The 572,153-nt window shown below is 45.3% G+C and overlaps 13 protein-coding genes, 2 long non-coding RNA genes and 2 other non-coding genes across 44 annotated transcripts; 8 read left to right on the forward strand and 9 right to left on the reverse strand.

Annotated features, from left to right (window-relative positions):
* Positions 1 to 1,682: 1,682 nt before the first annotated feature.
* CZH18orf32 (chromosome Z C18orf32 homolog) lies at positions 1,683 to 6,582 on the reverse strand. 3 transcript variants are annotated; one of them, XM_030003823.2, is made up of 4 exons: positions 6,479 to 6,582; positions 5,642 to 5,744; positions 4,062 to 4,314; positions 1,683 to 3,425 (listed from the first exon to the last, which is right to left on the reverse strand). In XM_030003823.2, exons 3-4 carry the CDS (start codon positions 4,287 to 4,289, stop codon positions 3,351 to 3,353), a joined length of 303 nt encoding a protein of 100 aa, XP_029859683.1. In that variant the 5' UTR covers positions 4,290 to 4,314; positions 5,642 to 5,744; positions 6,479 to 6,582; the 3' UTR covers positions 1,683 to 3,350. The 3 variants fall into 3 exon arrangements, with proteins under 3 accessions (XP_029859683.1, XP_040976704.1, XP_029859684.1); XM_041120770.1 differs by lacking the exon at positions 6,479 to 6,582 and adding an exon at positions 6,165 to 6,177; XM_030003824.2 differs by lacking the exon at positions 5,642 to 5,744 and having other exon boundaries at positions 6,479 to 6,569.
* Positions 6,583 to 6,819: 237 nt separating this feature from the next.
* Positions 6,820 to 10,248, reverse strand: RPL17 (ribosomal protein L17). 2 transcript variants are annotated; one of them, XM_030003821.1, is made up of 7 exons: positions 10,145 to 10,248; positions 9,711 to 9,763; positions 9,582 to 9,622; positions 8,320 to 8,454; positions 7,921 to 8,019; positions 7,379 to 7,570; positions 6,820 to 6,909 (listed from the first exon to the last, which is right to left on the reverse strand). In XM_030003821.1, exons 2-7 carry the CDS (start codon positions 9,748 to 9,750, stop codon positions 6,862 to 6,864), a joined length of 555 nt encoding a protein of 184 aa, XP_029859681.1. In that variant the 5' UTR covers positions 9,751 to 9,763; positions 10,145 to 10,248; the 3' UTR covers positions 6,820 to 6,861. The 2 variants fall into 2 exon arrangements, with proteins under 2 accessions (XP_029859681.1, XP_029859682.1); XM_030003822.2 differs by having other exon boundaries at positions 10,031 to 10,153.
* LOC115337532 lies at positions 7,214 to 7,290 on the reverse strand. Its single transcript, XR_003922184.1, has one exon. It is a non-coding gene; the product is annotated as a small nucleolar RNA SNORD58 (small nucleolar RNA).
* On the reverse strand, positions 9,859 to 9,927 carry LOC115337531. The gene has a single exon (XR_003922183.1). It is a non-coding gene; the product is annotated as a small nucleolar RNA SNORD58 (small nucleolar RNA).
* A 568-nt stretch (positions 10,249 to 10,816) lies between the features above and the next one.
* On the reverse strand, positions 10,817 to 23,710 carry LOC115336577. Its single transcript, XR_003921831.2, has 3 exons — positions 21,509 to 23,710; positions 18,737 to 18,826; positions 10,817 to 11,682 (listed from the first exon to the last, which is right to left on the reverse strand). It is a non-coding gene; the product is annotated as an uncharacterized LOC115336577 (long non-coding RNA).
* Positions 23,711 to 24,582: 872 nt separating this feature from the next.
* LIPG (lipase G, endothelial type) lies at positions 24,583 to 34,625 on the forward strand. Of its 2 annotated transcripts, XM_030003819.2 has the most exons (10): positions 24,589 to 24,773; positions 24,929 to 25,125; positions 25,944 to 26,123; positions 26,799 to 26,910; positions 28,110 to 28,334; positions 28,785 to 29,027; positions 29,537 to 29,657; positions 30,231 to 30,449; positions 31,342 to 31,434; positions 33,051 to 34,625. In XM_030003819.2, the coding sequence occupies exons 1-10, from the start codon at positions 24,677 to 24,679 to the stop codon at positions 33,070 to 33,072; spliced, it is 1,509 nt and encodes a 502-aa protein (XP_029859679.1). In that variant the 5' UTR covers positions 24,589 to 24,676; the 3' UTR covers positions 33,073 to 34,625. The 2 variants fall into 2 exon arrangements, with proteins under 2 accessions (XP_029859680.1, XP_029859679.1); XM_030003820.2 differs by lacking the exon at positions 28,110 to 28,334 and having other exon boundaries at positions 24,583 to 24,773.
* A 78,365-nt stretch (positions 34,626 to 112,990) lies between these two features.
* On the reverse strand, positions 112,991 to 131,143 carry ACAA2 (acetyl-CoA acyltransferase 2). Its single transcript, XM_030005727.2, has 10 exons — positions 131,061 to 131,143; positions 126,980 to 127,146; positions 124,414 to 124,542; positions 122,549 to 122,665; positions 120,972 to 121,119; positions 118,800 to 118,975; positions 117,702 to 117,831; positions 115,364 to 115,434; positions 114,561 to 114,715; positions 112,991 to 113,652 (listed from the first exon to the last, which is right to left on the reverse strand). Exons 1-10 carry the CDS (start codon positions 131,074 to 131,076, stop codon positions 113,568 to 113,570), a joined length of 1,194 nt encoding a protein of 397 aa, XP_029861587.1. The 5' UTR covers positions 131,077 to 131,143; the 3' UTR covers positions 112,991 to 113,567.
* An 84-nt stretch (positions 131,144 to 131,227) lies between these two features.
* On the forward strand, positions 131,228 to 138,138 carry LOC115337443. Its single transcript, XR_003922149.1, has 2 exons — positions 131,228 to 131,491; positions 137,854 to 138,138. It is a non-coding gene; the product is annotated as an uncharacterized LOC115337443 (long non-coding RNA).
* On the reverse strand, positions 133,057 to 305,005 carry MYO5B (myosin VB). 5 transcript variants are annotated; one of them, XM_030005719.2, is made up of 41 exons: positions 304,995 to 305,005; positions 288,131 to 288,236; positions 256,776 to 256,886; positions 253,008 to 253,179; positions 250,618 to 250,762; positions 234,505 to 234,661; positions 231,398 to 231,541; positions 230,572 to 230,653; positions 225,767 to 225,874; positions 223,458 to 223,567; positions 221,607 to 221,872; positions 217,101 to 217,182; positions 215,390 to 215,530; positions 207,744 to 207,866; positions 206,358 to 206,441; positions 200,957 to 201,106; positions 200,185 to 200,282; positions 195,482 to 195,568; positions 186,514 to 186,625; positions 185,123 to 185,334; positions 182,358 to 182,514; positions 179,828 to 180,067; positions 174,819 to 175,058; positions 169,569 to 169,653; positions 167,961 to 168,109; positions 167,015 to 167,134; positions 165,997 to 166,134; positions 164,244 to 164,306; positions 157,765 to 158,016; positions 156,856 to 156,953; positions 151,917 to 151,994; positions 148,608 to 148,806; positions 147,681 to 147,774; positions 146,331 to 146,474; positions 145,057 to 145,208; positions 144,625 to 144,714; positions 142,264 to 142,414; positions 140,815 to 141,100; positions 139,493 to 139,667; positions 138,469 to 138,549; positions 133,057 to 137,704 (listed from the first exon to the last, which is right to left on the reverse strand). In XM_030005719.2, the coding sequence occupies exons 2-41, from the start codon at positions 288,155 to 288,157 to the stop codon at positions 137,552 to 137,554; spliced, it is 5,556 nt and encodes a 1,851-aa protein (XP_029861579.1). In that variant the 5' UTR covers positions 288,158 to 288,236; positions 304,995 to 305,005; the 3' UTR covers positions 133,057 to 137,551. The 5 variants fall into 5 exon arrangements, with proteins under 5 accessions (XP_029861579.1, XP_029861580.1, XP_029861578.1 ...); XM_030005720.2 differs by lacking the exon at positions 304,995 to 305,005 and having other exon boundaries at positions 157,777 to 158,016; positions 288,131 to 288,333; XM_030005718.2 differs by lacking the exon at positions 304,995 to 305,005 and having other exon boundaries at positions 288,131 to 288,333.
* CFAP53 (cilia and flagella associated protein 53) lies at positions 294,464 to 329,957 on the reverse strand. Of its 3 annotated transcripts, XM_030005725.1 has the most exons (10): positions 329,947 to 329,957; positions 321,495 to 321,500; positions 312,378 to 312,450; positions 311,909 to 312,138; positions 309,707 to 309,880; positions 302,710 to 303,013; positions 299,041 to 299,259; positions 297,743 to 297,959; positions 296,552 to 296,654; positions 294,464 to 295,045 (listed from the first exon to the last, which is right to left on the reverse strand). In XM_030005725.1, the coding sequence occupies exons 4-10, from the start codon at positions 311,947 to 311,949 to the stop codon at positions 294,805 to 294,807; spliced, it is 1,299 nt and encodes a 432-aa protein (XP_029861585.1). In that variant the 5' UTR covers positions 311,950 to 312,138; positions 312,378 to 312,450; positions 321,495 to 321,500; positions 329,947 to 329,957; the 3' UTR covers positions 294,464 to 294,804. The 3 variants fall into 3 exon arrangements, with proteins under 3 accessions (XP_029861585.1, XP_029861583.1, XP_029861584.1); XM_030005723.1 differs by lacking the exons at positions 312,378 to 312,450; positions 321,495 to 321,500; positions 329,947 to 329,957 and adding an exon at positions 312,749 to 312,854; XM_030005724.2 differs by lacking the exons at positions 321,495 to 321,500; positions 329,947 to 329,957 and having other exon boundaries at positions 312,378 to 312,604.
* LOC115337442 (tetraspanin-36-like) lies at positions 312,952 to 342,332 on the forward strand. 2 transcript variants are annotated; one of them, XM_030005729.1, is made up of 7 exons: positions 312,952 to 313,745; positions 337,150 to 337,341; positions 338,202 to 338,276; positions 338,661 to 338,756; positions 339,338 to 339,490; positions 340,237 to 340,320; positions 340,669 to 342,332. In XM_030005729.1, exons 1-7 carry the CDS (start codon positions 313,689 to 313,691, stop codon positions 340,753 to 340,755), a joined length of 744 nt encoding a protein of 247 aa, XP_029861589.1. In that variant the 5' UTR covers positions 312,952 to 313,688; the 3' UTR covers positions 340,756 to 342,332. The 2 variants fall into 2 exon arrangements, with proteins under 2 accessions (XP_029861589.1, XP_029861588.1); XM_030005728.1 differs by lacking the exon at positions 312,952 to 313,745 and adding an exon at positions 320,569 to 320,701.
* Positions 342,333 to 342,415: 83 nt separating this feature from the next.
* SKA1 (spindle and kinetochore associated complex subunit 1) lies at positions 342,416 to 360,196 on the forward strand. Of its 2 annotated transcripts, none has more exons than XM_030005699.2 (7): positions 342,416 to 342,698; positions 343,576 to 343,679; positions 344,627 to 344,751; positions 345,472 to 345,563; positions 349,170 to 349,307; positions 354,145 to 354,314; positions 359,067 to 360,196. In XM_030005699.2, the coding sequence occupies exons 2-7, from the start codon at positions 343,592 to 343,594 to the stop codon at positions 359,213 to 359,215; spliced, it is 762 nt and encodes a 253-aa protein (XP_029861559.1). In that variant the 5' UTR covers positions 342,416 to 342,698; positions 343,576 to 343,591; the 3' UTR covers positions 359,216 to 360,196. The 2 variants fall into 2 exon arrangements, with proteins under 2 accessions (XP_029861559.1, XP_029861560.1); XM_030005700.2 differs by having other exon boundaries at positions 342,416 to 342,674.
* A 20,619-nt stretch (positions 360,197 to 380,815) lies between these two features.
* Positions 380,816 to 427,173, forward strand: MAPK4 (mitogen-activated protein kinase 4). Of its 5 annotated transcripts, none has more exons than XM_030005055.1 (7): positions 380,816 to 380,932; positions 401,752 to 403,178; positions 413,184 to 413,328; positions 419,328 to 419,489; positions 421,627 to 421,828; positions 423,698 to 424,381; positions 424,742 to 427,173. In XM_030005055.1, exons 2-7 carry the CDS (start codon positions 402,633 to 402,635, stop codon positions 424,752 to 424,754), a joined length of 1,752 nt encoding a protein of 583 aa, XP_029860915.1. In that variant the 5' UTR covers positions 380,816 to 380,932; positions 401,752 to 402,632; the 3' UTR covers positions 424,755 to 427,173. The 5 variants fall into 5 exon arrangements, with proteins under 5 accessions (XP_029860915.1, XP_029860920.1, XP_029860919.1 ...); XM_030005059.1 differs by lacking the exon at positions 380,816 to 380,932 and adding an exon at positions 386,359 to 386,380; XM_030005056.1 differs by lacking the exon at positions 380,816 to 380,932 and adding an exon at positions 394,539 to 394,594.
* A 13,148-nt stretch (positions 427,174 to 440,321) lies between these two features.
* ME2 (malic enzyme 2) lies at positions 440,322 to 474,272 on the forward strand. Of its 6 annotated transcripts, none has more exons than XM_030004317.2 (17): positions 440,381 to 440,522; positions 444,681 to 444,794; positions 447,997 to 448,124; positions 457,804 to 457,937; positions 459,334 to 459,483; positions 461,424 to 461,499; positions 462,268 to 462,429; positions 462,960 to 463,063; positions 463,408 to 463,517; positions 463,627 to 463,724; positions 464,777 to 464,890; positions 464,983 to 465,097; positions 466,257 to 466,399; positions 469,763 to 469,865; positions 470,494 to 470,564; positions 471,286 to 471,384; positions 471,764 to 474,272. In XM_030004317.2, exons 3-17 carry the CDS (start codon positions 448,017 to 448,019, stop codon positions 471,911 to 471,913), a joined length of 1,737 nt encoding a protein of 578 aa, XP_029860177.1. In that variant the 5' UTR covers positions 440,381 to 440,522; positions 444,681 to 444,794; positions 447,997 to 448,016; the 3' UTR covers positions 471,914 to 474,272. The 6 variants fall into 6 exon arrangements, 5 of the variants coding, with proteins under 5 accessions (XP_029860178.1, XP_029860174.1, XP_029860177.1 ...); XM_041120861.1 differs by lacking the exon at positions 440,381 to 440,522 and adding an exon at positions 443,832 to 444,045; XM_030004314.2 differs by lacking the exon at positions 444,681 to 444,794 and having other exon boundaries at positions 440,334 to 440,522.
* Positions 474,273 to 477,656: 3,384 nt separating this feature from the next.
* Positions 477,657 to 482,935, forward strand: ELAC1 (elaC ribonuclease Z 1). Of its 5 annotated transcripts, none has more exons than XM_030004320.2 (5): positions 477,657 to 477,787; positions 478,371 to 478,611; positions 479,297 to 479,475; positions 480,880 to 481,347; positions 481,968 to 482,935. In XM_030004320.2, the coding sequence occupies exons 3-5, from the start codon at positions 479,319 to 479,321 to the stop codon at positions 482,429 to 482,431; spliced, it is 1,089 nt and encodes a 362-aa protein (XP_029860180.1). In that variant the 5' UTR covers positions 477,657 to 477,787; positions 478,371 to 478,611; positions 479,297 to 479,318; the 3' UTR covers positions 482,432 to 482,935. The 5 variants fall into 5 exon arrangements, with proteins under 5 accessions (XP_029860180.1, XP_029860182.1, XP_029860179.1 ...); XM_030004322.2 differs by lacking the exon at positions 477,657 to 477,787 and adding an exon at positions 477,803 to 477,959; XM_030004319.2 differs by lacking the exon at positions 477,657 to 477,787 and adding an exon at positions 478,008 to 478,254.
* Positions 482,936 to 489,896: 6,961 nt separating this feature from the next.
* On the forward strand, positions 489,897 to 517,252 carry SMAD4 (SMAD family member 4). Of its 3 annotated transcripts, XM_030004027.2 has the most exons (13): positions 489,897 to 490,354; positions 499,921 to 500,286; positions 501,220 to 501,394; positions 501,818 to 501,847; positions 503,466 to 503,681; positions 505,480 to 505,599; positions 505,731 to 505,841; positions 507,671 to 507,721; positions 509,825 to 510,008; positions 510,983 to 511,151; positions 512,410 to 512,548; positions 514,042 to 514,288; positions 516,177 to 517,252. In XM_030004027.2, exons 2-12 carry the CDS (start codon positions 500,038 to 500,040, stop codon positions 514,251 to 514,253), a joined length of 1,656 nt encoding a protein of 551 aa, XP_029859887.1. In that variant the 5' UTR covers positions 489,897 to 490,354; positions 499,921 to 500,037; the 3' UTR covers positions 514,254 to 514,288; positions 516,177 to 517,252. The 3 variants fall into 3 exon arrangements, with proteins under 3 accessions (XP_029859887.1, XP_029859886.1, XP_029859888.1); XM_030004026.2 differs by having other exon boundaries at positions 514,042 to 517,252; XM_030004028.2 differs by lacking the exon at positions 505,480 to 505,599 and having other exon boundaries at positions 489,898 to 490,354; positions 514,042 to 517,252.
* A 7,385-nt stretch (positions 517,253 to 524,637) lies between these two features.
* Positions 524,638 to 542,838, reverse strand: MEX3C (mex-3 RNA binding family member C). The gene is given in 3 exon segments (XM_030005042.2): positions 524,638 to 527,749; positions 542,079 to 542,742; positions 542,744 to 542,838. Coding segments are annotated over 3 exon segments (1,923 nt in total). The 5' UTR covers positions 542,777 to 542,838; the 3' UTR covers positions 524,638 to 526,523.
* Positions 542,839 to 572,153: the final 29,315 nt, after the last annotated feature.

Here is a 572,153-nt window from a genome sequence, read left to right on the forward strand (position 1 = left end):
AACTTTTTGCACACACTTGCAGTATTTTAAAGGTGTATTTCAATGAAGTTTATTTTAAGTCCTTGGCACCCAGCTACCTGTGCAAACCAACACATGGAAGGTACCATGCCACGTTCAGACCTTCCCATAAAGAAAAAAATACTTTAAATTAGTTGATTTGAATATTTTTTCAAATATTTTCAAATACTGTTTGATTTCTTGATTCTTCCTCAGTGGTATTTAAATAAATGCAGACAGCTTTAATGCTGAAGATGTAAGATTTGCAGAAGTACTTTGGTCCCTAAAGATACCTACTCTGCAATTTTCTAAGTCTTCAGTGTAAACGAAGCTGCTACTTGGTCTAGTAAATTCTGATAGATGTCCACCTGCCATCATTAGGTGCCTAAGCCCTTTTGTAAATCTTGCTTTCAGTGAGTAACAAACAAACATACGGAAATCTTCTCAGTTAAATTAAATTTACTTGATATATACTGTTCTCTCATGTGAGGATTTCCTTAATTTCTGTCTACTTACTTTTCTTAAACAAGGCTTTGTGCGCTTGTTTGCATCCCAGCAGATCTCCTGCACCCCTGCCCAGGCTCAGGCAGTTCCTTTGCTTTCACCTGTTTTTCTGACTTACTTTTTGCTTAACTATTCACTACACAATAGGATTACTGACCTATTCTTGAAAAATTTCACAAGACAAATCTGCTGGGACTTCAAGCAAAGTGCCTCATTCAGGAAAGCTTTGTGATGAAGCTTACTCATGTTAGTGTTTAACTGCAGCTAATAAAAGTACTGAAACACCATTCCAGAAAGCACAAGTGGTGTAATTTTACTTGCATTGTCTGCCTATTTTGGTTTTCTGCGGTCTTTTCAGTAGGCCTGGTGTTTCAATATGGTGTTGGCACACAGCTAGAAGCCCAGTTCAGCCTGCAGTCTGATGTACTATAGTTTATTTTCCATGTTACTCTCCGATGCTCTTCCTTGTATAATAATATCCCAAGTAACTCAAAATAGTTAATTATGTACACTTTATAAATTGTCTGCATTCATTTACATTTATGAATTAAAGGAGTCCAAGTACAGCTCTTGCTCTACTTTTTGTTGTGTTCACAGCTGTTAGAGGTGAACGTATTGCTCCAAAACTTTGGCCTGCTGATCAGGATTTTAAAATGGCAGCAAGGTTACCTGCTCTGGGACAGGAAGCACGGCAGAAGGGACAATCTTTTCAGCAATTCTTACAGTGTAAGAACACATACTCATGTTCAGCTGCACACCTGCAACAAATCTTCACTTCTATAGCCATTTGAAAGACACTGTGCATGACCTCAGTTCTGGAGTGACTTTCTCGGGCAGTTTACTCCTCTCTCATTGCAAGGTGATTTCAGACCCTTAGAAGTTCCCGGCTTTCAGATTTAGAGCATGAACTTAGACAGTAGTGGTAGCAGAGGTGGCGGTCGATTGGTTTAGAAAACCCAACCCACCACAGCCAAGATTACATCCACCTTTTACCAGCTGAAGTTCTGATGGATAGGCTACGATCTGTTGCAACATTATGGGTGAAATATCCAAAGATACGGAGGACAAAAATGATCAGAAACGAGTGTGGCCTCTTTCCCTTGCTTCCGTTATCCAATCCCAGTCTTTTCTACTACATGATCCACACAACAATATCTGTGAGAAGTTACAGGAGTGCACAGTTAGTATTGTTATCTTTTATTGTATCAAGGATATCACGTGCGCATGCTCAGAATAATAAAATCAGGTTTTAGTATCACAAAGGGTAGGTACTTCACCGGTCTAGGAGAAAGCTGTATCTGCGATACACTGATCAGGTGGGGGATTATCTTCCAAGGATGATGCGAAAGCTGATTAAACAGCAATACTAAATTCACTTCCCAATAGACTAGCTCATTAAGGGAGAGCCAACAGTATAAGGCAATGTCTTACAAGGAGTTTTCTGTGATTCAACTCATTACAGAAGTAACAGTTGTAGCAACAAGGGCCCAATATCCAGCTGTGAACGTTGCAGATCAATTCACACATGACCTGACAAAACCGGGTAGTGGTAGGAAACCATACGCCTCACCAGAGGCATTTGGCAGGCATCAAGCAAGTCTTCAGAATAATTAATTACCTGTTAGGAGAAAACACAGTCACAAGAACAAGGCTGGACATCAGTGATGGTTCAAGGACTGCATATATAAAAAGGTACGCCTTTTTAGGCATACTTTAGGTAGGACTTTGGGGAAAATGACAAATCCTAAATAGCAATCCAAAGTGGCTGAAATGGTTTTGGTTTGAATCTTTTAAAGAGCGCTCTGGTTTGGCAGAGAGGACAAAGCAGGAGTTCCCGCTTCCATTCCTTAGTAAGCTCAGGGACATCTACAACGCTTCACAGTTGCACTACAATGGTGGGATGGAAGTCAGTACCAAGAATGCATCTTCCCAGGAGGAGGCAAAGCCGGACTTGTCGAGTTCACTTTCTTTATGGTGAAGTCAGTAGTTTTACGACCTCCTTCTGCCTGGGGCGTGTCTACAGGTTTGCGAAGATTTTGTTACCACTTTGGATATTTACAGCTCAGAAGCCTAAGAACAACTGTACGAAGCAACTGATTTTTAAATAAAATCCTGGTTTATTATAACTGAAATTCCTAACCAGCATGTTAAAGAGATTTTAGTTGGATTTTTTTTTTTTTTTTTTTAAAGACAGAACGGCACCATTTTAAACCACTGCAACCGAATATAAAGCAACAATTCTCTTGCATCATGCCCCTGCTGCTCCTCTTCAGGAAAGAAAGGCACAATGTTTCAAGGTAAATAATTAATGGAAGTACCAAATCAAGACTTTCTGCTTTTAGTAAGCTAAGTAAATTTTGCATATAGCATAACTCCTTTAGCTTATCCACAGATTTGACATGAAAAACCTAAACTCTTCATAATTTAACCATGACGCTTATGTTGCCACAATGCAATTCATAGTTCTTTAGCAAGGTCAAGAACAGCTATAGTTTTTAAGGTGAAAGCCTGAAGTATTGCACTAGCAGTTAGTGAAACTAAGATGCTAAGATACAGTTACCTTCCAAAGCTAGATTTATTCATAAGTTATTTAACCTAAACGCTAATCACACCAAACAGATTATAGATGAAAAGTAGCTCCAGTGAGGAAAATAAAGAACTTCAGTTTTCAAACATCTTAAATTAAGAAATGTGCTAGCTGCCATGTTAGTGGCAAAGAGACCCTCTCCTCTAAGTGGTAAGGGGTTTTATTCAGCTAAAATGTGCAAAGAAAAAAAGTCTCAAAATGAGAGAAATATCACCAGTTCATATTGGACACAAGGGAATAAAATCCTTATGAATGAATTCCTTTAATCCGTTTTCTTGTCAGAAACTTCTGTGGATCTCTTTGCGGCAATTCCATTTGCAATGCCATTGCTTTCAAACTGCAAATAAAAGACAGCATCGTTAATGGGATGTCAAAAAAGGACTTCACACCCAGAACAGTAACAGCTGGTGATGAAAGTGGCTTTTAGAAGCAAGGTCAGTGAAGATCTACAAAGAAATATGCAGCGACAACCAAAGCAGTGGTGTCTCTTCAGATTTACACGTAATTATTGCTTGGGCGGGGAGGGGGGAATGAGGGCAGGCACAACATATGCAAATCTTTGCATTTTGTTAGAGATAAATAATAAATGCACAATTTCCACACACTAAGCATTTTCCCCCATTGAGTGGCAGAGCTGGCTGAAGAGTGGTTTTTTTTTTAATTCTGCTTCATGTTTCTGGTGTGATGTACCATTATTTGACTTCTTCCTTCTCTGAAAGGATAGCCAGTCGTTAAAAAAAAAAAAATTAACTAAGCTGTTTCAGAAAACAGGTGCAACTCCTATCCTTCCAAGACCTACCAGAAGCCACTATTTCTAGCTGGCTCGGTACCAGTAACATCCTTTCATAAGAAAATAGCCACAAAAACGTCTGTAAAAATGCCCAGCTATTTACTCATTTGTGATGCCCACCCTGGACTCTCGCTGGGTGCTTTACCTGGAGTTTCCCTGCTTAGCTAAATGCATTAATCTTACTTTATAAATTCCAGATTCATCCTCCTGATCTCTTTTTGTGGCTGAAGGTGCCCGTGGATTTCCCACGCCGCCTCCTTGACCTCGTTTTGTGGCTGTTGTTTCTTGCACAGCTTTCTTGGGCCATACACGCTTAATGAAAGGTGCGATAACAGGATAAATATACGGTTCAAGGAATTTCTTGTAGACCCAGAGGAGAACCGGAATGACAATACAAGGAATGCACACCATGGCTTCCTCTTGTTGTGTCACAAAGCTGGTAAGGGAAAAAAAAAAAAAAAAAACCAAAACCCAAACAACTTAGGATGACAGTGTTTGTACACCATGAGCTAAGAGAACAGTCTTAAATAATGAATAAAGATTGTAGTTGATATTCAAACATAAAAGATTCTTTAATTATAGATTAACTGTTAAAGATTCAAAAATGCTGTGTGTTCCAACGTTATAAAGTCCGCAACAAGGGAAATATTCTTGACATTTTAACAAAAAAGGAGTAGAGTTTGCTATTAATTCATCAGTCCTACAGCTGGAACTTAGAAAAACAAATTCAGAAAATAAAAGTTTTTGCTTAAACCACACGAAAACAGCTTAAGCAGTGAGCTGCAGATATTAGCCCAGTTCCTACTGTATTACAACAGAGGGTCCAAAAGGTTTGGTTTTCTCATTCCCTTTCTATTCAAGGTGAAATTAAGTGGCAGGACTCCAGTCCATCTAATGATGCCTTGCTACCACTGAAGGGCAGGTCGGCAAGGTGGGAAGAGAATCCCAGTCAGGATTTGAGAAGAGGAGAATATGGGTTGCTTCCTTCCTCCTGCGCAGGAGGAATCACTTGATCCCACACCGATCCCGTACAATTGGCCAAACTATTAGAAAATTAATCCTTCCCTCTCTCTCAAAACCAGGAAGAAGTCTTCAAAAACAGCAGCTTGAAGTCTGCGATGAAAGCCGCAGAAAGACAAAGCGCAGGGGCAGAAAGGTACAACTGGGAGAGGAAGCAGTTAAGTAGGATTAGAGCTGTCCCTTTCAGTGCTGATAAGCAATATCATTAGATATGCTCTGCTGCACAGCCCAGCTTCGCCCTTCACATTCCTCCTTTCTAGGCTGCTGACATCTGAATTCTTACATTAAGAAGGAAAACAAAAGCTTCCCAGGATGGAGAATGAAGAGGCAGATGTGCACACTTCATCTGGGATCAGAGTTTCACTTCTTTTTTTTAAGCTACTCTAAGGATTTTTAGCCCCAGGCTCTGTGGAACAACAGAATATCAATTCCCAGTTGACTACTTCCAACTGTATTTTGGCTACTTCAAATCGAGCTTTACAGGATCTGAAGTCAGAGAAGAATCTTAAATGGAAACAACACAAATGAGATGACCCATTAAAGCTGTTCTGTTCAAAAAGACAATTCGGGTACTCTCTCCGCCAGAACTTCCTAGATACTAAATTTCCAGCCAGATGATGTGGCTTTATCCGTTAGCTAAAGAACCTGGCTGGAGGCAACATCCCATGCTGCCTTCCTGAGGCAACAGCAAGCGTCTCTGCAGCCACTTCACGTCAAGATTCCAGATGAAAAATAAGTCATACCTCTGCCAGATGCAAAAGCAAGCCACGGGAAATACGACACTGGCCCTGACGTATGGAAATACCGTTCACGAGCTTCTTCTGTGCTTTGGTGATGCTCTGTTGGCTGGTTAGCAGGCAATTAATTTTTAGGAAAAAAAAAAAAAAAAAAGAGAAAAGGGCAAATGGTCAAATTTTAATAGCAAGCTTATTTCTTTGTGATGCAAGCTTTTGTTTCTCTCTGTAAGCCACCATACATTAGAGTCAGCAGAGAGAACATGCATGACATTGCAAGTTTAAGTACGTTTGGTCTTTGTTTCCCGTGTTCGTTAGTCAACTATTATGGAAACAGAAAAAAGAAAAAAAAAGGCTACACGGACAAAAGGGCTTAATTTTTTTTTTTCCCCCTCATAAAGGATGACCTAGTCTAGAAGGGCTAATTTATCTGCCACGTCCCAGTTCTGCTTCTCCGTAGGACGACGTTCAGGCTCGAATATTCCCCGGCAGCCGGGCCAAGCTTCCCGGTTCACGGGGCAGGACGAGCTACCGCAGCCGGCGGCATTTCCCCCTCCCGTCCGTACTCGGGTAACGTCGGGAGCCCGAACATCCCTCCCTCCCCATCGGTAAAGCTTCGCTCAAACGCGCGTCGAAACCAAAAAAGCTCCGCGCCTCGCCACGGATTTCGGGATTCGCCCCCTCCGCTCCCGCTTAACGGAGCCGCTCCGGCCGCAGAGGAGGCCGGCACCGGCGGACGCCTCCGCCCGGGATGGAGGACGAAGAGCCCCTCGTGGGAGCAGCCCCGGGGTCCCGCCGGAGGGGACGGAGCCCGCCCGCCCGTCCGTCCGTCCGCCCCGCACTCACCTCAATCGGCGGCGACCCAGCGCCCTCACCGGCCGCCGCACCGGAAACGGCACCCGCGCTTCCGGCTGACGCGCACGCCGCCCTCGCCGCCAATAGGAGAAGGCGCTGCGCGCCTCACGTGACCCACGCTCCTCCCACCCCCGCCGCCTTATGGCCGCTGCAGGGGCCGGGGGCGGACGGTTTCTGGCCCGGCGGGATAGGGAAAGGTAAACACCCCCGCTCGGGTCAAATTATTTTCTTTTACGTATGAATAACACCCGTAAGTCACCCACCACCCCCCCGCCGTGGTGTCCCCAGGCAGCGCCCCACCGGGTCAGCAAAGCAAAGACACACAAAAAGTCTTAATTTTTAAATTTTATTTATGTACATGCGTTGCGTCGGCTTTACTCCCGAGCCATCAGCTTCTGCTTCTTCAGCTTCTTTTGGGATACCTGAAAAACAGAAGCGAGAGAAGAGCGGTAGTCCGCACCTTCCCGACACGTCTCACAACTCGCTTTAGAGTCACCCTCCCCAAGGAGAGATTTCCTCACCGCCTTCCAAAACCATCCACTCATCGTACTTCCACGGATCCAAGCATCCGTACAAGCACTACATCGCTCAAATGTGACCGTAGCTCCACCGCACCTTTGCGGGCACGGACGGAGAACACCGTGATCGCTCCGGGGGCGGGAAGAACAAACCACCGAGAAGCGCTTTCCCCAAGCTCTCAAGGTTGTGTTCACAATAACTATTGAGGTTGCTCAGAAATAACTTCCTTTTTTTTTTTTTTCATGGGTATTCCAAAGGTGTCCTAAGATAAGTCATCACAGCAACCCCTCCCTCTGTCTGAAAACCGCAGAGCATCAACGCTCCGATCTCTCGACCGACATCGAAGAGGACCCAGGACACGACGCTCGGTACCTTTTTCTTTTGAGCGACTTCTTCCTCTGGCTTGGGAACAATCTGCTCCTTCTCGGTGAGGATCATCTCGATGTGGCAGGGGGAGCTCATGTAGGGGTTGATCCTACCGTGCGCTCTGTAGGTGCGCCTCCGCATTTTGGGAGCCTTGTTGACCTGGATGTGCTCGATGACCAGAGAATCCACATCGAGACCCTGGAAGGTAAAGACTTGTGACTTGTTTTTCTCTTCAAATCCATAATCTCCGCAGCAAAAACGTCAATAACCAACCCCCACACATCACTGCTATTTTCCTCTGGTTTGTAGATTTTAAGAGACCTAAGCAGTCGATAACCACACAAGAACTAGCCATCTGTGAAAAACTATTACTCGCTTTTTAACTTGGAAAACGCAGGTAGCCTAATTCAGACAAGCAGTACACCAAAAGCCTCTATACAATTCAGTTTCATCTAAAGGAGCAGCCCTCATCCAGCCACCGAGCTCCGGAGCGCTGACGCGCAGCCCGACACCAACACTTTGCATTTCGTGACATCTACGCAGCCCACCTTGAGCTCGGCGTTGCTCTCCGCGTTTTTGAGCATGTGCAGCAAGAACTCGGCGCTTTTCTTGGGCCAGCGTCCCTGCGTCCAGCCCCACTGCTTGGCCTGGAAGAAGAAGAGAGTTCCCTTTTTGTCCTGGTGCAACACAACTTGCCCTTTACGCGCCACTAACTTGCCATTACAGCCCCTTTTCTTAAGGCTGCATACCAAAATAATTAAATTTGATCCATGACTTGACACTGCAAGTAGATGCAACCCTCGCTGTACTGGAATTAAGAGCAACTCTTGCATTTCAACACATTATTATCATCAGCAACGACAGATCATTCTCCACGCCATCTCAACGTCACCTTTTCTGTCGTCTTTACCTAAGCGTCCTTCCCACCCTTCCACCTGGGACCTCACCTGGGCACATCTACCGACTCCCCCGTTGTAGCGACGGAAGGGAACGCATTGCTTCTTCAGGGTGACGTCCTTCAGGTACTTGGTGGCCTTGCGGATGTGCATGCCCTTGATGGCCTGCGCAGTCTCTCGAGTGTTCTAGCAACACAGAGTACAGCAAAGTTCCTCTTAATACATCTTTCCAAGGTACAACATGAGCAAAAGCACTCCTCTGCCTTTCCCGGATCCTATCCTTTTTGCTACAAACTCAGTCTAAAAGAAGCCCTCACACAAAAAAATAAAACTAAAGAATGAAGGATAATTAGCAACACTTTTTGGGGTTTTTTTTTTTGCTACCTACTTTTCTAACCCTTGGTATGACTTCCATTGCTGAATTTGCAGCTCTGACACGTCTTTATTGTTTTTCACCTAATGGCTAGGTCTTCCCAACCAGCAAAATTAAAATGTGAGTATTTATACTTTTCACAGCTCCTCTTTGGCCAGTAATCCAAAAAAGCAGGAGCCTAAAGGGTAAGGTCCTCCTAAAATGTCAAATACGGCACTTCAGAGGAAGTGATGAGAAAACAAGCTACACACAACGCAATTATCTCTGTAAGGGAATTATGAAAGGGAGAGAAAAAAAAGGCTCAGAAAGAAAAATCAAGGATAAAGTACCAGTGCTTAAGAGAGCATACTAAATGCAGAGGTCAGTGAGTAACTATAATCCTCCCTCATCACGATAAAAGAGCAAACCAAAATAAGTAAAATCTCTTTTCACCCATGCTCTGTAACACCAAGCAGAAAAGCAGCTGCTCAGCTTTGGTTTTGCTGTTAACTCGAACGGGTCCTGAACTCACTGCTGCACCTAAACCCTTCCCAGAGGAACCCACGTCCTCATGTCAAACACCGCAAGCCTCCCTGCCATACTTCCTTGATCAGGAGCATGGGCAGATGAACACGATATTCTTTCCAAACAATCAAAAAGGCAGAGTAAGATGAATAAAACAAATCTCTCATCTAACACTACCCCAATTCCTCCTCCTAAATTCACTGCAACTGTTTTCCTATTATGTTTTATTATCTACGTTAGACAGCCAGCTCTTTAGCGCACACCGTCTTGGTTTTGTTCCTGTGGATAAAAACCATTACAAGCAGCTAAAACAAGCACAGGCCATAAACCTACGCTACCACCCTTAAGTAACAATCATACAAGCGAGCAAAGGACACTTCCTTCAAAATAATAACCCCAATGAATTTGCGTTTCCTATTATGCACACGCTGCATACCTTGAAATGCACTCGCAGGTTGGACCCCCGTGACTTGCATGCTGCGGAGAAAAAAGACGGAACTCATGAAATGAAAACCTCAATGGCTTCAGCGAAGTGCTATGTGAACGCTCACAAAAAACAACTCACATTTCGTGGGGTTCTCCGGATCCAGAGAGTAGCGCACCATTTTGGGAGCTCAACTGCAAAAGAAGCAATAAAAAAAAAAACCAAAACGCATGAAGCTTCCAACAGAGACATGCAGGACCTGGCTTGCTCACCTCCGCTAACCGAAGGAGCTGCTCAGAAAGTACGCTTTCTTTTCACAGTTAAATCCAAAGGTGTCCTAAGATTGTCATCACCGCAGCCACGGCCTCTCCCTAGGGCCTGCTTCCACCTCACACCCCCCCCGCCCCCGCCGCGCTCCGCCATCCCCTGCCCGTCCTCCCCCGCGCCAGCCCCGCAAATACCGAGGGCGTCCGGCGAGGCGGACCGAGCCCTCGCCCCCTCATCGCCTCCCCGAGGCGCCCCGGGCAGGATGGGACCGGATTGGGACGGCTCCCTGACCGCCATGGCTCCCTCACCTCAGGGCGGCGGCGGGGGAAGAGGAAGAGCAAAGCATGCCGGGAGCCGGGAAGGGCCGCCGGCTTCTCGCGAGAGGTCGGGCGGGATTTCGGCCAGGGAGCGTCGCGCAGGTGCCGCGCCGGCCGCGGGGCGAAGGGCGGCCGGAGGGAGCGTCGATAAATGCGCGGCGGCTGGTGGAGGGCGAGGGGGGGCCGGTCGGCCCGGCACGGCACGGCCCGGCCCGGCCCCGCGTGTGAGCCTGGGACGTGAAAATAAAACGTGCGTGTGTGCACCACGCACGCGTCCTCGTGTCTGCGTGCGGGAGCAGGCGCGCACCCGTGCGGGGCCGCCCGCAGACCCAGGCCTGAGGCCGCAAAATGGCGGCGGGCCGCGCCGCCCTGAGGGACCAGCCGCTGGCCGTAGAGGGAAGAGACCCGTTTTAGTCAGGATAAGGCTGACGTGGGAGCCAAGGCGCAGTTTTATTAGCCCCCGGCTGAGGGCCGGTGTTGTTCACAGGCCAGAAATGGGTTTAGACCGAGGCGCAGGCCCAAGGGCTGCAGCTAGGTGGCAGTTCAGGCTGAGAATAGAGAGGAGAGTGCGGCCTAGCAGGTACCCAGGAGACGGGACCGAAGAGATTCTTGTTTATAAATTGCAACTGGTATTTACTGCACCATTATTAAAAAAAAAAAAAAAAAAAGGCTTACTTGTTAAAATAAAAGATTTTTTTTTTTCCGTTTTTGGCTGCGTTTGCAGCTAGAACTGCTTGGGAAATTTGAGAAAGCAGGGGTTCAATAAAAACCAACACATTTCCTGAAAGCGGTACCCAGCTCCAGCAAAAGGCTCATCCAGAACAGTTTGACAGAGTGGGGAAAAAAAAAAAAATACATCTTCCCGAGCGGCCAGTAGTCCGGTGTCCCGGCAGCTCCGCGGCACCAGAGAGTCTGGGTTCAGCTCTGCATTTAGAAATAGGCAGAGTGGAGCAAGAGCTTACTGTCCGTGTAAATGCTCTGACCAGGAGGCTATTTTGGGATCTCTTGTTTAGAGCTAAAAAACCCCAAAGCTTTGAAGCTAGGATTTCACCCAGATGGGAAGAGGAAAATATTTTAACTATCACAAATAGTTACATGGCTGGAAACTGTAGAGCGCTAATTGTGACTGCAGCTCTCCATTCAGCTGCCTTAAAAATGTGCCTTTTACTTCGCTGTCAAGGGGAAGCTTTCTGCAGAGTCTCCAGGTAACTTCTGCGAACCAAGCTCAAAGCGAGGAAGCCTGCTGGGATGTGGGCAAATATTATTTCTTCTTTTTATATATGAAGTTCCCATGAAAAAAAAGAATTAGGAGCCCAGACTCACAAGAATACACACTAGCTTTCAGTCGTGGGTGCTTACTTTGAGATACTCAAGATGCGTTTTCACCAATTAGCACTTCCATCATCATCCATGGGATTAGAAGCCACTCAGTGCCTCAGTACACACAACCATCTCAGAACAGTGGTAACGTGAAGAAGGATCAGCACTGCCAAAATACACGCACAACAGCCTTTCTAAGTCAAGCGTTACTAGAGAAAAATAAACAGACAAGAAAAAGTGTCCCCTCTGGGGTCTCATGACTTTGAGGAAACAGTAAATACATAAAACCAGATCTCAGCGATGACTTCCAACACTTTCTTAGCGTTTCCGGTTCTCCTTCCTATGGAACAGAACCGGTAATACTTCCAGATGCAATAAATTAAATTAATTTAATAAATTAAAACTAGCAAAAGCTGAGGTCCTCAAACACTTCCATGGCCTTCCCCACCCTACTATGGGAATCTTCTCTTGCAGCCCACCTGAATGCAGCTTTACTCCTTCATCGTTTCTGCCCACCCCTCTCTCTGCACATGCCTCCATGCAGGAAACCAGTGCTGGTGGAGGAAACCAGCCTTTCCCTGGGAAGCACCTTTACAAAGCTTCTTAACAGCAGAGCACAGACGCAGCAAGACACTCAGAGAAAGCTGGAAGAGAGGCGTGAAACATAAGTGGTTGATACATGGTGGGAATTATCATCACATGGTCATTGTGTTCATCAATCAAATCCAAAACAAACAGGGCACGTTTTCTGTTACTTATGTTTTCTGTTTCCCCAACACGTGGAACTGTTTATGATCAGCTGCTGAGGGCTTGCGGTGGTGGAAGTGTAGAGGTAGGAGCTCCTGCGGATCGTGTCAGGAAACGAGATGCATGTTTTCATCTTTGTTGGGAGGTTAACAACTGCGCTCAGAGGCAGCCTAGCACATATCTAGTGCTGAGATCAGGGCTGAGGCAGCTGAGCATGTGCCCTTGTTGAGATTTACCCAGATTATTCCCCCAGTGCACCAGCTGCCTTGGATGTTCAGCTTGCATGAGCTGACTTGAAAAGAGTTTTTGGATCCTAAGCAGAAATTTGAGGCACCTAAGTCCAAAATCATGATCCTGAAAACTCCTGCGTAGGAGGCAGCTGCCTTCCAATCCTACTGGAATCTCAACACCATAGATCTTTACCTTAAACTCCCCTGGTACCATCCCTTTTAGCTCCCCTGTCCGTGCCACCCAGCCCTGGTGGGTGAGAGACCTCACTCTCTCAGCAGGCATTGAAAGCAAAGATCCAACTGTGTTCAGACCCAAACCGTTCCTCTACTTTGTGCTCTGGAAGCTCCTGCTGGTAGCATCCTCCTGCGAAGGGCACATCACCAGGGCAGCAAGAGAAAGCGACAGAGCCCATCTTAACCCAGCGGCATGGTGGCCACAGCATACTCCCAGGATGTGGGAGACCTACTTTCAATTTTCTTCCCTTGAGAGGTTTCAAAGCCGCATCCTAACCGCGAGGCCAGAGGCTATTCTGTGGCAAAGGTGTTCCCACCCTTCCTGCTGCAGGTTTTCTGCCAAGCAGCCTGTAATGTGTTGGCTTCACACCTCTCCTCTGGATGTTCTCCTGGGGCTGGAAGGGGGCTGCACCCGTTAGCTTGTCCTGGAAGAGCCCAGCCAGCAGCAGGGAGCGTTCGGGTGCAGGAATGTTGTACCACATAAGTCCTTTTGTGGCTTTAGCTGTGAATAAACAAGCGGCCTTATCAGTGCTACTGGAATTGCCAAGCCAAATGTCATCCTATGTGACAATCAGTCAATGCCCTTGATAGCCACACTCCCTCCTGGCCAGAGGGAGAGGTGAGCTCCAGGACTGGCCGGGGCTATGGTTTCACAGCAGATCTGGAACCAAAAAGAGAGCTCGCTTCCAGCAGCTCTGGAGTTCAGCCACTGCCACAGCAGATGTGACAGAAGCAAACCTGCGCTTGTCCTCAGACCAGCCGGTTCAGAGGCCGAGGCATTACTTTTAGCCCCTGCTCCGTTGCAGCTCGAGTGCCTGACCGTCGTCGCAGGCACGCATCTGCCACTGCTGCCTTGCTTGGGGGCAGTAATTTCTAACAGAGGGGCAGATGGAGCAGCAGGAGGGTCCGTGCTAAAATCCCCGTGACAGATAGATCCATTGGGGCTGATTGGCTAAGCTTAACTCTGCCTTGCTAAAACACACCGTGTATCCACTGTGCTATAGGAGGGAGTTTTCACCTCTTCTTTACACAGGAATGGAAGCCAATTCCTCAAACTTTTTTGTAGATTTCTTGGCATTTATCTTACAGACCCAGTTTTTGGAGTCCAAGGGTTATGTGGGGATATTAACTGTCATTCACAAAATCACATACAAATGGGTTGCTTGTCCTAATGATTAAGCAGAAAATCTTGAAGACAAAGACATTTTAAATTGAAACCAGCTTGAATGCTGGAAATGCTGAAGCTTTCCAGCCTTCAGACAGCTGCCTGCCCCTTCTTTCCCTGAACTCCTCTCTCCTGACCAGCTTATGGACTCCCGCACTCCTCCTCCCAGATGCGTGGCTCCTCCAGAGGCACAGCTCGCTCCCATTGTTCTCCTTTTCCTCCCACGGTCAGCAAGACAGTGACATTTGGACACATGGTAGGTGAGTTCTCCAGCTAAGCCACTCTCCACACCATGTCCTAAAATCTACTGATCCAGGCAGTGAGACCCAGGAGCAAGATCTGTGGGCTTGGAAAAGGAGATGCATCTCCAGAAGATGGACTGACCATCATCAGCAGGACAAGACACTACAGGAGTTTTGCTCTGCGTCAATAATTCTGTCTTGGTCACTTGAAGAGCTCGGTTATGTTATATATTCCTCCCTGTGATTTTTAAGGAGAGATACTTCCATAAGGGGCGAAAAGGTCCTTACTTAAGCAGATATATAATAAAGTTATTTTTATATGTATATTTAGGTGTATATTTCTGTATATATGTGTATATATATAAATCATCGTAAGTGTATCATCTGAAACATGTGAACAACTGGAATGCTTTTGATTCCCTGTGAGTCCTCCTAAAACACAGATGATTCTTTACAAGAGGTTAGCTACAGAGTCTATTTATTTCTGTCGTGTATATGCTGTACCCAGTCCAGGGGTGAGGAAACAGCCAAGGGAGCTTGGCGTCATGACAGCTGAGTATCTGTCCTTACCGTCACCACTGCTGAAGCATGACGCAGCAGGCACAGCACCTTCCCCACGCTGCCGGTGACCAGCCAGCCAGGAGTGTGGTCAAAACAAAAAACCACAGCAATCGGTGATATTGTCTTAATACTCAACATTTCTGGCATATTGTCCTAGAGCTACGGGTTCATCCACCCCCTGCACACCCAGCTAGGAGGGAATCACTGGTAAAATAAACCTCATATGTGATTAAATAACCTCATAGCTGAAGTTTGTGTTTATTCAGTGTATTTCTTGCCAGCAAACCATTTACGCAGGTTGTGCGGGTCTACAACTGCTCGTTCATGGCTTTAATTGCCAGCAATGGACCAGCCAATTGCCTTGACGAGTAAGGCAGTAAATAAAGACATCATGTAAGTGCCTGATCATAAACACTGTTTGGGATAAATTAGATCTGAGGCTTATGTTTGCTCTAACCTGTCTAGCTCATAACCGAGAAGAACTGCTTTAAATGTGCTTTTGGTTAATGAAACCAAAACTATCCCTGGAATCAGGGATATTGCCCACAATTTGCATCCACAATTTAGGCACAAATTAAAATATGGGAAATTGTGTTTAAACAGAAAACTTTTTTTTTTTTTTCTTACTGTGAGGATGGTTGAACCCTGGAACAGGCTGTCCAGAGAGGTTGTGGAGTCTCTATCCTTGGAAGCATTAAAAAAACCCCACTGGACAATAACCTGGGCAACCAGCTCTAGCTGACCCTGCTTTGGGTTGCTCTAGATGATCTCCACTGGCCCTTCCAACCTCAACTCTTCTTGATCTGTGAATCCTGTCAACATTTCTAAAGCTGAGTGCGCCCCGTACTATGAAACACAGCCTCAAACTCCATCTGTTTGTTGCATTGCATCTCCCAACCAAAATGGATCAAAGCAGCCTCTTCCTCTCCTCTCTTATTATCTGCTTTATCTTTCTGTGGCTGCCCTGGTCAAGAGCCACTCTGGATCAGCCACAAAAAACCACAATCAAACCTGTTCTTCTCTTTCAGGGGCTTCTGCACCTCCACATCGCTGCTAACAGACACCGCACGGAGGGACCCGGGGCAGGAACGGTCCTCGCAGGCAGGACCCATCTTTGTCACCCCTGCAGCCCTCTCTCCTGAACCAAGGCGGAGATCTTGCTGAGAGCCTGGGAAACGAGGTTGTATGATGCCTGTTAACACAACCTGTGCAAAAGTTGGAGCCAGCAGACAGGGTTCTGTTTGTGGCATGTCAAGAAGCTACAGCCCTGAACATCTACTGTTTTCCAAACTTAATGTCCGTAGCAACTCTTCCGGCACCTTCATTTATCATCCCAGCACGTGGTTGGTGTTCATTCCTTCCTATTCTCGTCAGAGATTTTCCCCGAGTTTCTGCTCGTTCCTGCTCTGACGACTGCAGCACCTTCCTCTCCGCAAGATGCAGACTTCCCCACTTCAATCCCAAATGTCACCTCTGAGGTCATCCCTCCCTCCTGGCTCGCTCCTTCCCTCCCTCTTCCAATCATCCAGCTACCTCCCTCTTTGCTATATTGCAACACCTCTGACACAAGCCCCCTCTTTCAAAGCCTTCCCTATCTGTCCACGCTTACTAATCCTCTCTAGCTGAGCCGCCCTCCCCCTCTCCAACCTCTCCTCCCTGCTCTGCGTGGTCTTTTCCAGCACGGCCCAGTCACATGCCGGTGCTCGGGAAGGTCATATGATGGGTCGGGACCACCGGGCAAGGCTGTGGCAGGCATCTGCTGAACGCGGGGCCCCGCTAGATAGACACATCTCCGGCTCCCACCCCATCCCACGGCCATCGGCCACCCCGTGACTCAGTCAGGCGCTGGACCTGCACCGTGTGGGGATGGGATGCCGACGGCACGGGCACGGGACGGGAGGCAGAGGCCGTGGATTGCAAGGAAAGAGCGTTACGTGCGGGGAGGTGGTTAGCGGGACGAGTCCTGCACCCATATCCCAGACTGGGCAGGTCTGCTGCCACTGGTCCTCTGTCCTGCCTGCTCAGCAGGTCTCTGCTCACACCTCCTCCGTGGTGCTCTGCTTAGAAAATATCACCCTTGATCTGCAAAGCATATCGTAGAATCATAGAATAGAATCACAGAATGGTTTGGGTTGGAAGGGACCTTTGAAGGTCATCTTGTCCAGCCCCCCTGCCATGAGCTGGGACATCTTCAATGAGATTCATCTTCAACCTTGAATGTTCCCAGGGATGGGGCATCCACCACCTCTCTGGGCAACCTCTCCCAGTGCCTCACCACCCTCATCGTAAAACATTTCCTCCCGAAATCTAATGTGAATCTCCTCTCTTTTAGTTTAAAACCATTTCCCCTTGTCCTATCACTACAGGCCCTACCAAAACTCTGTCCCCATCTTTCTGCTAAGCCCCCTTTAGGTACTGGAAGGCCACAATAAGGTCTCCCTGGAGCCTTCTCTTCTCCAGGCTGAACAACCCCAACTCTCTCAGCCTGTCCTCATAGGAGAGGTGCTCCAGCCCTCCGATCACCTTTGTGGCTGTCCTCCAGACCCATTCCAACAGGTCCACGTCCTTCTTGTGCTGAGGACCCCAGAGCTGGACGCAGTACTGCAGGTGGGGTCTCACCAGAGCGGAGCAGAGGGGCAGAATCCAGATCCTCCCTCAACCTGCTGGTCACGCTTCTTCTGATGCAGCCTGGGATATAACTTACCCACACAGAAAAGCCCTCTTGTTCTTCCTGTGCCCTGACCTTAGTCTGTCTGCCTGTCTGTCCTTGGACTGGGAGTTCCTGGGATGAATATTGGCAATGTCTGTACATCACAGGCAGGAACACGAGTACAAAGTACTAAGAAATGCCCCAGGCTTTTATTAATTAATTACAGAGCCACTGACCCTTCCTAATAAGATCCACACACTCAACAAATGCAACAAATGGGAGAAGTTAGGCAATTAGGAATAAATGGCCAGGGGGTGAAGCAGAGCCCAGTGGGGGACCAGCATCCTCAGGGACGACTTACTCTTTCCCATCTTCATATTGCACGCACTGCAAACGGGATGTGATAGATGTCCTTTTCATTGAGACACCGAGGAATGAGACTGGATTCAGGGATGAGATAACTGATGGGTTCTCAAAGTAAAAAAGCTGGTGAAAAATTAAATTAATAATATTGTCGATATAAGTAAAGCCAAGATATGAGGAAAGCAGGAGACTCCACGTATCTCCAGGGATGGCTCGAGGCTTTCCCCTGTCTCAGGCAGATCCCAGCGCTACGCCCTGCTCAGATTTGAGAAGGCAAAAGGTGCAAAGGAGACAGACAGTAAATGAAAAATAGGATGCTGGAGAACAAATGATACCGACCTTGATGACACACAGCACCATCTTGTACTCCTTATTTCTGTGCCCCAAACTGTTTGTCACACTTTTTCTGGAAAACAGAAGCTAGTGCGCAAACTCTGTTTGTGGTTTAAAATACCATTCCCCTTTAAGGTGAATTACAGTAAAATACTGTCAAAGGATCTCCTAAACACCAGCCAAATAAGCAGTCAGGACCACAAGGAGAGGAAGAACGTGCATGAGCTGCTTGACCCAACAGCAGCCCAGGAAGAAAGAATTATCTGAGATTTGCAACCGTAAAGCTTGGGTGCAAATTAGCAGTACTGGAGAGAACAAACATTATATGTTTTTACAGGGCTTTGCTAAAGTAAGTAACAAATTAAGTGGTTTTAATAAATAACTCCCTTTCTTTCCTGTGGGCACTGGGAAGTTGAGTGGCGTGCTCAGTTTCCTTGTTTTGGTGTCCATCCAGATTTACGGGATCAGTTTTGAAAGCCTGAGTAGCACTGAGATAAATTTAAAGCGGATTTAGGAGCGCTGAAAATGAAGCTCTAGATAGCTGGTTTAGGGTTTAGTCTGGGAAGTTTTTGGAGAAGGAGGAGCTATCAGCTTTCTAATTATCCTGCCAAAATGCTAACTTGCAAGATCTTTTAGCTGCTAATTACCAGAAATGAGCCCAAAGACAGGGCTGTGCCCTGGTCCGACAGACTCATCTAAGCAGGCAGGAGAGCTGCCCCCTGCTCTGCCAGTTCTTACCCTCTCCTCTCGAGCTACAGTCCAGCTGAGCATTGAGTAGATCTCACTGATGGTGCTACCACATCCACTCCAGACTTGGGCCAAATATTCCTGCAGATTTGAAGAAAAAGTAGATGGATAAGGATACACGCTCTAAAGCAATCCCTAAACCAAACAACAGCCCCCCGCAAACTCCTCTCTGGACTTTTCTAGCAGCTCCAGGCTCCGCTTACAAAAAAGGCAGGGGAACAGTGTTAGTAATTTATTATTTTCTTAATCTTTTCCCTTCGCTGGATGCAGGAGAGTTAAAGCAGAAGCACCGCTGGGGGCTCACCGTCCGCCACCTGAAGGGTCAAGTGATCACAAACTTCTGAGACGTTTCTCCCCCACCAAAAGCGGACCTCAGAAAGGAGCAGAAGCAAACATCCCCCTGGCCACCCACGACACCTCTGCACTGCCAGTGGGCTTGGCTCCAAGTCCATGTTCAAGCCCAAACATGCTCAGCATTCATACAGCTTGGATGGAAAAGCGTGGGCTTTGGGTAAAGGCATAAGAAGAGAAAGAAAAAACGTATGTCATTCCTCGGCACAGACCTAAAGACATCCTTGTCTGCAGAGTGGACGGAGCGGGCCCACCACCCACCACTGGGTCTTCTGTCCGACACAAAGCAGCCAAGCGGTCTGGATCCACCTCACGTACCACGGGACGTGCTGGGAATGACAAGCCGCGGAATTACACTTGTCCGCTGGGACACAGGGAGTAGGCGTCAGGACGCACTGAGCTCTCGACGGCTTTCAGCCTGTGCTCCTGCACAGCTCTACTGTGGCTGGAGATGGCGTACGACCACCTGAGGGTCTCTGCAGGAACAACACGCTCAATCAGAGCGACCTGGGGGACTAACGCAAGGCATGGGCAGGGGCGAAAAAGAGATTAAAAAAACCCATCACAGAAATCACTTCGTGTTGCTCAGGCACGTCTGGGAAAACGGCACAACAAAGAGTGGCCGAGAAGAAGTTTGTTCTTGGTGAAGGGTGGTCCAGCAGCAGGACTGGGGACCTGCCATGGGGAGGGGGCGGCCGGTGGGGATCAAAGCCTTCTGGAAACCTCCCTTGTGGATGGCGATGCCTGGAGGCAGGTACAAACTGTAACGTTCCTCCCTGTGTGACAACGTTCACAAGAATTAGCGTTTCACAGGAATGCAGGGATTTATTCTTCAAGGCCCACCGTATCCGCGAGCGCTACGGCCCAAACGCTGCACCAACAGAGCATGTGCTTGATAAGAACCCAGGAACAGATGCCAGCGGATTTAATGTGGGATAGGAGGCCCATTGCAGGTTTGCAGACTGCTGGCAGGGTCAGCTGTAAATATTCCCTCACAATCAAAGGCATTCATCTAAGGATTACATGCTGGGGGCTTTGTGGTAAAGTAAATTTGCAACTAACAGGACCATTAATAGTCAGACAGTTTAGTTGGCTCGCCGGCTGCCATTTATTTTCCCTCCAGTCATTTTTACTACATCTAAATACCATGGGGATGTGGGACTTGAATGATGTGGCCTAAGAAATCAGCTTAGAAGAAGTAGGAGAAGGGGTTACCTCCAACAAAGAGAGCTCAACGGGGATCGAAGGGGGATATCAATAGTGAGTAGTGCCACTGAAGCATGTGAGCTGATTTCATAACCTGATGGAGATTAGTCACTTCTGTGAGCAAAGGAATATGAAGTATTGGTCCTATAAAGCACGTTCAGAGAGGGGCTGTATTTGAAAGGCTGAGGAGGGGAGGAGAGACTTTGCGGGATAAGGAACGGCTGTGAAACAAAGACAGCGTGGCCTGTTTTCGCCCCAGTTTGATGCTTACAGAACAAAAATATCCAGAGCAGAAACTGTGCCACGTAAGTAATATCTCCCCCCTCTGCAGTAAGCGCTAAGTAGAAAATAATCGGTGGCGTGATGCGATGATTGCAAACCAAGAGGTCCTGGGCTGAGCAGGCGCAAGGTGACGCAGAGATTAACCCGGGATGTTATTTCACCGGAGAGCTGCCTCTCCAGGACCGCAGACCCTCTGGGGTACAGTCAGCTCTGCAGGCCCATCCAGCGCGGGGGTCCTCCCACGGTCTTCGCCCCGGCTCGGTGCACCCTGAGGTTGCCGCCGTCCGAGCAGCCCTTCCCTCTTCTCGGTTTGTTCTCCAGCCCCGTCTCTACCCCTCCTCCCCCATCATCTCAGAGACAAATTAGGCAGAAGGAGCCAAGAGGGAAACTAACACCAATCCCATTAAATTCTACTGCCTAGGCTGTGTTTTATAATTGAAAAGAAAAACTGTTTTATAACTAAAAAAAAAAAAAAAAAAAAGAACAATCCCTTTCTCTCCCCTCCTCCTTCTATCCTGTAAATCCTACTCCCTGTTTCATTGGAGAAAAGGAATGAAAATAGAAAAAAAACAGGCAGGAAGAATGGAGGGTGTGTAAAACACTCTCAAGTTTCTATATGTGGAATTACAAATTTGCAGAAGGGCCATAATCACTCCCTGACACTGAATAGCCGACCTAAAGCAATGAAATCAATCTTTGGCTTGCGCAAATGAGCAATCCTTAAGCGAAGCATTTTTGACTCTTGTTGCTGTGATATTGCTTTCAGTAACAAGCACCCCACGAACCCAATAGCCACAATTTTTCCCTATCAGGAGGGCTCACTCGGGCCGAGCGCTCCACTTACGCCTTCCTAGCGATGTGAATGCGACGGGGTGCAATCTTAGCCGCGGGAATACTGTGCAAATCCCTCCTGCAGCCACTCACCGAGGTGGTGGTACCCTGTCCTGGGCAGCAAAACCCTCTCTCTGCTGCTCTTTCCACGGCAGGTCACCCCGGGAGAATGTGGGATGCAACGTCGGCAGCGCCGTTCATGCAAAAGGCTGCTGTTTATTTTCCCTCTGATCTCCAGAGTCGCTCACACCAGAATTACTCTGCCTCTGCAGGTCTTTAAAGAGGTCGCGCGATGCTGAAGGATTTTCCTTTTTCCCTTAATGCTCAGCTCTTTGATGGTGCGGTTCGTTCATACTTCTCGCTGTGATTTCTGCAAGGAAAGGAGATGTCAGCGTGCTAATTTTAAAGATGGGGCAATAGAAGCATTAAAGACAATCATTTTGCAAAAGGCTCCTGACTTCAGTCTCCTTGAGCAGGACGGTGACAGCCTGTTTCTATCAGAGATGCCGAGCCCCTGCAGAAGACGCTGACCGTAACCCAGGTCTGAGATGTTCTGCTCATATGGAAATGGCATTGAAAGTGTCAAGCATTGCCGGATGCGTGGACACGGAAACCTCTCAAATTAAATGCTGCTGATGAAAAACCTGTCTAATCCTTCCCCGAGATCACCAGCAGACTCCAGACCCTTGAATATTTTGGCATATTAATTTACATACCATACTGATTTTAGCTTTTTGCTACTAAGAAAGAAGCTTAACGCCTCTCACGTCCTTTCTGCCTCCACATCTCCTGGCTCTGCTCTGACTCACCACATTTGATGCTGAAGAAGAAACCGGTCTTGGCCTCAGCCACCCAGCACCCACCTGCAAAGAGCTTGTGACTACAGCTGAGTGGGACATTTTTCTATTTCCTGTAAAAATACTCATGATTTCAAAAACATTCCTGTTCTACTTTTGGACAGAACTGAGATTTTTAGGAAATCACAGCAGGGATGGAGAGAATAAGGGCGCCAGAAAGACGCGGCCGAGAACAGCCACTATCTCCCCGGGCATTGCCCTGCTCAGACCAGCTGCTGGGATAAAGCCTCCAGCATCCCTACAAGTGCTGTAAATATTGAGCTGCCAGCTCTTTTAAGGTAGATTATTCACCCCGGTTTATTATTTATTACTTATTACAATATCCAGGAATTCCATCTGGGAGCCATGAAATCTTTCCCAGTGAAAAACTAATCAAAACTAGGAATTTCTCCTTAAAATTATTGGGCTTAACGAACTGTTATTTTCCAAGCAGCTCTGGGTGGGAGCCTTCTTCCCCCCAGGCCGTTAGGGTTACAGAGAGGTCAGCGCAGAGCCGCACTCTTTGCACTGATACGATGCCTATCACAACAGTTCCCGAGCATCTCCCCGGACTATCATCACCTTTTGGCCAAAGCAGCCAAGAATTATTTTGAAGCACTTCTTCCTTGCTGTTGCTAAGCTATTCTCACCGCTACCGTCATTCTTGGAAGGCGGAGGCGAAGAGCAGGACCCCTCTCCCGGAGCCTGGCGTTGCACAGACAAAAGGAGGACACGTCCCCACTCGCCACGGCTCTACAATGGCAAGAGGCAACAGCTGAATGCAAAGGCACGGGAGGAAGAATGAGAAGGCATCGCAGTGACCGACGGTCTGGCAGGGTTTTGTTGGCACCGGGGATTTTTTAAAACAATGAAGCGTTTGGTGATGAGGCTTAGCTGATTCATTTCCTGCAGGAGTAAGTCCGGTCGTGGGCCAGGAGCTGAGAAACCTCTGTCCTTTCTTTTTTAGGCCACTGCTGTCAGGATGCTGCTCCTCGAGAGGGACCACACAGCTGTGGGAGAGGCTGCGTCCCCAGGACACTCCGCTCAAACCCACGCTCCCTGGGGAGAAGCAGTTAGCATCATCTCCAGCCTCCTAAAACAGGAGGTGCTCAAATAGCTGCCAGAACATGTATTCAGTCTGCAGAGTCTGAAATGAAGAGGTTCTGGGAACGATCCCCAAGAGAAGAGCAGCAGTCCCCAGCCACAACCTGCTGCGTGTACGAGAGCTACGAGAAAACAGAATAGAACAGAACAGAACAGAATAGAATAGAATAATTTCAGTTGGAAGGGACCTACAACAATCATCTAGTCCAACTGCAAACCCATGTGGAGGCAGGAGGTGGCTGGGTTGAGCAAGGCTCACAGGAGCATGGGGTACAAACTCAGCACTCCGGGAAAGCACCGCTGGAAAAACAGATTAACTCTCTCCATCGATATCTACCTGCAGGGGCTAAAGCAATTCTCGTACCTGATTTCCCGTTATTTCCCTTGCTGTAGACTGGTTTTAGGCCTCCAACTTTCCCTCCTCATCTATGCCCATCATTTACCCACACCTTTTATCTGCCTTCTCCCCTGCCATTTTTATACACCACAGACCCCGGTGCCTCCTCCTCGCTTTCGGAGGAAAAGGGAAGGAGCCACGGGGCTGAGAAAGGGGAAGAAAAAGAGACCAGGAAAGCCACACATCCCGGAGCATCACCTCTTCTCCTTATGCCATGTATGGCGAGACAGCAGCAGAATAAAACAGAATACCGTCTTATGGGTTGGTAACTGGTAAAAATCAATAGCTGGTAAAAATACAGGCAATAAAAAAGTAGGAATAAACAGTTTTTCACAACGGAGGGTTCAAAACTCTTTACGGTATCACAAACGCCACGGCAGAAGCCGACGGGCTGCGATGCCCTTCGGGAATTCTCTTGTGCCCACTGGGTCGGGAGCATCCCCGGTGGCAAAGAGCCGGGGGGGGGGCGGTTCCCAGGGGTGGAGCTGAAAACCCCGCAGACCCACGCTGGCCCCCGAGTGGGTGGCTGCAGCGGGGGAGGACCGCGGGCCCACCCAGCCCTTTACCCACCCGTGACCACCCCGGGGGGGGGGTGTTCCCCCCCCAAACCCCCCCCCCCCCCCGCAGGGTTCCCCCCGCGGAGCGCCCCCCCCCCCCCCCCCCCCCTCCCGCCAGCTCCCGCCCTCCACGCGTGAGCGCTCCGCCCCGCCCCCGCCGGCGCGTGGCCTTTCCATTCAAGCTGCGGGCGACGTCAGCGAGGGCGTGACCAATAGGAAGGGCGCTCCGGGCCGGCGCCGCCAAGGCCGGCCCCATCGGGCCACGAGCACCGCCCCGCGCGGCCCCTTAAAGGGCCCCGCCGCCCGCCGGGCCCCGCCGCCGTCCGTCCGTCCGTCCGTCCGTCCGTCCGTCCGTCCCTCCCCAGCCATGAGGAGCCTCGTCCTCCTGCTCTGCACCGGCCTGACCTGTTGCACGGCGGCGGGGAGCTCTCCGCCGGCGGCGGAGGCTGCGCTGCTGAGAGAAGGTGGGTGAGCGGGCTCCCACGCGGGACGGGAGCGACCCTCCCCTCCGCCGTGGGGTGCACGAAGCGGGTTTCCCCCCCCCCACACACACACACCCCTTCTCCCAGGTGGGTTCAGAGGGAGTTTTGCTGACCCTTGCTCCTCCACTGGTGTACAGATGCCACCCTCGCCCAGCTGCTGGAGGCCGGGCGGGAGCATGTGCCGGCAGCGAAGGCGCAGGTGAAGTTCAACCTCCGCTCCTCGCCGGACGCCGAAGAGGACGGTTGCCCGCTCGCCGTCGGCCACCGCGAGCGGTTGGAGGATTGCAAGTTCAACGCGACGGCTAAAACCTTCTTCATCATTCACGGCTGGACGGTAAGCACGGAGGGTGCCGGCGCGCTTCTGGGCGACGCTCGGTGCTCGAGCCGCCCGCTCGGAGGGAGCGAGCTGCCCGGTAAAGGGTCTGCGGCTCTAGAATGCGAGGGATTTGGGACAGCTTTTCGTGTTTTGAGCGCTGCGGTCCCTTGGTGGATGCACCTGGGGGTTGCTGGAGCAAAGTGGTGTGGGTCAGACTCTGTGAAATCGCCCAGCTCATTCACAACCGCCCAAGATCCCTTCACATCTGTATAATGTGAATGTGGTAAAGGGAGCTTGAGGTTTTCCCCTAAAATCCAACTAACTGACCGCTACGAAGGTGGCACTCGGCTTGACACGCATACAGACTTTCTGTAAGTTTAGCTGCATGTCCACAGTCCTCACCTCTGCTACGTGGTCTCCTCGATAAAGAAACAGAGGGCAGACAGACTTTATCAAGCTTTCTTCTTCTGCATTTGATGTGGGCACTAGGGGACTTATCAATTCTACCAGGGCTTATGCAAACAGCGGTGCCAGGACCGGCAAATAATTTCACAATCTATCAGAATGTCTGAAACTCTCGAGAAAAAGAGCAATAAGGTGGCATGTAATGAATGCCTCTCCTTCCTGCCCTAAAAGGCAAGGTGGCTAATTACATCCAGAGTCTCTCAAAACCTGTTTTTCTTAGACCATTAGTGCAGCGCTGAGAAGTAGTGGGGTTTGCAGAGGAGCAGCATACAGCTGGCGCAGAGTATGTAAATGATATACTAATAACTTAACTGTGAATGTGTAATCTTGGTCTTGTGAGCTGGAAACTAACACCTGGAATCTCTTTCTAGATGAGTGGCATGTTCGAAACCTGGCTGGGCAGCTTGGTCTCCGCTCTTCAGAAGAGGGAGAAGGATGCCAACGTGGTCGTGGTGGATTGGCTTTCGCTTGCCCACCAGCTCTATACTGACGCTGTGAACAACACACAGATTGTTGGAAAAAGCATAGCGAGGCTGCTCGACTGGTTACAGGTAACGCAAGTTAAGAACGGGCTCTGTTGTAACGCTCCGTGAAAGACTTGCACAAGGGAACGGAGCATTCCCCAGCTCCGGTGCTCACCAGTGGGGAAGGCTCTGGTGTAATCCCAACCCCGAGGCTCGGCGAGGTGATGGCTCATAGCGAAGGTGCTGTGCTCAGCCCTTGCACCAGCAAGTGCTACCCTGCTTTCCTGGAAGACGCTGCTTTGCAGCGTGCTCGGATCAGCGATAGTGGAGCGGACTTCAAATTTGGAGTCCTGTCTGAGCACTGTGAACTCAGGAGTTGGGCAGAGTCAGCCTCGGCTCGGCAGGAGGGTGGAAAAGGAGAAGGAGAAGGCGCACGGTGCTACACTTGGCACTTGTGTCCACGGCCAGTACTGAGGGCTGCTGGCAGCTCCCTGGGAGAAGGCTGCTCCAGATGCTGCTTAAACAAAGAATATCGTAATTGGGGGTGGAAGCTGGGTACTGTGGTTGGGGGCAAGCCACAAGTGCCATCCAAACCATTAAACTTGTAGTTGTCTTGATGAAATAAATAACGAAGCGTGCTTGTCTGCCCCCTCCCTCCAATCTCTTCTTAGAATCAGACTTGAGAGACCTGCAGATAGGAGCAGCGCCAGATGCTCCGAAAGACAGAGAGGGGCAGATGATCATATCTTTCTTTCCTTGCAGGAGAACCCACTCTTCCAGCTCGAGAATGTCCACCTGATCGGGTACAGCCTGGGCGCCCACGTTGCCGGCTTTGCTGGTAACCACGTCCATGGGACAATAGGCAGAATTACAGGCAAGTAGCTTTTTAAGGAGTCTCTTACCTTTCCTTAGCGGCAGTGAGTTTCCCCGAAGAGGCTTGTTTCCTGTGTTGCTGCGATGTTTTGGGCTTGCTTGTTCAGAAATTACAAGTTTCCTACCTGTGGCAGCAGTGGGGAGCACGGGTCTCTTCCTATGAGAGAGTATGTTAATTTTGAACCCCAAATGTAGGTGGGGGTCAACAAAAAAAAACACCTCAGAGGACAACCTGATCTTGAGTATATTTGAAGTTAAATGTGCGTTCAAAACAAGTCCAGCTCAAGCTCTTACTGTCCAAATCCTAAGCCTGAGTGATACTGTTACTGCAGTTATAGCTCATAAATGAATAGAAGTGAGAGCTATTGGATGCTGTTTGTCCCATAGCATGTTTGGTCAAAAAAAAAAAAAAAAAAAAAAAAACCCAAAACAACCAACCCCCCCAAAAAACCCCAACCTCTCATTCTGAAAATATCTTGAAGAGAGTGCTTCTGACTCCAGAGGAAATCTGATTTCAACATGTGAGAACTTAGGGCACGGTACAGGGGTTGTATTAAGCGTATAAATGTGACACTGGCAGTGAGAATTGCTCAGAGCCTAGCGTTAAATATCTATATTTAGTTAAGCAGGAAAATCACCAAGCAGTCAACTTGGGGAATGGCTCAGGAGCACAGCTTCAGGTTGGGGGTGAGGCCCAGGGGTTAAGAGAACATCCCAAACCCATCAAGGGATTTCAGATGCAGGGATTACCTGGCTGCTGCTTAAACTTGTATTAGTCCCTCCATATGTCCAGTCTGAAAATCGACTAAACGTCACCAAGGCAGCTTTGGCTACCAGCGGTCTCTGTGGGGTGCTAGACCTCTTCTGGTGTTCGGTCCTCTGCTGCTACCTCTTGAAGTATCTCTTCACTGTGACCTAGCAAAGACTTATTGCTTCCAACAGGCAATCTGAAGCCATCGCTGCAGAGCGGACTGGTGCTGTACTGGGTCTTATTGAACCAAAAATAGTACAGGACATTTTCATTTGTTCCCTCAGTGAGCCCATGGTGAAGAGATCTTGGGGGACAGTATCAGCAGTGAGGCAGGGACTGTCTGTGTAGCACCTGGTTAGGAGGGCTGCTAGCAGCAGGCTTCTGGCTATATTCTGTATGAAATAACCCAATTTCTTACCTGGCATCTTGCGTACTGTCTCTAACACCAGGCTTGGATCCAGCTGGCCCTATGTTTGAAGGAGTGGACCCTAGCAAGCGCCTCTCCCCCGATGATGCTAACTTTGTGGATGTCCTTCACACCTACACAAGGGAAACTCTAGGTGTTAGCATTGGGATCCAGATGCCTGTAGGCCATGTTGACATCTACCCCAATGGGGGAGACTTCCAGCCTGGCTGTGGTTTAGGTGATGTCTTGGGAGCAATTGCCTATGGGAGTAAGTTCTCATTATTTATTTTGCCTCTGGTCAGTGTAGACTCCTCGCAAATAGACTTGGGTTGATGCTGGGGGATGATCTGATTTACCAGAGCAAACTATTTTTTCGTTCTAAACTGCCTGTTCTACTGGAGATACTTGCTAGAAACTAGACCTGCTTTTAATTCTGAAGTAGCATGTTCTCATTCTAACACCTGATCACAAACTGTGGTCATCTTATGCTGGGTCTAGAATCCTCTTGAAAGCTCTCTTCATGGTAGAGACTAAGTGAACGGTCCTCTTCAAGTGTCTTCCACTAACCTCTTGAATTGCTACTGTTTGAAAAATGTTCAACTTTGGCCACGGTCAACTCATGTTGGGCTACAAAAAGGCATAGCTCACTGTATCTTACCAGCTGCTGGGGTGACAAATGCTTAAACAAAACGTATCCCTTGCAACTCTGCTTCTCTAGCAATTGGTGAAGTTGTTAAATGTGAACACGAGCGGTCTGTGCACCTCTTCGTGGACTCCCTCGTGAACCAAGATAAACAAAGCTTCGCATTTCAATGTACCGATTCCAGTCGCTTCAAGAAGGGCATCTGCCTGAGCTGCCGGAAGAACCGCTGCAGCGGCATTGGCTACAATGCCAGGAAGACACGGAACAAAAGAAACAGCAAGATGTACTTAAAAACAAGAGCTGACATGCCGTTTAAAGGTACGCTTTCCCTCTTAGAAAGAGCATAGTCTCATCTCTAAGAGGAGACTCCCAAAGTCGATGTTGGGAAGGATGTAGAGGTGGAAGAGCAGCATCACCTCAAAGCAGCGCAGCACCAGGCGTTAGTCTTTCGCTGTTACCTGGCTGCCTTGCTGTCCTGTGGCATTACTGTGCTCCTTCCTCCATGTAAAATAATCAACAGGACTCTGGCCGTAAGGACGCTCTGCTTTTTGAGCAGGGCTACGGTCCACACGTGTCGTACTTGCAAGACCACCCCAACCTTAGAGCAGTGTAAGGTTTGGGGAGCCCTCCCCAGAGCGGACCTGCTGTTGTTGTTATGTAAATGTCAACTCTGTAATCAGTAAGGGCAGGAAAAAGTGATCAATGATGTCTCAATAAAGAAAGTCTTGGCTGGCAAAGGCCAGACCCTATTTCACAAAGAGCCATGCTGAGCAGCGTTGTGTCTCAACAAACTTGGTTCCATGTATGCTCTCCTTGTCTCTCTCCAGTCTACCATTTTCAGATGAAAATGCATGTCTTCAGCTACAAGAGCTTGGGAGAGGCTGATCCCACTTTCTCTGTCACCCTTCATGGCACCAATGGAGACTCTGAACCTCTCTCTTTAGAAATGTAAGTAAGCTGGTTTGTCGTGTTTACTTAAGTAAGAAGGCCACTGGGACTAGACAAGGTGGCATCATTCTTTTTCCTCTGGTAACACTAGCATTGCACCTGAGCCTAGCAGCCTCACTCCATCACCATTCAAAAAGCTTTTCATCCAGTAACTTAATTATAGTTTATTGCTGAGAAAGCAATTTGATGTGCCCAGTCCTCTGCATACTAGCCTTCACGGCTCGTTGTTGAAGTACTTTGTTTTGCTTTTTCCCTCTCCCATTTGGGTATAGTCTGAAAGCAGCCATATCTCTGGAGGCATTGTTGACCTCCTTTAGCCTCTCCCAGAAGAAACACAAGGCATGAAATTCACCTTTAAGCTATGGAAGGATGGCTGAGCCAAATACACAATGCATTGTACTGAAGCGGCTATCTAAGCTCACTTTTAGTGTAATCAGTAATTATCTGGTGACAGTTGAACGTGGAGCACTTGATAAGCTGCAAAGGGCTCTCTTTTAACTTCTTGCATGGAATGAATGAGCATCTGGCATGTTTCCATAAGGAAGCAATATTGAGTGTCTGCTTGTCTTTCAGGCTTGACCAAATAGGCCTAAATGCTACTAACACCTTCCTGGTCTATACTGAAAAGGACATGGGTGAACTTCTAAAAATAAAGCTCACCTGGGAAGGAACATCTCAGTCATGGTACGATCTATGGAAAGAGCTGAAGAGCTACTGGTATCGGCCTGTGAAATCTTCCCAGGAACTGCATATCAGACGCATACGTGTGAAATCTGGGGAAACGCAACAGAGGTAATAATTGCGTTAGGCTGCATGTGAGAGATTAGGATCTAGCACAAAAAGTTGGGGTTTTGAACTTAGTCGGTACCCTGAACTGTCTTTCATTTTTAGTGTTACCAGCTAACGCTGCCTCATGGTGTAGGGTAGGGGGTTACTTGCCAGCCTGAGGTTGCAAACTAGGCTTTAAGCAAAACTAGTCACTGCAGATCAGATCTGGGATGTTCTTTTGCTTTATTTAGATACTGTGACACTATCTTGCCTGCCCTTGGGGACTAAATTAGCCTACTTCACGATGGTTTAGATCCTACCTGAAGGGTTACAGTACAGACAGCGCCAAATACACTGAAAGGTAGATGGGGCACGGCTATTATTTACAGGCATAACGTGCTGATCTGACACAAGCAGCTAGACCTAAAACTGCAACCGGTAACACGGTGACACCAACTCCTTAAGCACTATATTGCTCCTACCGAGATCTCTGTAATTGGAAAGCTACCTGAGCAACCAACGAGAAGTAAAGCTGCCAAGCATGTAGCACTGCGCTCCCAAATCTCGCGTTAACATTGTTCTGAAGGTAACACGGATCCGTCAAAGACGGATTGACAATTTCCCACGTTTCTCAGAGCTTTGAGTAAGCATTGCCTATCATCTGTAAGGTATTCTGCATCCTAGTTTCTACAAGCTATGAAACATCGGGGTAGTAGAAGCAGAGATCCCCAGATAAAATATTAAAGTGGGAAATAAAACAGCCATTCAACAGGCTAATGGTGTGTCAAGATGCTCCACAGGAAGGATGTCAAATCAAACAACTTGTCCTGGAATTAGCTACATTCCATATTATATGCTAGTTGTTAATCATGGAGACAACAGGTACCTTCTCTTGACTTCTGATTCTTCCTCCTAGGTTTGCTTTTTGTGTGGAGGATTCCCAGCTAACCAATATATCTCCTGGTAAAGAGCTCTGGTTTGTGAAGTGCACAGGGGAATGGCAAAAAAGGTAGGGAAAAATCAGCTAAGAGAAATCCTGTCTGATGCATGTGGCTGTGCTGGGATGAGTGGAACCTCTTTCTTTTTTTTTTTTTTTTTTTGTTCAGACTCCTGGAACCTCATTTTCTTTCAAAAAAGTTAATAAATTCTAGCCCAAGATTCCCAGCTATTAGACTTAAATTTCATGTATGCCTCAACTATCGCTAGCTGGGTGATATTATCCTCACTTCTGATCTTGGTTTATCTTGTACCTTTACATACTTACTATCCAATTGGTATAACACAATCCTTGGGCCTAAAGAACCTCTCTGCTTGCTATCACAGTATAGGTGCTACCAATACCCAATGGGCAATGGTGGAGAGCTAATGAGAGCTATCTATAAACTGCCCTGTAAAACAGAGGAAAGCTGGGAGCGCAGGGGATTGCCTCAAAGATCATTTCAGCCTGGTAGAAAATCTTGAGCTGCCAAGAAATCTCTTGATTAAAGTTTGAGCTCAACTGCATGAGCAAGACCCAGCCGAGGACTTGCCATGTTGTTACAGTAGTGACTCCTACCACTTCACCTCTGGCCGTGCTAGTCTCTTCTGGCTCAGGAGAGCACAAACTCAGGTGTTGCCGGAGCACCTCAGCCCTGCTTAACCTCCGAGGGACTTTCCAGACACCTAGGATCAGTCCTCAGAGCACGACTGCCAGTAAGTCTGCTCCCAGCAGTGACGGCTTGATTGCTTCAGGCTGCCTCTAGTCATGTTTTGAACGAATCCCTCTTCATTTGACTGCATGACAGTCTCCTTCAGATGAAGCCCAGCCTTTTGGCCTCTCTTAAATTTCAATTTGTAAACTTAGAGCTTTGTCGCTTCTAATCCAGAGACAAAGTGCTTGTTAGGGCTAGGCAAAGCCCCGTGGAAGTCGGGCTTTGCACAACCCTCTTGGGCAGCAGAGTTCAGCTCAGAAACGCGAGCTGGTACTGTTCCAAGTTTGGCAGAAACCAGCAAGCTGTGCTGCATACGGTAGCAAACAATTCTGTGAATGAAACCCCTGTGCAAAAACTTGTTGCTCTGCCACAAGTCTTGAAAGATCAAGTAAATATTCCTGCAGGTACAATAAAAGGCTGTTTTGATACGCTAGTCGGTAACCCCCATAAAACAGAATTGCTGGCAGATGTGCCCTTCCTGCTTACTCATGGAGTACAGCTTTTACACGAGGCAGAGGAGCAGATCTGAGCTCTAACACGCTATGGTTTCTAGGAAATGATCCTTCCTCCCAGAGATCACGAGCCATTACTTGCTGTTCAGCTCTCCGCTCCTGCCAAGTCACTGAAAGATTATAGTTCCCTACTTGGAGATTTGAGTCTGCAAACATCTGTCCACCCTGAATGGATCTGAACAGGCAGAGTCTAGCGTCAAGACCTGTAATTTCTGTTTGCAGCCTACCTGCGTGCATAATGTCTGCTTCGGGCTCTCATTGAGTAGCTACTGGGCAAAGTGCTGCTTTGACAGAATAAAATACCAACCTGTACTGTCTAAACCTGTTCTTAGAATCCCAGAGTTTCTTAGGAATTCTTTATTACTCCTCTTAACTTCTGCATTTAACTAGATGATTTTTTTTTTCCTCTCTGCTTTTCCCAGATCTGTCTCAAATTCACTCTGAAGACTTCTCTAAAGACTCACAACTGAGCAACCTAGATGCACAAAGACCACACAGGCGGCAAGATGCTCTGGCAAAAATCCGGCTTGGTAGCACTTAAAGCAAGCAGCTCTTCAGGACAAAACATCTTGGATCAGATGCAAGAAACTGAGGAGGAATTGATGGACTGCGGTCCTAGACCTAGAGTTACTAAAACTACATTCTCCCTTCCCCAAGGAGCCTGGTTTGTGCATTTAACCTTACCTTGACCCGTTACACGCTGAATTTCCTGCCCTGCTCCCGTTTACCAGGACTACGGATGAGATCTTCACAGATCTAGACCTCAGCAATGATCTTCTGGTCTGCCTGCCGGGGGAGTTGAGAAGATAACCACGCTAACTGCCCATCAGACTGTTGGTGACGGAGCTGCCAAGAATAAATTAGCATCTAGCGTAGGAGTTACCCTGGCTCCAGTAGCACTATGGGCTGTGGGAAGATGAGACCAGCACAGGTCAAGCGCGGGGGGGTCGTTCAGGGGAGGGGTGGGAATAAGCACAATGCCACTTAACTTCAACTTGTCCTTTGCTTGCCTTAAAAAAAATAATCTGTTCTGTGTCTGGCCGATACCGAAATCTCTCTGTATGACCTTATAAGAAGGTAGTACTCCGTCCTCGCTGTACCTAGGGCAGAACACGGTGCAGATGGTGTTGGCAGCCGCTCCTTGCTCCCCGGTCAATGTCTGCAGCGTGACCGCCTGCTCCCACGTGTTGATCTCTCTACAGAAGGCAATCGGCAGCTGCCCTTCCACTGACTGTAGGGGAGGAGGAAGGTGAGGAACCGCACTGCTTCAGGAGAGCCTTGCACCAGTCCTTTTAACTACTGAGAAAGCGTTCGCCTCTGTTCAGATGCTGTTGTAGTACCAGCGCGTAATTAAGACCTTATTTTTTGTGCAAAGGATTTAACCGAGCCAAACAGATGACATCCTACCCTCGTTGCCACAACATCCCGGTTGGATTCCCTGGTGCCAGGTGAACTTGGCTTTGCTCTGAGTTTGACGGACTCTACAACCGTCCCGTTTACTACAGCAGAGTGGACCTTGTCAGAGGTGAACTGTTGTTTTGGCTTTCCCCCCCCCCCCCCCTTTTTTCTTTTTGGAAGGAGACTTGGTATAACAACCCTCAAACTTCTGGCATGCAGAAAAGCAATCTCAAAAAATGGTGTTGCCAGATGGTGCACTGAGTTCTGAAGACTTAGCAAGTCCTTCTGAGGCCTGCAATTCTCTGAATTTTGTAGAGCTTCAATCCAACCAAAGCAAGCACATTTGGAGATATTTTTTTTCCCCATGGTTTTATGCAAAGGCTTCAATAACTGAAGCCTTTAGTAAGTATCTGTGACTTGTCACCGTGCCATACTTAGAATGGTTTCAAAGCCCTATTTGTATATTGTGGTTTTTCTATGACTTAAAACATAATTTATTTCTCATATTGTACATATGTAAAGTTTTAAGCATTTTGGTTTTGAGTAACAGTTTTTATAAGCCTTAAGAAAAAAAAAAATAAAGGGCTTTGTAAAAATCAGTGAAGTCTTGTTATTGATCTACCAGAAGCTTCGATGTGCCTTGCAAGAACAAGAGCATATGGCCATCTTGTCCCTCGATACCTACTCCTGTGTTGTAGCTCCCGAGGTGCCCATCATACAACATTACAAGTTTACTTCTAGCTTTAGCCTAGCAGGGAGAATGTGATTTCAGCAGCGCCCAGGGGATCATCTTTTTTTTGGCAGAGTGGATATTACAAAATAAAAATCCCTGTCTGGGTAGCAGTAGAGGGGTTTTCTGTCTGCCCCTTCCCCACAGTGTCTAAGACTTGTTCAGCAGGGGAGACTACCAAAAACATTCACTTTTCCTTCCCACCCTGTTTTCTTTCAGCCATAGCAATACCACTACTGCTTTTGGCTGGGGGAAAGCCAGATTTTGTGTTACTTGCTCTCTATGGCTATTGCAGTGAACACAGTGGGCTCTGGGAAGACCATTCCTGCTCTGCCAGGTCAGCCAGCACAAGTTAGGACAAACTCCCTCTTCTCTGTTGATTTCCTGCATTAATGCTTTTTTCCTCCATTGAAAGTCTTTTTTTTTTTTTCCTGAAATGCTTCACCATTGCCTGACTTCAATGGCTAGCCCATTGATGAATACTTTTGAGAAAAACATACCCAAATCTGATCACTAACTGAGTTTTCCCAGCTTTTTCCGGCAGCTACACCATCAGGTTCAAGGAAACCTCTCAATTGTGCTCTGCCTACACCTGACAAATCCAGCAGCAACAGAAGGACTTTGCAAACAGAGTAAATACCTCCAAGCTGTGCAAGATTTGTATGAAATTACTTAGTTAACCTTTTCCTATGAAAAGCCCAGCAATGGCTGGACTACAAGGAAAACTACCTTTGTAGGTTTGGCAGAGCGATGGGGATGCTTGTAGGGCCCCTAATTATTCTGCACCCCAGAGCTGGAGGGTGGTTTTTTTTTTTCCTAACATGTTCCTGTGGGGCTACCTTCCACCCTGTGCAAAGTGGGGGGGACACTAATACCAGAAACCATTCCAGACATCTGGGACTCTTATTTTTTTGCATGCTACCCCTTGGATACAGCTGCAGTGCAAGGACAAGCAGGTGCTGGCCCCTTTCGCATCCAGCTGCTCTCTATGAGTTAAAGGGTAAAGAATATAAGCCCACAAGAGAGGAGGAACAGGCTGCAGCTCTTTCGCACCCATGGGCATCCCCTCCAGGCGTCTGGCCCTTCACACAGCAAACGTGGGCTCCCAAATTCATCGCTCCTGCTGCTCCACGTATTGAGGCTAACATCACGCCTCCCGGCACGTCAGCACGCATCCCTGCGCGGTTGTGGGTTAGACAAGTGAAAAAACAAAGAGAAGGGGGCGGGTTTTTTTTTTTTAATTTTTTTTTTGGAAATATCTAATGAATTTAGGGTCAGCGCAACAGGCACATCCCAAACCTGTGCCAGGCAGGGCCGAGGCTGGACCGGCCGTGGTGCTGAGGGCTGACCACCGTGCTCTCAGCCGCCCAGCAGCCCTCCCCCTCCCCCAGGTTTATTCGGGATCGCTTTTTCACAGCCACTCCATTCAGCCCCACGAGTCGGGTCCCACCAAAGGTCAGGCTGTGCCTCTGGAGAAACAATACGCCCCGCACGGGGAATGCTTTACAACCCTCCTCACCCCCCACCACCCGGGGCTGCCCCGGCTCCGGCATCCGAGTGCCGGCACCAGCTCCCGCGAGCAGCAGCAAATCGGGCGCCGTTTCGCCAGGTACCCCCCAGCATCTTTGCTTTTGAAGGCAAGTTGAACGCAAAGGCTGTTTGGAGTTTGCTTCTCCCCGGTTTCCCAGCGTGGCATCACCCCTTCGGCCGGTGCCATCAGATGGGTCAGCAGAAGTCCCCGACACGGGAGGTACCAGCTGTCTCACATAGACAGTTTCCAAGCTACAAAAACCTCGGCAGAATAAATTCAATATAACAGCCGTGTTCGGGAAGAGAGAGAGACCGGTCAGTCCTTTCGGGAACAAGGACAGCACATTCTTCGCCGGCTTCCCGTGCTGAAATAACGAGGCAGCCCCACTCCACCAGGTAAAAGCTTTTCAGCCATCCCCAAAAGCAGCCTCACCAAAAGATGACCGCAACTGTCCAAGAAACCGAAGATCCTGCTCCTCGGACCGTGATAACGAGTTGTAATTTTACGCCTGTTCAGATGCTGACATTCCAACATAAATTATACAGCTCATTGCCTTCTTAGCAATCCCATCCAGCCCAGCAGCAAACACAAAGAATCTGGCAACTTTTACAAATCCGTGCAAAAGTATCAGGAGACCTCATGCTGTCCAGAGGGATGGGTAAAGCAGCTTGACCCAGAGCTGACCCAAGTTTAAAATAAAAAAATCAAATCACTTTTTATTGCTTGGTTATTGGTTTTTTCCTATCTCTGTCCTTTCTGTTCTCAGTTGTTTTGCAGCTGTTTCACAAAGCTTTAGGAAGCTTATGGCAAACCATATAAAGAAGAATCAAAGTGCAAACGTTCAGAATCCTTTTCTTCTGACCTGACTTGTAATAAGATTGAAAAATGAGGAAAAGGGACCAATAAAAGTAAGGCTTTCCAGGCCATCCTGTTCCACCTCTCCTAGCCAGCTGTCCTAATTACTGCAAACAGGCAAACCAGCTCAGACAAAGAAAGGAATGACACAAGACTTGGACCAAACCTTAAGGTAAATCTGGTTGATTTTTTTTTTCCTCCTTTCCATATGGCTTTCCATATCCTGTTTTTGGCTGAAAACCGATATATCCTACCAAATTATGAAGAGAAAGGCCACATTCAGCTTAGCTGGAGCTAAGGAAGTATAACTGAAACAATCTTACTCCCATGCCATAAAATCTGCAGATGTTAATGAGAAGATGATCCTTGCTCTGCAGATCTCTGTGAAACAGCCAAATCTGTCTGTTCTTTGAATAACCCATTAAAGAAACACCCATGGAAAAGCTGGATTATATATTATTCATACATTGCAATGGAGGGAACTTCCAATGACGGATCTCAAAATATCAGTTGGCTAATAAAGCTTGAAATTTCTCTCTAAGTTTCAGAATGGTGGATCTGGCTGGTTTACAGATGACTAAGGTTATTCAGAAAGCTTGCTGCTCTCTACACAAAGAGTTTATTAGCATTGACTTTATTGATGAGGAACACAAATCCATGTGATAGTCATCGCTAACCTGCACCTCTGGGAATAACATGGGAGTGCAAACCAGGGAAGCCTGGGAGCCAGAGCAGCACAACTCTCCTTTCCGTGATCGGGCAAGGCTGCCACCCTCAACGCGTTAACATGCAAATAACTAAATTCCAACACAACAAAATCAACCGATAGCGCAACAAGATTAATAGCTTTGCATTAAGAGCATTCCACAAGTCAGTGACAGAGACAAAGCCCAGATGCCTTGACCTTGAGTAACTGCTCGGCACACACACCAGAAGGGTGCAGGGTCTTCTCTGCCGAGCAGAAGAATAGTCAAAGAGTTTCTTTCACTTACTGAAGCCTTCTTCTTCTTGTTCAGCCTGGTCTAATATGGCCTACACCCCCATCCCCTTATAATATGCCAGAAGGTGAAGGAAACTGAAAATTAAAAGGGAGAGGAGGACACTCCTAATGGCTGTTATGGTAGAAGATCTATTCTCAGGAGAGAAGCAGCACGTTTACACACTGTAGGTATTTGCCTCAGCGATTTCCGTAAGCAAAGCCAAAGCTGCAAAAGCAGGAACACGTTAACGTCCCTGCAAGTTGTGTCTGCAAAGCTTCCTCCTGGCAGAGAAGGCGGTCGGGCTCCAGAGTCCTCGTCTCAAGAGCTCTGACCAGCCGCCTTCGCGCAAGTTCAGGTTCACCCGCCGGGGCACTGCTCGGTAGGACGCGCACACCGAACGCAGCTAAGCACGTGCACGAGTCTTCCAGCTGGGTTCCTTTTGAAATCTGCAGGAGTTTCTCCTCGGACTGCAGCAGAAGGTTGGTGGGTTTTAACCCACGGAGAGATGCTGCTCCAGGAAGGTGACAGAAGCTGACCTGTTGCCGAAATGCCTAGGCATGGAGTGTGCTCTGCACTTTGCAAGAGTGGTTGCAAAAAGCATAAATTCAGAAAAATTAAACTTCATACATTTTTTCCTGTTTCTTCTTCCCATCATCCTCAGTTAAATTCCTGTCTGAAGTCCAAGCCACACGCTGCCTCCAAGCCAGCTCCAGTAACAACATCAAAGCCCTGACCTAGACCGATTCTGCGTTCTGGCCAACAGCTACTTAACAGGACACGATGAACTTTATATCTAGTGCATCTTTACAAAGCTGAGCCAAAAGAAGCTCTGTTTTTTCAGTTTGATCCAAAGATCCTCAATTAACTTTTGCTGCTCTGTAATACGATTTTAGCGTTCTTTAAAGTTGTTTCCCCTTCCCAACTGGAAGACCATGAGAAATAAGTGGAGAAAATCTGCCAAATACATGGGAGAAGCAATGAACCTGATTGTATAAATGAGATGCTGTCAAATGATTAAGGAAAAAAATGGGGAAAAAAAAGCAAGAGAAAAAACCATCAGTGTTTCCTTTTCTTCTAGTCCTATTACAAGTTATTAAGGAGTGGGGGGAGGCGAGGACAAAATCAAATAGACTTATTGTATTTAAATAAATACTATCTCCTTAAGATAATAATCATTAATACTGGAAATAACTGGGACAGGAGAAAGTAACCAGAAAAAAGTTTCCACTCTTCTATTTGTATCAAAATTGTGTGTTAAAAACAACCATTTCGATGAAGACGACCATGTTAATTCAAATCACATCACGTACAGGCCGCTGGAGCCAAAGCCAAGCTCTGCTGTTCATCATTACTTTCCAGAAACCATACAGAAGACAACTTTTTTAGTTAATTCTGCATAATCACAAGTCCTCTCACCTTGCAGCTTGTGAAAGTCAACCTGCACCCATGTTTCTGCAGCTGCATCCTGGGGTTGGCTCCCACCCACAAGCCACTGCCTCTCCCCAGTAGATCCATATCTATGTTCCTCATTACTTCTTCTGCCAAGCTTTAGAAGAATCGGCCCCGTCCACCCCTGCCTACATTTGGAGAAACAGTGAGGCCATGCTTGTCCTCCAAAGGCTCAATACCTGCGCTCAAATATTAGCTGGAGAATTAAAAACCCCGAGGGCTGCTGGAGCAATCCCACCAGCAGTGCTGTGGCCGGGGACAGGTCCCCCTCCGACCCTCAGGTCCAAGCCCAAGCCCACCTCTTTCTCAGTCTTTTCCTTCCACCTTCTCTCTTTCCCATCACTCACCCACTAGTAACTCCTCTCCACCATGAAGTTACGCTCCATCCCTCCAGCTCAACCTCACCACTCTCAACCCATCCACCGACTTGTCATTCCCCAGGAGGTTCTTCCCACCACCATTGCCGAGAAACAACCTCACAGCACAGAGCTCAGCCAAGGACAACCTACATTTTGACCCTCTCCAAAGCTCAGACAACATCCTGAGCTCCTCCTCATCTTCCCACGTGCTAAGCTCCCCCAGATGTAACTCCTGGAATACTTTGAGCACTCTCCCCGTCCTTAGCTGAGGAATGGCCAGGTATAGAAGAGCATCCAGGGCAAACTTTGAAGAACCCGAGGATGACTTGCTCCCACCCTGGAGCAGAACCCCCGCTCATGGCCCCAGTAACAGCCAGGGTAAGAAGAGGAACGACACTGCCCTAGCAAGTGGACAGCACGTACGTGGGTTCCCACGTCCCTGCACCTCCAGAGCCACGCAGCAAAGCGGCTGAGATCAGGCAAGTGATTTTATAAGGTCTGTCCATAAACAGTGATGGAGGACATGCTGACCACGTCAGCCCCCTCATAAAGCCAACGCAATAAACTCCTTCCAGGCAGCGTGGAAGTACCCACCAGGAGCTGGGATAACAGCAGCAGGCACGGCGCGCCCAGCCACGGTGGAGGCCACCGAAGGTCAAGCCCGTTTGCCAAATATCAGCCCCTCGCCTCACTGAAAGATGCTACAGGAGCCAAACAGCACATCCCAAACGTCAAAGGCATTTACAGGGCTCCCTCCTCAATATCTTTATGGATCCTGGCTTGAGCATCTGGAAGATGCTAGTATGCACAGCAAGAGCAACCTTTCCTGGGAAGTGCCAGAGATAAGTTGGGGTTGCAGTGCTGGTTCCTGTGCTCTGCTCTCCTATCAGCCCCTTGGGAAGGCTATATGGGATGAGAGCTCTCCTCCCGTGTGCCTCCAAGCTCTCATCAGCTGGTGATCATATGATCCCATCCAGCCCTTTCCCAAATTTGCAGCCAGTTGAAGGACTGTGTCCTCCCCCAGCCACGCTCCTTGCCATGCTCAGGAGGGCTCTGTGGCGGTTGTACAACAGCAGAGCTTTGCTCCCTGCTCACTCAATTTGGGTTTTTTCGTTTGTTTGTTTGTTTTTAAACCAGGATAAAGCCACCTGCAGCACCTTCTTTACACCAGCTCCAGACCTGGCCCTGAGAATTGAAACAGCTACTCACCATCAGGGGCTAGCTGGGGCTGATTTACACCTTGGGAGATGAGCACACTAGCAAGCATGTTTGTAAACCAAGGATGATTTATTCCTCTTATTAATTCAGCATCCTTCAGAAGGCACACTATGTCAGCTCCATTCAGCAGCCCTTTTATTTATTATTTTATTCCTGCATAATCTGTGCTTTGAACAAAGACACACATTGTTCTACCCTGTGGCAGACAAACAGAAACTGATTTTTAAATTCCTGCTGTGTTGTTTTCTCCCAGTTTTGCTGAATCAGTTTTTAACTTCCATTAAAAAAAAAGCTTTTTTATTTAAGAAGCAAGCAAAATCTGGTTTTCTTATCCCACCGAGTTACCTCCTTACGCAGCTTTGACAGCATTTTGTTGCTCCAACAAGCCAGGAGGCTGCTGGTGCCAGCTTACCCAGACTGCTCTGCCTAGAACATCCCATCCCGTAGCTTTAATGGGACTGAGCTCAAGAAACAAAGGCAAAGGACTGAGTCCAGGCTTGGGCTCATACTGATGTAGCTTTTTCAACCTGCTTGGGGCGGGGGGGGGGGCAGAAAGTATATATATATGTGTATATATATACACACACACACATACATATATATATATAAAATTGTTATCATGGAGCAGTTGGGGCCCAGCAGGTTACAGATATTAGGAGCTATTAATTTGAATTTTTCTGTGAACAGATCCACCGTCCCATGGCAGAAAGGTCCAGGGAAGGTCACAGGAGCCAACAACAACAACAAAATCTCACAGTGCCTGTTAGGCTGCAGATGTTCTCTGTACCCATTGCAATTACAGCTGACCTATTGCAAAATACACACCAAGCATCTCCCTCCTGGCTACTAGACTCCTGTTGACTATCTGGAGTCTCTGGAGATGATGCTGAAGCAATCACAGATATAATATTTTGACTGGCTGACTGACCACAAAAAGGGTCTCTCGTTATAGCACAGAACAGCAAAGTAGATCCAAGGTTGGTCGTCAACACTGATACTTAAGGACAACCTTAAGGTCACAGACTAGCCCAGACATACCAAATAGGCTATAAACCCTTCGGCAAACTGCCAAAACCAGACTGTGAGGTTACTGGTCTCTGTTCCTGCAGGATGCTTAAAGCCTACCCAGGTATTCGGGTCTTAAGCCCAGAAATCTCTCAACAGCATGGCTGTAACTCGCTGTTCTCGCTGCACCTACTGTCTGCGATTACAGGGGAAACTGCTTCAGGGCTGGACATGAGCTGCCTGTTGAAGCCTGAGAGCTGGGAAAGGATGTCACCAGCAACCCAGCCTGGTTGAAGGTGATTTTCAAGGGTGAAATCTATTTAAAGACAAACATTTATCCTGGCACCATCCTGAGCTTGTGGTTTCTTTCTTTGAGCTGATGGCTTAAGACTATTATATTGCAGATCCACAGCAAACACAGGATGATGTTGCGGAGCGTATGAAGGCTACCAAGGGACATCTTACAACATGCCAAGTATGACCCCAGCTATCCATGTGGCAATCCTGTACACAGCTGTGTCTAAGCACAGGTTAGAATAAGCAGAAAGACACAGTCCCTCTCAACCCCATGCATGACGTCAACGACCAGCGTTGACCAAGGGTGAAAAAAGGACATGCTTATTTTGGCAGCTACAGCCTTTTTCAACAGTAGGAGAATGTTATCAGAGCTCCTACCTCATTGAAGTCTGCTGAAGAAATAGTCCCCGATGATGGGTCACCAAGCAGTAGCTTTGAATTCCCAGCTTCTGGGTACAATCTGGTCCCCAACATGTTACTCACGCCCTCAAGGGAGCACACCAGAAAGACAACATTGCTGCTTAGGTCCCTTATTAATCCTGTAAAGCTGCAGGACAACCTCCCACCAATTACTGGGGTAAAACCAACTTACTCCACTCATCCATGACCAGACCTTTTGGGTAACAGCCAAGGGACGTGTTCCCTAAGCACCGCCAGTCTGGGGGTATAGAATCAGAGGAGCCATCTGCTGTCACATTGCAAGCCAAAGCGGTGGCAGACTGTGACTAGGAATGGAGTAGCTTCCTACAGACCGTTGGCATTCCTGGACCACCCTCTGAGCATAGCTGGCATCGCAAAATAAGCGAGGAAGAGTTAGGAAAATGGATTTCATTCTTCTTTCCTGCTCAACCACTTTCTCATCACACAGAAAGTCCAGAGACACAAAGAAGTCTGAAAAAAGAATTCGTGCAGTAAGGCCACAGATAAAGTACTTTTTTCTGCCCATGACAACACATCTGGTCTTATCCATCTTGGCCTGTATGGTCCAGCTCAGGGGCCTAAAATAACCCAGCTGAGTACTTCAGAGGTGTCCAGGTGCCAGAGGAGGCAGGTGGGAGCAGAGCGGGCTCTCGTCTTCAAAGGATGCACCCAGCCATGCAGAGGATCTGCCCCCCTGCCTGTCCCTTGGTGACCTCCCCTTTGTATTCATCATCTGCTGTTATCGTGTCCCTTATTCTTCAAAACACCCAGAAACCAAGCCTAAGATGGTAATACTCCCTGCAAAAAAGCACTTTCCTACAGCAGAGGAGACCGTGCCATACCTAAACCCAAGGCCCCAGACCCATTCTCCAACCTGTTTGCAAGCGCTCCTGCCAGAGCCTGGTGTTTTATGGACTTTGCGGTTGATGCTTTCACTTGTCAAGAGACAAGAAACACAGGTTTTGCACAGGAGTTTCAACATCTGCAGGAATTTCAGTCTTGGAGAACCCCAGATTTTTAGATCTGGAGATAAATCCTCCTCTCCAGTCTGTGCTCACCTGCTGCACAGAGCCTGGACTGTATGTCAACCCTTCCTTGACCTCCTTCTTGTACCTTCTGGAAAAGCTGCCCAAGCAAAGCGAGAGGACACTAGAGCAGATCTCAAACTGCTGCAAGCCCTGCCTTTGGTGTGAAAATCAGCGGGTTCAGATTATTAAACAGGTGCTTCGAGCTCCAAGAGCCTCATGAGGTGGGGAGTGCCTCCTACCACGTGCTTGTCATCGTCCCACCACGGAGGATTCCTGCTCTTGGCCAGGGCTCTCTGTATGTGGGACAGAGCATCAAAACCTGCGGGAGCTCCTCAAACAACCACCGACTACCACAAGCAGCACATATGCTCACTTTTTTGCCCTTCGACTTCACTGACAGACATGGAAACCAGGCTGGAGGAGCAAAAAAGAAACAGGAGCACACTTTGGGATGAGTTTTGGAGCATGTGGCTGCATGGGCCATGTGCGCTCAGCACGGTGGAAGGGAGAAGGTGCATGCATGCACCTTGTCTAAATTATCAACACCCTGTGGAGTATGGTCTGTGGAGCCAAAATATCCATCTAGCTATCAATATACATAGCGATAAAAAAAAGCAACCCCCCCAAAACCCCCCAAAAAACAGGTATGCCTGATAACTCCTCTGCAGTTTCTATATTGAGGTCTTTATCCCTTTTTCCTAAAAAAGGAAAAACAAAACCAAAGAGTTGACTGAGTTTTTCAGCTCTTAGACAGCAAAATTTTAGATCCAACTTAAATGTCTAAGGTGAAATTTCAGATCCAACTCAAACACCTAAGATAAGGATGTAATAGCTGACTTTCTGGAATTTAATCAAGGCTCCTCTGTCTCACCCAAATTACAGCCCACTTAAAACCTTCCTTATGGGTGCTAGGAACAGCACTGAAAGTTTTATCAATTTCCACATAGTACGAAGAGACCTTTCCAAAGTCAGTGTCTTACATCGTTATATTGCCTTTATCTACCAAAGCCATAATCTCCCCAAGGAACGAATAGGGTTGTTTTGACAAAAATCTGCCCTACAGCAGCAGGGAGCCCAGCATTTAATAGCACCAAATCCTCGCTCTGCCTTTTAACACAAGAAACTTTCCCAACAACTCGGTCACAATCAAGCCTGCTTTAGTGTCACAAGAAAACAACACTTTCTCTTTACTTAGCCAGTTTACTCACTACTGTTTGCTGGTTATTTGTCACCTGCAGGTATGATCAGCTCTTGAAGTCAGTGAACTGGTCCGCACTGGCAGAAAACCGGGAGTGGAAGGAAAACTACTGGTTTTCCATATTTAAAACAGGGGAAGAGCAAACAAGGAATTAGCTAGTAAAATCATCGCTGCTACGCCGTAAAAAGAGAAGAAATCATGTCAGACGCTGTAGCATCTGAACCCTATTTGCTACCAAGGAGAACAAGATAACACATATTTTTCTTTGTCTCTCAAACCAGTTTGGTTTTGTTTCAAACCAGGTTTACAGAGTCTGGCTCTGCACTATAATATTTTTCTTGACCAAGTTGAAGGATAATCCATTTTTCTCTCATCTGGAAACACCTTACAACAACATACTCTGCATTTATGGAGTACCTTTAATCTTTGCTGAAGTGTTTATGGACCATGGGCCTCATTCCACTTTCAGCTGCATCTGTGCAAGCCTGTGCTGGTTGGGAGAGAGGTGAATTAAAGGAAGGCAAAAATCACTGCAGTGTGTGCAACAGCAAAACAAGAATTAACTCCATATGAAGCCCATTTGGCTCTGGCAGGGCTTATTTGTTTTCTCTCTGTTTTTTTTTTTTATTCCTGCTGCTCAGCATAAAGAGAAGATAAAGAGAAGGCTGTAGATCACCTTGCATAATAGAGCAGAATTTCTTCCTGGGGATTTAATTGCTATGGGAAAGATAGATCTTGGAGGTTTCAAAATAGATTGAAATCCTGTTTTTCCAGGTGCTTTACAGGTACCCAGTAAATAAAGAGTAACTTCTCCAGGGCTTACATTGCATAAAGCAGCAACATGAAGTGTGTGAAGGGAAATTAAGGTATAGAAAAAGCAAGGTGAATCAGCCGGGTCACAAAACCCATCGATAGCTCCCAGTCCCCTGTGGTAACTACTAAATACCTGTGCACACAAGAACAGCCTCCCTTGCGCGCCCTCCAAGTCTTTTGGAAATTATTAGGAAAACCTCCTTCCAGTTTGAAGCACCAGGGCAGCCGAAGGCTCAGCGCCCTGATGGCACGCAGCGCTCGCTGCCTTTGCTGCGGAGCTGGAGCAGTAACGCTGTGCGTTAAGCACGTGCTGCTTCGCACCGCTCTGTCGACAGCCAGCTTGGTTTGGTGGGTCTGCAGAGGTCGAACATCTGCTAAGGCTTTCGCCTGGATGGGCAGAGATAGCGCCGTTTCTCTTTCAGACATCTCCCCAGCGCGTTCAATGACTGATACCGGGAAGAAGTCCTTTTCCAGGAGTTTCCCCCAGATCTCCATGGGTTTTAGAGGAAATACAGAAGTTGGGCACACTCAGCGATTCTTACCTTAAAAAAAGAAAAACAACACACGACCCAACGCTGGCACTTTCTCTACCCCAACTTCTTTCTCCGCCTAGATGAATCAACGAATTTCATCTCCAAAACATCCACTGTTGGATTCACTAGAGCTTCGAACGCCTTTTTTTTTTTGCATGACAAGGACTGCTTTGGGGGCAGAGAACGGGAATGAGATAGAACCGTGCTCGAGACACAGGGTGGGCGATGGCACAAACCTCTCGCTGCCGCCATAGCACTGTGGTCCTGGGGTCCTCTCCGGCTGCTCCCAGCCCCCGGGGAAAGTAAGAAAGACCCTACAGAGGAATTATTTTGTTCGAAGGGCTTAGCCGAAAGGCTGCCAGGTGGAACCCAGCCAAGAGGCAGCAGACTGTGACGGACAGACCCACACCATTTAGACAGCAGCAGCTACCCCGGGGGAAGAATTCGGCCAAGGAGGGCAAAACACACGCACGCACACACGTACACATCCACGCTCACGCGCGGGCCCGTTGCAGCCAGAGGTCAAAGTCCAATTAGGTGCTTTATTACGCGTTTTAATTCTTGCCTGGCTTTCATGGCTGGAAGAATGGCGGTGTGTGCACGTGAATCCGCGCCTCCAGCGGGGATGAACGCTGATTTGCATTTGAAGCGAGCCACTGATCCCATTCCCAGGAGGTTTACTTGATGCATGGCTTAGCAGAGGGGCAGTTCAGTTTTATTTACCGCCGGACTTGGCACACACGGGCAGCTCCGTATTCAGCAGCGGCTCTCAGGACATCAGCCCCGCGAGCTGCCTCTCGTTTTCGGAGACCACATAGAAAGACGGTGGCTGCCGGTTTGCACGGGAGCGTCAGCTCCTTAGCGCTTCCCACCTCCTGAGCCTGGTCCTCTCCTCTATAACTGATACTCTGCAGAGCTGAAGACTTTCCTGAGGAGTTTTGGCACTCTGGGTAGAAGTGATGCTGGGGTCCTCCTTAATCATTTTTTTTAAGATACCAGTCTGCCAAAAGTAAATATACTATTTATATAGGAACTTGCCCATCTTTAAGTATGGGCAGCTGAGTGTGAACCCATCTGGCTTTTGTGCTCCTGGAAGAAGGTTGTGCTACATGTCACTGGAGGACCAGTTGCTTCTCAGTCAGATCTAAGTTCTCAGGTCTGACCTTGATCTTTTAGCATTAGCTAAAGCCATGGTGTCCAAAAGACAGAGTCCCCGTTTCTCAACTTCTGTGTGGCTGTCCCAAGCACAATTAACACAAAAAGCGCGTGACATGCTTGCAAAAGCAAAGAATTTCTTATACTTATTGGACAAAAAGGTCACATTGAACCAACAACCACCTAGGTGGGACTCGTACTCACTTACTCTTCACCTATTAGGAAGTAAGTACTTTCACAAAGTCAAAAGAGTCAAGTGCCTGCACCACAGAGCTCCTGCTCCAGGAACAACTGTGAAATCCTTTTTGCGTTAGCCAGCTTTGACAGCTGGAACAGATATTGGGAACATCACTGTCCTTAGGCTTGCAATCGTAGATGCAATCTATGCAATAGGTGGCCACCACGGTATTCTTGTTCTGCTAGTACAGCACACATGCAGTATAAGATGTCCTCTCTAAAGATATTTTAACTATACTCAATGCTGCATATATTTTTGTGGGCAGAAGAGTATCAACTTCAGTATCCAAGCAACATGCATGCCCAAATTCCTAGTCACCGTATTTGTCCACACAAGGCACCAAAAGCACGTGAAAATATGACAAAAAGTTTACCAAGAATTTGTGTGCGTGAGGGGTTGTCACCAAACCAGTTTCAGACCTACAGGGTATTGCCCAGGTCACTGGTGTATCTTCCTGAAAGATTTTACAAAATCCCCCATCTTAAAAAGCCAACAAAACAACCACCAGCAGTAGTAGAGGAACCAGGCACTAATGATTCAGTTTCAGAGATCTGTGAAAGAAATCATCAGGGTTCAGTGGAAAAAGTGAGGACAGCAACTGAAAAGCAGCTGAGAATGGGAGATTACTCTAACCTTGTATTTTTAGGCTTGCAATTTCTGTGTTTACAAACTGCAGGCTTCCTACTGAAAAGAAACATTTTGTACTTGGAGAAGATGGTGGTTAAACATCTTCCCCTCCCAGGGATGTGGCAATTCAGTTTTTCAACAACACCTCCCACCAGTGCATGACTACTTAGCTGGCATCACCCAGGTGAGGACAGAGATTTTTGTTCCCCATCCAGCAGGCACCTACAGTAATGGTCCAAGGTCCTTCAATCATAGACTCATTTAGGTTGGAAAAGACCCTTAAGATCATCAAGTCCAAGCATTAACCCAACATTGCCAAGTCCACCACTAAACCATGTCCCTAAGTGCTACATCTACACGTTTTCTAAATACCTCCTGGGATGTTTAGTTGATTTTCGAAGGTCGAACTCTTTGTGGCAAAACCCACAACACTAAAGCATGCTAGGCATCAGCCGAAAAGGAGAAAAAAAACCAGCTTAATTTGCACCTGAGCAGCTTGTTGAGCTGGGACTGGACGACTCCATTTTGTGAAGATAAGAAAGAACAAAGCTTGGAGAAGCAGAGGTGGAGCAGAAGAGGCAAAGTAACAGACTAAATAAAGAGGGTTAACCCCCCTGCCAAAAACATAACCAAGAAAGGCTAGGAAAGACATAAATGTCTAAAAACTAAATGCAGTAGGATGCAAGTACGTTGTAGGAATCGGGCTGTTTTGAGTCTTGGTTCAGAAATATCACCAGCCTCAGCCGGTGGGAGCCAAGCAGAGAGAAAGTGATGAAATTAGGCAATCAACAGTCCCAAGGAGACACAGCCCAGAGGTTACCAGAAACGGGAGGTTGATTGAGGACAAGGACAGAAGCCGGATGCGGTCGACACGCATGAAAAACCTCAACAATAACAGGGAATGTAATAAGGGAGTGAGTGAGGGGGTTTCACAATAAAATTTTATCAGCTCCCTAAATATATTTTTGCTGACTCAGATCTGTCCCTCACACCAGTTTCCCGCATGATGGAAACAAGTCAAGCGCAGTCAAGCAGCTGAGGGTCAGTTCAACAGGGCAAACGCTCAATACATGGAAATATAAAGCAGTTGTTTCAGATGACAAATGACTGAAAGAAGAGATAGATACCAGGGAAGAAGAGACATTGATGCATCAGATGCCCAGGCACATGGAAAAGTGACCACTGACATAAAATTCAGCTGCAAAGAATGTTATTTAGACACCGAAGTAAGGCCTTCGATCCTGAAGGGAACACAAAAATACAAAGGGGTGCATAAAAACTGGCTGTAAGGATCAAAACTGAAGTTGCCTTTCCTTAGCAGTCTCAACAGGACCTACACTTTCCAAAATCCATTCCAACTTGCAGTAACTCGGGCAGCTGAAATACCAGCACAGGCTGGGGCTGCATCACAGGAGGAAGGGCTTTTCCTCCCAAATCTAAACCCATGTGCAAATAAATACACAGGCAGAAACCTGATACACATCCAGTCCTGGAGCCTGGCCAGCAGCACACTGATGCACAGAGACCACTCTCCTGAGCTTAACAAAAAAAAAAAAAAAAGTAAAATACTCTGTTTGCTTGTGGACTTTCTACCCAGAACATTCATTTGGAATATTATCAGTTGCTCGTGTTTGGGGGAGTCTGGTTGTTTAATATCCATCTGTTCCTTCTGGCATAGAGACACAGGTTTCCCGTGTCTAGCTGCTTCTTTCAGTCCAGCCCTGCACTGGTTGGGATAATGTATCAGGAGCCATAGCCCTGCAGTAGCTCAAACCCTGGCGAAACCAATACCCCTTCTCATATGGTGGAGCACCCAATTCTGCAACTGGTACGCCCTAAAGGGAGCTGCTTAGATTGATCCGGTTGCCTAAATGCAATGTGAGCTTTTTCTAAGTCTGGCCCTCATTGTACATCCTCAGCATCTGAAAAACGTTGCCTGAACGCACCCCAGAGTGACCGCGTCGTGAGGGTTGGATCGGCATCCGAGAGCCTGAAAGCTCCAAATGTCATGAACCTGCAAAACTGGGCAAGAGAACAGCCTCGCTCCTTGTGTCACTGGTGTTCTCCAGTTTTGCTTGGAATGGGCCCATACTGCAAAATAGAGTCTTTGTACAGTTTCAGGCGTTTAGTAAACACTAACCACGCTATTCACATCTCCATCTATTAATGTAATTATCCTGTGTGTGTGCTGCCATTACTTATAGGTCAGCTAAAGGGCTCGCTATCCCGACCCAGGCTCTGCACAAGTCCGACAGCATCACCCCAAAGAGCTTGTTATCCAGAATCTGCACTGGGGACTTGGGTTAGACCAGACTCTGCGGAATGAGTGGTGGGAGCTGGCCTTTTCAGCTGGCCACCTCTGTAGCTTAAGGAGCTGGAAGCTGGGTCCTCAGAAAGTCTTGGGGAGAAAAAGTAATACTATGGGGGGGGGGAGATAAGGGGGAAACAATCAAAATCGTAAACATCAAAACAACAGGAGACAAAACTCAGCAAAACTGAGGGGCAAAAAAAGATAAAATCATAATGATTGCATGAGAGGAAAGGGGAAGAATAATTTGGATTAATAAAAGCGTTTCAGATACAGCTGCTAAGCAGAAACCTTTGCTAAAGGGAATTTAACAGTTGGCAGGTGTGGATTGCTTGCTATTGCTGTGCCTAGAGGTGTATCTTCACTTTTTTGGCACTCCCAGTCTGTCTTTTTTTCTTGTATTCAGACTGCAAGTCATTTGGGACAGACCCTCTTTTTGGTGTATGGGGGACTTGGCCCAGCGGGACTGAGCATCGGGTCTTCTACAGGCAATAACAACAACAACAACAGCTCAACCCTGAGGAACTGAGTTTTGCAAGTCTAGAAACAGTCAAGACACTCGTTCTTTCCTGCCAAAAGTTTAACTTGTGATGAGTTATGAATTTAAAGCATGTACATGAAGTACATACATAAGCAGGAACACTAACTCCCATTTCTGGGAAACCTACAGAAACTCATTGCATCAGAACAACAGCAACAGATCTTTCTCCATCGAGCCTCCCGAAAGCCTCTTTCCAACGGCCACTCACTAACTTCTCCTTGGCTTTCTGGGACTGCTGCAGGTAATTTTGAGCCAGGTTAACCAAGCATCTCTGCTTTACTCTGCTTCACTGCCTTTGCTTTTTCAGAGTGTTTTAGGGATTGCATAAATGATCAGATAGACATAAACAGCCCCAGTGAATATCTAATTGTTAAGGAGCATATGTGTTTATGTCACGATGGGCCTTCCCTGCTAGGATCCTATTTATCCAGCCATGGAGCTCATGTATATTCCATCCCTCGACTTCAATCCCCAACTGAGAATCTCCATCAAATCCTCTGAACGCTCCTGGAAAGTTTAAAATTAGATCAGATCTCCGTGGGTGGCTCTTACTTCTGCAGTGGATGACATCCAAACACGAGGCTGAACTGGACACAGTTTGGAGGCTGCTCTGGAAGGCTCCATCCACCAAGTCACCTCTGTACTGGGGCCAAAACCTTACATTTACCCAAAGCATAACCCTCAGAAATGCATTAAGGCGGGGATCAAAGGACAGAAGAACCGGAGAAACACTGCTGGACTGCTAATCCTCCTCATTCCCAACACAGTACCAGTTTCACGCCAAGAGACACATAGCGATTATTTGTTGTTTTTAATCACTTCAAGGTCTAAAACTTTTTCTTAAAAATGCTCCTTCAAGCTTCAGCCTCTAAATCAGCCAGAATGGGTATATGTGCATTTGGCAGGTGGCCTGCAGGAGGACACGATGGCCCACGTGAAGCCGGAGGGTCACATTTCCATTGCAGCAGATGGATCGTTTGACCAAGCGGAGCACCAAGTCAAAAGGTGTCTGATGGCTGTGTCTGTCCATTCACTGTACATAGGCATTTCCTTAAGTATAATCAGGCCATTTTAGTCACCTCTGGGATGCTATTTGTGCCAAATCTGGATCTCTAATCAGTTCTTCAAAGAGAAAGACAGACTACACTTCCCCGTGTGTTTGCACAGCATTGACTGCAATAAAATTTCCAATTCTGAAAGGGCCTCCAAACAAACAATACCAAAAATAAGCATTCATAATGTTAAAGTACAGTAGGGTTTTTGTTCAATACAGGACACAAACTAATCAAAAAGTCCAGAAATACTTTAGAGCAGAAGTGCCAAGGTAGTCAGACAAGAAACAAGTCAGTACTTTTCTTGTTTCAATTTCAAAATTCAGACATAATATGGAGATTCACTTCCCATTTATCCAGGATAAAAGGCTCATACTGTAGGGGGTGAGTTCAGCTGAAGAAGGAATTTGGTGAAATACTTCTCCGGGTCTGTGAGGCTGGAATGACTCACTCGGAGCAGATGTTACAGGACCTCAGGTGTCTGCAGCCTCAGTCAAACCTCCTGCCTGACCACTCCCCAACGCTCCCCGGAAAATCTTGCACATTCCTTCTTGCACCACAGAGATGCGTTGCCAACCTGCACACACCTACGTTTGGGAGGACTCCGCGATCCATCATGCTGTAGCTATGAGTAACACCACATTTCCCAGGTATTTTGTGAATGAATGATACCGATACTTGCAGGTAAAAGGATTGGGTAAGGGATAGCTCCGAGCCCCTCTCAATTCCTAAGGAATTACCAGTCTTCACATGAAATGAGTTTTCTCTAAAGCACGGCTGCTGCGATGACACGACGCACGAGTCTTGATCTCTTGCTTCGGCAAGGGCACGTGGATCCTACGAGGACCGGGGAGGTTAGGAGACTGGCAAGATATTTGCCCTTCCTACATCTCCATTACATCTTTGCAGCTACCAGTGGAGGTAAAGTTTTGGCTCTAAGGCGTCAATGTTTCAATGCATTGAATATCTCCTGCTTATCAGCTGCCAGACAGACACTAAAAAGGACATTACGAAGCCAGTAGCTTTCCCTGCCATGGGCTATGGGTACATTCTGCACATTACCCTGGCTGACAGCTGAGCCATACGTCCCTCAATCCCTATGGATAGCTTTGCCAGGGACGCTAGAGAAGAGCCCTCTTTGGAGGAGACCCGAGGAGCCATCTCTCCTCTGGGAGCTGTTGCGCCTCAAGGCGATCCAGAAAACCCAATTCGTTATTTGCAGAGAGCAATCCCCAACTTCTGAACAATGGGTCCAGCTCCCCCTTCCAGTAACGCACAACATCTCTGCAAACCTGGGGATGCCGTTTCCTTCCCGGGGCGGAGGATCCACCCACACTGTCGGGTTATACTCCGGTCATGTTTTTCAAGATTTTTTTTTTTTCTCCTTACAGTCAAGATGGCCAGGAGCGTTGTTTATTTATTTAACGAAAGCTGAGTTTCTCACAAACACAAGAAATCGGGCTTTAGAAAAGCACCACAGCAAATTGCAAGAGTTATGAAAGAAACCCATGACCTGGCAACGCTACAATTATATACAGGAATTTTTGGATTTAAGAAATCAGGGCTTCAGAAAACACATGTACTAAGAAATACTGTGCTGGAGAACTTCAAATCCAACACAAAGCCAACCAGTCGTGCAGCAAAACTCCTAAATACCATCATTTTTGGTTTTCACCCTCACCCCATAAAAATGCAGAGGAATTAAATGCAGTAGCTTAGCACTGAATTAGCAACTGGGTTCTTCATGGCCCAGCAATTACCAAAGTTAGGTGTTTTCCCTGCATTTAACTAGTATACAGGCTTACTTCAACTGAAATCATAAATGGGTGGCTTGAAAATGTAAATGGGTTCAGATTTACTGAACCATGCCCCTTGCAATAGTATTAGTTGTCTTCTAGAAACATCACTTTACCTTCTGCAAAGCCAAGGGATCTGAGGCACATTCAAGGCCTTGAAAAGCTTCAGCGTGTGACAGTCAAGAAGTTCTGGGAGACTGCAACTCCAGATTATTCAGGTTAGCTAAAGTAAAATTCAGGCTAGCCCAAACTTTTTTTTTTTTTTTTTTTTTTTTTGAGTTAAAAGACAAAAAGTCTCCATATCCGGTTGGTATTATAATGGTTTAATTTTTAAAAAAACCTGTTCATAGAAAACTTTGGGATTCTTGACCACTTTTTGTTGTGGTGTGGAACATTACAGAAAAAATAGAGGCATTTCTTTCTTTCTTTCTATGTTTTTAAGAAACCAAGTATCTTTCTATTTTTAGTTGTCTTTGGTATGAACATCTGCAGAACAAAAGGCCTATGGAAAATACAGATTTTTAAAAAAAGTATTTTGGGAAAAAAACCCCACCAAATAACAAAAGAAAAACCACCCAAAAAGCCACTGCAATTTGCATTTCCCACTGGTTTGGCTACTACTGTGAGCTCAGACCTCTCCAAGAACAGGAATAAACTCGGAAACCTGTCCAACTTCTCACCACTCCTCCTGATGAGCATTAGCATGGAGGGACCTTCTGCCCCCTCATCCTTCACGTGTTCCCCTTCCTCCATTTCTATACTTGATGAGAAAGTCTTTAATAGCCTTTATTTTGGCATATAAAGGGAGCAGTAAGATGTACTCTGAGGAGTGCTGCAAAGTAACGTGTGGTGCTTTTAGTCCACGTTCGCCACACAACTATTTAGTATCCATCTTGGCCACTTTCCTCTACAAAATTAATTTTTCATATCAGGTATTTCTCTCCCAAGAAAGAAATTACAAAATGCATGAACAGAGTAACCCCAAATCCTGACCGTGCCTTGCTTATCCCAAGCAGCATGAGTCAACAAGCAGCAAATACACCTTTGAGAAGGTTCTTGTTGGTACTTGCGACTCCAAATCCCATTAAATTTCATGCGTATCAGCTAAACTGAACCCATTCTGCCTCTTAACAGGTCACGACTTCTGCCAAACATCACCACTGGTATAAACAGCTACAGATCTTCTGAAGTTGGCTACGTAGCGCCTGCTCATGCTGGGTTTGAGTTTTCCCCACCGTGATCCCTATGGTCCTACCTCAAAGCTGCAGTCTTAACTTTCCATGGCTGCTGTGCGTCTCGGGACGTAAGAAAGCTTTGTGCCTGCTTGAGACTCTTAACTCTATTCGGACACTCAAAATGAAGACGGCAAAGCTTGGCATGGAAAGACGCGTCTCCAACGTGGACGCCAGCTTTGGAGGAACATTGCAGATGTCTGGCTGCATGCTGGGTTTTGTAGCTGATGGCAGCTTAAGGGAAACAAGGAAACTGCCTTAAGAGAAAGGTGCTATAACTATGCCCAGGAGTAGAAGTTTATAGGTAGTGCCTACATGTAGTTAGAAGGTGCATCTGCAAGAACTCAGATGCAACTGCATGGCTTTGTACAGTATTAAAAAGATTATTGCAGATCCCATTTTGATGCCCAAGCTGCCCATTTTGCATCCACGCTCTTGCAAGCCAAGCACAGGAGGGCAAGAAATTAAATTACCAGGTAAAAGCTTAAAAAAAAAGACATCACGAAGGTCCTCGTTCATCCAGTGCCTCATGAAACTGGGAAAAACCACAGACAAAATGACATCGGTCTCAGTGGCAACAGGTTGGAAGCAAGATTAGACACTTCCAAGGCAGTAAAATCTATCCAAGCTGCAGGTATCACCTCTGGCTCAAGGAGTCCCAATGATGCAGCCTGCAGGAAGGCATAGCTGCAGAAATACTGCTATGGCCTTGTCCTTTTTTATACTTTCCTAGAGCATCTGCTGCGTCTGAGCACATCCATTTGCACTGATAACACAACCACTCCGCTTATTAAATGCGGCAGTTGCAAACTGGAGGGAGACAACATAAATACCAGCTGTTTGCTGCACGCCCTGCCTTTCCAGCTGCCTTCCCTGCTGTTAACAGCTGCTGCCTTGCTGTTTATACGGGTGGAAAGCCTACGTAAAAGTGCCAAAGTGGAGACTTAAAAAGGCCTTTTCAGCAGGAACACGTCTCCTTCCTAACACACTCTCCCTGATGTAGGCTGGGAAGACCAATGCAAAGCAGGGAAATAGAAACAATAAAATATGGTAATCGCTCTTTTGCCTACCGGAGAGCAGAGCTGGGCCCCAAGGGGCAAACAACATTTTGGTGAGTTTTATCTCAGCGGCTCTGAAAAAAATCAGTAGTAGCAACCACTTTTTCATTACAACTATCTGAACATTCAATGTGTAATTTAAACTGACCTTGGATCTGTTCCCATAGCCGCCATCCTTGCAAGAAGCCCCGTGAGTCTAAACTGCCACGCTGATATCTCCCATCAGGTTGTTTTGTCTAAGTCCAAACTCTCTTTGTTTTGGGAAATGAAAACAACCCTGCCTGCTTCAAGTGACTTTCACCGAGATTTCATGCACAAGGACAATTCTGCAGCCCTCCTGCTGTACACAATGACCGAGACAGCAATTATCTTAATCGCGAGAAAAACCTTCCTTCCTGAAGAATTTGGGAGGACTGACTTTTCATTCTGTTTTGATGCTGAGTGCAGCATCACAAGTGGAGAAATATTGGTATTTGTAGCCTGGAAGGGATTTTAACAGAAATAAATACTCATTTTAAAGAGAAAGAATAGAGCCTGTGTAGGAAAATAAACTTGCTGGTCTTAAAGAACTCAAGGAAGGACAAAGAAAGGGCCTTTGAGATGGGCAGGGTACCCACGTCCCCCTCCGTACCCCCAGAGGGGACACTCTGCCTGCCTGTACCTACTAGGGAGGTGATGGAGGGCATGTGGGCTCTGCATTCAGGACCCCCAGCTCCACAGTCTCCTGTATCCTTGTAAATAGATGGTGCCCTCTTACCTGGGCACTGCAAAACAAAAGCCACAAAAGCTACGTCTACGTGCTCTTAAATACAACAGCCAGGGAGTAAGTTCAAGTACCGAAACAACTCCACTACTGAATTGTCTGCATATTTACTAGAACTTTTTTCCCCTCCCAAGCTAAGATGACCCCAAAAACGATTCAGGCATCGTAAGGAGGAGAGTTCACACCGTGTTCCCAAGGGCAGTGGGAACAGGACCGACCCCAGCCGGGCTCCCACCACCCAAGACTGGGCTCAGCAAGGTTTGCCCCCACCAGCACACGTACCCCCTCAGGACACTATCAGGGAAACTCCCAAAGCCCCAGCCAAGCTGCTGGTGCAGAACATGCCTCCAAGCTCCCAAAGCACATCCCAACCCAGTCAAGGAAGGGATATGCCTTTTGACTTGGACACCAGAACATTTTAAGTGGGGCGAGGGAGCACCAGGTTCAAGTCCTCCTTGCCTAGGTTTGAGCTTGGGTCCTCAGCCAGTATCTCCTGTTGAAGCAGCTCTCATTTACATAAATAATTGTGTATAGCTTGAAGAACAGATCGCAGCTCAATGCTCTTCAATATCTCAGGCGTGTGGTCTCTCCATTGGACTACTAAACCTGAGATAGGCCCTGCTTTGCTCTGTTTTCATAGGAAAAAAAAAAAAAATCCCCTTTACCACCCTACCTTAGTTTTGCCTCCCAAACTGAAAAGAAACACTTATTTATCTCAGAAGGGCCAAGCTCCAGCCACACTCAGGAGGATGCTCTAGTAGCTCCAGCACTTGCTCAACCTCCTGAGCTCTCTCCTGGAGTTCCAACCCTCCCCACGTGAGGAGCAGAGGGGAGGTGGTGCCCTGGTCCTCCTTTCCCCAAGTCCCTCGGTGCATTTAGCCCCTTATTTCTAGTGGATCACCCCAGCAAGCCTCCGTGCACGGATGCCTCCGTTATGCAGTGAGCTACCCATTTGCATACTCATTTCATCACTACAGATATTGTAGCAACAGCATCTCTTACAGCATAAACTAATTTGCTCTGAAGATACTTTAAGTCTGTTGCTTGAGTCACAAAAATATAGAGTGGTCAAAATAATAGAAAGCATGGGGGGTATGTAGAGGTTTACTTATAAAAATCTTTGCTCTTGTTTGGTTAATTGCATTCAACATATCAGCCTTTGGGCAACCAAGTTACTTGCATTTGAAATGTACTAGTGCACCCACACGATATCAGCAGCCTTTTATAGTCATTTTTGGATTGTTGCACAAAATACAGTACAACTGACATCAGCTTCAAGAAGCATTTTCATTTTCTTGAAGGTAACACAGCTGGGAGAAAGGAAAATCTCAGCAGCTGGAAGAGGAAGAGAGAATTCCCTGCTTCCATTTGTTTTGTGCATGTGCCCAGTTTCTGTAGTCTCTGGGGATCTTTCAAAGACCACGATTACAAAATGTGGGAAGGTGTGTTTGGGAAACTGCAGCACCAGAAGTATCTCAAAATGTCTTCAAATGGATTTCTGTAAAAATTTACTACCTTCGTAGTTAATTAAATCCTTTGAACATGCTGGTGTGATACATAGGAGATGAAAGATTTGTTGCTGTTGTTGCATGATGTCAAGAGAGACGTGCCATGAGCCCACGTAACTCTGGGAGCGACGCGCTCCCCTCATTGTGCATTCACCCAACGTGCTTCTCGAGGCTTCGAGGGATGGCGCAGTGACCGAGTCGATGCAAAGGAAAGAAAATAAGGGCTAAATGAAGGAATTAAGTGTCTTGTCATTTAAAATCCTTTTTCCTGGCACCACAGAGAATACTCATGCTATAAGAAACTATCCTTAATAGGCTTTTACTTTTCCCCCTCTTTTCCACCAAAAAAAAAAAAAAAAAAAAAAAAAAAAAAGGGAGAGAGAGAAAAAGAGAGGGTGAGCATACCACACCTCCTGCTTTTTTGGGAATCATGATCCTATTTCAAAGTATCAGGATGACGCTGGGAAAAAAAAAATAGATGTCAGTTTGGGAATATTTTGCAGGTGGAGTCATAAATCAACTAAAAAATGAAATAAAATCTCTTGGCATCCCATTTTCACACACGCAGCCAAGATTCCTGCTTTGACTTGATCTGGAGCAAGGGAGGGAACGCAGCCTGTTCCTCCAACGTGCTGAGATGCAAAGGGTGTTTGTTCCCTGTTATCAGCAAAGAGCGGTTTTGAGCTTACTGGCCTGGCCTGCCCCATCCATGAGATAATCTACTTTTATTACTGTGGGTTAGGCCAAATGCAGCATAGTTTGGAACATCAACAAAAGACTTAAAAATCCCCCCAAAACTGGAAAAAAAACCCCCACCTTTCTCTTTTGCATTTGTGATATAGTGGTATTTTTCTGTCAGAGTGCCCACCCTGAAATGTGCTTTAATAATATTAGTGCTTATTACACGTAGAGCCAGCTTTTCACATCGCACAAGCCAAGCTTGAAAGCAATTCTCAGCCACTCCGTGAAATCCACTTGATCCCCGTGCTGAAACGCAGCTATTTCCAGATGACACAAAGCACCTGTTTAACGGGGAGCTGGGGCAGGAAAATCCCATATTCCAGGCAAAACAGCAGAAGGAACTTCTGGACTATTTAACTGAATTACTCAGTTGGCCACGTAAGCTAGATTATGGGTTACTGTCATGCTTTGTCAAAACTTGTTCCACCATGAAAGTGTCCCGGCGACTTCGTGACCAGGGCTGAGTCAGAAAGAAGTGTCCTCTGCTCCCACTTCAAGCACACAACCAGTGCAACCATCTTTTGCCATGGCTACAGGCTGACCAGTTAACTTAATTATGGTGTTTGGAAGAGAAAAAGATGATACAAAGATAAGCCACGTGACTAAGCAAGTCAAGGTTCCTGCTTGCAGAGGAGACCTTTGAGCACATCTCGGCGTGAAGCAGGAGACGCTGCTCAGATTCTCCTGTAAAGCACCACAGAAGCATCTTCAGAGATAAAAGGAGCTGGACACTACTCGGGGTAAATGGAATTATTTGCTCAGGATAAAAGGCTGGAAGGCATTCAGGGACCTGTTCTTCCAATGCTTGCAAAATCTGAATTAATAGGCTTTATCCAGATCCCGTTCCTAGTTGTGGCAGGAAGATTACAAAATAACTCATTTTTGCAGAGTAAAATTAAACTGACCTCTCTCCTTCCTGTCTTCCCAACCCGACACAGTAATTCATGGACTCCGATTACTCTTAACCTATAGGTCTGAGACCATACATCACTCGCGGCATCATCCATAAAGCATGTGGAGCCCAGCCCACCCCAATCCAACCGGCCAAACGCTTCCAGCCTCTGTACCGCAGGAGTTAAACCAACACAGAAAACATCAAGCAAGTCATAGCGCCCACAAGATGCGCTGCCAAAAACCTGACGAGGATGCCTCTTACGAGCAAGAGTGTGTGAATAAAAGAACAATATGATTCGGAGCAGACAAAAGGCTTGAAATCTGAGCCACCAACATACCCGGGCAGCAACTGCAGCAAACACTCCCCGAGCAGAGCCTGTTAAAGGAGAAGGATCTGCATTCACCCAGCTTTTTCAGCTGCAGTCAAAGCAAGAAGAATGAAGATCCCTCCATAGACCTAGAGGAGCACAGAGAGAGAAGGGACAGCTGGAGCATCCAGCCCGGGCACACAAGGTTCCTGCCAAGGACAGAATTTAAGCAGCAGCTCTGGATGTCCTTGACTGTCTGGATGTTGTTTCTGTACCGTTGCATATGCAGCATCAACATTCAAAGATGGATAAACGAAGGGAAAAAACCACCCCTAACTGAACAGAAGGGACTTGCTAATCCCAGGCATTCAAAAAGGATGAGTCACAGGCCCTCTAAAACATCACAAAATTAGAAAACAGAAATACTTCCGCTGCGATGTTTAAATGCCCAGGGCACAGTTGCTTCATGCAGAATTCCCCTGCCACAACAAGGAGCAGACATCATTTTAAACTAAAACTAGGAATCTCAACACCCTTCCCGAAATCCAGCACGTGGGAAAGAAACTCCTGGAATGTCACCAAAACCATCACGCCACCAGGCTGGGTGACGCTGCTGTGACAGGGGTCCGAGCCTCCCCAAGAGGACAAGGGCTGACACACCAGGATGGAGACACTGCCATGGTCCACCACAAAAGAGACAAAATAAATTTTTCACAGGTCACCGAGTCGGAGTCACCTCACTTCATCTTAGACTGCTGAAAGTTTGACATTCAAGCCTCACCAAGAGGTTTCTTACAGTCAGTGGAGATAATGGGCACTTTAGAAGATGATTTAGCTCATGTTTATCCTTTCTCTTAGGGAGGGATGGACACTCCTGAAGAGCCCCTCTGGCTCCGCTGCCTCCAGAGAGGTTCTCCATGACCACGTGAGGTCAGTCCACCGTGAAGCTCCTCTATTTCCAGATGCGTCTTCTCCAAGGAATCACTTTTATCCACATTAATGTTTGCATTTTTCATAGCCTCCTTTGTTTCCCCACTCGATGTCAGCAATGTGGGAAGAAAGCAGTCTTTTCAGAGCATTTCATTTTCAGGATGTTCCTAAAACAATTTTTCAGTGCAGTTCTTGTACTGGTCACATCACTAGTACGTCTTTGAGGAAGGGTTTTGTTGTTTGGTTTTTGCTGTTATTGGTTTTGGGGTTATTTTGTTTTTTAAGTAGAGGTGGCCATGAACTTGGAGTTCTCACTGTGTTTTCCAGCACGGCATATCTGCAGTACTACACCTCTGAAGCTGCAGACTAGGCACAATTCCAGTTTTTACCAGCTTTAGTCCCAGTATCAACTGTTTGCAGGCAGTTGTCCTTGTAATCTGCATGCTGCAGCTCGTACCCAAGAGAAGCCAAAATAATGCACATTACAGGAATGCTGGTGGGCAGAGCTGGCCAGGAATATTCTCCCTGCCACTGGTGGAGATATGTAGGGGGGGGGGGTTGTTTAAAACCACATTTTGGATGGAGAGGGAGAATCTTAAAAGAAGCCTCCAGAAGTTCCAGAGAGTTACGTGGAGTTTTTAATTTGCAGTCAAATTTTTGTTGTTGTTCTTCCATTTCCCCGAATTTGTCTTTCTGTGAAAGAAAAACCGCATTTTTCTTTCTGCTTCCTACCTCTCAGGTGTTCCTGTTATTTCCTGACAGTGACAAAGAGCTTTTTACTTTCAGTTCCTCACAAAAGCTGAAAATACCTATAGAGCTTCTGCTTAAAGATGTGCAGCCACATGCGGTGGCCTGTGCACAGCCAGAAAGTGCCACCAACTCATTATTAAGCATCTCAGCCAGGTGGACATTTAAATCCAGCTAATCCATCTGATGATGTACATACAAACAGGGGAAGCAGGAGCTGAGAAAGAAACCTCAGAACACTAGCACTGAAAAGCTCTGTTCAGTGATCTCCTACAGGAAAACATGAGTTGTTTCTATTAGGGTTTTTTCCTAATTTTTTTTTTTTTCCCCCCAGTGTGGCATCAAAACTTGGAGGTCACTTGCAAAACGACAAGGGCAACCCCAACAAATAGGGCACCTGCAGCTCCACAGGCACCCCTCAGTGCTTCCCCCGGGGAGGTTTGATGTTTTGAAGGAAGGACAGCTCAACCTTCAGATGTATCCCCAAATCCTTTTCATCCTCTTGTAGCACTTCAAGCAGATGAAAATCCCGAGAAACATTTGTGCCAGAAATGGATGTGTTGTCATGGATATAAACATGAATGAGCCATTTTTAGGGAAGAAGAGACAGTATTTACTGTTGCTGAGCAGTAGAATAGATACCTAACTATTCTCAAGTGCATTCAGCTGCATATTGATACAGGGAACTGCACTGGTCATTCGTAAAACCTTTACAGACCAAATATCAGTGGCTTTTCTCTTCCAGTGCTGCTTGCACACCTCTACTTCCACAGGAGCAGGTTTTTGTTAGGAGCAAAATAATTGTTTAAGGCCCTTAATTATTAAAGTCCTTTTTTTGGTGATTTTTTTTCTGTGATACTGGTCCTTTGCTCAGCAGGAACTGTAGCCACCCTGCCTCCCCAGCACCTTCATCTCATCCACAGCCTGGGGAGAGCTTCTGCTCACTGCAAACATGACTTGGTACCGATTGCATACAGGTAGGGTGTTCAATTCTCTCGTTTTGGAGAGATCTTTAAACAAAATTATTTCTTGCAGGATACACGTGACAGATACTCAACCTCAGGCTTGCTCAGGAAATTACCTTGCATCTAGAAGGGAAAACAACTTGCCACCACCATAAATCAGCCATCTGCAGAATGTAAACTGATGTAACACAGCTCTATCGGCACTTAGAGCAATGAGTGCTTCTCAGAGGTTTATACAACATGAACATTTTTGTCTTTCCTAAAAAAACTCTTGGGCTATAAATTAAGAAACTTTCCAGGAAACATGACAAAAACCCACTCATCGGTACTGACCTCCAGGGTTCAGTCACAGAGCTCGTAAAAAGGAGAAGTCTTCCTTGTTACTGAAAGGAACTAAAAAGCTAAGTTTATCTCTAAATGTTTAGGGAAGAAGGTCACTTACAGCACATCATGATGTCATTGCAATGCGAGAAGGTGTTTCGGAAAGAGTTTGGCAGATGATGGGGGGAAGCGAGCAGGAGACCAGCACACTCCTGTCCTTTCTGGCCTTCGCAGGCTCTAAGGACATAACCCAGCATCAGCCTGAAACAATGGTGAAACTCCTACTGAACCCAACAGGGCAGGGACAGATATTACTCCATTTGTAATATGAGTTCATTAACGACCCATATTTTCAGCTCCGCAGCACTGGCTGCAGCAGCAGAGGCTCTTCTCCAAGTGCAGCAACACTTTTTGCCTATGTTTTCCCATGATCACATTTCTCTTAAATCCTGAACGCAGAAAACACTGCCACTAAACCAACCCTGGAGCCAAGACTGCACCACAACATCGTGCTTCTCCTCTTGGCTCCTTTAAAGTTTGTACAGATGGTCTGCTAAGAGCAACACCTTCTCCATCGTGCGCTCAGACTGGCAGAGAACCGCTAATTCTAAGAAATTTCAGCCGTCTGAAACACAAGCGAGAGGAGGTGCAAATATCCATCATATTTTGCACTGTTGTATCAATACCAGGTATAAACTGGGATTGGGGGGGGGAAAAACGGGATTGATTTCTCCCTGCAGAGTCATCTTTGGGAAAAGCAGCCAAAGAGGTGGCCCAGTGCACACTCCTTGTGTTATTTCCCCCCCACACACACACACTCTCATGGGGAAAGCACTATCATTCTGCAAGACTCACCAGCACTTAGCAATTTCTTAATACTTGCTGTATTTGTAAAGCTCTTTTGCTTCCTGTTTTGTCTACTCCAGCTCTCAGGGCTTTGTGCAGCATTATAAATCAGCAACAGCCTCCAGCCAGGGAGCTTTGGGTATCAACAGCAAAAGTAGACGTGCAGACAGATATTTATTGACTTTGCGACAAGACAAGCCTTACACCCGCTTTCTTTGCCTCCCCTTTGCCATACAGAGCTTTTTAATGAGGTGCAAACCCCTTCGACAGAGCCCCTGGGTGCCCATGCTACCTGCACGGTAGTGCCAAACCTGCTAAGGTGGGCCCAGAGACTCGACTCTGCTTCTAAAACCCATCCTTGCCAAACAATAAAAAAAGCCAAGTAATGAAAACAGGAAGCCACATGTGGTTTCACCCACAGCAAGTTAAGCTGTTAAAAAAGAAAAAAAAAAACAAAAAACAACAAAACAAACACAAAACAAAACAAAACCCCCAAACATACTGAGCTGCATTTGCTGAGACAGGCTGTCCCAAGACCCTCTCATTCCTGGCTGTTTTCTGTTTCCCACCATGCCCCAAGATATCACGCTGCTTTTTGGGGCATCACCCTATCAGTACCCAGTTAGCAATTCTGCTCACAGCAAAGAATTCTTCTTGTCTTACTGTTGTTGGCAACCCTGCCCTGCAGCCAAATGTCCCTCCAAGCAGCCTTGCTAATAGATAGGAGAGGAAGAACTTCTCGGGGACCTTCGTCCCAAGGGATTTTGGATAAATCACCCCAGGAGGAGGCCTGGGAGCTCTGAAGCCTCCCTGGTGCTGCTAAGAAGTCAATGCCTATCCACCAGTGAAGGGATGGCACTGCTCCCAAACCACCCCTGGTACTCCATGTCCATCTGTCCTTCCTCCCCTTGACCTACCAGCCACATGCCCATGAAGGAAGATGCTAAGGGAAAACATTCTTTCGTAAGAAAGTTTGATTTCACATTGGGGATTTAAAACCAATAAACAAGCTAGCCTCCCCTCCCCAGCCCATAAAGTCCCTAAAGGGAGACCTTACAAATGCCAAAAGAAGCCAGAAGTTGCAAATTCCTGCTTCTGTCCAAAAAACAGAGGCAGGGGCTGAGGCATAACACACCTCTTCATATATAACCCAAGAGAGAAAAATTATGAGGTTTTGGGTCCATCCTCTTTCCTTTCTCCCATCTCACTCCAATCACAGGCTGCACAACCTTCTCCCTCCCCGTGGAAGTCCTCTCGTGATCAGGCAAACGTGCTGGAGGGCACCCGACCCACGTCCAGCTCCCCGGCCAGCAGCTGTTTCCCCAAACAACGCTGCCCAGCCTCAACTCAGGTTTGTGCCCAAAAGGCACAATTCGGGTAAAACGGAATTACAAGAAAGAACCAGTCCAAGTGCTGAGAAGGTGGGATGAAGAGATCATCCCTTGAGAGCCCCTCCTGGCGCTCTGCTTGGTTTCACGACACGCTGCCCTCTCCCTCATCCCCACCTCCTCTCGCCCTGCCTTCCCCTGGGAAAACACAGGGCAGGGACAGCCGGTCAAAAAAACCCACGTCAGCTCCACGCGCGGAGCTTCTGGTGTCGACACTGCGGTCTGGAGAGGACACTGGTGGGAAGTCGTTTCATCTCGCTCCAACCATCGCCATAGGAAGCGTCTCATCTACAACCCGTAGGAGAGAAGCATTTCCAGAAGAGGGATGATCTCAACATAAAAAGCAACACGTAAGAAGATACACAAGCAAATGACTTTGAGAAGTCTTGTCCCGGCATAAAAAACCCTAAAGAAACAACAAAAAACCCAGCACAGTTGGGCTGATTGCTTCCTGAAGTTATCTGTCTCTCCAACAACTGTGGAGAGAGGTGGGATGACTAACTTTCCTCCTCCAGCAGCCAAGCGAGATGGGGAGACACAGCTCACCTTCACAACAGCTAATAGATCAAAGATTATTTTATTGTAAATAGAATTTGTATCTAATAACACAACACTGCAGAATGGGAAAAACACGCAAAAGGATTTCATGCAAGGGTGGACCTTAGCCCCCCAGATACCCGGGGATGGATTATTTGTAGGCAGAGTGCTGCATGTCAAAAGATTCAGTAATGTGCAGTGCTTCTTGGACCTTGAATGAGGAAACGATCTCATCTTTTTATCATCAAAAATCCCAGCCCTTCAGTTCCGTGGAACTTCTGGAATTTGTCATCTTCATTCCCTATCCCAGTGAGAAAGGAATTCTGCTTTTGTAAATATATAATTTTCCCCATCTAAATACTTCTATTAAAACTGAGCTTCAAATGGATGTTAATTTTAATGGTACATACACGTAATCTCAAGAACTGATTGCAAAATTGAAGATGTATATTCATTATATATTCTGAATATATTTAAACTGACAACAAGTATGATTTTAAATGGATTAAAGGAAACTTTGACAAATGAACCATATGCTTGACGATTAGAAGTGTTCATGCTATATTAATGAAAGTTTTTTTCCCCAAAAATTTATTTAAAATTAAGAACTGTCCCTTATTTTTCCAAGTAGTTCTTCCATACAAGATACACACTTATACTGTATTCTCTAAGAATAACAACATGTAGATATATAAAATAAAAAAAGCTATTATAATACAATAGGTAAACAACAACCAAAAAAAGCCAGGATATGAATAATTCATGATAACTTGTTTTTCAAACATACTTTCCAACTTCATTACCATTCCAACAGTTACACTGGACTTTCAGCCAGAAAACATTTCTCAAATAAGTCTAATAACCGAGTAGAATAATGTCTCCAAGAAGAAAAATCCCCTAGTTCATTTCTCAATGTAAAACACTCCCAAATTCCTAAAACTAGAAAAATCCAGCAATATCTCTATTGTCTAGCTTGCAGTCACAGTCTGTCAGAAACAGATGAAATGCAAAAGACCCTAATTACTAGAGATACTGGATCCTAAGCTACAAAAAGCTAATATCCAACAGCATGCTCGTAGAAAAGAAAAGAGAACACTCCACCGCAGCTAAACGAACAGACATCCACATGGCCGCTTGGATCCCCGTCCACACCAGCACATCCTCCTCCCTGCCCCTTCAAAATAACGACCCCCACCAGCCACAGCAAGCGCTCGTGAAGAAAACCAGTAAAAATAAAACACTTAACATTTTTTGAAGCAAATGCCTTGGCTGGAAATAAAGCCAACGGACCACCCTCTAAGCCATCGCATGGTTTAGAAGCCTCTACTGCTCCACCAGCCATCCTCCTCCCATCCCAGTGCTACTCCAGCATCACTACCCAGCTCCTTGCAAAGTTAGCAGAGGGCAGCCAACCTAACTTATTAACCCTCCCAGCTGATGGGGTAATTAGCAGCAGGGGTGATTGCACCCTCTGCCAGCAGCAAGAGCACGTGTCCTTATGGCCAAGGCCTCCTGAGAAACCACCTGTGCAGAAACCAATGCCAAGTTGTTGAATCTGGGCAGTGGTTTTACTCCAGGGTTATCTTCACCTCCCATTTTCCACCCGTGTACCCGAACTCGGGACGAACGCGTCGCTCTGAGCCTGGTGAGCTCAGTGCCGTTCCTGTGTGCAGGGGTGGACTTGCCACATCTTCAGCAAGGGGTTTTTTTTCTGAGCTTTTTGATTGCATTTGGATTTCTGAAACAAAGCTACACGTCCCCTGCTGACAGAAAGAGAGAGAGACACTCCTCACTTGGCAGACTTTTGGTAATTAATTACAGATGTGCTCAGAAACCACCCACCAGTACTTCTCCTTACAGGTGAGTTGCATCTTCTGAAGATGTTTTTTGTGACAAAAGACACCTGCAGACAGACTGTACTGAAGGGAGAGGGGACCTAGTTTATACCAAGCCAAGACTGACTTTCATGGCTGCGTAGCTCTGGATGTGGGAACCAGCAGTGATTTACGGGCTGCTGAGACTGTCCAGATTTGTGTTAGTTAAGAGAGTTCCAGCAATTGGTGTTCCTCCTGCCACACGAAATAATACACAGGTAATTAATTGCTCCAAGTTCTTGCAGGCACCCTCAGCAGCTTCGTCATTGCATAAATTGGTTGATGAGGAGATTTAGCTTCTGGGTGAAAGCAAAAATTCTAACTCCTCCAAGTTAATTGATAACTGAAGTAATCTGCCTGGAACTAACAGTTAGCTGGCTTCCTGTGATTATTAGGTGGTTTGCTTAAAAAAAAATAAAGAATCTCCATAAAAAATTGAAAATAGGGTAGGATGGATTTTTGAGTCCATCCCCCTGGCCAAAAACAGAACAGATAGTACATAAAGCCATTTTTCAGCTCTGCCCCGGATAAAGTCTCACAATGACTGAAATGAATAAGAAGGTTACCTTGTGGTGTCTTGCATATTTAACTTTTTCCCTTATGCAACATGGTATGATGTTCATTGCTTTTGCAACAGAAAATCTAAGAGGTATTTGATCTCCAATGCATCTTTGAAGAGCACTTGGAGGTTCAGAATATTTCCTAATATCAAAGTATGCTCTTCCTCCCACCTGATTTTTAAAAACAAATCAGACCACACTTACTGTGTAAGTGTGGATACACACTGACCTCACTTTAAATTAATTCAAGTATGAATGATTTCTGTTCTGGAGAAGCACAAAGGTTTGATCTCTTTGCTTGCGTAAAGTGACCGAGAAGAAGGTGAAACAGGATAACACTCATTTTAGAAGTATGTTGCTTTTTTGCAAAATCAGAGCATCATTCACATTTGACAGTAATGCACTAAAACCGTCTTTGTTTCAGACTTTAAAAAAGCTAGAACAAATCGAGTCGGTGGTAATCCCATGGGAAGAAAATGCAACTCTGTTTTCAAATTCTTTAGGTTTAAAGCTATAAATCATTCATCCAGCACAGGCTGCAAGGGGTGAGCTAACACGCAGCTCTGAATCTGACAACATATGTCCCCTGTCCTTATTAATTAGCATCAGATGAATATGTCAGTATAAGCACATGTTCTCCAAAGTCTCCAATATACCTTTATTTTGAAAAATAGCATCCTTTGACCTACCAAAACCACATCCCTCCCTGGTAGGAAAACTCATCAGGACAGCCACTATATTAACATCGTGCGGCTTTGGTGAGTGCTCCCCATAACTATTCCTGGGATGAGCAGATCAAGCATCCTGTATATTTTTGGTGAATAATGGTCAGCAGAACAAAAGGTGTCAGTGAAAGCAGCAACAAGATTCAGCCCAAGATGAGAAACACCTGAACTGAGGTGTCTGTATGTGTGCTAAACATCTGAGCTCCCACCAGAGTCACCTGAGACCTGATGGATGCAGGTGATGAAGGCTGGAGAGCACTTTGCTCAACCTAAAGCAGCCACGGGTCATCCTCCGGCCGCTTGACCACACAGATTAGATCTCTGCCAGCTGATGGGAACTCAGACACCGACCACACATGGAGACACCAGTGCATACCTACATTTGGACACTGACAATCCGGACCTGAATCCCACCCGTGGTGTCCTTCTTAGTAACTTCCCAGGTTGGAACTCCTCACCACGATGCTGGATCAGGCCCACTGGAGGAAATCCTGCCTTCTCAACCTCCCCCAAACTTCTCTCATCTTATCCTCAGCTATTTTCTGCTTTCCACTGGTACCCTCTCCTCTTACAGTTTGGCACACTTGAAGGCAAAGAGCAGATTTCAAGTAGGACCCTGTGAAAGTCCTATTATTTTTTTCCCCTACAAACCAACAGGGAACACGTGTTGTCTATCGGTCTCAACGCCGACACCCTGGGAGGTCTGGACCAAAAGACATCCTTTGCAAGAAGACCTTGAGATGGCAGAAAGGTGACTTTCTCCAAGGTACCATTCATGCTTTCCCTTTGCTGGAAGGAGCCCAGGAACACATAATGCCTATCAGCACTCTTGCCCATTCCTAGGATATTTCTCAGTGCTATAGGAAAACATACTCAGGCATCGCCCTCCACTTCGAGCACATGCACTATCCTTCTCCAAAACGTGTGTTGAAGTCCTTGGCAAGCCTGTGCTCCCCAAAAGGACAGCTCAGATTGATCTGCTCTTTCTCCCAGCGCCAAGAATGGAGGTGAGAGGTAGTAGATATATCATCACACCCATTTGGGGCATACTAGCTAGGGTCACCCACGATGCACGTTGCAATTTGAGGTCATTTTTCCTCTCTCTTGTCTGTGCACAAATCTGGGTTAATCTTCACATGGATTATGGCCTGTAACTGTGATGACCAAATTTCAGACAAGAGGTGTGTCCACGCTGCGCACTTTTCCTCTCTGAGGCTGGAAGTTTGCAATTAAATAAGGAAATAAACCAACACGGTCAACGTTTTGAAGCTCCGAAGTCTGCTCTGTGGCTCTTATTTCTACAGTATTTGCCTTCAGCAGTGAGGAATGAGAGACCACAAGGCAGAGATGGGTCACCGTGTACTGCCTGTGACACCGAGCCCTGCCTGCCTTCCACCTCGGGAAGATTTATGAGTTCCTCCTTCATCTCATAATCCTTCATTTTTGCCACATAACCTCCCGTGAACCTGCTGTGAGTCAGCAGGACTTGTCTGTTAAGGCAAGATTGATGCATGGCTTTGGAGCAAATAAAGCACGTTCCCGGGTCAGCCAGAAGGCATTTTGGCAACATTAACCATCTCTTCTCTCATCCCCATGCCCCAGAAGAGGGATGGAGTGAGTCAGGACCTGCACGAAGATGCTCCAGATGCCATTGCCTCGCTGACCCTTCCCCAGACAGGCTGAGGTTGCGGAGCGACTGTGCTGCACAAAACCAAGGGCATCTTCCAGCCCCTTTGCACAAATCCTGTGTCCCACAACCGTGTTTTCGGCTGCTGGAGAAGTTTTCTTCCAAATGGGAGAAAAACGTGAACATTGTCTGTTGGTGCATATTAAGGATCGCATGGCTGGCAAAAATATTTACCCTGGGCTCCTGGCCAAACCCTTTCCACATGGTCAAATCCTGCCTCCCAAAGCTCTCCCAGAAAAAAACATACCTAAAGTCGGTGCTGTAGTTTGCTTTAGAGGTGGGTACGTGTCAGGAATGAGAGACGGCTGAGAGCAAGCACTCCCATTTGCTGAAAAAAAGCCCCAGAACTTGATATGGGAAGTCAAATCTGCCAGCTTAAATGGCTTTATTTCTTAAAAGTTGCCATTCTTGGCAAATATATCATGGCTTCCATCTAAAAGCAATGTCGCCTGCAAATGCCGTTGCATTGGATGTGGACGGCGGCTTCTTTCATCCCCGGCAGAGGAGGGCTGTGGGCTGCAGGCTAAGGTTTGAAAAGATACTTTTCTTTGGAGATGCCAACAGTTTCCTCAGCAGATTTCTCCCCCTCACCCCCTCCCACCCCAACCTACTTTCACAAAAGGAAAAAAAAAAAACAAAACAAAACATAAATGGATCCTGTAGTGTCTGCAATGTAAAGAATTAGCTGAATGGGAAGAAATGAACCATGGTCTTTATGTCCTAGTTACAGTCAGTGCAAACATTGCTGCTAATCCCTGTTGTTGGAGGGGACTGGGGAAGAGACACGGATAGATCCCACTGGGAACATTTTGTCTCTCTCAATCTACACTTGAGATCACATTTTTTTTGTGTAATAAGATTGAGTTGTATTAAGAGGCCTACGGATAACTTAAAGCTGGGGGGGGATATTGTTTGCCGTCTCTTCCACCGAGTGTAGCACCTACAATCTTCATATGCAGGGAGGTCTTAGCAACCCATTCATTTCAGGGAAGAAAAAGAAAGCTATTCATTCCCAGCAAATCCCATTTTGCCATGGCAACCCCCCCTTCCCGCCCCTCGCGCACAACAGTTGTTCACAGGGGCTGTTTAAAACAAGACAACAAAACCAAACCATCGCCCGTCCAGCCCTGGCATTTTCTGCTTTGAATTTTCTGGCGGTGCCAGGGCAGGGACAACCCCGTGGTGGGGAAGGGATGGGGTAAACACGCTGCGCTGTCCCCTCGCCTCGTCCCCTGCCATCTCTGGTGGCATCACACCTCGTGTCCCCAAATGGGACCCATCTCAGAGATGGGGTGTTCTGCACCCCTGGAGCTCCCCGGTGGGACGGCGAGGGTGGCTGTGCAGCGGAAGCAGGGGACAAACGTGGGGCACTCCTTTTCTACGCTGTTGCGCCAAGGAGAGGTTTTTGGCTTGCCAAGCCCCTTGCAGGGGCTGGGGATGGGAAAACCATGCCCCCTCCCAGCTCTGCTCCAACCTGGCAGACCCATCCCTGTTTTCTGCTCTCCCTTCCATAAGGAGCACGTCCATGGTCTCATCACAACAGCTGATGGCGACCAGCCCAGCTCCCACCAGTTTGGGGGCCTCCAGCTGTACTGGCCTCCTCCAGCAATCCTTGGAGATGGCTGCAGCTCGCAGCCCATCAGACACAAACAGAAAACTCCAGTTTGTGCTGCTCATGGAGCCTTTGGGGGTTACTGAGGTTGTGTTCAAGCTGCTGGGCAAGCCAGAGAAGATGGAGGGCTTCCCCCGGCATAACATATTCAGCTCAAGGTCTCCCCTCTGCCTCTCCATCTCTCTCCCTCCCTGATGTCCCATCCCTGTGGAGCCACTAGACCCGCAGGGAGGTTTGGGGTACAGGAACGGCACCCTGCATGGCCGAGGTTTTTTGGGACGCCAAGACCCAAGCCATTTCGATTTTGCACTCAAACCGCATCTCAAGTTACAATTTCAACCAGAGCAACCAAGAGAGAAATTACCTGTCCCCTGTCTCGTTGTAGGAGACCCTCTTCCGTCAAGACGTGATTCCTTGATGTAGGTATTATCTGAAGAGAGACTGATGTTACGTTACAGGAGACTCATCGGGCAAGCAACGAAGCAGGGAAATACCAGCCAAAATACAGCCAAGCAGTGGTGGGAAGACACGACGTGTGCTACGCGGGCTTTAACTTTGCAGCATCACCTCTGCCAGCGGCAGTACTTCCCACAGCTAAAAATCACGTCACTTTTTGGTTAACCTGAATTCACATTTAAGAGCAAATAAGGGGTTCCTGGCATAAATACAATTTCTGTAAAAAAATAGAATTAAGAACTGGTTTTGATTAAGAATTGATAGGTCATTTTATTTTTATAAACGCAGAGAGAGTGCAAAATGTTGGGAAATAAAACCAAGTGTTTATACCAGGTGTTTTGAGAATAAATCCCAGCAATACCACAGATTTTATCCTGCACTTTATTGTTGGCTAAGGTGAACGAAGCCCTTCTTGTGACCCAGACTTTTCCCTGCTATGGCCTGGGCATAAAACCCTCCCTCTCCACAGGCAAACAAAGTTAGTCAGTTGGTCACACCACAGCCTATTAATATGTAGATATTTTAAACACCCTCCAGATCCTCTGGCAAATTGTTCTGCGAGGTTTTTGCAAAGTACACAACTAATTTCCTGATTTTTAGTGGCACTTCTCCTTCCAAAGTTTCTTGTCTCTCCAGAACACCTTCCCCTTCCCAGAAGATCCAGCACATACCGGGATCTACCCCCAGCACTGCAGTCAAAAAAAAGTAGCTTTAGAGCCAGAGAAGACTCCTATCTTCAGAAAGCAAACTGTCTTTCTCTAAAACCAACAGCTAATTCAGCTGAACTGACCTGGATTGCTACTCCTCTCCATTCACAAGAATGAGCATTTGACTTGCTCAGACATTCAAAGTAAGTTGCAATGACCCACCAAAAAGTCTCCCTACAAATAAATCCCTTAATGACAGAGTTTGGCTCGCACTAGACTCCCTGCAATCGTGGGGTAGGGGGTGAGAAAAGGGAGGAAAATAAATCCAAAGGCTTCTCCATTCTCAAATTTTCACTCAAAAGGCTCTGACATGAGCAAAAGCAGATTAAAACTAAGCGGCTGGAGAAATTACTGCTCCCAGCTGTCTGTCCTGCCTCTTTCCCCTCCAGTGTCCCCGTATACGTGACACAGACAGCCTGGCTCAGGCAACAGCTGTTAAACCACTGGAAATTTCACACAGATTTGGGGTTTCTTTCATATGTGAAGTGTAACCTGCAGCTGTCGAGCAGCTGCTCCGTGGGAGCTTAACCACCCCTGCAGCAGAGATGGGGATCCCAGCCGAGGGGGAGGACGAGTACCTGGGGGCAGTGACAGCCAGAGCACCCAATTTTTAATCTGCCGGCGTCCAAAAGCTTGCCCTCGGTCCACCTCAGAGCTCTGGTTTGGCTCTGGAGCATGCTTTCGGGGGTAATTCTCTGAAAGGTCCCCGTCGCCTCGGTTTGGCTACCAGAAGGGACCTGGCTCCGGGTGCGCAAACCAGCTCAAACCCAACTGGAAGACGCATTGAAGAAGTGCTCTGACCTTGCAAACATGGACACAGCCCCTGCGTCCTGGGAGCCCTCGAAGTATTCAACCATGCCGTAATTGGACTGAAAGACCTGCCCGTGAAATAACAGGACGTATTTGGGAGAAGTTAAGAGCTGGCCTCTCTGTTAGTTGACTTTTTTTCTTGGCGAGGACCAGCGTATTTCTCACCCCTTGGCTACGCCAAAGCCTTAAACGCTGATGGCCGCTTGGCGTTTGCTGGACTCCTCGGGACTGAAATGAAGCCCTGGGCTCAGCACAGGGCGTTCAGGAACGACGTGGGAGCTGCAAGGACCCCGTTTGCTCCTTTAAGCCTCATTAAAAGCAAACATAGCTTTAGCATCCGGGGAAAACCGCCTTTAGACTTCAAAAGCCAGGCTGAAACAAAAGGTCGCATCGTTAACCCAAAGGGCCACAGCCACACCGGGAATGCAAGGATTCAGGTGCCCCTCGACCGAACCAGAATTTGCAGCACTGTTGCAGGGTTTGTTGGGATTTGTAGCTCCCGAACCCCCCGAGCTGCCAGCAAAGCCCAGGAGCTACCCCGGGGGCTGCTCTTTCCACAAGCTGGGCCACACTTGTGTCTCAGAGCTGCCCTTTTCCTACCGTCCTCTCTATACCTTCCTCTAAGGCACTGGGAAGATGCTCAGGTGAGATCGTCCTAGCACCCTGTGATAACTTTAACAGATTAAGTATAACCATTGATTTATAGTACCGGGCTCTTGATCGAGAACTGTCAATTTGCCACCATGCCCAGAAAAATATCTTAATTTTACCATCGTTCCTTCACCCGCTCTAGACGAGCAAAGAAAACCAAGCAGAACATCAGCAAAATCTCTCCTTAGAAAAAGCGATCAAATAATTTCTGTATCCTGCCCTTCATATAAAGAGAGTCCCGGTTCATCCCATCCCATCCACTATGTTTCCCATAGGAATGATCTTGTCCTCTCACCGGTCTCAAAAAGGGACTGCATAAAAGCTTAAGACAAAATCAGATGGCTTGTTGCTTCCGCTGTGTAAGTTGTTTTATTGATAACTACAAGTGAATTTATTTAACCAGTTGGTACCCATTTAAGAAACACTTCAGAGAAATGCTCCAGATCAGTTCTAGTGGTGTTTCATCAGTGGTTCCTGATGAGACAGACAAAACTATGTACTGTCTACTGTCTAAAGCGAAGGGAAAAAAAAAAAAAATAGCATTGCAGAATACTACTCTACATCCACTCTGCCGTGTTTTTGCCACACACATTGTATTGCAAAAGCTTTCCTAATTTCTTTGCATGAAATTAATTCTGAGTGAAATTCAGGCTGTACTTTTTAAGCACACACCCCACAACTGTTTCACTGAGGGTGTATATTAAATACAAATAAAATATTTGCTCTGGTTTGTTACTTTATATCAGCCTCGGCCAAAAGATATCCCACTGTCAACACTGGACTCCTGGGGTGGAAAATATTACTACTAACAGCACAGCCCCGGCGAGAGGACCCCCTTCTGCAGAGCAGATTTTCCAAAGAGAAGCAGTGGCAGTGCCGTTGGACGGACTGTTTCAATGTAGGAAAGGACCTGGGGCAGAACCTCAGATCTATCTGCCCTTGAATTTCCCAGAGTTTTTGTATTTGTGTTACGGCATGAGTTTGTCTGTTCTTGCCCTTTGACACGCTCTCAAAACCAACAAGGCTGTTGAACTCCCACTGAGGAGCACTTACAGAGGCTGGCACGTTTTTCCCAGAAAAAAAAAAAAATTCCTACACAAAATTCCTACACCGCAACCGAAACATCCTCATCCCCAGCTATGTCTCCCCCACAGGTACTGTGATGGGAGAGAATATGCCTGTGGATATCCGGGTGGGCAGAAATTATAAAAATTTCCAACTCAAGAGGCAATTTCCTTCATGCAGCATCATCTCCCTGCTCCTTTTAAAGAAACTCACAGCTTTGGAATCTCAAGAATTTGGAAGCAACTCTGATTTTTATATTTTTTTTGGTGGGAAATATTGCGATGCTAATTGACCTTTTTAATCAATGAGCCTGAAATACGCCTACACAACACTGCTGATAAAATCTGCAGGTAATATTAGTATTGGCAGGATGGCAGCTATCATTGAGGGCAGGGCAGTTGCACAGGATGATGGGGATCCTTCAGCCAGCCAAACATATTCAGACAAATCCCGTTTTCACTGAGCTGTACAGAAAGTTGCAGCTGTAGTTATTATCTACATGGTGGGAAAATGTGTCTTGGAAGGTTTCAGCTGGAAAAGACGCAGATGCAATGATACTGCGTTGACGATGCATTGCAGCTGCAATGATATTGAAAAAGCTGGTAGTGATGGAAAAAAAAAAAAAAAGATTAGACAAATTATTTGAAGGTAGTACAAATATTTTCAGGTCTCTGCACCAAAAGGAAGGACAAAAAGCAAATGTAGGTGCACATTCATCCACTTTGGGGTCCCTACAGCGGTCGCCCCAGACTTGCAACCTGGGGAGAGCGGGATGAAGGTCTTTCCCGAAAAGCCTGCAGTCAGGACCGCTCAGGGTTGAAGCGGGCTGGCTGTGCGTGCCCTCTAAACTAACAAGTTTGCTCGAGGCTAACCAGCTAGCTAAGGAAAGGGGTTATTAAATCGACACCTGAGCCGGTAAGATTTTTAGATATTGCACTAAGCTACGGGCATTTGCGGGCTGAGATCCTTGGCGGCTGGAAGGTCTCACAGCAGACTCCATCCACCTCGGGGTCCGAGGGCACCCTCCTCTCTGATTTAGCAAGAGGAGGGTTGAATGGTGTTTTGATCACTGCGTGTGAGAGCCTGGGTTGGGAAAAAAAGTAAATGGGTACTAATGGGCCCCTGGCAGCTGAAGCTGGACAACTGCAAATGAAGAATAAAATGCCTTTTTGCAGAGGGTTTGATTAACCGTGTGGGACAACCATCATGGGAGACGATAGATCTGCATTTTTTTATATATTCAGCTCCAGACAGTGCCTTTCTCAATAGCATGCTTTAGCCAAATCCAAGTTATTGTGAATAATGGGGGGAAAACAAGAGGGAACTGGATAATTTTCCTTTGCTGAAGAAGCCCTCGGCACCATGAATCGGCCATTCAGTGGGAAGCACCACTTAGTAAGCAATACAAGAAGGATTCTCTGAAGCATGGTCTCTCCTTTTCAGAGAGAAAAAAACCTCCAAAATCACATCTTGTTCTTCCTGCTGTGCTAGCCAACCCTGATCTTACTTGGGGGACGGCTTTGTCTTTCTCCAGTTGCGTCAGGATATTTGTCGTCACTGCACAGGAGTTTTCAGTAATTGCCTGATGTTTTAATGCTTCCCCTGCAGAAGTCGGTGTTCTTCCAAGTTGATTTTTCCTCCTCTTGCTAAGGGCTGAGCAAGCGTGAGAACAGCCTTAGGGGGAGCAGGAAAGCCACCAAATAACACGTTTAGCCCTCCATATCGGTAGAAATGCACTTGTAACTGGAATAATCTGCCAGGGGTGCTGGGCAGGGCTCAGGTTGGTCAGCGGGGAGTCTCTGTGCCAAGGACAACCCATGGCGTTTCGAAAAAAAGTGGCCTCCAGCCACTCCTCGGAACAAGGGGTGCAGCCCATGGAGATGAGGGCTCTCAGCCTACAACCCTCCCTCTGTCAAGACTCCAGGTGCTGCAAAGGAAAAAAAAAAAGAGAAGGACCCATTTGAGAAATTCAATCCATTTGGGTAGGGGGCTCAAATTAGAGTCGCATCTCTCAGGTTTTAGAAAAAAACGTGTGTCCATGTCCTTACAGCGTCACCGCCGTGGCCAGCTGCTAACAGCCACCGCGCTGGAGAGGGATGCTCCGTACTGGAAGGTGTTTGCTTGTTAGTAAATCCTTGGAGAAATTCAGGACAATCTATTTGCTACATCTATGTACAATATGATGTTTTCTGTCCGGCTCCTGGTAACAATAAACTGAGCAAAGTGTAGGTAAGTGCCAACTTCAGGGGGTTTTTTATTTTATTTTTTCTGTTCTTAGAGTTGTACAGTGTAAAGCTCATTTGCTTAACAGCCTGCATCACAGGGTTTCCCTTCTGTCTGAAGGCTCCTCATAGACACCTTGCAATAATTTTATGCTTATGAAATTGTTCCAACCTCTGCAGCTCGGCTCTCCTTCGAACAATGCATTCTCTGTGAGCCCCTGAATAGAAAACATCAGCCCATAGTGATAGAGCTCCAGTTAGTGCCCAGCCCTAGCCATGGGATAAAAGTGCTTTTCAATGTGTACTTGAGAAAAAAAATGTCTTTTAATGCTCACACAGTACTCCTTTTAAAATGCTAACGCCACTTACAGCTATTGATAGGAAGGAGTTGGACTAATCTTAGCAAGAGGTTCCCATGACCTTTTAGTATCTGCAATACTGCTACTTTTCTTAAAATTATCTTTGCAGGGAAAACAATGTAAAATATACCAAAGGATTTATAGCAGACAAACGACTACTTGTTAAGAAGCCAAAATATTATAAGAAGAGATTTTTGGTGGTACTGAGGCGAGCAAAATTCACAGTGATCAAGTGGGAATATCGAAGAGCAAAATAAAAGTGAGTCAAAGGGTTCAGCAGTGATTTCATACAACGTGAAGCATACCTGGGGAACTCCTTGCCCTGTGATATCGGCTCAAATTAGCCGTTAAAAATGAAGCAACAGGGATGAAAGATTGTGACCCCCTTCGCTTTCTTAGCAACAATAAAAAAACCTCCAAAAAAAAGTTTCAAAACCTCTTTTGTTAGGAAGCAAGCCCGTGAAAGGTTGGAAGAATCAGCGGATTAGAGATGGTAAAATGAATCTTCAAGCAAATTCACATCAAGCAGCAGCACTGGGGTATCAGATCTAAAGGAAGAAGAGACTGAATTAGAAAAAAGAGACAGATGGAAGGAAATTTCTCCTCCCTGATGTCTTTGTGTACAGTAAACTGGGCTCGTCGAGAAGCTATTCAACACCTCTGCCAAACAAAGCTTTTATTCTGGCCTCTACATGTTGTAGCCGGCCAGGCTGACCGAAATCCCGATGAAATACGACAGCTGGAATAAAATAGAAATCTTGGCAGAGCAAATATATCAAAATGATACAAAACGGTAACAAAAAACTTTGAGGGAACAGGAAATGATCAGAGGCCAGAATAAAAAAAAAATGAAATGCAAATAGGTCTTGTGGTGCAGGAAGAAAAATCACGCTCTTGAAACGTATCATCTCATGACACGTTTTGGGGGAGTAATACTGAAAACCAGCGAGCTGTAAAACAGTCATCTGCTTCCAAGTGGGAAGTGCACAATTTCAGAACCAGACCTTTTCCATACATAAATGATGGGAGAAGCACTTCATTCTTTTTATGGCATGGAACAAAAAAAACCCCAAACCCCAAAAAAACCCAAACAAAACCAAACCACAAAAAAATGAGACTATCTTTGGCTGCAATTAAAATCTGATGGTCAGATGCAGGCTTTTATCAGTCTGGCTCTGCTGGGACCCCTGACAATGATTCTGTATGGGCCAGCGTGCGTGTCCTGATGTGATCTCTGGGTTTTGCATTTCAAAAGTGAACCTCCAGCGCTTAACTCAAAACCTAAAAAACCAGATTAGCTCCATCACTTGGGGGTTTTCAGCATGGAATTTTGCCATGGCGCAGGTATGGTTACTCCTGGGGGGATTGTGGTGGTACCCTTTGGAAAACTGCCCATAAGCCTAATGTTTTTTACATGTATTTTAATATTTTTAAACAAAAGCAAGCTGCTTTTTATGCAAGTAAGTGTGCAAATATATGCAAAAATTGAAATAGCTTCCTTTATTTTCATCAGGCCTTGGAGACAACAGAACTAGCTCTTTACAAGCTGTCCTTTTAAGATTTTTTTTTAATACATGGCTATGAGGAGACAGGCCCTGCAGACTCTACTCAAGTAAAACTCTTTTTCTGCTGTCAGTGAGTAGTTTTTTCCTAGTAAAAACAATCATTATTTTTACTAGCAACAGCTGTTGTCCTGGACTCAGCTTAGCAGCACCCGTTCTCCTCATTAGATGTGGCTGGTAAGCCCTTCAACCTGGAAAACACCAACCCAAACTCTGATCTTTTTTTTCTTTTCGATCAGGTGCAGCTTTGCCTGCCCAGCCCTCGACCAGGGATGAGCGGGACCCGAGTCCGGCGCCCGGCTCTCGGAAAAAGCTCGGCGGTGTTCGGCACCGCGGCGTCGCGTCGGCAGCAGAATAACCCGAGGGGACGCAGGCGGGTAGCGGTGCTCGTGGCTGGGCGCTGTACGTGGCCAACCTACGGAGAAAAGGTCGACAAAGCTGAGCCAGACCGAAGACCACAGCTCGGGCACCTCGAATATTTGCAGGCCGAGCATCCCCTCGTGCCCGCACCAGCGTCAATGGGATTTGGGTTCCTAAACCCCTTGGCGTTTCTGGGAACCTCCAAAAGAGAGAAAAAGGATCCTTTCCCTGCTGTTCGGTGCGTTGACGGTTTGCGATGCCAGACATTTCAGCTCCCTACATTCAGCCTAAAGGCCTCTTTGTCTAATGTGACTTATTCGTAATTACTCAAGCTGCTAATTTTACTCTTATGTAAATGACGTTGGGAGGCAAAGCATGAAGGCAGCTAGGCACGTACGGGATAATGGATGGCAGGAGGAAATAATGAAGCTAGCACGACATGAGAACAGCTCTGGGTGCCGAGAAGATTCCGGCAAACCGAAATGCTTTCGGGAATTCCCTAGAAATTCAGGTGGTACAAAAAAGTTCCTCTTCAGATTAAGGACCAAAAAGTCGGAAGTGTGAAATGCTCCCTCCCATCTGGGAAAAAAATCAGTTCTGGTGCCACGGTCCTCCCCAAATCAGCCGCATCACTGCCTCTTTTAGCGCTGGGGTCTTTGGTTCAGCCATCCCAAAGGCACAGCTCTTGGACATGGCTGGGTCAAGACTTCTGAGGACATCCTGTCTTTATTTACTCTGCTGGCAAAACTTCAAATGAGGCCTTATAAACAAGCTCATATTTTTTCACAGCATCTCCACCTGACAGCTGAGCGGCCATCTCCTGGGAACACGCAGCGTTTAGCACGCAGCCACCAAATGCTTGCTTGCTTTTGGATGCAAAGCAAACACAAGCAGATGCACACAGTAATTATCAGGAGGCTCTCCTAGGCACTTCTATTTCGGTGCTGGTATCTACCCACATAACCAGCACTTGTTTTCCATCTTAAACCTCATTACTCTTTAATAAAAGGAGTTTACACTCACAGTGCATGCCTTAGCTATCTGGCTGGCTGCACTGTATATTTTGCAAGCCATGAAGATGTCAAGAGAGGACAAGACTGGATTTCCACAGAACGCTGATGTTGTTACTTGTCTCACATAATGTGGAGAAGTGCTGAAAAGCAAAACGCAGCCTTTAAAAGACCCACCAGAAGTCCAGCGAATTCAACGAGTCAATAGACTTCAGCAGTAATTTGTTCAACTGTAAACCTTCACTTATGAGCCACAGATGTGGGTTGAGGTTTTCACATGTCTCTGTTAATTTTTAACGTAATGGGTCTGAACCCTACAGCCAGCATTTTCAATTCTTATTATTTCCTGGGCCTCTGACTTTTTCCCATGGAAGGGAACACCTATTGCCAGCACATTTCCTTGCCTTGGCTACCTTGCAGAGACCCCCCCAACAAAGTACCCATGGACTTCATCATATAGTGCTTATAGTCGAAAAAAGTTATAAACTCAGCTAGAGAAGTCAGGATATTCTCAAGATATAAAGAGTTCTACTGATGCATCTTTAGACAGCTGAATAGGGAGAAAGCAGCCAGAGGCCAGCGAAGAGCTAGCCAAGATGCAAATGTTCACAGAAGGCTTCGGGAGGACAGGACTTCACCTCTCCCAAGTCCCTGCACTGTCCCACCGCCCAGCCGCAGAGAACAAGGTGTGGAGCTTTCTTGAACAGACACACACAACTAGGGGTACTCGAGCTTGGGCTTGTTAACTGGAAGGGTCACAGATTTTCCTCTGGACCTTTGCCTCTTCCAGAGGAGAGGAAACAAAGATGTGGGATCTGTCTTAGTTACTGGAGGAAAAAGAGGGTGATTCCAGCTTCTTTCCAGGAGGAAGAGCAACCTGTGCCAGTCAAAGTGCCAAGCCAGCTAAGCACCATCTCTGTAATTAAGCATAACTGTAAGAAGGTATTTTCTTGTTTTATCTTATCTTTGTTCCTTTGCTCCAAATCTATGTTTGTAGCCTCATGTACTCTTTCATCTGTCTGTCTTGTCTAGTGGTACAGCTGGGTGAGCGTGAGCTGACACACGACAAGGTATTCTCCTCCCTGGGCTTGGCGACCCTTCAAACTGGGATAGAGGGACGTGATCACCCAGCGCTACGTCCCCAAAGCATCCTGCTCTGATGGGCACTGAGGTTTGCTGCAGGTCAGCCACTACTTGGGTCACGAGCTGCTGATGGTCAGGTGTGGGAGGGGAAAAGGTGCCTCCCACGACCAAAAAGCTCAAGAAAGGTCTCCGACCTGTAGCAAGACAGTTGAATGTGTGCATGAACTCACAGTCCCTAAGAAAACTGGAGTGCTTTCCACCTAATATCTGCATATTACTCAGCAGGAACATCGTCATCGCTCTCCTATGCCTCGACATGCTCCTTGGCCCAAGTACCTCACTGAAATGGTTGTGTCCAAGTCAAACAGCAGCCTATGTTGTGTGGCACCAGCTGATGCTGTTCAGAAGCGTTCTTCAGCTTTTAAATGCTATTTTTGTTTTAGCTCCCCCACTGCCATCTGTCTCGACGCGAGCCATCTACCACAAAAAAGGCCTTTCAGCTCCACGAAGCCACAATGGACAACTTTGCGCGTAAACCCCTAATTTATCAGACAAGCAAAACCCACTGCATTTTCAAATGCAACTTTATGAAGCAGCATGCTCTTTAGGAAGTCACCTGATGGGTCTATTCCTTATTTCCTCCCCAGAGACACCCCGTAGTCTTCAACGACTACAGCTCAGGGCAGCAACCTACCTCTCATCATTTCTCTTTACCGACTGGGCTCAAGAGCACAAAATGGGGCTGAGCATACTGAGATGTCAATAGTCCTTTTCCAAACTGCTCCATATTCAGCAGAGCTTCATAAGCAATAAGCTACCTCCTGTCTTCATCCCTTGCTATCTCCTTTTTCAACAGTTGGGTTGAGGCTGTATGAATCAGTGAGTTGTAAGAGAATAAAGTTATTCCTTGAGTCTTGACTGGGTAAAAAAGTGATTTTACATGTTAACCTTTTCAAAAGTCTCTGGAAGTCAAATTATAGAGAAATAATAGTCTGGGGCGCTTCAGAAATGAATTAAATGTACTAAAAACCAAACCGCTTCCATATCTGTTCAACAAAGGTTGTACAAGACTACTGAATAGCCGCTCTACATGGGGCTGAAGTTTTCCCCTCCTGGGCAGGATGTTAGGACGAGCTTTCGGTTCCACATGGAAACCACACGTTATCGCCTCACGTACTAAAAATCATCAGCACCATCGTATCCCTTCACAGAGTTGGAAACATGCCCAAAGAACCTTCACAATCATTTAGCAGCCATCAAACAGCAGAAAAGACATCTCTGTTTCCATCGTACACCTTTCTTTATAAACGAAAACCACAGCCGAGTGGTGGAATTACACACAAGCTGAGCCTTACAGGTCCAAAGCAAACTGGTACCCTTCATGATGGGATAATAAATTAAATCAGAGCTGCCTCACTCTTCTTCACTCTTACCAACCCCTGATTTAGTCGTTTCTTTAAAATCTTAGCTCCCAGGCTTCTGTGCTTACAGGAAAAATTTAGCTGTCGCCACCATAAAACCAAAACCTGTTTCTTGTGGATGCTGGAAAAACAACGATCAAAAAGCTCAAAAACGAAAAGGTAAACAAACCTCACTGAATACATGATTTCAAACAAGCCACTGTGATTTCAAGCAATTTTCTGTGTTGGGGAGATAGGGAAGTGATTAACTTTTAATTAATATAAGTGAGAGAGCTAGGGCTAAAGCTGACACTGAAGTCAAATGCCTCTATAAGACAGAGGTGAGGAGGGACTCTTTCAGGAGACATCTTCATTTCTAGAAATGGGCTCCTGGTCAAGTTCACAATCTCTAAGCACTACTTCTACTATATTTTCCCATAGCATCACCATATAAAACCAGAAGGAACTATTGGGAAGGAAAATTTTCAGTTTCTCTTTTGAACTGTACCATGCAACAGTTACTTCCCCAGGAAATAACTGGCCAACAAATTGGGGTCAACAGAACTTTTTCTCAGGGATTTTTAATTTTTTTTTTTTTTTTTTTTTTTTTTAAGTCTAAATTCTGATAACTACAAAAATGAGAAACTAATAGCGCCAGTACCCAGGAATGGTTCTGACTCTATAAAGTATTAAAAGAAATCCATTTTCCAAATCCTTTTGGGGAAAAAAAAAAAAAGTTGCAAAGTATTTATTTCAGCAAAAAAATCTTAGCTCCCTGTACTGTGTTATTTGAGGATTGGGCTACAGAGATGCTAAATAGACAATGGAATAATTTCAAGGTAGATTGTTAGAAAGAACTGTGTTGTTGTTGTCAGATTATAGCATTTACCTCAAGAGCATTCAGCTACAGGTGAAAAACAAAAAGCATCTACCCAGGAATGCGGGCCAACTTTAGAGATTGGTTTGAGGGTAAAAAAAAAAAAAAAAAGGAAAAAATCATGACTGAGGATGTGGATTTGTTCAGACCAGCAAAACTAAAGCCGGGTATTAATAAGCTTCAATCAGCAAAATTAACTGACATTAATAGATTTTTTAAAAATGTGCTTTCTGAACACACAATGCAAGATTGATATAACTAATTCTCCCCAAAGTCATACCTCCCAGGCTTGCAGCAAGTGATCCAGGCATGGGACTAGGGCTCAGCACAGGGTTTTTTTATGTTTTACTGATATGAGATTGCACTGGGGGTTTTCTTTGAAGAGCAGCAGCTGATGGCAGTAAACCAAATTCCCCAGCTAACATTTCAAGGAAATGAGAAGCGTCCCAGCCCGTGTTGAAAGCCTCTTCTGTCACTGCGTAGCATGAGCATATCCGCTGAATTAATTCTGCAGAAAACCCCCTCTCGAGTCAGTGCTCTGGAACTTTCTCAGAAGATGAAACCCCACAAATTTCTCTGTAGCGAGAAATTTCTCTCTGTCAGAAATGTAAATTTGCCGGGGGAAAAAAAAAAAAAAAAAAAAACCAAAACCAGAAAAGAGAGAACTTTGCAGAATTTGCTTTGGGAAAGCTTTCGTAGTTGGGTTTTCTTTTAAATACTGCTGTGATGATAGGCTTTCCCTTCTCCAGTCAAAGATCTGGAGAGGGAACAGGGACTCCACCAACCCTCCCCAGCTTGCAGGACGGGATGCTTTAACGGCACCTGGTGCTTTTACAGCCTGGTGTGTGCCCCTGACACCCATCTTATGCGAACAGCAACAACCCGATGCGTAAAACGTGGCTCAGCCCGGCTCAGGGACGGGCAGTTCCTGGCCTTCGAGTGGCAAGTTGGGTTCATGGTCTCACCGGGACCCTTCCCAGCCCACGGGGCATGGTGGGGTCCCTCAAGAGCCACCCTTGTTTATAGAATCATAGAATGAATCACAGAATGGTTTGGGTGGGAAGGGACCTTTAGAGGTCATCTCGTCCAACCCCCCTGCCATGAGCAGGGACACCTTCCACTAGATCAGGTTGCTCAGAGCCCCGTCCAACCTGACCTGGAACGTTCCCAGGGATGGGGCATCCACCACCTCTCTGGGCAACCTGTTTCTTCCCTTGAAGATACCACCACCACACATACATGGTGATTTTTGGCCACGGGGAGTTCTTGTCCGTGGACCATAGGATGTGGCTTTTATCAGAGAGGTCCTGACGGTAACGTGTCTGGTTGTCATTTCCAACCGAGGCTCCTGCCCGCTAACCCTGCAAGTAAAAGCCGGGTACTTGGAGTCCCTGCCCCAAGCCTTTACCAGCTAATGCGAAACAGACGCAATGGCTAGAGTGATAAACAATGGAAAGAGGTAACAACAGGGAGATTAGCTAATCTGCTGGCTGAACCATGTCCAGATAAGTGCTCCCAGTTCCCCCAGCCCTCCAGAGAAGCTGTCAGGAGTTGAGCCCCATGTCAGCATTCCTCAGCAGCACACGAGCCAAAGTTGCCCCAGCCGCAGCGATACCTCTGGAGCAGAACACGCTCGGCCCAAACCTTGCTCTTATTATTCACAAACTAATTAGAGAGGGCTTTCTCCACCCGTGCGGTACGCAGCAGACCTGGCTGCATCATTTGCTTTGATGCTGAGCTATGTCAACCAATTTGGCCCTATCCAAGGAGCTACTCATCCAGGAGACCCCCAACCCGGGGAGGAGATCATGTACCTTGAAGGGTGCCAGCTCAGAGCTGCCCTTGGACATGGGACGAGCAGGATTGTATCGTTCTTTGGAGCAGAGCCATGAGCAATCATTGCTACCAGCTCTCCCTTTAAGGCAGATCCGAGAAAATTATTTTCTAGCTCCTTTCCATATGAAAATCCCTAAAAATGTGAATGAACCAGTCGGTATGGCTGAGACCAGCTGCACTCTGTTTCTTCAGCAGCAAGCCAAAGGGATGAGAACAGCCCTCCCAACACGTATATTTGATGGGAAGTGACTTAGTTCAGTGTTCATAAAGCTCAGGATAACATCCAGCCTGACACACCAGCAGAAGAGAGGTGGACGGGGTCCTGAGGAACAGCAAATGTGGGGTTTTTTTAAATTTTTTTTTTTTTTTAAGTCTCATTTCAAAAATACCAGAACAGTATTTCCTTCTAGAAATATTTAGTTCAGTCTGGGACTGCCCTTCCTGAAGCTGGTGTGGGATTATTTACCTAGGTAGAAAATCGCAGGGCGTAATCAGGTGGGAATAGAATGACCTCAGCCGGGATCTCGTCTGGTCACTGGTCAAACAACGGGCCTGGCAGAACAGCCCGTGGGGCCAAGTGATAAAAAAGTCCTTTTCCCTGTTGCCCTGGAGGAGGATGCAACGTGAAAGCTATTGCATCTCCTTGCAGAGCCCCCGAGCAGGGTGAGGAGACGAAATGAAGGTAGTTTTGCTCACACTTTCCCCACGCACGTGGGAGCCCGGTGTCCTGTGACACCCCCCTGTGCTACTCAGCCTGCGCTGGGATGGGTGGTAGAGCCATGGGGGATTAGGGGAAAACCACCTATTTCAGGCAAAGGCAAGAGCTGTTAGAAGGTCAAAGGCTATGGAAGAGAAAAACCACTGTCCTACTCACAGCTCTCTAACAGGAGTGTATCAGGACCAAAGACATCTCCTGCATTAGGTGGAGAAGAGTCCATCCGAAGAAGCAGCCCCCTAAACACACAGAGGGACCAGGGATGAGCCGTGCTCGATGCTTTCACTCCCTGACAAAGTTTTGATCAAATTCTGTTGGGGAAATTGCCTCAAGCTGTTTTCCCAAGACAAGGGAGAGAGCTTCCACCCCCGGCAGTCACCTGCTTCAGCCAAACACCGTACGGGTCCCTCTCTCCTTTTCCTTCCCACTAAGCCACTTCTGACCCGACGTCAGGAGGCTGCTGCTCCGTAATTTGCCCCTCTTCCCATCCTCCCCATCGTTACTCTTGCACTTTCCCCTGGCAGCTGCCGCTGCGGTAGCAAAGGTGTGTCGGAATTGCACCCATTTCTCCCCTGCGATGAGGTACGTGGGTCGGGAGGGCGGCAGAGCATCGGCTGCAGGGACGGGCGTCCTCAGGCATCCCCACGCTTGCTGTCCAAGGGGGGGTGAAGGTCTGATGGCAGAGTCAGGACTATGGCATTTTGGTGGGGGTACCACGGACGGGGCTGCAACCCCCCCCGTACCCTCTGACTTCTATTTCTTACGGATAAAACAGGGATCTCGTCATCTTTGGTTCTGGGATGCCTCACGCACACCAGGAGGAGCGTGGGGAGTAATATAAAACAGAAGTATTTCCCAGACCTGGCAACCTCGTAGCCGATAATGAGAAACATTTTCTCTAACAGAAGACTTCTAGGGATAGAAACATTAAGAAATCATCTTAATGTTAAAAATCAAGACAAATTATTCCAACCCGAGGCAGGGATTATATAAATCTGTGAATTGGTCCCGGCGGTGGAAAGGGAGAGACGAGCATCTTGTCGGGAGGCCAGGCAGAGGTGGGTACCGCTCCAGGAAAACCCTGGCCAAGCCGCTGGGGGCTGACGTGCCCCTCCATTTTACCCCAGTACCGAACAGTGATGGGGTCCCGGGGTCACCGTCCCGGCCAGGCAGCACTGCTGGGGGCAGCGGGCAGGACACCAGGGAGCAGCCCGGAGCAGGAGGTGGAAACCTGCTTCAAAGCAACCTCGGATAAACACCACAGCTAAAAAAATCCTCTGGGTCGACTGCTCTGCAACTGCCAAAGCTTCTGTCTTTGTCCCAGATAGGAATTTCCTGATAAGAATGCCAGCAGGTATGCGGTGCCCACAGAGCATTTACAGGATTGTATTTCACCCAGAGGAGCAGTGACTCACGCTTGGTTAAGTAATTTTTTTCCCCCCCTCTGTACTTCTTCCCCTGCCCCAACTGCATGAACTAACGCGGGTGCAGAACTATAGAAACTGTATTAATAATGGTCTTTTATGTGGGTTTAATCATCTCTCAGGATCTGCCAGACCACAAACTTGAAACTCTTTATGAATGTGACTCACTCCCAGAGCAAACATTCATTGGTCGACAAACTCTCCTGATTTCGCCCCGTAAAAGTCCTTTTCCTATTGGAAGAGAGGGCCTGAGGTGTTACCTATGCTGCAACTGAAGTTCACTGACTTGAAGTAACCCCAGATACTGGTATCACACGATTTTATACTCGTTCATTCATCCTTGAGCAGCCTGACAATAAATACTGACCTCTTCAGCAAAAACCCTCGCAGAAGTTCCCCTTCGTACAGACACACTTCCTACTTTTGCAGCCAACATGTTTTACAGAGTAAGACTATCTGCAAGGCTTAAAAAAAAAAAGAGTTATTTTTCTCCTCAAATGTATTAAACATCCAGATTTGCCACGGTGCACTTCAAGAAAAAGTTTTTGATGAAAAGCCTCAATCTGTTTTGAATCAATATCAGATCCTACTTAGGAGCTTGGTGTCTGACCTGGAGATAAATGCAGTACAGCTAGAGATGAATGAATTTAAAAAACATTTCAAGAGTCAAATAGGGGCTTTGCAAGTGATTCATAAAGAAGAAAGCTGATACATATGGATGCTGTATGGTTCAGCACTGGCAATTTAAGGTGGGCCGGGGTTCCTGCAATATTAAAACTTATTGAATTGCTGCATTGTACAAAGATCTCTCAAGTTCCTGCTCTGCTGCCTCTCCCAGAGCTGCAGATGGACGGAGGATCCCAGATCGGGCTCACGGGCAGTGTTTTGCACACATGAGCCACGGAGTGGATTAGCGGCTCGTGAATATCATCACGTATCTCTCCTAGCCCAGAAAAACAGAAAGGAGAAATTTCCTGGTTAAAAAGAGCCAGGAAATGTCAAACTTGGCAGAGGTGTCAAATTCAAACCCTGAACACAGATGATGGGCTCAGCTGCTAAAGAGGAAACTGTTAATGGGGGGAGCATATAGAGACGTATAGATTTGACCTCTGTAACAAGCATATGTTTTTCAAGTTCACCACGTACATGAGCCTAGAGGGGCATCTCCTTTGTACGTGTTTGTTTATACATCTGCATTCGTAGCACTATATGGAGTATCTCCCACCCAGGACCAGGGCCGCTCTCCAGGTAACCTCCCAAGTTACCATTCCCGTGGAACAGAAATTAGCCCCAAAATCTGGACCAGCTCATTCCAGCAACACATTTACACCAGTTAAAAGTGCCTTATTAGAAAATTCAGAGCAAAGCAGACATGCGAGAAGCAAACGCATTCATAAATTGCTTCTCCAAGGCACGGTGCTTCTCTGCGGCACGGGACACAATAAAACCCTAACATCACCACAGCTTGTCCTCCCCAAACTGAGCATTGGCTCGAACATTAAAGAAAACATCTTGGATGTCTGCATGGAACATAGCCACTTGCTGACAGCCTATCATAACATTATATACATGGTTATTTTACCTTCCAATTACACATCCCCAAGGTGTTCCCTAAATAAGACTATGTTAGATTATATTTGGTAACCCTCCTTTTTTTGATAGGCACTTATTTCCTCCCCAGCATCCCCCAATTTATTCCAGGCATACTAGAAGACCGAATAAAAAGCACTGTTGAACTCTGAAGCACACTAAAAATCTTCCTTTAAAAACATAACTTCTGTTTTACATGCTTCTCAAAATCCTTCAGTATCCTGGTATATCACGCTGATTGCTCAAGTTACCAATACATTTTTCCCCAGAGTAGATGTCTTTACTGAGTATTTTTCCTCCCTTCTCTGCAAGGAAGCAGGTACTAGGGATCAAAGAGGAGTGGAAAGTCCCAAGGATGGATGGATGGAGAATGAAAGGATGTCTCTTCTCTAGCTATCTGCTTTGGACACAAGAGCCCACTTGCAATACTAAAGACTTCCTACCACATAGGAAAGGTCTCTCCCATCACCATTTTTTCCATCCTGTATTTGCAACTGTGCTTCCCAGTGAGCTGTGACCACGTCAATGTTGGCGAACTCCAGTCCAATGTTGACATCTCTTGCAAACACCCGCTTCATTCAACAAACAGCATTAAAAAACACATTAAATTATTTGAGATGTCACCGGAGCTAAATAACACGCACATGGATATTTTTCCAACGTACTCATGAACTGGAGAAAATCCTTAATTACCACAGATTAGCAGACCTCATCTGTTAAAAGACTGAAAAAAACTCAGCCTTAAATAGAAACAAACATACTTGTTTGGTTATCGTGACACTAAGGTCAGCCCTGTCCTCCTGCCGAGCTCTTTGTCATCCAACCTTACAGAAGTCAAATATGCCTACAAATTGTTGTGATTGCAGTCATCTGTGTGTGGTTAGCAGTTGGGCAAAGCTGGGAGACTCACTGTGCCACATCCATCACATGTTTCAGAGCCTTGAACCCCAGCCAACATCCCCCAATTGCCGTCATCCCCTGCTCAGCGGGGGACGCAGTGGGGCAGCTTCTGAAACGCACTTTCTTAGAAACTGATACACGAGGAAAAGAGGTGCAAAGCCAACCTAGCAATAAAACTAGTGCCCAGCCTCCAGCTGCCGTACGAGCCTCAAAAAAAACCCCAAACCTAATCGGTGACTGCCAGCTCTAACATCTGAATTCAATGAATCCATGTCCTGGCTTTGATTTGCTGTAATTCACCTGTGAGATAAATCGTTCAACGAGCTGCATCAGCTATAACATAGAAAAAAAAATGTATCATATATGCTTTTTAGAAAACCTGAAGCATATAGACATCTTGGTTGAGGTCAGGTTTTCCAGCACTCGAGGACGCCTGCCCCATAAGCCTACGGGGCTCCCCGAGGCAGTGTGCACAGCAGACTTTCCTAGAAGCCTGCTCCAGTAATTTTGTTGTCAGATCATCTCTATTTAAGGGTGTTCATAGAAGACAGAGAGGGATAATCATCGCTGAGCAGGAAAGCGCAGGCTGGACAAAATCCAGAGCGAGTGTGCTGCATTACCATAAGGTACAGCTGTTTGCCTGCTCCGGCCCCCCACTCCAGTTAACTGCTGGGAGACGGTTATGGAATGCTGTGCTGCAATAGAGGCATTAGGGTTTGGGGGGGTTGGTTGGTTTGTTTTTTGTTGTGTTTTTTTTTTTTTTCATAAAGAACAAATATCTTGGGAAATCTTCCAAGGCGGCTAGAAACAGAGATGGACATGCCAAAACATGATGCAGGCTGGACACCGCTCTCCACTGCAGCCTGCCAACTAGCTTCTCCAGCCAGCTGCTTTATTAGATGACAAGTTTTTCCATGCACCAGGATCAAATTTAGAAGCAGCGATCAAGCTAGCAGCGATCAAGCTAGCAGCGAGACGTACAGATGGTTTCTTTGTCAGGACAGCAGCAGGTATAGATCTTCCAACTCGGAGGCTTAGGACCCACGCTGTCTGGCCTCGGGTCTCCCTGTTGATTCAGACCGGTCATTCGTTTTCCTAGGAAAAACCTTAGCAAATTTTGATGGTATTCAGGCTGTAAGAGCTAAACCCACTCCACGTAGGAGATGCCAGATGGGCCCTTTTATCTCCCCCATCACCTGCACCCTTGTTAAGTGACCCATATGCTTATTTGCTCTGCAGGTGTGGCCAACTCCTGGCCTCTTTGGAGAGCCACCACCTGCTCCAAGACACCTTGGTGACTGCCATTTTTCCAGTCATTACGTTCGCAATAAAATTCCAGCAAGCCCATAAAAACCAAGGGAAAAATCCAGCTCGAGCGCAAGTTCAGCCCAGGAAGAAGCAAGAGTTACAGGGGGTTTAGCTCGGAGGTGCTCAGATCTCAGCCTGGGCTTGCTGCCAGGCACAAAAAGCTTTCTGCAAACCTGGTCTGGAGACGGAGCTTTGTCATGGCCTGGATTTGGAATGACTCTGAAGGGGCTCCAGGAATCCCCATGCACTTGAGCGGGGAGCCTGCCTGGAGCGAGGTGGGATGGACGGCAAGGACCCAGAAGACAGCGGTAGGCAGCAGGTTGGGGGAAGGTTTAAAATTTTAAAGTTCAGGTCTGAATTCCACCTAAATCTCATCTTCGGCACCTGAGCTTTGTGGTGGGTCACACTCCAGAGTGGGACAACTGCTTTGGGTCTCTCAGTGCCTGGGCTGCTTTCTAGGGCCAACCAGCACAAAAGCAGCAAAATCTGTCTCCATCTCTAGCACCGAGCCATCTCCTCACCTTGAGTGAGGACCAAAGCTGCGTGCCTCAGTTTCCCCACCTGCTACAGGAGCCCAGCAGCACTTACCTAGCAGTACTTTGAAGTCTCTTCATGAAACTAATACCACATCCCAGACCCAGGTATCACTGCAATGTAATCATAACAATTTCCCTTATTAAATGTGGCTTTTTCTTCTCGTCCGAGAGCCTTCTCTGCTGGTTTGCAAGAGGTGGAGCACAACTGCAGGAGTCCTGCTCACACCACGGCTGTTTCAGGCCATGTCGTTCGACTCACGCCACCCTCCTGCACCATATTTCTTTCGGGAATGCAACACAGAGAGCGTGGGAAGCACGGAGGGACCAACCCATTGATCTACAGCACTCAGAAAAATCCCGTCGTGCTCGCTCCTTCTCCCTTGCCTCTGCTTCTTTGTAGTCGTGACCTCTCCCTGGCGAGGCCAATCTTCTCCTTGATGGCATTTCAGAGCTGACCAGGGCACTGAATGGAGAATTAGCCAGAACACAGCGTTCTTTGTTAAAATAATTATTTTAATATATGTAAATGGGGCAGGTTACTGTTCAAACTCAGACCCATCAGCAGGTATGGACCTTCCTTGAGTGGCAGAAGCCAGAGCGTAACCAAGCCCACGTTTCTGTGTGAAACACAAGCTGCATTCCTCCTTCCCAGCAGAAAAACATGACTGCCTAAAATAAAACAATCAAACATGTGATATTTTACAGGGCAAGAATGCCCTTTATCCTCTCTAGGAGGTACAGGGTTTTCATGGCATCCCTTCTCGCTGCCAGATTACTGTCACTCAGCTGGGCTTAAGGATCTTGAACACGGCACAACACCCCACAGTGCAAGCTGGCAGTACCTCCAGACCCTAACAAATCTTCTTGCTCCTTGCCCTTGTTTTCTTGATATTCTTTTGTCCTTTACCTTTAGTGTGGTGCCACTCATTGTCCTGGATGACAATGGACTGGAAACCTTCACAAGAAGGCGGCGGCGACTTGCAGATCATAGCACTACTCACGGGACTTCATTATCTCATCATGCTTTGGGGCACTAAGCTGATGTTTAGATACCTCCCGGTGTCTGAGATGGGAGAAAAGGGTCGGAGCACCTCACTCACCGTATCTTTCCTGTCAATGGTAAAATACTCTTTTTCAGACACTGACTGCTACTATCAGGTTCATGCTGGGGGCTTCATGGACCCAGGACCAGGGAATTTGGACCCCCATTCACAGAACTGTGCCTTGAAGCCCAGGGCTTGTCCCATGTTTTGGTCAACCTACTCAATAAACAAAAACCAAGGTTTGACCGAGGGACACAGAAATCTTTCATACATGCACGAAGGGAGCTCCAAGAGAGACCACAGGCTTTTTGGTGTTTTAGCGACCAAGAGTCTACTGCAACACTATCCCATGGCAGAAAGCAGTTGAGCAGAACCACCAAAAGGAAAAGCAAGGTGGGATTTTGTTACATGCAGCCCCTGTTGTACTGCACAACGCTATTTTTTTTGCCTTTAGTAGCAAATACTAGGGCTAAAAGGCAACAAAGAAAGCAAAGGAAAGAAAAAAGGGAGAGGAGGAGACAGGGGGAGGAGGATCAGAGGCTAAAGGGCACCCAGAACCTCGTACAAAGCACTCTGCTTTCTTTTTGATCTTGTCCTTGATCAAGAAGGTCCATCCCACTTTTGTACAGTCACAGGCCACATTCTGACTTGTTTTCTTGACCGAAAGAAATACGACACCAGATATTTGCAGATATCAGCTCTCACATACAAACCTGAATAAGGGTCACATTTTCAAAGAGGTCGGTGTCTGTTATATCCTAAACAGAGGACAGAAGAGGGCCCGAAAGATCTGGGGTTTGTCTGCAGCTCTGCTTGCCGTCTGAATGTAGACGAGCAGTTTAGGATCCCTCTCCCTCCACCATGCCTCATGCTGGCAAGTTTAAGCAAATTGGACAAAGAAGGAGTGACCTCTAAGAATTAGTTTTTCTCAAAGGTTTCTGAAAGTTTGTGTTGGCCAGAACAGAGAGAAAGACAGACCCTGTAAGTGTATCCACTCAGAGTAAGAATCAATCTAAGGGTCCATATCCATCCTACTAAATATTGGCGAAACACACACACCAGAGACTCCTTAAAACTCCCTGACCGTCAGAAAACTTTCAATGAGAGTTTGTACTTTCTTAAACACCAAAGTCAATCAACCTCAAGACACAAGACGGCAGAAAATCAGGCTTCCTAGTTGCAATGCTCACAGGAACGTGGGTTTTTCCTCTCTTTTGGACAACACACAAGAAATAGAAAGCTAGTTTCCAAGCCACACAAATTCGAAATGAGCAGCTGTTCAGCAGGGAAAGACCCAGAGCTAATTATCCAGCTCGTCTAGCAACCTCAACATTAGGCTCATAGGATGATTCAGGTTGGAATGGGCCTCAGGAGGTCTCCAGCCCAAAACCCTGCTCCAAGGAAGGTCAGCTATGAAGTCACACCAGGTTGCTCGGGGCTTTATCCACCTGAGTCACAGAAGTCTCCAAGCATGGAGGCTGTACAACCTCTCCAGGGAGAGCTTCTCCCTCGGATCCGTAAGTTCCAATGCTCATGAACAGGAAGGTATCAATTGAGGGCAAGTGAATCACAGAAATCTCACAGTCAGAGAACTTTCTCTTGGGGGTTCTCATCAACACTTATTAACACCAGAAGGACTAATAGTTTTGGTGGAGTCCAGAATAAAACCCACATTATTTAAAAACATCTCAGCAAAGTGAAGTTCTCTAGGGAAAGTGCAGAGCACAGCCTTTTTTTCCCCTGCAGCTGCATTAAAAAAAAAAATCCACCCATTGCCCACAGTGATCTCAGTCCCTAAATTTAAACTAGGAAATCGGCTGTTATCGAGAAAGTAACCTCAGTATTTTCAGCCACCGAAGAGGAGGATTCCTGACATAGCCTGGAGCTCCTCCATCGCAATAACAACGCTCCAGCATGCCATGTTGCCTTATGTGGGAATATGCCTCCGCCGGTCCCCAGCTGGCCCCGGGGAGAAGGGGTGCACAAGCAGGTTCAACTGGTGTAAGGTATGATGGGTGCAAGTCGTAGCCCATGCCGAGGCTTACTTCACATACCCTGCCGTCCCGCGATACGATCAAGCCCTAAAAAGACTTTGGCAAGACCAAGCGTATCTTAAGAGTGGTTAGTAGATCCAAAAAGAGTTAGCCCCTAACTACAGCTAGGAAAAACAGCTGGCTAGGTCTGTAAATGCAGGTATAGGAGATTACAGCCCAACACAGATGGGGCTTGGTCTCAGCCACGACGTTCTCCCAGTTCAGGTATTTTTACATAGTATTTCCTGCATTATATACATATATACATACTTATTCCCTACTTTCCTGCATGAATAGAGCCCGTTTCCAAGAACCTGATGCACACTTTGTGTGGTGCATTAGAGACAGCAGGAATTACACAGTTTAGATCCTGATCCAAAACAAAAAAGCTGTAATCATGCTGTTATCGCAGCCCTGGTTTTGGCTGTCTCAATGCACTTTCTGAAATTAATGATGAAGTTTAACTCTGCCCCAATGTTGGAGCAAGTCCATGTGCTAAAACTTGGATAGGATTAGAAAAAGGTGTCTCAGTACAAGCAGCAACTTCTTACTTCAAAGATTCAACTGCAATGCATAACTGTACCAGCGGGGAGGAATCAGTGCTAATTTTCATTCCTGTATTATTCACGAGCTCCTCTCCCTCTGCGGTTCATACCTCGCCAGAGGCAGCGATGGAGACCCATCTGTGGGATTATTCTTGTTAATGAGCAAACGGGAAAGAGCCCAGAATGACTCTCGGTTTCCAGACCGAGTTTCAGGGATTGGCACTCAAAATAACTACCTATTTATCTGCAATTTGAATTTGGTTTAGTTGGGAAATCTTGTTTAGGCTCAGCTTTTACCTCAGTTCCTTAGTCATCACTGTTAGAGCACACGCACGTCCCAGTGAGACCAGAGTAGGGTAACAAGCACAACGCTGCTACGGGTCTTTATATCATTTCCCTCTGGCTGTAACTCTCTAATCCTTTCCTTCACACGGAGGTATGTCTCTGGTGACACAAGCAACCTGGGCCCAGCTCAGCATTCTTGTACTTACTCTAGACTCTACTGCAAGACTCTTCTTCATACCAGTGTTAGGAAAGTATCTGTGAAAGTTGCTGACTCAAGCTTTTTTCTCATGTACCGCACCTCTGTAACACATAAATGAAAGCTTACCCACCCCATTTTTGCATGCGGCATCTCCCAGCTCCTCTCCCCCTCACTCACTGGGCTGCTGGAGATTTTTCTTTTGCAGACTAACAGTTGTGATGCTCCTAGCAAGGGGACTCAATACTGAAACACAGACACCGCTTCTCCACTTTGCTTCTAATTCTTTTGAGACATTTTTCCTTCCCTCCTCTTTATTCATCACTGCTCCTTTCACCTCCAAGAGCTCATACTCGAGAATGCCACAAGCCCAGTTACTTGGCTTCTTGCTCTCAGGTGCGACTCAACTGTCCTTGGGCGTCGGTAACCAGAGCTCAATTTTCCTCTATCCTCCCTCCTGGTTTAAAATCTAATTTTTTAAGTACTATCTCGGACTTTATCACTCTTACCCCGCTAGCACCATTCAAAGGCACACAAGTTTCTCCCTTTCCCATCAGCACTGCACTCCACACCTCCTGGTAGTGGAGACATCAGAGAAAGCCAAATCACAGAGACAAGCCCTGGATGGCAGCGATGCCAAGAAACTTGCAGATTTCCTGTTGGAGCACCTGTGGAAAAGGAATGACTTATTTTTCCTTCGCCTGTTCCCATTTATTCACACTGAACACTCCCCGGTGTTTCCTGTCTCGGGAGAAGCTACATTTGCTGTATGCAAAACCCTCATGCAAAAGACACAAGACATTCATATGCCATCAGGGTAGTTGCCCCTGGATGTTTTCTGGGATCACAGCATCAAATAGGTTGTATTTGTATTATTTTAATAAAAAAATAATTCTCCCCATCCTCCAAGAAGCAAGTTCAAGAACAATATTTTTTAAAAAAATTTTAAAAATTCTTTAAATCATTTCAGAATTTCTTGAAGACCACTTATTTTACTATCAACAGAAATAAACAGATTTCAGAAACTCTTTGAAACACCTTGCCTTAAGTAAATGAATCCCAGTACACTCAAGAAGTCACATCTACCAGTTATCAGAGGCCACGCACCTTTGCAAGTACTTGTATATATATTATTTCAAAAAACACCTCGCAGTATTAAATGTAGTATTTATCAGAGCTACTAAGTGCTTTAAAAAAAATATCTTCTTACTTATTTAAGAACTTAAAAGCTTTTTGGGGAAAGGTGTAAGCCATTTTGGAAAGCTTGGTCCACATTTCTGAACCTGCTGATAATGTCACTGTGTTTGTCCCAGCAGAGCCATCATTTCCATCAAGAGATGCAGAAGGTGTTTCTGTACTAAAAAAGCTGTGAACGCAACGTCGTGTATATACTTAACACATATAAAATGCCTCATTTTTAAAGATGATAGAGCTGGATTGGTTTTTTTTTGCAACCTCTTTCTATCACATCTTAATTATTTTTGCTTCCAATAAACCAGAAGTATTTTTTCCTCTTCATTTCTTGAAACAAGGAGACTTCATGCATCATTTGGCAGCTCTGTGCAAGCAGTTTGTACTTGAATTTCCAGAAACACAGCGTGTTATTTACATTGCAAGTTGCAACACTTTTTTCTGTGCAAAAGCTCCCTTAGATTTCACCAATCGTTGCCTTTTTTTTTTTTTTTTTTTGGAATAAACAGTCGCTGAAGGCAAGAACACTGCAGGGCAGGAAAAATATGCCAGCTACTCTTAGAGCTGGAGGCTAAATACAGATACCACGCTCACTGCTGACTTAAGCTGATAAACTTGTTGGGATTTTGTGATGCAGTCCCAAAATTTCAGCTTCCCAGTGACAAGGTTGATGCACAAAATATCCGTGTCTTTTAATATGATATTTTCCAGGGGAATGCGTTGATTAGCCCTCAATTTGTAAAAGAATGCATTGCTCACTGCTGTTCTTCTGCCCTGTGGAAGTCTGAGGATTCTCCAAGGAGATGGCTGGGTAGGAGAGCTGGCCAAACGTTAAGTAATAGTAGGGAAAGTGAGTTGTAATAATCGAATGATGCCGATTTTTAAATACCAAAATACACAGATCACATATTGCCATCTGCTCCTACTCAAGCGCACCACCTTCGGTGTCTGTCGCTGCTCTCATTAGAGCAGGTATCAGCTCTGCTCAAACCTCTACCCCTTCCCAATTACTTTCTAATGGGAGGCCAGAGTTGCACAGAGATGTTATCCCTGGAAACACATACTGGAGTCTGCAAACATCCATGGTTGTTCTTCTTTAAACAAGCCAGACATTATTAAATGAGAGATGCCAGCGACTGCTGAATTCAGAGTTGATATTTCACATTTACAAGGTTTTAGAAACAAAACAAGCTCACATTAATCTAACCCCATTGGAATAATATGTAGAAAAAGAAAAAAAAAGTAATCCTGGAACGTACAATTCTGCAGAAGACATGATACCAGAAAAACGTCCAGAAAGCTCACTTTTCACTCTAGAATTTCAGATTTCTAAAACACATGGCTTGCCCTGCATTCCCACCCCTGCAAAGGAGAAAGAAGGACCTGAAGGTATTTAGCAACATTAGCATCTATTCTGCAAGTGGCAGATGCAAAGGAAGGGATTAATTTCGCCTAACATAAGCTGTCTAAAAATTAAATGGCTGATAGTCATCTTGGCTTCTTTTTTAACACCGATTAAGATAGCTGCTATGTGCAGGTCTCCCTTTCTCTCTCCCCAGAGGTTGCAGAAAGCACTCAAATGCCAAACTTAAATAGGGGGCTGAAATGAAATCAGAGGTGTTCCACCCTCAGCAGAACTCCTGAATGCACGGCCCGAATCCAAAGCACACTGGAGTCCCTGGAAAAATCATGGCTGTCCTTCTGGAAGGGTGTTTTAGTCCGCTGCTGCTGCCCAGAGGTTTGGGGAGGTCAGGATGATTCGGAGGTGCTGCGGCAGCCGACCGGAGCGACCTGCCGTGCTGGCTGGCAGCACCCCCAGCATCCAGCATCCTCCAGGAGAGCACGCCGGCGTCCATTTGCTTTGGTTCAAAAGGAAAGGTAAACATGGAAGCAAGCAAGGTGCTTGCACTCTCAACCTCTCTGCTGAGATTAATTGCTTGGGATATTTTTACTGTTAGATACTGCTGACGCCTACCAGAGCGGCATCGCTCTGCAAAGGCACACTCTGAAAGCATTCGAACAAGCATCTCTGAAGTTCATATGCAGGAGCTGCAGTCAAATACAGAAGAAGGTCCAATAGAGAGGAAAAAAAAAAAAAAGAAGAAAAAAAAAAGTTTAAATTTGTCTGTGACCTCCAACCTGAGAGCATTTTCCATTGCCCTGTAACAACCATGCACGCAAGCAAGCAAATGTGTGCGCACATGCGCAGATCCAGAAGGGAACAGAACCCAATCAAACCAGCTTCTCCTCCTGACAGCAGCACCCTGCGCGACCCCCACGCTTTTAGTTGGGTGCCTGAGGCAAAGGGTGTCCCACCAGCATCACCCCAAAGGTACGGTGCGAGCCCCCAGCTGCCAGAAAACCTTCCTGGATGAGCGAGCACGTCCAGGAGACATTTAGAGATCTATGGAGGGCTGCAGGGTTAACACCCGGGAAGGAGAAGTCCTGGAAAGGAGCCCCCGTTTTTATTGCTGGAGCCTTGCACTGCAAAACCCAACATAAGGCTTGCAAGCGACGGCTTTGCCCTTTATTGGTCTCATATTTAGCATCCAGCTGTCAGGGGAAGGTGTGCGGGGAGCAGAGCAGGAGCAGGGAGGGGAAGAAGCTTATCCGCTTTTTTTTTTTTTTTTTTTTTACATGGCAGATGCTGGTTTTCCACGCACGCCGCCAGCTCCACACAAGCTTTTTTTTCCGCGTTACACTGGAGAAACAAAGCTTAGATGCAAAACGCTGCCCCTGATGAAATGTGGAAAGAGCCCAGGCTGGCTGCTTGTGACTGCTGCTATTCATCAGACTAAGCAGCATTTGACATTTGGGCTTGGCGGGTCTCAAGTTTCCCTCTAGTAAGATATGGGCTGACTCTGCCGCAGCCAATCTCGGTCGGAGGCTGGAGATGGTGCTGGAGGGAGGCGAGGTACGCACACATCCCAAATGACAGAGCACGCTGCTGGACTGCGTAAGCGTAGCTCCAACGAGCCTGACCTCAGTTGCACCAGATGCGTGGCATCACTGCCCGGTCCTCCTGCACCTTCTGGGGATGCTGTTCAGCTGCAAATTCCTCCCTTTTTTTACATTTCTTGGTGGCTTGGTCTTGCTTTTCTTCACCCAGTTACCAGAGTTTTGTGTTTCCTGTTGCTGCGTGGTTTATCTTCTGTTATAATCAGAGGCAAGTGGAAGCTGTTTTACAAGACCAGCATTAAGTTTCCCAACCCAAATTGAGCTTGGTGCAATATAACCAGCAGCATAAAGGGAAATCCTTTCTGTAAGCCAGTGTTTCAGAAGAAACCCGGTTAAATTGAAATCATACCAAAAGTGACAGGCTTGCTGAGAGCTGGCTGCGTGTTGCAAGGAGCCTGAGTTGAGTCCATGACTCAGACGTGTCTTCCCTGGACGGAGAAAATCCGAGCCAGACACCAATACCACAGTCGAGTCTTCTGAGAGGTGTAACCCACAAAAAGTCCCACTCTGGGTGGATGTGTCACTGCTCAGGCACAGCGAGCCAGCTGGAAAGAGCTGGCTGTAGCATGTTTTCCTTTGATGCCTAAAGCATTAAATACAATTTGGTAGAGAAACCCTGTGGTACTGGGAAGATCTGCAAAATCCTTTAAGCTTTAGATTTCTCTGTCTTTGCTGCATCCACGTTTCCTCCTCCTCCCCACCCTGAAATTGTGCATTAACTACAAGCAAGGACTAACATGAATACTGAAATAAATGCCATCATAACTGACATTTGCTAGAAGTACTACCTGTTCCTGATTTCAGTATTAAAATCCTCCTCGACAAAATTTGATACAGATTTGTACAATAGCTTTTCAATGAGTAAAAATCCTTTAACACCTTATTTTGCACCAGACCCCTCAATGACTGTTGCTTGCAACATTGCCATGCAGTCTCTCAGCTCCTAACAGCACTGTTCTTCTTGTCACCCTCACTTCCACTTCTTGAGACCCCGATGAGTGGAAACGAAATTTGCAGAATTGGTTGTTGCATAACTCGTGCAAAAGAAACTGAGCACGAACGTAAACACATCCCTTGGATGACAATTAGCCTCTATGAACCCTGAAGTCCCAACAGGCATCCACTCATCCAAAAATATGTATAAGGACCCTGAGTCCAGTCCCATTGAAATGAGTGGGGGGAAAAAAACCCAAAACATTAACTGCAGACCAGAAGCGCTGTTGAACGCTGCGAAGCCACGGTTCATAAACTGTATTTGCCAGCTATGCCCATCCCTTGCTTTCAGGTGGTGGATGGCCTCATGCAAGGCTGGTTTTCTGCATGGTACCCAGCTGTCCCAAAGCAGAGCCCCGCTGCTCTCTGCCAGCCCCGTGGCAGGCATCAGCAAGACCTCGGGCAAAGCTCAGCCCGACACCGAGCCATCTCTTTGTAGGAGGAGATGCTGGAGCCCTCCTAAGCGGGGTCCCAGGCCACCGTGTCTGCCTGCGGTCAGCCACGTGATGTGACTGCAGGGACACACAGGTTTCATGGGTGCTGCACACTGTCACAGTCCAGTCATGCGAGATATGGCACATTCCTGAGCCCAAAGTACACCTGAGATACTCATCTCCTCTGCAAATACCAGCTGGGCCTTTTCAGAGGCAGATTTGAGGGCGCTAATGTGGACAAACGATGGCTATGAACAGTCTAGCATCAGTGGCCTGCACAAACAGCCCTGTAAGAGCAGCTACAGAGGCAATGCAGGGCTAAAACTGAGGTCTCATCTCTTCTAGATCACCCTAAAGAACCTCTGCCGACCGTGAAAACACTACAGCACATCCTGACCTCCCCCCGATGCTCTGCTTGGCTGAAGGCAACAGCCCCAGAGCATTCAGTCCGCGATGAAGACCCCCAGCCATCCAGCCTGCAGAAGACCTCACGCCAGCCGACAAGTAAAGGAGCCATAGGTGGTGACGGAGCAGGTATAACCAGCGTGCACCACCTGCCAGAGAGCTTGCCGCTAAGGGCAAAGACCAAGCCCAAATACGGCCTAAAATAAACAGGAAAATCCACTTCTCTGAGGAACAGTTTGTCCAGGTCATGCTGTTGAAACCTCAAGTGCGTTACAGCAGAGTAACACCATCTTCTTGACAGGCACCTCTGCCATTTTGATAGGTGCATACTCACGGGTTTTAAGCACACCTACAAAATAGAATAAAGAGGTCAAACCCAGGAGAATGGGCATGCCTTATGCCACAGACTGATCTCGAGTTCTGCATATTTGCTCTGATTGCCTTTAGTATTCATACTCAGGTGAGAGGGGACTACCACAAATCCAGCTCCAAGTACTGACAGTGGTCTACTTCTGTGTCTCACAAGACAGACAGAAGTAAGCCTTTCTTTCCCCATTCCTCAGGAAGGGTACAAGCTTTAGTACTCGTGGGTTTTTGGTTGTCCCACAGGAAGATGAGCAGGTTTAATCCTAGCCCATAAGGAGACAGTGGGCTAGAAGGGCTTGCATCCTAAGGCACACTGCAAGCAGTTACAAGCACCACCTCTGACATCTCCCTGGAGAGAAAGGAAGACGACAGGTTGCTCAGTTGTTTAAACCGTCCTTTAAAATCATACCTAGTTTTCCTTATTCTAGCACTAAACTGCACTCCCACCATGTAACCTTAGGGTTGAGACCGGATGAGTCCCACCACGTTTAGCAACTACATTCATCTATGTGCATAACTCTGCTTCTATCATCCAGGCGTCGAGACCCGAAACGGGAGGAGAGGAATCTCCTTTACTCCTCCTCAGCACACGGAGAGCTCAGAGAACACTACCAAGAAGCCTGCAAAAGCCAGTGATGCCTCAGCTCACATGCTGCATGGCCATCAAACCATCAGCACTGAATACACACATGCATCAAGTAGCCCCATAAATCACATAAAACATTTTTAGGAATATATTCGCCATCACTAGAATGTTGTTTTCCCTGGGAAGAGTCCTCCCTTTGTTTTTCAGTCACAAACTTTCATGGTTAGAAAGGGGCAGGGGGAGCTCCAGTTGCAAGTTTTCTAGCAGTTTAACGAGTACCATGATAAACTTCAGCATATTTATGGGGGTTGTTGGCCTAAAGGATTTTATTTATATCAAATACATGCTTTAAACAGCTGATAGTCACTTCAAAACATGCCAAACCCACCCCTGTTCTGGCCTCAACCGGGCTCACAAATCATAAATTTACGTAAGAACTAAAACTTCTCCTAGGACAAACAACAGGCTGCACAAATGCATTTGTTCAGCAACTGCTGAGAACACTCATTTCTTAATCAGACTTTGTGAACGTGGCACACACCAACATAACCCAATCTTACCTCATCTGGGATTCAGACTACGTGCTCGCACAGTGGCTGGGCTATGCAAAGAAGCACAGTAGGGCTCAAGTGCCAGGTCAGGCTGAATCAAGTAGTTGCACAAAACAGTAAGGACCTGCATGCACTCTTAAATCTGCATTACACAGCCACATCCCCATTTTTGGGAGCTGAGGATCCCGGGCATTAAATACCTCCTTTGGTGGCCTGGAACCTTTTATCACAAGCAGATCAGGAGCTGCTTCAGCTGGTGATGCTGAATGTGACTGATTTGAATGTCAGGTGTTAAGTCACACCACCGAGCTCCCCACCTGCAACCGGTTACTGGCCAATGTCAACAGCAGGTCTCAATTGCTCAGGTCCACGTTGGGAAAGAGCCATCCAGCAAACCTGGTGCCAGGATAAGCTTAAGGGTTGGAATGGAAAACGGGAGCGGGTCCATGAATTTGAAAGTCAGGTTTTGACTAATTATTTAAAATATGCTGGATTCTGACATCCATTTTATGCAGTGTGCTAGAGGATTGTACCAGGCACCTATCCTAGCACTATCAGTGGTATATACCAGTTTAAGGAGCTATCTCGCACAGGGAGTCATTTCAGAATTTTAATGTACTTTATTTCACAGAAAAATAATTTTCTACTGGTCCACTTTTAGCCAAGAGTTGACCTCATAGATCTGCTCCTGAATTCCATCCAGGGCTTGACCCAAAGGCTGCAACCTACTGACTTGAGCTCAAGCTTTGCACAAGGGAGTATGTTGAGGAAAGCGGTAGGAAGGAGAGGGTGCGAGGAGGGTGGGAGCTTGGGAATCCAGCCTTTGGGTGCCTGTGCTGTGCTCTGCAGTTTTGCATCTTGCTTCCAAATGTCCCCTGTACTTATGCAGTATGTTCTTCAGATCCATGGGATCATGGATCCATCATGGATGGGAGACAGGAAAGACTGATAGGGGACCACCTGCAATGTCAAACCGAATCAGAGAATCTCCTGACACGCAAAAATCTTGCTTCTGCTGGCAGTCCTTGAGAAGCAGGCTGAGGTGTGAGAGTAAGTTCACCACACCTACAGCAATCTCATGGAGAGGCCCGTTCCAGCAGTGGCACATCTAGCTCTCGCTCTAGCTACCTAGCTATCTCCAAAAGTTGTACCACCTAACTGCACAAATGTCTAAGCAACAGGTACCGTGAATAAGGGGAGAACAGGGAAGTGACGGAGGAAAGGAAGGAAAAAGATAACATCCCTATATGGTAGGAGCCCCAAGCTACTTCTCCTCCATCACACATGCACTGATGGGAGTCACTGACACTCCCCTTCCTTCCCAGGAGAGTCACAGTGAAATCCTTCCCACCTCAGAAGCCAGTGATTTAGACTGGAATTACACAGGTGGTAGCGACATACCGCAAATTCTTTGGGTTTGATTATCTCTAAAATGATTCTCAGGGAATCTATTTTTAGGCCTGCAATTGCATTTTTCCGTGGCACTCAATCACCCTGCCTCCCACCCCAGTACTGGGCAGAGCAAGAAAAGGCAGCCACTGTTGGCTAAAAACAGAAACCAACCCTCCAGCACAGGAAACAAACAGACTTGAGCAAGGAGCAGACCTGCTTTGAAGTACAAGAGTCATAGGTCCACCACTGAGATATCTGGAAGCCATTTTAAGAGAGCATCAGCATTGAGCAATACGAAGTTCTTGAGAACGTGACTCCTGATAGCTTTAGTGCATGGTCACCATGTTACTGCAACCGTAGGAAGAAGTTCCTAGAGGAACGCACGCTCTGCGTGGTGGTAAGGGAGAAGGCACCCGGGGGAGGCTGAAAGACATACTGCAGTGAAGGACAAGGGCCACCGTTCATTCTGCAGTCACATCAACCTGCATCCACTGATCTTCTGAAGTCATGCCTAACTATTAAAGTGGGCAAGCAATCGCACTAGATTCAATGGGACTAATCGCACACTGAAACTCAGCTTTCGCTCGGGTACATAGCTGATGGCAGCTTTCCCCTGAAACAGAGCCCAACGCACGCAGTTCTGCACAGAGCACCAGCACTCGGGGTTCCCGATCTCCAGGATGTAATCCTATAGGTACAGATGCCAGAGACAGGACATCCCCGGTCCTTGTGTATAGCACCTGCATCTCACCTTTTTTTTTAGAAATAGCAGTAATGAATAAATACTGGTGTTTGTATAGGATAGTTTTGTTCTGCGTTCAACACCTGCCACAGTGAGTTCTTGATTCATATCTATACTTGCCCTTTCCCTCAACCTCAACCTACTCTATGCTCAACCTACTCCACACTCAACTTCATACGCAGTCTACTCCATACTCCACTTCCTTATTACCTTCCCCTGAATCGTAAGTACTTGAAGCCTGACACTTGCCGCTGTTGGAGTAGTAGTCATAAACGCTAAGTTCTGCTTTTTTTTCACCACAACCTTACATGCTTTTCTCCAAATTAGTCAAATTTTTACCATTTTACCAACTGCAGATTTGCTGAATCTCACAGTTTTATTATTACTCTTAAAATACGATGTAGAAGTTTCTGGAGTCTGGCGAGTATACTTTTTCTTAAAAAGAGCATAACTTCAGTTTTGTGTAGGTGAGAAACTTTAGCCTCATGAGCCTGAGAAAAAACTCTGGAAAACTGAGTTGTTTAATGGTCAATTCAATGGTTAGAGGTCCAGTAAATACAACTTCTCAATGCTCTGCCATCTCTTAAGTTCTCCCTTCTGTGTTTAAATTACGTTGTCTTCTGCTTCACACACTACATTTTGCAAATCCCTTTTTGAGACCTGAAAATTCTCTATTTATAAATAACCACAGCAGAGGGAGAAAAACATTGTAGTGTAAAGTATTCTTACAAACAAAACAAGAAGCCCAATGATTTTATCATGTGTATCTTATACTAGAGCTAAATGTTTATAAAGAGGGATTAAGATTTTTTTTTTCTCCCTGGCAACAGCTATAATAAATACACTGCTAGAGAAAATATGTGAAATAGAAGACACTCACTCAACACTGAAGAAAAATGTTTGGATAGAGTACTGCGAGGAACTTGCAGAAGAATCTAACAGCATAAAAATTCTGAGCTCCAGCTTGCTGCCAATGTTAAGTTCTCTCAAAGCAAAACTCGGGTGAGTTTTCCTTTGAGATGTAGTCAGATGGCGTTTCCAAGCTTCATTAACTGATTAGGTAGTAAGAGGAAGGATGAACATTTCACATAGGTTATCATGCGGCAACACAGAAATAAAAGCACAAAACCTTTCCCCTCTTCCTGCTTCTTCCACCCCCATAGTTCATAGTTTTTGGCTCACAGAAGCAGCTAAGCGGCCTGGGACTAATGCAGAGAACCTGCTCCAACACCTGTGTTTGGGACAGCAATGAACCATCCAGCCTGACGGCAGCCCGGCACGGCCAGGCTCTGCCGGGCAGAATTCGGTCTGCCTGCTGTTGGTGTCTAGGTCAGGTACCACAGTCGCTCCCACGGACCGGCACGGTAAGTGTCCTGAGTTTGCTACCTCAAGTTGCTGTGCAACACATCACTGTCTTGCTTATTTTCAAAAAGATTAAAGCTGTGGTTTCACAATCATTAATGCCACATTTGGGCAATTCCTGATCTCTCAGAAAACAGATTCAGCCCAGGTAGGGTGTGAACATACGGCCCTGCTTCTGCTGAATCACAGCAAGAGCATGACCACGGGAAGAAAAACAATAGCTGCTCTGGCTTAATACCTGCCAGGATGAATTTATCATGCCCACAATTTCAAACAGCTGTGGATTAGCAGCCTGAGTTTACACCTGATCTGCCCTGCAATTCCTGTGGCTACAGCATTTTGACCTGGCATTACTAGCTCTAGAGCTGGATTTGTTATCAAACAGCAGCCTTAAATAAGTTCAAAAACGTTACCTTTTTATCTTAACTCACCTTCCATGAGAAATACTTATCCATTAGAAAACTAAAACCAACAATCACATGTGTAATTCAGATTTAACTCATGCTCCAATCGACCTGTTCATTTAAATTTAATTTTTCATGTAAATGAAAGTACCTCACCCAGCAAAGACATCGCTAGCCCTAGTTCCTTGTAGGTGTTTTCAGAAGAGGAAAACTGCACCCCCGTTACTAAACTCTTAGCCTGTGAACTCTCAGAAGGATTAACTTCCCCTCTGATCAATCCCCCTCAGCATCCCTGTGCAGCATCCAGCTGACCCAGGCGGACAACACAGACTCTGCTAGGTGGAGAGGCGAGACAGAGCCCTGCCCAGCTTAACAGCATCACACCAGATGGAAAATGTCTGGATTTACAGATTGAGGAAGAGTTTATTAGAAATACTCTCACAATGAGGTGAGACTTGCCTGAAATTGTGCACTTTAGGAGCTTCAAGATGTAATTTTTTTTATAGATTGCTACACAACATCCCATCTTAATTATTGGAGCTCCACTAGCAACATAATGGAACTGCTTATACATAATCCAGAAATGAGTGCAAGAGTAAGTCTATCTCCATCGGGTGTCTGTACCTTCTCCTTCTCTCACATACAGTTGCTTAGGATTAAGGTTCAATAGCTTTTTTCTGGACAAAGGGATCATATAATCTATTCTTTTCTTCATCTCCTGCCAGATATCAGTCCTCTTGCTGAACAAGTCCTCTCAAATTGCAGTTGGAACCCACTCTGTAAAACATCAGGTGGTTTCTAATTCACTTGTAACCAAGCAGCACCAAAGACTCTGGGTGTACAGTAGCAAAGATGTGTTAGTATCATGGCACCTGCCTGTTTAAAACCCACAAAAGGAGAAATGGGACTTGAAATTTTGGGTGATTCAGTTTCAAGGTTAACCTAGCCTGCACATAGGAGAAAAGCTGCGCTACTGTAAGGACAAATGCCTTTGTAACACAGCGAGATCTGCAGGGTGTTTAAAACGCACCACCCAGTGGTAGAAAGCTACATCTACATTTAGGAGTCAATACCGCACAGCTTTACGTGGGCAATGAATACTTTCCACAAATGCTTTCTTTTCTCACTCAAGAAAGACAAAATCAACATTTTCATTATATTGTATAATAGAGACTACTCACACAAAAATATAGAATACACCTGAGCCTAAAAAGAAAAAAAAAGTATGCACTTGGTACAATCAATGTATGTAATTACCCCTCTAAAATCTAACACATTTCTTCTGTATCTTCTACTCCTCCCAGGACACTATTCAATTGCCCTAATCCCAATTGCTCTCAGCGGAGATGCCTTCATTTCCCAAAGGTAGAAACACGGTTCTACCATTGTTGTATCTGGGAAACTAGAAAACATACTCTGGAATGATGTACAAGGATCAGATATTACTGCTGTTATTCTGTAATAAATGATCGGACTTGCTAGTAAAGACAGGCTCAGACCAAATCCTCAAGGCTAGGCACCCCTATATATTGTGGAAGATTGGCTCAGGAATCAAATGTCAATGCTCGTGCTCATCTTTAGTAATAGCTCGGTAAGAAAAAGCCAATATTCTGAAGCACAGCAAACCGCGTTTGTGCAAAACCTAGCAGAGGACCTGGTTTTGCATTTCTGCGAATACCATGCTCTAGGCTTAAAAGTGAAATCAGGAACTGCCGAAGAGGAATGCAGTATATTCCCCCCAAACCCAGAGCATCCATGCACCTTTCAGAAGAAGAAATTCCCCCTGAATACAAAGTCACTGACAACTCACTTGATGACTGGTAGTCTACACAGAGCGATTGCCAATGGTCTCAACCGTTCAACGGTTTCATTGATGCAAAGTACCCCTTTCAGCAGCAGCCTAACAAAGCAGCCACATTTCAAATGGGCAACAGAGAGCAGAAGCACATTTGGACAATCCACGCATAACTCACCCTATATAGAACACCTAGGTTGGTTTTAAACCTAAAGAAGGGATTACATTCTCCCTAACCAAATAAACTTGGCATCCTTTAGAGGGAGTGTTCACACCACCAGGCTCCGCAACCCGAGACCACAGCCAGGCAAAAAGACAGACATTAAACTTACTCCCAAAACAAGAGCATTTTCCCTTACTGCCCCTGAAAAAGCAGACACTGAACTTTAAAACCGGGAATTGTGGAAGCAGTTGCATGTATTAGAAGTGCAATACATTAAGTCCCAGTAACTTCATAGGAAAGGATTTCATAGTCTCACTTTAGTGCGACAAAGCCCCTCATCAGAGGCTCTTACAGGAAATGAACAGGATAAAAATGGAATGATATGGAAATAAGCAGTTGGCTCACACAGCAAAGAAAGGTTGCTAGCAGGATGTGCAATCATCTGTGCTGGTAATATGTTCATAAGATATCTGGAAAACGAGGTGGACATCATGATGCATTCTGCAGAAAATACACAATTATTCAGAATGACCAAATGCAACTCTCACAGCTAGAATTACACATGGATCTCAAAAAACTGATAAAAGGGGGAAATGAAACATGTGCAAAATAAAGTGCATGAAGGGGATTATTCTTTACTGTACCTACACAGTGATGAGCCCTGAAAGAACTGTTACTACACAGGGACAAGATCTTGGAAAAACTGCAGCCAATTCTCTGAAAAGAAGATGATTATCCACAGTCAAGAAGGAAGAAGAAATTAGTTTTCAGTTATTATGGAAGGAACTAAGAATAGAAAACATCCTGCTTTATAAAATCCGTGTGCCAACTGTGTCTTGAACAGTGAAACCCCAGTAACCCTAACTTACTAAGATACAGTAGAAAGAGGAAAACAGATACTGTATTAGATGAACATCTGGTTTGCTGGCTTATGGCAGCTGGGTTTTTTTAGCCCATATAAACAGCACTAAATATTTCTACAGTCATTAAAGACACTGCATCCATAAAAACCCCAGGAAGAGCGATCAGCATACTTCAACTGTTATCCACCAGTTGTAGTAATACTTGCCTTGACCTGAATTTCTTGCTAGGCTAGGCAGTCAGGTTTTGAATGGCCTCCCATCTTTCACAATCATCACAGCTCATGCCAGTGGAGGGGCAAGATGAAGTTGCAGATAAACAATATTTTGACAGTGGACAGAGGATGAGAAAGAGTAAAGGCTGAAGTCTTTGCTACTATTTCAGCCTATGTAGCACTGTACAGGCTATGGAGAAGTGTGTGCTGTCACTGACATGGGATCTGTCCAACTAACTGTGGGTATCTAACGTAGACATCTACATCAGAGCAAGCCGCAAGTTGCTCTTGACGGTACAGCGAGCCTAGAGGACTGCCGTGAGTACAGTCAGTGGAGATCTCATTTCATCCAAATGTCATGTACATTATGTCAAATGATTCATAACTTGAACTCCGCTGCCTGTGAGAGGCAAGACAACTTGCTCAGATGTGTACTTCTCAAATTAGCTAAGAACAGTCACACATTAAGTGACCCAAGAGATACGGATGATACTACCAGAGGAAGTTAAGAAATGAGTTGCTCTATGTACGCAGTTACCATGCAGCAACACAGTTAGATGCAACTACCCTCCTTCTTGGAATGCTGGCAGATTTGCTAGAGTTCTCTAGAAACTACCTAGTAAACACCAGTTACCCCTCAGCCAGGAAAAACAGTCTCTCCAAAAACAAACACTGACTTACGTAAAGTAACAATTCTCACAGTGATTTACTTTTAAAATAAACAAACAAACAAACGAACACCAAGTCCTTTTTTCTGTTATATTTATTGTTCTTTTGGGAGGCACAATGGAAATTTCAGTTTTCGCTCATTTTCTTTTCCCTTGCAAAACAGCAGGGTACAGGTTATAGCCATCAATCTACAATCAGTACATACTTCAGACGGTCTCCAATTAAATTTTCACATTTCCTGATGACAAAAGGCACATGTGCCAGACAGCAGCAGTAGCTGAAGTAAGAATAGTTTAAGCAACACTTGCTTAAAAAGCTGCACTGACTGCTATTTTAAGGCAGGTTTGGTGAAAGTTTGACAGGCAATTTCCTTAGGAAATGAAAAGAATTTTGCCTACAGAAATTCATTAACTTTGATCAAAAAGAAGCCTTTAGAAAATCTTCATCAGTGTGGAATTATATTAACGTTACACTTCCTTTAATTAGAAAGACATTAACGAATCTTTCTGTTCATAATTCAGACTTCTCAGCTATTCATTTACCTTGCAGGAATGGCACAAAACAAAGACAGGTAGTGATGCTGTATTGTCACAAAAGGCAGAAGTTTCTCAGGGAATTAGTAATTTGGGCAACGCTGCAGTCTCCAGAATCTCTCAGGCTGTGTTCTCAATGATAACAGCAATACCTTGTCCACCGCCAATGCAAGCTGACCCAACTGCATATTTCCCGCCACGACGCCTGTACAGAAAAATCACAGTGAAAATTATTTACATTTATGAAACCATAGTAGCTGTTGTCCTGATTTTATAAAAGGAAACTAGCTATCAACTAGATACTAGTGAAGATAACATTTTGGAATGTGTATGTTCTTCTTTTCAACTGATGTTGAAATATTTCTGTAGAAAAACAAGGAGTTGCAGGTCTGAGTCTTTCGCGATCTAAAAGATGGTACGTTATATTGCTCTTAAGAATACAAAATGGCAAGGAATGACATTACAGGATACTTGTGGTTTCAATGCATAACAAAAATGGCATAAATAAAATATAATTTTATTGCCAAGGTAGTTTTCAAAAGCTAAGTTTTCCACAGCCACACTCCAAGAAACAGTTTTCTGCAAGGTGCAAATCAACTGAGGCTTTATGGTTGAACGCTAATATAATGTTGCAAGTACAAGCAAAAAGATACAGCAATCTCTGCCCTGAGGGGGAAAAAAAAAAAGGAAAATTCAGATTAAAATGGCGCTAAGCATATCAAGCAAGCCAAAAGAGTCAAAATTTCTGAAAATGGACTAAAGAAGGAAGACAGTGATGACAAAGCCTTTTAAATGCCCCCTGTTAAGAAAAGAACAGACTTTCCTCAAAGGCCATTTCAATAAAGGAAACCATCCCACTGACTACTGTGGGCTTGGATCAGATCTAGAGGAAGCAAAAAACCCTGTAATGACAACAGAATGGAATATGAGGCAAGCTGCAGGACCTGGACTACAGCACAAAGGTAACAAATTTGTACAGAAAGTGGTACACTTTAGCAAGGAGCCAGTTGACTGGAAGATTTTAGTCACACAGCATCCATGCTAAAAATCTTTTGCAGGCGTAAATACATCAGCACTGCATTCACTACCAGCAGCTATCAGCTATGTACGTACCTTAATTCATGAACCAGATGAGCTGTGATCCGTGATCCTGAAGCACCCAAAGGATGCCCTATAGCGATGGCACCTCCGTTGACATTGGTTCTTTCAGGGTCAAGGCCCAAAACTTTTTCGACAGCTAGATATTGAGGTGCAAAGGCCTCATTCACCTAAAACACCAGAGAAACAATACAACTGTTCATGTCTGACTTTCCACGCAAGCTTTCAGCAGCATGTGTGCACACAAGATTAAATGAGGTGTGCTTCTTCTCCAGGTCATTTTGATTGAGAAAAGTATTAAACATTGTGTTTAGAAAAACGCATTCAGATAATGTACAAATTGTCAGGCCAACCTGATGTAAATTTCAATCCTTCTGGCACATGTGATACAAAGCAAGTATGTAGTACATTTTATAAAAAAAAAAAAAAGGTGTGGTATATTCTGATGTAGTGTTTTCATGAAGAGCCTATTGCTCTGACAAAAAATGGCCTTGCTCATAAATGGGGAAGTGTGACTGACTTAAAACATTAACAGTCCAGTCAACAGAGTAAAACTTCATGTCACACGAGGATATTTTTTTTTTTTTTCCCATGGAATGCTATCACACCATTTTCAGTTTCCACAAGCCTGAGATTTTTGTAATGACTGTGCAACTGTGTGGAAGATACTAGATGGATAGAGGTCATGCAGGCGAGCTAAGACAGGTGGGCTCCAGACATGCAGAAACTCCTACCTTGTGATGACAGGCTACACATATGAGTGGAATGTTTCTGCTAAAATGATCAGAAACCTCACTGTTCACGTTAAAACTCCTTACCTCTACTAAATCCATGTCCTTCAGGGTCAATCCTGCTTTCTTCAGAACCTCAGTAATTGCAGGTACAGGGCCTATTCAGAAATTGTGTGCACAGTTAGTTAAATAATAAATAAATAAATAAAGGCTTATAAACACGTTATACATAGGATAGCTTCATAAAGCCTCCTCAGATCCCCTCCTGTGAGCCTCTGTGCAGCCAGTGAATTCTGGATATGCCACTCACCTGCTTCATTAGGTGGTAAGAGAACTGCTAAATCTCAAAACTATTTGGCAGTCTTCTCAGCACACTGCCAGGGAAAGTTAGGAGTGTCATTACTGCTGCACAGCTATGTTGGTAAACAAACGCATAGCTTTCAAGTCAAGAGAACTGACAGTCCCCAGCCAAATAAAACAACTTCACGACAGTTTCGAGGCATTCTCCTTCCCCATACTCTTGGTTCAGCTTATTCTTTCCTCATAACTTGCAGCCTCCAGGTATACAAAAAGAAAAAGGCAGGCTGTTCTGGAGTTTGCTGGTCATGTGTTTATTTAAGGGTATTGTTGTTTTGGTGTTCTTAATATAATTTACCTGAAAATCTTCTAGTCAAAAAAACCTAACAATAAAATGTTCCCTTGGACCCAGGTCCCAGCCAGCTGAAGCTATTAAGTTGGTTTTGGGGTTTTTTTTTTTGAGACTATTACAGAGTTTGGCAATAAAACTGTTCTCTGGAAGAAAGCTGACATCTACGACCTAGTATAATCCACTAGGGGAGACTAATCTCAAAGCACAGCTACCTAAGGAAAGAGACACTCAAAGAGAATTTGAAAGGGTTGATTAGATACGAGCTTGTAGGACAAAGATACTGAGGTTTTAGTTGGTAGCTGATCATTAGACAAAAAACCCCCAATCCTAAAACGTTAACAATCCTAAATGCTACCTCACTGCCAAAAAATGGTATTGACAACTCATAGCTCAAAGAATAAAAACCATAAAAATATGCAAATGACCAAAGAGACAGAAAAATTAAAAGAAGAAAGGGCCCAGTTCAAAGCTCAGTGGATTATTAGAAAGCCTCAGGCGGCTCAATACTAGACTCTAAACGCATCTCATTACAGACGGATTTTAGTATGCCTGTTACGCATGACAGTAATGGGAGGGTCTCGTGTGGACAATACAAAGATCATTAATGACAGCCAAGTAGACTTCCCCCCCCCTCCTTTTTTAAAAAAATAATGAATTCTCTCACTAGACATTGTGAGGCAGGACTCCGTATCACTATCAGTATGTGAAAGGGCAGTTGCTCAGTCTGAGCTCCTGTTCTCAGATCTGTTGCTGTCATGTCAATGAATCTCATCTGGTCTTTTTGAGTTGCTGGGGACAAGCTGTGGTGTTAAGGAGTTAGGATACTAACTGTTTCTCCATATGATTTATGAAGTTTTTAAACAAGCTAAAAGAGTTGCCTGACCTAGAAAGAATGGGCTAGTTTAGAAAGCACAATGACAGCATGAAGTCTAGCGAAAGAAACCCTCCCTCTACATTTGCTTTGAAGGTTGTGTCAGTCAGATAGTCTGATCAAGAAAACAAATCTGACAATGCTTCATTTGCATTTCTACTCACACATGGAACCAGTCAACAATAACTTCTCTGAACAGAATGGCAGAAAGGAAAAGCAAGGCTGGGATACAATGCTGTCTACAAACTAAACAGAAGGGAAGAATCCTGGGGTGTCTGGACTGGCTTTGAGGGTTTGTTTGCATTAACAGCTACTTGATTAGGAAGCATAAAATATGGGACTAACAAAAAAAGAATAGTTGGTTTGCCAAAATAATACCTGAACAGATGTGTATCCTGGAATCCAATCCTAGCTTGAGCAACTGAGTAACTGCTGAAAGGTGTACACATAGCCAATACTCGTTCAGCAAGAGGTGAGGAAAACAACTCATAGTTACACATTTAATAATGGGATTTAAAGCTTACAGGAAACTAAAGTGAATTTCAGGAGAAAACTGGTTTTAACAACCATTGAAGGAGCGCCTATTTTCTTGACTTACTGACAGAGACAGTAAATAAGGGGAAAAAAAAGGTGCCTGGGGGACTACAGTTCAGTGCTAATGCTATAGGTTAGGCACTGCACATACCCTTTCAGCCAAACTGAGGAGTAAGTCAGCCCCTCTACATAAAAGGGCTGGACAGATGCAGTGAAATGGACAGTCTCTCTGTAGTAAGCCACACAAACATCTTCAGCGCTACCAGACTTCAGCACACTGCTGCCTCCCCTTCTTTCCTTTAGAATGCCCAACACAAGGATATTTTAATGCTGCTTGATGCTATAATATAATGTGCTTTATTGCAACTTACCAATGCCCATTATGGAAGGGTCACAGCCAGCTGAGTGATATGCTACTACTCTTGCCAGAGGAGTAAGACTGTGCTTTTTAAGTGCTGATTCACTGGCAATGATGACTGCACCAGCTCCATCACACACCCCCTTGCAATAAGAGAGACAAGCAATCTTAGTGAAGAACATACAAACAAAAAACCCCCCACACTTTGAACTAAATATGTCCCTCAAAAAAAGCTTGAGTCCAAGACCCTATTATTAACATTTAACAGACAACTGTATTAGTGTTTATTCAAAACAACAAACCACAACCTTTCAGTGTTCTGTGGACTGTGAAAGAAAGTTAAATACAGATGTTTAATTTATTTCAACGTTTTAGAAAAGTAAAATACATTTTTGCCACTTAAAGTCTCCTTTACAGTGGAAACATTGTTCTTGCAAGAACACTATTAATATCAGATAATGTATGTACTATTAATTATAAAAGATAGTTTACAGACACCCACACTTACTGTGGCTATGATCTATTTTAGGCAGGAATTCAGATCATACGATCACAGTGGTCCTTCTGGCCCAAAGAACATTAATCAATCGATTGAGATAATGACTGTAAAAGGAACAGTCCGTAATGACATGCTGCTAAGCACCCCGTCTACTCTGGGTAAGAGCAAAATGTGGTTTGGACTACAGAGGATAATAATTGTGGTACAAAGATGAGCAGCAGCAGCATGCCCACTAATATAATGCATGATTTGTAAAGCAAATATTCAGTAATCATTGCCCCCAAAAGAAAGTAGAATGGCTAATTCTACACAGCCACTGCAGGTATCAACTGCATAATTCAAGGCTGATAAGGAAGTGTCAATGCCTCACTAAAAGATCAGTGACAATCCACAGAACCAAATTTTAGGACATAGGAGCAGACTGAAGGATCCCCTGCCATCTTGGGCCTACAACAGTCAACCAGGGGCATTCAACTGCAGAATTAGAAATCATTTTCGTCAGGAGACACCACTGACAGCCAAAGGTGGCTCAGTGAGACATAAATGCAGTGACAACAAATTTGGAGAACCTTAGAGGTGACACTTCACAACCCAAAGCTTTGACGTACTCACTGAAGCATTCCCAGCAGTGACCGTTCCATCTTTTTTAAAGATGGATGGAAGTTTTGCCAGTTGTTCCAGAGTGGTCTGGGGTTTTGGGTGCTCATCCTTTTGCATGCTTTCCTTCCCTTTTTTCGTTTTCACTTCAATTGGTGCCATCTCAGCATTAAAGTAACCAGCATCATGAGCTGCAACCACAAAAAGGAAAATAAACGGACTCTGATAAAAAAATCAAGATGATTGCACAGCGTGACCAGTAATCCTATTTTCATGTGCACACAACTTTTGCTCTATTTTAACCAAGAGTCCAGGGACAGTACTGTTTATGCCTTATTTTGTTTAAGTAGGTTGGTTGGTGTTTTATTGTTTGTTTTTTTTCAGAAACTGGACAAAAACTCTACAAATACATTCTCAAACTTCTCCAGAGAAAGTCTCAAAGTGTTATTTCAGCTGTAAATAACTGAACTCTCCTTTTTTTTCTTTTTAAACCACTAGATTTATTTTTGATACACATTCCCCTGTACTGTTGCTTTATTCTACAGCTCTGTCACTTATCAGAGGGCCAAGAAGCTGTAAATCTCACTCAGAGACTAACAGAGAAAAAAAATCCTGAGCCACATTTTCTCTGTTGATAACCAGCATAAGCTATTGTATATCAATTAAAATCCTGTCCAAGGTGCTCCTCCACAGGATCTCACAGTCAAGTCACAATCTTAGAATGGGATTCAGCTGCCTAAACAACCTGAGACAATTCAAGACATTGTAGGTATCCAAGATGCCCATAAGAACATCTGGGCACATCACCTAAGATGACATTAGACACCAATATTCAGGCAACTAAACGCTACCTTTTGTGTCCACAATGTTGATGTGAAGGCACAGATTTAAAACCAAAACAACTCCTATCTCCCAAAACTGAACTAAGACTCCCAGCCACTTCAAATCATTCCACAAATGCAACTCTAAGGGATTTAAAACTAAGACACTGAAATTGCCACATCTGATGTTGTTTAGCTACCTCTGAACTTTCTCAATAAATTCTACAAAATCTTTTTCTTTCTTGATTAGCCACAGGACTTTCTTTAGTGTGGAATAAGATGAACTTGTCATAACAAGCAGAAACATAAACAGCAAGGCAAAATCCTAGAAAACAAGAAAGAAGCAAAAGCCTCTATAGGGGCACAGTTTCTAGCAAAGGCTCCAGGAATGGCAGGAGTTAGCTAACAAGATCAGCAGGGAAGGTAACGCACGACTGAGAAAAGTTACAGAAAGCACTGCTACGCCCATTGAAAAAAATACAAAATCTTCCTTCAAGAGTAGCAGCTGTTAGAAAGCACCATCATTAGAATCTAAAAGTATGCTTAGATCTTTGCTTCTTGTGCTAACCTTTGGGTTGCAATGTATGTTGAAGTTCCAGGACGACCACTATTCTACTGGCTTTTGGCCTACCATCCTGTTTACACTATCAATCAATTTCACAGTAACCCCAATGCCTCTGAATTATGGCTTTGGCCATGTAAACCACACAGAGCACAGTTTAAACGCAGGTCCTGAACAAATATTCCCTCCTCAGACTCTATCTGCTCTAACTGCTCAAGGGTTATAGAATAGCATATGATTTGCAAAAGAAAGAAAAAGGATTTTCATCAATTATAGCACATGCTGGCATGCAAGAAGGACGTGGGTCGCTGTGGGAGAGGAGGGCTCTGTAGTGGAGAGGAAAGAAAGGAGGGGAGTCAAGCATGCCTGGGACAATGCTGCTCTGCCGCAGGGAAAACAAGGGCAAGGCATCCCACCAAAGGGGCACCAACAAGCTCCATTCACGAACGTGAATCCTGTTCAGGCAGGAGGTGACACATGACAGGCCAGTGGCATTCCCTGCCTGAACGGCTATTGAATGTCCACTAGGAAGACGCAGCAAGCCAGCGGAAAGGGGCTCGTTACTTAACCTGCTGACAGGCACAACACCTGACTCAGTATATTCAAAGTCAATCCCCCTATGAGCAGGCTACTTGTATCACAGGGCAAACAAAAGCATGAATTACAGTATCTGCAAATCAAAAGACAAATTACAGCAAGATGCAGGGGCTGCACAAAATTTAAAAATACCTTGAATCGATGCTAAAAACTGAGTAGATTTGAAAGTAGTATCATATAAACACTTCCATTCCAAAATTTACTAACCAGCTTTGCATCTCTGTTGCGTTTTGAATGCGTAACGGTCACAGTCCTCTCGCGTGATGTTGTATTTTACAGCCAGATTTTCAGCAGTAACTGCCATCGGTATTTTAACATGTGTATCTGTTAGACCTTCCCACAATGTGTCTTCCAACTGCATGGAACATTATGAAAAAAAAATTATAAAAGCACAGCAATATTAACATTTATTATTGACATTTCTAATTATTCAGCAGCCTCTTGGAAACTGATGTCTCTTTGTAAAATTAACTCAGGTTACCTACAGATACTTTATTCAAATCAGAACAAACACACTGCAAAACAGTATGGCAAGTTCTTGTGTGTTATTTTAGTTAATCTACACTGTGGTCTAGTGTGGTTCTTTCCACTCACATGTGGCCCTGAGAGGTTTGGGAAAAGCCTATGATTCTTAGCATTTCCATGTATTTCACTGCTGCAGGAATTATTTATTAGGGACCTATGAGAAAACACACCTGTCTTTCTAGTTACCAAGAAGGAAAGGTGAGGAACTGTGAAAAGGCACAGCACCCTACTGATTCTTTGGCTCGCTCTACTGTCAGGTAAAATCACCTTACCTGGGGCAAAGGTTTCTGTGGATAAAACATCTCAGGTGAGAAAATAGCCAAGTCTAACTTCACTGATAAAGGCAAGCCCAATCAGTCCAGATGGGTTTTGTCATCTCTGTCACCAGTAAAGTTCTGCAATATCAATCACTCATTCACCTGGAACTGTATAATTCAGTTATCTTCAAGATAAGAACCCAGTGGCACCTATGGAGACTCAGTGTATCAGCAACCTTGTGAATGTGTCCTCTGTAGGAACTGAGGCTCAGTCACAGTGCCGCACAAGATTTACAGAACAGAGTCAAGCATACTTCATATTCACCACCTTCATAATGGAAAACCAGCGTAAAAAAACAAAGGGCTGAAACACTGAAATACCCTAACTTAGCATTTTGATGTTGGTTATGACCCACTGAGTAAACGGTAATTATCAGAGCAGAACTGGATCCTGCTCCAAATTTCCCACAGTATTCACTAAGGATTATCTTCAGAAGAAAATGTAAAAATAACTTATCTGTCAATGTCTTTAACTTCAAGTTTTCACTTTTAAAATTGAGAGATGCTTACAACTTGAAGGTATGCATGTTCTTTACTAGTCTATCTACTCATTGCTAGCCTTACTAGCTTCACCTAAGCTGTGTATGCCTCTATTTTACTGCCTCTGACAAGTTTTTATATTATATACAGTACTTTGATGGGATGTACCAAGTGAGCTAAGTTTTGTCTCTAAGATTTTATTAATATGTTTAACATGGAACAGGAATTCAAATAAGGTTTTGGAAAAGCTAGAAAACTGGCATGCTTAACAAAATTGCCTGAACCTACTGTTCTGATAATGTCTGAATACTGGATAGATGCTTTGAACAACTAAATCTGGATCTAATCTCCAATAATTTCATTTGCAAGGATATAGTGCCTACAGGCCTGACACTTTACGTTGCTCCGTAAACATGACTTTATTCAGAGAAAAAAAAAAAAAGGTAAAAAAAAGTACTAGACCTTGAGTTCTGCTCCTAATCTGGTTCCAAATCGAATGTTTCGAACTGCATAAGGAGCCTGGCTCATATTTTCAGCTCCACCACACAGAACAACTTCTGAGTCATTAAGGCAAATTTCCTGTTAACAGAAAAACAAAACAGATCTAGGATTTAGTTTGCTGGTTTTGTAAAACAGTAACAACTGTTTTAGAAAAAGACCTCATCACCTACAAAGCCACACACAGAAAATGCATTCAAGCTTAGCCATGTGTATATTTATAAAGGGTTTACCCTTCTATTAAGATTGGGGTCTGTCTCCTTCATTATGTGTTCCTTCTTCCTCCTTTCAGCAAGGAAATGATTATATCAATGAGGGAGGAAGAGAATATGGGTGCACACATATGACAGGAAGGAGACATAAAGCCATTAAGCATCTGCATGCTTGTGTGGTTAGGCTGACAGATGGTTGAGCTTTTTTTTTTTTTGAGCTCCCAATCTTCTCAAAAGGAACACGAATTAAACCTCAAAGCCTGAAACTCGGTAGACCTTATGATTCTAAAAAAATGGGACATCATTTTAGAAAACATTAGCCAGGTAAGCTGCCAAAAGAACCCCCCAAAATGCACTAATTCATTGTGGCAAACCGCACAGAACCTAAAAGTCCTAACTCCTAAACACGCCATCAGACCACTCAAAAATTCTGCTTCCTTAAAATGAGTCACTCAGTTGGACACTTAAGGTTATTTGTGTACTGGAATGGAAGCAGATGAAATTATCTTGATATGCATTTGAGATGACTAGTTAATAATGAGTATGACTGATTTGCAGTAGTATGTGCTGAGACGCTTCCTATAGTTACCAAAATTTTGTGCACATTTAAGCAGCTCAGAACAGAAACTGCAACTTTGTTGTGTGCAAGAGAAATACAGAAACATAAGCTGCATTGATGAAATGCCATCTTTGGAAAAGACCTCACAACCATACTTTCGATATAAGTGGTCAAATTCTCCAACAGATTTTTTCAGCATAGACCGACGTGTGTATAGCCTTTGCAGAAAGCACTAGAAAGAACAGTCAGATGGATATTACCGTAAACATGTAACCTTAATTCTATGTTGTCTTCCACATTTTTTCCTCTAGAGGATCAGACCTAAAATAATTCTCTAGCCAATGGGAACTTTAAAAAAAAAAACAAAAAAACACAAACAACAAAAAACAACTATGTGGTTGCTCAAATATTCATAAAATACCCTTTAATTCTGTAAAGTCTAGACCACTGCTAGTCATAGACCACTGGTCTGTATGAACAAATGAAATAAAAATCACTGTACCACTGTACCATCTTACTCAGTGGTTTTGGCCAATCACTCAAAGAGAAGTTGGTTTTCTTCTATTTTAAAAGAAGTGACGCTATAAATTACCTAACCCACCAGAGGGTTTGGATCTTTGAACAAAAATACACTTAAAAAGCACAGGTTGCTGCTTACATAGCTAGCTAGAGAATATAAGCAATGATCAAAAGATGAAAGCCTCCTGTTGTGGTTCTGAAGCCCAGTAATTCCAATTCACACAAACAGGATCACAGAATGCAACTATTGCACAGCTGAGCTCTATTTCACTGGCTAACACTTGTTGCATTCCTTATATTAACCTCAAAATAGCTACAGTCATGAGTTTTAAAACCAACCACAAAAAAAATGGCACTGTGAAGGCTGAACTCCTGCACAAAACCATGCAGGACAATAGGAAGTCTCTACCAGTGGTAGCTCAAAATGCATGTTAAGAGTCATCCCAAACACAAAGTACACGTTTCTACACCCGTCTCTTCTCTCATGTTAACAGTCTGATAAAGGTTACAACTAACACAAGAAAAAAAGAGCTTTGTACCTGACATCCACTGACAATGGATTGGAAACCAGAGCCACAAAGTCTGTTGACAGTGAGGGCTGGAACTGGGACAGGAACTCCCACACGTAAACCAACGTGTCTCGCAATATAAATCGCATCTGCGGAGCTCTGCAGACAGAACAAATAGGAGGTTTTGTTACACTCTCACTTCTTTGGAAAGTAAAAGTCTTGATGAAAAGTCAGAATGGTGTAATTGCATCAGTGACAGAAGATAGTGTATGTTCAACAGAAATCCTACTAGTTGCAAGAAGCACTTTGATTCACTTCAAAAAAACACCATCCTATATGATCAAAAAGGGCCAATGTCTTAATATGCATTTTAATGAAACTATGTCATAAAAGCTAGACGTCAGGCCAAAAATGGTACTACAGATGTTAAGACTGAAGTCAGCAACTTAACACTCTTATGTTTTCCCTTATCCTTTATTTTCAAAACAGCATACACACAACAGACTGAGATAAGACCAGATCCTGACTGGCAAACAGCAATTATTTCAAGGTGAAATAAAATTGCTCAGAGTGGCAGGGAAAGGCCCCCTCAAAAACAGTGTGGAAAATGCAGAGATGCCATTGATGCTTCACATCCACTTTGTGAAATTTCCTAAGTGTTGTGTTCTAATTGGACACTGGCCTTTTCTAACAATGAAATCTCGTTCCTCCAAAACTTTGCAGAGATGGTTCTACCACACTTCTATTTGAAAAGCAAAGTACTGCACACAGAGCGGTTTGCTTCAAGTTCTGTGCAAAATACTATTTGCCAATGCAAGTTCAGAAAAAAAAAATTAATTATAGAATCATTTAGGTTGGACAAGACCTTTAAGATCATCAAGTCCAACTGTAAACACAACAGTGCCAAGTCCACCACTAAACCATCTCCCTAAGCACCACGTCTACACGTCTTTTAAATACCTCCGGGGACGGGGACTCCACCACTTCCCTGGGCAGCCTGGTCCAATGCTTGGCAACCCTTTCAGTGAAGAAATTTTTCCTAATATCCAATGTAAACCTCCCCTGGTGCAACTTGAGGCCATTTCCTCTCATCCTATCACTTGTTACCTGGGAGAAGAGACCAGCACCCACCTCGCTACAACCTCCCTTCAGGTAGTTGCAGAGAGCGATCAGGTCTCCCCTCAGCCTCCTTTTCTCCAGGCTGAACAACCCCAGTTCCCTCAGCCGCTCCTCATAGGACTTGTGCTCCAGACCCTTCACCAGCTTCGTTGCCCTTCTCTGGACACGCTCCAGCACCTCAAGGTCTGTCTTGTAGTGAGGGACCCAAAACTGAACACATTATTGGAGGTGCAGCCTCACCAGCACCGAGTACAGGGGGACGATCACGGCCCTGCTCCTGCTGGCCACACCATTTCTGACACCAGCCAGGATGCTGTTGGCCGCCTTGGCCACCATGAAGCCACTTCTGCTGAAGAAGGGGAGTTTAAAATGGTCATACGTTCACAGTTGTTTAAACTTAATCAAATAATACCTAAAAGGAATCCAGGACTAAAAAAAGAAAATCTACTGGGATGGGAAAGTATGATGCAAAGGAAAAGAAATATAATTTCAACAAGAAAAGGCTTTTTTTTATCAGGAGAATGCTGCTATTTATGTGAAAGCATTACAAGAGATTTGGATGCAGCAATTTTTCTTTTTTTTTTTCCTAGGCCACAAACAGTTCTTATAAAACCTAAAAAGTGGCATAAAAGAAGCTGAGATGGTAGCTGTAGGAGATGCATTACTCAAAAGCTACTCCTTTGGCTGAAAATCCTTAAGGAGGAATACTGCACGTTTGTTCACTTATCACGAAAGTTCTCAGTTATTTGTTTCTTCTGCAGCCTTGAAACACTCAGTGCAAAATAAGACTGCCCACGCTTAATGGTGAAGTCAGAATACAGAACAAAACAAACCCAGAAATGTTCTTTGCTGTCTTGTCTAAAACAAAGACCCTCATCTAGGTATGTGGATAACTGCAGTTTTGCAATGCTGGTGCCCTGCATACAATAGCATCTACATCACAAGCTCTTTGGAAAAAGACACAATCGTTCAAACGTCTCTGCCAAACGATGCATCCTTCCAGCTCAAAGTAAACTCATAGCCACTCAAAAAAATTCTATAGAAAACTCAAGGGAAATGGACTCAGATCAGTTACAGTCTCCAGAAAGACAGGGTTTTATACAATCCAGTGAAAACCCACTGATCATCGAGTTACACAGCTCAAGTCATTGAAATAGGAAAAATGTACCAGGGATTAGCAACTAACCATTTAATGAATCCACAGGTTTTTAGAAGATCAGCTTGTCCTAGGTTAAACTACCTTCGGTACCACAAAAAGAAAGCGAAGCCTTGCTCCCAATAATATCACAAATCATGCAGGGTATGTCCCTTAAACATGAACAGGAAACACTACACTGTAAACACTATTCGCCCATTTAATTTCCACCCCTTTGGTTTATTCTTGGCTGCAAAACAGAAGTAACTAACTATCTGTAGGACAACACTGAAGGAGATGACTGAAATCATCAGTGACCAGCAAATTTTCCGTGCTACCAACCTGCATGACGCTGCCGACAATGACGCTGTCAATGATCTCAGGAGAGATCTTGCCAGCAGCCAACGCAGCTCGAGCAGCATGTTCTGTCAGATCGGTGGCTGTGAAGTCCTTCAGCAAACCTCCATAGGTCCCGAAAGGAGTTCGCTTTGCTGCAACAATGAATACACCTGCAAGAGAAGCAAGAATTATCCAGATGTGCACAGTCTAACACACAGAAAATCACCGAGTCAGCCTCAACTGGATAACATCCTAAATTCACAAGAAGCTTTGTAAATATAGGCAATGTGAACCCACGCGGTTCAAGATAAGTAAGATACACCAATACTTAAGACAGGGAAGGCATGCAGAATTAATGGTCAGAAAGAAAGGCTGGGAAGATTCCCAAGATCCTAAACCTTTCCACAAAGAGGTTTGAAAAAAACAGATAGTTTGGATAGCAGGCAGACAAAGGAGGCTGCCACACCACGTCAGACGTCAGTGCTAGTGTACTAAAAGCATGAAAGTAACATACATGAAATCCCATAGTGAACACCTGTGAAATAATCAGATGAGGAACAGTTCTTTTAAAAACCACAAAGAGGCCATTCCCACATCCTAGAAAAATCAGCAGATTTTTGGCTTATACACTGAAAGAGTTCTCAGAAAGAAAAAAAAAAAAAAACCAAAACAATAAAGGAAAACAAAAAAACTTTTTATACGCATTTTAACTTTGATTCCTTTAACTTAAGAGGAAAAACATTCCTTAATCAAAAATTTCATGCTATTTCCAGAATTATATAGGTCATCTAAAATGCATTAGCATCAGTCTTCCAGTTTCTGAGAAGAAAATCCAGTTTTCAATAGACAGGAGAGCGTGTGCAAGCGCATGTGTACAAATGCCTTGGCCAGAAGCGGTCTATATGAATTTCAGCTTGGGAGAAGCTGTGTCTGAACCAAACCGAACATCTGCTGACTGCTTGTCACGGCGGCTCTCTGCTTCTGCGTGCAGAAACAAGTGGGAGGCAGCCTGTGAACTTTGCCCCAGTTGAACAACAGAGCTGACATACCCCTCTTCTACAGCTGCCATGAAACATCCACTGTTATTTTAAGTAACACTGGAAGGATATATACAGATAGAAGAATGAAGGCAAATTAAAATGCCTCTTCATTAAGCCGCTCCTGAACACTGTTCTCAGGCCTTCTGTTAGAGGCCATGTGATCCATCTTCTTTGGCTGGTTTGTCAGAGAGAGGGTCCTCCTCTGTCTCTCATGTATTTGGATCCCAGGCTGCATGATTTATAGGAAAGGACTTTGCAAAATGGGGAAGGTCAAGCTTGCTCCACTGACAAGGACTTGTACACAATGTTGGGATCTGAAACAGGCAATGAATATGTTCAGAAGATCATCTGGGAAATACCCTGGAGCAGACTAAGCACGAATTGCAGCTTCAAGGAGAGGGATGAATGCGAAAAACAAGGTGGCTTTCTACTCCATGAAGACAGCAAAAGAGAGTGTCACCCTCACACCCTCATGCTGCCTATGGGCTTCTTTCCAGGGTACCTGGAAGACCGTAAAAAGAAGTCTTTGCAATGCTCGGAACTGACCCCTTTTATACACACAGTGTATGCTATATCCATCATCATTTTTCATTTTTCATTTAATCATCATTCAACTGATACCAACAAGTAATTCAATTTAATCCAAAACAATTCTTAATCTATTGACTGAAGTTTTTTTACTTTGTTTGCACATATTCTTTTTAAAAAAGCTGAAAACTACTAACAGACACAACATGTGAACCCCTGCAGGATTTTTTTAACAAAGGTGAGGATGCTTTAACTGATTTATGTTTATGGAAAACAGGTGTGTTCCATACAGTCACTGCAGAATTAGTCCCTGGACTCTCTAAGTATTCAGGTGACAGATTTAAATTTAGACCAGTAGTTTTCATTAAACTACCCAAAATGGATTGTATTAACAATAATTTATGGAACGTTAAGTTTGAGTCTTCATTAAATGTTAACAAAGCTTGTGAAAAAAAGACCATTAGCTCTTTTAAGAATGATCTCATGTTCCTAAGCTTATCTCCCCTGCAGCAAAGCAGGCCTTGACACTCACCTTGACATCACACCTCCTGCCCACTGATTCCTGTCCCTCTGCCTCCTCCAAAATTGTGCCAACAATAGCTGATTACGAGGTTTTGCTGCAGACCAGCTCAGGGACCTGATCAACCTAAAAGAACTTGTTCTCCTCCCTTTTGGCCAGGTTGTTGGTTATCCACGTTATTTGCTGAATCACATACACTGTGTTGCCTCGCAAACAAACAGTCCAGGGGCAAGGATGGAACTTTGCCCTTAAACCTTCCTTTCACAATAGCAACATCTCTCTCGCGCTTTCTTTCACCGTGGCTGCTCACTGCTGCCCGCTTCTTCACAGCAGCACCGCGGGGCCAAAGCGTAAACCAGAGCAGATCACGTTAACTGCAGTAGCTGAAGGCTAACCCAGAGTCGGTGGAAAACGAGGGGCTAATTTTCATTTGGATCAGTTCTGCACCCAAGTTCACCTTCTGGCTGCTCAATAAAACAGTAATCTGAGACTAAGAGAGAAGGCTGGACTGAACCAGTAAGGGAAGAAGCAGCAGCACAATCTGTGTTGAGTTATGCTGAATTAAACTGACCACAGAGCCATTGCCCTAAGGGTCTGTTACTCCAGAGCCTGCCTAGTTTTGCTCAATTGGTCTACAAATGCTACTCCCTCCACAGAATTTCAGGAGGGGCAACAAGGGGTGGCTGAAGTCCTGAGTGAGAAAGGACTCTATGGCCTTTGACAGCTCTTCCTAAGTCTCTGTTAATTAGTACTGTCCTACATTACCATGGCAAGACTTCCAGAATGTCTGCAGTTTTCCAAGGTGATAAACACTGGATGAGAGCAGGATACAACCAAATGCACAGGGATCTAGAAATTTTGGGGGCTAGAAAGCAAAGGTCACTCTGAATCCTTATCAGCCACTCTATTCAAGACATATTTTAATCTGGTTTTGTTAACGACTTGCTGCCAAATGGGGATCTGCTATTATAGGTCTGAAACATTCTCTAACCCTCCAACATTTCTCAAATGCGCATGGTATGAAAATATTTCTTCATCAGATCCTATTTTGAAGGCCTAAAGAACAGTCATTACCCTCAAAAAAATTAAGGAGCAAGAACAGCGTATGAAAAATATTGTGGCAAGAAATGAGAGAAGACCCTGAAACAGGCATAGAAAACTAACATCAAACAAGTACGGGCAAAGCTGGTCTCTGTGTTATCCAGCTCAGCAGAGCAATACAGAATTACTGCAACACTGACTAGACAGGCTTTTGGCACTGAAACCTCAAACCGCGACTTACACGTATGTTATTATTCAGGTACAGCCTGTCAAGCAGCGAAGCACTGTCAAATAGATAAAAAGCCCTACTTCAGTAAATTTATTGTTTAAAAACAAGATCGGGCATTAGAAGGCGTATTTGTCTCACTTCTAAGAGACACAAAATTTAAACCGCGCCGAGCATAAAGTACCTCTTTACACAAAACGCTCTGAGGAAGCGTTGGCACTTACGAACAGAGTTTATCCTGCACCGTTAGTGCCAACGCAGGCAGGGGCTGGACGTGACAGAAGAAACTTCCAGTCACGGACACTTCCAGCGTCGCCTCCAGTGACTTCCAGTCACCGCACCTCAACACGGCCAGTTCCTGGGACCTATACACGCACCCTTTGCTATAGGTCTGTTGGTACCACAACTGCTGACGAGACAGCGCGGAGGAAAATTCCGTCCCCCGCCCCCCAAGGTACAGGGACGGCTTCAGAGGCTCCATTTTGGCTTTGGACAACGGGAGCTGCCGCCGGGTGACGGGCCCCTACAACCGGATCGCCCCTCCGGCCGGGGCAAGGCCTGCCCCGGCGACACCCACCCCGGGCGGGACAACCGCCGTACCGACCGTCACCATTCCCTCAGAGCCGGCCCGCCAGCCCGGGCCCCGCTCCTTCTCCCTCAGGGACCGGCAGAGCCACGCCGAAAAGCCAGGGACCCCCCTCCCTCCCCGCCGCCTGACAGGGACCTCACCCCGCAGCAACGCCATGGCCGCTCCGCGCCGCGCCGCCTGCGCCTCACCCGCCGCACATTCGCCACGCCGGGGGCGGAGGCGGCACTTCTTCGTTTGTTTTAAATCTTATTATTGTTATTATTAATAATTATTATTATTATTATTTCACTTTAACCTGGGTTTGATTTCTTCGTCTTCCTCCGCCGCGCCTGAAAAGGGCGGCGCGGACTTTGGCGAATCGGCGGCGGAGGAAACGCAGAGCGGGTGGCGCCGACCTCCGCGGCGTTACCCCGGTAACAATGGCGGCGGCGGGCGGACCGGGCCCGCTCCGCTCCCCTCCGCTCCTCCTCGCCCTGCCCGGCCCGGGGTCGCCCCGCCGCGGTCCGTGATGAGTAGCCACTGCGCAAGCCGAGTTCCGCGGGGACCGGTGAGGAAGCTTGTGCTGGGGAAGGTACCTGAGACCCGCGGGCGGCAGCCAGGGGAGGCCCTGAGGGCGGCTCGCCCCTCGCCTCAAACGCCTCCTCAGGGGTTTTAATGGCGGTTCGCAGCCCCGAGCTGCCCCTCCTTCCAAGATTTAGCCTTTCTCCTCGGGTGGAGAAGAGGAGGACTGGGCTGCTGGCCCCCCTCCGTTGCAACCCCCCGGGTGGGGGTAGGAGATCCAAAAAAAAAAAAAAACAAACCCACCCCACCTTTCGGAGTTCTGGTGGTTGAAAAATGCACGTTGAGGTGTGATTTAAGCGCATAAAAACTGTAGCGGGAGCATTCAGACCGTCAGGATCAGTCAGAATGCTTCGTGTACAAATAAAAATTGCGGTGTGGCTCCCCACTGACGCAATGTAAGTCTTATAAATTTTCGAGGAAAAAAAAAAAAAAGTTCTCCTGTGAAGACTCCCGGTTTTTTTACTTTAATATTATCTTTCAGCTGCTTTCCCTACATAATTCGATAGCATGTTTCCATACATTCTGTATGGTATGTCTAAATATTTTGATGGTTTTAATATTTTGTACCAGCCGTGGAAACTGGTTTGCTGCTAGGTGACTGTAGAAGTGAGATTTGGTAAATAATTATTAGAAATCTTACACTAACACTACGATTGAAACAATAGACAAAAGTATAGCCAAGCAATTAACTAGTAGAGGTAGTTACTCCTAAGTTTCGCAGTTCTCTGCTCTTATGACTAGATGTTCCTGTACGCTAGATGAGAACAATATTGAAACTGACCACATGTGATTGAAACTGCATTAAGCTTCAAGATCAAAGAACAAGGACAAGAATAAAGACTTCAAGGACAGCCAACAAAAACTTCAAATGGGTTGGTGGTCGCAAAAGCAGCCCTTTGACTCAAATAGATCCTTCACTGCACATAATCGGATGTAGGAAGTACTATGATAATCAGTTACAATCATTTTTATGTATATGTATACTAATCTGATTAATATGCAATTAGTTATTCTATATAACCTGTTTGTGCTAAAGCTGTGGTATGCACGCTAGGTGGAACTATCCCCCGTGCATCCAGCGCTGCAATAAAGAATGCCTGCTTTCTAAAACTCCGAAACCGAGTCTTAGAGAGTTTCCTGACCGGCTTTTCAGTATCATTTCCAATGGTTTCACGAGTCTAGAGATCAATGAACATCCAGCAATATGCAACTTTGTCTTTAAGAAAAAAGCAGAGGGTTTTACTATGTTTCCTCTCTCTGCCATCAAATTATCTTATTTAAACACACGCACAGGGGCTGGCACTGCATCCCCTCTTCTCCATTCATTTACAAGTGCCTTCAAGGCCATGATGCCACGCTCAATTGGTTTCTAATTACCTCACAGTATTTCAGCACCTCCAAAATTACATTTTATCTTCTAAACTTTTCAACTTCTTAAGTGAAAGCTTCAAGACTGTTCATTTGTGTTTGTGAAGTACTTAGTAATTTTAAAATAGAAATGTTTTCAATATATAGAAGTAAATATTGAAAGGTGTAATTTTTACATTCCCATTTTTGACCAAAAGTCCCAGTTTCTTCAAAAGTGTTTATTTCACAAATTTTTTTTATCCACAGCTGAATATTACAGTGACTATTACAAGCATTTTCCTATAAACAAAGGTGTAGTTTACAGATTTGTTCAAAATGGAAAAATATTTTATAAGCAGTAGTATTTCATCTACAGTATTCACTCCTGTATATCATTCAACTCCTTTGAGAGCAGCTATACCTTCTGCCCGTTAAGGTAATGAGACTTCACAACCCCCCCAAACAAACAAACAGAATAGACATTGCACTGTAGTAGCACATTTTTTGATAATTTGTTTTCTTCTAATTTCAACTTAATTCGAAAGTCTTTGTCCACTGGCATTTACATTTTGAAATAATTTGTATACTCATTGGGGAATATGTCCTCTGGATTGTTTTACTTAACATCTACGTTACTAGAACTTCTTTCAAGAAAAAAAAAAATCAATTTATGACTGTAATATATATGTGAATCAATAAAGTTGGAGGAAAAAGGCTCATGGCAGTTCATGCAATTCGTTTTAATTAGATTATATTTATATGCAATGGCAAAATGCTACTTTTTCAGTTAAATATGGTCTGAAAGAATAAGTTTGCACAGTTTTGCTCATTTACTATTGAAAATGAGGAAAACGACCTGTTGTTTCAAGTGCATCTTTTTCACTTGTATCTTTTGCAAATCACACAAATGGAGGGTCGTATCTTGCAAAGACTTTAGGTGGTGGTGTGATTTCAGTGTTTAAGTTGCAGTATCAGGAAAGGTAGCCTCTAGGCTTAAACTCTGAAACATGCCCACATTTTGCTACTGTTTCACTCATACAAAGAAGTGCTTTTAGATACAGGGAAATAAATTGCATGAGCAAAAAATGTTTATGATGTAGGACTGCATAAATTCAGTTTGAGGTCTAATGTTCTTTCAACAACTACAACAGCTTTACCAGCCAAAAGATAAGCAACCTTAGCTACAAAATGCCAATAAAAGAAAAAAAGAAGGAAAAAAAAAAATCAAAGCAAGTTCTTGATGAAAATGAAGTGTGTACATTGTTCTGGATGCTTTTCATAGGTCAGACAGCACGTGCCTGAACTTCAGTTTGAAGTGTTCATTTCATAGCGGTGGTGGTTTGTGTGATATGGTTTTTTGGGGGTTTCATTTTTTGGTGGGGTTTCTTTTTTTTTTGATTCCCAATAGTGCTTTTCTGAGATCCATTATACATGCAAAAATCAGCATGGGTCAGGTGTTTGGTTTTTTTTCCCCTAGGAACTTCAAAGTGTTTTTGCAGACCTCCTCAGAGTGAAATTTTATAAGCACTTATACATCCACGGACAGCTTTTTATGACAGAACAATAACAGTATTCCCACATTTTAATGCTTGTTTCAGAGAAACAGCGGTTGAGAAGTCAGTTACCTTAGTAACAGCTAAAGGCACACAGTGGGAAAATGCTCAACTTAATAATCAATATTTAAAAATAAAGACAGAACTGGGAAACAGCCAGCTTTCTCAAAGCCATGCTTTGTGTTAAATTAAATAAAGAAGTGCCAATCTGAGGAAAGGCGGGCATGCTTGAGCATAGTAATTTAACAAAATCAAAATTTAAAAACAAATTCAAAAAAACTGCTAACAGAAAAGATAAGATATATTAAAGATATTTCATACAGAGTCTTCTTCCAGATGGATTTTAATGGATAAACTACATTGTCACAGATCAAGACATTAAATCCCAGTTCCCATCTATACATACCAAGAGTTTTTAAGAAAGTCTCTTTGTTGTACATATAAATCATGATCCTGAAAATGCCAGCGAAAGACCATTATCCCCTAAAAGGCCATTAACCACATTTTGTAATTGCGATCAGCAACAAAATCGTTGCAGAAGAGGATTCTGCAGCAACCTGTCATTTAGTCTGAATGACAACCATTGGTTTAATCAATCTGTTGGGAATCATACTCTGAATAATTTACATCAGAGAGAGGTAGAGACCTGAAGAGCCTGAGAGGAAACTGCTGGCCTAAGATGAATTCTGAGAAATAGCACTATGTTAAAACCACCTTACACAAAGACTGAATTCTGCTTTGAATTATTTTTATTTTTAAACAGTGATGACTACTATAGTGTGGAAAAAAGGGATAAGCTACCATTAAAAAAATTAAATACAGAGCCTTGCGAAAACATTCATTTGCAAACGTGAAAAGAGGTAGGTACGATAAATAAAAATATCATAGCTGAGCAAGTGGCAGAAGAGCATGGGCTTGCTGGGCACAGACAGCAAAATGGTGGCATTATCCTTAGTGTATGTGAAGGGGAGATGAAGGCACTACTGAATATACGTAGTAGATGCAAGTGCTCAAGGACTGTCGTTTGGAGGTAGTGCTGGTACTATACAAGCAATACATTTTCTTCTATCGTTAGTTGGGTGACGGTTAGGGGAAAAGATAACTTCTCCCTAGGAAATGGCCTTAAGTCTGTCCTTCACTGGTAACAGCTGTACTAAACCATAGTCCATTTGAAATAATTCTTCACAGCACTCAACTTTTTCTTTAAAAATGTGCTTTCTGGATAGTAATATACATATATAGTACATACAGGACTATTACAGTTTGTATATACATAGATTATATACATGATGTTTAAATCAAAACACACTCCTTACCTAAAAAGGTGACTGCAGCATGGTGGGATGTAGTCTATCTCTAAGAGTCTTCACATTCTATTTTAATCCTCTGAGCAGACAGGGTACCTGGCCATAAATGTGCTGTTTGGATATGATTTACACCAACTAAAAGTAGTCAGATGCAGAGAGGTTTTTCTGAAAGCTCTTAATCATCGCGGAGTTGCCGAGACTTCAGGAACGGCAACCACAAAAGCAGGTAAGTTAAGATCTCCTTAGGCGAGACCACTATGGAAGTGGAAAGGGCGGAATGCTCCCAGCGCTAAGATGAGCGGGGCTTTCGCTGCTGCCAGACATCTTCGTTGCATTTTGGCACGCTGAGCTACGGCAGAAGCATCACCATCAGGGTCTTTGTACAACACCACTCAGGCTCGGGAACCCACCCTTCCCCCTTCTCAGCAAGGAGGGTGCCTCTCTGCAGTAACCGAGAAGTCAACGTGTCATGATAAGTACCGAGAAAAATCAATGGCTGCTTTTGTGAGTGGCTGGCCCCTTTCAACGTCTACCTGGTGAGGTCAGAGGATTGGTTTGTTTTAATTTATAAGTTAGCTTAAAAAAAATCCTAACAGAATTTGAATTGATTGCAATTATTCCTTTAAGCTTGTTGTAGACAAAGAGTTCGTGTTCACTCTTAAAGAAATGGCTTACATTACTAACACACTATCTTAAAATTTTTTGTGTTAAAACATTTCATTGCTTATCCATTCCCTTTTGTTTTAAAACTCTTTTTTTTCTTTAAGTATTCTTCATTTATCTAAACACTGCATTTGCATGACTGGTAAAATTTCGGATGGCTATTGAACTGAATAGAGTTCTTCCGTGGACTGCTATGGCTAAGACTAACCCACCAAACCTAAGTAGGACTGCAGACCCAAATATTAAACTGGGTTGCATTAGCATGTCTTACCTATGCATGAGATTCTGATACAGGTCATGTAAGAGGTCTAAGAACCTCAGTAGCCACCAGATGAAAGTTTTTGGCTTTTAAAAGCACAGGGAGAGCCAACACTATGGATCAGGATGATGCTTGTCTATACTAGAAGCAGGAGGCCTAAGGCAGTTCCTTGTCTCGAGATTATTTCACTAGGACAAAAGCTTTGCAAGTCACTAATGTAAACTTGGTAATGGAAGAAAGTCCAAACCGCCAATTTATTTGAATTCCCATGAAGCAGATGCACTGGATGTAGTTAGGAGGAGCAACAGCATGTCTCAAACATAGAATTTGTGACAAATTCCACGTCAGTGGAAACAAGCAGCATCCAAGCCCGTTACCTTAACCGGCGTGATAAATAGGTACTTGCACCTTCTGCAATTTACTTTCTGAACTCACTATCGCAATACAGTTACTAGCAAGAACAGGGGGCAGAATTGCATGTCCCGTTATTAACACATACAAAACCACCTAGCTATTAGACAAATGACATGTCCTTCACGGCAGCATAAGTGTCTCAGATTTTGTTTTTGATTTAACTATCATTTCTTCATAGACACCTATGAAGATCCGAGTAAGTTGCCTCCCACTCACCATTCTTTTTTGTTAGTGGCTTTTGGAGATGATTATGGGCTTTGAACTATGTCAACATAAAATCAAACAGTAAAAAATAAATCTACATTTCAAGTATCCTTATTCTGAGCTGCAAATTACCAAAAAAAAAAAATCACATACAGATCAGTCTCTTTTTTACTGTACAGTTTAGCATCCATTTATTACTGTGTATTGGTTCTTCCATAAACCTGTTTGGTCCATATTTAAAGAGCTTCTTAAATTCCTTTTGTGATTTTTCTTTCTTTGCTGGAGGTCTCTGGGTAGGAGAGGTGGGCTTATTTGTACTTTCTTCAGACTTTATGGAGAAATTCCAAGTTGAGAGAAGCAGGGAGATGAATAGAGTCCATGGTTATGGAGGATGGGTTGAAGGGGAACAAAACTGGGAACATGTGCTTGAAGTCTAACAGCAGCTGCGGAGGGTCATTTCGTTCTTGCAAGTGCATCTATGAGGCGTGGGAGAAGAAAAAAAATTTAGTATCAGTTGTTGCCTTTTCTTTGCATTTGTCACGTTTAACATGAAAAATTTGAGAATGTACACAATTTTAGCAATATTGCAAAAAAACAGTGAGAACTATTTTGTTCCCTATTGCAGCAGCCATCCTCTGAGCAAATATTTACAGCAACTTCCACATAGACTGTAGGAAACACTGCTTCAGAAGAACCTGGCTATGTTTTCTACATGACCACAAAGCAAGACACGGGACTTGGAAACAACATGACCCCCTCACACAGCAAAAGCAGCGCTCCATGATACCAGCAGACCACTTTTGATTCAACCGCTCAGCGATGGAGACATATTCTAAGAGCAGTTGAATGCATTTGTTTCCTTTTCCTCCCTCCTCCTTGCGAGCATTAAAAGATCTTTGGTTTTCTTTTATTTATTTTTCCTTTAGTTGCCAGTCTCTGCTTCGTATCTCAGAAACAACTCCATGTCACCGATGCTTCGCTGACTCCTGCAACCTTACTTCGGCGTTGCGTTGCTGCTAAAGAGCATTGGATTAGCTGAGCTGGGAACTTAGGTGCTCTTTGTGATTAACAGCCTGGTTATCCCTTCAGCCGTATGTTGCAAGTAAGCATGTGCACACGCAGAGCACTAAATCCAGGACAACATGCAGCAGCATGCCTACTACAAAATGCTGGAGTTAGTAATGATTTAATATAGATGTCATTAGTACTAACTCCTCCACTTCACAGCCCTTTAATTTACCTGTATGTCTCGTATGAAAGCTACTGTCACACGTTCTTCAAACTCATTCACAGGAGTGTAGAGATTAAGTATCTTTACAATCTGTTGAAAACAAAAATAGGATTACAGGCAGTTAAAAGAAGCTAAACTTTTCCAGAATACAAAGCACCACTAACAGTTTGTCTTGATAGGGCTGTAATAAGTCTTCCATGACACTACTGAGAAGCAGAAGTAGCACAAGTATCATCCTGGTGTTCCTTTGCCTGCTTTAAGGTATGGTAAGCCTCTATGGACCTCTCAAAGTCACTTCCTATGGCAGCATTTGTAAATTGGGAATAGACTTGAACAACAGATTTATACAGGGACTCCACTCGGTTGGCACGCGGTGACACGGGTGACCGCTTCCCAGTACTTCTGATGTCACCTCTACAACAGCTCTCCCGATGCTCCCTCTCTCCTGCTCCTTCCCTACCATCTCCCTTGGCTTCTCTCAGGAACACACATTCAAGACAGGGAGATGGAGACAGAGGAGAAAGGATCTCCAAGAACCGCTGGAGATCAGCTCACACCTCTCACTTCTCCCTTCCTACGGCATTATCAAATGAAGGCCAGGCAATCCAGCAGCAAAAAAAGTGAGTTTATATCCTCCTTGAATGGAGTCTCAAAGTTTAAGGTCAGATGCAGCCAGCCTAGGTGGGCAATTCTCAACCTCCCACTCCAAATCTTGGGTGGGCACCCTGCACACCTAACCAGGTTAGACCCTGGCAAAAGACAACAGGTAGGTTTAAAATCCCAAGCGTCTGACTTATACCATGAACTCCTCAGGGCTGGGTTTCATCTTTGTGGATTTCTGGAGCTCCAGCACCATCAGTGGCACTGTAAGAGAGGAGCCACCGTGGCGACTGCCTCTGACAGGGGTCACGTACCTAACATCAGTCTTGAAAAGGACAAGTTGTCCCCATGGTGGGAATGGCACGCTGACCATCCTTTCCCACTCCTTTAATTATCAGTAGCCTCTGGTGTAAGTCTCTGCCCTGCTCTCTACCTGCTGGGTCGTGAGCGATGTGCACAAGGAGCAGATGGCCTCAGCATCTTCCGAGGTTTTCTTTTTCAGCTGCAGAAGCTGTGCTGCCTGAATCAAGGGCTCCAAAGTTTGTGCTGCTCCACTCTGCTGCAGATTCTTCCCACGCAGCCATTCCTCCAGCTGGCTTATGTTAAACCTGGGTAAGCAACCAAGATAAGACGTGAGCTGAGCGCCAAGAGATAAGATGTAGCATCTCAAAAATCCTCTGCAAGACTCAAGGTGTGTTGCAGTACTGGTATGCGTGGCTTTTTGTGATGCATATTTGTGATACACATGGCAAGAGACAACCAGACCAAAGCTTAATACACAACAACTCAAAGCAAAACTTATACTCTATGTACCTCAGAAACAGATGAGCCATGTAGCAGCTGAACAGCACAAGGGATGTGCTTTTCTACACCATGCAGATTTGTTCAAGTTTCAAAAGTCAATTAAAATTAAGCTTTTAACAAGCTTTTAAACGCTAACAAAATCCTGCAAGGTACCCAAGTACCTCTGAAAATTATCTACACAAAAAATGCCTTTGCCTGTGCCCACTCCCAGGCTCAAGGGGAGCATGCAAAGGATCCACTGTGGGAAGGGGAGAGGGTAGCAAAAGCAAGGTTTAAATCATTTACACCGAGAAGTAAGTTGATAGATTTATGCCAGGGCTGATAAATATTCATGAGCCCTTTCTGGCAGGTTTGCACTAGCTGTCATTCCAAATTTCACTCCTTATTACAACACCACGCTAAGACGGCGATGGGGCGCGCGGGCCCCTGATCCCAGCCCAGCAGATATCCGTGCTGCCACTTGCCTGCAGCTCACGAGAGGCCAGAGGCACTGCACACAGCAACAGGGGTTTGGCTTTAAGATCCACCTGCAGAACCGGAGCCTTTGACACTACAACACTTGCTACATTAAAACCAGCAGACACGGCAGCGGGAGAGAACCACGGAGACTTCTCCATCCCAGTGTTCAATCCACCCTACATCACCTGGTGTAGTCTTTGGGCTGTGCAACCTTCCCACTCAGGCTGGGTGAGGAAAAGCTGGGGAAAGCCCACCCCAGAGATAATTACTGTACCATACATTTAATTCACAAGCCGCGCAGCAAACTGCGCTGCACAGGCATTACTCACTAGGGGTTAGCTTTAACTGCCACTGCATCAGCCTCCTGCTGAATCCAAACAGTTTCTCCCCTTACTTACCCCGTTGCATTTTATTTTCCTATTTTCTACCACCTTATGAAGTTAACAAAACTTCCTTAAACAGGTTCGTCTCTGCCCCAAGCCCCTGTCCCACCTTAGCTGCATGCCCGTGCTCCACGAGCAGACATCCTTCCTCAGCAGGAGGTTGTTCAGGGCAACCGCGTTGATCATGTAGAAGAGCTGCTTGAAGACCTGCTGCACGATCTCTGGGTCCAGACCCTGGTCACACATGATGCTGTGGAATGTGTTCAGCTGGCGAATGATTGCATCCAGGCTGTAGGAGCTGTCACCATCTGCCATGCTGGAGGAGCGATTCCTGTAGCCCATCGGTTTGACACCAGAAAGCCCCTGGATACTCTCATTTTCCAACACTGCAGACACTGAAAAAGGGGGGAAAAATGAGCTAAAAAAGTCTGCATCCACCTACTAGTCACTAGAGGTAAGAACCCCTCCGTGAACAGTCATAAACACGCAGCAGTCTCAGTTATGCAACACGATGGATGCTGAGAGCTCTGAAAGCAAGACAGGTCCATGAATTGCTAGTTTACTGTGATAATACGAAATTGTTGAAGCACACAAAATATCTGTAGGATCACACTTCTTTTTCCTTGGTGTTACTACACAGAAATCACTTACCACGTTGCAGAAACAGGGAACAGCTCTCCTTTGACCTGTAATCAATTCTCCCTCTATACCCACCACAGAGCCTTAAATTCTGCAGTTAAAGTGATTAATTGGCTCAAAGGATTGAGAGAAATGAAGATAGATTAAAAGTAATAAAATTCTTACAGCCTAACTGATAGAGGAACGGACAACTTTCTGCAAAGAGCAGGAGGAACATGCAGCGATGGTAGGCAGTGATGCCGTCAGATACAGCCAGGATTTGTGCAATGACATTTGGAGGGCAAAGGGAAAGAGTCCCAGATACAGAGGAGTCCAGGCTGGGAGCCAAAGGAAAACACCAGCAGCTAGAAAAATATAAAGCACTGAGAACAGCCCCTCAATTAGCTTAGCAAGGAGGAGGACAGCTTTAGCTGAGGAGGCAACTCTTCTCATACTGACTCACCCTTGCAAAACAAGGTCTTCATTAGTTTCTTTTTCCTCTTCCCAGTTCTCCTCCTCCCTCATAACGCACATTTCCACCCGTAAAAAGCTTAACCATGAACCTCGTCTGGAGGGGAATGCTGTTGCTACGGACCCACCAGCACCACTTCACCTCTGTCACTACCTCCCCAACAGAAAGGAAGGAGATATCTTCTATCATGGGGAAAAAAAAAACACCTCATCCCTATTAGTTTCTATCAGGGGGGAAAATAAACAAACTCATCCAGGTCTGTCTCCCTAGCTCCAGGTCACTGCTAACAAGAGGACCTGCTCCAAACCAAGACTCTTTTTGTAACATACGCCTCTTCGCCAACTACAGGTTTTTCATTTGGGGAGAAGTCATGCTAGCACCACAAAAAGGTCTGAAAAAACACTCAGAGTAGGTAATTACAGAAAAAAAAAAAATACCCTCCTAAAAGCTAATGTGCTGTGAACTTACCGATCATGGGTTGGAGTATGCCCTCTGCTATCTTAATGAGCTGCTGGTAAATCTGGATGGAGAGGTGGCTCAGCACCTGGCGGTATTCGGTCAGGTCAAAGTTCTTCAGACAGTGCTCGTTCTGCTTAGGTGTATTTTGTGTCATGAAACCCTGAATAGAAGGAGATTAAGACACCTGGTTTCATTATTCCACCTATTTATAGTCCAGTAAAATCACTGCATTAAAAAAAACACCTTAGAGTACAAGATATCCAGATATGTTACCAAAGTACATTCTTAGTCTATTATAGAAAAGATCAAGACTCATATATCACCTTTGATTTACTTAGCCATTTGTTCATAAATTATTACTAGAGGGCTGCTTTTTGAAGAAAAGCATCATTAAGCGATAAGTTTTTCATTTTAACTTTAGCAAGGAGCAATATCTGTATTAACTGCAATATATATGAACTAGAAAAAGACATTTCAGTCCCTGAGAAACTTTTTTTAGCTGTTTGTTTATCCCTCTGAGTCCCAATTATTTATGGGAAACCACATATTTTGAGATTAATATTTTAGGGGAAAAAAAATAACCACATGCTATATGCTTTGACAACATTTTAAGCTGATGTGAAGTTCAGAAATCTCTCCAAGTAACTGAATTTATTCCCTGCCTTTTGATGGAGAAGCAGCTGATCTCAGATCCTGCAAATAGATGCTGTAGCCCTGAGTTCTGGGCTCAGACATTAATGCCAGTTTTGCTGGCAGAAGCAAATATGATCTAACTTAATTTTGTAATTAACACATTAATTAATTTAATTGCCTGTTCACATGGTCTTATCAATTTGGTGTCAAAATGAGAACTAAGCAACAACTTCTTTTGTTGTTTGCTGACTAGCAAAGGGTAAAAATACAACATGTACAATTTGAGTTGACTTCAGAATTTCTCCATTTTCCTGACCAGTGAAAAACTGTTGTGCTCCTTGCACTGCAAAATTGCATTTAGTTTAGGATTTTCTTTTAAACCCATTTTCTTAAAAATAGCTTGGATTTCAAACTAAAGGTAACAGTATTTTGGAAACTCCTCAGAACAATTTTTCCCCTCTGTTTTTTGCACCAAATTATCAACTGAATTTGCAAATACCTGGTTCATTTAACACAGTAAATCAAAGCAAAGGATGTGAAATTTAAGTTTGGGTTTGTTGGGGTTTTTTTTACCCTGCTCGTTTTCTGGGGAGGATTTTCTTTAAATGTAACATTGTTATCCAGGCAGAAGAGGACAAACAGGAGCATAACTATTAGTAAGTATGATCTAAACTATTTTTCTTTTCAATTTAAATCTTGAAAGTCCAGCACCAAGATTTTACACACCAGTCATTATCTTGTGAATGATCCAAATAGTTTATTTGATTCCGTGAAAATTTTTTTCTTTATTCTTAAAGCTTGACTGCTCAATATCTCTAACACAAATCAAGACTAAATGAGAAACAATATACTCTGGCTCTGTTGAAAATTTTAATACCCAGAACACATGGCTATAAGGATGGCAGCGTGTAATGTACTAAGAGGACTGTGATGATCTGACTTTGTCAGAAGAGATCAGCTATAATAAAACTTTTTTCAACTTATGAAACATTACTGAGGTGGCAAGAAATGAGAGGATTTCCTTCCCAAATCTTGCATTATAATTATGCATTTTTGTTGTCTCAAAGTGTGGTTATTTTGAACTAGTTGAACAGAACAGGAAAAAAAAATCAGTAGAAATGTGCAGAATAAAACTGCAAGATTTGGAACGGTTTTCCTCTGAAAATCTTGCTTAGTGAAAAATTGTGGAACCTACTAAAACCAGGGGAACAACCTTCCAGAAAGAAAGCCCCTGTTCAAACAAATCAAAGCGCATGGTTGGCTATAAAATTCAAAATATTCTGTTGTGTGTTGTGTCCTGGTTTCAGCTCTCAAATGTCTTGTCTCGCTGCAACGCCCCATGAACCTCTGGTCTAGTTCAGACGAGATAGAAGGAAGAAATGTTTTACGATGAGGGTGGTGAGGCACTGGGAGAGGTTGCCCAGAGAGGTGGTGGATGCCCCATCCCTGGGAACGTTCCAGGTCAGGCTGGACGGGGCTCTGAGCAACCTGATCTAGTGGTAAATGTCCCTGCTCATGGCAGGGGGGTTGGACGAGATGACCTTCAAAGATTCCTTCCAACCCAAACTATTCTATGACTCTAGGAGCTGCCTCATGTTATATCCAATTAACAAGGGAGGAAAGTCAGAGATGACCCCATGTCATAGCCAGAGGGAAGCCACTAGACCCAGGAGACCTGAAGACCAACCATTCCTGAAGGAATGCCAACACATTCGAGATCAGCGACGAGTTTCTTACCGCGTCTCCGCTGTACTGCTTTAAACAGTGCAGGAGGCGACACGTATTGGCCAGCCAAAACGACGTCATCTGAAAATCATCGTTGTGTTTCTGGAGGAGCAAAATTAAAACATGTGAGACCCCCCTCTTCAGTGGGGGATGCTGGCATAGCGAGACCGTGTGATTTTGAGTTTCCCCACCTAGATTCAGGAAGCTGTCTCTCTGCAGATGGGCAGTATTAGCCATTTGTTCCCTGCAAACATTTTTTTTTTGTAATCTGTAAATGCAAGCAATTTTATTGCTAAGATCATAATTCTTGTTCTTCTAAAAAGGTAAGCTAGGAGAATGAGTGGGTTTGAAAATCACTACGAGAGCTGAATATCACACACTTTGACATGGTTATTACCATCATACACCACCTGAACCCCAAGACAAGAGAAAACAGACACCTACCTTCAGCACCTTCTTAATCCCGTTGATGGTGGAGGTGAGCAAGGAGTGCACTTTCTGGTCATCGTTGATGTAATCCGCGTGTCTGATGCACATGTAGAGGATGTAAGCAGGAAGGCAGGGAACAGTAGCAGACACTGCCTGGGGCTTGAGATCTAGAAGGTTTGGGTTGGTTTTTTGGTTGGGTTTTTTTTTTTTTTTTTTTTTAATTAAAAAAATCCTCTTAAAATTCACCAACTGCCAGGTGAAGCTGGGAACACCAAAGCTGGAGATGTACCCAGGCAAAGCCCTCTCCCCGCAGCCTTGGGGAAGCTGAGATTTCAGCTTGGCAACTTGCATCCCTCCCTGCAGCACGGACACAGAACCAGAGGTCCAACTGCAGGACAGACAGACCTGCTGGAGCCGGCCAAAGCAGAAGAGCCACAGCACTAGGGCTCGGGAGGGTAGCACTGTCTGCGCTGAAGTTTGACACACTATCCCATTACACCATACGGATGCACAGGTAGCACTAGATCTTCTTTGCCAAGTAAAAGCCTACCCAAGCAGCACACAAATAACCTTAGAAAAGCTCCCTGAAGCTTTCAGGAATACCTCTCACAGGTTATAAACACCCCCCCCCCCCCCCCGCCAAATGCATGACATAATAAATCACTCTTGCCCTCAAGATACTGAGTCCTAATGGCAGTTGTGGGAATTTGCAGCCTCTAAGGAAGAGCCTGTCCCATTAGGAGAACTTCAAAGACCAGAGCAATGGGGTAGCACTGCTCTTTGAACACTTCTTAGATCCTCACTAGACTCTGCTGGGGTTAGAGAGTGATGGTAAATACTAAGCCAGAGAAGCGTGACTTCTTTAACAGCAGTGAATAAGGGGATGCTGCAACAATTTTGATCAGACCTTCCAGCGTAAAAGAGCTCACAAGTCTGTTATTATCTCATAAACCAAACTACCTTTGTTTCATTGCTGCGCAAAATCCTCATGATCTAGCCTTTGCTATCTCCTCCCCATCTACTACCACATCATATGAAGCCCAGCAAGTTACTGCCTGCTCTAAAAACTACAGCCTCCTTTTTGCATTTTCCATTTTTTGCTGTCCCTAAGGATTCCACTCATGCTGGTCTACCTGCTTAGTACTGCGCTGCTTTACCTACCAAAATTGCCGTCACCACAAACATGCAGCCCCAGAAGGGATTCATTTGAGAAGACCTATTTGCCTATCTTGAGATCTCCCAGGCAAGAGAAGAAGGAGCCAGGCGCAGGAGCAGAGCAAGTTCCTCACCTGTAATGAGGTTTCGGATGAGGAGTGGCTCATCTTCTTTATAATATTCCAGCATGCCCTGAAAATCTTTCTCCTTCCTCTGGACGGCAACTTGCATGTTACGCTCATGCTGCCTCCTCTCCGCCGGTACCGTGACTTGTGATGCTGTGAAGAGAAAAGAGTAGGAAAGGTGGTACCTGGTGATTGACAGCTATTCACGTCCTCCATTGGCCTTACAGCAGACACCAAGTCAAAGCATTATATATTAAATTTCCAATAAAGTCATCAGCTTCAACAGACTTAGAAAAACATAAAGAACCAGGTCTTGAATTACTAGTCAGCAGTAGTTCTGACTCTGAATAAAAGAAAGTGCAAAAGTTGGACCTAAAGAGGAAAAGATGAAGTAATTTTTCATTTTCCAAGGAGCCAGAAGCTAGAAGGCAGTAACCCTATGGGAAGCTTTTTAGTGTATCATTTTCACAGAAGGGAAAAAAAAATAGCCAGGCAATGAAAAAATACCTAAGCATCACATCTTCTGGCTGGCTGTAAAGCTGAAGAACCGCAGTGGCACACCATTGAGCATTGTGCTTCTATAAAAGTTTAATAAAACAGGAGAGACCAGTGTGCAAGTACTGCAGTAAACAGCAGACTGCTGCATGCAAATCACACTGACAGAGACCAGCCTTGCTAGCCGTGGAAACCCTCCAATTATTCAGCTTAATTTCACTTAATGCCTAGTTTTCAAAAATTAGCTCATGAGAACAAGGTTATGTGATTAATCACGGCACCTCCAGAGAATGGGAAGCTCCTTCCATACAACACAGATGTCATACTTGTGGTGTTTTCTCATCAAGTAGAATATACATATATATTTTAATCCTAAGTGGTCTTAATTCCGCCTCAAAATTGCCAGATCAGAGCAGCTGCCTGCTAGCCACTGGTCTCCTCTCTATATCTCTGCTTGAGTCACCGCATTGACAGCAATGAAAGCAAAAAGGGTTCTTTAAATACCCTCCAAACCCTGGTACACCAAGCGTCAGAGCAACACCTCTAGCAAGCACTTGCCCTCCATCACTTCGCGGACACTCTTCCAAATTTGCCACGTTCAACCACATTAACGAGCTAAAGCTACAGCAGCACAGCTGTACTTGCTCAAAGACAGCCTAAGCATGACCCAGGACCTTCATCTGGACTTTCGGTTCCCTGCTGTCATGCCAACGATGAGCTCACTGCTAGTTCAGTGCCCAGAATGAGCAAAATCTTACTTTAATAGAAAGAAAAAGAGAAAAACCTGCAGCTCTCCAAGGCTGGCCAAAGAAGGGAAACCAGAGTGCTGTTCCCCACCCCAAAGTCTACCAACAGCCAAGTCACCTTCAAAATCCTGGACCTTCTTCATGTAAATCTTCAGCTGCTTCTTCAGCTTCTTTTCATTCTTTTCTAACTTCTCTAGCAATTCTTTAAGATCCTGAAAAACAGAAGATGCATTGGGTTAAAAAAAAAAATTAAATGCAAGAACAACTCCTTTCAGGTGAGTCTGAGGCTGGAGTCACTCGGCAGCCTGGTCTATGCACCACTAATGCATGGTGTGAGCATCCCGGTAGAAGAAGAGCCATGTTATTTCTGGATTGCTCAGAGAGACCCTTACCTACACTGCAAAGACTGTGGATGTTGCGTGCCTGCTTTTTCTAGAAGTAGCCTACACAGCAGGCAATACTCACAACACACCCCCAAAAGCATTTTTACTCCTGGCTGTTAATCATATTTAAATGGTTCCAACACTATTTAGATACTAGAGTTGTTGAGAAAGGCAAGAAAGCCCTCACCTGAACTTAGGAGGGGCCAATATTCACTCCAGACTTTGCACATAGATAGAGGAGGTGAGAAAAGGAAAATTTATGATCAGTCAGGATAACTCTTCAGAGTGGCAACTGCCCCCCACATCCCAGATAAATGCAAATAAGAAGAAAGGATTGTGTTGTCTTTGTACATAATTAAAGAGGATGAGGTCCCCAGCGACTTCAGCAATCTCATTTGGTAGGCAGTGCCACAAAGTAAGCAGGCTTAAAAAAAAAAAAAAAAAAAAAAAAAAAAAAGACCTAGGGAGTCACAAGAGTCCTAGCCACTGAACAACAGCTCAAAGCCAAGTACCAACACTCCCAAATGCACCAGTAGAAGATGGTGAAGGATCCTACAGAGAGTTTAAGTGGAAGATACCCCTTCACATTTCCTATCTCTTTTCTCTCAACCCATTTCTTTTCCCCTCTTCCTTAGGCTGTGTTTTCAAGTACAGCTTCTTACCAGATTTTCATTGGTGAGACGTGTAATTTCTTGCTGAAGTCCAAACTCCACCTGGGCCTCCGGAGACAGCTGCAGGGTCTGCAGGAAAGCCTGCTGCTGTTTCTCCAGCTCTTCTTGCATTGCATCCACCTGGTTTTTCAGAGCTTCTACCTCCTCCTCATGCTCTCTCCTCTGATCCTGGAGCTGTGCTTCCAGCAACCTGAGAAAAGGACCACATTGTAACCACCATTTAAGTTTAGATCCTTCAAAGTCAGCCAGCCTGGGAGATGTTCCCAGTCAACCTCCCTACAAAACTGACACACGCAAAGGCCTGCTTATGGCTATTATTGCCATATTAGTCTGTCGTTTGCTATACTGCAGATTAAATACTTTTGAAATTAGAGACATGAGATCAAAAGCTTGGGTTTGTTTTTTTTTTAAATAAAAGGGAGAAAAAAAAAATCCAAGAGCTCCCTATTTTCTGTAACTGTATCACAAACTTTACTCTTCCCATTGGCAAAAAGCAAATGCATGGCATAAAAGCAGTGCAGATAAACACCTGCAGGTTTTTTTTCAAAAGCTCAGCTTGAAGGGCATTTGTTCTTGTGCTCACCCGCTTTCAAACATCAGTTCTTACTCTTGAAAACTGAACTGCGTTGCAAATGACTCTGTTTGGCTGGACTACCACAGCTTTGCTACTGCTGGGAATTTCAAGGCAGAAAGAAGCTGAAACCCTTCATTCCTTCTAGTTGTTTGTAGAGCTGCTATTTATCTTTGCTTAAGAAGAAGTATATTCACATATATCTCAATTTTAATTCATAAACTACCTGCAGAAAACTATGCACAAGGCAATTCTCTGTCACCGTGATCAGTTCCTGCTCTCAGCGTTCATCATCACTCCTGACTTCACCAGGACTCTTAAGCAGGGGCAAAAAGACTTGTTTCCTTGTACTCCACAACATACAAATACTAACACCATGATACACAGCTGACAGAAGTCACCAAAATCAGCCCTTCTCCCACTTTTAGGTGGGTACCCAACTTTTTTTCTCCGATGATTTGTCCCGCCACCCTCTCCTACCCTCCTTTCCCTACCGCACGTCTCCTTCCAGCCCTGCCCTGAGCCCTGTGCACAAGGACAACCCTGGGGTGGGGGGAAATGCTGAGCTAAAGGGCAAGACATTTATTTAGTCCATTAGCTAGCCATTTGCTAAAACCAGAATACCTTCATAAATCCAGTGGAAGAATGATTCATCACCAAGATGTTAACTGCCCTCCTGCACACACCCATGCTGATGAGGATGCTGACAAACCTGGCAAGTGACACAATAACTGATTTCTTTAAGGGTATCCCCTACCCTCTGCTAAATGGAAATCTCATTATCCCATCAGCTCTCTCCAGAAGCCTGAAATAAGTGACTCCAGAAGGGATGAGGACTCTGAGAAAAGGGTATCAAGCCACAAACTGCAAAGTATTAGTCCCAGACTACACAGGGCGATGGTGACAAGGAGGAGGAATGACCCAGAGGGATATCCAAGCCCACGTCCTGAGCTGTAACTCGTGGATGTGCTCTCCTGGGCAGAGCTACGGACAGCCACACACCGGGCTCAGGGGCTTCATCTCTTCTGGCATCGGATCCAAACAGCAATCCTCAAAGATGAGGAAGATTCTGGTGTCAATAGCTTAGCATTTACCCAGGACATGCACAGACACGGAGCTGTGCCAGTGGGGAAAAAAGCTACAACTCCGTTGGGTCCACTGGGAAATTCATGGACATTCACACCTGTGAACTGTTTCCCTGCAGGAACAGTTAAGCATGGGGTTTTTTTATTGTTTTGTGGGGGGGGTTTTTTGTTGTTTTTTTGTTTGTTTGGTTGGTTGGTTGGTTTTTTGTTTTTTTTTTTAAGGCTTGTATAAAAGAACACATGCTTTCTGTGGAAGATTTCTGGATGAAAAGCATTAGTCGTTTCCCAGTTTGGTTTTTTGTTGTTGTTTTTACAAGATCTAAACAACCCAATCTCTACTCCCATTTTCTAGCAAAAGTTAGAAGAGGATATTTTCCAACTACAGAAACGTGGCCAATAATGCACTTAGCCTCATAATCATGTTGTCAGGAGTTTTATTCTTAATAGGCTTGGAAAATACAGGCCCACCATGAAATAAGTATTAAGTACTTAATTTTAATTTTATTTCTTCACATGGGTTCAGATTAACCGTGAGCCACCCTCAGAAAAACACACTCCTTCTACAAACTTGGGTTCCTACGTTGCTTTGAAAAACAAATTAATCATCCATGGTATTTTTCCTGTTATTGTCTGGTTTTACTCTGATCCCTCTAGATGTGACTGCTTTAGACTACTTGATACAAAAGTTTATTTTAATTTTTCCTCTCTGTAGTGTCCTTAATCAGCTCATTTCATCTTTTTTTAAAAATCATATATATATATTGGAGCCTCATAACCACCCTGCAGGAGAGCACAGACTGATTAACATTTAATTATCAGCTCTTCCAAGCACCAGCTTGAACCACGAGAAGAATCCAGGAGTCCTTCTGCCTTGCTTTAATCTCCATTTGTGTTTCTAAACGTTCATCAGCTTGGAGATGAGAGATCATTACAGAATCACCAGCATCTCCAGGAGATACGGAGGTTGCAGGTACAGCCCTGGTGTGTCCCGCTGAGATATTTGCCGACCAGAGCAGGACATGGGGAGAGCTGTGGAAGGATAGCACTGTGTGTCCACAACGCACCTTCCTCCTTGTACCTACAGGCAACACGTGGATGGGAGCGCACAATCCCCAGGAGCATGCAAAGCAGACAGGGTTGCAATACAAGCACAGGGACTCCACTTCTGACATGTCAAGGATTGGGAGAAAACGCTACCTTAGTGCAATTAGGAAAAAAAAAAATATCTAACATGTTTTTGTTTGTTTGTTTTGGCTTCCTGGAGATTACAGCTTCCCAACACCTTTATCACACAATTTCCCGTTAATGTAACATAATTCTTACTGAATCACAGCTCAGGCATTAGTACAACAACCACCATCAGCAATGCCCAATTAGAATCGCAACGACTCCTCTGAAAATTAGAGGAGGCTCTCAATTCCTCCAGTTTGGATATCCTACCTCTGGTTGCTCCCAGAGAGGACAACGGGTCCTATAGAGGACAACGGGTCCTATAGAGGACAACGGGTCCTATAGAGGACAACGGGTCCTATAGAGGACAACGGGTCCTATAGAGGACAACAGCAGAGGAAGAGAAAGAAACAAAAGGGCAAGCAAAAGGGAGAGAGGGGAGAAGCAGCAGTGGGGAAAAGAAAAGTGTTTGACCTGGCAACTTGCTTTAAACCTTGATAAGCCAAGCCGAGCTCTCCATCTTCATTGAGATACCCCCAGTCCTCAGTCTTGCTAGAAATAAAGGACAGAAAAAGGAAACAAGAGGACAGAGAAAGACAAAAGGTCAATTGCAATAGAAGGGGGAAAGGTGCCGAACCCTCGTTAATTTAATTTTATTTTTTTAAAGCACACTTTCATTACATTGTATTTCCTTTTCCACCGTGCCTTGGTTGTGCCTCCTACGACACCCCGGGCTGCTAGTGGAGCTTCTCCTCCCTCCCCAGCCGTGAAACGCATCCTCGCGCAGCCCTTTCCTCCCCAACCCACGGCAGCCAACACAGGAACCCAAAATCATTCAGGTCGGAAGGGATCATCGCAGATCACCCAGTCCAACCTCCTAGCAGGTTATCATCGTTCCTGAGATGTTACTGTTTCTACCAAAAAGTCCAACTCCTGGAGATCAGAGCCTGAGTTTTCATTTCTGTAAGACTAAACTGTTTCCCATTTAATTGCAAGGAAAAGCTGGCAAGCCCACGCCACATCAGCTAGCTCAAATCCTCATTAAAACCTTATGCTTAAAAACCAGGGAGGAAAAACAAGGGCCACGAGAGATAAATGAGAGAGCAGAAGTCAGCACAAGGGGTAAGGAAGAGCTGTCCAAACACAGATGGGGTAAAATGAAAAGCAGAGTCATTCTTAGCAGCTCCCTACAGGCTTCCTTGCTTCCCACGCAAAAAAAAAAAAAAAAAAAAAATTTAACTATTTTTGAGCTGGAACAGCCCACATGCACTTCCAACCCGCAGTGCAAACATAACCTGACCCCACTGTTCATTGCATCCTGACAGCTTGAACAGCTCACGCCTCGTCCAGACCTTCTGTGCTCTGGCACATCTGACTAATAAGACATTTTTAAGACAAGTTTCTCCATTTCCTTCCTTCTGCAGCAGTTTCCACTGGTCTAAAATAAATTCTCTTCCTTCTACTTCAGTCGGGGGTCTCCTCAATCATCAAGTCAAACACATCAGCCCTTCCTTGGAGCAACCTTTGGTCCAAACACCCCTTGGATGTTTGTTTCCTCGCACCCATATGAGATCCAATCTTCTCCGTACCCATCCAGGCAGAAAAATACCCAGAAAAGTCTCATCTCACTTTAATACTAAAAGTTTCCTTTTAACAGGTGGTTTGGGTTTGGTTTTGGTTTTTTTTGGGGGGTGGGGGGTTTAAAGTTATAAAAGGCAGGAAACTAATTTATCTTCCTTAATGAGGTGTTGAACACATTACAAATGAGTGATGGGAGCTGGTCAACCTGACCAGGAACAATTGCTACAGCGAGATTTTACTTGGCTTTGACGTGAGTTAGGAAACAGTTTTTCTTTTTGGAAATAATAATAAAAACAACAACAACAAAGCCTGCTTAATATACTATTAATCTTTCAGAAAAAAGAAGAACCAAGCCAACATGCATCTCGTATTTTGAAAAGAGGTGCAGCAGATGCCATTCCCTGGCAAGGAAAGTGCTGCATATTTAAAGGAAAAAGTACAAGTTTTCTATAGCAAATTTTCACATGAGGAAAGCAGTGAGAACTGTGGCGGTGCAGCACTACCACAAAAGGACTCAAGAAGTGTCTCACCACTGCAGACAACTGATACATCCCTTCCATGCTGGTGTACGAGCATGGCATTTCTCAGACGTAGCAAAACAGTTCAGGCATTAACATTTGGAAAATTCATCTGTTAAAGCCATATGTATGAATTTAAATTAAAACCTTGTTTTTACCCCATACATGGCAGGTTTCCAGAAGGGCCTGTAGGCTGACAGATACAGGGAGATTTCTTTGTCTGATTTGGGTAAATTTCTTAGTAAGGTTGTTTTTTTTTGTTCAGATAATCTCAACAGAACATGTACTTAGGCACTGAAAACCAAGGAAAAAAAACCCCAAACCAGGAAGGATCCTCACTGTTTATTACATGTCAGTAACCTGGGAAATCTCACACGATCAGCAGCATTTTTAAGAGATGCATTTTCCTGGATAACTTCATTTAAAAAATAGCTTTCCTTCCTTTTTTCATCATATGCATTGTGGTAAATGAAGAAAGCAGCTCAAGAGGGTGCCATTATACTAAGATAAAACTACCCCGGGAAATAAGCATTCAGCCTGCGTCCATCAACACAGCACTGACTCAGAAATCATTGAGATCCCCTTCTCCCAGAAGTTCATATTGACCAAGACATTAAAAGTCAATAGGGGTCCTTTCAAGCTAATTAGATTAATTAGTATGTGCCAAAATAATTTCCTAAAATGCTGGGTAAATCTTTCTCTCAACTAAGGCTGAAACGAGTTGAAAGGGCATGACTCAGCCTCATTTCTCCTTTATCCTTATCTTGGAGGTACGGGTCTGGGGGAGCGGCTGGCAACCTGCAGTTGGCAAACTGCCTCCATGAAAGGGAGAGAAATTCCTGCCCAAATGCCTCCCTCCCTTCCTCCAAGTAGCTTAAGGGAGGTGCACACATACCAAACCCCAGAGATGTTAATTTTAGCATCTTCAGATAATTATCATCTCTTAATAAAGAAGAAGGGGCATTTCATTTTCAAACACAGATATGCTGCCTTTTTTTTTTTTTTTAATTAAATGGAAAACTAATGCACATCACAGATTAGATATACGACAGAGTGGGAAGCAGTGATAAGAAGAGACACATTGGAGAGTGGTAAGGAGAGATATGAACCTTTTCCTTGTGATGGCCTCTTCCAGCCGCAAAAGCATCCTCCACATGAAGCCAGCATCAGCCCTTCACTTAACACTTGCAACTGCAGGTGGGACTTACCCAGCAGAAAAAAAAGCCACATACTGTACAGAAATCACTTGGAAGTTAATCACAGAAGTTAATTTCAAAGACTAAGCCTGATGTGCTTTGAGCTGCCAGGTTATTATCTCTAACATCATCACCTGGTCTTTTGTTGGCTCTACATTTCCACCAAGATCAAACAGGCTTGAAAGAAAGATCCCAAGAACTGAAACAGGGAACAAAGAGCCTACCTAGCTTTACATTCAGTTATTGAAGCAGAAAATTAGCTGGAAACTAACTTGATGCTTTTCCCTTTAGCAGCTGAAAGTCAGCAAGGTGGGGGGGGGGGGGGGGGGAGGAAAAGAAAAAAAGCTGAGTTCACTGCATTTATAATTCAAATTTCCCCTTGACCTGGCATCAAAGGGCCTTCCCCCAAGAACGGTGTGGAGAAAGACAATCACTACGTGGGCAGGGTTAGCAGCACCTGGCAGTTTTTCCTGTTTTCCTCCTGCTGTATTTAAAAGTCCTGGATTATACAGACAGAGAGTGAGTAAAAAGGTCTATCTCCCACCAAAATAAAGCCATGCTCCGTCCCCAGCCTAAGCAGCTAAGACATGATGACTTCAAGCTAGGAGTGACCCATGGGCGGACCATGGCTTTAACACACCAGTCGGACTGGACTGGTGGAAGAGCATCCAACTCGGTTAGAAAATGCCCACAGAATGAGAGGTATCAGAGTAAAGAGAAATGGGAGTGCTTCTTGCAGCACAGGTGGGAGAAAAAGTGGCTCTTGCTTATTAATCCCACTTCAGAATTGCAATCCCACCAGAAAAGCTTTCCATTAAAGTACTTATTGATCAAGATTAGAAAGAGAAAGCAGTTTTATTTCTCATGTTGACACACTTAGGCACAGAGCTGCGTAAGTACGAATGCAAATTTATGCTGGGGGGAGGGAATGTTGATTTATATCCACAAATACAATAATCCAATGCTCCCCGAGTGTTTGTTTTCATCTGTTTTATTGCCATTGACTCCAGCCTACAGTTTATAAACCAACCCAATATACAAACAAATGCACAGGGAACCATATAACCGGGAAGCTGGTCGTGATTAACGAGCCATTGGATAAATCACTGCTGAAAATCAGGGTGATAGTTCATAGAGCTACTGCTATTGTAGTACAAGAGACAAGCTCCAGCCAAGCTTCATATGAAAGGTAGACGAGAGAGGTAATAGGAAACTGAGCCTGGAGACTGCAGATTTCCCCTCCCAAATCTCAAGAGGCCAAAAAACACCAAGGCCTGATCACATGAACTCCTTAAACTGCAGCTCACCTGTGCAATGGCAAGGAAAGAGATTTATACACTGTGGAAAACTAGCTCATTGCAGCATTTTTCATTATTTCTGTGTTTGATTCAATCCTCCCTGCAAAGTTGTTAAGTGTGGAAACCAGAAAGGCTGAAGAAGGACCGGAGTGTCCTGGCAGGCTGAGTGAAAGTGGACAACACGCACTCCAGAATGGCCAAATATCGATTACTACTGGGGACCAGTGATATGACCTGGTCAGACGCATGCCCTTGGAAAGCAGCAACTCATACTTTGACTCCCAACTCCTTCACCAACACCTGAACACAAACTAACCATCCCTACATGTGCAAGCTCGAAAATGCAGTTTAGGGAGTAAACCTGTGCCCGACAATGGGATTTTACATCCTATACCATTGCCCACACTCCAGGAGAAAGTTGAAAGGAAGTAAGAGAAAATCCACAGAATTCATTAAGTGACCAAAAAACACACCTTGCAGAAGGAAACACACTGAGCCCCATTGATTTACTGACAAAAAGGTGATGTTTAAATCAATCTTATCACCTCTACTGCAGGAAGGGCAGAAATTTCATCAGCAAGTTCACTTCAGGAAAGGAAATATTCAATGGCAACAAACTGAAAAAAGACAAACGCTAGTCCTGATGTTACAAGACATGCATCTTTGACCCCATCTTTATGGCCCATCCTTGACCCAAGGTCCAGAACACAACCCAGAAGTTGGTAACTCTCTGAACCATGTTGTTAATTTTGGTGTGGATCTCATTTCTCACACTTTGGTCAGCCCCTCCTGCTGCTGGAAAAATTTGGGCCACACTTACCGGTTCGTCTCGCACATCCCCTGGTAGGCTTCAATCGCGTCCTCCTGATCAATGTGCTTGTCACTGTTCGGCCAGCTGGCATTGGTAGTGATGCTTTCCTAAATACAACATGCAAAACACAGCAGCATGACATCCTGCACATCTCTTCCTGTCTTTCAAAGTTCCTGATACCGAACAACTCCCAACCATCCTTAAGAGAGCTTCCTCGGGGCATCCATCAGACTAGAGTGTTTCTACGAATTCATACGCATGCAAACAGACAGCAATGGACATTAGGAGATGGAAGGAGGATGCAGTGAGCCTGGGAGGGAGATAAGGGCCAGGGGGGCGGTCTGAAATACAAACCATACCAAAACCCCAAGGAATGATAAGGTAGTGAATTAAAAAGCCCAAATGAGAGTTTTCAGAAAATGTACTCTTCCATCAGCACAGGCTCTGAACAAAAACCCCTCAAACAACTGTGATGGGACAGGCTCTCTTCTTGCCTACACACCAGCAGAAACACGTTACAGCTGCACCAGCATCAAGTGAGCAGAACCTGGTCCAGAAGCTCTTTCTCCTCACCCCGTTTCCTTACAGAATAAGCCAGTTGTCACAAACCATCACCAGGAACATCTCAGACCACCACACCTTGGTGCAGGGCTGGAGAAGTTGTTCTTTGGTGTGAGCTGGCTAGACCTCATCGGGTATGAGGTCAAGCACCTTACAGCAGTACAGACCACCACGGGACGTACAGTCCTGGGCTGTCTCAAATGATGTAATGGACTATATCTTATCCATAGGCAGAACCTCCTATAACCTCCCCACACCGTCCTGCCACCCAGAGCCTACCAAAGCAGAAATGGCATCGCTCAGGCAGCCAGTGAATTTACAGCAACAGAACGGGAAAAGGAAAAGAAAATCCATTACCCTCTCAATTACCATGTTTTTCCCTGTCTCTTTTTGCTGGGCTGCCTTCATAATCTGTGTCCTCAGGATGAGCACCTCTTCCTTCCGCACTTCCAACTCCTCGTTGGCTGATTTCAGCTGATTCAGTAAGAGGTTATAACTGTCTTGAATATCGTTGGATGAGTTGTTCTGGGTTGCTCGGTCTGCGATAGCCTTCCTCAGCTCATTAAGTTCATTTTTCAGCTTCTTGTTCTCTGACTCCAGCTCTTGCCTCTGGAAAATACCAAGCCATTAACCAGTTTAGATAAGCTGTCTTGCAGTGCCTCATCCTTTTCTGAGATGCCTCTAAGGTAACTTGATTGCTGATGATCACAGCCAAACGATCAATTCACGCCAGAATCTGGATTTTGCTGCCAGTCCAGCCATGTGTTGTTCAGAAAAGATTTTTGCTGTAATCAGTAGCCTGTTGCTATTTAATAGCAACACTACGGGGTGACACAGGGGAGAGTTTTTATTTGTTGACACTATTTTTAAACACAAAAGTAAGCTGTTAGAGAAGCCAAACACTTTTGTTTCTTCTCCACCCCTTTTCCTTCTCAATCAAGAAATCACCACAAACCCCACAATGTTTAGCTCATCTTTCATATTCATTAGATAAGCTGGAAGATGTTGATTTACATGACCCTTCATCATGGCAGGCAGCCCATTAGGTGAGCTATGGCTTTCTGAGTTCCCACTACGGCTTGTTTTCTCATATGTTTTGTAATTACCCCACCCCGCTGCAACCTTTGCAGTCGGAGGATTTTCTCGCCCTGACATCTCATCAGCTGCTGGCATTTGAAGGCAGGGGCAATACTGTACAAGTTTGACATCACCTGCTTCTCCTGAATAACGATGCATGAGCACTGCCGTGCTCGCCAAGACAACCGAAGGGCTTGTTTGCTTTTGCATGACAGTAGAAGACAGAAGAATAAAACTCTGGCAGGTTAAGAAAGCCTTTGTTTCAGTATTTCACCATGAAGCAGCTTGTAACCCCGCATTTGGCAGCTCTCCGCCAGCACCCAAAACCCACCTGGAGCATCCCAGCTGGGTCAGGAGCTGCTTTGCTCCTGTGGATGGGGCAGTCCTTGCCACGGGTCACAGCTGGGCAGCAGAGCCAGACCCCCAGGGTCCTGCTCACGGCCCAAATCCCAACAGCCCACCTTCTCTTTGCACCAGATTCTCCATCACCAGCTGCTGCGTGGTGGCACCCGGGACTGCTCCCTCCTGTCCGTATGCGCCCAGACAACACCGAAACCCAACGGGAACATCATCCAGCCATCGCATGGCAAAACCAGAGATGCCTCCAAGCGAGCTGACAAAGTCTGGTGTCTGACTGATTTGGGGTCAGCTCTTTCCTAGGGACTAACCCCCATCCCTGTGGATTCTCTGGTGTCTACAATAGCACGAGCTCTTTCCCCCTCTGAGATCCAGGTGCTTCCTTCTCCCCGCTACCTTTTGACCCTTTCCACAGCTTTCTTTTACGATCCCTCTTATCTATGGGATATCTGCTTCATTATCAGCTTTGGCTGATGCAAACTAATGAATCTGAAAATGGCTAGGGGGGGATGGGGGCAATTTATACAATTTATACAGTGTGTAGCTAGCACAGCTGTGTAAACCTCGTTTCCATAGGAAACGGGTGTTGTAATTATAAATGCTTACAAATTATAAATAGCATGCCTTATCGCAGCCGAGGTGTGAACAGAATAGCTGATCTGGCATCTGGACAGCCAGCATACTCCTAGCTGAACAAACACCATCACTAATGGAGCATATTCAGGTACTTTATACCATCTCTCATTATTAAAAAAAAAAAAAAAAAGAATAAGAAATGCATTAGATCCAGCAATTCCTCCACATCCACGTTAACCACAGCTCAGCAGAGGGAGTGTATGAGACACTGGCTTTTCTGTATCTGTTTTGTACAACAGGAGTTTGAAAAGCATGCACGCAGTGGGGAATCAATACCAAACTGGGTTTAACTCTTCTTGCCACGTGGCTGAAGCATTGACTTGCTTTCCACTCTTTTCTGATCATGCTCAGAGACAGGTGAAGGGTAAGAAGAAAGCAATTAAGTGCTTTTCTGCAGAAGTGGCTCTTCCGTGATTTTTGTTATTTGCTGGATAAGACCCCTGCTTTTCTCCCCCCCCCCCCCTTTTTTTTTGTCTTTTTCTTTTATCCTTTTCTTTTTTTTTTTTTTTTTTTTTTTAAATGGGTCAGCCACACTGCTAACTCCAGGGACTGGTCGTACCAAGCTGTGCTCTGATTAGAAACGAAGCCAGGAAGATCAGGAAAGAAAGTTATAACCAACAACCCCACTCCAAGAGCTCAAGCCCTGAACTCCTTTCAGAGTTTACAATTAAATTAATTCCCTAATCCTTCTTGGTGGATTTTGGGCATGAAGCAATGTTAAAATATCTATAGACATGGGTGAGATGCCTATCGTCCCCTGCCCGTACACCCTTTTTGCACCAGCATCAGTGATGGCAGAGCAGAAGCTAAAATAAAAAGCTCTGAATGCGGAAAGGGAGATTTCTACTTGCCCTGTCACAAATGCTCTTTCTTCAGCATAGTCCAATAGCGCTGATTTATTTGACAAGTTATACCGCCAGAAGATCCTAAACTTGAACTTGCACTTGTCCCAACACATACAGAATTATGGAGGTGTGAAAGGAGTACCCAAGCACTAACGGTGATGGAAATAGCCTCACTCTTTAGGAAGGGGCTTATATAGCAGTGCTGGGTGAAGCATGAGCCTGTGTAAATCAGAGGTTAGCACTGCCATGCCAGGAATTTGCCCTCTTTTCTATTTCTGGTTCTCGATAGGAAAAGAAAATAAAATCCTCTAGAAGCTCATTTTATAATGAGCTGCCAAGGCTAAGGGATGAAACAAACATCCCAGCTATGCGAAGAGCAAGAAATCAAATCACGCATTGTGCTCCTGCTAGGAACACAAAGTCAGGGCAAGGACTCCTTGGTGCTTTCACTCCCACTCCCACTCGGCCAGCCTGAAAAAACAAGCTGGAAAAATACATTTTTCCCTGGGGAACTTTTTGTTGTGCAGGCATGGCTCAGGGACATGTCTCCCACCAGGGAGATGTTTCACATCCCTCCAGCCCTGCTTCATGGCTAAGCATACACCTGGCTGGGCATATTTTGGGACAGCATCGACTGAAAACTCTATTTATCCATTACAAAGGACGCATAATTTATGCCTGATGTAAATATATCAGTGTTAGCCCAAGTTTCTCACATTTCTTTGCAGCGTTACAAAAAGAAACAACCAACCCTTACCCAAATGAGCCTCTCCAAGGAAAGACTGTGCCTCACTCACTTCCCTCCATCAAAATTTGCACCAAGAACAGGCTCCCCACCAAAAGCTAATCCCAAAGGCAAATCCCTGCTGTCATGGGTGCCATGACAATACAGGACAATTAGACCTAGACACAAAGCTGGATGACAGCAGACACCTATGAAGTAGCAGACCACGTGCCGGTTGCAAAAACCAAGCCTGCACGGCCACCCACTAACACCCACACCTTGTATCGTCCTGCTCGAGGCGCTGTGCATGTCAAAAATATCTTGAACGGGACCCAAAAGCAAACAGAAGGCAGTGAAGACTCAGGTCACAAAGCACTGAACAAGACCCAGAAACATCCTTAACCCCCAACAAAACCTGCTCTTCAGCAATAACGATATTTATTACATTTACCCAAACGGGTATTTGTATGCATTATTTTAAAATAAATATATTTACATTTGTACTGCTTATTGTATTTATAGATTTATACTTAGATTTATCCAAACCATACCCCGAGTCATTCATGACCTTAACCAAGCATCTCTTCCCCTACCCAGTGCAACACTCCTACACCACAATGAACTGTTCAGCTGCACCAGTAACAGTTTTCACACCTCACCTGGGTCAAAATTCATATTCGTTTCAGGGAAATACACTTGTTTCTGAAGAGACACTGCAGCCACCTTTCTAAAACCTTCCAAAACCTTTCTAAACTGGCTAAGGAGTCTGAGTTTCCAGAAGATAGTGCATCAGTGGTGCATCAAAGCCAACATCCCTTCCTCCTCCGTAAGCTGGTATCTCACGGACCATTCAAGAGCATCCACAGGAAGAGTTTGCTGCGTGTAAGCTTTTAGACACCTCCGCCTAGTTCTTCAAGATAAAGACTTTTTAAGCTGGCAAAAAGGAAAAATAAATGTAGTAACACAAGACTCTTGAAGGAGCCAGAGACTGTATAAATATTTGAGATACAAATTCGCAGGAGAAATAGAGAGAAGAGGAACTTTGTTATAGTCACAGAAGCAGCTGTCATGGGGGAAGGAGGGAAAAGCAGCACTCAAAATCAGCAGTAAGTCACTCTTTCACTGCAGATGGAGACTTTAGGCAGTGTCCTATATTCAGAAGTGGGGAAAACACCAGTGTGCTGTATTTGTCTTTTTCAGTGGTTCCTCTCAGGCCAACCCACCTATAGGGAACACAAAATCCCTTCCTTTAGGACTAAGGGTTGCCTCTCACTATAGCATTTGAAGCATTTGCTCCTCGGTTTTCACAGGGACCTCAGCTCCTCCTGAGTGACATTCACCCAACATGCCAGTACCCAAAATATCATGTGCTACAGCTGGTCCGTGCAGGCCTGCACTGCGTTAAAGCAAGCTCTTAGACCTGGTTGTTCCTTGTTGCAGCCCTCAGCTCATTTTCCTGCAACTCCAGCAAGGACCTCGTGCTGGAGAATCCTTAAAGAGAAACTCTTGTTTTAGTGCAATGCCACTAAAAACTAACCCTGAGATGTGTTTCCTTGCAAGTTAGTTTTCCACCTATATTTTAGGCTAAAGGTTAAATAATCCTGCTTTTTTTTGTAACACGTGCTACCTATTCTTATGAAATTGTGTTAATAGAGAGTTATTAAAGTTTGTTAGATATGTAGGAACACGTACGTTAGGAATGCAGAAAGTAGGAAAATCCAAAATTAATATTTCCATCCTGAACTTCCTGGGTTCAAACTTGAAGAAAACACAATTTTTGAACCAACACAGAAGTCAGAACTGCAGCAGCCATTTAAGAAGGTGGCAGTTCTCATCTGCTGGGTTTTCCCCTTCCAAACTGCAACTTCACTTTGCTTTACAAGGTCAAGAAGCTTAAAACTTCCATAGCCATGTTTAACCAACTGGAAGATACTTGGGCAATGATCTTAAAGCTCCTGCCACGCTTCTACTCCAATGGGCTGTGCAGAGGTACTAATGAAACTCAGCAGGGTTTCCCTCAATCACAAAGAGCTTGTCTAGCAAGCGCAACAAAAATATCGTGCTTAGAGACTAAAAAACTAGCTGGATGAAGTGCCAGAAAAAGCTACTGCTAGAGGTGTGCTCTTATTGAGGGTTGAACATACACGCTTTCTGTCTCTAATTTCTGCTTTTTTGCATCCTTCTGAGGAGATGATGATTACCCTTATGGTTCCCTTCCAACTCAAGATATTCTATGATAGCAAAAAATAGGTATTACTACTGTCAGATGGTTTAGTATGATGTTATCCTGGCTAACATATATTCCTCTGGATTTCTCAGCTGTATTGTGATATTTGTTAAGGTGACAGGGAGAGAAGGAGCATCTGAAATGTAAGTCTGCACTACCAAAAACCAAAGCAAACAAACAAAAAAACCCCTCCTTACAAAGCCTATCCCAGAAATAGGTTTTCCAAGGATGAGCAGGACATAAGAATTGGCCCAACAGTCAAGACCAGAAGTATTTGGGTACAGTTAAAGCAGGAGGACACAATCCACACAAGCTGTGACAGGAGTCTAACAGGTTTCGGTCAATCTGTATATCATAGGGAGAAAGTGATGGGGGGAGAACTGTAAGGATTTAGAGCTTGGGGACAAGATGAATTGCAGGGTAGGGCAATAGCTGGGAAGACAGGGTGACTATGCTCAGCCAGCACTGCCGCTGAGAGGTGGAGGCTATTACTGCAATGCACGCAGCAGTTTTATTTGGTTTTGACCCAAGTGGCACCTTGGGAATGCAAAGAAAGCGGACAAGCAGAGTTGGAGCCTGAAACAAGAAATACATTGGGCTTCAGCCATGAGAATTCACACCTACTGCAGAGCAAACTGCTGAGACCTGCAGTGTCATGTCAAAGGAAACCCAAGAAAGTCCCAAAGGGAATACGTGCAGTAGAAAAAGCACCCTTCACCATAAGTGGGCTTGTTACTGCTATGGATGACTCAGAAACAGGTAGCCCAGCGCAGAACAGATGTTGCCCCAGAGAGAAACATCTGTGAGCCCACCCCAGGCACCGATGGGGAGCTACAGCTTTCCAACTGCCATCTCTAATCATCAGAGCCGATTACAGGAGGTTTTGGGTTATTAACACATTCAGACAATTTGTTTGGGCTGTTGGAGCCATGCAATAGATTACAGCACTAAGTCGGAGCTCCTCACTCACCTTCAGACTGTTGTATGCAAAATCTTCATGGTCCGAAGTCACTTCAGTCTTCATTTCAATTACCTGCATGGATTAAAGAGATAAGTTAATATTTAAAAGCAGCCAGAGGAACTGGCACATGGCACAGGATGGCTAGGCACACCTCCATCAACAGCCAACCCTGCCAGCCAACTCAACCATAATAATGTTATTAACTGGCATTAGACGGAGTCCCAGCAACACGTAGCAGGGCAGGGACTGCTTCAGAAGGAAATGGTTTCATCTCTTATTATCTTGACAACTGTGGCTCACTGCAGCTCTCAAACAATGACAGTCATTAAGGGAACAATCTTCAACATAGCGGTTGGGAAGCAGGTTTTTAATCTGCCTCTGTAGCAAGGATGAGAGGCTGGGGAAGTTTCCTATTCCATGTATTTCCTGCAAATTGCTAGAGGTGATCAGTAAGAATATCTGGTGAAGCAAATAATTACTGTGGATTATTTTGTCGAGTCTCTTATTGCATTTGTCAACAGACACTGATCTCACACTGGAGACAAACAAACAGAATAATTTCCAAACAAAGCAACAACAGCCCCAGAAATTTCACATATGAAACCAAGAGTGATGGCATTTGCTCAGCATTTTATCCAAGAGCATCTTTGCTGCTTCGCGACACCACGCACACAGCACTGGTGTTTCATGGCATGCATCGTCTCCCACGCTCTGGCCTCTGAACAAGCCACAAAGCCTCGAGTAAAACACATACAACAGATCTGCTATTAAAAGCCCCCTATGCCAAACATCAGCTCACTTGCAGCTAGACCGCGCTGTATTTTCAGATTCCAGTTGCAAGTCAGGACCAACTCCTTAAGTTACTACTGGTCTGTCAGTAATCTAGATTTATTTTTATTATTTTTTTTAATGACTTCCAAGCAAACCACCCAAACTGTAGGAAGATGTTTTCTCACAAGGAAGAAAGAATATATCAAAGGAATATCCTTGCCCTGCAGTACAGAGAAAAGGAAGAACCCTTTCTTCTAACAGCTATCTTGCTATTTCTGACTTACTATACCATTTTTTAGGCTACATTCTTACATGATCATTACTGGGGAAAAAAAACCCAAACCACACAGATTATAACAATATCAAACTGAGGACACAAGCGTGACTGACACGTCTGTGAAGTGCTTATCAGCTCACACCACACACTGCTGGATGGGAGGACACCAGGACTGCAAAGAAGCGCTTGAATAACCCAAATCAACCAAAAGACATGTGGAGATGTGGGGTACCAGGGCCTTTCTCTTCACAGTTCCCGAGCACTGACATGCCTCTAGGTTTGATCCAGCCGAAAGGTGCAGCGTAACATCCATCTGCAATCCTCCAAATACTCATGTACCCCTTCCTCGTTCTGACCTTCACTAACAAAACTCGGTCCACACTTCAGATTTCTCAAGAGAAGGAAACTGGATCAATGCAGGCAGAATAAAATGCTCCAAAATTGATTCTACATTTCATTGCCTTCAAGATACTTAAGATACTATCCTAAATCTGTTATAACCAATTAAAAAATATATATAAATAAATCAGTTCTCCTGTCCAATTGTCCTTAGCTGCCAAAAAAGTTTCTCTCCATTTCCCAGATGGATTTGCTGTCTCTTAACTTGAACTTGTCACTCTCAAACCTCAATTCCTACATCGCGCATCCTCAGGCAACCAAGGAAAGCCAGTTACCAACATGAAATATTAGTATCAATGAAAAGACATCTCTGACCTGGGATTTCTTGCTCTCTTGCTCCTTTTTCTCCAGCTGGGTTTGCAGCTTCTTCCTCTCCTGCTCAAGCTCCCTCACTCGCTTCTGTAGCTTTAGGAAGAGGGTCATATCCATGGCGGCTTTCTCCATCCCGACCTCCTGGAGAAGAACCGGGGAGTAGAAAAAAGAGAAGACCTCAGTTGGGTTTTATAACCACGCACAGTGCTGTGACAGTACATCAGCACCGACCCCAGCCACAGCCGGTAACAGGAGGATCCCAAGAAAGGCAAGTACCTTCAGAGACCAAACTCCCATTTTAAGCACCTATTTTTAATGTCAATAAGCAGTTGACTCATTTTAATAAATCACTGAATGCTTAACAGCCCAATAGGTAAGTGGGCTGATTAGGGCCACAGCTAAGAACATTAAAAAATGCCCTAATGAATCCCTTCCAGCCAAGTATTTATTAGTTGTTTTTTAATTGGCTTCACCTAGAATGTTTTATATTACAGCATTTCCCTTTTCCACGGGATTCTTGATAGCCAGGGAATAATTTATGCTGCTCTTTTCTGCATTAAGAGGCTGTTGATTACAGGGGCTGTGCCGGCCAGCAAAGCACCCGTGAAGATGCATTGGAATGAAAACGCTCAGGGCAGGGGGGTAATGAACTCATATCCTTGCAGAGAAGGATTGCTACACAGTCATTGCCATTGGTGCTAGGATTAACTACATGTAACAACGCTGACCACTTTGATGAATTTTCATCAGTCTTTAAGCTGGTATGGCCAAAAGACAACATTTAGTTATATTTAGAGCCCTATTTAAGTCTGACCCTACAAACGAGTAAGCATTTGCCACAGCACCGCAGCCCTGCAATCCCTCTCACGCAATTAACAAGGTATTTCGGTAGCACGAAATCAGTTTAATCCCTCACACTTTATAGTCCAACCTGCATTCCTTCTACGTGCTCCCAGACCCACATCAATCATCCCCGCGGAGCAGGGCTCTCCTCCCCTCGAGCCTGCCTGATTTACTGTACCTCCACTTGTTGTATTACATCCTCGGTGTCTCCTATCTCAGAGGTTGATATGGATGGATAATTGGAATCTGACTCCAAACTGCTCTGGTTGGATGGGTTTCTCCTGTGCCCCGGTGCTTGCTGCCAAGGAGCGATGCAGATATGTAATACATTCAGTGTTTAAGGAAGGATTCTTCATGAAGCATTGTTTCTTAGAGCAAATATATGTCTATATATTAAGGTTACCTTTACAAAAGGGCTGTCACCTTATAGCAGATTCCATTTTCTAGTTCTTATGCCCTACCATAACTTTCATATTAACACAGGGGAATAGTTTAAAATAAAATGTGAAGTGATACAGAAGCTCAGTTTAAAAATTCTGCATGAATTAAAGGCTTTTCATGACACCAGATGCCCGTGAAGTGCGAACATGCAAATCTGAGCTCAAAATTATGCTGTTCACAGCACCCTCCAGGGCTCCCTTTAAACGCTCAACCTTCCACCTAATCCAGCATCACTCTAATTATTACCTAATTTTCAACAGTTCTTCTAGCACTTTAGCAAAGCTGAAGCTAAAAACTTTGGCTTTTGAAATTCTGAAGTCATGTTGTTGGGCTTGGGGCGGGGGGGGTGGTGGTGGTTTTGGTTTTTTTTTGTTTTGTTTTTTGTTTTTTTTTCCCCCTATAACCTAACACCTACACATGAACACCACTGAAACAAAAAGCAAAACAACAAGCATGAACCAGCTTTTGCTGAGATTCACAGATGTCTCTATGCAGTTAACAGAGAAGCGTGAAAGATCAGGCTCTTTTTTCAAGGCACACATATGGTTCAGCTTCAGTGTAGTTCAATCTTAGAAACATAAAGCACAAACTGCACAATAATGTCAGTTCTATTAAGTGTTTTGGGGGTGAGTGAGCCACATTATCCAGCCACCACAGAATACGGATAATTTCAGTTTCGTTACCTTTATAATAGTCATTTCATCCCGCAAGTTGTCATATCTCTGCTCCAGCCTTGAATACTCTTTTACCAGGTTCTGATAACGAGACCTCTCTTCTTCCAGCTCTTTCTTCATCTGGATATTTTCCTCAACTGTGTTTCGTGCAAATTCATCTTTAAAATAAGAAAAAAAAAAAAAAAAAGAAAAAGAAAAGAAATTGTAATCTTCATCTCCAAAATGAACTTCTTGTAAATATGTGCAGTAACACTGAGTAATCAACAAAATGCTCCCTGCCAAGAACCTTTGAAATACGTATAAGCATTCTCTAATATTTAGAGACAATTATAATCTAGAGCTGTCTCCTTGCCATTTGGAATAGCTTGAGCTCTTCAGCTCAGAGAGCACAGTCCTCTGTCGTTTGAGTTAAAGAAAACTCTCAGCACCTACAAGCCATCAGATCTATTATGCTTAACTTAGCTGTGCCAGCTCCAGCTCCCACGAGCCAGCCATAAAACCACTTAAGAAAAGACCAACACAGTATGGAAATACATTCATGTTTAAGAAGTGCCTTTGGTACTCGTTGCATTTAAAGACTTCTCTGCCTGCTTCCCACCAACAGATTTGGCATAGGAGCAAATCAACAGCAGCATCTCTTTCTCTTGCCATCATCAACCATTTACCATGGTAAGATTGTGGGGGTTGAAAGTATTTTATATCCAAAGAAATTTTTTTTTTTTTTTTTTTTTTTTTTTTTTTTGTTAAGAACTGCCTTTTGGAAGCAAATTTGGTCCCTCCCCTTTTTGAGAAACCAGGCAAATATAGTCCCTGTGTCCTTTTAAATGGGTGAACACCAAACAAAACCCCTCCACTTGCTTTCCTCAAGCTTCGATGCTCCAAAAGCATCCCATAAGAGATAAAGAAATATTTGCAGCAAGTTTCTTTTTAACATGTTATTTCCATTCCTTCATTTTGCATTGGGCTGAGAGCAAGAGGTACTTCATGAGTACCACACAGCAGTGATAGATACATCCACAGAATGATGCATGATGGTCTTTGTAAATCCTGCAACAAAGTCAAAGCTGAAAAGTATGATAAAAAAATAAAAAAGCTCAAGACACACATGATAACTTCTTTGGTGGCTTGGGATTTTCCCAGATTGCTTTCCTCCTTTCGCCATCTAAGTCCCTGCTTTAAAAAACACTCACAGACTCCTGTCACATTAGAGAAATCCTTTGTCACAGCTCAGTATCATTAACTGGGCTCTTCCTTGGACCCTTTATTCATCAATCTTGGGGCGCTGTTATTTGCTACCCTCCACTCCTGGCAGCCTCGCTGCCTCCCACATCACCTGCAGTAAATGCTGCAACATAATTGAATTAAAAAGCCCTTTTAGGTACTTTATTCCATATTTCACCAACTAAACCAGCCTCTGTCTTGCCATCCACCAGCAGGACAGCATGAACAGAACTACCTGCACAACAAAATAATGAGAAAAGCCACCACAAAAGGGTTGCGGGAAGATTAGCACCTTTCAAGGTAGGAAAAGCACACAGGAAAAACAAGTTACAGGCGAAAACAGCTAAACTCCTCATTTAGAGGAGGCATTACGACGCTATAAGCATTTTTTCTTACCTTCAGATTGACACAGGATCCTGCTGTTAAGCTCCTCTTTTTCCTGCTTCAGGAGAGCATTTTCTTCTTCCAAGTCAGATATGCGCTATGAAACAAGGCAAAGAATTACTGCTTGCTGCAGGTCAGAGCCTCTGCAGAGGGATTACATTTCACCTGGCTGGAGACAGGGAGCTTTGTTCAGGCTTTCTTTGCTGTTTAAAAGATCTGTCCCCTTGTGCTTTGCCAGTTATCCTTTGTACATCAGGAGTTGAAGCGTAGGAGAACGGCACTGCAACAACAGATACTAACTTTTATTTTCCTGAGTGCATTTCTCCCTTAAATTAATGTTTTCAGCAGAATCTTACAAAATACTGAGCAGCTGGACCTGGTGACCATGATCTGCAGGAGTGAAACTCCTACAAGTGATCAGGTCATCAAATCAGAGGTTTATCTCCACATCTCGATGGGCTTCATCGCTGTCTTCAAGTCTTAGCACTGACTTCTGTTGGGGAAAAAAAAAATCTCCCTGATTGTTTCAAGCAATGTGGCACTTAAGTAAAGATGGACACAGTGAATGGGAGCAATAATACTAAATAGTTCAGGCTTTTTTAACTTCATGAGTCTTACTACATGTAGTAAGATTATAATCACTTTAATGCTTCACACTACTGCAGAACCTCTAGTACAGCGAGGCATGGCATGTACCAGGGCCTTTCGTAATACAACAGAAGGATATACAGCAATTAACACCAAGGATTGCCTAGCAAAAATTAATGAAAACAAACTAAATCCTGCAAAATAGTTTGCTTTGTGGTTTGGTTTTTTTTTTTTTTTTTTTTTTTTTTAACTACCCCTTTCTTAAAAATAAAGGGAAGCAAGGCCACTTGTCACAACAAGAAGGCTGGACTGACACTGGCAGCAACCTATCCTGTAATTTTGTTCGTCCTCAGGAATTTTGATGCATTCAAACAGAGTTATCTCAAAACACAAAAACATCACATTATCAAGTGAAATATGCTGCTACGGTTAAGCAGGATGATTCCGCTGCTGTCAGGTAGGAGAACAAACTGACACATCATCCCAGCGTAATGTCATTCCCTGTGCCTGCTTCATCGCATCCTCCAGCCATGGCTTCAAAGACAGCTACACACAGCAGAAGAATCTCAAGATGCCAAAGATAAACAACACTGTACACACCATAATAAAAGTTTTCAGTGCCCAAGAACAATACTTTTGCTGTCACCACTAGGTAAAATTTATAGGCAGCCCAGCTGGCACGCATTCCTAGCACAGACTTCAGTCTTCTACACAAGCTTGCTCAAATCAAGGTATTTTATCAAATACTGCATATGCCAGATACATACTAATGGTGAGGATAAAAGCACAACGAATATTTTACTGTAAGCCATGACTGAAGCAGTCATATCCCGCGCACAGAAACTACAAGACCCCACCACCCCTCACTCCCCAACCCATTCATTTGCTCCAGCTGTCTGCATGAGACTATAATCTCCTGCATCTCTATATATAGTAGGAAAGCTGGAGTCTGGAGATACAACTAGAAAGTGAAGAAAACACAATTTAAGTTATGCAGAGATACTGGTGTTCTAAATGCTCTGAACTAAGCCATGATTTTAATACTCTGTACCAAAACCAACTACATTCCTTCATTCATACATCACTTCAAATAAATACAGCAGACGCGCAGCCATTAGATCAGCACTAGTGTCTTTAAGTTAAGAAGAATGCTTAAAAAATTGGCAAAGAGCTACAAAAGCGATAAAAGGGAAGGAAAACCTGCGCTGCAATGGGAGAGCGAGGAACTCGACTGTTTATCCCCTCAGGGAAAAGATTAAAGGCAATGGGATTATTTTACTAGTGCTCTTTAATAGGTGCTGATAAAGAACTCTTCTGCCCAGAGGACAAAGTTATGACAGTTGGAAAGCAAAACTAGACAAAAATTTGGAGTACTTCCAACTGTGCTGGGGGGATATTTTAGAACTGAAACACTTGGTAGAATCCGCAACAATTATTGCCAGGTTTAAGAATTTCTAATCCAGATTGGGTATAGGTATCTTTAAGATGTGATCTTAAGCGACTGAACTTTTTTATCACATTCCTGTTTCCACATGAAACAGAAACAAGCTGTAATTCAAAATTTGGGTTTAACAGAGACCCAATGAGAATGAAAACAGTCCATTAAACACAGGTAGAGGCAAGTGGAGCAGGTTACACAAGAGCCAAGGAGCACAAAATCCATATCTGGTACCTTTTGTACCCCTTGCTCATCTTTCTATAGGAAACAGATCTTTGAAGGTGCTTCAAATGCAACGGCACCTGCCTGGAAGGATTTCTATGGAAGATGTTGAGCAGTGAGCACTCGTGATGGTTCAGCCCTTTTTTGAAGTGTTACACTGGAAGCACCTGTGCATAAGATCTGGCTCCAGTCCTCCCCTATCTTGTGAGGAAACCACAATGGCATTTAGGATTTTGTTAATAAAATTCCTGGCCAGGCTTTGAATCATCCTAGCTTACCAAGTGAGAAGATTAGGTGGATTAGGAAGAGCTCTCGGTACCCACCCAGATGTGATGTCTTAAACTTTATCACAAAATGGAATAAGAAGAGCTATTCTAAAATTAAGGAGTCAAAGAGAAAAGCTATACGGAAGAGATTAAAGGACTTTTTTTTCAGTAACAAAATCGTAACTAATATGGATTTGCAAAAGCTGCCGCCCCAGCTCAAGTCAATAAAATTAAGGCTGTCATCTCAGTGTCACTCAGAAATGTCTGATGACTTTGGGTATCATCTCCAGAGCAAATGCATCCCACCCACAACCATGGCCATGGTGTAATCTTGATATTGAAGGTGAAAAGCGTTTCTCAGCTGAATTCAGTTTCATGACACTCCCCACGCTTTTGGTAGTTATTAGAACTACTCAAAAATCTCTATCTGAATTTTTCTTGGAAAGCATTTTGGCTAAACAAACGTTTCCAGGGCGGAAACAGGTCTTCTCTGTCTTCCCACTGAGAAGGAACCAAAGGGTGCAATTGAAAGCCAATGTCAGAAATGGCAGCCTGCACTGCTCAGTAGAAATGCTATGTTTTATAATTAAATATTTATTGTCATGGTAAAGTACATAGTATTTGCTCTGCTGTAGGCACTTCTACAACAAGGGAAAGCTTTTGCTTTGTTTTCATGCTTTTTGAAAGCATTTCTTTGGTCATTAAATCAACCTTTCTTCTGAGTGCTTGAAGGGGATTTGCAATCAAGAACAAAAAGAAGCAGTTTTTCCCCAGCTGCATCACCTTCAAAATAAAGCATCCTTTCAGGCTCTAAAAGCCTGTGCTGCAGCCAACTAATGAACTGAGCCTTGTGCCAAAAAGGATCTTCATATCTGGTGCTGGAGAAAAGAAAATCACTGATTCCATACGTCCCTGTGTGGGTGCAATACATGTGCAAAGAGCTGAGTAACTGCTCTTCTGGCAGCTCTTGGTCCAGCCAAGAGACAACATGTGGACAGGCTGAATGCCCTTTTGAGAAGCCCACCCGAAAAGGCATTTCAGCTGGGCTAGTTGTTCAGATTAAGTTATCCTGACCACACAGTCCCCACAGCTTCTCACCCAAACCCACCATCTGAGGGCTTATCCAGAGGGGGAGGTTGGCCAGGGCAGGTGCTGCTGCGTGAAGCACCCCAGAAGAGCTCCACCTGGGCATTCTTCCACCATAATAAAAACACAGCTAATCCCAGACCTTTTGTTTTTTGGTTTTTTTAATCTCCAAAAGCAACTCGTCTTCAGGTCGTCACACAAAAAGCGCTATTCTAGAGTAACAGCTGCAAACCAGCTTTTTCTATGCACTGTATTGAGTAGAAAAGCCCTAAATTCTTTCCAATAGCAGGATCATGGGAACCACTACAACGGTCAGTGCAGAAGAAAGATCACAGATTTAACCTGAACAATCACAAGCATTTGCAGCAGGAAACTAAACCCATACCTTAGAGTGCCCTAGGTTATGAGAATGGGTGTGAAGGTTATTCAGAATGAACCTGACCAGCAAAGACGTTCAGGGTAAAAGGTCAATTTTTATTATTTGCAAAAAATCTCTATGCTCTGAAGTATCTTTCTCCCACTAGAACGCTTTCTTGTACAATGGTGGCAGTGTTGGACCACCTCCACCTCAAGGGATTCAGAAAGCATTGGAGTTTGCTTGAAGGAGGAGAAAAAAAAATTTTTTTAGTCTACTTCACAGTTCCAAACCCTATAAAGGCTTGTAACAACCAGCCTAGCTGGTGCTGGACAGTGTCTCTGCTTGCGAGGGACAAGGTGGTCCCCACGCAGGTTATACTCTGCATATACCTACAACACCAGCCTCAAGGACCAGCTGCAATGGCCACGGACTGCATGGCAGAAACCAAGCCCTCCTGTCCCATACCATGCTGGACTGAAGAAGGACATCTTCCTAATATTTACAGCATCTACAACAGCCTTCTCCAATATTTTGCACTACATGCCATGAGGAATCACAGAATGGTTCGGGTTGGAAGGCACCTTAAAGATCATCAAGTTCCAACCCACCTGCCATGGGCAGGGACACCTTCCACCAGACCAGGTTGCTCCAAGCCCCATCCAACCTGGCCTTGAACACTGCCAGGGATGGGGCAGCCACAACCTCTCTAGGAAACCTGTGCCAGTGCCTCACCACCCTCACAGCGAAGAATTTCTTCCTTACATCTAATCTAAATGTACCCTTTTTCAGTTTAAAGCCATTACCCCTTGTCCGATCACTACATGCCCTTGTAAAAAGTCCCTCTCCAACTTTCTTTAGGCCCCTTTAGGTACTGGAAGGCTGCTATAAGGTGTCCCCAGAGCCTTCTCTTCTCCAGGCTGAACAACCCCAACTCTCTCAGCCTGTCCTCATAGGAATCACTGTATATACACGAAGCCCTGGCATATCCACGGTTATTAAGCACACTTATTTCCAGACGAATCTGGGTTTGGAGAGTTTCTTCGTGGCTGGCAGTGCAAAAGGCATCAAGATGGGGCATCCTCCTGCCATGCGGCAGTCACTGCTCCTGCAGGGACGTTCACCTGCCCTTGCTGCCCCACAGCCTGGTTAAAAGGCAAATTCTAGGGGCATTGAGTGACAAAAAGAAAAAAATCTTAATTGAAGATAGAAATTCTCTCCCCTTCAGATTTATGAAGGGTGAGCTTTCACCAGTATGACCGTCTGCAGGAGACCTACACAACATGAGACGTGACAAACAGACGTACCTTTCTCAGTAGGTCTTTCTCCTTAACGTAGCTGTCTTCCACAACCTTCCTCTCACCATGAGCTTTTTCAAGCTCCAGCCGGAGGTGCTCCATCTCTTCTTGCAAGCTGACAAGCTGGTTGCCGTCACCCCGGTGGCTCTGCTGATATTGCACCAGTTCCTTCTTCAGCTTTTCCACTTCAGAGGAGTGGGCTGACGTGAGCATAGAGAGCTGCTCGTTCAGAAGTTTGTATTCCTTGTTCTGCAGCCAACATCCCAAAAAGAAGAAAATGAGACCACAAGCAAGATCAATGCATGCACTGATGCACTACAAAAGTAACCGTTAAAAATCCTTGAGCATGGTGGGTAACAAGCTTCTGATAACAAACATTTCCATGCATATGCTAATAAAGCTCACAAAACTAAAAACAATTTCAAAACTGTGACAAAAGCTCAATAAAATTTTGGTAACAGTTATACAAGCATTTGTTAAATTGATGTTACACTTGAAGCAAAGGCAAACAACGCTTGGTAGCACTAGCAACCAAAACAAGAAAAAACACATTTTTATTACAGCTTCCATACAATGTTGCTTAATGCAACGGGTTTGCAATTTTTTTTTTTGTCTGTAATATTGGGCTTGCAGTTTCTCCTTTTATTGCTGACTCCTATGCCTGCAGGAACACCTGGGGTGACAATGCACTGTAGCATAATTGCAGCCTCGAGCACAAAGAGCTCCCTAAACCCCAGCTTTAAGTCATGTGCCAGCTCAATCGTCTTTTTTTTTGCTCAGATCTTCTCTTTTACAGCACTTAGCAATGATTTGCTTCCAAGTTTTGAGACCTGAAAATTCAGCAGCCTCATTTCATTTTTGTTGCTCAAATCAAAGCCAATGGGAACTACATTGTGACTGATAAAACATCATCATTATTAGCCAGCCCCAGAAACGAGCTCGTGGCCTGTTGCAAAGAGCCTACCATGTAGCTTTGCTAACAATAGGTAGATAATCATGAGAGCAAAAGAACTGTTTTGAAATTTAAAACAGTCTGGTTTGGTTTTTAAAGTTTCCTTTCTGAGAGCTTTCAATACAGCTTTAATGATCTGGGCTCTTATCACTCACTGTACAACAGATCCAAAAGGCTTTCCTTTCTTAAATGGGACTTTGGTGGATATTTCATCCAGTTTTGGTCTTTCCTGGAAAGCATTTGGCAAGAGATCCTTGTCCAGACCAGACAAGTGTCCTGGTAATCTGCAACTTAGCCTTTTGCCGTTTCTCAGAGCTTTAGTCACCAGCAGTGCTACACCAGCTCAAGAGAAACTGCTCCTTCCACCCAGAATTGTTCAGTTCACGTGGAGGCTAAGAAAAGCTTGAGATGAAGAAGCCAGAAGACAAAAGTCTTAAAAGACACAAATGTATCATTTTAAAAAGTCAATGGACTCGGGAAGTCCTGATATACGATATTTGACTGGTCAGGATAAGCAGTAAAGGTGCAAAGTCACAGATCCTGAGATACAACTTCTTCCTCTAAGATGTTCACCAGAGTCAAGTAAGGAAGAAAAACATTTAAATGCAAAAAAGTATGATCTATCTCTGTAATAGGGTCACAGGCTTTCATTAGCTTCTGTACAACAGAGTTAGTTTTCAAAGAACTTTATAGCCTGGAAAAGAAAAAAAAAAATATCTTCTAGGTCTACACAGGTTCTTCCAGACCAGACAGGCCCCTGTACAAATGCATGGTGAGTTGGTGGATACCAAAATCTCCACCCTTACTTCAGATTAGTCTCTTTTAGATTCCCAGTATGGCTCATAGGATCATTTCTTCTACCATCGCTCTGATCATCCTTTTAGCCCCCCTCTTAGGTGACCTCCCAAAGCACCCCTCTCTCACTGCAGTCTCAGTGCTCCGAAGCAAGATTAAGACACATCTCAAATGGAAAAACGAGTAAACGAGGGACATTAACACCTTTTCATTTGCTCCCTTGTAATGGATTATTAGTGAACATAGAAATTCAGCATTCATGTGGTATTAAGGAATTAATATTTCTGCATGACCAAAGCCATTTCCAAAGAGATCTATTCAGAGAGAAAAGCTTTGCAGAGGATGGCAATAATCACTCTGGTTCACAAATCTCTGCTGCTTCCCCCAATTTCACGGCTTTGTGTCCCAAGGTTTATGTATATGATTTTACATACCAGCCAACTAAGGTTTCAATCCAGATACAAGATAAATGCACAGGAATGCTTTTTCTTGTTACTAGCTACTAGAGACATGACAGAGCAGCTGGATTGCTCAACAGACCCCATTAAACTTGAACTTCCTTTATTTTAAATCATTATCCAGCCCAGCAGAGCTGTGACAGTCCCGCTTTCAACCCAGGCTCTGTGAACCAGTCTAGAGTTTATTTTGCTATCAATGGCAGAGACGACAACTTCATCACTACTGTTACCCAAACTAGTTTTATTCACAATAAATGCTCACAGAGATACTGCTGCTTGCAGAGACAGCGTAGGGAGCTCACTGTGAGTCTAAATGTTGGCTGCATGAACACATAACACTAAATTAAGTAACAGCCTTAAAAGTGTCTCAGGCAGCTACAGTATACACATTTAAAAACAACTCACTTAACCGAAAAGAACAAAAAAGAGAAGAAAGTGGTCCAACGTGGATAGAAAAAAGTGGTCCAGTGCGGATATTTTGCAGCAAAAGAGATATAAACCTTTCTTGTGTATGCAAAAAATCCCTCACCTGATTTAGAAAGTGAATTAAATAGGCCCAGTTACGGCTGCTAGAGCGTGTGAGCTGAGGCTGACATACAATAATAGGTTTTAATGTTTTCAAAGAAAGATCTTCTCTTCCTCAGGGGCACACGGACTATTGCATCTCTCTATTCATGCATGAGCTAAAGTAGCAGAAATAGAAACATTTTCTTCCATGGCTAGTCAGAAAATGATACAACTGCAGCTCTCCAGGTTACCTGCAATTTTTATTTTTTTTCTTAAAAAGTTAATTGGCATTTTGAGAGGTTGTGTTTATAGACTAGCAAGGACTGAAATCAAGATGCTTCAGGGAAACTATGATGCAACAAACTCACTGCTGCCAGAAAAAAATCCAGTGCACTGAAAAGGAAGTCTACTGGAATGGTGCTCATTAGCACTTCCAAAGCATCCCAGGGAAACCTGTCAGTCCTGAAATGATGGTTAAAATTAGCTCACTGGACAGACTACCAGGAGTAATACAGAGCAGCAATTCTCTCCTGCAAAAGTTACACAGAAAGCATCAAAGTAACTCCTTCAAAATGGTCTGCGTAGAGATCGAGGAAGACCAAGATGAGCTCCAGCCCATTATTTCTGCCTACTTAAAAGCTCTCCCATGCCTCCTTCCCCAAAGCAGACCTTTCTGCTGCTTTCATAATCCAAGACAGGAAAGCCCACATTAACCAAAGATTGGGGTTTTTTTATTGTTCCACTCCACACCTTTCCTAGCAGTAAGTGACAAGGAATTGAAAAAAAAATTAAATTAAAAAAAAAAATTAATACTGCTGCTCCTCTGCCAAGTCCAGCAGCCCAGCAGACCCAACGCAGACATTCACACTCACTGCACGAGTCCAGCCCAAATACATGGACCTGAAATGACTTGTCCTAATTAATTCCACCAAATACCCTCCAGATAAAGAGTCATACCAAACAGGTTTCTGATATATAAATATAGAGGAAACTTTATCCCTAAGGTTTTCTGCTCCTAAACTACTTAGATTTTGCAGATAAACTATGCAAAGCAGGCATTTTAAAATCAAACACCACGTTTGAAAGTCAGACTCTACTGCGGTACACGCTTTGCAGCCAATTAATACAGCAATGAAAGCGGCCAGCAGTAATGCAAATCCCCAGCTGTCTTGACTCTGCAGTATCTGAGCCAACACAGTCATTTCTCATCATCTTCATCGCAGGACCTCTCGTGTCATACAGGGATGGAGAGATTTAAGGCAGCAAGGAAACCATGTGTGATGTATAAGAGACCCTGACAACATCCCAAACAGAACAATAAACTGCAATTACTAACAACTGGTACTACAACTAAGTAGGTATCCTGACTTACAGAGAATGTTTCTCCTGCCTGTAAAAAGGCTGTTTAAGGACATCGGTAGATATGAATTTCCTGTTGATGTTACTGGATACAACTGGGTCCTAACTGAGCACTTCTTATACTCATCCCTGAAGTCCTTGTACAGCACTGGGAAGCAACGTAGAGGGCATTCATCAGAGTAACTTGCACACAACTTAGTATGTGGGAAAACCCTCCTCCTAAGTGTTTAATCAAACTATTATTCTGCAGCTCATTAATGACAAGTAGCAATTGATGAAGACCACTCTGTGATCAAGGAGTCACAGTAAGACCATCAAGTCAATGCACACAGGCATCTATCACTTACATCACGCCATCTCACCCCTCATCACGGCTCTTACTTCTGAACAGTTGTTACGTCCAGCAACACAAACATGCTCAGGCTACTTTGCAAAGTGAGTATTTACCTGATTTACCGTTTACCTTCTAGGTAACGTGACTCATAAGACACACGGTTCAGTACAACAAACCGCGGCAGACACTCTGCATCCTCAGTGCTTGCAAAGCAGAAAGCATAATGGAACAATCCAGCCCAAAGCCTGTTTGACATGGGGATCTCACGTGGAGATGCCTTCGGTTTTCAAGCAACAGCTTTGAAAACTGCCATTTTATCTTCCTCCTCTAAGTCCTTCCGGGCAGTTCTCACAACAATTACAACGCCGCTTTTGCAGCTTACTGAGCAAGCTCTTCAGACAGCAAGGTGGAGACCCAAGATCCATGTGCAACCGCACTTCCATGGCGGCGTCCCAGCCTTTCAAGCGTCTGGCTGGCAGAAGCAGAAGGCTGCCACCACCACGACATCCTTCCCAGACAACACAGGCAGATAAAATCCTTCCTAGGAAGGACAACAGGAGAGAGGCAAAGCAGAAACAGGACCACACTTGTCCCGGCACAGCTCAGGACATACCTGCTCATCGATCTTCCTTTGAAGCTGGACCACCTTGTTCTCCATGCCAATGTTGAGCTTCTTCAGGTGCTGTGCCGAGCGGGCCTCGATCCTCAGCGCCTTCAGCTCCTGCCTGGCCTTCATGCGCCGGTAGTAGCACTGCAGGACGATGGTGGCACCCCTGACCCGGTGGAAGCGAGTGCGGGCCAGCCAGCCACGGACGTACTTCTGGAGGATGGTGGCTTTATGCTCCGCGAGGATCTACAAAACACGGGCAGAAACGGGACAATCAAGGGAGAAAAGTCAGCCCTAAAGGTAGCAGCAGCCCTGATTTGGCTGGAACACGGCACTCGACACTTCCCAATCTGCCTTCGAAAGGGCTTCTCCTTCAAGCAGGAGTGTCCTGGTAGGGCAAGGGTGATGGCTGGAGATAGAGACTGTTATTTTGCATCCTCTGTCATAGACGGGAAGGGGTACTTCAATCCCCTCTCCTGGGGGGTTTCTCCAGTCACTGCGCTCAACCGATGCAGGCAGGACACATCCAGTCCTCTCTTAGGAACCATGCTGCTCTCTAAAAAGAGTCAAGACCTGCTTGGCCAGTGAAACGAGGGGATATGATCCTGTCTGGTGCGTAGAGAACTCGATGGGGACAAGGGACATCTGGGCTCAAGAGAGACTTCATGGACCACCTCAGAATAGTACTCAGATCCACAAGTTCCACAGCTAGTGGAATAAATAGCCATTAACGGACACAGCAACACTCAGCAATAAACTTACTGTCCCCCCCTCAGCATCAGATATAACGCATCAGAACAGGTCTGTAGATTTTTTTTTTCTGTGTTCCACCCCTGCATTATGATAATTTATACTGCAGATAAATGCTGTCCTGGTGGGATTTCTTATCGCGTGGATAACCTTCAAATAAAACTCTGGAGTCCTTTCACTACAGTCTGCAGCCAGTTCTCTTGCATGATTCAATTTCTAGAAACTTATATCTGTTTTTGTGAAACTTCTGGCAGTTTTGGATTAATCTCTCCCCCAAAATTTACAGCAATCTTTTCAGTAGGTTGCAGTTGAATTCCCTCCTCTAAAACTGAAGGCTGACATATTAGAGGTACAACCAGCATGTTGTTAATAACTTTCTTCACGTTGATCTATGCTGCAGTATTATGAGGAAAGAAATACCAGGAGAATTTAAAGATTACAAGACACTTTGCTGTTATTAGTTTGGGATAAGTTGTATCAGAAAAGGTACCATATCAGCTTCTCTTACAAATCTTTTGTTTCACCCTAAGGCTTTCTCTGCACTTGCAAATTTTAATTTAGAATGAAGGGATTATGTGAACTTAGGATGCAGTACCAGTTACTCTGAAATGAGTTTTGTATGTCTCCAGCCTTGGCGCTCTTACAGATAAAGTTGGGGATGCCCAAAGAGCTAGAAGAAATCCTACTGCATTGCCTCAGGGACCTATTCCAGCCTTACAGCAAAGTCTTGGTGGGCACTGGGCATGCCCTCACCCCATGGAGCTTCACCTGCAGCCCTGCATCTGTTGCTGAGCGTGCTCCTGAACCGACACCTATATGCAACACCTATATCCAGGTGCTCCAGAGATTAAGGATGTTCAGATTTGAGAGGCCTGACCTTCAGCCAACTTCTACACCCTGTTAAGATTTTGGGTTGCCTTGAATCTCAGAGTTTAAATGCTGGACCAGCTGCCTCCCCTGCAGAGGCTTCCGCTTTAAAAAAATAGATGCTGAAAAAGCAGTGGCAGCACAAATTCCTGATCACCAGCATCCAGCTGCTCTGTTTCAGAGGACATCCCTGATCTCTCTAGTGCGTCACCAGGTGCCCAGGTAACCTCCATCATCTCCAGGAGCAGGCTCTCCTCTCCTGGCTCATCATGCCTCTGACTTCTTTGAGTATCCTGGTGACCACAATTAGGCATAAATTTAGGTGACTACCAAAGGAAGGCTGGATGCGAGGAGTGGACAGAAGATTCCCTAAAGCTGTTCTCAGTTTCCTGACAGACGATTTCTCACTGTATCACTTGCTGTAATCAAACCTTTGCTTCCTTGCTTTCAGCTCCTGGTTTAACAGAGAAAGCTAATGGAGAGAACTAATTAAAAAGGGATTTATATCAATAAATGACTTGATGTTTTCCATGACAGACCTTACTGTTCTTCCTACCATACTGGAAACAGCACTTGCAGCACAGCTCAGACACAAATTCGGTTTGCCAGGGAGGTTTTTGCAGAGTATGGGTTAGATCAAATGACATTTCCAGATTTCCACAGTGCCTTCCGGCATCTGAATGACTAACTTCATTTAGCTGCTCCACTGGGGTGCTGCTGCCAAAATCATTTTTGCTTGTACAGCTTTAAATGGCAATGCTCGCCATCAGCGTGTGCTCTCCAGAAACGCCAGTGGCTGTCGGCTTTGTAAAACATCAAAATGGCCACAATAAATACAGCACCATGCTATGCCAGCAGAGGTAAACATAAAGGCTCTTGCCATTCTTTTCTAATGCAAAGAGACTCCGTGGAGTCATACCTTGCGATAAATCCTCCTGACAAACATGCCCCGAGCAAAAGCCTGAATGGTGATGGTTGCGTTGCGGACCCTCTGGAAAGCTCGGAGAATCCGCAGCATTCGGTACTGCTTCTGGAAGATGATGGCAGCTCTCGTCCTCCTCAGGTGCTCAGCAAGTCTGCAAAGCACAGGAAAAAGGTTAGCAGTAAAACTAAACTTCCCTTCTTTCTGTCGTAATAAGTTTTAAACTGGACAAGAGAGAAAAATCTTTTGTCCAAAAGGAGCTTGATGGTATTCAAGAAAGACCATCCCAGCAGTAGGGCTAAGAAAAGAGCAGCTGATAGCATGCCTCCATTAGAATAATGGGAACACGTATGCAATCAGACAGCATCCACAGCACCTGAGAGCACTGGAACAAGAAATCAACACACCTCATTACTCCTAAACAGCACGAAAAAACAGTATTTTCCAGCTTTTCCTTTGGTTTGGACTCTCTGCCTTACGTACTTGAGCCAATCAACATCCAGGTTGGCTCCATCACTTCCCTAACTATAAAAAGCAAGTGTCACAGGGGGTATCTACCGACTCAGTGAAAATGGCAGCAAATTGATTTGACATTTAAACCAGTGTGCAGTGGTTTGGCAACATTCATGAGCAGAGCCCCAAGCAATTCAGAGAGTAAATTATGAGGGACATGGTCAACTCTGTGCCATGTTGCTCCCACTCTCCAGCTGAATTCATGTTCAATTTGCTGTTACACAGGTTAATAAATGCCCATAAAACCGCCATTTAATTTGATAATTAGCTTGTTTTGCTGAATTCATGATGCATTTATTGCTCTCAGCATGAAGCATTATACAGATATTTGATCCACTTCTTTATTTTGTAAAAAGCATATCAAAACTGTAAAAGCCATATCAGATTGGCTCATATATTCTCTTCATCAAGGATGATGGTTTCTCATTAGGACCCACTGAACCAGAGCTTATTAAAGAGGACAAGGGATGGTCTGTTTCCAAAAAGAGGAGCAAGCAGTTATTCAGATGACATCCATCCCTATGAAACCTGCATGAAGAGGTGAAAATCATGTTGAAGAAACAGTGCAGCAGGTAGTTTCTGCATATCTGCTTCCAGCCTCTCTTTTAGCTCACACCCCATCACTTCAACATCACCAGGGATTCCTCCTCCCCTCCTTAGAGGGATGGTTGGCTGATGCAAAGTGAAATATAGAGTCCAAGTCTGTAGGTGTGCATGGAGAGCCCATCAGAGAGGCTAAAGTTAATCACCGACTCTCCCTTTTTCTTAACCTTCCTCTTATTGCTCAGGTCTCATTTGCCTTGTCTTCAAGTGAGCTGCAAGACTGCCAAGAGGGACCTGCAGCCACGAGCCTAGAGAAATACATGGACTTCTGAGGACAAGAAAAATCTGTGCTCAGTTTTAATTAAAAGTCACCAAAATGCCCAGCTTTGCTTATTTGAGACCTTCTATGACGCCAATCCCTTTCACAAGCACAAGTAATACCACAAATGCAGTGAGCATCTCTGACGTTCTTCCAAAATACAGTATGATTTAGATGAAATCCTTGGAAGGAACATGGAAGTTCTTTGCCTTTAGTTGCTTCAATAATTGATAGAAGTCAACATTCATCCAGCAATCAGGATTGAAGAAGTGACTGTGCAGAAGCCTCGTACCATACAGGCGGCACCTCATGTTGCCCAAGTGCAAGCAGAGTTAATTGGGCTGCAGATTAGGTAGCAGCACTTCTGATGGGCAGATGCTAACTCAGAGCCAGGGAGAACGCTGCTGCTCAAAACCAAACAACGTAGCTAACACACTACAGCTTCTCTAAGCGGAAAACAAGAAGGGAAACAAAGCTGAAAGGACCCAAATCTACTCCTTGTTCCTATCTGCCAAGTGCCCGAAGCCACCTTGGCTAGATGCAGGAGAATGGCAGTGTTTGACCTGAATAAGAGGCACAAGATGCAAGGTGACCTGTGTGTTGGGATGCTGTTACGTTGCTTTACTGCTCCCTCACACCCACCTCACACCCGCTACCAGCAGCCTACTCTCCAGTGCAGCATATCTACAGAAATCCCAGCAAGCCACCGACATGAGGTAGCTTGAGGTTCCTGCACACAGAGAGTTAATTGAACTCTATTATTTAGTACTGTAAATAGCCCCATTGCCAGTGATTTGGAGTGATTTTTCTCATTACAAAAGGATACAGCAAATCAATTCTGAGAACTCCCCTCGGATACCAAGGAGGCACAAACCTGGTCCCTGCAGAAGAGGAGCGCATACCAACTAGCAAAGTGCTCACTGGCTGATCTAAATGCCCTTTGCCAGAGGTAGTCAGAGAAAAGTATTAGTTCTGTGAAACACTTCCACTTAAGTATCTCAGAGTACTTTAGTCAGCTGATTACAGCCTAGCTGCCTATGCTATAGCCCTGGCTCAGCACCTAGAAATTAAATCAATATAGATATGAAATCAAACTGAGAAAGAATTTTCATCTCTTGCCCCCAAATAAAGCTGGAGGGAGGGGCCAGGAATGAGTCCTTACTTCAGCACAGAAACTTTCACCATGGTACCTACGTCCACAATATGGGTCTTGTTTTCATGGGGCTGAAAGGCAACACCCCGTGCAGAGCATTTTCAATGTTTCTCATATGAAACCCCCAAGTTTAAGGCCTACAAGATGGAACTGACTCAGAATACAAGTGCCCAGAAGTGGTTTTCCACTTGACCTCCCAGCTAGCCCTTTCTCGGAGGGCTTCCTAGCACCCACCTCCGGGCCAGGTGCCCACGCGTGTAGCGCTGGATGACCATTGCAGCTTGTCTCAGCCTTTTGTACTTGACCCTCTGCAGCCAGCCCCGCACCGTCTTCTGAATCATGATTGTGGCAGCTCTGAACTTATCTGCTCGCAGTTTCTCCAGATATGCCACCTGGCCTGCACGGAAAAAGATCTTGGTACGTCCAAACTGGAACTTGTCTGGATCCTTTTCAAAAGCATAAAGGAAACTAAATTTAATTAAGGCAAACATATTTTTTTTTTCAGTCTATGTTGCTCAGTAGATATAGATTAAAAAACCCACTTCGAATCGAATTTATCAGCTTAGCTCGCATCTCTTCTTAATTGGGTGATGAAGATATTAGACTCCAAACTACTTGAGCTTCTATATACCCATTGAGAAATGCAGCACTCTGATTCAGTCTTAAGTTCCATATATTTACACAAATTTTGAGTGTTTTTTAGTTTGGGGGGGGGGGGGGGGAATTTTTTTTTTTTTTTTTTTTCCTTTAAAGTTAAATAGAGCAATGCAATGCCAGAAGACTTCAAGAAAAGATTTTTCTTGAAAAGATTAAGGCTTACATCTGCAAAGTCATACATGCACTGCAAATGGCTCTGCAGCCAAGGGAAACATTTGGTGCGTAAGGAGAACGGCTTTTGCAGAAAGGAACCCAACTGAGTAAGTTCCTCAAAATCCCATGAGGAAAACAGATCAAAAATTAAAAACTGGCTAAGGTGCTGTGCGCATTCTGGGCTGCTCAATAGCAAGAAACCTTTGCATGCACATTTTCAATTTAAAAATAATGCACATGAGTGAGTAGTAAGGTTTTGGTGAGGAGAAGTGGCAAAGACTTCTTGTTTGCTTACGGGGAAAAAAGTCCCAATCTACGGGATGTTTTTTCTACGTATTAGTTGCTATTAAAAGTCTCCCACACATCAAGATAGGGCATTTATTGCATTTTTCTCTACTCATTTGTGCAAAGAGACATTTAATGATTGACTAAAGTTCACGGTGTTGACAAAAGCTGGACCTCTAAAACGTGCTCCAGCTACAGCTAGCCTAAACCAGAAGGAGGGGTTGGAGGGATGAATTTTCTAAATGTGTCTGGTTGTTCATGTACAGCCAGTGATCGCAAACTCTGGACTTCACCAGCACTGAAATGGTACGTTCAGCTTGACTGCAATCATGAGATCCCACGTCACGCTTGCTCTCACTACCTTCTTGTGAGACTATCTCATTTTGGAAAAAGCCCCAGGGTGACTAGGCTGAAGAAGCACCTGCATGAGCAGCAGGTGAAGTAGGAGCAGGAAGAGCAATTCCAATCATATCAAAGCCACGAGCTTCTGTGCTGTAAAAATCATTGCCAAAGATTTGGTCCCAGCTCACCTTAATGAGGTCTTCCAACAGGGTCTGACAGATCTGCTTCTTGTCATTCTTGGAAAGGTCTCTCTTTTTCATAAGAACACGATACCTATTGAAAAAGTCATGGTAGGACCATCTGAAAGCAAAGTATACACAGGATTAGTCTGCATGCTAGGCATTATTTCCTTAACATAAAGCCTTTGGAGTCACAGACAAGTCAAAATATGAAACTCTGGTATACCAATCAAAGCCACCTGAAAGAAATTAGGACACACTAAACCTGACCCTCACTCTCAGCTCTCCCCTGCCACTGAACACCCTTATCAGTGCATTTCTAGCCTGTAACAAAGACCATGGATCACCTTGTTTTCACTTCTCCTGAAATGTTTCTCAAGCTACTGCATTTTACCAGTCAAATACAACAACACTGTTCCCTTCAGAAAGGATATGTTAATTTTGAAGGGATCGTGGATCTCGCGATTTGGCCAAAAATTTAAAAAGCAATCTTGATGACAGAAAATGAATCAAATAGAAATTTTTCCTTATTTTGCTTTTCCAAACTCTGTTGAATATTAATTTCAATCAATTAATTCACGAATCAGTCCACGTTGAGGTCCATGGCCAAGACCCTTAAAACAAACACAAATTCTTTGGACTCTGGAAAGACAAAGCAGCCACTTGGAAGGTGCCTCACTGTCACCAGCAGTGAAGTTCCCAAACATGGAACACTAACTGAAGGAATTAGAGCATTGTAGCTTACTGATAGGAAATATGATATCCTGCCACAGCTGTTAGATGTAGAGTCTGCAGACTGGATCCTGAAATTGGTACAGCATCTGCCAAGTTTCAGCCTTCTCCAAATTAACACAGTGAGTTATGGACCCCTCAAAACCTGAGTTTTTAATTAAAACACTAGGCATTTCCAGCAATGTCAAGTACAGCCATCGTTATTTCAAAAAAATATGCATAACAAATGTCAAAAGAAGATGGGAGAGAATTGTAGAGATTTTGATTTCTGCCCTCACTCAACAAAACCATCTGTGAGCCTGATCCTCACCCACATGGATGTTCTGGCAGCCAAGATGAGAACATGCTGTGTAAAGAGCAGCCACACAGAAACATCTCCTCCTCCACCCAGCAGCCCCGTGCATGCCTTTATTCTTGTGTTCTTACACCCAATTCTTCCTGTTTTTCCCCTTCCAGACATTAAGAGAGGGGGGAAGAACGGCAAAATAAATCACAAAGGGCCAGAGCGATGCTTGCGACGGGTCCTTACACTTGGCCAGTTTGCAGTGGTGGGGCTGGGTGAGACGTCATACCATGTGAGCACCTCCCATGTTCAAGACTGCAGTCTCTATAAAATACTACATCTCTCATGAAACTTCTTGAAGGCTGGAAGCTGGGATATTCGGTAAGATAAGCATACCAGAAATATAGTGCATATTTCAAAATACACGACCAATGGTTTCACATCAATCCAGAAAACGCAGCAGGGGAAGAAAGCCAGTTTGATTAAAAGCAATACTCTAATAAGAAGAGCACAGTAGAAGAAAATGTTTACAGTGAGAACGAAGGAAGAAAAAGAAAGAAAAAAAAGAAAAAGACAGATTGCTAAGGATTGGCAAGTACCACACAATTCCTGCATGGACACATTGCACCCAGAACACATTTTGCAAAGAATATGGGAATGGCAAAAACTAGTGAGAGTCCTTAGCATTGTTCCTGAAGCAAAAGGTACGAGTGAGAGCTCCTGAAGACAGCAGCAAGAAGGGAGTTGTGATGAGAGGGTTTCCCATGCTCATATTGCTCTGAGCAGCTCTGGAGCAGCCAGATTTAGCGAACATTTCATCCCTGCCTACATGGGCTAGCCCTGGGGCCAGACAGCCAAGGCTATCCACCCTCAAATAACCAAAAGTACTAGATTATCACTTAAAACAACAACAACAAAAAGACAAGATACCTGCTATGGGGAGCTCTCTCTGGGGTGAGGTAGAGCAAAACTGAACGCAAAGACTATGCAGGACTACAGGCTTGTGTCATGTAGGGCTTAAGTGTAAACTTGCTTTCTCTTTGCTTTCTAAATGCCTTCATTTTATAGTTACATTTCCCATTTTGTACCTGCACCTTAATCCTTTTGCTCTGTGCACATAAAACCCGTTTTCATTTTAAGCACGTCTGAGGCTTTACGCAGTTCCAAATCAAACCCGAGAGCAGAAGCAGAGCACACAGTGCCCGAGGCACGCAGCCAAGCGTGCGATGCTGGAGACCTCCTGGGAGAGAAAAAGAGGAGGGAGTATTCCCATTAACCTGCCAGAGTCAGTTTAGGGGCTGATGTTATTAACTGCTGCTATTCGGAGGAAGAAATCATCCTGCAGGTGCCACCCAGGCTCCTCTGGCAAAGAGCAGATGGTGAAGAGGCAACACGCCTAACTGAGGGCATGGGTCCAAGCTGGGCAGAAAGCAGCAAAATCCATCATCTTCCTGCACCAAGACAGAGATGGAGATGCCACAGCTGCTTTCAAACAAGTCAGATACCTGCAGAAAACCCTTAAAAATAGATCGTAAGTCACTACATAGAGGGTCTTTCTTCAGAGGCTGTCGTTCTCATTTCACAAGGTGGTAAAAACTGATATTCCACTTGTTTCCGTTCAAGTCCTTCTTTAATATAAATAATATAACTCACTTTTTAGGAGTACGTCTCACATGTGATAGTGGAAGTGGCAGGGAATACGCTCCCTGATTGCTGTCGGGGTGTTTTGCTGGGCTAGTGGCATCCGTAGGTGTCTATCCACATCTCCCAGAGGTTCACAGCCAAATGCTGCACCTTCACGGCACAGCACCACTTCACCCTTGCTGCAGCGAGGCCACCCTCACCATCCTCGCCGATTTAGCAGGAAACGACAGTCCTGAGATCACACTCCTTGTATTGTTGTCCGCAGAATATCAAGACAAAAGCTCTGCCACGCTGGGGCTCAGTTGCTCCATCGGGAGTTTCACCGGAATATTTGCAATCCCAGTTCACAAGCAAAAGCAGGCTGCGGGGTTTCATAGGTGTTGTTACAGGATCCCCCCCGCCCCGAAAAAGGAACAATTAAAGCACTCAGGTGTAATGTAACATGCCTGTTAAACCATTTCAGGTTCAAAGCAGTATAAAATTACCTTATAACTATGTGCTCCGAGAGAAACAAACATGATATCCCCCAACCCTACAGGGGAGATCTCTCCAGTGCAGAAATACTGAAGCTCAATGCTCTGTTGCACACACACTTTTTATTCTTCTGCACACATACTTTTTTTTTTTTTAGGTTCAACATCTGCATCTTCAACAGAGAAAAGGAAGAAAGAGGAAACTTATTTCCCTCCTGCTAGACGACAAAGCAATTCCCAGCATGAGACAAAAGATGTGCCATGTTACCCTACAGCTTAGAAGGTCAGGAGAGATTATGGAAAGGTTATACCTCAGTTCAACTTCTTGACAGGTATTAAATTAAAAGCAGATCTCAGGTTTTCAGGATGCTGCCAAACAACACACAGCCCATGCACACCTCATTGCTAGGAGCTGGAAACCACCGAGGGCTGCTAAATAAAGACAATTCCTTATAATTATCAAGTTATAAGATCCAGACAGGTGGTGTAGGCAAAGAGCTGTAACCAGGAGGATTTTTGTACCTGCACAACTGAGAAAGAGGTAGAAGGAGGCATGAAGGACTGGACAGATACTACTCAAACTTTCCCAGGGGAAAAAAAAAAAAAAAATCTCAGGGCTGAGATCAAGCACAAGCAGCCCCAAACATCGAAATTCTGCTTTGAAGTCAGCACAGGTCACTAGAAGGAAGAGGCAATAAAAGAAATGGAAGGACACAAGAAAATAACTTATGCCTGTGAAGAAAAACCTCCTTGGGCTAGAGCAGCAAGGAGGATGCTCAAGGGCTTGGCCAGGAGCAGGAGACTTGGTCAACCCAGCAATTTCTTTGTCACGTACAGGAATTAGAGGGAATAAGCCATAACACATGCTACAAATTAGGCCTTTTTATCTGCAGTTTAAAGAATAAGATTTGGATGCTTTACAGAAAACTACAAGCGGGTGCAAGCAAAGGGGCTGCTCCTGCCCAAAATTGCAGGGCTACGAACCCGAGAGCAGCCCTCGTGCTTCAGAACCAACTGGATTTATTACAACCTCGCAATTAAAGGGAGGGCTCGGGGAAGAAACTGGGGGTGAAGTTCTGACTCCTCAGAAAGCCTCTGAAAAGCATCTCTCCAAGCAGTCAGCAACTGCCCAAAATACCTCCAGCCTATTGTTTTAGGGCGATTACAGCGATGTTATTTCAGTGGCACTGAATGAAGAGCTGAAAGGAGTAGAATAAGAGCTTGAAGCTTTTATGACTTAACCATAATACAGTTTCTTTCAGTGGCCTAAAATAACTGAATGCAAAATCTTTCCATTAAGGGTAAATAAATTCATCACCCCCCATCACCCAAGACCATCCCAGTGACCATCTGCTCAGCAAACCCGGCTTCATATATGAAATCCTGCCAGCACCACGTGGTACCTTCCCCTGAAGGGATCGATATTTTAAGCAGTAAGGAGGTGGACTATATCGATCTTTCTATAGGAGCTGAAGCCTCTTTAGGGGCATGCAGGTTGAACATTTGAGTCAAGATTTGACATGAAATTATTTTAGAAACTGCGGTTCAGGGAAAAAATTTCTCTTGCCTTGTTTACTGCAGCAGAACAGATTTGCCTTTCAATTAGCTCTAAAACATGCAGGCTGGCGTGGCCTGAAATTATCTGGAATATATTCAAAGAGCAGAATGAGGGGAAAAAAAACCTCTATTTACATATTACACCTTTGTTGGGAGTAGGGGGAGTAGGCAAACAGAACTGCTGGCAGCCAAAGTCATTTATAGGTTTTGTTTCCCTGAAATGACTGCAAGACAGCTAAAGGCACATTACCAAAAAAAAAAAAAAAAAAAAAAAATTTATATCCAAGGATGCCCACGATACATTTCAATTATGAATGTTTAATGTTTATAGAGTTTAGCAGCTGTGATTTCATACTGAATTGATACAAAGATGCTGCATCTGACAGTCAGCTCCAGCAACCAGAGGAAGCAGCCAAATGCCAAGAATACTTAAACAATAAATTTCATATGTAACAACTACAATAAGAGTATTTTAGAGAAACTGCAATGACAATGTTATTCAGAGTGATGGCACAGTGGGAGACCACTGCCATTTTACCACTGACTGGAAACCACCAGAACCAGCAAGAAAAAAACCATAGTTTCAACAAAATGCAAGTTAAAAACTTGTTTTAAAGAGTATTTTGTTATTAATGGAGATCTGCACCAATTAATTCTTTACAGACTGATCTTTATGCAGCCAGTTTCTATAAAGAAGATGAATGGTTTTATAGTACAGAGCCTTCTTCCATGCTTTACCCATGGAAGTTGATGATAGATTTACTATCCACTCATCTAAGACAGTCCATTCATCACAGCCATTTATGTACATGTTAACAAATGCATTTCTTAACCGCTGCGTAACATTTCAAACCAAATGATATATTTTCAATTTACTTGAGATAGCTACAGAGTGCAGCCTACCATGGAAATGATAAAATAAAGCCAGGTGTACCCAAAGTGGGGAGCACGAGGCTTCATCTTTCAGTGGGAATATATCATGACTTACAAGGGTTGAAGAACACTGAAAATTATATTAAAACTGTTTTTTCCTTAAAGGAACCAGGTAAAAAAAAACCACCAAACTATCAAAGCCTCAAAACATTCAATTCTTCAACCCATAAAGCGATGGAAAAGCATGAAATAATGGCAGGAGGTGGCTTTATCCAGAGATCTCTAACCCAAAGCCACACCACTCTCAGAAGTTACTCTTTTGACAGTATGCTGGAAAATATTCACATGTAAATACTACAGGATGAAAATAAACATTTTCTCCTGTTTCTGTAATAAAACTTCTCTTGAGATAAAACATTTTGAAAATTCCCTGTTGCTCTAAAGCTAAATTGCATAGAGCCAAGTGAAGCAAAACTCACAAAGATCAAGTTTTCCATTATTATTTTAAGTGGTTTAAATGTATAGCCTTCACACAGGGTTTAAGTTTAAAGCAATGACCCTCCTTTTTGGTTTTATCCTTAATCAACCATTATAATCCAACTTGTCTCAAAATATAAGGAAATACAGAGGAATAATCAATGCTTGCCGTGATGAAAACCGAGACAGATCGTATGGATGTAAATATGCAGAAAGAACTGAAACATCTATTACATTTCCCACAAAATAAGATCCTGTGGAAGCAGCTTTTGCCAAGCTGGTTTATAAAGCCAATTCAAATATACAGATTATGAATAATCTTTCAGTGATGTTGCCCAACTCCTGGGTCTGGATTTTGAAGACTAGAATTTTATGACCAAGGAGGGCGAAGAACTACCAGAAGTCAAAGTGAGTATCTTATTTAGCACAGAGCTGTTCATGTATATAATTATCTTCCAGAAACATTAAAATAAACAAAAATCTGTCCTTGAAGCATCCCAAACTGGAGAAGGTCACCCTGAAAGGCTGAAGTAGCTATTTGCACCCTTTTTTTCCCCTGGAGGAAGAACAAAAGCTGACAAGTTGCAGTGATGGAAGAGTTCTGTATTCTTAGTATCCTGGGAAAAAAACAGGACGTCATAACCAAAAGCACGCAAGCAGAGCCAAAAGCATCCCTTTTGAGTTTTTCAGGATGGAGTGGTCTTTGCACCAGTCAATTATTTGCCATAAATAGATCTTGGCTCGTCTCCAGGTGCTGCAGCGGTTTCTCCCCTCCCCAGTTACTAATTATACATCTATTTTAGTGCTATAGGGTCTAAACTGCAGAGTTAAGTGAGCAGAGATGGGAAAATGCTACAGGTTGTTAGGAAAATTATGAATGGAGAGGAACAGGGTATCCCTGCAGCTATGCTAACACCAGTAGCAAAACCCATGGACAACCCTCAACTCAGAGCTCCCCAAACTTCCCCTGGGACCCACAACCGCAGAGGCCAGGAGCCCCCATTGCACTGGGGAGCATGACCACTTGCTTAAGGAGCATAAAACTGCCTTTCTGTGGCCTTTTCCAAATGAAACCACAGCTGTTTCACTGCTTTAGGGCTTTAGAGGACAGACAGATGGATTTGACCCTGTGGCTACTTTAACAAAGATAATAAAAGACCTGACCCGTGGGCTGGTTTTTCATTTCCCTCCACGCCTTAGAGATCATGTAATTTAGGAGCAACTTTTTATTAGTTACTTCCTTGAAGACTTCAGAGATGGGAGCCAAAGGTGGTGCTGTGTGGAGGACCTTGGCTGGACCGAGGGGCCTGGGGAGGATATTGACCTTGACAAGATTGCAGTGTTCCCGTGAGAGAACAAGAAAGGATGAGAAGAATGCCTGGGAAACTAAGTTTAAGGAATGTGTTGACCATTTGCAGTTGTGATAAGGAACCTGAAAAAGCCACCCAATGAGGGGTGAGAAAAACAACTTCTGACAACTTTCTGACCAATAAGGGACAGACATATGTACAAGGTAACAAGTATAATAGGTATAAATTTGCTGACTTGTAGTAATAAAAAAACCCCTCTTTGCTTGTACTATAAGAATGCGTACTTGTCGTTTGTCCGTCTCGACCATGACAGTGCTGGGTCTTCTAACAGGGCCAGACCCCCAACATGAGGACCCAAATCTCCATGCACCTCTACCACCCTCCCACGCTGGCAGAGGAGAGAGAGAAACTGGTTTCCATGAAACTTTTCTTCTTTTTCTTTTTTTCCTTCTGAAGTAGTTGAGCTCAGCTCAGCTGGCCAGGGAGATCCCATCACCAGTTTTTGCCTGTCCATGGAGGTCACTGGCCAAGAGAGGTTAAGTGGAGCAGAACCACCTCACATCATCACGCAGAAGCTGCCATCGTCAGAGGCTGTTTGCAGCTTTGCAGATGATGAGAGTAACTGGTAAGGCAGCACACTCCTCCCCAAAAACCGGGACAGGGAGTTTCTCATGGTGTTCAGCATCACGCTTAGCCGACTCTTTACTGCGTGTATTTATAACTCCTTTGTTCCATATAAAAAGGCTGATGGCTATGCTGACATTAACACAAAGCTGCTTGGCACTAGAACGCAATTGATGCATTTTTAGAATTATTTGCCCTTGCCATCTTCAGGGCTTATTTATAGTTTATGTTTTCTGATTTATTAGGCCCTAAAAACCTCTTTTGAATTTTGTATCACAATTAGCAAGAACCACACCACCCATAGCCTTTCCTTTTTAAGATGTAAGCGTTTGAAGCCTAGTATGCTTTGGATGTGCAGTGTGAAAGTCTGCAATAATATTTTACAACTCTTATTTTCTTTCTCTGCAAGTATAACCAAAAAATTTTTGGCCAAAATGACTATTGCAGCAGGTGTCTGAAGCCAGAAGAAAAAAAAAAGAAAAAAAGGAAGGCAAACTGTACAGTGCAAGGAGCTTTTGTATGGGGAGCTTCAGGGAAGAAGTCCTCTAGGGCAACGCTTGCTCCCAGGCAAGCTGGATGCAGAGGATATAGAGACATTATCTTGTTACTGGCTGTCCACCTTCGTGTGGGATCAAAGCTGGATTCCTTTCTCTGTCATGCACCAGCATGTTCAGAGATTTCATCACATCAAATTACTTCTCAGGACCAAACCGAAAGGACCAGCTGAAACATGACACAACACACCCTCTGGCAGCCTCACTTTGCACCTCATCACTTGATAACGAATCTCTTCAATTTGAGGAACCCAGGACCTAATGGGAGTTTTGCAAAATGAAAAAAATATAAAAAGGGGAAAATCTATCCTGGATGTAAACCAGCCTAAATAAACCCTGTTTGTCCTGAAAACACTAGTGTTTTCTTCTCCCTCCCTCGCCCCAGATGATGAACTTGCCGAATAAAGCACACCAGCAGCACAACACCACACCTAATTCCCAGCACGGTACCTGGACGGGAAGCCAGCTGCACTGATGCGGATGGTCTCCAGCACTCCACAAGCTCTCAGCTGCTGTACCGCTCTCTTCGGATCAAATCTGCAATTATATTTAAGATCGAGATTAACACAGTGAGGAGGAACCCACATCAATCTAAAGCATCCATGAGAACATTTATGTTGGCATCCTCTGCAGTATCTCTAATTTTGACCCTGCCGATACACACAGTGCATGTTAGGGAATTCAGTCCTTTATACCCACATCAGTACACTATGCTGCAAGAAAAACGTACTATTGCCTGAAACAACTTGATACTGACTCTTTTGGGGATAGGAATTAGCTTCTGATTTGTGGAAAAAAGCTCTGCTCGCATCATTAGTACAGGGGCTGAAGAAACCCTTACATCCATGGATAGCTTTTGTCCATACCCATTCCCTCACAAACTTCAGTATAACCACAAATCCCATGCCTTGCTTTGGGAACAGCTTGCACAAATGTCACACGTTTTCTCTCTGTGTCACAAGACGTTGTGCTTTTCAAGTGCAATGGACCTTGCTATTGCCCTACTATCAATGCCAAGTGGTACTCTTGGGACAAGATGACAATCTGCTGCAATTACTCTCCATAGCCATAATCTATCCAGCTACGTAAAGCAACACAATTACAATAAAGCAGGGAACAGGCTACCCCACCACAAGCTGCCTGATGAACCAGACAGTATTACTTTTGCAGCTATAAGGGCAACAACGAATTCGATTTCTTTCTGGAACTACAACAGCAAAATACATCTGATATATTCAATTCCATACCAAAACCGAGTAATTAACAGGTCCCACAGGTTTGCAGACTGTTAAGTTTACCAAGAACAGTGGTGCTCATGGTCCAGACTAAAGGCCTTTGGTAGGCATCATGTGGAAATTCAAGGTAGCTCTGCTCTCAGCTGTCTGCCCTCCTCTTCTTAGCTGGCATTACCCTTTACCATTGGCACCTCATTTCCATCAGCAATTTGTATCGAAAAACTTTATGCCCACTTCCAGCTGAATACTTGGGCCATGCTCTCTCTGGTTCCTGGCATGAACCCGCTTTCAGATCGGTCTATCTTTGCACAGAGTGCAGGTACCAGCGTCCCCCATCATTTTTCCCTCCCTCCTTCCACCTCGACATCAAACGCACAAAGAGGTCCCAGCTCTCCAGCTCAAGATGTTGGACCCTGGAAGAGGTCACTGGATCAAGCTTGGATTCATAAGATGTAGATGTCCATAGCTGTCTTAGGTTTCCAGAACAAGGGTGAGGAACTGAAGTTTCTCAGGTACCTGCTTGTCCCTTCCTGGAAGCCCAAAGTATTTATACCTGCAGGTCAAGATTGCATGACTAATTCTGCCCGGCCTCTGCTGTGCAAAAGCAGCGTAATAAATAGTCCCCTGCTACTTTGTGCATTTTTAAATTCCCTGGACCTGTCAAGTCCACAGCAAGTTATTCGCTACAACACCGCAAACGCGATGCAGGGTGGAAAAATCAGTCTTGGCTGTCACTCGCTTCAATGAAGAATCCACAAGGGTACAATTTCCATAACAATAAATAATAAACAGAACTGGTAGATGGACAGGGAAACCTTCAGTCCTGGAAGATCCCAGGGCAATCTACATCGTACACGAGGGGAACCTTCTGCAACACGGCCAAGCCCTGCTCAGTGGGGGTGAAAAGCAGTAACCAGAGCGGCTGCAGTCATTTATCAGCATGGAAAGCCAGCACCCTTTCTAGCAACAGCTCCAGCTACGGACTGAGGCTGAAATAAAGAGCTTAAAAGTGGGACAACACACATTATTATGAACTCCTTTTCCTTGCCATGGCAGGTAGAGGCGCCTCGCGGGTTGCTTTTGGCCTGGAAACCCAAGTAAGAGATCACAAACTCTGCCTGAAACAGAATTTGGAAGGAAAATTGTCAAAAGGTACAAGCTGAAATCAGGCATTGCCCTCACACCTCTCTCTTTGCGGTCTTCTCCACGAGGGTTCAACTTCAGACACAGCCTGCAGTCAGCTGCAGCAAGTATCACTGTGTGGTGCCAACGTTTCCTCCAGGCTGGAAGTCTGACACCCCTCACCTCGAAGATGTAAAGTCTCTAGTCCAATCTCCTATGTTCAAAAGCTGGGGCAGGTATGGGGGCAGACCCATAGCTCAGGGCTTTATCCAGTCAAGGGCTGAAAACATCCAAAGATGGAGGTTGCACAACCTCTCTGGGCAGCCTGATCCACTGACAGACTGTCCTCATGGAGGAAAAAAAAAAAAAAACCAAAAAACTAAAAACATGTTTCCTTATCTCCAGTCTGAATCTTTCACGTCAATTTGTGGCCATTGACTCCTGTCCTCCCACCACACACCGCTGTGAAGAGCATGGCTTTGTCCTCTTGGTAGCTCTTGTAAGTACAAGAAGACTGCTGTTAGGTCCCTTCTCCTCTCCAGGCTAAACATCTCATTTTAGCAAAAACGTAACGTTCTTGTGAGCTGAAAAATGTTGTGGTTTAGGAAGAGAAAAAGGTCTGTGTTTTTTCACTGAACAACGAACATAACACCAAGTGTTCTGCATGCTACAAGACACCACTTCAACTTTAAGTCAGAGCGCTGCCGCTGATGTTTCTTTTCACTAAAGCCTCCTGGCACTATGTGTTTTTCAGCACAAGTGCCTCTGAAATGCAGATTCCTTTACAGCCATCTCAGTATTCTCCAGACCCAAGTTTTGCATATAAGCAAATAGACTTTATTTGAGCCACACTAAGGATACAGATTCCTCAAGCTGGTGGCAGCTAGATCAACATTGACCAAGACTCGCAGATCACAATTTCAATTAAGCAATCCATGATGTGTGAGGAGGGAGATAATCTCTTGCAGAAGAACCCCCAGTACAAGACACCTGAACCAGTGGTTTCTGGCTGGTAGATGGGGATGCAACACCACCACCCCACTCCAAAGCACCCTCCTGTCATTTCCAGCCCATGGTGACTCCTGCAATGCTGCTGGCTGCAGACAGACACCTGCACACTGCTCCTCCAGAACCATTCTTGTGTCTATTTTGGTTTGCCCTTTGTTCCCAAAATCCTGAGCTTTGACAACTCTGACATTGGCCAGATGGGGAGCATCGCATCGGACCGAGTCACCAGTCAGACTGCGAGCAGACACAAGCAGAATTATCCTCCTGGTATTTGCTGCCCATAACATCTTAGAAGTACAATGGAGTTCATTTAGATAATTACTGCACCTTGACAGCCAGGAGCTTGCACATTTATAAAATGATTTTAACTGCATCCTGAGCATCACATGAAAAACTGAATTGTAAAGTTAAAGGTAAAGAAGTGAAGATGGATGGGCTGAAAGTAGAGCTGAGGAAGGCCACGGAGTCTTGGAAACACCTTTTGGAAAGGTGAAGCCGTTTCACCATGCAGAGCTTCTACCACACTTTCACTACAGAAAGCTAGAAAAATACTTCTGTGCTTTATCTAAAGAAAGCAATCAAACAAAAAGCATAATCCTGAATTTCATTTAAATGGACAACCTCCGCAATAGGCAACAAGAGATTGAGGCCCTAAGCATCTCCAGTACCTACAAAACAGCACATGAAATAGATACAACAGACCACGGAAACTGCCGTCCCAGCACAGACAGCCAACATAGATGATTAGTTAACAGCTCTGGAGAAGGCTAAGGAATCAGTTAAATATAAGCCAGTTCCTGAATATCTTTTAACCATTAATATCCTTCACTTTGCTGTTTGCAAGGGGAGAAGAGTCAAGCCAGGGAAGCTTCCTGGTGGATACACATCCACCAGCATACCATGACCAAGGATGAGCCTTTTTACAGATGCTTCATCCTCCTTTGCAGGATGCTGTTGGAGCCATCTCTGCACTCTGAGGTGGCACCAGGCTCACCTGGGAGCACTCAGGGTGCATTGCATCAGCTGGAGGGCAATGCCTCCCTGCTTATGGGTTACAGTTATAACCTGCTTTCTTAAATGTCACCACCTGCAGTTTATGCCAGCGCCTTTAGACAACATCACAACGAGATCTACGAGGGCCCTGCATACTAATGGCCAGGCTTTTTTGCAGTTACAGGGAACAAAATTGGGTACAAATACATTATCAAGAGGTTAAACAAGGCTAACAGCTATTTGCTCGCAATGTTCACAGCTTGAGATACATCTCTGAACTACAGAGGAAGATTAAGACTGGCTTTTTGCTTCAGCTGTTCACTCACCTGGAAACCTGCCTGATGTTGATACAAGTCACGCCTTTACTTTTTCCACAGTTATTTTGCAAGCACCAAGACATGTTTGTTCATTTTACAAGCCATTTTGCAAGCAAACTACTTATCTCCACTTTTCCACTTCTTTCTCTGCCACTTTTCACTGTTTAGTACTGTAACTATTTAAATCAAAGCGATTCCGAGACAAAATTGTACAAAGACCCTACTACTGCAAAGCAAGGATGCTCAGTATTAGCAGATTATATCTATGAATTACTAGGACCTGCATTAGTCTTCCCTTCAGGGGCATAAAAACCACATAATGAAACGCAAGAGAAGTGACTCCAGCAAACTACAGGGACCTTCCAGTTATGGGAACAACATTATAACAGGGGGCAATCTCTTTAGCAAGAAGTCAAGTCCAAAGCACACTCTGTTGCTGTAATGCTGAACCCACTTGCTCATCTGAAAGCCCACTTACTTAAAGGGGAGCTTCTCATCGTTCGGCTTGATGCAGCGCACGTAGTGCGGGGTGGTGGCGTTCAGAGTCTCCATGAGCAAATGCAGTGAGTTGCGGAACTGAAAGACAAAACCATTCATTTTGAGGAGGGATGAAGGTGCTGTAGGGTGCAACCCAAGTTGGCAGGCACTGCAAGCCACCTGCGGTGCCAGCCTCCAGATGTGACACAGTGTGAACCTCCCCATCAGCCCAGCACATGCAGGAGCAATTCAGAGAAGACACTGGTGGGTTGAGGGCTTCCAGTTCAATGATGTACAACAGCAACAAGTGTTTGCTCAGGGCTTTACCCAGCTGAGTCTTGAAAATCTCTAAGGGTGGAGACAGCACAACCTCTCTGGGCTCCTGTTGCACTGCTTGACTGTCGACACAGGGGAAAAAAAGGCTCTTTTTCTCAAGTTGTGTCAATTTTTGAGCACCATAGTACATTGGGACACAGCCCAGTGAATCCCAGAGTGGCCTCCACCCTCCTTAGACCATGTCTCAACTGCTTCCAGTCAAGACTACTCGAGCCTGCTCTTCCAGAGACATTGTTAGCAGGTGTCCAAAATGCAACCGCCAAACTGTTCCCATCCTCAAACCAGGTCACAGGAAGGTCTCCTCACTTATCCCCACAACAGCTTTTCACTTATCTCTGCTTCAAACTGAAGAAACAAAATCTGAACTATAAAAACGTGTCTGGATTCACTCGGCCCATTCCCCTGCCGTCGACTGACCCACTCAAATCATACGTTACCTGGTGCCCCACCGTTTTCTTGTGCTCCTTATTGGCAGCTTTGATCACTGGTCTGGCAGAACGGACACTGATTTTGGATGTTCCTTTTGCCATGGAAGTGGTGGGTGCAGCATCCTTCTCATCTTGGAATAAGTCTGCCACCATTTGATACTAAAATGAAAAACAACGCCTGAGCACCTCTGGCCCTGCTCTTTGCTGAATGAACCCACACAATTCACATTGCTCCGGTCATTTTTTACCCATCTGAAACCAGGAAGGGGAAAAAGGGCAATAAAGCAAAAGCAAGAAGTGTTGCCTACATAAACCACGTCAGCAGGACCATTGGCCATTCTGTTTTGTAGTTCATCAAACCTTGAAATGTGCACATTGAATCAAACAAGAAAAAAAAAAAAAAAAAAAAAAAAAAAGGATGGCTAGCTGAAAGGCTGCATCACTGAAGCGTTGTCCAAGACACAAAACCTCCTGAACATGAACTGACTCTTGCTTCCAGGCTTCATTTCAAGGTACTCATCCAGTCCTGACTGCAGCAAGGATGCTGCCTGCACAGCACATGCCCCAGGAACGGGGTCTCCCCCTGAGAACAGGCAGCAGCCCCAGAGATACCCTTGCTTTTCCAAACAATTAAGAGACACCAGCACTTCCTCACTAATTACCTGTATTTCAGCATGAACAAGCAAGGTGACAGCACGACTGCCATTCTGCAGCCCTGGAAGCACCACATTTAGCTCCTCGGATCCCTGAAGTCTGGGGTTTCTGGCAAGCCAGCAGCAACATTTCCGCTTCATAAACGGGAGAACAGGTGAGCTGGCAAATGCAGTTAATGCCTTTTTTTTTTTTTTTTTTTTTTTTTTTTTGAGGGGAAGGATCTTCAAATTTGCATTAGGCTAGGGAACTTGAATACTAAATCACAATAAATCTGGTCTGTTTAGCAGGGCTGTTAAATTTTCACATCTCGAATCTGGCTATGCACCCACACTGGCTCCCACTACAGCTGCACTTACATTCAAATAGTAAATTCTTAAATGTGAGAAAAAACAGTCACCAGGTGGGATTTCACTTATCACCAAGCTGAGCTGGGCTCCAGCCCGGTGACACTACCAAAGCACCCGTGACGCCGTCCCAGCAACGTGCAGCCCACCAGCAACGCCTGCTCCGGAGCATCCGTGGGAGAGGGCACCAGCATCACGCTTCCCTTCTCTGTGGCACGCTGTGCCTGACACATCCACACAAAAAACACCGACACGAGGCAGTAGTGTACTGCACAGCGCTCTTGCCTCCATCCCAGGCTTCTCCAAAAGCCAAACTTCACTGTATTTCCATTAAGATCCCAAGAAAAATGCAGGGATTTACTGCTTTATAGACAGTAACAGACAGTCCGGTGCCTTAAAGGGCTGCCTCTCTGCCATGTCCCTGGACTAAGACAGGAACATTTCCAGCCCTGGTCCCGCAGACTGTTCACACACCTTGCTAGCACGGCAGCCTAAATACCATTGTGGAAAGGAAACTGTTTACATTACATTAGCAAATTGCTTGCAGGCTCCAGGACAGCACCTGCTAAGGATCTGCTTCATATTCACAGCTTTTATTTTTATCTCTGCAGCTCACTCAACTCCTACCAGAATAAAGGTTCGCACCTTCTTTGCCTAACGCTCCATCTCAACAGAAGACATCCTGACAGCTGTTGTACTTTGATGACATGTCACTGTCTTGGGTGCTTCGACTCCTGCAAACACGGGATGTTTGGGTGGCATGTGCTTGATACTGGAAGATATCCAACACAGACTCCACTTTACTATCTTGTGCTTGACAATGTGGTAAAACTCCCAGCTGTAATTTCAGATTTCAAAATACCTTCTCAACGCATAGCTATGAACACTATCGACCCCTCTGTTCACTTGCTATTAATAACAGGAGCACTCGCTGCTGCACAAACTCTCGACAAGAATCTCAGAGGCGAGCTTTCAGCTTGCGTAATGCAAGACTGGTGTAACTGGAATCATCTTTAGCAGCCCAGACTCTATTCCACGGATGCTGGGGGATAAACGAGGACAGATCCCTCCTTCCCAACTGGTAGAGTCAAAACCACTAGTGCATAACTCATAATTAGAGAGAGCTGGAATATAATATCTTAACAGCATGCCCATAGGCTTTCAATCAGTATTCAAATCTGTTTCCTTAATTCAAAGAACATCAACTCTCAACCGTTTTAGCTGACCAGCACTAACAAAACTAATTAGCTGCTTTAAAAAGTCTCTTTCACCATCTCATTGACGGCATTAATGGCATTCTAATTAGCAGAATGCAATTTTGCCTTGGTGGGAGCGCTTCACTAGCAATGCACGTGCTGACAGAGAGGTGTTTAAGTCCTTGCCATGTTAAACTGAGTGTTCTCCCTTGCTGTGTGTAGCGCTTTAGTGGGAACATAAAGAAGAATGCAGTGAATACTGTATGCAGGCCTGATCCTGAGTACCGGATAAAGTCCTCAGAGCACAGCTTTTTGCAGCACAAATTTAAGTTTTAGTCAAATTAGCACATCTGAGCAGCAGACTCGGCACTGCCACTGCTCTTCTTTTTGGTTCAGAGAAACCAGGTTGCTTTGTACAACAAAAGGAAAAAATTCTTATTTGTTTATACCCCTGGAGGGCACATGGCAGGTGAGAGGCAAAAAAAAAAAAAAAATCAGGATAACTGAATCTGCTGGCCAACAGGTTTAGCAAAAGCAAGAACAGAAGATCAGGTCCTGGAGGCTTTGCAGGAAGAGGGTGGGGATGTTCCTACTGAGGGAAGCGCTGCTCTTCCTCCTGGGTCAGCACAGCGTCGGCACGGACTGACGACAGCCACCGCTCCCATGTCATTAAAGAAATGGCTCAAAGGCAGAAGTTCATCAAACTATCACCCAAAGATTCTCAGAGCCAAGTGCATTTGAGAATTTTAAGCTAGCTCACAAATGCAGATGCTGGTGTCATCTACAGAGCCACCACCATGAATTCACAAGGTCCTAACGCCTGATCCCAAGAAGCATTAGCTTAGTTTGCAGGCTAGGTAAACCCAAATCTTTGGTCCTGGGGCATACACATTAATGGCTTTTTAGGTCAAGCAAATCAGTTGCAAGGAGCAGGGCTTGGGGTTTTTTTTTTGCTATTAAACCGAAGCCCAGCCTGCTCTAATATTATATTATGGTCCCTATATATGGTCCCTATATATAAGAGAGAGAAGAGGAAGAGATACTGTTAATAAACCCATTTCAGCATTTTTTTTTTTATTTCTTTTTTTTAAGGAATGCGTTGCAGGTGGCACCGTCCCCACCACTCTACAACACCACTCCAATGAGTTACATCTCTCCTCTGCACCTATGGGGAGAAGTCAAGCAGAAATCCCTATCAGACACGACCAGTTCTGCAGCACTACCTACAACAGCAACTTCAGCACTGGCTAAATAATTCATCACACAGCATCAATTATTTCTGCAGGTTACCTGGCGTTTCTAATAAGCTCTAATCATGCCCAGTTTTTACCCTGGGAAAGCTGCGAGCTTCCCAAACACACAGAGCTCCTGATTTGGGAGTTATTAAAGCCCAGCTTCAGAGTTATTAGACTCAGAACTACCCCCATGGATGAGAAAATTGCTATCTTGCCATCTTCATAAGAATTCATTGCTGAGATGCAGGGCAAGCCACTGACAATGCTCAATTAATTTCCCATTCTCATCTCACTGAACTTTGCCAGGAACAAACTCCTGCTTAGAATGCTCCTAAAAATAATACTTCCTCTCTCTCCCTTATTTAGGGTGGCATTTGGAAGGTCACACCCAGACGTAAACCCAAGGGAGGGTAGCACAAAAAGGAGAAATCTGGATACGTGATGCATCTGCTTGCAACATGCAGGAGGGATTCAAAATTTGTAATGCAAAAAAAATATATGCAAGTTAACAAGCTGACCCATGCTGCGGGAAGCTTTAAAATGGTTTAGAGATAACCAGATATGTTCCTTCCCTACACCACACACAAGGTGTGGTGGAAACAACAGTGCCCCAGAGTCATGCAGTCTTGATTTTGGCTGCTGGGTCGTGTGATAGACTTTGCAGGGCTGGATTTTCATACTAACTTCTTAATAATAGAGCTGCCCCTGGCAGTTTTAAGGTAATTTAAAGTCTCAACTCATTAACTGACAATGAAAGACTCAAGGTTGCAGGGTGAATTTTTGGTCTGGTTTTAAACAAGGATTTGAAATTCCTTAGATGTCTGTGTTACTGACACTTCTAACCCAACCCACCCAAGTGCAGAGGGAACACCCAAGTGCTCATGGAGAAGACGACTGCAGTACTGGAAGTCAGTGTAAAATCTGCTCGGTTCATACATGCACCTGTAAAGTCTCCAACTTGAAGCCCACTTGTCAAGCGCTCGTTTACTGCAGGCACGACCTACCCTGAAGCCTGCAGAATCCCACAGCTACTGCTTTTCTGCTTCCAACACCCCACCGAGTTCAAAGCCCTCAGGACTAATGGAGACTTTAAACCCCAGGTGCCAAAAAGCTCTTTACCAGGAGAGTTGGCATTCGAGGTCAGTCAGTACGTCTCTGTTGGCACTTGATGCAGTGAGGTGTCGACAAGTTGTTTGTACAATACTTGGGAGAAGAAAGGTACGTTGCACAAAATCTTGTAATACAGGAGCGACAGCAAGTGTGATCATCAATATGTGTTAATTTGTTAATATTACATATTGGCAGCAGTGTGAAATAGCTCTACAGCAACTGGAATGTCTCAGAGTTCACATTAGATTTCCAGCATTGTATATTAACACTATTTTTTGCATACTAATTATTAAAGTAATTAAAAGCTGCAGGGCCAATTATGATGGACTACAGCTAAGGGGAACAGCCATTTTCATACAGAATGGTGGTAGGGTCAGCAATGCTACCCACAATATACAAACTATACTGCTGACCATGTCTTTTAATCCCAGGATCACCTGTGGCTCCACATGCTTTTGAGAATGCCTTCAGTGCCAGGTGATGGGTGGGGAGCTCCGAGAGTTAAGCAGGATTTACAGTGCCCTGTAACTGGCTGTTCCTGATTTTTGCTCTCGGTAACGAAAGAAGAGGATCAGCAGGTTGGGAAAGGATTTTTCTGATGCATCTCAATGGGACACTGACACGAGGGTGGAGGAGAGCAGAGGACCATGCACATCCACACCTGGGTGCAACTAGCAGCCTCATCCCTCCTCTCCCACCTTGTTCCCTCCTCCACATCCCATTTATTTGCCTTTTTTGCTGCTGCTCACGCAAGGTGCCTCCAACCACTTTTGCTTACGCGACGTGCTGTGGCACAGCATGGGAACGCAAGCATGAAGCTCACACTTTGGAAAGCAGCCGTGCTAATTACCTCCCGACTCATTGCTTTTACCTTGCTGGCTTTCAGGATGTTGATCTGTTCCTCATACACGGTGTCCCTGTTCTTCTCCAGAAATCCCTCGCTCTGGTATTCCACCTAACAAGAGACAAAGGAAGAAGCCCAGAGGGTAAAGTCCAACCACACAAGGACAAGGTGCTGTGTCCCACCGCTCCCCTACTGTCAGGAGCTCACCTGAAAAAACAGAGAGGGAGAAGGGGTGGAAACAACTGGAATTTAAAGGTCACTTATTATCAAAGAAAGTGAATCTGAATGAAAGCAAAACCCTCACTCCAAACATAGATTGTTTCTTAGTCATTAAACTGCTCTGTACAGGACCCAACTGCACTTCCATGGAAACCAGGGGTAAAAATGCAAAGATCATCAGTACCTCTACACACTCTTTTGTTCACTTCTGACCTCCTTGCAAGCTAATCAATAAACCTCAAAAGATGCCCTGGCTACATTTCTTGTAGGTGTTTTGGTTTTGAAATTGCAGAGGGTTGGGATGCAAAAGAAGAATTTAGAGAGGACAGAAGAAAATGTTATATTATTTTTTACATTTGAAGTTGGCTGAAATAACTGACCACAAAAAAAAAAGGGGGGGGGGGGGGGTAAAACTTGCAAAACTTGCAAAGACTTATCATTTGTGAAGGGTACATGTGCAAGATCACATGCCTAAAGTGATATGCCAAAGGCAAGTATCAGCCTTTGCCACGAGAAGTGCTGCTCGCATCCAGGGCAAACCTGGTTAGGAGAAGCACCTATACGGGATCACAGCACTTGCACGTCATCTGGCTCCCTGGACGTTGGTCTTACATTTTCCTTTCCAACAAACATGTGTTTTGGATAACTGCAAGTTTTGAAGATTCTTATTTGCTGTGAGTGACATCTATCACATCAAGGTTTCAGTGAAGCTGGAGCCCATGGACAAGACCCTACAGGACCAGACACTGGGATTTAGAGTCCCACAGTTGGCATCTTCTCCGTCATAAGGGTGGGATCAGCCCAGGGTCACCTCTCACACGCTCCTCCCCACCGTGCCTTGCTGATGCTCGCAGCTCTGCTTTTCAAAAATAATTCCCTTTTCCAATACATTTTCAGTCAAGCTGCCCTTACAGAAATTCATTTTGCCGCAGCTTTAAGAAAGAGGATTTTTCTCTCCTCTAGAAAGCACAACTATTTAAAGCTTAGCGCAATAGTTCGGAGGCTGAAGTCCTTTAAGCTGATCTAGATTTGAGCACCGAACCAAGATTACTGCCAACCAGGCATGCCTATCACCAAAAAGCAGCTCAACGGCGCTATAAACTAATTTTCCTTCATGAGGCTCTTTTTTTCCCCCTCCATGCATTTCCCATTTCTGCGTTCAAGTCCCAGCACACGCAACACACACCCAGTTACCTTATCGGCAAAGTGCAGGACGATGAAGGAGGTGTTGGACATGCGGGGCTTCTGGAAGTGCTGGCTGCTGGCGTGCCGGTCGTACAGCTTCTGCGCCCAGTTCTGGTCAGTGCCTTTGGGAACCTGGACGGGGAGAAAATGGACCAAAATGTTGCGGTCAGGCATGCAAAGAAGGTGCAGGGAGGTTTTGGAGGAACCCTCCTTGTGGGCTTCCTATAGTCTGCATGGGCTGCAGGAATATTTGAGAAAAAGTCCACCTCCCAGTTCTAGGAACATATGCTATTTTATTTTCATGTATATCTTGACAAACACACTAAAATTTTGTTTCTGGTGAAAAATACCCAAATGCTGGTTCTGCTCCAACAGCCACAACAGCTCTAGCAGGTGAAAAAAAAAAAAAAAAAATTAAAGAAGTATTTTTGCACTTAAGTTACATTAATTGCTCAGGCACCAACATTACTTTTTTAATGCAATTTTTGGTGACCAAATAGTTTCACAAACTGCCACCTGAGACAACATGCAAGAGGTTCTGTTTTATTTTGTTTAAAATAATGATAATAAAATGATAATTTTAAAGTATTAAAATTAAAATAATAATAAAATGATAATTCTTAAGAAACCTCTGCCTCTCAGCAGGTTTGGGGTGGGGTCACTTGGATCCCAAACACAGGATGCATTAACCCCAGTTGCACACAGGGTTGGGACTTTAGACCCACAGACCCATCCTACTGCAGCCAAATGATTCCCATGTCCTGATGCCACACATCCAACCCCCTGTGCCAGGAATCTTCTGGATGCCAAACCCTCCTTCTACATCCTATTTACCCTGAAATCGGGGTGCAAGTCCTACGTGGACCTGCCCTTGAAAGGATTTGGCCATGGTACACCAAGATATCAGGTGTTGCCCAAGACATGTAGGTAGGATCCTTTGGTAGGATGAGGCAGAGAACGGAGAAAACCTAAACAACTATGATGACCAAAAAAAAACCTCACAGCACTATCTGTGCAGCAAGAAAATGGGCTACTTTTCACAAAACAGCAGTTACAAGGAGGGTTTGAGCTTACCTTCCTACCCAGCACCTGCAGTTTTTACCAATATATTGCCAAGATCAGGAAAAAAAAATATTTGGTTTTGGTTTACTGTTTTGTAAGCACATATAGCTGTATAGCAGAATATAACAATATATTGTAACTTCTTATACTCTCATGATTACACTTCCCATAAAGACTTTTTTTAGGGTATGTTCAAGCCCCTCTGCTAACCGGCCAAACCCCCAAAGCTTTCCAAAAAAACCTAAGGGCATTTCAGAAAAGCACCATGGCTGTAAATATCTGTTCTTTTGTACTTTTCCAGCGCAACAAGTTTGCCAGAAAGCCAAATTCTTGAAAACCAAAGGAAACAAGGAGGGAAGTTGTGACACTTGAGGGCTGAGGACCACAGCTGATGGGGTTTATACCCATCCCTCCTGCCTGGCCAGCAGGGATGGGAAAGGCACGGGCTGGTGGACCCTCCATCACTGCTTCCCATGACAGGACAGCAATGGTGACACACACATGTGATTTTTAACCAAAAAATGGCTGACTGGATTATTTAGGTTAGGAAAAGAGAAGAGTCAGAAGAAAAGTGTTAGGCAATATTTAAAATTAGATGGGACAAAGCCCAGAAACCACAGAACAATTGTGCAGCGTCAGGGAAAGCTCTGGATCATCCATCAGGTCTCTACATAGACTGAAACATTTATATGAAAACTGACAGAGGAAATAGGGGCGGCAAACAGTAAAAAGGAAAACCTGAGACAGATGAGGAATATTTCTTTATGCTGCTCTGAAACAGCCTTTGATTTCATGACAGCAAGCCAAAACACACCAGAAGGTTTCTGGACACAGGGACAAGTATCTCCTGCCCACCGCCGTTACCTGGAAGAAGTGGCTGAATTAAATGCAGCAGCCACTCACGCAAGCCGTGCTATCCCAGACGTATTTATGTTTTACAGTTGTAAGTGTAGCCAATTATGGATACACATAGAAATAACATGGACTATATATAAATATTAAAAGGCATTTATTTATGGAATTATAAACATATTTTATTTACACAAGATAGACATGCCTGTTTAAACTATAGAGTTACATAAATGCACATGAGTTTCTTTTCATCAGTTATATTTCATATTTATATGTAAAAAACCCCATCCTTTCTGGAGCTATCATTAGGTCTCTCCTGTTCAGGACCGAGCCACGAGTGCAGAGCAGGAACACTGCGGCCACCTGAGCCACCAAATGCAGCAGAGAGCAGATTTATCCTGCACCAGCTCTCTTTTAGGCCATCCACTTGGCTGAAAACTCCTGCTTATCTCAGAGTTGAACTTCAAAGGCATCACTCCTGCATCCCAGAAAGAGGGTTTCGCTATACCCGCACCGCTCCCTGCTCACCGTTGTGCAGCCTGGGTATTTTTAGCTGCCTGAGAAGCACCTGATAGGGACCAAGTCCCAGAGATAAAAACTAACAGGGCCATTATCTATGCTATTATAACAGCCTTTGGTATTGGCTTGGCAGTTTAAGGCCTTTAGAGCCACTGAGAAAGTTATTTAGAGACTATCTCATCAGTGCAAGACATTATTAGGGGATGGGAAAGAGGAGAACCAACTGCCTTGTAAGTATTGTATGGAAATCTCTAAACAGGAAAAACCTTACATCAGTGATTCCACAAGGTCGCTGCTTCTGTTTCTCTGTCCTCACCGTCCCTCTGCCCATCATTGCATAAAATCGGTCGGGCAGCATAATCCCAGCCAGCATCACCTCCCGTCTCCATAGACTGTTCTCCAAGCTGCCAGGAGCTACTGAAACCAAAATCAAACCTACCCAGCGCAGCCAGGGTCAGCCCCTAGGCTTGGGTCCAGAGCTTTTGCATCAGAAGGGTCCCAGGGTCAAGAACCCACCATGACCACCAGACAGCCAAAGAGATGTTTGGAGCTGCTTGGACAAAAGGGTGAGATTCCCTCCACCATCACTTCCAAAAGAAGGACAATTAACTGGATAAAAGCAACAAAGGTCCTTTCATACCTAATGATCTACAAGTCAACCCACTGAAAACACAGTAGGAGCTATTTACATTTTATTTCTTTTCTCCTTATCACTCCAATAGATATTAAAGCCTGAAAAGAGGCTGGGCTTCCTCCACACTCCATAGACACGCTCCACTGCAAGTGATGCGCCTGACTTTAAAGTCATAAAAGCTGACAGCGTGACGTAGGCGAGGTTATTCTGCCATTATTCAGATTAGGCAGTCCACTCGAAAGGAAAGCCCAGAGGTCCAACCTCCATGTATCTGCCCGTGGAGCAGAAATCCCCCTGGACAGGACCGGGCAGCACAGGAAGGCGATGTGCCGATTTCTGATGTTCAAAAAACTAACAGGTCCAGACAAGGAAAACGCATTTGCTCGGATACTTAAGTTCACAGCGATGCACAGAGACAAGCAGGATTGAAAACCAGTCTGGTAGAAGCAGACTTCAGTGTTTCTGGCACTTGACAGAAGGACACAGGAAAGGTTAAAGAGCATCTTTTGAACAGCGTTAGAAAACGCATTTGGCACATTAACAGCGTAACACGATGGCAACGTGCCATAAAACACAAAATGGATCCACAAGAGAGTTTGAGAACATGAGGGAGTTTTGGGGTTTGGTTAGACACATCCCCCTTTGGCAGCCTCAGGGTCATGTTGCTCCTCAGCAGAAAGAATTTCACTAAGATCCATAACAGCACTTGGACAATGATGCCATGACTGACACATCGACCCATCCAACCAGCCCATCCTTGATCAAACCCTTTTAGATGCACTTCATGCCAATAGAAATGCTTTTTCATTAGTTCCTCCATTCCCACTCCCATCCCAACAGCACAGGCAAAAGCAAGAGAGCAGAAAGACAGCAGGACACCTTATGGAGAAACCTGGACATCCACAGCAACTTCTGACTGTACTCCTGAATGACACTTGGGAAGTGTATGGAAGACACGCAGCAATCCCACGGAGCAAGCAGTTTCAGCCAGAAAAGCAGGACACCTTATCCAGCTTTGATACAGAGACCTGACTGCATTTCTTAGAGAATTTTCAATTTCCTCTGAGAACAATTTAAGTCCCTTGAAAAATCAACCCCAACTGGCTTCTCTTCTCCAGAGCACTGAAGTTGCTCTTCATGTGTTCCCTCCAACCACAAAGCCTTCAAAGCCTTCCTAGGAAGTCTGCTGTCCCCTCTACCGAAGCCATTCCCTCTACAATAAGGCCAACCATACCCTAAAGCCATCCCAGACATCCAAGCAAGTCTTCCACACGCCCTCCCAACTTCCCACGACTGGATTTTCATAAGACACAGCCTTCCTCCTTAATGCCTGTCTCTTCTGATAGGCTCTACACTGGTCTCCTTACTCTCCTCTCCTCTTATCCCAGGTTATTTCCCACCATCGCCATTGGCCCTATGGTGAGTCCCTCCACATTTCACAGCTCACCCGCAGGGAGGTTCTCCTGGATGCCCTTCTCCTCTTTCCCTCCTCTTCAGGCTCATTCATCAGTTTGTGTTAAAGCATTTCAACGTTGTGCCTGTCATGGTGGCCTTGGTTTCTGGCCAGTGACATTTCTGTACATGGGACATGAACTCTTGCTGTTCCTCCAGCATCTTTTTATGCCAAAGTGAAACCAAGAAGTCCTAAAAGCTTCAGATCTAAGCAGGTGATCCTCCAGTGCAGGAAACAGGGAAGAAGCTCTTTGAGGACTTCAAGGTCACTTAGCAGAAGACATAAGGTCACAGTCTCATGGAGATTATAAGGCTTCCTGGGCAGACCAAGGACATAACTGAAGGTCAGACCAAACGACCTCCAGAAGCCCCCTCCAACCTTAGGAAGTTGTTGTACAATAGCTTCCCACTCCTAAGACCTCAAAGCTGTTTAAAAAAATCCAAACCCAAACATATCCTAAAGCCCTCTTTTTTCAGAGCTAGGGGTTTTATCGTTTGCTTTCATGAGACAGGTTTAGTCTTTACAACTCCAGTTGCAATTCGAGAGCCCTCTCTTTCATTGCCAATTCCCATTTCAACCCTGTCTGGTCCCCTTCTTCTCTAAACAGTGACAAGACTCTCATATGACCTTCATTAGCTGAACTGCTTCAGCACGTACCCAACCACTCCCTCCCCAACCTCACATTAAAGATTAAAAAAAAAAATCCATACTGTGAAGCAAGAACATTAGCGACAAACCCTTCGCATTTGCGCTAATGTTTCATTATGTTGCCAGGACCCCCTCGATGCCATTTCAAGTTCCAGAGTATATTTATCCAACGTTGTACGTGCTAACGAGATGACTTGCAATTACCCTATTGTGGTCCTGCGCCCGCCAGCTCTCCCCGAGAGGCAAAACGCTGCTGTGGGGGTGAAGGTTTTCATCCATAAACTGGTGCTTTCAGTTGACAGGCTTTGCTGAAATTTTCATAAAGCTGGAGAACACTTGCAGGTTATTATAAAAGAGCTGATTACAGAGCCCATAATAAGGGCTTGTGACTAATGACAGCATTCCCCACTGACAGATAAATACCCAGATAACTGGCATTTGATAGGGGGGGGGGGGGGCAGGGAACAGATCTTGAGTTTCAGTTTTTTGGTCAAAAAAAGTACATATAGAAAAAGTAGTACCAAGCAGATCTACAGCAAAGTTGTCCACACTACTGCTGTTGCACAGGAGTTACTCCATCTAATCCAATATCACCAGCAGCAACCAGTGCCAGGTGCTTCAGAGAGGAGCAAAGGGCGGCATCAGCCAATATGGCACAAGGGAAAGTTCCCTTAAACACCCAGGAATCAGCTAGAGCTTGAAGAGTTTAACAGGCTTAATAGCGCAGAGACCAAAAGAAATGGTGCTGAATATCAAGCAAATAACCTGACCTCCTTCTGAGCCAGCACTGGCTAAGATGCTATTTTTGAGGGCATCAAATTAAGTCTAATTTGTTCTCATTTTCAAGGAGTCTTCCTGAGACTGGATTTGAAAAGGGCAAAGCCACAACTCTGGCTCATCACAAAGAGACAGCTGGCATGTCTGTACCCCAGATGAGGACGGAGCTCATGGGATGAGCAGGTTGGGACAGCCCCGTCATGCCTGGGAAGGCAGCCCTGTCGCATGGAGGAGAGCAGCCACTTGACAGGTCACCTCGCTTCCAGACAAGTCATACATCTCCTTAAATCCCAACAGGGACACTAGTCTGAATAATGGATCCAAAACCTTTCCCTCTGATGCAGCATGACACTCCTGCCCTCGGGCCACTGGATCTGTCCCATACCAATGGATCTCACAGAGCCAACAAGAATTCGTTGTGTCCTTCCCATCACCTTGGCTATCCTGGTGAGGGGCCCATTCCCTGCTTCAGCTCTCCCACCACCCTTTGCCTCACCCTCCTTCAAAAACCCTCAAAGCCCTTCTACAGTCAGTAAGACACTTCCTGGCACCGAGTATATGCAAGTCTCGATAGAAACTCTTCCCAAAGACAACTTGTTGATCACACCACAGCAAAACCAGTCTGAGGCTCCACAAGGCAGCCACATCCATCAGCAAGGCAGTCACCATCCCCTTCCACTAGGCTGTTCTCAGCATTAAAAAGGCTTATTTCATGGTTGAATCTGTCTAACTTCAACTTCTAGCTATTGCACGCTAGGGTGGGTTTTTTTGTGTGTCAAAGGGTCTGAAAACCCTCCCACTGACTATCACTTAAAACCACTCATGTGCAGCGCTCAAGTTTCTTTATCCTCAGTATCACAATGTTTTATAGCCCTGATCTGCTAACACTCTCTCCAGTATTTCCTCACCATCATTGCTGTGCAGACACCAGAACTGAAGAGATACAAGCTGCTCTGCCCAATGTAGGAGCCCTTTTCATCACGGCATCACACTGAGCTCTCCTGTTGAGACGACCATACCTAAAGACTCTGGACATTCCACCTACTCTTCACACCAAAGACCTTCAAAACAGGTGTCCCAACCTCCCAAGAAAATCTTCCATCTTGCATTTCTTGTTTATAGATATATTTGGTAATTCACGACTGAACAAGGAGTGCATCCTTTCTTATGGATTCTCATGAAGGTTTGTGGTTCTGGCCTTTCTTCTCAACTTTTAAGCAAGATTTAATTTAGGCTGGTATCAGAGAGAGAGTAAAAGATAGCAAACTACTCTCCCAACATTGTAAGCATCTGAAGTCTGTACACTAAATGCAATCGACTTTACCCCAAATAGCTATCACAAGACAACCCAGGTTTCCCTTGGCACAAAGTAAGGCTTGAGACAGGGAGGAACTCCAGCTCTTGGGTAACACTGAAGAAAAAGTCGCAAGCAAAGGCTACTCCTAAGTGCAGTGAGGCCAGAAACATGAGCTCTGGCAACACGTGGTGAGATCAGGTACCCAGGCTGGTAGCAAACCTCTGCCAAGGAAGCTCTAGATAGTCCTAAAGCAAAGCAAAGCAAATGCCAACAGCCTACCCTAGCCATGAGCACCTGGCAATGCATGTGAAAGGAGATGTTTACCCTCTTGCAAGCTACCACAGGTTAAAGCCCATTCTTTAACCTTTTATAAAAATAAAAATGCCAGCAAAAAGGTGGATGATCCTCTTTACCTTGCATTCTTCATCCAGTAAGTCCAAGATACCAAGTTTTGCCTCTATAAGGTCTATGCAGGGCTGGTTATCGTAGAAGTCTATGAGAGTCCAAGGGATTCCCTCCTTCATGTACTCTTCTTGTTCCAGCTTAAACACGTGCTGAGAGTGGAAAAACAACAGAGTTACTGACCACGATCCCAGCCACCACAGCACCAGCCCCTTCCCCGTTCACCCACTTGTCCCCACTGGAATAAAATATTCCATCAGTACATCCAGAAGCCATAGAAACTTTAGGTGCCCTCACGTACAGCTTTGTACAGCCTCTGCCATTTACACAATCTAGCTTCTGGCAAGGAAAATAAAAGCTTTACACTAGGAAACCATGGGGTAGGAAAAAGAAAAAAGGCTTTAAATGACTTTCACTAGAAAATGACTGAAGCTGTCACTACATCTAGGTGGAAGCCATATATTGAAATGACAATGACATATATATCTCTTGGGCTAAGAAAAATCCCTCTCTCCTTTAGTGCTCTGCTGATTAAACTAGTGAGCTGCAGCAGGTTCACAAGCTGGGAGCCCAGCCAGGGCTGAGCGCATGTGACCCCATCTGTGAGCAGAGCTTCACAGAGAGCACCCAACGTCCTAGAAAGGATATCAGCAGCAGTATCTAACTGACTCAGGAACACTTCTATTGCAGATTCTTATTTAAAAAAAAAAAAAAAAAAAAAAAAAAAGTCTTTGCATGGCTTATATATCTCAGACCTCTGCTCTAGCAGATAAATTGTCTCTGGCTATTTCTGAGATACTCTAAGCATATTAAAAAATGATTTTTCAAACGCACTTTTTTCTTCAAAGATAGCTTTTTAAAATCTCTTCAAACATGTCATCTCAGAGTTTGAATTTATAAGCTTCAGAAGTGATAGTTGTACGTACCAAGTAAGATATGAATAGTGCAAATACAATCCATAATTTACTTTTCATTTTTAGCAGTGGTGATCTGATGCATGAGATATACTGCAAGTGTTCACATCCATGCATATGATACAGTTTCAAAGTGCCAAACTACTCCACAATAATTAGCTGCTTAAATTTAACAAGTTTTCCCTTGTATCCTGAAACTAATAGTGATTTTTTCCCTGCTTACAACAAAAGCAGAAAACAATCCCTTACTGGTTTCATTTCCAGTGCAGGTAAGCGCTTGTATTTAATAAAATAGAAGAATCTCAGGTTTTTTGTGAGGCATGTCCAAGTGAAAAATGGGAAGTGCATCCAATCCTGCTATTTAGTACAGAGTTTTCATTGCAGAGGTTTAAGCCACATAATGGGCAGGTTTCCACCCATGCTTTATCTCACACTGGAAATCAGGACTCAGCACGAGACTATCCAGGTTTCGGTTTAGGATTGAAACTATAAAAAAAAAAAATTGGCAAACTATCTACTTATCCAAAACCATCAATGAAATTTTGCATAAGCCATTTGCAAACCTGTTTCCAGTACCAAGCTTATAAATCAATCAAGCAGTATTTTAAACTTGATATGAATATTTAGTGCAATTGCAATGCACAATCATTGCCCAGGAGAGATGGTATCCCAAGGACTACATTCATGCTGGCCATGCGATCTGGCCAGGCTGCAGGTAAGTGCAATTAAGCAGAAACCAGACACACAATAATCCGGCCTTGATATGTTTTCTGTTAAGTTTTATGGAACGCTTCCAAGCTGACCTTACCGAGTTGAACTGCTGCTGGAGCTTTTCGTTGGCATAGTTGATACAGAACTGTTCAAAGCTATTCACTTCAAAAGTTTCAAACCTGCAAAGCAATGAATAAATCAGTATTAAGCATTGCTTTGTCTCAAAATCAACTTTTCTCTGCAATAGTGTCATCTGCGTGACAGGGAACACCAGTTATTCAACCATCTCTTCGTGTTCCTCCTATCCCAGATCTACACTTTATTCCTCATTCCCCGAAACGTCTATCTTTCCTTGCCACAACCCAAGGGATTCAAGAGGTCTCTTCTGCTATGCACGAATGAGATATTCGGGACGACTGTAGCTTCCTGCCCATCAGGCAGTAGTGCTGTCTGAGATGAGAAATGTAACAGCCTCTCTCAGGGAAAAATATTATGAAATATTAAGTCCAAATATATTCACTACAAAGGTGATGGAGAAACAGTAGCTGCTGTCTTAAAAGACCCAACATGGTGATTTTAATGCAATTCAATAGAGCAGAAAAAGAAGGTATTAAATTCATAATTATAGCCTCTGTATTGCATCCCTGATAGCACAAAAATTAGATACATGTGAGCAAGCGACTTCTGGAAGGCAGAGGGAGAAATGGTGCTTTCAGCTCCAATTCTAACACATTTCTTAGAGGGAGTTTGGTGTTGGTCTTGGTGATCCCCCTCTTCACCAGGGCTTCCAAAGCTCCCCTCACAGAAACATCATCCCACCCCTCCACAGTCCATCAGCCAACTCCAAACCAAGCTCAAAACTGTCTTCCTAGTCACAATTAGAAAAGAAAAAATATGCAGTTTTAATAACACAAACTACAGGCAAGCAGGCAGCAGAAAGTCAGCAGAGCCGCTGGGGCGGTCAGGGCTGAAGCACGTGATGCCCAGGGACAGGCACAGGGAGCTGGGTTTGCTCTTAAAAAAAAAAGACATTTTTCAGCTACCACAGGGAATTATGTTATTTATATTTCTATTTTTAAGGCACAGTTGGAAGGGGGAGGAAAAAAGTCTTTGACACATGACTGTAAGGATTAAACTAAGGGGAGAAGTGGCAAGGCTCCCTGTGCTTAACGAATAAGCTGCTGTAATGATAAATGCACGGTGAAATAATTGCTCCGGTAATAGGTGCTGTAGCAGCTGGCAGAACAGTCTTAAAGCACTGAACAAATGAAGTCCCTTTTTTTTTTTTTTTTTTCCCACCGCCCCCCAAAAAAATAAAAATCAGTATTTCTGGTACTTTCTGAGGACTACCTGGCTGTCATCTATGTGATGCAGTTATTCCCCAGGTATTGCCAGGTGGTAATGCCCTCACCATACAAAACACCCGAGTCCTTGAGGAAAGGCAATGCAAAAATGCAAAAGGAGAAGGGGGAATGGGAGAAAGGAGCCACTTTTGTGCTTTTATCAGCCCCACAGCACCTGAGGAAACCCAGGACCACTTCCCCTCTGTCTGTCCAGGGGCTGGCATTGCCCCTGGCGTCAGTGCAGCCTGTGCCAAGCAGAGGATGTTCAACGCATCCCCATCCCAGGAACAGAGCTTTACAATCTTTACTGCAACTAAATCTGGTGTCTGGGACCAATGAATGTTTATATTAAACACGTGGCCAGAGCCTCAGTGGTGAACGTGTCCTTGAAGAGCTCCCACTGTGCTTGATCTTGGTTGCACGGCCATCGCACCGAGCAGATCGGTGCCTTCAGCTCTTGCAACTAAAGGGATGCGACTTCCCCAGGACTGCTTGAAAAATACCAACTCCTGCAGGTTCATGATCAGAGCAACAGGGCAAGAAAAGATTTAATTAAAACAGAGATGGAGAGGCACGTTGAGCTAGGTGGAAAAACACAAGAGCGAGGGTACAAGGGGAAAAGATATCGGAGTGGAAACTCTTTTTCCACTTCAGAGACACCAGATGTGATTTATGAACCCTCTCAGTGAGTGCCAGCCGGGGGCAGAGCAGCTGTAGAACACCAGCTCCAAGGGAGATTTCATGAAGTCGCTAATTAAGGGGACCCTGCCAGCGCAATTTGCTAATTGACAGAGCAGTTTGGTCGCCAGCTCCACGTATGCCCTCGCCAGGAGGTCCTACCCGCACAAAGTGCCTGCACTAAGATGACATCCTAGTGCAAAAAGCAAACCAACGGCCACTCGTTTTCTATTCATTTTAGTGCACTATATCTTGGTGCAAAAAATAAGCATAGTCACCACTCCAACCTATCACTGTGGCTCTCGGAAAGGCACATCCCAGCTTGGGGACAGCTCTCATGAGCAGATGTTGGGGGCTAAATTCTGCATTTTGGCTTTTCTCCTGTTCCCTATTCTGCTGTGCGACTGATATCTCCTAAATCCACTGCAGCACCAGGGTTTATACTGAAATATTTAAAGTTCATAAATAAGTCCAGCATACAGCTGGCCGCCTGGGTGTTCACACTTCCCTTCACATGGCAAACAGAGGAAAAACAAGCCAACCCCACCAAGTCCAGGAATGCCACATGAATCCACTCTTCAGAAGGATTGCAGTATTGCTACTATAGCAAATGACGCACTTGCAATAAATACATAAAGGCTTTTAATGCTGCATCCTTTCACCTCAGTGTTAGCAGAGAATTAAGGGAGTCAAGCATTAGAGAATTAGGACACAAACCCCACAGCCTCTGCACCCTTGGTTTGGACCCTGTCCCTAGAAATCCCACCCATGGGGACAGTCCTCCCCCAGGAGCACCAGGACAGAGATGCTCTCAGGATGTCAGGGACATGTGATGAAGGCTGCTTGCAGGCTCCCTGCCTTTCTAGCTTAATTCCTCTCCTAGAGGAAAAGGAAAAACAACAGACATTTGGGGAAAACAAATTTCCAATATTTGGCAGAATGCACTAAAACTCCCAAATAACCTGAGTTTGGGGAACCAAACCACTTTCAAGGACTGCAGAGAGTTACGTTGTCAGCACCCCAAGTCCCTGCATTGTTAATTACTCAGCATTTAGACAGCAACACCCACTTCTGAAAGGGATTTATGGTCTCTTTAGGAGACTGGACTCACACACAAGCATTATGGCCTGGAGCATGGACATCCTTCACCTGCAAACTCACCTCTTTCGACAGGACCTGCAGGTCCCCATAGAAAAAAAATCCTTCTGTACCCAGCGGTGACACCAGTGCTGTAAAAGCATCTGCTGGCCCACGTGCTGGACATGATGCACAGGAGACCTGCAGCTAAGGGACGTATTTCTTCCACACTAACAGGTTTTCAAGCCCAACTTAACCTTCCACAAGCGTTATCCTCAAGACTCCTTTTTTTCAGATTTCTGAAAGACCGTGTCTGATTTTCTAATTCAGACATCCAATTTTCTGCATTGACCCACTATCATGCATGCGGCTCCATCTCAAAGCTTTATTTATCATATCCCAGCCCGCAGAAATCTCTATTTTTAGGGACAATGAGGGGAAACAACTGATGTTTTAAGATCCTCTGCGTCCTGTGCTATCTACCTAAGACAGACACTTGCAAACCTCTGACAGCACCCTCACCACCTCAGGTCATCCCACTGAAATCCCAAACCAGAGAGGACTGTATTCTTATCATACTTGATACAAGTGTTCCTGCAAACCTTGCCGTATGCCAGCAGTTGCTGATGGAGATGAGCAGGCAGTGGGCTACACCGATGCTCCAGCACTTTCTGGCACACTTTCTGCTGCCGTGGCTGTCCAACAGATGTTAAAATCAATATCCCAAACACCAGCAGCTGTAGAAACCCCATGGGAGGTTTTATACACAAGATCCAGTTCCAGTAACCGTGTAGGTATTATAGCCATAAAAGCTTTCTGCAGCTGACCCAGAACTGCTTCAGCAGGATTTCATTCTGAACTTCAGGTTTACGTAGATCTGACAGACCTTACAAGGAGTCTGCCATTACATGAGATTTTGGGATTGAGCAAGCACAGCGACTGCACTGGGTCAGGGACCAGCTCCTGGAGCGGCTACAACTCTTAGCCTTAAGTTGCAGGCTGCAAGCCTTGCCCTCGGTTATAGCAGAGCTTTTTGCACCTTACCCCACCGCTGCAGCTTCCCAAAGTCCTCCGAAAGTTCTCGCTGCACAAGGGCCCTGCAGCAGCAGTTTCACAGCTGAAGAACCAAAGTAGTTTCTTTAAACCCCACAGCAACACCAGGCAGAGCCAAATGCAGTCTTTAGCCTCCACATTGGCACCTTTACCCCAGCTCATCTTTAAACTTGATGCTTTAAACAGCACAGGGGACAGAAATCCCAAACAGGAAGAGCATGGGAGGTAAATCCCCAAAACCAGCACTCAAACAGATCTGCATGCACCATTTCGGGGTTGCATAATTTAAAGGCGAATCAAAACTGCAAACCACACATGACTGCGGTTTCATGGATCCCCTACTATTATTGCCATCACCTGCCACAAGTCAAGGTCAAGCATGCATTATCAGAAGGGCAAGACAAATCATACAGGACTAATTAAACAGCCTTAAAAGCAGAAAGCGTGCCTACCCATAGATATCGAGCACGCCGATGAAGGAGTGCTGCTTGACGGTGGTGTGCAGGGCCTTGTTGATGTGCTGCACGATCCAGTTGAAGAGCCGGGCATAGATGTGCTTGGCCAGGGCGTTCCTGGCGTTCACCACTTGCTGCACAGACATGCTCTTCACGTAGGTCTCGGACGTGGTGACGAGCTTGCGATGGCAAAGCCAGTGCTGCATCTGGCTGTACTCCACTCCCAGCAAGCCGCAGAAGTTGTTCAAGTGCTCGTCCTCGCTCTGGGGGTAACGAGAAGCAAAGTTATCAGGTTGGTGACACTCCAAAATGGGAGTTTTAACATCAAGTTCCCAGATCAGTGCAAGAAATTAACAGCATTTCATACCTATCTAGGGAAATACTGTGTTTCTCTGTGGTTGATAGGAAACAGAAAAGCAATGAGCACTCATCCAGTTGCACTAGTCTTCACGGACACGGATGAAACTGCTCACATGGAGCTCTGAACGGTGGCACACCCTATGGCTTTGCTCTGCTCTGGCTAGCCTTAAGGTCTCGATGTTCATAAACAGCGCATTTCCACAGTGACTGCTAATGGGAAAGAGCACTCTCCACTTTACTCCTCCTTGAGCTGCAACTACACACTCCTTCAGAGCAACCTTGCTTAAGCCTTAAGTTAAAGCTTAGGGCATGCCATTACACCATGCCTTTTACAAACTAACCCCATTTTGAATAACAAACTTGCAAAATGTGCATTACCAGAAGGGCTTGTGTTTTGCATAATCAATAAAATGAAATGTGAACTTCATTTTCTCTAGTGCATTGTATTTTTACCCCCTCAAACTAAGACAAGGCAGTTCTGAGTCTCTATTATGCTAAGATAGCGGGCACTGCCTTTTGGACAATGAGAAATCAATTTCCCTTTCCTCAGTGTAATAATACACATCTAAAGGAAGTAAATTGTTTCCAGTTATATACATGCACGTACAGAAGCTGGACGGGTTTGGGGACGGAAAGAAAAATGCATTTTAAAGGACATCTAGGATGCTTTATTGCTATGATACCTTTTTGACCATGGTTTCAAAGTCATAACAGAATTGATGTAATACCATGCAATTACATCTGAAGGTAATTAAACAAATGAACTCCATTACAAAACTCAACACTGTCGGAGCAGACCACTTTCACGTATTCATGTTGCCAAATATCAAGCAAATTACCCCCAGCACCTAACTAATTGCACACCACATTATCTCAAAGGTACCATTAAAAGTGTGTGCAGAACCCATTTTAACACTTTGATTAGGAACAAACAACCCAGTCTGGGATACAATGATAATTGACAGGACAGTATTTTGCATAAAATCCCTTTTTTTCCTCCCTAAACAAACACAGAAAGACAACCACTAAGGCATCTTTAGTCTTACTTATTCTTGCTAATTAACTGTGCAGTGCTCCTTTGGATACTGGATGGCCACATTACAAGCAGCAGCCTCATGGCTTTGCCTGTAGCAAAGCAGTTGTTGAGCATCACACCTTCTGCTGGTGGGAGTCACCGTTCCCCCAATATTCTGTGCACCAAGTTTTTTAAGAAAGCAGGAAGAGTTAAAGATGGGTCGGGACTTAAGGTGGTAAGAGACCTTTGAATCACCTAGCTTACAGGCTGGCTAAAGAGGAGAAATAATACAGTCTTCCACGAAAAACAAAGCAACCAGAAAATCATGATGTGTTTTTGAAAAAAGCAAAGAAAACCAGGAGGAAAAGGGCTTTCTACCAAAGAATACTGCTGCGAAGCTCAACACATCCAACGCGGCCCAATTTATGAGCATACAAAGCTCTCCATGTGCCCCACTCTTGCTAGTGACTTACCGATACGCTACAGGCATCACCGTCTCTTTCCGCTTGGATTTCCAAGTTCCCTAGGTGCAGAATGGCAGCAATTATCCTAAAAATGGTTGTCTGATGAGACTCCTTCACTCCTATGGGAACAATTGATATCTGATTGTCTCAACAGAAAACAAACTGCAATTTTCATTTTATTTGAAAAAGTTTGTGGTGCTTGATTTCCTTCCCGGGCTGTTGGTTTTCAGAGTTATCACACCTCTCACAATAAACTCATCATAAACTCTCAGTAAAGTCATCACTCAAAAGTGACAGTGGATACTGCGAGAGGAGCTCCTTATGTTATTTCTTGACCCCTAACGGTTTCATCAAAGCAATTTTATCACAGATGGGTTTAATACTATTGTGCACGTAACCAAGGATGCTACTCCATAACGATCAAACGGGATCAAAGCTATAAGGGCTCTGAGGCTTTTATAGAACAAGGAGTTGCTTCTCTGAGATAGTAGTCAAACAGTGAGACCCTGCTGACAACTGAAGCACAGAAATTACAACTTATTGCCGGTATCCCACAAACAGAAGAGAAAATTAAAGGTGTGCACATGATGCACAACGCCTCCAGACTGGTACTACAGCTGGATACAGCAAGTCACCAGGGAGGTGATGTGGAGCTCTGTCTTACAGTCCTCAGTGTCTCAACAGGAGCTACGCATTGTGGGTCTTCACTGGGGGTGTAAGATGTTATTGCTTTATATATTTTTCTGGCAGGCTTTTGCAGGCATTCCCAGCAGGAGCTTTGCTCAGCAGCAGCTTGCACACAGCTTTCTTGCCGTATCTTGCATTTTCACGTCCCAACTGGGCTTCTGTGTCCCTTTTGTGTTCAGTGCTGGTGTCCTAATTATCCACCCAAGGTCTGAGCCATCACCTGCTGGTTTTTGAATTATCAAGAGCTTCCCTTTCTCCCTCTCGGGACTTTTCTGTTATCAGCACAGTGAGAAATGTTTCAAGGTTACTAAAAGGAGCAATGCTCTGCTGTTACTTGGCACTCTTAATTGGAGTTAAGCCTGGCTAGCGTGGGGATTTGCAGATAAATCTGACTTCTCCTTGTTACACATAAAAAGGCAAGACTAGAAACTGTAGCAGCAATTTCACCAGGCCCTAAACAGAAGCAGACAGAGCTGGGAAACGCTGAAGGAAAATGAGGAAAGGCAGGGCCAGAGGAACCATGTGAAGAGCAGGAAAACATCATCAAATTGGCAGCAGAGGAAGATGCTTGCACAGTGCTCCACAGGGACCAGCAAGGAGACAGGGGGTCTGCTTGGGGAGGCAGAGAAGGGGACAAAAGAGAGACTACATGTTACAAGGGGATGGGGAGAGAGTTCCCTGGGGATTACAGACCTGTGGGCAAGTTTGGAGCAACCACTGGAATAATTTTTTGTTTGTTTTTTAAGTAGTTAACAGTTAGAAGTCACAGCAGCCAGACAAGAGGAGGGTAAAGAAAGACCCCGCTGTCACCCCGAAGAAAAAGAGATTGAGCCCATCTAAAACACAAGAGGACAAATTTGGGGGAAACACTTGCAGTCATAACACTTGAAATAAATCCCCACGCTCACTGCCGGCACAGCGCAGTGGCTGCGATACAGCTGCTGGGGGGGATTTCACAGCTGGCTGTGAACATCATGAGCTCCTCTCCCAACAAATGAAATGCACTGGAGAGACACCAACACTTAACAGAATTTTAAAACTTGGTTTCAGATAAATATTAATAAACTGGGAAAGTTTTCACCTGCAAAAATTGTTTTTCCTTGCAAACAGTCACTGCTGCAGGCACACTACAGCACTGCTCCACTGCAGCATGAACGGGTGGTTATTGCAGTGGTAGATTTTGCAGCTGGCCATGCAAACGTGGACTCTGCACAGCAGGGATGTACTAAGCTCATTATTCCCAGGAATCAGCTACTTGGTACAATACTGTGATGGTCATGAAGTGACATCACCCTCAACGTAAATACAGATTGAACTGCAGAGTAATAGACGTTTTCCTGCTTGTAAATAGGGTAAAAAATAGCAAGTCAAAGCTGCAGCACACCTTTGACTCCAGAATGGTTTATTTAGGTTTCACTTAAATTCAGTGTCCTCCTCTATTTCACTGCTACTTTGCAGATAGCTGTGAGAGACACTACTGCAGCTCATACTAAAGAACAAGGTAAAGCCAACTAGGTCAATAGGAACATGGATTTATACCTCTTAGTGTTACAGGAGGGTCATATAATTCAGGCTGAAAATGTTTGCAAGAGACTTCTGCTGGGAAGGCTCCAAGCAGAGCAAGCCCTTACCAAGCAGGGTGAAGGCATGCCTGGTTTTCTCAAAGTCATCAGCATCGTCCACGCCATCGATAGACGTGTCACCTCCCTGAGAAGTGTAGAAAAAGTCTTCGGCACATGCTAGAAGAAAATAAACAGAAGAAATGCATCAGCAAGCAGTAGCTTTCCAGAGCATGCACTAGGATGGTCCCTGTCCCCCATCCTGCCCATCCCCAAAAAGCACCCATCTCCTTTCAACCTCAGTTTTACTTAGAAATGGATGAAGTATAACCCCGATAACTATGACTGTAACTATTTCTTGCAGGGCTTAAACCCCTTCCCCATGCAAAGCAAGTTCAACCAGGGGAGAGCTGTGTTATATTTGGGATTCAAATTCTGTTGCACAGGTGCGTATTACTTCAAGTACTGAAGTTTTATATACCTGTGACCAATTCAGACATTTTAACACCTTTCCCACATAACGCCTTAAATCCACGGAGCAAAGGGAATGGAGAAATGCTCACGGTGCCAGCATTACACCATTTAAGCATCTGTGCTTTAGCAAAGTTATTTCAGGGCGACGCAAAGCTAAATCCTATGGAGACCAAGAGGCATTTCAAATGCAGACACAACAAGAGATCGCAGGATTTATATCCACTTTAAAAAGCTTCACATGCAATCGCCCCTCCTTAAAACAATGGGTTATTTAAGGTCAAAACCATTAAGGTATGTGCCCAAGGCTGCCAGGCTGAGTCCTGGCAGAGCTGGAGCAGGCTTGGCCCCAGGGTGTGCTGGGGGAGCCCAGGAGGTGGACAGCCTCTCCATCCCACCCAGAATCAGTTCTCAGCACCGGCTTCAGCTCGTTTCAAACCAGGTAGGAGTGAGTGACTTGCCAAGAAAAGCTCAGAAAGATCATTAACACTCACAAACATATTACCCAAGTATCATGAAAATAATGAGAAATACAGCCTACTGTGCGTTCCACATCAGCCTGCTGGTAACCTTTAAAATCACTGCAATCTGTACTTTCTTTGACTCACATTGCCACCAGAAGGTCCTCATCCCTTCCCAGCCCTCCCACAGGCTTGTGCATTAGCTGTACTTTCAGGACAACTTTCTTACAGGAAAAACATTTAATTCTTTTTGGCGTACAAAGCCCTGGGACCTAGAGGTTTCAGTAACCCTGCTCGTTGCTGGAGCATCGGCAACAAGGGGCACAAAATGCTGATTGGGGTCAGAGAGCCAGCGTCCATCCTGGTCGCCCCAGCACGACAGGAGTTCATCCAGCTCATGATGGAGCACATCACATTAACAACTTGATGTTGCTGCATGTCACCCTGCAAGATGCATCCAGGGCTGGCAGTAGTTGATGCGACCAGGACATCAGCCTCCAATTTTAACCATCCACGCTGGGATCTGTTTCTGCCTCAAGTCATCTCTGGTATAACTGACTCCAATATTTACGTTTCAGTATGTGTGCAATGATTTTAATAACCACAGAAACCCTTTGATTCACTGCAAACAAATAAAACATATTCCTGCTTTGCACCATTGCCCAGGCATCATTAAGTTAAGACACCACACTTCGAAAGGCACTGCATTGCACACAGATTCCTGCGTTTTAAGTCAAATATTTACTTTCTAGTTTAAAATCAAGCCTTCAGGATCGCTCCGACTGAAGAGCCAACACTTACTGGTTTGCCCTGCTGGGCTCACCTAAGTTTAGAGACTCTTTGTTTTCCAGCATTTTGCAATATAAAAGAGAGTAACAACAATTCTTTGCATGTGCAAGACCCAAAGGAGAAACAACAGCTCCTACTTTTGATATGGAAAAATATATGTTCTACTCTGTCTAATAAAAGGTGGATTTTCACATCAAGATACTCCCTGTTTTGTATAAGCCTTGGGAAGATAAGGTTGTCAGGTAGGTAAGGTACAGCTCATGTGAGTAAATAAGTTTGGGGTTTGACTAGTCATCTTGAAATACAGGCTAGTAAATCTGATGCAAAGTTGGTAGTGAAAAAGAACCTTCAAAAGAAAGAAAAATAAGTGAATGGCACACATCTGCACTCAGAGAAAACTGCCCAGCACTAGTAATTTAACAGGTCAGGGCAGAGCCTGGTTCACCCCAACAAAAGCAGCTCACGGCACCCACGTCCCCGTCCCCAGAAGCCATCCCATCCCCGCCGAGCACATGAGCAGCGCCGCATCTGCCAGCTACAAAAACATTTCAGGGAGGCATTTTTAAGCTGTTGCAAGGTGACAGTGCAGGAAACACCAAAGACACACACCTTTAACTTTAGAAAGAATCATTTCTTTTTCTGTTGTTGCATTTTACCCAAACGCACAAGCAGCAGGCTGTATGGATACCTGTGCAGGCTGTGATACAGCAAATGCACAAACACCATGGAAGAGCGCAGCTGGAGACTGACACACACTGACAACATCAAATTTTGATTAGAAATGACCCAAGAAAGCTTCCTTGTGGGCTAACGGCCCTGGCACCCACCACCTCCTACGCCGCCAGCTGTTGCCATTACGCAGTCTCCCTTGAGACACCGAAGTCGAGAGCCACAGTGACAACAGAATAAAGATGTCCTGGGTGATGCACCAGGAGAGCCCGGAGCGCTCAGCCTTCACTATTACCAGACACCACAAATACAGACGATGCTTTTAGAGAGCCGTGTTGAACAAGACCGATAACTTCCTCTGATCCACATGTTCCCAAGAAGGGAAAGGTGGTTTCACAGCTGCAGCTCTGCAATATCAACTTGTCTCCCAGACTGGCTTGAAATAATTTATTTCTGAATGTTAGGATGCCAGTGGACAACAGCATTACTCAGGGTATCTTTGCAAAAATGAAGCACATAACCCCACTGCAGAAACTCTTGTAAGTGCTCAGAGATGTGCTCTGAGGTCACGTGAACATGCAACGGGACAAAACACAGGCTCTTTGGCAGTAGCTGGGAAGTCACTTTCAGAGGAACATCATTTTGGGACCCTTAGAGACCAAAAGGAGTCCCAGGTCCATCACAAGCCTTGACCTACGGAACCAGGTTTCTCACTATGGCTGGTGCACAGTGAATCATGCAAAGCCTTCACCTCCCACCAAGGTGTACTGGGACCAACATTATGGTTACACCTAGACGGTCTCAGAAGTTATCTTACACCTTAGCAAACTCGCAGATGGGGTTGTGTGGTTTGGTGTCACTGGGCAGAGTATGGACTACAGTTGGGTAATGCACCAAGGCTTACTGGTGACAACAGGACAAGAACAGCAGCGCTTCCATTTCAGCACCAGCACTCCGTAAAAGTGCGACCAACATGCTTACAGTGATGTAAAAAGTCATTAAAACAAGTCCAGAATTACCCAGAAACCGAAAGCCTCTCTCTCCATCTACCACTTCTCTGTAGCCACGATGGAAATCTCTGTGCAACTCTGCAGCAGCAAAATGTTCTGCGTTGGGATCACAACCTGCCTTGCTCCCCATTTTAAATACTTAAAAGCATGTTTTAAGCCTCACTTCTCTTTCTAAGCAACACCAAATATTCAAGATCAAAAATTAATTACACCACATCTCTGCATCCCTGCTGCAAGTGAAAAGTGTCTTACTCAGGTACCTTACAAAGGTTTTGCTGCAAATCCTGGGAAAAAAAACAACTTGGGATATATCCCAGGAGTTAACCATTGAAAAAATATAATGGATTCAAAGGAAACAACTGCTCCTGCCAAGACCTTGGCCAGATCAACCCATACTCACACTTCACTTAAAAAGACAGATCTTTATGCAAGTTCCGTACAATATTAACACATGATCTCCCTGCATCCGCTGGCATCTACCACAGCACGTGGTTCACTCTGGTTCTGCAGGGAATTTCTACAACATACACAGGCTTCCACCACGGCTAACCTCTAGCAACAGCTCCTACCCACCAGCAGCACTTGCAGGAGCCTAACAGCACCGACCAGCGCATCACAAACTTCATGCCCTTCATTCAGCAAGCTGCTGCCCAGCAGAGGCGACAAGGGCTGGTGTCTCATTGTCCTAGTTTCAGCTGGGATAGAGTTAACTGTCTTCCTAGTAGCTGGTACGGTGCTATGTTTTGAGTTCAGTATGAGAAGAATGTTGATAACACTGATGTTTTCAGTTGCTGCTAGTAGTGTTTAGACTAATGTCAAGGATTTTTCAGCTTCTCATGCCCAGCCAGCGAGAAAGCTGGAGGGGCACAACAAGTTGGCACAGGACACAGCCAGGGCACCTGACCCAAACTGGCCAACAGGGTATTCCATACCATATGACGTCCCATCTAGTATAGGAACTGGGAAGTGGGGGCGGGGAATCGCCGCTCGGGGGACTAGCTGGGTGCCGGTCGGCGGGTGGTGAGCGATTGCACTGCGCATCATTTGTACATCCCAATCCTTTCATTATTGCTGTTGTCATTTTATTAGTGTTATCATTATCATTATCCGTTTCTTCTTTTCTGTTCTATTAAACTGTTCTTATGTCAACCCGTGGGTTTTGCTTCTTTTTTCCCGATTTTCTCCCCCATCCCACTGGGTGGGGGGGGAGTGAGTGAGCGGCTGCGTGGTGCTTAGTTGCTGGCTGGGGTTAAACCACGACACTCATCCAAGGTGCCACATCCCTGGAGATGGCATGAGCAAGCCTGTGCACCGCTGGGGAGAAGCGGCCCTTCAAGCTCATCTCCCTTTACCTCCTCCCACTGAGCAGGCACATACGACCTCACCGATCACCTGCATTTCTAACCCCACCATGTTTTCCTGTTGCCATCACACCTAGGCAGCAGTTGCCAGTGCACAGGGAGGTAGAAGTACTTACTTAGTCCAAGGTCTTTGAATTCTGGAAGACTCGCTGAGGCACAAAGCTGATAGAAGATGTGGTAGTTGCGCTCGTCCTCTGCCTACGGGGAGAACACCGAGTTACCGGAGGCACGAAGAGGTTACAGGAGTGCTCCCACCCTCAGCCCAGTGCTTGCTGAGCCCAGGGCCATCCTGACCCCATCCCCTGCTTCCCACCACCAAGACTTTCTTAGTGTCACCAAGAAGACAGGGACCTTTTGCCACCTGGGAGAAAGGAGGTGTCAAGCCTTGTCCTGACCAATATACATTGCCCATCCTGCAAAAGAAATAGCACAAACCAAGAAAGCTTGTCCTGAGTCCTGCACAAGAAACCCACAGGATGTGCTGTGGCAGAGACATCAGCCTCCTCAGCCCTTCTTCTGCCTCTCCTCCATCTTCAACACTGAAGACTGTTGCCTGCAATTTATTCTTCCTGGCTTTTGATGAGGTTCAGTAAAAATCTCAGCAGTTGCCCAGAGAAAGGCTTTCCATCCCTGCCTAGCAGCCAGGCCAGAAGCAGTAGTCCCTCCTCAGGGCTCCAGCCTCCGATGAATGGAGGGAACAACCAGAGGCCAACTAACAAGCCTCCCAGGTACATATTCCTCCAGAATGAGTTTCATTAGGTTGGTATCATCAAGAACAACTGCAAAAGACTAAGCCTGAAGGACATGTCTGGATGCCGTGTCCTCCAGAAAAGCTACTTTTAAAGCTGTTTTTTTAATCCATAGAAAAGACCCAGACTGTTAAGTTCCCAGAGTACAGCATCCAAAGAAAAAAAAAAGAAGGAAAAAAGCACAACTCCTCACCTGGAATACAACTCGTGATTTTTCCAACAGGTATGTCCTCATGTTGGCACCAATGATGTGGTATCTTTTATCAAAGCCGATCTGAATATATTTCCCAAAGCGACTGCTGTTGTCATTCCTTGTTGTTTTAGCATTTCCAATTGCCTGCATAAAACAAAATTAAACACTAATTTTTCATTTATTTTTTTAAAATTTTTAAACATTTAAATTTGTAATCAGTGTTATATAAACAGTCATGGGAGGATTTGAGGGAAACCCCTTCCCAGATGCAGAAGGCAGAGCAATGATGTGACTTTGGGAAGGACTCTTCACCGAAAACGTGGTGTCTCAAGAATTTTTATGGAAGAAAAATACACATGAACAGCAATGAGTATTTGTACAGCGATTAGATCACCTACATCCCAACAGCCACAGCACTCCTGTTTTGTCTTACAGGATGCCCCCACCTTTTTTCGCAAGTTAACACTGGCAAGCTTTCCTGGAGGAGACATGAGCAATGAAGCCCTGTGAGAGGGAGGGAACCAGCTGCAATGTGTCTCCAGATGTTTGGGCTTTGGTCCATAGTTTTGGTGACATGGCCAGAGCCCCTCCGTGCCTCTCCAGCACCCACTTGTCACCTCCCGGGCAGGTAATGCTGCCACACACAGCGGCAGAAGGGAGAGGAGGGAATCCAGCCCATGTGCAACAATCAGGGGTGCAGCACTGAAAAGATGAGAATCCATCGAGCAGCCAAAGGAGCAACTCATGGTGATGCAAGAGGGCCAGAAAAAGACAATATTCCACTTCACGGCTACACCAGCTTTATTTTCTACCACCATTCCCCGGTCCTGAGATCACGAGCCTGAAGCAAGCACAGGAGAAGTGATGGAAGGGAATGGACATGTGCAGGAAAGAGCCCTCGGGCACCTCTCAAAGGCTGGCTGCCTTTCCCAGGCTCTCCTTGCAGACCGCCTCTACCTACGGTGCAGCTCTTGGGGAACATGCCAAGCATGCACACTTAGCAAGAATCACAGTATTACCTGTAGCATCACATTGACGTCATCCAAAACTTTTAATCATGGGCCTGATGCCTCCAGTTGCATGTAGTGGACTCCCCAGGGAATTACTCTGTGCAGTACGGTGCTGCCTACACCAAAGAGGCTGTTGCACATGCAAAGCTGCTACTTGCTGCCTGCCCCCTCGGCTGCTCCACCTCTCTGTCAAGGGTTGAGGGGTCCCAGGCACGATGGCCTCAGCATCACACCCAGAGCAAGCCCTGCCTGCTCCCTGCCCTATCCATCCACCACCAACCCAAATCCTCTGCTAGCTAATGCACCTCCTTCCCCCAAAGCCCATTTATTTATCCCTTTATCACAGCTCCCCCTTCCCCATCGCTTATGGTGCTCTCAGAACCTCCACAGCCCCCACTTCCCACCTCCGACCTTCCAGCACACATCCCAGACCATACGTAAAAGCAGCAGGGCAGAGCGCACACACTTCATTCTGCCCAGAGCCCAATGCCCATTTCCCAGGGAAATAATGAGTTCACAAACTGCTACAACAAACACTACTACTAGATATTTTGCATGCCGAATTGAACATCCAGAATACCACCATCATCTTATCTCATGTGCTTCGATTCCTTGTCTATAAAGCAGATACCTGCCCCATCTCTCAGCAGGGACATACATACATCTCATGCATCGAACACAGCGCACCTCAGCGCTAAGGACTATTTCACAACACACACATCCCTCTACTCCATCTTCACAGTTTAACTTTGGGTTTTTTGCAAACCAGGCAATTCTCTTTTATGGTTTTTTGCATGGGCAACGTTCTCATCAATTTCCAGTAAAGACAGACAGGTTCCCCAGCCCCAGCACTTAGAAATTACATCCAGAACTGAACACAGGCAAGAAAATTAGAGCAATAAAATTATGGGGTCATATAGGAGAACAGTGTGCACTATGAATTTTTCCTTGGATGCTTTTAAGTGTTCCCAGGTATTGCAGCTACATTTCACAGAGGCACAGGAGATGGGTAAGGAAAGGAGTAAAACAGCATGAAGCCCACACTGCGGCAGATCATTGAGTGTCCTCTGCCAGCCATACACCTGCGTGTTTTTTCTTACTGCTCGTCTGCACCATCACTTGTTTTACCACTCCAGCTTGCACTCCACATCAGGCAGCATGATGCTAGACCACGCGTGCTGCCTCTCGGGCTGGGGTGCGCTTGGTTTTCACCCTGGATCAGCCACTACCTCCATGTCTATTAGACAATTTAGCCACGATGCGCTGCAGTAGGAAGCCTCCCTGCAGGTTAAGCCAAGCCTAAGGATAAGCGCAGGACAACGCTGGGCTCAACTATAGCTGCCCTGCTAGCTCCCGCCTTTAAGAGAAAGTCACACACGTCCAAAGTGCTTAACTGACTTTGGAAAAGCCCAAATCTTGTCTTCATGCTGACTTGGATATTTTACAAATTAAGACATCCTGACTCCAAAATATGTTTGGAAAATGGGATTTAGGCACAGAGACATTTATTTTCACCATCTGGCCACACTGCACCAAAACTAAGCTGCTTTTTCCCTTTCTTTTATATTTATAAAAGAAAATTTTTTCCTTCAGAACAGGGATTTCCCTATGATGGGACTTGTTATTCCCCTATATGATTGATAGCAACAGAAAACTAACAAAAATAAAACTGCATTGAAATACCTCAAATAGATTAAGTAATCCCTTTCTCTTCTATTTCATGCCTATACAATTAAAGAAGATTAGGAAGTACCGTGCAGTGGCAAAAGGAGGAGGAAGATGAAGATGATAAAACACTAATGGTGCCAGCAGCACCGCTCGGGCTCTCTGCTCGAGAGCCCTGGTCAAAGCCCAGCTCCTGGAGCTGTGTTGGGGATGCACAGGCTCAGCTTCAAGACCATTAAATACAGGAGCAATTGGGGTGGGCTAAATGGAGGCTGTCAGTGTATTTCTGCATTTTCAGTCCAGCTCACTGCTGACGTGAGGCTGCAAATCAGGTCTGGCTCACAAGCCCCTATGGCTCTCACTGTTTTCATGACTTCTGGAGAGACACAGTGATCACTGCAAGCAGGACAAAGGAAATTATGCAGCTTTTACCTCCATAATTGGGCTCGATGCAAGGACTTTGGCTTCGATGTTGGTGTCGCTGGCAGAACCACCGACGGTTGCAAAGAAGCGCATGGCATATTTGGCAGAAACAGTCTTTCCAGCACCTGACTCACCACTCACGATGATGGACTGGTTCTTCTCATCCCTGTTGCAGCAGAGAATAAAACCTTTTGTAAGATAATCCATTTTCTTGTTAATAGTTCGTTCACATCACGCAACAATCTTCCATCTTCACATGCCTCTGTCTCCCTCGCCTTGTTACCACCTACATTATGGATGCTGGACTTATTCTGGACTCTACCAAATAATACACAATTGTGATACATCTCAGCTAAAACATAAAGGACACTCTGAACATCTCCAGAACATCTCTAAGGGCTTGCAGAGACAGCGGGAGATGAACGCCTGCATGAAGCACTGCTGCTTTCTTTACCCCTGGAACACGTAGCCCAGCATTGGGAAGCCCATTCCTTACACACCGCAATAACAAACCTCTGCCGTTTGACATTTGTCTGGAGAACTATTAGCAGGCATTGGCTAAATATCAGCTTCTAATACTATATATTTAACGTTTCCCTCCAATGCCTTCACTCGAGCATTTGAGATTTTGCTCCACAAAACATGGGCAATTCATTGTGAAACTTGCTTGAGTAGCCCATTGCTGAGCTATTAAAACATAGATACCCACCCAGAAAGGTTCCTCTACACTCAAAATATGTTAAAAATAATGAAGTGTGAAATCAAGCACCCTAAAATTAGGAAACAGCAGAAGTAATTTGGTTCCCTATGCAATTATATGAATATCACTATTTTCACACATATCCCAACATCTGGTTAAATCTTTGACAACAATAATACAAGGCACATCTCTGACATCAGACTCACACCATCTATTCATCCCCAAATCCTGCCAAATTGTAATCACTGCTACAAAGTGCAGAGGTACTTCTGGGACCAAGAGGTAAGAAAAAAAAGGATAAAGAGTTTAAAAGCAATTCCTGGTAGACATCACTAAGCAAAGTTTGTTCAGCTCCTGAAAATTTGCAAACCAAAATAGTTTTTAAGAAGGACTTGCTCATTAATAGATGCATCAGGCAGCCTTACCCTCTCCAAGCACACACCAGATTTGCTTACAAAAGGATACAGGTGTACCAGCACCAGGATAACAGAATTCAAGCAAATACACACCGGACCTTTTTATCTGCACGTACGAAAATGCTTTGCAGGAGTGGGAAGCATCATCCTGGCACCGAGGGGCCGAGGCAAACCCTTCTCCAGCCATGACGGGAGCAGCCACTGATGCCCCGTGTCCAAGCTGGTGCTGGGTCGCAGGAGTAGCTCTGATGCCATCAGAACTAGCACAGACCACCAGATACCTACAGAGCACAGGACTTAGCATGGGGAAGTTGAGGGTGCATCAACTTATGTAGCTTTTGAGTCTTGCATGGAGCACAGGAGTCATCCAAATACCGCCTTCTACTTGCAAAATTAATCATTCACATAAAAAAACTTGCACAAGTCATCACAGCTATATTAAAATACCCAGTCCTTCCCACCACAGGTGCACAACATGGTACCCACTAGATATGTCCCAATAATTAATCAGTTTAATGTGCTTGAGCTGCAAGGCAGAGAAAGGGCCAAGGCAGTAAAAGGAGCTCATTTTCGGGAGAACTACATCCCTCCAGGCAAAGATCTGCCGGCACCGGGAGCAAGTGCCTCTGCTGCAGTGGGATCTGCTCCCCAGGGCATCACTGGCACGTGGCAAACCGAGCAACTCTGCAATTTGGCCACGGACTTTGGGAAGGAGTGAGTTTTCACTGCAGGATTTAATATAAGCTCCCAAAATATCAGAGCTATTGGGGTAAGCTGTAAGTATGTAATTGAGTGTGTTTTTAAATAAGATCAAATTAAACCTCCCGGACTCTGCCCAGCTTTCATGAATCACAGCTGAGTGCAGGCACACAAAATCCTATATATGAGTGCAACAATAAATTTACACCTTGCAGTTCTCTTGACATCAGGAAACACCGTAAAAATGCATTTCAATTTAAGATACTCAGTTCAAGTTTATACCAGCGAGAGATGAGAACAGAAGCTAAATGATTGCCATATACCAGTCTTAGACTTCCAACAAAAATACATACATGCTGCATACACCACACCATTACTTTCCTCCACTGTCAGGCATATACATCTTAATTCCTTCTAGGCTCAAGATAATTGGTTTGGAAAAAAACCTCAGTCAAGTCAAACATACTATTTTGGTGCAAACCACAACTTTCGGATACTTCCAGCAGGAGAGGACTGCTGAGCTAATTTCCAGCCGGGTTGATATTTTTCAGGGATCGATTCATGAAGCACTTCTTAATCCATCCCTGGCTAGCTCTACGGCTCTCCTGGGCATCCACCAACAGGAAGGCAAGAGGAACCTCCAACCGCTCCAGCTATCAGGTAGTTAATGCAGAAATACCGGCCGTGAGCAAAGCACAACCTCACCCAGGCAGCCAACAACCCTGAGCCGGTGTTCCCAGTGACTCATCCCAGGTGGGGACAGCCTGCACATCTCACTTGCTAAGTCACGGCTGCGTGCCCTCCGCACATGTTGGCAAAGCTATCCTCGACTCTCCCACAGGCAGCCAGCTGGCAGGATCCGGGCACCAGGCTGCCAACACGCCGGTCTCACACCTTTAGACTTCCACGGATGTGTGATGAAGCTCTTTTTGTAGCACGAGCCATCAGACACGTGAACCCAACGGAGAAAAAACAGTACCAGCTCCAAAGTGAGGAATGAAGACTAAGCACCAAAACCAGAGTATGCTGGATAAATCCACAGCAGCAGTTCCCAGGAACTGGGAACTTCCAGGCAACGGTGGTAATTTATCATGCTTTATCTCTGGTGATAGTAGATAAGAAGTTTCACATCTGCTTTGATCATCTTCATGGACAGCCACTTGCTGAGCTCCAACAGTGAACTTCCCACGATGGCCATCAGTAGGACGCAACACATAAAACTCCTGTCGGCTACAAGGGAAGGAGCAGACAGAGAGGCTTTGGCATGGCCTGCAAGCACGGATGAACGGACTATCCTTCATCGGAGGTGAGGGAAAAGCAGAAGAAAGAGGTGACAACCGAGATCTCTGCCAGCAAGTACTGGCCCTGCAAAAGGAACTCTGCAAATGCAAAGGTGGCTCGGCCTAGAGCTACACTTGCCTAAAAGTTACTTGAGAATTATTGCTTCTTACCCTTCTCAGCATGACAGGTACTGCCCAAGCGGCAAGTTTCAGGAAACATTTCCCCCCACTTTTTTCTTTAAGCCAGAAGATGAAAGCTACACCAGCCTGGGAGAGACTCTTCAGTTGAATGAAGCCAATAAAGTTTAAAAAAGACAAAGCATGCATTACTTGGCATCCAGTCAGCACTGCTACATGGTAATATTTTGTAACCTGTTTTTTTTTTTTTTTTTCCTACCTAAGATTCATAATTAAGACCTCTCGTTACCAATTTTGACCTTTTTCCTAACTTCTCCGTATCAGCTATTGGGTTGTGCCTGGCTGGAGGAGGCAGAGACCAACCCACCAGGGAGCCCATCCAAGGAGCTCTCTAGACCCACAGTCTCTGCAGGCTTCAGGTCCCATCACAAACTGCCTTTTATGTGGCATCCTGAGTGGTTTATTCCTCCCTCTGGCTTGTCTCTTTTCAAAAGTACCATCATTCTCCAAAAGACACTAAACCTAGTGATAAAAACCATAGCCAACAGCATTTACTGATATTGCAGCCGCTCTGCCAGGTCACATTTTTCCGGAGTTTCTCAAGAATTTGTCCTAATGGCTGATGTGCTGCGACACGAAATGGGCCAAGTGGGTTCTCCACGGCAGAAGAAAACTTCTGGAGTTGTATTATATTAATAACATAAAAAGAAAGCTGCTGGCTTCCAAGCAAGACAGCAAGGCCACTCAAGCTCCTGTGTCTACAATAATGTGTCTCTTCTGTTGTTTTTTTGGTGGAATATGCATGTTCAAACATTTCTTTTCCAACTTCAGCAATAAAGACTACAGAGACTTTCCCTTCTTCAATATACAAGTTTACCAGCTGCTGGTGCCAGCAGGGAAAGATAGATGAATGCCACGGAGCAGCTGGTAGCAAAGAGGCTGCTCACTGAGCAGAAATGGTTAAAACCAGGCAGGACTCGTTTGTATTCAGCGTAGAATAAAAAATACTGAAATGTTTGGCCATTGTGCAGGCGTGGTATGCAACATGGCTGCTTGAAATACAGTCAGTTTTGGCAGCATCAGCACAGAGGAAAATTACTATGGAAATAAAGCCTGGATAAAATGAAATGTTATGGGTGAATACCAGCTCTGATGCAGCATGGCAATGCTGTCACATCTCCTCTTGGGGCTTATGTGGCTCCTGTGCACCTCGCGGCTGTCACCACGGCTTGTTATGCTGCTACAACGTACGTCAGTGCTCTTCTCTCCGTGGCAAACAGCTCATGTGATGCACACATGCCAGCGCACAACATGTTCACGCTCGTCCAGCAATGCAGGGCATGCAATGGGGATTAGGCTTCAACGATGGCTGAAGATGCTGTTCCTACCACATGCCACTGCTACAGCTCAAACCTAGGTATGAGGCACTCAAAGAGGCAACTCCCCAACCTTCACCCCCATGGGTTTGCAGGACATTTGTTTCTTCACTTAGAGCAGCTTTCCAAGATGACCCACAGCCTGGAAAACTAACACCGTCATCTCAGCTACAGCCTCCATCCATCAGGGACGCTTACAAAACCATCAAGGCACAGAAGTCCAACCAGAACAAAGTCCGGGATTATTTCTTCAATGCGAGAGGCAAGAGCATCTCCAAAGTTAAGGGCTGCAAGTGTTGGTGGTGGCATCTGATAAAGCCTATGGACTGCCGTCTGTCTGTGCAATCTGAACGTTTTACTTCGCTATTTCAGCGGGCCCTCTTCAAGCAGTAATACCTGTTTGTAATCTGCTATGCAGGTGAGTAACACCTCTCTTTTTTTGCAGACATTTGTTACGTTATGAGCAATACCCATCAAGACTCTCACCCTTGGCCACACACACAGCAAGAAATGGGTGAGGCGCCCAGCCCAGCAAAACAAATAAGGCAGTCACTGGAGTTTTCACAATATGTGAAAAATATCACAGAATCATAGAATAGTTTGGGTGGGAAGGGACCTCTAAAGGTCATCTAGTCCAGGCCCCTGCCATGAGCAGGGACATCTTCCACTAGATCAGGTTGCTCAGAGCCCCGTCCAACCTGACCTGGAACGTTCCCAGGGATGGGGCATCTACCACCTCTCTGGGCAACCTCTTCCAGTGGCTCACCACCCTCATCGTAAAACATTTCTTTATATCTAGTCTGAAAGTCTAGTAGGTATCAGTTGGGGTTTTTTTGGTTTGGTTTTGTTTTTTTTTTTGTTGTTGTTTTTTTTGTTTTGTTTTTTGTTGTTGTTGTTTTTTGTTGTTTTTTTTAATAAAGGCAACATCTAAAGGTGCTGCCCAAAGCAAAAAAAAAAAAAAAAAAAAAAAGTCAGTTGTCTACAGAGAGAAAGGGCACTTCAAACAGATAGCTGCACTGATTAGGACTAGCTGCTAATCACCAGCCTTTGCATTGAGGAAACAGATTTCCCTGCTTGTTTAAGCAGTCAGTCCTTCACCTACAGCAATGCAGAGAATACCACTACCCTCAGAGGTGCATCCAAACAGCCTGGGAAAGGTATGTAGAAATGTCCAAACTTCAAGCCTGCCCAGCTGGACACAGATCTCCAACTGTACTAAAAGTTGCACCTATTTTAGTTGCATCAGAACAATCAGAGGTGAGACACTGCTCAGTGTTTCCATATGCAGTTCTCAGCCTGGGAATATCATTAGTCATTGTAATATATGATTTCCTACCAATTTATCTGGTTAAATCAGGGATGACCATCCCCGGAAACTCCTCACTGCAGGAAAGGGGATAGTCAAGCCATAGCAATAATGAAGGGGTTGATCCCAAGGACACTGATGGTTCCCACCACCCCTCTGTCTGTCAAGAAGAGACAGGGGACATCTCAGTGCACATGTATATATCCAAGATCCTTAGCCTTCACCAACACTGCTTGAAAGCAGGGGTATTTGAAAACAAATATACCCCAAATGTTCTTCAGACCTAAAGCACAGTCAGAATTTTTCCAAAGTCAGCTTTCTTTAAAAGCAGTAATCTAAAGCCACAAGAAGGGACCTAGAACTTAGAAGACTTGTTTTCATAGTCATCTCTTCAGAAAACCATCACTGGCACCAGCAGTTTAAGCAAACTACTGCACAACTTCATCCTGATCTCCGCAGTGAGAGCAAAACCAGTCGCACTAAAACCACAGCTCCTCTGAGAGAGGAAAATATCTGAAGCAAACGAAGGCAGAGCCAGACCCTGTGAATAATTATCAGGGGTCACGCCAGCTCTAATCCTAGATCCGACACTAATTCTCAGCGTCGTGGAACAAGTCAATGAGTCTCTCCACCGTGGAAATCATATTTAACCTACTTCTTTCAGGATGCTTGGAGGATTAGTGTTCATAAAGCAATCTGAAGATTAAAAATGCTTTAAGTACTGTAGTTTGAATTTAGCCTGACCACAACGAGAACACCCATAAAGCCCTGATGCACAACAGCCTCTAATATGCTTCTGTACTGACAGTGCTGTGCAGGCTAAAAATGAGCATAGCTATTGCACTGTGTTGTTAGCAATATATGAAAATGCAATAATTTGATTACCACTGGATTGCATCCCCTCAAGTACTACTGACAGCAATGAAAAACTGAGACTTGTCTAATTCTGCCTTCAAATGAATAAACAGAAGTTGCACACTGTGAAGATAAAAATCAGAGCGTTGCAGCGTTGTAACGTGGAGAAGAGCTGCCTCTGAAATGGCCTCCGAAGCCAGGAATTGTTCCCATTTCAGTGGGATAACTGGAATTTGGAGCAGCATCACTGCTGAGAGCAGCAGTAGCTTGTTTTACTCATTGGCTTTAATTTGGGTTTTTAGAATACCACGCCTGGTGTCGCCAGTCAACACCAATACGAAAACACAACTTTGGGGTAGTTGGACTTTTCCCTCAGAGAAACCCAAGGAGATATTATTTAGTGTCCAGTCAAACAACAGTGTTTAAAGGCATGCTTTCTGTTTGAATTATCAAATGTCTGCTGCAAATGCATGTTTTATGCTGCAGCTGTTGAAGCCAGCAGCAACATAAGGATGGCTTTTCAAGTGTTACATATTCATCTGGGTCCTTTTTTACACTGTATCTTTCATAAATAGCATAGATTACCCTATACAACCTTTTTTTTTTTTTTTCTCCCAGGTAGATAATTCTTTTTATAGGGTGGCTTATACTGATGGCAGAGAAGAATGAATTTTTTCACCAACAACCTACACCCACATGGGCCACACCACAGCTCCAAAATACATTTTGGCCAGAACCACCCCAGAGTTGCCATAGCCCTTCCCCATCCTGGTACCATCGCAACTGTAAAGATAACGTTGCACCTTAATGCAACAAACTAGAGAAAGAAAACAGCAATATCGCACTTCAGCAAGCCCAAATCCTGGTGCAACATCACTCAGCTGTTGCAGGTGTCTCTGGGGGATGTTAGATCATGCACAGCCCATCCAGGGTCTTACTCAAGAAGATGCATCAAGGATGAGGTACCCACCAGGTCCATCCTGTGCAGCTTCGGAGCTGATTTGCTCACACACACCTGGGTTTTAGCAAGAAGCCAGAGAAAAAAATACAGGCTTGAATCTCTCAGTTGCTGGAAAAAAGCCTAAAAGTACCAGTTTGGCCCTGAATGGAAGAGGATGAGCATGCAGCACGATGCTCAAAGAACAGGTAACGTGCAAATTAACCTTATCTTCTGCGGCGGTCACCAGCAGCACAAAGCATTACCTTCCCTCTGTACAACACTATTTAACACGCATATCAATCTGACATTTCTAACGCTGAGATCAAATACCACTGTGCAAATTAAGATGTCTTTGCAGAGGTCAGAGCGCTTTTATGCGGTGCTGAGTTGAGTTACTCCTCCTGCAAGAGCAGTGGGAGTCCCACTGGTCCCAGCTCATTAAGGTACTTTCTCCCCGGACTGCTTTGTGCAGCCGGCTGGAAATGCCCCTTCAATAGCAAAGAAAATTCTGCATACTCAAAGTTTCTGCAAAATGCTGAGCTGTCTCCAGTCTTTCCACCAATTCCTGAGGGCAGGCAGGAAGGACGACCTTCTCCCAGGATTTATGCTTTGCATACCCCGCTGGGGAAGAACACAGCTCTTCAGCCACACTAAAACGAGGTCAGCAATTCTTTTGTATGCCGTTTCTAACGAGAGCGAAACACGCACCCGGCCAATTTTATCAGCTCTCTGGCACCCTGATGCTCTTTTCTGCGCTGGGATCGCACCACAGAGCATCCCTGGCTCCGACCCAAGCCACCCACAAGGAGCTGGCCCCTGTGGAGCACTGCAGCCCTGCAGACGGAGCAGGCTTTGTACTGTGTCCTCCCAAAAAGCATCACATAAGGGCAAGAATCATGCCAGTTTTCTTCTCCCCAAGCTTGTGAAATGCTACCCCCAGCAGTTCAGCTCTGCAGGCACGAGGAGGACAAGTCAGTTGTTCTTCCACCCCATGGCAGTCCCAGAAATAAGGTCCTTCCTACAGACTTCATCACCTCAACCACCATCAGCCACTGATGGTGGTAAAACTCCTACACTACTATCTAATTAATTACAGTTGATATACATTAGGAAAACCCCAGAAAGAGATTTTCAGAAATCAATGGGACCATTGACTTTTGGGCACACACTGCAAGTTTTCCATCCTCAGGTCTCCAGAACTTCACTGATGATGTGGGATGGCAAGCAGTGGCTGGGAGATGGGCAAGGGCAATCGCAAGTCTTTGTGATCTGATGTAATTATGATGCTCGTAAACACCATTTTCAATGTTTAATGATATTTGGTGTTACAGCTTTCACACCTCAGAGCTCGAACAGTTCTCCTGCATCGCAGCAGTAATAACTTGTCTGAAGTAGACTATTATGACTCCTTCCAAGTCAGTGATATTTCACATGCTCAATCATTACTCTTAGTCAGGCACTGATCTTTCTGTACCTTAAGCTCTCCCATGCCAGTGCTGTCCCATTATGAGTATTTATGATTTTTCTATAAGGGCTGTCTCATTTATGATTAAAGCTGTGAGCAAATAGCATCATTCTCATCCCAAATTGCCAAAAAGAAACAAAAACCGAAACTTTTTAAAAAAAAAAAAAAAAAAAAAAGGATCATTTAGTTGACCACTTATCCTCAGAGCATCTCTGTCCTCTGCCAGAGCAGGGCAAGTAAGACTGGAGGGCCTCTCCTCCAGTCCTTGGGAAACATTACCTGGACTCTCTCCCCTTTTGTTTTTTTTTCTTTATATCACCTCTGGAAAAGTTACATCTAGCTGCTTTTGCAAACCCTGAGGTCTAGCACCACCATCGGCATGTTTATTGGATAGCTCTTCCAAAACCTTCTCCCCTCCTCCCTATCCCACTTTTACCTCTAAACAGAAGAGATCCCCTTCAGTTTCTCCCCTTCCCAAATTCAAGGATATTGAGTGTTTTTTTTCTTCTGACCCTTTTTTCAGACCAGAGCTTTAGTTTTTGAGATGGTACCTGCTGCAAAAGCCCTGCTGAGCTGCAGGACAGATCAGCCCCACAGCTCGCTGCAAACCCCTGACCCAGCCTCGTTCACCAGGAGACCTAAACCCTTCCCTGCCTTTAATATAACACAGCGTTCAGCCTTATTTATTGTGCCGGTCTAATTCCTCTCGCATCTCTGTCAGGGGTTAATCTCTCTTTTAACTCCTACCTGCTCTCTCATTGTATGGTTTTAAATCCTCTTGTAAAGCTTGAAATTTGAAGTGCTATCAAAGGACGTCCCCCACTGTGCCCATACCCCTCCCTGCTTCTATTAGACTATGGGTAGGGTCAATGCTGCAATTTCTGCTCTTTTCCAGCCCCAGCATCACACCCCACAGCAAAAGAGAGAGCAGTCATGGCCACGTACAGCCCCACCGGCACCTGTATCCCTCCAAGACACAGATCATTTGTGTTGCCTATTAGTGTAGGCAAGCAGTGATTTTTACACTTGGACATATGCTTTTGAGAGTGCAATGCAAGACTTGGGTGCATTAGCTTCCAACAAAAATGGAAAGCCACTACTAAACAGAGTTACCCGTCTGCAGTCCAGGTGTTCGAGCATTTAGTGCCAGAAACAGCATGCCGGCAGTAGGGCTGAAAAGGAAAGACATGCTATTTCCATATAACTTATAAATTCAGAATCACACAGTAGATGCTGACCCTGGTTTGAATTGCAGACACCAGGGGTTATCTGGTACCCACCGAGCTGCAGGTGAGACTGGTGGCCCAGATACACAGAAGCTGAACTCATCCACCAAATCACTCTTGCATTTCTTATTTTATTTCTTCTGCAAGAACTATCGACAACACTGCAAGGAGATCCTCACACCGGGAAGGAGGAAATGCCAGTCTAATCAACAGGTTACCAGAACACTTGCCTTCCCATCGACATTGCAAGGGTCAGTTAAGGTTTGCAGAGCCCCTTCATGCTCCTGGCAGAACGTTAAAATGTTCTCCATTTCCAATTTAGCAGTTATACATGGATCAGATCAAGATATTTTTGTCTGGCCACATGGAACAGCTTAGCAGACACCACGCATCTGTGAAAGCATCAGCCTGATGGATGCACAAGTGAATAAAGAACATGGCACTTCACCCAGTCCATGCACTTCTTAGGAGACTTCTGCAAGTCCTTTATTACCTGCGATCTTTTTCACTATACAGTTTGAACATTGCACTTATTTTGTGTTTATTAGCTGACATGGACTGCTGCTATGCCATGCTAATTAAAAGGCCCACATACTTGATATAATGTTGCTATTGCGGCAAGATCCAGATGTGCTAACTGGAAAGCACACAGAATATACAGCAAGGAGTTTACGATGCTTTTGCCATTTGATTTACAATTTGAGCAAAGACCACCCACTCCCTGCTCCCCATTTGTGAAAGATGTTTGACAACCTTTGGAGGGCCTATTCTCCTGCCCCACTGCCCATAGCAATGCTATTCATACCACATACCTCTATCACCTAGGGCTGTTCAATATTCCATTTTATTAAGTATGATGCATAATTCTTTTTTTTTTTAAAAAAAAAGGCATTAAGAAACCTTACTTGGACTAGCAAGTCCTGGCCTGTGCCCAGAGTGAACCCAACTGGTACAAAAGGAAGAAGAGACGGGGCCAAAGACAGAAAAACCACACAAATACATTCGCTACTGTAGCACACTGCAGTGATTTTCCTAATAGACTCAACTCAGCATTTGGAGACCACAGGGTGACTGCACCGTTGAGCCGAGCTGGTCGAGGATAGCTGGGGAGAAGAAAAATGGGGCTGCAGACACGAAGGGGAATACCTAACTAAGTATCTAACTAAAGCTCCCAAAGGCTGGGAACGGGAAGCTGATGTTGCACTGTCACTATGCAAAATTCGGCCACCTCCACAGAGCTGGAAACAACTGATGGGGCATATTCATCAAGAGGAACATGGGTTAGGGCGAGAAGTGAGAAACAATCCCTGCTCCTGTGTGGAAAGCTGCTGGTTGGGCTGACTTCAGCAGATATAAAGTTTCAAGGGGAATTTTCACTAGACTCCAGAGCAATGACACACAAGGAAATTAGAGCCACCGCTGGGATTTGGGCACACAAGGGATCTTTTGTTCCTCTATAAGAAAAGCAAGAAGCAATCAGCCAGGGCACCAGCGGCTGTGCTGGCTCTCCAGGCGATCCTGGATGTTCCCCCAAAGCTTTCAGTCTGCTTTCAGGAGCGCAAATGCCTTCTGCAACACCCAAAAGTGTAAAAGGCACCAACACCCAACGCACCTCGCCAGGTACTATCAGGAGGACAGACACCAAGACCAGAGGAGGACATGGTTGCATTGCCCTGCAGATAATATGTGTCCCAAAACACAAATTGCTTCGAACCCCACAGCCTCAGCCATCACTAAACGATCCATCCTTCCACCAACCCCAACACTTGACTCCACCGCCGCCAGTAGCGGCACTTGGAGCAAATTAACTCCATGCTGTGTGTTTTGCCTAAAACAATATTGTTTCAATGAACTGAGTGTGCTTAGTCTCACACTGGGTATGCAGGGAGTTTCTAAAGAGCTGGTCACTGTAAAAATTAGAGGCTGTCACATACGAATTTTAATCACTTGCCTTTTTTTAAGCTGTTTTACATGCAAGTGCTGCAAAGAACTGTCTGCAAAGCAACCTCTTTGGGAAAAACTTTCATTTAAAGGGGAGTTTTAATGCACGCCCAAATCATAGTAGGTATTCAAATGCTTTGCGAACTGTTTTGTCCCCAAAAAAAGGCATCGGATATTGTTATTCACCTTCTGCAGCCCCTTGTCCAGCCCACCCACAACTTTTTTTCCTTTTAAATTGGCATTTCCTCATGACAGGACAACACCAGACACAGGATCCAGCAGAGCTTTACAGCCACCTGTGAAGATGCCTCCAGTCCCATCTCATGGACACTATTGGCTTGAGGCAAGCGAGAAAGCACAGGACAACATCACTAACACTTGTACATCAGCAAATGTCTTAAGTTCTGCCCTGGCACCCTCTCTCTACATGGCAATGGTATACTAGAAGCCCAGAGAATTAAAAATCTAATTGCCTCCAACTATTCTCATTTAACAGAGAATCTTACATTTTGTGCCCTTTTTCCTTGCCATCTACTCAATCCCATTCAGTCACCTCCACTTCCAGTCTTCCCAGTGTGCTCTGGGCCACTAATAAAGTTAAAATATACATATACATATTTATTACATACATATATTATGCATTTTATATTATATATAAAAATATACTGTATATGTGTGTAAATTTTTTATATTTTTTATATTTTTTAAATATCTATATATGACCTTGCCTTCTGTACTGGAGAAGAGCTATTCAAGGCAACTCCATGTTTCCTGATTATGTCCTTACTCTGTTTGTCCTATAAAAACATGACACACCTTGCAGCCTTCCTCATCCAGGTCTTCATGAAAAGGATGAAAAGTTTGCCCTCAAAGGACCACTGCAACTTGAAACCCCGCAGCAAGGGAAAAGCTGGCACCATCAGCTCGCTCACGCTCTTGCTCAAAGTTTGCGCTATTTGCCTGTGGCCCCAAAGAAGTCTCAAGCCCCATTTCAGCAATGCTTTTTTTTGAAGGGTTTATTACCCCAGTGCAGTGTCCGATCTCAAGGAAGCAGTTTACTGAGAGTCAGCTAGTGAAGTTCTGCTCTGCCACACAAATGGCACGAATATTATCCCGTCGACACATATAAAAGCATGAAGATGAAACCACTCATCGCGAAACTTGGGCAATGAAACTCCACCGAACACAGACAAGCTCACACGGCAATGACTGCTCGGTGGCTCCAGCAAGTTATGTACTCAGCACCTTTTTGCTCAGTGATGTTGCAAATAACATCAGCTGTTTCCAAGCAGTCTTCCACAGAGAAAGCTTGTTTTACCCATTTCATTTTCTTAGTTACATTGAGGACACTTGTTGAGAGAAAACCACAGAAATTCAAACAGAATGCACATCTGCATTATTATTCTCACTTTTCTATGATGTGATTTGCATTTAATTTGTTTTCAGAATGAATAATTCCATTTTAAAAAATATATAAGCTTATATATGCATATACGTACACAAGTACACACTTACATAGATAAATAAAGAAACCCAGAAGGCTACCCAGAGACTGGTTTCCTGTTCTCAGTCACACTGCAAATTTGACCTTCTGAGATTGCAGGTTTGAGTTTTATTCCTGGTCTATAGGATGCACCAGACATAATGCACTTTTAAAAGCTATGACACTGCAAGAAGAGTGGTGGTTTTGCACACCGGTTTAAGTTTAACACGCTCACAGACCTCCATCCTGATGGCTGAGCTACCCAAGTACCCATGTCCCACCACACTCATGTGCACCCCCATTGCCTAAAGCAGAGCTGCAGATACAAGGTGTCTCACAGAGTCAGTAATTCAGTTAAAAAAAAAAAAGCAAAAACAAGTTTTGTCCAACGCACTACCATCCATCACACATAAGTCGCCATCCACACACCCTGCTTAAGGAGCTTCACCGCTCTCCCTGCAGCACCACGGAGGGAAAAGCCCAGATCAAACTGCGGAGAACACAATGTCCACCCAGAAGCTTTCAGATTTAAAATATAGTGTGCTACATTTTAAGGCACATTTCAAATAACCAGGCGGATTCCTATAATCCACGTTACAATCTCCTCTCAGCCCCATTTGAATCCCTCTTTTGTACCCAAGCCTGCAATTACCATAATACCAGCCCGAGACAGAAAGTACCAGAGCAGCGCTGAACAGCGAGCATCTTGTTTAAGAGCTTTGAAGGTGGCTATTTCCATGTCCCCCGGCAAACCGAGCACTCCATACCATCCACAGCTAGCAGTTATGAATTAGATGGGTAGCTGTCAAAATGAGATTTACCCTGATAAGGGGGAAAGCACAGAGTCGAGCATCCCTGGCTAGAGCTGTCAGTTAGCCCACCACCTGCAAAAAATACGCAAGGATGTGGGAAAGCACCAAGTCTTCCCAGCACAGACTTCAGGAGAAAAGCAAGTTGTTGCCTTATATTTAAGATGTGTGCCCAGGAAAATCCATAGGTCCTGTCCACATTGGTCAGCAAAACCCTGATGTCTTCTAAAAAGAAGAGTGCAGCTTGCCGCTCAGCCTGGATTCACATAACAAGGACACAGTCCTAAGCCTTCCTCTTTCTATAGGCAGCTCCCCAAATTTCTAAATTCTTCTCAAAGGGGTTTTGCCCAAAGCACAAGCACTTGCAGGAGGTCTGAACTGCAGGCTGGAGTCAGTTTGGGTACAATCCATCTGATCTCCATCCATGGCAGTGCTCCTCCAGATGCATTTCTGGATTGAAATCTGGCTCATCTTCGATTAGAAACACATCCTCACTCAATACTTACAGCCAAGACACAGCAGAAAACAGACTGCAACCCTTGGTAAATGGTTCAGTGCTTACTCTTGCTATTAAAAGCCAGGGCTGTATAAAAATCACAGCTAATCCACAGGCAAATCTAAACACACTGTGCAAGCCCAGACAACTATAATAAAATGATCCCCAGTGCAACAACTTACAGCTTCCTCTCAAATTCTCTTTTAGGTCATGGCTTATCTGGTAAGAACAAAAACCTGCGTCTATCTTCAGCAACACAACACACACAGAAATAAAGTAAAACTCATACCATGTTCATCTGGCGAAGACACTGCTTTGAAGGACCCATAAATACCTCCAAATATCTGCCAGTCACCTCCTAACTCAAAATCACAGTGTCTCCATAAAGACGACTAACATTAGCTTCTGGGGTTAGCCTGATTATCTCACCAAATTATCTGAAGTGTGGTTTCCTCCGAGCTATTAAACATGACATTTGCAGAATGGTTTGAATTTCTTCCACGAAACTCATCCAAGCAGCAACAGGAGAAGGATCCCCATCGGAACCACAGTTGCACCAAACCCATGAGTTCCTGAGGACCACAGAGATCCCCATCAGCCCAGTCTGCCCAGCAGTCTTGGCAGCCAATGACAGGGTCAAGTCAGTAAGCAGAATTAATTAGAAATACCTGACCTCAAAGAGATTTCAGTGTGAAGAAGTTCTGCACCGTGCAAGGGAGGCTGCTGCAGGAACCAAGTCTTGCATCTTACAGAAGAGGGACAGAGCTACAGCACCCGTGGGTGAAGACGACCACCATGATGGGGAGATTTCATACCAACGTGGAGATATAAAAGCATGATAGAAGACCCCATATTCTCAGCAGAGAGGAAAATCTGGAATTTTCACACTCTTTTCCACAACTTCAATTGCATATTTGCAATATTTAATTGCATATTTGCCTGCTTTTGATACGACAGTTCGATCCGACCCCATTGACTGAGCACCCACTCACCTGGCCATTTGCTTATAGGCTTCCTCTGCCACCGCAAAGATGTGAGGATCCATATCCCCCATGTTTTGGCCACTGTACGCATAGATGACATCTTGTTCGTAGATTGGCAGCTGCTCATATGGATTGATGGCAACAAGTACAATACCTTAGAACAGATAAATAGACACATACGTTACACACCAAGCACAGAGTTAATACTTCAGGGTTTTCAGGGCTTGCATTAGTTGTTTCGATCAATTTTTTTAAACATGATGCTTGGAGGGGAAAAAAAAAAACAATGAGAAGGGAACTGGGAAGGACTCCTAATTCTTATCTCAGCATCTCCTTCAAAGCGCTATGCTTTGATAGCAAGGCAGTAAGCTCCCATACAGCTACAGGCACACTAAACTGGTGAGAAAAGCAAATATATAATCTTCACTGTGTGAAGCCAGAATTTGCAGGAGGAGTGAGAAGAGCTAAACAGTGCCTGAGCCATCACTTCAGTAAAACAACTCCTATGCAACCAAAGCTCTGCTAGACCCAAACAAGTATCCCGGATTTTTCCCTGGCTTAAATTCTGAGTTAAAGCTCATAACAAAGAAGGTACTCAAATCAGAATGAAATGCATAAATCACAGGCAAGGAATGCCAGAGTCTGCATTAAAGCTTTAATATTTCTTTCCTCTCCAACTCTAGGAATGCTGTGCCTGCCCACAGGAGGCAGTGAGCCCAGGAATTAATGAGAGGCAAAGCCATGCGTGGTGCTACCTGTGTGCTCAAGGGAGCTGGTCTGCCCCCTGCAAAACTGAAGCACTGACAAATTCCACCTCCAAAGTACCTTCAGGTTTTGCAGGTTTAAATTGTTATTGTAAGGGGCTCCAGAGAGCACATGGATGGTGGGAGTGGGTGCTGTGCCGATTCAGGGCTCGGGCACACTCAAATTACAGCAAAGCACAGGAACTCTCAGCCTGCAGCGAACACCAGCGTACATGACTTGACCCGCAACAAAAGGCAAAGGTCAGCTAAGTCACATTACCTGCCTCCATGGGATATTAACCCAACAGCTTCACCTCACCATGCCCTGCTCCTATCCATTTGCTTCTTGGTTCTGTTAGGGTCACGCATCTCTTTCCCTTAGTTGCCAAAAACATGCCTGCAGCCACGATGCAAACCAAGCCGAAGGGCTGTAAGTTGCCTCAGCACTGGCTGCCAAATAAGCACTTTTCTCCCCTTCTCAACTACTTTATAACCAAAGCACAAGGTACATTGCACCCATGCAGAGCTTTGTAGCTAAACCTACGCTTGCTAAGCCTAAACCCATGTATCTTCACTAGCATGATGCTGTGCTCAAGATTATCATAAACCTTCACGAGACGCTGCACTAATGAAACCTCACTGATTTTGGATGAAAGCAGGCTTGCAGCTGACTGGGAGCACACATGCAGCTGCAAAAGGCTGCAAGTTATGCCAGTAGTCTCACATTACACATCATTAAAATATTTAAAGAAAAGTCACCACTATTACCAGCTGCTAAGGCCACGTATTTCAAGGGTGTTACTCTAAAGAAGAGTCTCCTCCTGCCAAGCATTTCCTCAGCAAAAGTTGCAATGCTTAATCATAGCTGTACACACCAGCCTTAACCCTGTCACACAAACAGTCCCCTGCATTTCGCCAAAATCTTGCAACTCATCACTTAGAGAATCGTTAGTCTGCATCACTGCTAGCAAGGTCATCCTGAGTGCCAGCAAGAGGGTTCAACATTTGATATTCTCCGGCACAACTGAATAAAAATGGCTGAATTGCCTTCTTCCTTTGTTTTTAGGTTGCAGTTTGTTGTCATCCATTCACAGGTAACTGCTGTCTTGAATGGTTTTAGCAGGCCACAATTCCTGGGAATGACAAACCCAAGTTCACACCTGCCATCCTTCTGCTTTGAATTTAAGAGTTCGATGACCCCCAAAGTCATCAAGAAAAGGCAGGAAACAGTGCTGCAAGGTTTTTCTTGCAGTCTTTCAGGAGGAAAACCCGCTATGGACATTTCTCAGTTGGATCGCATCTTTCTGGCACACTGCTGTTCTCCAGTGGTTTGCTAGCTCCTACTTTTTTCCGCACAGACTGCCAAGCACACACAAAGTTGGCCTCAAACTCATCTGACAAGACATTTCCACCAAGAGTTACATACATGGACCATGAGCTCAGGAAGTTCACAGTGCACCAACCCTCAAAAACCACCTCTGGTTTTGCAACCTAAAGCTTGTTGGTACACAATTGTGTCTCCCACCCACTCCAAATTCACAAGCCCTGGGCCTTCCTCATGCCACAGCCTCTGGCTTGTGGTCTCAGGGTGTTTCTATGTGGACATGCTCTAACCCACCGCTTTCCAGGAGCTGAACATGTGGCCTGGACACTCACCACAGTATGTGTAGATGTGGTTGGACTCGAGGAACCTGACTTTGAGGTTGTGGAGGACCGCGGGCTCGTGCAGGTAGCTCAGGGCTGTCAGGTCATTCTCTCCCACCAGGATATCTGGATTGCGCAGGAAAGGCAGCTCATTTCCTTGGAGATCAATAGGATATTCGTAGAGCTGAAGAGACACACACAAGGAACATAAGAACACAGAAAACAACAGCTCCTTTAATGTCTTATAACTTATCCAAGCATATCTCCATCCTGATACTATAAAATACTTACACATCCTGCTCTGAACAAAAGCCCCTTTATGTTAAATGCTATAGGAACCTGGATGACACACTACCAGGTGACAAGTCATCCCTCTGGTAAACGGCTTTGAGCTGGTCAACAGCTGGTCCTGAGGAACACTGGTGGTCCACAAGCACCAACCTGAGCATACCCAAGTTGTTTTCAGGCCAGCCTTGGTGGCAAATAGCCTTTAGCCAGCTCCAAGCAGTAACAGGTACCATACAGAAAACCACAGCTTTGTCTGATCTAAGCATCTTCATGCTCTTTGAAAAGCAGCCTCATTTCAAACTAGACCATATTCTTCCCATCCGTCATTTCTCAACTCATTTTTAATTCAAGTTACTTTTATACTCAAAACCTTACACCCCTTCAGGCAGAGAAGGCCATGGAGAAGCACAGAGTCCCTGCTGCTTCAATATCTGAAGAGCCAGGTTATGCTGTTGAAGCATACGGCTGCCCATATGCTAACTATTTTTGACTCATCCCCAAATGAGCAGCAGAGCCATCAACTAAAGAAAAAGTGTAATTTTCTTCCTTTGCAGTGGAGGAAAAAAAAAGTTGCCTGTGATGTTGCTTCCCACAGGGCATCTCAGGGAGGGGTCCACAATGCTCAGCTCCCAGCAGAAGCAAGGAATCCCAGTTTGCAAGCAAAAGGGCATCACTACCATTGCATTGGCACGGGATCGCTGCCTGTGCAAACAGCACAAGAAAAGCTGACCCAAGTACACAAGGACAGGCTCACACAGCACATCTGACAACCTCAGGCTTGTTTTGTACTCCAATTCCTCATTGCCAATGCCAATTTTCAAGAGTTTGAACTCAGTCTCACATCTTAATGGCAAACACACCAGGGATCCCTTGTGATATTTAAAAATCAGCTCTTCATTCAGAGGGAGTACTCTTGCATACAGAGTACAGCCAGAAACTACAAAATCCATGAAAAATCACTTAAAGCACAAGGACAAAAGAGAAGCACTAAACAGTTGGGTAATGCATGTTGGCTGTCAGGAACAAAAGGCTTTCAACAGCTTCGAAACCCCCGAAGATATGTATGCTCAGTATCTCTGTCTGACGCACATGTGCGCTGTTCCCCTTCGCTAAAGATTCTCGGCCCAATGCGACTTGGGTCCAGGCAGGGTTTCATACAGAAGAGCATGAAAGAGGGGTCTCTGGGAGCACCCACACTAAGGAGCAGCCTCTCGCACAACCCCAAAATGAGATGTTCCTGTGTTTCACCATGACAGTGGCACACTTATTAAGATACCATCTACAACACCTAGTAATCCTTTAATCTCCTTGTACTTTAATGTTGCTGACCCTAAACTCAGCTGTACAAAAAGGCTAGACCTTGCAGGACTTATTAGCCCCTTCGGTTTCCAGGGAAACATCCAGATTAAAGAGAGAGAAAAAAAAATCTCCCCACCCCCCACACTCCCCCAAGTACTAAAACTGCTGAAGATCTCAACCAGAATAGGATGGATGTTGCAGCACTCAGCAATACATACAGATGTATTTTTGGCAGCCTGAGCACAACAGGCTTGAGGAAGGTGCTGCTGTGGATGAGATGGGCGCCCACCTGCACCCAGGCACCCATCTCTGCTGGGCACCCATTAGCACCGCTCATGAAACCTGCCCCAGAGTTGAAGCCTGTAGTGCTTTTCACACCCATCACCAGTTTCTGGCAAAGGCTTGAGCATTGCTGCTTGGTTTCTCCAAGGTTTCTACCTTCTCACCTCAGGAGCAAAAGAAAAAGCATGTAAAAAACCTGCAACGAGGGTAATCCCTGTGGTATCCGATGCCCCTGGGAGGCAGGGACAAGTTGCTGCATGGAATGACTGGAATGGTGGAAACGCGCCCGACATGAGCATCATGCTCGCATCATGAGCACAAAGCATCATGTCATTAGAGAAAAGATGTTCAAAGGACAACTGGTATGACTTGGAATAGAGACTGATAGACACAGGATGGTAAATCCAGAAGGTCCAACTACAGGGCTATTTGGCAGGGAGCCCACCAAGCAGCAAAGGACAGAGTGATTCATGGTCCTACACAAACATGCCTGGTGCTTCCAAGGGACAGTGAGGTGGCATCTGTGCATCTCCTCACCCAGATTTATCACCAGGGAGGGGAAAAAAGCATCTCATCTCCAAGAGGAGCACCATCCATCCTTTATCCTCCTCAGAAAGCTGCCCTGTGCTGGAAAAGCAAATTGGGGAGGACAACAAACGCAGCCAGGGCTGACCCAGGAAAAGCCAACAGCACCATGCACTGGGTGCAGATTTCAACGCAAATGACTTTCTTTGCAAACCTGGCACATTCACATACTGCAAAGTGCCCGTGCTTGCACTGCTCTGAAAGAAGAATTGTTTTGATGAACAGCCTAATCAAGCGTGTCTCATTCCTGTTCTCCATCTTCCCATTAAGTAATATGGTGAAGATATTCCCTGCAGTATGGAAATGGTTGGCTGGCAGGGGACATGAATTACTCACCCTCCTCGGAGCATTTTCAATTTGGAGAAAGTGGCCTCTATTAATTCTTCTAAGCAACAGAGCAGATCACCCTCTAGACAATCAAGGAAACCCTACCTGCTCAGTGAAGAAAGCTGGTTTAGGTGAAATTCTTCATGAAAAATATATTTATTCTTCCTGCTACACCAGGCACCACACATGGGAAACACACCTCGGGGTGGGTACATAGCATGGCTGCTCCCTTCCCATAAACTACCCAAATTTTGCAGCTGATGTAAATGCCACTGTTAATTCCATCTGCAATCCCCCACTGTTACCCAACGTCCCACCCCATGAGCTTTTTGTGCAGGACAGAAAGCAGCTGCTCTTCCCCAGCCTCTGTCCTGCTTTGGGAATGATTTATCACTGCCTGCACACATGCCGTGAGCCTGGACTGTTCGTGCATTTGAAAGCTGCACTTGCTAAAAAACATCTACATTTAAATGAGTTTCTCATTTTTGTCTTTTAGAGCTTTTTTTGTTTTTTTAAAAAAACAGAGGAAAAAAGGGATTTACGTAAGATTACACTTAAAGAGAAAAACTAAGGCACGGAGAAAGCTGTTGCACAGCAGTCACTTATACACTCTGTGTGATTTTTCCATCGGTACCCAAGATTGAGTAGATGCCACCAGCCGCGCTCTTTCCAATTTTTTCAGCAGCAAAAACCATAAACTGATATTTCTAACATACTGCTGCTATAAAAAAAAAAAAAAAAAACCCTCATTCTGATATCACAGACTATTACAACTTTGCCAGAGAATGAAAAGAGATGAGAGGGGTCAAGGGCTTTTCTCTCAACCTACTTTAACACAAGTATTTGGGGAGTGAGCAAGCAGGAAAAAACTGGGAGTGCTAACGCCATAAAACACATTTTAAAATACTTCCTAACAAAATATGAAATGGCTCAGGCTTCTTCACACATTAATTCAAAACTTTAAACTACTGAAAAGAATAACGACATTCAAAAGCTTACAGTTTCATCTTCAAGTTTCAGATGGAGGCTTTTATCTCCCTCTTTGTAATCCTTGATAATTTCTGCTGATCTCCAAACTTCATCAGGGTCAGGAATCCAAACCCTAGTATACTGGAGAGGTGGAAAAAAAAAAAAAAAAAAAAAAGGAAAGAAAAAGCTTAAACACACAGAAACCTCAGGAAATTAAATCATAAATAAATTAATTCACCATGGATACAATCTCACACTCATTGTAAAGTCAGTACAGCTAAACCATTTATTTCAGTCCTGTGTCGTCCATCCCCCCCCCCCCCCCCCAAAATATTCTAATTTTAGATTTTGGGGTAAACTATAGACTAGAACTCTGATTTTCAATCAGACTTTCAATCAGGCTTCTCCTGGATAAGGTGTACACTGGCTTGTTATCAATCTAACCAAGTGGAGTACGGACTCAAGGTAAATGTGAAATTTAATTTTCCTGGGGGGAAAAAACCCAGCCTTCTAGAAGCTTTTATGAAATAACGGAATTCCGCCCCCCCACCCCCCCGCCAGCAGACCGTACACCAAAGCATACTTCTTTTGCACAAAACGATAGGTTGCTCCCCACAGAGCAAGCCTTAACCCAAACCCACTGCCATGGTGCTAAGCAGGCAATAGAAGACACCAAAGCCAACTTCTTCACTTGGAAGCAAAGCTGCGAACAGGCTTCAAGGTTCCAGAAAAACATTTAGATGCAACGTTTAACCTTTTTAGCATCTCCAAAGTTCAGGCCACCCTTAAACCTTTGAGAGAAAATCCCAAAAATGGACCCGCACAGCCCAGGCAACATGTCCATAAAGGGACAAAATCCAAGAGCAAGGAGCACTGCTCACGCATAATGAGATTATGGCGTTACTCAGAGCCACAACACCTCTTGCTAATGAGATTTAATTTGCTTTTATGATGCAGAGATAGATACTCTGCCCAGGCTGCGTAAAAGCATCTCCTGTGCCAAACAAGTAACTGTCACTGTGCTGAGACCTCCAGTACTTGCTCTCAGGAGTTGGGACAAATGCATTGCCAGTAACGCTGCAACCTCCATACACGGGTTTCCCTCACCCTCTACGTCCACCTTTCTTTTTGCCAGAGAAGGTATCAGTTTCCCTGCTCATGGGGCTGCCAGGGCAAGGTCCTGAGAATGAAGAATCCAAAATTGCTCCATCTCTGCAGAGAGTCACCTTGAGTCAAGCTTTTGTTGCTGGACATGGACCCATAAAGCTAGCCTGATGCTGGACACTGCCAGCCAACAGAGTCAACAGGAACCTTTCAACTATCACTTATTTATTGGCATTTTTGGGGTCATGTCTCCCTTAACTCTTCCTGTTAATTGAAATAAGAGCTATATAAACTTATTCTTACACAAACACAAGGGGTTGGGGGGAAATCCCAGCAAACCCAAGCAACACCAGCACTGGAGCACCAAAGATGGTTTTGGCCCTCATCTTAAAACCAAATCTCCAGCACACGATGGCCAAATAACACTCATAGTGACCCAAGAGTTAAAGCAGCAGCAGCAGCCATCTAACAGCCTGCTCTGCAGCTGAAGAGCCATAGATTTTTGTATGTATCGCCCGTAATTATTTTTAGAGCTGCTCAATAGCTAGCAATACAACACAAATGTATTGCCAGAAAAGCAGTTTTATCAGGGAGGGGGGAAAAAATTAAATAAATAAACTTTTCTCAGCACACCACCTCTAGCACCCCACAAGCCTTCAGTGCTTTCCCTGCCATGAGGAAGGGGCCGGTTCGGGACCCCCAGCCCAATCTCCCCGTCCCCTCCAGCAAGCAGCATTGCAAGAGATGAAACATCCCTGCGGCATGGCCAGGAACCCCATCTTTCGCTGGACCGTGAAAGAAGGAGTAGGTGCAGCTGGCGAGATGGCGATGCATCACTCAGCTTTCCTCATCCCCACACCTCGCCCCAGTTTCTCCAGGCTCCAACACTACGGGAAGAGCTTTACGGACCATTGCTGTGGCTCTTGCCACCCCCACAAAGCGCCTTGCCTGCCTTTTCATCCCCACTGCCACAGTTTCATCCAGTGCCAGCTCTCTCCTGGCAGAAGAGAGATCAAACATGCTCTAGAAACGCCCGAAATAGCCGGGGATCAGGATGTACCTGGCTCAAGGCAGCCTCAAAAACAAGATGTTGCTGGTCTTGGCTGGAGTCCTGCAAACTCTCCACCTGCGCTTGGGGCTGGGCTGAGCCATGGACCTGCCTGGACAGATGGATGCAGAGAGGGGCACGTTGACCCCAAAGAAACCCAAAAACCACAGTGGTGCTTGTGCACGCTTTGGTGGATGAAATCTGAGTCCACCTCCAGCAGCAGTACGAGGTCACATCAGCCCCTCTCAGCAAGTCATCGTCAACCATGGCCAGAAGCCACCCAACACCTGGGCGAGATGTGAGGCTCTGCACCACTGAACCGCTGCTGGAGGGCAGCAGCTCTCAGCATCCACCGCCCAGGGATGGACTTAGAACCTGGTGGTGAAAGACTTCCCATCAGCCACCCAAAAAAATACAGATTTTTAATTAAAAAACCTGATTATCCAAGACTCTGTGTATACACACACGTGCAAAGGATCATACAATACAGAAGGCAAGAAGACATAGGTGTCTGCAAGGTCTCAGAAGCCCTGGGGGTAACTCATTCCCCAGCTGGGAGATCCCAAATGTGATTGCTACTCCAGCACAAGCACTCCCCGCACCAAGTGCTTCCCATCCTGCTAAATAGCTGCGGGCTGTTAGAATAGGCTGCTATGAATGTATTTCCCCAAGCAGCTATAATGCTGTCCTCTCATGCGTGCATGTACACACACATCCAAAAAGGGGACCACCATTTTTTTTCTTGTGCATTTTCACCATCCTCCCCTCCTTCCTGCGCTCCAGCAGAGACACAAACCCTCCAGGCAGGGCAGGCTGCTACATAAACCCACATCCAACTCTTCCCTTTCATCCATAAATCCCAAATATGTCAAACCATACAGCGCTGAAATAAAAGCACTTTGTCATTCTTAGATCTTTACAAGGCGAGCTTTAATTAAAACCTGACAAGGCTTGGAGGCAGCCTGTGGTGGGGGCACATTGGAGCACCACACTCATGTTGCCTGCCTTCCCTGCCTCCAACTTCTGCAACCCTCTTCCTCCAAAGCAGGTTCACATGCCACACGTTTGCCAATTAAATTCATATAGATGAGAGCCACCAGGTCACCAAAACCATGCCTCCAAGCAGGTACCCACCTGGGCAGGACGAGAGCATCTCTGTGAACCTCTACTTCCATAATCTCACCTCTAGCATTCCACTTTATATGGCACGTCCTGACTTTGTTAGCTTTAACAACCTCTTGATCTTCTGGAGGAGCTTGTTATAAAGGGAAAGGGCAGGCGGGTCTATCTCAAAGCACTGGGAGCAGAGGATTAGCCTGACTTCAGGCTCAGGAGACACAACCCTGGGCAGATCACTTAACCTCCCAACATTCCAGTGTCTCCATCGAGGAGGACAGAAAGAAAAGCATTTCTTTAATCCTCGAGGACGCCTTTGAATGATGTGTTAGCATTAATTGGAAATAGCTCCACACGCTCAGCCTCTCAAGAAAAAAATTAAATTAAAAAAAAAATCTGTTTTGTTTTGTTTTTTGAACCAGATTCTCAATAAAACCAAAGTGATTTGGTGCTCTCGAAGCTTCTTGCATTATTCCACCCAGCTTAAGCAGAAGCTTAATAAATTCAATCCCCACCTTCTGATTTGATTTAGATTTTAGCAGGCTGCCGCTGCAGATGCAGATTAAAACCAACATTAAATTAGAAGAGGCAGGTTTTGTTTTGCTGTTTGAAAGCCCTCGATGCCAGCCAAACGCTCTCCCAGTGAACTCCAGGTGATGTATTCAGTGGATGCTCCAGCACAGCGAGAAGCGATGCTGGTCTGCACAGGAGTTACACCGACAGCGTGGACAGAGTACAATCTTTCATTAATTTAAGGAAAGAGTATAATTTTCCATTAAATTAAGAAAAAAAAATGCTTAAAAATTAGCTATATTAGTCTGGGCTGTTTGGTGGTTGCAACAGTCTTCATGGCAAGCTAGAAGTCAGCAAATCCATCTTTATTATTACTGGTTTTTAATCCCCCAAGTTATTTCAGAAATGGCAATACTCACAGCTGACCCTGGGAAGTTTTCATTGCTCCTGGGTCAAGAGCACCTTTCCAGGGGCATCCTTCCAATGGGACTACAGCCAGAGGGAGGGCACAGCAGAAAACCCACAATACCCCCAATACAATAACACGAACCACCTAGCAACTAGGAATTCAGTAATGAAGATTAAGATATAGTATCTAATATCCAAGGTTCTTCCACACAGGTTAAGAAAAACTTACAAAAAGACTTTAGCAGAAACCAGAGACAGTGACGTGCACCTTTGAAAAATCAAAGGTGAACACACAAACGTCACCTAAGAACAAGGTGGAGATTGGGACAAATATCTGTATATTTTTCTTCATAAAGCAAGCACACTTCTACTATTCCCCCTTTACAGGGGGCTTATTGCCAACCTCGTTCATATTGTTCAAAGAAATAACATGGTCCAGTATTACTGGATGTTCTTGAAGAGGACAAAAACACATACGAGTGAAAAAACAGCACGAGCTTCAGTCCTGGCTTCCCCAGGAATATTTACATTTATAGATACAGCATGTGAATGGTTAAGCAGCTTACTTTGAAACAGTCCAATAACTACCCTTCAGCTCTCACAAGCCATCTATTAGTAAAATTAAAGCTTTCCCAAACTTTGCTTTTCCCAAGTAAAAAGAGCAAAATAAAAACTCTACCTTAAATTAAAAGAGGTCATACCAGACAGCACAATTCAGGGTTTGGATGTCATTTTTTCCCTGTCATTTCTTTTCCCTATTTTTTTTAAACCACTATTACAGATAACTCCACAGAGATACTTTAAAGAGACTCTTGCAGAAAAAAAACAGAGGAGACTCCTTGCAGCCACTGTGCATGGATGCTAACAGCATCCCCTTCCAGATCTGCACTAAAGCAAACAAACTTCTCTTCATTAATTTGCACTGGGTGCGCAGTCGTGGGCTGAACTGGGGTCACTGCTGTATTTTTGCAAATCCACTGGCATTATGCCTACCACAGCAGGATCCCACATACCCCGTGATTAACAGGTGGTTATTTGTGGAGTTATTTAGCCATGATAAATGTGCTTGTGCAAACCACCACGCTTGTTGGTGCTGGGAAGAGCCGCTCGATGGGTGCTGTCAGCAGGAGGGCATGGCTCCAGGGCTCTCCTGGGTGCCTTGCAGCCTTAAATTCCGTTCTGCCCCACTTGGCAGTGACTCAGGAGAAAAATCTGCTTTGCCCGTGACGCAGCAAGGCACAGGCGAGGTGCTTCGGCAGCAGGGCAAAAACCTCTCTGTTAAGGGACTTGTGGATCATTAACTTTTGTATTATTATTTACAATATTGAACATCAGGGCAGATGGCAAACTATAATCCTCCCTTTCCCATCCTCCGAACGAGATTTTCATCCCAGGAGTGATTTCTCCCCTGCCCGACAGACAAGCAAAGCCCATATTTAGGTCAGAGCTCCTCAAGCTGTGCCATGACTCCGGGACCTACTAACCCCTGCATCTCACCCCAGGCTGCCTTCTCCATTTGCTGCCGGGTACCACTGGCTGGCAAACCCTCACAAGGGTCCCAAAGGGATGGCAGAGGATTTCACTGCTTGGTACAGAGCAGGCAGGGATGCTCCAGTGTTACACACCTCTCCACTGCCCAATTTCTGCAGCGCCGGTACCCCATGTTGGGACACCGTGCAAAAGCCCAGCATCCCCAGCCTGGCCAGAGAGTATCCAACTGTAGCAAGGACCTCTAATAGGAAAAGACCCACTTCTTTCTCACCGTAAAAACCCAAAAAGGCTGAAAGAAGAGGTCATGGCTGGGGAAAAAAAAAAAATAAAAAAAATAAAAAAATAAAAAAAAAAAATCAACATTTCAACACACAGCAAGGGACACACAACCCCAATATCATGCTCAAGGGGTGGGGGGGCGGGAAAAAGTGTTTTACTTGTTAAAAAACACAAAAGCATCATTTTGAGCTACAGAACACAAATGTAAACTTGCTGAGAGCATTAAACGCAAAGGGAAAGACAGTGGCACACTGCAGAAGCATCTCTAATTCCTCAACATGAGAACAAGCAATTTGTGCGTTTCCCAGGGCTGATAAAAATGCACAAACCCTAACAGCTGAGCCAAGGCAGATGAGCATAATCTACACCGTGCCTCACATTCCCCATCCTCCTCATGCTATCAGCACAGAGACGGACCCAGGGAAAGCACACAAATGCACACCCAGACCATGCCCCATCAAGGCAGGGCTCCTAAATTTTGGGGAGCATCTCTGTTCATCCCAGAGCATTGCAGGGGTCGCTGGACTTGAGCTAGCAAAGCACGTGCTTTGCTGATGCCTCCTGGGTACGGGGATATTTTCGTCCCCCCGCCGAAGAGCTGTCATGCTGATGGATGGCTCCACGTCTCCCACCAGCACTAAATCTGCTCTGTTTCTCTTTGCTGAATTTTATTGCCCTGCCCAAATTAACTCAGATGATGATTTGCATAAAGTGTCACAGCAGCTGAGCAGTACTCAGCTGCTTGGACAAGCAGTGTCTGCAGCATTTATCCACTGTCTCATTAGCAGCATTTCTAATGAAGGGGCATTTAAAAGGCTTCAGTTCATCATTGCACTGGCTTCATATCACCAGCGGCAGAGGTAAAACCAGCACTGAGCAGAGCGGGGCTGCAAGCGAGCCCCGACACCAGGATAGAAATACTGGGGGTGCGCTTGAAGGCTTTAATTAAACATGATTTCCAGGACTAATCAATAGTCTCACATGTAACTAACAGCCAACTCGCATCTTCCAATCCTCTCCCCTACCATTTCGTCCACAGCATCTCAGCAGCGCTTGTTACTGCAGGCTTAATTAAGACTGACGGGTTCAGCGCCAAGGTCTCAGGCGCACAGGCAGCCTTACTCTCACTGCAGCAATGGGCTGAAATGCAAAATCCCTCTTGCAGTAAGTCACTAGATTCTGCAAAACCAGGTAGAGCCCCAGGTGCTTTGAGACAGCGCAAACAATTCGGTCTTAATTTTGGGGGAAAAGCAGTCCCTCCTGGGCTGGGGAGCGATCCCATTGTAGGCTGTGAGACCAGGATTTGCTCTGGGCAGTGCAACAACTTTTTTATTTTTACTTTGTTCCTCTACTCTTTAAGAAACAACAAAACCAAACCTCTCTGCCAGGGTCGACAAGACTTCACCTGCAGAGGATGTGCATTACTGTCTGCATCGTCACTAATGAACCATCTCACAGCACCCCGAGATGTTACAGGAGGAGAGTTGTGCCTGTTCAAATTGGAGCTGGCAGCACTTGGGGTCTCGCTGCCCATCTCGTTCTGCAGCGGTGCCTTTCCAGCCTCGCATCAGGCTGAGCACAGGAGCCCTTCGCCTTTGGTTGCTCTGAAGCAGCGCTAGCAAAGGGTGAGAGCTGGCGGCGGGACAGACAGGCTGCTGCCTGCTGCAAGGATGCAGCCAGGAGCCTGATGAAATCACGGCGTACAAGGCAGGGCTGCCCCTCTGGATGTCTACGCCTGGTTTTAAAGCACGTGCTCCACTGGAGGGTTTGCTACAAAACCTGGCAAAGCCCCTCCAAAACTTAATATTCACCAGCATTAGAGAGCTGCACCAAGAGACACCAGCCACGGGCCTGCTGGGTGGGAGACCTCTCCCCAGGTCCTATCCCCCACTGAGCGCCAGGAGTAGGGGATCACCATCCCAATGAGCCACAGCAAGCACCAAATTTTTCTTCTATCAGACCTGGCTCACTCAGCTCTACAAGATGCTCACCATTTGCTCTACAAGACGCCTACCGTCACCATCCAGCGACCACAATGCCAGAAAGAGGGATGCTCTGCAAATCCCCTAAATCACTGCAGAGTCCCTGGGGAGGCACAGAAAACCTGGTGCTAAAGCCAACACAGATAATCATACACTTGACTTGCAGCTACTCCTGGAAGAGCTGCAGGCACCAGGGCAGCAGCAGTTTGGAGCAGGAGGCTCAACAACCCCTTCCCAAACATCTCCCCTGGGTCCGGCACCCACGAGATGCTCACAGCCACATTCCAGCACCACCCACCCGACACAGCTCCTCTGGTCCTCATTACCTTTCTACCAAGTCATTGATTAAAAAATTGCCACGTTGCACAGGATCAAGAAAAAAAATCTTTGATCCGGTGTCTAAGGGGAATCAGGATGAGGCCCATGGTCCTAACTCAGCCATGCAGCCAGCTTTTTCTATTCCAGTAACAGTTACTGGGGTTTTACAGACTTGGTTTTTTTACCTTTTTAACTCAAAACCCCATGCAGGGGTCAAGCGTCTCCATAGCATGACTTTTACCAAACAGCCTGTCATACTGCGGAAGTTAAATCCTTCCAGGCTACTTTCTGCAAATCCCTGTTGATTGGCATTAATTACCCTTCTCTCACCTAATTCTCAATTAATCAAAACTTCAAGCAGTGCTGTGGTGTAATCTTGTCTTCGCCCGTCCTGTTTTCCATCTGAATTCCACATAAGCACCTTGATGAACAGGCTGGATTCAAAAGATGCTCAATATACACCATATACATTTGATTATTAATAAAGCAGTTAAAAATGGCTTTTCACCCCAGGTTTTCCTCTACCTATAATGTAGCCTCATGATGCTTTAGGGAAACTCCTAAGCATGTTCCTTCCCCAGCACAGTGACCACCCTTCATTAAATGATTTTATATTAAAATGATCCTGGGAGGAGCTGGGCTTAACAGCACAGGGCAGCCCGGGCCACGGAACGCAGCCAGGGGACACCAGGAATTTCAGCCAGAAAAGTTAAAAACGGCAGCCACTTCTAGGCTGTAATTGCAGGAACACACGTGGCATTCACAGTGTCCCAAGCACCTTCTGAAATTCAGGGTATACACCACTTCACCCCTCGCCTGCCGCTCCAGCGCTCAGCCATCCTCCCCGCCAGGCACTGTTATACCCAGACAGCACCACCAAAATCTACCTTTAATTGCAGGGCAACCTCTCCACCAGACTGGATTTTCAACCTTACTATAAAGAAGTAATTGGATTAATCAACCTGTATAGTTATCCCTCACCTCTCCAGAACTCACACATTAAAAACCCTCTTGGAGGATCACTCCATGCATGCTTAATTCAAAGGGGTTTGGACCTATAGTTGTATTTATGGGGCATTTCTCCAGCCCCTTCTAACCAGAGGGGTGTGCTAGAAAGGACCCCAGGCCACCCTTGCATCTTTTTCATTGCTAAGCAACTGAAGAAAAACGAACTGATTACCAAGGATTTAAGTAAGCAACGTTTTACTGGTTATAATTAAAAAATTCTAGCAATGAGGTTTGTTAGCAGGAGACATGCAATGCCTGGAGACTGGCACCAGTGGTCAAGAGGCAAAGCTGGAATAAATAAGTTTTAATTAAATATCTGAAGTGGTGAATAAATATTCATACACCTCCATTTGCTTAGGAATGGGGGACAGAGAAAGGGTCTCCTGGAGGGAAGGACTGCTCTTGCATTTTCATTGCATTGCAGTAATTTCCAGGTCTTTGGCAATGTGACTTGTGCCCAGCTCTGCTTCCCTCACGACTGTCCATGTGCCAGACCTCAGATGTGCACTTGTATGATGAGCTACTCTATATTACTGTATATATTTTGCCTCTTCTCCCCAGTGAGACAAAGAAAATAGGCAAGATTTTGCAATCACTAAACTGAAATTGGTTCAAAAAACATCTCCAAGGAAACTCACATAAAAGGTGGTTTCCCTTTTAACATAAAATGGACAGTACAGCACAGGTAGGCAGTCAGCTACATTTTCCTGCTTATTTCCTTATAACTTCAGCTGTCTAGCTAAAATACTGAGATTTTGGCTTTCCAGATCTTCCAGCACTGATATCCTGCAGCCTCTTATTTATATCACACAGCAGCTCCCTGGAAAACCATCCCCTAAATCCCATATACAATTTCCTCTAATAAAGATAGGGGAGACAGAAGCTTAAATATGGAAGGATGCAGGAAAAAACACCTCCATCAACCCCTGAATTTTGAATCACAGGAGGAGATTTGGGAGGCGATGCAGTTAGCAAAACAGTGTTGTGTTCTGCAGGAAGGGCTCAATGAAGGAGATCAAAATGCAGAAGACTGCCCAAGTAAAGGAAGGATTGCAAGAAGGGTAATTGCACCCACTTAAAATAAAAAGTAAAATAAAATATAAAAATAACCACACCACCAAATGCAGCTTTTCTAGCTTTCACCACCTGGTTTGAATTTCCCCCAACTTGACAACATCCACCGTGCATTAGGCAAATCCAAGGTTATCTCTTCCCCTTGGAAGGGCGGATGCCCCAGCAGCACACAAACAACACACTCCCACGCAGATCAAACACGGCTCTCATGAAACATCGAAACATCCACACAGCAAAACACCCCAAACAGAAGGTGAAAATAAAAAGAAATTTTAGAAAAAAAAGCTATCGCAGCCACCGGGTGCTGCTTCTTCCTTCCCATCCCCACAACACAGCCGCTCTGTTGCACATCTCTTGGATTGACGCACAGGACAACATCCATATCCCAACAGCAGACTTATTTACTCATTTAAGCATCCCTCCCTGTGTCACAGGAGCATTTCTTTACTCCCCCCCAAGCAGTTACAAGCTACCTCTGGGCACAGGCAGCAGGTCAGAGTTTCAATGCAGGCAAGGCTCAGCTCCAGATCTTCCCATCATCACCAGCAGCGCTGCATCATCCCAGGGACATCCCAGCTACAGGATTTCCATCCCACTACACATCCATCAGCTCAGGTGCAAGGGGGTTTGCTCCAAGACCGGGAAACCCAGTTCCCGTCCGAGAGATGTGTTTCACTTCGGGAAGGACATGCATTTATGGTCATGCTTTGGCCAATGCCACTTGCCTTGAAGCCACCAGGTCCCACAAGCACAGCTTCAGGAATACAACCCGTTTCAAGCAAAAACTACTTAAACCCACTCCTACCACCCAAAGTGAGGGAAAAAAAGGATTGTTAATTAGAAAAGCAGCAGACCAAATGAAAATATACCCCAAAGTTACAGTGGTTAAGAGTGCATGAAGACAACTCCTAAGAAATGGAGAGTGGCTCACTCGAGTTAGGGCAAAACTGTAACTGAAATCCACCTCTACCAAACATTGCATTGCAACCTTTTTCTCTCCTCTAGGGAATGACTTCATGTTTCGCTAGGTAGGTGACTAAAACAAGGAAAAAAAAAAATTAAATTGAAGAAACATTATGTTATCCCAGTTTATTCTGCTGTGAAAGCGAAGCTTTTGCAAAATGTGCTGCTAGTTCCCAGCTCATAACGTACAAGCCCAAAAGTTTCTGCCCTTTCTGACAAAATATTCAGTCTCAAGACCCGAGTTCCTACAAACCCCACGCACCAGTGGCCGGATGGGGACACCTGAACTTGTGCTGCTCCCTTCAGCCACCACCACGGGCAAACTGGTGCACATGAAGCCCCAGATAACCTACAGCATCACTCCCATTATGGGTTTGTCCCACAGGACTTCCAAAGGCATCGAAGGGGGAATTAGTGGCTGTGCACAACCATGCTCGCAGCAGTGATTTAGGACCCTGCTCAGAAGGGGATGTGACCTACAAAAAGCAGAGAGATGCTGAAGCAACACATGTCCCTTCATAGCTGCTCTTTCTTCCAGCTGCCCACCCTTTCATCTCCCCCTTGGGCTAAAAGGTCTCTTCCCCTGTCCCACACTATGGAGAAACAGCAGTCTGCTGCAAACTTTCAAAAAGGTATTTTTAGGTCCTTTCTTAAGAAAAAAAAAAAAAAAAAAAAAAATCCCTGTTTGGATCACCACATCTGGCCATCATTTATAGCCATTTATAGTCTGGCCATCACCCAACCTGTGAAGCACATATTAATGGGTCAGTCCTGGGAAATGCCAAATTGCACAGATTGTTGGGGCTGCCCACATGTGGTGGGAAGTCAGTGGTCGTGGGGGGAAAGGCACTATCCTCCCCACTGCCACAGCACCCAAACATCTCTAGCCTCCTCAGACCTCACGTGCAGATCAGCAGAGACCTGTCTGCCTAATAGTTGGCATGCAATGAGTCCAAATTTGAATTTTAGGAAGCATTTCCAAAGTCTTTAGCATCCCCGCCCTGACAATAACCACTTAATAAGATGCATTTCAAGTTCCACAGCAATTAGTCCTTGAAATCCTATTGCCTTTCGCAGCATGGTGCGTCCACAGCAGCTCTCTCCCAGCAGCAAATGGGAAAACAGGCTGCTGCAAGCCAAACGGCTGTCAGCTCAATGGGTTGCAAGAAAAGAGATCATGCTTATCCACCTCCTCCTCAACAGCAACATTAAATTTACAGAAAACATTCAATGTTATGTTCTTCACAGGCGTTTCTTGTTAAGCCATTGCTGGTGAGGTGCCCATCAGCATCTTCAAGTGCACGCCATGGTCGAAATCTGGACAGAAGTGAAAGATTTGCTGGATGAAGGCCCCTCATCCCATAGGAAGTCTCAACATAAATGCATACATTCAATGGTTAAGTCAGAAGCAGTCATACTAACATAAATAAAACCTCAAGCAACATTCAGGGCACGCAACATGATGCAGTAGGCTGCAATGTTTCTTTCCCCAGTCTATGAAATCTCTTGCGCATATTCTTAGTAGGAGTTTTCTTCAACTGCCTAAAACTCAAGTTTTGAAGCTCTATTCTCCCATGTACCTGGTGCTAAATGCTGCACAAGCTCTGGAGCCTTAAGCAAATGCCAGGGCAGGAGCTGGCCTTGCAGGGGACTTGGTGGTGTTTGAAAGCACACGATGGCACCAGACAAGGGCCCGCAGCTCCGCATGCTTCAGCAGCACGGCCAGCACCGGAGAGGTGCTCAGGAGAGATCCCATCAAGACATGATATACTTTTGGTGCCCATAAATAAATGAAATACAGGTCCTTTTTGGACGGACCAGCAGACAGTGCTCTTCCATATATGCTGAGCATAAACAACTCCATTCTTGGACAATTACAGTCAATCAGTAATTTGGATTAAAGAGATGCTGCCGCTGTTATCCACAAGCCAAACGTGACCCACAGAGCTGAATTCCCAGAGCTTAAGAAACAGAGTGAAAACTCCCACAGCAACCTTAGCCCTGCTTCACACCACAATTGCAAAGGTTCAAGATATTTTAACCTTCAACTTGGACAGTTAAAGGCACTTTTTAACTTACTTCCCCAAATCAAGCCAGTTTTTCAGACACAGAACCGCAGGCACCTCTTGCCTGTAGAAGCATCCCGTGCCATGATCCACCACCCAGCCTACTGAGAAGCGAATTTCTGGTTTTTATGAACAAGCATCACCACGGGATTAAACTGAAATCCTTGATATGAACTTCAGTTATTCTCCATACATGACAAAACTGCCTGGAGGACTGAAAAGGGTTCCCCCATCCCAGCTGGGTGCAGCTGGGGAGACAAGAGTCACTTCCGTGTGATGCAAGTGATAGAAAGAAGTCATGCTTTCCTAGGCGACATCAGAAATAACCAAAGTATTATTGCGCTTTGAGCACAATTATAAGCCTTTACTTAAGCAATAGGTATTTAACATGGAATTTCAACTAAACTCAGGGCAGTCTTTAAGTAGCAATTCTGAGAAAAAGGGGGTTTGTTGTGGGGTTTTTTTGTTTGTTTGTTTGTTTTTATAAAATGAAGCCACAAGAGTAGGAATCAGAATTTGGAGTGCATTTTTCATCAGCTTACCATGTCAGAAGAGCCATAATTCAAGCTTTCAGCTTTTCAGGCCCACCTCAGGAGGGCAGGCAGAGCTTGGGGACAACCACAGGGATGGTGGCCTCACTGAGGCAGCACCAGGAACCCAACTGCAGAGTTACTCAAAACTCAGCTAAACAGATGAAAGTGGGTTTCCATCACATCCCAAACCTCTCCACTTGGATCAACTACCTCTTCCCCCTAAAAGCACAGAGGTATTGCCAATACCTATTTCCCCAGAAATTTTAGAATATCAGATGCAAGTCTCAAGTTACCCTAAGGCAACTTAGGTTAGGGTTAAGTCTCAAGTTAATATGTTATTATTAGAACATAATTCATTAAAATAAGGCATAGCAACTCAGGCATGGGATGTTTAAGGAATAAAATAACCTCAAACTACTGACTCAATAAATATAACAGTCACTGAGATGCATTTTTGATCAGAGAAGTCATGCCCTTGCCTCTGTTCCTCCCAGGATATTGAGATGAGCAGTGCATAGGTGCCTTCCAAACTTAAGACTATGCTCATCCTCTTCACCTCCTTCACCCACCAACCAAGCAGACTGCCAAATACCAACCAGTGTTTGCCACCATTTCAGTTTTCCTCCTCACTGCAGCACCTCTCGCCCTGCTGCTCCCCGATAAGCCAGCTCTCCCTGCAAGGATAGCGGTGAGCCCTTATCAGAACATTATTAAAGCTACTGTGGAAGCACAGGCTCCCTGTTCTCAGCTACGGTAGAGATAAGACCCACTTTCTGTAAACAAATGGTGTATTCAGAAATACTTTAGTAAGAGCAGAGACTCAAATGAGAGAGGAACAGGTCCTATCAGAGCATCAGCGAGAAGGATTCAACAGGAGAAATGCAAATATTTGCTTTCCCCTCCTCTGCTCTGTCCTCCCTGTATTGTATTTGCAAAACTGGGTCACTTTCGTATGCAAAGCTAAACGATGACCCCAGCATTAACTGCAACACACTGGAAAGCCACATACAAAGCAACCCTGCAGAGCAAAACAAGCCCAGCCCAACATCCAAAGGACCTGCTGGTCACCTCCTGTTGCTTTTCCTTGATGCTTTCAATCATTCCCTTACACAGGTGGTGCAGGAGTTGCCATATTTCCATGCTCTCTCCATTGCTGGCATTTCCAGCCATGGGAAAGTAGATCTGAGCTCCAGCCTAATGCATTTTGGAGAAGCCATCTCAGCCAAAACCCAACGCTGCCCAAATCTTTGCAAGGTCTGCAAAGACAGCGCTTGATGGCCACAGCGATACACAAGCAAGGGACAGTGTGGCTGTCGCAAATGGGCACAGCACAGCCATGAACCGAACTCGTTTTGGCTGCCAGCACTGATGTCCCAGTGAAAAACCCCGAGGAACTGGTTTTCACAACAGCTCTTTTCATAGGAAAGCAGCTTAACCTGTTTAAAGAGGATTTTCACCTGTTCTCAGAGGTTTCCCCTCCATCGGCTACCAGCAAAGCACAGTCAAAAGCCTGGGCTTCATTTGACAGGAAACAACCAGACTAGACAGAAAGAAGAAATGTTTTACGATGAGGGTGGTGAGACACTGGCACAGGTTTTCCAGAGAGGTGGTAGATGCCCCATCCCTGGGAACATTCTAGGTCAGGTTGGACGGGGCTCTGAGCAACCTGATCTAGTGGAAGATGTCCCTGCTCACTGCAGGGGTTTGGACCAGATGACCTTTAGACATCCCTTCCAACAAAAACCATTCCGTGATTCTGTGATAAGCAGACTTCAGCATCCCAACTGCCTGTTTCCAGCCACAAACGTCAGCTAGGAAAGCTCACAAGCTGGGATTTTCCCGCTCCTCTGACACTTCCAAACTCCCTTCAGGATTTACATGCACAGGAGAAAGCCCACATCTCGTTTTGCACTGACACTGGGGAAAACAAGTAGCAAAACTCTCCCCATCAAGAAATAAAAGGATAGGGGCTGCTCTAGTAGCTAGACAGACTACTGCAGTTAAATTTTATTACCAGTCCTAACGTGTGCTTTCTCACTACAGTAAATATATCCCCAGCGTCATACACTCAATCTGCAGAAATCAAATGCAAAAGACGTCCCCAGCAACTGTTAAAATACCCCAATGTGGAAGTGATGTAGAACAGAAGTAGAGAGGTCAGCAACCACTAACCCCATATAGGGGAGTTCAGGGCTCTAATTCGGGAGGCTCACGGCATCCTCATCGACAGAAGCCCTCAGCGAGGCTCTTGATTGTGGCAAGGACACTGCTCCAGTGCAAGACATCGCCACCAGCATCAACAGCATCTAATTATTGAAGGGACACTTGAATCCTGAAGAGACACATCAAGATTTCACATGTCACTTCAAGCCCACAAATATTCAAGGCTGGTTTAGTGGCTAAAGGCCACTACCATATTTTCACACCTGCCTTGGCTACCCACATTCAGTGCAATCAGGAAAGTGATTATGGGACTAAAGAGACCCTGTCCACCTCCTCACTGCATGTTTATTACCGGAGCACAAGATCTACACATGCTTCTCTGGTAGCTTCAGCTTTTCTTAAGCTCTGCCTGAAAATAAAGGGTGAAAAAAGCCAAGTCTCCATTTTTAACTGGCCTGCTTCCATAAAACAACTTAAACATCCTTAATGCAACCCAACTCAACCATCTAACATTAATCCCTTGGATTGGTGCTATGACTCCCAAGAGACTCCTCCAAGCCTGAATCACGGGCACTGGACAACCGTGTTAACGTAGCAGCCAACTTTTAAAGCAGACCTAAATTATGTACAAAACCTGTAAGTGACAAAGGTCAGTGCTGTTTATGGTGTTAAAGCAGGTAAGGCAGATGCAGCCAGGGCCTCTTCCATTTCTTGGGGTGTTTCAAAAGCAATTCAGCTTTCAAACTACGAGCCATAGTTCAGATCTGGATTCATCTCCAGCATGTACAGCTGCTGGGCTGGCTCTTTCAGGCCTTAGCCACTTCATTTTGTTCTGTCCTGACTTGCTAAATTACATATGTTTTGTGTGAGCAGGAGGAATGGAACCAAGTCCTTCCAAAACAGCCTCTTCCCTCCCAGACAAATTAACTAGATTGAAGAGTAGCCTGACTGCAGGACAGGTTTGGTCAGATCCCAGATGTATTTTAGCTCTTCCCAACTTTCCAGCTGCTTCCCAGGCACGTGAGAGTGAGCAGGCAGGCATCAGCATCACCGGTGCTTACAGAAGCAGCAAGACCACCTTCCTGCCCAACCAGGTACCATCGCTCCTGAGTCATCCAAAGATCACACAAGCTCTCAGCATCACGCATGGACTTCAATCAGGGCTTCAACATCCACTGTTAATGCTTCAGAAATTCCATTTGAGTATTTCATGGGACACAACAATAATTTGGAGTTCAGAGCCCCCACAAATACCCCAGTGACCAATTCACCAAACACCCAGAGGTACGCGCAGAGGAAATGGATTTATCTAGACAAGCACCAGGGCTATGTACCTTCCAGCTATCACTGTAACAGCATGTAAAAGCAGTGTTTACCAATAGAGATGCACCCAAAAAACTGTCAGCCTACTGGCTTCGAAGCTTAAGGGCAGAAGAATCACAAAAATCACAGAATGGTTTGGGTTGGAAGGGACCTTCAAGATCATCCAGTTCCACCCCCCCTGCCATGGGCAGGGACACCTTCCACCAGACCAGGTTGCTCCAAGCCCCATCCAACCTGGCCTTGAACACTGCCAGGGATGGGGCAGCCACAACCTCTCTAGGAAACCTGTGCCAGTGCCTCACCACCCTCACAGTGAAGAATTTCTTCCTTACATCTGATCTAAACCCACCCTCTTTCAGTTTAAAACCGTTACCCCTTGTCTGATCACTACATGCCCTTGTATACAGTCCCTCCCCATCTTTCCTGAAGCCCCCTTTAGGTACTGGCAGGCTGCTGTAAGGTCTCCCCGGAGCCTTCTCTTCTCCAGGCTGAACAACCCCAACTCTCTCAGCCTGTCCTCATAGGAGAGGTGCTCCAGCCCTCTGATCACCTTTGTGGCTGTCCTCCAGACCCATTCCAACAGGTCCATGTCCTTCTTGTGCTGAGGACCCCAGAGCTGGACGCAGTACTGCAGGTGGGGTCTCACCAGAGCGGAGCAGAGGGGCAGAATCCCCTCCCTCGACCTGCTGGTTACTCTTCTTGTGATGCAGCCCAGGATACAGTTGGCTTTCTGGGCTGTGAGCACACATTGCCAGCTCATATTCAGTTTTTCATCCACTAATAACCCCAAGTCCCTCTCTGCAAGGCTGCTCTCAATCTGCTCATTGCCCAGCCTGTATTTTTGCTTGGCATTGCTCCCACCCACGTGCAGGACCTTGCGCTTGGCCTTCAGAAGCAAGCCTTTAACCTGAGGAAGGCACTAAATTGCTTGGTAAAGACACTTGAAGCTTATTATACCATGGCTCTTAAAAGAGCAGAATTCAGGGAACTACTTAGAAAACAAGAGGGGTGTTTTTTACTGTGGAAGACACAGCAATGAAGTCCATGGCTGCAGGCAAAAATAGAGTATTAAAAACAACCTACAGGTGAAGGATCATTCAAAAGGTTGTTTTCAAAAATAACAATAAAAGGTTGAAAACTTAGATCCCCTTCCAGAAACCAGCAACAGCTCCAGCACACCCCTAGGGTGGAGTTTTTCCCCCAAAACACTGTCCATGCAGCACAGCACATCTTCCCACTTTCAGGTGGGCTCTGACTTTGCTCCATCACATTGGACATTCACACCAACATGGCAAATTGCAAGATACTGCCAGAGTTTAGCTTCAGTATGAAATTAAGACAGAAGTGTTGTTGCTATACTCTGGAAGGATTACAAAGATATATTTAATAAGGGGTTATAAAAAGTTTTAAGCAGACTAAGGTGTTTTTGCTCAGCTCTTATGGCTACATAAATAAAACCTTGCACAAAGGAATAGCCACAACAAGTTGCTTGACAGAACTTGCAGCACGGAAAATTATGCAGTTACTACTTAAAGAACGCTCTCTTTTGTTGTCTTTGAAGAAAAAGCTTATATCCTACAAATTTAAGCATCAGGTTTGGCTTTCTCACAGTTTTACAACATCATAGTGCTACACCTCCGCAATTTCTGCTGCTGTTTTGGCCGGAAGCCCCCAATAACACAGGAATAGGGATAAGATGCATATAAAGTTTGTGGTATGAAGGAAACACAGAAACCTGGCTTTACGAATTAATATTCTTCTGTCTTTATGTACTTAAGATGCACTTCATCGGGTGGACACCTTCCCGACCTGGGACATTCAAAGCAAACTCCCACATCAGGTTCCCCATCCCCATCCCATGCTGGTCACCAACAGCTGGACCAGACCCACATCACACTGGACCACAGCTCCCATCACAACACCCATCAGCCAACCCCTGTGCTCAAGGGAGCATCCCAAAGGTGATGGGCATCCGCAGCCCGGGGATAGTCATCTCTGGATAGCACAGATTTGTTGAAAACCAGTTAGGGTCAGCATTTTCTTTTTCTTAAAAAAAACAAAACAAAACAAAAACAAAACGACACACCAAAAACAAACACCACCAGAAAAAGAAAGCAAACCCATCCTGAACCTGGGAAAGGGTCAGCACAATAAAATAAAATTTTAAAATTATAAATAATTATTAATTATTTCTACCCTGTGAATGTTTCTCCCTCCCCCACGACATCGCACAACCTCTATTGTCTGAAAAGCATTTATCTGAAAGTGGGTCATGTCTCCTGGCATTACTAAATCTTCCCAAATTTCCCCTGATTAGTCAAACGCGATATCCTCTCTGACATCTGAGTGATTGAGGTAGTGTGTAATGCCATTTTTCCCCTGAATGAGCCACATCAAAGGGGGTTATAAGCTGAGAGATGGCACACCGGATAAAATAGTCGCCAACAGATTGTCCCCAAAATATCACTGAGGAAAATTAAATTGTTTTGTTGAAAGGTTTTTCTTTTAGAAACATTCAGCCTTTAGTACTGAATGTGGAGAGACAAGAAACCGCCTTCAGAATTGCTGAAAGGATAAAACCTCACTAACTCATGAGCCGCGTGGTCCAATAGTTAAAAACACTTCTGCGCACTGATGTCCCAGGGATTTTCTATCAGCCACAACATCTAGTCTGCTTTTCACACAGGGACACCGAAAACCATCACCCTGGAAATTAGTGACAGCCTAAATGCAGGTAATACCTCACAAATGATTGACTATTAAAGCAGAGTAATCTGAGACTAAAACAGAGAAAAAAAATCAGTAAACCTGCTACTCAAAAAAGAAGATACTATTTAAAATTGGGATATAACAGCAAGTAATCACTCAGGCATGATTTATATCCAAAGGGTTAAAAAAATATCATCCTTTGGAGTAGAAGGATGCCGGGAGGATGCTCAGCCAGGACGAGTGCTGCCCTGGAGACTGGAGCTGGGGCTCAGCTCCCTCCTCGCAGGAAAAGAATTGGAGTTCCTAGGCCCTTATCAGGTTGGTGATTAAATGAGATCCGGGCAAAGTTTAGTAAGTAACAGCAGGGTTTGCATTCTGCTGATTTACTTCACGTGATCTTCCAGTGCTGAAACTTTGTACTAGAGCAAAGACTGCCAGGAGACAGCACCTTTTTCAGTCAAAAAAATAAAAAAGAAATAAAAATAATATAAATAAAGACAGAAAATAGTGAAGTCTTGGAGAGTCTACAGACTTTTTGGCATTGCCAAATAGAATATTCTATTTCTGAGAATAGACTTATTTTAAAAAATATGGATTTCTGCACAACACCATTCCTTGGACAAAAAGAGGGGCCCCGGGGAGGCTGCATTTGGGCAGGATCAGCCAGTTTTCTGCCTGATGCTGGACTTTGGGATGCAAACGCCAGCACAGCAGTGCTTGGGGAGGAAAAGCCTGCTTGCAACATGCTTTTTGGGGACTGCGAGGAGTTGCACAGCCTGAAGCAGCCTCAGCCATCCCATCTTCTCCAGCATGGAGTGTCGGGTGCTGAAAGCCAAATTCAAGCAAATTTTGTTCCTAAAGATGATTTAAACCCACCTTGAGGGTTCAGCAAATGGATATTTCAGGTTTCTCAAAGCTGGGAAGCACTGCTCGCATCCACCTGGCATCATCAGGGGGATGGTCCCCATGATTCCACTCTGGGGAGGGATTTCCCCAAAATAAGCAGGTACCAGGACAGCCACCACTCACCGAAACAGCGGGAAGGGCAAAGCGCAAAAAGATGAAGATTAGCTCTGACAACCTCGACTCCAAGTTTATTTTGGCATGGCAAGAGCACACAAGGCTTCAAAGCAGCTCCCGGCGAGCAGGCGAGGGGCCGGGCAGCAGAAATCACCCCCGGGGTGGCAGCAGCACTGCAAGGCTGAAATCCACAGCCGTTCCTGCCACCAGTTGCACCAAAGCACCAGCCCTTTAACCTTGAGCATCAAGATTTTCTGGAATTCAGGGGGGTTTTGTTGTTGGTTTTGTTTTTTTTTTTTCAAAAGGAAGTATTTTATTTAAGAGCTCTGCCTCCATCCTCCATGGCAGGACAGACAAAGTGTAAGGATTCATCTCACCACTCTGCACAGGGAGGAACAAGTTATCACCTCGCTGGGGCAGGGTCCAAACAAAAACGAAGGCTTTAGAAAGGAAAAGAAAAAAGAAAACAAGCAGAAGGAAAGCAGAGCAAGAGATTTCAAGCCTGGTACTTGTAGGCTCTACAGAAGCAAGCCATGACCTTCCTATCTCTGGCCAGGGTCTTTATAACACTCAGGGCCATAAAACACATGCTGCGGGAGAGCCAAGGCAAGGGCAGGTCCAGCTCAAAAGCAGAGTCCCTCACCCAGGGACCTCAGTCCCCTGAAAGCCATCCAGCCACAAACAACGCGTCCCCAGCTGCACTTCAGCTGTCACGGCCAGACAGCAGAGCAAAAGCAAATTGCATCTCTGCAACACCAGAATCTGGGGGAGAAAACCCCAATATTCAGAGTAGGGAAGTCCCTGCAGACACCCCTGAGGGCAGCTCTCCACCAGCCCCCAGGTGAGATGTTCACACCCCATGCAGACATGGGTTCCAGAAGAGCTTTTTAGTGGTGTTAAAGGTATCGCTTCAGCCAAAACATGCCTTCTTGGAACCATTAACTACAAGATGGTAGTGCAGGTGTTCACAGTCTATCCCAGCAGAGAAGTAATTTCTTACAAGGCCAGGTGGAGACAAGAAAGCAAATGAACAGCACAGTAACACGAGACACTGATCGAGCACTGGATGAGTGGCACTTGGTCTTTCATTTCCTTCGTTATTTTATTTCTGACCACGGAACGTGGTGGTGAAGGTAGGCACCAGCCAGGCAAGAAGTGGGCACTCCACGGCCACGGGAAAGGCTGGTGAGAGTCACACCAGTATCCATACATCCACCTCCCATTGAGGTCCATGTGGGTCTGGAGCAGGACCTTCCTCTCCTGCACCTCCACTTCGTCTCCAAAACAGGACACACAGTCCTACCAGGAGATGTGGGACCAATCCAGGACCACAGCAGTCCAGTATTGCCACATGAAAGCCACCTCCAGCTCTCCATCCCCACCCCATTAGGAGATCAAGTGTCCTGGACTGAGATCCGCACCATCCCCAAAGCACTCGGTGGGTACCACTCCTCCACCCCAGATGGACATCACATTTGCTGCCCAAAGAACAGCGATACCCACAGCACCCACGTTATCAGAGCTCAAAGTAATTAAGAGGCATAAATCCACAAGGGAGTTAGTCAGCTTAATTAGATTGAAAATTATAGCTTCCATCATCTCAGTATCTCTCCATGCACTCGCTGCCTTGAGATATGTTTACACTGACTTTCTGCTCACTTGGGGTGTAGCACCAAGTACCGGCTTCACGGCAGGCATGGGGATCAGGGGTTTTTTGGTTTGTTTGTTTTTTAAAAACAGTTTTCAACACTCATTTCCTAAGACACACGTTGGCAGCCCCAGCTCCCTGCTCATGTCCAGCCTGCTCAGGGATCTGGCAGCTGGAGGTTTGCCTGAGCCACCTGAAATTATCTCTGCGAGGCTTTCAGAAGAAACCGGACATTCCCATCACCATTCCCCATGATTTTTAAAAGCCATCTTTAAATACATTAAGGGTCTTTTTTCTTTGAAGAGCGGTGACTCGCCAGGACGCATCCCTGAGATGTAAGGTGTCATTTTGATAAGTAGTGGCCGTGATTCATCCGCAACACATCCTGCTCCCAATAGCCCTGTAAATGGTGGTTAGCACATCCTACCACCACCTCACACCTCGGTGAGACTATCGTAAGGGAGCTTGGGGGATGACTCACGGGAAGGGTGAAGGTGTGGATTAGCTGGATTTAAGGGCTGGCTCCACACCTCAGTGGAGCCACTAAGTGAAACCTATCCCTTCACGGAGCCCACCAGCCCCACTGGGCTGCCTGTGGTTCAGCAGGATGGGAAGCGGGCATGAGCTGAAAGGGTTGGTCAACCTCAAGCATGGAAAGGACATGTTCTCAAGGAAGAGCTAAGCTGGAAGCACACGGCAAATGGAGACTCATGGGCAGAAGGATGGATGAGAGCCAACAGGAGCATCCAAAAGGCAGGATGGACAGCTAGACACATCACACATCTCCTATCAAGGAGCCAAGCCACATTAGCACCAAACACCTGGAGCACAACAATACCGAGCCCCCAGACAACACTAAACCACCCCACTGGTACCACCACCAATGCCCATATGGGAACATGAAACATGGACTGAAGAAGGAGGTGATGGCCATGCATTAAGTAGGAGATGGCCACCGTATCCTACCGCCTGCCCTGCACCATAATCAGTTTTGGGGAGGGCAGCAAGATGTGTTACACAGTATGGTTGGTGATCTGCTGTAATTGCCAGAGCAGGGTCTCAATGTCCTAACAGCACCACTGGCTTCATACAGACAAACACAGGGAACTAAAAGCCAGTACTGGGGAAAAAAAAAAAAAAAAAAAAAAAAAAAGGCACAAAAAACCAAACCTGCTTGCCGAGGAGAAAATAAATAAATTTTTAAAAAAATCAAATGGGATTTGGTTAAAAGTGGTGAAGGATGGTGGCACAGCAGGTCGGGAGCACATGCTGCTGGAGGAGCTGCACCACCATCCCACCACCCTGCACCAAGTCATGGGTTTGGAACCATACCCTGCAATTAAGGGCTTATATTCTTTACAGTAAGGGTTTATAGACCTATGTTGCTTATAGTTCTTGTGGGCCTATAGTCCAGCTTTTGACACATTTAACCCATTCCTATGACTTACAGGTTTCAGTCAGCTGGAGAAGACTGGCCATGGACAAAGCGAGGACAAACAGAGAGCACAGCTGGAGAAACGGTCACATTTCCAGGCTGCGGGCTCTTCCCTGTGGGGATGTTCCTCTCCAAACCCCCTGGATACCGCAGGAAAGGCAAAGAGCGGAACTACCAAATCCTTAACAGCCTCATTAGTAAAACTGATGAGCTTACCATGATGATTACATTAAAGAGCATTCAAACAAGGAAGGCCACATGAAGCCCATCACCCACCAGCCTCTGGTCCTCCCCAGCTCTGCCACCATCTCTGGACAGGTCTCTACTCAATTCTGGAGGACCAGGCTAAGCCAAAACCCAACCCCACAAAATGTGTCTTACAGTGGGCCAGAGGCATACAAGGGCTATTGCTTTACACAACCAACTCAAAACACAGAAAGTTCACCGTGAATTTTTTTTCAGTTTTGCTAAATAGCAAATTCCTTGCTACAATGTTTTGCAAACCTTTCAAGTGTCTGCCAAAGCTTGGGGTGTTGCTGCAATAAAAGCAGTCATTTTTCTGACCTGAATTGTAGTTCATGCTGATACTCCTTTAACCACCACAAAATGCCTCTGCTTGCAGAACGGGTCAAAGAGCAGACAATAACACCACAAAAAAAAAAAAAAAAAAAAACAACTCAGGGCTTCACCTACACTACCTGCTATTTATTACACCGCTGACTAACTCAGAAGGTCCAAAGTCCACCTGAAGTTAAGCTACTCCTGTGGTTTCCTTCCTGGACAACTATCACAGTAAGGGTACACTACTCCTTTTCTGGCCAGAGCTACAAACTAATCAGCATGTAAATTAAAAGTCCAGCATGCCTAGAACTTCACAGCACTACAGCAAACTGAGATCAGTTTCACACAGATATATATACACACACACAAAAATACAGACACATATATAGCCTTCTTTCTTGGTCATCAGAAGGAATGTACACATTCACATTCAAGGTCATTATTTTCTGCACCTTGTTATTGGCAGCAGAGAAGAATAACAAAGCAAAAATCCTCCCTTGTAAATATATTCCTCAGCAGCCAGCCTGCCTGTGACAAATACCCTTTGTTAAACTCCTTCCTTAGGGCAAAAAAGGGTAGGACCAACTCATCCCATCCCATTCCACTCCACAGGACTGGCACAAGCCATGCACTGCCTCAGAGGCTCCGGACCCACTGCTGGCCCCAGGGTTCCATCTTTCACCCTGGAGTTAACCCAGCAATTGCTGCAACTTGGGCTTGTGTACATTGGGATTCCACCTCCCCCCCCCACACACACAATTTCATACCCTTAAATCAGTATCAGGGAAGGAAATCTTAAAAATAATTTTTTTAAAAGCCAAGTTGATTAATCCCAACCAGCAAGAGGGCATAATTAGCTTGATTCCTACTCCTGCTTTAAGCCCTGCTGGAGTCATTCCCAGCGCTGTGACCCAGCACCTGCACTGAGCTCCAGGTTCCTTAGCTCAGTGGCTCTCATCTAACCCCAACACAGGTGCTACTAAATGCACAACTGAGATGAACAATCGCACAAACAGAAATTGCACAAACAATTGCATGGCGAGCCCTGCAGCAGGACCTGCATCCGCACAATGCTGGGAGAGCACGGGGTGAACTCCGGCCATCTCTGCCTGTCAAGGGAGGGAAATACCCACAAAGCCAGCAGCACCCATCTCTCGCCTCCCTTGCATCTACTCAAGGCCATACAACCAGTATACTAAACGGTATTTAAACCCCCAAGTTTGGCTTTGCTTTTCTCTCCTCCGTGCCCTCCCAGGGAAGCCAGGGAGGTCCCCGAGCTGCTGCGGAGGTGGCCGTGCCCTTGGCACGGTCCCCAGCTGCAGAGAGCCGGCTGGAGCAATCATATTTTACATTTCAATGAATTTTCTCTCCACAACTGCAGCTAATGAGGCAGGATCAGGAAGAGACCAGGGATGCCAACAGATCCGGCTCCTTCAGCAAGACAGCTCCATCTTTAAATGAAAATCCCAGTGTGGCCTCCGAGCTCTCCCTGCCCTTTGTGGCATGACCCAGACACATTTTCAATCTAAAATAAAGACCAAAAAAAAAAAAAAAAACCAAAAAAACACAACACCAAAACCTTCAAGTATAACCTAATTTTCCTAACAGCAGCTGCAAATGGCAGAGGCAGGACTTCAGGAGCTCTGCAGCAGAGGTCCTGTGAATGGCCTGGGACTTAACCCCAAACTTTCCCTGTCCCACACACTTATTCCCAGAAATTTTTTCTACACAATACACAGAAAATCTTCTCACTCCTTCCCAGCTGCTCCTCAACCCCAAACCAGCACACAGGCACCCACTAAGGATGAATCCTCCCCAAGCCTTGAAAGATAAATCATTTTCACAAAGGTTTTATGCCAGAAGGTTTATGCCAATTCATTGACTCAATCAGTGTGTGATCACACTGGCAATATTTATTCACTTTTGAAAAGTTTCTCCCCAGGGTCAGAAACCACCAATTCATTCCAGATACTTTATTTAATACAACAACTTTAAGTGAAAACCAGAGAGTTTTGTATACCCAACACTAGCCATTAGAAGAGGACTTTTTAATGCATTAAGTTCTATCATCTATTAAAAAATACTTGGCAAATAACAGTCACTTTGCACAATGGAAGGAAAAAAAATAAAAAGAGAAATAAATACCCTGGTTTCTTATTCATCCAGAGCTTGCAAACCTCCTGAAGAGCATATCTCAAGCTGCACAACACCCCAGGAGCAGAAAGGCACAGCTTATTCTCTAGCCTGGCAGAAGTACTGTTTTGCATTATGTTCAGAGGCTACGCTTAAATTAACAATTAACATATTTTAAGAAGTACCTTTAAGAGAGCAGAACATCCAGAAGCAAAAGCAATTATATTTGTTTCAGTAATATGAAGAGCTTCCCCTTACAATAACGAAGGCGAGCCATGCAAACAAGTGTAATCTCCAGTTTAATTCTGCAAATCAAACCGTTGCTGGAGATAGCATCTTCCAGGGGCCATGTCCTCCCTCCATCCTGCCCAGCACCCAGCTCAGAGGAGCAGAGCATCCCCATTATCTCATTACAGAGTAATGCTGGCATCTGCACAGGCTTACAGGGATTGGACTGCAGTTACCTTGGCTGTAGTTTAGCTGCATCAGCAACAGGTTTCTTTGGAGGGCTCTGGCTAGGGAGAAAGGAAAAAGCATTGCATGCAGGGAGCTGCCTTTGCCTCCTGCTTCAGCTAAATAGGGTTTGAGAAACTCCCCTGCCCAGCTGCAACCAGTTTGACTGGGCAGCGCTGCAGCTGGGCACATCCCACCCCTGCCACACTCCAGCAGGAACCCTGGGGACATGGCAGGAGCAGGACCGACTCCAGGCTGCCTTAGAAAGACATTTGCACAGGGTAACTGGGAGATACACAGGTTAGGCAAAGCTCCAGTTCTCCATTTGGAACAGGTTTTTGCAAGCAGGAGTCCCTGATGCCACTACCTCCTCTATTCCTCTTGCACGGACTGGTGCCAGCGGCTCCAGAACCAGGTCTGCACTCTTTACCATTCAGCTCCTCTTCCACTGGGACATGAGTCACACTAAATTCCTGTTTGCTTCTGCAACAAAATAAAATCCACAACCAGATAATCCTAAAGTCCCCAGCTACTGCATTGGGAGCAAGAAGAGTATTGTAATGGTCTCCCCATAAGTATTTACCCAAGAGGAGTCCTACGTGCTTGAAGGTTGATGCACTTTTGGAACTACTCTCATGCTCATAATTAGGCACAGCTGTTAATTATCTTGTTTGATGGGGGCTATTAAACACCAGTCATCCCTGCTCTTAAAGGGGCACAGGTGAGACATCACATGGAGAGGGCCTCCACCAAGGAACTCACAGCTGCTGGTGTTTCCAGGATGGGTTCTTCTCCAGTTTAAGCACTCCTCAGGGCAGTGCAGAGTCTAACACAGCAAATTCATCAGCACGGCTTAACAAGCATGAACTTAAGCACAAAGGAAATACTACATGTCCCACAAGGTCCTAGGAGATCTTCAGCAAGCATCAAGTGGAAGTTAAGGGCTCTCTACACAACACACAGCAGTTCCCATTGCAGCCCAGCAGGAAGGAGAGGTGGAAGGACCAAAGAAGTGCCACTTAGCCACTCCAAAGCAGCTCCCCAGCAGTATCTCTCATCCCAGTTCAAGCAGGAGGAGCAAGGACTCCGAGGGAGGTACAGTTGTGGCTGTGCTAATGCAACACTGCACATCGGATCAATAGGCTTTTAGCAAGACAGCTGTATTGATTCCAGCAAGCCAGATTGTCCACCTTCCCTCCCTCTGCATCTTCCCTCAAAACGCCTCATCCCCATCCGGCCGACAAGGTGATCCAGGAGGCCCCACATCCACGCTTGGTAAGTCATCTCCTGAACCCCAACACCCCGCTGAAGCTCTCCCACTCTTCCCCGCTCCTTTCCTCTGCTCACCCCCATGCCCAGTTACTCTGTAAGAGCATCTTCTGGCAGCCGTGCGCAGAGGGTGCATCAATGCCCGACTGCTCAGGGCAGGGCAGCCCTCCGCAGCAGGTTGTCTTCTCCCCACCACGCTCTCGGACGCTTCTACCATATACGAGCCTTAAGTGCCCAGTGGAGCTACAGGCCACAGGGCCGAATGCCCGCATCCGCACGGAGATGATGTGCAAGCGAGTGCCGGGGCCTTCCTTAATGTTTTCCAAGAGCAGGCTAGAGAGCAATGCATCTGCTTCATCTTGGGGACCTCCATCAGCAATGGGCACCCATCAGGCTCAGCATCCTAAGGCCGCTGGGTTTGTTCTGTTTTTTAAAGCCTCCTTTGCTCTTTTTCTTATATACTCAAAAGTCACAGGAAATGTTTTCCTGCTGCTTCAAAGCCTAGTGCCGGCACACAGGCCCCACACACAGAAGACCACCCAGCAGGACAGTCCTAAATTTTACCGCAATGTCAGCCCCACAGATGACCCATATGGGTTCAAGGCACTATCCATGGCCCCGGCACCTACCACACCAGCTGTGTCCCTAAAATGTCCCCACGAGACAGATGGGCACCAGCAGAAGGGCCAGTGCTGAAACACCAGCTCTCATCAAGAATCTTTGTTGTTATTAAAAATAAATTAAAAGTTAATGACATGTGCAGATTGTCACCAAATCCCCACCACTTCCCATGTGCCTCATTAAAAAGTCCCTATACAGCAACAGGATCACAAGTGATGCCCCAGCAGGCATCTTATACCCATTCAACAGATGAACAGGAATATAAACCTAACCAGTTTAGCATAAAAACACAACACAGATTAATTACCTGCTCATCGAGTTAAGAATCATTAACCTGGTGGTTATAACCAGCCCATAGATAGGGATAACACAGGGCTTGCAGCCAGCTTCCCTCCTCCCCAGGGATGCTTGCCATCGCATCCATGCACTCATCCGACAAGATGCTGTGGTAGGCACATCGGAGCAGTTAAGCCACGGCTTGCCTTGTGCTCCCCTTCAGATTTTCCAAGGGAAAAAGGTTTTCCAAACCTGAGGCTTTGCTTTTGAAGTGCTCCGAGAAGGACAGAGGTCAGCCCGCTCACAGACAGCCCTGCTCAATCCAGCGGGGCTTCTTAAATTCCCACAGGTTCAAAGGAGGAGCCGCCAGATTCACACTTCGTCCTGCATCCGTTTGATATCAACGGCCAAAAAAATAAGTGGTAACCCCCAATATTACATAAAAGCTGTCCGCAAAATGAGTTACAGAAGCAGAAATCTGCAGCAAAGTTAAGCCCGGGAGACTGGCCCAGAGACAAAAAGTGGTTCCTTGAGAGGGCTGGTGCCAATCTGGCAGCATCTCCACGCTGACCATGGTCACAGGAAGAATTTAAAACACTAAAATTCTCATTATTACAGTAGATGATGCTGGCACTTTAGTCTTTCAGCAAAAACCATTCTGAAGCCAAGCACTTTTCTCGATGAGCCCCTGCTTAGCGTTATTGATGGCTTTTACTAAGCACATTCCCTGGATCCTGGCTGCCCGCAGCACTCCCGGCTAGCCTCGGGAAGATGCGGAGTGCAGGGAGAGGGCTCTCTCCCTATCAGTTATCGCTCCGTACCGGGCGGTTCTCCCGCTGCACGAGAGGAGCTCTCTCATCAGGCCAAGTCAATCAGCAAAGAAATATCTCTCCGGACACAAACCTCTCGCTGGGAAGGGGGGCAGAAAGCCCCAAACCGCACGGGGTGCACCCCCAGCCCACTTTGGCCAAGGAGCAGGAATACCCTGCACCCTGCCTGAGTATCCCACAGCCACAAAATACCAAAATGAATTAAAAAAAAAAGCGCTATCTTGTCTAGACCCCAGGCTCTGCTTAAAAATCAGCACCCCGAGCTTCCCGTTATCACAACCACCACTTTTTAGGCTTAAATCTGGGTTTCTCCCTGGGAAGCGACGGGGAGGGCGGCTGGCTGCCACCCCGGCCCGGCGGTGCGTAGCACCCTGCGAGGCCATCAGCCATGTTACCTTCCCTGCTTGCCATGAGGAAGCAGGTGCGTGTGGTCGCACCCCTGCCAAGGGATTATATTCGGGAGTTGCAGAACGAAAAGGACTCTGGAAAAACTGGGCGCCTTAGGAGCATTTTGGTTAGTTACAGCAGTTGTAAGGGCTGGATGGTTTTTTGTTGTTTTTTTTTTTTCTCTCCCTCCACGCTGGTGTTTTAGGAATATGGGCGGGGGGGGGGGGGGGAAAAAAAAAAAATTCTGTGAGGATTTGGGGAAGCCGAGCACGTTTTAGCTGCGTGTTCAGCCGCTCTGGTGTCGGACCCCACGAAGAACGAGGCCAACGCCGCCACAACCTCGACCCACGGGCGAAGTTCACCCTTCCCTCCACGAAACCAGCTACCCGGGCGGGTGAAATACCGGGAGGGGCCGCTCACCTCACGGGGCGAGGAGACCGGTCCCGGCTCCCACAGCCGGCCGGTACCCACCGGGGAGGCGATACGGGGCGGGGGGGGGGTGTCCCCTCCGCTCCCCGGGCACCATCCCGGGGGGTGCGGGGAAAGTTGCGGGTCCCCTCCACGACTGGGAAACAACCCCCCCCGTCCCCCAAAATACAAGGAAGACACACACACACATCCCCCGCAAACACCACCCCCCCCCTTCCCGCTCACCTTGGTGTAGAGCTGCGCGGTGGACATGGCCGGGGAGGGCGGCTCTTAGGCGCGGGGCATGGGGCCGGTAGGCAGCGAGCGGCGCCCGCCGGACTGACAGACCGACCTTTACACCCGCCGCCGCCGGCCGGGGCGCGGGGAAGGGAAAGGAGCGGTGGAGGAGGAGGAGGAAGAAGAGGAGGAGGCGGCAGCACCGCTCCGCCTCCGCCGCGCCCCGCTCAGGTATGGGGCGGCTCGGCTCGGTTCGGGTCAGTTCGGCTCGGGCTCGGCCCAGGTCGGCTCGGTTCGGGTCAGTTCGGCTCGGGCTCGGCTCAGGTCGGCTCGGTTCGGGTTAGTTCGGCTCGGCTCGGGCTGGGGCTCGGCTCGGTTCGGGCCGGTTCGGCTCGGGTTCGGCTGCGCTCGGCTTTCCCGCTCCGCGGCCCCGGCCGCCCAGCGCCCTCACGGCCCCTTTCCCCGCCGGGCTCGGGCCGAGGGGAGCAGCGCTTTGCCTCACTGCCTGCGTCGGCTTTTAGAGGTTTGTTTTTTTTAAAAAGCCCTTTTTTTATACATAATTTTCCTTCCCTTCCTCGGTTCGACCGCTTCCCCAGGAGCCCGCCCCGGCTCCTGCCCCCAGCCCCGAGCAGGGTCCTGCCGTCAGCGGGAGGGAGCCGCCTCGCTTCCCTCCCTTGAGGCGCTGAAACGCACCGCGTTTGTTGTTGGATTTGGTTTTTGTTTTTTTTTTCCTTTTTATTCTACTATTCTTCTTCCTTTCCCACAGAAGAAGAGTAATTAAGCCCCAGGCGGGTGCCCCTCGGTGGTTTGAGGCTCTGCCATCCACACCAGCCGCTGAGCCGTTGGGGATCACCCATATATTGGGGTGCAAGGAATGGCTTTAACGGGGTGTCCTTTACCATGACGCGCCTGTGCCTGGGACGAGCAGCGTTGCCCACATGAACCCACTGGAAATACATTCAAGGAACGCACCAGCGACGGGTTTTTCTCCGTCTGGAGGTGGGTTTGGGTTCCCACCACCAACAGGGTCTGTGCTCCTGGGCACTGCTTGTGTGTCACCCCATCCTACACCGATGTCAGGAATTGTTTCTTTGGCAGAAACAGCCAAAAATTGTCCCCAGCCTGTCAGTCGGCGGCCACGCTGCCTCCCTCCATCCCACGGGAGCACCCTGTGCTTCAATTCATGCTTATAAAGCACTTTTTGAGCCTGGGAAGGATGATGCAAAGTATTCCCAATTCATCACTATTGCTATTCATTATCATTCAAGGTATTTCGCATATTAACTAAGCAGGCAGAAAACGTCCTCAGCAGCGTTTATTCTCTGCCACAGCTGTTTACTCCGTAAGCGGGGATCCCTTCTGCCGCGGTTTCAAGCTGTGCTGCTCACAGAGTGCCCACAGCCTTTCTTTAAAGCCATCCCTGGCAGCATCTCACCCTCTGCTCCTTGTCCCTGGGGGGGTGAAACTACCCCTCCTTTGGCATCATTTCCCTTAGTCCCCTGCCAGAGCCTGCTAGGGAGCAGCACCGATTCAGTGGGAGGACAGCCGGCATCGCAGATATCTCTCTTTTCCAGCTCTGATGTCCTTGGTGAATCCAAACAAATTGCAGGTGGTTCTGGGGGAAGTTTGGGAAAGAGGAAAGAAGGGGAGAAAAACCTGCATCCTGTCTGGAAATTACCCTGGGTAACACATTTGACAGCGTAATCTCTGCAAAGCCTCCAAGATAGCTTTGTCAGGCAAACAAAACTTGCTCCTCTCCTTTTATTAAATCAACTGTAGAAACAAAATGTGAAGTACCGGCACAATCAGGAGCAAAGGTTTCAGTGCAGCCTGGGTAGCAGCGACAGCCCAGAGGCAAAGTACAGCCGTTCCCATGAAATACCAGCTGGTGCTGAGTGTGATTTTCCATCGAATTTATCATAATCTAAAACTTTAATTAAAGTTAGAAAATAAAAACCCCAAAATACATACGAAATCCCTGAAGTGTGTCCTAAGTGCTGAGTTGCTGGAAATTACCTCGTTTGGGAGGCAGAAGCTTCTTCCCATTTGGGAATCAAAACTTGTGTTGATCATAATATTTAACAAGCACGGGCTCTAAAATAGCATTTTATCGTACCACCTCTTGCATTCACTTCAAAGGCACTTAGAGGTGAAAATTAACCAAATACCTGTTCTTTTCCCCTCTGAGCAGAGCCAGTGGCTTCCTTGCAAGTACAGAACGGGTACTGGAGATGGGCGCGCTCCCCCGGAGGCTCACAGGTCCCAGCCCTGTCCCTGTGTTGCAATGATACACGGAGACCCCAGGGACAGACAGATGGACGGATGGATGATGGCACAGAGCGGCGAGAGGCTCTGGAGGGCTCGATGAGGCGGGCAGGGTACTGGGACCGGCGCTGGAGGTTAGGAGCTGAGTTACCTGCTCTGCAACAGACACCCCATCATTCCACGTCAGCTTTGGGGTTTTATGTAGGTAGAGGAACGAAGGCAAGTTTGCCATTGAATTCAGATGGGCAGGAGAAACCAACATTTCTGCAGTGAAATCCCCTGACCCCCAAACGACAATTACAGCATTGAATTTCGATGCATGAGCATCCCACGATAACCCCATCCTGAAATCCTCCACAAAAACACTTCGCAGCAAGATCTACTGCTGAGAGCATGCGTGGCCAAGGGTAAAACGAGAGCTGAGTCAACCTTATTCCTCAAAATTAGGGGCAATATCTGCTCAAAGTACTTTAAACTCTCTGAGTGTGTATTGAGGTCTGCAGGGAAAGGTTTGTGCTTTCGCTGGATGTCTCTTATATGTGACACCACGTGTGCGGGGCATGGTAGCGGGTAATGCAAAAATGTGCAGCATCAATTCTGACAGCTCCAAATGTCATCAGGACTGAGTTGGCTGTTGCTGAATACAAACCCAGGTCCTGAATTTTTGTATGCAGAGTTGTCACAAAGACCTCGAAGCTGGACTTCCCTCCTTTTGGGCCATGCAGAAGTCACCATGTGCTATGTCTAGGCACAGTCATCGGGTCTGGCAGGGGCTGTGGTGTCACCGTACCCTGGGCATGGTTGCACTGGCTGTTTCTGCAGCAAGTGTTCCCACCTGTGTTAAAGTAATGAAAAATTAATCACGGTGTTAAAACAATGAAAAATTAACAAAGAAGGATTTTTCTGCAAATAAAACTGATTCTGTCCAAAGCTGGATGTAGGTTTGCAGCGAGCTTCCAGCCCCGAAGGCGTTCCCACAGCCCTGGGAGACTGCAGCCCAGCCCTCGGGAGCGGGGACCATGCCAGCACCGTGCCACAGGGCACCAGGAACCGCTCCCAGCTCAATGCCTTGTGCATGGCCAAAAACATCACCGTGGAAAGTCCTGGGGTTGGTATAAAAGCCCTTGTGAGCAGACAGGTGGATGCAGAAAAGTCTTAAAGCCTTGGCAAGTACCGGGGGTTCAAACCTTGGAGTAGGTCTGGGATGATGTGATCGGGGACTGGCATTCCCGGCTCTGCCACAGGCAAGTCAGTGACACACTCCACACCTCTGCTCTTCCTCTGTCAACGTGAAAAATGTAATTAAAAAAATACAGGAAAGAATATTTTGCAAAGCTCTAGTACCTGTATAAATGAAGAGGCTGTAACTGCCTGGTTTTTAAATGCAGTGGTTTCGTCTCTGGGTTGCTCACCCCGGTGCAGGGAGAAGTCACCCAGCCATGGACCAGGCTGCTTCCCTTATCAGCGGTGTCCCTGAACTCTCGGTTTAATAGATGGTTTGGCTCCAGGATTGCTCACCTGGGGGGAAATACCGCGCATATGAGTAGTAGCTAATGGTCCTGCGGCTCTCGGGACTTGTAAGCCACAATTTCAGATCCGTTTTGCCGGTTATTGCTTGTGGGTGCTGTATGTCACAAATCTAACATGAGTTGGTTGGAGGGAGGCAAAGGCACGACCACACTTTGACGCATGTGCTACTCGGTGCCCTATTTGCCCAGTTTACCATGAGGACATCCAAGAAAATGGAAATCAGTAGGATTAAGGAAGCTTTTCAGTCCTGAAACAGAAAATCATTCTTACTGCATCGCTCATCTGACTGTTAGGGGCAGGGAAAGGGTGCTCCTAAAGAAGTCTGCTGACCCACCCAGCCGCTCAGCAGCCTGGTATGAGCCTTATCCATTCTTCTAGACCCACCTGACATCTACAAAGCACTCCACAGCAAAGGGGTCAGCCCCAGCAACATGTTCATTGACCTCAAGTTTTCTCTCGGAAGAGTTTGGTTGCCCATTATGCCATGGGAATTCATTTTTGCTGAAGGCAAACCTCTTCCAGTCTGATCTTTTATTTTTGTGCAGACTTCACGTTCACTGCAGAGGAATTTTGCCTCCAGGAGCAGGAGCTCAGACACTTTATAAATGCTTGATAGCTCTGACCACCTCTTTCTAGTTATTATTTTATTAAAAAAAGATTTATTATTGTTCTGGATGGCTCACCAACGTGGTATTTTTTGTCTCTCATACTGGGTGTACCCAACGACAGTGTCACAGCCTTTAATAACACACTTTAATTAATCCTGGAATTCTGAATGTACTATTATGTTCATTTTTCAAAGAGGGGTCACAGCAGTAAAGAAAAATCTACATTGCTTGTGCAGGGCCACACCAGGAGTCTGTGGCAGACCAGGAAATTAATCTCTTAATCATTCTGCCAATTTGACCCAGCGGTGAGAGCACAGAGCTATGCCTACCTGAGCTCTCTGGAGTGATGAAGCTGTTTCCATTATCTGGGATGGCCTTTCCCACCCGCAAAACAGGAGGAGCGGCTCTGAAGTCCTCTGTGTGGCTTTGGAGATGGCTGCTGAAAAGCACTCTGTAAGGGCTAGACGTCACGACTAACCACCCACCTCTCTTGGTTTGCAACATTTCCACATCTATGAACGTTTCCTTCCCCAGTGTCTGTCGGAGACAGACCCTGTTTGGGTAAAAGTGATTCAAGGAACAAGACATGAAGAGGCTCCGCTCCGCTCTGTCTAGTCACCTGTCTGGATGGTGTGAACTCGTCCCATCTGCCGTCTCAGGAAGCTGCGCTCGGAGCAGTTTTGTCTGTAAGCAAGGATAAAAACCTCAGCAGGGCAACACCTTAGGGTCAGGTTCTTCCACCATTTACAGTCATAATTTAGCTGGGTTGCTCTGCTAAGATCACTGGTACTGTTTCAGATTAATACATCTCTACCTGACCTTTTGCAAACAGCTGTACAGCTCTCTCCACAGACAAAAAGCATTTGTCAGCTTGGTATCTGCTTCAAACCGAGATGAGGCAACTGTGTGGGCAGTTTATTCCCGATTCATTCCAAGAGGCCTGGGAGCTGGGGCGCCTGGGCTCTGATCCCAGCCATTTATCAGCTTCTCTGTGCAACCATTCACACTCCCACACAACAAAAACACAAGAGTCCTGGTACTTGCCAAGAGGGAGCCAAACACTGAAAAGCATAGGTAGGGAGGAGAAAGAACGTAGAGGAAGTGCTTAGTGAGGGGTGGAAGATGGAGAAAAGGATGGAAAAGCAGGGGCTGGAGGAAAGATAGTAGAAGCTGAAAAGCTGAACGAAGAGAGAGAAGCACCTGCAGATCAGCAGCAGCAAAGACTCAAGTAGAAAAATGTGAGAAAGGAGATAAAACATTTCCAAATGCCACAAAGTGTATGGGCAAGAAAGGATATGAGGTTGTGAATGGATTCTTCACTTCCCTCCTCTGAAAAGGACCCAGGAAAAACTAATGAAATCTATACCAGTGAGCTGGTTGAGGGCAATGCCATGGGGAGAATCTGGATTGCTCCCACCTGTCCTCCTTGTGTCACCCACTGCTCCTCCTGCATAAAGGGCAATCTGGCCATTAACAGGGGGGGGCTGAGAGAGCAGCGAGGTGTCCCTTTGCCCACTGCCAACATCCCCGTGAGACCTTCCTGTTGACATCTGGCCATTTTTTTTATTGCTCTGTCTTAAAAATATTGTTGGTGCTCCACCCCCCATTCTGTGTGTTCAGACTATGGCATTGGTGGCAAGCCAAGGCAGTCCAAAGAGGCAGAGTTGCCATCAAAATGATAAATAATAACCCTTTTTGCAAGAAAAGGATGACTTAGTCCTGCACAATTAAATCTGTCCGAGCAGAGGTCTTGCAGACTAACTTTGGGACTCTGATATTCCACAGATCATTCAACAGCTATCAGAATGTATGCAAAGCCATATCAGCTTTTTACTGTCCATCCCATAGTAAAATAGATTCAGTTTTATATTTAACGAAGAAAATGAAGATGAGTCACCAAGTACTTTTTGTCTAAATACAATAAAAGATTTTGCAAGTATTCACAGTTTGAAAGGCATTTTAATAGAAGTTTGCTGAAACTCTTCTACAAATTTTCTTTATGCGGATTTTAAAGAATGCCTACAAGTCATTCGTGTCATAATAATACATCATTATACTGCAGAGAACATACAGTATTCTTGTATTAAAATGTCAAACACTTTGATTTGGATCAGTCATTTTGTCAAAAAAATCCATAGGTAAAAATAACCTTTAAAATACTATGTTTCTTGTATTTTCCAGTTAAATATTTTGAGCATCACAGTGGAGAGGGGCCTGCTAACTCAAGTCAGTTATAAACACCCTTAGAAAATGTTTTTAAAGGCAACTAAGTTAAAAATATCATAGTAAGTGATCTTCTTGAGAGTTAGACGTTAGTTTTCTTCTCAAAGGGTGGGTCTTTGCTAGTTTCTCAAAAGGCCTTGATAGAATGTCCTGTACCCTTTCTTGGTAAGCTCTCTCTGCTGCTAGACCGGATTCATATTCTCGCTGCTTCTCTTCTTCCTCAGCATCACGCGCCTGTTGTCGATAGGCAATCTGAGCCCCGAGTTGCTCTTGGTATTCTTTTGCTTCCTTTACTTTTCTGGAAATGACATATGAATAGCTTATTTATGATGTGTGGGTAAAAAAATAAACAACTTTTTTATTATTATTATTATTATTATTTAATCCCTTAGCATTCACCCTTAGACTAAAGAACCATTAAAAACTCCTTTTAGGTGTTAAGAATAACTACCACTATTAACCAAATGCTACATGTTAACCTTACTTTTTTTGGAGAATTAATTGCATTCTGTTATACCTTATAAAGCAGATGGCAAAAATCAGTGCTTAAAAAAAAAAAAAAAAAAAAAAAGAGCAAGAACAACTCCTTGTAATCAGCATGCCTTCCCTGTTCCTCACAGTGGCGGTGAGAAGACAGAGAATGAGCGTGTCAGGTCTCAGTCCCTTCCTACCTCAGGCTCATCGCCGCAGCAGCCTTACACCTCATCTCCTCTCCCTCATTCTGAAGAGAACAGTTACTGCCAACGGGGAAGGCAGAGTGCAGGCTCCTGCTGCAGCCTTGTACTGATATTCTAGGAAATGGCTGTCAGAAGAAATCATTCTTCCATTCTACTTTGAGACTCATACATTCCTTTCGCTAGCCTCTTGAGCAGCAGTGGAAGTCTACCTACGTGTTCAGGCACTTCTGGAGCAGGAGTCACACAGACACTCAAAACGCCAACGGTCTAGTCAAGACTTGTGCACTAAATGCAACACAGTTGAACCACAAACACTGACTGACAGCACTGAATGCCTTCTTTGCTAAGCGAAGCATATCCAAAATGAAGCCCAGCACATTTCCTTCAGGAGGGTGAGATTTCTGCCGTAGCCAGGAGATTGTTACCACTAAAGCCATCAGAGAACACAACAGATAGTGGCTCTGGAAGGAGCTACTCAGTTACCTCCCACAGACAAGTGTGGAGAAAGGGCAGGAGTACAAAAGGGAAATCGAGCGAGTGAAATAAGGCCCTTTGCTCTAGGCTTTGCGTGACACCCAGAGGAACATTTCAGCTACTGCGTATAACTATATTCTTACCCTGAGGAACTGTAAGGTAAGGAGAACCCCGTGCAGCTGGGTTATGTGCAGTGGTCTGGTACTTTGGTGGCTGACTATATGATTGTTTAAGGGATGCATGTGGGTGGAGTTTAGCAATAAGCCTGAACACACTAGTTCTCCTAGGTAAGTAACGAACTAACCTTTCATTAACCCTCCTCCCCAAACCTCTGCCCCTCCTAATAACACCTCAGAGTATGAGGGGGTGTATTTAATAAACATGATGGATGTAAGTCACATGATGGTCCAAAAAGACCAAAACAAGGATATGTAATGAAACACCATTATTTGTATGATGAGATCAGAATTAGTGATTTAATACCAATTGCAATATAACAGGGCTGCTATTGAGCAGTTAGGAGCAGAGCCTCTCTGAACAGAAGAAAGCCCACCCAGTGCTCTTAGAGTTATCTGAAAATGAGAATTAGCCTACTCACAAGTTTAAAAGATTGATCTGCAATGAAATGAACGGATGGTGTAAAATAAAAATACCTTGCATATTTTTCTTCTTCTATACGCTCGAGTTCTGTGATTGCTTCAGCTAATAACTTCCTCTCTTGAGCAAGTTCTTCCTGCTCCTTTGCATTTCTCTGCACTAAAAAAAAAACCAAAACAAAACCCCCCAACTTTTAGAAGATAACAGCACTGCTAATCTTGAAGGGACAGTGAGACTGTATTCAAGCCAAGTAGCCTGGATAGCAAGCCTGAGTTTTGCTGCTTCTGAAGAGGCACACAAACAATGGCAAGTGTGTTCTCAGCTGTCCTGGTTTCAGCTGGGATAGAGTTAACTGTCTTCCTAGTAGCTGGTACGGTGCTGTGTTTTGAGTTCAGTATGAGAAGAATGTTGATAACACTGATGTTTTCAGTTGTTGCTAGCAGTGTTTAGACTAATGTCAAGGATTTTTCAGCTTCTCATGCCCAGCCAGCGAGAAAGCTGGAGGGGCACAAGAAGTTGGCACAGGACACAGCCAGGGCACCTGACCCAAACTGGCCAACGGGGTATTCCATACCATGGGACGTCCCATCCAGTATAGGAACTGGGAAGTGGGGGCGGGGAATTGCCGCTCGGGGACTAGCTGGGTGCCGGTCGGCGGGTGGTGAGCAATTGCACTGCGCATCATTTGTACATTCCAATCCTTTCATTATTGCTGTTGTCATTTTAGTAGTGTTATCATTATCATTATTGGTTTCTTCTTTTCTGTTCTATTAAACTGTTCTTATCTCAACCTGTGGGTTTTGCTTCTTTTTCCCAATTTTCTCCCCCATCCCACTGGGTGGGAGGGGAGTGAGTGAGCGGCTGCGTGGTGCTTAGTTGCTGGCTGGGTTTAAACCACAACATCAGCTTATTTGTTTTTCATCCACTCAGAACAGATTTCACATTCAGAACTTCATCATAATAACAACATAATTAATAATAATGATTGCTTTCTCATACAATCCTTACTTTACTAGGCTTTGCTCTGGTGATAGCAATGGGAAATTAGTGTAAGGAATGCCTCTAGGAGTAAAGTTTCAGAAGCAGATTCAGAGACAGTAGCATTGTTGTCCACTCAACCATACAGCCTGTGCATGCTGGGCCAGATGGTCTTCCCAAAAGCAGCGTGTTGTACTCCCTCTGCCTTTGCCAAGACTTGCATTCATGCGGTAGGTTTGGTGCACAGACAGCGAGCTGTTACTACTTACACTTCTCCTCAATCTGCAGTTGTCTTGTATTCAGGACATCTTTCAGTAGCTGCTTTCTGGCCTCCTTTTCCAATCGCATTTGCTCAGCCTTCTTGGCCCAAACCTTCGCCATCTCTTCATCGAGGAGCTTGTCCACTTCTTTTTCTCGCTGTTTCTCCTCCTCCAGCTGTTGTGCCAGGTGTGCCAAGTAAGTCTGTTGCTCCTTGAACAGCTCTTGCTGTAAACACACAGACATTTGCAGATCTGAGTAAGTGAGTTCAAAAAAGCCTTTCAAATCATGAAGAGAAGTGCTGGTTTGCAGCCAGTGCGGGAACTGGGAGCCTAGAGCTCCATTCCAAACCCTGCCATGGGAAAGAGCTGTGCAGAATCTTCTTCCCGGTCAGTCGACGGTACCTGGACAACAGCATAGGAGCAGAACAAATACAGAGTGATCCCTTCCCCCATAGCAGCCCAGCTGCCTACAACACAGACATTTTACAAACTTTCCACAGCTGACCAGGCTACTTCACCATCACCTGCATTACAAGCCTCGGAATCCAATAAATATAATAATAAATAATAATAAGTATCACCTCCTCTAATTTTGTGCCAAGGTCTAACAGTGAGTTTATATAACTTGCCTAACATACACGAGCTTCTAAATATCTTGAGCAGAGTAATGAATGCAGCTCCCTGCTCTGTCTTAAAGCTACCTTGAGACCCGTTGGACAATCTACTTGTTTTAAATTTAGGAAGTGACAGACAGATCCATCATTTCATGGCATCTCCAAGATATTTAACATGAGGTTTTGCATCTATATATCCAGCTATTAAAGATTTAAAACTGTTTCTTAGTATTAATGAACTAGAATAAGTTAAATATTTACTTTCTTCTGCAGTTATAAATATTTAATAAATCAGGTCCACGAAACAAAAAATATTTTTCTAACCTCCATTACATCCATGCAGTGTAAGGATGAAGAAGCTCAGGTGATTTATACACAATGAAATCAGCAGGGAGGGACAAGATTCCAGGATTTCCTGAGAGCCCCCTTCTTTTGTCTAGCCTGGTAGCCCTGCTCATTACAAAGCATGCTTTAAAGTACGTGCTGTGGTTTTAACAGCTAATGGGCTTCTTCAGAGAAGTAGAGTGCTGGCAGAAGGAGAGGCAACAGGCTATGCAACAAAAGAATCAACTTGTTCAGAGAAAAGGGCTTGTGTCTGATCTCATTTATACTGTGCGGTTCACTAAGGGCCACAAAATTAGTCTAGATGAGGTATTGCCCCACAACTTCACAATGAATACCTCTAGTCCTTACTTTTCTTTTTGTTTTCTCCTCGGGGTCCTCCTGGGGTTCCTGAAGAGATTTTTCTAAGATCTTCATCTCTAGGGCAAGTTCACCATGTTTTTCTTCATTAAGACGATTCTTCTTGTCCTGTGCTGCACTGAGCAACATATCCCTGTATTCCTTCTGTTTCTGTAGTTTCTCCATCTGAATTTGTTCATCTTCTAGCTTAAGCAGTTGCTGCTGTTCTTCCTACAATGGCAAAAATAGCCAGCTTGTAAAATCATTGCATAACTTCAAACTAAGTGATGGCTAGAATTAGTTTAATTGAAACATTGAAGAGTAAAGATAAATATTTAAAGCCTTTCTTGCTGACATTAGAGAATTAGTGTCATCCATTAGACCTGTTAAACCATGAACATTTTAGCATATCGTTCATTAGAATTCAGGATTTTTCTCTTTAATTATCACATGCACTTCAACACCAAAACACTGAAATGCCTGATGTTCTCCAAGTATTTCAAGCGGAGAGACAGAGTCATCTCTTTAGAGAAGTCAGTATCATTGCAGCACACATGATCTATATCCAAATCTTCACACAGAGCCCGTAACCACTAACCACAAACACAGCCATGTGTTCCACCTGTTTCTGCATATATTATCTGTCCTGTGTCTGTGCTGATATTTGGAGCACCGCATCTTTAGCAGACATAAGGTTGCACAAAGTAAGTAATTGTATCCTTGGGCAGTAATTGCATCTGATGGGCAGTTACTGACTTCCCATGGCTTCAAACCATTCCACTTTATATTGGAAAGAACAGGAAAATGGACAGTAAAGTTGAGTTCTTAAGAAAGAAACAAAGAAAAACAGAAAACGTATATTTAAGATCAAACAGGTATATGTACATTCAAGATTATTTAGCCAAAAGAAAGAAAAAAATCGCAAAGCAGCATCAATAAAGTAACTTAGCATAATTCCTGAACATCCTGCATTTGAGTAAGTTTACAAGCAGTCATAGTCATAAAAGAAGTATGTGGCCATCATCAGCTTATGTACAGGTCTTAGAAACAATGCCTCAGCTGTCTTGAAGGTACAGGTTTTTGTTAACCTGTTTTTAAATTAAATGCCTCTTTTGTAATGTAATATTCTAATATGCATCAGCAGGTTTGCCATAAACAACGTGTTTAATCTTCCCTATACGGAAGTACAAGCTGCACTTCCTAAGGAATGTAACTTGTTATGCTGGACATAAAGCACCCACTGAGTCTTGCAGTGTTTCAAAGCCAAAGCTGACTTTGCTATCTGCCCCAATGGTCAAATTCACTTTCAGAAGCTGGTAAAACAGCTTTGAAACTCAGAACATATTATTTGAGCCACTGAATAAGTAATCCAAAAAAACTTTGGGCAGCGAAGACGGAAAGAAAGCAGAAATAGTTAGCAGTCCACTGGGCAAGTTGGCACGTGCCTTAGGCTGAATTCTGACGTCAGTTAAGTTGTATGAGAGTAGCCAAGGATGGGATCCATGGTGCTTACTCTGTGAAAGTTTATACGATGGGATAACACAACATTGCAAATGTACACAGAAATTGTTACCAACTATCCATCTGCAAGCCAGGACCAAAGTGCTATGGCAGAAACTAGTCTAGCACTTGTGATACTACAGCCAGAATAACATGATTTCAGTCACCTTCTCAAGAAATTACAATTCTTTAACGGAGAGAAAAGACAAGAGGGGGAGGAAGGCAGCTAATTAGGTAATGTAGCAAATGCAAAAATTGCTGTCTCTGTTTTGTCATCCAGCCCGAGCTATCTTGATGCACACATATGTCCTATCGTGGCAAAGGTGCAAGTTTTGCTTCCCTAAATAATCTATTTCCATTGCAACAACCAGAAGAAACTGTTATACACACAGACACTTAGCTGTCCACAGCACGTCCTTCACCCAGATGAAACCCCTGATCATTAGAGGCTACCAACTCTGTACTGAAAAACTTGTAATGACGCCATCTGTCACAGCCCTCTCTGCTAAAAAAGGATTACATCCCATTTTCAATAAAGAAACCTGCCTTTATGGACCCTTTGAAGAAAGCTTTTTTCCAGAGACTAAACCACTTTACCAGAAATTTATCTCCTTGACAGAGCCCAAGGCAGCTGTCTTCAGGGGAAGCTACAAAGTCTTCTATTCTAATATCATTTTTCTGAAAAGGCCAGTTAAATAGAAGTGTTCTTTGCCTGGGAGGTTTGGCAGTGCCTTAAAAGTTCTTACAAGAAAATAATTTTATTCTGCATGTTTTTAAATAAGTGAAACATTACAGTCTAGCTAGGAATAAGGGCTCCACTGTTTTACAGCCAGGATTTTCAGAGCTTTAGATTCATTATTGTCACTATTTTTAAAAAGTAGTGGAGTATATATCTTGCCAACATCAGCTTCCACTGCCTAACAGAGCACCCTGAGGGATCATTCAACTGCTACATGTAAATAGCTGCAAAATGAAGACTGAGTCTGAACTAAGCAGTCTCCTGTAACACAACAAAGTCAACACAGAATACTGTGAACTACCAAGCCCCACTAAAGCCAGCACAACTACAGCAAGTCTACCCTGGGGAGAGACGAGGAAAAAAAGAGGGTAGTGGCCAAACAGTTGGGCCAAGGTAGCCAAACGCTTCTCACAATGTGACACCCAACAGCACTAACAGGTGAGAGAGCTTAGGCAATGCTTGCTAATTTGTTAAAAAAAAAAAAAAAAATTTAAAAAATGGATGTAGACTAATTCAGTCAGCTGGGGCATAAGCAGCTGGGATTTTCCGTATAAATCTATCTCCTCACATATGTATCAGGATCCTGAGTGCACCAAGAGGCTCTGCCACCTCTCTGCAGGGGCTTGGGTGCCTGTGCTCACCGCCAGCCCTGATGCGAGCCTTGAATCGGAGCTGGGAAAGAGCGGTGCAAGAAGGGGCTGAGAGGAGTCGCTTGGGAGCTGCAGTTAGGCTCAGTCTCTCACCCTTGGTGCCTACGTGAGCTACGCTACAGGTACGCCTCTGCCTGAGGTCGATCCTGATCCAGACCTGCTGACTTGACTTCCTGGCTTCACCTTGGACTTCACCACGACAGACCTGCTGAGCAGTTTGGACTGTTAGATGACCTCATTAACGTCAGCAGACCTGCTCTGCTCCGTTCCTTCGGGTACTGTGGGACTCTCGTCAGGCAGGACAGCGTACTTGCCCGCCTTGCTGTCACCCTCGGCTCCTGGCTCACCTTCCCTTCTGGGAGCAGCACGCTCTTGCTGCTTCGTCCCAGCGCACTTACCATGATGATTAAACATATGTATCGTGGTCTGAGATCTGGTGTTACGGATTACAGCTGGGACACAAGACTCTCTAGCTATCCCGCAGGAAACTGGAAATCAGAAAATTGCAAAGATGTCTGGCAAAAGCTTAAAAATCTTTCCATTTCCCACAAAGGCTCTGAGAGGCTTTGAATGCCAAAATCCTTTACAATGCTGTTTCAAAAGATGTATTTCCCTCTGTAAACAGGAATGCATTTGCCACAGCTCTGGAAAAGAGGCTTAGCATAATAGGACAGTCTCAGATACTAATGGAATCAGTGAAGATATAAATAAGGTATGGATTAATCTAAATGTCTAGTAAGCCTCATTAGGAGGGCCTTATACAGAACCCTGAATTGAGAATATGGAAGTTACCAGCAATCGAGCCTCTTCTTCCTTCAGCCGCTTTGCCTCCTCTTTGTGAGCACTGAGCACCGCGACCTGGGCACTGAGCACATTCAGGATTTCCCGATTCTGTTCTGCTGATTTCTGCATCTCCACCGCCTCTCGCTTTTCCTTAGCCAACCTATCCTCTTCCCAAAGCTCTGCAAACATCTGCTCCTCCTCTTTCTGTTGCTTTTTCAATTCCTCCTTCAAAGCTAGCTGGGCCAGCCGATCTTCACACAATTCCTTCTGATGCTTCTTCATCCACTGTACACGAAGCTCCTCACATTGTTCTCTGAAAGGCAACATAAAAGTTTTTAAAAAAAAAAAAAAAGTCTCAAAATAACAAGCAAGTCTGGAGGTGTGTGATGGATGGAGGCTCCCGGCTCACAACTACTCAAAGGACCACAGCTCAGGACGTGGCATTCTACACCTGGTCTGACACTGAGTCCTTGTGAGGCCTACAGAATCATAGAAAGCCTGATTTGATAGAGATTTTGACATTAATGAGCTGAAGAGCAGGTCCTATATTTGCATTTGTAAAAAAAAAAAAAATTAAAAAAAAATCTCTATATACATGCACAACATATACATGTTATTTATCCAATGTGTATTTTATATAAAAAGTATACATGTAGTTGGAACATGGATTGTGTGGGGTTTGTATATATATATATATACACTCTTTTTTAACATATAAAGCATATGCACACTACGCTTGTTCAAACGTGTAGGTTGCTCTTAATTCAAATGAGGACTTAGAACAGGTTTATTAGTCACTTGAAAGCTCATTCATATTCAGAAAATACTTTGTGAGGTTACACGGTTGAAGAGGAACCACTAGAAATCTATTCATTTTTTTAATGAAGTTTTGTGGGATAATTCAGAAAAGTTGCAATAAAAGTCTGGAGAAGCTATAAAGTCAAACAAGTAACGCAGCTTTCAATTTTCATTTACTCACTGCAACTGAGTTGCATATAAACAGGTATTTATCTTCAGTTGATGAAGACTCAACTACTTGCAGATTCTGCTTTTATTTTTGCTAAGCACTATTGAGATCAACATATGCTACCAAACAATATTTAATTTGAACAATATACAAGCATTTTAATTCTGTTCTATAACCAGGTTATAGATTTTCACAAAATCAAAATGTGAAACTAGCAGACAATGGTGAAGATCTACAAGTGTTAAGGATCTATAAGCTCTAAGGATGTGTGATAGACACACATGAATGCTGTGAAGTAAAAAGATCTCTCACAATTTCATGCTGAATGAAACCATCTTCTACAGATTATTGCAGTGCTATTTAGGAATTCATAGCAGACATCATAAGATATGATTGACTCAATCTTGAACCACTGCATGACAGCAGTAGTTACCTGTACAATGTGAAATACTATTACTTTATACAATCCTGTAGAAGCTGACAATCCTGTGTAGCAAAAATATTAAATATTCATCAAGCAACTATCTCCTAGTACTATCATTCTCGACATCAGGAGAGTTACTTAATTTTCATAACTACAGCAATGAAACAAAATCTGAATGAATTCCATTGCCTAAGATGTGTTTGGGTTTTTTTTGGTTTTTTTTTACTTAAAAGCAAAATTAAGTTTGCCAGTGCTAAAGATAGACATTTGATGGTTAGCTTTGTCATACTCTGTGGCTCTGCTAAGGATCTGTCTCTGCAAAGTCTTCACTTTTCTAAATGATTCCTAAGTCAAATATAGCTGCTGTCTCCATCTAAACCCACATCTGTATTCCCTGACCTGGGTTTCGGCTATAGAATTAATAGGAGTGTTATTGTCTGTCTGGGGCCATGGGTTCCCACCTCCACGGAGGCTACACAAATGATGCAAATTTGACCTCTCCCCAAGGCCAACTGCTATATCCACTGACAATAAGGCAAACAGGGAAAGAGTTTTGCAACACAGGATGTGACTGGTGCTCTATAACTCGTTTCTGCCCTAAAACTAGCGAGATTATGCTCTAGAATAATGGCTTCTTTACTTGACACTGCTCCTTCATCACCTCCCGCTCACCTCCTGCTAACAAGCACAGAATGAGCACAGCTCCTGGTATCATTAATATGTGGCTGAGACAGCTACCAGTGTGTAATAACTATGTGTTGGCTTACAGATCTTCCAAAGCTTTACCAATAAAACTCCATGCTAAGCCAGCCTAATAAAAATTACTTAGGGTTTATAAACCGCAAAGAACATTTACCCGAACAGCCCTCCTCTTGTTCAGAACCGGCTAAACAAGCTGCTGACAGACAGAAAAAGCGACTGTGCCAAAAGCCAGCCTGACCCTGTTCTCAGTGCCACAGTGAAAGCCATCCAACCAGTCAAACATACGGTGGAGCGGTGCAAAATCAGAGCTGTGACTGTGGAGGGCAAGGATTGCTACACCTCACTCTCCCATGGTGCTGCAGGAGTGAGATACAGCCAAAGAACACAATGCTTGACCTGTAATTTCAAGCAGAAGCAGAGGTCTTGCCGCATTTTCTTCCTGTTGGCATTCACTGCTTGCTGCCTCACGCTTCAACTGTAAGCTTCCGGGGCCAAGGGCATCTGTCTCTTCATCCTCTCCTTGTAAAGCACCTAATGCCATGGAGGCAGTGATAAAAGGTGCTAAGCACTATACACAAACGATAAAACGGAAAGCAGCGCCATGAAAACAAAAATTCTCATTTTATTTGATATTCAGAAGGTATTTCTAACCTCTTAACTGTTCCTGACTTAGAAGAAACAACAGTAATCCGCCAAGTCCCCTTTCATCAACACCAAGTCTCTCTGAGATAAAGACTGCCACACTTAGCACTTTTCTCCCCCAATCCTAGGGCGTGCCACATCCTCTAACCAAATTTGGGTTCTTCCCTGAGAGCTAGGCTTGTATCCTCTAAAGGAGAAATTGTCCCTGGAATGAGGAACCATCCTCAGCTCAGGTCTCCATAAGAGAAAGGTGAGGAAATACAGGAACGAAGGAGCAGATCCCAGTGCAGGCTAGTGAAAAGGGAGGGCTGTTTTACTTCCTTGTACGAGACGGGAACCTTCCGAGCACTCATTCACTGGTCGTCCCAACGACGACAGCAGAGAGCAGCCCAGCGATGTGCATGCCGTGAGCTACAGCGCACTCCGAGAGGTGCCCCTGCCTTCAAACAGGTCAACAAACGTACTACGTCATTGCTGGTTTTCTTACATTTTAACACTGGGATCTATCTTCCAACTCCCGGGTAGGAGTTAGTGGTGATTAAAGACTACAGTACTACTTAGTATTCATGAAAAATATATTTCTCAAACGTTCTGAGGGAAATATGCCACTATTAAGATTTGAAATCTTACACCATTAGAAATAACTGTATTACCTTAACACAATGGGTTCAAAGTTCTCTCAGCAGTGAGGGAATGAAGAATTAGTTATTCTTTTTCATGATTATAAACTAATCTGAATTTAATTGAATTCTCAGAGGGGAAGAGAAGTTAAATAAAAGTTCAGCATGGTTAGAATTTTAATAGAAAATAACCCTGTAATTGCTTGATTTCATCAAAATAATTCCTTCAAAGCAGCTTTTACAGCAACCTATAAACATCTGCTCCCCCAGATGGCTGTTTTTCTTCCTCACTTTGCTATCCTAAGCCTCTTAACATTAAAATTGTGCCTGTATGTAGCCACTTCCCAAAGACAGAAACCACATGTATTCCCCCCCAAGTTATTTATTCATTTTATGGCTGCAGTATGAAGTTGCTGTGATAGCAACATTCTCTGTATAGATGCTTCTGATGTTATCACAAGAAAGGATGTAATGTGTTTTATGCAAATTTTAAGACATTGCAATTTTCTTTAAAGATACCAGTGATGAACATACCCATGGGCTAAAACTGGCTGAATATCTCTTCATACAAGTGGTAGCCCTTCATGAAAATGAAATCCAGCAGAACTCTGGTGGTCCAAGCACTGTCCCCTCTGTCACCTTGCGACAAAGGACTCTTCCTGGCTAACACCACTACTGAGAAGCTGTTAAATCTATACCCTTAGGCTATAGCTCAAAACCCAGCCCACATGGCAGATAAAAAGAGCTGCCTTTTAGTACTCTGCAATAATGTACTGGACTGCCGTACACTATAGGTGCTCCTATACCTCAGGTTTGAGAATCTATACCTGCAAAAGAGCAGAGCGCCTTGCTTAAAGTTAAAAGAAATATAAAGAAGTCTGTATTAGGTTTCAGAAAGACATTCAAAACAGTTGTAAATTCACAAGCAAAGAGAAATAGAAAATCATGTGTATATCCACCTGCTACTGGAAATGACCTCCTGGGGCTCCTCTGGGTGTGCCCTAGAGCAACAGTCTCCAAGGTGGGATGTGCAAGACAATCCATTGGGGTGTGGGAAGAAAGTATGTTTTGTACCATTAATAAATAACATTAAAAATAAAAATAGTGTTTATTTCATCTTTACCTCACCCTCTTTTAATTTCTGTTTTTGCATATGTTTTGTAATGTACATAATATACTAGTACAGTAGTACAAGCATATAATTTATAAATAAGTAAACATATTGGGGGTGAGTGCTAAACAATTTTTTTTTACTGATAGGCGTGCACAGTCAAAGAGGTTTGGAGACCGCTGCCCTAGAGGACAGGTTGTGACACAATTACAGATTCCTGGTTGTGGATCTTCAATAAGCATTGGTCTCCTGAGCAACAAAGCCTGCTCCCAGATCTCTGCATGGATCAGGACGGTTTAGGAGGAAGAATAACAGCTAACGGTGGGGGGAAAAACAGATTTGGGGCTACTTAAAGACGACAAATACATGCAGATTCAGATATTAGAAGTTACTAATCTAATCAGAATTGATCACCACAGTAGAGACTTCCTTTCTCATTGGAAAAGGACAAGAAGAAAAGACTTTAAAATATTACTAGGAGTATACATGAAGAAACATAGCTGTCTTTCGAAGGAGAGATCAACAGACAAAGTAAACTGTTGCTGGTGTTATTAAAGTTTTGATTTTTTATAGGACCCTTAATTTAAGAGTAGAAACAGACAGAGCTAGAAGAACGGAGAGAGGAACTGACTATGGAAACATATTTCCGTTACATCAGGACAGTCAAAGAGAAGGACTCTCTTGTGCTGTAGGATGAAGATTCATTTGCAAAGATACTCAAAGATTGCCACTCACAGCAGCTGTGAAGAAAGAGGATTTCACTGCCTCTAAATCCTCTGAAAAACTGCAGCCAGCAGAACACCACCAGTAAAGCTCCAGCAACACTTTTTAATGGGATACTATGTGGTATGAATATTGCCTAGATCCAAGAGCAGACTGGGAAAGGTAGAAGGATGATGGGAATGATTCCGTGAGACTGAGTGAACCATACATCAATAGGGTTGTACTGGGAAGAACGAGGACCTCAGACATTAAGACAGGCAACTGCAGCATGAAAGTCCAAGTAGGTATCACCAGATGATGAGATTCACTGGTGGGATTCATTTTGCAATTAAAACACCTGAAATTAGGCATCTAAACAGCAATCTACATGTGAGCTAAATTCCCATTCTAATCAATGGGAACCTAATCAATGCAGTCAGTAGAGGCTAGGGTGCAGTTCAACTGGCAGACCAGTATATGCCTACTTTAGGATGACATTAGGTTCCTTTAACTGTCCTGATCTCAATGAAGATCTACTGAGTAGAACAGGATTTCAGATTCTCAGTGAATATAAAGATACCAACACTTAGACACCTACCTTTAAGGTGTCTAAATCGCAAGCTGAATCCCTTCTCCTTGGCATGTAAGACTAGGTACAAGTACAAACTAAAAGACACTCCAGCAGCATCTCCTCTAAACAATTTTAAAAGGGAATTTCAACCACTTTGTGTGATAGGTAGAGAACAAACTAGGAATTGTAAATTGCAAGGGCCATATTTTAAAGCCTGCATGTGAACTTAGAAGTGCGTACACTGCCTTAACACCTGTCTCAGCCAATAAACCCCACCTTTAGGAAACAAATATTTATCTGTGAAATTAGTTAGAGTTTATGCACAAGTGAAAGCAAGTGTAGATTTTTATCCCCAGCCTCTGCACACTGAGAAGCAGGTGTTGTGGATTTCCACTCCCCAGTGGGAGACTGGGAAGAGATACTTCAAATTACTACAATTAAATTACATTAATATTATTTTCATCCCTTCCTCAGAAAACCAGATTTCCAAGAATTGAACAAGTCAGTTTTCATGCCAAGGCCTCAGGGCCTGATAAGCACCTGCAAATCTTAATGACTTCAAAAGACACTGCCAAGCTCAGCGTCCAGGAAGATTTGGCACAGAAATTCAGGTTGCATTAAAACCTTAGCTTCAGCTGGTACTCTTGAAAAGTATGCAACAAATAAAAACACTGTCTTTTTGGACAATGTTAACTCTTCAACAACCTTTGATGTATTAGCTTAATAAGCATGATTTAGGCCAAATTAGCCTTCCGTGAACGCTTTTGACTCCAATTATAGAAAGCTAAAATAGAACTACATGCCAGAACAAGGAATCACAAAAACAGCCGATTTGGCAGGTGAAAGTGCAAGGATGCTCACATAGGACGAGGATTTCAGCACTGCAGTTGGAAGAATGTTTTCATGGTATCTCAGCACTTAAACAATAGAGACAGGACAGTTCTCTGCACCTGTTGCCTTCATCTCTATTAATGAAATTTTTTCTCACACACTTTGCTGAGGATTACAGCATTGCAAATTTGGACCCCTGGTCTTTAGAGGCTGCACCCCTATATTGACAGTGAGAAAAAGACTATACGCTGCTCCACTGCAGGCAACATAGCTGAGGCCTTTCAACTTCTGTCAAAGCTCATACATCTCTATCCAAACCACCTTTTTTTTTTTATCCTTTCAATAACATTCATCTTTCCTTCCTCAGTTTATTGTCACCTTCTTGTTAAATTGCAGCTTCGTATTTACTTAGCCTAAATTCTATTTTATAAGATACCTGAACTGCTGCTCTCGTTTTTCAGCCACAAGTTGTTGTCTTTCTTTTTCTCTCTTCTCTCTCAGTAATTTTGCTCGCTCCCTCATTTTCTCTTGTTTCTCCAGTACCGTTTCTTCAAGTGACTCCATCTCAGCAAAGTACCTACTTTCCTCTGCCTCCAGGAGCTCACGAAGCCTGTAATGAAAACATTTAAATAAAAGCTAAAACAATCCTTCTGTTGAATGATAAAGTTCTAGTTTATTTGTTGTGAGTGCAAAATGTGTACTGGGCTCCTTTCAACACTTCTTGCAAATGTCAAAGAAGGGAATGTCCGAGGGAATGTGAAATTTTGACTCAGGTTCACTCCTGTTGTGCCATGGAGGGGATCTTACAGCACAACAGGACTGGTTCTGCCCTGGCACAGTTTAAGCTCCTTATCTTACAAACTATTAATCCTAGCAGCAAGAAACCTGGGGCTAAGGAATCCAGAAATCTCACTAATCCCAGCCCAAATACCACAGTGGCCTCTGGGAATTCACTCTCACTGCTACTGCACAAGCAATAGTGCCACAGACTTATGCTGGCACTGCCGGTGGGAGTTACAGTAGCAAAGCCAAAGCATGACTCATTCTGGAAACTGAATTGCACTCTCTTCACCGTGTACTGAGCTGAGTCTCCTCACAAAGACGGCACAGGGATCTTAAGCAGTTAAATAAGAACAAACCCCATGAAGTTAAAAAAAAATCCTGCACCTGGGGAGGAATAACCCCATGCATTGGTACACACTGGGGGCTGACTGGCTGGAAAGTGGCTCTGCAGAAAGGGACCTGGGGGTCCTGGCAGACAAGCTGAACATAAGCCAGCAATGCACCCTTGTGGCAAAGGCGGCCAACAGCATCTTGGGCTACATGAAGAGCACTGCTGGCATGTCAAGGGAGGTGATCCTTTCTCTCCAGCACTGGAGAGACCTCATCCGGAGTGCTGAGTCCAGTTCTGGGCTCCTCAGCACAAGGAAAATACAGGCTTAGTGGAGCGAGCCCAGTGAAGGGCCAACTAAGATGATGAAGAGACTGGAGCATGTCTCCTAAAAGGAGAATCTCTCCTAACGATCTCTCTCTCCTGAGAGAGCTGGGACTGTTCAGTCCTGGAGCAGGGAAGGTTCAGCAGGATCTTAGGATCTTATCAATGTATATAAATATCTGAAGGGAGAGAATCCAGAAAAGGGAGACAGCTTCTTCTCAGTAGTGTCCAGTGACACAACAAGAGACAATGGGCACAAATTAAAACATGTGGAATTCCACCTGAACACAAGAAAACACTTTTTTTTTTCCCCTTACTATGGGGGTGGTCAAATACCATAACAGGTTGCCCACAGAGGTGGTGGAGTCTCCATGTGCGGAGATAAGCAAAACCCAAATGGACAGAGTCCTGGGCAACCTGCTCTAGGTGACTGCTTGAGCAGGGGGTCAGACTAGATTATCTCAGGAGGTTCCTTCCAACCTCAGGGATTCTGTGCAATTGTTGTACAATTCCCACGAAGACACATCAGACCAGGATACCAAACTGATGACCTTCACAGCTCCAAAGTCACTTAATGCAAAAGAGTAACTGAGAAATTAAACTATACGATTTTTTTCTAATATCAGCACAGCACAATTGTTCTTTACAAGACAGTAATATGCCTCACCTTTATTATTTTTGAAAGACTTCTGAAAAAAAATTTATTTTTTCAACTGCCTGTGCTGCAAAGTATTACTTGTAGACCTAAACGTTAACTTGATGAGGTTGCAACAAAACCCTCAGTCACACCCAACAATTACAGCTTCTGACACTTTTATCAACGTACTCTTCGTTCTCTTTAAAACTCAAGCAACACAAGTGCTATAATACTACTTTTATTTCACATTTGGCAGGCAAGGCTCTAAATGCCACCAAAACTGTACTAGTTACTGTGTTTGAATACGTATCTCTAGTCATTGGCTCAGTGACTAGTACTAGTAACAAGAGCCCAAAGGCTACTGTTTGCTCTGCATTGTTACTTGACCGCCAGTTAAGCACACCTATGCTTTCTGCTACGATGAATAACAAATACCATGCCACAATGCACAGTGTAATGTACAGAGCTGGCTCAGCTGAGCGTTTTTCCCTGTAATCGTTCCTCCAAGCATACTGTCAAGTTGAAAATAGTAGGGCAGATATTGGTATTAGCTACTTGTCTGCTACCTCTCTCGTCTCTCATCAGTCCCCGCCAGATACTCCTGCATTGTCGCATCCACCTTTCTCTGCACAACGCTGTGCAGCCATTTTTTTTCGTTGCGTTGCTGCCACTCGTAGACATTGCGATACCGGTTGTACAGCTTTAAGAAATCAGCATTTTCGAGGTGTTCCTTTTCTTTCTGTCTGCGGGCCAAGATAAAATTTTCACTTGTTGGTTCTTTAGGAGGCTTGGCTCTCTGTAAGAGAAAGCATATGTCTGGGTGAAAATATAATCAGTTATTCTGGGGTTTGGGATTTTTTTTTTAGTTGAACTCATGACCAAATAAGTACGGAACACCAAATGATGAGAGTTCAGGGTAATTAGGGGTAAATCCCGACAAGCCTTGCCTCGAAAAGCACAACAGCAGTACAAGAGCATGACGTGGCTTCATGTGCCAGCGCTTGTCTGTTGCCCAGGCCACAGCTTAAATCTTACCCTGCAGATCCAAGGGGATGTTTACGGTCTGCTTTACACGCACGGAACAAACGTCCCGCCACCTCCGTCTCAGCTCCCCGGGGCTCCGAGCACCTCCTCACACACTGCCGCACCTCCAAAAGGAGCGGCCTCGCCCCGCACCGGTACAGTCGGACCGGCTCCCCCAGGGACCCACAGCAGAGGGCAGCGGATCCTCCCAAGGCCCTCAGCCCACACAGCACCGGGCTCCCGCGGGAAGCCCACCCCGCCGCCCTCCCGGTTCCTCTCAGAGGGCCCTGCCCCAACCGGCACCGGGTTGAGGCGCCCGCCCCAAGGACCCCGCACCACCCGGGAACGGAGCAGACTCCTCCCGCGCCGGCTCGGTCCCTCACCAGCGCCAAGGAGTGCGGGACAGGCCCGGTCACCTCCCGCCGCCACCGCGCCTCCATGGCCGCCCCGACGCGCCGCCCGTTGCTATAGCAACCCGCGGCGGCGGAAGTGACCTCATGACGCCGGGGACGCGCGCGGAAATCCTCGCCCGGCGCAAGCGCGGGAGGGAAGGGCGCGAGTCGCGCATGCGCAGTCCGCCGGGCGGGCTGAGGGGAGGCGGCGGGGCCGTAATGGCGGCGTGAGGCGGATCTGTGCCCGGCTCCGGTACCCGGCCCGCACACGCTGTGCCACCGCTCCCGGGCCGCAGGCACCGTGTGGGCGCCGAGCTGTGAGGCCGCAGGTCCTTCGAGGGTGGTAGAACGTGCAGGGCCCCGTCCCTGCCGCGGATCAGTCAGGGCCCCACAGAGCCCAGGCCCTGGTGCCCCTCGTTGGTGTAACGTTACCTCGCTGGGAAGTGCTGGTGGCGTCTAGTGGGAGCAGAGGCTGGCACGGATGGGTACAAGAGTGAAAACGTTTTGAGTTAATAAGCGCATAAAAGGAAGAATGAGTTTAATGTGCCCGCAGGTTGATGGTAAACGTGTGAACCCCACAGCATCAGCTCCCTGGTCACGACGGGCAGGCCCCTCGTAGAGACCTCCTGCTAATGGACGGGCTCCGGAGCTTCCCCAGGCTGGAGGAAAATGGGAAATAAAACATTGGCTGTGGATCAGTGATTGCTTCAAGTTCATTACCCACAAAAAAAGTCACAGGAAAAAGCTGTTGGTGAAGCTATGAAGCCCAGGAACGCTGATACTGCCAACAACCTTGCTTTCTTGCAGATAATTGGGACTTGGCTGATAAATTATAAAACTGATCCAACAGAAGAAAGGTCAATGTTTAAAGCTGACTGTAAAGCTTCTCATCCAACTGAAATCAGCAGTGCAATTACTTTCGGTACCAGTGATGGGATCCTTGCACAATCAAAGCAAGCCGTATGATACACAGGATTTACACGCTGGGGTATGTGTTATGCCACCGCAATAGTCCTTGAACTGGAATCTCTTGAGTTGATTTCAGTAGAGACTTATGCTATCATCCTATTGTGACTTAGTCTTTGAGATGTTTGGGAGAGGCAAACAGCTTCACAGCAGGGAACTGTGGGTTTTCCCCCCTAAAAACACTCATATTTAAGCGTTGGGAGGGCTGAATTTCTTTGTATGTTAATAGTTTTGCTGAGTATTTTATGGGGTGTTTAATGGGGAATGTTGCCTTAGTCTTAACATTTACACAAAACCACAGATCAGTTTTCTGGGTAATAAAAAATATAGACTGTATACAAATGTGCAGCACCTGAAATAAAAAAAAAAGCGGGGGTGTGGATGGATCCTCCCGTCCCCCTATTAATGTTTTATATGAAGTCCCTCCACCAGCTTTGAAAAGATTTCCTCCTGAAAAAGCTAGTTTTAGTCCAAAGGCATGACAGACGTCTTATGACTTTGAGCTTATTTTACATTAACGTTAGATGAAAAAACAGATTCTCCTTAAATTACATGCCAAAGGGGATCCTGGTCACCACATTGTTCTCCAGGGTTTCCTCACTGGGGCTATATCTATAGGATATATGTAGTATATGGTCTGTCCTGGGTTTGCTGGTTTGGATGCTCTTTCCTGAAACTTCTCTCTAAGGAACAGCCAGCAGAAAGCCCCATTTGAGACTCAGGTGTCAACAACTGCACAGAAGTCAGAGCTTTAGATGTGGGCCAACGTTTCAAACTGCTTTAAATGAAGTGCAGTCAGCCACAAAAAGGGATGGAGTCATCTCTCCTTTCTGTCCCCATCCAGACAGATCAGCACAAAGATACAGCTCATGTAGCTAAACCCTAATAACAGGATGATGTGTCTCCTTGGGCTTGATCTGCCTTGGCTCAGCTGCAATAACGCTAACGTCAGCATGAAGGAAGGGCTGGGAATGAGTGGGGGGTAGGACAGCACCACATGATGAGTTAGAGCAACTCGGCAAACCAGAGCCATTTTTCAAGAGCAAAATCTGTGGTGGGAAAATCCGGCAAGGACAGTAGGCCCTTTGTGCTCTTCTAGGAAGTGATTGATATCAACTGATGAACAATTCCCCCTTTTCTTTGTACAAAAGAAACCTTTTCCTTCTTCCTCTAGAAGAAAAATTAACTTGATTTAAGGGAACCAAAGTCATCCCCACCCCTCATAAAAGACAAAACTTTTCCTGCAGTGGCTGCCTGTTCCCTTTGTGTGGGACTGTGGTGGCTGCATGAGCCAGCACTTGGGCATACCAGGTCCCTTCCTTCTACAGGATCAAAAGTCCTTCTCCCCCTGCAGATGCCCTGGGCTTCCCAGGCTGGGGCTCTGAGAAGTTGCCAGTTCCTCTCTGGTTCTGAATTCCCCCAGGGTTTCCTCACCGGTCACACTCCAGACCATCTCAGGTTCCTCCCGTCATGCTCCCTTCTAATCCTTCCTGCCAGCACCTTCAGGCAATCTTCAAAATACTTGCTTAGGGAAATCATGACTCCTGTTTTTTGTGTCTTTTGGGTACTTTTACTCATTTTTTGAAGGATTTGCTGTTTGCTCAGATCCACATGACCGGCTGAGTCAGGAATAGGGATAGGAGAGACACAAACATGCCTCCAATGAGACATCCCTCGCATAAGTAGCAGAGCTCAGAACTTATACTAATGTATGTTAAAAATAAAGCCTTCATTCAGCCATGTGTCACAGCCGGTACCTGCCAGCCGGCACCACGTGTCCTGGTGCAGAGCCCCAGCTGTGCGGTTTCCCCTGAGAAAGTAGCCTCACATCTTGGCTCTCATCTCTCACCTTCATGATTAACTCGAATTCGTGCTGGTACTAAGTTCTGCAGCCTAAAAGTCCTGCAGATGTTTCATCGTGCAGCTGTAGGCAGCGCTGACTATCAGGATTCTTGAGGTTTATCTGTAATAAGCATGTGTTTCTGTTGCGGCTGTGTATCTCCCCATGGAATTGCATGGCAGCAAGATGCAAGCTTCTAGTGTTGGCACATCATTTGGAGATGAGTAATTCTTAACGTTTAATCAACTCTGAGCTTCCTGTGAGGGCTGAGAAATTTTGAGCTGGAGCCCAGGAGTAGCTGGTCAGCTTTCAAATATTAGGAGCTGAAAAGAGATCTGCAAACTTTCTGAGTGAAGAAAGGAGGCGGCTGATGGGACAGGTCTATGTTTGGCCTTGGCTTGTGGTGTCAGCTGTGTACACAGGTCGTGCTTGGTCGTTGTGGTTTAAATGTAGAAGTGCAAAGATAAGAGCCCTTCCCCAACCATGTCTGAGCCAGGCGCCATCAGACAACTGCTCTTTTTTACGCCTGACCTGCACAGCGGAAGGGAGTGGGAGACAAGATCAGCTGCTCTCCTCCCTGCACGCCCACACGCAAGTAGAGAAAATGTTATTCTCCTTTCTTCCTCTCAACCTTGAAAGAGCAGAGTTTAACCACAAAAAGGGAACACAGCGTGAAGGAGGGGTGAATAATCCCAGCATGAGAAGATGATCATGAACATGGTCAGTGTGTCCTAGGGCTGCCCTGCCAGGAGGTTTACACAGTTTCGTGGATCGAGCCATTAAAACTGCACTTATTTCTGAAAAGCTGCCTGTGGTCCTTCCCTACCTCCCTGCCCCAAGAGCTGACCCGCCAGTGCTCTGCTCAGCAAACTTCTCCTCCTTCTTCTCCCTGCATGTTCCAGGTTTCACTGAGAAGACTCTGTCCTCGTGCCCGGGCTTGCCAGTACCCAGTGCTGCCAGTATTCCTGTCCCTCTAGAGCTACTGGTTTTAAGTCCTGTGCTGGACACAGCCCTGGAGCCTCCTCTGATTTTAAGTGCCAGCCTTTCACTGCTGCAGCTGGGATCCAGAGACCAAAACATCTTCGAGCTGCTTTAGCTGTATCTTGTAACTACCACAGAATACCACAGAAAAGCTAACCAGGCATCTTTCAGGGTTTCATCACCTATGTCCTACCTGGCTGTCCTCACTCACCAGGTCAGCAAGTGGGGTAAGACCAGTGGTATGATCAAATCAGGGTCGATGGAGCAGAGCAGAGCATGAGGCTTGAAATAGCTGCAGTCAGAGCTTCGGGGTCAGTGCAGCATTATCTATAGTACCTGCTCAGCAGAGTACTGAAGCATGGTAGAAATCAAAATTCTATGTCTAGCACTACGGCAAGGTCTAAACTGCGAACCCTCACACATGAATGCTCCAGTGAATACAGCTGCCGTGGCAGGCTCTCTGCTGGTGTGGGATGGAAGGCCATATAGAGTCCTTGCCTTCCTAATTAAACTCCATACGGGAACAATTGCCCTCCTGTAAAAATGAGAAAATGTGAGTATTTGTTTCTGGGAAACACGTTTTTTCATGACTGCAACAAGAACTGAGTGTGTAACCCAGCTGGAGTGTTTAAAGAGCAACTGAAAGTATTTGAGTTTTTCAAACTTCACTTTTTGCTAATTTTGTGATCTCCATTAAAGATTTTTTCAGTGTTTTTAGCTAAAAAGCACTCTCTGCTGACTGTAAACTTTCCTTCCTGTTATTTTTACATCAGTATTTTCAAGAGATCCAAACCATTCTGAGAAATAAGATCACGTACTAAGAAAAGTGCTTCTGTGTCATCCTCACATGCCAACCACCAGAGGCTGATTTTCCGACCCCATTCCACCAATGGTCACCAAAACGTCCGGCACAATTGGCAGCTGGCACAGCAGAAAGGAGGGATAAAGGCTTAGAGTCAATGGGAGAATGTGGAAAGGACAGGTTACGCTGAAGTTTTATAAACTGATGGTTCTCAAATGAACTTTGTAGGATGGATTTGATCCTAGAGGACTTAAAAAGTGTTTCCAGCCATCTCAGAGCTTTTTGCAGTGGGGGTTTTGGGAGGGCAGCGAGGTGCTGGCAGGCTGAGAAAGGGAGAATATAGGCTCCATTTAAAAAAAAAAAGGAAGGGCTTGGAAATTACAGGCCAATTAACTTCAGTTCCTGAAAAACAACATCAAAGAGACCATGGACTAAGTAATTGGGAAATCATTCGTAAGCAACTAAGAAGAAAATACGGAGATGAATACCAGCCAATGTAGATTTGTCAAGGACAAATGGTTTCACTTTAATCTCATTTCCTTCAGTGATGGCTAACAGGCCTTGTGGGGAAAGAAGCAATAAATATCATATGATAAGGCTTTTAACACCTCCCCATACCCCACGGTAGCTTCATCCCCACTGCCCGTCGGGAGCGATCCCCGGCCCGGGGACAGTCACCCGTGGTTTGCTGTCACCTGGGCTTCTGCACCCACCTCTCATGGGTTTTAATTTCAGTAATCACCTGGAGGAGAGAATAGAGAATTTAAATCTGGAGAGCACGTGGAGGTGGCAAGGGCTAGGACTGGGGTAGGGATGGAGATTCCAAATGACCTTGAGGATTTGGAGGAAAGGGCTGAAAAATCAGATGTGGGGCAGAAAGGACAAGGGCAGGGTCGCCCACCTGGGCAGGAATAATCAGGAGAAGCGGATGGGGAACAGCTGGCTTGGAAGTGGTTCCTTCAGCAGAAATAGATCTGCAGCAATAGGTGATCACAAGCTGGAAGTAAGTCAGCAACACCACGGCACTGCAGGAGAAGCCAGAGGCGTTCGGCATCCTCTTCGGCACAGCTAAACCCTTGGGGAACACGCTACCCTTTTTTAGGCACTTTAAGAAAAATGGGGCTCAGTGGGAGAGAATCAGTTCTGGAAAATACCAGAGCTGACAAGTTGTTTAGTCTAGCAGGAAGAAAACTCAAGAGAGTTATTTCCAGACACATGGTCTGATGTGCAGAGGGGAATTTTTATCTTTACATGGTTGATGCCTGGTAGGTAAGGCAAAAAGTAAAGATCCTTTTCCTACTAAACGTTACGGCTTCCAGTGCAAACCGTTGAGCTTGCATGTTGCAAAACATACAATAAATAAATGAGTGGGAAACCTGTTGTTTTCCCAACATATTTCCTAAACCAAATTCAGACTTAAACCAAACCAACCCACCCAATTCATCCAGGGCAAAAGGTCCAAAGGCAGAGAGCAGCTCTGGAAACCGAGCCTCCTGTTAGGCTATCTTTCTGTTATCGTGGTAGATACTTTTAATTTCCTTTTTTCCCCATTCATTTCAAAGTTGACTGTGAAATTGCCAGCTTAGTGCTTTTTAAAAATCCTGTGTTCAACAGGAATCTCTTGATTTTAAGACTAATTTGGTGGTGAATGGTGTGGAATGTCATAACCACGGCTGTCTGAGATGGTTGGGATACGGCTGTCTCCACGGGCACATCCTTGTTCTGGCAAGTTACTTTCTAGGCCACCTTTAATAAAAAATCAGCCGTTGTTGATTTTAATAACATTTTGCTTTGAAAGAAACAGCATACAGCTGGTAACATTTTGATTAAGGACACTATTTCATTCTCATTGTGAAACTACTTTTATTTTATTTTTAAATAGAGAACTAACAGACAAAAATGGAAACAATCTTTTGATATCAAAGAAAGATAGGGTTTGGCTGGCAAGATGGTTTCTTTGGTGTGTTTTTTTTATTCCTTTTCATTTCAAATGAAACTTCAGAATTTGCCCTTTCATTCTTATTCGAAATATTTCCCCCAGATTACCAGTCATTCCTACAAAATTATGAAGATAAATGGTTTCCAGGCAATTTCCTTTCTTTATTAACACCTCAGCCTGCCACGCTGCAAGGGAAAGTGAAAATGCTGCTTTTTTTAAAATGAAGAAATACTCCACAATTATACACTCTGTTCATATTTATTGCTGTAATAGAAATTATCATGGCAAACACAGGCTTGCTGGCAGGAGGAGCTCCGTCAGCAGTCATCAAGGTCTGACTTTGCGCTGATCTTTACTCCTAAAGGAATTTAATTTTGGAACTCAGCTTCACCCCACTTTCTGCGTGGGGATTTCTGTGATTTTGGCAGCTGGCAGCACAAGCCCGTCTGCTGCCTTTGAAAGCAGCTGCGGCTTCAATTCATGGGCCGCGGACAGAGACTGTCCGTAATCTCCCTTTCCATGATTTCCCGCTGGAGAGCTACTTCAGCACAACCCCTCCAAAATCCATATCCCCTGAAGGAAACTGGCTTGCATCTGGTTTTGCCGGGAAGGGGCAAAGTCGGGAAACTTGTTACAGCTGCATCCTGCAGCCCAGTGGAGTTGGGTTCAGCTCAGTTCAGGCTGCCGGAGGTCTTCTTTGCAAAACAAACCCCTGGCTGCTGGCCCTGCACCTTCGGCTTGTTTTTAAAAGCACGAGGCTCAGCTGATGGAAATAAAGCAGTGTTTTCATGCCCTCTGCAGTCACCAAATTCAAATCCCTCTCCCTGTGGCTGCTCAGACTCACATTTCAGTGGTTAGGACACACGGTTGAGTGTCCAAACCCACGTCGTAGCTGTATTCCTGCTATTCCTGGTGCATGCGATTGAAAAGGTTGGCATGACACGGTGCCAAACCAAAAAGGCTGAGAAGTGCTCGATGAAGGGAGACACGGTGCTGTGCGTTCTCAGTCCCGGAAGGTAGATTTGATGAAAACCTTTTAGCTGCAGTGAGAGCTTTTCACAAAAGCTCGGTTTAACTAAGCTTGAAAGTTACAGAAGTAAAAAAAAAAAAAAAAAAAAACCAAACCACGTTGAAGTCAACAATAATTTGCTTTGACATTTGTTCCCGGCGCTCCCCAACCCCCTTGCTTGGAAAACTGCCTCGTTGGCCACGGGGAAACACTGACCGCATCCCCGTGGGTGGGGAGAGACCGGGGGGGCGGGCTGCGCTGCGGGGCGGGCCCGGGGGCGGCCCCACGCGGGACCCAAAGCCGGTCCCTGCTCGGGAGTCCCAGACCTGCTCCCTCTCTCCTACGCGATGGACTGCGGCGTGATCACCTCCAAGACCGTCCTGCTGCTGCTGAGCCTCGCTTTCTGGGTACTGCCACGGGATGCTGGGACACGGGGGTGCGGAATGGGGGGACCCGGACCCGCGTGGTTTACGTGGGGGTTGCGGTCCCGGGTGTTGGATGCGACGAAGAGATCTGGCAGAAGGAGATGGTGTCATGGGACGTGACTGCGTTCTGGTTAACGGGGTTTCCAGAGTTAATCGGGAATTTAGTTTACCGGTGTGCAGGTGACTTACTAATTTCTATAGGAAACCTTCCATATATATTTTTAGAGAACAGGAATATTTGGGTTTTTAAGTTTCTGACCAAAAAAAAGTGGTGTTGGAGTTTGATTTTTTTTGCAGGGTGTTTTTAATGTAGTAGGTTTTTTTAGTAGTGTTTTTAAAGGTGTGTCTTTAAAGCAATCTACAAGCTAATTTTGTGACTGGAAACAAATGGAGCTGTTTGGCTGCAGCAGGATGAGGGTATTATGCAGGGGCTGCCCTCCCAGTTTGGGGTGAGGAGTGTTTGGGGGAGGAAAATGGCTGAGAACTTTGTTCCAATTATGTTTTGGTATAATTACGCCTTTCCAAATCACTTCCTCAATAATTACTTACAAGCAATCAAAAAAATGAGGGTGGGGTTGTGTACTTTTTGGTTTGGGGGGCTCCGCATTGGAGGCTTGTGGCACGGCAGCCTGGTGACAGTGACAGCAGGGCCTGGGTTAGGTGGCCGCTCAGAAGAGGCAGTGATTATTCTTGTAGCCAGTCTCGGGCTTTTCCCCTGCGTGGGGAAGTTTGCGTAACACCCCCCCCACCGCCCCGTCATCATCCAAGGACTCACGTGCTGCTCTGAGAGAAGGGGCCCAGATAAACCTCATCTGTATCAGCAGCGTGGTTTGGGCGTTCACATCTGTTTTGTAGCACTTGAGTATGTTCAAAAGAGTGTTTTGCAAAGGATGCTTTCAATGTGCTGGTGGTAGCCCGAGAGCGAGGGTTGGGAACTGCACAGCCCGGGTTAAGGCTCAGCACAGCAGCAGCCTCCCCCGGCTCTGCTCTTTCCCCATCGCCTGGCTGAGCAGGACTGGGTAAAGGGGAAGGCAGAGGACTCTTCTAAAGCAAGGAGGATTTAAAGAGAAAAAACAGAGGTCTCCCAAAGAGAGAAGCTACGTGGGGGGGGAGGGAAAAAAAAAAAATTTGAAAACTGCTTGAATTAAACCTTGAGGTCTCGTGGGGTGTCATGCCCTGTTTTGTAAATATAGGACTTGCTGCTGGTTGTAGTTAGGAGCTTGTCCCCTTCCAGTCCCGTGCCTCCTTTATAGGGGCTGAGCACAATTTATTGCTGTCTGTGTTCCAGGTAACTCTCATATCGCTAGCCTGAACAGCGCAGGAGGCTGTGTTTACTGCTGCGCGTCAAGTAATGTGATCTCACTGTGTACGCTTGTTTTGTGGTGATTTTTTGAAATACCTGCGGAGAAACATTGGAGCATCCCACTGTTTGTATGTGGAAATCCCCTGAGCTTCAGCTCAGGCGTACCTCAGATTAGCATTGTTGCTTAGCTTTTTGAAAATCAAACAACAGCCTTATGTCCTGGTCTCTGGTACCAGAGACCTCTGGTACCTTTTCTTCTGCCGTAGGAGAACTCTCTAATTGTGATTGGAGCTAATAGGTCATCTGGATCCACGGACCACCAGTAATTATCCTTCTGCATGTCTGTAGCCTCTGAATGTGGGGTGACCCAAACCAGCCTTTTGGGTTTTTTTATCCTAGGAAGAGCAATGCAGCCCCAAATCTTGTGGCATTTAGACGCTGCCACCACCATTACGTGTGGTAATTGCATTCCTGCAGCAGAACTGCAGAACCTGGAATTCAGGTTTTGGGAGGGTGGGGAAGGAGGAACCAACTCTTTTATGCTCTTTCAGAACATTTCTAACAGTTGGGGCTCTACTAGTAAAAGGCTCCAGATCATTATCAAAACATAAGATTTGCAAAGAACATTAGTCCTTCTCTAAGGAGTAATTCGTGCTCAGGCATTGCATGCTGCAAACCTTGCCCAGCTTGGAAATGATTATGGAAAATAATTCACCACCTGCATATTCAGCAGCTGGTGCAGTTAATGGTGCTTTGACAAAGGTTATTGCTTAGAGATGTCCTAAAAAGGCAATAAATCCTCTTTTGGATCTCTGATTGTTATCAGAGTGCAGGAGTGAAGAAAAACAGATTTTGCAGAATAACAAATAATAGCTTCCTAAATGAGATGAAAAAGCAACTTCTCTTACCCACCAGGCTCACCATCATATCTGTGGGTCGTTCTGCTATGGGGTGGGGGGGAAAGGAGTGAAGGGGATGTAGGTGTACATAACCCCCACAAATAAGGCATTGATTGAAGCTCTTTAACTACAGTTACCAAGGGTGGTGCTTCAAGCTGTGGGAGATCTGTCCACCTCCAATTTTGCTTTTTAGCACCTACTAATTAGGTCCAAGTGTGTGGTTATTTTGGTAAGCGGGTGTTGGCCTGTTCTAGGTGAAGACTGGGGATGCTGGTTTAACTCTGGCCACGTAAAAGAGGGAGAGCGAGGGTTGGAGGAGACTCTGATCTTCTTGGCGATGTCTTGTGAGGGGACTTGGCTGGGTGGGATGTGATGATGCTCCTTGAAGGAGCGAGGTGAAATGCTGGGATTCGCCTGCTGGTCCAAGGGAAGGAACTGGGAATCTTAAAACTAGATTTAAGTTTCATCTTCTGATATTTCTGTATAACATGATCTGAAGGTTGCTTTTCTTCTAAGCTACCTTCTTTAATCCCAGAGCTGTGCTGCTGAATTCAGCCATTAGCAGCTTGTACCTGCTCACCTTTTTCAGCTTTGTTGTCACTAAACAGACCTCTGCTTCCAGAGAGGGTTTGGCATTCACCAGGAGTCCTGGGGAGTTCATCACTAGAAGGGTACCTTAAGTGTTGCTGCAGTGAAAATCCTGTTTGCCTAGGTTTCCCATTCACTTTTTATCAGAGGTGGGCATATCCCCAGCCTTGCTTCACTTACCTTTATGCTCTTCTCTGCTGTTGGGCAAGTTATTGCCTGGGTAGTTTTAGCAGGACTGGTGAATTGGAGAGGGCAGAATTTGATCTGCTGACAGCAACAGTACTGTCCAAGGAGGAGAATCCCAGGAGAGTGATCCCAGCACTGATCTATGGCAGGGTTTGCTCTGCCTGCAAGCGATGAAGCCAGACTAGTTTTTCCCCAGCTGATCCCTGGCTGCACCTGCACGCGCTCCGGGTTCATTTGAGCCGATCACGGGTTGTTCAGGAGCTTTATTGACTCTTCAGAAAACCCAGTTGGGTTCTGCCTCTTTGCTAAAAAGAGGCGTGAACTACAGTTTCTGGGTTGGGATTTGACTCCAGATGGCTGCAAGAGTTATCCATTGACTGGAGAATAGAGAGGAGCTTTGCCTTCCCACCTGGTCCCTGTTGAAAGTGTCCCAGCACTGCAAAGCTCACAGTGGGTGGCTGTCCCCTGTCTTCCTTCTCCACCCTCTCCAGCACCCTACATCAGGGTTTTTTTTGCAAATATATTTGGATTTGTGACCTGGGAGTTTCCAAGGAGCATAAATCAAATGTGTTTTGGGGTACTAGTGTAATCTCTGCTTTGCGTAGGTACTCATGCTGGTCTAGACATCCTGGAATATTTGTCTGTTTGGTCTGTGTTTAATCTATCTCCTTTGCCCTTGGTGCATCCAAGACCAAAAACTACTTGTTTTCAACCTTATGGTGATGTGCTGAGTGATGTGAGAGGGTGTACTAGAAGCTCAAGGAATCACAATATTGATGTGGTATCACTTTTAAATAATTTTTAGTAATTGGGAGGGATCAACTTATCGGTAAAAAAAAAAAAATTCCTGCATCTGTGAATGGTTTGAAATCACTCATGCCAGTGATGGGTGGTTTGGGAATGCTTGCTCTGAAGCCTCAGTCAGAGAGAAATCGGGATACTTAAAAAATAAAACCCAATGAGGAGGAGAATTTTTAATCCCTCAATGGGATTAAAAATGTAGTGAATAGCAAAGGTTATGCTGGAGATTATTGGTGCTAGAAACACATTTATTTTTAAGGATGGAGGTATTCTCCAAAGCGTCCTTAGAGGTCTTGGTGTCAGCAGGCCTGTGACCTGTTTCTCACCTTTCCTCCATCTGTTCTTAAGCAAATCCTTAATCCTGTCTGTAGCTGCCCGCTGTGCGTGACAGTGAGGTATAGGCAGCTCTGACGGCTTTTAATGCTCTATGTGATACTTGACAGGAAGATAGAAGAGCTGTGGAAGCTCTCCTCCCCGCTCCGGGTCAGAGAAATGATGCTGATGGGCCATGGGCTCAGTCTGACTCACAGCAGCGTCCGTGGTGGAAAAAGCTGCTTAACCAAGACCTTTATTTTTTTAATTTTTTTTTTAGCACATCCAGCGAGTAAAGTTGTGGTCATTCATCCCTTTCTGAAAGGGCTCAGGACAGGTTTCCCTGTGGGCTCCTTGTTTCTGCCCCTCTGGTGGTACTGGCTGGGGCTCCCTGAACCCCCTGGGATGGGGCAATGAGCTGGGCAGAGCTGGGGAACATCTTGAGCATGAGGAGTGTTGGGTGGGAAGTGGTGGGTTTGTTTCCAGCTCTCCTGTGAACTTCTTGCTGAACTGTGGGGGGGAAAAACAGCCGCGTGAACTGGAGAGGTCACTGGAGGGTGCTGATGCCAGGGCTTGGTACTGGACTTGGCACTTTGCGTGATCCTCTTTTGCCTTGAAAGGGTAAAGTTACTCCTTATTTTAAACTACTCTGCCCAAAATGAGGAAGCAGAACTTAACTGACTTTCAGGAAAATGTGCTCTGCCATATGCGTAGGGGCCTCACGGACAAAATTAAAACTGAGATGTCAGTGCTGTGTGGTCAGGAAAGGGGAGGTGTTCAGATGGTGATGCAGGCACAGTGCAAGAAGCTTCACCCTTTCCTGTCTGCTTCTGGGGAACAACCTTAGTCTGACTGTCCCCAGTAGTCCCTGAGGCCGTGAAAATGCTCCTGTTAGATGGCCGGGCTATGGGTCTGGTCCTAAACACAGTTTGGTCTCTTCACAAGTCACACTGTTTGCAGGTCTCTGAAACCAGAGGTCTGATGTTGTAGAAGTGCCTCTGATAATTACAGCTCCTCGAGAGGTCCCATTTTGCTACCCCTTTGCAAGAAGATCAGAGCTGGAGGATACTTCGTGCAGGGGGAATAGAAAGCAGCTCTTCCCTGTAGTTGCTGTATGAACTGGGCGTTTCCTTCATTTTCCCCCAAAGTGTTGCACTACCAAGCTGCATTTGCTTTACCATGGAGCTGGCAGGATCCCTTTGCGGCAGGAGAATCCCAACCTGCATTTTTCTTCACAGGAAGAAGCACACAACAACCATGCGGCCTTGCTCCCCATGTTCCTTCACTTTCAGCTGGGTGACAAGCAATATGTCAGCGCAGATTATAGAGGCATCTGCCCCGTTACCAGCTCCGAGAAGTTTCCCCAGGCTGTAGGATTAGCTCCACTGTGTTTTAGGTGCACTTTGCTATTCAGTTTAGTTGCAGGATCTGGTGGCTGAGCCAGAAACAGCTTGTTAAGAAACTAGGGTGGTTCTGAAGGCAAATATTGAACTAGAGGGTGTTTTGTGTCTGAGCTGGCCATTCAGAGCCAAAACAGCTTGGCAGCGGCTGATAAATCCATCCATGCTCAGCTGAAGTTACACTCACAGCAAGCTCCTGCCCTGCACTCTCTGTCTGTATTTGGGGAGAATAAGAGTGAAAAGGGTGGTGCTGCTTTCTCCTAATAGTGATCCTGTTGTCCTCAGAGGTGCGTGATGTTCTGCGATTGTGGTCAGCAGCAGCACACTGACCCCAAGGCAGAGGTTTAAGCATTAGAAGTCAGAGGATTTGGGGCAGGATTCCTTGCTTTGCACTGGTGTGCAGTGTCTCCGCGAGGACATCCCACCACTTACACTTCATAGGATACGTGCTGGCATTTAGGGATGGGAAAATAACCCTGGAGTTAGGATCGGGAAACAGAAGAAGACATGCTTGGACAACTCTAAGGAAAACATTTATTTAATATAATTTGAAAACAAACCCACTAAAACCAGAATCACTTCTTGAGTGTGTGGGTTTGCAGCACCTAAAAGCTGCAAGTAGATGCTGGTGTAGGTTTTCTTTTTTTCCCTGAAAGAGAGCCACAGGTTTTCAGAACCTTTTGGCTGCTGCTTATTGTTTTCATTTGAGGGAGGAAAGGAAAAAGCAAGAGCTTCCCACCATACCCACCAAGCAGCCCTGCGGTGTGTTTTGAAGGCTAGCTGAAACATGCCCCGTAGTTGTACATTGCAGCTGAATATTTAGATATAATGTACTTTGAAGAGTCTCCCGTGGCTTTGTGTAAGTAGGCTCAGTACCGTTTTGTTGGTTAGGTCCCACCTCTGTACCTCACATGAGGTGACCGTGGTTTAAAGGTTTTAAAATTGTGGCTAGTGACTGGCACAAGATCAGTGGTATGTCTCTCCTGGTGCTGCTGGCAATTGAGGACAATTTGGTAGGGGTTCGCAGCTTTGCTGCTTTTTGCTCCAACCCAGAGCCAACTTGCTGAGTTCAGTATTTTTATTATTTTGCAAATCAATGTTTTCACAACTTGAGAGTCTGAGGGAACACAGAAATGTGTGCGCTGGGTTTTTAAATTGCTAATTGCTTTTTTTTCCAGTAGAAAAAAGTGGAGAAAGAGTTGAAGCTATGGGCTTCCAAGGCCTCAGAAACTCAAGGACCTGTAAGACAGTGGGGAGCAGAGCAGAGCTGTGCGTGTCCTGGAAAGCAGCTTGCCAGAAAAGGCCCTGGGGGTCCTGATGGTCACCAAGCTGACCATGAGCCAGCAACGTGCCCTTGCTGCAAGAAGGCGGAGGGTACCCTGGGCTGCATCAGGAGGAGCGTTGCCAGCAGATGGAGGGAGGTGGTCCTTCCCCTCCACTCAGCACTGGTGAGGCCACGTCTGGAGTGCTGGGTCCAGTGCTGGGCTCCCCGGTAGAAGAGACACGGACATAATGGAGAGAGGGCAATGATGATGATGAAGGGACTGGAGCATCTCTCCTGTGAGCAAAGGCTGAGAGAGCTGGGACTCTTCATCCTGGAGAAGAGAAGACTTGGGGGGGATCTTATTGATATACATAAATACCTGAAGGGAGGCTGCCAAGGGGACGGAGCCAGGCTCTTCTCACTGGTGCCCAGTGACAGGAACAGAGGCAATGGGCACAAACTGAAACACAGGAGGTTCCCTCTGAACATCAGGAAACATTTTTTCATCATGAGGGTGACAGAGCACTGGCACAGGCTGCACAGAAGGGTGTTGGCGTCTCCATCCTTGGAGATACTCAAAAGCCACTTGGATGCGGTCCTGGGCAACCAGCTCCAGGTGGCCCTGCTTGAGCAGGGGGTTGGCCCAAATGACTTCTAGAGGTTCCTTCCCACCCCAACCCTTCTGTGCTTCTGTGACCTCGTACCTCACCGGTGCGTGGCCAGCCTGTCCGGCGGTGGCCATGAGCTATGTGTGACCGGGAGCTGCAGCAGATGGTGGGTACGTCCCCTCCGTAGCAGTTGTTGCCTGCACAGCCATCTGATGGGCATGCTGGAGCCTGCCTCCTCCTCTGTACCACAGGTGGAGGGTCACATGCTGTCCTGGATGAAGCCAGATCACACAAGTGCAGCCATTAATTGATTTATTGTTTAGAGAAATGAACACCATAAGCAGGGTAGGAAACAGTAGCCGAAGCCAGGAGGTCCCTCCCAGCTGGCAGAGTTTTAAACCTGGGACAGGAAAAGGGAGAGGAATCTGTGCAAGTGGGATGGGAAGTGCTGAGCCAGGGTTACCCTAAGTGCTGGGAAAAAAGAGCTCTGCCTTGAGCTAAGGGAGACTGCTAGGTCTGGGGAGCTGCGTGGTCTGTACAGGGTAAGTGGCATTTAAAACAGGACTTGTGAAGTTGTTAAAGCACGCATAAAATGAAGAAGGCTTTTGTGGAAGTGCTCAGTGCCTTTGTTTTCTCTGAAGTCACTAGAAAACCTGTTGACTGCACGGAAATGGAGTAACGCAGAAGCTAGGGAGGACTTGAAAATCTGGTGGCAAATGGGAAGAATAAAACTTGTAGTACAATAAAGCAGCAAGGGAGCCAGAAAGACTAATTCCCCTTGCCGTGCATGGTGGCTGTTGGGTAATCAAATAAATTGTTTATGGAGGAAATGTTGTGCAAACCCTTCCGAGCAGAGGATTTACCTATCAAGGTAAATCAAAAACCATTTTTGTACACAAAAAAACCCAAAGATAAGGAGTGTCTTCTGTGTTAAGGGGGGGGTGTGCAGCTGTAATTGAGATCAGTGTTGTTGGAGCTTGATTCTAGGTATGGGGGGCATGGGGACAGCACAGTAGTGGCAAACACTTTGCAAACTAATAAGTGAAGATGATATCCTAATCTGTCCTCTGGCAAATTAAAATTACTGAAAAGGTGATAGCATCCGAGTGTGATGGGTTGACCCTGGCTAGTTGCCAGGTGCCCACCAAAGCCGTTCTATCACTCCCCCTCCTCAGCTGGACAGGGGAGAGAAAATATAACAAAGAGCTTGTGGGTCGAGATAAGGACAGGAGAGATATCACTCATCACTTACCGTCATGGGCAAAACAGACTCAACTTGGGGAAATTAACTCACTTTATTACAAATCAACCAGAGTAGGGTAATGAGAAATAAAACCAAATCTCAGAACACCTTCCCTCCACCCCTCCCTTCTTCCCGGGCACAATTTCACTCCCGGCTTCTCTACCAACCCCCCCAGCGGCACAGGGGGACGGGGAATGGGGTTTACGGTCAGTTCATCACACGTTGTTTTCTGCCGCTTCATCCTCCTCAGGGGGAGGACTTATCACACTCTTCCCTGCTCCAACGTGGGGTCCCACCCACGGGAGACAGTCCTCCACGAACTTCTCCAACGTGGGCCCTTCCCACGGGCTGCAGTTCTTCACGAACTGCTCCAGCATGGGTCCTTTCCACGGTGTGCAGTCCTTCAGGAGCACACTGCTCCAGCGTGGGTCCCCCACGGGGTCACAAGTCCTGCCAGAAAACCTGCTCCAGCGTGGGCTCCTCTCTCCACAGATCCGCAGGTCCTGCCAGGAACCTGCTCCAGCGCAGGGTTCCCACGGGGTCACAGCCTCCTTCGGGAAACCCACCTGCTCCGGCGTGGGGTCCTCCACGGGCTGCAGGTGGAGATCTGCTCCACCGTGGACCTCCCTGGGCTGCAGGGGGACAGCCTGCCTCACCGTGGTCTTCCCCACGGGCTGCAGGGGAATCTCTGCTCCGGCGCCTGGAGCATCTCCTCCCCCTCCTTCTTCACTGACCTTGGTGTCCGCAGAGTTGTTTCTCTTACATGTTCTCACTCCTCTCTCCGGCTGCCGAATCTGCCTGTCCCAACTTTTTTCCTTCTTAAAAATGTTATCACAGAGGCGTTACCGCTATCGCTGATTGGCTCGGCCTTGGCCGGCGGCAGGTCCGTCTCAGAGCTGGTATTGGCTTTCTCTTGAACACAGGGGAAGCTTCTAGCAGCTTCTTACAGAAGCCACCCCTGTAACCCCCCCTGCTACCAAAACCTTGCCAACAAAACCAATACACCGAGTGAATGTAGTTGTTTGATGTGAGGGCAAAACATCAGCATCGGGTATTGTATTGGGTGAGGTGCTCTGACTTAAATCACTGCTATGCAAAGATACTGGTGAAAAAAGTGGTTTTCAAGCCTTAAAATTAACTAAAACACCTCTGTGAGCTGACTGTCTAACAAAGAACTAGAAGGAAATGGTTCAGAAAGGGTTTGTGTAGATATTGATAGTTCTTCCGGTACGTATTTGTAGTATTTTGCTGCAGAAAACAACTACTATTACTCCTTAAATTGTATTATTTACCCTATCTTTCTTTGCCCATAAAAAGTTAACAATATGGGGGAAAAGTCCAATCAGTCCAAGTTTTGTGCTGTGGTAGATATTAGTGCTGGCCCTGGGAAGGTCCTGTCTGAGAACTGATGTGGGAGAAATGCCTTTTTTTAAGTGTCATTATCTCAGTTCTTTTACTGTATAGAAGATGCATGTGGCTGAACACACTTGTTTGGTGAATTTGCAATTTACCCTGTTCTTACAGCTTTTCCTTTTAACACTATAGCTTTATTACTCTGTATTTAACTGACCAGCCTTTTAAAAAGAAAATCCTATACTGGTCCATATTAACAGACCAAATGATCAAATCAACACTCTGAAATTGGAGGATTCTGAGATAAACCTTCAAAAAAAGCCCCAGAAAACCTTGAACCAACAAACACTGCCTTTTAATTTCATAGCTAGTAGGTTGGCTCCTTTACTGTATTTTATTTAGGTTTTGTGGGGGACGAAGAAGCCTATGCTGATAAATGCAAACGAACACAAACCTCTGTTCCCAGCCATCATGTAAGGTCAACTTACTAAAACAAAGAAGGAAAAGTAGAAAAGTATCTGTTCTGCTTGACTGACAGATGCAAACATAGTAATTTTTTTTTTTTTCTCTTTCTCAGAGCAGTGGTATAGAGGGAAGTTTAAGGGGGCCCTTCTATGGCTGTGACACTGATAAAGTGTCATGAAGTACTTGCATGGCCATAAGTGTCTCTAGAAGGGCAGGGGCTCATGGTCATCAGCATATAAAAAAAATTCCTCTTCTGATGGCGGAACACGAGGTAAAAATCTTGCTGTACTTTAAAAAAAAAAAAAAAAGTTCTACCCTTTTCCAACAGCTGTCCTGTTCTGCATCAGTGAGACAGCTTGGGCTCCTATAGCCATCCAGTCCTATCCCCTCCTGTTTCCTGGGCAAGACTGAATATTCACAGTGCTGTGTGTGCATTATGTGGCTGGAGAGAGTTCCAGCTTATTATATATGTTCCTGCAGCAGACCACCACTGTATACCTGCCTCCCTGGCTCAGTTGGCTGGGCTAAGTATGGAAGAGGTGGGTGAAGTCAGCTTGGTGAGTAACCCTGCCCAGGTCCTGCCCAAACATCAGCCTAGGAAGACCCAGTTGTTACAGCTTTGCTTTCTTTTTGCTCAACCCCAACAAGGAGTTTATTGTTCGCACTCAAACAATTTAAGATCTCTGCTTTCTGTCAGAGGCACAGGATATAACAAAGCAAGTAATTCTTGCTTAGGTCCTTGAATGATGCAAGCTGCGGTGGGTGAGACGGCAGAGACAGTTGCAGCTGTGTCGCTCAGCTGCGAAAAGGGGTTTTCTTGCAAAATTTCCATTTGCCTCATCTCTTCAGCTTGTTTTATGTGCATCATCAGCGTTGTAAAGAAATACCAGCAGTGTTTCCTGGGGCCCTGGTGAGTCAGCTGGGGATGTTTGGGGAGGAAGGGTTAAGGTTAGGGTGTTCTGCTTGGCGGAGGTGCAGGCTTGCTGGTGGACCACAGCCAGGTGCAGGCAATGATGCAGCCCCACGGACCAGGTGAACTGGTTCTCCCGTATCAGCATTGCATCACTCCTTGGCTGCCAATGCTGGGGTTTCTGCCAGCCACATTGGGCCAAGCCTCTCTGTGCATCATGTGATCCTATTCTGCACTGAATTCTTCTGAAAGAAAACTTCCAAGCAGGAGACAAAAAAAATTGTAAAGAACAATAACAATTTCTAGTGGGAATTTCTTGGAATAATCCTGGCAACCTTGTATATAATTTTAGATGTGTTTGAGAAGGTGTTTGACTAATCATGAAGAAGGAATTATTTGATCTCTTCCTCACCAAAAGTAATTACTTAAACTGGCCTTTGTATTCGTGAAAATTCTTTTTTTTGAGATCCAACAGAAGCTGTTTAATTGGGCATACTTTACACTTTTGACTTAAGGTCTATCTTCAGCAGTGCAAAGGACATTTCTTGTTGTACTTCTCTTGTAGAGAAGTTTCATCTTAGATCTAGGAATGGGCTGAAGGTTTTGCAATGCTGGGGGGAAAATCCCTCCACCAGATTTTGAATTTGCCTTAAGTACTGGGAAGGCTTAAGGGGAGAGCTCAGGTTTATGTTCCGAAATATTTTTCATCTTCGCTTTTGAAGTTTGGCTCTGGGACTCATCTGCAAAAATAAAACAGGGAACAGATCGTTAGCTGAAATGCCTTCCACTCCTGAGTGACCCTGCTCTTCAGGCTTCAAAACCTTCACTTTGAATTAAAAACCATGGGTGAAGTTGTGGCTGTATCTCAGTTTGTGGGGAAAAATGTGAACTTCCTTTAAGCTAGATCTTTACCCAAAGTCTCTTATTTTTACCTCATTACACTTCCTTTTTCTGCTTGGAAGCAGAAGTTTGGAAATTATAATAGACCTCTTGCTGGCTGTGTTTCATCTCTGACCAGAACCCAGACAAAATCTGAATGTCACAATAAAACCTACTGTGAAAGTGCCGGTCTATATTTGCGTTGATAAAGTTTGGGCAAGAATCTCCTTGAACTCAACACTGGACCCTCTGATGTTGGCTTACTGTCGTGGAGCTTCGCTAGTCCTGGCTTTATGGGACTTCTGTGAATTGGCTTCACAATTTTTTATTTTTTTTTTAAATTTGTGGTAGCCCTTTACTAGCAGCAAGGTTTTTCTTACTTTCCAACAGTTGGTCCGTCTTCAGCATTTCCTGTGTGTGCCTCCTTTGCATTCTGTGTTGAGCACACTGAAAATACAGAGAAAACTAGACATAAAGTATGGATGAGAGATGAAGAACGTGCCTATCGTCTAAATCGCTTGCAGAAGGATAATGGAAATATTGGGGGATTCTTTTGTGTAAAACATCCTATAGGAAGATTAAGTTGTGAAGCAGACTGTCTTTAGAAGTACAGAACTACTGTAAAGGCTGGGACTAGAGTGACACGAAAGAGCAGCGCTTTGCATCCTCCAAATATGACAAACGATTAACTTTGCACTTTGCCCATTAACTTTTACACATTAACTAAGTCACAAGGCTGTTTCATTGTGCATGTTTTAGACATGACATTGCTGCTGAATGCAGATGACTCATTTACTTGCCAAAAACATGGTTTATGCCTTTTTGTACCCTGGTTGTTTGGCCTGTTCTGCCTTTCCTGCAGTAAAGTCACCCCTGTTCCATTTCCCCAGGGGCTGCCTTCCTCTATCATGATCCTTTCTGAGGGTCTCGCAGTCCTGGTTTTCTCTTGGGGCTGTGGGCACTCAGCGGTTGATGACAACTGCGGTGGGACATCCCAACCTGGGTACTGAGCTGCACCAAAGGCTGATGGCCTCAGGAAAAACATTCTCATTAGTGGCTGTGCCCAGATGCAAGCGCCTGGTTTAAAAGTGCATGTGCAGGAGGCTTTGTGTTGCTAGTGGCCGGCTCCACCTTTGGTTTGGGGTGACTACCTGGGAGTACTTTCTCTAGCCTGGAATTTTTAAAGCCCTATCTCAGCTCTGTGTTAGGTTTGCGGTGATGGCAGCATCAGAGAGACCAAGGATGAGGTGATTTTTGGGGTACAAGCACGGTGGCTGGGAGCATCGCCATGTTGTATCTGTATTCATGGTGGAGGATTTATGACTTGGTGCATGCTGTAGAGTCGTGGTGCACCTGCCTGAAATTTCCCCAAAACCTGAGAAATTAGAATACCATTACTTTCCAGCCATACCCATGTTTACCAGGAGGGCTTCAAACCTCAGCAACAAATGTAGCCAGGGGTTACAGTCAGGATAGGACAACTCTGACAGTAACTGTGGCATTATTCATGTAATATTTTTTGCCATGCAGAAGTAGGGAGAAGTTTTTAAGTCAACCCAGAGCATCCCGCTGTTCCTGCTGTGGTCACTAGGATGTTTTCCATGGCTTCCATGGGAGCAGGGGCCAAACTCTGAACCCTTTTAGGAACTGCATGAGCTGCTTTCCGAGCTGGTGCTGGCCCAGCTGAGCAGAGCATTTCTGTGGTTAATAAAAGCCCTGCATCCCCTGTCTTGAATCTGCATTGTTTTCACTGGGTTTGGGGCCAACATGGCCAATCACGGTGCTGGATAGTCCTAAAATGTTAGAAATAAAGCATATATTGAGCAAATCCCATCATCAAGTTTTCTCCATGTCCTAGTTTCAGCTGGGATAGAGTTAACTGTCTTCCTAGTAGCTGGTACGGTGCTGTGTTTTGAGTTCAGTATGTGAAGAATGTTGATAACACTGATGTTTTCAGTTGTTGCTAAGTAGTGTTTAGACTAATGTCAAGGATTTTTCAGCTTCTCATGCCCAGCCAGTGAGAAAGCTGGAGGGGCACAAGAAGTTGGCACAGGACACAGCCAGGGCACCTGACCCAAACTGGCCAACAGGGTATTCCATACCATGGGACGTCCCATCCAGTATAGGAACTGGGAAGTGGGGGGTGGGGAATCGCCGCTGGGTGCCGGTCGGCGAGTGGTGAGCAATTGCACTGCGCATCATTTGTACATTCTAATCCTTTCATTATTGCTGTTGTCATTTTAGTAGTGTTATCATTATCATTATTGGTTTCTTCTTTTCTGTTCTATTAAACTGTTCTTATCTCAACCTGTGGGTTTTGCTTCTTTTTCCCGATTTTGTCCCCCATCCCACTGGGTGGGGGGTGAGTGAGTGAGCGGCTGCGTGGTGCTTAGTTGCTGGCTGGGGTTAAACCACGACAGTCCACAATGATGGATAGTTAGCTGAGGAGTGTTGCTTCCTTCTCCGTGGCTGCCCTTGCCCACGTGATGCCATTCCAGAACGGAGAATAGGTGGACAGTTGCACGTGCATCCCGCTCTCCAGGCCAGAAATATGGGATGCACTTTTTGAGTCATATGCCTCACTGTTTTTGTGCAATTGAAGGTAAGGCAGGATGGGGGTGCAGTGTCCGCAGCCCCACCTTTAGTGCTGCTACCACTCCAGGGACTTTTCCTGTCCCGCTTTCAGCACAAGAGCATAGTGTTGGAGGAGGAAGGGGTGAGGTTGCTCATGGTGGTGAAGTGAGAAGGCAATGGTGCCCTTTGAGCTAAAGTGGTCTCATCCTTTCCCTGCATCCCTAAAAAGGAGTGGGAGGAAGAAGCCCTGGTTGCTTATGCCTGCAGACAGGGAAACGGGAAAGAGATTTTTCCTCAACAAGAGGAAAAGTTAAGCAGTTCCTAAAACTTCCTTTTAATCATTAGCACTGCCTGAAAACCCAAGGCATGTGGAGAAGAAAAAAAAACGCTTGAGAATTGGTGATCCTATTCCTTTTCCTGATACCTCACTTTGCAGAGGACCTGCCATATCTGAGCCCCAGCACAGCAGGATCTTGCACAATGTGTGCTAAATGTCTCTAAGGGTTAGTTTGATCCTGGTTTCATCACTTGGTGCATCTGATCCCAGTAATTTTGAGACACAGGCAGCGTCCAGGAATGTGAGAGTGGTGTGGGCCGAGAGCTGTCTGAAATGAAGGATGTGGAGGTAATTGAAGGGCAGGCACCAGACCTGGCCAGAGGGGAAGGGGCCAAACAAGGTAAAGGAATTAGCAAGTCCTAGCTCCAGTGTGAGGAGTGTTTGATTTAATTAAGACATACAGCACTGGGGGAAGTAATGAACCGCTTGTAAGGTGCATGATGAAATCCAGCTGTAGCCTATTGAAAACAAATAGACTGGTTTCCCTCGAGTTTCCAGAATGTGAGTATGGATGGTGCTTCATTTTTACAGGCGTTGTCTTGTGCTGCAGGATTATAGAGCGTGGATGAGCTGTTGTAACTCTTGAGAGAATTTTTTTATGCCATTGGTGAGGTATTGGCAGGGCATTGCTGAGTCTTTCCGTGTTATTTCCAGGGCTGTACTCAGTTCTGCAGATAAAAGCCTTCGGTCTCTAGGGCTGCTAGTTGGGCAGGTGTCACTGGTGTACTGTATGTTGGCTTCAATCGGCAAAATATCCTTTTGGGGGAGAGTTTATTTTACAGGTTGCAGAAATGTGTTTCCTCCAGAAAAAGGAAGGACTGTGCTTTGCTGAGAACAAGAACATTTGTAGCTGTCTTAGTGGTTAATGGTGTTGCGAGAGTGGAAAGGATGAGTTTTTCTCAGAAAAAAAAAAAAGGGGCTCAAAACCAACAGCCCACCCGTGTAGCGATCATCTTAAAAGTTGATTCCTCCAAATGCAGGTTGTAGGTGATCTTGGGTAGGAATTGTGAGCTTGGCCCTCTGCAGAGACACTGACTGATGCAGGTTAATAGACTCGTGTTTCAGCTTGGCTAAAGTGGTGCTTCATAAGTAGAAGAGTGATTCATGGGAAATTAATTCTCTCTTCTGTGTTAAAGTTTGAATGGGTAGCTAGTTTCAGATGCAGCATTTTTTTCTTCTAGATCTTTGCATACTGTAGTCATTACTTCTAAAGTGGAAATGTTAATTGCACTGTTACAAAAAGGTCCGTATTTACTTTCCTGGGCAGAGGCTTAATAAATAACTGCTAATAACTTTATTGCATTTCAGGCAACAGCAGCAGGTCTCAGCTATGTTGGGGCATATGTCATTAACACCTACAAGAGCTACGACAACTTTCTGCAGGACAAGTATGCTCTGTTGCCAGCCGTGATCATTATTTGCGTCGCTGTGGTAATGTTCATCATCGGGTTGATTGGCTGCTGTGCCACCTTCCGGGAGTCTCGAGTTGGTCTAGGGCTGGTGAGTGGTGCACATTCTTGCATGTCCTATTCTTCACCCTGTTGCATGGTATGGGAAGTGCTACGCTAGACCTTCTCAGGACACACAGAACAGAAAGTAAAAGATTATTCTGAAATATACTGCTGAAGCACTGCTCCTTTGTGGGAGTTACGTGCTGCTGTGAGGCACTGACTGATGGTGAGTGAGGTGCAGGCTAAATTATTAGTTGCACTGCCTTTACAGACAAATACCTACAGCCATGGGCAGTTTCATGGCTCTGCCTCAGCTAGCTTGCTGGAGATAGGTGTGGAGAGTAGCCAGTTTTGAGAAGAGTGATGGTGAGGAAACAGGAGGAGATGTGAATTTCCAAAGCAAGTAAAAAAAAAAAAAAAAAAAAAGTATTTTTCTCTTGACTTTAGTTCTCTGAATCCTGAAACTATGCCCACACTTCTTCTAGAATGATTTTTAAAAACCCAGAAAGGTTCAAGCTGAGTAACTTCAGGCCCGCAGCTCATGCCTTGAAGGCAGTATGAGCTCAGCAAGCAGTGCACAACATACCTAACTCAGCTGCTGGTTTATTTGTGCAGTGTCCTGTTTGACAGCCGCCTTGTGAAGTGTTTCATAGGCTCTTCACACAGATCACATCATGGCAGTGTTCAGGAGACTGCCTACATTGGGCACAGATTCTGTGGAACCACAGTCATAGTCCCAGCCAAGCACAGTGATGTCCTATTCTAATTTATTTTCTGGAAACTATTTTGATTGGAGAGGCAACAACAGATAACGATAACTTACCACTATAAATTAATGTGATGGGTAGTGTGCAATTGAATTCAAATGCTGTGGAATTCTTCCTTACAGTCTCTCTCTTTTAATTTCAGTTCTTGGCCATTATCCTGGTTATCTTTATTGCAGAAGTATCTGCTTTTGTCCTGGGATTTATTTACAGGGAAAAGGTAAGTGAAGAATTAGCATCTCTGTACTAACCTAAAAGTAAAGAATAGATCTTGCATTGTTAGAGCATTCTAATATATCCAGTTTTCTTGAATACATGAAGTACCTGGCAGGCATCGCAACAATCTCTAAGTTGAATTAAACAGTTGTTGATGCTCACAAAGGAGGGCTCTTCCATCAGGGGAGGCAAGCTTCTATCCAGGAATGTGATTCTGGTTAAGTGCTACCTGCATTTTATCTAAAACATTGCTTGCTTTTTATTTTTTTTAATTTTTTTTCCCCTGACTTAGTTGGGATACAGATCTTTTCCACTATCTAGTTTCCACTAGATAAAATTCTTAGCTCTCATGTTAAAACAATATGGGGTTTTTTTCCTCTCTAAATAGGTAAAAACTGATGTGCAAGGTACAATGCACTCAGTCTTTGAGAAGTATGATGGGAAAAATCCAGAGTCTGCTGTTGTGGATTACTTGCAAGAGCAGGTAAGAAAACTTTTAAATTGTCCTGAGAATTATTTAGAAAAGAACAGTGGGGTCCTAAACAAGGAACTTGGGCTGGGAAGGCTGGGGAGGAGGGTCAGTATGGTCATATCCTGGAACTTGGCTCTGTAGCAGTGTTTAGCATCTGATTCTCCAAGGCAATTGAGGGTGCTCCCCACATTGCAGAGTTGGCCTTTTCAGGCTCCTGGTGTGAAGTTCATGTAAATGAATGACCTTGTTGACATGAGTGGCCTTTGGATCAGACCAAATGAGTACATGTGAATAACTGCTGCTGCTGAGAATCCTCTGTCATAAAATAGAAAGATGACAGAAGACTCTATCCTGCAACCTGTCACTTTAATACTAGAGTTTTCACAAAGAATAAACCAATAAGGAGGTAATAATGTATGAAGGGAGGATGATCTATTATATCTACTGCTGTTTTCCTGAAGTACTGCTACTTGTAAATCTGCTGCATACTGAGGGCAGCTCTTGCCCAGTATGCCTAGGAGAGGTTTAACTCAACACCAGCATTCATGTTTGTATATATTCATACATCCCTGTAACTGTCCTGTGTTTGGCAGCTTCATTGTTGTGGGGTAAAGAACTACAGTGACTGGACAACCACGCGGTGGTTTAATTCTACCGGTAACAACAGCGTCCCTCTGAGCTGCTGCAGGCAAGATATGAAGAACTGCACAGGGCATCTGGATCAGCCACAGGAACTCAATACACGGGTGAGGATAAAGGGCACAGTTTCACAGTTGGGCCATGATCATTCTCAACCAGCCAGAAACAACGAGGAAAAGCGCTTCAGGCAGGGTTTAGGGATAACTTCATCCAATTCTTTTCAGCAATTTGTCCCTCAAGCCTTTTTGTCTCCATGGTTTTCCTCTGGCTAACTTCCTTCTCATATAATTCTATAAAAGCTCCTGGATGATGAAGGAGGGGCACCAGTCTGGATGCTTGGTCTTGGCTGTCTGCTGATAACTCCTCCATTTCACGTTGCTACAGAAGCAACGTGACAAGGCCCCGGCACTAGCTATGGTCACATAGTTGTTCAAACAGATCTGGGGTAGGGAAAGAGACTCTTCTAGGATTGCCCATGCTGAATCTGGAGAACTGCATAGCAGGTTCTTCAGTCTGGGACACAAGCCCGTAAGTTGACTTTTATAGATACCATTGCTGGTCTTCCTGGCTCTGAGTTTTGGGCACTTCTTTAAGTGACCTGAGCTGGAGGAGATTGAGAAGCAGAAAATGTCAGTGAATTGCAGTTTGTTGGTGCCTCTCCTCAAGCAAGAGGAGAACGAGAAGCCATCAGATCTGGAAGACAAGAATGGAAGTTCTCAGGTCTGCAGTGGTTGGTTAGACAGGCCTTACAAGGTCCTGCTTCCTTTGAAGGGTTGGGGAGAAAAAAAAGAAAAAAAAAGTGCAGCCGAGTTTATGTCTTCTAACTTATTTTCACCTATCTCTTCCTTGGCAGGGCTGTGCAGAGGAGCTGGAGTCTGGGCTGCAGAGCGTTATCAGCTATGCCATGCTTGTAATCCTGGGGTTTGCCATTGTAAAGGTAAATGTTTCTATTTCTTCCCTCATGGAAAATAATACTGTTTGCCCTTTGATCTCAGGGCTTTTTCTTCTACCACATCCTATTAGCCTACAGCCTTTTTCTGGCTCTGAAGTAGACCTAGTCCTCTGTTCCTCACTTGTTATTTTCCAGCTCCCTCCATTTCATCTGCCTGACGATAAGGGGAGAGGAAAAAAATCACTTTCTGTAGATGTATTTTCTAAGTGGTTTTTAATATGAAAGGAATGTCCTTGCTATGATGAAGTCTAATTAACATATAGGTGTTGAGTTTGATGACTGAAACAAAAAATACAGCAAAACTAAATCTCTTGTGCACTCTCTCTTTTTCAGTTCTTCGGCATGCTGAGTGTCTGCGTGCTTACTTGCAAGAGAGAAGACAGTGGATATCAGCCTCTTTACTCAGGGGTGTTTGCTTAATAAATTGCAAAGATTTTGGCGCATTATAATGGTCATAAAATAGACTTGTAAAGACGAACGCTAAAGGACGATTTATGACCTTCGTGCTAAATATTTTATGTACGTGAAACAGAAAGAACACTGTGTATAGATTTGGGAAAGTTTCTGGCGGGTGACATGAAATGACAATTTCAGTATTCTGTGCCCTAAAGTAATGTACCCTGATCTTGCATACCACAGCTTTCTGTAAGGTTGTTGTACATTTGGATTTGTGACTTTAGATAGCACCAGATGGTGTAATAGACTCCAGAAAGAATCTTACTTCTGCAGTTCTTTCCCCTTGAAACATGCAGAAGAAATGTTATTTTTAATCACTAAACTGATTGAGACCACAGGAGGGGTTTCAGCTGTCTGCACAAACATCAGATGATTCCCATGGCATGGTTAAACAGCAAAAGAAACCTTTGAATGCCGTGTTCAAATATTCTTCATAAGCATGGGGAGTTAGAATAAGTTTTCTCTATATCTGATAGTGTTTCTGTATTTTTTTTTCACTCCTTTTTATGGTCATATGTTATAATTCAGTTTGCTGCAGAGGTGGTTAGTGCAAGACAACCCCATGTTTAAAGTCTAGAACAGACATTTGAGTTGTTTTTTTGAAGCAGCTAGCAAATGTGAACAATTCCAGGTTAGGAGGGGATGTGTGTTTTGAGCTTTTTGGGCTCGGGACATCTCTCTTTGGCTTTTTTTTTTGTCTTTTTTTTAATTATTATTATTTGACAGTAGGAATTGCTTATGAAGCAGGGCTTTTCAAATTGTCTTTTTCCTCCTTTAACTGATGCTTTTATGGTTTGTCTACACAAAGACAGGCTATGTCTCTGTGTTTAATGTAGAGGTTGCGAGAGTTACTGAGATGAATACAGGCTGGAAGATGGGAGTCACAGGACACGTTGGCTCGGTGTGGTTGTGTAGACAGGACTGCTGGAGGGGTTAGTGCAGCCGTCCCTGCGCCACTGAAGGTCTGACTGCTTTTCACTGCTAAAAACGTTAAGATGATGCCTTCTTGTACCGAGCAATTTCAATAACCTATTGTCTGGACTCCTTGTTTGCTAGCTTTTCTGTTCTCCTTAAAGGTCTGCTGAACGCGGTCACTTCTTGGATTGCTTCACTGCTTTAAAAATGGTCCTTCTTTAACTCATTTGGATGTTAATCTGTTTCTCAGTTCTTTAGGGGTTTTTGGGTTGTTTTTAGAGTTGGGGAGGGAGGGAGGGAACTACGAGCTATTCTTTATTAGGGAATTGGGGAAATTCAACAGAGTTTTTGCATATTTTTTCTTCAGAGAGATAAGCAGTCTATCCTTAGCAATAAACCTTTATATCTGTAGCTAATTAGAAAAAACGAGTTTGGGGTAAGTGTAAGCTGTTTATTTATGGTCGGGTTCTGACCCCCCGAGAAAAAAAGCAATGGGTGATGATGATGTTCTATAGGAGACATACCAGTACGAGTATGTATATGTTGAAAAGTTACTTTAATTTTTTTTTTGAGGGCTTTGTCTTCTCTTGAATGCCGAAATAAATTGAATTTATATAACCACTTAACAAACGCTGTGGGGTTTGTTTGTTGGGTTTTTTTTTTTGGTGGTGCAATCCCAGTTTCTGGGGTGGAACCGGAGCGGGAGACGCCTCCCCTCAGCGCCGCCCGCCCTCCAGCCCTTCCCGCCTTTCCCGCCGGGCGCATGCGCGGTGGAGGCGCCTGCGCTCGCCAACGGCCGGGCCGAGCGCGGCGGGTTTGAAGCGGCGCCGCCGCTGAGGGACGGCGGGGCCGGCCGGGAACCGCTTTCCTCCTCACCGCCCCGAGCCGGCTAGTCTCCGGTCACCGCAGCGGGGAGCCGCTTTCCTCCTCACCGTCCCGAGTCAGCTGGTCTCCGGTGACCGGCAGCGGTGAGAGCGGGGCGCCGGGGGGGGGTAAGTATTCGCGTTGGGTCAGGACGTGAGGCAAAACGGAGGGCGGGGGGGGTGCGGCGGGTCGTAAGGGTTTCTCCTGAGGTACGGAGGGTGTGGAAATCGGCAAATCTCTAATAACTAGTTCAGCAAGAGTGCTAGTTCGTAGTATTTTAAAACTAAAGCAAAATAAAAGCTGCGTTTTCAGGGGTGAGGTAGCCACCAGAGGGAGCCGTGTGAGCGCTGTAAAGACAAGGGCTGCCAGGCAGTATTAAATGGAGATTTGTTACACGGCGATTGGGGAAGATGCATTTCAGCAACGTTTTTTTATCAATTATTTTCTATAATAGAGTTAATAACTATATTTGCACAAGAGCAACCGATATATGCTGCTACTTTTTGTGCCTCCGTACTCTGCTAGCAAGCAAGTGCATCCTTTTGTTTAATTACTGGTCTTTTTAAAAAAAAAAAAAATCCAAAACAAAATACCTCTTTAAATATTGATCATCTGATGCAATCTCCCTGATAGAGCCTTATAGCACTACTTTATATAAACCAGATATTTCTTGCTTATTGCAGTAAATTTCCAACTCCTGTAGTAGCGAACACCCTAGTATAATACTTCCCCAGTTTCATGAGGAATCGTTGTATTGATATTACACTGCATTTAAATCCAGAGTTCAGGGAAATTGCTTTGTCTTGTCTAATGCCAGTCACTTTGTGCTGCCTCTCCTGCTTTCAGTTTAGTAAAATAGAAGGTAGTTACTACATTTACTGCTTCATTTAAGTTCCCTTTGCTTCTTTGACAGATCAGAGTCCTTTTTAAAATTCTGCTTGTGTGCCTAGTGTTTGCAACTTAGGTCTTTCTTAAATTACTGCATTCTTTTTTATTTCCCCTCAGTGTGGTAATAGAGGATATGGCGTCCTCAGACCTGGAAGATTTATGCTTTCACATCAACATGAAGATTTCGACAATTAAAAAGACTCTTCAATTAAGAAACATAGGTAAAAGAAATTAAGAGTGGGTTTTGGTTTGCACCTCCTTGCAGAAAATGGGAATGCTTTCATTAGACAAGGAACGTAACATGAAGTGGGAATCAAGTAACATATAGACAACAACAACAAAGTGAGCAAGGATGGCAAAATGGGAGCGTTATCAGGGAACTAGGTGCCAAGCAGAGAACACAGGCTAAGTGAAAGTATGTTCCTCTGAGGGACGTGAAGACTGGTGGTTCGTGTACCTTTTATTCCATATACTTGGTGGGGAAAGCTCCAGATAGGAGAAGAAAAAAAATATCTTGGCAAGTACGTTAAGCGAGTATGTTAAGCCTAATTACAAAAATGTGTAAAGGCATAGGTGGAGGTTTATACAGGTGTCTTGTCCTAGCATTCCAGGAGCGCCTGGCTGTGATGCAAACACGCAGTGGGTAACAAACTTATTTAAACTGATGTACTGAAATTGATCTGAATGTTTTAGATTCATCTCTTATCCTTTCCTAGGCACAAATAGAGGTTACAGAGGATTATAGAAATGTTAGTTGGGAGGGTCGTCTGGTCATCTAGGCCAACCTCCTGTTGGAAGAGGAACTATAACCCTAAACAGAAGGAGATCATGAAGTAGAACAGGGTGCTGCAGCCAAGCAGTTGTGAAAGTCAGGCTGCATTTAAGCCCTGTGTCCTCCACCTGCAACCTGCAGTGGTAGTGGGTACAGCTTAGCGCTTTTCAGCATTGTGTTGGAGAGGGGCCTTTATTCCTGCAGCAGCTTTGAACTCTGTTGGCTGTATGGAGTAGGAGGTTGACTGTTTGACCAGCAAATATTGCTGCTTCTCCTGGGAAGATGTGGTGGTTGGGGAGCATAGAGTTAGCAGATAATCACTGCTTGCGGAGGGAAGGGAAATGCGTATGGGTTTTGTGTTGGAGGTTTTTTGGCTTAACATTCTCTCTTTGACAGGTCAAGAACCATCCCTCAAATCTATGCTCTGTAAAATAGGACATGAGATGGTTCTCTTGCATGATCTCCTGAATAAAATGGAAACTGAAGTTCAACAGCAAGAAAAACTGAAGGATTTGCTAAAAGTAATCTTTTCTTCCTGTTCATAAAATACTGAAAGATTCAAAGGAATCTTTAAGTGGGTAGTTGTTCTTTTCTAGATCCTCAGTGATATGTTTGGACACGTGCTTATAAGAAAACTGGAGCTTGGAACAGGCTTACTGATGGTTTATTAAGCAGCTGTCCAGCATAATGAATATTAAAAATTCTATTTTTCAAGGTCTATACATTGAAAGCATGTCTTTATCATAATAGAACTGCTCTTTAGATCACAGTATCTATTTTTTACATCCTTGCAATAGCTACGAAAACTATTTAATTAGAATATTTATCTCCTGTTCCAGTGTGTGTTTGCAGTGCCTTCATGTGTTAAATTTTTTGTGAAAGTGTTGTTTGGGGAATGTAGATGAGTTTCCTGTAGTATCTCTTCATCACCACCACCATTCCCCTGCCCAGACCTGCTAGGGTATATTGTAAAAGATTTACTTCTTGCCCGCTCAGGTTTCTCTGACACTTTGAGGGCAAGGAGAAACCAGCTTATGTTTTCACACTCTTAGCTTTGTTTTTCTGAGCTTTACTAGTTGCTCTTGGGAAATTAGGGGGTAAAGAGGTAAGATGATGGGGAGAGAGCAAAGAACGCTTAATGAAGTTAAAAATTATTTTAGCATTGCCCTAATGGTAAACTAATTTGACTTGCTTGACATTAATAGTTTCAGATTTCTGATGAAGTCTAACGTTAATTTCAGGTGCTCCAGAAGTCTGCTGAGAGAGATCAAAATGAAGCACAGCACCTCCGTGAAAACATTCCTCCCCATCTGCCTAAACCAACTCAGAGCTGGTATGTGGTCCATGAGCATGGGCGTATCGGGCTGCTCCTGGCAGTGTCCAGCTGCAGCACTGTACAGCTCTGCTCCTTTTACTGTATATTAACTGTGAACTTTTGGGACCCAAGGTTGTTATATGTATTGATTCTGGAGTTTGCTCTTGGCTGTTCACTACCAGCCTTGTGCTAGCACCCTAACAAATCCCTCAGGTAAAACCTATAAAATACCAAGTTGTTCGGATGGAAGCTTCCAGTGGCAGGTGTGACATTATAGTAGAGAGCTAGTTCTTTGACAAATCTGAGCATTCCCTGCTTTAGAATTTCAAACACACTGATTTGATAGCTGCAGTGTCTAAGGATTGAAGGGTGGGTTAGTGATCCAAATGCTGGGTCACTAGAACTGAAGTTCAACACTGCCCTTCCAAATACAATTTAAAAAAAAAAATCCTCTAACTCAGTCACCTTTCTGTGGGGATTTGAATTATGGTTGTGCTTATTCTCCTTTCCCTGCAGCAGCCTGGCATTTATTTTAGCTAGCAATGACATCCACCTGCCTTTGAGAAGGCTGTACTAAGAAGCTGTTCAGAATAAAGCAGCTCAAGTGAGAGGAGACACAAGTATGTGAAACAGTAGCTATTATTCAGAAGGCTTCTAAGACATTATAACTGACTAGGTTTCTCAGTGGTCAGCTCTTTCTCTGGCCTGTTGGAATTGCTTTTTATTTTTGAGTGATGTTAGTGTATACCAGATGGGAGTCTCTTCTAGAGTCTAACATCTGGAGATCCCAGAACTTGTTTCCAGCCTTGTAGCTTGTCAGAAGGCAATGCATTAGTCTATTTGAATTCAATGCTTCCAATATGTGCCCTGAATCTATCAGCTTTACCTGGTCTTGCTCCTAATGCCAGACAAGCCTCAGGCTGAAAACATTTCAGGCATATTCTAGCAAAGTAAAAGGTTAAGGATGTGCAAATAGGGCTACAGAAGAGAAAAATGAACTGTAATTTTAGATAGCATGTAGCAACATTCTCATCTGTGTAGGTACTGCTTGTACTGAAACTTGGACTAGTCTTAGCTGGTAAAGAGGTGACTTGTGCAGAAGCTTTCTTCTGAATGCGACCCTTTAGACATGAACCCTCAGTTTAGGAAACAGCCTCCTAAAATGTGTCTAGAGATATCTCGTTCCTTTTCAAGTTCCATTTCAATTTAGATGTTGTATTTTATATTTTGTGTGTTTGTGTGTGAAAGAATGGAAGTTCTTCAGTTCTGCCTTCCTTTCATAACTTACTTTCTTAATTTAGGAAAACCCTTTGTCTTAAGTTTACGTTAGCTCCTGGAAATTGTTTAGATGAAAATGAGGCTTGTTTAGTGACTGTATCACCTCTGATATAAAAAAAGATTCTTTGGATGTTGGTTTCCCTTTCAGTCTTGTCCTGCTTTTGATCAAGAAGTTAATTGTGATACAACTTTATCTGGTCCTTCCCTTTCTAGAGAGAACCACACATGTAAAACTAATCAAGTTTTTCTAATTTTCTACAGATTGTGCTCTGCCGGTTTACAATTGCTGTTCTGTCAGTGTCAGTTTGTGGTGTTGGTTTTTCTTGAGGAATAATACATTATATGTTAATGCTGCTTGTCAAAGCACCCTTTCTCCTTTGTCCCCTGTTGTCACTGTGTTGTGCAGTGGAGGATCAAGCAAGTGCAAGGCAGACCATAATTGGTTAGAATCCATCTGTATCACTGTAAATAGGTCTTCAGTCCTCTTCCTCAAACCTTCCTCCATTGACCTTCTCCATTTCCGTTCCTCTACATCCCAAAATGCTTGGGGAGCTGACTACTAATTGTTGAGTGAATATCATGAGATCAGTAATACAGAAAGCAGAGCGAGCACTTGAACGCTGGTGAGACAGGCCTTCAAATCTCAGAAAGAATGAAAACGCCCACACAGATGAATTGAACAATTCACAGCTTTAGTTATTGTTTCTCTCCTGTGTTTTTGGTTTTGATGTTCTTATTTACCGGAGGAATCTCACTGAAATATAAAGCAAGTGCAATGTATCTTAAGCCGTTTGTATTCCAGGGGTTTATTGAGAGAGCAGTTTCTTACTACACAAAAGCCAGATATTGAATACAAGCTTCGGTTCTTTCTTTTCATTGTCCAGGTCAGCAGTGAGCTGTATGTGTACCATACTTGCACAGGCAAGATAGTGGGTGGGAACCCAAAGCAGAAGTACCTGGGGGTGGGGAATCGTCTAGAAAAGATAAGAGGCTTGTTGCAGTGCGGGGGATGGCAGGAGACTGGAGCGTTTGGGAGGAGTGAAGTTTTAAGATGCAAACTCGCCTCTCTCAGTCCTTGTGTTCATCCTTCTATTCCAAAGCCACGTCCAACACCACCAAAAATCCCCACCCTTCCCTTTCCCTCGTCCTTGCTGACATTCCCTGCCACTAGTGCTAGCTCCAGGGTGCCAGGATTCGTTTTGTGCAGGGCCTCACCTTGTTTTTCAGATGTTTACATCTGAATTTGTTTAACTGTTGGTGTCCTGGATTTCAGAAGGGCTCTGCATTGTGGCGTGGCATGGAGCAGAGCTTCCCCTGTCACTGTGTCAGGGACAGGACAGTTTGGGAGTCCAGCAGGTGGCACTCGCTGTCCCCTGCACTGCAGTCCTCTTCCCTGGGAAATGGGACACGGGCTTTGGGAGTGTCACATTGAGTGACACATCAAATCCCGGCCCTCAGGTCAACTGAGATGAGGCACTGCTGTGCTGTTTGCTGACCATAGGGCTCAACGTCGAACAAAGATCCCTACTTTGATCTAACCTTCCCACAAGAAGAGGATCAGTTCTTTGTGACAGGTCAGCTCGGTACTGCTGTAGTTATTTCTGTTGTGCATCTCAGCCCAATAATGTCCTTGTATTCAGATGACAGTGAATTTGGCCAAATGCATCCTCTTTGCTGTCCTACTGATGAGTAGGAGAGCAGCTAGGTGGATGGCTGGCAAATAACTCTGGGTTTAAGGCTTTAAGCTGAGGGTTTGGAGGAAGGGTGAATTTATAAAAATAATGCTCTAATAATCACTCAAAGCTGGAAATTTCTTGGCTTTTGGGATCTTGCCTAAAAAAGTAAATATATATATATATAAAAAAAAAATCCCAGCCTGCTGGATGGTGTTGAATTTCTTTGCTTCAAAAGATTAATGGATGAGTCAGGCTTCCCAAGATTTGAACTTGTTTCAAAGAGCTGTGAAGTATTTCAAATCTGCCTGTTAGGCTGCAGCTCTGTGCTGTGGTTCATCTGATAAAAAGCAAGGCCTCATGTTCTGTGAAATGTAATGGTACATTGAATTCTTAACTGCTCTGTGCTGCATTTGGACTGCTTCCAATTCACCTGCTAGCAGCCTCTCTAGCAGAGAAATGAAGAGCTATAATGAAGTCAGCTAAAGTATGCAATTTGAAACAGAGTAGGATTTTTTTTATTTTTCTTTCAGGAAAGATCATGAATTGTGTTCATCCAGCCTAACAGATGGGTTGGAACTTAGGTCTGTGAGTAAGCAGACTTGATAATATAATGGTGTTCTCCTTACTACTTATCTGCTATTTATACACTTAATATTCATTCATTTTACAGCATCACTGGGCCAACTGTGAAATGTGAAGAACAAACAAAAGTTGTAGAACCTGAACGTGCAAAGAAACCTACAAAAGAGCCAAGACTTATTAAAGAAGCACCCTTAATAACTGCAGAAGAATTTGAAAGTGTTCCTGCGTAAGTAAGCACAGCTTTTCTTAGACCCTGTCATGCCGATTTGTGTGGCAAACGTAGGTTTGGGAAAGTAAGCACTTGCAGAACTGAGACTGACAGAGATGTTTTGAAGTTTTAAATGTTCCACAGGATGAAACATCATGATGATAGCTCCAAATAGTTTATATGCAATACTGGCAAACTTGAAAATGAAATTAATAGAGCTAATTAGGTTCTTTTTTATGTATATGTTGGGAAGATCAGAACTAATCAGTTAAAACCCAAACCTCTTATCTCGAAAGTCGCTTTCATTGTATGAACAGAAATATATTAGCTAATAGATGGGTTCTGTTCTTGTTTTGAGAACTGACATTAAAAAAAAAAAAAAAAAAGGAGCCATCATCTCATAACATGAAAGGTATGGTTACACTTAAAAGGAAGAATAATGATAAATGTTCTTTTTATTTGACCTGACTATTGGTTTCTGAAAACTTCAAGTCTTGACTTATTAATCTGTTTTGAAACAGGAAAAGAAATCAGACTTATTAAAAGCAAAAAACACCTCCCACTGAAATATACCAAATTTCTGGAGTAGAAAGCTGTGGGTTTTTTCCCCTACCATCAGAACCTGATTAATAGATATCCTTGTCTGAGGTCTGTCATGTAGGAATAACTTTTCTTAAATGGCATTTTGGGGACAAGGACAAATATTTCTGCAAAAAGGAGAAAATTCTCCTGATGCCTAAGGCTAAATTGTTATCTAGACTCTAGATTCAGTGTGTTCCCTGACAACACTTGTTTCAGTAAAAATTTTTTTTTTTTTTTAGTCTGTTTTTCTTGAGGTTTTCAAATGATCTTTCCTATAGTTTTCAAAATTTTCAGGTGAGCAATGTCCATTTTCTTCCACCAAATTGCTTAATCCAAAAAACGAAGGAGCCTGAATGTCGAGCTCATGATAAAGGACTCGTTTGGTTACTTCTTCAAAGTGCATGCACCTGATATTTTTATTCTGCAGCTCATCTCTAGTATTTGGTGGATTTAATCCTTTAGGTACTTCTCTCCTGATAAAATTTTGGAAAGGTAAAGCTGGAGCGTGGGAATTTTTGGTCTTTATCTCTGCTAACGCCAGATAAACCATTCCAGCCAAATGTTTTAACCTCCAGTTAAAACTATGGTCTTCCCTGGTAGCCCCTTAAAGTGAAAAGTTTTCCACTGCTGTTCGTGGGTGGGAGAATGGGGACAGAGGCCAGCTGGATCCTCATATATTCACCGCTGATTTATAGAAAGGTTGCATCTTAGACTGTGCTTGTGGGGCTATAGAACTATTTTTATTGAGATGGGAAAGGCATGTTTGTTCTGTGGAGGAAGATTTACATGAATTTAAATAGATCTATTAATCTACCAGGTTTTTTGACTCTTGCCTGGCAGTGTTATAATACAAGATCAGGGGAGTCTGCTAAGCTTTCAATTTCACATACTGTTTAATCAAATCTAAGCAGCAAATGTTTGTGACCCAAATTTTCTCACACCTAACATACTCTCTTAGAATAATGAGGATTAGGTTCATATCCCAGTTCTCCAGGTCAGCACTGGTTCTCATGCAGGATCTCTTTATACCTGCTGGCAATAGTAACAAGGGATACTACTGCATTTTTATGCAGCTCTGGTCCTGGAGCCACATGGCTGTGCTAGTGCAGGACTGTGCCTATGCTAAGCCTGTTTGAGGGACTTAATAAAGCGCAACTGCATACGCGTCACATATGTGTCTAAATCCCATACCAGCTGGGTATCATGGGTTTTGCATCTGCCAAGAGTCTCATTCCTCTCTCCCTTCCTACCACAGCTGTGGAAGGCTGTAACTGAAAAATCTGGGTGGTTTTGACCCCCTTTGTGCTGAAAGTGAAAGAGAATCTATCCCTAACATCATTAGGGCACTGAAAGGGATATACAGTCTTCAGTGACTACGTATTCTTACAACTCTGCAGCAGGTATTTAACAAAGGTACAAGCTGTGTTAAGGTGCAGATATGGAGTGCCTTAATCAAATAGTATACTCTTGCACAGTAAGAAACTTGCAAATTATCTAAGCCTTCAAATCTGTTGCAGAAAGACACTTTCTGGAGGAAGAAAAAGGAAATTGCACAGTAGATGTCTCAGTTAACTTTGAATTCAAGGCAAAGGAAAATGCTTGCTCTATTCTGTCTCTAAAATTCTTACCGCTTAAGATATTTTTAGAATTTGCACATTCATTATAACTCTAAAGTCTCAGAAGATGGTAACTGGGGGGAATATATGTTTCTTTTAGGCTAAGCATTTTTGAGAGAGCAGGATTGGCCATTAGGAGATTTATCTCTTTTCCAGTGGTATATATGTGCTATATTGATGCTGTTATTTTTCTTTGAAGAGCACAGCACTGTGCTTTGGTTTTCGTACCTATGGAAAAAAATGTTTTGAAAAGGGCTTCTGTGGATTAAAAAAAGAAATTGGGTCATTCTTTTAAAAAAAAAAAAAAGTTGAATGGTTTTGCTGTGCGTGTAGTGAAGCAGATTTTAAAGTTTATTTTAAATCTAAATTAAACGGATGAATTTGGAACTTCTCAAATTTGTATTTTTATATTAGTGTATGTATGGATTGAAATAAATGTGAGCATTTATGGGTTTGCTAGCCATGGCTGGATAGAAATATGAGAAGCCTGTGGAACAGCTGGAGTTTTTATGATCCTTACAGTTATGTACAGAAGAAAAATTCCAGTTGCTTTTGACAGAATTTAGTTTCAGATTAAGGCGCCTACATGTCAGTGTCTGTGACACGGGTGTCTTCACACTCAACGAGTGCCCCCACTCCCACTCTTGTCGCCGAATGTCTAGTCAGTACAATCGGCAAAACCAGAAAATGGCTCATCTGCCTAGCCGCTAATGGCATGTTTCCGTTGCCTGAGCGGAGCTGTCTGGTGCCATTGCAGATGCTTTAGCATGTACTGCCAGATCTCTAGTTACTGAATTTTCTGTAAACCCCAGCACATCTGCTGGCCCCCTGCGAGCACCTTGGACGCCTGAGGGCCTCTCAAAGACCACTCGGTTCTTAGGTTTAGGCAACCAAATCTTGCTTCTCTGTTTCTGCTTCAGGATGAGCTGAGGTGTTCTGTTGGCTTAATTAAGTATATTCACTGTATGTCATTTGATAGCAGGAGCACAGGAACTTAAATACAGGTATTTTATACCTCTGGCCTTAATCTTCATAGCTCTGCACATTCCCCTGTGACTTTATAAATAGGCTAAGGGATGCAGATAGAGCAATAAATAGTGGTTAATGTATACAGGCAAAGCCCTTCTGTGGTTATAGGCTGTGTTACTTGTTTATGCTGAGCATGACTGCGTTTCAGGGGTGGTAGTGCTTTTATTTGAAAAGATGTTATGTGTGCCAAGTAGAGCGTTTTTATAAAAATGGCTGCACTCCAACTTTTAATCTGGATTAATCAAAGTATCAATAACACTGGAAACAGGCTGCAAATAACTCAGTGGCAATTCAGTCTGACAACAGAGCAATTGCTTTGAATTCAGGAGGTTTTTACACACCCTGTGCAGACCTGTCTCCCCGGCAGAAACTGGCTATTTTTAAAATCTACAGCAAACACTTATTTGTAGTTGGCAATTGTAGAATGCCTGCCCACATTCTGGTTTGGACTATTGAGTTTGTAATTGATTAGCTACTTGTGCTTTAAGTTCTTTGTATGTTTTCCAAATATTGAGTTTTTTCATTCAGGTTAAAATGAGGGAAGAATTTGCTGTTCATTGATCATCTTAGTCTTATTGTCCTACGGCTTTTAGCCACCTGATGTACTGACCTCAATAACCCCATTCATTCTTAAAATGAATTGTAACACTTTTCTGAATTTCAGGCATCTGCATACTGATATTGAACCAAACACAAACAGCCAAGTTTGGTTTGCTGTAGTGACTAAATGGTAATCACAGGATAATTCAAGTTGCAAGGTTGCCCTGGCTTTTACTGCAGTGTCTTCTGGGCTTTTGTTTTGTATTTAGCTTACTGCTTGTCATACGGGTTCAGATTTCGTTTTTATACAATGGCTTCTCAGTTTGTAGCATGTTTCCTTTTCCTTGAATACATGCCTTTACATCTATAAATACTAAATAGCCTTACTTGCAAATATTCCAGTGTTCTAATATTTCCACATCACTTTGTTTTTATCTTCTGTGCTTCCTGTACCTCTAGGCTGTTATCAACAGATCTTACTATTTTAGTACTAGTTTTATGAAATGCTCTAAAGTTCAGAAGCGGATGTTGGTGGTGCAGAACTGTGTCTGTATAGCTTATTAGGCTGCACAAAAAAATATAGAAAACAACACAAAACTGCTATTTCTTCAAAAAACCCAAAGGAATGGCTGTAAGATCAAACACAGATGATTTATGATTATAATATGAACCAAATTGCACTCTTAGGCAGCAACGTTTAATTTCGGTTTTGGCTTGTGCTGTTTTCTGCAAAGTTGCTTGATTTTTCTGCGTTTGTAGTTTTTAAGTGCTAAGCTATGAAAGCAACCTTTATTCCATTTTGAAAGGCTCCTTACAGCTTAAGCACTGGATATTTTTTGCTTCTTAATTTAGCTTTCTAATGTTTCATCTTTCTGGTTTAAGTTTTATCATGGCTTTTTTACCTTCAAGATTATTGAACAATCAAGGAAATGAACAAAATTAACTACTACATTTATTCATTAACACAAAGCAGAAGAAACTGCCTCTAACTAGGAATAGCATGTTCAATTAAGGATGATGAAAGAGAAAAATAAACACGGAACTTTGTTTGTGACTTTCTGGTTACTGATTTTTATTTTTATTTGTAGGTATATGAAAGGCCGCTTAACATATGATCAGATTAATGCAGTTGTTCAAGAGCTGAACAAGGCTGTGGTGGGCAAGTACAAGATCTTGCATCAGCCTTTGAAATCTATGAATGCAGCAGTCAGAAATCTCTACCACAGGTTCCTGGAAGAAGAAACTAAAGATACAAAAGGTATTTTTTTTTTTTTTTTTTTTTCCTTTGTTAGTACCAAACTCATAACACTTGGATATTGCAGCACAAGTATAAACGTACTGGACAAAATATTGAATGACTCATGACAGCATGTGCTTTTCATGTTGTAGTGTATCTTACAGTATCTTATTCTCAGGAAATAGTCCATCCAGGCACTCTGGTAGTTGGTGGAATGGCCTAACCTGTGGGAGTGTTTCAAACTATCAGTCCTTAAAAATTTTAGAAAACCTGCTATTGCTTATTCTCAGATGCAGAACAGGAAAAAAAAAAACCAAAAACTGTAGACTTAACAGGGCTTTCCCTCCCTTCCCAGCATGGGGTGCCACAGTGTAAATCAGATTTGGCCCTGAAGAATTCCTATCCACCGCAGGGGACAAACAACACTTCGACCGTCTGGAGCCATGAAAATTCTGGTTCTCCCTTGATATAAGGGGAGCAGAACAGAAATTAGATTCATCTCCAGCTCAGATTCTAGGCCATAAAGAATATAAATTTCTTATTACTATACAGAACTGGGTAGTCAGTATAAAATCTTGTCACCTCTTCCGGATAGTCACATAGTGTAGCAACAAGGGTTATTGTTTTGACTGAAGAGTTTTCCCATAACTCATTTGGTTACTTTTTGTATGTTTTCACTGAAAATATGTCATGTTCATGGTGTGTTGTAGCAAAACCTTTGACTGCACAAAGATTTGATTTGGAATCACTACAAGTTCTGGAAACTCTTAGTTTGATAACCAAACTGCGTGAACTGCATTTTCAGTTTTTAAGCTAGAGTAGACATGCACTATTAAAAATTTGTTCTCAAGTTGGGAAATCTGGGTAATCAGTCATGCTGCAGTGACTTTGTGGAAGAGACAGGGCTGTCTGATAACCTTACGTTTTCTCCTCCTAAAAGCATAGAGGGAGCAAAAATGCACCAAAATGTCTGTCTCTCAATTTAAAAGCAAGTCGTACTTACAGGTTAGTTTTTCCAAAGATATGTGGCACAGTAAATCTCTAATATTAAAATTTCCTTTTTGACGTTCCTTTCCTTTTGAGAACAAGTATGTAATTATTCCTGGAGGGGTGTACTGCACATATCAAGCTTGGTGATGTCCTTAGAATGCCCTCGTGTTTCCAAGTTCAGACATAAAGTGTGGAGCAAACTCTCTTCTGTCTCACAGAAAGAGAGCTCTTTTTCTGACAACACCTCGGCGCCCGCCTCTTGATTTTTGCCCTGGACAGAATGCAAGAACATTCTGCCCTAAGAGCATTCACTGGCTACTCAGGAGTCACCTTATGACAAACGATGACTTTTTCTTCCTTCATTTGGATTTGTCACTGATCAAGACTCTCTCAATATTTATGGTATGGTGATAACATCATTAACTTCTAGATTATAAATGCATCTCTTCTGTAGGGAAGGAATTATGATATGATGGACATGTGTAGCACTTTATTTTGAGACTTAAAGGATAAACATGTCATATGAAAGTCAGTGTTGTAAAGGACTTTAATAAAAGCATGCTAAAGGCATGCAGCTAGACTATTTCACATGACTGGCTTCTGATGTGGGCCTGGATAGTTGTGGGGTGTTTTTTTTTCTAGACAAGTTCTGCTTCAGTCTAACAATGGCTCGTATTAATCTGGGATTTCTTAAAATACTTGCTTCGTAATTTTTAACTTGCAATATCTTTTTGGTTTAACTGTTACTGTCCTCAGGGTGATAGTAAGGAGTTTGAGCCCATGGCTATAGAGGAGAGGGTAAACACCAGAAAGGCCCTCCTGGGCCTGGAATGCTCCTTAGTCTGCACCATGATCCACGGCAGCCTCAGCTGCAATGAAGGAGCTGCTCTAGCAACTTGAGAAAGCTACAACTAGTCAGAGATAATTTTCTACCAGAAAGTATTTTTTTTTAAGTCTGAAAAATTGATGCTTTTAATTTGTTCAAGTGCCTGAGAGACAGTCTTTGTCGTCTTGTTTATGCTGGAAAGTTCAGTTAGGAAACTAGGACATTCAGCACCTGAGTGTGTGTGTGTGTGTGTGTGTGTCTGTGGTAGGTTTTTTTGTTTTGTTTTTGTTTGCTGTGACTAATCATCTAGGAAGTCTAAAGAAAAAGTCTGGCAGGCTGTCAGACAGTTCTTATCTGGCCAGCACAAAATGATTAAACGTCTTTATCCATTGCATTTTTCAGGATGAGGTTGTGCATTCATTGATTTGTTTGCTTAAATTTCTACTGTGAGTGTCTCTCTGCTTAGGATTCCCACAGTTTCTCAGCCTGGGCTGATTGCCAACTGACCTCTTCCTCTGATTTCAAGATGAGAAAAGATGCTGCCTGGTTTATCAGGGTAGCCTTCCAGCCAGTAGGGTGATTCATTTAGTTTAGCTAGTTATTTAGTGCGTGGACCTACTGTTTCCAACCAAACCACCACCCTTTATCCAGTTCTGGTTTCTTCATAAAAAAGATCCTGCTATGCTGAATGTTGCTGCCCTGAATTCTGGGCAAACATAAGAAGAAATCATATTCTGCTCAGATTCAGGACGTTCTGATGCTCCCCCAGATATAATAGACTGCAAAACTGGTATGTGGATTATCCCTGGATTCCTAACACCATTTAGGTGTATTGCCCTATTACTGGAAATTGCAAATGGTCTCTATGCAACTGTAGTTACGTTTTAAGCAGTTACGCAGGTTTTTTTCTTTTCCTAGTAAACAAACTTTCCACTTCTCATCTGTATGCAAATTTGGCAGTGTTGCAATCTCTGTTGAGATTCCAGTATAGTTCCCATCTGGGGGAAAACCTCCAGCTTTTGACAGTCATTGTCTCTGGAAGATTCTGCTTCCTATTAGACATCTGTGTCACCAACTCTCAAAATGGCCCAGTCTGTGAGAAAACACGATCTGTTATTCTTCAGCTCTGGCTAAGCAGTATTTTAGGGAACACTGCGCTTATAAACAGCACTCTGGGACCTTAGTTCTAATGGCCGTCACAACCTTGGATGCTACTTCAGAGTGCAGCGTGTGTCCTGTTAGATCACTCATAAGATAAAATTTAAAGTTGAAATGTTTACATAAAAACACAGATTTGCCTGTGTAAAGCTACATTGTATTTGGTTTTATATAAAGCTACATTGTACTTGGTTTTATATAAACAAATAAAAGCTTTCCTGGCAGCTTTGGCTTTCCAGCTATGGTCAGCTACTTTCTCCTCAGTTAAACTGGAAGGACTCTCCAATAACTTAATAGAAAAAAGAGGTGCTCCATCTTATCTAGATGATGCTGCCTCTGCCTTACTTTAAGGGTAAAAGGAGGAGGGAGAATGCTATCCTCTTTTTCCAAGCTAGAACACCCCTAGCCTTGCGACTTCTTTCTCATAAGACTTGGAAGCATGGTATTACAGAAGAGTATGTTATTTCCTTCTACTTCCTCTCCTTAAAGATAATTGGACATTTCTTTCTTATACCTTAATTAGCATGTTCCTGGTTTCAGATTGCTTTTCTTTCTTATGGTTTTGTGAAGATGCATGGTTAAAACCTTATGCCTTGTTACAGGAAGTATTAAATGTACAGTCATTTTACTAGATCTATAATTATCTCCTATCTGAGCAGTGTATAAAGACTGAATATGAAATCGCAGCTAGTGAATATAGCTATGGAGTGCTTAGAATAACTCCTTCCTTCCTTCCTCGTGTCTACTATTAGCTTGTGGGGATTTTCTCTTGGGGTTCTGTTGCAGGCATTTTTAAATGCTTTAACTCCAGTCAAGGCCTTGGTTTCTTACAAGCACTTGATAATGAGAATTTCCTTTTAGAAGTAGTTAATGAACTACAAGGAGGGATGGGCTGCCAGCTCTGATGCAGGACCTTCCTATGCCATTTTCTTAGAGAGACACAGGGAGGAAGCCTTTCCATGTGGTTAGTCTTTTTCTTGCATTTTCTTAATTAACAAAGAATTATTCTTTTCCAAATCTGATGGTAGTCAAGGGAATGGTGGGCTGCATAGCTCTGATGTATGCAGGGCTCCATCCTTTTATTTGCAAAGGGCCAATTCCAGAACTTGAGTGCCTGCTGAGAGAACATCATCAGGCCACAGCTTATTTCAGACATTGCAAAGCAATTACTTGGCTTTCAAATTACGCTGCTACTCAAGTGTGTTCCATGATTGAAACACTGAAGCGTGATGCCTTTCTCTGTAAAGCTGTGCTATGATCTTTAAGCAGACCCTGAGCATCTCTTTGGTTTTGCTCAGGTCGGTGCTTTGGATGTCACTAAATGCAGAACACCTATGGGCAAGGCCTCAAAAAAGTTTACTGTTAGGCATCAAGGCTCTTCAAGGTGTGCTGTCAATTGACTTTCTACTATCCACATCGTCTGGCACATCTGTGGAATGTTTCATATCTGGCCCTGGGTGGTGTTTGGGATGCTACGGACTTTATACACTGATAGAGGAGCATGGATGGTTTGAGAGATGTTAGTAGATACAGCTGGCAACAGATGGAACTCGCTGAATGGGGCCTGTGGATGACGCAGGGTGGTTGAACTTAATGGGAAGGTTGGTAATTCTTCTTTCTGGTGACATATCTGCAAAGCAGAACAAATTCTGAGATAGTTTGAGGCTGTCCTACTGCTGTTTGTATTTTTTCATCAGTGTGTGGAATGGTTAAGAAGAGGTTGTATTGTTACTTGTGAAATGTTAAGTGTATCCTATAACATGGTCATTTCTATAGCAAAGTCATTATTTGTTTTCCAGGTGAATTTTTTATTGTGGAGGCTGATATCAAAGAGTTCACTCAACTGAAAGTGGATAAGCGCTTCCATAGCATCCTCAATATCCTGCGCCACTGCCAGAGAGTGAGAGAAGTTCGTGGCTCAAGACTTGTCCGCTATGTCATCTGCTAATGAGCTTTACATATTCTGCTTACCCAAGATATGGAAAGCAGAAGTATTTTGAGATGCAGAGGGAGATTCTATGCGTGGGCATTCCTATCCAGCTCTCTTACTTTCTAAAAGGCAGTAGTGAGGACCAAGAAGTGTCTTTCAGACATCTATCCTAAATTAGGAGTGGCAATATCAAATGGCCTTGAAGTATTTGAGTTTTGTTTTGAAAACTTGAGAGTCTTTTGGAAAATTACGGATGTAAACCAGATAGGCAATTGGTGCACCTGTGGTCACAGGCGGTTTTAATCACATTTTCAGGTCAGCACTTGAAAGTTACATTCTCTGCATGTTAATAATGTTCCTTTTGTGTTCATGAGTTGGAGACTGTGTTTAAGACTCTGTAGCTACTCAAAGGAAGCAGTTGATTTTTTTTTTTTTTTAAATCCCTCAAACCAATTTCCAGATTTCCTTTTTTTAATCTTTTTCTTTTTATCCTAATTGTATGTTTTGGAGTTTCCTGCATCGCTTGAACAGGAAAGATCTGAGGTGGTTTAAACATTTCCAGACTGATGACCGGTAGTTCTGTTAGCCATGTGGTTTTCATACTTCATCATGCAGCCAGATTTTTCCCTCAGACCAGCCCATTAGACTGAAGCAGTAGAGCAGTGGGGTTTAAGTGAAAATGTTGTCTTTTGCTTTGAAAATACTGGTCAAACTCATCACAGTTTTTATTATAGAAGGTTGCTTTCAAATGACCTATTAGTGTAGTAAGTTCCAGAGTAGAATTATTGTGATAAATGTCAACTCTGCAAGTAATCAAAACTGTTTTGATAAGAAAAGCTATGGTTCTTTTCTTCCATGAGCCTATACCTGCTGTTATCCTAACATCTAATCTAAAATACCTCCTCTTGTACCCTGTCAGTGTTAAGATGACAATTTAATGAGCAAAAGACCCTGAATGAACATTGAACTTTCTCAATAAAGGGATCCTGGTGAGTGCTATATAATCTTAGATTCCCATTTTTTGTGTATGTGTGTGTGTGGTGGTTGGTTTGGGGGTTTTTTTTGGTCTTTTGCGCTGGGATGTTGAGATCCAAGCTGAGGTCCCTACTCTGCATCTTATTGGAATATATTCCATGTTCAGATAAACAACCAGCATAAGAGGATGTGCAAAATCAGTTTTCATAGGTGTCAGTTGAGTCCATCTGGTTTTGGCAAAGCTTATTTTATATTAAATAAAGCATAGAGGTTAGGGTCCATGGATCATCAGGTCCTTCTTTTTGCTGTTGTATGGGCGGGGGGGGGCTTCGTTTTGCCCAGCTTCATATACTCTTTAAGAGTCTTTCAAGATTCAGGACTTGCAGCCCTCTATTTAATAAAAAGAAATCTCCTTATAAAGCAGTTGCACGGGCTTGCCCTTCATTTCATGTTTGGTTTTGACCTTTCCAGGTGACTGGCTCCAGACTGTCCAGCAGCCTAACTTCTGTTTTCATCTGCTTTCCTCTGATCATCTGACTCATCAGCTCTCCAGCCTGCACCAGGATGAGATCCTGTTGCATGGGTGTCCCTAGAGGGAAGTTGGTCTGTTGGACAGGGGGCTATTTCAGTATTTACAGCATGTTGACTTTTCTTTCTCTGCAATTTACTTTGTGATTATATGGCTTTAACTTTAAAAGTGTGGGGAAGAAGCAAAAAGAGCCCCAAATGGACTCAGAAGAACCATGTCCAAGTGAACACTTTGTTGTAAGCAGAGGTCCAAGTATATGGGACAGTTGTGGCAGGCTTAAAATGGAACTTGTTGATGGGCAAACAAGACTGAGAGACAGGTGTCTAATGTTTCAATTACCATTATAATTGAGGAAAGATGAGAGACCTTTTCTTAACGATTGTTTCAAAGTCGCTGTTATCAAAATGTTTGATTGCTCACTGTTCAGATGAGCCAGGCTTTGGATTGTCAAAGCTCTATGGTACCTGTGTAGCACTAGGGACAGGAAACATGCAGCTGCGGCAGCTCTGCGGGACCTTCTGGCCCGGCACAGGGTCTGCACTAGCAGATTGAAAGGCTGGAGTAGAGCGAGAGCAACAGAAATCGGCAAGCTTGCAGCAACTGTGCCCTCTGACAGCTGGTGTAATTGCAGACTGTAGTCAAAGACTAACCTGTGCTTCTAAAATGGCCGAGCATTGCTTGTGCCAGCATGCAATGTGATTGTGTTCACCACAACCCGATAGCTGCTTGTTGCCAACAGGGTGGGGTTTTTTTTAACTTAGGTTGAGGCTGGGATCCTAGAAGTTGCCTTCTGCTAGATATTAAAAAACAAAACTTGGTAGTATACAACATAACCTTGGTTTTGGCTGTTCACGGTAATGTCCTGATAGTCTCGTCAAAAGTTTTTTTTTTTTTTTTTTTCAGGTATCATCACTATGGTGGTTTTTTTTTTGTTTTTTTTTTTTTTCTTAGTAGTTGTTTTGGTCTGGGTAAGCTTGGTTGCTTGCATGAATGTTTTTCTCCTGCCTGTAATTCCTTTTAATGTTTTGTTGTGGGGATTGCAGTTTGTGATTAATTAGACGTTGATTAACAGCTTTCAGTCTGTTACTATGGAGTTTTTAATTTTCTAAACTATTTTCCCTCGGGCAGATTCTCACAAATGTGCTCATTATTTTAATCCCCTATCCTAACATTGTGTTTTCTTTCTTTTACTTTTCACGAGGAAGTCTAGCCATGGATTGTGGTTGCTTACTGTACCCTTCCACCTTTCTTCCTCAAAAAGTTCAGTCTGGCTTGTGAGCTGGAAAAGCGTAATGCCCTGGCGTCCCAGGTGCTCAGTGAGTTCCTGTCCCCTCTCTTGAATGAGTTTTTGCTGTTTCCAAAGTTTTGGGGACAAAATGTTCATCTCCAGGAGTTGCCACAAAAGATGACTATCTTCTGCTGTATGTTTACTTATTTCTTTCTTTGGCTAGTGCTCCCCATATCTTTCATCAGCATACAATTGGCAATAGCACTCAATATCAGTAAGTGTTTCTGACAGTCCTGCCAGATGGTTTAATGTAATACTCCTCCAAAATACAGCTAACTTGCAGCTTTCCAGTGCCAACCTGCGCTTCTCCAAATGTCAGCTTCCCTGATATTTCAGCTTCTGAAAACAAGGAAATGAAACTGACGTAACGCAAATTTAATTACCTGATATATGGGAAAGGAATCGTGATCTTCCCGCAGCCTTAATCTGTTCTCTCAGGACATGGCTGGGTTTGTACTTTCACACCCATTGCTCTCCAGCCCCTGGACATAGCGGGAGCTGTGAGGAACAGAAGAAGCTGTTGATGAATATGTATTTGGTGAGCAAAATTATCTCCTGGGACCGGTCTAGACAAAACATGGAACTTCATGTTTGCGATAATCTGATATGATGTGGTAAATGTCTTGGGCAGAGGCGGAAAGAAATGTCTGTTAAATTTGGCCCTGATGGTCAGAAATCAAACTGAATCCTACTGCCCCGTTCACGGTGGGGGGGTTCCGAGGACAGGAAAGATGCAGTCTGACAGGGAGAAAGCAGCGTTGCACAAGTTGCTTTTAAAATGCTCTTTGTTCCTGTTGCTTTGTTGTTTTGTTGGTTAAAAAATGCATTTTTTGTTCTCCTTAACTCCTGTTTTGAAGAGGCACTAATGGAAATAATTATCTGTTGAAACTAATGCTCAAAGCGCTCTTCACCCGTGAGTATTTAGTTTGGTGTTTAGCTGTGTGTTATTTCGGGAGGCAGCGATTTCCATCTGTGAGAGCACATGTTCCCTTTCATAGTGCCCACGAGGAGGAAGAGAAAATGAGCATTTCATGTCATTCATGGTGGATCTTTGCTTATAGGGAGTTAATACTGAACAAAGCTGGTAAATAACTGTGTAAGGGAATGCTGCATAAAGAAGGTAACTGATATCAAGGACTTTGACAGAAGAGTCTCTGAGTTGAGGAAGGTGTGTCTCCCCATGCACAGTTTTAGCAAGTGACCCTCTGAATTGTTCTCTTAACTTAAAAAAAATTTTAAAACTTTTCTCTAGGGTGGTGCCTACTATGGCTCATGGGACTAAATAATCTTGATGTACCGTAGCGATTGCAATCACAAATCTGCTTGGCTTCCCTGCCCCGCACCAGCGTGTGTACGAGCTTGCCCTCATCAGAGGAGTGGTTTTGTGTTTCAAACAAGCTACAAAACCATTCAACTATCTACAGAGAAACCCTGTGCTGAGGATCAGCATGGAAAAGCAGAAAACCTTGATTTAAATGATTATTTTTAATCCAGTTTTGCATTTATAGGTTTTTTTTTTTTTCCTTGAGTGCTTGATCCTTACACTGATCGAGACCCCTTAAGACATGTTGACTGCAACTAAAACCAAGAGCTGGGCTCAATTTGGAACCTGTGCATGTGATAACCAGGAGAATATATATTTAAGTAGCTACAAAGCTTAATATTCTCATAATTAGGCTTACCATTTTCCACAGTAAAGTACAAAAATTAAACAGGGCTTTCTTATTAAATGGTTGATATATATATATTTTTTTTTTTTTTTTTTTAAATCTAAGTTGTGTCACATGGAATTTCCTGGGAATTGGGATGCAGTTAAAATGCAGAAAAACCTGTTTAAATGAAACCACTTTAAACATGCTGGGGTTTATGTATAGGCAGAAACACTTACACATTTTATATGTATAGACAGAAACATGGAACAAGTTTATTCCTATATATGTTGCTTTCAAAGCTGAATAAAAGCAAGTATTTTGGAAAGCTAAGATCGAAACCAATTAAGTGTATTTGTACTTTGATGTAATAGGTTGTGGCCTCTGCTTCTTCGTATTGAGAATTGCACTAGGAAAATTGGTTTTCCCATTTCCTCAATTCTTCATGGATTTACTGAATGCAAATAAACTAGTGGAATATCATAGCAGTGAATAGCAACTCAATGGCTTTAAAACTTTTTCTATTCCAGTTTAACAGTGCTTCTAATTTAACTGATGTGAGATTAATAAGTGATGATAAGTCCAGGCCTTTACATCACTTTGTGAACTCGAGCTGCTTGGACTCTCCTGGCAATATTTGAAGGCTGTTCCATGCTCAGTAGAAGTCTTGTGGATTGGTCCATTCCGAAGTTTGTCTTTTTTCCTTTTTTTTATTTTCTTTTTTTCTCAAATTTCAGGGGGAATTTGCTCATGGGAGCTCAGCCCTTGTTCTCATATATCTCTTTGCACTGGCCGGCCTCATCTCACTCATCCCTGCTGATGCAGCTTCTCTTGCCATGTGCTGAGCACCAGCATTTCGATTATGAACTAATGTTTTATGTTTGGTATTTATGCAGCAGCCGAGAAACCTAAATAATTAAATTTCCCTGTGGCCCGAGCAGGCCGGGAGGCAGACGAGCTTCTTCATAGACGTGAGCTGTGCTGGCTTAAAAGATTTGCTGGCATAATGGTTGCTACCTGTATGCTTGTTCCTTAATAGAAGTGGCAGCGCTAATCATTAATAATTCAGCTGTGGCTCAGCAAATCAGATTAACCTTTGGGAACGCACTGAGGCTGCTTTTCTGTGCAGCCTTCGTTTTCAAAGTGGAAAAATGATTCATTCAGAGCAGGGAAGAGACCTGCAACTTGCTTCTGGATGGTTCTTTTGGGGGAGACGGCTGCAAGTAAGTGTGACTTAAAGTCAGGTGTTGTGCGAGTCTGAGATTTATCCAAACTATTCAAATGTTTGGGTTTAATAATCCATATTTTCCTATTTGTTTTAATAGTCTTGGTTTTTATGTGATACTTTCAGCCGTGCCACAGCACCTCTGCCTTGAGCTGCACGAGGATGTCAGGAAGACTTGCAGAGATGCTGTAATTGCGTGATACCCGCTATGGGAGCATATGGGTGTTAAATCTCTGTCCAGTTTCTCGTTGCTTACATCTCACCTTGGTCTCTCTGAGAGACCTCATCTCTGGGCATCCCTTTCTTCTCTTCTCAGTTACAGCTGGATGCAATGAATTATGCAGAAATTCAAGGTGCTGGGTTGGTGAATTTTGTTTAGAAGCAGATTTGTAGGCAACCCTGCTTCCCTAGCTCATGCACCTAACACTGCCTCGTCACCTCCTCATGCCATGTCCTGGGGTGATGACAGACAGAGATATCCATGGGAAGGAGAAATCGGGGGCAGGCTGGGAATGAGCTGGCCAGCAGCATTATGTCGGAGGAGACCTGATGATCACAGTGGAGCACAGATTAAAGTGGGAATCAATTCATGTGGCTATTGCAAAGCAAGCCAATAAATATATGTAAAAACTGGGTTTACCAAATGGGAATTCTATGTTAGAAATGGAAAGCAGTCTGTCAACCTACTAATTAGAATCACAGAATGGTTTGGGTTGGAAGGGACCATTAAAGGTCACCTAGTCCAACCCCCTGCCATGGGCAGGGACATCTTCCACTAGATCAGGTTGCTCAGAGCCCCGTCCAACTTGACCTGGAATGTGCCCAGGGATGGGGCATTCACCACCTCTCTGGGCAACCTGTGCCAGTGTCTCACCACCCTCATTGTAAAACATTTCTTCCTTACATCTAGTCTAGATCTCCCCTCTTAGTTTAAAACCATTACCCCTTGTCCTATTGCTACAGGCCCTTGTAAAAAGTCCTCCAGCTTTCTTGCTGGTGAGGACTCAGCTTGGACTCTGAGATTCTGGTTGCCTCTTAGGACAAATTAAAGAGAAGCCAGAAGATGGAAGTGAGGATTGCTAAAAAGGTTTGATGTAAGGGAAGAGAAAGGAATTGGGGTTACTTAATGTAGAAAGAGATGATTCAAGGGGAGACAACACTGTTTGAAGAAGTTGTTATGCTGACCCCGCTGTGGGATAGATGATCTGGGGTGGGAGGAGGGATAAAGAAGAATAAACTGAAGCCACCCCTGGGGATTTCCAACCTCGGTGTTTGCAGAGCCCAAAACCTTGTAGTGAAGCTGTAGGCCCTTATCGGTGGGTTCAGGTTTACCCTCATGGAGCTTAAGGATGATAAAACACGGGAAGGTGCTATGGAGGGATGATGCACAACCACTGGAGGCTGTTGGCCATGGTCTAGGTTGCACCAAGCCTGGACCAAGACCTCGGAGGAATCATCATCCATTCTCTCACTCCTTTAATCTCAAAATCTGCTAGTTCAGGCTCATTCTTGCTTGAATGGGCTTGTTCCTCCCTCGTAGTGGCAGTGACTGTCCAGCCATCCTGCCCTTCCCTCTGCAAGATCTCAGGAATAATTGCAAAGGGAGAAAAAGACCTGTTAACCTTTAGCGTCTGTCTCTTCTCTGTGTAATCCAGTTGGTGTTTGTCTTGATGGTGATAATTACTCAGAAGTATGTAATTGCAAGACAAATGTTTAATTAAGAGCAGGTTTATTGCTAGTCTCTTGTCTGCTTCCATCTGGAAAGAGTGTGGTTGTGTTGGTCGTCTTGGCAGCCTGGATCAAGGGTCTGACGGCCCGATTCTGCACCCTCACAAAAAAGCAAGGAAATAAATTAAAATACGAATGGGACCCTTTGTTCCCTGCTGCTGCCATGGGAGCTTCTAATTTCTAAATAATACTTTGCCCAAGATCCACACTTTCTGATGACCCCCACTATGAATAAACCAGGTTTGCCTTCAAATGAATCCATAATTTGGGATGGTGTCCTCTACTCGGTCAGAGCTCCAGGTGCCCTTGTAAGGAAAACTGCTCTTCTAGCTGATGCAGTTATTTGCCTCCAGATGAGCTTAAATCAAAATTACATTTTCTAGCTCTTTAGCTGCATCCGGTAATGTATTCCTGCAATATCCTAGAATTGAGAAGGCTTTCAAAAGCCAAAAAAACTTACATGGGGTGTAAAGGCTCCTCATTTAAACATCTCTGAATAACTAGGCTGTAAATTATCAGCCTGTGCTACCTCCTGGGAAGACTCAACAAAGTGAAGGTGGCCCATAACCTGACTGCACGGGGAATTAGCATTAAAAGTATTCCTCCTCTTATCGCTCTCAGGTGCTGTAGGTGTCCGGGGCAGAGCCACCTCCCTGCTTTACAATAACTGCAGCGAGCATCAGCTGCCGAAGTAGTTTAAATATGTTTTCCCTTTGGGAAAATCACACTGATCTTAATAGGGTTTTTTAATTAAATAATGTGCTGACTGTTACAAGCTGGAAATATGTTGATTTTTGTGTTTATTCTTTGCAGCAGCGTTTCCTTCTGGTTGTTGCTCAGTTGCTTAAGGGGAGAAACGCTCAGGATTGCTCCCCACTGGGAAACGGCCCTGGGACCTCGTACGCGGGCTACACGTAGGAGGATGTGATATATGGGAATGTATGTATGAGCAGCTGGGGAAGTGCTGACCCTACAGCTGAGCTGTTGTAGGGTCTCATCGCGGGGTGCATCCCGAACCTGGCACTGGGGCTCTCCTGGTGAACCAGCCCCACCGAGCTCCTTGCTTCTCCCCTCCCAGCAACTGGGAAATTTGGAAATTGCTGGAGTTTCAGTGTTGCTTTCCCCTGCTGATAATGAAGTGGGTAATTAGGCAGAATGGCGGCAATTTCACTAATTCTTTAAAGCCCCATGAATGTAAAAAACAGCCTGTTTTTCCCCGTGCTGGTGCATCCTGGCTGTGAACCCCCCACTCTCGCTCAGCAGCACTGAGTGTGAATAATCCGGCAGCCAAACGCTGGTGCTTTGGGGCTGGGAGATGCCATGGCAACATCTCAGGCAGGAGCTGGTTGGGTATGAATGTATATGCACACACCAATTAAAATTTAAACAGCCTTCGATGCGGAAAGCGAGCCAAGCCTGTGTGGCGGGACCTGTGGTTTATTAATAAAGTATAAGAGTATCGAAGGGATGTCTCTGTGCTGGTGGGTGCCTGGGGACGGGCTGGCTCCAGGGATCCTCTATCCCTGCCCGGTCCTGCGGCCGCTTTTCCCTCCCTCCTGGAGGGGTTTAGAGGTTTTGAGATACTTTGGCTGCTCCATCACCTGCAGCAACATGCTCATGGGGTTTCCTACTGCTTTGGGATGGGCTGAGCTCTCTGTCAAGCACCTGAGTGTTTCCCACCTCCAACTTGTCACAAATGACTTGAAGTTATTAATATTTTGTGCTGTAACACAAACCAGGAGGGGTTCTCTTGTGATTATGCCATAATGTTGATGTCTGGAGTGGTTCCTAAGCAGGGATTAGTATTATTGTCCCTATTGTTCAAAAGGAAATGAGGCATCAGGGCATTAAAGTACTTCCCAAGGCCACAGCGCAAGCTGACAGTTAAGGTCACAGTGCAAAGAGCGTCATTCCTGGCCACCACCTCTCCACATCACCCCAGCTTTTGTCTTGCAAATCCCTTTCCCAGGAGCAATGCTTTTTGCTTACTTTGACTTGCCAAGCTCCATGTTAAACCCACTTGGCTTCACCTTTGCCCCTTCGACTTGTGAAGTCGATATCTTTCCAACTTAACAGAAAGAAACCTCTCCCACTATCCAGCTTAAATCCAGCCATGGCTGAGAAAAACCTCTTGTCCTTGTGCCCACCCTTGGGAGCTGCTTGGTGCAAGCTCTGGCCCCGTGTTTCGCCCTCTTCTTTAAGCCAGTCCTGCTCTCCTTCCCTGTCCCGGCATCACCTCTACTGGGAATGCTGCTGCCAGAAATTGGTCGTAATCTGCCTTCCCCTTTGTTCCACAGGGTTTGGTGACACTGTTTGTGGGGCCAAACATTACAGACTCAGCTCATGGTTGTGGACACCAGGCTGAAAGTAGCGAATCTTCTACCAGCATTCATTCGGTTACCAATAGTTTGCATCTTTTAATTTGGGTCCTTATCTGAGCACGTGGGATGTGCATTTTCTGTGATTCTGGGTTTTTCTCCATTTTCAGACACTTCTCCTGGTTATGGTTGACTGGGGCTTTGAGGTGTCTGTGCCCAGAAGCAGGGAAGAAATGGGAAACTTCACCGTCTCCGTGGCTTCCCACCTCTGAATCCTGTTCAGATGCTGCTGCAGGAGCCCTTCCCCACATGAAGCTATGTGCATCCGTGTTTCTCCCACCTGCACCTCAGATTTGCTCCCTTGCCTGTTTTTCTTCAGCCTTATGCCCATATTATTTATTAACCGTGGGAAGCTCACCTGGAAACGGAGCACGCAGGAGAGATGCTCTACAAAATAGTATCAAAAGCATCAGAAAACACAGCAAAACACCCTTTCGTTTAAAGCTGGAAACACGCTGTGCAGAGGTGGTGGGGAATGCAAAGCTGCTAGGCTTTGCAGAGCCAACTTTCAGAGCAGATCAAGCTTAAAACGCAGGTTTTTGAAGGATTTGTTCAGTTCACCGCTGCCACGAGGGTAGCACAGCTTTTTTGATGCCAGTTCCCATATTTCCCTTCATCTGCCTTCAGCTGGGATATTTTCATCCAGTCAAAGGTCCCAGTTTTTCAGCAGCATGGGGAGAAGCCAGGCTGCCTTGCATGAAGAGTGGGGAGCCCACGCAGGGAGATCTTCCTTTGGTGGCTGGGGAAGATATTGCCTATTTTTTCTAGCTCTACAAAATACCACTTCAAGGCACAAAAGAGCACGGAGGGAGGTGACAGAGGGACCATAAGATGGCTTGAGCAGCACCTCTTATCCTTTTTTTTCCTGCTGGTTTTTCCTCCTATTGTCCAACTCTGGTGTGGGGCGATACAAAAGCTCTACCAAACTTCTCATCCCAAAAGCACTAGTGAGGGAATGGGCTGAAATGCTGGTTCTTCTCTGCACCCGCGTCCGGGGGACGATGCCTGGAAGGGGACCCGGGCCCTGGTGGCAGCGCTGGCTACAGGGGGTTTCTTGCAAAGGTGCTTCAGAGATGGTCAGTCATAACTTTTTCCTGTTTTCTGAACTCAGGGGCAGGCAAGCGAATCCCCAATGACCAGAAAAAGGGTGCTTAGAAGTCTCCAGCCCAACCAGTTCATTTTCTTAACCGGGCTGATGGGATGCCCCATTGCACCAAACTTCACCCAGGTCCAGCCACTGAAGGGTCTTTCTTGCTCAGTGTAGCCACCAAATCCTCCGTGCTCTGACTCAAAAGCATGTCCTGGGCTTCCAGGCCCTCGACCCCTCCGGTTTTCTGGCTCGGTACACGTGGTCACAGCAGCCATCAGAAATCTGGTCTCCATTTTCAAGAGGCTTCTTCTAAAGCCTTGATTATTTTGCTTTGACTCTTCTTGCTGGGCCTAATATCACTTGAATGGCTCACTTATCTGAATTAGCTTGATTAATGACAGAGCCCAGACACAAAGCTCCTCAGCCTGTTCAAGTCATCTTTTCCATGGAAACATTTATAGTCTTTTATTCTCTTTTGCTACGGCCAAGCTTTTGTCTCAGCTGTTAGGTGGGAGCATACAACCCACAAACACATAGACAATGGACAAATTGGCCACGGAGTTCCTCAGATGATGAGACAAACAAAATTTCCCTGGCTGAAAACATCAAATTACAGATTAATCTGTTGCATGTATCTTAGAGGTCTCCTCTGAAATCCTGCAGCACCTTCCTCCTCCTCCACATGCCTTGTTGTCAACACGGGTGGACTTCAGCAACAGCGATGCCAAGGTTTGATGCTTGATGTTTTCTGTGCCTTCTGCAGGTTGTTCTGCCTGTTCAGCTGGGGTTTCTGGCTTTGTTTTTCTTTTTCGCTGTTGCAGCATGACCTTCATCATAGCCTTCCCTGCAGTGTCCTGCCTCCCCTCCCCAGCCCGCGTCTGTGCCATGACAGGGCAGGTTTCCAGAAAATGTCTTGGTGATGCCAACTGGCTCTTCGGTGGAGGAAAGGAGTTAAAATGAACTGGCTTGACTCTACATGCTGGTGGTAAATGTCATTCAGATGGAAGTTTTCAGTCCATATCATGCAAAAAAAAGGCCGTGCCTTGCTTGGGGGCTGCAGAGGCGACAGGTCATGCACTTGGGTTGAGGTGCACCTCTGGATGTGTGGATGGAGCTGGGGCCACCTTGACCTTCCCAAGATGAGACTTCAAGCAGAGGCTAGCAGGTGGAAGGGGCAGCTGATCCAGAATTTCTTTAGGTTTGAGTGAAACCCACTCCTGGCCTCTGAGGTCACACCAGCTGTCGCAGAAAGGAAGCTCGAGGACTGAAGTCCTCCAGGTGGGTGTGAGGAGCAGGGCTGGTGGATGCCAGAGCACAGGCTTCCAGAGCTGCTGCTGGAGCTGGGATGGATGCCGGGCACAAGATGCTGCGTGCACACTGCTGTGCTTCACCCCACGCCTCAGGAAAGAGAAATTGCCCTAGAAAATTGTCTCCTTTTTTACGATAAGTAACGCTGTTGTTTTTTCACCCGGTGCTAACAGAGGAGGATGTTGATTTTTCTCCACCCAGCCATCTGTTAGGGAATTATTCTACAAGGGAGCCACATGAATCCTCCTCAGGGCCACCGTGAGGCTCAGAACAGGTTTTGCCTCTGGTCTGGCAGAGGTCGAGCATCATCTGCTACCGCTACCCTGCCTGGGCTCCACCTGCCATCAAAGGACTTGCTTCTGTAGAAGCTGTCTGGCAGCTGGAGTCTTCTCCAGTCTGAAGACATGGGTTGGCACTGGTGGCCCAGCTGGTTATTCTGGTTTTGTTCTTCAGCTGGAAATGTATTCCCCATCTTGCAAGCTTGGGAGGACCAGGAAGGTCAAACCAGCGCTGGAAAAGCCTTCAGGGCCCTGCATGGCCATGTGAGCCCGGGGCTGATGCTTCCTTCAATTCACATAAAAGCAGCCCTGGCTGATCCAGACCCTTTCCCGGTGATGAACAACAGTGTGCATCACAAAAGAGACGTCCAGGTGAAATCACATAGTTCTTGCCTTTTCTTGGGGACCACTAAGAGGAAAAACATGGGCGTGGGAGCCGCAGGCTGAGGGGTGAGCCCTAAGCTCTGCTTTCCACCCCGGCACAGGGAAACCTTTGCCTGCAGCCACCTAAGAAAGGAAAGGATGGGAGAAACAATCCACATGTCCCCACCAGCAACTGCCGATGTCCCACGCAGCAGTGGCATTCCCGGGATGACCCGCTGGTCAGTGAGGACACACAAGGCTTGCTGGCTAATTCTAGGCACAAAAGCAGCGTCTGGAGCCCACCGGCAGAAGGCAGTGGGGAGATGAGTGCAGGGGGAGCGAGGAGTTGCCTCCCTGTCCCTTTTGGACAACAACTCCAGTAAAAACCAACTCCAGGGACCTGGGAGGAAGGATATGATGGGGACCCTTGGCTATCCTGCCCTGCCCCATGTACCCTGCCTGATTTGGGGGTTTAAGCCCTGTCTGCACTCCTCCAGTGGCAGCCGGGGCTTGCCAGACTTGTCCAGCACCATATGGCTGGAGAAGACCTGGCTGGTGTGGAAGATCAAGCTCACAGCTCTGTCACAATTAGCACCTCATCGGCAGCCAAATTCTCCAGCTCTGCTGGTGACCTGGAGCCTGCGATGCCAGGTCACGGTGCCGCCGGCTGCCACGTGCCAGCAAGCTGCAGCATTGCTTCCTACATCCCATCCTCGGGCTGCCCATGGGCTGTTGCTGGAGGCACACTGAAATCTGGAGTATTGCAGCTGGTGTGTGATAACGCAGGTGCCGTCAGAGGGAAGGTTTAAGCAATCTTGGGCTAAACGGGTGTCTTACGAGCTATTCTTCCCCAAACACCCATGCTGCTGTCATGAGCACATCAGACGCAGGGTGTTTTGCATCTTCTCCGCTCAGGATGGAAGAGAGCAGCTCTGCGTTGCTGCCAACCTTGCCCTGCTGAACTCCCAGCTAAGAGCCTCTAGAAAAGGCACAGTAGTATTAATTAAAAGTTCATTTCCCAAACTACCTTGGGCATTATCTCAAATGTGGTCCCCGTGCGGCATCCAGATGCTGCTCCCAGCCAAACTGGGTTGGGCTGGGAGACTTCTCTGCAGGGAGGTCGTTGTCAGCGTCTGCTCCTTGACCCCTTTGTATTCCCAGCTTTGGAGGGTTTGGGGTTGAGTTGTAAATTCAAGCTGACCCCCTGTTTAAAGGCTAACACAGCTAAATACTGCTCGGCTTCAGTATGTCATGGCATCTGAGAGGTTGGGAGGTTGGACAGTTTGCATCACTTCCGAAACACCCTTTTTAAGCTTAAAATCACTATTTACAATTAAAAGAGCAATGCATGGAAATGGCCAGTCTTGGGGGGGGGGGGGGGGGAAATTATCTTGTTGTGCACTTGGCATCGGTTATTTCTCACGTTGAAATATTCCCCAGACGCTGGATCTAAAACACAAAGGGCTGGATGATGCCTCAGCTGGGTTGTTCTCGGAGGAGATAGCATCTCCTGGCGCAGACAGCGCAGCTTTCCCAAACCAGGCTGCTTAAGGTCATTTGAGAGCTTCGCTTGCACATGTTCAAACAGCTCCTTCATTATCATCCATCAATCCCTCCGTCCTCTCCCAGTCCCTCAGATACCCACTGCGGCTGGTGCAAAGCCATCCCACTTAATTGGGACCTCAGGGAAGCTGTTCCCATTCTGAAGCCTGCTCTGCTTTAATTAATGGATAAAATAATCTATGAATAAGAAGACCTTGACTAACTCCCATTTTTATTTCCCTTCTGCTTCCCATGCTTCTCCCAGGTAATTTGGAGCAATGCTTTGTGAAGGTCCCTGCAAAAGATAATCCGGCTGCTTGTTTTCTGCAGGCTCAGTCCTGCAAACGAGCAGGAATGCAAATGCTGGGAGCTGGTAAAACACTTAAATACCCATGTGAGCAGGTGAGTTGGTTTTGGGGTAGCTCCTTTGTTAAAGCTAAGCTTGGATCCAAGTACTGCAAGGGACTTGCTCCGAAGGGTGGGGAAATGGCAGTTTTGAGGTCATGCTGTTTAATCTGGGCATCGTCTGCATTTGACATGCTGGGGACAGCCATGGCAAAAGAAAGGCATTGGCTTTTAGAAAGAAAAACACAATTTTTAAAATAATTCTGTTGGTTTTCTTTCTTGTGGCTGGATTTCTGTTATGGGTACAAAATGGTTACAGCAATTGGGAATGCAGCTGGTCCGGGTACCAGTATTCAAAATTGCCTGCAGCACCACAGACCCTGCGTGGTGCCTTCCAGCTGTGCCTGGGCTCCTCTCGCCCATCGTGGCTTCAGTAGTCACAGCTAAACCAGCAACACCGGGGGGTATGGGCAGGCAGAGACTGTGTTTTTAATTAGAACCTTTATTAATGATCGAGATGCCAGGATGAATGGCTTGTGTGGTAAGCAGGTAAGCGGCGAAGGATGCTGGGTAGGGAAAGGGAGGTGATGCTGTGGTATGCGGGAGCTCCTTCTGCTCCGGCACATTGGTGCCAGTGCTAATTGCTCACAACAAACTGACTCTGGGGTGGGAGAGAAACTGGGAAGCACCATGGCAAAGTTTCGGCTCTCATTCCCGAGGATTTACAAAGGTAAAATGCCTACGACATGAGAGAGACTTCATCTGTTTTCTTTGCTTTGGCAGTTTTAGGTCAGTTTAATAAGACAGAATCAAAAAGGAAACCTTCAAGAAAGTTGATGCCAAATTGGTGACAGTTTGGGAAATCAGAAGCTTTGCTCTCAACTAGTTTTGTTGCCAGTGAGATGGAAAGAGCTGGCTGGGATCCCTCGCAGCCAGGGAGCGGCAGCGGTCACTGCCCTTGCCCCAGTTTGGTGGGTGGGTGCTCTGACACCAGTGATAAATCAAATGTGGTGTGGGTAGATGAAGGAAGAAGTGAATAAACAGTGTTATTTCAGGATGCAAGGAGGGTGCCGAGGCCTGGGTGCAGCTGTGCCGGCATGGGGACAGGGAGGGAGAGCAGCAGGGACAGGCTCTGCGGGCACAAGGCAGCGAACAAGCATTTGCAATAAATAGAAAGTAAATGGGTTGTGCTGCTGACACTGCTTTCATTACACGGGCTCATCCCCAGGAGCTCGACATCTGGGCATCACATCTGCTCAGCCGCTCGATTATTCTTCGAACTGGCCGCTCCGCGCTGTCCTCTGCCATGTTATCCAGCCTGGGATTCAGTGCAGCTCTGAAGTATCTCAGACCCTTCCTCCTCCATTTAATTCTCCATTCCTCGTGGAGCACTAGAGGAGCTGGCAGGGGCTGGGGGTAATACTTCACTTGTGCCTGATAGACCTTGTACTCCGACATTTCCTCCTTTGAAGCGTTCCCGTTTCAAAAAGGCAGACTCTGTTACGAGCTGTTTCCTTAGCAGACAACTCACCAGTGTCTCTTGGCTGATGTTCTGGTGTCCAGCAATGGTCTGTGCCCAAAGCCAGGGTCTCGCTGCCGCTGCGGGCAGGGCGAGGTGGGCAAACAGGCAGCTCTGCGCACAGCCAGCTTTGCTACGCAAGAGTAAAGGTGAGCCAGGGCTGCAGCAGCGGCTCGTTCCTTCCAAGAGATATAAACTCAAACCCTTGACCTGTCTTTGGTGTTTTAAAGGTAGGGAAGAAAGAGGAAGGTGTGGTGCCTGTGCCAAAGAGCTTGTGTTCATGGTTTTGCTGTCCTCGGTTGTAGTGGGAAGGGCACTGTGCACCGACGGCGGTGTTGGACCGTCGCAACGTGATGGGTGCAGGCAGCCGCTGCAAGGTGAGCAGCGCGGAGGGCTGCTTCGCTCCACCAACGTGTCCCCTCCAGCCAGGACTTACCTGCCCAGCTGCTTTGTAGACACCAATATTTAAGTATCTATTTGATTTATAACACTTTGGGGAGAAAACAGAGCGCACATGGAGGAGCGAACGGCACGTGTGGTGACTTAGAGTGGTTTAATTTCCCCAGCTTGACACTCGCAGCACTTTCCTGTCCTGCTGTTTTTAATGTCCACTTCATTTTTGTACATTAATACTACTCTGGGGCAACTGATCACACATTACTGTCTCGCATTCCCCTGGGGAATTCATCTTTTCCTGATGGCATCGGTGCAATTGCAGAGTAATTTCAGTGAAGCTGCCATGGCTAATGCAGCCGGGCCACCCTCAAGCAGTGCCTTACTGTGTTTATACCATCACCAAAGCACATCCGACGAGCTGCAGCAGAGCTCCAAGCAGGGGAAAAAAAGCATATGCATTATTAAATGGCTTTTTTTTTTCTTGTACCAAGCCCAACTAGTGTGTGCTGCACTGAACCTAGAAATATAAACTGACCTTTACGAAGGCAAACTTAGTTTGAATAGGAAACATGGACGTGGGAGAATAGCTCTGGCCCAGCCATTAATCAGCCTCTCTTTTTTTGGTATTTTTGTGCGTCCTTTTTCTGCATGAAAGGTTAGGAAGTCAAAGAGCTTTTTAAATATTTTATATTGTCCTTTTCTTTTTTCAGCCTCTGTTTAGAGAGCTATTCACTTCGTACAGTTTGGGGTTGAGACGATGGCTAAGGCAAGTGCTGTGCCCAGCTCTCTGGGTAGCTCCATGTGGCTGCTCAGCTGGGCTGAAACCCCGGGGGTTTGAGTTCGTCCCCCCTGGTTGAGCAGACAAAGTGGCACCTTGGGTGAGAAGCAGGAGGGAGACAGTCTCACAGGGGTGTTTGCTACCCTGGGATCTGTACGGAGCCTGTCCAGACGAGCGCTCCACTAATTATCTCAATCTCCCAAGAAGAGGGTCCAGCCTCGACAAGGTTATTCTCCAACCCATGGGCTCCCGGCTGTCCTGGCCCCGTAGCACCCGCAGCTCCCCTTGCTCTGCTGCACCAGTTGCGTGCTTCTCCCGGAACGCTGGGATTTGTTTACTATGCACCAATTTATTTTATTTTCAGTTTAAAATACAAAAAGTACGTGGGTTATAGCAACATAATTTGCAGCCTGCTGATTAATAATACAGCTGACGGAATGAAATTGGGCTGCAAGCTCAAAGTGCTGAGGAAAGCTAAAATTTGGTGAGCAGCGTGTACATGTGGGGTAGGCAGCCTGCAGCCTGGAGAGGAGACTGCTGAGGCAAGAAACACTGTTTTCTTTTTTGCTGCCTCCCACTGGAAGCCCTATTCTGTTAAATCCCCTTCCCCCACGCCGCCGTACAACCTTCCATCCCTGGAGATGGTCAAGACTCAACTGGAAAACTCTGTGAGGAACCTGATCCGAGGAGTTGGGCTCCAAGTGGCGGGGGGCTGGACTAGGTGACTCTGGAGGTCCCTTCCCACATAAATTATCCTGTGGTTCCTCACAAGCACATGAAAGCAATTTTAAGATGGGAAATTCTTATAACCCAGAGCAATTCCTAACAGTATTCCCCATCTGCATAGAGAAAAGGCAACCTATCAAGTGTTAATAAAAGCATGATTTTTTTTTTTTCATGGGTTCTGAGATGCCCCCAAAGCCCAGCAGCCAGCCGGTCTTAGCACTTCTGGAAATATGGCCACTTTTTCACTAGTTCTTCACTTTATGGAATTTGTCATGGAAAAAGAGTCTTTATTCTCTGTGTGTTGTGTATGGGCCTGTGAAAGCGTTAACGATTCATCCCAGGGCATGCTACTGCAGGTCACTAATAGACAGGGCAACTACTGACGTTTTGCACCCTCTTCCAAGGGCTGATAAAATATCGGGGATGTGTCTGGAAAAGGCGGCGTTACGTGTCAAAAACGATGTGCTGAATGTACTGTATCCAGCGGGAAACAATGGCACCAGGCTGACTTGTATCACTTCACTGACGTCGCTGAGTTCAGATCTGGCCGGGGATTTCTGAAAGTCATTAGTGCTGTAGACACTCAGGTCCTGTTTATTTTGGTAGCTAACAATTTAACTTCCTAAATATGTTGGATAAGTCCTGTAACTGGAGACAGAATATTATGCAAGACAAACATTTTGCAGTGGGTGTAACGGCATCATTATGCAACTGGAGTGAAATCTATACCCGGACAGGGTGTAAGTCCCCCAGTACAGTCTGAATGTCACCCCTGTGGGTTTCTGCTTCTTTGCCTGCGGAAGGGGTGAATTTCAGGCTCTGAATAAAATGCTGCACATGCTGTGATTAGACAATAAAAATGCCCCCTCTCTCAATGAAAATAAGCGCTGGAAAAGGAGACAGCAGAGAAAAGCACCCTACTCCTAAAGGTATCCGATAGTCCAAGCCTGCAGCGGAATGGCTGAATTGCCGGGTTTCAGGCAGGACTAATGCTACGCCTTTCTGCATTTGCCTCACCTGTGTGTTTTCGGCTGTCTCACACAGGGAAGGGAGGGAGCCTGGATTAAAAACCACATTATGGCAGGGTGGAAAAAAAGAGATTCTTATAGCTCCCATTATTGGCACATGCTTCAGGCAACAGTGCTGCCTGCTTTGATCAAGTGCGCCGGGTCCCTCCTCACCAATCACGGGGAAATTGATGTAAACACTCTGGCAGGTTTTTGAGAGCTTTGCTTCTCCCCACTTAGAAAAGAGACACAATTCCTTGTGCATGAAGATGCAGCACAGGCCCATGATTATCTATTCAGGCCCCATAGTGTTTAATTAAGTCGCTTATCATGTTATCATCCCATCTTTCTTCATCCTGCTTGTAAAGACGCACCCTTGCACCCACCTCACGCCGGAGAGCAGCAGCTCCTCTGTGTGCGTGTTGTGTGTGTGTAACGGCACCATTACACACCCACAGGTGCCAAAACCTGCAATTTATGGCGTACGGTTTGAGTTGCACCAACACCGCGTACCGTAAATAAGGTATTTCCATTCATTACGCTTGTTAGCTTCATGATGATGACGAGCTAACTATAGCCGCCTGGAGTTACTGCCGTTTAATCACCCCGTTTGAACGGAGGCCCCTTTATCTCGTTAGTGTTTTATCTCATTAGTCTCTCGTTTGAGAACATATTTGCCCAAACACCCCAATTTTCCCCAGTCGAGCTCTTCCCGGGAGGGCCCCAGGACGCCCTTCGTTCTCCCTGGCTGGGTGCTTGTCACCTGTGTCAGCCGGGGGAATAACCTCCACACTCGGCTTTGAAAGGCACTGGGAAGCGGCACCTAAGCTCACAGTGATGCGGGGCACACGACATCAGCTTCCCTGGGAGGTTTTAACAATAACTGTTAAAGCTCCTATTCCTCTTTCTTCTGATTTTTTCCCCTTGCATTCACAGGCATAAGCACCAATTCAATACCTTCCTGCTCACAGGGTAACCGGATGGGAACGTTCATTTTAATCTTAGCCAGTGAAACAGTGGAGCGGTGTTACAGATTACTGTACCACCAAAAATTGTTTATACACCTTCATTTCCTCCTGTGTAATTCCCTGAGAGTTTAATTTACTGGACCATTTTCTCTTTTATTTTTTCTCACCATTTCCCCTGCGGAAGACAAGGGAGGCTCGGTTCCTCCAGCTCTAACAAAGTGGCATGCTTGTCTGGAGGGGATCAATAACTATCGAACTATCGTGCTTCCTCCACTTAGACTGTTGAAGCAGCTTCCTTTAATTGTTCTTTCACACTGCAAATACAGCGTACGGTGAATTTTTTTCCATTAAGGCTGCACAGCGGGTCATGCCACCCGGGGGTGGAAAGACCACAGCTACCCCACCTGTAATAGCCCTCAGCCCCTTGGGGCACTACCCAAAATCCGTTACACCTTTCTCCTCAGGAAAAGCCCGGCTTCAGCGGGGACAGACGGGAGGACACTGTCATGTTCCAGGGCTCCCTGGGGCCAAAGCAGGCCCCGGCGTGGCTCACGGGCTGCTGGGACACTGGCTTGGTGCAGAGCTGGAAACCCACACGTTAATACCGGTAAACAAAATACACCTTGGCTACAATGGAGGGGGGAAAGGGCAGAAAGCCCAGCCTGGGTTGTCTCCATGTTCAGAGTGAGGGTTCACCTCAGCCTCCCTGCCCCTGCTGTGAGGGACACCCTGAGGCGGGGGGCCAGGCGGGATCCCCCCTCGGCGGCACCTCACAGGGACTATGGCGGGAACCCAATCCCCTCAGGCGGCTCCTCACAGGGACTATGGCGGGAACCCAGTCCCCTCAGGCGGCTCCTCACAGGGACTATGGCGGGAACCCAGTCCCCTCAGGCGGCTCCTCACAGGGACTATGGCGGGAACCCAGTCCCCTCAGGCGGCTCCTCACAGGGACTATGGCGGGAACCCAATCCCCTCAGGCGGCTCCTCACAGGGACTATGGCGGGAACCCAGTCCCCTCAGGCGGCTCCTCACAGGGACTATGGCGGGAACCCAGTCCCCTCAGGCGGCTCCTCACAGGGACTATGGCGGGAACCCAGTCCCCTCAGGTGTCTCCTCACAGGGACTATGGCGGGAACCCAGTCCACTCAGGCGGCTCCTCACAGGGACTATGGCGGGAACCCAGTCCACTCAGGCGGCTCCTCACAGGGACTATGGCGGGAACCCAGTCCACTCAGGCGGCTCCTCACAGGGACTATGGCGGGAACCCAGTCCACTCAGGCGGCTCCTCACAGGGACTATGGCGGGAACCCAGTCCCCTCAGGCAGCTCCTCACAGGGGCTGGCCGGCGGCGGGGCGGGGGGACACACCGGAGCCGTTCGTGCGGCTCCTCCCGGGGACGGCGAGGGGGACACCGGCTCCCCTCAGGCGTCCGCTCCCGGGGACGTTGAGGGTTGGCCGGGGTGGGTGACACACGGGCTCCCCCGCGGCGGCTCCTCACCGGGGATCGCCCCCTCCCCCGGCAGGTGGCCCCCGCGCGGCGGCTGAGGCCGGTGGGTGACGTCAGCGGCGGGGGCGGGCGCGCGGTGCCGGTGCGCCGAGCCGAGCCGAGCCGAGCCGGGCTATGGCGGAGCGGTGCGGCCGCGGTAAGTGCGGCGGTTCCGCCGTTCCCTTTCATCCCGCGCCCCGCTCCCGTTTACCCCGGCCTGAGCCCCGGCGGGGACCGGCGGTGAGGGGATTATGGGGCGGGAAGCGATGCGGTGCGGGGTGAGCCGGCCGGAGGGCGGGCGGGCGGTGGGTTACGGCGGGGTTCGGTGAACGGGTTCGCTGCCCGGGTTTCCCGCTCCTGTCCCGTGTGGGACCGGACCTCGGGACCGGCAGCCGGGACCCGCCTTGGGGGGAGCCCTCCCTGGAACCGCCCGCCGGTGCCGGTCCCGGTCTCGGTGCCGGTGTCGTCTCGCCCTTCCCCGGGGCTCAGCCCGGCCCGGCCCCGCAGCCACCGCCGGGCCGGAGACCCCCCCCCCCCCCCCCCCCCCCCTTGCAACGGTGGGTTTAAAATCCGTAAGGAGCCTGCAGCGCCCGAGAGGACGAGCGAACGCGTCTGCTTTTTCTTCTCTCCGCTTCTACACCTGCTTTATGTGTATGTACGCGCTTTATGTTTATATGCATACAGACTTGCGGGCTTGCACAGCTAAATCTGCGCACAGCCGAGCTGGCGTCAACGTGCCCGGCAGGTTGCCGGCTCCCTTCCCCGTGTCCGGAGAGAGAAACCTGCTTCTCTCCCTCTTTCCCCCTCCAAGGCAGGCTGCCTTTGCTCTCCGTCTTATTTATTTACTCCTAGTCTGAACTAGACCCTCGGGTCTGGAGATGGCAGGTGGCGACGGTCCAGGCTTTAATGGCCATCAAACGTGCTTAATGTGTGATGAGCACATGCTTGGCTGCTGCGCCGGGAGGCATGGCACCTCGGGAAGATTCATCCCAGGCTGGTGTAGAGTGAGTACCAGAAAGCGGGGCGGAAAAAAACGGACCCCGATGTTCCAGCAGCTCTGACAGGCTGTCCCCGCACAGCTCTTTGCCCGGCCGTGTCCTCCAGCGCCGAGGCGTGGGGTGGGTTAGGGGAGAGGGGTCCCCCCAGGGTCTGGTGTACAACCAGAGCTCAGCCTTTTCGGGGTGTCGGAGGTGTTTGGGTACCTCTGCTACCTATCTCTTGTCTGTATGCCTGGGGGATGTTGCGGCTAGAGAAGGGCTATTGTTGCGGCAATATCAAGGGCTTCTCTTCATGAAGCAGGTGGCTTGGTTTTGGAGACACTGCTTGGATACTGCTGAGAGGGGTTTCGGTCCCTGCGTTCAGCTCTGTGTTGCTTGCTCCTCACTGTTAATTAGGCGTGTCTAATCCTACCTGGCACCAGGAACTTCCCAGGAAACGCAGAGTGCTTTTCCCTCCCCTGGTCTGCAGCAGAAGCCCAGCCTCCTGCAGAACGAGGCCTGGGGATGGTGATATCATCACCTTGGATATGATGAAGGCATGTAACTGAGACTCAGATTTGCAGTGCACTTTCCTCCTTTTGGATGGACAGATGTCCATCAGGTTGAAGGTGACAATGAAGCCCCGTGGAGGTATGTGTGAGAAGGATTGTAGGGAAAGGGAGACCAGGACCATAGCGAGGATATCGCAGGAGCCAGGGCTGGAGTTGCATGTAATATTTTGAGGATAAATCTCACATTCAGCAGGTGAGCATATCAGCATTCCCCCTCCCTGCAAAAGAGGTGAGGGTAAAGGGACGCGATAACCCACGTACCATCGATTCTCCTGTGCTTGGGAGACCACCACTGTGAGCCTCCACCTGGGTTCAGAGCCGAAGCAGAGAAAAGTCAGGCTCACGACAGTCCTCTCCCTCCTCAAGCTGAGCCCAGCCTATTAGTGAGGACCAGTAAGGTCTGAAATCCCAATCAAATAACCCGTGTTCAGAAAGAAGGATGCTGAACCGCGAGCATCTCAGCCAACCTCAAGCTCTCCAGGTTGAGTGCTTCATGCACATGGTCTCTGTTTATCTCTTCTTTATAACTAGAACAGAGACGTGAAGACCTGCCTCCAGGTGCTGGAGTAGCTTTTTCTCATCCTGCTTCTGCCTCCTGGGTGCTGGGCAACTCAGCAAGGCAAAATTGCCACAATTGGCATTATAAGCCAAAATTGCCTCTCGATTTTCCAGGTGGCGTGAGGCAGCTCACTTGCAGTGGAAGCTGTTTTGGTGGATCCAATTCATTTGCCCTTACTTGGGCATCTAAAGGTGTCTGGTCTGAGCTGCCGCCCACCAAATGGAGGGGATAGGCACCTCCCGAATGGGATTCGTTTCGCCCTGTGGTAAACCTCAGATACAGCGCAGGCGAACGTCCTTCAGGGTGCTGGTTCCGACTTGGATATCTGAGTTTAAGAGGTCACAATTTAAGTGAGATGAATCTCGTGCAATGCTTGCAAACCTTGGTTTTTAGTCCTTTTGCCTTGATCTTTCCTTTTTTAGCATGACCCTGCTGTTCTCCTACCACTCAGGCCTTTTTTAAGGCATAAATAATGCTTCTGAAACTTTCCACGTCCCCAGGTGGGAGGTGTTGCAGAAATGCAACTGCAGGGAAGCATTTGCAGCTCATCCTCCTGCAGACACAGAAGGCTGGGTTAAAAACCAGCCCGTTAATTTTGTTTTAATGGCTCTAAGCAATGGTGAGCCCCCCCCTTCTTCCTACCTTGTGCCAACACTTAATTGCTCTCACTCTGGGGAGATGCTATCTCATTTCAAGGTTGAACTTATCTAGCTTCGACTTGCAGAGGGGGGATGTTGTTGTGCCCTTGTCACAAAGGTGACTTGTCACTCCCAGCTCCTTGCCTGCAGTGATCGGGTCACCTCTTCACCTGCTCCTCAGGAGGCTGAAGTATTTGAGGTGCTACAACCTCACGCTGAGAGGCTCCTGCTCCATTGTGTATGGTTTTTGTGGCCGCCCTTGGGACTTGGCTGGTGTGACCGCATCATCCAGGTGCCAGTCTGGATGCAGCCGTGACCTCGGCAATGCCGTGTGTTGGTGTGAGCTTGCTTTCCAGCTTCTAATGGACATATTTCCCATTGCACCTTCAAGGACCACCTCCTTTTGCACTGGCTTTGCTCTGACAGAATACACAGAAGAGATGCCCCACGGTCCACCCAAATCCTTTTCTGGCTCGGGCAGAGATCCCTTTTCTGGCCTCATGTATTACTTTACCACATGAAAGCATGGTCTGTTGGACTGTGACGTCCACCAAGGTGATTTGGGTCTCTGTGCAATTTTGTCATCAGCCAACCATCCACTAGTTACTGGGTTTTTTTGTGTTACAGGTTCACATTTAATCTCCCAGAAGGAATCACAGATGAGACTGAGCAGCGACAAAAATCCCTGAGGACTGTGCTTGGGTGCTGGCTTCCCTCCCTGGTCTCACCCCATCAACAGCCATGCTTGGGGCTGTGCTGGCACACATCTAATGTGTGTGGGGTTCATTACACCTGGTGTGAGACTTCTCCTCAAAATATTATGTGCTTTGGAGAAATGCAGGCAAACGCTGGGTTGAGGGAGTTGCCTGCGTCATGCGGCCCTGTTGGCTGTCAAAGAAAAAATAAGTCTTTTAAATAGACCTAATTCCAGGAAACTCAGCTGGCTGATTGGAATTGTATTTTTAGTCTCCAGTTCGTGTATTTACCTGAAATTTCTGTCCTGCTGTTCTAGTCGGAGCTGACCCCAGGTTGCCTGCTGCTCCTGCCTTTCACCTTCTGTCCTTTCTTAAAATACTGTCACTACACAGTTTCCCTGTGTTTCACTGGTTGATTTTAAAATGCCTTATTTTAGCGGATGTTTGGCAATACTGAAATCTCTATCATTAAGGGGTTTTAAGGCAGGTTATACAGGAGGTTGTTGGGAGAGACCCTGCTTTTGCACAATGGGATGCACGTGGTTAATCTGTAGACTGAGTTTCTCTTGTCCTCTTTGGTAACTGTTTTGTCCCATCCCCAGCATCCCATCGGCAGCACAGGTACTCACTTCCAATGTTACTGATGGTACCTAATAGTGAATCCAGCAGCTATCTAATTCCCTATCGCTAGCATGCTTAAAAAGTGCCTTACTTTACAATTAATTCTGTTGGCTCTTCAGATTTAATGGATTCCTTTAGAGGTCCTCATCAGTCACCGACCCTGGACATTTCTTTTCAGTGCCATTTCTTTTTCCTCTTCCTTTTCTTTGCCTTTTAGAAAGATCATGTTTCCATGGATTTTCCACATCTCATTTTTGCCAGAATGGTTTTTGCCTGATTTAACTCTTGCTGTTTTTCTGGATTTGTAACTTTTGGGGGCTTTGGTAGATGCTTCGAGCGAGTCCCTTACTCTCAGTGATGCTAACGATTGCTTTTGGCTTTGTAAAACTTGCCCTTTTAAATTTAGACACTGCTGCCATTATTTTGGGCTCGTAGTTTCTGTGACTAGCACGGAAACAGAAAGAAACTGTAATGGAAGAGGACTTGCATTAGACATGGCAGTTCATTTTGGCTTCATCCTCATCACATAGATCTGCTGCTGCTCCATGGGCAATTAAGGCTGAAATGTGAGCTACTCCACGTGCCAGCAGCAGCTCTTCATCCGAAAGACTTACTGGTGTGTTCCTTGGGTTTGGTATTGATTATTCATTAGTTTTTTGCATTGTAGTATTTTTATTTGCCTCTTTGGGTGTATGTATGTGATGAATAGTGGCAAGATGTTGTCCTCCTTGTACCAGTGCAGCTGAACACATAGAATAGAGTAAAATTTGGTGCTTCTGGCCTGCGAATGCCCAGCAAATGGTCTTTGAGTGTCTTTGACACCACTGCAGAAGAAAATCACATACTGCATATGGTTTGAATTATTTTTGCACGTTTAAGCACTGAATCTCCTCTTTTGTGCCTCGACATCTTCATATTCCTCTCCTAACCAACCGCTGCACCTTGCAAACCTCATCGGCTGCGCTTCCCAGGCAGGCACGATGCCGACCGGTGCAGCCCAAGCTTGGCAGCGGGAAGCCTCTCTGTGTTTCCCGTGATCTGTGCTAGGGCAAGGTTAAACAGTGATCTTCTTCGAGGGCTTTCCAGGCGGAATTGCATGTGGGGATTTACAGGAGCCGATTTCAGCCCTGCTGAAAGGTGCCAGGTTGACCTTGCAGGCACTCCCTGTCCCTGGGAGCGGGTCAGGAGCAGGACAAGCTCCCAGATCTCCATACTGAAAACTTCCCCTGGCTTGAAGGCTGCAGGCGGAATTAGCGCTGCTTGTTCCTGCAGCACTTTGCATCCGAACTAAGCCTGTCTTTAAAAAGCAGCCGGGGTGGTTGTGCTTGGAACAAGCAGCTCAGTTTCTATATTATACACAACAGTCATCTCTGTAGGAAGCTGGCCAGCCCACGCCACTGCAGCAGCCCAGAGCTACATGGCTTTTAGCATGCTTATCCTCCGGGCGTTCCTAGGAGGAAGGGAAGGAGTGGGGGAACTCAAAGAAAAAGCTTTCCAGAGCGTTGATGTGAGCATTCCCAGTGGTGTGAGAAGCGGTGCCCAGGTACGTGCGTGTCCATCAGGTCACTGGCAGGAATGCTTACGTGTTTTTCTGGGCGCACAGCCGCTCTGTGGCACGGAGAGCGGTCCCCTCCTGGGACTCAGTGTAGATCTGCCACGTGCAGGTGGGAGACCTGCATTCTGCCCTTGTGCCCTTAGTCTTGCATCTGCTCTTGCACCCTTAGTGCATTCCCCACCGGCCGTGACTTGCCGGGGCTAAAAAGTTACCCTCTGCTGTCCTGAGCTGTTGTCTTACTCCCAGGCTGAGCGATGGGAGACTTTCTGAGTCCATATGATTTCCTGGGGAAGTGGCTTGGCTGTGCCTCAGCTTCATGTTAGGATCCCTTTGGATTCAGGGAAGAGCAAACAACCCCCAGGGCCGATACCCGTTGGTGTCCATCTGTCCCAGCTGCTTGGATTGTTTGCACAAGTCAGTTCTTGGCTACACCTGATTTTACAACAGTATTAATTACATGGTAAATGATACACCTGCAACAATTAGCTATGTAAACTAAGATAAAAAGCCTAATCAAATGTCATGTTTCAGAGTACAGGTTGCTTCCCTCTGGATGCTTCCTAAGCCCTCCTCCCAAAATCCTTTCATAAAGGAAACCCTGCAGATCATCTCTGGACCCTGAGAGAGGCTTGTTCCTATGTGCGATTGAAGCAGGGCAGGGGGAATACAGCACATCAGCTACGGAGGCATGAGCCTTTCTGGAAGGACTTGTTCCCCCTTCCCCATGTCTTATTTTTCGTGGCTGTGATGCTGCCGATCCCTGTGGAAGGAGCTGGGGGTATTCCCAGCCCCAAACTGCATGCTCCTGGTCTGGGAGTTTATGGAGGAGAGGAGGCAGAAGAAAATGCAGGCTGGATCACATTTGCAGTTAAGGTGGAATATCATCCCATGTCTGCCGTCACAGCACCGGTTGTACCCGGCCCCTCGCCGGGGCTGTGTGCTCCATTAACTCCCCCTGCCCCGTCCTGTGAAATACGGAAAGTTTTGAACTATTAGAAAGTGCCTTTGGGTAAAGGTAAATTAAACCCTTGCATGCTGTGAGGAGGCAGGGCTGGAAACGTGAATGTGGAAATAGGTCCCGGCTTAAAATGACTTCAAGGACAGAGGGTAGGTGCTGGGCTTCTCGGGATCTGATTCAGCTGGGACCAGTTCCAATTAAAATGAGATCAAGGAGAATGGGAAGAGAAAAAAAAGGTTGTTTCTTTGCATTTCTGTCAGTATTGCAGCTTGAAACATGGGGACTGGTTTGCATCTCTTCTACAAGCAATGAATCTGACCTGGAGAGTATTTCAGATAATTTTGTTTAAGAATTACAATTCTTTTGCTCTCTGGGAATGCTTTCTCCCTGTTTTTTTTAATTCATTGAGCCTGAAATGAGCAGGCCAGCCTTAGTTTCCTTCCACGTATCTCCCAGGCTGAGTTTGCTCAGAAATGCCATAAATTAGAAATAAATATGTGCTTTTAGTAAGGCAGTAAGCACGGAGCAGACTGCTGCTGTTTCTGTGAAGGTAGTCGTCTTGGTAAGGAAAGCTGGGAGCGGGGAATGGGTGGCCAGGGAGCTGGCGGGGATGTGGGAATATGTGGGAACCAAGAAGGGAAGCCTCATGAAGCAGAAAAAAAGCTTGCATGGTGGAAAGGGGCAGGTCTCTTGTTGCTCCTGGAGTTGCTACTAGGTTGAAGGGGATGCTGCAGGACTGGGGCCAGATGTGCATGCAGCTGTGCTAGCAATGGCAGCTGGCATGTGTTCCTCGCTCCTGCACTCCCATGCCACCATTTGCTAAGCTTCAGTGAGATAAGTTTTAATGCAAAGTTGAAATTTTCTATGCATGTTTCTCTTTTTTTCCTGTTTTTGCTTTACACTTGAGGTCAGTTTGGGGTTTTTTGGTACAAGAGGTGAACAAGGAAATGTGAAATTTTATGAGACTCTTTTAGGAAAATAAAGGTCGAGTCGTAACTGGTGGCTGTGAAGGGATCGTGATGTGCACGGTATCATTGCCAAGTCATCTCCTTTCTCACTTGAATAAGGGTCAGGGAAATCTCGAAGGGCATCTTGATGGGCTTTACGTTTGCCAAACAATATCAATGGTTGATATTACTGACTTTTCAACTTGTCTCACATCCCAGATTCACCTGAGTCTTAGCCGCTCTTGTTATTAGACGTAGGCTCATTCTGCTTATTTAAAAAGAAAACAAAAATTCTGAGAGTAGTGAGATGGCTGCACCTGCTCCCAAAATACCTGCTTGATTTTAGGCATGACAGACGTCTGCGCCATCTGCGTGCCTCTTCGGTGCTGGGTTTTGCCCGGGGTTAGCGATTGCATCACTGCATCCCCTGACGTTAAGGCAGGTGAGCAGGCAGAACAGCTCAGCACAAGCAACTCAAATTTCTGGTAAATACCAACTGATTAACAAAGTGTAAATGCTGCAGAGAGCGCTTTGCTGAACTGGGTGAGGATGGTGGAGACACAAGCAAGATTGTTAGCGGCACTAATCAGGCTGGTAGAAAGGAGTTTGATCACGGCACTTGAAGGGCCTCATTATCTTGTGTGTTTGGAGAGCGTGGAGGCAATTCTGCATTCGGGAAAGGCTTTTACAGTCTTTGTCTCTTTAAGTCATTAGAAATGCCACATTCTCATCTGTTAGAATGATGGGTCTAAGGATGAGAGAGAAAAAAAAAAAGCATCTCTGAGCCGGAAAGCTAATTGCTGTCTGCTCTTCAAATGCAACAAAATGGGCAGAGTGCGTTTTGGAAAAAGGGGAGAAATTTGAAGGAAATTCCAATTATAATACTTGCAACATCTTTTCAGTACATGAAAATGTTGTGTGTTTCAGCAGATCCCAGGAGCAGTCGCAGGATAAATGCAGTAGCTGAACAACTAGGGGAAAAACTGTGATGGCAAAGTTTGGAGAACTTCTCCTTTTTCCCTATGGAGCAGCACGGGTTGGTGCTTTTGCTCATCTCACCCGTTTCATTTCACTGCTGCCATGAGACTGAGGAGGGCAGACAGTCCTGCAGACCCTGGGAAGAGTATGGGGATGCTGCTTTTAATGCAGGAATTCCTCCACTGGGGGAATGCAGGATGCCCATTCCCCGTGGAGTCTCTAAATCTTCCCATGATTTAGGTTTACATCCTGGAATATAAGCTTATCTCCTACGCTGGCCTCTTTTTATCTGAATAAATCTCATGTGCCTGCTACTACTCAGACAGAAAATATAATCTTTATTGCCATAATATGTTTGTCAGCTTTCCTTTTTCCCAGCAAAGTACTGTAAGATCTGCAAAATGCTTTAGAAACATAAGCATTTTTTGAGCAATAGATATTGAAAGGGAAAAAAAAAAATAGTAAGTCTCCAAGACTTGAGTCTTGCAAACCAAACCACTCAGCCAGGTTTTCTTAGCATGATTCCTTTTGCAAAATGGGTATCTTACCGCCCACTGGAGCCAAAAGTGAAGAAATGGATTAAGGCTGTGAAATTGCTCCATCCTGATCACTCTTTTACAGCCCTGTGCAGAGCGGAAGGGATGTTTCAGAGCAATATTTGGCTAAATGCTGGGCACCGGTGGTCTAGAGCCCAAGCTGGTGTAGAGGACCTCACCTGCATTGCTCTCAGCGAAGCATAGGGCAGGCTGATGCTCTAGCCCTGCATTTAAAGCATCAGATTTGAAAACGGAGCAAACCAGCCCAAAACTTCAGCAGCCTCCCAGTTTTGCTGTGGAGCTGCTGTCTCACTCCCTCCTCCCTTCTGGGCACCCAGCTCTTCATGGGGAGCAGGATCGTGCTCAGTTCGGATGATCCTCGCGTAGCAGGCAGTGATAGCCAGGCAGCAGGCAGGCAGTGCTCCACTGTGAGATGCCTTTTGGGCTTTGCTGCATGTGCTTGCCTCCTGTTTGCATCTTTTTTTCAACAAAAGTGTGGTGGTGCAACATTTCTCCTCCTGAGTAGCAGTAAACGTGGACACAAAGTGATGGGCAAAGTCTGAGAAGCACGAGCCCCATGCGGGATGGAGCAGATCCTCCCAGGGTTCTGGAGGACCACGGCATGGTTGCACCCTCTCAATTTTCTCATCCTGGTTAAGACTCTTTCTGGCATGAAGAATATCAACTTCGTGACTGTCTTAATTGCATCTAGGCAGCAGCCTGGGTGGTGTGTTCCAAAACAGCATGGGTGCCTGCAATGGGAACCCTTGGTTGAGCAAACCCAGCAGAAGCGAGCCTGGTCCTTGTTGCAGAGGAGCTGGGTACAAGAGCTGGAGGACTGGCTGGATCTGTTTCCCCTCTCATCATGACCCCATTAAAATTTAAGGGTAGAAGTGGGAGGAATGGAAGAGAATTTACAATTTAAGGCTTAATTAATTTTTAACCTCAAGCATTAGCTGGAGTTTGTGCAAACCACTGGCAAGGCAATTAAAGTGACTTTTTAATGGGTTATTTTTGTTGCTTCACCAGGGTGGGAGCTAAAGATCCCAGGCTGTGAGCTGCCTGGGTAGGGGCCATCCTTTTGCTCTGCTGTTCTGATGCTTAATCCCTAATTGGCTTTTATTCACAAGCCCTGTCTGAGTCACAACGAGAGAGAAGGTGCAGAGATGTGGCTGGATAGAACATGGGAAGTAAAATTTCCAGGCTTCAGTCCCCAAGGCTCCAGCTTGGATCCATCCTGGAAAAGAAGAGTAGAAGACTTTAGACTGTGCAGCATCCAGCTTATTTTGAAGTTGCTGGGTGTTTTGCAGGAGTAAGCTCCAGGGACAAAAAGCAATGAAAAAATGGATTCTCTGAGAGTTGCTCTTAAATCGTGAGGTTAGTTAGTAGAAAATGAGAGCGAGAATGTGATCACTGGGTTTTCAGAGCAAGAGTGCAATGATTATAAAACAGACCCGTCCCTCCGAGTGCTGGGCAAACGCCTGTCTGTCTGCACCTCAGTGGACTGCTACTGCTGCTCTCTGCGTGGGATATAGCTACTGCATCCCACGTGGTGAAGGATGCCGTGATGATGATGAAGTCTAATTTCAGACTTGGTTGGGGGGTACCTTCCCAGGCACGGGCCCTGTCTGTAGCCGGGGGGGGGGACTTGAGGGCACCAGGCACAAACCCCAGCGTGTTCATCCTGGATCATCCTGGCCTCATGTTTTCCTCTCTTAGCAGAGTGCCTCCTGGGTTGCTCATTCCCTCCAACATTTGTGTGCGTTTCACAACACAGCATTGGAGGATTACAAGCTTGGGTCCAGCTGAATTAATTTCTTGTGCAACTCGGCCAAAAGAAACCAGGGATAAATCTGTTTTTCTCTGCAACATTCATTCATTCAGCTACTGCCTGCGTTAATGCACCTCTGTTGCCTTGCGATCTCTCTCCACCTAGGTTATTTAGAGGAATGCTTTCTAAAAATAGCTGCCTTGGTTTGATGTCTTTCCGGTATTATTCTGTGTAGCACTAAAAACCTACCTAGAAAGGTTGTCCAGTTCATTGACGTTCCCTTAAAATACAGCTAATCCACGTAATCTCGTTATAGTAGTCAGTGATTATACTGAGAGCAAGCTTTAGCAGTGGTCCAGCAAAGCCTTTTATTCCCCATCTATTATCTGGATGGCTAAAAGTCACTAGGAGTGTGTTTTGGTTTGCTTGGGCTATTTTAGACCAGGACTTACAACATTTTTGTTTTAATTCTCTAGAAAATCTCCTGCGTTATTTTTGACGATGCCAGCACATTTCTTCCACTGCCACCGGCTTTCAGCTTTGCTGGCTGCTGGCATCCCACGACTACGCACCACGGTCTCCCAAAATCATGAGACTGGGAAGCATTAAAACAGCAGAGACTTTTTTCCCAGAGTAGAAGACTGGGAGCTTTGCCGTGTGAAGTTGTTCAGTGTGGGATTCCTGGTCTCCAGCATCTGTTTGCAGGTGTGGGACCTTGTGGCCCTGTTCTTTAGGGAGTCAGACCAAGGAAAGGGCTGAAGTTTGGAATGCCGAGTCCCCACCGTTGGGAAGGACCTGCCTTGCTCCCCAGGCAGATTGGATGTATGGGGCGGGCGGGCTGGACGTGTGGGTCAGGCTGGAGGGGCTGCCCTTTCAGTTGTGCTGGGAGATAACACGGAGCAGAGGTGTGCGCTGCAGAAACCTGACTGTGAGCAAGGGCTTGCGTCTGTAGGAGTGGTGAAGCAGTTTGGGCTTGAAACGCAGCTCAAGCCTGCCCTTGAAGAGGAACATCTTCCAGGAGGTGTTGCTACCTAAACCCCTGTACATGTGGATCAAGGTGGCCGAATATGACAAAGCGTATGGTGAAATACCACATCTGGACAGTCTCCTGGATGTATGATTAATTCTCCTTGAGGTTTGAACCTATGCCTGTGCTGTTTACGATGGGTTACAGGTCACGTTCTCTGCATACTTGGTCTTGCCGTGCTCAGCAGCCATGCCCCTCGGTCCGGCAGCGCCGGCACCTCGGGGGAGCGTCGGTTCAGCGAAAGCTGCCGTCTCCCTCCCAGAGGGTTGTTCGTAGATGGATGTCTCTGATCGCTCGCTCCTCTCGAGGACGATGGAGGCAAGAGCATGTGGCTGGAGGTACAGCTGCCCCGAGCTGCCTAGGAGGAGAGGGGGACATCGGGGGGGTGTTTCTGGCTGGGGCACTGGGCAAATCTCCGCACCGCATAGTTTTACCCCCTTTCCTTTCTCAGTCGCTGGGGGAGCATCTCTTTTGCTGTGTTGGGGCTGCAGCAGCGTGAGGCCATCGCTGCGGGATTGCAGTGGGAGGAGTGGGAGTGGAAACCTTTTACAAAGTGGTTTCTGCAGACAAATGCAGGGTTTTGGTTTTTTTCCTCTCCATAAAGCCTGTCTTCATTGTTTTCCCAAGCTGAGCATGCAGATCTGCAAGAGGTCCAGCCCCGTCCCCCAAAATAAACTGGATGAGATTTGTCAGTGAGCAGAGGGATTAAGGGAGAGGTTAATCTCCAAGAGACACAAGTGCAAGCACTTTTGTGAGATCCCAGCACAGTGTTTTGAGAGGACATCAGGCTCTCTGCTCGCAGAGGTACCTCCTGGGGCCCACGGAGGGTAGGGGCAAGTCAAAGGAGTTGCTCTGCCATCTCTCTGCCTGCCGGCGCGTGCTGCACATACCTCCTTTGGGGCAAATTCCTGGTGCAGGCTCCGCAGTCACAGTAAAAAAACCTCCTGGGCTGTTTCTTTTTCTTTTTTTTTTTTTTTTTTTTTAATAACCATCCTGCTTTTGCTTATCTTGGTCCAGCCCCTCCAGTGATAACACAGGCAAAGTCCTGACCCGCGGTGTCCTGGGGAGCTAAGACCCAGCTCTCTGACAAAGTGCTGGCAGAGAGCAGGTCTTCTCATCTCGTTTTTAGAAGAAAAGACTGTAGGTGCCAAACCAAAAGGGCAAAGTGATTTGCCCCAATGAGGTATCGTGTTTCCGCTCTGATTTATGGCTAGGGGAGTGGCTTCTGAGTCATCCATTCTAGGAATTGCTTTATTTAGGTAATGGAAATAATTCTGCTGGTTTTAAATCAATGTGTTGTCAGCCATTAAAAGCCCATGCAGCATGAAAACCACAGCTGGCAAGACTAGGTCTGACGGGGGAGCAGGATGGAGGCTACAGGTGCAGCAAAATACACCGGCTACGATGTATGTCTGTCTGTCGTGGACAGCTTGACACAGGCGGATGCCTTCATTGAGATGGAGCTGGGCTTTTCCAGCTTAATACCACATCAAACAAATGTACTTAGGCTGGTGGGAGAGGGTGCATTGGCTGCGGGGCGCATGTACTGAGCCCTGTTTGTTCAAGGCACTGTCTGGTTGCTGGCTGGCTGGCTGCAGACCACCGAGCCCGGAGCGGTTTCACATGCTGGTCCCCCTGGGAAATGAGACTTTTCCCCACGTCTCGCCTGTGTTCAGCTGCTCGCAGCCCCCTGCCATGGCTGATTTACCAAAAACGGCTGTCTGGCCAGGGGCAGCCGGGTGGCTTTCCCGCACCGCTTAAAATCCCTGCGAATGTCAGCAACTTCTTCATTGTTTTCTGTTCTTTCTGTGAACTAATGAGCGTTGTCTGATTTTTTTTTTTTTTTTTCTGAGTGTAAGTTGGCCTAGCCACAAGTGCCCTAGCTGTTAAGGAGGAAAATTCCTATTTTCCTACAAGAGGCTTGGGCAGCAGAGGTGGCTTTGCAGTGCTGAGTGATGCTGCTCAGCTCGCTTAACGCTACAATGGTATGCATGGGAAAATTGTGTGTGTTTTACTACTGTTCAAGCCAGGACTCTGGGGTCATTTTTGTGCTGCTTCCCTTTGGTTTTGCCTTCTCCTTCCGGCTTTTCCCACAGGCTTATGGACATTTCACCTTCCTTCTGGGAGTGTTACTTGGTGCCTTCTGGCCTTTTGCTGGCGGCAGCTCTGCTCATCTCCTCCTCAGTGGGTTTCCGTTTGGATGCTGGTATGAAAGGTATCTGATAAGTACTATTTTGGGGGAAATAGGTATATGATCCACTCCTGGGCAGGTTGCATGGCCGTTGTTTGGTACAGCTGGGTTGTCAGGGCATGATAGATCCCCAAGGAAAAAACTCTTCCTGAAAAACACGTTGCTTCAGATCACCCAGGGTGCCTGATATGCTGTGGATTGGCAGCTCTAGTGAAGCTGGGAGGATAAAACCCATGTTCAGAAACCCGGAGTGTGCCCATCGATTTGACTGTAGTAATCTCTGACTCGTTGCTATAACCAGCTCTGGTGTAAGAGGGTCTGATTCTGCCCAGGGGGAGGACTCTGCCAGTGGTAATTAGTAAGAGCTTCACTCACAGGAGCTCACAACAGCAGCCCTCTGACTTTGCAGATGGCTTTTAGACAGGTCCAAGTGCTTGCCAGTATCTGTGTATAGGCTTGTGATGCTTTTGGGACAGGGTGTGTCTGGCGGAGACCCCAGCACTGAGGTAGCTGAGGACACACGGGACAAGAGCATCGCTTGATCTTCAGCATCCTTCAAAGGCTCAGCGGTCGGCCGTGTTCATCCTGAGGTTTGGGGAACAGCTCATTCCTCTGAGATCAGACTGGTTTTGCTGGGATGGGTTCTTGCCCCCTGTTTTCCTGTTTCCCTGGGATCCCATCTGCCAGATCTGGTCTCCTGATGTGCTTGCTTCTCCCAGGGTGCCCGGTGTGGGGCTGGTGCAGAGCACAGCGGATAGGTATCAGGGTGTGTGGAGGGTCTCAGGACGCACAGGGCATGGGGCCCCCAACTTTGTGATAAAAACCTCTTACTCCTGGGAGGTGCGGGAGGCTGCAAAGCAGGGAACCAGATCCTGTAGTTTATAGCTTGAACTGCAGGAGGTAAGGAAGGGAAGAGGCTGTTTGCCAAGACAAAAGCAGAAGCATTGTCTTTACCTGCGTTCAGCCCCAAATAGTGACCCTCCCCGGGGCTCTCTGCAGGATGTTCCTGCAGAACTGAGCACCAGGAGCCCGTGTTTATTGATGGGAAGGACTAATTAAGTTTCAGCCTTGAAGTAGTCACTGGCCTGGGAGCTAAGAGCTGCAGGAGACTTGCCCATATTTCCCTCTGCTTCAGTAACTCCGTTACTGTGACTAAAGCTTGGAGAGATTTCCTAAAGAGATGTGAGTCCATCACGGGAGCGGTGGGCACCAAACTCCCCGGTCTCGGTCCGCTGCACCCTCTGCCGCGGGGTCCCTGCTGCTCGCCTCCTGCGGGTCGGAGATGGCCTCCACCGTGCACGGTGGGGATGCTGCTGCTGCAGTGGCGCGGAGAGCAGCGAGGCAGAGATAAAGGACGTTTGAAAGGCTTTTGCTGGGGCAGGGAGGGATGCTGGGGTGAAGAGAGGGAATGAAAAAATGAATCTCATCATGCTCCTGCCAGATCTACCCGATACGGGAATCAATAAGCTAAGCCTGTACAATGAACACAGCCCCTGTGAGACCCCTCCTGCTTTGCAGCACGGTGTTTAATCTTGGGTCCAGTTGAAAAGGCTGTTGGGATGTAATGGTTTGCAGGATCTGGCCCTTTACAAGGTGTTCAAGTGAGAGATCACTGTTATCCTCCTTTAATTAGCACCTGTGGTGCTCTGCTAATAACAGACATCTTGTTACGACACTTGAGCTTTAATGAATTCATCCAGCTAGAGAGATCGCCGCTGCTTGGAGCGGGTTCGGTAAAAAGGAAAAGTTCATCACAACGTCACGGTCGAGTCTTGTGCTGGGAAATGCTGGGAGCTCGCTGGGAGCCGGCGGCAGAGAGCCCATGCGAGGGCACGCAGAACCCCCCTCGAGCCTGTGCAAGGGCACCCAGAGCCCCCCGAGCCTTTGGAGGAGTGAGGGGAGCAGAAAGTTCCATGCAAATCCCAGCAGCAACGTGAGGGCAAATGCCTTCCTTGCACAGAGTGGTGTGGGAGAGAGAGAGGAAGAATGGAAGAATAAAAGAAAACTTCTTAATTTCCTAGTCCTTGTATTTTATGGCACAAGGGGTCCTGATTATAAAAATCTCTGTTTGCATCTGTGCAGAGGCAGCTGCTGCAGCTGCCCTTAGTGAAAAAGCAAGTGAGAGGTAAATTGAAACTGTAAAATGTGTTCAGTGTTCATAAAGAGGGAACATGTTTCTACATTTCCTGCATTATTCTTATATGCACAATGTTTCTTGGGAATTTGATTGTATAATTAGCCATATAAGCAACCGCATCCCTTCCTTGGTCACCCCTCTGTGCCGGGCCGTGCGACTGGAGGGCAAGCTGGTGGGAGCATGGGCATTGCTCCTGACCCTTCCCTCTGGCCATGCTGCAGGTTTGAACGATGACTTTGACCTCACACATATTTATTAAATTGGTGGGATTTATGGTCTGCAAAACGGGAGAATTTTCCAACACAGAAAATTTTTGGTATATGCTTTCTGAAAGTACCCCAAAGCTTTCCTAGCCTTAAACTAGGATAGATAGGAGGTGGGAAGGAGGATGGGAATAAAGTTAGCACTCAAATTCCTTAAAAATAGAGTCCCTTTGTGTTTTACTGTCTTCCAGCACCCCAGCAAAACCCTCTATTGAGCACATGAGTAAAAGATTGGGGTGACTCCACCAGTATAAACAAGTGGGATGTATTTTCCCTGCACGTCTTCTTGGTGTAACCACAAATTTCATTACACTCTGCTCCTGACCCTCTGTTGTGCTTCAGGACCTGTTGGCTGTATTCTGCTGCAGTTTGCCCTGAAGCTCCCATTGAATTCGGCTTTTCAAGTGGGTGGCAGATCCTGGGCTCATCAACTGAAAAACCCCTGGGACTCTGGTTCGTAGTTCCGTGAAAATAGACCATGTTTTCCGTCATCTGCAGCCAAATGGCATCGCTGCTGGTTTTATGACCACTGTTGGTCTCGGCAGCTATTTTCGTTAGGCCACTGAAATAATACTTGTTCATTACAATAGACTTGGAGAACCGAGAAGAGAGGAAAAAACGGGATTGCTGATGATGGGGCCTGCATCCCAAAACTCCCCCTTGGTTAGCTGCAGTCCTGCCCCAGGATCCAGCCCTTCGTTGGAAATGCACATTTAAATAGTCAAATGGTTGTTCCCTCGCTGCAGTTTCCAGGCATCAGCTGCTCGGATAACTTGGGAGCAGCACTGAGGCTGTGTGCGTGCTTTATTTCATTTCTTTAGTGCTTCTAATGAAATAACTGGTCAGAAGTGATGTCTGATTTGGATAATGGAGAGCACTGGAAAAATAACTCCTGTAGCCTTTCAGGGAAGGCTTGTCAGCCTGATCCTTTGGGTTTGCTGTCGTCTCAGTTGGAGGAGGCAGAGATAAGAAGGACAAATGGAGACGGTGGTCAGTCCTGGGGGAGCGTGTTGCCTGCTGGTCCCTCGGCTGTGGTGCGTCTCCCTGTATTCGCCAGCAGCTTCTCCCTGGATGGTTCAGTGAGAGGGACCAAGCCACGAGAGCGGGGACAGGATCACGGCTTGCCATCCTCCAGGGCCATCCTTTTAGGGATGGTTCTCCCTTGGTCCCTCTGTAATTGCAGAAGATGCTGCAGGGTCATCACTCAGCCGGCGACTGAGATGTAGCCAGGGGCACCGACAAGCCCGTCGATTTGCTCGTGAGGTAAAACAGGGCTCTTTCTTCCCTTTTAGTCTCATGCAATGCATTTTCCCTTTCAGTGCTTCTAGAACTGTACTAATTATTAATAATTAAGCTGACAAGGCAAAACTTGGTTTCCTTCCATTGCATCTAGAGTAAGCCAAGAAGCTCAGCGTGGGAGCTAGCACCGGGTCCTGTCCAGCCCTACCTGGTCTCAGCAAACCCCGTGGAGTTTGGCTTGTAGTGCCAAAAAGCTGAGCAACCTGGTGGGTTCTGGGTGATGGGGCTGAGAAGTGAGATATAGAAACAGATCTCAAACCCAGCGTGGCACCTTGCTGAAGCATGTTGGCCCAAGCCCTATTTGACAGAGTTCCCTTTGCCAGTAGGAAATTTCTGCTACTTTTCTTGGTTTTTTTTTCTTGTGCAGAGACTGAGGTCTTCAGTGCAGGCTTAGGAAACTCAGGTTAGGCACCACAGGTGGAAAAGCTCCGGTTTTGGTGCAGCCAGGTGTACTTCTTGCAGCCCTCTGGTTGCCCATCAGGTCCCAGCCTGCTCTTAAACCTTCCCGTGGTCCTCAGATCCCCCCACCGCCTTCTTGAGGTTTAAGCAACATGTGCTCCCTTTCCACAGCCATGCAGCTGGGTTGCAATGCAGGGGTAACCTTCCTGCACAGGGTGCTCTTTCCTGCTGTCCTTGCAGAGCCTTAAGATTTATTTACCTTCTTTTTCCCCTTCACTCCTTGTTTCTCATCCTTTTTTTCCCTCCTTTGACTATGGACCAAGGCACCTCTCTGGCTGCACATTGCCCTGCTTCCTAATAGCAAGAGCGTCTTTCTCTGTTCAATCCTTGTGTGCAAAAGCCAGCATTAGATAATTGCTGGATTGAAGAGAGGCTGTAATTATTTTTGCTTCCAACTACAGGAGCAAGCAGTGTTTGCCAAACTGCTCGGTAACTGCTGGCAGATGCTCTTCGGAGGGTATCCCTGCCCTGCCTACATCGCTCACCACCGTCATATGGTCCATATGTCTTTATTTTAACCATTAACTGGATCCCTCTTCAAATAGCTGTTCCGTGCTGGCCTGAAGTGTTACATTTCTCTTCCATCTTTAATGATTGATGGTCCCAAACCTAAATAAAGGTCAGCATTTAATATTTTCCCTATCATTACTCTGGGTAACTTCTGCCAGAGAGCAGGAGGGTACCACTGGCGATGCCCGATGCTTGGGGAGTGCAGAGTGAAGGACCAGGCTGTGAACCCACTGCTGGGTTAATGGAGCAGCTCTGCTGATTAAGGTCTATAACAGAGGCATTCATCTGGCATGGAGAACACAATGGGAGCAGACCCACCATAATTTTATTTTATTTTTCCCCTCTGAGCAGCACTGGGACCGGTTGGTAACCTGGGACATCCCTGTGCAAGGTCACAGCCCTTGCAGCTGGCTGGAGATTCATAAACATCTACAGGGAGACATGGTAGGTCCAAAGCTTTGACGAACTGATCATCTGGAAAAAAGAAAAAGCCCAGCAATTTTCTAATGCTTTGTGCCTTTTTCTCAATTCTATTTCTAAATGAAGTAATTGCAGGTGAAAAATTGCAGTTTATCTGCAAAACTTGAAGTGCTTTGAGGGCTTTGAACCATCTTTTCCCAACTGGAACATCTGCGAGAGGTGGTCCCTTGCCCATGACCACCCCTGCATGGTCACCTGCCACTGGAAAATGGCATTTTGTCAGGAAAATCCCCCAAATATTGGGATCCTCTGGCTAAATCTGCATCCTCGTCCCCAGCAGACGTCAGTATTTGCCTGTTAGGCCATTGCCAGCAGTGGAGTGGGGGGTCTGCCGTCATGCCGGAAGGTTCCTCTGCTGCTTTTCTTTTCTTTGAAAGCCAGTCCATCTTGTTAAGAGATTCCTTCATCACTCAGAGGAGCATGTGTTAGCACAGAGAGGCTTTGAAATATGGGTTATGCTCCTGAGACACTGCAACTCACTGCTATTGCTCACTTTGCTTGCCTTGGGTCCATTTGTTCCAGCTTCTTGATGCCAAGGGTGTCATTAAGTCTTTTCGTATTAATAGGGGGTGATAAAACCACAACTTAAATGTTATATCATTCGTCTCTCTATATATATTTATGTATTCAGCCGTACTTTCAAAGAGGACCATAGGACCCTATATCTATCTTGTATATGTAACTTGTTTGCATGGAGGAGTTCTTGGGTCTCTGAAACCACAACCAGAAGAGAAGAGCAAAGCTTGGGAGGCTGCAAGCTGGCTCATGCCTCTGCAGGCAGTAGCTGCTAAACTTGGACAGATGGGGGAAGTGTTTTTGCAGCGTCCGGGTGCCGAGCGCATCCTTACGAAGGACGCGGTGAAAGATGAAGTCAGCTCCTGTTTTCCCACTGGGTCATCCCACCTCTGCGTTCATCACCGGCAAAGCTGTTGGAGAAGCAGGGGGACGGCTGCCCATGCCGAGCGGCTCTTGGCAGAGCCGGGGGCCTGAGCCACGGTCGCAGGCGCTGCTGATGGATGGCAAATCCCCGCAGCTAACAAAACGGCTCGTCAATCTTAATGAGGATGCTCTCCTTCTTCCCCTGGCACACTGGAGGTGAAACGAGCCCTGTCTTTAGCTGCTTGTGCACCCCGGGCTGAGCAACGCCGGAGCATCTCTCTTTATAAATGCACTGAAATCTTGTGGTTTGCTACATGAGGGAAGGGCTTGGCAGCTCCCTGCGACCGCAGGCACAGAGCCAGCAGCATCCCCAGGCTGCTGTTGAGGTTTGCTGTGGGACCCCAAATTCAGGGGCTGTCCCACTCTCGCAGCTGTTTTTTTAAGGCTCTTTGCAAAACCGGCCAGGGTGGCACCGTGTCGTTTGCCCAAGAAATTTTGGTTGTTATAAGCTGAAAAACTCTGTGGCCCTCTCTGCTCTCAGCTGCTTGGCAGGGAGGGTTTGTACCCTCATGGGCTGCTACCGTGCTTTCCTTGTGATGTGCTTTAAATGTGCAGTCGGAGACATAGTGTGCTGTTGAACCTTTGCCTTCTGCAAATCGCTTTGTAATGTTTTCAGACAGATTAAGATAAAAAAAAACAACAAAGGGGAAAGGAAGAGTTACAGTTTTCTGTGTATTACAAATCGAAAAGGAAAAATTAATCATCTGAAAAATGCTGGTAATGATGCATGATTTTTGGAGGGGATAACTAATGAATCTCTGAAAGGTCACAGTTTTGCTCATGGTTAACCTTCAGCAACCCATTACGTAGGCAAGGCATAGGCAGTGCCAGCATCAAATCAATCCATCTCCTCTTTTCTTCCAGGAGCGGGGCTGAGACCTGCTGAGGGATAAGTGGGCTGTGCAGCACAGGGAACATCTCCGGCAAGCTGTAAAGATCGGATGGTGCTTGACTTCACCAGTGAAAGACATACAAGGCGAAGGTGTTGGAACTGCAAATGTGGAAACTTGCTGCGCTGAATGCAGCCGATAAAGTGAGTTTTGGTCTGCAAAACATTTGCTGCCATCGAGATTTCTGTCTGCTGATGGGGCAGATGGGGTCTGCCTGTACCAAAAAGGGAGCGACGAGAAAGGCGAAGCTTTGCTGACTGCTGGGGAGCCCGGCCAGTGCCTGGATGCGCTTCGCTGGTGGGGAAAACGCTGTCAAAACTTGTGGGCAGGGAGGGTTTGGGGCAGCGGAGGGGCCATGGGGCTGCTCTGGGCTCTGCCCCATGGTGGGGCTGGCTGGCTGCCCCAGCACTGAGACGCCAGGGATGTGGGACTGGGCATCCATCTGCGCCGCCAGCCTTGCGCTTCGCCATCCTCTTGGGGACGTCGGAGAAGGAAAACGAGAGAGCGGCTGAAAAATGTAGCAGTGCTGATTTTTTAGTCTCAAGAAAATTAACCTTTCTGTTTTGCTAGAGATCTCTGGGCTGCGTTTATCCACGCTGCTTGGAAAGTCTCTTCTACCCCTTGAATTCTCAGCCAGTTTAAAACATTTTATTTGTGTGTGAGCACTCGCATCTATTTTCACTGCATCCACACGTCATCTTGAAGCGATGGGCTCGGAGCGAGGCCCCCCCTAAGCATCTGTAAGTAATAATGAGGCACTTGATTTCAAACCACGTTTGTGATCTGGAAGCCCTTCGACTCTCCCAGATTTTCAAGTGACAAAGAGGAAAAAGCTGAAAGAGGACAGAGCACGCGATGGCAGAGAAGTGCGACTGTATCGCCAGCATGTACGGGTACGACCTGGGCTGCCGCTTCATTAATTTTCGCCCCTTGGGTTTCGGGGCCAACGGGCTGGTGCTGTCAGCCCTTGACAGCAAGAGCTGCCGCAAAGTGGCGGTGAAGAAGATCACCATCGGCGACGCGCGGAGCATGAAGCACGCTTTCCGGGAGATCAAAATCATCCGCCGCCTGGACCACGATAACATCGTGAAGGTGTACGAGGTGTTGGGGCCAAAGGGGACCAACTTGCGCGGGGATTTTTTCAAGTTTAACATGGTGTACATCGTCCAGGAGTACATGGAGACAGACCTGGCGCGGCTGCTGGAGCAGGGGAAGCTCGCCGAGGAGCACGCCAAGCTCTTCATGTACCAGCTCCTGCGGGGCCTCAAGTACATCCACTCGGCCAACGTCCTCCACCGCGACCTGAAACCAGCCAATATTTTCATCAGCACAGAGGACCTGGTGCTGAAGATCGGCGACTTCGGGCTGGCCAGAATCGTGGATCAGCATTACTCGCACAAGGTAGGTAATGCCAAATCGACGAGGCCAGTGCTGTCTTGGCGAGCTGCCTCGGGGAGGCATTGAACGTATGTAGGCTGAAGTGGTTGGACCGTTGTGGATCTTCTTGGGAGAAACTGGTCCTTGAGGCTGTTTGGGCAGCTGTAAGCCCTGCTGGGGTGGTCGTTGCTGGGGTGGTCGTTGGTGGTGGTTGCCCTCCCTGCTCCAAGCCAGGACATGTTTCGCAGGCAAAGGCAGTGAGTTGAGCTCTGCCAAGCGTGCCCCAGGGCTCTCCCGCGCTGCAAAGCAGCAAGCAGGGCACAGGAAGGGTTCAAGGGCCCTTCAAGTGTCTTTCGTTGCTTTATATCATATATATTAAATATATACTTACGTATTTTATTCCATCCCAGCAATGGACTGTGGGGGGGAGTACGTTTGCTCGCTTTACTCAAATGACTAAGCTCTGTGTTTCCTGCTTTGCTGCTTTTATAAAACACGAGCTGCTGTTCATCCCCACAGTGGAAGCATGTGTAAAGGGTACCTGGCTCATCCGCAGCTACTCTGCTTGTCTTTGTCCTCACTTCCGTGCCAACCCGCTTCTTAAAATCCCAACTCTATCTGAATTACACTTACTTACTCATAGAGAAAGGGGGATAGGTCTTTGAGATACAGTCATATTCTTTCATTCAAGGTCAAGATCCAAATAACCTATAAAATTTTTTGCTCTTTGGTACTGACATACTGTATTATAATGCAATAATAATTCTGAGTGGCCGGGTGCAGCCCAGGGCAGCCTGGAGTGCCCCACCGCTGCCCTGCTCGGGGCAGGGGATGCCCAGATCCCTCCGGCCCCCCCAGCCTGAGCATCCCTTGCGGTCCTGTCTGTTGGTCCATGCATGCCTTCATGCGGCAGTCTGTCTGGGATGGAGGAGCGAAAAGAGGAATAAAGCAAAAATCAGGAAAAAAAAACCCTGCCCTTGAGTAGGTGAAATCTGTCCCCTCCTTGGGGGGAGTCTTTGGGGCTCAGTTTTCTTCTCCTGCTGCTGTCACCAACTTCTCTCTGTCTGCCCAAGGAGGGCTGAAAGTCCCACAAAGTGGCACTTTCTAACAAGGAATTAGTGAGCTGTGGGCTTCTCCGCGAAGGGTTGCATTCCCAGGCAGCTGCCAAACCCTGCAAAATAATTTAAGGTACTGAAAACAGTTCTATACTCAGGCAAAAATGCAGCTATTAAAAGAACTGCATTTTTCCTCTAACAAATTTAATTCAGCATGGCAGTCTTTTGCAGCAAAATCCACCTGGTGGGATAGCCCTGGATGTGGTGTTCTCTCTTGGGACAGGGAGCTGGGGAGGAACCCGGCATCCCACGGCCCTCAGGCTCTCCCGTGCCCTCGAGAAAGGGAGGCTGGAGCTGGGAACAGGTCACGGTGGCTTTGCTGGTGGAGCAGCTCAGGGTGGGAGCGGTGGCTGTGGTGACAGTGGGGAGGCAATGTGGGAGGGAGGGAGGCAAGGAAAACGGGTGAGAAGTCTCTGTAACACACAGTCCTGATGCTAATGGATTTTGAAGGGAGTTGCAGATGTTTAATGCAGGTTGGTGTCCAGGCTGGACGTTTGGAGCAGTGGAGGAGTGCGGTGGAGGCTTCATCAGCTCGCAGATCTACGTGGTCCCAGAAGAAAGCAAAGCATTGCGTGGTCTGCACCAGTAAATGCGATGCAGTCTGCAGCTGGTTTCCGGTTAAAGTTACTATTTGGTATTTAAGATAAAATCTATTTTTTTAAGCTGGATGTTTGTGTGGACAAGTTCAGTGTCCTCCATGGACCTGCTGTTGCACCTATGCAGAGGTTTAAATGCACTTTGCATTTACCGATCGGTTTCTGCCCAGCACAGCTGATTTGGGCACCATTGCTTTGCGCATGGAGGCAGGGAAGGGGAGAGGGAAAAGAATGGCAAAAAGACGATCTCGTGATCCTGAAGCTGAGCCCTGATCTATTCTGGTTTCGAGTCTGGGTTCTGGGGAGAAACAGAGCCTGGGGAGAAGGAATAAGGTTGCAAGGAACATCGGGGAGTGAGTGCGGCGTCCTTGTCACTGCTTCCTGCCCCTCCTGTGCTCCCTTCCTCACCTGGGTTATTTATTACCCAGCTCAGGAAGAGGCTCCTCGCTTTTTAAGTGTGTGCTTTGCTTTTTGTTTTTTAAAGTCAGGTGCCTTCAGAGGCTTTTCCCAAGGGAGGGTAACTCCCAGAGAAAACCCCTGCAAACAAGATAGTGCTACGTGAATGCATAAAGTCACTGATTTAAGGAGCATCGTTTTGTCAGAGACTGCAGGATCAGGGTAGGAGTCACCGGTTGGTGTCTGCTGCAGAATTATTGTTATTTCCAAGCAATTCTCTGTCACCTTAATAACAGCCAGTGCAGTGGGAAAGAGCTGTCAGGAGGATGACCAGGGCTGCAGCTTCATGGTAGGATGTATTTTTGCAAGATGCCATTGCATGAGCATCCTCCGATTAATCCTGGGGGTATGAGTCTAGAGCATCAGTGCAAAAAACCTGCAGATCCCCACTGTGCAGAGGGACCTGAATATGGCTCCAGAGCAGAGCCGAAAATAGCAGCACTGTGGTGAGCATCCAGCATCACAAATAATGTCAGTTATTTGTAAATTCTGGTGATGGGGAGGACTGTGTTTGCTGAAGCCAGGTGATGGGCACCGCAAAGGCAGAGGTATGATAGGAGGGCTTGAACGGGGCTTGGGTCAGTCCTGCCTTTGTTTTCCAGCTCTTCTCAGATGACTCAGAAAAATCAATTCCTTTCCATACTTCCCTTTCAACCTTCGCTTTCCTCAAGGGCTCATACAGATTTATAAGCTCCTTGGTCTGTGCTCTTGCAGAAAGCATCAGCAAGAGGGAGAGGGCTGGAACATCACCGTGTCTGAAGCTGCTGAGCCTCCACTCCGCTGCCGACTGGCATTAAGCAGGACAGGGATCCTTACACCCTGAATTTTGGTGCTACCAGCAGGTGCTAATGCAGAGCTGCCCAAAAGCAGATGAAATCCTGCTGTAAAGACCCAGCAGATCCAAACCGCTGAAGGCAGTGCAGAGCTATACCTCTAGCGTAACGTTTTCTTGCAAGCCTTTGCGGCAAGGAAGGGTCATCTTAAGCGCTTGGGGTTTTTTTTTCTCTTAGGATGTTTTGTATCTGGAATATGCTTAGGCTGATGGCTGGGTTCTGCTAACATGGAAAATTGCAGGTTGTGTGTTGTTATTCATCTAAAAGGTCACAGCTCTTCTGACCTGATTTTTCTCAAATCCCAAACCATCCTGCTGAGTGTTAAAATGGCAAATAACAACTGCGGTAGATTGTGAGCAGAGTTTTAAACACAGTTTAGAAATACATATACCACCAAAATAATAGCCCTTACTTGGCAATGTGTCTTGTTTACATGGCTTGCAGCAGGCAACCTTTTAATTAGGATAATTTGGTGGGAAAGGGAGAGCTCTCCAACTCTGGGAGACGCCCTGGACCACAGCGGGGACCTGGCCTTCACCAGCTTTGAAACAGAGCAGCTTCGCCTGCATTTGTCCCACCACTTGGCTGGTGTTTGCTGCTCAAATCCCTTTCTCCATGTGGTAAGAGAAGCAGGGGGGCATCTGTTCATTTGAAACTTCACCGTAACAAGATGAATTTCAAGCTGCCAAGGTCACGTCCAGATCTGGGTCTGTACCTTCACAGGCTGCTTAGACCTGGCAGCTTAAATTTTAGCCCTGTCTCAGAGAAACATACTTCTAAGCTCCCTGGGTGCTCACGTACTTGCAAACATGTCTTTAGGGCACAGAATATCAGGTCTAGCAGAAGAGGACCCTCGGGAGATGATCCTGTGCATCCCCCTCTTTCTGTCACCCTGTCCTTTCCCTGATGCTCTATCCATCCAGCCGTGCAGGCTCCTTTCTCTTCCTTCTTACTACTCTTTTTGTCCCTGGGAGTCGCTAATCCTGCTGTTTATCCCTCTAGAACATCTCCACATTAATCCCTTTTTCCTCAGTTGCTGCTGTTTGTAATCCGAACGCTTTGCTGTGTGACTTGGTGCCCAAATGGTGAACGGAGGAGTGCTGGAGATGAAGATAAGGAGCAGCTCTGGCCTCTGTGAGGTCCTTATCCTTATGCAAAACAGTCAAAGCCGAGCATTTATCTTTTCATCAACCACCTCCTTATTGAATGCAAGCATCTCGCCTTCACCATCGGAGCGCTCTGCAATGCCCCCTCCGTCTGCAGCCTCGTGGTCCTGCCTGGCCCATACCTCGCTGCCTTCCCCCCGTGGTCCAGCCCCTGCCTGCATTTCTTCAGAGGCTGCCTGGATGTGTTTAGCTGCCCATCTATCCGTCCATCCCTGCTCTTACACCTTAATAAATATCTTTGGCTCCAAATGAGAGTCCAGATGTGATGTGCCCCAAGTTTGGGGGGGGAATGGGGTGTAAAATTGAGATGCTGAGCACCCTCAGCTCGTGGTGGACAGGCAGGATGGGAGAGCAGGGAGATAGCAAAGTCAAGCATTAAAAATTGGGGTAAATACCAATGAATGTCTAGACTTAAAAATAATAAATGTTTCGGAGGGCAAACTCAGCCCTGGCTGTGCATCCCATGTGGCGTGTCGCCCAGCACTGGTCAAAGAGGGAACCGTTGGGTTGGGTGGTCCTGTCTGGAGAAGACAAAAGAAATTCCTGCTATATGGGGATACTGAGACATTCTGAGTCTCTTTACTCAGGTGACGAGACAGCGAAGTGAGGCACTCCTTAGCCTGCCCACGTTGTACAAGATGGTCAGATTACCTCTTCTGGGGGTCTGAGTGCTCTGCTTGGTGCCCCAAAGCATTTGGGGGCATCTGCATGGGGCTGCCAGGGGACCCTCTCTCCCTTTGCCTATTGGCAACATTAATTACAGAATTAATTGGCAGAGATTCCATGCTAAGGAGGCTGCAGCAGCCCTGTTGGGGGGAGATCTCATGGTAAATAGTTTCCAGAACATCTTCAAATCTTTGAAGTCCTCCCTTCGTTTTGTACTTGCTGATCAGTGCAAACATAATAGCTTCCAGTTCATCCGGTAAAATAATAAAATTCCCAGGTGGGTCATCATGAGGAGGTCTTCAAAGGAGATGAGTATGTGGGATGTTGCTCTGTACTCACCCCGGAGGGGACCACCCTCCATGTTCAACCCTCGGGCAGCTGCCCCTGGCCCCATGCAGCCAGCGCGAAGCCTCCCCGCTGTGACCCCGACTCAGTTATTCTCCTTCTCTGTCCTCTGATGAAGCACGTAATAGTCTGCAGTCCTGAAATAAATGCACTCTGTCATCCCAAAACGATGAGAACACACGTCACGTTGCTGGAGCCATGCACAACGGCAGTTTTATTATTTTATTATGGAGCAACGTTCCTGCAAACCTGGTGTCTTTTCCAGCCTCTCCTAGAACTGCCCTACCTGCCTTTTAAAAAATAAGCTTAAAAAACATGCTGTGAAGAGGCACCAGCCTGCTGCTGCGCCAGGATTATTCCAAAAGCTTGGGGTTGTTGCTATTTTGAGTCCCCACCTTGGCACCGCAGCCGCCTGCAGCAGGAGCCGACCGGGCTCCCACGGGTGCAGCAGCAGAAATCCCGTTCCTGGCTGTGGGTGGAGGTGTGGACACACAGGCTGTGGCTGGATCCTGCTGAATTTCCAGTTCACAGGCACCTGGTCCGCACCTTTGCAACTTTTTGAGTGCAGGAAGATGGATTTTGGTGTGAAATACTCTCGAGAGAAGCTTTGGGTTGCAGCGTTAGGGGCTGCTTGGTTTGTGGTAGATGGGATCCTGAATTTCGGTGTCTGCCTCGAGGAGACCTGCCTTTGGTCCCTCCAGCTCCAAGGAGGAGCTCTGGGCTTGGGTGACGGTTGTTTTGGAGCATCGGCGGGTCTTGCTGCGCTCCCCACATGCCGCCGTGCCGTGCCAGCTTCCCTCGGCGCACTCGGGATGCAGGCGGTCCAGCGTGCCGTGACCGCTGTGACACCGGCATGCAGCAGCGCCCGCCCAAAATTGTTTCTCCTTCTGGTGTTACAAGCAATGCACGAGATCCGTTTTGTGTAAAGATTAGAAAAAGCATTTATTTTTCTTTGCTTTTCAGTTTCCTTGCTGTGCTGTTTGATCCGACTTGATGCTTATCCTACCTGTAGTGAATTCATCACCTTTATAGATTGCCTGAGCTGTTCCTGCACATGCCACAGGAGCAGAGGAGAAGCAGGAAAATGATACTTGAGAATTGCAAAAAAAAATAGCATGGGAGGGCTTGAGAGCAAGCCTTGGACTTGAAACTATTTCTGGTTTTAAATTAACTCTGTTATATTGGTTTTTAAAGAGATACCAGTGATTTTTTCAGTTCAGAAAGGGCTGCGCTGAATCCACAGAATGTTGTCGTGAAGATGTATCATCTTAATTAGAACTAATTAATATGCTTCTGCTCTCGCTCTTTCTGTCTGGTTGAAGCTACATAAATGATGAAATTCTTGTGCTAAAGCCCATGCTTTGCATAGGTGATGGCTGGAGGTGCTCGAGCTCTCCATCCCGGCACGGCTGATGCCCTCGTGTAAGTCTTGGCATCACAGGTAAGAGCTGAGCCCACACCTAACCCAGGTTTAGGTGGATCCCACGGCTGTGCCGGCAACTGCATGATCCCGGCTCCCAAAGCTGGGCTGATATTTCTCCATAGGACTTGATAGTCCACAAGACTGTAGTTACTTCCTCCAGGTGGTAGGATTGGAACTTATCTTACGTATTTTATAAAAATAAAGATCTAGCCCATGTTTTTAGCCACCGTGGAGGCAGAGCAGACGTAGGTGTTGGGGTTGTATAAGCTGCTCAGGACTGGGGTCCCGTGCTGCCCGGCCAGGGAGTGTCCCCAGCCACTCCTGCTGGAGGACCTTGGGCCAGGTCGGGAAAGTCTTGATTTTCAAACCTTCCATCAGCCCTTCCCAGTATTTTTCCCCTGAGGAAGAGGAGGGATAACCCAGATCCCAGCAGTGGAATGCCATGGGAAGCAAGTGTATGGTCCGTGAGTCGGTGGGACGGAGAGAACCTGTCGGTTGCTCCTCTCCATGGGTCCTTCTTGGGCTTGGTGGTGGGTGACCCGATGGTCTGGGTTATTCAGCAGATGAAAGCAGGGAGACAACAGTCAACTACACGGTGATGGGTAACAGAAGAGGGAAGCACAATGAGAAGCTCTGCTAATTAACTACCACCATTAACCTCACACGGCAGGGGAGGGGTTGGAGATACGTCCAAAATATTCAGTGAGTTTTTGCAGGGAATTTTCTCCAATACATAAGAGATGCCTGGGGAAGAAAAGGTTTGGTTTGTTGCAACATACAGATATTTGCAGTATATTGCTCATACATTTTGCATGGTGCACACACCCCTGAGAACTCAAATCCGTCTTGATGTCAAAGAGGAGAAACGTATGAATCGAGCATTAAATCTGTAGGGAGAGTGACATTCCTTTGCTGGGAAGGGGACAAAATTGCTCCAGCCAGGAATTGCCCTAGATGACTATCCCCAAAGTTTATTTTCTTAGGGTTTTCCGATAAGTACCAGTGTCTCCATTGCTGGGAATAATTGCAGTAACTGAAAAGCGGCAGTCTGATCGGATAATGCCTGGGAGCTTTTGTGCTGGTTCTGATTCAGCAGCATTAGCAAAAATATAACAGCATTAAATGAAAGTTCTCAGCTAATCAGTCTTCATTACAACTTGCCTTAAGAAGACCAAAATTAAAATGTACTTTTAAAAGCAAACCCTTTATGATTAAAAACTTGACAACTTAAATGTTTGAAAATTGGAACAAAAACCTGCATTGGGGGAAGAGGAGCAGCAAAAAACCTCATGATGGTGCACAAAGAAATTTCCTGGGTGCCGTGGGAGGAGAGGCGGGTGGGCTGGCATATCTACCGCTGTGGAGGGATGCTGGGAGGTGCCGGCCGTTGTGCTTCGGGAAACTAGGGGGGTAAAGAGTCCTGTTAGCGTCTTTGCTGCAGCCCTTCTCATCATGAGCAATAAAGAGTAAAAAAGGAATTAGGAGTAAGAACTAAAAAAAAATCAACCTGATTGCATCGTTTCTGATGGGAGAATCGCGGTTATATTGCAATTGAAAACAGTTTATGAAACTATATCAGTTAGGATGGAGTTTTTGACTGAGTTTCTATGTTCTTACTGCATTTTGATACCCTCCAAATGTTTCAGGGCATTTAAATGCAATTCAACTTCCTAATTTAATTTATTTTGTCTTTTCTACTGTGTTTCAATCTACCTCATTCTGTTAATGTGTTATATTTAACATAGAAAATACCACTTCTGAATATTCCAGCATTATCCTGATGAAATAACCATTCACATCCAACCCCGGCACGGCACCCGCGCATCCGGAGCTTGGCCGGCAAGCTAAGCGGGGGGGGTGCTGGGACATCCCTCAAGATGCCAGTGTTATTTACAGGCTTGAACGCATCCCCTTGATTTCAGCGGGAGCTGCTGAGCGCTTGGCACTTGTGTTAAATCTCCCGGGTGAGTTCGGGAACGGGAGGGCTGTGGTCCAAAGAGACGACGGCGCTCCGTCTTTTGTCCCATGGGGTGCTGCTGAGGGCATCTCCTTTAAAACCAGGTCAAGCATCCCAACCGACCATCCTCACTGTAAGCAAAGTAGGACGGAGGGTGAGGACCTGCCCCACACCACCCGGCTGCCGGAGGCGATGCTGGGGCCCCAGCGGTTGGGTGGCAGGGGAGGGAGGCGATTTATTAGGCAAGACTGAGGCTCAGTGCAGAAAGGGCAGGGTTTCCTAGTTCTGCATCAGCTAGCTAATCCCCAAAAGGGCTTTCCCACTTATCCCACAGCGTCTTATTTTCAAGAGTCTTGGCTAGGAGCCCTTGCAGGGCTGTATCACCCGCTCAGCGATGCTTTAAGACATCTGCTGGTCCAGGAGGCTTTCCTTCCACATGGTAGTGATGTTCCTCCCTAAATCTGTTTTTTCTGTCCGCTCCCTCGTTTTCCTCTTTATTACAAGATCCCGCGTCTCACCCCTGTGAGATGCTGCCTGGGCTCATCCGCAGTTCCCAGCACACTCCCCAAACCAAAACAGGGTTCGCTGCAGCAGCATCCCGAGGATGCAGATGGGGTGAACTCGCCTGGCTTCTGTGTGAGGCCGGATCCTGCTGAGCGCTGCCCACTTGGGAGCCCTGTGTGCTCCCCCTGCCACCTCTGCTCCAGTCTTGTGTCCTCCCCTGGTTCTCGCTGGGCTGACCCATTTGCAGCTGCTCTTGCGTGGGCTCCCCTGGGAGCTCCTGCCTTTTAAAAATTCATTTTCAGCATCAGTGCTGGGAGTCGGATCCATGGGAATTCAGCGGTACGTAGCTTGCTGTTAGAAGTGGTTTACGTAGCTATGGAGGGACTATAAACACAGGATTAACTACAGATGGACTCAGCAAAACATTGCAAACTGGTAACGTTTGGAAATCGAAGTACTGTGCTTAGGATAGTGAGCTGGGAAAGGCTTCCTTCACACACTGCTGGCTTATAGCTGGGACCCAGCAAAGTACTTAAATAATGTGCCTAACTTCCAAAATGTCTCAAATGGTGGAATTGGGATTTATATAATACATCTAAGTCCTCTAACAGTGACCTGAAATAACTTTTGCAAGTATGAGCTGCAAATCTGTGCTATTAAAGCCATCTGTCCTTTGCAGAAGATGCTTCAATACCATGGTGACAAACAGTAAATAAGTTTTTGGGGAGCAGCAAGTGCTTTGCCTCCTGGAGCACCGAAGCATCTGTGTTTCCAGTGGTGTATGTCTCACCTCTTTGCTTCCTGCAAGATATACAACTGCAGCCTGCCATCGATGCAGCACAAACGTGGTGGGCAGGTTTCTCTGCAGGATCTGATGGTGGGGCCACAGTGGGCAGCGAGGGCTGACCGGGGAGGAGCGGAGGAGCTCTCTTGCAAGGTTGCTGATGTCTCTATCTCTGCTTTTTCAGGGTTACCTTTCCGAAGGCTTAGTAACAAAATGGTATCGCTCCCCCCGCCTCCTCCTCTCGCCAAACAACTACACCAAAGCCATCGATATGTGGGCGGCCGGCTGCATCCTGGCTGAGATGCTGACGGGAAGGATGCTCTTTGCTGGTAGGTTTCTGGCTCCCATTGATTATTTTTTTTTCTCCTTCCCTCCTTCCTTGCTACCCAATTCAAAGGCTTTTTAGCATGGTAGAGGGCATTCCCCTCCCCTTGCCAGCCAAGGCAACACTTGTCGCATCGCTACAGGGATCCTACGGTTGGTTATGAGACATGAGAACTGTCACCAGAACAAACTTCGCTTGCACAGCCTCTGCTATTAGAGGGTCCCTTGGTTGGTGCAAACTTCCCTGATACAGGCAGGCCCTTGGGGACAGAGAAGAGTTACCGTCAGCCTTCTTGTGCTTGCCTGGGAAGGGCACACAGTGGTATGGATGTGATGGCACCCAGTGGGAAGCCACCGGCCGGTGGGGTGCCTGAGGCTGGCTGGGGTCAACGGTGCCTCTGTGCCGAGCCTTGCTGGGCAGGGACGGTCTGCTGCTGAAAGCAAAACCCCAAACAAAGAACAATTCTGATGAAACAACAAAACCTTTTTCTGTTTCTGGGTTTCCAACCAAAAAGAAGAGCTTTTTGTTGGGAGGGAGGATGCTAAAAAAATATCATAGGGTGGAGTATAAGGACAGGAGATAATGTGGGCCTGTCCCAAGAGGTTTGTACTCTATGCTGTGGATTTGAATTTTGATTGGTGTCTTCAGGTATTTCTTTTCTTTGAGGGAAGACATTTGAATGCCTCTACCCATTTTCAGGATTTTCCTATAAGTGGGTATTGGAGTTGTAAAGGTGCAGTGCAAGGAAAAGAAGACAAAAAAAGCACGGGCAAGGAGCACATAATTATCAGTGCAGCATTTGAAGCTCTCAACTCTGATGTTCTTGAGAAGCAAATCTTTATTTAATACAATTCCAAAAATGCTACTGTCAGGAGCAAAGCTGTGCTTCCCAAGCTGGAATGCAGAGTTGTTCATTCAGGAATAAAGCAGCTGCTCTTTGCCTGTTGAACAAGCTGCCTCCCTGCCCAAGGCCTGCAGCAATGCTCCTCGTTGGTTGTCAATCCATCTCCCATTAGTGTTTTGAATGACAAGGTTTAACGCATTTCGTGAGCAGCTGTTTGCAGAGTTGTGTAAATAAATAATTAGACCCATTAATAATGGAGAAGGACATTTTCTTCACAAATATTTCAGTGCACCGCAGAGCTCCGCAGCCGGTGCTTGATTGCAGCTGCTCTGTCACTCCCTCCCCGCTCCCGCTTGCAGCTTCCATATTTCTTTTGTGAAAGCTGAAAATTAAGCAGTCGGTATCATTTTGGAGAGATCATTAAAATTGCCTGCTTCTCCTTCCTTCCTCTTGTCCTTGGTCTCTCTTCCCCAAAATTTTCAAGTCCAGGAACTTCAGCTCTGAAAATTATGCATCAGACCTGGCTGCTCCTGCCACATCCTCGGGATATATTCCAGGAGCGGGGTCATCTCCACGCTTGTCCCTGTGGGCGCAGGGCATTTTCTGGTCTCACTGGGAGATGCTGCACGTGAGTGAGCTCCCGAGGCAGCTCTGCCAGCTGCCTCCCCTTGCCCAGCCGTGGTTTGCACCATGGAAGGGTCTCCAAGGTTTTGGGGTGGAAGCAAACTGGACGATGCCTTTCCAGGGCAGAGCTAAGGCTCTGCCGGTCCAGGGCACCGGACCCAAACTAGCCCCAGGTAAACCAGAGCAGCAAAAGCAAGCCCCAGCGCAGATGGCAGGGTCCTGGGCCTGCAGGAGTTGCACCAGACCAGAGCAATGTGCTGCCTCATATTAAACTGGGTGTAGCTGGAGCCCCAGGGAAATCCTTTTGGACTCGTAAGTCAATCTCTCTTTCCCTATACTTGCTCCTCATGTCAAACAGCAAAACAAGACTGGCTTGTCCAGATTCTTCTCTGGCCATCCCCATCAGAGCACCCAAGCACTCATCTTTATCCTGGTTTTCCAAACTGCTTGACCCCTCTCTCAGCCCCAGCTTGGTTTTCACGCTGTTTGTGGACCCCAGGGGTCGAAGCTACATCGGCTGACACCAACAATCAGCCACCTAGGTGTCCGAGCTGGTCCCTAAAGGTCCGTTCATGGTCAAGGCAGAGGCAAAGGCAGCTCCAGGATGTGATTCATCTGGCCTCTGTTAGCTGTCTGCCTTCAGCTGAGATTGTGCCTTAGAAATATTTATTTTTCCGCTACTGCTCATAAAGAATATCTGGAGAACAAGCTGAAGTGCCATGCTGGTGTTGCACGTGGCTACAGGTTCATCAATTCTGTCCTGGCTGCCCAGGTGAGATGCCGCAGAGCAGCCGTACGGGAACCTACTTTGCATGTTGGTTCCTGAGAGTCCACAGCAGGTTAGAGATCAGGAGATGGGATTTAGTAGATCACAGACTGGGCTCAGCTGGAGAAGTGCTGTGACCATCCCTGCTTCTCTGCTTTCTAGCCCTGTGCCATCGCTTAAGAAGCCCCCAGATGATGGCAGGATACTTAGTTAACGGGTGGGGATCAAAACCAAAGCTCAAAATACATATTCCTTTTGGGTTGCTTTAAAAATAGTCCATAGAGTTGTTACAGGGCCCTGTGCCCCTTTTTCCTGGCCTCCTCCTACACCAGTAAGTAAAGAAGAGCCGGGGTGGGAGCCTTGGCAGTGGGGCAGGGTGCCTGTGGTGTCCCATGCCTTGTACCGTCTTTCATCTGCTGGTGTCCAAAGAGGAGGAGAATAAAACCTGACCACTCAGAATAGCTAAAACTGGCCATCACTTGCATGACAGCATGGGTTCATCTTTGCTTTTGCTTTTCTCCTCTTTGCTTGGGAGAAGGAGTTTGCCCCCAGCCAGCTGCAGCCCCCATCACTGCAGGACAAGACTTTCAGAGAGTCCTGGGTCACCACGAAACAGCCCGTGGGAAATAACAGCGATGTAGTTCCCAGAAAGTTGCAAACCTCCAGTAATTGCCTTACACTGGATAAATTGTTTTTTGAGTATGCGTCAGTGGCACAATTTAAATTGAGTGCTTAGCATAAGTCAATATAATTAACTCAGTAGTCTATCTGGGGTGCTTAAGCAATGCAGTTAAATTAAGGTGATCAGTTATTCCTACACAAGTTAATGAACACACAGCAGAGAGAAACCCCCAGCCCCCTTGCCCTCCCTGCAGCCCCTTCTCTGGGTGATGCGGTGGCAGGAGCAGCTTTGGGTCTGGCAGAGCCCCAGGAGGGCACAAGAAATTGGGCTAACCCAAAGCTCTCAGGAGCGTAGCATGTCTCCAACAGCTAAAATCTGGTTCGCAGACCTTTAGAGAGCTCCCCACCATGAGCAGCTCAGAAAACAGCGAAGAGCATCCGTAACTGAGCAGCTACAGCTCCCTCCAGTGACTTTTCCAACCTCTGCTGCCAAAGTGTATCCAAAAGCGTTGCCAGTGGAAGCAAGAGAAAATAGGAGAAAAAGAAAAGCTGCCTGTCCTTGCAGATCTCTGTGGGATTCACCACTGGGGCTGTGGCCGTGACCAAGAGCTAGGAGGTGGTGCGGTGGCTCTTCCCGTGGGATCGGTGCTTGCTCCCAGAGGATTCGCCAGCAGGGCTTGGGTGCTCACCAGGGGCTTGGTTGCAAGCCTGAGGAAGGGTTCCCTTTTCCAAGATACAATGCAAAGCTCCTCATGCTCTCCTCGGGTAACGACAGCACATTGCGTTTATTCTATCTGTAGTTTGTGTTTTTCTTTTCAGGAATTAATGCCTCCAGAAGGTCCCCAGGAATTACAAAAATAGAGGATAATGGTGCAGAATTGGGTTCCTGAGAGCCATAATTCAAGGCTTCTAGCGTTGCATTAGCAGCTTCTTTGTGTGACTAAACGTGGTGGCTTTCAGCTGCCAGGTACCTTCGGCGAGCAGTGGCTGGAGCTGCACTGAGAGGAGAACAGCCACAAAGCCTTTGCGACTTTTAATACCCTGTAATTTTGATCACAGTTTGGGAAGTAGCCTGACTAACAAGTTGTTTGTTTCCTGATGGTCATTTTTAGTTTCTCCTGGAGCCATGCTGCGAACTTCTAGATGACCTAAAATTCGTTTTTCTATAGGAAAGTGAATTCATTTGCCCAGGATTAATATTAGGAGGGTGTCCCTCTGTCTTTTTTGCTTTTCCTATTGCTCTGTCGTCTTCTGAGGCTTTGTTCTGAGCGGACGTGTGGTGTGATGGTGACCAGTTGTGCTAATGTCAATGTTGCTTTGGGGTTGTCTCAAGTTCATTGCCATGTCCTGGGTCACAGCTCTGCCATTCAGGATGAAAGTGGCCACAACAGCATTGACCCAAACCTTGTTGGAGTCATGAGGCCATAATGGATGGAGACCCTTTCCCAACCTCGACGTTTGGACCTACCCTTGCCCGGGGGAGTGTGTTTGGGGTCAGCTCCATGGATTTGAGTCTGGAAACCTGCTGCAGACCCACAGGGAGCTCTGGGCTGGGGAAGGCAGCCCCTGGGAGGTGCCAGGGACTTCCAAAGGGTCAGGGTTGCCAGAGGGCGCGAAGCCAGCAATGGTCTCCACCGTCCCCTAAAAGTTGGCCTCTCCACCCTCCCTGCAGACTGATCAGAAGTCCTGTGCCATAAATTTCACTCCTCTCGCAGAGGATCAGCCGGGCGCTGCTTGCCAGTGAAGCAGCCTGAAATCCATGACTTGGACAGCAGGGACTTGGTAGCCCAAAAATCCCCACTGGTTTGTCTGCCCCAGCCAGCTCGCTGTCTTAATGGATAGTCCTGCCTCTAATGACAGAATATTTATAACTGGTGTTTCTGGCAGACAGAAAATCAATAGTGCGACTCGGTATTTCTGCCAGGCTGCTTCTCTGTACACATAGGAAACTGGAAATCAGCCGCGGAGCTCTTGGTCACATCCGATAGTGTGCTAAAGAATGGGATTAACGTTCATTAATGAGGCGGTTGGCTCCGCTCCGCTGGCACTGCTGCTTCTCTCCTCTGACTGACTGGTAGCCAGTCCTGAGCAGGGGCTTAGGAATGCATGGATAAATATGTCCTGAAGGAAAAGGATTAAAAATATATGATTGCTCACAGCGGTTGTGGACATTGTCACCATCAGAGCCTTGACTTGGTGCCCAGCAGCCAGCAGGAGCCGGTCAGAAAACGCCTTTCCCATCAGGAGAGCGCAGAGGTCGGGCACTTGCATTCATTTAAAGATGAAGCTTTGGGACCCCTGGAGCTGGGTTCACGATCTTCTTGTTATCGTTGGGGTTGTGGCGGCACTTTTTGTCACCACGGCACAGAGGAGCTTTGCTTCTCGGTGCAGCACACGGCAGGGACACATGGTGACTGCGTGGGGCAGTGCCCTGCCCGGCTGCAGCCGTGTGAGCTGGGATGCTTCATTTGGGGTTGTGAACGAACCCAGCCATGGCATTGCTTAAAGAAGAGAGTTGTCAGTTTTGAGGCCGTTAGAGCCGATATTCATCTCCTTCCGTCATGCATGATGGAGCCCATGGATGGATAATAGCTCCCACCTCCATTATTTCGGTTGGGTACAGTTTCTGCTCAGCCTGTCAGCCTCAGGGTGATATGCCAGGAGGGCAAATCGTCTAGGTTAACTCTTTCACTCTTAAAATGAGGTGACCCAGCTGGGAGTCCCACCGACATGAGTGGGAGAGGGAGGTATGGGGGCTTTGGGGGCTGCACAGCCTGCATGTGTGCAGGTGGAGGCATCTCAGCTGAAGCTCTGCCTCGAACACGCCTGAGCGGTTGCTCCATGTGCTGCTGTGTAGAGGGACAACCAAAAGGTGAGCTCTCAAAATGGGAGACGGGATGGGAACAGAGGGGTAGGGAAGTGACCTGGGGACATCGTTGCACTTGGATCGTAAGAAGGTGGCGAGGACTTTTTCTTTGGAGCAAAGAGCGGTGGCTAATGCCGGGAAGCATCAGTGCAGAGGGGCTGGTGGGAGATGCGGGGCTGCGGTGACGTGGCTCCTTTCAGAGGGGTGGCTGATAATACCACACACACCCCCACCAATTTAACTTCTGGATCCCATCTCACTGCCTGTTTTCTGCCCGTTTAGGGGGTCACGAGCTGGAACAGATGCAGCTTATTCTGGAGACAATCCCCGTTATCCACGAGGAAGACAAAGAGGAGCTGCTCAAAGTGATGCCCACGTTCATCAACAGCACTTGGGAAGTGAGGAAGCCGCTGCGCAAGCTGCTCCCCGAAGTGGACAGTGAAGGTACCGTAGTGCCCGCTGGCTTCGGCAACGTCCTTCTCCTGGGACTTCCCCCGGCTGCCGTGTTTTCGGACCTATTGCTCCAGGGGGTCACAGGAATCGTCCTCTAAGTCCAAGTGCATGAACGCTGGTGAACGGGACTCGAGATATCTGGGGGTTTGCAGTGTATGGTCCCACCTGTAGCTCAACACGTCCCCACCGCTGTCCCACCGGGGAAGGTGTGGGCTGCAGGACAGCACTCATGATGCAGTAGCTTTCTCGCAGGTAGCTCATACAGAAATAAGGGTGAAATAGTCTTCCAAGACTATTCCGAGACACTTTCAAGGTGCATCCCTGCCTTCCTGTGCCTCTTCTTGAGCTCTAAGTGAGGGTTCAGCCCAGAGGTTGTTTTCAAGCCCCGTTCATTTTCTTGCTGTGCTTTTGCATGAACGCAATTGTATGGTACAAGAAAATAAATGCTTTTACTTCACAGATACCTGAACTCCCTGAGATGGTTGCCACAGGCAGGAACGTTGTCCAAGTGCTCCGAGGCTTGGACATTACTCGCGTCAGGCTGTCGCAGCCTGCAATGCTCAAATACCACTTCAGCCACTTCCCTCCTTTGGCTAAAGCTTAAAAAAAAATCAGCAGTGTGTTGTTGCGAGGGGGCTGCAAAGCGCAGGCTTTTGGACCTGAACTTTTGCCTGGGGCAGCTTTGCAGGCAGTGAGGGCTTGCAGGGCGGCAGCCAGAGTTGAGCAGTGCGTACCAGGGCACGTCAGCTCGTCTGAGCTCCTTCCAAGGCTTAAACCGGGCTGGTGGACCTGGCCACCTGCTTTTGGGAAGACGTCGAGACCAAGCCCGGCTTATGTTTGCTGGCGTAACTCTTCATTATGAGACATCCGCTCTATGGGCTTGGCAATGCGACACCCATTGGCCCGGGTTACCCAGGGACCGTGTCAGCCTCCAGCAAGCAGGAATGGATTTATTCCCTGTCGTTACTGCGGGAAGAAAGGTCACCTGCGCCCCTTACATAATTCATTGACATTTTCCTGCCTCTCTGACCCATGATATATTGTAATACATAACTCGTAATATATCGTTCCACCGTGCTTCTTGCCCGCAGTCAGTGACCTTATGAAGCTATTGATTCCTTCCTACTTAATTAGTCCAAGCAATGAAATAATCTCGTGGGAGACAATCGGATATTGGTTAATGTTTAAGCACTGAGGCAATAGGTACGGCCCGCCCTTTCTGCTGAGTGGTTTTGCCCCTAAAGAACTGTCCCATTCACACAATTACATCTTTAATGGGGATATTTCTGAAAGTACAATGCAAAAGTTGTAACTGAAGAAAAGAATGTTCCTGTTTGCATTATCTGAACTCTAAGGGACTCTTCCATGCACCAAGAATCAAGCAATAAGCAACATCTTTAATGACAGGATTTGATCTTTTCACGTAACCTCAGTAAAAGGAATCATCATCAAAGAAATCACAACAAACCCTCTGCATTTAGATTTCATTCTAGTCACTTTAATTGCACTTAATTTCCTTCTTCATCATTGTAGAAAGAGTTCATGCTCCACAGTCTTTCTAAAATAATTTTAGGCACTTGGAATTCTTTAAATATTAATGAGTAAAATAATTTCATAGTGTTGGTCATGCAGAATACTTTTAAAAATTGCACTTTAAATCTAATCCCGCTTCAGTTGCACCTAAAGATGTGAAATCAGTTGCCTGAAATGCAATGTCAATGTGCTTGTCAAATGGATCTGAGAGCGTGGAATCAAATCCCGACACTGTCCAAAGGTCTTTTTGGTGTACAAGCTTAGTGTTCTGGCCTGGGATCGCAGCAGCGGGTATAACATGTGTGGGCTGTCCTGTGGAGGTGTGATGCTCTCACAGTCATTTCTCCTGCCTTGCTAGATGAAGTGACACCTGCGGGCTGCAGGATTGCCCCACTGCAAGCACACAGCTCCCGTGGGGGGTGAGATGGATGCAGCAAGGACAGAAGTGCCTGTTTTAGATGCACATGGGATGTGACCTTTAATTCCTTCCTTACTTTGAGGGGATTTGGTATGGGGGATTCACGAGGCTCATCCTGGAAAGGAAGCTGGTATTGCTTCTGAGGAATTAGTAAGCTTGTTTCTCTCTGCTTCACAGCTATCGATTTTCTGGAGAAAATACTGACATTTAACCCTATGGATCGATTAACGGCTGAGATGGGTCTGCAGCATCCTTACATGAGTCCGTATTCCTGCCCTGAGGATGAACCGGTGTCTCAGCATCCGTTCCGGATTGAGGATGAGATTGATGATATTTTACTGATGGAAGCCAACCAGAGCCAGATGTCTAACTGGGACAGGTATGGTACCCAAGGCTGGGCCAGAGACCAGATACTGGCCTAAATCATTTAGGCAGAACTTGACTGGTGAGTCTCTGACCTGCTTTTGATTGGGTTCAGCCACACATGTTTCAGACCCACAAAAGACACCTGCTTTTCCTTCTTTATGCCATATTGTAATTCTAGCCCAAGCTGGCACCTTGCTGAAGCCAACGAGAGGTTTGTCGTTGATTTCCACAGGGAGCAGATGTTGAGTCTGCACGTTCCAGTTACTGAGTGTCTTTCTGCTCTTGGTTTTATTCACAGCCTATATTGTCTTCCTTTTGAGTTACATCTGTTTAAGTGATGCTACCGTTCTTCCCTCTGTCCTCTGTCCCTGTAATACAAGTTCTAAAATAATGTAATTCTTTTACCTTGTGGGGACCAGGCCTGATTTGGAGCTCTGTATTTATCACTTTTCAAGGTGTGTAAGCCCCAGAGGCCACAGATCTGGTGTCTTTTAAAAAATCCTTAATTGTGTTGACTTCTAAACGGTTTGCTGAAAGTCATACAGGAAGTTTAGAGTGGGTCAAAGCCTTGAGCTGAGGTCTTCCATGTCCTAGGTGATTACCCCAATTACTAGGCCAGTCCCAGGAGTGGAGCAGATAGAACAAAATAAGCAGCTAAGAATTAACTAGGCTCACTTTCCTATAGAGCTCCTTCCAGCTGAGCGGGGTGAGCTGGCTGAGGATGTCTGCAGCATTGTTCCTCTCTGCATAGCAATTAAATCCCCTCGCCTTCTTAATCCACTATATTTCACCAGCATTGAAAAAAATAAGCTAAAGAAATCCCTTGCCTTCACTATTATTAATCTCTTGCCTGGGTGAACAAATGTCAGGGTGGAGGCTGCGGGGGACAACCAGATAAATTAGGTGAAGAGGAAAGCTGGAAGCTTTTCTCAGGATATCTGTCTTCAGTGTTTCCCCACAGCTCCAGCATGCTGCCAGTTACAGTCACCAAAGCAGCAGATCTGTTGCTGGAGGTCACCTTGTCACCCTTTTATCTCTTGGCTTTTATATTTTGTGGTGCGATGCAAGAAGCTAGGACCTAGACTCTTGGTCCTGCCACACAGCTGGGAACAGCTGCTGTAGGGCTGAAAATTTTGCAACACAGGGCAAGTGTTTTAGAGGCGGGAAAAGATTTGGCCTGTGTGTTGTGGGACACCTGACGAGCGTTTCATTGCTGGGACATAGAGCCCCAGTACCTGGGATAACGTGTCTTTTAAAGGCAGCTCAGTTAGGAACCAGTAAATTAGATGTCACTTTGAAAACTGTGTCTAAGAATGGGTGTTGTCAGGTAATTGCAATCAAGGGAGTTCGACTGGCTTGAGAAGTTATCACTTAGCAAGGTGACCCTTCAGGGATGCTCCTGGTCCACAACATCAGAGTAAACTGGTGATGTCCAGTCTCAGTGGGGATTTAAGCTCATCTTTTTTACTTTTATGGCAACAAACAAGGAGCGCTCATGCTGCAGGTACTTGTCTGTGGGCTGAGAGACAGTTTGATTATTAATATTGTTAATCACGTTTTAATCCCAAGTGGAGGGAAGGGTATGAAGGTCTAAATGAAGGGGCCAGTTGGTTTGGTTGTTGAGCTTTTATTACCACTACTGTTTATGTCCGTGCAGCCTGGGCAAGCCTCAGACTCCTCATAAATTACTCAGCTCCCCTGCCTTTTTTAACGCACAAGAAAAAGGTCTCTAATATTACTAAGAACTTAGAGATCTGTAGGTAAGCAGTATATTAGCAAGAAAAAGGCAAAAATAGCAACAGCAGCATGCAGATCTGTTCGAGCACTGCTGTTTCTAATGAAGCCATCATCTGCATGTCTAATAGCAGCGTGTCTTTTGCAGGTATCACGTCAGCCTCTCCTCTGATTTGGAATGGAGACACGATAAATACCACGACATGGATGAGGTTCAGCGGGACCCCCGGGCAGGGTCTGAATCCATCGCTGAAGAAGCACAAGTTGATCCACGGAAATACTCACAAAGCAGCTCAGAGAGGTTCTTGGAGCTATCCCACTCATCCATGGACCGAGTATTTGATGCCGATTGTGGGAAATCCTGTGATTACAAAGTAGGGTCACCTTCCTACTTGGACAAATTGCTGTGGAGAGACAATAAGCCCCATCATTACTCAGAGCCCAAGCTGATTTTAGATTTATCCCACTGGAAAAGAACAACCATAGCACCCGCAGCTGAGCTATCGCTGGAAGAAGAACCGTCCAACCTTTTTCTGGAGATTGCTCAGTGGGTGAAGAGCACGCAGGTGGGTCTGGAGTGTCCCAGTCCTCTTCCGGAGATTCAGGAACGGAGCCTGCCATCTTCTCCTCACCACCTCCACAAAGAACCCACGGAGGTGAACAGTGAAACAGACCCTGAGTTTGACTTGGACGTCTTCATCTCCAGGGCACTGAAACTTTGCACAAAACCCGAGGATCTTCCAGACAACAAACTCAATGACATCAACGGGGCCTGCATATCTGAGCACCCCGGTGAGATTGTACAAACAGAGGTGTACCAGAAAGAGCGATGGTGAGGATCCCACACCTGGGAACCCCCACTGTATCTCCCTGTTCCTCTCTGATGGTGTGGCCATTGCCCGGGGCTGAGTGGCTTCCATCTGTCATTGAGCATCTGTTTTTTACACTATACCGAATGCCTTTTTCTGAAAAGGCAAGCACAAACCACATGCCCCTTTTGATGCCTTAGAAATACCTTTAAGGGAATCAAGAGGTGTGAATGAAATACTGAGTTTCTTATACTGCCTTAACACTCTTGCCTTGCAATCTCTGGGACCTGTTTGAAACTTAAATGTACGAGGGAGAGATGACAGTACATGGTAAGTTTACAAACGGAAGTCAAATCAACTTATTTCCCTTCCTTTTTCTATAGCATCTTAAAATGACGAGGACAAAATCAGCATTTTCATTATGGTCAGATACCCTCCTGGTTTGACGGGTTCCCAAAACGCCAAACTTTGAGCTCCTCCGAGGCACCTGTGTGAGTACAGGCGGTACGGAGAGAAGCGATGCCAGGCAGTGTCCGTGGTCAGCCGTCAGTCGGCAGAGAATGGAACTAGAGGTAGTTTGGCCATCAGACAGAAAATAACTCTTCGAGAATGTTAATGGGGAAGGAATTTGACCTACAAAATATGGGCCACTTGGGATTTTATTTTATTTTTTCTCATTGGAAGAGAAAGTTTTTGCTAAGCACGTTCTCCTTGTTTGGTTCCTCACACATAAATTCTCCCTTCTGTTGCATGGGGTAGATCTGAGCTCTCCAAGTACTTAGGAGGCCCCATACGATACATTTCAGTGTAACAACGTGGTGCTGCAAGTCCTGTCTCCAGCAGCTGCCCAGCAGACCAGCAAATTCTGGTGGTAAGGGCTGGACAGGAGTCGAGAGCTAGAAACAGGGCGTCTCACGGTGTAATGCTGCCTGGCACCACCAGCTACACAGACTCAGCAAGGGCACCCACCTTTGCTAATAAAAAAGGAATGAAAGTACTACTATTTTACCTTCTGACAAAGGTGTTGTGAAGAAAACAACAGTTCCTGTGGCATTAGATTCGTAACTGGCCACTTTGCTTCCAGCTTCTTTGGAAGATGCTGGTGTCAGCAGGCAACTGAGTGCGGTTTGTAAATAGGCAAAACCACAACTGATCTACTGTAACTTCTGTTTTCATCCACACTTCTGAGCACCTTAATAATTAATCAGCTAACAAGAGTTTGTATATGGAAGAAATGTTCTATACTTATATTTAATCAAACTCGGCAGTTTTTTAAATGGAAAATCTGTAAATAGTGTCATAAAAGCCAATCTCCGCTTTCCTTGCCATCGCGTCGTTGTGCTCTCCAGCACGGCGACACTACTTTCATTTGTAAAAGAGAAACTACTGTACTTAGTAACTCCAAGGTCCGTATTTAACTGTTGTTCGTATACGAATTATTTCTACCCTTTCAACAAGCAATCTACTAACTGTTCTGAGATGTGAAGAAAACTCACGTGAGACTCGGATGATAACTAACAGCAGCATTCACTGTATTAACCCTGGTTTCTGTTCTTGGTGGGATCAGGTACAGGTTTAGCTGTAGGAGAGCTTGTGCTAGGCATTGACAAGCCCAAAAACTTGTTCTTATTGTGAAGATCTCTCCTTAGGCTGATTGAAATGCCGTTACTCCAGCTGATTAGCAGCATAGGTGTGAAGGCTGCCGGCTGCATGGATGGGATGGGGTGGAAGTCCTGGGGCAGGGGTGGAGAAGGCATCTGGAAGGCAAAGCCACTGGGCTCTGGTCTTCGCCTCAAGCGTTCGGACGTCCCCCACAATGGTTTAGAAAGGGGAAACAAGGGAGAAACAGAGGGTTGGTTTCCAGTGTGTTGCAGATAATTGATATACCTCAACTAAAGCTCAGCACTTTTACTGGTGGTGGGAGAAATTCAGACGCCGAAGAAGCGGCCACCCCTGCAGTGGAGCGGATCCAAATCCGGCCCCGGCAGCCCCCGACTCACCGCCCGTGGTCCCGCTCGGCTTCGCCGTGTGCCCGGCAGCAGCCAGCAAAGGCTGGGAACGGGATTGCCGGCGCTCGGGTGAGTGCGTGCCGAGAGAGCAGCTGCGGTTGTGTCCCATCGCTCCTGGTGCCACCCGGGAGGAGCGGAGCAGATAACGACCAGCCTCTTGATGGGAGATACACAAACGCTGCAGCTGGAGGCATCAACTGAAAATTAGATGTTTGGGAGCTGACGGAGTTTAAACCTGAAGGATAAGATCAGCAATGTGAGAGCTGACTTTTAAAACTCTCTTCTGACAGATTCAGCAACTATTTTCTACTTTTGGGTTAAACATGGGGACATGCTGACATGTGAAATCAGCAGCGACCAAACCACGCCAGCGTTTCCTTGGTGGACATCAGTCGCCACGTCCTCTGAAACCAGAAGCCATTTTCTGTGGGTTCTTACATTTGGGCTGAACGTCTTTACCAGAGGCGTACGGGACTATTTATTATGGCCATGAAAGTAACAGTTTTGCTTTTGAATATTTTCTTCTAAGGAGGAGTGGGAGCTTGAGGGCCCACAGTTAAAGTGTAATATTAACTTCACATAACTTCACTTTCAAGAAGCAAACGGAGCTTATTGCCACCGCTCCGGATTTTCCATCTCGGTTTGTGAGCTGTTATTTAACATTGTTCCAAAACCTCGGCGTCACATGCTGGGAAAGGGGGGGAAACGAGAGGGGTAGCTTTAATTTGTTACCTGAGTGTGCTCAGCCGATCACAAGCCAGATTTATTTCTCATCTACAACAATAAAATTTAAGGCCTGAGCCTTCCTTGCTTGGTAGCGTGTAATTATTTTGCTTACTATGAGACTTGAAATGTTTATTCCAGTACTCGTGTCTAGGTTTCTTCTGCAAATCAGAGAATCATAGAATCATTTAGGTTGGAAAAGACCTTTAAGAATGATCACGAATATCTGCATTTGCGCATGCGTCGCATGAATGTTTGCATTCTGGGGTTATACGGTGTTGGGTAACTTTTTACCAAGCTTCGCTTTGGCTGGTGCAGGCCATCTTAGTGCTCAGGGTCACAGGGAGGGAATTTAGACCTCGTCACCAACACGGTGACTTCTGCAAACTGCTGCTTCTTGCAGTTCTTTGAAGAATCGTTTCAGTGCAAGGTTAACCATTGGGTATTTCAATAAATTTGCATGTGTTATTTATTTGAAAAAGAAACAAGGAGCACTGCTATCAATAATACAGGTGGTGTGATGGAGCACCGAGGCCACGTGGCAGTGGGATGGGTGGACGCCCTGGATTTAGAGATGTCCCGGCGTGGGTGTGCTGAGCAGAGGCAGGAGGGCCGGAGCGCGCTCCTTGTGATCTCCGAGGCTCCGGAGTGAGCGACGTGGTCCTGTTTGGTGACGTGGAGAGGCACCGCAATGACAACGCGAGGGACTGGACTGGCAGAAGCAGAGGGACTGCCGATGTCTCCAAGCTGAGGAGGACCTCAAGTTTAGAGGCTGGCGTTTAAGCCAGTGATCAGGTAGGTGCCCTTGTGGGTCCCAGCCGTTGTGGCGGGCCTTTTATATGGTTTTGTTTGAAGAAGAACAGAGGGAGCAGCATCCCCCCTGCCCTGAACCCGTGGGAGCTGCTCGTGGTGGCCTCCATGCAGGTTCTTCCACTACAGCCACCCACTGGCCACAAGTTGGGGACTGGGAATCCATCAGGCAGACAAGGGTGCAGCTGCCTGCTCAGCTGCTCTTAAAAACACCTTCAGATGGCAGAACGATGCCTCCGACGGTTCGGTTGCTGGCCTGGTAGTTGCTCTTCCCCAGTCACAAATACATGACTATTTTTACTGCAGTTTATTTTTAATCGTGTTGGGATTCAGCAGCTGTTACACCATCACAGAGCTGCATGAACCAGATCTTCAGAGCTTTACCATTAGTCACAAAAAAATCAGCTTGCTTTTAAATACAGTTTCAGGGACATCCTGGGAAGCGTTTCCTATGCAAATCACACCTGGATCCCAGAGTAAAACCACAACATAAGTGTCGATGAATATTACATGCAGAGCTATTGCAGACTGGACTGCTAACGATCATTTCTGTCCCTTTTAACCCAAGACAAACACGTATTTGAGCAATTTCATGCCACCATCTAACATTTTGGAGAGCTTGCAGTGAGAACACTGTATAATGTGGTATGCAGACATTTCAGGTCTGAAATGTTCTTTTCTTTTCCCACTGATTGTAAGAGGACTTGAAGAGGACAAATACACCATATGGTGTTTGCTTGTGAATAGTTGCCTTTGACATTTTCAAAGGCAGAGTTTGATTTTGAAGTAGTACAATACTCGGGTGAATGTAGTCCTCTCAAAGTGCATCTTCACTTTCCCAGACCGTGCTCATTTTGAACTGCCATCTGGCTGCTGTCGGAGCTGGTTTATAACAATCATGTTGCTAAATTCAGAGAGTAGGATTTTATTTATCAATAAAAGGAGAATCTGTCTTAAAAAGACGACCTTCTCTCATGGGGGCTTACTCCATCGGGTCTTGGGTTGCAGCAGAATAGATTGCAACAAAAGGACCTCAAAAGGGTTGCTTTGATTAATCTTGCAGTGCAAATAAGGTGGTTTAGGAAGCCTGTATAAATTTTTATTAAGCGTTGGAGAGAATAAATCCAAGTACATCTTTGACAGGACAGACTATACCTAAAAATATAATTAATTCCTGTGATATGTCACTGCTTCATGAAGTGTTTGTGTGTACACACAGATAGTATATTGTTTTAAGTTTAAACAATATATAATATTTCTCCCAGAAAATGGCAATAGATGTAGGTAAAGGTGATTCAAGCTGTGATTTGAACTCTCTGCTTACCCTCCTGTAAGCAGGAGGGAAGTGGAGATCAATGGAACAGCTTGAACTCAGCCAGGTCCAATTATAAAGGGAGGCTGAGCTCCAGGATGAGTAACCATCAGGCTGCGAACGGGGCTGGGTGATGGGACAGGCAGCACCATCGTGTTTCCGTGCAGTCACCCCGCTGCTCTTGGAGCAAGAATAGGGTGGGTCGTTGTCAGATGGATGGGTTTGGAATGACAATTTAATAAAGAAAAATTTCCTTTAAAAATACGTGCTGTCTGCCCCCAAATCCTGCTGGCCACTGTTAACTGCCTAAGTGCCAGCAGGAGCGCGCAGGACAGAGCCACGGTAAAAAGCCCTACACAAGTTCAGTGCTGCATGTCCCCATGTGAGAAGAAGGACAGTGAAAACACGCTGCTGATGGGAGATGGGATGGGGAAGAGAGCACGTGAGCATACAGAAGTGATGAAATATCCCTGCTGAGCAATAACGCTCAGTAAGGGAAGGAAATAGTTTCAGCCTGAAGCATTTTTGCTCTGTTCTGCAAGGGACCTGCGCTTATGAGTGGCTGAGTGCTGGGAAGCCGCTGGTCATCCAGGTAAGTCCTTCTCTAAAACACTCAACAGCGTTCCGGGTGGTGGAAGGTGAAAGGAAAGATGCCCTGTGCATGAACTGGGCTCAGCCAGGCACAGCAGATCTTCTGTGCGTGTGTGCACGTATAGAAATGCGCGTTTCATGACCTGAATGCCCGGGGGAGCCTCTGGATCTAGCCTCTGGATTGAAAGGGTTTGTTTCCATCCTTATAGTTCCATCTTTTCCTCTCATCACAAAGCTCAGCCACATCTCTTCAGCCTCCTTCGCCTCTGGAGATGTGAATTCCTTCTCCATGATGAGATCTTCTCGGCACTGTTGTAGGAATAAAACCACCCGGAGCTCGGGATACCACAAACACAGAGGATCCGAGCTGTCCACGTACAAATCATCTGCTTTTTCAGCTTGCTGGAGGTGGTTGATACTTGAGTTATTCCATCCCGGGGTCAGTAGCCCATATTTTTAGGAGTTTGATGAGCCTAGCCATGTTTGTGGATGGGCAGCGTTCACATCCTACCAAAGAAGACCCATCAGTTCCCAAAGCCGTCACTGCTGGGCAGGAGGAGACCTTCAACTGAGAAGGTCTCCTCAGGCTCAAGAGTCAATCGTTTGGCCCAGCTGGGTGCAAGGAAGGCTAGGCAAGGCAAGAGGGACGTGCGGACTCCTGCCGTCTGTCCAGTGTAGATAAACGGTCTCCAGGGAGGTCTAGAAACAAGAGACGACCCTCCTGGAAATGGTTAAAAACGATTTGGAGGGGCCTCCAGATTTTCCTTGTGTAATCCCATGCAACTGTCAGCTGTGAAAGGAAGGAAGAAAAGCCTCTCTCTCTCCAGAGAAGATGGTATATGATGGTTATTCATCGCAGGCTGAAAAGGCTGTCACTGCAGCAAAACAAGGCCTTACATTTGAGTGCTTCTGCCGCTAATTCAGTGTGCTGAGCAGCTGGAGCCCTCTGTGGTCCCACCAACCGAGATAGCTCATTATTCTCTTCCTACAAAAGGATGCAGAGAAATTAGCTTTTCTAGCCAAAATTAGCAGCAAATCAGGGGCTCACATCACCCATGCATGGCCCGTGCTGTCTCTCGGCCACGGCTGCCGTACATCTCATCCTGCTGTCTGCTTCTGGAGCTGCACCCCACTGCTTTCTGAGTGTTGCTGGAGCAAGAAGGGCTTTGCCTGGGCTGGGTGAGTTTCTCCATCCTCCCATGGCAGAGGGAGAGGCTTGGCTGGGGACAGAGACGGTGCTGGCACGTGGAGTCGTGCATCTGTAGAGAGCGGGCAGGGGCAGTTTGTTTGTGTGTCACCTCTTAATCCTCAGCCAGGCTGTGCCTTCGCTCAGTCTCTGATGGAGTAACAAATGGGAAACTGAAGGTAATGGCGGCAAAAATGTCAGCCCGTGAACTGCTGAGCAACAAACAGAAATATTTAATCACAGAGTCATTTACAGAGGGGCCGAACAGCAGGACCCTTAGTTTCTTCCTTTGGCTGTGACTTCTCTGCCTCCAGAGATACCGACTGACGCTTCGCACCGACTGAACTGGCTCATTAAAAATGACACATGGGCAAGACCTGTTTGTCGTCTCTCCACCGGGCGAGGGTCCGTTCCCGCAGCAGGTACTTTGTTGCTCTAAATGATGTTCCTCAAACGCGCAAACACAGCAGCTGCCAGTAAATGCTAAGATCCTCCATCTTCTCACCTGCCACTTTAAGTTGTTCCCCCAGGAGCTATGTGGTGTCTCTGTGCTGCTGCGTCTTCGGATGAGCATCCCTGTGCACATACTCAGTCTCCATTAGCCGATTCTTACTTCCCGACTCGGTGGTTAGGAACAAGGCAGAGTGCTGCTGTGGGACTCGCTCTGCAGCCCGCTTCTCCCTGGCCAGCTGAGTGCCCAGGGGTAAAATCACCCCAGCTCTGTGTGTGTGTCCTTAATCTCATCTGTAAAATGGGGAGAATGCAAAAAAATGCTTTGGGACCGGTTGATGAAGAGTGAGGTATCCTCTGGTTTTCTTCTCCAATTGTTAAGCTTTTATAGAATCATAGAATGGATTGGGTTGGAATGGACCTTTAAAGATCATCTAGTTTAGGGCAGTGAAGTTATGAGCGGGCAGGGAACCCACCTCCTGCACCAGCGCATCCAGGGAAAGGGCAGACACCGAGCCGCACACCCCAGATACTGCAACTCTGCTTCTGGTCCCGTTGGACCTGCTGAGCTCTTTGCTCAGCGGCAGCCATAAAAAAGCCAGGATCTGCTCTTTGAGGAGATGGATAGAGAAAAGAGGGGGTGGAGGGAGAAACCGAGGGAAGCCGTGGGCAGGCAGACGGAAGGAGTGGAGCTGAGCGGTGGATTCACGGACTCCCACCAGGTACCGGAGGCCTGTTTGCACCTGGGGTGTCTGGGGTGCAGAACTGCATCCTCCTTCGGGAGGACGTCCCCAAGCCAGGGCTGTCGCTTTGGAGGACAACTCTTTCCCAGCCCCTGGGCAGGTGGGATGAATTGTGTTTCCCGGTTAAAAATCTGTTTGATTTCGGAGTTGTGCAGCTCTTGGAGCTGTGTGCTGTCTTAGGCGAGGACGGACCGCCCTCTGCAGGGGAGCTGATAAAAGTGGGGTTCCTGGCCTCTCTAATTCATCGCCTGGATTAAACCCTACAGATCAACCCCACAGGGGACCCAAACTGATGACAGCACCCAGGGCGAAAGCTCTGCCATGACCTTACACCCTCCAGCAGCCTTCCAGTTTTAGTCCTCGTGATGTGCAGAAGAGCTGCAGGGCGAGGGTGTACCAGTGGTTGGTGATTTGACATCGAGTTTTTTCCCGCTGCAGGGAGAAATAATGGGATCACACCTATTTGGCATATGTGTGAGCAGTGCGGAGCGGCTGTAGGTCTGGGTTTGCAGGGTGGTGAGTGTTCCCCGCTCCCGTGAACGAAGCCAGGAGGTGCTTTGTCTTGCTGAATTGCACCTGGTAGGTTTTCTCCAGCAAAATATTTAAGCACGTCATCATCAAGCAGGTCAGCAGAGTCATTTAAGTCAATGGGGATTATTCTTGTGCTTTGTTCGTGCATGCACTTTGTTTGCCTGGGTTGGTATTTAAGTAACAGAGATTAGAACAGAAAAGGAAATTATGCTGTTTCTGGTGACCTGAGTCCACACTGTGCATGCGGTGCAGCCACCTGGATTGTATCAATGTGTCTAAAAAACATAAACTCCTGTCTTCAGCTTTGACAGTACATTCACTGCACTCTCTGACAAAGGCGGCAGAAGGGAGGAACCTCTTCCCATGTGGGACTGAACACTGATTAGGTGTACCTGCTAAATTAGGTGGCTTTTAAAACCCAGAAGGCTCATGCTTTGTAGCAATATTTTAAAACTATGTTGGAGACTGCTTTTTCTCTCATAGAGAGAAGCCTGTGATCTACTGGGCGAGCTCAAAATAAGAAGTCCAAATCTTTCTGAACAGTAATCTGGTGCTGCCCCCAGTTTGCTCGTTAACTCTGCACTCCCATTCCCCCCCGATATTTGGGACAGGGCTAATGTACAGCTCACATTCAGACGAGTTTATCAGCAGCTGAAAAAGTACAAAGTCTTGTTGTTCAGGCCTGTGTATGCACTGCTGGAAAGTAAGACAGTATCCCAAAAGCAACACGTCCAGCTGCTAGCGCTCTGAGTATTCTCCGACAGCTGCAATTTGGAGTCTGCGGGAGCTGTGGGGATCGACTGAGACTGAGGGGAAAGTAATGAACTGACTCTCCTGGGCTCGATCATGCAGAATATACAGAGTGACTGCAGTCCTGCGCTCCCGCTTCCAGGCCTGGCCACACGCTTTCCCTGGGGACTCCGGGGGACCGCTGCGGTGAGGGTTGGCATCTGGAAGGTTTTGCTCCTGACAGCGTCTATTCTGCCGGCAGTTTCCCGATTAGGGACTGCCAGCGCCTTTTGTCTTCAACTGACTTCTGGAGCGGTGAAGGAACAGCCCTAGAGGGCACTAAATGAAGGCATTAAATAACAGCAGGGGTGCAAAGGGACCCCAAAACCCTCCTCAGGACAGAAGGAATTGCTCGAGCCTACAGGTCAGGCAGCCTAAGCTGAGGTCCTGCGAAGAAAAGGGAACAAATCCTCCTGGAAGCCATTTCTGAACACCTGAAGTGGATAAAGGTGGTTGGGAGCAACCGGCATAGGTTTACTGAGGGTAAATTGTTCCTAACAGCTTTTTGTGATGGCTGCCTGATGGCTTTCTTCTTTCAGCACGTTGACTTTAGACCTCTGGCCAGCAGGCTCAGAGCAGAGGTAAGATCTGTGGCTTCTACAGCTCTGTGTCATGCCATCTTTTAGCCTCAAGTGCCTTTTGGCAGTGGCTTCATTCAGCTTCAGCCCACCTGATCCTTGGTTTGAGGAAAATAAGCCTAAACTGGAAAAAAACCTTGCTAGCTAAATAGGTCTGGATTTTCAAGAGGCTCAAGTTCCCTCGCTTTCAGAAAAGATAAAAATCTTGTTTGTGGAAGCTGTCAAGAATCGGAGACTTCCATTCACAGCAGTGCTGATGAAATCTTGATGGAGTTGGGTTCTCTGTAATTTAAACTACAGAAGAGCTTCTGAACAAGTGCCAAATCTTGCTTTATAACAGAAGTTTTGTAGCTGGCTCATAACTCTCTATCCAGATATCTCATAACTAAGACGTCTGACACTGTTCCAAATCGAGATGTCTGCACATTCTAGAAACTGATACGATGCACAAATGATGTAAAGGCTTTATGGCTTTTATTGTTTGTATGAGATACAAAACCTCATCATGTAGTTTCTCCCTGATCACATTTTTAATATCAACCTTCTTCTGCAGGAGGAATTAGATTTTATGATTCAGCTAGCAATATGCAGCCAGTAAGCATACCTGTCAGATGAGTTAAAATACAAAGGAGTCTGAGGAGGACACAGATGTAACACCATGGGTCAGCAGCTACAACACTGCTTTAGCAGAATCCCATGGATTGCTTTGCCTTCCGCAACGTTCAGCAGGTAAATTGCAGCTCCAAGAGGAAAAGCCGTTTCTCTTTAGTGCCGAGCTGGTGCTCTGCGTATCAGCCCATAGTCTCTTTTCTCACTTCTTTCATAGGAAACTAAGCTGATTTGCACTGGTTAGGATGCTACCTTTGCTAGCCTTATAGAGAAGTCAGGGTGGAGATGATGATACTGTGCTAACAAGTACAGAAAATTCACTCTTCGGCCTTTCAAGCCAGTACAATTTGGAGACCTATGAAGGTTAATGGATCTTTTTTGGCAATTTTCTCTATTATTTTTTCTGTCACTGCCATATGGAGACAAAAGCACACTGTTCTCATTAGAGAGAGTTTCAAGCCTGAGACACCAGTGTAATTGCCTGGGTGCCCAGGCTGAGCGCGTGGTGTCCATCAGCTTAAAAGCAGAAGCAAGAGTTATCGAGAGTGCATATGCTGACGGGACTCATCCTTTAACTTTCAAGTCTCACCACTGGCTCTGATCAGTCCCTGCGAGGTCCATTCTCATTCTGCAGCACACGCACACCCCATATTAGAAAAGAGAGAGGCAGAAAAGCGCTGTATGCTGATTTCAAGATCTTAAACCTAGAGGCAATGTCACCAAACCCTTACTGATGGAGTTAGACTCTCCTCTGAGGTGTCTGAGTGACACCTCTTTCCAGCTTAACTCAAGTCAGTGGGACTTTAGGACTTCTAAACTCATAGTGAGTTTAGTGTTAAGTTTCTGGTGCTTTTTATACCCGCTTTGGTCAGATAAAGGCGTGACAATCCCCACTTGGTATATACTGAGCGATCAGAAGAGGGCAGTCCTTCCCCTCGGTACTCGCTCTACTTTATGCTTGAATTAATAGTCTTAAAGCCACAAGTCGATGCTGTAACCTTGTGCTGATACGGTTACACTGGTCAGGGATGTGGATAGATGCAACCCCTGAATGACATCGCTGTGCTGGAGTAGGGCCCGCCGCCAACACAATTCTATCAACAAAGCTGCACTTTAACCTTACTTGCTATTTTCACTGCAGAGCTGCAAGTATGGAATAACTGCGAGGATTACGTTAGTCCTCAGCCCCCTCCCAGATCATCACACAAAAGGGAGACAGAGCGATAGACCATTTGAGCCTCATGATGAAAATTAATTCGTTACTTCTGCGGTTAAAGGAGGCACATTAAAGACACAAGTTTTCTCTCCTGAGCCTAAATTGCCAGCCTCAGTTCACGTCCTGTGTCCTTCTGCTCTTCCACTAAGACAGTTAAGGAGCTCAGCCACTAGAGAAGAAATATAAGAAACATGATGTCAGGGAAGATGATTCAGAAGGGTAGAGGTAGGGTGCTGTAGATGATCTCTGGAAGAAAGCCCCCAGTTATGAGGATGATGTGGGAAAGGGTCATGTGTGTCTGCCCCAGAGCTGAGAGCTGTGACCACAGCGCATATAAATCCACCTGGTTTTAATGCAACTAATACAACTGAACGCAGTGGAGCAGAGGAAGGGGTTTACCCTGATTCCCAGCAGAAAAGTAGATCTATTAAGGGATGAAGGCACCAAAAAGGCTGTGGGCTCCCCCTGCGAAGGCTGCTCTGTGTGGTACCTGTGGTCTCTGCCCCAAGTGGTAAGGCAGGAGCTGGGCAGCCTTTCCTTTACAGGGCACTTGCTTCTGGCCCCACCATGGTGGCCAGATTCGCTCCAGTACAGGTAAGTCTGTGCAAACTGCAATCGTATATTCTAGTCGCTCTGTGGCTGTATTAATGGGGCACAAATGCGGAGGGAGGAGAGGGTCATTGCTCAGGATAAGTAAAGTAGCGTGGGGCAGTGTTGAAGGTGGACTGAAGAAACTGAAAATTGAGGGAAGCGGAGGAAGAGCCAGAAAAGCAAGATGAAACACCACCTGGTTAGACCATCTCAGGTTTTGTCACCACGTCCGTGGCTGTTCAGGAGCTCAGCAGAGTAGAAGCAACTGATGATCTGAGGTCAAACGGGTCACAGTAAAACATAAATGAAAAAGCAGCAAATGCCAGACCTGTTAGTCTACAATGACAGTTATATGAATCACTGACAAAGGAATTCATCAGAACTAGGGAGGGACCTGTATCCATGCACGCCAAAGCTCCCTGACTGGGAACACCTACAGACGCGTATGGATATATGTTTAAGCAAAGTCATCCCTAATCAAGACAGAATTAACAGTGCCACAAAATGTCCCCAGGAGCTGGAGCTTTGTCATCTACACCATTAAATTGTTAGCACAATCCCAGGCATATTTCTGGATCCGGTCAGCTAGCATTTTCCCAAACAATTGCTGGAGACAGTGTGGGAATTAGCACACGATTCCCAAAATGCAGTCTGCATGTGAATGTTGGTTTGGATGGTAAAACACTTTAATAGCATGGATGTGGGCTGTTCCCATGTGAGCCGGGGAATAGTCTGGACACATTTGATTGCAAAAAAAGCGACATGAGAAATTTCAAGCAGGAGACATTTCAAGTAGAAGTGTTCTACTTTAAAAGGTAGAACAAAATTACTGGGCAGAAGTAGAATCAAAATAATGGAAACAGGGTAAAGGTAATTAGCAGTGTTGTTGCTACGGAGATGTAAAAGTGGCAAGGTTTGTGGAGAGAAGTAATACCTTTTAGTGGAATTGGTCTAATAAAAGATATTCTTTTTCTTCAAAAACCTTGCCTGGAGGTAACGATCATCTTTACTGCCTAGTTCCTGCTATAGTCTCATAATGTAAATGAGAAGAGTCATTAGGGTCATCTCTCTATATGAGGCTTAGTCTAAACATATAGTTAAACCTCAGCACTTTTTAACAGAAATAAAAGAGAAGAAGGTGAAGATGCCAGTTTTTATCAAGCCACAGAAACTTTCTTACTGAGAGATGGCTTGTCTGCTAGTCTGTAGTGTAAAAATTTCTGGATTGGAGGTAGATAAAAACTAACATGACTGTTTAAATAATCCTTTGTTCAGTAGCTGTATATATATAGCTACTTTATCAGTGTATTTATGGGAATCACAGTGTAGGTGTTGAGGCAGCACTACTGAGGGAAGGAAAAGAGCCCTGGATCTAGGTGAGTAGAACAGAGAAGTGATTTTTTTTTTTTAATTTACATTAAGAATCAGTGATACAAAAAACAAGAACACCAAGTCCAGCTCTGGTGATGTTGCTTTAAATAGGATATTTGAAAAACTGGAAATGTTACAGAAGGGAGAGACAAAATTATCTCAAGGATGGGAAACAAAAGTCTTCTGTTTAATTTATCAGACTGACTCAGTTACAATCAGTAAGGTTTATCATGAGAAAAATGAAACAGGAAGTATCCGACTTTGTGATTTAGCAAAGAGAGACAGAACCAGCAGCAAACGATCAAAAGTCCAGGAAAACTCAAATGGGAAATACAGCATGGTTTTACGAGAGTGGAAGTGATTTAAGAAAACCACCTTGATGTATACCTTCAAACTACACTCGGATGACTTTTAGGAGATGCATTTTACTTCAGCACAAACCGCTGGCTTCCTCTGAAGAGGAACCCCAGTAAAATGCAATGGCCTGTATATGCGGGAAATCTGCTATTATAATCAAATAGTCTCCTGTTGTATTAAAAATTTCTGAATGAATTCGCGCCCTGTAGCGAGCGAGCTGTGAAACTGCCTGAGGCTGCTCCTGTACAGCCAAGAGAGAGAGCAGAGCCGTGACAGTTGGCTTTAAGGGGTTGAGGAATGCCAAGGGCTCCCAGTTGTTCTCTTGGCAACAGCAAAGCAACAACATCATGTGCGCCAAAAGAAACTCTTCTGTGCTGAGGACCAAATATGGTGATAAAAGTCCTCAGGAGGAAGAAGAAATGACTGCTTCTCTTGTTCCATAGCACAGGCTGGTTGCATGAATTAGCTGTAAATGTAACAGTCACTCGGTGGCTATGTAGTAGCATGAGATGAAGAACAGGCTTGGGAAAGCAGGGTCCCACGCTGCATGGGATTGCTGTCCGTATAGATCAGACATAAAGCACCCCTGTTGTCCTAGGACAAGACAAGTTTGCGTCATCATGACATGCTGTAGCATGACAGATCACTACGGGATGCTGCTGCCCACCTGTACAAGGCTGGGGCTGTGTTAAGGCATGAATCGTGGTACAGACCTCCTCTCCACGACGACGTGTAGCTTTAAAAAGCTTTGGTGGATCGGAGTCTGGATTTGAGAATGAATGTAACTGATATGAAGGGGCTGCTGGGAGAAAACGCTGGTGCAAAAGTAGTGGGTGTGCGCTTTAGAAATGAAAGCTCTCCCTCCCATTAAAAGTTGTTGCTGGGAGTTTCAGACCCTGCAGCCCTGCCAAATCCCACTCCCTGGGGTGGAGGTTTTTCTCTTCTGGGACTAATTACAACACAGCTTTCAAGACAGTCGTTCTTTCACAAGTAACTGTTATGCGGTATATTTCAGCAACATGTTAACTGTTCATTAGATACATTGGGCAAGATCCTCAACCAGTCTAAAATGACATGGGTTTACAGCAATACTGATTTATGCTATTTGGGTATGAAGTCCGGCATTTTTAAATGCCTTCAATTTGGACTATTTTTAGCCAGGTACAAAGTCACGACCTTGCACGTCATTTTAGCAGTCTCCTTTGTTTATAGGTGCAGCACCACATTATTCAGAAATGTTTCAAAGCCATCACAGTCATGCTGACGGGGGGGGGGGGGAAGCAGCAGAATATGCCCTTCATGACAGGCCTCAAAATTATGATTAGAAGAGGAGGTTTTGATTAAGTGGGTTTATATATTGTTACGGTTACTATAGCAACTCTGCTTCTTTTAACTGCACAGTGCTCCTCTGTACATCTAACAATTTAAATCACGTTAAGTGCCAGAAGAGGATTAACAGCCTCACGGTTTGTGACACTGGAAAACACCTCAGAGTTTGGGCGGGAGAGGAGACGGACGGAGTCTCAGGTGAGGAGAGCGGTCACGTTTCGCGCCATCGTACCTTCCCGCTCCCAAACGCTGTGAAAGCTTAGCTGGGGAAGAGGGAACATTTCTATGAAGAAGGTGAGACCAGTGTGAGGACAAACAGCCCGGCGTTGTTACGAAAAGCGACGCTTTCTCAGACCGCAGCTCTTCCCTGGGCCTGGCAGTTTTCGCGCTGACCTGCAGCGTTAGCTGCCTCGCCGCCTATCTGCCGACGGAGGGGATCTAACCCTGTGGCCCCGGCCACTGGGAACCGGCGTCCACCTTGCCTCAAGTAACTATACCGGGGGGGGAACCCCTTCTCCCCGCCACCTTCCTCCCGCCTCGCCTTTCCCGCCCAGCCGCCCTCCCCGCCGCCATGTCACCTCCCCGTCCCCTCAGGCGACCCCCTCCGCCCCGCCCCCTTCCCGGAGCCCCGCCCCTCCACGCCGATTCGCCATCGCGCCTGGCCTAATTAACATATAACAGGCCGCGCCCGGCCCGCCTTTTCCCTCTCTGTCTAGAGCGGGGAGCCACGGGGAAGAAGGCTCGTTGGCCGAGCGCCGCCGCCGGCTTCCTTTTCATTGGCCGGCCCCGGTTGTCAGTCACGGGGAACACCCCGCCCTCCGGGGTGTCCCTCCCTGGCGCCTCCTTGTTCGCTCCATTCAGTGGCGGGTTTCCGAGGCGGACGGAGCTCCGGCGGATGGGAGCTGCTGTTGCACAATAGAAACAGGTCCTCGGCCAGCATCACTCAGAGGGCAGCAGCCGCAGGAGGAGGTAGATCCCGTTCTGGTAACAATTTTACAATTGCAATGGCGTACGAAAGGCCTCTGTCTCTTTACAAACCCGTATCTTGAGGGCGTTTTCTCCAGAGCCTCGACCCTTGCTGCCTTTCCCCCTCCAGTGCCTCCCCCCCCCCCCCGCTCTTTAAAACCTCTCCCCTGCCGCCTCCGTGTTGCCAGGGTGAGGAGAGGGCGTTCGCTTCGTGCCCCTGGCCACCGAGCTGTAGCCGGAGGTGTGCGGTAGGCAGGACCGGGGCGGCACCGGGACCGGGAGGGCCGGGGCGTAGGGCCGGCCCCGTCCCGCCGTGAGGGGGTACGAGGCCCACCCGGGAACGGGAAAGGAGGGGATGGAGGGGAGCTCGGTGTCCCTCGGGCCCGTCCCCTGGGGCCGACTGAAGTCGTTCCTCCCCCGTTTGTCGGGAGGCCCCGAGGCTCGGCCTGCTGCGGGGAGCCCCCCTGCTTCCACCCCGGGGGCAGCGGGGGCCGCCCGCCGGCTGCGGCCCGCTGCCCTCGGCCCGGCGGCAGGTGGAAACCACTAAAAGGGGCTGTTTTGCTTCGGAGGAAGCAGGACGTGCGCTGCCAAAGGCCGTGCAGCGGTACGTGTTTACCAGCTGTCAAAATGGGTGAGAAATTCAGCTGCCGCCCTTCGAGAACAACACTCCCCCCCCCCTTCACTGGTGGCAGCTCCTGGGGTCAAGGCCGGGAGGATGCTCCCCCAAATTTGCCAAATTCAGGCTGCAGCTGCTTCTGCAGCTCCTCGGCGTTGGCCGATGTGTCGTCCCCCCCCCCCCGTGCCGGCTTTCAACCCGCGGTGAACTTTTATGGCGCGGCCCTAAAAGCCAGAGAGCAAAAGTTGGGAAGCGGCAGAGCGTTGGGAGAGGAAACGCCGTCAGGCTGCCCGGTGGTTTTTAGAGCTGGTCTCTGCGGTCCATGGGTTTCACCTCTCGGCTCTCTGTTAAAAGAAGCGGCGGTGGCTGTTCGAAATGCCACCGTCGCAGGTCCCGCGTTCCTCTTGGCCTCGCTGCACCGTAACGTTATAAACGGTATTAGACAAGTGCCGGTCCCTGAGCAACTTGGTGTGTTACGTCACGGCACGAATCTCTTAACTAATTGAAGAAACGGGAAAACTTGCAGCGTGTTGTTAAAGGGCTGGTAAAAAAGGACAATCTTGCAGCCGAGCGAGCTATTAATTATTTGGTGTCTTTGTGTTCTTCGTTCCAAAAAGTTAGTAGTGAACAGCAAAGGGAAATTTTCTAGGTATGTGTGTAAACACATGGGTAATAGAAAGAGCTAGGCAGAATAGCAAACTCTGCGAGTAATCCGTGTGTGTGTGCAGCCAGCAGTGTCTAACGTGATATTGGCTCTATTAGACGTGATAAGGTCTGCAGAAATTTAGACTGAGCAGGTATTTTTAAGAGAAAGCATGTATTACAGTCCCAGGACAAAACTTCTGATAATCCCGTGCAGTAGCGTTACAAGTCAGCAGTGTCAGTACAGACAAGATTTGAAGCTTTTTCGTCTGCAAACTGAGAAAGAAGCTGTCAAAAATGCATGGTCGTGTGCCATGCTTGAGTGAGTACTAATTGGATGTTCATCTTTACTACTGGTGGGAGCACCTTTATTGCAACAGAAGGAGCACTTTGCTGTTACTAGGGCTGGTAACTAACTGTGTATGGATAGTTTTTCAGATTCTTCTGTAATTTAAGCAGGATTGTTTTTTTTAAAGCCCTAACTGTAGTGCACACCAAGGTTTATAAGTGGTTGGCAGGCTTATACTTCACCTGATCGGCACTGAATTAGCAAGTGGCTCAGTTTCTCTGTGCTTATTGCTGAGCTGTTCTCCCAGGAAGAATTCCCTTTTGTAAGTGTGCAGCAGTTATTGAGAATATCCTCGTTACTCTCTCAACTTATATCCAAAAAAATCTGTATTTTTGAACTGAAGAAAACAGCTCTAATACAGAGATGTACCAGTTCTCCAGAATAAAGCAACAGTGGCTTTCTCTTTATTTCTGCAATCTTTCTGAGGGTTCTGCAGGATAAGGCCTTTGTCCCACACACGTAGATGCGCTTACCTTTACTACTGGTAGCCCTCCCAGTTAGAAAAATGGAATAAAATCAAGAATGTGAATACATTTTCCTGTCAGATTAGGCCAAAAATACTGCTGCTGCAGTTTCTGCAGTACAAAATAATGGACTTTCTGATGCTTAAGAAAAATATTTAGGTCAGATCCATTAATATATAAAAAAATAGCTCTCTGATGTTGTGTGGTAAAAGCTTTTATGAACCAAGGCTCCAATACCAAACAATTTAATCTTACTTTCTAGTTATGCTGCAAGAAGTTTTCTAATATTGTAAGTTAAAGTAATTCAGACAACATACGGTCTTTTTACAAAGGTGTTCCGACATTATTCTCATTTGAATTTGCCTAAGTGTGCTTTATTTGCTGAGCGTTTCAAGCCTCAAGTTGTGAACTTACTTAACCTACTTAAGTACTTTATATCTAACTTTTCTCCTTGTTGAATTGGTTGCCTTAGAATAAGAGGGAAGAAAAGTAGTTTCAAGATCTGCTTCCAAAATGATAATGCTCACCACTGCCGAACATTTTATTAGTAACACCCGCCCATACGATTGTTCCTTTTACTTTGCAGATCTCAAGGTACCTTAGAAATGTCCTTTAAAAAGATGGCTCAGGACTTTGCTGGAAGGAACCTGAAATGTTATTACCACCGTTTTCTGCTAACTTCCCCCAACAGCATCTGGTCAGCTCGGGGAGTCAGAGGTGCTGAGTTGCTGTGCAGAACTGCGTTGCCCAGCCTCGTCTCTCTGCTCCTTCCTCCGCACGTGTACGCACTGGGGTGCTCCCATTGTAAAATGGAAGTGTCCCCTTTCCCCCTTGATCAGCAAAGCACCCACTGCAGTGCTGCAGGTGGTGGGTGCAGGGAAAGCTGCTTTCTTTAAGCAAAAGTCTCATTGGGAGACACATTTATAGTTAATACTTGCCTAATGTAATAATTCTAGACTGCTTTATCATTACTGAAGTGATGAAGCCAGCTAGTGTGTGCCTGGTTTGTGTCATGCTTAGGTAGGCAAGGCTCGTCTGTTTATTAAAAAAAAAAAAAAAAAAGGTAATAGAGTGCAATGGTGCATCCACACCAGGCTGGGGATAGTGCAGACTCACGGTATAGATTGCTCTGGGTGTATAAGAGAAAATGTTTGTTGGCCCTAGAGCAGTGCTGCTTAAAAAAAGACAACCATTTTGGGCAAGAAGGATTGGAAACCTTGTGAGGCCTGTATGGTCTTGAATTAATAATTCCAGCTTGTGTTATCAAAAACAAGTGTCTGTTAGCCCGTGGGTCTTGGTAATTTCTGTACATGAAAGACTGGAACTGTTCATTTACACAGGATTTCCAGAAGATTTGAAATATATTTATGTTTAGCCACCCTTCAAACTGAAGGAAGACTGCAAAGTCATCAAGCTCAAGTTGCTGTCCACTGAGAGATACTCCTTACTATTAAGGTATAATCCACAAGTCAGGCAGCCTGTACAGTAATTGAAGCAGACGTTGCTTTAATTGAGACTGAGCTTCCTGACTCTGAGCAATGTAATTGTACCTTTTAAAAGTATGATGAACCTTTCCCTTAAAAGTAGCTTTTGCAATTTAACAAATCCATAATTGCAGCAGCAAAACATTTGCTCCTAGATAAGGCACTTGTGCAGTATTGGTAATTAGTTTGACCTGGCCAGATGCCTCCTGATAAGGCACAGAAGAGAGCTGTCATCTGGTATGCTGAAGAATTTAATTCTCTTGAATTGTGACACAGCATGTATGTGATCATAAGTCAAAAATTACCAGTTGTATTGGATTAAGTCCAGTGGTGCACCGCAGTCTTGTTTAGTCCTTACCATTGTGAGGTACTGAAAAAAGAAAAATCCTTGTTCTGGTTATGCTGACACATGTTTTAGCAGGAATTTCATTCCTCTTTCAATTCTTCTGCTTTCTTCCCAATTCCTCCTCAGAGGACATTGCACAACCTCAGTCCTCTCTGCATGTTGTCGCATCATTGCAACCCTCTTATCTTTCCCTCAGTTGACATCCCTCCTCCTTCTCTATCAGCCTCTCCTGTCAAAATTACCTCTCCTTTCTCTTACAGTTAAAGTACCGCCATCTCAAGCCTGGCCTCTCTTCTGCAAAACCCATCACAAACCATTGAAAAACCTTCCTGCAAAGCAGCGGGACCCAACCCTTATCATCTCCTCGAAACCAGGTGTCAGTTTAGGGACCTTTCTTCCAGACCTGTCCTTGCAGCTTGCTGCCTGCCCCAAGTGCTTCCCAGAAACAGGGCTGGCAAATACGAGCCACCGGCCGTGAGGCTTCGTGTCCCTTCTTCCTTTCCCACGAGGCCAGAGGAGAAGCGATGCTGCCCAGGGCTGCTTATGTGTTGTCAGTCGGACCATGCTGCATCTCAAGTATTTTTATTGTCTGGTGGTATCTTTCATCTGAGGAGCTGTTAGCTGTAATCCCAAACTCCTGGTGTGCGCTGTTTTTATGGGTGTCCCAGTGCTGCATCTGGCTCAAGCCATCCTGTGAGCTCTGTTTTAAAAAGCTTTAAACTACTAGTGGCATGTATAGATGTAGCCCTGGTTTTTAATCATCAGGGTTACTGGATTGTCCTCTGCACATATTCTTGGGAAGGAATTAGGACTTTTAAAGCAGAAGGACCTGGGCAGATGGGTGGCTTGTTCTTGCCAGGCTGGTGGCCCGCAGAGCCGGGAGGAAAGGGTAGGTGAGTCACGGAGGTCCACGGCCACGCCGGCAAAGCACAGAGCTCCTGGCACTTCTACAGAGGAGCATGGACAGGCGATGGGGAGGGATGCTTGCTTTGTGGCTTCAGGGTAGGTCATGTTAAAGTGAGTTTTGAAGGCAGATTCCTGCTAAAACATGCTTAAAAGTCCGCGACAAAAGGAGTTAGAGGAGATATGCGAGATGGTAGGTGGAATGGAAATAGGAAGCAATTAGAAGAGCAAGGAAAGGAAAGCTCGGGACTGAGTAACCAGGCAGGTTTTATGCTGGATATAAATTAACTGGGATCATATCTCTTGGATCGAAACAGAGGGACTGAGTGGGAAAATGAAGCCTGATTCCTCTCACTTGCTGTATGCATCTGAGAGACCTCCACCAAGAGAATGATTTTAGGTGTCTGTATGGCACCTCAGAGGAGAGGAGCAAGTCTCCTTTCTCAGAAAGGAGAGAAGAAAGTAAGACTTGTAAGATTTGATTCACACCCCTGAAAAGTCAGTCTCTCTCTCTCTGATTAGAGTTAATTGATCAAGTTAGGAGAAATCTGGGCCACAATCTTGTTTGGTTCTTAAACACTCATTAATTGCAAGGAACTAATTTAAATTTAATTAGAGTAAGATAAGGTGTGGTGTTTGGCCTACTTTTTAATTTCTTGTTTAAGGTGTTTGCTCGTGACAGATTGAAGCCACCCTAACACCAGACTGATGGGATGCAGGCTGAGGTTTGCTGCGACGCTGTAATCACAGATCGTTTTTAGCCTCACGTGCATGAGGAGATGGACTCGCTATTGTGTAATGATGGCAAATGAGCAATGAGAATTAAAACCAGTTAAGATGGAATTTGCCATTCCTAAAGGCTGGTTGTTTTGCAGCACAAATTTAGTTTTGCTTATCTGATCCTGATTTTCAGCTGCCCTGAGTTCTGGCAGACCAGCTGTGTTTAGTCCACTGCTAGCTGGTTTAGGGAGGAATTACCATGTTAAAAGCAACATTTGTTTGTAGTGCTGGCAAGGCTTCCATTCATCCTGTCTCCACACAGTAAATTTATGTTCTTTACCACGAAACAGCTAAACACATGGGTTTCGAGTGGAACTTTTTTCAATTGCAGGGCCTAAACAAACAAATAAAGGATGAGAGAAAGGGATCCCACTGAATGTCAGTGCTGCTTTCCTCTATGCTTTATGATGGGTAGAAGAGAAACTCGGGTATAAGTGATGATGAAAAATATTGAATGTTTGCATGTTCTTCTAATGCTTGGAAAGATTTTGAAGAAAATCCTCAGATTGTAACTTGTAAGATCAGTCTGCCATCTTAAAAGCTGGTTTTGTGTAAATTTGATTATAGAAAGGTCTTCTAAAGTATTCAGGCCATATTTAAGGTAATGAAGTTTTGTTCCTTAATCTAATTTTGGCTTCCATCTGGAAGAAATTACAAATCCAAACCATGCATCATTTCATTCCTTAAAAATGTCTCGTACCTGCTTTACTGTCCTTGCGTGTGCCTTGGATCTGAGCATACAGCAGGACCGGGGGATGATGGAGCACCGGCCCCGGGGGTCCCCCACCCACGCCAGCTCAACGGAGAGGGAGAGGGGTTCCCTGCCACGCTGATCCTGGATCTCTGCCTTCCTCCACTGACTGCATAGGCCTATCGCTAAGGGGATCTGGTTTTTCCCTCTCCCCATGTCAGGATTCTGCACGATACTTCAACTGAGCTGTGTACGTCTGTCCCTTCTGACCAACAATCTTAATGTGTCTTCATACAGTCAGGGGTCCTGAGTAAGGTCTCACTGTGATTGCTGTTGTCTCTGTGTGCTGGTGAAATAATGTTTAGAGATGAGTCCAGTACACATTCCCTGATGGTACTGCGTTATTGAAGCATGTAATAAATTATCATTTCTGCTCCAAAGAGCTTGCAATTAATAGTTGAATAAAACTGGTTTGAGAGTGGATATCACCTGGCAAGATTAAGAACTAAGCTTTTGAGTGGTACTAAGAAACTTTTTATTTTGTTAGGGAAACATATCTTTTATTGAAAAGGATATATTCTCTCTGAAAATAACCTTTTTGAGGGGGGTTGGAATTTAGAAAGTCTAAGCATGGAATTCAGAGTTCAGTGATTTTTGACCATTTTAATTCTACATTTTGTTCTAATCTAGTTTTAATATGCTAATAGACATAGTTTCTTCCCTTTCTGTTGTCCAGGCCACAAGATTTCATTGTCAGAAAGCTACTGGAGAAACTCAGCTTAAACTTTCTTGCTGCACTAGCTCAAGTCATTCTGTTCTCCCTGGTATTTGCACTGGTGCCAGTTGCATGGGTCGTCATGGAAGGTTAATGTTTGCTAACGGCAATTCTGCTCTGAGTTTATGGTACAGTTATAAGACAACACCTAGTGAATGCTGGCTGACTGCAACCCACAGCATAATGCTAGCTCACATTAGTATCCTTGTATGTTCTCTCCACTCATTCATGCACTCTTGTTGTTGTAAAGCCTTCCTTCTTTTTCTTCCTCCTGGCTGTCACAAGGCAATTTTGGGTCGTTATCAGGGTGTTTGAGGAAAGAGTTGTATCTAACATGTATCTATTTCTTTTACAACAGATGGCCTACAACTATGAACGTTGGTTCCGCAGCCTCTGTATCTGAATGTCTTTCTTTTCCTTTTCCCAGGTGCAGTATAAAAAAAAAAAATGTTCTCCCGACTACGAGTAGCTGCCACTCCCTGTGCGATGGCATATCGCAGTGCACATACGAAAGAAAAAGGCAAGCCACTGATGTTAAACCCACGAACAAACAAGGTTGGTAGTGCATGATTATCAGATACCTTACCTTCATCCGGTATTCGTCCAATGGACCTTGTTCCGGGGTTAAACCACCTCCAGGAGGTGTACTGGGCCACAGCCAAAAAAGGGTACAGAAGATGGAGGAGTCAGTGATCATTTCAAGTTTACTACATGGATATCTACAGTACAAGGACTTCCAATAACGCCTTCTGCTTCTGTCAGCCTGTGCTTCCCCTGGTTTGCTGTGGTTTACACAGTCGATACTGCTGCTTCCTAGTGCCAAATGAAGAGTTGCTGATTTTTGCTGATTACTGGCTTAGTTTTGGGGCTGGTTGAATTTAAGTAAAGCTTTAGCAGATAAAGGGTCTTATTTCATAGTTTGCAAAAGTTAATTCTGAATTCAGTCTTGCTAAGGATAGAAAGCGACAGCCTCTCTGTCCTAGTCCTGGCTGTTTCCTGCAAGACTCTGAATTGGGACCGAGCCATATCAGTAAGAAACATCCCCGTGCAGAGAGTCGGACAGAGAGCATCTAAAAATAAGCCTTGAATGGAGCTAGCTGGGAGGTAGAGAGGTTATGTTAATTCCATGCATTGGGAGGAACTTCTCCTAAGAAAGTAGGGGTTTTTTTTCCTTCACAAAAATTTTCCTATTTCCACTACCCATCCCCAGTTTCTTTTTTCCCCAGAGTAGTAGTAGCCTTCAGGAATATTGAAACAATTAATGTGTAAACTAGAACTAGTAAGAAATGAGATGAGCGCTTTTGGTAGCTGATCCAAGATGTCTAAAGTGTCCAAGAAAGGTGACAAATCTAGCTGCCTCTGACAGGGTACTTCATGAGCAAAGGAGCTATGGAAGCTGGACTTCCATGGTTTTATCCTATGTTTTTAATGTCTGGCACTTCTCCTCTTCCATATTCTCTGATTTTATTTTTTCCCCTCCACTAATGCCTTGTATTTCCCCTTCACTGTAAATTTCCTTCCTTTTCTGCCCATGGCCCTGACTCCTCCTCTCCCCCTGCATTCTTAGCTCCTTCCCATGTCCCCTTTGCCTAGATGCAAAGCAGCATGTACTGCTATAAATTGGCCAGCTGGCAAGCCAGACGCATAACCCTGAGCCTTTCTCTCAGCAGAAGAACTAGGCTGGCTCTTTCCTCTGCATGGCTAAACCTTCCCACCCCCACCCCTTTTATTTTCTTTGTCTCTCTCTTTTGTCAGAATTACAAGTTGGCCAGTGGGTTCAAAATATCTGGGGAGGATATCAAGCTAGGAACTGCAAGCTGCATCTCCTTGTATCCTGCCCATAACTACAGGGAGAATTGCTCACGTTTCTTTTGGCAAAAGTGATTCCTCAGTGTCCTGAAAAGAAAGGAAGAAGGCACAATGTAGACTTGCAGTCATGTTTCTTACTGTTTCTTGTACAGTATAGTGTAGTGTGAGATGCCTTGATACTGCATGAATGCAGGTTGCATATATAGAGAGCGAGCTGTAGAAATTAGAGACTGGCTGATTGCAAAAATAAAATTGGGGTGGCCATGTTGGGGAAGGAGAAAAGAATAGTTTGGTGTGATTTATTAAGGTCAGATTATCTTGAGACTTTTCTGAGCTATAAACACTTTGACATGCCAGTGGAAATTATTTCAAGCCTTGTAAGCTTTTCCAAGTGCTGATTATGCAACAGTGTTCAGAAACAAAAACAATAGGTCATTTCTTATTGTTTTTGTAGTGGGAATATCTTTCTGATTTTTATTTTCTTTTAGGCCTGGAATTCTCTGGTGGACTGAGCACAATGCAGTATTTTTTATGGGGTTTTTTTGCGGAGTAGGGAAGAGCAGAGAGCTGCTTATTAATAGCAGTTGATTTTTCTTTTTTTTTTAATGTCTCCAAGAAAAGATACTTGTGAGAGGAAAAAACTTTCCACATTTGTTTGGCTCTGTTGTATCAGTCTATCATTAAGGCTGACACCTGTTTGAATGGATCTGTAAGCTACTTAAGTGCTACTGCTTGATATTGGGTGCAGTATCTGTATAGAAATGTATTTTGGAAATTCAACAGAGAAATAAATGATTGACTAAATATGCAAAGTACTTTACCCTTTGTGTTTTTCTTGCCCACAGTGCCTCATGTGCATGTGTATATATATATCATATACATATGGGCATGGATAAAGGGCTTTATCTCTTGCTGGCAGCTTGTTGAGATAGTAATTTTATGACTCATGTTTTAGTTGCTTATGTTTAGTTTTTACAGTCCCTATCAACTCTAAAGAACATTTGATCTCCTTTAATATACGGGGGCCCTAAAACAAGAACTGCAAGATGGCAGCATCACTAACAGAAAACCACCCCTTCCCCTTGTGCAAATTAATCTGCTCTGGTTCTTTGCCATTGGAGTAGGTTTTTCTCTTACATTTGTTTCTTTTCTTTTCTTTCCCATCCTTACCTGTCTTTTGCAGGTGCATGCTACACCTACATCAACTGGTTTGGTTTTTGGTGTTTGAAGGCCAGCTTTCAAGTGTTCACTGTCAGGGCAGCCCAGAAAAGGTCATGAGCTATATCAGTAATGCCCTTGCTGTTGCAGCCAAACAATTGCAGAACATACTGTAACTGCATTGCTGGCAACCATGTATATTTACGATCTTCCATGATGTTTGATTTCTACTCTGTGACAGAGATTCAAATTACAGTTAATTGGTGTCAGGACCTTTTATTCTGCTGGAGATCCTTGCTGTGCCAAGGCAGCATTTTAAGCTTGTTGGGTGCTTGGAACACCGTTAGGACAAACTCATTCGTTTAGTACTCTCAATTAAATTGTTACTTATATTGTGGTAATGCTTCGGATTCTCAGTCAAGGGCCAGGATTTCTTCTTCCAGCACAGAACAGATGATGCATGAGTAGGTGATCCCAGACCTTGGCGATGTCCATTCTGCCATGTAGAGTGGCATCAGTATGTCTTTTTCTTCACTGGAAATACGTGACCTGTAACATTATTCATATGTTTGTTTTCTGTGTGCTTGCAGCAAATTTGTGACTGAATAATTTGTGACACTTTCTGTGTTTTAGTTGGTGATTTTTCTACCTCATGGCATCAATTCTTCTTGTTACTATCTGAGTGCATGACTGTATTTTGTACAGTTGATTCCATTACCCCTTTTTCTATTACTCTGTTCCTCAATATTGTTTGGTTATTTCATTCTTTAACATCATTCTCCTGTACTGACAATGACTCCCAAATTTTTAGCTTCTGCAGATATCTTTAGGACATTGCATTAAACACACACATTCATGCACACATATTTGTATGTATGTATATGCCTGGGCACATGTGCATGAGAATACATGATAAATTTCAAAAAAGAATTCACTGAAGGGGTCACAAGTGGCAGTTTAATCCCAGGCAGATTCCTGAGGAACTGTCCCAGTGTCTAACTTCCGTATGGGTGGTCATCTTCTCATATCTTGTATTTAACTAGACCATTAATCACAGTTTCATCTGTATTCATTCCCAGCTTTTTTAGCCCAATTTATTTTCATCTATGCCTTACTGAATACTTCCAGAAACTCTGACAGATTACCTTTGTTTAAAGAATCAGTTCTCTTAACAAAGATGTATGTGACCTCACTGACTTCTGGCAAATATCTGAACAGTGTGTTTCCAATTCAGAATAAAAAACAAACAAAAAACGCAGCCCAAAGTTAAAGCTAGTTGGACAAAATAAATAGGATAGGACAAGAGAATGTGAAGAAAGATTGTATGAACTTTAAGATCTAAAAGCATATGCTCCCTTTCCCCTTCCCCTGTTCTTTCTCACTGTGCTGGTTTCTGACACATTTGATTTCTTCTGTTTTAGTACTTTTTAGACTCTTGTCAGTTGAGTTGAGCAGCCAGGGTGTAGAATACACAATGCCTGTCTACCTTCCAGGGGAAACCAGGATAAACAGGATGTGGAGATGTACTGCAAATGGTAATTGTCATGTTGCTAAGAAATGCAGTGCTTGAAATACTACCAGAAGTTTCTGATCAGTCACGAAGAAAGATCCTAGAAGGTGGGAAACTGATAGAAACTGCTCGTTTCCTTGCGCACGGACATACCCAGCCCAAAAGTACCACCACGAGTTTTGTGTCCTGCCCAACTGTTTTGGAGATGGAGGTTGTACAGCAATGCATCTTCAGCTTTTATCAGCTTCCTTGAGATCTGAGTGCTTTTAAAGGGAATTAAATGTGGAAAGATGGAACTGTTTAATCTGTAACCAGCTTTTATCATCCCTCTGAAAAGGTGCTCTTAAGTGCTAAAGGTGGTAGGTAGTATTGCACCTCATTTAACTTAGATCAGCTATTCTGCTCAGGTCTCGTGAGCTGCTGGGATGGTGGGTGGAGAAAGGAAGGAAGCTGTCTTGGTTTTGAAATGTTTTGGTTTCTTTTTTTTTATTGTAGGATTAATGCCGTTAAAGGAGAACAAAAGCAGTGGCACCTGCTTAGTTAGAAAAAATAGCAGTTTAATGAAATGTCTCTGAGGTGTTCAGGGATGCTATATGGTGTAGATGAACCATTTCAGTCATCATGCTCGTGATTTGCAATGTACAGCTTTACCATAACCGTTGTGCTTGGCAGCAAACCCTAGAGAGGCCGAATAACTTACTTGCTGGTGTGTAAAGGCTTTCTGTTTCTGACTTTTTCCCATTTTCTGCAGGGGAGTGCTTTTAGGTGAAGCCACATCGTTAGTAAATGAGAGCTACTGCGGGTTAGCTAAGTCTGGTTCAGCAGCCCAAGTGATTTACATCTGGTTCCACACATACAGAGGCGGTACAAGAACCGGTGGCATCTTTGCCTGCAGAGAGACTGAGGTCTTTAAAGGCTGAATAACCTGGGGAAGGTCTGGGTCATTTCACTGTTGAGCAGGGAGTAGATTGCTGTGCTTTATCAGCCACACCCTCCACTATATATACTGTGCTGTTTCTGGAAGAATAAAGATATGAAATTGAGTTTAAAAAATGAAGGGGGAAAGAAATCAAAGGAGATTTCCATATTCTACACTGCTCTCATTAAGACAGAGAAACTTTGAATCTATGGTTGAGATAGCAAATACACCTTTGATTCATATGAGTGAACTTTATTAATTTGCAGTTGTGCAATAGTGAACTTTGTGATTTAGCAGAAGGAAGCAGAGTTAAGAGAAGCAGCCCACAATCCTATGTAAAATCTACTTTATTTTAAAAATGTTTATGATGCTACTTCAAAGCCTATGATATACTGCTGAATATGTTATAACAATGATTAGAAGTTACATGAAAACCATTCGATTAAATCTTCCCTGTGAAGTAGGCTAACTCATTTTCCAAACAGTGGCACATTTGGATATATTCTGCATTTACATCTTTATCAGGGGCTTTGAGTTATTTGTTGTCAACTGTCCAGGTTTTCAGAATGCTTGAGAGTATTTGTGGTATCAAGTAAAAGTATCCCCTCCTGTATATATACCTCCAAGCCTTTGCAGGTAGGGAAAAAATTATAACCACTAGTACTTCTCTGCTTAGAAACCTCTCAGTATTACTTACTCAGTGGTGCTATAAAAATCATGCTTGCAGGATTCAGGTCTCCTGTTCACCTTCATGCAAAGTAAGCAACCAGAATTTTCATATGCTGGTATTTATAGCACCACTCGCTTTGTGTAGCAGAGCCCAGTTGTTAGGGCCAAAGTGAGGTCCCAGTGCCAGATAATTTGTGGATTAAAGGCACAGTACGTGGTGATTCAATGTGAGCTTGTCCTGACTGAAAAACTGTCAACACTTCATTTTACTTGCCCCCCCCCTTTTTTTTCTTTTTCCCACGGCAGTACGTTGGTTTTGTTGCAATAAATTTGTCCATGCGTGTTAATTAATTCATCTGTGGTCTTTGAAGTGTGCTCGGTTTTCTCCTAGATGTGCTCCCTGCTTTGTCTGTACTATCTTCGAAAGGACACTGAGCTGTAAAGAGGATTAAGGAAACTAATCTAAGTGAAAGTCAGTTCATAACACTCAGAGAAAGGACACCTAGCACTGTGGGTCAAAGGAAACCAAAAAGTGAGCCCTGTGACTTAAACCCAAATCATTACAGTATTTAGGCATTTAATCCCAGTGGAAACCAGCGGGAATTTGGCCCTTAAGTAGGTGCTGGGATCTTAAGTGCCTTTGAGAACATCAGTCCCACTGCTGGGAATTGCTGAGTGCCTCCTGATTCACTGGAACCTGATCACTGGTTCTGTCAGACTTTACTGGGCTTTATAAAATGAGGGAAAAGGCTAGGAAATTTGTAATACTGCAGCTCCTAGGCACACTACTTTAAGGAGAATCTCTGTCCTGCAAGGTGCTGTATGGGGAACAAGCCGCAATCCCAAATCCAAAATGAGAGGCAGCTGGTGGTCATGGACAAAGATAATGAATGGGAATACAGCAAGTGGTGGAAGGGCTCTGTTTTTTTTACAGTGCTGCTCTGTACTAAACTTGTTCTGTTCTAGTTGGAATGAGGATTAAATTTCTGTATGGAGGCTGATGGCGTTCAGGTTCCTGAGTTAGGCCTGGGCAGAAGTTACAGCGTCTTTTAATGTGGTAAGGTCTAATTGTCACACAAATAAACAGCTGAAAGTACTTAGTGCCACTTAAAAATTCACTGTGTTTAATGTTATTGTAACTGCAGATACACTGAAAAACCAGGTTGCCTATAGACTGGAAAAAATGTGAATAAACTGAATAAAGATGGGTAGCTGTTCTGCTTAGTACTAACCTTGGGGCTCATTTGATATTATTAATGACCCAGGTAGTTTAAGGTCACAGGTTTCACTGTACAGGGAAATTAAGGAAAAGCCACGTCCCAGTGTCATGCTAATAGTGGAAATTAGAAATTAGGTAGACTTTATTTTTAAAGGACTTGAGAGTTTCTGATGGGGAGGATGTAGGTTTTGCTAGTGAGATATTTCAGCTATTTTAGAGTAAAATGTCAACGTAGCCAGTACAGTACCACTGAAGGGATTCTGGCCTTTGGCATGCCTTGAACTAGTGACATTAGTGGCTTTACTGACCAGTGTTTATATATCTTCTGAAAAGAGGCTAAGCTTTTTTTTTTTTTCCCCTTCTTTTTCTTCTTAATATCTTAAATCTTTTGGCATCACTTTTGTTTTTATAGTGCCCGAAGTAACAGTCAAAATATTACAGATGTTTACCAGCTGTACTCAGCTTTGTACCCTAAATCACTTGCACTGCAAATACAGTTTGTGTTGAGAAAGAGTTGTTTTAAAAAGGCATAAACTGCTGATGGTAACAAATTAGGGGGTGGTTAAGGAAAAGAGGAAGATAGCTGAGATGTGTGTTTGCATGGTTCACTTCCATGCAACTTTGGAAGATGCATTTACATTCCCAGAGAATCTTTGAATATTTCTTGTGAAGTATGCAGAAGTGAAATTGAAGTAGATTCTTTGCAATATAGGAAAAAAAAATGTGACTTTCAATGTGTGTTCCTTGTGTTTTTTTTTCTCATGCCAGTGGTGCTTACTGGTTGTTTTGTCAGTGAAAATTTTGGATTATTCAAATCAGTTTTCGGAAAAAATGGATCACGTGGCTAAAGTGACTATTACACCCAGCAAAAGACCAGCAGCCAGGGTAAAAAGTTCAGGAATAAGCTGTCATCTGAAATTTATTTACAGACAATATTGGAAGAATACTTGAGAAAAACAATTGCATTAGGAAAGAAAAAAATGGTTTGCAAATGACTCTCAGATAGTAGAAAAAGGATATAAATTGAGTTCAGTATTTAATGTCAAATCTACTACATGGAAGGTTGTCAGAAATATGAAGCATCAATCTATTTTAGGGTTAAACACTTAGAGTTTTTTGCAGAAAAATATTTTCAAGAGTTTTTCGCAAAACACTGAAGTGTTTTGTTCTTTTTTTTTCTGGGAGTAGCTTGCTTTTAACTCTTAAAATATTTTATTACTTTAGAACATAGTATAGAATTAGTATGGAAAAGCAGGTGGACTGCTTAACTCAGTGTAGTCAAAACAACTGATATTCAAAACAATTGATATTCAATGTGTTTCAAATAAGCAAAGAGAAAAATTATATAAAAATTATTAATCATTTTAATTATCCTTTTTCCTAAGGAGTAGTTTTATCAGTTATAAACCACTCACGTATGCTGAATTACACTAAGTATAGCCTCTAAACTAGAGATCTTTTGTTAATGGGCATGCTTTCTACAAATACCTGTGGAAGTCTATTCAAACGTAAGCAGAGGTGAAAATATATAATAGTAATTTATGTGTTTTTATTCTAATGTGGGAAAAATATTAAATTATTTTCTTGTGATTTCTCTGATTGCAGACGGAATTTGGAATGTAATTACAAGGCATAAAAAAACTTTAGAAAGCTTTTTTAAAACCTTCTTTTTTTAACTTGGCAGTAAGAAGCCGCTTCCAGCATGGGGAAATTTGAGAAAATGAGCTCTTGTTTTTTAATCTAGCTGCTTTAGTAAACAAAGGAAGTGTTGTTTATAAGCAGAACTGATCTTTCTTGTTCCTGTCTCTTTCAAAACATTACAACTAGCAGACCTTGCCCTTTCCGATTCTGCTTTTGCCCACAGACTGATGCACAGCCTTGGCACAGCAACGGCTTTCCTGGGTTTTCAGCTCCTGCGTTCCCAAATACTCATTTAATCATTCACTGAACTGACCCGATCGGATACAGTGAAGTAGGGAAAGTTTATCATCGCTCTTTTGGAAGTGGCAAACTTAAAGTGGGGTCAGTTGTTGTCGGAAATGGGGTCAGCGCTTTCAGACAGGTTGGCTGTGAATCTGGGCTCGGATCAGTTAACGTTTTGCAAAGTTACGCCTAGGAGTTAACTGCCCCGTGAAGATGCCTGTCGGTCTCCGCTAGCAGATAGCTCACAACTGGCTGTTTTGGGTAGTAAGTGAAAAGCCAGTTTTATTGAATGTTATTGTTAAATAGTTCAAATTAGTATTTAAATAACAATAAATTAAACTCTTCATCCACCTTGAAACAGAGAAGAATGGAAATGGTGGGCTATTTTTGCGGTTTAACTCCTCTGACAACTTATTACAAATGAGGCTTTTTGGTAGTAGACAGCTACAGTTGAAGACAAATAGATTAGTTCTAGCCCTAATTAAAAATGAAAGATTTTGGTTGAATTGTGATCTCGATAGAAGCATTAGGGCAATTCAGTAGCTTTGGGATCTGGCTGGATTACCAAAAGTATGTAGAAAAAAGCAGCAAACGGAGCAATTCAGATAAACCTCTGCAGACTAAATGTTACTGTCTGTGATTGTAGGGACCAGACCGGGTGACCCACATGTTCTTGGTTAACGTTACATTCCTATGAAACAATTCAAGAAGCAGCTGTTATTTTACTTTTAAACCTTAGACTGTCTGCAGTGGGATCTCTTAGTTGTTTTCCAGTTTCACAGAGGAAAATGAGATCTGCCAAAGGGCGTGAGGGCTCAGAGATGTGGAAGAGCTGTGGTCAGAAGGGATACCCACAAAGGACAAGGAGAACCCCAGCAGAGGCAAACATATCCAAACCCTGCCTGCTGTGGCATCTGCCATGAGAGAAGGATGCAGTGGATAGTCAGAAATGGCAGATAGAAAGACATTATAAATAGAAATGCTAGAGGAAGAACTGCTAATTATTTCTCACCTCTCTTGTTTTCAGGGTATGGCCTTTACACTACATGAAAGACAAATGCTTGGGCTGCAAGGACTTCTACCTCCTAAAATAGAGACGCAAGACATTCAAGCCTTACGCTTCCATAAGAATTTGGCAAAAATGACTGACCCCTTGGAAAAGTAAGTACTCCTCTGGCCTTGTTCTGTCCCGTAAGTCAATGGAAATTGCTATAAAACATTGCACAGGGATAACCAAACAAGGTTCCTATGCCTCCACTGGGTTTTTCAGTTGTTGGAGGTTATTTTCACTTTGCACAGAAAACTGCTTTCCATCAATCATGCATTCATCATGTGGCTGAATGAGGTTGGGGAGCTTTTTTCTTATGTTCCATGGTCACAAGGTAACGAAAAAGAACATGCACAAATTGGCCGGTTACAAAGCTGCACACCGTGCTGTAATACGTAATGCGTATTTCTGTAATACGTAAGATTCGGGTGGCAGGCTGTTAGAGCACAGAACTGTTGGGGGAGAGGAGGGGACGGCTAGTGTATGCTAGAAGAATATGTGAGAATGAAAGTAAATTGAGGGTTTGATAATTAGGTATGAAAAACAGTGTTTATTGTATACAGTAGTTACTGCTAGAAAGGAATTACAGGGTTAGAATTTTGAGTCTCAATGTGTAATTTTTTACATCAATCTTTTTTTTTGTTTAACCCGCTGGTTTGTTGAAAAAAATGTGAAGGATTTTGATTTGTTTTTTTTTAGAATGGCATGTTTTTAGCATCCTGTTACTGTTTCCATATAAGCCTATGTATATCTGCATGTAAAAATACGCAGTCTCCTAAAGGCGAGAGGAGCGCTGGAATGATTTGAGGCTTACTGGACCACATCAAAACTCTTTTGTTCTCATGAAAACCAAAAGATGACTTCTAAATCCACATCATGTCACTTGCTGATCGAAACAGTCATGTCATCTGTATTGGCAAAGTGCCTGGTTGCTGTAGCCTAAGACAGATCGCTAATTCATTATCTTTATGTTGTTGGGTCAGCAAGACTGAATATGAGTTGATACACGGTAGATTGGTAGTTAAATTTGCAAAAATGCAGGTTTAATTTACATACCTATGTAAGTCCTTCAAAATGAACTTTTTCTTAGGAGTTAATTTGTTTTACAACTGTTAATGTTAGGATTAACAAGACCTTACGGTCAGGACCTTACTTTTCTTGGATGAAAAGTTCTTTCACTAATAAATTTTTTTAATAGTAATGAGACTCCCAGCTGCATCCTGTAATAAATCCATGGGTTATCTTTTGTCGCAATGCATGTTTGTGAATTAACTTGTCAGCATGCGTGGTATGTCATATCCAGTATTTTTATTTCAGCTTTTTAGTATTGCTTCTCTCTCTTTTCCAACTTTTGTTTGGTGCTCAAAGCCCGACTTGAGTGGAAGCAAGAATTTAATGAAGAAATAATATGAAGCAAGCTTGGTTTTTGCTTTGACATTTGTCACGTTGTTTTAAATAAGCATAAATGTGAAACAATAAATAGGGGTTTTGTCTTTTGCTTAATTTCAGGTATATCTACATAATGGGAATCCAAGAGAGAAATGAAAAATTATTCTATAGGGTATTACAAGATGATATTGAGCGGTTAATGCCAATTGTATACACACCAACAGTAGGCCTTGCCTGCTCCCAGTATGGACACATCTTCAGGAGACCAAAGTAAGAAGAATAGATACATATTGCTGCAACCTTTATTACCATTTTCTCTGTATACTTGCCTGAGGTTTGGAAATGTTTTATTTCATTTTCATTTGGATTCAGCTACACAAGACTTGTGCCAATTCAGGGCAGTAAAAGTTCATTAAATAGTATCTCAAGAGCCAGTTTACATTGGAAAACAGAACATCTGAAAACGGAGTTGGTAATGTGTCGCATAAATAGCGCAAGTGCAGGGCTTCAGCCCCATTTCCAGCTCTTCCTAGATGCCTTACAGCTCTTTAATTCCGAGGAGAGTGCTGTGGCTTTCTCCAGCTCTCAGAATCACATCTGTGAGTCTGAGGATCTGTATCAGGACAGAGCATTTGGAGAAAGTGTAGATTGAAAGGGATTTCCAGAGGTCGTCTGATCTCACCCTCTGTTCAAGAGGGGTAACTTCAGGTAGATTCGTTAGCTATATCCCCCTGCGCAACCCTGCACGCATCCTGCACAGAGGCAGAAACACGAGTGCACACACCCGTACAGCAGATTTGCTGGAGGAAGCTCGGGCTAACGGCAGCTCTGGCAGAATCGAAGCCGTGACCAACATGTTGCTGCTGGTGGCAAAAAAAAAAAAATCTCTCCCAGTGCTGGAGGGATTCTCACGACGCTCTGCAGAGCGGCACAGCGTGACATCTTGGGTGCAGGAGCAACGTGTGAAGAGAGATGTTGGCAAAGCAGGAGGGGAGAGGCTTGACTCATGGTAGCTCAGCAGACTCCGTTGGGTGCAGGTAGTCCCTGTATTAAAGCTGTGCTACTAGGAGTCAGCTTTCAGTTATTCTGACACAGTAAGTATGCTTGGCTGGCATCTGGTTTGGGTTCAGCAGTGACTTCAAAACAACCATTCAGGTTATTAGCTCTGTGTTGAGGAAACCGGTTCAGACTGGCAGTCATTTCAGCTCATTTCCATGGTACTCTGACTGCAATTCAAAGTGTATTTCTAGAGCGCTCTTGCTTGAGGGCTTTAGTGGTGTGTGGAGGAAGGGCTAATCCTTCGCTGCCATGAGGACTCGGCTGAGTAGTGTGGCTGCTGTGATGAAGACAGTAAGAAACTCACGGTTTTGCTCCTGATCTGGGGCAGGGGATGTGAAGGATGTACTCTTTGTTCTCACATACTTCCCTTCCCCTTCCACGTCTTTGTATGTGCTATATACCAGTTTGAAAACTGTCCCCCTCTAGAAGTTGTCTGTATGAGAAACGGCAGCATGGACTGCAACTCAGGATGTGCCCCTTTCTTTCTGAGAACCAGCACTTTCCAAGCGTTGGTAATTTATCTGTTAACCATGTCTGCTGAGCCTTTCGTGCCCCCTTTCCTCCAGCAGAGGAACAACAGAGGACTTGCTCGAGCAGAAGAAATACAGACACTTCTCATCATCTCTGCTCCTTTCTGCTCCTTTGCCTCCCCTCCCACGTTCCCATGGAGGAGCGCTCCGCAGTGGGAAGCACTGTTCTCCTCCTGGTCTTGGAGAAGACAGTATGCTCAGTCCCTGTCTTTCTCTTCCTTTCTTTTCCCTCCCCTCACCTTGTGTAATGTCATGAGCGGAGATTCACTAAGGTAAAGCCAGGCTTAGGATCACGTTCCCTTCTTACAGCAGAGCGTAGGTCCTGTCATGTCTGACGCTAACACCAGAGGTGTTTTGCCCTAGAGGAGTACTAAAGGTGGATATCTGTAGTAGTGTAAAATCCAGATAGCATCATGAAAAGTATTTTCCCTGTGTTATTAGAGTGTCAAAGTAGCTGAATAAACTTGTGTATTAGAAATTGTCCATTGAGTGATTTATGTCAGTGATTGCAACACTTTCAGTTTTAAGGAAGTTGTACTGTTTGACATTTAGTTTTACAAAGCAAGGTGAAATTTCGAATTGCCACCTATAAAATATTTCTGCTTTGTTTTTTTCTTTCAGAGGATTATTTATTTCTATCTCAGACAGAGGCCATATAAGGTCAATTGTGAACAACTGGCCAGAGAACGACGTTAAGGTACTACCACTGTATAATTTTTTTTTTCTAGTTGTTACTTAATCTCAGTTGAACTTCTTAAGATTTGTTAGTATTTGGTGGAAATTTAAATACTAAATAATGCATCCTTGGCTGTTTCATGATGATGGCAAAATACAGCTAATGAAGATAATGTGTATCTTGAAGAGCGGTGTTTTATCCTAAATATGAGGTTTATGGTTTGAGTAAACAGTGACGATGAGAACTAGACTTGCCAACCTTTTTATTTTACTTCATTATTCCACCTTTTGTGGAGGTGTTGGGGGATGCACCTCTGGGTCTTACTTATTGTGTTACATAGCAGTAGGAGAGGTGATCTTATCCTCTCATTAGGACACAGAAGTGGTAGTTGGGAGGCCCAGATTTTGCCATTAAATCCTGTATGACCCAGTCAGATCGAGAACCACAAGGGGAGATAAGGTGAATGATACTTACACAAACTTCTTGATGTCTGGATTTACAAGTGGAAATCATAAACCCAAGTCACAAGCTGCAGTTCCACACAGCAGCTTGGATCCTTCCCACTTAGCTTTCAAGGATTTGGGCAGTGGGTTTCAGCAAAGAAAAAGGAGCATAGCAGATTCTAACATTAAGCGTTACTGTTTCAAGTAAAATATTCCTTGTAATCTGTTCCTTGTTTCATTGTGCAAACATACCTGAATTTTTGCCTGGAAAAAAACCCAACTGGTAATGCTTTCAACTTTATAAATTTCAGTGATCATATATAATTTCACCTCCTTTTGTTTTCAGGCTGTTGTCGTCACTGATGGAGAAAGAATATTGGGTCTTGGAGACCTAGGTGTGTATGGGATGGGAATTCCAGTAGGAAAACTGTGTTTGTATACAGCCTGTGCAGGAATACATCCAGATAAATGCTTACCTGTGTGCATCGACGTTGGAACTGATAATACAGTGAGTTTGACTGAACTTTGCCTGCCATAAGTTATCCCTATGAAAAGTATTTATTTAAGAGTATTTAGTACTATAAGAGAAGATTTTTATTTGAGCACTTTTATTTAGGATAAAACCAAGTATTTTATGTAAGGGTAAATGATTTGGAATTCATTATACAGTTACATATCAGTGATTGAAAAACACGAGTTTATTTGTCAGTGAAATGGTACATTTGGAAGTAATTTGAATGCTGGAACACTGTAAAATAGACAGTCAGGTTGACCTGACTTTTAAGAAGCTGGAAATGTGAATCAGATTTATTAAAGCGGTTTATTGTTCACAGTATTGATTTGTTCCATTTTAAAAGCAGCCATCACCAGTCTCAAGTGCCAGCTGAAATTACTGAACATAGATATAGACTGGAGGCAGTTACAGTGGCTATATAAATGCGGTTATCTTTGGTGTGAAATGTGTTACTGTGAACTCTGGAAAGTGTATATTGAGGAAGTGATTCATCCTGCTGCTGTCTTTGATTTATTCTTTTTCAGACACTCTTAAAAGATCCATTTTATATGGGCCTATACCAAAAAAGGGATCGCTCACAGGTCTATGATGACCTAATTGATGAATTCATGGAAGCCATTACAGACAGGTATGACACTGAATATGCTGCACAGAAGTATGGCCAAAACTGCTGGCAAAAAACCCACTGTAACACACTGTCCTTGCAACAGTCACTTAAGGAATAAGGATAGGACTAGAAGTCAAGAAACACAGCTGTATTTCTGGTTCTGTAGTGATTTTCTCTGTGACCTGGAACATGCTGCTTGTACTTACCTGTTAAATATGCACAGAACGGAGATGGAACTATTTTAAGCAGTGAAAGGCCTGAGGACATCTTCTTTCCAAAGATAATTGATTACGTGCAGGATTTGTTTTAAAAGGATTGTATTTCTTTATGTGTCTAGTGATAGGAATATTTGCCATGTTCTGTAGGTATGGCCAGAACACACTTATCCAATTTGAAGACTTTGGAAACCACAATGCTTTTCGGTTTTTAAGAAAATACAGAGAGAAATATTGTACCTTCAATGACGATATTCAAGGTATACCCTTTGTTTATTTTCCTTAATGTATATACAGAAACTTTGCCTAAAACCATAGTCTGGCATGTAGATCTGTTCAGCTCACCTTAGATTTGTACTGCTTTTACAGGGACAGCTTCAGTGGCCTTGGCAGGACTGCTGGCCGCACAGAAGGCCACTGGTAAACCACTTGCAGAGCAGAAGGTGCTGTTCCTTGGAGCAGGAGAGGTGAGTTCTCTTAAGGGCTCTAGAGCAACAAGAGACTTAACTGTGTATTTTCTGGTTCTGTAGGACTCATGGAGATTCACATTGTCTGAATTCCATTGCAGAACTTTTTATATAAGGCCAGCTGAAACACATTAACAGAAGGGACTACCTGCTTAAAGATGACCGTTTGAAAGGTGTTTAACATTTGCAAGGACGCAAGTTTTTCACTTTCTTACATGGACTTGAAAAAAACATCAGGGACTTGTCTGTAGTTGAAGGGGAATTTACCATAAAATTATGATTTAGTAAGAAGGAGGGTAAGAACATCTTGTTAATTTTTATAGCATTGGAGAGAAGTGCACGGTGGTTTTCTTAGCAAGTTAAATCAGTGGCTATTTGCAGCAGACACTACTTAGTTACTGGGGCAGCAGTGTCAGGACCAGCACCATGCTTCTTGGTATATCAGCAAAATTGCTTCTATGGTGATGACAAAATAACTTAATTAGCTGAAAATTTCTCCAGCTGGGGAAGGTCCTGATTGCAGTAATTGGCCAATGTTGTGTTGTTGCCTGAGCACTGAGCCCTGCTCTGCACTTCCCTCTACCTTATTTCTCCTGCCAGACTTAGCAGCATGTGCCGTGAGCCAAGAGAAGGGACGTGGAGGGAAGCACTGCCAGCATCTACTTTCTGCCCTTTGTCTGCAAGGCCTTTATCACAGGCAGCAGAGGCAGAGAGAGGTTCTGAAAGCAGTTGGGCACAAAACGCTACGCCGTTGTTTCTTGGCAGGAGGGCTGCAGCACTAACTTGTTCTTACTGTCTGGTTGGGCTGCTTTATTGTGGCTGCTGAACTGGTACAGGCAGGGGAGCACAGTACCCAGAAGAGCTGCCTCTCTCTTTTGCTTGAAGATGTGACACTCGTGATCCCAGGAGCCTGCCCCCATCTAGGCAAACATTGCTTGTGTTTCAGAGCCTATTTACTAAATGATTTTTGTGGGGATCTTGAACAGGGTGGTGTTTGTGGTGACAGACCTCTTTTGTGACTTGTTAAAAATCAAAGTCCTTTTACCCACAAGGCCGCCCTGGGAATTGCAAACCTCATTGTTATGGCTATGATGGAAAGCGGTGTTTCTGCTGAGGAAGCCTATAGGAGAATATGGATGTTTGACAAATACGGTTTACTGGTTCAGGTAGGGGTGCACCATGCCTTGAAATACCACTATACAGATGGCCAGTGCTCAACGTGTCCTTCTCACAGAAAGAATCAACTTTTTATCTATAGGGCCGAGAACAAAAGGTAGATTCCAATCAAGAACCATTTACGCATCAGGCTCCAGAGCAGATACCAAAGACGTTTGTAGAGGCAGTGAATGTACTTCGGCCTTCAGCTATCATTGGTAAGTAAGGTTATTTTTGTTTCTGTGTTTCCATCATTCAGTTATTTGCTGCATTTAATTTGCTAACGTGGTTCCAAGGAGGTTGGTGACAGTGATCTGCGTTTCTGCTGGTGTAAATAAGATGAAAATGTGAGGTCAGTTTGCTGCTTGAAAATATACTGAGCTGCAGGTTAGCTCTCACTGCATCCTTCATTGCAGCTGTGGTGCTCCTTCTGCATCTTGTATCGTTTTTAACTGCTTCCTCTCATCCTTGTCCAGCTGGTGTTGGACCTTTCTTAGAAAACTGAGCACATTCTCAGGGACTGCATGGCCACAATGAACTGACACTGTAATGAAGGGCACTAAGAGTCAGGAAGACAAAAATATAACCATTTTCCCAGACACATTCCCTACACCAGCAGCAAGGGAGAGAGCGGTCACAAACACTGCATTTTCTGCTTTACAGGAGTTCACTAACTTGAGTCGTTTTTGTTTGGGTTTTTTTCCTGACCTTCCTTCCCCCAGTTAGCTTCTCTGGCCAGAATCTGCCACCAGCATGGCGTGAAGGAGCTGTTTCATACTGCAGATCACCAATACCTGTTAGGTCCCTGACATGTGTGGGTATTGATTTATAACTGTGGCTGTCTGCAGAGGTCAGATGGGATTACACGTATTTCCTGGTACAACTGCAATTTCCTTTGCACATGATTTATTTGGAAAAGAAAAGTTTTTTGGCTGAGTAGCTACCCTGAAGTTTGTAGCCAGCATACAAATGTACACCATTTTTATGTATTGGTACCTATGTGTTTGGGTGTGGTCAGAAATACCTGTATCGAGGGAATGTGCAGTTAACACCCAGCTAGGATGAATCATCTGTGAAGAACCTGGAGTTCCCACTTGCTTATCGAGGGCAGCGATGAGTGTTCTTTACACAGATCAGTACAAAAAGTCATGTCAAATAGGCTTTTGGAACACATTAATTAGATGTTCCTGTGAAAATGAGAATTTTAAGCAGCCACTAACAGAGCAGTGCCTGGTTTCCATCTCCTGCTGCTAGAAAAGCCTGTGATTCTTTGCTCTGAGTGGGAGACTTCAGGGGCGACATGAACTTAATCTACAGTCATCTGCCCTGAGGCCGTCAAGTATTGATTCTATTTTTATGTGTTTCCGTTTACTTCAGGAGTTGCAGGAGCTGGGCGGCTCTTCTCTCAGGATGTGATCAAAGCAATGGCCTCTATCAATGAACGACCCATAATATTTGCACTAAGTAACCCTACAGCGAAAGCTGAATGCACAGCAGAGGAAGCATATACGTTAACAGAGGTATGTAACATTTAGAAATGTTGACCTATTGGCACTTAGTGATATTGCTGCTTACTGAGTGTGAGAATGCAAGAACTCAAATTATTTTATTATTACTTGGACTTACTGACATAATAATACAGATCTTTCTTGTCTTCTGGCAAAAGTAAATGGAGGTGATTTGAAAAGAATTCTTGATTTTTAAATAATGACATTCTGCAAAGCTTAAAATAGCCTAAATCTTGTTAGACTTTTAAAAAGAATGACCACTAGGTACTGTTTCACAGCTTTGATCAATTAACTGTTTCCCACCACACTTTTTAATTATTTGGGGTTTTAAAGAAACATCTTATGTTAACATCGTAATAGAGACTAGGTGCAACCTTTAAAATGTAACGGCTGAGTGAAGTCCTTAAAGCAGGTAACGTCCCTGCATCAGTCCAGGAATTCTGCTTTGCCCTCAGTCATTTCCTAGTGTCTGCAGGTCAGAACTCGTATCACTAACAGTGACCCATCAAGACTTGTGCTTCCAGTGCAGGAGTCGGTGGTGGCCCTCTATCCTCCCGTTCCGCTCTCGCAACGCTGGCACCACCAAACGTTGAAATGAGTGAACGAAGACTAAACACACCTCATTCTGCACTGTTACCTCAAAGCCATGACACTGTGGGGTGCTTGCAGGGAGTTGGAGGTTGGGGTTTTGGAGTGTTTTTTTTAACAACACTGTCACCAGCGCATCCAGACCTTGGTTTTGCCTTTAATGAAGCAAGTCTTTTATCCTTCTGCACAACTTTTTATATAAAACTAATCATCTTTGAAGAGAGCCTGAGGGAAAGGAGGTGGGGGCAAGGGAGCATCAGGCAGACACAGTGCTAGCTTTAACACTTTGAACTGGCTGGTAATGCCTTCCCTTTACATGGTAGACTCCAGCTTGCTGTGATCTCTCCCCTATCCACAGGGCCTGCCTGTAGACTTCAGGGGTGGGGTTCTCGAAAAGACTTCTTTTTCTTTTCTTTTTCTTTCCCTTTTTTTTTTTTTTTTTTTAAATACAGTCCCAAATCAAGTGACTCATATGTGAAAATGAGTGGGTGGAGATCTTTCCTTGTTTCTTGATGCAGAACAATAACTCCTTCCTTCCACTGTCAGCGTGGCTCAGTTTCCAGCATTACAACCTCACTGGTGTTAGCTTCACACAGGGAAGGGTAGAACTGCATTGTCTCCCGTTGGCACCCAGATTCTCCTCCGTGTTACTAGGCCCATCAGCTTGGAGGGAACTCTTGCTACAGAGATTTGCAGGTCCAGAGTGAGCCCTAGGCAGGAATTACAGCCTCTGAACAAAATCTAGACCTTAGCTTTTAATAGTAAATGAGAACGCTTTTAAATGAAGATGGTTTAATATCTCTCGGGTATCTTGCATTAGCCAGAATAGTGAGTTGGGCGGTGTTTCAGTATAGAGAATTAAATTCCAATATCTTGGATAGAAAGTAAACGAGAGTTAGTTATACCGCCAAGCCTTTAGCTGGCATAAATAAATGTAAAAACTACTGGCATCTCTGATGGCTGAAGGAGGCCAGAAGCACTATTAGAGGGAGAATCAGCCTAGTTTTTGCTTGCACTTTTTATAGAATATCAGCAGAGCAATAGATATTTTAAGGGAAGAGGCTCCCTTGTTCCCCATGGTTGTGTGTTGAGTCCCAAGGAGTTGGACCTCAGGGTAGTTGTTGCTATCAGATGCAGAAGCAAGACAGTGCTGGTTACATTCAGGTGTGGTAATGTGTCTTCACTGAAGTAGCTGTATGAGCATAGTGCTATTTTAAAAGTTTGTGCCAAATGGAGAGAGGATTTTTGGTTTTTTCCGGTATTAGATCCATATGTCTTTTTATTTGTCCATGTGTCCAAATAAATATTACTGGTCAGTAAATGAATGGGTGTAATTTTATTCCAGTCCTTATTAATAAATTTTGTAATGTTTCTGGCTCTTTAGACTTTTATCCATATCTGATGTTTGTTTTCATAATGCTCTTTAGTTTTCTGAAATGTACTCAGTTTACCCGTAGTTTGCCCTTCAAAATGTGTAATATTTTTCCCTTCAAGATACAGTAATTACCTAGAAAATCCTCTCTGACTTTACTTACTTTGTTGTTTAACTAACAAAGTTTGTCAGACAATTAGGGGTTAGAGCCGTTAGCCCCATGTGTCTCCCGGCCTCCAGAATAGCCTAATCCTGGCTGGTGTGAAATCTTAGGCTAAACTAGCAAGTCAGTAAAGAAACGAAGGTATCATTGCTAACCTTTTATTCTTTATTCTTTTTCCACTAGATGGCACCTGTAAAAGCACATTAGTGCCCTCTGCCACTGTGTATTGTGGGGGCTTTTGTTGTGTTTTATTTTCATTGTCTTTTGGTCCTGTCCTCAAATGCATCCATATGTTTTGCTCCGTGCACAAAAAGGCTATTGTCGTGGGTATGCCCTAACATTCAAACATAGTTCCTGAGTCTTTAGCTTCTTTGGTAATTTGTTCTCAAATGTAGTGGTCCTGGGGAGCCTTAAATATTTTAAAATAATGTTTTAAACCTGTTACTCGAAAGAAAGTCAAGGTTTTTTGCTTACAGGGCTTTTACTGCTTGAGGAAAGGGTCATTTACCTGGAGGGTATATTTCACACTCCAAACTCTGTATTTGTTTTAATATTTCGTGCAGATTAAAATCCTTTTCAAAGGAAGGGTAAACAAACTGCATTATTTACTCCTCTCGGAGCTCTCAGCAATAAAACTATGATACAGCAGTTCCTCCCTTCACCCTCCCGCCCATCAGTAAACAAGTGCCCTTTTGTCACTGGACTTCTATTTCAGTCTTCTTTTGGAAGTGGCCATTATTAGCTGTCTTTGTACAGTCCTGACAGTGGTGGGTCCTGGCTTGTGGCCATGGTTCCTGATACATGGTAATGGTTATAATAATGGTTAACACACAAGTACTTTATTCTGTGTGTGAGTAGTTCCTCTAAGTCATTGCTGTCTTAAAGAACAATGAATGATAAAACAAATAGATTGCTCCCATTCCTTAGAAAGCTGCACGATTCAATGTGTATGCTTGCCTCTTTGGCTTTCCAGATGTTTGCTGCAGAAGCATTGCATGTTCTGCAGCTGCAGAAACATGCAGATGCTTACTGATTCTTGTATCTGTTCCAGGCCCTGCTGGAAAAGGGTGGGTTTGGTTGTTGTCATTCTGGGATTGTAGAAATTGAGTCAGCAAGTACCTTCCTGACTCAGTCCTAGAGCTGACTGGGAGCTGTAGGACTCTGGTGTCCCTGTATTTCATAATGACTGCTTTGCTCCATACTGTTGGCTTTTCAGAAGCTGCCTGACTGTGATTACTCCTCTGTTTAACAGGGCCGTTGCTTGTTTGCCAGTGGCAGTCCCTTTGAGCTGGTGACTCTGAAAGATGGAAGAACCTTCAAACCAGGCCAAGGAAACAATGCTTATATTTTTCCAGGTAATAAATAAAATTGTCTTCTTTTAATCTTTAAGACTAGGCTATTGGCACCTCTTCTTGGTGCCTCTTGCTACACTAGGCACAGTTAGTGAAGCAGCATGAAGAGGTGTTACCAGCATTTAAAGCTGAGAACAAAATCAGAAGAATGAATGAAAGAAAAATCAGTTAGGGGTGGATGTTAGGCATGTGCAGCTACATATGCGACATGCACACAGTGAGATCCCCCAACTGTATATTTCTAAGAAAACAAAAGGGTGTTATTAAAGGCATTGAAAGCTGCTGCGTTATGGGTTCTTCTCCTTGTTTTGGGAGGAAGGAGAAAATAATTATCAGTATGTTCCTCTTGAAGTTACGTCTGCACAAGTGAGGGTACAAAAGAAACACTAGGGATATTTCTCTGCCTTCCCCCTTCTCTCCCTTTCCTCCCTGAGCTCCTAAGCTCCAACCCTTTGTCAAAAGCCACCTATTACAGTAGATGACTAGCACACATGGTAATAGTTTTGTGAATGTGCGTAGAAAGCTATGGGAAGATTTTTAAAAATAACATTCTAGATGACTCGCAGCTTCTCGGCAGCAGGCTGCATATTATAAAACGATGTGGCCCTAATTGGCAATAATTTTATTGTAGGCGTGGCTCTCGCTGTGATCCTCAGCAGTGTTCGACATATTAGTGATAAGGTTTTCCTAGAGGCTGCTAAGGTAAGTGTGGAAGCAGAGTAGGCTGTGGCTTCTGACATGATGGTGGATGACATGGTGGGCAATTTCTCAAATCTTGCTCAAACTTTGTGGTTTCCTGTTTGATTTCTGTTGGTTTTATCCCTCCCCAATGGAAAAAAAATGGATTTTGATCACACAAAATTGTGAAAAGTATCAGCTTCCATTGCAAATTTAATTTTTTCATCCAGAAACTGAACACCCAAATAGGAAATCTGTCCATGTGTAAATCGCCTCCCAGCCTCGTTGGTCTGGCAGCAGGCCTGCCTCCTCCTCCTTCCCTGCTCTGGGTTCCTCAGCTGGCGATGGGCTCAGGGATGCACGTGGGCCCCAGGCTCCCGTCCTCTCCTGCCTTTCCACTCTGGAGCAGGAGCACGTACCACATTGGAGTAGCCGGTGAATCAACCGGCCAAACACTTGGGCAGTCCTGCAGGCATGATGTGGTCTTATAACTTCCATGGTTATGGGTAGTTCAGCCTCCAAAAAAATAGGATCTTATTTTGCTAAACGCTTACAAGCAGAATTTGCTGATATGGGCACAGATTGAAGAGTTGATCGTTGAGAATTTTGAGATGTTGACTGCCCTATTCTAGTGCTTTGGGAGCACTCTAGTAGTAAGAACACTGCAATATGTTTCTCTCAGGTGGCATGTTATTGATCCCATTCGGGATGCAGTAAATAGAACTTGTTTGTTTTTCAAACTCAGGCATTGGCAGAACAGTTGACCGATGAAGAACTTGCACAAGGAAGACTTTATCCTCCACTGTCTAATATCAGGGAAGTTTCTATTTATATTGCTGTCAAGGTGAGTATGAAGCATAAAAGTGCACTGTACTGAAAGTGTTCTATGTATACATTAACCTGCTGAATTGCACGGTATGACCCTTAAACACTAGGTGCTTGGGCACAAAATACCCAGTTCTTCGTGCCTTTAATAAGAGACACTTAGAAAAATGTTGAATTTGTTGGATGCTTCGGTTTGGCGGTGATGATGGGCCAAAATTATGCTCCTTTGATTTCTGAAATTAAGTTTTCAGATCCCTAGTAAGGTGTTCAGGAATTGTAAAAAGACTTTGGCATTTGTCTTTATCCAGTTTGTGAGTCCTGAACATATTGCAGTAGAAGCGTGGCTGTTAAGTGAATGTAGTAAAAGGCACAAACCGCGTCATGATTTAACTTTTCAGGTTATGGAATTTTTGTACGCAAACAACATGGCTTTCCATTACCCTGAACCTGCAGACAAGAACCGTTACATTCGATCAAAGGTTTGGACCTACGAGTACGAATCCTTCATGCCAGATGTGTATGACTGGCCTGAATCTAAGGTTCACTGATGCATCAGAAGATCACACTCCTCAGGCAGTATCTTCTACTCTGCAGGGATCCCTTTTTCAGACCAATTTAAGTCATTATCTTTGAGTCCTGTAATTTATTTTTGCTCATTTTGTTGTCTTTTTTTTCCCTTCTACCCTGTTCTTCACTTGATGTAGATTTCTCCCCACTCTCCCAAGTACCTGATAAACTGTATGGATGATGGCATCTGTCACAGGAATGAGAGAGCTCTCCAAAATTAATTTAAATAATGACATTGCATTTCTAGCTTAGAGCCAGCACCACACTGAAGAATTCTATTACTGATGTTTTAGCTACGTGCATTTGATGATGAACTATAGCTCTCTCATCACTGCTGATTTCCAGGATGATTTATTTCTGTTTTTAATAATCAGTCTTCTAATTGTCCTAGTGTTGTCACACTGCATTATCTGTGACATCACCAGAGAGCATTTGTCAAAAAAAAAAAGGACAGCTTAAGACAAATTTAACAGTCTAATGGGCTTTCTGTTTTGTCTGATGTTTAAAGATGCCCCTGTCCAGACTTCTTGTGGCATTGGCTGCTCTGTTTCTTTGTGCGTTGAGGAGCAGTGTGGTCTGCACGCAGTCTGCAGTGGAATCTGCAGCAACGTTTGTATTTCGTGTTTTCATCGCTGTTATCAGGAAAAATGTGAACTAGTTAAAATTATCCTTGGAAAGCCTGAAAATAATATTAATCACTTAATAGCTTTTAAAAATAAAGCTGTGCTGTTGCATAATAAATTCTATCATATAAAGGCAGGATCTGAAGTAATTTGCAGAAATCTTTTAGAGATTTTACAAGGAGATTTTCTGCAGTGGACTCCAAGGTGATGTACCAAAGGATTTTTTGTTTCATTTTTTTTTTCAAGGTTTTGTTTCTTCTAAGCTAAATTGTTTTCTCCCTTGCATACCTTTGTTCTCACAAAAAGACTTGTGTGTGATGTTTTCATGACATCGCTGACTCAAAAACTCTTAAATGGACTCACTTGCCACTTTGAACACCCCCCCCCCCCCCCCCGGCAGCTGATGAAGCTGAAACAGAAAGTGTTACAGGCAGCTACTGACACAGACATTTACAGAAGTTTTACTTGAATGTTTCTTGTGGTCTCAGTCCAGTATATTCAGTTCAGTTTGAATACAGGACTCGAAAGATCTAATACTTAGAAGCTCTAAGTTGATCACTTCATCTTCCTCACTCCATTTACAGGTTTAATTTGTCAGGGGTTTTGTGTGAAAACAAAAATTGCGAGTTGAATTTTTCCTTAGAATGAATAGTAGTGCACATTGATAGAGATACCGCAATGTGCATTCCTTTTCATTTTGTTCCTATCAGGTTTGAGTGCCCTCCATTACTTTGTATTAGCAAGCAAGGACACACAGTGATAGTTACAGTCTGTGACTTCTCTAAATCTGGCCTCTGTAACAAGAACAATGGTATGTCGGGAACAGAAATAAATATTACGTGCTGTTCCATAGTTTGCTGTATCAAGGCAAAAAAGGATTAAAAAAAAAAAAAATAGATGTAAAAGGGCTATACTGGCAAACTTGAAGCCGGAATCCAAAGAGATGAAGTAAAGCTTGCTCAGGATTTACCGATGGCAAGCACCTCTCTCATATCCTCATTTATTTTGGAAAATGCAGTCTCCACAGAATAGGCCCAAAATAGAACAGGGAATATAGTCTCTGTACCCCCTTAGACATGGTCTCTGTTGCCAGTCTGCCTAGTCTCTGATTTTAAAATTAAGTTCATGTATTAGGTAAAAAGAACAGTAAACTTTGGGAAGGCTTTACTTAAGTGAGGAAAGAAGACTGATTATATAAACACAGAAAATAGTGATGTGGGGAAAAGACTGTGTATTCAAACTGTGGTAAAGCGCTGTCTGGTGAGGCTTGAAATGCTACATTGCCAAGTTGGGCGACGTACGTGGTTTGCAACTTGTATATGTAAGTATATGTACAAAAAAGACCAACACACACATAATGATGTTTTTACAAAGAATGCTTTTTTCATCTATTTTTGCTATGCCTCGTTTTTATTGTATTTAAATTTGTGATCTTACTGAAGAGTTATTTATTTAGTGTACAAATTATTTTTACCTTCTGAAAATTCAACTCTAGCTGAAGCCTGTTGCAGTGTGTCAGTGGAGTTCTGCATCATTGGATTCAAGTATATTGGGAACGCACAATTCCTCGCTTCTGCCAACATACTAATTAGGCAGAGGAGTAACAAAAATATCCCATGCACTGATCTTGTGTCCCGGCTGAGAATGATCACAGAGGCAGGGCAGTCGGTCCGTAAATACAACTCTGTCTTACAAAATAAAGATCTACATCCATCTATTCGGTCTGATTTTTTTTTTTTTTTTTTTTTCAGGCAAGAAGTGCAGTCATGGTCTATAATCAGTGGGTATTGATAGTACTCAGGAAAACCTGACACGGGAAAATGGCGTTACCTGCGCGCAGCAGGAGTCTTGCTTTGGGCAGGAGTGATTTTGGTTCCCAAAGGGAGCTCCCGCACAGGAAATTCGCAGTGGCTGCTGTCAAGCTGAGGCAAGGTGCCTGTTTCGTGAAGTGCAGTCCTTTCCCTTCCTGGCACCGGCTCCCTGCTGTCTTTTAAGCAGATGCCGAGAGGGATTGTTCAGAGCTAGCCAGCAGTGGGATTTTCCCAAGTACAAATGTTCCTGCATAATTTTTCTGGAAATCCCACTGCACAGGTGAGGAAAAACCAGTCTTCAACTGACTCGGAGGCTCCAGTTACAATAGAGCCCTGCCCTGGCGGGGCTGCAGATGTATTGGAGCTCTAGAGTAGAGAAGGCCTGACTGTCTCTCTCTTAACCTGTTCCAGTTACGGCAGCTAAGCGATACCAGTTAGACTTCATCTGTGCATACGCCCCCGTGGATGTTGTTTAATCAGGTTCTGTGGATCATCCATAGCTTACAGTACAGACACGGAGGAATTTTACCTGTAATGTACAGCTGTTGTTTTCTGTTGGCAACAGGTAACATGTCAGCTCACAAAGTTTTAAGTGCATTTCACCTTTTTTGGATTTTTTTTTTTTTAATATAAAATACACAGATTCATCTTTGGGTTTGTATATTCTTCAGATCTAATTAATCTTTGAATTAATTACAACTGCTAATCTCACCACTTAGTAAGGAACCACAGTATCCTTTTTCATATTCTACTTAACCTGATTTTTTCTGTTTGCTGGCTTATTCAATAGCATTTACCAATCTTCACCTATAGAGAAAATTCTCTTACACAGTATGCAAAGGGAAAAAGTTGTCACCAGGATGCATTTTGTAATGCTACATAGCTTAAGTTAAGCTTATACTGTTCCTTAAGAAATATATCACCTAAAAGATGGCAAGTGTTCTAGCTCCTCACACAGCCCTGGTGACTTTTGCCCTCCAAATGGTATCTAAGTCTGTCTTCCATGTCTCTTCTGTGAGGATACTATTCTGGATGTACAGAACACTTCTGAGAGGATCAGAAACTCCCACTGAGTCTTTTCCAGGACTGTTCCAAGACTCACTTCCTTAAAATCAACAGGAGCAGGACTGAGCCTCTTGGCAGCAATGTATAGAAATGTCTAGGGGAGGAGGAGAAAGGTAGCTAAGGGAGCACAGCCTTTTTTTATCAAGTATGCGTGTTCTTGTTCAAAGATGTTACAAAGGTTTGTATGTTCCCAAAGCATGTGCCCACTTGCCAACAATTGACATTAGAGGAAGACTATTAAAATGTTGTGTCTGATAGATTTTTAAAGCCCAAATGTGACTCCTCGCATAAGTTCTTGGTTATGTTCGTGAACAGTGATGTTTCATGATGTTGTGTTTGTTTTCCAGGCTTAAAACAGCAACACTTTACGTGCAGATTGGTGTTTAACAGGTTTCCTGTGGTAGGTGTGTGTCTTCTCTGTACTGTTGTTTCCAGCATGCTGTTTTGCAGGAGGGGGCAAAGTAACCCTTTGTCACGCTCCTCTGGTAGTAACTGCAAAGATAAATGATACACCTTTTAGTTTTTCATTAGCAGCTCTATTTGGTGACTACTCCTGTAGGAGAGTGGGGATCACTATTGTACAGCTACAACTGTGAATTTTAATTCAGCTGACTCTGGGCCTAAGTAAATCCAAGTCTTTCATTTGGAGCTTGCTCCGGGTCGTCTTGACTTCAAAGGTGCAGATTTGAGCACTTCTGTCATTCAGATAAAGGTATCTACAAGACTCTCAGATTGGACTGTAAGAACAGTACAGTTTGGACTCCAGTTCTCTTGGCTGTAAGTGCTATTCCTGAGTTTAAGAAAACCACTGTAGTTTTTGGACTCTTTTTAAGATGATGCATACTGCTTTCCTGTTTCATAACAGCCGTACATAATTGGCAGGGACTGGTGTTACATTGAACACTGGAGCAAGGAGAAAATCTAGAGCAAAGCTCTAATTGCACCCACTTGACAGCTGAATTTGAGCAATGTAATTCAGTTGCGGCTGGGGAAGGGACATCTAATTCTGTATGGATCCACCTTGACCTACCTACCTGCTCCCGAAATACACATTACCATGGTATCGGAAAGCCTGCAGATGATCTGGGTGATCCACGAGGAAAATCCAGCATGCTTTAGACCTCTGCTTCCTGCCCTCGCTTCCCGAATCGCAGCACTCAGTGAGGATGCAGCTTACTTGTGCCTGCTCCGGAGGGAGATGTGCTAACAGCTAGATGGTACGTGGGGAATCCGGTACCTGGTGGCACGGTGGACCATGGCTGCAGCTCATGGAAAAAGCTGTCTCGCGTCAGACGTTCGACTCGCAGTGCAGGAACCCTATGGCGTGCGTTTATATTCCCCGCACACGAAGCGGGCGCTGGATTGAACTTAATTCTCCCAGTACCTTTGACTTTGACTTGCCCATCCTTTAAGTAGTTCCTTTCTAACAAAAAATGGAAATAAAAATACTTTTAGGACTATACAAACATAGTAAGATGGCCAGTTTGTCAAGAAATAAAATGTCTATTTACATTTATTTCTATCTTGAACATATCTACCTTACACAAATAAACCTAAGTCTGCTGGAGTGTTTGTGAGCACAGTTCTAGCCTGTCTGTCAGGGGTTGACTTTACCTGGGAGGGTCGTTGCTCCACTGAAACTAAAATTGTACTTAAATGTGAACTGGTTGGGGTTTTTTTTTTCCTCCTTTATAATGTTGTAACTCTATTGAAATGTGTGTTCCGGTCTTCTATTTTCTTAGTAAAATGCATTCCCTTTGCCTAAATTGATTTTGGTTTTTCTGAAAAAACGAACACTTGACCTGTGCAGAATCGGTACGCCATTGCCTACGTCACCGGCGTTATTTACCTTTTTTTCCCTTTTGCCCCTTGCACATGACCAGCACCAACAGGCTGCAGGTGAAGCCATGGCGATTTTATCTCAAAACTGCCTTTCTCGAACACCTGGCTGTCCCACAGCGCTTTTGAAACGCTGCTTTGTAACGAGGCTTGAGGATCTACACCCGTATTTTCACAGATATATTGGAAAAAAAAAAAAAAACAAAAAACGGGGAGCTTGGCAGCGGCCTGTGCCATCCCCTGTCAGAGCGGGGACCCGCCGGCTGCCGCTGCCTCCCGCCCCCGCGGGACCGGGACCGGGACCGGGACCGGGGCAGGGGCAGGGGCAGGGGCAAAAGCAGAAGCAGAAGCCGGGCCCGAAGCAGAAGCCGGGCCCGAAGCAGAAGCCGGGCCCGCCGTTGTCCGCCTCCCGCCTTTCCCGGCCCTCCGCACCGCCTGAGAGGACGAGGAGGCGGCCGGGGCCGGGCCGCGGAGCGCGGGCTCCGCCTTGCCGCCGCCCGGAGCGGGGGTGGAGGAGGTAGGCCCGGGGAACGGGGCCGAGCCTACGCGTTCCGCGGTCTTTTGACTCAACCCAGCCGGGAGGGTGTCCCCTCACCGCGGCTTAGGAGCTTCGTTCGTCCTCCCCCGGCCCGCTTCTGGGGCCGTTCTCCCCGAAGGGTTCTCGGGGAGCGGCGGAGGGCCGCGGCCCGGTGTGTGTGTGTGGGGGGGGGGGGTGGAAGGCGGCAGGGCAGAGGCCCGGGGCGGCCTGAGGGGCGGGTGGTCGGGCGGTTTTAAAGCTTTTTGGGAGAGGTTAGACCTCGGTAGGGCTCGGGGGGGGGGGGGGGGCAGGTCCCAGCCCACCAACACACCGGGCCCAAAGCCAGTTCAACTGAGAAGTCGTTCATCTGCTTTTACACCGAGGAGGAGGAAGCGAAATGTTTATTTCTGCCGTTTTGGGGGTGTGATAGAGGTTTATTCCTCCCTTCTTCCCCCCCCCAAGGTGAGGTAATGACATGTTGCACCTTGGTGCCCTTAGGAGGACCCTGCTAGCACGGCAGGGAAAAGGGCTGCTCCTCTAAAAGCAACTAAACCTGAGAAACGGTAATTCTTCTGTTTGAAAGGTATCCGGAGCTGTTGAGGCACCTGGAGTTTGAAATGAGGTGGAAATACATCTGAAAACGAGGCGGGAGCTAAGTCTGGGAAGACACCGGCTGGAGAAGGCAGACCCCGTAAGGCCAGACAGCCTTAGAGTCGTGGACCTGGAAGTTCTCCTCCTAACGCAGCTTCGGGAAGGTTGTCCTACTCCTACGGAGCAGCCGGCCACCTCATCTGGACAATATAGCGGATACGGAAACAACAGAGGTACGGCAGCTGATTTTATAGATCCTTCAGCCACAGTAGGCGTCCCGTGATCTGTCACGCAGCCTTCAAGCTACGTAAAGGTTTGGTAGTGTTTAATTTTTCACTTAACACTGATGAGAAGTAAAACACCCGTCGCTTTCAAGGATGCCGTTGCAAAGGCAAAGTAGGTCCGGTTGCTCCTGCCTTTTGCGGTCTCTGAAGTTGTTTTGAGGGGAGCGAATCTTTGCGTTGCTGGGCTGGCTGCTCCTGACGTCCAGTAACGGCGTTTAAATGTCAGCAAGTGGTTGTTTGGTGTTAGTCATTCTGAAAAGGCTTGTAGAGGAAAGTGCGTGCAGGAAAATTCAAAGTTTCAGTAAAGGGAAGAAGAAATAAATAATAGCAGGTTTAAAGATTAGAGCATCTCCAGCTGGCTAGGGCTGTTTCTTCAGGTAACAAACAAAGGTCATGTCTTACCTTTGGGGTGAGCATTTGCAACCTTCCACTGGCATAAAAAGGAAGTCTGCTGCTTGTAAATATGTGTTGTCTGAAAGTTGTATCCTACTCCAGGGAGGTTTTATTTTTATTTTTTAAGGGAAGGGCAATTTGATTCTCACACTGAAGTAGAGAGGCTGCCTTCATTTAAAGCAAAAATGTTTCTTTCCCAGCATAAATACGTATGTTCAGCAGCTCAAAATCTCTCTTTCAGGTGGCATACCGACACATTTGAAATGTCAATGGATATAACTTTCCTCGGCACAGGCTCAGCGTATCCCTCTCCAACAAGAGGAGCATCGGCGTTAGTGCTTCGCAGGGAAGGAGAGTGCTGGCTCTTTGACTGCGGAGAGGGAACTCAGACACAATTCATGAAGAGCCATCTCAAAGCAGGTTTGTGCTGTTGAAAGGTATTGTGATGTAGGAAGGAGAAAAGTTTCATGAGATCTAAACAAAATACTTTGTCCTCGTGCTCGTGGTATTTGAATATGTACATACTAAACATGCATGAGCATCTGAAGGTGCTGCGTAAGGGTGGGAGTTGCTGAACCTGCTGTGCAGTAATGCTTGATTGCCCTTTGGTAAAGAATTGTGTTCGAGAACCAAACTCTCCTGCATTAATTTCTTAGGCTTTGTAATTTCAAATGTGGACCACAGACCAGCTTTTAACTGGCACAGTTTGTATTCGTCTGAAGACAGATCTAGGCAATACCTGCTGTGAGTCTTCCTGGCGATAAATATTGTGCTTTTGTTTTCAAGTGAAGTTGTGTGTATTCGCGGTAACTTTCACATTTGAGCAAATAAAGTAGAAACCAGACTTAACCTTCAGTCACTGCGCTTTTGCGGTCTACAGCGGCAAGAGCAGACTTTGGACTCTCATGTTATAAAGATGGAATTATCAGTTATAAACAGAAAACCAACCTCCTGCTCCTCCAAAATCAGAAGATATCAGGGGGTTTAATGACCAAATGAATAGACTAATTTTTACTAAATTTACTGGTTTTTACTAAATCGTTCTTAAAGAGATTCTGTCCTTCCTATTGCTCGGTCCTAACAGATGCTGGAGAAAGTGCCTTACTGCGAGGAAGTGGGAGCTCAGCTAGCAGAGGAGACTGAGGCAGGCTGATTAAAGTACATGTGTCTGTAGTGAGAGAAAAATCTGGGTTTTTTTAATCCAGCAGGGGCAGGGCCTGGTGCCTGAGAGCTGGAGACCAACTCAGATGCGAAACAAAGTCCAGATCTTTAAGTGCATTTTTTCATCTGTTTGAAACAAACCAGTTGGGAACCATGGGGTTCTTAGCTTTTAAAAAAACTTTGAAATCAAACCTGGATTCTTCTTCTTTTTTGATTATGTTCATTTCATGTGCTAGATTCAAAACTAGGAACAATACAGATTCCACTTTATGTTTCTCTTTAGTCTACAGTTTCCATGTAATGTATGAAAGCGCAACCACTTTCCAGCACTTCTTTGCATTTTAATGTGGCAGATGTCACCAGTCGATTCTGTTCCATGCTTGTAGCACGTTTTGCTTAGAAGCAACTAAAACTTCTGTCTCGGCAGCCTTTTCGTGACAAATCAAGCCAAAATAAACCTTGTGTGGAAACTTAATCGCTACTGTAGAAAAAAACCACTTTGTGGTTTGGGATTTATTTCTTAAACACTGGTTTTATTTTCATTTCCCTCCTTCTTTATTTCCTACTTCTTGCCAAAAAGTGATTATTTCTGACTTGTTATGGTGTTCATTTATTTTCCTACCTTTTTCTGTTTTATTCTTCTTTTCCTGTTCTAATCAATAGGCAGAATTACCAAGATTTTCATAACTCATCTTCACGGTGACCACTTTTTTGGACTTCCTGGCCTGCTGTGTACACTTAGCCTCCAAAGTAGCCCTGACCTAAACAAACCACCTGTTGATATTTATGGACCATTAGGACTGCGAAACTTCATACGGAGGAGTATGGAGCTCTCCCACTCAGAACTTCTATTTCCCTACACTGTTCATGAGCTGGTACCTACACGGGACCAGTGCCCTGCAGAAGAATTCAGAGATTTTTCTTACTTGGACAGAGATGAGGTATCTCCCAAGGGAGCACAAGGGAGAATACTCCACCTGGATCCAGTAGAAGACTCTTACTTGCTGATTGAGAATGAGCAGCTGGTTCTGAAAGCATTTCGCCTATGCCACCGCATTCCTTCCTTTGGCTTTGTGGTGGAAGAGAAGCCCCGGACCGGTAAACTCAACGTACAGAAACTGAAAGACCTTGGTAACTACTTTGACTTATTTTTCCTCTTCTTAATTTTTTAAATGCCTAAATGCATGTGTTCAGGCTGATTAGCGACTCCCAATTTTCAGCAAATGTAACGAAATCGGGTTCACAGGCAGCTGAAATCTTTTTATGGCCTCCTTTCTAGGGGTTCTAGCAAATTAGAGCTGCTGTATCTCTCAGTAATCTGTTTTAATTCCATTTTCTATTAAAGACATTTTAATACTTCATACCAATACAGCAATCTGAATTGGTGTGTAACACTAGTGCCAATAAATATTGCAGACTGTTCTCATACTGAGAAGAGCAAACAAGTTCACATGTTACAGTTTAAAAAGCACAACGTGGCTTTCAGGGAAAGGTATGGCCAGTGTATTTGCATGACTTTATTGACTTTAACATGAAGAATATAGTTTTTATTCAAACACACTTCCTGCTAATGTTCCAAGCTCTTTATTTGTATGAAGTGTGTGAGATATCAATTGCTATTGATACTGAGGTGGTATTTTTTCAGTGAGACAGCTCTCTATATAGCATATCTCTTCTTAAATGTATTTTGGTTTTTTTTAAACCTGACACTCATCATAATACTTGGGGCCTCTTTTGCCTTTATTTACCAGGAGTTCAACCAGGCCCTTTATATGGGAAACTGAAGAATGGAACTGCAGTTGTTCTAGAAAACGGAGTAACGATTTCTCCTTCTGACGTCTTAGAAGACCCTATTCCTGGAAGAAAAATCTGTATTTTAGGGGATTGTTCAGGGGTGGTTGGAGATGCGGCCATGAAGCTTTGCTGCGAAGCGGATGTACTGATACATGAAGCCACTTTGGATGATACCCAAGAGGAAAAGGCCAGAGAGCATGGTCACAGCACTCCAAAAATGGCAGCAGATTTTGCAAAATTGTGTAAAGTTAAGAAACTGGTTTTGACTCACTTCAGTCAGCGGTATAAACCGGCTGCTCAGAGAGGTGAGGGAGATACGGGCATCACCGAACTGAAGAGACAGGCAGAGTCAGTGTTAGATGGTCAAGAAGTAACACTAGCTGAGGATTTTATGACAATAGAAATTCCAATGAAAAAGTAAAAATAGTAGTGTTAGCAAGCTCTGTGTGAAGACATAAAGTAGGATGGCATTGGATAACACTTTAAAATAACGGTAGGGTTTCTGGTATCCAGATTAGTTCCCTTCCGTGGCACGCAGAGACCCATTGCAAACTGGAGAGAGTACCAGGTACAGTTAGCGCTGCTTTTGTAAAGCAAGAAAAAAGGATAATCAAAGTCTGGAACTTGGAATGAATTCCTAAGTGATGGTTTCGGCCACTTAACCTCCCCAGAAACCGCATGTGTAGGCAGGCACAAGCCTTCACAGTCCAGGGGCTTTCCTTGGACCGCAGGTTCCTAGAGCAGAGCACTGGATCATTTGGCTTAATATGGCCTACAGGAAGGTTTGTGTTCTGCACCAGAATTTAAGATACCTTGCTTTTGAATAACACATATTTCAAACTTTTATACAGTCTTTTGTAACTGTTACCTGATTTCTGTGTAAGAGGACTATTATACTGAAACTAATAAAGTATTTATAACTCTGCCAAGTGTTTGTAACTGGGGGTGTTGCTATGGTGAAGTTGAGGAGCTCTTATAGTTCTCCCTTGCATATGAAGTTTCCTCATAAATAAATATAGTTTAGGCTTCCTGTCAAAAGTGAATCACTCTTAACAATTTGCTTCATTCAAAGCTCTGAGCTGTAAGCCCTAAGTTTGCATACCTATTCCCTGCATCAGTAAAGTTTTGGAAGTATGCTCTGGAAGTCTTTGGGCAGATGTCAAGTAGTCTTCCCTAAAGTGTTCCTCCAAGTGCATTTTCAAAGACAAATTATCCTGATAAAAGCATATTTGTGCTTGTAGAAATACCCCTACGGGAGGAATTTCACCTGTGTATAGCTCAGTCTGTTTCTGCAATGACTTTATTCTTTCAGTTAAGGGACATGTAGACCAGCTTTATCTCCTTTTCGTCCCACCTCAAAACAAACTAGAAGTTGGAGTTTCCCAAATTGTAGCTCAATTTTCTGGTCGAAAGTAAAATCGGTGTTTTTGAAAAATCTACCCTAAATATGTTCCCCCTAGCATGGATTCCTGAAAGCTGAAACACTTCGTAGCTTTCTAATAAACACTGAAAACACTGGCAGGTTTAAGTACAGCTGCTAAAGTTTGTGCTTGTACTTTTGTTATGTTGATGGTAGTACAGGTGGAAAATAAATCAGTTTTAATACACAATTTCCCTCCCTGCTTTAAATGTAGAATAACAAAGCTCCAAAAAATGAAAACTGAACTACACCAACATTAATACTTTGCGCTTCAAATATGCTTCAAATGTATAGGAAGTCTTTGATTTCTTAAAAAAAAAATACTGGGAAGAGTTGCAAACTTTAATAACATGACTTCTGGAGCAGAAACTCACTGATCTGTGTGACCTCTCTTAAAAATGGTGTAAAGCAGGCAAGAGTTTACAGATCATGCAGTGGCACATTCTTTCCCCCGTGCATTGTTTTTCTTTTGTAGGATAAAAATCAATGGCAGGTGCAGAGATCTTGATATCACACTCTGCTTTATGCCATCAAAAGCTGAGCGGACTCCAGCTATTCCATGTTTCATACAGTGAAACAATAACTTTGTTGTCCTGACCTGCTCTGCTACATCTGCTGCCACACTGGAACAACCAAAAATTCCTATTTCTAAGCCATTCACAGTTGTGATACGAAGTTTAGGGAACAACTTCAAGGCTTTGTGGAAATTCACTGGATACCACCTGCAAATGCCAAAATTGAAGGATGGAAATAATAACAAGGGACAATCTAAAAGCCTATGCAACCTGAAATGTGTGCACCCACCGCTGCGGCTCATCTCCCCACGGTGCTGGATCACGCTGCTCCAGAGCTGGATTATCCATCCCAGCAGTAAATACATTTTTGCATTCGTCTGATTAAGTTAATTGCTGTGAATTCAGGAATATCTTCAGTTCCCATTCAAATGACGGAGGGTGTGGGTAGATGTATGAAATGAATCGATGGCGCAGGCTCCCGGCATGGAGGGAGCTCCTCCGTGCCCCGTGGTCCCAGTGTCCCTGTGGTCCAGCTCAGCGTGTTGGTCCAGCACTTGTCTGGCTAAATGACCGCTGGTTCTTGCTAGCCTGCAAGAAAATGGCCCCTCGCTAATTTTTGGCTGGATTACCAAGTCAATTAGCCAGCTGTCTTGCTGCACAACTTGTACGAGGGCTGAACGGATGGACCACTCGGTGGATAAGGAATTGGCTGGATGGTCGCACCCAAAGAGCTGTGGTCAACGGCTCGATGTCCGAGTGGAGATGGGTGACAAGTGGCGTTCCTCAGGGGTCGGTATTGGGACCGGCGCTGTTTAACATCTTTGTTGGTGACACGGACGGTGGGATTGAGCGCACCCTCAGCCGAAGTTTGCCGAGGACACCAAGCTGTGTGGTGCGGTCGATGCGCTGGAGGGAAGGGATGCCATCCAGAGGGACCTCCACAGGCTTGAGAGGTGGGCTCGTGCAAACCTCATGAAGTTCAACAAGGCCAAGTGCAAGGTCCTGCGCGTGGGTCGGGGCAATCCCAAGCACAAATACAGGCTGGGCGATGAGCAGACTGAGAGCAGCCTTGTGGAGGAGGACTGGGGGGTGTTGGTTGACAAGAAGCTCAACATGACCCGGCGATGTGTGTTTGCAGCCCAGAAAGCCAACTGTATCCTGGGCTGCATCACAAGAAGTGTGACCAGCAGGTCGAGGGAGGGGATTCTGCCCCTCTGCTCTGCTCTGGTGAGACCCCACCTGCAGTACTGCGTCCAGCTCTGGGGTCCTCAGCACAAGAAGGACATGGACCTGTTGGAATGGGTCTGGAGGACAGCCACAAAGGTGATCAGAGGGCTGGAGCACCTCTCCTGTGAAAACAGGCTGAAAGAGTTGGGGTTGTTCAGCCTGGAGAAGAGAAGGCTCCGGGGAGACCTTATTGTGGCCTTCCAGTACCTAAAGGGGGCTACGGGAAAGATGGGGAGGGACTGTATACAAGGGCATGTGGTGATCGGACAAGGGGTAACGGTTTTAAACTGAAAGAGGGTGGATTTAGATTAGATGTAAGGAAGAAATTCTTCACTGTGAGGGTGGTGAGGCACTGGCACAGGTTTCCTAGAGAGGTTGTGGCTGCCCCATCCCTGGCAGTGTTCAAGGCCAGGTTGGATGGGGCTTGGAGCAACCTGGTCTGGTGGAAGGTGTCCCTGCCCATGGCAGGGGGGGTGGAACTGGATGATCTTGAAGGTCCCTTCCAACCCAAACCATTCTAGGACTCTGTGATTCTATGAACGAAGGAGGGTGCAGAAGTGCTGGGCCAGAAATGGGGAGCTGCTTGGGACCCCCCTTTTTAGCAGTACTGAGCTGATACACTGGGTCAGTCCCACCACATAGCTACATCCTAAATATGTTTTAGGGTCTAAATCCTAAATAAGAACGGGTCAATTTGGATAAAGAACAGCAAGGGGAAGAGTGTTTCAAATCGAAGCAGCAGTATCAAGTATAATCAAGTATTAGGTCTGGGGACTTTGTTGCACCAAGTTGATGTGTTAGTGCATCTTTTTATGGCAATTTATTCTGCATGGATGATCAAGGGAGGAAATGCTTGTTTCATCTAAACTGAGAAGAAAAGCTGCAAGCTGCCTGGTCTGTATTGAAGGCCAGATTAACTATATGGCTGTCATTTTTTAAAATGGTTTCTTTTTGGTATGTTGGTGAATGAGGGTACATTTAGTGCTGGAGTTATGTGAAATCCCTATATTTTCAATTTAATATATTTCAGTGTTTGTAATCAAGTTATAGTTGTCTCTTTCTTAGCAGACTCGTGTCTGCTTACTGTGGTCCACTCTTCTCTCATATCTAAGTCTGGATACTAAATTACTTCATAAATCTGACTGCTAGTGAGACTTGAATTAAATTAATGGGAACATGTGTGTCAGAAAAATTTGGACCATATTTTTGCAATGAGTTTATCTTTCCATTAATCATTTGTTAATTACTGGAGAACAAAATTCCTCTGCATTAAAATAGATCTGCCTGAGACTATTTCATCTGACAGCAGGCAAAGGACTCTGGTCTGGTCCTGCAGGGACTGGAAGGGTGTTTCAACAAGTTCTGGGTATGTAAATTAAGTTGTTGGTTTTTTTTTTTCTTAGCTTTGAATAACTTATTTTGAACATTCTTCTGCTTTCCTGGAAGAGTTCCTCTAAGTTTAGTTCCTTTTTTAGCTGGTGCCAGTGGAGGGACTTGATAAACTGCGAAAGAAGCTTTTTTATCTTATGGGAAAGAGGAGGAGGGAGCAAATAAGACATGAAGAGTTTTGTAACAGCAGAGCTGTTCCTGAGTTTTACATATAGCTGATGAGCATTGATCAAAGGGAGTGAGGGTGAATCTTCCTTCTGCTGACATCCACATGAGCTTGCAAAAAAGGTGGAGAAATAAGTTTCCTACATGCTCTGAGCGTGGTGCAGTGTGTGTCGAGGATGGAGAGCCCAAGATCGAGTCTGGGCTCTAAATCCAGCTGGGAAAGGAATCCTTGATGCTAGAGGTGGTTCAGCTTTTTGTATCAACCTCTCTCCTCATGGCCCATGGTGGGACTCTTCATCTGTCTGTGTAGAAAAAACACTATCTTCATTTGGGAGCATTTTTTTTTTTTTTAAACAGACTTTAAAAATAATTTGCTCTTACTGAATTATGTTCATTTATAAGGAAAAGGTTATTAATTATTTACCTCGGATGGTTTCATTCTAGAAATCTAATTTCTGGCGAGGTGGTAGGACTGATCCAGGTCTCACTGAAATCGGTGGTTTGGCACATAGTCACTAGAACAACTTAATGCATTTTTTATTAATAATGAAAACATATTGATTGGGATCTTGAGGTAGAACAAGTTGCAGAAATTTGATCAAAGTAACATTTTGGGGAGGGGGATGGGGACGGATGCTAAACCACAACATGTTAAATTGATCCTGCTAGTACCAGCGTTTGATATTTGAAAAATGTTTGAGTTCAAAGGCGTTTAGGCGGTTAGAAAAAGTACCATTTTGTTGGACATGGTGTCTCTGCAGCCTTTCAAAATTGCCTTAATGGCCTACAAAGGTCCTTCCCAGGACTAATTGTTGCTGGAGCTGTTTGGCTTTGGATAAATATGAGGCAGCAGCTCAGCATCTTGCCTGGTGAAGCACCTACCTGGGGGTCACCCCAGTCCCTTTACAGCTCCAGGTCAGTCCTTTCCTCGTGTACTGGTGCTGGTTGTGGTGGGATTCGCCGCGTGTCCCCAACAGCCGCCGTGCACGGAGGCTCGTGGACACTGCACCGAGCTGGGGACACCGGAGACTGATGGTGGCACCCGCTCAACGGCTTGTGCACCCCCAAATTCCACGTTTTACCATCCGGCTGAGTAGGACATCGCAGTGATTGCTTTATGAACCTCAAAACAGTCATATGTATAAACACAGAGAGTTACCGCGACGGGTACAGTACTTTTGAGATACCTAATTCAGATCCTTTCAGATTTAATACAACATTCATGCTATAGAGGTGAATTAATCACACTACCCCATAACCCAGCTACAGTGTCATCACTGGGGATTTCCTTGTTGAATTTGCAGCTTGTTCACACCTGCTTGTGAAATAAGGTGAAAGATTGCACCGAATTTCCCAACACCCTTTCATCTCCACTCTTAAAAACAAAATTTTTGCCTATAAAGACGTCTGCCTGTTGAAAAGATGTTTAATACACAGTGTCAGTAATGGTAGTTCGCTGCATCCCAATGGTTTAGATGGGGCTCTGGTTCATGGTATGCCTTGAAAGCAAACCAGGAATGGTTTGCCAATGGAAAGAAATTTAACATAGTATATTTAAACTTATTCTTTGCCATTATACAACCAACGGGAAGTCTGAAAATTACACTGCTTGGTGCTCAGCATTAACGTTTTGGAGCTTTCATCCCCATATTTGAGCAAATCGTCTCCCTGGATGAGAGGCTGCAGCTGGTTCTGCAAGCACAAGGGGGAAGAGACCGTGCTTACAAATTGCAAATTACTTAATGATTTATTTTTTTTTAAATGATATACCTTGGAGAGGCAGGGGAAGCGCTGGTGTGTAGCTTGCCAGCGCAGAGGCTGGTGTAGGCAGCCCGTGAGCACGTGGATTTGCTGCACCGTGGTGCACGAGTCCTGCACGGGACATGCTTCCCGTTGAACCGGAGCTCTCATCTCCCATCCGTAACGCTTCAAAAACTCTAGAAATGGATAATTTGCAACACACTCAGCAAATCCTGGTGTGAAGAGGCTGCAATTACATCTACCCAGGAAAAGATGACAAATATAGCAGCATTTTACTTGCTTTTCATCACTAAGATATTCTTAAGGATGTGGAAGTGACTGTAAATGACTTAATAGTGTGAGCAGGAAATTTTGGTACGGCAATATAACAATTTTTGAAAATTCCCATCATTCTTTGTTCTCACCAGAGTAGCTGCGATAGCACACCAGCACCTTGGCAAACGCCCCACTTATTTAGCAAAAATATATTGCGTTTTGCAGTGGATACAGTATTTCGTGCACCTTTTCCCTTCTGCTTTGTATTCTAGCGGTGGCCCAACACCGCAAAGGTGGAAAGATGTAACCTTCTAATTTAAAAAAAAAAAAAAATCCTTTCCTTTTCAGCTGAATTCCTTTGGGGAGTTTGCTTTTGCTGGACGAGGTGATGAGGAGGGGGAAAAGTTGGGGTTGGATTTGTGGGGCTTTGCACTTTTGGAGGTTGCATTTGCGGGGCTGTGCGTTTCTTGGGGTTGCATTTGCAGGGCTTCCAACTTCTGGGGGTTGCATTTGTAGGATTTTGCACTTGTGGGGGTTGCATTTGTGGGGCTGTGCATTTGTTGGGGTTGCATTTTCGGGGTTTTGCACTTGTGGGGTTGCACTTGCGGGACTGTGCATCTGTTGGGGTTGCATTTGCAGGGCTTTGCGCTTATGGGGGTTGTATGTCCGGGGCCATACATTTATGGGAGTTGCAGTTGCGGGTCTATGCGTTCCTGGGGGTTGCATTTGTGGCCCTGTGTATTTGTTGGGGTTGCATTTGCAGGGCATCCAACTTCTGGGGGTTGCATTGGTGGGGTTTTGCACTTATAGGGGTTGCGTTTCTGGGGCTTCGCATCTCTGGGGATTGCATTTTTGGGTTTTTGCACTTACAGGGGTCACGCCTGCGCATTTGCTGGGGTTGCATTTTTGGAGCTGTGCCTTTTTTTTGGGGGGGGGGGGGCCACCCTTGCGGTCCCAGCAGCGCTCCTCTGCCCCACCCGGCGCTGCGCCGCCGGACGCCAACCACAAAAATAAACTCCCAACGCGCCCGCCCGCTCCGCTCTCCACCTGCCGGCGGCGCGACAACCTCGGGGCGGCGGGCGCGCAGGCGCAGCGGCGGCGCTCGGCTGTAGCAGCAGCGGCGGCGTGGGGGGGGGGTGTCTGTTACCCGGATGTCGCGCATGCGCGCTGGCGGCTGGACGTGTCGGCGGCGGCCGCGGAGCGCGAGCGGCCGGAGTCCGCGGCAACAACAACAACAACAACAACAACCGCCGCCGCCATCAACAACAACAACAACAACAACAAGGAGGCGGCGGGGGTGGCCGTCACACGGCAAACGGGTCCCCCCCCCTCCTCCTGTTGAACGCCGGCCCGGCCCGGCCGCAAGCCCGGGGAGGGGAGGGAGGGCGGCCGGCCGGGCGGGGGGGGGGGGGGGGGCGGCGGAGGCCTGGCCCGCTCCGCCGCACCGGGGCCGGCTGAGGCGAGGGAAGGCTTCCTCCCCCCCCCCCCCCCACCACCCACCACCGCCACCCCCCGTCCTGTCACCGCCGCCGCCGCCGCCGCCCCTCCTCTCCTCACCACAGCCGCAGGCCGCGCCCGGAGAGCGGCCGCTCCGCCGCCGCCCGCGGCCCAGGTAACATCCGCTCTCGGCTCCCGCCCGCCCGCCCAGGCCGCCCGCAGCGCGCCCCCTCCTCCTCCTCCTCCTCATCCTCCTCCTCCTCCTCTTCCTCCTCCCGCCCGCCTCGGGGGTGTGCCGGCTGCCGCTCCGGGGAGCCGGGGCTAAACAACACCCCCCCCCCCCCCCCCCCAACCTCCACCCGGGGGTTTCTCCTCCCCGGTTCTCCTTCCTCACCTCCCCCGCTTTCCCTGAGCGAGAAAAAAAAAAAAATTATATATACATATATATATATATATATCATCCCACCCCGCCCCCAAACTTTTAGTATTATTTTTTAAAAATCTCGGTGCCCTTCTCTAAAGGCCCTCCAGCCGGCCTGTCCCCAAGTTAAAACTTTCCCCCGCTGCCGTTCGTGCAGACCGCTCTCTTCGTGCTTTCTTCCCGCACGCTGGAAGATGCCCTGGGTGGTTTTGTGTGAGCCGCTCCGCGTTTAGTTCTTTGAAATCTGCCATCTTATTTGCAATAACAGGGAACGGTGCTTTTAGCTGGTTTTCAGACGGCATGGGGCTGCTCAGCACAAAGGGTGTTAATTAAAGATTATTCTTTCTTGACTTGCTGCTTTTCCTTCCCATCCCCGTTTCTGGGGGTGTGGGGTTTTGGGGAGGTTTGTGACTTGCTGCGTAGTTGAGTCTTAAGGTTTTACCACGGAAGGCTCGTTAATTTATGGGGTAATCTCGCTGTGGGTTAGGTGTGTTATTACTTAGAGCCCAAATTGTACTACTGCAAACCAATTGTTGTCAAACACATATGGTCGGAGTAGGATCGTGGTGTCTTTTACCACCGCTTCCCAAATTATCTTGGTTAGGAATGGTGTGCCACTGTCAACAGGCAGGAGGGATTTCAGACTCTGCGATAGCTGTCATCCTTTAAATTGTAAGACTCTTGTACTGTTTTTACTTTGCTCAGTAATGGAGGTAATTCCGTACAAGGTTGTTGAAATAGCTATACTGCCCTATAAAACTAAACCTGTTTTCGTACTCCAGCGTCATGATAAGTAGGCAACTTGTCCTTCTAGCCCTCCTCTTATCTTGGCCGGATTGCTACTGGAAGGAGTTTCTTCTCACTTTGCATTCATGAACCTCTTTTGATTTGCTTGTTGCATAAGCATGCGTGTTTAATATTGATATAGAAACTTTATTTCAAAGAACTGAAGCCTAAAGAGAAGCAGTAAGTGTCTCAAACTGATTAGAATTTCTTTTTAAAGTACATGGCTCTTTACATAATGCATTCAAGCGCAGCTAACACAATAGGGATGTGAGTTTTGAGAGGTATCAACAGATTTAGTGGAGAACAAAGGTGCCGAGAGCAGATCGGTCAGTCCTGGTGAGGAGCAGCCTTCGCCGTGCTGTTGTTAAGGTCCTGCTGGAATTTTAGGACTCTGTTTTCCTATGTTGTTAACCTTGTGAAAAACTCTACTTTTGGTTGGGGCTGGAATTTTCCATGCATGCGTTGCCCAGAGGTGATTTTTTTTTTTTTTTTTTTTTAAGCTCGAACAAATGCAGAGAACATTATCCCTGTGCAGATTACAATAAAGAACAGATGTTATCTAATACACCTATTGCTAGGGTATCGAAGCATTATGTACAAGTGAAAAATCACACCACTTCTGCCCAAACAAGGTTTGACTCTTCCTTTTATTGCTTGGCGTAGCCACAATTGTTTCCTCTGTTTGTGAGGTTTTGACAAATGACTATTTGTCCTTGTTGAAGGAAGCCTTCTGCAAGAAGATGGGTCTTGCAGGATACTCTGAGGAATAGTTCAGTTCAGGTTTGCTCCGTCTTCCAACAGCAAGGATTTCTACCACCACCTGCTTTCTGAACGTGGTCACTCCTGCCATTCCCAGGGTTTCGTCCTCTCCTTAACCCCAGGTGCTAGGATGAGGAGGGGATGACCTCTTGCTCGGTAGGACACCAAGGGTGCCTTCTCAGAGATAAGGTAGTGTGAGGTGCCCAGATCTCTCTTGTGGAAATAGATCTAGTTGTAGAGGAGTTTACTGCCCTTCCCACTTTCGTGGTGTAACGTGCAGTGGTCTTCCTTCTCTGACCATACAGAAGCCTGTATTGAAAAGAGGAGTTTTTTTCAGCTGTATGCTTTCTCAAAAATAAAAAGTAGAGAGAATGAAAAATACAACTTTCTAGGATTTAAAACGTGTGCGTATGTAGTCACATCAGCATAGTAGTGCTACCTTTTTCATTGTGTCCTGCCCCCCACACATTCAAACCCATGGATTTGGATGTGTCTTTTACTGTTGTATTAGCTTCTTGAACGAGATTAAAAAACCCGGAACCTTGTGCAGCAGGAATGTTTGCTCCATTCACAGGATCAGTCTGTTGCATTTGTAAGTGCTTTTGAAAGCAGTTGAAGTGCACAGGTGGAAGCTGAGAGAAGTAAAGATGCTGAGAGCTGCAGTTGGGCACCTACATCAGATCAGTTTCTTCCACAGAGAAATGGCTGCTCTTTTTAACCGTGGATTTATGTTAAGATGAAAGGATTGCCACTCAGAATTGTCTTAAAACTCTTCTGCAGCTCCTTTTATGCTGTCATGTGTCTTAAATTTTTGTAGCTACTGACAGTGAGATGAGCAGAATTGATACTGATGATTCAGATACACACACAAAAATAGTATTCTGGGGAATGTTAGCTCTTACTGTACAGAACAGTGTGAGTGTAGTACCTTCTCAGTACTCTGTCTCTTGCTCTTTAATGCTAATTGGTCTTATGTCTACAAACATTTTGTTCCTGTTCACCCTTTGGGCAAGTAGATAATAGTCTAATGTGCTGGAAAGTATCTGCAGTTTAATCACTTATTCATATCTTCATCAAATCACAAGCTGCCTTTTGTTTTATTGGTTTATGGATTTTTCTTTATCATGTTTATCATAAAACTTCTACCACTGCATTATTGAACAGCAAAACTCTGTAGTAATGTTTCAGTGGTTAAAAGCTATCAAATTTATATGCTGCTTTTCTGACATCTTTGTGTTTGTCTAATTTTGGAGGCAACAGCTTATGCAAGAGCCATTCTTGTCCTTTATTTGTGTGAAATGTTCTAGCAAGATGTCAATTTGTACGCTGTTCTAATTAGCCAGTTCGTTAGCATTGCATTACTGCCTGGTATCAAAATGCTGGAAATCTGTGACTGAGATGGCTGTTACTGGTAAATCGTGCTCCCAGAGCATCAGTGACAGCTTCAAGCAAACAATTCTTATTTTTTCTTATATACATTTGTTCAAAAATTACCTTCATATCTGCAACTTGGAAATAGGTTTTTGGTCGTTAGGATATTTTTTGCATTAATTCATTTCCCTCCTTGCCTCAGTATATGACTCCCCAGAATTGCAGACTGTACATCTTTGCCTTTGGCATCATATGGCTCCATAGGCCTTGATCTGGCAGTGGTCTTTGTTACTGCAATATACATGTGTTTATTTTCTTTTTTACTTGGAGGCTTGGATGTTATGAGCCTTTTTTTTTTGAAGGCCATAGTGGTAATATTCACTTAAATCATGGCTTGTCACAAAGGATAATCTACCTGCAAATTTGCTGACTTGCTTAGGCCCTTCTGCAGTATGCTACAATGGATAATGGCCAAGTAATCTTAAGATTCATAGTGTAGACAGAAATGATGTATTGTACGTGGTGAATGCCATTAGACACACTAACTTGCCTTGCGTTACTGTCTTTAGCATCCCTGTACATGTTTGTAACAGCAGCCCTTATACAGGGATATACCAGCCCTAAAAATTCTCAGGCTTATATATTTACGTGCATCATAGAGCATTTTTGCATAACTGCTGCTAAAAGTCTGTGTTGCTATTATTTAGAATAGAATAGTTCAGTTGGAAGGCACCTACAACGATAGTGTATTGATGATCATTTGAAATGCTCTAAGGTGACAGAGGACTGTTATCTGATCAGTTTGTAGGAAAAGATGGCAAATCTATCTCAGCCTTGCTGTTTAAAGGCTTCCCGAACCCCGAATGTGTCATCTGATACTTAGTACGTGTAAAGTCTTTTTTTCTTTGATTTTAACTTTGCAGACTGGTTGGATTTCCACCACAACTGTTTATTTCAGGCTTCTCATGCATGCGGTTGCAAATCTATTCTGCATTCTTCCTTCACTTCTGATCTGTCGGTGTATGCTGCATGTTCCCCTGCCTCCCCTGTTTGGCATGTTTATCAGTCTTCCCCACCAGCATCTCTGGACGTTCAGCACCACATCTGTATTTGGAACCTCTTTTTTTTTCTGATCTGCACGACTGCTTCCCTTTGTCCATCAAAAGCTTTTCAAAGGGCGATTGCTGCCCTGACACCTCCAGGAACTATTTTTCCAGTTGTGCCAAGGCTGTGCTGTATTTTTTAACTTTTTTTTTTCTTCTTTAAATAGAGCACTTCACAATTCTTAGCAGCTTAGTTTTTAAAACAAAGTGTTACTTGATCACTCCTAATCACACAATTTCTCATGTAATTTGTCCTGCAAATAATGAAGTCTCCAAGAGTCTCAAGTTGTCTCTTGTTTGGAAAATACCTAGTTTGCTGTGGAAACTTAACAAACACATGCTAAGAAAGTGACCTGGAGGGGGTTTTGGCCTTTTGCCCATATCTTAAAGTAATTATCCAGTGGCATTTGGACTGTCACATTTTTAGACTGAGTTTCTTGGTGAATTTGATCCCTCCACAGCTGTGATTGGCTTAAACCCTACTGTAAATGAATAGGGTAGCGTATCATATCAGCGTCGGGCCTGGATTAACCGTCTTGCCCAAGCTGTTGGATTGCTGATTGCCTGGATCATATTCCTTTGGGTTATGTCCCTGACTTCCAGCTCCATCCATAACTGCCTGGTTTGTCTGCGTAAGCGTATTATTTCCCTTTCTTGTTTGGGGTTGATCGTTCTCCCCAAATTGCAAAGTGTGGCTTTCGTGGGAAGAGAGGGGGAAGATAAGTGACTGGCGAGTGTTAAAAAGTATTCATTTAAGGTTGTTCTTAGCATGTAGAAAAGAATGTGAGTTCTTTTTAAGAAATCTGGATTTGTAACTTCTCGGCAAATTTCAACTGCTTTAGAGTATTGGAAGTGGAAATTGTTTGGAGGAGGGGATTTTTCAGATAAGTTTCAAAATTTGCTTGGCTGAATGGCTAGGGGCACATTGACGGGGGTCTACGTGAAGTCTTCGTATTTTTTTAGCAGCCCCTGCCCTTATGTCTCATTTGAGCTTCTGTACGACTGTAGTAATACCTCTGTAAAAGCAAGGAAATCAAGTCCATCTGTTTTTTCTAACTATGAAAAGGAGAAGAACTTTTTTTCTTTCTAAAACCCTTGTACCTTCTTCAGACCGCGCGTGTGAGTCTGCCTAGATCTGTGTGCATCTGCATGCTTTTTTGATGAAGAATTTCAAATTGAAATACACCTCAGCAACTCTCGGGCCTCACGTGAGGCCTTCCAAATGATCATATCTCTTGAATGCCTAGTACGCTGCCTGAAGAGCTGCTGCAAATATTTGGAAGTCGTGGGTTTTGGCATGTAAAAGCACTTGTTCTTAAGCTGTGCTAGCTTATAATATTATCTTGCTGGTGCAGCTGAAGAGATACTGGCAAACAAGGTGGAATATTAATTTTCTGTTCCGTAAATGCATTGATTATCCCTTTGGGTGAGATCTCATCTGCTTTTTGTACTTTGCTCAGTTTTTTCCAGTTGATCAGCAGCACCTTGCTTCCACAAACAGGAATGTTCTCCTGGAGCTCTGAGCCAGCTTTTGCAGAAGATGCTGAACATTAAACCTGGTCTCTGTTCTCTAGTCACGCTAGTAAAACGATAGCCGTTTTGAGAGAGGGAATGTAGCAGTTGATCTGAGAACAGTGGAATAGTTTGAGTTAGTATGGTACTTATTTTGCTTTCCTGCTCATGAGATAAATGTAAGTGCAATGAGGGCACTAGTGTGAGAGCTCAGTAATGTTACTTCCACGTAGCTAAGTCAATAATATATTTGAATTTAGTTATATGAGGTAGCATACTATTATAGATGCCTGTGTTTTTGGAATCTATTTCTATTGTTCAGGTAACCATTTCTGGCAGAATTATCCACAGACGTGAAAATGAGGCATGTGGCACCAGTGTTGCATTTTTAATTTTAGACAGCTGCTTCATGTTTTGAATTTCATTGCACAGGCTAAAGAGATACATCACCCTTCAGCAAGGCAGCCATGGGGAAGTAGGATGTACGGAAGAATTATGGTATTTGTTCAAGTCTGCATCAGTCTTGAATGAAGAGTTTCAATTAATGGTTCTCTGAGATAGCAGTGGGTTTGCTACAGATCATCAGAGGTGTTTTTAATTACCTGGCAATCTTAACTTCTTCTGTCTTTCAGATTTATCTCCTCTTTAGAGATCTTATTCTTGTTCCAATACTTAAGACTATTGCAGAACACTAGCTGTTGTTCACTTGTTTTGTAACATACCTGTTAACACTTAGTTATTGAAATAAATTACTTTCTATAACATAGTGAGATACTTCTCTATAACTTTGTAACTTGTTAGCATTTTAGGTTAGCTTGTGCCATTTTTTTTTTTTTTTCTTCTGTGTTCTGCTTGCATCACACTATAGCAGAAGGGAGAGAAATACCTTTTTCTTCCTTGGTAGGTGAAGCTGAGTACTTCACTACAAGCGCTGTCTCCTGCTCCTGCTTTTCTCTTGTTCCCTGTCTCTTCTCTCTGCCCCTTTTCCCCCAAAGCATTCTGTCACCCATTGCTGTTTCTGTGAAATCTCTGAGTGGAGGGAAGTAAGAAGATCTTTGCTCAATAGATTTGGCCCTACTTATTCCACCGTAAATCTAAGCTTGAGCTGTAGAGTGGGATCACCTACTTGGGCGTGCTAAGGAACAAATTCGAAGTTTCATGCTCACATCAAATAAATGTTAAATCGCACAAGCATACTGTTGTTTTGCAGAACATCTAGCACTCCATGTCTGAGGGCATGCTGGAACCTTATCTTCAAAGGCTATCTTCTAAAAATACAACGCATTAAGATTGCATTTTGCTTTTATTTGCACACATGAAAGTAATATAGTAAGAAGGTGTTAAGGCACCTCTTGAATGTGTGACTCAGTGAAAGATAGGCTTGTAGAGCTATTTCATGAGAAACTAAATTTGTGGAACGTAAAAACTTGGCTTGTCTGCAAAATGCTTCTGGTACTTCAGAAGAAATATGTCGCAGCATTTATCAGTATGTGCCAGATTGATAGCCACTGACCTCACCCCCTTTTTCTGGGGATCAAAATTGTGAGATTAAATACAGGATTTCTGTAGAGGGGGCTTTTAAGGGAGGCTCCTGAATTACCGTGCAGTTACGCACCAGCAGTGTGTAACAGTATTCAAAATCCTAAACAAGTGGCCTGGCTTTCAAAAGTGCTGAACAGTCAGAAGCTCCTATTGAGCGCAGTGGCAGCTGAGGGGTGACTCAACATTTCTGAAGATCATTCCACTTAAATAAGGATTTATTTGCTTGATCTTAGTCTTCTGAAAGTCAGCAAGCAAAATTCTCATTCATGGTTTTAGGGGTGTAGAAGATAGAGCTGCATGTCTAATTTTAAGCATCTCTTTATTTAAAGCTCTTTTGGCTAATGGCTTTATCAAGTCACTTATTTATGATTACTTATGCATATCAATCTGGGATGCTGCTTTATATTTAAGGAAAATGATGTTCTATTCTGTTTTAGCTGGCAAGCTTTTACGGATTTATGCGAGTGTGAGTTGCCATGGAGAATGACTGGCAGGTTAAGCTTGACTTTTAAAAGAGGCTTATTGAGTTGAAGCGCAAAAAAACCTAGCAATGAGAGAGAAACTCCTATAGCTAGGTAAAATGATCTTACTCAAACTTTTAGGTAATTGTTTTCCTTTGGGAGAAATTAGGTCCAGAAGCATCCTTACAAAAGAAGAAAACTATTGAAGATGGAGGGGGGGGCAAGGATTTGCGATGTGTTTTTTCCAAGTATACCAAAGCATGCTGTATTCAAGTTGAAATTGGAGAAAATATTAAATAGGGAAGACTTTGTTTCCTTTTAAAATTGTGCTGGATTTGTGTTACAGTATTCCTTGTACAAGAAGGGAAGCCATGCATTCACACTGTAATTTGTGTGATGCGTTAACTTTCTAAATTAACATCCCACTCTTATTTTTGTGCAACGCGTTTGTTTCCAATAAATAGCTGCTACTACTGTACCTCTAATAACATGGAGAATTCCAGTGCAGTAACAGGTCTTTGGATGTGTTCCCCAGATAATGTGAACAAACCTTTTTTTCCTTAACTATTGAAATCAAGTCTATTTTATTTACATTGCTGAGCACAACATGTTAGTTTCAGAAAAGGCTTAAATTTTAAGCTTAGTCAGAAAACGTAAACGTAGTAAAATCACTTAGGTGTATTTGCTGCCAGTATCTTAAGAAAGTCAGACCACATAGAATGGTGTTAGTGGACGACTACCTGAAGCCAGAGCTGCTTGATGAACCAAAGCAGCTCTTTGACAATAGACTACTTTTCTGTGAGTGCACGAAACCTGCTGTCCTATGTTTCTGGATAAAGCAAGATAAAGTGTAGTAATTAGCTCATTCAGAATTGAGAAAATCAGGCCAGCTCTTCTTCTAATTTGTGAATTAAAGGAAACTTCAAAAGGATGAAGTCTGCTGGCTTTGAGAAGAATGACTTCATGACCAGAAACCACTGCAGGTTCTTAGCAAATGGAGTTTAAAGGCCAAATGTGTTAGGAGGGATTTATTCCTTATCTTATATTTAGTGTAATGAAGACAGTTCTGTCTGAGACAATTTGGAAGTGCTTTTTTAGTGACTTCAGTTGATTTGTCTTGATCCGGAAGAAGCTGGATCCAAACAACTAAAGACAAATATGCCAGTTGGGATTTTCCTGTACAAAGTTACACACGATACTAATTTACATAAATATGTATTAAGCTAATGGCCAGGTACAATTTTTGCCTTTCTGATTAGTGAAGAGAAATAGAGGTAGTCTGAGGTCAGAACATGGCTGAACTGTTTGAACAGGATTATGAAATAAAGATGACAGATGATTCTGGTGTGCATTCATGCTTCTTCACTATTCAAATTTTGTTTAAATCAATGTCCCTTGATCCCTAGTCAGTATTTTCACTTGGTGTCATCCTACCAGTATAAAACATAGGAAATCATTGTCACTGTTCCTTTCCTGATTCAGAGCCTGTTCATCTAATAATCCCTACCTTTCTATATGTACATACTATGTGTACATGTATATAAACTATAATCTTTATTTAAATATTGTTACTAGGGGAAAAATATAATCTTATATCTAAAACTGTGCAAGCAGTGTCTTAAGCATGTTTTAGCTATCATGGGACAAGCAATGCAGTTTTTTCATGTGCTTTTAATATCCTGCACTTAGCTTGAAAATAAAAGAAGCAAAAAGCCACAGACTTCCTTAGAAACATGATCTGCAATTTGTTAAAAACAATTCTAATGTAGATATTTTTTCCTCCTAGGTTTTACCAAGAGACAGTACATCTAACACTTAACTTGGATCATCTCTTGTTCATCAGCTTGAAAATCATAACAGCCCCCCAAACTGACATTTGATCTGAAAGAAAAAGCTGTGACAAATGGACAATATGTCTATTACTAACACGCCAACAAGTAATGATGCTTGTCTGAGCATTGTTCACAGCTTGATGTGCCATCGACAAGGTGGAGAGAGTGAAACTTTTGCAAAACGCGCAATTGAAAGTTTAGTTAAAAAGCTAAAGGAGAAAAAAGATGAATTGGATTCTTTGATTACAGCTATAACCACAAATGGAGCTCATCCTAGCAAGTGTGTTACAATACAGAGAACGCTGGATGGGAGGCTTCAGGTTAGTACAAGTGAAAATCAGATGTTTTCCTCCTAGTGAAGCTGGAGCAAAAGTGAGTGATGCAGGATCCTAGAGTGTTGAGGAAGAGTAGCTCTTCTCTTGCATTCCCCTTCGCCCCCATTTGTAGGCATGTTTTGTGGCTGGAGCTCTGGACTGCTGCAGTAGTTGATTATTTTTTTTTTTTTCAAAAGGAGCAGAAGGCGTTGGATCAGCCGTTCTAAACGAGTGTGTGTGTGGCAGTAAAAAGCAGGGTCACGTAACAAATTCGGCTGTTTATCCTGGTATTTTCACTACAAGCTTCTGTTAGCTCTGTGTTGGTCAGCAGTGTGAAGAAAGACCTATGATCCCTTGCTAAGGTACTCCAAGGAGTCTGCACTGAGGATTTATGTTAGCCTTATATCGTCAGTACTCAGTACCTGTATAGCTTGGGTTGCGATTTCCTTGTTCCAGGACAGATGTCATGTTTGCTGGCTAGCTTTCTGTCTACCCTAGAAGCAGGTGTTTTTTTTTTGGTTTTTTTTTTTTGTTTTTTTTTTTTTCCCAATATAATGGATTGGCATTCTTCTACTTGTAAATTTCTTATAGTGTAGCTTAGTGCCTCGTTCCTCTTCTTCTGGGGCAAAGCTCCTTCATCATCCATGGTGGGGAAGGTGACCATACATACTACATTAAGCACAAATTCTGCTTCTGCCATTATGTATCCAATATTTTTTCTTAAGAATCACAGTGTTGACTTAACTGTAGCAAAACCCTAATAGAAATTTATTTCTGTTGAGTACAGAACTTGGGTAAACTGTACACCACCTTTTTTTTCATATTTTGATGGTGGAGAGAGGTTGTGTTGTTGTTTGTCCTCTTCCAGCTTTGCTCCTCGCTAAGTAAAGGGAAATTTCTTGCTACTTTCCCAATCAACTTTTGTGTCTAACTTTTTAGGTGGCTGGTCGCAAGGGATTCCCTCATGTGATTTACGCTCGTCTTTGGAGGTGGCCTGATCTTCATAAAAATGAACTCAAGCATGTTAAATATTGTCAGTATGCTTTTGACTTAAAATGTGACAGTGTCTGTGTAAATCCTTACCATTATGAGCGTGTAGTATCGCCTGGCATCGGTAAGTAGACTCTTGATTTAAAATGGAACAGTGGGAAAAATGTTTTCCTTTGAGTGTAGAAAATACAGGCCTAAATTAGAAACATTAACTTTTAATGATCTAATTATAAATTACTCTCATATGCTCTTGTCCATCTTCTTAATGGAATTATTCTTCTACCTTTATTCCAAATTTGAAAGAACAGTTTGTGGCTTTTGTTTAAGTCTTTCTGTTGGCTTTGCACACAGTTCTTACAGTTCTTACAGTTAATGTGTTTCCTAGGAATAACTTAGCATTGAGTCTTGTGTTGTGATGGAGGGGGTATAATATGTAGAGTCTGTAGTACTAATTTGTAAAGACTTATAAACTTAATGTTCAAATGTTGTTGAAGATCTCTGTGTATACAATCCTCCACACCCCCTTTTCTTTTTCTTCCTTTTAAAGATCTCTCAGGACTGACACTACAGAGTTCTGGTAAGTAGTTCTGTTTACTATTGCATTTCTGTGTGCACAAACTGTGTTAAACTCTTCAGTATGTACACAGTTTATTCCTGTGTATCTTCTTGGGAGGGAATATAGAGAGCAGATTGAAATGCATTTGTCTCTCTGGTTTTGGAAAACCAGCTAAGTATCATATGAGAGGCAAGTATTGATAAATTCTTTAAATTGAGGCTTCAGCTCAGCTTGTAGGTATGTTCTGTTTTCATTGCCTGCAACTTAGAGACCCCAACAAAAAAGAAAAACAAAAACCTCACTGTTGAATGCTGCTAATTAAAAAAACCCAAACAAAACCAAACCAAAAACCAACACCCCAAAATGTGTGCACCTGTATGATATACTAATTAACTGAATTGGGAATAATAGATGCTTATAACTTAATAAGTAGTTTAACAAGAAAATAATAGAAATTCTGTAATTAATATGCAATTGAATGAAGCAGTCTAATATTCTTGCTCTCCCTGAAACTTGAGAGAAATTGGACATTAAATGTCCAATGAACATTATTCAGAAATCTGAGATTGTGCAGCCAGCTGGTAACTGCTTTATTTCAAAACTAATTTATTTTTTTCCTTCCAGAAGAAATTCATAGAGAGGGAAAATTGGATAATCCAATGTTTTTAGCACATTATTAGAAGTATTCAAGCAAAAATGACTTAAAAAAACCCCAAGCAACCCAACAAACTGTTAACTTCACAAGCTTTAACTTGTGTGCTCATCTCTGCTAATTTGCGTTGTTACCTGGGTCTTCTGAAAAATGATCCTTTTGTACAGAATCAAAGCTTACTAGCCAGTAGTTAAATACCTAATAAGTGTTTCCTTGTCGTGCTACTGTTTGCAGCAGGAAACAGAAAATTACTGTCAGATTTTAATATATTTAAAGCTGCTTTAAAAATGAGAATGGGAGCTAATATAGTGCAAGAGTTTTACTTGAACATGCTCAATGGGATATACAGAAGTAAATTCTTGTAGTGGCGATGGTTGTAATTTCCTTACACTGTATGTGCAATATTCTGAATTAGTGGCTACGTTGTTAAATACAGAGTAGTGTTATATTGTCTTTGAATGTGAATTTGATGTTTCTAGTGAATTTGGATGGGAGTTGTTTAAAATTACTTAAGGGATGCATAAAGTTTTTTATGTGCTATGTTCGTGAATTACATTTTTCATAGGAGCTTTATGTATGTTCTTACTTGTATACTAGGAATTGCTTTGTTAGCTACTGCATTAACATTAGGTGCTTGACAAAAAGCATGTTTTTCCCTTTTATTAACCATGTCCAATCACACAGTGATGGACTAGAAAACAAAATGCTGTTGGAGTCTTCTACTGTGGGACTAAACTGCTTGTTTGATAGCAGTGAGCAAAATAAACAGTTTGTTTTTCCATCCAGTTATGCTTCGAAATTTCCTGCTGTTGATTTGGAAGTGTTTATTTGTAATTTAGAGGAGTGCTTTAGCAATGTTTATATAGGTTAAATCCTCTCCCCAGTAGTTTTAATAGCATTGTTATTGCTTGAAAGTAGCAGTGCAATTTGTAGTTAAATCCTGAAAATAGATTTGCTTTGCAAGTTTAACCGTTTGCTTCTTCACAGCTCCATCAAGCATGTTGGTGAAAGACGAATACGTTCATGACTACGAGGGGCAGCCGTCATTGTCTTCTGCTGAAGGCCATTCAGTCCAAACCATCCAGCATCCACCAAGTAACAGGGCATCTACAGAGCCTTATAGCACCCCAGCCATGTTAGCTCCTACTGAGGCTAGCACTACCAGCACCACTAATTTTCCCAACATTCCTGTGGCTTCAACAAGTAAGATCATCGAGATTATATGAAATACTAAACTGTGAATGTGAGAAAGCTCAAAGATAACCACTGATTTTTGCCAAAGTAGATCTTGCATTGGAACTGTGCTGCTGCCACACTACACTGATAAAGTGTGGGGCAGTGTGATCTAGGCAGTCTCATAAGTGTTAACGTAAGGTTTTAACTTGGAGCATAATTTGAGCAACTCTTCCTGGTGACCCAGTCTTTTTTTCAATGAGACTGACACTACATGAGTGTTAAAAGACTGTTTTGGATATGCCAAAGGTTCAGTAATACGACGTTAAAACAATTGACCACTGACAAAACATTATGGCTATTATTGGAATAATTGCTGTAGGAATGGAAGAATTTTATTGTTTTACTACAACAGCAAGTGGTACAACAAACAGATATACTGTAAGGTGGCAGTATCGAGAGGTTTTCAGACAATTCTTTAGTGTTCCACAGCTGACAAGACGAGTCTTACAGTTTTAACTTGATTATTTTTATAATGGCCCACTGTACTACCAAAGTAACAGCCCTAATTAATATTTTCACGAGTCCGTTGGAATGCTGCATTGAAGTTTTTCTTACTTTTTTGTGTGTATTTGTTAGAAGTGGAAGAGTCTGGTTTACCAACATCAAACCTCACTCTTCACTCCAGCAGGACAGTAAAGCGGTTATGTATGCAGTGTCCTGCAGCCCCGATGTAGGGAAACCATGAAGTTTGGAAGGGTTTCACATACTCTTCGTCACTTTAATACCAAAGATGTGTGAATATAATGGATTTCATGTTATCAGATTTGAATTATGGTGGCACGGTGGTTTGATAATGTTCTTTAATTTTAGCTGACAACTTTTTTGCTAAAACTAATGGTGGTTTTGCCAAGCTGAGATACTATGCCTGTATTTGTCTCCAGGAGAGAAAAAAGGATAGGCAGTTTAATTGTATTGCCTTTGCACAACAGTTTGTAGTCAATAACTTTTTTTCATCAGTGCTATAATTGTTGGGAGCCAAGTGGACAGGAAAAAAAGCTCATTTTTAGGTTTTAGTTCAAGTTTTCAATGTGTTAAATTCTGCTAGCCACACCAGTTTGAGAGTGCAAGTGTACTTGTGAAACTGCTGGTCAGTTTAGTGTTAATGGCTGAGCTGAAGCCTTTTAAAATCAAACTCTGTTAACCTGTTCTGAAATATCTGTAGTTTTACTTTAAAGCTTAGACAATTCTTGAAATACTTATTTGGGAGAAAAAAATCCCGGCAACTTTCTCAGGAAGGAGTCCAGTGATGTATGCAGCTCTATTCAAGCACTAATTTTAAAAATAAAATACTGTTCAGTATGTTTTGGAGGAATGTAAATTTAAGCGAGTGTCCTCCTTAGGAACAGTAGTTATAACATGCTGAAAATAAGCAACTTATTGGACCTACTGTTGGCCTGTTTGGATTCATACCAAATCTACTCCAGCTATGTTATTCAATAAAACCTGTGACATCTCTTCTTCTTTCCTTTCAAACTGAAAAACGAGATGTGAACAAAACAAAGATGCGGTTGATAAACAGAGTTCTCTGCATACTTCTACTCCTAACATATTAAGGGTGTCAGAGTCAAAATCAGCTGATGCAGAGCATCTTGCTTCAAGTTTCCTAAGACACTCTGGCGGGTGGAAAAAAATACTGAAACCAAACTTGTAGGAACTGTGTATTGCAGTGCCCTTAGTTGGGTGTATTTTCCTACCCAGTACTGCTGAGCTCTTCTTAATTAAAATTTTGGAACGTTCATGAATAGGTAGTGTGTTCTTTTACCAGGTCAACCTACCAGTATATTGACAGGTAGCCATAGTGATGGACTCTTACAGATTGCTTCAGGGCCTCAGCCAGGAACTCAGCAGAATGGGTTTACAGCTCAGCCAGCTACTTACCATCACAGTGAGTATATACATATGTGCACTCTTCTTAGTTTTCTAAAACCAGTTTCCAAATGTTCAGGAGAAATAGAGGATTAGAAGTGAGATGCGAAAAAACTCCCTTAAAAACCAACCACTCCTTTCTTTTTCTAGATAGTACTACAACTTGGACTGGAAGTCGGACAGCAGCCTACACACCTACCATACCTCACCACCAGAATGGCCATCTTCAGCATCATCCACCTATGCATCCTGGACATTACTGTAAGTAGTGCAGATTTTCAGATCACTTCGTTTTCAATTTTGTTGAATGGTGGGGGCTCATTTGTGATTATTCTTTACCCTCAAATCCTTTTTTTTTTTTATTTTTCATTATAGAACTACCGTTACTGTGTTTAGTATATTCTGACAGTTAAATGTAAGAGCTTGATGGACTTTTTTCCATTAAAGCAGCAGAGATTAGAAATTCAGATCGCTATACCATCTATATTATAGATGTCTTACTGTACCTAACAAAACCAGCATTTCCTTTCTAAACCTCTATTTTTAAAGCTTTGCAATCTAGTAGTAAATATTTCCTTTGGGGAAAAAGAAGTTGATTCAGAATGTGTTGTTTGGATATTCTTGTTTCAAAACTTGGAAGTTCCTGGCTGTTTTTATTTTCTAGAAATTCTGAAGTCATGTCTTAATGATGTAACAATTTACATTAAGCTTTGGAAGACGTGTGTCCATGTACACTAGCCTGTTTAAAAGAACTTTGTGAAAGCTCATGCAGTAAAGTACTTGTCAATAAAGTGGTCTTGCTACAACCTGATTCATGAGTACATTTGGCACACAAACTTGAAAATATTTTTCATCTACGAAATAGGACCACAACTTCTTGTTTTAAGGTACAGGAGATAGGAAGGAAAAAAAAAAAGTGATCAAACTTCTAGTGTAAGTGTCTAGCACAGTATATGCATCATAAGAGTATAGCGCGCACACCCCCCTCCCTCAGTTAAAGTTTTTTCTAAATTTTGTGGCAAAAAGTTTGAACGGTTCTTTATTTCCTAGTATAGTACTTAACCAGATCACCTGTTTGTAGCAGTCGTTAGTGGAGGGGAGAATATACTGTGAGTTTATGTTAGAATGACTTTTCAGCTTGTTTCTATCAAGTGAATTGTGGTTTAGATACGGTTATTAAGTTTCATTATTTTGTTCTGTTAGGATCCCACTTCATTTGTCATCTTATTTGTCAGAAATATGAGGATGTAAAGACTTACTGGTGCTGTAGATACTGTATAAATGTTTCTCAGTGCGTGTATCTTTCCATAATTAATAGTTGTAACTGGCTGGTGATAACCACATAGAGCTTTTCTTGGCTGCTGCCTCTTCTCACTTCAGAAAGCCGCATGTTTTGACACCTACCAACATTGTGCCTGTTTTGACATCTTGTTGCAAAAGCTGCTGTTACTTATAATACTATGTTTTAAGTCTTTCCTTCTTGTTCTCTGCTGCCTGTAAGGGACCTAGTTAGTTTATAAAAGTGGAGAGAATAAACTGACCGATACAAAGACTGTATTCAGTATTTTTTCCTTTAGAAAATGAGTTCTCTAGGGCTTTTTTCAGTCTTCAGGGAGTGTTTCTTATGGTCAAGTCCACAGCATGTTTGGCAACTTGTTCTGTGATTGATGAAACTAAGAAAGTGTGGTTTCTGACAGATTTATATCACATGCCTCTCTACAATGATTCTTGCCTTGCTCAACTTGGGGCAGATGTGAAGCCTAAGTCCTATTTCTATTACATCTCTGTGCTACATCTGGTTTCTGCTCTCTCCTGGAGCTGGGTCTGGCTTGAGCAGCATGCAGCCTTTCCTCCTGGGATACTAATGGAGCTCTTTGCTCTACTCAACTTCTGAATTTTTAGGAGACCTCTAAGAGTGTAATTCTTCTGTAGGCATTTTTCTCCCCTGTCAGATTTGGCTAATTGATTCAGAAATTACTGGGATTTATAACATCTGGCATCCTCACAAGTCTTTTTTCATAGGAAAACAAGTTAAGAAAGAAAACCTTCTTTTTCCTTGTGTAAAACAAATTGCATGTTTTCTTTTAAAGGGCCAGTTCACAACGAACTTGCATTCCAGCCTCCTATATCAAATCATCCTGGTGAGTAAAATCTAACATGTAGTGCTAATATTGTGGAAGCTAATAACTTTCTGTTTTGAGTCTGATTTTTTTTTTTTTTTTTTTTTTGGTATCAAGTACTCTGAAATTTGTGAGATATATATTCAAAAGGGGAGGAAAGGAGGAGAGGAACTATTTTGTGTCTTAGAATGGTGACATAGGCTGCAAACGGAATTTAATTTAGATGCCTAAGTAAAAAATTGCAATCCTCAAACCCACACGGAGCTGGTGCCTACTCTAGAGGTGTCTGAACTCTGAATGTCCTCGATCCTAAACTTTGCAGGGTGCCTGAAGCTGTACTTTTGCCTGCTTTTAGAAACATCATTGACTTTAGGTCATGTCAAAGCCCTCTTGGACCTATAGTCTAGAAGTGCACCATCACAGCCAGATACCCTGAAATATAGGTATCGCCCTCCTTAGCATTTTGGTGCTAAAGTTTCTCTTGGACCTCTGCTTAGAAGCTTGCTCTTTCCAAGAGTCTTCATTAATGGTAGTGGTTCATGGAACCAAGGAGGTCTCGTCTTGTGGTACAAGTTAGCTCTGTTGCAGGTGCAAGGTGGTATTCCGTTTTTTAACAACAGCAAGCAAAGCTGTTGCCTGCACAGGGAGAGCTGCATAGTTGAAAAACCTAAAAGTTTAACTCATTTATTCATTGGTCAGTGACTAAATCAGTACCAGAAATAAAAGTGTTGATAATTGCTGGCTGAACTTAACTGTAGCTAAACTGTATTTCATCTTATTTAGTATGTCTCTTCCACCCTATTGATTCACCTATTGATTTCATCCTATTCAGTCCTCAGAGACATGAGTATTTATTTGAAGATAAAACAAATGAAAGGAATTCAGGCACCTTGGTTTATTCTAATAAAACCAGAGCAACAGTTTAGGGCAAGTAGGTGTGCTGTTGGGTGCTGCTGTTTGTAATGGATGAGTACCACTTAGGGCACTGGGAGAGCTCTTTTTCCTGTTGGCTTATCAGGCTGCTGTGTTTAGGTCCCATCACATTAGCTCTTCTGCTTCCCCTATTTTGAGTACACTGTAGCACTGATTTTCTTTGCCCTCCCCAACAAGCTGCTTAAGTGCTGGCTGTGTTACCCTTTTGTGGAAATGGGCCCTTATAGTCAGCAAAGGTGCCGAGTCCCCGAGATCCCCAGTGACTTCAGCTTATGGTGACTTTAGGTTTTAAAGTGTCTGAAGAGAGAAACTCTAACACTTAAAAGCACGCACAACAAACCGTGCAGAAGGCTTGACAAGCCATTTGCTCCCAGGTGGCACACAAGCAGCAGATACACATACACAAAATCACTTTGAGTGCTTTGTCAGGTTTCCTCGCTTACTTGAGTGGGTTTCAGTAGCATCCTCTAGGGAGTCAGAGTTTCCTTTCCTCACATGGTAGCTTCTCTTCCAAGTATCATCTTTCCTTTGTAGCCAGTTTTTCTTTTTAAAATAGTATGAGTTAAAAGGCACCTCTCTGCTACTAAAACATGCCATTTTGTTCTGCTCCCTTGCTTAATGCTTCCTTGTTTTATCCCATGCCTGATTTTCCTGTGTGCAGACAAGATCAGTATGTGATCTTTGATGTTTCTCCCCCATTGCCCTGCTTTCCAAATCCAGCTTACTTTGCAGGGAGGAAAGAGAAAACTGACTTCACCTAGGAGGTAGTTACTTATCTTAAGCCAGGTCTGTTTGAGAGTTAGTTCCAATCAGCCTAGCCATGAATAGGCATGTATTACTACTTTATGCTAAAGGAAGACAAAATCAAGCTATAGTCATAAGGTGGAGGAATGCAGATGGCTTACAAAATCTAGCTGGCATTATAAACTGTGCAAGGATTTGTAAGATCTTAACTACAAAAAACCCTAGCATTGACATGTGCTTAAATAAAAATGACAAACCCATGTTGGTTGCAGCATGTAGTGTTTTTCTGTGCTAGCAGACATCTTTGTCTATCTGAACTTGCTTATGTGAATGTGCACTCTTACTCTGAATGACAAATGCAGTTGCAGAAGGCTTAATTGATTGTCTGAAATGGTTTTATAGGGGTTTTTTGTGCCTTTCAGTCAGTTAATTGTATATATTCTTTAGCTCCAGAATATTGGTGTTCAATCGCATATTTTGAAATGGACGTGCAAGTTGGGGAAACGTTTAAGGTCCCTTCAAGCTGTCCAATTGTTACTGTTGATGGATATGTGGATCCTTCTGGAGGAGACCGTTTTTGCCTGGGCCAGCTTTCCAACGTGCATAGAACAGAAGCCATTGAGAGAGCAAGGTATTCTGCAGATCCCCAAAGCTCCAGCTGTCTGTGGTATTTGATAATATTTTGGTTTGCCTTCAGTGTGTGCCTCCCTTTTGAAATTACAAGTACGGTATGTTTCTTTTAACTGAATTAACTATAGCAGAGTATATCTTTCTAGGCCACTACTGTAATGCATTCAAAATGTGAACTGTGTGACAAAGACCTTCGGTGCTTTGCAATAGCGCGTTGCTTTTCATTGCTTTCAAAGGCTGTGCCTTCAAGGATAAAATTAGCAACTCGTGCCATTATGTATGCAAGCTGAATATTAGCTCTCCACACCACAGAGTGATGTGAGAATAACTGCAATATATAGATTTGTCAAAGGAGCAAAGGAAGGTTGATAGAGAGCTAGTTGGATTTTCATTCATTCTCACCATGCATATGCTAGGCTTTGATGTGGAAGCATAGAGAACTGAAGCAATCTTGCAACTTTTTTTCCTCTTTGAAACGAAAAGGAAATGATTCCATGTCTTCAGAAATGTCGCATTGTGACAATCAAAATGCTAGATTGCTGTAATGTGATCCAAATGAACATACAGTTCTGCATTTAAAATGTGGCTTTGTATATGTACTTGAGTGACTTTCTAAACTAGCATACTTGTGGGATTTTACACTTTCGAACAGAACTGAATGCGTTTGGTATCCCAGCTCTGTGTTGTCAGTGAGTGTGGTAGTTGCTACTTGAATATCATTGTTTCTACGTTCTCTGTTTCCAATAGATCTTTACATGGTATTACAGATGGTTTCTTACTTTACAGATTTTGTGTAACTATATACTAGCTTATACCCAAGATAATAACTACAATTTCAAGTCCTTGTATGAGTGGAGTGTAAATTAAGGTATCACAGATGACTGTAGATCTGGAGAATTGTTTATGGTTTATTTAGTCAAGGTCTGATTTATAGTATGTATACACAGGTGCATTGGAACTGTTTTTCTTTTTAAGGTTGCACATAGGTAAAGGGGTGCAGTTGGAGTGCAAAGGAGAAGGTGACGTGTGGGTTAGATGCCTCAGCGACCATGCGGTCTTCGTTCAGAGTTACTACCTGGATAGAGAAGCAGGGCGCGCACCAGGGGATGCTGTTCACAAGATTTACCCAAGTGCATACATAAAGGTTGGTTTGATGGTCCTGGATGAAAATATTGGGGGAAAACAGCATGCACTTAGTTCTTGTGAATGTTAGGGAAGCTATGAGACGCTGAAATAAATGTAACTTTGCTTTTGATTTTCCTTTTAAAAAAAACCTAAACCTTTCCATTTGACAAGTCACTTAAGATGACTTTTTAAAATTACTCTAAACAGGAAGATATTACTACCTAGATACTACAAAAGAAACTAATTTTGTATTTCATCACAAACAATCTTGATAGCAGTTTTTTGTATTTTTAGACTGACAGTTTTAAATTAACTGCTACTAAAATTCTTAGCATAGGTTATCTGTTTCTTTACTCTCTCTCCAAAACAAGAAAAGTTGGGAAAGTTTGTATAAATGCAGTAGAAGAGTAAAGTGTGTGTTAAAGTGTTATGAACATGAAGTGATCCAGAGGTCACAGATGGTTGCATGGAAACATTATTTTCAGGAGATTCTTACTTGGACATGCCTCTGCCAGACTTGAAACTTTATTTACGACAAGTCACACTTCTAAAAAATCATTCTTGAATGAGAGAAACTGCTTGAAGTTTGCAGGATTTTTTTTTTTTTTTTTTTTCTTAAATCCTCAGTTTTGCAGGCAGATTGTGTAATGAAGGTGAAAGAAGCCCCACTGGCCTCTATGTATGAGCTTTCTATTATGAGTTCCTGTATATATTAGTGCCAAGCCTGATGACAAAGATGTAAAAGGCCACCGACCTGAAACCTAGCTGCTGAAACGTCAGGCCTATCAATTATTGGTATTTCTTTTAAATAGACTAACCCATTTCAGTAAAGCAGCAAAGAATAATAAAGCCTGACAAAGTTAAGCAGAACTTGTTGGCTTCCATTTTTATTTATATGCCTGTTTTCTGAAAATCCTGGGATTTAACTAAAAAGTCAGTATTTCATCAGCCTGTAACATCCTTCAGACTTTGATCCTGCAGTCGCTTCTGCACAGGGTACTACTTTAGCCTGCTCAGCCCAGCCCAGTTCTGGTATTGCCAGTGGTGGTAATGTCATATGAGAAGAGTCTCTAAGAATCAGCTTTAATGGATTATTTCTGTTCGAAATTAAACTAGTCAGGGAAGGTTTGCTTTTACCCAAGTGTATGGGGAGACTGTAGAAGTTGCTTTGCAAGAGCAGAGAGGTCCATGTTATTGGGGGTGGGAGTTGAGGAATTCTTTCCTTCATTGATTTCACTAAGTCTGCATGGTTTGATACTTTTTTTTTTTTTTTTAAGGTGTTTGATTTACGCCAATGTCATCGTCAGATGCAACAGCAGGCTGCCACTGCCCAAGCTGCTGCCGCTGCTCAAGCTGCAGCAGTAGCCGGAAACATCCCTGGACCAGGATCAGTAGGTGGAATAGCCCCAGCCATTAGTAAGTACATTAACTGCTTGGTCCCCTTTTGTCCTTACCTGAAAACTGATAACACAGCTCTCCCTCAAAACAGCATCCCCCCACACAGCCACCCACTGCCCCTGCCACAACACAAATGAACTTGGAATGAGGTAGCAGGATTGGGGCGGCATCGTGGTAAGTCTGTATTCATTCGCTTTGTACCTGCTCCACACACCAGTTTTCACTCTGTAGTCTTCAGGGAATGTTGGATATGGAAGTGGCTACTTCTTGTACTGCAAGAAGTGTTGCAGTACAACAGAACACATGTTATATACGACATCAAATAGCATAACCCTGTTACTTTAAACGGAGATACTTTTGGCTGCTTAGACCTGAGCGTGAAAAACGATCTTTGAGATCTAAGCCCTTAAAAATGTCACTCAAAATAATGGGGATTACTGGATGACAAGTCCGTGACTAGGTTTAGGGAAACTTAATACTCTTGAGAAGAGGAAGAAGAGAGTGTCAGGGTGCTTTTTCCTCTCTGCTTTTTCCTCTCTGCTTTTTCCTCTCTGCTTTTTCCTCTCTGCTTTTTCCTCTCTGCTTTTTCCTCTCTGCTTTTTCCTCTCTGCTTTTTCCTCTCTGCTTTTTCCTCTCTGCTTTTTCCTCTCTGCTTTTTCCTCTCTTCCTCTCTGCTTTTTCCTCTCTGCTTTTTCCTCTCTGCTTTTTCCTCTCTGCTTTTTCCTCTCTGCTTTTTCCTCTCTGCTTTTTCCTCTCTGCTTTTTCCTCTCTGCTTTTTCCTCTCTGCTTTTTCCTCTCTGCTTTTTCCTCTCTGCTTTTTCCTGTTATTCTGGGTTAGAGGTTTTTTTTAGTTACTAAATTCTAGATCCTTGAAATTGTACCTAAGTACTTTTAAAAGTCTAAGTACTTACATGTCTCGGGCTGCTTTATGTGCCATAGTGTTTTCTGGACTCCCTGTATTGCCACGTGCCTTTTTCCACCTATCCTACAAATTGCTGAAGGCATTTTGGGGAATGTACTTAACTTTTGTCTTAGCCATACTTGCAATTTGAAGTTTGCCAGCTGTATTAATCTTTTTATTTTATTAGATGTAACTAGTGTAATTTGTTAATCCAGCTTCCTGCAGGTGGTCAGTCTGAGTTCTCACGCTGAAAATGCAGCATTTGGCAAACCTCAAGAATCAGTATTTTTTGACTATTTTCTGAATAAGGTTTACATGGATTGTATCACATAAGACACTAGGTTTCATCATGTCTGCTTTATTATAAGGAGTTTTATATTTCAGCACCCTTTCAAGATTGCAGAATGATGAAAAAAGCTGGGAAAAATGGGAAGAAATGCAAAATAATTGCTCTGTTCATTATAGCAGAGATCTAGAAATGTGGATTGGCCTTGGCTGTGGTGAGAGGGAACTGTGCATGAAGGAAGAGCCAAGCAAACAGGAATGGCTAAACAAACAGATGATAAAAGAACATGTCTGTGAACACTTACTTGAAACCTCTCCTGTTTAGGTTTGTCAGCTGCTGCTGGAATTGGTGTAGATGACCTTCGCCGCTTATGCATACTCAGGATGAGTTTTGTAAAAGGTTGGGGACCTGATTACCCAAGACAGAGCATCAAAGAGACACCGTGCTGGATTGAAATTCACTTACACCGTGCCCTCCAGCTTCTAGATGAAGTACTTCATACCATGCCTATTGCAGACCCACAACCTTTAGACTGAGATCCCTCTGCTGCACTGCTGTGGGCCATTATATTGTGAGGATGGTGGATTGTAAAATACAATTCTGTTTATAACCTGAAGATATATTTTACTTTTGTTCTGCTTAATCTTCTAAAACCAGGTTTTAAAAATGTGTTTGCCGCCTTGCTCTTAGCAGAAAGAAACTGAACATGCAGAATTTGGATTTCAGTTATTTTCAGAACTTAATTGTCATAATACATGGCTCAGGGCTTAAATTGAAAGGTAAACGCCTTATAGAGACTTTACAGAATTGGGTTTGTTCCCTTCGAAACTTTTCTTCTCTATTATGGCATCTTGGTGATAAGCCTCACAGGAGCCTTTTGTATGCAGAATATATATTATATATATATTTATATCTGAAAATTCCTTCTAATAGTTACAAACATTTACCTTATAGCAACTTTAAAATTCCAACTGATTTGTGATGTTCTTTTTAGGGAACAATAGTTAACAGAAGACTTCTTTATTTTGTTGACTATCTTGTTATGATTTTTCCAGATTAAAATGTAGAAGCTGCCAAAAAGTGAGGGATGAGACATACGTTGTTGGCATTGATTAAAAATAGCAAGGAAAAGAAATGTGGCTTTTCCTTCACTAGTTTTTAAAAAAGATATCTTAGATTTTTATTTATATAGACACGTGAGTTTTAAAACACTAAAGGAAATGGATACTTTCAGTGCTGGCACTCAATTTAAATATAACATGAAATACCCAGTCTGCAAAGTTGCCACTGAAATTGCATAATGAGCACCTAATGACAGGAACATATTTTCATAACTACTACTGACTTCTATGATTTTACTCAAGTAAAACTTGGCAGGTATTTTAAAAAGTTGCATGACTCTTTTTACTTGCATATACCATTAAATCATGTATAATATTACATCAATATTTAGGATCCAGTTTTTGTATCTGTTCACCATTTCCACTCAGGGCAAGATGGCAAACTTGTTTTTATACCTCTTGGTTATTTTAAGCCCTATGCCATCAATGACCGTATCAATTGGCAATGACTTTGTATAGAGAATTTATAGTAGAAAAAATGCAAATGTATTGACTGTATGACAGATACAATATGTATGCTTTCTCTCTAGTTAATAGTATAAATAAAATTATGAAAACCCTGATTTTTATAAATTTAGTTTGCTTCTATTATGTAATTCTGTACCTTGAAACCATTGATCTTGAGTGATGGATTACTTTCTTTGCAAGATGAGCAGCAGCAGCCAACAGTGGTAGGAATTTTTGTTGGTTTAAACTTGCCAGGAAGCAAGTCCAATTTTTCTTACTTTCACTGCTTCTCAATAAAAGCATGTCCTGAGGATATCTCTTTTGGCTATTTGATGGGGTAGGAAGAGGGAGCAGGAATTCCTTATTTTTCAGCAGGTGTGTAGGGAGTTGGAGCTTAGTTAAACAGGCTTAGAAGTACATAGACTCCAACTTAAGTCCTTCAAGCGCTGCCAGTTCGGTCTGCCTGCCGTGCTGTACTGAGCCGACCTGGCAGCACAGTTGTAGTGGTTAACACAAGTAGAAGTCTTGGAAGAGATTATTCAGAACCTTTTTGCCAAGTTTCTTGCATAGTTTCAGGAATCTGTAGAGGGCTGTGACATGCAGTGTTTAGGTATTGCTTCCCCCATACGCTGAAATTCTTACAGAAGAAGTCAGCAAGTCATTGTTTCGGTCATGGGTGTGGAAGCACAGAGGACAGATGACTTCGGAGTGATGGCCACAAATGGATGAGTTTTTAGTGTATTTACATTAACAGTGTTGCCTTCTTCAGACTAACTTGTAATGAGATCACTTTTCTTTCCTTGTATGTGGCAACTTCTTGATGTTTGGAAAAATAGTGTTTGCTTTCAGTTAAAAACCTTTTTCATTTTCCTTTGTCTCCTAATGATCCAGTTTGTCCGAAAAGCAAGCTTCTTCAGATTCGTGAGGAACACTTCCAGTAGAGGATTCTGACTACATCCTCAGAGAAGCTTATTAACCAGCGGCTCGGTTACGCTTCATCCACAACGGAAAACTTGCTTTGGGGGAAGAAATGAAAAGCCTGGCTACAGATTCTTCTTGCCAACCTCCCTTTTGAATTGTCTGCCCTGCTCTTACTGCCGGGTTCGAGGTGCCTCAGCTTTTGGGAAGTATCTAGCTTCTGATGACTGATCTGTATATGGCTACTTCACAGAAAACCCTCTGTTCCAGTTGCTTACGTTTTGATTGTGCCGAACTTTGATAAAATAGTGAAAGATTGCTTCTGCCTGTTGGTGTTCTTGCCTGTATTACAGTCTGAAAAAATTTAGCTGTTAAGACTAGGGTTTTTTGCAGATGTTTTGCAAGCCCCCTTAAGTCTCTATCTACAGTGAATGGTACCTACAGTGTAGTATTTAGATGGCCAAAACCATTCAGAGTAGAACAACGAAATAGTGTCAGATGAGTTTATCAGAACCAAGAAGTCACAGGCCCCACGTCAGGAGAAACCTGAACATTGTGTGAGGCAGTAAAAATACTGAAATGGCATTCATCTTATCCACCGGGCAGTTACCGGTAAGATGCAATTGTAACAGTTAAAGGGCAAAATGAGACAATCTCATTCTCAGTTTTTAATATGCCTTTAACTTAATTTTTATACTTTTATGACAAGGCATAAAAGGCAGTGCATAATGGATTGGAAACCCTTCAGCAGCAGCAGCACATTGAATCTTTGACAGGCTTGCATTTATGTCTATTTCTGAGATTCAAAAAAGAGCTACAGCTCCTTGACAGCCATGACGATCCCCATACGCACCGTAGGCAGGGATGTCAAGAATGCCAGAATCGCATCTCCTCTTCAGCTCTGACTGTCTCAAACTCAGTGAATTCAACAAGTATTTTTTCAGCTAGCAATCCCTTCCTTGCAGTCCTGTTCCCATCTCTACTCCGCTTAGTTCTTTCAATGAAGTAATTACCCCTGTCTTTGTCACCCTCAGTTATGTACTCCTCAAGAAAAGCATTGTGCTGGAGTACTTTGACATATCACTTCATGTACTGGAGGGCTGGGATTAGCACCAGAAGGTTTAGACAGCTTTAGCCATGTTACTGTTTTGAAAGCCAGGGCATTTAAAGTTAACAAGGTAGAGATGTAGGAAAGGAAACCTTTTTGCTGGAATGGTTTAAAAATACTTACTTAATTCTAGCAGGAATCGCTTGGAAGGAGCCATAACTGCTAAGTGGTGCTGGTTAGAAACGGTTGTTCCTTACATCACTTCTCTGGGCTTGAGGAGAACGATGTGCTGAGGGACCTGGCCCCCCCCCGGGGGGGGGGGGGGGGGGGGTTGATCGATTGATTGCGATATCAATCACTTCATTAACGGCTCTAGCATACTGAAGACCTGGGAAGTACTCTGGCTGCTTTATAGAGAGGGGCCTACAGTCCAAAGGAGACAAGGGTCTCCCCCAGTCACAAAACAGGTCTGTAGCAGCAGTAGTCATTGAACTTGTGTCCAACTCCTGTGCCTTACCTTTGAGACCATCTTACTTCTTGTGACACTTCTAAAGACGACAGTGTCCTCTCTGCGTAGCTCAGGAATGACTGCCTCAATTCTTTTACTAGGAACCATGAAAAAATTCCTATGCCAGTGTATATAGGGGGGGCTTCTGCCTCTGAACCCTTCAAATGTTGTTTACGTCTTGATGGTGGTCTTTATTGAGACATCTTTAATCTCTTCTTTGAAGAGTAAGCGCTTTAGAAAGGACTGTCTCCTCGATTTGCATTTTTACTCTGCTACGCAGTGACTGGGATCGCTGGTCACTTTAACCGGTTCAAGACAGCCAGATGGGTCTTCCTCTAAGTGGGATTCAGACTTCATTTAAGAAATCCTCTTTCCTCCCCCTCTTCTCCTGTCAGGCCCCACGCTACTTAACATCTGCTCTATAAAATTACAAGATGCTTAGTTGTCAGGTATTGTTAAGGACACAATTTTTGAGAGGTTACTTTCTTTTTGTTTTTAAAGTAAGACTTCAACATTAAAAGCGATGGCCTTGCCTGGTCCTGCTGGGAACAGGAGTGTTTCTGTGACTGGCGACAGGTTTTTGAGGACCCTGGCGCTGTTCTTGGGACTGAGGTTTGCAGGTTGCCTGTCGTAGGGCATTTGCTTTATTCACAAGCGCTAAGCTGGTTGCTTCTACCCCGATGCGGCTAGTCAGCACTTTGGTCCTAGACAGGGAAATGAATCCATTGGAAAGTGCTTCTCCACCAGTCAGGTAGGAGCTGGGTGCCGAACATATCCTTTCCTTGTGTCATCCGCCTCCAAAATGCTATTCCCAGCTGCGTGTTTCTGAAAATGATCTGGGAGGTGCGACCATGCCGAGTCAAAGCTGCCACCATACGATGCTGCTGAGGTCCCTAAGAACCGACCTGACTTTTCAGCATTGTGAAAGTTTAACTTGGTGAGACCTGGTGGAAAGCAGAACTACTGTCGACAAAATCTCAAGAGGTTTTGGCACTGTTGGCTGTTGTTGTGCCTTGTGGGTGATACATCGCTCCTAAATTGACAGGACTCCATTCTTTCAAGCTCACCAAAATCACCTAGCGCTTTCTTGCTCCAGTACCTTTTTCTGTGTCTTTTTGCTGAAGTTTGGTAGCGCTACAAAGTTGTGATTCAGCTGGATTGAGAGCTGTGAAGTACCCATAACCCAAAACTCACTGTGAGAGGGTTTTTTGAGCATGAAAGCCTAGTTAAGCATTTCTTCTTTTAGCCATTGCCTTTTGATAAGCGGTCAACAGAATTCCCAGTAGTTCCTTTGTAGCTTACTGTATGTTTTTCATTAGACCTAGTTTGTGGATAATATACTGTAGTTAACTTTCCTGAAATTCTGTAACAGAGTATGTTTTTGATTAAAAAAGGTAAAGATTCAACTCTCTGGCTTCTTTATTTCATTCAGTGGACAGCTTTTACCGTTTCTGGCCGGTTATCAAAACTGCTAGCTGCGGTCTTGAACTGTGTTGTGGCTAGGAGAGCTCTCCGGGGCAGGACTGTCTGTCATTTCAGAGGGTCGGTCCTTTTCTCAGAGTCCCACGTGTCAGATACTTGGGTGCAACCAGCATCGAACCCGAAGCCAAGTGCAGTCCAGAGCAGGCACCAGGTCTCTGCAGCCGTATGTGTCCGTGAGCGATTGCCATCCTGTGTTAAGATGTGCACAGGAGCTCTACTCCATCCGCTCCTGCAGTCACCAGCCTGCACAACTCTTCCCAGTAAATGAATAAAATACCAACCACCTCCAGTCATGAGATCTAGCAATAAAGCAGGAGACAGGCGATGCGTTTGTAATGCTCTGGGGCTCTGCTGATCTCAGTAAGCGACTGCATCCCAAGGTTAGAGAAAGGAGAGAAAAAAAAGAAAAAAGAAAAAAGAAAAAAAAAAAACCACCCTCTGAACCCCTAAATAACTGTAATGCAAATGGTGACACTTCGCCCCGAAACATCTTCCTGGATGTATGGAAACACCAAATACTCAAGTTCTCCCCACAGATAAATTCCCTGTCACCAAGACTCTCCTGTTCAGTTGCACGGTCCCTCCGTAAGCTCATCCATCACCACCTTAAACCAGTTTTAGCTCCTTACCTCACCAGAAAACTTGCCGGACTCTCCCTCCTGATGCTGTTAGCAACTCTTTTGTAACTGCTGCCTGGTCGTGGCCAACGTAAAACCATTGGATCTCACACTGGTGGTACCCTCTAGAGCGCTGAGCAGCTGGGTGCTGGCGCGTGATGCTGCACGTTTAACTCCCCCGATGTGACCATGCGGCTGCAGGCTGGGGATAAATCCATACCACAAAGCTAAAGCAGGACCAAAAAGTCTTAGCCTGAGCACCAGCTCCTCCTGACCGGTCGTCCTGCGGGTGAAGTCTGGGCTTCCCATTCATGGCAAAAAGATCACAAGTCTAGATTGCTTTTTTTTTTTTTTTTTTTTCTCTCATTTTTTCCTTGGTTTGCGCATACAAACATCGTAGAAACATATTTTTTCCGCCCCCGCTGACGGCATGCACGCCGTACAGGGTGGGGGGGAGATGCTGTACACGGGTGGGGAGGGGGATGCAGCACTGGGGATAAGCTGGTACTCCCAGCTGAGCCCTGGCCCCGTTGCCAGCTGCTGGTACAGCGTACGCTCGCAGCAAAAATCCCTTTGTCACCCTCATCCGCAGCCTTGCTGCGGGTCGATGCGGTTCCCATGCCCTGTTAATGCCCCGCTGGTCCCGCTCCCCAGCTGCAGCCGGGGGGGGGGGGGGGGGTTGTTTGTACTGTCAGATGTCACCAGCGCTTGAACTGTGACCCTTCCTAAATGAGCTCGTACGCTAACGATGTTCGTGCTCGGCTGCGCCGGCAATTGGAGGGAGCAGATGGCCGGGGTGGTCGAAAGGTCTTGAGCAGCAGCTCAGGCCCACGACTGTGACCGGCTTTGTGCTTACCTGGCTGCTGGAGGGGGGGGGGGACAGCAACGGGATGACCCCCAACCCGCCCCGGGACGGAGGGCAGGATGGTGCCAGCCCCGCACGGCAAGCTGCGGCAATTTGAAATCCTGCAAAAAATAAGGGGTTTTGGGAGCGTTTTGGTGTAGATGGGGTTTTTCCCACCCACACCGCAGCAGAACCAGAGCTGCGGGCGTGCTGCTCCATAGCTGCTCCTGCAGAAGGGTGTGCGGAGACGGCATCACGCATTTCCACTTGCTTTTTTTGCAGCTTTGCATTCCTCCTCCCCCCATCCCTAACACTCCCATGCTGTACTTCATGCTATGGAGCTGTTGCCTGCCAGCATCAGCATGTAGGATTTCCTACAGCCCCTTGGTGCAGCTCATTTGCCCAACGTGTTTTCTTTGCAACAACCTGCACCCCTGGCTCCTTCAGCTCCTTTTGCATTTATTTTAAACTTTACCCAAGCAGTTTCTGGAAATGTGCTGCAACTTTGGAAAAAAATTGGACCAAGGGTATTTTGGGGGGAAAAAAAAACCCAAAAAACCAAAAACCCCAACAAAACCCCCTCATTTTTTGTTTATACCAGTTATGCTTCTTTCAGGAGCGCAGCCCTGCGGCACCAGTATGGGATCCCACCAGCCTGAGCCTTGCTTATCGTACAGTCAGGGCTGGGGGCTCAGCCCCGTGCCTCCCCCTGCCACCAGCTGCCTGCACCAACCAACCTGCCACCCTGCCCACAGGTCCCAGCCGCAGAAGGATCGAGCTTTCTCTGCAGCCTCTGCCACCAAACTTGCTCCCCACCTTACCAGCACCGGCCGTTGTCCTGGCAGCTCCAGTGGGCTGATGAGCAGAAATGCTGCAGGATGGGGATTAAGAGGTGCCCGTGGGCAGGGAGCTCCTCCTTGGGACCCGAGGCACGAGCTCACTCACCCGCAGGCGAGTTTTTCCCCGAACTCTCCAACAATTCCAACCCCAAAAGCCAGGTCGGCTCCTGAGTCTTGATGCGTCGGCGGTCTCATCCCAAGGGAAGCATCGCCCTTCTACCTCTGCCAGAGCCACAGCCGACGTGAGCATCCTCACGAGACGTGGAGAAGAGTTTTGGTTCCAAGGAGGGAGAGGATTTCTGAGTGCAGCTCCCTGTCCTGGCGCACCAGCCCAACTGCTCGCAGAAATGCAAGAAAGACCAGCACGAAGCACAAAAGGGCTTTTTAAAAAAAATTTTTTTTAAACTTAAAGCATTTTGTTGCCAGCTCCTGACCGGTACCTACTGTCCCCGGGAGCAAATTTGAACCCTGTGGACAGCTGAGCAGGAACAGCCTAACCCTGGCTGATTTTCAGGACCCATCGGGAGATGCTGAGCACGGGGACGTGCCGTTCCAGGCACAGCCTGCTCTGCTTCCCTCCCCGAGGTTCATACAACTGCTAGCGAAGCAGAAAACAACCCCGAGTTCCTTCCCTGGCAGCTGCGAGACATCTCCCATCCCCATCTCCCCCTCGCTCCCAGCAAGGAGCCAGAGGAGGTTTCCCAGGGAAAGGAGGGGGCTTTCGGACCAGCCAGGTGCTGTTGCAGGAGGTCAGGGCTGCGAGACACCCTGCCGGATAAAGGTCCTGCGGGGCTTCTGCCCGATACCAAACCAGCCTCACCGATTCCAAACCAGCCTCACCGATTCCAAAAACCAGCCTCCCCGGAGCCCTCCCTGCCTGCGGAGAGCCACTACAGGAGCTCCCGGGCCAGCGCAGAGCCCAGCCAGGAAAGCTTTGGGGGCTGAAAGGCAAAATGCAAGCTGACTGCTTCCTTAAAACTTCCACCTTGAAATAAAAAAAAATTAAAATCGTTTAGCTGTCCTAACCAGCCCGGTTGGCAGCGGGGCAGACCGGCTCATGCCGATGCCCGGTGGCGAATGCTTCCCTTTCCATGAACAAGAGTTAAAATTCCAGGCGGGTTACTCACTCATCACAAGTGCTCCTGAGCATGGAAAAATAAATTCACAACAGCAAATTGAGGAGAACTAGAGTTTTTTAAGCCCGTGCCTGTCTTATGCAACTCCTAAGTAACCGCAGTGCTACTTGCTCTGCTAAATAAAACGTGTCGGAGGGGTTTGGATTTAAGATGGTTATGTACAGCTAGAAGTCAGGAGGTTACATCTCCCCACTGCCTGAGGTTTTATGTCTGAGGCCTCTTGCTGCAACGCTAAAACCGCCCCAAGACCCAAGTGAAGTGAATTGAAATACTCTTTGATCTCTTCCCAAGACTTGCTATTAAAAAGACAGTTAAAAAGAATTAAGTCTCCTTGCCATCCTCCTAAAGAAAGTGAACAGAAAGTTTAGGTTTGAGGACACGAGCTGTGGGGCAGTGGCTTTGAGGACCACGGGCAGATGCATGGGCTCCACCACCTCCGCGTACCCCAGGGATGTTCGAACACTTGCTGATGAAGGAGGGGTGAAACATCCCTCAGGCAAAGCGGTCCTCGGGCATCTAAAATCCTTGGCCAAGCAGGAGAAATTCAAGTCAGTGTGTACTGCTGGGAAGGAGCAGCTTTTCCCCCCCCCCGACCCCCAAAGAATAATCAGAAATAAATTCTGGCAAAAAATTTGGCAGCACCCCATTGTATCTACCCCACCGGCGAGACCCAACCAGGGTCCCCATCCATAGCACCAGGCTGCATGAAACAGCCTCTGGCAGCATTACAACCAGCATTTATAAATACACACCTTTGAAGCCAGATGGCCTTAAAATGCCTTTTCCTATTAACCGCTGTCGCTCTCCTCCATCCCAAGGAAATGTCCATCAGCGGTCCAGGTGCTCTGTTTTGCTGCAAACCTCCTTCCCAGAGGGGAACTGCTCCCTCTCGCAGGTCCCCGTTGGTGAGAAATGGGGAAGGATGCTTCAACAGGGAGCAAAAATCAATCTGTACGAACATCACCAAAGTATCCAAATATGCTCCATCAGCCAGCGCAAAACCCAGGCTAACCCAGACCGCAGCAGAGCTCCTTCCAACAGCAAAACCAGAAAAAGAGACAGTGGCCCATGGCAAAACAGGGACACGGCGACTTTAGAAGGAAACATTAAAGCATTCTGCGCCAGGCAGAGGGTGCAAATCTCCATCCGACCAGGAGGGAATGCAACAGGAGGGCCACAAAGGTGATCAGGGGGCTGGAGCACCTCTCCTGTGAGGAGAGGCTGAGAGAGTTGGGGTTGTTCAGCCTGGAGAAGAGAAGGCTCCAGGGAGACCTTATTGTGGCCTTCCAGCACCTAAAGGGGGCTTAGCAGAAAGATGGAGACAGAGTTTTTAGTAGGGCCTGTAGCGAGAGGACAAGGGGTAATGGTTTTAAACTAAAAGAGGGGACATTCAGACAAGATAGAAGGAAGAAATGTTTTACGATGAGGGTGGTGAGGCACTGGGAGAGGTTTCCCAGAGAGGTGGTGGATGCCCCATCCCTGGGAACGTTCCAGGTCAGGTTGGACGGGGCTCTGAGCAACCTGATTTAGTGGAAGATGTCCCTGCTCATGGCAGGGGGGGTTGGACTAGATGACCTGTAAATGTCCCTTCCCACCCAAACCATTCCGTGATTCCTGCTGCTGGGTGATCCTCACAAACACGAGCACCGGGAGTTTACCTTGCAGCCGCACTGAAATAACTCTGAAATGCAAGTTCCCGACCAGGAGAGCAGGCTGCGGCTGTGCCCTCTGGAAGACCCCAAGTTGCTTTTTAAAAGGCAGCGTGTAAAGCCAGAAATTAACAGAAAACAAGATTCTTCACACGTGAAGTCACCCAGCCACACTAAAGTCAGGTCCGTGGCGTGTTAAGCACTGGGAAACCCCCGTGGTGGGGGGGTGGCAGGGAAGGAGGGATGTCAGCCAGCCCCAGCCTCCACAGGCTGCTCCAAGCGACAACTATGAAGACAGCAAAACATTCAAGTTAATGGAAACAAGTCTTTATTAAGTAACTTTTAATATCAGAAAAATAAAACTCTTATAATTCTCTTTACAGCAAATATATAATATCAGTGCTTTGGCCGTCATAAGTTAAAGGCCCTTTATCATAAAATATATGGTTTTTAAACTTTACTCAAATTGAATTTATAATCCCTATGACCTCCCTACATATACATAACAAAAAGTGTAGTAAAATTAGCAAATACTAAACTATATTGATAGTTTATCATTCTTAGTTTGTGGTTTATAGAAATGGTACACGCACCTAATGTCTGTCGATTCCTTGGCTTATTAGTTGCGGTGTACGATGCAATAAAATACAAAATACATGCTCGGTGAACATTTGTTCGTATCTACAAGACTGCAGCTAGAGATTAGGTTTCAATACTGACATGTAACTATTCTACAAGCAATTATAGCATTAAAGTTATGCAGTACATAATATGCCATCAAGGCAACTCTTATACTGAAAATCATAAAATAAAAACCGTTATTTGTAAACTTTTATACGAAATGTAACTCTTCAAGTGGAAATAAAAAATAAAATTTTCTGTATATTTACTAGTTCAATACACATATAATTTCTTTTTGTTATACTGAGAAAAAAGCTTTGTCTTGTCTTGGGAAAATAATGCTTCAAAAAAAATAGAAAAATCCACCAGAACTCCACTTTGTGTCTTTTTTTTGTTTTTGTTGTTTTAATATATGCCAGCACAGATTTGGGAACGTACTGAGGATGAAAAAGCTAGAAACATCCACAGGTTGAAATGTGAGAAGCGCATTCAAAAGACATTTTTTTTTCCTTATGATTGGAAAGACAGTTTTGAAATGAAGTAAACTGATTGCAGGGCCACCGTCACAGCTGCTGTCATGAATAATACAAGGGCACATACGCAACTCCCCCTTTTTCCTTTTCCTTACTAAAAATAAAATATATATTTATATATGTGCAAGACAAATATGGATTGAACATAAAAATGCTTCACATTTTGAACTATATACTCTCTAAAAATGTCATTTAAGAACAGCTTGATCAGACTAACGAACGGAATGTCAGCATCCTCACTGTAAGTCGAAGTATGTGCATCCCAAAGCCCTTACTGAAATGGGATGAAGCCAGCCAGACTTTTCCACATTACATTAAGAAAAGCAGTGGGTAGGAATTCACAAATTGACACGTTCCTGATCCTCTGAACATACTGCCCTTAACACGTCAGGTGAAACGGAGGTGCGTCGGGCAGCTTCTCTCCCCCGCCTCACCGTAATTTATTATCTGAACTTGCCAATAACATCATCCATTTCAATAAATCAAACTATGCTTTAAAAAAAGGTATTTGCAATGCTGAAGAATTAGGCATAAGTTGTTGCACAAAGCAAAAATAATTTCCCCAAACCTGTTTTTCAGAACTGGCAGTGTAAAGAAGGCAGCATTGGAAGTGTTGTTTGATATATTGATAATGCCACAAACCCTCCACAGCAGACGAGTACTTCTGCGTTTAGGCGACGAGGTTCATTGCTGCCAGCACACAGAAGTCAAACGGTTAACAGAGATCCTTTAGAAAGCCTGTAAATTTTTTTTTTTTTTTCAGTTGTGTAATTGATGAAAACTTCCCCTCACTGTGCCATAACATCACAGCAGATGTATCTCTGCTAAACATGCCATCTGCTTACACTGAACCGGACAGAGACCACCTAGGTTTAGTGTTACCGTAGCAGCCTTTTGAGAAAGTAGAAATTTACTAACAACTTCAGCCTAATCCCAAGAAAGCCCAACAGTCAGAATTCATTAGGAAGTTTACTAGAGGGTACCATTACACCCATGCCTTTAAGAGTTTTAAAAAGTCCATATATAATAATACCTATATATATTTAAGAGTGAATTTGGATTGCCTGAGTAACAGCTGTCTGGCAAACGGGACACGATGGCGTTTCCTTTTCACAGATTTTGTTGGCACACTCCATGCAGAAGAGATTGTGGCCGCAGGGCACCAGGGCCGCAATGACTTCGCTCTCGAAGCAGATCACGCAGTCGTGCTTCCGTCTCGACTCGGGGGGCGAGCTGGACGTGGAGCCGCCGTTGGAAGAGGAATAGCTGTTGGTACCATTGGAGAAAGCGGGGATGTATATGGGAAGGCCGGCTTGGTGGCCGGTGCTAGGTGGGTCGCTCCTCACTCTCCTAGCCAGCGGGTGATCCAGACTCTCTGGAAATGTGGGCGACAGGCGAGGAGTAGATGGCTGGCTCCCTCGGCGCTGAAGCTTGGCATTACTAGCAGGGTCGCTACCGAAGCCAGAGAGCGGGTTTACAGGTTCAAAAGGGGTCCAAATGGTTTGGGAAGGCGTTGGTAAGGAGTCATACGCGGGAGAGTCGACCGCATGGTCTTCCGTGCCCACCGAAGGCAGCGTTTCTCCAAACCAGAAGTTGCCTGTGCTGAACGGACTCGTTGGGCTGAAGTCAGCCAATCTATTGCTTCCAAAATAGGAATCTGTGGAGCCACTTCCCAAGGAGCTGGAGCTGTCATTTCTATAATTAGAAATCATCCTGGTGCGGCTAGGAGGGACAGGATTAGAAGCAAGCCACGCAGACCCGAGAGTGCCTCCTTCAAAGCTCACATCTGTACCGTTGTAATGGAAATCGTTCTCTTCGTTCAGCTCGATGTAGTTCCCGGTGCGCATGGCTATATGCATCTCGATCTCCTCACGCGCACGGTCAACGTTTTCGGGCATTCCCGTGACTTCGAAGACAGGCTCCTTGTCTCTACTGGGAGTGACTATGTAGGTATGGGTCTGCTGCTGAATTCTTTTGATTGTAGCTCCTTTTGGTCCAACCACTAGCCCAACTACACGGTAAGGCACCCTGACTTGGACTGTCGTCTGACCTGGCAGGTTGGGGGTACATGGCAAGCCTCCCAGGGCAGGACCGTTCTTGTTGCGTGACGCTCTGATCATGGAGAAGTGTTCAGCAGCTGAGAGAATTTCCCTTTTAGCCATGGCTACGTCCTCTTTTCGTCCAGTGACAACAAAGATGGGTTCTTCTCCACGAACGGGGGTCTTAATGTAAGTATTTGTCTTGGCCCTTAGTGCTTTTATTTTGCAACCTGTTCAAAGGAAACACATGCAAGTTTAGCAAGACATCTAAGTTTAGAAAGCCACAAGAAAGCCACCTATTTTAAGCTGTTCAAGAGTTTGAAGAAACTGTAGGGTGAAACTAGAAGCAGCTGTTTTTATCTCTGCAACCCACATTAGAGAAAGCAGTAACAACTTCTACCTATTATTTCCAAACAGGCCTCTGACACAGCCACAAACTATTTTAGCAATGTTTCTTGGGCTGATTTAGCCCATCATCTCCTCGATTGCTATTAGATGGTGAACAAACATGGATGGCTTTTTCTCTATGACAGACATGTTCATAGTTATCCCAGAAATACTGCTGAGCTTGTATTTTTTCCACTGATTTGGTATCCTTCAGTTATTTCTAAGATTCTGCAAAAGGAGCAAAGGCTCACACAAACACACAGGTAAGTCTGCTGATACGCTAGCCTTCCACTGACAAGCATGACCTAAAAGCAAATTAAACATTAACAAGTGAGAGAAAGGTCTGTATCACAACCCATGTAGGATATAGATAAAATTGATTTACTGAGAACTCTTCATTGCTTCTTGTTATCAATAAGTGTTATTTAAACCTTACTCTTCCCTGTGGGATGAAGGAGCTGCTCCTTGAACTGTCAAGTAGGAGTTCAAGCAGTTTGTTGCATGCAAATAAGGCCTACTATGTAATATTACATGCCTACGTGGAATTTCTCTTGTTAACTGGGTAAATACAGCCTGAAAAAGAATCAAAAAGTTAATGTAACATTTGTCTTTGATTTTGGGGGTATATATTCAGTATATATAATACTGAATTATAAAGTTTACTAGGACACAGTGGTGGCAGGCTCTTTCCTAAGATGCTTAAGGCATTCTGGCATGGTGCACACAGAAGCACCTTTTACCCATCACAGGACCAGAAAAGCAGGCAGTGCAAAATTCAGAGTTGCAAGCAGGTCCATGACACGCAAGACAGTCTACGGGATTCAGTCTTAACTGAATTTAGCCTATATTAAAACAAGTTCAAAAGCATGTCACACTAAATGTCATTTTATAGCAAGCCTCATCTTGAAACAACTATAAGCAACATTTGCAGATCAAGTGTTTTCAGCATAATTTCACTTGCAGAGTGAAATTTGTTCCCATTTTCCTCACTTACTTTAAGTATCTTGTAACTGTCTGGGTACGCGAAATAGTCTCTCGAAACAGTGTTTTGTCAGTCCCTTGCACCCAAGGTACCACTAGCGATAACAATTTTACAGTTAGAAAGCCACTCAAAGATGCGCTTTATTCAGGACTATCTACTAATGAAAAAATAGCAAATATGCAGATGCCGGTTGGAATAGAGGGAAGGAAGAGCTGCTTCTTGCAGGGCCCCTGCACACAGCAAGGACAAAGGCTGAACACAACAGCCCTTTGTTTCCAGGACACAGCTGGAGAGGAAGTTCATTATCTTCAACAGCTCGTCAGGAGGGCTCTCGGAGGCCCTACCTCCAACCAGAAAGCGCAAGGAGGAGGACGGGAGGGCTCCGGCAAGGGAAGGAGCGAGGCACAGGCAGATCTGCGCAAAGGAGGGGATGCAGACCCGAGAGCCGAACAAGAAGTTCAGCACGAAGAGCAAGTAAGTATCTGCAGGAGAGCACAAACCCATAAGCCTCAACCTCCCGCTACAGCCCAAGAAGGGTACTAGTGCTCTACTAGGTAAAAAAAAGGGAAAACACAGGCAAGAGATGACTTATGGAAGTAGCAAAGCACGCATCCTTTGAAGCCATGCCATTTCCCTGCTTGTAACCGACAGCAGCACCTCACTTTGGCAATTTGCCTTTACTCCCTCCGTCTCTTTGTTTGCATTTCTCCCTGTAAGTAAATCTGCTCGCCCACCCTGCTTCCCATTCCTTCACAGTTACTCAGAAAAGATGGTGGGCTCAAACCTTAAACCCGCAAGGATCCCTAAAATGGTGCTGCTGAAGTTCTCCCACCAATCAAGCCCTCTTTACTGGAACACCTAAAACCAAAGTCAGTCTCCTCATTTGTATCAATTATTCTCCAATTTACACGGATTACTTTCATTCACTCCATTCCACCCAAGTATATATCCTTATTTCCTAAAAATTTCAGAGGCTGCATTTAAAGAATACTAGGAGCATCTAGCACAAGACATACTCATATATAAATAGCTAGATAATTCTTTATTATATACCGCAGTTCAGAGCCTACTTAATTCTAGATTCCACAGTGCCTTACCAATTCTTATAGTTTACATTTTAGACAAGATTTTCCTGATATTTTAGAAACTCAAATCAAGTTAGAAGTCTGCACCTTCAGCTCTGTTCCCCATTTCAGCTGCAAATTCCCAGAGATAGCTTTGCCAGAGCCACATTTCCAAACCGCTCTGGTGTGATGAAAAGCCTTCTTGCCTTTCTTCCTCAGGCTGCAGAATGGCACAGACCAAGGTGGGCAGAGCTTTTCTTTTAGGGTATGAGTCGCATACCTAGAAAGCGGAGGCCAAACGCTGCCTCAACTCCCCGCAGCGACAGAACGAGACTTTTAAACACCAGAATGCTGGCTTCAATGGAAAGCTGACTCCACAAACCGTCAAGGTCAACCCTGAAACTTTATCTGAAAAGTTAGAAAGAACTGAAGAAAGTCACCACATAAGAAACCCAACATTTCTGAGTGAGTCAGTCAATACCCACTGGGTTTTGTCTGCAAGGCATGCTGGAAAACCCCACAACAGACATTCATGTCAAAGCACAAGGTCAGTAGCCCATTATACCACTCCAGCGGGATGATCTTTCTATTTGCTTTTGCTCAGCTGCTCTGGTTTCCCACCCTCCTCAATTAGTCACTACTGAGGCGATGATACGAAAGCACGGCTGATCCCATCCCCTCTCTGACGATTCATGGCATCCAGAGGTGCTGCGGCCACGATGACACAGGGTCGGCCAGCTATGAAGTCATGTGGCCAAAGGATGAATCAAGAAGTTTCCTAATCTCCTGAGCTTAGACACAGAAAGACAAAGGGGGGAGAGGGGGGAAACCACCACCCCACACTTCTGCAATAAATCATCAGATCATTGTATCCAAGACTTTGAAGTACATAGATTAAAAAAGCCTGAAGAGGGGACTTCTAGACTGGAAATTCAATTTAATCAAAACTTTCAAAGTAATTTTAGTTTTGGTATGATAATGTAAGTCTATTCAATACAAGTTACCGTACTTGGTTCAGCAGTATAAGAATTCCTAAGCAGCACATTCAGCCATAAGTACATACTGACAAAGTTGAAGCCAAACCCTTTAGTTTTGCTTTCGTTTAGGCAAAGATTTAGCACTTGCCTGCCCAGGCACCCGACAAGGAGCAGAGCCGTACTCAGCCCTGCAGGCAGGGTTCACCCTGTGCCGGCTGATTTGTATCATTCTTCTCAAGCCTCCTCCCTGTTTTTCCCTTAAGAGGATTACTTGACCGAACATTTTCAACACACTATGAACATTATACTCCCCAAGAAAATTAAGGGTAGCTCTGAAGGAATTGTTTACCTCATACACTACCAATTTTAAACGATCAAATACTTCCTTATTAAAAAAAGGTGATGGGAAGACAGATTATTTCCCCCCCCGCCTTGAAGTGAAAGTTAAGGGTAGCAGCCACAGCACCCACAGTCCTCACCCATCACACAGTGACAGCCAGCTCAGCCTTCGCTCCGACTTTCACCTTTCATCATCACAAGCAGGACAAGATAATGTCAAACCCAGTCTCAGGCCATTTACTTCACACGGGAAACTCCCCAACGGAGCCGGCAGAGCCAAACGACCGCAGTGGGAACCCTGTGCACACCTGCCTTGCACCACGCCAGCCGACCTGCTGCCGTGAGCCAAGAACCACCCAAAAAAGCATCCCACAGACTCCTCCTCTGCACAGCCACGGCTGTAGCCCAGGAGAAAGGGAAGCTTCCCCCTGTTTGTTTCTTCTGCTGAATTCACGTCAATGCCACACACTGGGACAACGGGACAAGGAACGGAACTGGGAACGGGACAAGGATTGATTTACAGGTGAGGATCCCTTTGTTGCGGTGGTCTCTTCCAAACAGCTACACCAGGGGAAGGGAATCCTTCGTGCTTCTCAGTACCAGCGTTAGCAAAACGCAGCCTGTCAAAGCAGGGACACACACACCTCACACCCACGTTGATGCTGTAACTCTTGCCAAGCGCTGTGAAATCGGGGTTCAGGCACGCACGGGAACCCAAACCTTACCGTCACATCTGTTTAACCTTGCCTCCCCAGTTACACAGGGCTTTGGGAAAAAAACAACCTGAAAAAACCCCAGAAGTTTATCTCCATAGAAGCCTGGAAGTCACGCCAGGTAAAAATTCAGTGAGCAGCCCCTGTGAACCACAATCAAATGGCAATACCAGTCTGTTCTCCTTCCCTGCTCCTGACGAGTACCCAGCTAAGGGGATTAAAACCAAAATTCTCCTGCAGCTCTTGAGACACACAGATCCTTTGGGAAGACACCGGTACTGCCTGGGCTGTAAGAGCAGCAAGCAGGGTGAAGTTGCATGAGCACCAACTCATCTCTCACGCAGGAGGCAGGGCTGATGAACAGCCCTGACCAAACGTGGCATCCTCCAACTCAGCCCCAGAGCAACCACAGGCAAAGCAGAGAGCTCACAGATCGGCCTCCACAGCTTGTTAGCACTAAAGAGAAAGCCATAGTTCACAGGAATATATTTTTTCACTAGCTTTGCCATTATCTGATAAAAGGCAATACTGCATTACAGCCTCCACTCTGAATACGGTCTTTAGCTCTCTGACCATCGATTTTGTACTATGCTGACACCCAGTAAGGAGGTGGTAACAGAATTAGCGACATCAAGCTGGAACCATGAGCTGCTAGCAGAGCCATGGCTAATTCCTTGCCTAGAAAGTACGGGCAGGGTCTGGGAAGTCCAGGATGGGACAGCATTGCTGGGTGTGCCAAGGAGAGAGGGGATTGCACAGGGATTTGTTTTCCATGAACCTGCAACTGTTGTGTATGGACACAGCTTTAAAGGTAGAGTCTGTAAAGCTGGTACAGCCCTTATTTCATTGCCAGGTTGCCATGAGCTTTTATTTGGAAAGCGAGAACTCCTGCAGCTAAGGTAACAAAGGATTTGCAGCGACTGAAACGCTGCATGTACCGTAAGGCCGATAGCTGCTGGGTCTGCAGAGCGTAACACTGCCCACCCGATTAACAAACAAAGAAAAATTAATCTACTTCATTAAGAATGACTGCTCTACATATTTTTCAGAAGGGCTGTTCATTCCCAGTGGTGGTACAAGCTGCATTCTTTTGCTTAAAAAATAGAGTGCTTCCTCTCAGTTGTGACATGGCTAAAAGTATCTATCCAGTTTGTGATTATACAGTAGAAAACTGATCTATACTCCATTTATTAAAAAGAGATGAAGCTCCATTGGGACATAAAATGAAATCCTATTCTGAATTACTTAATGGTTAAACCTCCTTAAGCAGGCTGGCTACACAAGAAAAGTAAGACCAGAACATTTTTGGCACTTCACTGGGTTATTAAAGTCATATGGAATACTACCTGTTGTCTGGTCAGTTGATAAGACTGACTGCGATTACTATTGCATTTCACCTAAGATCAATTAATTCATCTCACACCTTGTTTCAATTCATAGACTGGAAAATTTCAACTCCTGACAGTTTTTTTTCAACTGGCTGTTGAATATAGTTAGTTGAATCAAAGAAGATGAAGAAAGTAATTTCTCTACACTTGCAAAAGATGCTGATCTGCCCAAAACCCCAGATCCACATACTCAGGCAGCTATTTATCACACCTCTGGCATTTTGATTTTAGAAATGAAGGCTGTAAAAATATTGCTTTTAAATTTTATTTTTAAACAATTTTAAGAGACAGCCTAAACTTGGATGATAATTATCAAACAGAATTTTTTGAAAGCAAGTTTTCCTTTATTTTTATGTAGCTTTCTCTACCGCTAGAGGTAAGCTGAGAGACACCTCGTTACAGAGCACAGCATCCATGCTGAAGACAGGCCTAGACCAACCACCAACAGCTGTAACAACTCTCCATTAGCATTCTATAGTACAGATAATAGTCTGATTACTATTTGGGTTAATTAGCTGGTAAGATTAGGGCTCCCGTGTGACAACTAGACATGATACATGCCAGAGCGCTCACAAATATGAATACACTGAGAGACATCCGCAGCTCGCAGCTGAGATTTGCTCAAGCTCACGGGGCAGGTCGCTGGCAGGTTTGGAAACAGAAGATGACAGTCCCCAAAGAAGAGAGCAGGCTAACTGCTTAAATGGGGACATGGACATATGCAGATTTTAAACAACAGCTGTTTTGTTCACATAACAAACCAAAGCAATCTCCTCCCTGGTGGTAGCCAGGCTGCGGTTCCTTGGAGGTGGCCACTTGAAACACACACGTAGAGTCGTGAGATTGATGTCCCTGGGCAAAGGCTTTTCCCGCAGGCTACCCAAGCGCTATATGTGCTCCTGCCCTTCATCAGGTTGTATTTTTTCAGATGAAATTTTCCACTTATCACAGTAGGGATGCTTCATAATGAGAACCCACCAAGCAGAACTTCTTCTCAAATTTACGATCCAAAACATGGTACCAATACCATTACAACCCCAAACTGGGGAACAAAGTTCTAGCTCTCTGCTCTGGAGCATGGCTGTATTAGTGGTTTCAGACCACGACTGTACCTCAGAAGTGCTGTACACTAGTAATAACCATTTTTCACTTCTAACAATAATGACACTACAATAAGCAATGCTACAAGTAGGTAAATTAGTGAGTAGCGTGGAGAAAGAAAAACTGAAGTGACAGCCACTCTGATAAAGTTATTCCAAAAGAAGGAAAGATGACATACAAGTCTTTCAAGAAAAATAAAAATTAGAGCATTTTCTACAAAGACTTTTTCCCTGCCTCTTGACCCCCTCATTAACTTACCACTGCAATCAAAGGCTTTTAGTACGTGGCAGTTACCAAACCCCTGTGCCTGCCTGTGGAACATTTCAATATGACTCACACTATATATAGTGACCAAGACTGCTCCCATTATCATTCCATCATGCTTACCCATTTCTGAGGAGCAACTGACCACTTTTATTTCGCTTTGCATTTTTTACATGTATGAATGCTAAGACGATACATGACTTCCCTACTTGTCAGCATTCAGCTAGAACTGCAGAACGGTTTTTAGACAAGATACTTGCCAGACAAGCGCTTCAAGCTTGAGTGCACCAGATGCTGGAGTTGCATGGGCTCGGGCTCGTCCAGGAAGGAGGACAACCTGGAGATCTCAAGTACCTCAACCAAAAGCCAAGGAATCACGGTCAGCCACTTGGCTGTGCCAGACCACAGGGAGCAGGACTTTCTTTGGCCCTGCTGCTGCCAAGCTAACGGATGGAAAAAGAGGGGAGCTTTAAGAGTCTCTGATGATGCTGAGAAACCTTCCCAAGAGAAGGCTGCTCACAAGCTCTCAGGGATGTTTCCCTCTTCTGGAAAACAAAAGCCCTGGTTCAAGAACCGCATACAAGCTCTTTATTAAAGATTTCTTAGGTATGTATCAATTTATCAATCGATTTATATATCAATCCAGTACAAAATGAAGCAGTCAGCCTGCACATTGTTTCCTTCTATATGTCAGGCTGGGACAATCTATCAAATTGGCAAACTCACAGGCAGAGGAATACTCCAATTCCCAAGACAGATGGCAACTCAGTAAACAAGTTACATGCAGCAAAAGAGCCAGAGGGCAGCAACTTGTATTATTAATTACTTGCACTACTGCAGTACCAGGACTAAGATAGCAGCTGCTGAGCAAAATTAGGAAGATACGGCAGTAGAAAAGCAATAGTTGTAAGAGAGGGAGTATGTCCAACAAATAAAATAGCTACAGGACAAAAGTTGTTTTCATTAAGAACATTGATATAGTAAATGAAACAGATTGGTGTGAGCAACAGTGTTGGGAAACCTGACCTGCACTTAAGGAGGATATTAAAAGGGACCGCCATTCGACATGGCACACAGCATGCCAAGATGGCCAATAAAAGGAAGATTGCAAAAAACCATGGAAATCTTCACCTACACCAAATCCCCGATTCAAAAATGCTGCTAGACCTTTGTTTTTACACACAAAATTCCACAGTACGTTGTCAAATGTAAAATGCACTAGAAGGTAAAAAGTAAGAGATACTGTGTCTTTGTTCAAAGGAGAAGCAGAGAACTTGGTGCAGACCACAGAACTACTGACTCACACCAGTGAAGGAAACCGAGATCTCAGACGCTGGCAAGATCTCATGAACTTAAAGGAATACCTGAAAGACAGAGAAAAGGAAGACATTCTTAAAGGGTAACTGAAATTGGAAACAAATACTTGATTTAAAGCTTTTTGGCCTTTTCTTTTGATTGAATAAAAATGTTCTAGTGCTCAGCAGCCTTTTTTTTTTTTTTGTTACAGCAAGTTTGCAACCCTATCCCTGTTAAATTTTTTGCCTGCAATGGGGAATTGGCCCTGTGGGGTGGACGTACTGCATCAAAAACAAATTAACAACTTTGAGATATCCAACACTTTGTTTAGAACAAAGTTTCTCTTCCAGAAATTCAGACCACAGTGTACTAGATGAGAGGGTAACAGGGGCTAAGACAGTGAAACACACAACATCTGCTGACTTTACTAACAGCTTAAAAAAAATTCATCACTGTTTTCTCATGCCACAGACAGGTTAATCCAGTGCAGTTCAGAAGCACATTAATCACAATTTCTTGTGTATGTTATAAACTTAAAAAAACCCATACTCTTTCTTGTAAAATTACTGTGTTCTAAAAAACAAAGGGACCAGAGGATTAGAAATTAGCATTTTATGTCACAAGATATTTATTATTTTAATTTCAGCTTCATCCAAAAATCTTACTTATGCAGGTATTCACTTCTGGTATTCATACGTTAAAATCTACAGAATTTCTGGCAGACTACACAAAGAGAAAAATCTCCCGAGTGTGCACTGTGTTTGGTGTGCTTCCCACCCAACAAGCCAGACAAGAGCAGCATTTATGACTGAGGATTTATGACCCCAGCTGGAGAACCTGCACCCTTCTGACACACTTTGCAACTTGAGTTGGATCTTTGCATAGCATAAATGACAAATAGCAGAACTGAAATGTTTGTTACACAGCACCAGAGGAATAGGCCACTGAAACCTCAGCAGTGATTTCAGCCTGTGCCAGGCCACAGTAGGCTCACGTGTTTCAGTTCTGGAGTTTCAGGCTCTAAAAGTGACAAGACTTCAACTTTTCAGAAAAATAGCTTTTATATTGGATTTCAACAAATAGCTCAAGTTTTCTGTCAGTCTTTAGAACAAGCCACTTAACATGGCATTTAATAACCTGCTTGTTAAAGAAGATGAAAAAAAAATCTGAAGTGTAACTGCCTTTTCAGCTTTCACTTAAAATCAGTTAGCTGAACCTGTGGTCTTTGTTGTCTGTGGCAATCAGCTGACACCGAGATATGTGATGACTTCAGTCATGCAAATTAAACTTATTCATGAGAGTGGAAATCTTAAGCATCCAGTTTTAAAAAACACAATATGCAATTCAGACTGGTTAGCTATGCTTACGCTGACTACTTCTTACAGGTCAGCAATTAATAACCAGTCAAGGCTATATAAGTATCACCAGTAATTCAGTAACATTGTTAACAGAACACATCCAGACATAAAACCAGACATATAGTTCTTTTTGAAAGGACTATAATTATCCTACTATAGGACATCCATGTACTGTACTCAGCTAACACAAGTATTTGCTCCAGGATTGTTTTAGCACTGTTTCCACTCCCCCAGAGTGATAGCCATTGTTTTTATTTGGCTGTTCAGCTACACTAGATAGTTATCAGCTACCAGCTTATCAGAATAATTTTTTAGGTTCAAATTACAGGACTATTTTAAGCAAAGTAATATTTTGCTCAAGAGCCCACATTCAAAAGCAAAGAGCAAAAAGGAGTCCAAGATCATTAAATATGCATAAAAATGTTATTTTAGTTGCAAGGCCATCTCATGCAAAGCAGATTTGTCATTATCGATTTAATCAGTGAAATGGGATGATATCACTCCTCCACCTCTTACTCATCTGGGGTTTGGAGACTGCCCTGCCCGTTTCAAGTTCTGCAGCCATCATCTGAACTATTCTTACTGAAGAAAGAGAAGCAGCAGGCTTTAGAGTTAAAAGTAGCTCCAACTCGAGTGAAGTCTTAGGGAGAAAAAACACTATTGTCAGATTTATCAAGGATAAAACCACTTGGAAAATCACATTACTTGGATAGTCACAACACTGGAATGCACTAGCAAATATATTCCAGCAATCATTATCTGAAAACAGTTAATACACTCAAGGATGAAGCATCTCTTTATAGGACAGACTTTTGTCCCTTCCAGCATCTTTCAGGTTTTCTGTTCATGTCTTCAGACACCACCCCTCTTTTTGCATTGTTCAAAAGAGCTTTTAGCGTTGAAACATATCTTTTTTTTTTTTTTTTTAGTGTAAAGGAAGTAGTGGGGGGCACTGATGACTCCAGTTACACTAGTCAAATCCTTCAAGGCCCACCAGACCACAGCAGAATTGCCACAGAAGGTCACCATCACCAGCTTTACATATAAGAAACAGTTTTCAGGTGATTCGCAGCAGACTTACAAGTCCTTCACGTGATTTAGAGATTAAAACAAAACCTCCCAGGTTAGATCTCCAGAAGTTTTTTTAAGTCTGGATACATGCTTATATAATTTTGGGTATACGCCCTATGCCAGCTTTTCTCAGGCAAACAAGGTCACCTCCTCAGCAATGCAGCTTTCTTGCTACCACTTCTCAAGAGCACTTTTCTCCAACTTTATTTTTTTTAAACCAATGCAACTTTGTGCATGCAGGATTTTTAGCTGCTGACAGCAAAGGAAGTCACTTTTCTCATCAGCATGATGACTGGCCAACTTACCGAAGGTTGGATTCAACAGCTAGTTCAAATTCATACAGGAAGCCTGTACAATGCCATGAATGGAATCTAGTTTTCCTGGCTCCCAGTCACATGCCTTAACAAGAATAAAAGATACAAATATCTTTTCCTTTGTTGTTCACCTTTGCGTTTCTTCCACTTCAAAGACTACAAGGAATTACATTACGCTACCCCAACCAGTGTCTGTCAGCTTCATTTGGAGGGGGGGCGGGGGGCAAGGGGAATAAGAAAAGGTTGAGAACATTAAAAAAAAAAAACCAAACAACAAAAAAAGCACAAAACCCCATAAGGTTTCAGAAATACTACAGGACTTTTTTTTTTTTTTTTTTAAAAGGAGGAACACCTACTATTCATTAAAATAAAATCTTACTTAAGCCTTTTCCAGTGATGTAAATTCTTCCAGCAGCAACACATTAAACTACTGTCACAGTAACCCAGCAGCCTCCAATGTAGCTTCACAAGAAAACCATCAACCACAAGGTACATTTCAGGCACTCCACACCTTCTATGGCTGCAACATCCCACATCTGTGCACAGCAACCAGCACAGATTTGGTAAGCGCAGCTATCCACGTGGGAACCTGCAATACAGTGACCTAGAGCGGGGCAGTGGGAGCACCACTTCACTACCTGAAGTGCTATATTTATTTCTGAAACTTGCACATAATTAAAAAAAAAAAATGCAAGCACCATAAGTTTTTTGCTTGTTTACAGATCTCTCAGGAATCAGGGGCTCCTCTTGTCTGATAAACAGTGTCTGGAAATTCTGTTCCTCTGTGCAAAAAATTAAATTTGGGTAAAGAATAACCGTGGAATTCCGGTTATCATTACTCTTTCAGTTAGGGGGTTAGGACTTACAATAAACATGCTTTCAGACACAGCAATGAGGCCTCCAGCAAAGCCCAGATCAAACTCAGCATTCCTGGTATTTCAGAGCTGATGTTTTTGGGCTGCAGACATTTCAAGTTCTTTTTGTACCTCACAAAGACAGCAATAGAAAGAACATAAACTTAATCTTTGTGAAAATCCATCAGAAGCAACATTCCAATTGCATCGCCTTTACATAATTAGATACTGAACTATTACAGCACAGAGGAGTCTGGCATAAAACTTAAGCTGAACTCGTTCAAGATAATGCAACCAGCTGGTTACGACGTGTGCTAGGAAGAGAATATGCAGCATCTTCATTTTCAGAGAGAGCAGAACGATTGGCAAAGGATGCGGCCCCGGCCAGCCTCGCTCGAGGCAGACCAAGCTGCACTACAGCAGATGACACTTTGCTGGGCTAGAGCACAGACACATGCAAAGCAGGTGGATGAGAGAGCAAGAGCCTCTAGCCCATGCAATGAGCCAGCACAGCTCTGGGCCGTAAAAGGAGATGCAAGGACTAGTATTTCTTCGAAATGTGACAAATATTTAGTGGAACTTGACTTACGTAAGTCAGTCTCTAAGCATAAGTCTCCCTTGAATGAGAATTTTGAAGGACCTCCTTATGCAAAGCTTTCATGTAAGTATATTTGGTAACAATTTTTTTAGCTCTCCCTCTGCTCCCTTCTGCTCCTTCCGCTTTTGTAGCCCTAATTCTTTTTATGATACAACCCCTCCCCACGGAGACTAAATATTTTATCACAAGCCAAACAGTGTGACATCAGATAAGAAATAAAAGCAGAAGCAGCAAATGAACTCTTCAGGAACAATGATCCTATTTTTATGCAAACTCCATTATCTTGTTTTTAAGTGACTCAAAGCACTGAAAAATATACTACAGAGAACAATCCTGATCTGGTGCAGAACAAACACGGCAGCCTAATCGGTCCTCAAAGCCTAATAGTTTGTATTTCTCTTTTAGAGGACTGTAGCAATAACTGTTTCAGTTCTGTTTTCCACCCCCCCCCCCCCGCCCCTGCCCACCATCCCCAATGACACACGAGCAAAGTCTTAAGACATTCAAACACTATTTCTTGGAAAAGATATTTTCTGCTTCTGAACAGAATGGACTTGTCTGCATCAGAGGAAGCTACCTGCCAATTTCTGCAGCACGGCCTTTGGTTCTCCTTTGACACACCCAGCAAAAAACCCACCCTTGACTCCCAAAAGCCTAAAATAAACGCAGGAAGAGAAAAACAAAAGTCTGCCTAAGCATCGGTGCTCAGTGGCCATTTCTTTAGTCCCACATTAGCGTAGACTGATTTTACCATTTCTTCCACGCTCAAGGATTAAAAAAAAGAAACAAAAGCCACATTGATGTAGGAAGACCAGACGGCATAACTGCTTGTTATCAGAGCTGATCAGCACATGAGACACACCACCCCCAAACCAATAAAGAATAACACAGAAAGGGAAGAGGAAGAGAGCTGCAACTTCACTGCCTGCATTTCCACACCTACACTTGACACTGCTCAGCGCTTCGCTCGATATATAAAAAGTGCTTTTAAAATTAGGTTCACCGCCGGGAAGCTGGCACGAAACATCACCTTTCTAACTCCTCCAAGCACCGCTCCCACGAGACCACATAAAAGGCCAACAACGAACGTGACATCACCGATATGACCTTATCCTAACGGCGTAAGAGAGACCCACGGAGCGTAGCAATAGCGATCAACAGGAAGCCACAACCCCAGCAGAAAGACGAGGGCTTTCACGCAGGAGAGGGCTGCACGTGGCTCCTCGTCTCCATCTCGCTGGCTCCCGAGGTCCCACTTTGTCTCGGCGAGCGCGGCGGAAAGCTGTAGAAAGAGCGTCAGCCCATACCCTGCCCTGCAAGGCGAGCAAGTCCAAGGCCTTCACCCCAAACTCTCCGCAGAGCACGCCGCCAGGTTCCTTGGGCGAAACGCGGCTTCCCACCGAAGGCCACCAGCCGAGCGTCACCCAAGACCAAAAGCCCACCGCCAACACCTACCTGTACGCGGCCGGACGACGCGCTGGGCTTCGCAGCTCCCGCGAACCAAGAGCCGAAGCTCTGAGCTAACCCGGCGCTCGCTCTCGCCTCCCAAGCAGGGCCGGCCTGCTGCCGGCACCCTGTCCCCGGTGGGGAAGCCGGGCTTTGGCAGGGGAGATGTAGGCCCCCGGGGGGGGGGGGACGACGGATGGACCCCACGAAGCTACTACCGAGGCGAGGGGCTCCTCCAGCCGCCCCCGAAGGGGCTCACCCCGCGGTGGGGGGGGGTGTGCGGGCAGAGGCTTGCCACGAACCCCCGGGGGAAGAGGCAGCAGGCCCCTAGGCCGCCCACCCGTGGACTGGGGGGGGGGGTGGGGGGGGGGGGGGGTGGTGTCTCCCCTCCCCGGTCCCCCACTCACCCTGGCGGCCCACGATCTCGGCGACGTGCTCGGAGCTGGGCACGGGCACGCACTCGGTGGTGTTGACGCTCTTTCGGCGGAGCAGTGCCGCCTGCTCGCCGTTGAGGCCCGCCGCCCCCCCGCCGCCGCCGCCGCCGTAGGCGTGGGACAGCATCGCCGCCATCATGCCCTGAGGATCGTCCGCCCCGCAGAGCGCTCCCGCCGCCGCCGCCGCCTCCTGCGCATCGAAGGAGGGCGAGAGCAGGACGGAGCCCAGCGCCGGTAGCAGCGGGAGCGGCTGGGAGGGCGAGGAGGACGAGGAGAGCAGCAGCAGCGCGGCCGGGTCCTCCTCCTCCTCCTCCTCGTCCTCCCCCGCCAGCAGCTCCTCCTCCTCCTCCTCCAGCTCCAGGTCTCCCTCGTCCCCCGCCGCCTCCTCCTCCTCCGCCCCGCCAGGCCCCGGCTCTCCGGGGGGGTCGGGCGGCGGCGCCAAGCCCGCCCGCCGCCGCCGCCGCCGCCGGGCCGCCCCCGTCCCTCCTCCTCCGCCGGCGGGCAGGCCGCGGTCGCGGAGGCCGAGGCCGGCGAGTCGCTGCTGGAGAAGCACCAGCGGCTGCGGCGGGTGGGGGGGGAGACGCGGCGGCTCGGCGGGCTCGGTGGCGGCGGCGGCGGGGGGGGGGGGGGGGGGGGGGGGGAGAGGCCGCGGCAGCGCTCCCGCTCGGCATGGCGGGGGGAAGGCGCTGCGGGCCGGGGCCGGGGCCTTAGCGGCGGGGGGTCGGCATGCCGCGGCGGGCACCGAGCGTGGCGGCGGGTGCGGGCTGGGCGCTGAGGGGCCGCGCTCCTCAGCGCGCCTTTTGTCCCATGGCGCTCCCCTCGGCGGCGGCCGCGGGCGGCGGCGGCGGCGGCGGCGGACGGGGGGGGGCGAGGAGGAGGAGGAGGAGGAGGAGGAGGAGGTGCGGCCCCGCCCCGCGCTCGCCGGCGCGCCATTGGTCGGCGGAGCCGGTTCCTGGGCGGGGCTTGTGAGGCGGGGAGTGTGTGTGAGGGGAGGGGGGGGGGGCGGTGGCCCGCCGCCGCCTCTGTGTGAGGAGGCTGAGGTGAGGTTCCTCAGGGACGGGTAGGGGAGCTGTGAGGAAAGCCAGGCTGGGCGTTCTGGGTTTAAATTCAGCCATCCTTGGTGAAACGGTGTGAGACATCCCCCACCCGCCCTCCAAAAGATCAAAAAAAAAAAAAAAAAAAAAAAAAAAAAGAAGCCTTTGATGGACGCCCTCCTTCCCCTGCCCTCCTTCCCCTTGTGTTCTGTCGTGGGCTTCCCCGCTGAGGTGAAGGCTTTCTGGTGCGGGAACTCGATGCCGGTTAGAGCTGTGCAATTTTTTACCTCAGCCCCTTAGCCTCTTCAAGTGGCCGGTGAAAATTTTCAGGCAAAACACAAAGAAACTTGTTTGGAAACATGATCGCCGAGAGTCAGGAATGGGAAAGGACGCCTTGACTCTGAAGTGAAATGGTGAGCCGGGAGTGAAGACCACTGGCCCCTGGTTCGTGGGCCCGGGGAGAGAGCCCGGGGAGGAAGACAAAGCAGAGGGTGACACGGTCCTCCACAAAAACAGGCTGGAAAATGGTCTTCAACAGCGGCCTTCGGGCTCGGCGTGAGGGCAGCAGGGTTGTTCTTGACGAAGTCAAGGAAAGCCAGGTGCAAATGGTTGAAATACGAACGTCGGAGCAAGAATTGGGGTGGGGTAGCTGCTCCCTGAAGATGTTATGCTGAGAAAAGGTTCTGGGGAAAAATCCAACTCTAGGTTACAGATGCCCACGTCGTTCCCAGTGCTGGGAAAGGGAGACGTCGGGGTAGGAGCGTAGGCTGGGAGAGATTAAAAGTTCTGTATTCACCACGTAGCTGTGAGCTTGCAGACAACCATGAGATGCGAGAGGGACAGCAGATCTTTAGCTGGGGTAGAAAGGCGGAGGTCTGCAGTGGAAGAATCGGTCTGCGCACTGTCGGCCAGGGAAGGGGAGGTTTCCAAGAGAGGAGCATGGTTTGCTGTGCCACAGGTGGCTGATGGGTCCAGGAGAAGGAGGATGGGTCTGTCAAGCGTGGCAAAGCCCATAGGGTGCTGGGGGGGAAGGCTTTTGAAAAGAAACGAGGTCTGAACCAGAGGAAAAGCTCTCCAGACGGCAGCAGTTGGACTCAGCACGTGTTGTTCTCAGCAGCCAGATGTCCACGTCATTGCAATCACTGAGGGTGTTAATTGGCACCCAGGCGGATGCTGCTCGCAGCGAGACCGAAGTCCAAATTGCCTTGCTGCGACCGCTCCATCCGTGGAAGCCGACACTTGTCCTCAGAGGTCCTCCTTCCAGGTCAGAGCTGAGCAGAGCTCCTGGACCTTTGTGGAGATGCTCTCTAGGTCACCGTGCTGGGGGCACAGCACCCACACTGGGCTCCAGATGAGCGGGGGCCTTCGTTTCCTCTTTTCAACTAGCAAATAGATAAATGAACACAATAGCCCCTCTATCTACTTGTGGAAAATACTCGTAAAAACGAGAATTAGATAATTGTCTGCTGGGGCCCATAGTCATGATAAAAAGTGTTCTCGGAAATATTTTTTGAGTAATGAGGGCCGAAAACATCATTCCTACCTTGGGTCAGAGGTAACAGCCAAAAACCTTGGATGCAGTGAGAGAGGCTGTTAACTCCCCCTGCTCACATTTGCTCCATTAGCCTACACAAATACTCAGTAAAGACTTTCCCGACACCACTGTTAGGCTTCAGGTTGTATTTCAAAAACGTCAGTAATAACCAAAGCTCTTGATTATTTTGAAAACTTCCAGCAACCTTTTCCCTTTGTTTCCAAGTGTAAATTACTGGAATTAGAAATGCAACTTTGTGAAACCGCCTATAATGGACTGATGTAATTGGCTTGAAACAATCCATACGTTAAAATTGTTAACGATGATAAGAAGGGGTTCTTGTGCTACAAGGGAGGTGAAAGTAGGGTTGAGGAAGAGAGAGCATAGAGAGATTGCTGCAGGGATGAATCCTCCCCAGGCTGTTGATAAGGCTCACGCAGGCTTTTGTGTTCTTGCTGCTTTTTTTCCCTTTCTTGATAAAATCAGATGTAGAGAAAGGCTCAGCTGGACCTTTATACTGTGTGGAACATGTCGTGCAATGCCACCACTTACGCTTTTCTTAATAAATCCTGCTCAGATTCACATGCTTCCCTCTTCTATTTCATTATAGGTTAAATTTGGTGTTCTGTAGCATTCATTTTTAAATCTAAAGTCAGGCTCCGTGGGAACTCTCCCAGTTGTACTTAGGCACAAGTATTTACAGGCATGGGGGTTGCGGGGTTTGGGGGTGCATCCAGCCTTGGGTGACCTGCTGTCCCAGGGTGACCTTGTGGCTGGATCTTCTGTGCCACGTAAAATCCTCCATTCCTGGCGTTGTCCACTCTAGGTGACTTCAGATTTAATAAAAACCCCATCATTTGTGAAGCAGAGAGGTAACGCGAAATGAAGGGAATGGTGAAATAAATGTGTTTTTCTTATGTTTCTCTAGGTGGGAAGGGCAGGGCTTTCAGGTACACGTGAGAGGAAGAACTCGGCAGTTCAGCTTGCCTTGAGCTGCAGGTCTCGGAGCATCAAAGGGATGCCTCTTCCTCCAGCCCCATGCATTAACATGCCGATAGTAAGGACACCTGCAGGGACCTTTTCTGGGGGGTTCTGGGGTTTCCACACTGTATTTTCAAACACTCCCTGCAGGTGCTTGGGAGGTGTCCAACAGCGCAGGGGGACAGGCAGGGCAAGACGGGACAATTTCCTGATGAGGTTGGAAGGAAGAGAAACCAGAGGCTCCCTCTGCATGGTGGGTTTTTTCCATGATATGCCCGACAGTGCTGATTTCTGCGTTGTCCGGACATGTTGCAGTGCACGGCAGCTCCCTTTGGCCTGTTCGCCCAGGTTTTCTTCCCGTGGGAAGGGGAGCGCTGCGGGGAGTGGGCAGGGAAAAAGAGGTAGTTGACGCATTCGTAGGTCTTGCTCTGAAATAACATCACAGGGCAGCTGGGGCGTTCACCCAAGCCAAAGAGCTGGAGTGCCCTGGTTTGGGGGTAGCCAGAGGAACCCGTTCAGCTGCTCCCCCTGCTCTCTTCCCTCCCCGTCCTCCTCCTGATCCATCGGCATGTCCCCTCCGTGGCAGGAAACTCTTGTTTTGTGTTGGAAAAAGTGAAACTGGACCATAACTGTACATTATATATAGTATTTCTTTGTGACTTTAAAGACTTGTTCTTAAGTAGAGTAAATGGCAGTCACGTTGTCTTCCGCAGACAAGCTCTGCTCTTTGGTCATGGCTTTTGAAGCCCTCTAAAGCTGATAGATAAATTAAAATTTATTTTGACAGCATTTGCAAAAACATTGAGAAGAGCATTAAATATGAGACTAAAGGGGAGCAGTAGAGTCTTCAGCTTTTGATGACCTGAAATGAAGAATAGTGGATCTCTATGAGATATTTATACACAAATTACTAGGTTACAGCCGTGGTAACTGGGTGAAGTTCTGCGATTAGATTTGATGGCCTGAAAGCTCCTTTTTTCTGATGAACTCTGTCAAAGTTTCCATGATTTCATCCAGCTCTGCCCATCGCTGTTGGCTGGGAAACAAGTGAGGAGCACACGAAGAATAAGCAAAAACTATTGTTAGGCTGACCGTTGGTTGCGCAGCAGTGGATGTTCTCCAGACCATTTCCTTGCTCTCCTTCCCTCCTCTGCACTCTGCCTGTCATGTATGTTGGCCAAATCTTTGCACTAGTGTTGCCTAGAGCTTTTTGGACTGATTGAAGGCTTTGGGGTGGCCGTATTTCCAGTTCTCTGGAAATGTCTCTGGATATCATGGACCCTTGTAGACAGTATTTTTCTTGTGTTGTTTCCAGATTGCATACCAGATGTTAGAGCTGGGCTGTCAGGCTGTTTCACAATGGTTTGCTTTCTGTTTACTAAGTAGTAATTTTCTTTCTGTCCATCCTAAGTCACCAGGTAAATGTGGAGTCAAAGTACGCTTTGATCTCTCACTACAACATTTCCTTCACCTCCACTATTAAGACTTGCCAATTTTTCAAGTGTCAAACTAATTCCCATCCAGAAGCTTTTACCTTAAAAAATTTCTTGGATCTAAATCCATTGGTGCCAGCCCCTAAATCAGGATGTTGCTTTCCCAAAGACAAAGGTTAACCTCGGTGACATCTGCCCAGATGTTGTTTATCTCCTTACTGAGGTATGCTATTTGCCCTGCTAACAATTTTGCTGGTTTTGGCATTAACCTTGTACCTGCCTCCCTGAAACCAGTGCTCAGGGTGCCCGAGGGCTCCTAGCCCTGAGAAGTGACTCCTGGGGAAAAAGAGGTTTCTTCTCCAGTTTCTGCAGAGCATCAAAATCCGTCCTGTGGCTGTGTAGCTGAACTTTGCTTTTCAACTGGATTTATTAACTTTCTTACCTCCTGCCCCAACGTACCATCTCTGGCTGCTCTTCACAAACTGTTCCCTGCTCCCTTCTCCCAAATTCTCAATGCTTTTTTCAGATTTCTCCATTTTTTCCCCTTCATTCCTCTAGTCCAGTGGTCGTTTTCTCGGTAGCACCGCAGCATGCACGTAGGGCAGGCGGCAGCGGGAGGACGCTCGGGTTAGAAAGCCCCGGTCCCACCGCCTGCCAAGGGCAAGATCTCACTAGCAGGAGGAGGAGATGGCCGGAGGCTACAAACATTTCTGCGACATAGGAAAGGAAGGGGAAGCTAACAGCTCGGGGCTGCCAGGTGTGCTTCGAGCAGCCCAACACTGATCGCATCCTCATCAAAGGCTTGGAAGGACTACAAAGCCGGTGTCGCCTCGTTCTGTTCCTGCCATCATTGCGTAGAGATCTGGGATGAAAATGCAATTCCTTCTCGGCGTGACTGTCGCACCCGGTGGCCGTAGCTCCGCGGTGCCCTCGGAGCCTCCCCTGCGCGCGCAGAGGAGCGGTGGCAGGCGGGGGAGCCCAAATGATGCCTCCACGGAGCCCCTCTCCAGAGCATCTTTTGGACTGCGGGGTGGGGGGTCACTGCCTAGGGGTATGGGACACATGGGGGTAGAGCATTTTAGGATTGCACAAGACTTATGGGATGCTTAGAGGAGGAAAAGGCGGGGATCAAGGTGTTTTGAGGGGAGAACAAGGGTGGAAAAGTAGGATGAAAAGAGCTGGTTGTGTGTAAGCAGGTTGCTGGTTGGCACTCTTGGCTGTGCCTTGCGTGTGAGCAGTGTGGTCTGTCTTGTGCGCTCATTAAAACCCATTTCTAATTATTTCCTCGGTGAGGGACTCTGTTCTGTGTGTACAGGGGTCTGAGTGCCAGGACGGCAGTGGGACCACAGGTTGGGGGCATAAGCGTGGGTATGCCAGCCAGCGTAGGATCGCTAGCAAACACCAAGGCAGCCTAGCTGCTTGGTGAAGATATACCTGTATTGTATATGTATGTATATATTTCCCACTAATGAGCCTTTATCCTGCTCAGCCAGAGAGGGGAATAGGATGAAGGCGTTGGTGCGGTTTTGTGTTTGTGTGAGTGTTTCTGTCCATGTGGATATGCAGGATGGTGGTGAAGCTCTGGGGGGGCAATGGGAGCCCGCTGGGGCAAGAGGCAATGCCCTCAGTATGCGATGCTCTGAGCATCACCCCCCTTCAGCGCATCCCAGAAAAGGGGTGCAGAGGAGCCAGGAAGTTGTTTGGAGTCAGCATTGGAGGAAACACAAAGGAGCACATCTGAAAATTTGGGGGTTGAATGTTGCTGCCCGGTACGTACGGGCAAAGCAGAGGAGGGATGTGGGTTACAGACTTTTCCGGCATCTTTTTGGCAGTGAAAGTTCAGAGACTACGTGAACTTAAAGGAGCTGTGAAGCCTGTAGGGTGAGAAAACTGTTCCCCCTCACTTCTTTCAGAAGAGAGGCAGAATTTCAGGGAATATTTGCCTTCTCATAGATCTTGTGTGGGTATGAGGAGGGGTGAGCTCTTTGGAGCATTTCGGAAAGACTTTAAACTCAGCGTGGCTTCTGCATTTTTGAGACCAAAGCTGCAGGTAGCAGGTACCTGAGGAAATGCTAATGAGTGACCTGATTAAAAATACTCTGGTTGAAAGCCAGACCCGCTCTGCTGGAAAGAGAAGCGTAATTCTGGCTGGCTGTTGGTGTAAACATGAAAACCATTTGGCCAGCCACCTCTCTGTGTGGATCCAGTTACAGGGCCAGCAACCAAACTGGTTTCCTACCAAGGGTAGACTGGGATTATGCCTGGGAGGCAGATTGCTTCTTGTAGCAAAGAGCGAACTGAAATAGCTTCATATTCTTCAGCCTGCAGATTTCCTTCTGCAAGGCTGTAGCACCAAAACTGTATTAAAAGAGCCAAGCAAGAAAAGAAGTAAAAATGAAAGAAATTGTGTAACATCGGAGCCTGCAATTGATTTCAGTGGAAAAACAGGGATAAAATGTTTATGTTGTGTAAGTCAGCTGGCACCATTTCATCTCATCATCTCATTTGGACCTGTTGAAAAATTGTGCCTGTTTTTTCTGTGCATGTGTCTCCGTGGAGGGTTGATTTTTTTTCTAAACAGCGGGTCTTTAATTTTTTTGCCTGAAGATCTATTTATATACAAATTAGTATCCGTTGATGAAGTGTATGGATTATTAAGGTTGATTATTCATCGTAGGTGTGATTTCTGTCACACAGCATTGCTTCCTTTCCTGTATTGGACACCTAAAGGTTTTCTGGGGTTTATTAAGGCATTGCAAACAATAAGCATGTTTGAATGCTTGCAAATGCAGGTATGTCCAGGAAAAAAAAATGCTCTTTTCCGGATAGATGTGCAAACACGCATGCATCCCTGCAAGCGCTCGTAAAAAGGTGAATAAAAGAGATGATGTGAAGTGAACTGTTGCCCAGAAAGGAAAGCAGCAGCATTATGGTGACTATGGGAGGCTGCTCCAGCACAGGGTGCCAACTGCCTGCATCCCTGCCTGCATCCCTGCCACCCAGATGGGCAGCGGCTGCGGGCAGCAAGAGCTCTCTGCAGGGACGGTGGGCTCCGATGCTGCTCTCTCCTTTTCTCACCCTTGGCATGATAGGAAAAGAAGCAGGTTTTTTGTTGCTGGGCCACTGATGTCCTGGACATGCACAGCCTGGGTTTTTAAGTGAAAGAACCACAGTCACATCACTTAATGTAGCCTGCCTGGGCACAGGGGGGTCAGTAGGACAGGCAGATATCTTTTTCCATGACGTTTCAGCCAACCTCCAGAACAATTCTGGCTTAAAAATGGGGGGGGGGGGGGGGGGGGTGTGTGTTAAAAAAACCCAGCTTTTGATTTTTCAGCCAAAATCCACCAGGTTTGTTGAAGCCACTTTTCTGAGACTCTTTCCTTGCTAGCTGTGCTGAGCCAAACCCTGTTTTGGTAAAAATATGGCTCAGATGGAGTTTTAGCTCAGCCCTGTGCATTTGTACAGTGCTGAGCCTATTTTAAGTGCTTGATTAACAATGCTGCCCCCACCTTCTGTGTAGCCTGAACAGACTAATATATCCCACCAGTAAGAATATTTTTCAGGTAGTCCAATTTATCCCAAGCTTCGTTTTAGTCTACCTTGTACATGACGTAGAAGATAGCCTGATACAGAATATAGGGATGACTATGTATTTAAGCACAGACCACTGATGAAAACACTGATTTTGGAGACTTCTAGGGGTTCTGAGACAACATCAGTGCCAACGGAGGAAGAGAAAATGTTTCTTTCTGCCTTCAGGCGGCCGAGCATCTGAGCGCGGCTTCCTGCAGAGGCGGTGGTGACCTTAGGCGATTTTCTTTGCCATCCGAATGACCTGGGGCAGTGATGTTGTCTTGACATCACCTGGCATGGAAACAGCTGTTATCTAATATATTTAATAGATTTCTGAGGTCAGAAGAGATTGTTATGATCATGTGGCTTGACAGTTACTACGATCAATTGTGATATTTTGGGCTCCAGCCAGCAGCCTGCGAGGGTCAGGGAGGACTTTTTTCCCCCAGTGCACAATCAGTGGGTATTTGCTGGGTTTGGTTTATGAGTTTGTTTTCCTGTTTTGTTTTTTCTGGAGGCATCCGAGGCTGGTTGCAGCTGGAGATGGGGCCCAGCAGGGCCTCGTGGTCGTGTACAGAAGCCGGTTCCCCTGGGGTGGTGATGTCTTCTCCTGGAGGTGCTAATGTGGTGGCAAAGCAGAGAAGCTTTTGGGTATCGTTTCTGACCCCCCAGCTGCTAATACTGACCCATGACCTGGGTCAATCCCATATAAGATACGGGATCAGAACAAAGTTTTTTCCCAAATCAGATCGGGAGGGACTTTTTTCTGCCTTCTCCAAGATGTGGCGCAGGGGGACAAATGCGGTCCCCCAGGCACAGCTTATGCAGCAGTGTCCTTGCTGGTGCAGTGCTCAGGCACTGCTGGCACTTCAGCCCATCTTCTTTGCCCATCACACCCAAACGTTCAGTTTCTGGAGAATAAAACCAACTCAGCCTGGCAAGAATCAGTCACTGCAATGTAATCAGGGAGGAACTGAGTGGATTATGGGGAATGGGAGATGAGGTGGGTTGATCTAATTGGCTTCATTAACCTGAAGGCTGAGAAATGACTGATACTGGCTGTATTATTTGACCTTTTGATTTATTCTTGGGCATTATGGAAACATAATTCTCATCATTAAAGTAAAACAGAGCAGTGGGGTGGCCTGCCAGCGGTGACCTGGGAAGGCACGGAAAGCTCTGTACCACCCAGCTTGCCGGGGAGTGGGAGTTCACCGTGTGTACTGCGAATATAAATAACTGGATCAGCCCAGAATCAACAGTTTAGTCAGCTGTGTACCAGGGCTGTGCCAGCTACAGACTCTACATATGTAATTTTTATTATAATCCTTTCTCTTACACCAGTCCCATAATGATCTTGTTGCATAAGGAGGGAGTTTTAATGGGGTTATAAAAGGGAAATATTTCTTCAAATCCATTGCCAGTGGAAGGCTTTGTGGAGGATGGACCGCCCCGCTCCCTTCCTAAAGCCAAGGATTTATCCATGTGTGTCTGAAAAAAAAAAAAGACTGTGAGCTCCTTCATTCCAGGTGAGTGAAAAAGCATTGCTGGAGACCCGGCCAGGAGCCTGGGCTCGTGTCTGTTTTGTGGCAGCAAAATAATGCCTTGTGCTTGACACTACAGCTGCTGTTTCACACCTCACTGAGTTTAATCTTATGAATAAACAGTATACTAATTGTTTCAGCTTTCAGGGCAGCGGGGTTTGCAAGGCAGCCTAGTCATGCCAGGAATTTAAGTTTATGTAATTTGGTTTTTGCTGTGGATTGCAGGCATGGCCTCTGGCCAGCCAGGGCGTGAAACGCCACGCATCGGAGATGCCCCGCACTGGGTGAGAACCCGCTTGGTCCTTACGCTGCCGGAGCATCCTCCACGGGCAGCGGATCCCATCACACCGTGATGCCAAGGGACCAGCTCTGCCAGATGCTGTCCCGCTGCGATGCTCCTGCTGGGAAGAGCGTGTGGAGCAGAAGCCAAAGCAGCTCCGATGATAGCTTTGAAAGCAATGCTTTCTGAGCAAATACAAGCAGGGTGAGCTGTGCCGGTGATAAGGATCTGTGGCAGGAGAGAAGCACCCCGTGGTTGAACATACACTTCACATTAGTTTTTCTTCCCACATGGGGTCCAGAAGCTGCCATGATGCTTCGTGGACCTGGCGTGGATAAAGCTAGGGCAGAGGAGAGGTTGAGTATCTCTGTAACAAAAGGAAATTTGGGCGTGGTTTTAATGGTAATCCAGACATGTCTGGTATTTTCCCTGCCCGATTGCATTCGGTGTGGTTTTAGTCCACCCTGGGGAGGGACCACCCTGCTGCCCGCCGGCCCCAGCGGGGATGGGAGCATCGTCTCTCAAACCGCCTCCCCTGCGCTGCTGTCTCCCTTCCTGCAGAATAAACCCAAACACGCTGTCTCCTTCGGTTTGCGTTTCAGCTCCCCCTCCCATCTGCTCATCTCCCCTCCTCCCCTGCTTCCCCGAACATCCCTCTGTGCCATATGGTCCCTCTCTCCCGCGCGGCCTCGGCAGCGCTGTCTGGTCCTCCTCCCCTCCAGGCACCCTCAACCTCGCCAAGCCCCAGGATTTTTCTTGAAAAGCTTGTGAAACTTGATGTTTTTAGTGATGTCCCAGCTTCTGCGATGATGGCTGGATTGCAGCTGTTTTCTTTTATCTTCAAAAACAAAGTTTCCAGACCCAGGGCTTGCATTTATGATATTTAGTGCCTTGGGAGTTTTTAAGCTGATCAGGTGGGATTTCTCCTTGATCTTTGAAACCCACTAAGCTCTCTGGCTGCCTTTTTACTCTCCATTTCAGGGATATTCTCTGTTTGCCTCATTCCTTTCAACTTTCTGCTGACTGGTTGGATCTGCACTCCAGTTTGGGGTGGATTTTCCTATTTCATCTCCTCTTGTTATTTAGCGGCGACCCTGAATAATCTAATCTTTCTCTGCCAGCTAGGTAGGCATCCAGCTTCTTCTGCAATGAAGAAGGACATTTTTATAAGCAGTTGGAGTAAGCAGGGGGAGGTAATGCAGCCACCCATCCCTGCCAGCCTGATCCACGCTTGCTGGTGGTGGACCCTCTGCTGCAGGATGGGGATTTCCATGGGAGATTTAATTTAGAGGGTCACCATGATGTGGCGTTGCCGAAGCCTTTTTTTGGTGAACATGTTTTATTGATTTATTTGGGGATATTTCCTATCAGTCTAGGACCAGCTCTAGTGCTACTTAGAAAAACCCAGGCTGTGCCTGTGGAAGCTGTGGTGGTGACAGAATGAGATGGACAAAGGGATGACAGGTTGTCCTGTCTGATAGGGAGTGCAGTCATGGCCAGATATTCAGGCTGAGAGAAGTATCCAGACAAGTCCTTCACGCCCAGGAAGTCAGGTTTTTTGGCTTATCCTGCTAATATAAGAGTGTATATGCACGGATGCCAGGGAGTTATGCTTTTTGAAGGCATTTGATCCGCTCTTGGACAGCCAATTCAAAGGGAAGCCATCACACACTGCTGCATCCCTGCAGGATAGTTGCCATCCCAAATCCACCATCTGCCTGCTTCGTTTGTGGATGCGGCATCTTGTTTTTACAGTTACAGATGGCTTGAAAAGTTAAATCAACTTGACACAACCATGGCACAGAATTTTTCCTTCCCTCCCACTCGTGCGTGTCAGTGCAGCCCATTGTGATCCATCAGCTGTTTCGGTGGTGACGGGTGGTTATCATCAGCCAGCACGGGATGCTGGAGTCGAGCATCCTGTAGCCATATAGAAAGCCACGGTATTGTAGCAAGCTTCAACATCCTTATTTTCCAAGCAACATCTGAAAAAACATCTGCTTGTGTATCTTCATCAGTAAAAGTCCTAGATTTGGAAGTTGGTTCTTTTTTTTCCCAAATCTGTCTGGCCTGGAGCTGTGTTAATGAGCAGACACAACCCTCGCCTGTTCAGCCAGAAAAGAGCAGAAGCCATCGGTGATCCTGGTCTCATCCCCCCCTCACTGTGGTCTGTATCGAACTCAACAGGAGGCTGGATGGCTTCCGAATGAAAAAAGACCCCAAATCCTTCTTTTTAAGAGCAAATATTACTCAACTGCTTTTATTTCTTATTCCATATTACTGTATTATTTCTTATTATTTCTATATTATTCTATATTATTTCTTATTCTGTATTACATACTGTTTTTATTTCAACTCTGTGTGTAACTGTTTCAACCACACTAGTTCAACTCTGGTCTCATACATGGAAAGAGCAGGGGATGGGGATGTCTTTTCGACCCATTTTAATTAGGGTGCCATCACTGCTAGGCAGAGAAGAGTCCTCACCTCCGAAAAATCACGCTCAGTCTTAGCTTTTGATTTCCAAGTGGTGGCTCAGGGGGATTTGAATTGTTGGCATAGGGTCCAGTAAAAGCCACGTGTGTACAGATACCACATCTTGGCCTCCAAGTAGGCGATGATGAACAGAAACCTAAAATCGTGGAATTCAGAGTCTGGTAATACGTGAATTTGTGCCTACTCCTGAGTGTAAATACATTTACCTGCTAATGAGTGGGGAGGTGAAGAGGTTAATTAGAGCACAGCTAATCAAGCGCTCCACTGAAGCGGGCTGCTAGGGGTTGATTGCGCTGATACTTAATCGGCACCTTTAAAACAGGGGTTCTGCTCTGCCTTTAGAAACAGGATAAAAATGAACTTAAATGGGCTATCCAGGGGAGTATATATACAAGGGAATGAAGTGGCTGTGCAGTCTGTGATGAACAGATGCTAACATCTGAACAAAACCCACTCAGGGACTTATATATATTATTTTTATTTCTCCTCCCGAAAGTCCTTCTTGATCCATACCCTCATCTTCAGCACCTGGAGCCTGGCCTGGCAAGGGGAGGTGGCATTGGGGCTCTTGTCCCAGCAGACATGGACCTCCCATTGCAATGCCCGAGGTGGCAGTGGGAGCACTCAGCCACCCGTCCCGTGGCATCTGCGTGGGGACAGCCACCTCCTTGTGTTCCTGGCATTCATATTGTTTCCAGGTACCGTCTTTCTACGTCATAGAATCATAGAATATCTAAAGTTGGAAGGGACCCACAAGGATAATCATGTTCATCATGTTTTATCCCGGTACGGATAAGAAACACAGATATGAGATTAATGGGATCCCACTGTAAATTGAGGAAACTGCCTATACAGGACACACAAATCAACTCATTTTTCCAGAGATAAGTAAAGCTTACCACCTCTGTCCAAGATGCCGTGAGGAAAATACTGCCTTGCCTCAGCTGATTGGAAATCTTTGATAAATGAATTGTTTTGAGCCAAGTGCTGTTCATTAGTATGTTTAGGAGACCCATGCTGAGTGGCTCGTTCCTGTGAAGGAGAACTTACACTGTGGTGCAGGGGTGAGTGAGAGTATTTGCGTCTGCATACAGGGTTTTGACCTAAATCCTGAAAATTACACACTAATGTAATTACATACTTTCAAGATGTTGCTGGTATTTGCATAATTGCTCAGTTTTTCCTAGGTTGCAGGTAAGGATGATGTTGCAGTTAGCACCAAAATCCCAGGAACTGGCTAAAACTTCTCCCTCGATGCTGTTGCGTGAGAAGGTGTCAGGGTGTCCCAGCTGACCTGGTGCTTGTTCACTTGTTGTTTGGGTTGAAAGCTTGAAACTCACTGAGATACACTTACACTAGCTGTGAGAGGAGTCAAGCCCACCTCCAAATGAAGAAATTCAAAGAATTTCTGAGCCAAACCCCCTTTGCACAGTGCTGGAAGAAGGAACACTTCTTAACAGCTTCATTTAAGAAAGCACTTACCCAAATCCATATTTATCTTTTCTCCTAAGAATAGAAAATTTGTTCTTCCCTAATATTTATGAAGATGCATAAACTTATGCTGCCTTTTGAATATGGAAACTAATAACATCATTATTGTGCAAGTAAAAGTGTTGATTTGTGATGCTGACTTTATACAAATAATTTTGTTTTTAAAGAAGACATAGGTCCAGTGTTGCTGTTGCTATTTTGCGTTACTCAGCTGGGCTGTCAGAGGCCGGGGAAGAGGAAACCTCACTTGAAGTCCTTTTTTAAAAATAAGAGAAGGAGGATCAGGACATTTGCCATATGTGGGAGTTGCTGGTTCCTGTGGGAGAGCTCCTTCGGGAAGGCGACCACTCCAATTTCTGTGATCCGAGATGGCCTGTTCCTTGCTCACGTCCCCTCCCGACACTGTTTCCAGAAGCTAGCCATGCTCAGCGTACACAGAGCTTGGAAAACACAGCAGTAATGTGAAATTATTTTGAGAAATCAAGTGGCAACCGGCGTGAACAGATGTCCCTGGGAAAGAACCACCAGGGAGATGGGGCTGGACTGACTGTCTTCTCCAGCAAGCATGTAGCCCTAAATAATTAACCCGCATCACTGAAACTGTTGCCATGGCTTTGATAGCTTTTTGGGATAGCTGGGTAGCTGCTTTAGCTCCTCATAGGGGCTGATGCCAGGTCTGCTGGGGAAGGTGTAAAGATCCCCCTTGGCTTCAGTGGGATCGGTACATCCCTGGGAGGTTTGGTGCGTAACCCGCTGGAGCGATTGGACTTGTTCCCATGAACCCCATGGTGTTTGGGTCAGATATCGCATTTTCGGGAGATAATCATGATAAAAATAGGTTCTGAGATAGGGATCATGCATTTGGGCACTGTCCTCTCTCCTCTCATCCAACAAAGCTTCCACCTGAGCAGCAGCCAATATTGCAGAGGTGGAATAGCCTTTAGCAGGATACGCGTTAATCATAGAATCATACAATCATTTAGGTTGGAAAAGACCCTTAAGACCCTTATGGACATCAATGTTTCAGTAAACTCTGAAATTTAATAACCAACAGCAAACATTCGTTACTAAGTGTCTTGCAGGCCTCAGTGGGAGATATTTATTTTTTTTATTGCTGTGTGCAGCCTCTTCATAAATATTTTGGCCAATGCTAATGTCATTTCTTCAGTCCTTGAATTTCCCAGGGCAGAGGATGAGCACTGAAAAATATATATGTAAATACATCTCCCACGTATGGGAACTGTTTTTGGATAGCGGATATAGCGGTGAGGAGGAGCAGGCTGGGCACTGCCATCTTAAAAGGTGCTGTTTTAAGAGTCAAAAGCAATTCTGCAGCTCCAGAAATGAATAATAGCATTTTCCCCAGCTCCTCTCCAGCTGGTGATGGGGGACAACGTACAGAGCGTGCTCTTCTCCACGCTGCACCCCGAGGATGGAGCTGCTGGCAAGATGCTCTGTACACTCCGTACACGCTTTACATGCTAACATGGTATTTTTATCTTTGACTTCAACTTTTTTCTAGTATATCTTTTCCATCTCTGGCTTCTTGACTGCACACTGCGGTGGCAGAACGGGCAGGAAAATAAATGTAAACCCTGGTACTGTAGTGCTTCCCCCTGGTGAAGCTGAGCTGCAGATATAGCAATATAAATCTTACTTATTTTACTTATTAGGCTTTTACTTATTTGGAGTCATTTGACAGCAGTCAATAAAGATGGTCCCAAACAGAGACAGCTGGTGTAAAAGTGTGGTTGACAAGCATAAATAAATAAAATTAATTGAAATAGAAAGACCTTCTGCTTCTTAATGGTGACAACTGAAGCGCTTCGCTAAAAATGGATCAACTGCAAAGAAGCAGAAAAGAATTAAGGTTCTGTAATAAACTGGGGAGGTCGCTTTCTCTTGGAAACTTTTTTGATGGAAAAGTGGGGTTTCAGTCAGATTTTTTTCAGTGGCCACATTGATTTTCTGTAGAAGTTCTTTTTTTTTCCTGGAAAAATATGAATGCCTCATGTCCTAAAAGGTGGGGTTTAGAGCTGTAATCTGGAATGTGGGAGGCTGTAGTTTGGAGGCTCAACTCTGTTCCCATACCTTATCTCGCAGTCACACTTCGTTTGCTGGCGTGAGGAAATAACTGTGCCTTCTACCACTTTATCTGAGATATAAAAAGTCTGAGCAACAAACCAGGCTTTCTCTCTTCAGACAATTGCCTCTCCATATCCTTGCTTTCTGTACAGGAAAAACAGATGCACCGTAACAGCTGCAGATAACTGGATGAATAAAGGATGGATTTAAAATAAAACATAAATATCCTTTAAAAAGCTGTACATATTCTATTCCTGACCTCTCTGCTGAATGTAGCCTCAACCTGATTTTATTTGCTTTGGTCAGGGGAAAGTTAAAGCCTCCTTATATTTGAGCACAGTATTTTTAGATCCAAAATACAGAATACCCATTGTGGGTAGTGGCCTTGCCCTCAATTTATTTTATTTTCTGTCTCTGTTGTTCCACCGCACTATAATCATCCTGTGGCTTGTGTTCATGGTGTGCTTATATTTACCGTGCAACATGCAAATTGGTGTCTTGTAAAATACCCGACGTCCTTCCGCTGCCCGTCGCAGGAAGCATTTGGTTGGCTCTGGAAGATAGTGAGGCAATTAAAAACCAACCCTACTTATTTCATAATTAAACAGAAGCACCTCCGTATGAATTTTGCACTGCTTTAAGAAATGGGCGAGGACACTCTTGTGAGCAGAACGGCGTGCTGGGTGAAAAGCGGGAGTAAATTTGCCCTCTCCTTTTGCTTTTGCTAGTTGGCATCTTCAAAGGCAGCACGATGGTGGCCGGGGAGAGCCGAGAGGGTGGTGGTCCAGCCTCTGGGACCATGCCCGAGGGTTTCCACCGACCCTCGAGATGCTGGCCACTGCGTGAGCAAACCCACATCCTCCCTTGCTGCAGGGACAACTCATCTTCCCCATCACTGCAGCGCAGCCATCTCTGTACAGAGTAATTAAGCGGTTTGAGTTCCGACAAGAGGATGATAATCCCGTCCTGGAGTGAAGCTTTGTGTCGCAACGTGTCCTCGCACGCTATCCAGCCGCCGGCTTTCCCCTTGCACATCAGGCTCGTCAGCAAAGCCTACAACGAAACTGCCGTAGGCTCCAGTCCTCAGGAAATTACAACCTGGGAGTGTGGGGAGAGATCAAAGGGGCTCCGGTCAGCCCGCCGGCACGGCCCTCGGGGCACGCTCACAGCACCAAACCGGAGGCGAAGAAGGCAGAGACTGGATTTAGCAACAGTTTAAGTAACGTCAGGTCCACCCTGGCTGGTCTGCGCCAGGCTGGCGTTCCAGCCCGTGCAGTGATGGCTAGTGCCGGGCTGCCGCTTCTGCCCTTGCCGGGAGCCAGGACATCTCCTGTCTCCTACATCCCTGATTTAGGAAGAGATCGTGCCTCGAAAGCAACCTGATGAGATTTAACCAGCTTTTCCTGGAGTGATTAATTGCATGCGCATATTTTCTCTTTGCACATAACTAATTTGCTTTTACTAAGTGTAAATATATTTACCTTCTACCTTGCATCCTCGGGAGGCATCAGTATGAGTAAGCACAGTTAATGGTGGCAGCCTTCCACCTGCCGTTCCCGAGGGAAATAATAGCCATTCCCACTGCAATACAGAAATGTCAATATATATATATGCTCACACCAAGTGATTCTGTTTCTGAACTTCCCCAGGACAAAGGGAGGTGAGAGGAAAGTCCCCAGCCTGGGGACAGCCACGCACCCTTCTGCTTCCCTTCCCAATAGTGCTGATGCTCCAGCTCCTCCGCTCGGCAACCCGACATCCAAACCAGCCATCCTGGTGTTTTTGAGACTCGTCCTTGTCATAGCATGGATGGACCCTTTGGCAGAGTCCAGCTACAGCGTGTGCCAGGCCAGGATCATTGTCCCGGGTGAAATCCCAGGAGATAAATCCTGGCATTGCTTGGGAAAGCACAGCTGGGACCGACTCTGGAGCAGGGGGCTGAGCCCGTGTTCCTCCGGCGGTGCTGGGGGAAGGTCACGCCGCGGCATACCGGAGGTTTTACTCCTGCTGCCTGCGTGTTCCTCGGGCTGTCGTGCTCTCTGGGAAGCGTGATGGAGACGAGCTCCAGAGTCCTGGTGCGTTATAACCTTTTTTTAGTGGGTTAGCTCATTTAGAAGCTAATAAGGTACAGGATGCTTTTGAGGAGCAGCAGTTTTGCTCCTGGTGCTGTCCGTGGGAAATGAAGGACACCTGGGTGCAAGGTGACACCTCCTGGGTGAGACACCTGCAGAGGGACGAGCCCCAGATCTGACATTTGACAGAAGATGATTGCTGTTTTTTCCCTTACTCTACTGGGAGCTTAAGTGTTGGAGCTGATTGCTCGGGGGCTGCACGAGACAGGCTGCTGGGAGCTTGTGGGCTCAAGAGATGAAGCGTCAGGCTTTACAGGATGCTCTCCAGCCCCCAAAATTAAGTCAGTTTTTTTTTTTTTTTTTTTTTTTTTTTTAAATCTGCCTACTTGTTAAATAAAATTCTGTAAGAAACATGCCAGGCTTTCTGGCAGAATTTCAATAAACCCAGTATGGTCCCATGTTGTGCTTTAACTACAGATACATTGGCAAGTGGAAAATAAATGTTTTCAAACCTTCCTCATGGGCTCTAAACCGATGACTCACCACGGCATTCTCAGCCAGGATGAGGTTCAACCAGAAAACCTGCCCATGCTGCTGCACAGGAATGATAGCTAAATGAACTATTTTATCAATCTAAAAACACTGTAAGAATGGACTTTGCGTAGGAGCAGCAGAGAATATAGTTGCCTGTCTCCAAACCCCTGCTTTGGCTAACGGTATACCAATTTTCCAGAAAAAGGTGGAGAAGAAAAATGCGACTTTGACTTTTACCATTTATAATCAGACATGCATATTTATCCACAGCACTTTGTACAAGCTTTTTTTTTTTTTTTTTTTTTTTTTTTTTTAACTGGATCAAGCTTCTTGCATTTCAGGGAAATTTTTGCTGCCAGCCCTTGGCATCAGGACAGGTCGTGACAGTGGCATCCTTATGTTACAGGGATCATAAGTCAGATCGCTGCAGGATGCACTTGAGGTAAGTCCTGGAGATGATGTGACCTAAAAGTGGGATTTTATGTTGGCTGAGTACCTAGTGGAAAAGGTCTATTATGGTGTGGGGCTGGTGTGTGGCAGCCTGCAAAGAATAATGATTTCTGCCCATAACTGCGTATAGGGAAAGCCAAGCATACAATGTTGATGAACATCTTTGAAAGCAGATAAATGTACTTCTAATTTGTTAGCATAATTACCACAGCTTTGCATAGCACTCAGTCGGTAATTCCTTTCTCAACAGATTATAAGTCTTAAATAATTCTCCTGGAAGATTAATTCCTCCTCCTTGTATTTGGACACCTCTCTGAAGCATATTTGCAGAACTCAGTTGGGTGTCATTAGCGTCCCCACATGATTACTGCGGTCGCGTTGTGATCTATAAACGTCCCTCTGGAGCGGCTCCTGTGGATCCGACTATGAAACATCAATCTTTCTCTTGTAATTACATCCTCAGGACAGGAGCAAGGCTTCATCCTCCCAAAACAACCTACTACCAATTAGCAGGCCTTAGGTTTTGGGTAGACACCCTGTCATCTGTCTGCTTGAAAAGAGAGACCATCTCTTCACACCTTCCAAATTATGGCTGTAAAAAAGAGGAATAATGTAGAACACGGTAAATGTGATCTCTGCACTGAGTGTCTTCACCTTCTTTGAAACAGCTTTTAACTCTCCTGCAGACAGTTGTGTGCAGGAACAGTTCAATCTGTGAAGCTCAGTATGAATTTTGGATCAAGAAACCTCCCTGAAATTTCTAGGCCTGTTTTTCTTCTTTTTTCTTTTCCTCATTCCCACTACCAAAGTTAATATCAAAGTGTTATCTGCTCCGGCTTCTCTTACATCAGTAGGAGAAACAACAAAGTCCCATTTCTGTGGTGGACCAAGCCCAAGCCTGCTCTGGGCTCTTCCAAAACAGAGGCTTAGAAATCTGGGTTTGAATACCAGCCTTGTGCAGTCTTGGATCTGCACTTTTAGTGCCGGGACAGCACTTTAAAGCCAGTCTTGGATTGTTTGTGTAGGCCATGATGGTAATTAGAAGAAGGTGTACAGCCTCCCGTGAGCAGGGAGTCCCCTGGAGAGAGGGGACAATGTCTCTGCTGAGCCACGCAGCGCAGTTTGCTTTCAGAAGGTGTTTTTAAATGGGTTTGCGTGGGCATTTGCTTAGCTAGATGTGTGTATATAAATAAAATGCAAGTGTGAGACTGCAAAGGAATGTGTCACCTTTACCATTCCCCCTGATTTTTAAAATACTTCTGCTCTCTTCCCCCGTTTTACCTGCTAGCTATGGACCTTTGGGACAGCCTCTCATCCCAGACAACATTCAGATCAGCTGAGGAGGCTGATGGTTTATTTCCCCGAATGGTAATTGCTGACTTTAATCTCAGCAATCTGGCTGTTCCCTGGTTTCTCATCCCTTCCAAGACCTCAAGGTACCAGGTTTCTCTTCCTCAGCCCTTGGCCGCTGTTCGACGTTTGCCCCGGAGCTGCTCTGGCTTGCAGCAGGTGACTTGTCTGACTGATCCCAGGGGTCTACACTGGGATGAGAAAACCCAAAACCTCATTCCCTAGGAGCGCCTGTTTCTTTCTCACCAGCTATGGAGCAAGTTGAGTTGCCCAGTTTGGGTGTAGACGCTGGTATAGTAGGTTGGGATGGCCTGACTGCTCCCGCTGCTGTTGCAGTAGGGTCGGCAAGCTGCGTGGATGCCTTACATTGTGCTAGAGCCGAACTGATAAACCTGACATTTTTTCAAAGCAGGGTTTCATTAGTCAATTCTGTTGCACTGTCTCTGGAGCTGCATTTGCTGGTGGCACTGAGCTGCTGGACTTGGCTTTGAGACTGGCGATGGGGTGACACTGGAGGTGGTGGTGCTGGTGGCCCTACCAGACCATCACCCCAATTTATTTAAAAATATAAAAGCAGGTTGGGAGGATGCTCAAGGATTTCCAGGGGAAGGGATGGTTGGTGATGCTTCAAGAAGAAATGAGTGATGCTGGTGGGGAAGAGGCTGCCCCTTTCCTCACTCCTGCTGACCCCGTGCTGGGGCTCGATTCAGCCATGAAACATCGCCGATCTTCTAAAAATGAACTGAGAAGAGTTTCTCTGGGTAAACTCCTTCCCGCATCCCTTCTATTGAGCTGCTTGTTATTTGAGGAAACCGGAGGCAGGACTGTGTGCTATTTTGTGATTCCTCAGTAGATGAAGCCTTTGTGTAGGATTTGATTGTTTCGAGCCGTAACTGCAGCGTCAGCAAGAGAGGTTTTTATTTTTAACAGTGTTACTGATTGCAGCCTTCCCTTTGAGGGCGAGCTGGCTTCATGTGGCTGTTCCTCTGTCACACTCGGTAGCTGCTTAGCTGTGTTAGAAATGCTTTTTTATTCTTTGCTGCTCTCCTTATGGTTCAGAGGCTGCCCTGTTGCCACGCTGGCATCCGTGGGATGAGAAGAAAACCTGCGGGTCCCATGCAAACCTTGCACAGCCACGCACAACCGTCATCACAGCCTTCACTCGCAGAGTACGTCCATCTGTGGTCATCCTGGCACCTACTCAAGTCGATGGTGTAGAGGCTTTGGTTTGTGTCTCAGCTCAGTTGCTGGGTCAGTGCCTGCAATCGAGCCAGGTCCCCTACATCTCTGTCTCTTTCTTTTATCTTCCTCATCTTCAAAGGAGGTGTAGGGAGGGGGAGTTTGCCTCCCTGTATCAGTTACCCCAGCTCAGACAGGTTTAGCCTGGGTGGATGGGACAACAGCACTGAGAATTTGCCGTGGCACCCGAGAAGGAGATTTTCCCAAGAGCGTTGTCCCCGTGCAGGGTTAGTGACATGGACCCTAGTCCCCGCCAGCCACGCTTGCTGCCGGACACCCCTCCTGAAAAATAATGAAGTGTAAGTGATTGTGGTCCCTCTCATCCGGATGGTGCTGGGGGAGCATCTCCCTGCATCCTCGTGGCCTGGGGATGCTGCGGTTGCCACTGTCCCCAGTGCGTAGGGTGCCACGGGGAGGCAAGCGCCTGTGGACTTACAGTCGGATTTTTGAGCGAAGCTGGGGAGATGCTTAAACCAGTTCTCCAGCAGCAGCATCCTCTGCTTTGTGTGGTTTAAACAATCTTGGTGCCAGTCTGTGGAAAGTGTCCAGGGAGGATGGCAAATGTCAGTGATTTCACAACTGGTTTCATCAACTTTTTGCTTTTATTTTTTTTCCCTTCTGAAACTTGGAGATTTGCAAAGAAAATATTTTCTGGCCTTTGAAATCCATCATAAAATATTTGGTGTTTGATGTTTGCGGGCACAGGGTTGGTGGTTGCACTGTCGTCTGGCAGCATCTGTGTTGCAAGGCGCGCTCATGGGGCAACCAGAGCCTGTGGAAGCTCTTGCTTTATCCTTATCTGATGCTTGAAAAGGAGGAGAAAAAGAGAAATTTCCCCAGACTAGATGCTACCTCTAAAATCGAGGTGTCATGATGGGATGTGCCTGGCTGAGGGACTCTTGGTCCCTGCTTGATGCCCTTTTCAGAGCTTCCCTTTGCATGTGGGGAGACATAATGGGGTCCCACAGAAGCTGCCCTGGTCTTACCCACGAGCCCGATTTCCAACTGCATGAACAACCCCAGTGCAATGCTCCCGCAATATTAATTATGCTTTTCTCCACTTCCCAATAATAGGGAGATTTTGGGTATGAAATGCTTCTTTCCCTTCCAGTTTTTGTTAAGAGGTTGTTTCCAATGCTAATACGAAAATTCTCATTGACTGCTAAAATGAAAAAGATAAATCATCGGGATGGAGAGGAGAGCTGCTCTCTGGCAGTTTTCTTGCCGTCCCCTCACCACCTTCAGCAATTTTTTTCGTTTGTTCACCATATTAATCCTACTAAATCTTTTTCTGTTAGCAGCTGGCACAGTAATTCAAGCATGTACTAAGTGCCTGTAACAAATGTTAAACCTCACATCTGGGACAGAAAATATTAATTTTTCTAGTTGTAGGCAAAGAGAAATAGAGTGAAGGAAAACAGAGAGATGGCGCCTGGTTGGTGACGGTGCCTAAGCCCTGGAAAGCATGTGGGATGCTCACAGGGCATACATGTATACATTATATATATTTTATATTATTACTATATTTTTTTTTTCATTTAATTATAGAAGTGAAGGGCTGGATTCGACTTCAAAGTAAGCAACTATAGCCATTACACCTTCCAAGGTGCTTTCTTTAGTAATTTAAAGCCCATGAAATGGGGCATCTTGACAATAGTGGTAGGACCCATCTGACCAAATGTGAGAAACCGAGATTTCTAGGTGCGATTTATCTCATCCCACAGAAGACATTTAAAATAGATTCAATGAATCACTCCCTAAAAGTGCCTGTTTCTCTTCGCTGACTAAAGGAAATGGGGGGTGATTAGCTCTAATGGAGACATCTGCGCTGTAGATACCTTGAGTCAAGGGAGCTGAATCCTGCTCGGACTGATGATAAAGTCTTTATTTTCCCCTGGGTCCCCGCTGACCTTTTGGCTCAGCGACTTGCCTGAGCTCCAAGTAAGCAAACTGCTGGGAAGTGATAGTTCATTTGTGATAACTGATTTATTTCTAAGGTCTCTACTCCACTGGCAAGCGTTAACGCGATGTTGGAGGCTGCCGTGGTCGAGTGTGCGTCTGGCTTTTGTCTCCTGCAGCCGTAATAAGGCATTTAATGATGTGTCAAACGGCAGTTTGGCGAGGTAAATAGGGCAGCGTGATCTGGAAGAAAGTCTTTTAAGGTAGGGAAGGGCTGGGTAGGAAATCGCCATTGGACAGTGACTCCCCGTTGAAATGGAAACAGCCTTGAGTGTGTTTGGGGGTTACCCAGGGCTGTCCTGGGGTGGGCACTTATCTCTGGCTTTTGGGGGTTATATTGGTGGTGCGGTAATGTGCTTATCAAATATGTAGGTCATCCCAGATTGGGAAAAGCCCAAATGGGCTTTGCAGGACGGGCTTTGCAGGACAAGGCTAGAATTTGAAAGGATCTTGGCAAATCGGAGAAATGGTCTCAAAAATGATGCAGCGCTATTCAGTAAGGTAAATGCAATGCACGTGAATCAGCGATCCGGTGTGAGATGGGACATAATGGGAGAGGTGAAGGCTCGGGGGTGTCATAGTCCCCAATCGAACCTTTGTGCTGGAGGTGACCATCACCCTGGTCTGCCAAAATAGGGATATTGCGAGTATCTGTAACAGCTCGGGGACAATCCTGCACGTCTCAATGCTGGCGAAGCCCCAGCTGGTGTCCTGGGTGTGGGGCTGAGCACCGGTCCAGAAGAGAGCAGTGAGGAGGAGCGGAGAAATAGGATCCTCCAAGGCGCATCTTGGGGCCTGTGTGTCCTGTGTAATTCCGGAGGAGGTGGAGGAGAGACACGGGGGTGGTTTTGCAATGCACAATGTGACGAAGGAAGGGAATAAATTGTTTTCTGGGTTTTTTGTGGTTGGGACTTCTGCGTAATGTGAACATCAGCGCAGGATGTGGTTTCTCAGCTGCATTGGGAATTGCCGCCTGGATAAGGGCTGTCCCTGCATGAGCTGGGCATGGGTTGAGACATCCTTATGGCTCTGCTTTCCAATGGCCAAGTGCAGCCGGGGACCTCTGGGTATGCACAAAAGAAGGATAAAACACCAGTGGGAAAGGCAGAGCTTGTTTCATCCCAACCAGCAGCCAGCACCGGAGCGAAGACGCGTGCGGTTCGTTAGCGTGGTTAGCAATTTGCATTTTGTAGATCTGCTGCTAACTAATCCCATCATACCCCTGCAAGGAATGTAGGTGGGTAAGAACGATTATCCCCATTTTCAGATAACAGGATCACAGGGGTTAACTGATTTCCTAAGGCTGAGCAGGGATTACAGCTCAGCTCCGAACTCCTGCTCTGTGCTCCCTTCCCTGTGCCGCAGGCTGTATCCCATCACTTCTCTCTTTCCCCTTTTAACTTTCTGTGTTTACATCTGCAGGGTTGGGTTTTTTTTCCCCCATTTTGCTGTGTTCAGGGTGATGGCGAGATGTATTTTTCTTTCTAATGAGGGCATTTTTCCCCTAGTATTAGCGCAGCATCGTTGACCCAGTGCTTGACAACACGCAGGCCTGGCTGAGCTTTTGACCGCTGTGTTTTTAATGGCTCGACAATTTATTTGCCTACCATGGCAGAACCATTTTTTGGGCGAGATGTATGACTTTGAAATGTGCTGGTCTGGCAAGCCGATGCAATGACTGCTCCGTGACCGGCGAGGATGTCGTTACCCCGCCACGCTGGGAGATTTCAATTGCTGAAACAAATAATTACTGCCAAGGATGAGCTGGGAGGTCTGGGCAGATGGCTCAGGGCTGGGGTCCCTGCAACGGTCCCCAAAGATGAGCATCCTGCCCTGCCTGGGGCTGCGGGGTCTGGCTTAGCCCAGGCTCCCCTTGGCATCCCCTCCAATGTCCCCTGGAAGGGAAAACCACAAATCAACCTCTTGACTCAATGTTGGCCTCCTTTGGGGCTGCTGGACGTGATGGAGACCACTCAGTTGCTGTAAAATAAATGAAACTGGATCCCCCAAATGCTTTTCATGCAATGCCTTCTCTTGTATAAATACATAAGGCCTGCCTTATAAGTTGCTTTCCAAGTATTTTCTTTTGTTATACAGAAAAACTTGCCTTCTGATGTCTGTAAATTCCCTTTTGAGGACCTGTCGCTTTGTCCAATAGCCAGTTGTAAAGGACTTTCTCTCTCCCTTCCTTCTTGCACCTCTTGGTTTTGCTTCTCCCTCCGGTTTTGTTTCCCCATTGCTTTGAAAAACATGACCCAGGTTATTTGCTGCTTTGTTTCTCTTCCCTCTTGACCCACTGAAGTGAGCGGTTTTTACATCCTCATACATGCTGTGTCGTAGTTGAGTTTCTCCGTGGGCAGATTTGGTAAGATACTAATGGGAGGAAGCAGGTGGAGTGTCGCGGGCTGCCTTTTTATGTATGTATTTTGCATTTGCTGTAATTGTGGATCTTTTGACTCAGCAGCTTAGTCAAAAACATTTTTAAAAATTCTGTTTTGCTTAATCCAAACATTTCATTCAACCCTAAGTGCAATACTTCTTTGTACTGCACTTTGTATGCACCCTAAGTGCGCTTCGCCTTTGCTTGGCTGAGCCTTTTAGAAACCTTACTTGAAATAAGGTGCGTCCATTTCAGAATTCAAGTATCATCTTCAGATAAAAAATAAACATGAAATTATTTTTTAAAACTTTTTTTTTTCTCCCCCGGCTGCAGCTCTCAGTTCAATTTGATTTAGGATTAAGCCTGGTTTTGGCCATCCTGCAGCTGTGCTGTCGTGCTGGGTGGTCTTCCAGCCAAAATAACCTGCAAGTTCCTGCAGCCCCTGTCACGGCATCTCCCTGTTAGCCACCTTTCTTGTTATTATTAAATCTCAGTGCTTTTCCTTAAGAAGAGCCCAGTGCCTGGAAAATCAGCCTCTCAGCTGCCCTCCCCGAAGTGATGTCCTGGTCTTGCCATGCCTCCCAGAAGATGCTCCCATTAAACAAAGGAAGCTGTTTCTCTGTTTTGGGAAACAGGGATGACTTGGGGATGAAAAGTTCTCATTTTGAAGAGACTGTCAGGCTGAGAAGCTTTCATGAAATCATTTCAAGTGATTTTTTGAAACAGTTCTGACAATGACGTTCAGGATTCATGTGTACGACGTGCACAAAGCAGCCGTTTCCCGCAGTATTTCTGTTCCCGATGGGGTGGGAAACACCTTGCCTGCCATACAGTTGTCACAAACACGTACTAACAAAAATATTAAAGCCAGAAAAAACTAGGCATGTGCTGAGTTTCATCTAAGGGGTCCTGAAAGGCTGGATGCCAATTGGTGGATTTTACCGTTTTCCGCCGTTTTCAAGGTCTAAATGGCTGTTTTCAAAATCTCACAGGGTTTAGACGCGAGCCGTTTGCTTTGCAGAGTCTGTCTGAAGGTCGCACCGTCGAACTCCTCTGCAGCATCTCCCGGCGAGGGTGGTGGCACGGGGTAGATCGGGTGCCCGCGGCGGGATGCTGTCGGTCCCCCAGCGCTCAGGGCAGGCTGATGGCACACCGGGCTCTCGGGGGATTTGGCAGCACAGAGCATCCCGTCGCGGTGCCTTGTGTTCCCTGGCACTGCTTCGTTCCCTGGCACAGACGCCGGCTTTGTCCCCCCCTCCCCGTCCCCTGCGCTGCCTGCGACAGCTCAACAATAGTCGGGCGGCCGCCGCGCGCTGCTTGTGATGCTCCTCACAGGCATCTGTTGCCTTGTGCTTCCCCATCTGCCGCTCGGATCTGCTCCTGTTTTCTGCAAAAAACACGAGGGCAAATGCTGCCCTTTTGTCGCTGGAGGGTGCGTCTGCTCCTGGAAGGGTTTTCACGTGGGGCGGTGATTTCACTTGGTGAATGGAGTTATCACAGAATCACAGAATGGTTTGGGTGGGAAGGGACATTTACAGGTCACCTAGTCCAACCCCCCTGCCATGAGCAGGGACATTTACCACTAGATCAGGTTGCTCAGAGCCCCGTCCAACCTGACCTGGAACGTGCCCAGGGATGGGGCATCCACCACCTCTCTGGGCAACCTCTCCCAGTGCCTCACCACCCTCATCGTAAAACATTTCTTCCTTCTATCTCATCTGAATGTCCCCTCTTTTAGTTTAAAACCATTACCCCTTGTCCTCTCGCTACAGGCCCTACTAAAAACTCTGTCCCCATCTTTTTTCTAAGCCCCCTTTAGGTACTGGAAGGCCACAATAAGGTCTCCCCGGAGCCTTCTCTTCTCCAGGCTGAACAACCCCAACTCTCTCAGCCTGTCCTCACAGGAGAGGTGCTCCAGCCCTCCGAGTAATGGGCTTGTCTCTTGGGTATGCAAACATAGTCACACCTCCTGGGAAAAAGTGACAGCAATGCTTTGTGTCCCCTTTGGAAGGGTTTTGCCGGGCGGGTGAGTGTGCACAACCCAAGCAGAGAACTGTTTTTGTTTGGGAATCAAGGCTTGGGCACTGCAGCATTTCTGCAGTGCTCCAAAGCAAAGATCACTATTGAATAGCTCCAGTGCTCTGGAGTGTTTTGAGATTAATCATGTCATGCAGCTGAAGAAGAGGTCATAGTAACCCCAAATTTCCAGCTGGGCATTGCCCACAGGTGGCCAACCCAATTCAACCCCATGCATGGACAGGCTATCAACAGCTACTGGATGGTCTGGGCATTATTGCTGACATATGGACTTGGAGTTATCATTGACAACAACTCATTTAAAGCTTGACAAGGGCGTTACACGTGAAGAACACTGTATTTTTGGAAGAAGAGCGAGCACTAGTGTCACAGCTAAGGCCCTACCCAGCTCTGCGACATGCTCTCTCCAGGGAAGGTTTTCGAAGGTAGGCTGTAATTGCATAGAATAACTTTATAACTCTGTATAAATTTAATCCTGTTTTCTCTGCTAAAGCTACACCTACACACTAAAGTGCTTCTCATCAAGTATGCCAAAGATATATGTAATAATTAAGTAGTCTTCCCATATAATTTTTTTTTTTTCAGGAGATGTACTTTCAAGAAGTTAATCTTTATGATGCTGCTAAAACTTGCATGTAAAGAAAGCAAGTGGATGTCTTCTGAATAGTATGTCCTTAGGGACAAAAGTCCTGTTGCAGTTCAAGAAGGCCAAACAGTTTCTAGCATGAGACCATATTGCTGAGTGGACGATAAGGTATGAGAAGAAGATAAAGGCTTTTTTGAGCTGTAGAGCTCCTGGAAGCTGTTTTTTGTGGTGGAGGTGGAGTGGGTTCAGTGCTTGGATCTGCACACAAGGGATCTTCGTGTTACTGTTTTGTTTTCTCCCTGATGATGTTGGAAAAAAGCAGGAAACATCCAAGCAGCTATTGTATGGGCATCACTCATCTGATAAAAGCACTGGGTGAGGAATGTTTTCTTAAACTCACGGACATCTGCTACAGGCAGGTTAACCCTCCCTGAGTGTGTAGGGTGGGAAGAGGAAGAGAAAATGTTAGGTGAAACTTCCATTTTCACTTCGTGTTTTTAGCGTAGCTTTCTGTGGCACTGAACCCCGGCCAGTGGGTGCAAACAGGTTAAAGCCACACAATTCAGAGGTTTTGCTTGCTTGAGTCCAAGGGAGGAGGGGAGTTTTTAGAGTTTAGTCTCAGCCTTGAGATTAACGGGTGGACGCAGCATCTCTGCTTCGGGGAAAGCCAGCTCAGCCCCACCACGCAGGGGCCCGTCATAGAGTGAATCATCTTGTGGGCCACCAAACGGTGACAGATATTGCAAGTCTAGTCTCCCATCAACCTCTACCATATATCACGGGACAGACTCCCTCAGGTCTCCAGGAAAGCAAGCTGTGTGCCAGGGAACTCCTCATTAACCAAGTGTTATGACACATCTGACTCCATTTCCCCTTTGAAGGTTCTTTAAGCTTTTGTTTAGAGCAGTGTGGCTGGTGAGACGCTCATCAGCATCATAGAATACCGTCTGCTGGTGGAAAATGAAAGCAAAATTGAAAATACTTGTG

This window comes from Aquila chrysaetos, chromosome Z (genome assembly GCF_900496995.4).
Source record: "Aquila chrysaetos chrysaetos chromosome Z, bAquChr1.4, whole genome shotgun sequence".
Lineage (NCBI taxonomy): Eukaryota > Metazoa > Chordata > Aves > Accipitriformes > Accipitridae > Aquila > Aquila chrysaetos.

Excerpts from the sequence above, each read along its gene's own strand:
- CZH18orf32 (XM_030003823.2), bottom strand. The coding sequence starts at position 4,289 with ATGGTGTGCATTCCTTGTATTGTCATTCCGGTTCTCCTCTGGGTCTAC. Across the intron at positions 3,426-4,061 it reads ATGAATCTGGAATTTATAAA|TTTGAAAGCAATGGCATTGC; the intron begins GTAAGATTAATG and ends TTTTATTTGCAG.
- RPL17 (XM_030003821.1), bottom strand. The coding sequence starts at position 9,750 with ATGGTGCGCTACTCTCTGGATCCGGAGAACCCCACGAAAT. Across the intron at positions 8,455-9,581 it reads ACCTGCGAGTGCATTTCAAG|AACACTCGAGAGACTGCGCA; the intron begins GTATGCAGCGTG and ends CTGTGTTGCTAG. Across the intron at positions 7,571-7,920 it reads AGAGCAACGCCGAGCTCAAG|GGTCTCGATGTGGATTCTCT; the intron begins GTGGGCTGCGTA and ends TTTACCTTCCAG.
- LIPG (XM_030003819.2), top strand. The coding sequence starts at position 24,677 with ATGAGGAGCCTCGTCCTCCTGCTCTGCACCGGCCTGACCTGTTGCACG. Across the intron at positions 25,126-25,943 it reads TCATCATTCACGGCTGGACG|ATGAGTGGCATGTTCGAAAC; the intron begins GTAAGCACGGAG and ends ATCTCTTTCTAG. Across the intron at positions 26,911-28,109 it reads GACAATAGGCAGAATTACAG|GCTTGGATCCAGCTGGCCCT; the intron begins GCAAGTAGCTTT and ends CTCTAACACCAG.
- ACAA2 (XM_030005727.2), bottom strand. Across the intron at positions 124,543-126,979 it reads TTGTCGGCAGCGTCATGCAG|AGCTCCGCAGATGCGATTTA; the intron begins GTTGGTAGCACG and ends TTCTGTCTGCAG. Across the intron at positions 121,120-122,548 it reads GATTAGGAGCAGAACTCAAG|TTGGAAGACACATTGTGGGA; the intron begins GTCTAGTACTTT and ends TGTTCCATGCAG.
- MYO5B (XM_030005719.2), bottom strand. The coding sequence starts at position 288,157 with ATGTCCACCGCGCAGCTCTACACCAAG. Across the intron at positions 221,873-223,457 it reads GTGATGCCTGTAGCGTATCG|AGCGAGGACGAGCACTTGAA; the intron begins GTAAGTCACTAG and ends CGTTACCCCCAG. Across the intron at positions 185,335-186,513 it reads TGTTGGAAGACCTCATTAAG|GATCCAGACAAGTTCCAGTT; the intron begins GTGAGCTGGGAC and ends GCTTTTGAAAAG.
- CFAP53 (XM_030005723.1), bottom strand. The coding sequence starts at position 312,805 with ATGGAGGCGCGGTGGCGGCGGGAGGTGACCGGGCCTGTCCCGCACTCC. Across the intron at positions 312,139-312,748 it reads TCCCGCACTCCTTGGCGCTG|AGAGCCAAGCCTCCTAAAGA; the intron begins GTGAGGGACCGA and ends TTTCTCTTACAG. Across the intron at positions 303,014-309,706 it reads AAACGAGAGCAGCAGTTCAG|AGAACAATGTGAGGAGCTTC; the intron begins GTATCTTATAAA and ends GTTGCCTTTCAG.
- LOC115337442 (XM_030005728.1), top strand. The coding sequence starts at position 320,642 with ATGGACTGCGGCGTGATCACCTCCAAGACCGTCCTGCTGCTGCTGAGC. Across the intron at positions 320,702-337,149 it reads TGCTGAGCCTCGCTTTCTGG|GCAACAGCAGCAGGTCTCAG; the intron begins GTACTGCCACGG and ends ATTGCATTTCAG. Across the intron at positions 338,277-338,660 it reads GATTTATTTACAGGGAAAAG|GTAAAAACTGATGTGCAAGG; the intron begins GTAAGTGAAGAA and ends CTCTCTAAATAG.
- SKA1 (XM_030005699.2), top strand. The coding sequence starts at position 343,592 with ATGGCGTCCTCAGACCTGGAAGATTTATGCTTTCACATCAACATGAAG. Across the intron at positions 344,752-345,471 it reads AACTGAAGGATTTGCTAAAA|GTGCTCCAGAAGTCTGCTGA; the intron begins GTAATCTTTTCT and ends CGTTAATTTCAG. Across the intron at positions 349,308-354,144 it reads GAATTTGAAAGTGTTCCTGC|GTATATGAAAGGCCGCTTAA; the intron begins GTAAGTAAGCAC and ends TTTTATTTGTAG.
- MAPK4 (XM_030005055.1), top strand. The coding sequence starts at position 402,633 with ATGGCAGAGAAGTGCGACTGTATCGCCAGCATGTACGGGTACGACCTG. Across the intron at positions 403,179-413,183 it reads ATCAGCATTACTCGCACAAG|GGTTACCTTTCCGAAGGCTT; the intron begins GTAGGTAATGCC and ends CTGCTTTTTCAG. Across the intron at positions 413,329-419,327 it reads GGGAAGGATGCTCTTTGCTG|GGGGTCACGAGCTGGAACAG; the intron begins GTAGGTTTCTGG and ends CTGCCCGTTTAG.
- ME2 (XM_030004314.2), top strand. The coding sequence starts at position 448,017 with ATGTTCTCCCGACTACGAGTAGCTGCCACTCCCTGTGCGATGGCATAT. Across the intron at positions 457,938-459,333 it reads ATGACTGACCCCTTGGAAAA|GTATATCTACATAATGGGAA; the intron begins GTAAGTACTCCT and ends GCTTAATTTCAG. Across the intron at positions 462,430-462,959 it reads ACGTTGGAACTGATAATACA|ACACTCTTAAAAGATCCATT; the intron begins GTGAGTTTGACT and ends ATTCTTTTTCAG.
- ELAC1 (XM_030004320.2), top strand. The coding sequence starts at position 479,319 with ATGTCAATGGATATAACTTTCCTCGGCACAGGCTCAGCGTATCCCTCT. Across the intron at positions 479,476-480,879 it reads GAAGAGCCATCTCAAAGCAG|GCAGAATTACCAAGATTTTC; the intron begins GTTTGTGCTGTT and ends TCTAATCAATAG. Across the intron at positions 481,348-481,967 it reads ACAGAAACTGAAAGACCTTG|GAGTTCAACCAGGCCCTTTA; the intron begins GTAACTACTTTG and ends TTTATTTACCAG.
- SMAD4 (XM_030004026.2), top strand. The coding sequence starts at position 500,038 with ATGGACAATATGTCTATTACTAACACGCCAACAAGTAATGATGCTTGT. Across the intron at positions 501,395-501,817 it reads TGTAGTATCGCCTGGCATCG|ATCTCTCAGGACTGACACTA; the intron begins GTAAGTAGACTC and ends TTCCTTTTAAAG. Across the intron at positions 505,600-505,730 it reads GCCAGCTACTTACCATCACA|ATAGTACTACAACTTGGACT; the intron begins GTGAGTATATAC and ends TTCTTTTTCTAG.